The sequence below is a fragment of the Ranitomeya variabilis genome, chromosome 7 (assembly GCF_051348905.1).
Source record: "Ranitomeya variabilis isolate aRanVar5 chromosome 7, aRanVar5.hap1, whole genome shotgun sequence".
Lineage (NCBI taxonomy): Eukaryota > Metazoa > Chordata > Amphibia > Anura > Dendrobatidae > Ranitomeya > Ranitomeya variabilis.
Window position 1 is genome coordinate 7,898,986 of NC_135238.1, and position 576,716 is coordinate 8,475,701.

The 576,716-nt window shown below is 47.3% G+C and overlaps 6 protein-coding genes across 8 annotated transcripts; 3 read left to right on the forward strand and 3 right to left on the reverse strand.

Moving 5' to 3' along the window:
- The first annotated feature begins 510 nt into the window (after positions 1-510).
- Positions 511-5,821, forward strand: LOC143784231 (microfibril-associated glycoprotein 4-like). The gene is made up of 6 exons (XM_077272238.1): positions 511-550; positions 1,401-1,467; positions 2,155-2,315; positions 4,726-4,822; positions 5,010-5,192; positions 5,500-5,821. Exons 1-6 carry the CDS (start codon positions 545-547, stop codon positions 5,751-5,753), a joined length of 768 nt encoding a protein of 255 aa, XP_077128353.1. The 5' UTR covers positions 511-544; the 3' UTR covers positions 5,754-5,821.
- Positions 5,822-6,072: 251 nt separating this feature from the next.
- Positions 6,073-16,445, reverse strand: TRIM69 (tripartite motif containing 69). The gene is made up of 6 exons (XM_077273802.1): positions 15,999-16,445; positions 15,831-15,926; positions 15,207-15,440; positions 11,110-11,132; positions 10,895-11,025; positions 6,073-6,749 (listed from the first exon to the last, which is right to left on the reverse strand). Exons 1-6 carry the CDS (start codon positions 16,347-16,349, stop codon positions 6,205-6,207), a joined length of 1,380 nt encoding a protein of 459 aa, XP_077129917.1. The 5' UTR covers positions 16,350-16,445; the 3' UTR covers positions 6,073-6,204.
- A 960-nt stretch (positions 16,446-17,405) lies between these two features.
- On the forward strand, positions 17,406-38,683 carry MAPK7 (mitogen-activated protein kinase 7). Its single transcript, XM_077273803.1, has 8 exons — positions 17,406-17,942; positions 29,914-30,166; positions 31,308-31,530; positions 31,771-31,936; positions 34,133-35,319; positions 36,641-37,566; positions 37,659-37,786; positions 37,865-38,683. The coding sequence occupies exons 3-8, from the start codon at positions 31,314-31,316 to the stop codon at positions 38,016-38,018; spliced, it is 2,778 nt and encodes a 925-aa protein (XP_077129918.1). The 5' UTR covers positions 17,406-17,942; positions 29,914-30,166; positions 31,308-31,313; the 3' UTR covers positions 38,019-38,683.
- Positions 38,684-41,971: 3,288 nt separating this feature from the next.
- Positions 41,972-45,603, forward strand: LOC143785128 (vitamin K epoxide reductase complex subunit 1-like protein 1). The gene is made up of 3 exons (XM_077273804.1): positions 41,972-42,272; positions 43,071-43,180; positions 44,805-45,603. Exons 1-3 carry the CDS (start codon positions 42,088-42,090, stop codon positions 45,041-45,043), a joined length of 534 nt encoding a protein of 177 aa, XP_077129919.1. The 5' UTR covers positions 41,972-42,087; the 3' UTR covers positions 45,044-45,603.
- A 3,135-nt stretch (positions 45,604-48,738) lies between these two features.
- Positions 48,739-55,027, reverse strand: LOC143785129 (up-regulator of cell proliferation-like). The gene is made up of 2 exons (XM_077273805.1): positions 54,784-55,027; positions 48,739-53,842 (listed from the first exon to the last, which is right to left on the reverse strand). The coding sequence occupies exons 1-2, from the start codon at positions 54,980-54,982 to the stop codon at positions 49,140-49,142; spliced, it is 4,902 nt and encodes a 1,633-aa protein (XP_077129920.1). The 5' UTR covers positions 54,983-55,027; the 3' UTR covers positions 48,739-49,139.
- Positions 55,028-79,190: 24,163 nt separating this feature from the next.
- LOC143785136 (serine/threonine-protein kinase dkf-2-like) lies at positions 79,191-452,182 on the reverse strand. 3 transcript variants are annotated; one of them, XM_077273814.1, is made up of 11 exons: positions 451,919-452,182; positions 450,779-450,860; positions 328,948-329,174; positions 307,255-307,479; positions 307,015-307,043; positions 176,771-177,050; positions 162,755-162,982; positions 162,393-162,549; positions 90,840-90,972; positions 81,833-81,940; positions 79,191-80,222 (listed from the first exon to the last, which is right to left on the reverse strand). In XM_077273814.1, the coding sequence occupies exons 2-11, from the start codon at positions 450,853-450,855 to the stop codon at positions 79,779-79,781; spliced, it is 1,908 nt and encodes a 635-aa protein (XP_077129929.1). In that variant the 5' UTR covers positions 450,856-450,860; positions 451,919-452,182; the 3' UTR covers positions 79,191-79,778. The 3 variants fall into 3 exon arrangements, with proteins under 3 accessions (XP_077129929.1, XP_077129928.1, XP_077129930.1); XM_077273813.1 differs by having other exon boundaries at positions 307,015-307,046; XM_077273815.1 differs by lacking the exon at positions 162,755-162,982 and having other exon boundaries at positions 307,015-307,046.
- Positions 452,183-576,716: the final 124,534 nt, after the last annotated feature.

Sequence of the window (576,716 nt, forward strand, 5' to 3'; positions counted from 1 at the left end):
AATCTAAATGCTTTGAGGTCAGGTCTGAGCAGACACTTACTTGATGGGGTCTCTACATCTTCTGGATGGGGTCTTTGTATCTCTGGTTCCTTGTAAATAAATGAAAACAAGAAGATATAATGTATCCAAGAATAAAAGATATTCTATGAAATCCTCATGGATGTCCTCCTGTAGATGAAGGAGTCCTTTAGTTTCTCCACCATGTTGTCTGCTATGGTAGACGTCCATCCAAGTCCATGGACGGTGGGGATTGGGGGGTCTAGATGACGTCCATGGACTGATGGATCCTAATGGTTGTTGTCTTCTATTCATCAATCAGCTGGAGAACGACTTCTGAGAACAGGAACGTTCCTGAGATATTTGTGACAACCTCAGCGATTCTTGAGTACAATGCACAGAGACCTTCTGGTAAGACCTCTCCGTGGCTGGTTTTCCCCAAATGTCCCATCCCCCGAGGTTCCTGTATTTTCCCTTCTTCTGGTCTATATATAGTCACTATGTGGCAATGTCTCATCACATCAGTGAATCCTGGAGACTCTCTACAATGAAGGTAAGAGATCGCACTTTTCCGTGTTTTCTAGAAAGCCATTTTCTCCCTCCATCCTCAGGTTATTAAAGGGATTTTCTGGGCTTAAGTTACATTTCTGCAATCACTTTAAGTGCTGAATCCTGACAGTAGGCCATGTGCACGCTGTCAGGATTCCTCACGTATCAACTACTAACTTTTCCAACTTTTCTCAATGTTCTGTTGAGAGAAGCAGATGAGGAGCTGGTGGACACGTGACCGCCGCCTGGGGCAGAATCCTGACTGTGTGCACATGGCCTAATGTCAGGATCCAGAAATCTCCAGAAGGTCCCGTCTTCTCTTTGGGTCTTGAAGCTTTCCAGTTTCACTGGCAATATGGAGGCTGCTCCTGTCCTGACTCTTATATTCTCCATCTTCCACCATCTTCTTCTGTGAGTCAAGTCTTCTTGATACACTGAATATCCAGAACTAGATGATGGCTCCGTCCGGTCATCTGGTGGATACTCCGGATGTCACCAGTTCTCCCACCAGGAGGTCTCTTTGTTTCCACACCTTCCACAGCTGTGTGGGACTTTCTTGGCCACACACACATGAGATCGCTAGTGGAAAGCAGCAGGGGGCTTGGGCCTCCATTCTGACATTTTGTGGTGGTCCGGTGGGCAAACCTCAGTCCCTCACATGATAAATGCAACAGCTGGGACACCTACAGTATGTAAGAGAAGGTGAAGAATCCACTGTTCTCACCTCCCACGTCACAGGTCTGAGGTCCTGCTGTATCTGCTCCCCCGATCTCTTGGCCCCTGATTAGGGCCCAGGACCTGTGCTGTCCCCAGGTCCATGTGATGGTTGTAGACATCTTCTCATTGTCTTCTAGATCTTCCTCCTTGTTGGGTTTTATCTTATTCCACAAGTCACCGGCAGCTGGAAGAAGACTCCACCAGGTGAGTGACGTAAAGCATGTGAGCGCGGACCACCCTGCGCCGGTACTGGGGTCATGGCCACAGCTGCTGGGTGCTGTAGTAGAGTTGGGGGGACGAGGAACAGCTCTACATAAGGAGATCAGTATATAGGGGGTCTTACTGGCAATGCTCCATGGGAAAATATGCAAATGAGCTCTCTACAAAGGGAAGAAATCATCTCACTAGTGTCAGGATAGCGAGGAAGACCCCCGAGAGATACAGAAAAGCACGCTCACTACAGCATGTCCATCTATGTGTATGCTCACCATATACCGTATGCACGCTCACTACAATATGTTCATTATATCTGTATACTCACTATATACAGTATGTATGCTCACTACAGTATGCACACTCACTGTATACAGTGTGTAAGCTTACTCTGTATGTATGCTCACTACAAACATCCACACACAGATGAGCACGCTCACTACAGAATGTATACTCACTAAATACAGTATGTATGTCCACTATATATGGTATGCACGCTCATTATGTACATTCCCACATATGCACGCTCACTGTATACGCACTCTCACTACATATGCACGCTCACTGTATATACACTTGTAGACGCACATTCATGCATGAGATCAGTTTTCTACAAACATCAGCCGCGTGCTCCATGTGATCCTGACCCCATAGTAGCGACTGTCATCCCCTTCTCAGCTCCGCGGCCCCTGTGTGACGGTGGACGGCTCCCTGTAGACTGCCAGGATATCTGTGACTTACAAGGACCCTCTAGCGGAGTCTACATCATATATCCACAAGGGGAGCAGCGCCCCCTGCCAGTGTACTGTGACCTGACTGGTGATGGGCTGGTGTGGACGGTGAGTATTCCTGGGGGGTGATGGGTGGGCTGGTGTGGACGGTGAGTATACCTGGGGGTGACGGGTGGGCTGGTGTGGACGGTGAGTATTCCTGGGGGTGATGGGTGGGCTGGTGTGGACGGTGAGTATACCTGGGGGTGACGGGTGGGCTGGTGTGGACGGTGAGTATTCCTGGGGGTGACGGGTGGGCTGGTGTGGACGGTGAGTATTCCTGGGGGTGATGGGTGGGCTGGTGTGGACGGTGAGTATACCTGGGGGTGATGGGTGGGCTGGTGTAGACGGTGAGTATACCTGGGGGTGACGGGTGGGCTGGTGTGGACGGTGAGTATACCTGGGGGTGACGGGTGGGCTGGTGTGGACGGTGAGTATACCTGGGGGTGATGGGTGGGCTGGTGTGGACGGTGAGTATACCTGGGGGTGACGGGTGGGCTGGTGTGGACGGTGAGTATTGCTGGGGGTGATGGGCTGGTGTGGACGGTGAGTATTCCTGGGGGGTGATGGGTGGGCTGGTGTGGACGGTGAGTATACCTGGAGGGTGATGAGTGGGCTGGTGTGGACGGTGAGTATTCCTGGGGGGGGTGACAGGTGGGCTGGTGTGGACGGTGAGTATACCTGGAGGGTGACGGGTGGGCTGGTGTGGACGGTGAGTATACCTGGAGGGTGACGGGTGGGCTGGTGTGGACGGTGAGTAATCCTGGGGGTGATGAGTGGGCTGGTGTGGACGGTGAGTATTCCTGGGGGGGGTGACAGGTGGGCTGGTGTGGACGGTGAGTATACCTGGAGGGTGACGGGTGGGCTGGTGTGGACGGTGAGTATACCTGGAGGGTGACGGGTGGGCTGGTGTGGACGGTGAGTAATCCTGGGGGTGATGAGTGGGCTGGTGTGGACGGTGAGTAATCCTGGGGGTGACAGGTGGGCTGGTGTGGACGGTGAGTATACCTGGGGGTGACGGGTGATGGGCTGGTGTGGACGGTGAGTATACCTGGGGGTGACGGGTGGGCTGGTGTGGATGGTGAGTATTCCTGGGGGTGACGGGTGGGCTGGTGTGGATGGTATTCCTGGGGGTGATGGGTGGGCTTGTGTGGACGGTGATAATTCCTGGTGGGGACGGGTGGGCTGGTGTGGATGGTATTCCTGGGGGTGACGGGTGATGGGCTGGTGTGGACGGTGAGTATTCCTGGGGGTGACGGGTGGGCTGGTGTGGATGGTATTCCTGGGGGTGATGGGTGGGCTGGTGTGGACGGTGAGTATACCTGGGGGTGACGGGTGGGCTGGTGTGGACGGTGAGTATTGCTGGGGGTGATGGGCTGGTGTGGACGGTATTCCTGGGGGTGACGGGTGGGCTGGTGTGGACGGTGAGTATACCTGGAGGGTGATGAGTGGGCTGGTGTGGACGGTGAGTATTCCTGGAGGGTGATGAGTGGGCTGGTGTGGACGGTGAGTATTCCTGGAGGTGACGGGTGGGCTGGTGTGGATGGTATTCCTGGGGGTGATGAGTGGGCTGGTGTGGACGGTGAGTAATCCTGGGGGTGATGAGTGGGCTGGTGTGGACGGTGAGTAATCCTGGGGGTGATGAGTGGGCTGGTGTGGACGGTGAGTATTCCTGGGGGTGACGGGTGGGCTGGTGTGGATGGTATTCCTGGGGGTGATGGGTGGGCTGGTGTGGACGGTGAGTATACCTGGGGGTGACGGGTGGGCTGGTGTGGACGGTGAGTATTGCTGGGGGTGATGGGCTGGTGTGGACGGTAATCCTGGGGGTGACGGGTGGGCTGGTGTGGACGGTGAGTATACCTGGAGGGTGATGAGTGGGCTGGTGTGGACGGTGAGTATTCCTGGAGGGTGATGAGTGGGCTGGTGTGGACGGTGAGTATTCCTGGAGGTGACGGGTGGGCTGGTGTGGACGGTATTCCTGGGGGTGATGAGTGGGCTGGTGTGGACGGTGAGTAATCCTGGGGGTGATGAGTGGGCTGGTGTGGACGGTGAGTATTCCTGGAGGTGACGGGTGGGCTGGTGTGGATGGTATTCCTGGGGGTGATGAGTGGGCTGGTGTGGACGGTGAGTAATCCTGGGGGTGATGAGTGGGCTGGTGTGGACGGTGAGTAATCCTGGGGGTGATGAGTGGGCTGGTGTGGACGGTGAGTATACCTGGGGGTGATGAGTGGGCTGGTGTGGACGGTGAGTATACCTGGGGGTGACGGGCTGGTGTGGACGGTGAGTATTCCTGGGGGTGACGGGTGGGCTGGTGTGGACAATGATGATTCCTGGGGGTGACGGGTGGGCTGGTGTGGATGGTGAGTATTCCTGGGGGTGATGGGTGGGCTGGTGTGGATGGTGATAATTCCTGGGGGGGTGACGGATGAGCTGGTGTAGTTGTCTTATACCGTCCCTTTGCACTAACTGCCCCCGACAGGTGTTTCAGAGGCGTCTGGACGGCTCGGAGGACTTCGGCCGCCCCTGGCAGGATTACGTGCGTGGCTTCGGGAGCGCGGACGGCGAGTACTGGCTCGGTAAGTGGTGACGGTGCCACCGCCTCACATGGAGGGAAGGTCGGACATCCCCAGGAGCGGAGGTCGGGGCGGATGTTGGAGTTGGGCGCCATGCTGCCATTCTTGGATTGTGGGTGCGGGGTCTGTGGCGTCACTGAATATTGGGGGCCGCGTCTCTACCCGTTTTGACCTCTCCCCTCGGTACCAGGGCTGCAGAATATTTACCGCCTGACCGTGAGCGGTGACTACGAGCTGCGGGTGGAGCTGGAGGATGCGGAGGGGACGCGGGTCACAGCGCAGTACACCAACTTCAGCCTGTCCCACCACGCCCTGAACCCGGACAGTGACGGATACCGCCTGCACCTCGGGGCGTTCAGCGATGGAGGGGCCGGTGAGGACGACACTTACATGCAAACGTTTTGATGAGATTATTTAAAGGGATTGTCCAGAATTAAAGTAAAAAAAAAACCTTTTAACCCCCACTTCCCATTGACTGCTGCTCTGAGGGTCTCTGCAAACTTTCCTGCAGTTAATTAAAAGCTATCTACCCCCGTGAACACTGCAGCCAATCACTGGTCTGTCATCTCACACCAGAATCTGGAGGTCAATGATTGGCTGCAGCGGTCATATGGGCAGACGGCTGGGAAGTTCACTCACATAACATGGACAGTCCCTTTAAGCCGCCCTTGTCTTTGCAGGGGACGCGCTGAGCCTCCACGCCGGACACACGTTCTCCACGTATGACCACGACCAGGACGGACATGCTCAGAACTGCGCGGAGTATTGGGGGGGAGGCTTCTGGTACCACACAGGGGGCTGCGCTGAGGCCGGCCTGAACGCTCGCTACCACATGGCGGACCCCCTGCACCCCGCGTTCTCCTGGACCACCTGGGTGGATTACCCACTGACGCTGCGGGGGAGTCAGATGAAGCTGAGGAGGGTCTCGGCGTGATGAAGACCCTGTAAGTCGGAGCGGAGGAAGATATATACTGTAACTCTGGCAATAAAACGTTTACTGGCAAATGAAGGTGTATGATTTCCATTAATGAGCACCCCCGATATAGGCGGTGGTGCGGACCCATCAGATGGCTCTTAAAGGCACAGTATCTCATTTTCATCTTATTGGTTACAAGCTGTCCCATAGGGGGTGCAGATTGCTTTGCTCATCCTGAGCCCCCTACTTCATGCTAGAGTGATGGTGACATTGGTGAATAAGAGGGCGAGCGGAGGTCCCAGGACCCTGACACCCCCCATTACCCATGAAGGAGACGTTCTTGTGCTTTTTTACTGAATCCAGATACATTTATTGAGCTCTGTAAGGTAAAGACAAGGGGTGAGGGGCACGGCCGGCGCCAGGGACATGTGGGACAATAGTGGTGTAAGGAGCAGGAATGGCCTCCTGGTCACGGCACGTGGTGAAGGACCCTGAGCGGCCCCCCGTTCTTCCCCGAGTCGTTCAGGCAGGGGCAGAAGTAGGGGTAGATGGTCTCGGAGAAGGAGGTGACGAAGGTGTAGATGTGGGACATGTCGTCGGCGTTGTAGAAGGACAGCTGGCCGCCCTCGTAGTCGAGGTAAATGCCCACGCGCTGCGGTTTGCTCCTCAGGGTCAGTGTCCGGTACGGGACGTCCAGGGCTTTGAACTCGTGGCCGTTCCTGAGCCACAGAATCCAGAAGCCGTTCTCCGGGGACAGCGTGATGCCGCCCCGGCGGTTCACCGACTCTTTGGCCACGCCGAGATTCCACTTGGTCTTGCTGCCGACATCGATAGCCCAGTAATGGCGGCCGGAGGTGAAGCCCTCAGTGCCCAGGACGCAGCAGCAGTAGTCGAAGCGGCGCGGGTTCTCGGGTAACGACTGCTTGGTGTCGCTGTATCGGACACTGGTCAGGTCCTCAGACAGCACCAGGTTCAGGTGGGCCGTGCTGGGGTCCATGATGATGTCCGGTAAGGCTGGAAAAGGAGGAGAGGAGTAAAGATGGTGCCGGTAGATGGCGGCAGGGGCAGCAGTATATGGGGGCACACACATACCAGGGGTCCTGTAAACAGCAGAGGTCTGTGGGGGGCACACATACCAGGGGTCCCGTATACAGCAGAGGTCTGTGGGGGGCATACACACATATACCAGGGGTCCCATATAGAGCAGAGGTCTGTGGGGGCACACACACATACACCAGGGGTCCGTATATAGCAGAGGTCTGTGGGGGGCACACATACCAGGGGCCCCATATAGAGCAGAGGTCTGTGGGGGCACACACACATACACCAGGGGTCCGTATATAGCAGAGGTCTGTGGGGGGCACACATACCAGGGGTCCCGTATACAGCAGAGGTCTGTGGGGGGCATACACACATATACCAGGGGTCCCATATAGAGCAGAGGTCTGTGGGGGGCACACACATACACCAGGGGCCCCATATAGAGCAGAGGTCTGTGGGGGCACACACACACATACACCAGGGGTCCGTATATAGCAGAGGTCTGTGGGGGGCACACACACACCAGGGGTCCTGTAAACAGCAGAGGTCTGTGGGGGGCACACATACCAGGGGTCCTGTATATAGCAGAGGTCTGTAGGGGGAATACACACACATACCAGGGGTTCCGTATACAGCAGAGGTCTGTGGGGGGCACACACACACACACACCAGGGGTCCTGTATACAGCAGAGGTCTGTGGGGGGCACACACATACACCAGGGGTTCCGTATACAGCAGAGGTCTGTGGGGGGCGCACACAGATACCAGGGGTCCCGTATACAGCAGAGGTCTGTGGGGGGCACACACACACACACACCAGGGGTCCTGTATACAGCAGAGGTCTGTGGGGGGCACACACACATACCAGGGGTCCCGTATACAGAAGAGGTCTGTGGGGGGCACATACCAGGGGTCCCGTATACAGAAGAGGTCTGTGGGGGGCAGGCGCACACATAAACAGGGGTCCCGTATACAGCAGAGGTCTGTGGGGGGCACACACACATATACCAGGGGTCCCGTATACAGCAGAGGTCTGTGGGGGGCACACATACATTTCTCACACACCCCGCCCCAGCAGCAAGCATGGCGGAGGAGTTGGTTTTCTCCTGTCAGATAACTGCTCCTTCACCCCAATCCCACTGCCACCCTCTGTTACCCTCCCTTCCTTTGAGGTGCACTCTGTGCGCATCTATGCCCCCGCCAACCTCCAACTGGCTGTCATCTACCGCCCCCCAGGGCCAGCTACCACCTTCTTTGACCACTTCACCACCTGGCTACTTCATTTCCTTTCTGCAGACATCCCCACTATCATGGGTGACCAACATCCCCATTGACACTTCCCTCTCAGCTGTTACTAAGGTTCTATCTCTCACTTCCTCCTTTGGCCTCACTCAATGGTCTTCTGCAGCCACTCACAAAGATGGTCACACACTGGACCTCATCTTCACCCGCCTCTGCTCCCTATGTAACCTCTCTAACTCACCTCTTCCTGACCACAATCTACTCACATTCTCTTCCCTCTCCATTTCTTGTCTACAATCCCCACCCCACAAACTTGTACACCCTCGCAGAAATCTTAAACACTTTGATGTACACTTACTGTCTGAATCCCTCCTCCCTCTCACAGACATAAGTTCCATACACAATGCGGATGACGCTGCCGCTCTATATAACACCACAATAGCTGTAGCTTTGGAATCTCTTGCCCCTCTCACACATACCGAAGCTCGCAAAATCAACAGACAGCCCAGGCACACCAGCCTGACCAAAGAACTGAGGCGAGCTTCCAGGGCTGCTGAGCGCAGATGGAAAAGATCCCACTCCAACGAGCACTTCATCGCATTCAAACAGTCCCTCACTACTTTCAAGGCCACACTTGCCACAGCTAAACAAACCTACTTCTCATCTCTCATATCATTCCTGTCTCACAACCCTAAACAATTATTCAACACCTTCAACGCCCTCCTGTGTCCCCCAGCACCTCCTCCCTCATCTCAGCTGAAGACTTTGCCTCATTTTTCAAGCAGAAGATTGAGAACATCAGAGACCGTTTTAGTCGACAACCCCCAGAGCCCTTCCTCCCAACTACCCAGCCCTCCACCTCCAAAACCAACTTCTCCACCATTACAGAAGATTGACTCTCCACTCAATTGACTCTACTCTCAAGATAGCATCTCACCAGCTGTGCACTTGACCCGCTCCCATCCCACCTCATCCAAAACCTCACCAGTCATCATCCCAACTCAAACCCATCTCTTCAACCTATCACTCACAACTGGTGTTTTCCCCTCCAGCTTTAAACATGTCTCAATCACACCGATCCTCAAAAAGCCCTCTCTTGACCCATCCTCTGTATCTAGCTATCGCCCTATATCACTTCTCCCCTATGCCTCAAAACTACTGGAACAACACGTCTACCTTTAACTGTCCTCCCATCTCTCTTCTTGCTCCCTCTTTGACCGCTTACAATCTGGCTTCTGGTCACACCATTCCACTGAAACTGCCCTAACTAAGGTCACCAATGACCTAATAACCGCCAAGAGCAAGCGACAATACTCTATCCTCCTCCTCCTGGACCTGTCCTCTGCCTTTGACACAGTGGACCATTCCCTATTATTACAGACCCCCTCATCTCTCGGCATCACAGACTTGGCCCTACCCTGGATCTCATCATACCTAACAGACCGGACATTCAGCGTCTCCCACTCACACACCACCTCCTCACCTCGCCCCCTATCTGTCGGAGTCCCACAAGGTTCAGTCCTTGGGCTCCTGCTCTTCTCCATTTACACCTTTGGCCTGGGACAGCTCATAGAATCTCATGGCTTTCAGTATCACCTCTATGCTGATGACACACAGATCTACATCTCTGGACCAGATATCACCTCCCTACTAACCAGAATCCCTCAATGTCTGTCCACTATTTCATCCTTCTTCTCTGCTAGATTTCTGAAACTTAACATGGACAAAACAGAATTCAATGTCTTTCCCCCATCTCATGCGACCTCCCCCAACGAACCTAACCATTACAGTGCATGGCTTCCCACTCTCCCCAGTCCCACAAGCTCGCTGCCTCGGGGTAATCCTTGACGCTGATCTCTCCTTCAAACCACATATCCAAGCCCTTTCCACTTCCTGCCGACTTCAACTCAAAAATATTGCACGGATCCGTACATTGCTAAACCAAGAATCTGCAAAAACCCTAGTCCATGCCCTCATCATCTCTCGCCTTGACTACTGCAACCTCCTGCTCTGTGGCCTCCCCTCTAAGACTCGCGCACCCCTCCAATCTATTCTAAACTCTGCTGCCCGACTAATCCACCTGTCCCCCCGCTATTCTCCGGCCTCTCCCTCTGTCAGTCCCTTCACTGGCTCCCCATTGCCCAGAGACTCCAGTACAAACCCTAACCATGACATACAAAGCCATCCACAACCTGTCTCCTCCATACATCTGTGACCTCGTCTCCCGGTACTTACCGTGCGATCCTCACAAGATCTCCTTCTCTACTCCCCTCTTATCTCCTCTTCCCACAATCGTATACAAGATTTCTCTCGCGTATCACCCCTACTCTGGAACCCTCTACCACAACACATCAGACTCTCGCCTACCATCGAAACCTTCAAAAAGAATCTGAAGACCCATCTCTTCCGACAAGCCTACAACCTGCAGTAACCACCGATCAACCAAACCGCTGCATGACCAGCTCTACCCTCACCTACTGTATTCTCACCCATCCCTTGTAGATTGTGAGCCCTCGTGGGCAGGGTCCTCTCTCCTACTGTACCAGTTATGACTTGTATTGTTCAAGATTATTGTACTTGTTTTCATTATGTATACCCCTCCTCACTTGTAAAGCGCCATGGAATAAATGGCGCTATAACAATAAATAATAATAATACATAACAGGGGTCCTGTATACAGCAGGTCTGTGGGGGGCACACACATATACCAGGGGTCCTGTATACAGCAGGTCTGTGGGGGGCACACATATACCAGGGGTCCTGTATACAGCAGAGGTCTGTGGGGGGCACACACATACCAGGGGTCCTGTATACAATACATGGGTGTATGGGGGGTTGTGGGCGCTGTAGTGTCGCTATCTTAGGCGTCCGCTCACCGGGGCTGATATAAGACTTCATGTCCTTCCAGGCCGTATATTGGATCAGGTCCTTCACTCCTCCATAGCCAAAGTCTCTGGGAGCCACCACATTCTGTGCCGGGAAACCGTCCCTGTAGCCCCCATAACAGCTGATAACAGAGAGCGATAACGAGGGGGGTTAGATGGGGTCAGGGTGATGGGGCGCAGGAGATGGGGGAGCAGCAGATACTCACATGTCCATACACGACTTTATATCCTGCAAGAGAAGAGGAAAAGTCAGAGCACTGGACACAACCCCCCCCTGGGACGAGCCCCCCGGGACCGCACCCAACACAGGGCTATGGCAGACGTCACCTGGCTGCTCAAAAAATGGCTACTGTGAAAAGGCTTAGCGTCAGCTACTCAGTTTACCAGACAGGAGGGCTTTCTGTGGACTTCACCTTCTCACACAGGGAGCACAGTCAGCCGCTGGCCGGTGGTGCAGACAGGTCAGAACCAGGGGACAGCACAGGACAAAACCAGAAGGCAAGAAAGAAATGGCAGGAAGCGGACAGCGTTCAGAGAAGAGGGCTAGAGCAAAACAAGAGGACGGGACCAAACATGGCAGCTGCCGGCAGTAAGCTGGGAGCGTTAGTACCAGGAAGGTGCTGGGCCGATTACTCCAGCTGGACAGCACATGCACCAATACTGCAAGGCCGGACGCTAGTCTCAATGGCTGGACAGAGCTTGCGCTTCTGGCCCCGACATAGTCACCCACAGAATGAATATGGCAGCACCTGGTGACAGAAGCAGACGGCACAGGAGGTGCAACTACAACCCCCAGCATGCAGAGGCAGAGTGAGGAGTAGTTCTGCACAGTTAGGGTACCGTCACACAGTACCATTTTGATCGCTACAACGGTACGATTCGTGACGTTCTAGCGATATCGTTACGATATCGCACTGTCTGACACGCAGCAGCGATCAGGGATCCTGCTGAGAATCGTACGTCGTAGCAGATCGTTTGGAACTTTCTTTCGTCGCTTGATCACCCGCTGTCATCGCTGGATCGTTGTGTGTGACAGCGATCCAGCGATGTGTTCGCTTGTAACCAGGGTAAACATCAGGTTACTAAGCGCAGGGCCGCGCTTAGTAACCCGATGTTTACCCTGGTTACCAGCGTAAACGTAAAAAAAACAAACAGCACATACTCACATTCCGGTGTCTGTCCCCGGCGTCTCAGCTTCTCTGCACTGTGAGCGTCTGCCGGCCGGAAAGCGAGCACAGCGGTGACGTCACTGCTCTGCTTTCCGGCTATGGCGCTTACACAGTGGAGAGAAGCAGAGACGCCGGGGGACAGACACCGGAATGTAAGTATGTGCTGTTTGTTTTTTTACGTTTACGCTGGTAACCAGGGTAAACATCGGGTTACTAAGCGCGGCCCTGCGCTTAGTAACCCGATGTCTACCCTGGTTACCCGGGGACTTCGGCATCGCTCCAGCGCCGTGATTGCAACGTGTGACCGCAGTCTACGACGCTGGAGCGATAATCATACGACGCTGCGACGTCACGGATTGTGCCGTCGTAGCGATGAAAATGGCACTGTGTGACGGTACCCTTAGTCTGACCCATCAATTACAGAACGTCTGTGTGTAGTGAGACCCCAGACCTGCTGCCAACCTCAAGGAGACCACGCACAGAAGACACAAATGTGAGAAGTTCCTCCCGTCCGAACAAAGTAGGGAAAAGTAAGAAAATCAGGAAAACCACGAAGCCGCTCGGGTGAGATGAAGTCTCCTGGAAGACGCCGGACCGGGGCCACGGGACATGGACAGTCAGGAAAGATCTTTCATCTACTTCATGCGGATGAGACTAATCTCAGAATCTGTCTACACCGAGGAGCAAACCAGTGACAGGTCAGCCATGCACCCCGCGGATATACCGGGCTCATGTAGGGGCCCCGTGTGAGGAAGGTGACGGCTCCCCCAGTCCTGGGCTCATGTAGGGGCCCCGTGTGAGGAAGGTGACGGCTCCACCAGTCCTGGGCTCATGTAGGGGCCCCTGTGTGAGGAAGGTGACGGCTCCCCCAGTCCTGGGCTCATGTAGGGCCCCGTGTGAGGAAGGTGACGGCTCCCCCAGTCCTGGGCTCATGTAGGGGCCCCCGTGTGAGGAAGGTGACGGCTCCCCCAGTCCTGGGCTCATGTAGGGGCCCCTGTGTGAGGAAGGTGACGGCTCCCCCAGTCCTGGGCTCATGTAGGGCCCCGTGTGAGGAAGGTGACGGCTCCACCAGTCCTGGGCTCATGTAGGGGCCCCTGTGTGAGGAAGGTGACGGCTCCCCCAGTCCTGGGCTCATGTAGGGCCCCGTGTGAGGAAGGTGACGGCTCCCCCAGTCCTGGGCTCATGTAGGGGCCCCCTGTGTGAGGAAGGTGACGGCTCCCCCAGTCCTGGGCTCATGTAGGGGCCCCTGTGTGAGGAAGGTGACGGCTCCCCCAGTCCTGGGCTCATGTAGGGCCCCGTGTGAGGAAGGTGACGGCTCCCCCAGTCCTGGGCTCATGTAGGGGCCCTGTGTGAGGAAGGTGACGGCTCCCCCAGTCCTGGGCTCATGTAGGGGCCCCTGTGTGAGGAAGGTGACGGCTCCCCCAGTCCTGGGCTCATGTAGGGGCCCCTGTGTGAGGAAGGTGACGGCTCCCCCAGTCCTGGGCTCATGTAGGGGACCCGTGTGAGGAAGGTGACGGCTCCCCCAGTCCTGGGCTCATGTAGGGCCCCGTGTGAGGAAGGTGACGGCTCCCCCAGTCCTGGGCTCATGTAGGGGCCCCGTGTGAGGAAGGTGACGGCTCCCCCAGTCCTGGGCTCATGTAGGGGCCCCGTGTGAGGAAGGTGACGGCTCCCCCAGTCCTGGGCTCATGTAGGGCCCCGTGTGAGGAAGGTGACGGCTCCCCCAGTCCTGGGCTCATGTAGGGGCCCCTGTGTGAGGAAGGTGACGGCTCCCCCAGTCCTGGGCTCATGTAGGGCCCCGTGTGAGGAAGGTGACGGCTCCCCCAGTCCTGGGCTCATGTAGGGGACCCTGTGTGAGGAAGGTGACGGCTCCCCCAGTCCTGGGCTCATGTAGGGGACCCTGTGTGAGGAAGGTGACGGCTCCCCCAGTCCTGGGCTCATGTAGGGGACCCTGTGTGAGGAAGGTGACGGCTCCCCCAGTCCTGGGCTCATGTAGGGGACCCTGTGTGAGGAAGGTGACGGCTCCCCCAGTCCTGGGCTCATGTAGGGGCTCCTGTGTGAGGAAGGTGACGGCTCCCCCAGTCCTGGGCTCATGTAGGGGCCCTGTGTGAGGAAGGTGACGGCTCCCCCAGTCCTGGGCTCATGTAGGGGCCCCTGTGTGAGGAAGGTGACGGCTCCCCCAGTCCTGGGCTCATGTAGGGGACCCTGTGTGAGGAAGGTGACGGCTCCCCCAGTCCTGGGCTCATGTAGGGGCCCCTGTGTGAGGAAGGTGACGGCTCCCCCAGTCCTGGGCTCATGTAGGGGACCCTGTGTGAGGAAGGTGACGGCTCCCCCAGTCCTGGGCTCATGTAGGGGACCCTGTGTGAGGAAGGTGACGGCTCCCCCAGTCCTGGGCTCATGTAGGGGCCCCTGTGTGAGGAAGGTGACGGCTCCCCCAGTCCTGGGCTCATGTAGGGGCCCCTGTGTGAGGAAGGTGACGGCTCCCCCAGTCCTGGGCTCATGTAGGGGCCCCTGTGTGAGGAAGGTGACGGCTCCCCCAGTCCTGGGCTCATGTAGGGGCCCCTGTGATGTTGGGGTACTCACAGTGAGGAAGGTGACGGCCCCCCCAGTCCTAGGCTCATGTAGGGGCCCCCGTGTGATATCAGGGTACTCACAGTGAGGAAGGTGACGGCCCCCCCAGTCCTAGGCTCATGTAGGGGCCCCCTGTGTGAGGAAGGTGATGGCTCCCCCAGTCCGGGGATCATGTAGGGGCCACCTGTGATGTCGGGGTACTCACAGTGAGGAAGGTGACGGCCCCCCCAGTCCCGGGCTCATGTAGGGGCCCCCTGTGATGTCGGGGTACTCACAGTGAGGAAGGTGACGGCTCCCCCAGTCCTGGGCTCATGTAGGGGCCTCCGTGTGAGGAAGGTGACGGCCCCCTCAGTCCTAGGCTCATGTAGGGGCCCCCTGTGATGTCGGGGTACTCACAGTGAGGAAGGTGACGGCCCCCCCAGTCCTGGGCTCATGTAGGGGCCCCGTGTGAGGAAGGTGACGGCTCCCCCAGTCCTGGGCTCATGTAGGGGCCCCGTGTGAGGAAGGTGACGGCCCCCCCAGTCCTAGGCTCATGTAGGGGCCCCCTGTGATGACGGGGTACTCACGGTGAGGAAGGTGACGGCGTCCTGCTCGTACAGCCGCGGCTGGGTGCTGCTGATGGTCTGGAGGATGCCCTGGCAGTTCTGCTTCATCTTGCTGAGACTTTCCTCCATCTCGGCCAGGATCAGGTCGCCCTCCTGTTGCAGCTCCCGCAGCAGTCGCTCCTCTCGCTCCCGCAGGAACTGGTGCAGCTTCTCGAACTCCAGACTCACATGGTGCTTGGTGCTGAGGAGGTTCCCCTGCGAGAGAAGGAAGAGTTAGAAAGCTGGGTGCCTCGGGCAGGGGGCTATCCTCCGGCAGGGGGAGGGGGGCTAACCTCCGGCTCTCCGTCATCTCATCACCATGTGTCAGGGCGGCCGCTCAGGAGTCAGTGAGGACAGAGATGGCGGTGGCCCATGACCCGCCATCACAGACCCTCTGACACTCGGGGTCCGCCATCACCAGTCCTTTGTACCCTGGGAGATAAAGGGCACCAGAAGCGCACAGGGTGGTCTCTCTCATTGGTCACCCCCTTACATCTATACGGTGGGCCACATTGCGGCGCTCTGTAATGGTGAAACGAGAGCGGACCCCAGAGCCAGCGTGTACCCCCCTGTGCCCCCATTATACCCCGCCTGGCGCCTTCCTACCCGGTGCTGTGCGATCATCTGCTCCTGGGCGCACTGCATCTGCTGCAGCTCCTTCAGCCGGGCCTCCAGCGGTGCCATGGCCGACATCAGCTCATCCTGCGGGAGAGAAGACATGAATGGCGCGGGGCTCCCGGTGCGCACCACCACCCTCAGTCCGCAAGGCCTCACCTTGTAGCCCCCCACGGCCTCCTGTATGGGGATCATGGCATGAGGCGGCTGCGGTTCGGTGGCCCCCCGGCAGCGCGGGCACAGTAACCGTCCGTCCTGCGTGGAGTACAGCTGCATCTTCTCACCATGCTCCGCGCACAGCCCCCTCTGTACCCCGTCCGGGGTCTGCACCGGGGTGGGCCGGCACTTGGGGCAGGTCGGGTAGGTCTCCTGGCCCCTCCATGCCTGCTCCAGGCAGCCCCGGCACAGGCAGTGCCCGCAGGCCATGGTGACCGGCTCCCGGGGCACATCCCGGCACACGGCGCAGCTCAGCGAGGGCAACAGGGGCAACGGGGTGGGAGTGGCGGCCATGGCTGCACTGAGGCTGCTGTGGGGTCAGTGTGGACCCTCTTACCCCTGACCCTGACTGCACTGATGGCCCCCTGACCACACAGATCCCTCTGACCACACAGACCCCTCTGCACTGATGGCCCTGACTGCACTGATGGCCCCCTGACCACAGACCCCTCTGCACTGAAGACCCCTCTGCACTGAAGACCCCTGACCACAGATCCCTCTGACCCCCGGCACTGATGGCCCTGACCCCGGCTCTGGCCGCACAGATCCCTCTGGCCCCGGCTCTCTAGTTCCTGGGTCCCTCTCGCCCCTATTTCCTCCCGGCCTCATGCGTCGGAGCTGCAGGAGGGAGGAGGACGGGGAGGACGAGGAGGAGGGCGGGGGAGGTGATGGAGGCAGCGAGGGGAGGCGGGGGCTGGAGACAAAGCCGGGGCGGCGGGCGATCACCGGCGGCGGCTTATCTGTGACACGAGACCGCAGACCCCGAGCACCGGAGCCGCACACGCTGCAGGAGCCGGCGGCTACAATGTATCACTGCGGCGGCGCCAGGGGTTAATGATGTGTACGGAGGAGGAGGGAGGGGGGAAAGAGGAGGCGGAGGGAGCGGCAGCGTAAGGCGAGGGGGAGGGGGGATTACATCAAAGGGGGTGGAGGAAGCTGCTGAGCGGGGGAAAGGGAGGAGGAGAGGAGGAGGGGGCAAGAGGAGGAGGGGGCAAGAGGAGGAGGGGGCAAGAGGAGGAGGGGGCAAGAGGAGGAGGAGGGGCAAGAGGGGGAGGGCAGGGGGTAAGAGGAGGAGGGGGAGCAAAGGACAACAGGAGGGGAGAAACGGGCAAGAAGAGGAGGAGAGCAAGGGGCAAATGGAGAGGAGAGCAGGGGCAAGAGGAGGAGGGCAGAAGTAGCAAGAGTAGAGGATAGTATGAACAAAAGGAGGCAAGATGGGGCAGGAGAAAAGCAGGGGCAAAATGATGGGGCAGAAGGAGGGGGGAGAAGGGCAAGATGAAGTTGAACCAGCAGAAAGAGGAGCAGAAAGAGGAGGGGAGATGGGGCAAGAGGAGGAGGGCAGAAGCAATATGGGGCAGGAGAGAAGCAAGAGGGCGGGGCAGCAGGAGGGGAGAGAAGGGCAAGATGAAGGATGAGCTGGGATAGGAAGGGTGAGTAGGGGCATGAGGACGATATAGCAGCTGCAATAAGAGGGAAAATGGGGCAGGAGGAAGGGAAAGCAATGGCAAGAGGAGGAGCAGGGGCAAGAAGAGGTGATGGGGCAGGAAGACGCGAGAGCAGGGGCAAGAGAAGTCTGAAGGGGCAGGAGGAGTAGGGGGAGCTAGGGCAAGAGGAAGAATGTAGATATGGCAGGAGGAGGAGGGGAGATGGGGATAAAGGAAGGGCAGGAGGAGGAAAGGGAAGTGGCAAGAAGAAAAGAGAGAGCAGGAGGTAGGGGCAACAAGAGCAGGAGAGAAAAGGCAGAAGGAGGCGCTCAGGAGCAAAGTGAGAGTAGTGGCCAGAGGAAAAGAGATGGATCAGAAGTAAGGAGCCGGAAGAGGAGAGAAATATTATCCTGTCACCGATACCGCTCATATCTCTGATCCTCGTCATTCTGCCCCATCACAGGTATATGTCATGCTGCTCCCTTCTATCACCACGATTCCTCACTCCACCCCTCCTATCATGATGAGAACTACTCATCATATCCTTCTTATCACCAATACTCCTCATCCTGATGCTCATCGGTACTCCTGATCCTGCCTCTGCTATCACCAGAACTCCTGATCCTGCTTCTGTTATCACCAGAACGCCTAATCCTGCTTCTGTTATCACCAGAACTCCTGATCCTGCCTCTGCGATCACCAGAACACCTGATCCTGCCTCTATCACAACTCCTGATCCTGCCTCTGCGATCACCAGAACGCCTGATCTTGCCTCTGTTATCACCAGAACTCTTGATCCTGCCTCTGCTATCACCAGAACTCCTGATCCTGCTTCTGTTATCACCAGAACTCCTGATCCTGCCTCTGCTATCACCAGAACTCCTGATCCTGCTTCTGTTATCACCAGAACTCCTGATCCTGCCTCTGCGATCACCAGAACACCTGATCCTGCCTCTATCACAACTCCTGATCCTGCCTCTGCGATCACCAGAACGCCTGATCCTGCCTCTATCACAACTCCTGATCCTGCCTCTGCGATCACCAGAACGCCTGATCCTGCCTCTGTTATCACCAGAACTCTTGATCCTGCCTCTGCTATCACCAGAACTCCTGATCCTGCTTCTGTTATCACCAGAACTCCTGATCCTGCCTCTGCTATCACCAGAACTCCTGATCCTGCTTCTGTTATCACCAGAACTCCTGATCCTGCCTCTGCGATCACCAGAACACCTGATCCTGCCTCTATCACAACTCCTGATCCTGCCTCTGCGATCACCAGAACGCCTGATCCTGCCTCTGTTATCACCAGAACTCTTGATCCTGCCTCTGCTATCACCAGAACTCCTGATCCTGCTTCTGTTATCACCAGAACTCCTGATCCTGCTCCTGCGATCACCAGAAATCCTGATCCTGTGATCACCAGAACGCCTGATCCTGCCTCTATCACCAGAACTCCTGATCCTGCCTCTGCTATCACCAGAACTCCTGATCCTGCCTCTGTTATCACAAGAACTCCTGATCCTGCCTCTACTATCACCAGAACTCCTGATCCTGCCTCTATCACCAGAACTCCTGATCCTGCCTCTGTTAATACCAGAACTCCTGATCCTGCCTCTGTTATCACCAGAACTCCTGATCCTGCCTCTGTTATCACCAGAACTCCTGATCCTGCTTCTGTTATCACCAGAACGCCTAATCCTGCTTCTGTTATCACCAGAACTCCTGATCCTGCCTCTGCGATCACCAGAACACCTGATCCTGCCTCTATCACAACTCCTGATCCTGCCTCTGCGATCACCAGAACGCCTGATCCTGCCTCTGTTATCACCAGAACTCTTGATCCTGCCTCTGCTATCACCAGAACTCCTGATCCTGCTTCTGTTATCACCAGAACTCCTGATCCTGCCTCTGCTATCACCAGAACTCCTGATCCTGCTTCTGTTATCACCAGAACTCCTGATCCTGCCTCTGCGATCACCAGAACACCTGATCCTGCCTCTATCACAACTCCTGATCCTGCCTCTGCGATCACCAGAACGCCTGATCCTGCCTCTGTTATCACCAGAACTCTTGATCCTGCCTCTGCTATCACCAGAACTCCTGATCCTGCTTCTGTTATCACCAGAACTCCTGATCCTGCTCCTGCGATCACCAGAAATCCTGATCCTGTGATCACCAGAACGCCTGATCCTGCCTCTATCACCAGAACTCCTGATCCTGCCTCTGCTATCACCAGAACTCCTGATCCTGCCTCTGTTATCACAAGAACTCCTGATCCTGCCTCTACTATCACCAGAACTCCTGATCCTGCCTCTATCACCAGAACTCCTGATCCTGCCTCTGTTAATACCAGAACTCCTGATCCTGCCTCTGTTATCACCAGAACTCCTGATCCTGCCTCTGTTATCACCAGAACTCCTGATCCTGCCTCTGCTATCACCAGAACGCCTGATCCTGCCTCTGTTATCACCAGAACTCCTGATCCTGCCTCTATCACCAGAACTCCTGATCCTACTTCTTCTATCACCAGAACTCCTGATCCTGCTCCTTCTATCACCAGAACTCTTGATCCTGCCTCTGCTATCACCAGAACTCCTGATCCTGCCTCTGCTATCACCAGAACTCCTGATCCTGCCTCTGTTATCACAAGAACTCCTGATCCTGCCTCTACTATCACCAGAACTCCTGATCCTGCCTCTATCACCAGAATTCCTGATCCTGCCTCTGTTAATACCAGAACTCCTGATCCTGCCTCTGTTATCACCAGAACTCCTGATCCTGCCTCTTATCACCAGAACTCCTGATCCTGCCTCTGCTATCACCAGAACGCCTGATCCTGCCTCTGTTATCACCAGAACTCCTGATCCTGCCTCTGTTATCACCAGACCTCCTGATCCTGCCTCTATCACCAGAACTCCTGATCCTGCCTCTATCAACAGAACTCCTGATCCTACTTCTTCTATCACCAGAACCCCTGATCCTGCTCCTTCTATCACCAGGACTCCTCATCCTGCTCCTTCTATCACCAGAACTCCTCATCCTGCACGGGCAGCACGGTGGTGCAGTGGTTAACACAGCAGCCTTGCAGCACTGGTGTCCTGGGTTCAAACCCCACCAAGGACAACATCTGCAAAGAGTTTGTATGTTCTCTCTGTGTTTGCGTGGGTTTCCTCCGGGTTCTCCGGTTTCCTCCCACATTCCAAAGACATACTGATAGGGAATTTAGATTGTGAGCCCCAATGGGGACAGTGATGATAATGTGTGCATAACTGTAAAGCGCTGCGGAATATGTTAGCGCTATATAAAAATAAAAGATTATTATCCTGCTTCTGCTATCACCAGAACTCCTGATCTCCTTCTATCACCAGAACTCTTGATCCTGCCTCTGCTATCACCAGAACTCCTGATCCTGCCTCTGTTATCACCAGAACTCCTGATCCTGCCTCTATCAACCGAACTCCTGATCCTGCCTCTATCACCAGAACTCCTGATCCTGCTTCTGTTATCACCTGAACTCCTGATCCTGCTTCTTCTATCACCTGAACTACTGATCCTGCTTCTTCTATCACCTGAACTCCTGATCCTGCCTCTGCTATCACCAGAACTCCTGATCCTGCCTCTGCTATCACCAGAACTCCTGATCCTGCCTCTGCTATCACCAGAACTCCTGATCCTGCATCTGTTATCACCAAATCTCCTGATCCTGCCTCTATCACCAGAACTTCTAATCCTGCTTCTTCTATCACCAGAACTCCTGATCGTGCCTCTGATATCACCAGAACTCCTGATCCTACTTGTTATCACCATAACTCCTGATCCTGTCTCTATCACCAGAACTCCTGATCCTGCTTCTGTTATCACCAGAACTCCTGATCGTGCCTCTGCTATCACCAGAACTCCTGATCCTGCTCCTTCCATCACCAGAACTCCTCATCCTGCTCCTTTTATCATCAGAACTCCTCATCCTGTTTCTGCTATCACCAGAACTCTTGATCCTGCCTCGGCTATCAGCAGAACTCCTGATCCTACTTGTTATTACCATAACTCCTGATCCTGCCTCTGTTATCACCAGAACTCCTGATCCTGCCTCTGCTATCACCAGAACTCCTGATCCTACTTGTTATCACAAGAACTCCTGATCCTGCCTCTGTTATCACCAGAACTCCTGATCCTGCCTGTTATCACCAGAACTCCTGATCCTGCCTCTGCTATCACCAAACTCCTGATCCTGCTCCTTCTATCACCAGGACTCCTCATCCTGCTCCTTCTATCACCAGAACTCCTCATCCTGCTCCTTCTATCACCAGAACTCCTCATCCTGCTTCTGCTATCACCAGAACTCCTGATCCTGCCTCTGCTATCACCAGAACTCCTGATCCTACTTGTTATCACCAGAACTCCTGATCCTGCGTCTTCTATCACCAGAACTCCTGATCCTGCTTCTTCTATCACCAGAACTCCTTATCCTGCCTGTTATCACAAGAACTCTTGCTCCTTCTATCACCAGAACTCCTCATCCTGCTCCTTCTATCACCAGAACTCCTCATCGTGCTCCTTCTATCACCAGAACTTCTCATCCCGCTCCTTCTATCACCAGAACTCCTCATGCTGCTCCTTCTACTACCAGAACTACTCATGCTGCTCCTTCTATCACCAGAACTCCTCATCCTGTTCCTTCTATCACCTGAACTCCTCATCCATAGTAACATAGTAAGGCCGAAAAAAGACATTTGTCCATCCAGTTCAGCCTATATTCCATCATAATAAATCCCCAGATCTACGCCCTTCTACAGAACCTAATAATTGTATGATACAATATTGTTCTGCTCCAGGAAGACATCCAGGCCTCTCTTGAACCCCTCGACTGAGTTCGCCATCACCACCTCCTCAGGCAAGGATTCCAGATTCTCACTGCCCTAACAGTAAAGAATCCTCTTCTATGTTGGTGGAAAAACCTTCTCTCCTCCAGACGCAAAGAATGCCCCCTGGTGCCCGTCACCTTCCTTGGTATAAACAGATCGTCAGCTAGATATTTGTATTGTCCCCTTATATACTTATACATGGTTATTAGATCGCCCCTCAGTCGTCTTTTTTCTAGACCAAATAATCCTAATTTCGCTAATCTATCTGGGTATTGTAGTTCTCCCATCCCCTTTATTAATTTTGTTGCCCTCCTTTGTACTCTCTCTAGTTCCATTTTATCCTTCCTGAGCACCGGTGCCCAAAACTGGACACAGTACTCCATGTGCGATCTAGCTAGGGATTTGTACAGAGGCAGTATAATGCTCTCATCATGTGTATCCAGACCTCTTTTAATGCACCCCATGATCCTGTTTGCCCTGGCAGCTGCTGCCTGGCACTGGCTGCTCCAGGTAAGTTTATCATTAACTAGGATCCCCAAGTCCTTCTCCCTGTCAGATTTACCCAGTGGTTTCCCGTTCAGTGTGTAATGGTGATATTGATTCCTTCTTCCCATGTGTAGAACCTTACATTTATCATTGTTAAACCTCATCTGCCACCTTTCAGCCTAAGTTTCCAACTTATCCAGATCCATCTGTAGCAGAATACTATCTTCTCTTGTATTAACTGCTTTACATAGTTTTGTATCATCTGTAAATATCACTATTTTACTGTGTAAACCTTCTACCAGATCATTAATGAATATGTTGAAGAGAACAGGTCCCAATACCGACCCCTGCGGTACCCCACTGGTCACAGCGACCCAGTTAGAGACTATACCATTTATAACCACCCTCTGCTTTCTATCACTAAGCCAGTTACTAACCCATTTACACACATTTTCCCCCAGACCCAGCATTCTCATTTTGTGTACCAACCTCTTGTGCGGCACGGTATCAAACGCTTCGGAAAAATCGAGATATACCACGTCCAATGACTCACCGTGGTCCAGCCTATAGCTTACCTCTTCATAAAAACTGATTAGATTGGTGACGGGAGCGATTTCTCATAAACCCATGCTGATATGGAGTTACACAGTTATTCTCATTGAGATAATCCAGAATAACATCCTTCAGAAACCCTTCACATATTTTACCAACAGTAGAGGTTAGACTTACTGGCCTATAATTTCCAGGTTCACTTTTAGAGCCCTTTTTGAATATTGGCACCACATTTGCTATGCGCCAGTCCTGCGGAACAGACCCCGTCGCTATAGAGTCCCTAAAAATAAGAAATAATGGCTTATCTATTACATTACTTAGTTCTCTTAGTACTCGTGGGTGTATGCCATCCGGACCCGGAGATTTATCTATTTTAATCTTATTTAGCCGGTTTCGCACCTCTTCTTGGGTTAGATTGGTGACCCTTGATATAGGGTTTTCATTGTTTCTTGGGATTTTACCTAGCATTTCATTTTCCACCGTGAATACTGTGGAGAAGAAGGTGTTTAATATGTTAGCTTTTTCCTCATCATCTACAACCATTCTTTCCTCACTATTTTTTAAGTGCTCCTTCTATCACCAGAACTCCTCATCCTGCCTCTGTGATCACCAGAACTCCTCATCCTGCTCCTATCACCAGAACTCCTCATCCTGCTCCTTCTATCACCAGAACTCCTCATCCTGCTCCTTCTATCACCAGAACTCCTCATCCTGCGCCTTCTATCACCAGATCTCCTCATCCTGCTCCTTCTATCACCAGGACTCCTCCTCCTGCTCCTTCTATCATCAGAACTCCTCATCCTGCTCCTTCTATCACCAGAACTCCTCATCCTGCTCCTTCTATCACCAGAACTCCTCATCCTGCGCCTTCTATCACCAGAACTCCTCATCCTGCTCCTTCTATCACCAGAACTCCTCATCCTGCTCCTTCTATCACCAGAACTCCTCATCCTGCCTCTGTGATCACCAGAACTCCTCATCCTGCTCCTTCTATCACCAGGACTCCTCATCCTGCTCCTTCTATCATCAGAACTCCTCATCCTGCTCCTTCTATCACCAAAACTCCTCATCCTGCACCTTCTATCAGCAGAACTCCTCATCCTGCACCTTCTATCACCAGAACTCCTCATCCTACTCCATCTATCACCAGTACTCCTCAAGCTTCCCTTCATCCTATTCCTCCTAACACGCATACTCCTCATTCTATCATTACTTCTCATCCTGCCCCTCCTATTGTTAACAGGTACAAAGATTCAACACCGCAGACAATGGTACTGATACCAACAACTATTTATTCAGCTCACACAATCATAGGGGTGATCAGCACAATTTTAGGGATAGCACAAACAGTGACCATGAAACAGGTTATGTTACAAGAATACAGTAATTCAGCCAAGCAGGATAGTGACACAATGCTACTTACACTCTATCTTTTATTACCACTAACAATTGCTATTGTCAGTGATAGTTTTGTGCTAATACCCCAACCTAAAGGGCGTAACTGTCATTACTCTGTAGGTAACACAAAACGTCAACCAGGCCCTAATGGGGGTCGACAATACTGCCCGCTAGGCCGCAAGTCCCGGATTGGTGAGATACTCGGTATACGATAAGCTTATAACACTGGCTGCCTTTGTCCCTGACGCACGGCCCCGGTCCTCACTTTGTATCATACGTCTACACTGTAAGCGACGGTTCACATGAACGTCGCTCTGCTGCAGCCTAGTCATCGCTCTCAGTTCTGACTCGGCTCAGCTCTCCTGACTCGGGTCTAGTTTCTTGTAATTGCGGCAATAAGCCAGCTCCCTGCAGCACACGTTCATCCTACTACAGGTACAGATGCCAACTTCTCCCCTTCACTGACCTCCTGGGCCTTTTATAATTTTTCACTGCACTATAGCTATCACCTCACCTGACCTGGTGTTTCCTCCAATCTCTTCCCCGAAGGAACATGCACTCCACTCTTGCACCTCATCTCTGTCTACTACCCTACCCGTCCTCTGTACAGTGCTGCACCGCCCTACATCACATCTCTACCACCTACCCGTCCTCTCCATAGTGCACCACTGCTCTACATCTCATCTGTCTACCACTTACCTGTCCTCTCCACAGTGCTGCACTGCCCTACATCTGCTCCTCATCTCTGTCTACCACTTACCTGTCCTCTCCACAGTGCTGCACCACCCTACATCTCCTCCTCATCTCTGTCTACCACTTACCTGTCCTCTCCACAGTGCTGCACCACCCTACATCTCCTCATCTTAGTCTACCACTTACCTGTCCTCTCCTCAGTGCTCCACTGCCTTATATCTCCTCATCTCTATCCACCACCTACCCGTCCTCTCCACAGTGCTGCACCGCCCTACATCTCATCTCTACCACCTACCCATCCTCTCCACAGTGGTGCACCATTCTACATCTCCTCATCTCTGTCTACCACCCTTCTTGTCCTCTCCATTCTGCAACTGATGTAAGACCAATGTCCTCCATAATCTAAACCTTGCCTCTCCATCTCAAAGACTTCTCTAGTGCTGCATGAGTTTTTTAGAATGTACTCATCCTGCCCCTCCCATCACCAGTTCTCCTCATCCTTCTCCTCCCATCACCGGTTCTCATCCTGCTCTTACTATCTGTAACAAATGGAAGTGGAGGCACAGGTGATGAAGATCACATTTGTCTTTTATTTTTTGAGTGGAACCTTGAGACCTCAGCCAGGGGGGCTCCGAAGTGGGCGTAACTAGTAAGCCCCAGGTATCCGTAGTAAGATCCCTCGAGCAGGACCAGAATGGAATACCTGGGGGACACAGGTGCTACCTCCAGTTAGACCCCGGACACGTGGCAGCTGTCCCATGGGGACAAACGGATAAACAAATATGGTGGAGCTGACCAGCGGACACCCAGTATGAGGTATGAAGCTGGCTCTGGTGAGGGAAGTCAGATTCCAGGTAGATGGGAGGAGGCTGGCTCCAGCGCCTTTAGCGTTGTCCAGAAGTTCAGATGGCGAGTGGCGGAATGGGATGGCACTTGATTATAAAGGTACAGGTGTAGCCTTAGGATAGCCAAACCACTGGTCCCTGATATTCTGTGGAAACAAACAGTATAAGCAGAGTGCAAATGGAATGCTATATCAGCGCAGTCAGAACAGGAACAGAACCGGAAATAGCCACAGTAGATACTCATTGCTCTGGCACCCTCCCTATGATGGAGGGGCCAGACGTAGTAATCAGTGCGCTGCCATTGGTTAATTTGAATTTTCAAAAAATGTGTGCTGTCCCTTTAAGAGAATGGAGGTAAGCAAGCTGGCCTAAGCATTCTCCCTGGAGGCCTGCTGGCAGCGCACCAGGAAGTGGGGATGAGAGAAGCAGCAGCAGGACGCCTAGGGGCAGAGGTACAGGGGCAGCCTCGGGAGCAGGTGAGGGACCAGAACTGGGGGCAGCACCAGGACCGGGTGTAACACTATTACCGCTTCTCCTCATCCTCTCCTCCTGTCCCCAGTTCTCATCCTCCACCTGTCCTCGGTTCTCCTCATCCTCCTCCTGTCCCCGATTCTCCTCATCCTCTCCTGTCCCCGATACTCTTCATCATCCTCCTGTCCTCGGTTCTCCTCATCCTCTCCTCTGTTCTCCTCCTGTCCCCGATTCTCCTCATCCTCCCCCTGTCCCCGGTTTTCCTCATCCTCCTCCTGTCCCCGGTTCTCCTCATCCTCCTCCTGTCCCTGGTTCTCCTCTCCCCGGTTCTCCTCCTCCTGTCCCCTATTCTCTTCATCATCCTCCTGTCCTCGGTTCTCCTTCTCCTCTCCCGCTTATTATTATTGTTATAGTGCCATTTATTCCATGGTGCTTTACATGTGAGGAGGGGTGTACATAATAAAAACAGGTACAATAATCTTGAACAATACAAGTCACAACTGGTACAGGAGGAGAGAGGACCCTGCCCGCGAGGGCTCACAATCTACAAGGCATGGGTGAGGATACAGTAGGTGAGGATAGAGATGGTCATGCAGCGGTTTGGTTGATCGGTGGTTACTGCAGGTTGTAGGCTTGTCGGAAGAGGTGGCTCTTCAGGCTCTTTTTGAAGGTTTCGATGGTAGGCGAGAGTCTGATGTGTTGTGGTAGAAGGTTCCAGAGTAGGGGGGATACGCGAGAGAAATCTTGTATGTGATTGTGGGAAGAGGAGATAACAGGGGAGTAGAGAAGGAGATCTTGTGAGGATCGGAGGTTGCGTGTAGGTAAGTACCGGGAGACGAGGTCACAGATGTATGGAGGAGACAGGTTGTGGATGGCTTTGTATGTCATGGTTAGGGTTTTGTACTGGAGTCTCGGGGTAATGGGGAGCCAGTGAAGGGATTGACAGAGGGGAAAGGCCGGGGAATAGCGGGGGGACAGGTGGATTAGTCGGGCAGCTAAGTTTAGAATAGATTGGAGCGGTGTGAGAGTGTTAGAGGGGAGGCCACAGAGCAGGAGGTTGCAGTAGTCCAGGCGGGAGATGATGAGGGCATGGACTAGTGTTATTGCAGATCCTTGGTGAGGAATGTACAGATTTGTGAAATATTTTTGAGTTGAAGTCGGCAGGAAGTGGAAAGGGCTTGGATATGTGGTTTGAAGGAGAGATCAGCGTCAAGGATTACCCCGAGGCAGTGAGCTTGTGGGACTGGGGAGAGTGGGCAGCCGTTTACTGTAATGGATAGGTTCGTTGGGGGGGTCGCGTGACATGGGGGAAAGACGATGAATTCTGTTTTGTCCATGTTAAGTTTCAGAAATCTAGCGGAGAAGAAGGATGAAATAACGGACAGACATTGAGGGATTCTGGTTAGTAGGATGGTGATATCTGGTCCAGAGATGTAGATCTGTGTGTCATCAGCATAGAGGTGATACTGGAAGCCGTGAGATTCTATGAGCTTATCCCTTTTCTCATCTTCCTCCTCTCCCCGCTTCTCATCCTCCTCTTGTCCCCAATTCTCCTCATCCTCCTCTTGTCCCCAATTCTCCTCATCCTCCTCTTGTCCCTGGTTCCTCCTGTCCCCGGTTCTCCTCATCTTCTCCTCCTCTCCCGTTGTCATCCTCCTCCTGTCCCTGGTTCTCCTCATCCTACTCTTGTCCCCAATTCTCCTCATCCTCCTCTTGTCCCTGGTTCTCCTCATCCTCCTTCTGTCCCCGGTTCTCCTCATCCTCCTCTGTCCCCGGTTCTCATCCTCCTCTGTCCCCGGTTCTCCTCATCCTCCTCTGTTCCCGGTTCTCCTCATCCTCCTCCTGTCCCCGATTCTCCTCATCCTCCTGTCCCCGGTTCTCCTCATCCTCTCCCCTGTTCTCATCCTCCTCCTGTCCCCGGTTCTCCTCATCCTCCTCTGTTCCCGGTTCTCCTCATCCTCCTCTTGTCTCCGGTTCTCCTCATCCTCCTCTGTTCCCGGTTCTCCTACTCCTCCTCCTGTCCCCGGTTCTCCTCATCCTCCTCTGTCCCCGGTTCTCCTCATCCTCCTCTGTTCCCTGTTCTCCTCCTCCTCCTGTTCCCGGTTCTCCTCATCTTCCTCCTGTTCCCGTTTCTCCTCATCCTCCTGTTCCCGGTTCTCCTCATCCTCCTGTCCCCGGTTCTCCTCATCCTCCTCTGTCCCCGGTTCTCCTCATCCTCCTCTGTTCCCGGTTCTCCTCATCCTCCTCCTGTTCCCGGTTCTCCTCATCTTCCTCCTGTTCCCGGTTCTCCTCATCCTCCTGTTCCCGGTTCTCCTCATCCTCCTCCTGTCCCCGGTTCTACTCATCCTCCTCTGTCCCCGGTTCTCCTCATCCTCCTCTGTTCCCGGTTCTCCTCATCCTCCTCCTGTTCCCGGTTCTCCTCATCCTCCTCTGTCCCCGGTTCTCCTCATCCTCCTCTGTTCCCGGTTCTCCTTATCCTCCTCCTGTTCCCGGTTCTCCTCATCCTCCTCTGTTCCCGGTTCTCCTCATCCTCCTCTGTTCCCGGTTCTCCTCATCCTCCTCCTGTTCCCGGTTCTCCTCATCCTCCTCTGTTCCCGGTTCTCCTCATCCTCCTCTGTTCCCGGTTCTCCTCATCTTCCTCCTGTTCCCGGTTCTCCTCATCTTCCTCTTGTCCCCGGTTCTCCTCCTCCTCCTCTCCCCTGTTCTCCTCCTCCTCTCCCCGGTTCTCCTCATCCTCCTCTTGTCCCCGGTTCTCCTCATCCTCCTCTTGTCCCCGGTTCTCCTCCTCCTCCTGTTCCCGGTTCTCCTCATCTTCCTCCTGTTCCCGGTTCTCCTCATCCTCCTGTCCCCGGTTCTCCTCCTCTCCCGTTCTCCTCCTCCTCCTGTTCCCGGTTCTCCTCATCTTCCTCCTGTTCCCGGTTCTCCTCATCCTCCTGTCCCCGGTTCTCCTCCTCTCCCCTGTTCTCCTCCTCCTCCTGTCCCCGGTTCTCCTCATCCCGCTCATTGCACAACTCTAGAGTTTCCATCCATTCGTACAGTCACATGGTCACTTTGGCGGCCAAATGGTTGCTAGGCAGCAGGACACGCCCCTCAGTAGCGCATATTCACTCGTCCATTGGCTTTGTAGCTAATAGTCAGCAGGGGCCCCGCCCCGTGATCACGGATTGGTGGAGCCGGAGCGCTCCCTAGACGTAGACTTCTCTGGCCACACCTCAGGGTTCTGCTCTACATCCGGGGACCTGTCCGCAGCTCGGCACTCTCCAGTCCGGTCACTTTTACCTCAGAGGAGCCGCCGCGCTCTTCACTGACGCTCGTCTGAGGCAGGATCACGGCCGGGTTAACTGGGCGTGGCCGGGAGCTGTCACATGATCTGACACCAGGTACTGAGTGTGAGGGGTATGGGGGCCGGTGTTGGGGTGTGACCCCTTGTGTGTGTGCGTGCTCCCTCGTGTGCGGCCCCTCGTGTGTGCGTGTCCCCTGTTGTGCGGCCCCTCGTGTGTCCCCTGTTGTGCGGCCCCTCGTGTGCGTGTGTCCCCTGTTGTGCGGCCCCTCGTGTGCGTGTGTCCCCTGTTGTGCGGCCCCTCGTGTGCGTGTGTCCCCTGTTGTGCGGCCCCTCGTGTGCGTGTGTCCCCTGTTGTGCGGCTCCTCGTGTGTGTGTGTCCCCTGTTGTGCGGCTCCTCGTGTGTGTGTGTCCCCTGTTGTGCGGCCCCTCGTGTGCGTGTGTCCCCTGTTGTGCGGCCCCTCGTGTGTGTGTGTCCCCTGTTGTGCGGCCCCTAGTGTGTGTGTGTCCCCTGTTGTGCGGCCCCTAGTGTGTGTGTGTCCCCTGTTGTGCGGCCCCTAGTGTGTGTGTGTCCCCTGTTGTGCGGCCCCTAGTGTGTGTGTGTCCCCTGTTGTGCGGCTCCTCGTGTGTGTGTGTCCCCTGTTGTGCGGCCCCTCGTGTGTGTGTGTCCCCTGTTGTGCGGCCCCTCGTGTGTGTGTGTCCCCTGTTGTGCGGCTCCTCGTGTGTGTGTGTCCCCTGTTGTGCGGCTCCTAGTGTGTGTGTGTCCCCTGTTGTGCGGCCCCTAGTGTGTGTGTGTCCCCTGTTGTGCGGCCCCTCGTGTGTGTGTGTCCCCTGTTGTGCGGCCCCTAGTGTGTGTGTGTCCCCTGTTGTGCGGCCCCTAGTGTGTGTGTGTCCCCTGTTGTGCGGCTCCTCGTGTGTGTGTGTCCCCTGTTGTGCGGCCCCTCGTGTGTGTGTGTCCCCTGTTGTGCGGCCCCTCGTGTGTGTGTGTCCCCTGTTGTGCGGCTCCTCGTGTGTGTGTGTCCCCTGTTGTGCGGCCCCTTGTGTGTGTGTCCCCTGTTGTGCGGCCCCTCGTGTGCGTGTGTCCCCTGTTGTGCGGCCCCTCGTGTGCGTGTGTCCCCTGTTGTGCGGCCCCTCGTGTGCGTGTGTCCCCTGTTGTGCGGCCCCTCGTGTGCGTGTGTCCCCTGTTGTGCGGCCCCTCGTGATGTGGAGCGCTGTATATGATATTATGACCCCTCTTCCAGCTCAGGATGGAGGACAAGCCATCAGGGGCCGCGGTGCCGGACGTGGAGCCCCCCAAGCTCCCTCCTTCGCGCTGCGCCTCCTCCACGGCCGCCAAGAACCTGGCCCTCCTGCAGCAGCGATCCTTTGACATCAACTTTGATGTTGGCGACGAGTATGAGATCATCGAGACCATCGGCACGGGCGCCTACGGCGTGGTGTCCTCCGCACGGAGGAAGGGCACAGGTGAGAGGGAGGCACGGACTACAACTCCCAGCAGGCGGACCGCTCTCTATAGTCTCAGCTGTGTTCCCTTGTCCCTCCGTGTGACACCAGAGAACAACAGCCACCAGATAGATATTAATATCGCTATTCTAACACTAATTGTACCGACCCCTCAGCTGTGAGAAGTGTCGGCTCAGGATGAGGTTTTTCTGGTCGTAGCCCTTTCTCCTTCACTGACCGCGCTCCTCCTCCGCTCCGCAGGTCAGAAGGTCGCCATTAAGAAGATCCCCAATGCCTTCGATGTGGTGACGAACGCCAAACGTACGCTGCGCGAGCTGAAGATCCTGAAGCACTTCAAGCACGACAACGTGATCGCCATCAAGGACATCCTGAGGCCCGACGTGCCCTACTGCGACTTCAGAGCCGTGTGAGCAGCACAGAGGATGTCAGGAGAGGGGGCACTGATCTTATAGGGAGGTCACAGATACATAGAGGAAGGTGCAGGGTCCTCAGCAGCACAGAGGATGTCAGGAGAGGGGGCGCTGATCTTATAGGGAGGTCACAGATACATAGAGGAAGGTGCAGGGTCCTCAGCAGCACAGAGGATGTCAGGAGAGGGGGCACTGATCTTATAGGGAGGTCACAGATACATAGAGGAAGGTGCAGGGTCCTCAGCAGCACAGAGGATGTCAGGAGAGGGGGCGCTGATCTTATAGGGAGGTCACAGATACATAGAGGAAGGTGCAGGGTCCTCAGCAGCACAGAGGATGTCAGGAGAGGAGGGCGCTGATCTTATAGGGAGGTCACAGATACATAGAGGAAGGTGCAGGGTCCTCAGCAGCACAGAGGATGTCAGGAGAGGGGGGCGCTGATCTTATAGGGAGGTCACAGATACATAGAGGAAGGTGCAGGGTCCTCAGCAGCACAGAGGATGTCAGGAGAGGGGGGCGCTGATCTTATAGGGAGGTCACAGATACATAGAGGAAGGTGCAGGGTCCTCAGCAGCACAGAGGATGTCAGGAGAGGGGGCGCTGATCTTATAGGGAGGTCACAGATACATAGAGGAAGGTGCAGGGTCCCCAGCAGCACAGAGGATGTCAGGAGAGGGGGTGCTGATCTTATAGGGAGGTCACAGATACACAGAGGAAGGTGCAGGGTCCTCAGCAGCACAGAGGATGTCAGGAGAGGGGGCGCTGATCTTATAGGGAGGTCACAGATACATAGAGGAAGGTGCAGGGTCCTCAGCAGCACAGAGGATGTCAGGAGAGGGGGCGCTGATCTTATAGGGAGGTCACAGATATATAGAGGAAGGTGCAGGGTCCTCAGCAGCACAGAGGATGTCAGGAGAGGGGGCGCTGATCTTATAGGGAGGTCACAGATATATAGAGGAAGGTGCAGGGTCCTCAGCAGCACAGAGGATGTCAGGAGAGGGGGCGCTGATCTTATAGGGAGGTCACAGATACATAGAGGAAGGTGCAGGGTCCTCAGCAGCACAGAGGATGTCAGGAGAGGGGGCGCTGATCTTATAGGGAGGTCACAGATACATAGAGGAAGGTGCAGGGTCCTCAGCAGCACAGAGGATGTCAGGAGAGGGGGCGCTGATCTTATAGGGAGGTCACAGATACACAGAGGAAGGTGCAGGGTCCTCAGCAGCACAGAGGATGTCAGGAGAGGGGGTGCTGATCTTATAGGGAGGTCACAGATACATAGAGGAAGGTGCAGGGTCCTCAGCAGCACAGAGGATGTCAGGAGAGGGGGCGCTGATCTTATAGGGAGGTCACAGATACATAGAGGAAGGTGCAGGGTCCTCAGCAGCACAGAGGATGTCGGGAGAGGAGGCGCTGATCTTATAGGGAGGTCACAGATACATAGAGGAAGGTGCAGGGTCCTCAGCAGCACAGAGGATGTCAGGAGAGGAGGCGCTGATCTTATAGGGAGGTCACAGATACATAGAGGAAGGTGCAGGGTCCTCAGCAGCACAGAGGATGTCAGGAGAGGGGGCGCTGATCTTATAGGGAGGTCACAGATACATAGAGGAAGGTGCAGGGTCCCCAGCAGCACAGAGGATGTCAGGAGAGGGGGCGCTGATCTTATAGGGAGGTCACAGATACATAGAGGAAGGTGCAGGGTCCCCAGCAGCACAGAGGATGTCAGGAGAGGGGGCGCTGATCTTATAGGGAGGTCACAGATACATAGAGGAAGGTGCAGGGTCCTCAGCAGCACAGAGGATGTCAGGAGAGGGGGCGCTGATCTTATAGGGAGGTCACAGATACACAGAGGAAGGTGCAGGGTCCTCAGCAGCACAGAGGATGTCAGGAGAGGGGGGCGCTGATCTTATAGGGAGGTCACAGATACATAGAGGAAGGTGCAGGGTCCTCAGCAGCACAGAGGATGTCAGGAGAGGAGGTGCTGATCTTATAGGGAGGTCACAGATACACAGAGGAAGGTGCAGGGTCCTCAGCAGCACAGAGGATGTCAGGAGAGGGGGCGCTGATCTTATAGGGAGGTCACAGATACACAGAGGAAGGTGCAGGGTCCTCAGCAGCACAGAGGATGTCGGGAGCGGTTTCCCACCTGCCGGTACAGTTGTGGTCACTGCTGACTTGTCGGTCTCTGCCCTCAGGTACGTGGTGCTGGACCTCATGGAGAGCGACCTCCACCAGATCATCCACTCCTCGCAGCCGCTCACGCTGGAGCACGCCCGCTACTTCCTGTACCAGCTGCTGCGGGGGATGAAGTACATCCACTCGGCTAATGTCCTCCACCGCGACCTGAAGCCGAGTAACCTCCTGATCAACGAAAACTGCGAGCTGAAGATAGGGGATTTCGGGATGGCGCGGGGGCTCTGCACCAAACCTGACGAGTACAAGTACTTCATGACGGAGTACGTGGCCACCCGCTGGTACCGCGCCCCGGAGCTCATGCTCTCGCTGCACGAGTACACCCAGGCCATCGACATGTGGTCCGTGGGCTGCATCTTCGCTGAAATGCTGGGGCGCAAGCAGCTGTTCCCCGGGAAGAACTACATCCACCAGCTGCAGCTCATCATGATGGTTCTCGGGACACCGTCCAGCCAGGTCATCCGTGCCATTGGTGCCGAGAGAGTTCGAGCCTACATCCAGAGCCTACCCACCCGCCAGCCAGTGCCATGGACAGACTTGTACCCACAAGGAGACCGCAAAGCCCTCGACCTCCTGTCTAAAATGTTACGGTTCGACCCACGTGAACGGATTTCCGTCGGGGAAGCTTTACGTCACCCTTTCTTGTCCAAATACCACGACCCCGACGATGAGCCCGAGTGTATACCCGCCTTTGACTTTGGCTTTGATAAGAAGGTTCTGACCAAAGAGCAGATTAAAGAGGCCATCGTGACCGAGATAGACAGCTTCCACCGCCGCCGAGAGGGCATCCGCCGGCAGATCAGCTTCAAGCCCGCCCTAAAACTCGCCGTCGAAGGGCCAGTACCAGAGGTCGCGGTGACAGAAGAGGACTTCCACTCACCACCACTTCCACCACCCTTAGAGGGATTAGATGTGGACATGCCCAGTGCCAACTCCGCCAGAGACCGGGTAGACTTTCATATGGAGTCACCCAGAGTCGCGGAGAAGCTGGAGACCATCGACCTGACATCTCCCGTGGAGAGCAGAGACCCAGAACCGCAGTCGGTGAAGGAAGAGGTGAAAGACGAGGCACCTGCTATCAAAGCTGATCCAGAGCCTGTACCGAAACGAGAGGGCGCCATATCCGATGACACCAAGGCGGCACTAAAAGCTGCTCTCCTGAAATCAGCCCTGAGGAATAAATCCAAAGGTGAGAACCCCACATCAACACACCTAACCCTGACCTCCTCTATAAGGGGCAGTATTATAGTAGTTATATTCTTGTACATAGGAGCAGTATTATAGTAGTTATATTCTTGTACATAGGTGGCAGTATTATAGTAGTTATATTCTTGTACATAGGGGCAGTATTATAGTAGTTATATTCTTGTACATAGGGGCAGTATTATAGTAGTTATATTCTTGTACATAGGAGGCAGTATTATAGTAGTTATATTCTTGTACATAGGGGCAGTATTATAGTAGTTATATTCTTGTACATAGGAGCAGTATTATAGTAGTTATATTCTTGTACATAGGGGCAGTATTATAGTAGTTATATTCTTGTACATAGGAGCAGTGTTATAGTAGTTATATTCTTGTACATAGGAGCAGTGTTATAGTAGTTATATTCCTGTACATAGGGGCAGTATTATAGTAGTTATATTCTTGTACATAGGGGGCAGTATTATAGTAGTTATATTCTTGTACATAGGGGCAGTATTATAGTAGTTATATTCTCTTGTACATAGGGGCAGTATTATAGTAGTTATATTCTTGTACATAGGGGCAGTATCATAGTAGTTATATTCTCTTGTACATAGGGGCAGTATTATAGTAGTTATATTCTTGTACATAGGAGCAGTATTATAGTAGTTATATTCTTGTATATAGGGGCAGTATTATAGTAGTTATATTCTTGTACATAGGGGCAGTATTATAGTAGTTATATTCTTGTACATAGGGGCAGTATTATAGTAGTTATATTCTTGTACATAGGGGCAGTATTATAGTAGTTATATTCTTGTACATAGGGGCAGTATTATAGTAGTTATATTCTTGTACATAGGGGCAGTATTATAGTAGTTATATTCTTGTACATAGGGGCAGTATTATAGTAGTTATATTCTTGTACATAGGGGCAGTATTATAGTAGTTATATTCTTGTACATAGGAGCAGTATTATAGTAGTTATATTCTTGTACATAGGAGCAGTATTATAGTAGTTATATTCTTGTACATAGGGGCAGTATTATAGTAGTTATATTCTCTTGTACATAGGGGCAGTATTATAGTAGTTATATTCTTGTACATAGGGGCAGTATCATAGTAGTTATATTCTCTTGTACATAGGGGCAGTATTATAGTAATTATATTTTTGTACATAGGGGCAGTATTATAGTAATTATATTTTTGTACATAGGGGCAGTATCATAGTAGTTATATTCTCTTGTACATAGGGGCAGTATTATTATAAACAGTCGCGTTGCCGCTCTGTACCGCTGTGTAATAATATCCTCTTTCTTCTGCAGATGCTCCGTGTTTAGTTAATGAGACGTCAGATTTGAAGAAGCCAATAACGGCTCAGGAACGTCAGCGGGAGCGGGAAGAGAAAAGGAGAAGACGTCTGGAACGTGCTCGAGAGAAGGAGAAGAAGCAGAAAGAGAAAGAACGTCGGGATATAAAGAAAGCGGAGGGGTTCGGGGGTCTCGTGCTGAGCGAGAACGATAAGAACCTTCTGGAACGTTGGAATCGAATGATCGATCAGAATCTGCAGCAAGTTCTGCCTCCTTCCGGCCAAAACACTCCAGCGCCTAAACCCGCAGTGATGGGCCCTGACGTGTGCCCGGCCGCCCAGCCTCTCCCACCACAGTCAGTCTTTTCTGTGACTAACTGTAATCCTGTTCCTGAAGTCAGTACCCAGCAGAGTGGCACCCTCCCTGCCCCGTCTGTGGCGCCCAACATCCAGTTCGTGCCCCGCTGCCTAAACCCCTGCCCTGTACCCAACCTTCTGCACTACGCGCCTCCAACCTCTGCCACTTTCCAGATGGGCCCGGTGGTGTTGACGCCTCATGTGAAGCCGGTGACAGCTCCCGTCCCCTCCCAGCTCCCTCCTGACGTCAAGTTTGTGGCGGGAGGATCCGTTTTACCCGCTGCTTTCCCTGCTCCTGTTAGGCTCACACCTACATGGCACAGAGCCGGACATCAGGATGGCGTCTGGCCTGCACCCGACACTGGAGACGGGAAGAGCAGCGCTGTCACCGTGGATCCTGCAATGTTCCTGCGCAGCCCTGCCGACCTCGAGCGCCCCCTGCAGCAAGTTACAGGGATGTCATACCCCGGACGAGTGGTGGCAGCAAAGCCCCAGGATCTGTCAGCAGCCACCTTCGCGATCACGGACACCAACACGATGTCTACAGATATCAACCTGGTGACGCAGCAGCTGTCGAGGTCGCAGGTCAGACCAGCGCTGCGGCCCCCTGTTGTATTGTCCTCCCCCCTCATTAAATAGACCCTTTGTCCCTGATCACTCACTTGTTTCCTTCACAGGTGGAGGACATGTTACCCCCTGTTTTCTCCGTTACCCCTAAGGGCAGTGGCGCCGGGTATGGCGTGGGCTTCGACCTGGAGGAATTTTTGAACCAGTCCTTTGAGATGCCTCCAGAGAATCGCGAAAGGTGATGCAGTACGGAGTAAAGCGTGAGACTCCTGCTATCGGACCACACTCTTCTAACACTGGTCTTTTTGTCTTCTAGCCTGGTGGACTCCACGCCACTGTCAGCATCGCTGCTGGCCGACTGGTTGGATGTTCATCGTATGAACCCTGCAGATATGGCCTCCCTCCAGGAGGACCTACAGCTGGGATCTCCCATGAGCCTGTCTGACATCCCGGACCTCCATGATGGGTGATTGGGGAACAGCGTTATCATCGCTACACTATGGGGTGACATATGTATGTGTAGGCGTCCTGCATGAAATGCAGCGGCCGCACCATTCATCGGTCACCACACGGACTCCACATCTGCAGCTGTCAATGAACCTACGCGGGGACTTGAGTTCTGCAGCCGCTGACTACACCGGGGACTGAGCTCTGCACTGCCTGCATCCACTGACTATACCAGGGACTGAGCTCTGCACTGCCTGCATCCACTGACTATACCAGGGACTGAGCTCTGCACTGCCTGCATCTGCTGACTATACCAGGGACTGAGCTCTGCGCTGTCTGCAGCTGCTGACTACACCGAGGACTGAGCTCTGCGCTGTCTGCAGCCGCTGACTACACCAGGGACTGAGCTCTGCGCTGGCTCTAACCGCTTACACCGAGGACTGAGCTCTGCACTGCCTGCAACCGCTGACTACAGCAGGGACTGAGCTCTGCGCTGTCTGCATCCACTGACTACACCGAGGACTGAGCTCTGCGCTGTCTGCAGCCGCTGACTACACCAGGGACTGAGCTCTGTGTTATCCACACTGACCTCATCACTTGCACTTTCCTGGCCGTGGTCACAGCACTGAGGTCGGGGACGATTCGATTCTGATTTTTCATAAATTGGAAATAAATTTTTATTTATTTACTGAGGTCTGATCTATGAAAGAGGAGGAAGAGAAGAACCTGCGGCAAGACATTGAGGAGCAGCTGTTGTCCTCTGTTATCAGGGGTATTGGATTAAGGTGCGATCAGGGAGGCGGTGTCTGCTCTATGCCCTCCTGGCATTGTATCGCATTCTGAACCCTTTCTCTGGACTGGTGGCCTCCTTTTTGGGGCAGTATCATAATGTCTCTAAGGTGGTGGAGTCTGGTCTGTACGCTCTCTGGAGCATTAAAGGAACGGTTAAAGCATTTGGGAATATTTAGCTGTATAAAAAGAAGGCGAAGAGGAGACTTAATAGCTGTCTACAAATATCTGAAGGGATGTCACAATGTAGAGGGAACACCATTCTCATTTGCACATGGTAAAACGAGACGCAATGGAATGAAACTGAAAGTGAGAAGATACAAATTAGACAGTGAGGGTGATCAATGAGTGGATCAAGCGGCAACGAGAGGTGGTGAGTTCTCCTTCAATGGAAGTCTTCAGAGACCGAACAGACATCTGTCTGAGATGGTTTAGTATAGAAAAACACCGTGTGCACTGCTATCATCTGGTGCAGAGACTAGGTACCCAAATCCTTCAGTCAAAATAGAAAAGAAAGTCTCGCACTCAACTTAAGTATATGTGATTGGTAGATTTATTAGTAGCACTGGAGAAACGTTTCAGCCTTGACTAGGCTTTCGTCAGTCACGTGCTGTGTCTTTTGATGAGTAACGATATTACTCAAAATGAGGACGCAGATCGTGCGTGCTGCAGTAGATAGCCGCCTAGTGGGGGCGTGAAGTATTATTGAAGGTGGAATATTCGAAAAAAGCTCAAATGTAAACACCTGGAATGAGAGGTAATAGCCTTCAAACGCGGCCTGTAACTGTATCCGGTGGCTTGAGGGGAAGCCGCTGGGGTGCCTGTGTGATCCTCGCAGACGCGGTGTCCACTGCCCTCTTCCTTTTGGGGTGGTATTGTGCTTGCTGTCTTTGGGGCGGCGGGATCGTGCCGCCTTTTCGGGTGGCGGTATGCTGCCTGCTCTCTTTGGGGCGGCTGGATCGTGCCTTCTTTCTTTTGGGGGTGGTGGTATAATGCTGTCTTTGGGGCTGCATGATCGTGCCCTTTTTCCTATTAGGGTGGCGAGATTTTGCCTGCTCTCTTTAGGACAACTGTATTGTGCCCTATACCTTTTGGGGTAGCGGTATGGTGCCTGCTTTCTTTGGGGTGGTGGTATGGCGCCTGCTTTCTTTGGGGCGGTGGTGTGGTGCGTGCTCTCTTTGGGGAGGCGGTATGGTGCCTGCTCTCTTGGGGTGGCGGTGTGGTGCTTGCTCTCTTTGGGCAGCGGGATGGTGCCTGCTCTCTTTAGGATGACTATATTGTGCCCTCTTCCTTTTGGGGTGGCGGTATGGTGCCTGCTCTCTTTGGGGCGGTGGTGTGGTGCCTGCTCTCTTTGGGGCGGCGGTGTGGTGCCTGCTCTCTTTGGAGCGGCGGTGTGGTGCCTGCTCTCTTTGGAGCGGCAGTGTGGTGCCTGCTCTCTTTGGAGCGGCAGTGTGGTGCCTGCTCTCTTTGGAGCGGCAGTGTGGTGCCTGCTCTCTTTGGAGCGGCAGTGTGGTGCCTGCTCTCTTTGGAGCGGCAGTGTGGTGCCTGCTCTCTTTGGAGCGGCAGTGTGGTGCCTGCTCTCTTTGGAGCGGCAGTGTGGTGCCTGCTCTCTTTGGAGCGGCAGTGTGGTGCCTGCTCTCTTTGGAGCGGCAGTGTGGTGCCTGCTCTCTTTGGAGCGGCAGCGGGATGGTGCCCTCTTCCTTTTTCCTTTTGGGGTGGCGGGATGCTGCTTCCTCTCATTAGGGCAGTGGGATGGTGCCCTCTTCCTTTTGGGGTGGCGGTATGGTGCCTGCTCTCTTTGGGGCGGCGGTATGGTGCCTGCTCTCTTTGGGGCGGAGGTATTGTGCCTGCTGTCTTTGGGGCGGAGGTATTGTGCTTGCTCTCTTTTGGGGTGGCGGGATGGTGCCCTCTGCGTTTTGAGGCGGCGATATGGTGCCTGCTCTCTTTGGGGTGGCAGTATGGTGCCTGCTCTCTTTGGGGCGGAGGTATTGTGCCTGCTCTCTTTGGGGCAGAGGGATGGTGCCTGCTCTCTTTGGGGCGGAGGGATGGTGCCTGCTCTCTTTGGGGTGGCGGTATGGTGCCTGCTCTCTTTGGGGCGGAGGGATGGTGCCTGCTCTCTTTGGGGCGGAGGGATGGTGCCTGCTCTCTTTGGGGTGGCGGTATGGTGCCTGCTCTCTTTGGGGCGGAGGGATGGTGCCTGCTCTCTTTGGGGAGGAGGGATGGTGCTCTCTTTTGGGGCGGAGGTATTATGCCTGCTCTCTTTGGGGTGGCAGTATTGTGCCCTCCTCCTTATGGGGTGAGTGACGCTGACCTGAGTCATTAACCCTTTCTCGATGCGGCCAGTTTTTCCTTCTCTCCGCTTTGCAGTTCTGATTGTCGTGGCCCGGTATTCCGGTACCGTCCTGCCGCCTGTGGCCAGAGTGACCAGGACCCTGCGCCGTCTGCCTCCTGGTGGGCTTTCCTGGTGCTCGGTGAAGTACGGAGAATGAACGCCGCGGTGTGTGTCGGTTTTCTCAGCCCCGCGGCCGTGCCCCTTCTTGCCAGGAGTCGGGGGTCTCGCTGACCTTTCTTATTTCGGGTCTTCACATTTTGATGGCTTTCTGTGGTGGCTGACAGACCCCTTTTTTCCGTTCGGTGTCAGCACACGGGTCACATTACGTTGTTATCGGGCATTTGTAGCTGCGATAACTAATAAGTATCATTTTATGTTCATATATTACAAATACGCTAACATTGAATTAAAAACAATCCAGTAATTAACCCTTCCCTGTCTAGATGACTTTACTGCTCATACATTAACCTGCGCTCCCCTGATAGCGGCTCAGCGCACTGCTGAGGGTTTCCGGGAAAAGTCAGTACAGGGCCCTGCTCTCCATCTGTGGGGTAGCGGGCGGCGCTAGGACCCAGCGCCTCTCTCCGCCGGCTGATACATTGTATCACTGCTTCACTCTTAGCCCCGCCTCTGGATGGCTCTGGCCACCCGCTAAGGACCATACTTCCCAGCATGCTCCGCTCCCGGCCCCGCCTCTTCCGGCAGTAGCTGTGTGAGTGGCGTCTGCGGACCACACTTCCCAGCATGCTCCGCTCCCCTGGCCCCGCCTCTTCCGGCAGCAGCTGTGTGAGTGGCGTCTGCGGACCACACTTCCCAGCATGCTCCGCTCCCCTGTCTCCGCCTCTTCCGGCGGTCGCTGTGTGAGTGGCGGCTGCGGACCACACTTCCCAGCATGCTCCGCTCCCCTGGCCCGCCTCTTCCGGCGGTCGCTGTGTGAGTGGCGGCTGCGGACACGTCAGCTGTAGGTGAGGATGGCGGCTTCTGTGCAGCAGGTCCCCGGCTGGGAGCGGGCGGCGCGGCTCCTGCTCTGCGCTCTGGGCATCGCCCTGTCGGTGTACGCCTATCATGTGGAGACCTCCCGGGAGAACGACGCCGAGTACCGGGCGCTGTGCGACATTAACCCGTCCATCAGCTGCTCCAAGGTGTTCACCTCCAGGTGAGTGCGGCATCTGTGCCCGCGGTGTGAATACGGCTGTGCATAGTGCGCGCTTATGTGGTCATCCCTCTGCATACACCGTGTGTCTGTCCTCCCGGTGCCGGGTGTTGTGGGGTCACCGCTCTCTCCGGGGTGTTGTGGGGTCACCGCTCTCCCCGGGGTGTTGTGGGGTCACCGCTCTCTCCGGGGTGTTGTGGGGTCACCGCTCTCTCCGGGGTGTTGTGGGGTCACCGCTCTCTCCGGGGTGTTGTGGGGTCACCGCTCTCCCCGGGGTGTTGTGGGGTCACCGCTCTCCCCGGGGTGTTGTGGGGTCACCGCTCTCCCCGGGGTGTTGTGGGGTCACCGCTCTCCCCGGGGTGTTGTGGGGTCACCGCTCTGCCCGGGGTGTTGTGGGGTCACCGCTCTGCCCGGGGTGTTGTGGGGACCCCGCTCTCTCCGGGGTGTTGTGGGGTCGCCGCTCTCTCCCCGGGGTGTTGTGGGGTCGCCGCTCTCTCCCCGGGGTGTTGTGGGGTCGCCGCTCTCTCCCCGGGGTGTTGTGGGGTCGCCGCTCTCTCCCCGGGGTGTTGTGGGGTCGCCGCTCTCTCCCCGGGGTGTTGTGGGGTCGCCGCTCTCTCCCCGGGGTGTTGTGGGGTCGCCGCTCTCTCCCCGGGGTGTTGTGGGGTCGCCGCTCTCTCCCCGGGGTGTTGTGGGGTCGCCGCTCTCTCCCCGGGGTGTTGTGGGGTCGCCGCTCCCCCCGATGCCGGTGTGTTGTGGGGTCACTGTTCTCCCCAATTTCTCACCCGCTCCTCTTTCTTCCAGGTGGGGCCGAGGCTTCGGGCTGGTGGAGCACGTCCTGGGGGCGCAGAGTCTCCTGAATCAGCCCAACAGCGTATTCGGGGTCCTGTTCTACGCGCTGCAGATTGTGCTGGGTACGTAACGGCTGATACCAGAGAACAGAGGCACGCTGTCCGCCCCTAGACCCTGGCGGTCCCATTATGTCCGCTCCCTGCGCCTGCAGACTAGGAGCTGTTAGTTACCCAAAGGGGACCTCAATGTACCAGCATGGCAACAGCTTAACCCTTTCCTGTCATACTGTACTTTTCCCATCACCTGCATTGGCATATACATGGTGCCCGGTATTAGGTCCCCTTCCAGCTTTGTAGCTGGCGGCAGCTCTCTCCGATTGGTCCCCTCCCTGCGATGTAGCTGGTGGCAGTTCTGAGTGGCCTCTCACTCTGACGTAGCTGGCGACAGTTCCCTCCGAGTGGGCCCGCTTCCTGCGTTGTAGCTGGCGACAGTTCTCTCCGAGTGAGCCCCTCCCTGCGATGTAGTTGGCGGCAGTTCTCTGAGTGGCCCCCTCTCTGCGTTTGTAGGTAGCTGCAGTTCTCTCCGTGTGGGCCCCCTCCCTGCGTTGTAGCTGGCGGCAGTTCTCTGAGTGGCCTCTCACTCTGACATAGCTGGTGGCAGTTCTCTCCCGAGCGGGCCCCCTCCCTGCGACGTAGCTGGCGGCAGTTCTCTGAGTGGCCTCTCACTCAGACGTAGCTAGTGGCAGGTCTCTCCCGAGTGGGCCCCCTCCCTGCGACGTAGCTGGTGGCAGGTCTCTCCCGAGTGGGCCACCTCCCTGCGATGTAGCTGGTGGCAGGTCTCTCCCGAGTGGGCCACCTCCCTGCGATGTAGCTGGCGTCAGTCCTCTCCGAGTGGGCCCCCTCCCTGCGATGTAGCTGGCGTCAGTCCTCTCCGAGTGGGCCCCCTCCCTGCGATGTAGCTGGCGTCAGTCCTCTCCGAGTGGGCCCCCTCCCTGCGATGTAGCTGGCGTCAGTCCTCTCCGAGTGGGCCCCCTCCCTGCGACGTAGCTGGCGTCAGTTCTCTCCGAGTGGGCCCCCTCCCTGCGATGTAGCTGGTGGCAGTTCTCTCCGAGTGGGCCCCCTCCCTGCGACGTAGCTGGCGTCAGTTCTCTCCGAGTGGGCCCCCTCCCTGCGACGTAGCTGGCGTCAGTCCTCTCCCAGTGGGCCCCCTCCCTGCGATGTAGCTGGCGTCAGTCCTCTCCGAGTGGGCCCCCTCCCTGCGATGTAGCTGGCAGCAGTCCTCTCCGAGTGGGCCCCCTCCCTGCGATGTAGCTGGCGGCAGTCCTCTCCGAGTGGGCCCCCTCCCTGCGATGTAGCTGGCGGCAGTCCTCTCCGAGTGGGCCCCCTCCCTGCGACGTAGCTGGCGTCAGTTCTCTCCGAGTGGGCCCCCTCCCTGCGACGTAGCTGGCGTTAGTCCTCTCCCAGTGGGCCCCCTCCCTGCGATGTAGCTGGCGTTAGTCCTCTCCGAGTGTCCCCCTCCCTGCGATGTAGCTGGCGGCAGTTCTCTCCGAGTGTCCCCCTCCCTGCGATGTAGCTGGCAGCAGTCCTCTCCGAGTGGGCCCCCTCCCTGCGACGTAGCTGGCGGCAGTCCTCTCTGAGTGGGCCCCCTACCTGTGACGTAGCTGGCGGCAGTCCTCTGAGTGGGCCCCCTCCCTGCGACGTAGTTGGCGGCAGTTCATCCTTACTCTCTGCTCTCTTCTTCCTCCAGGGTTTTCGGGGCTGGCTGCGGCCGCGGTGACGCTGCTGGTGACCTCGCTAGTGTCCATCGCTGGCTCGCTATACCTCGCTTACATCCTCTTCTACATCTTGGAGGATTTCTGTGTCATCTGCATCACCACCTACGTGATAAACTTCATCCTCTTGCTCCTCAACGTCAAGAGGCTGCAGTGGCTGACAGCGAGCACACCGCCAAAGAAGAGGAAGAAGAACAAGAAGAAGAAAAACTGATGTGTATGGCCCCTGCTACATTTCCTGCATTATATCACCGATAGGTCACGGGCTGCGAGCGCTGCGCTGCTGGTCTCTAGCGCTTCATGGCTTTGTTACATTACTGGTCCATGTTTACGGTTTTTAGGATTTTTTCTTTTTCAGAGTGGCGCCAGTTTTCGCTCACTGGTTACAACTCGTGTGACTGATCGTGCGTCATCAGAAGGTGAAAGCACCAAATAAAAAAAGTTGTGACGTCTGGGAATGAACGATGGTTTGTGCCAAACCTCTGCGTCAGCGCTGCAGCGTGAGATGTGCGAGAAGTCAACGCTCTCAGGGAATAAACCGCGACAGTTACGCAGTGTTTCTAAACAATGGCAGCAGAAGTCGTCTTGGGAGATGTGGAAATGTCTCGCAGGACGCCTCATGTCGTGTGATCGACACTACAGGGTGCAGCCATCGGAACAAAAGACAACGAGCGCCCATCCCGCGGGTCCGACCGTCGGCGGCTCCACATGGAGCTGCTCTTTCATCATTCCATTTCCTATGGGATTTTATAATAAAGGGAATGTTTTTACGTATCGTATTGTTTCCTTTTGTCTCTTACTGGATTTTGCCATTTTCCGCTCTTCATCCTCTGGGGTGATGGCCATTGTGTCACTTCCTGAGACTCGTGGAGTTTATCAAGGATGTATCGCTGGTCCACAACCAATGATGGCCGCCTGCTGGGGCAGTGCCAAACTCAGAGACTGCACCCTGGATGTTTGCTGTTTGCATTCGGGTTAATCTTTGCTGCAATTTTTGGAAAAATGTGCAGAATTTCCTGCCAAAACCCTAATTAATTTACATGCTGCTCATTGAAACCATTCTGAAGTCTGTGATGGGGGAAGGGGACATAATCGTCGGTAGCACATCTGGTGTCTGAATAGCTGGCATCTGGCCATATCGGCAGATTTTAATGGTTTATTCTCGGCTGGTCTTTGGAGACAGAGAGCTCCTCTGCATTCTGGTTCCCTGATGGGTGGGACAGAGCACTCCTAAATATCCAGTTTGCAGCACTGGTGCCAGTTTCAGATGCTGCTTTGAGGCAGCTCTGCTTTGGCAGCATCAGAAGATCGCAGGGATGTGGCCACCTAAAAGCAACACTCATTGCCTAGGAGACAGGCCACTTCTGATAAACAACCTAAGCAATGCGCAGTAAACAAAATTAAAAATCCCTTTTTTATAACAGGATTTAAGTAAGTTTCCTAAGCTGCTGCTTTCCCCAGAAAATAAGTGACTTTATTAACCTGATGAAGGCTGTCTACAGCTGACTGTTAGCCACATGTCCATCCACGGGAGCGCCGCAGCACCTGGTTTTACTTCTCCATTGTGGCTGTCCACTGGTGGAGCTCTTCATGGTAGAGACGCCTGCAGCACGCCGGTTGGGCTGCCCCTGGACGAACCGCATTATTTCTCCCCAAATGCTGCATGACGTTATTCCCTGGTTTGCACAAGTAGGTGCGCGTCTGCATTTGATTGCTGCCGATAATGAGCAAGTCAACCTGCCCATATATTTGAGGGTTACACCATGATCACATTAAGTTTCGGCACCACAGAGTATTTTTGCAAGATCTGTACACCCCCTATGGAAGAATGCAGGGAAAACTCGCGTCTGAATAATCGGATAAAACCTTTTTATTAGGGTTTAACATCAGGAAATTCAGAAAGTTGTAATATTGGGATCTACAGAGCCTGCTTTCATGGCTGGGGTCAACGACGCAGATAACACATTCATTAGAGTTGTGAAAAATCGATTTAGGACAATAGCCTAGACCTGGTGACTGAAGCTACAACCCCCCAGCATCCCCTGACATGGCTGCAGACACTCCTCTTACAGCGGGCATGTAGTCGTGCTTGGTCTGAGGATACCCAGGTAACATAATTGACTTCTAATGAGTGAGTGGCGCCTCGCTGGGAAGCTGAAACTTGCTGCACTTCTAAAACAAGAGAAAAACAAAAAACCCTAAAAAATACCTTCTAATATTGATTAAAAGTACACAAAACCAAAAAATGCTTTCCTAAAAATAGGGAAAGTTGAGGGTGTATGCTGTAAATTTCAATGAGATACAGACTGATAAATCAATTAGTCAGCCACAGATTGTTAAATGCACAAGGAATGGACTATGGAAGATAGAATATGCCTTTCCCTATAGACGTTCCTTCCTGACAGCGGAGGTTGGCACCCTGGGAACGTTATGGCGCCTCCGCTCACCGTCGGCTGACCCTCAGGACCCTCAACAGGAATCCCTACCAAAAGATAGTACATACATATCAAGGAAAATATGATTATCCTGTCTTTTGCACTGGTGGCTAGGAGTAGCATTCCAAAGCATATGAAATAGGTGCACACATGCCTAATAGCAGAACTAGACTAGGATGTCTTATAGGTGTATAGTCATAATATAAACTTATGTGCTGTTTATGAGACCTCTTAGGCCTCTTTCACACTAGCTTTTCTTAAATCCGTCGTTTTGGGCAAAAAAACGGATCCTGCAAATGTGCCCGCAGGATGCGTTTTTTGCCCATTGATTTGTATTGCCGACGGATTGCGACGTATGGCCATAGGGAACGTTTTTTCGTACGTCACGTCTGCCATTTTCTACTGCGCATGTGCGGCCGGAACTCCGCCCCCTCCTCCCTGGACTTTAGAATGGGCAGCGGATGCGTTGAAAAACTGCATCTGCTGCCCACGTGACAAATTTTCACAACCTGCGTCGGTACGGCGCACCAACGCTTAGCGACGGACCCGTACCAACGCAAGTGTGAAAGAGGCCTTAGGGTTGGGATGAAGACCCTGACAATGTCGTTGTGGCTTAAGATATATTAATGCCTTATCTAGATGGTTAATTTTTTTCATCTATATAGGATTGCTCTGCCTGTCTGACCCAATGGGACCTGTGGTTTACCTTGTGACCACTTTTGGCAGAAACTGAGAGCTGGGAAATCTTTTGAATTGATGTCATGTATGAATGCGCGACCATGCTTAAGAGGACGTCTATGACACATATTGGGTCTCATTTATTAGCTGTCTAGATCGCCAGCAAATTTTTTGATTTATTTATTATTGTACCCAAGTATTTACTCTCTATCAGACATCTCTTGCCCTGTTGGGCTGGTGTTGATCCTATTCAGATTAATGCATTAATATAAGAATTGTGGCTATAGATGAGGCGTGCAGGGACAACACAAGATATCCTAGTCTAGTTCTGCTATTAGATATGTGTGCACCTATTTCATATGCTTTGGAATGCTGCTCCTAGCCACCAATGTAAAAGGATAGTACATACATATCAAGGAAAATATGATTATCTCAAGACTTTGAGGAAAAAAATGTGATACTCTCTTTGATTATCCCCTGATAATAGCCAACTGGACTACACGAAGAGTCATATAACTCTGCCTCTGGAACCAGAAATACTTAGATTCGAATTGGATCAAGTTACTCTGCACTAATGGCACTTTATATTCTAGGTGTTTGGTGATGGTGGTGGCTTTTTGATAGGGATTCCTGTTGAGGGTCAGCCGACGGTGAGCGGGGGCACCATATCGTTCCCAGGGCGCCAACCTCCGCTGTCAGGAAGGGACGTCTATAGGGAAAGGCACATTCTATCTTCCATAGTCCATTCCTTGTGCATTTAACAATCTGTGGCTGACTAACCGATTTATCAGTCTGTATATCATTGAAATTTACGGCATACACCCTCAACTTTCCCTATTTTTAGGAAAGTATTTTTTGGTTTTGTGCACTTTTAATCATCAATATTAAAAGGTATTTTTTAGGGCTCTTTGTTTTTCTTTTGGTTTTTTTTTTCTGTTTATCAAGACCCTGTTTATCAAACTGTTTGGATTTGCACTTCTAAAGCCCCAGATGGTGGACTACAGGCTGGAGACCACTTTTATAGATACTAAGATGATGTGAAGGTTTGTACAGAAGTTGATTTAGATGCCTCCACCTCAACTAGAGAATGAGACCAATTTACAAGAGCTGGAGAGGAAGTGAAGAAATCCCCTTCTGGTTGGATCTTCTGGATGAAAACATGATGTGCTTGCTGGTCTAAACCTCTAGATTATACATTCATCTCATGTTGAAGGATTCTTTCAGGTTCTGGAGCGCCTGCTCTTGAGTGATCTGAGACCATTCTTCAGGCAGCTCGGCCGGCTTAGCATTATAATAATCTGAAAACTTTTTATTATACATATTAAAGACAAATTTCCAATAATCTGAAGCCCCGATGGTGGTGTCGGGCTGTATGCTCCAGTCTGGGTAAAGCTTGCGGTATTCTTTGAAGAGACAAGGCTTCCACTCCGTGTCTGAGTTTATAAAGGTCGCGTTACCGACAACATCGGTGGAGCATATGGAATGGGACAGCACTTGAGACTCCTTGCACCTGTATGTTCCTAACCCTTGTGGTCGGTGAACGGAGGCGAAATGCTCCTTGTGGTTGACCGCTCCAGCCTCACAGGGGACCTTACAGAATGGACACTGCTTCCCACATCCAAACACCTTCTTGAACAACTCCTCCTGAGGCTTCACCGATGCCTTAGAGAGGATGTGATTGATTGTAAAATGTTTCATTTCTGTAGTAATTTGTATTTCCACTCCCAGAAGAAACATTTCAATGTCTGCTGAGAACTGCACGGGACTGGCATTATTCTGAAATATGACGACCTTCATCTCATTCTGTGCTATGACCAAGTCCTTCTTCAGCATCGAACAAAAAGTCTTCAAACATTGCGACAAGCTAGAACTCTCCCTCACCTTTGGGTCTCTAAGAACTTGTCTTATCTTCCTCATGATGGAAACCAAGATGTTTGATTTTATGGTTTCCAGAGAGGTGGACTCCTTATACTTGTCAATGATGTATTTTATTATCCAAGTCTTCACAAAAGTCTCGTAATGATTGTTGTACTTTATGTACTGAGTGAAATCTGAGTTTTCTAGGAGCTCCTTGAGCAGCGTGTACTGGAAGAAGGTTCTGCTGCTGTACTGGATGGAGTCGCCACTCGTTAATATATCATTCACGATTTCTCCACCCAAGTTTTTATACACGTAGTCTGTGATAGAAGGCTTCAGACAAGCCTCACAGAACCGCTGCGCTCTGAGCTGAGACTCATCCTTTTCTTGGTAAACATTTTTAAACATGGCAAAGTATTGAGGTTTCAGGCTATCAAGACATAACCTTGTGTTGTTCTCTTGGAAGAAAACATCATGTTTTTCCTGGAATAACGGGGCAGCTTGACCCAAGAGTTGAAGCTTCAGGTCCAACTCAAATAATGCAGTGAGGTGGAGGGCTTTAATATCGTCTTGGTTTAGTCTTTCGGTTATGGTGTTTAGAAGCTCCTGGCTGTAGGTCTGGTGGTAATCCTTCATTGTGTTCACTTGCTCGGCTACATGCCTACAGCACTGATCTTTTAAGGAGGCCACAAGGTCATTTACTTTTTCCCAGTATTCTGTAAGAGATTCTTCTGGCATGCTTTCATAGTACCTGGGTTGAACATATTTCTTATCCAGACTCAGCCCATCTTGCCCATGGTCATCCACACTTTGTATCTCGTTGAGCTTCTTGTTGATATATCCAGCTTTGTGTCTCATGTCCTTCCTCAACTGTTCTACCATCTCTCGACTGACATCGTGTTTCTTTAAGCTGCTCATCTGTAATCCTGGTAAGGTTTTATTCCAAATGTTTTCAAACTCAGACTCGAGTTCTTCATTGCTCAGTTGACATTTGATATTCTTGTAGTTATCCAGGAGGCCGGCAGCTTTCTCTTCGATGATCTTCAAGTAGCTGTTCTGAACGAACTGTATCTCATGCTTTCCTCTCTGTATGCGGATCGCTTCTTCACATTTAATCTTTAAATTCTCTTCCATTTCATTTCTGAGAGTCAACACACTTTTAAGAAAGTCTTCTTTATACCTTTCTACCAAGTGTGCGTACTTGTTGCCACTATCAAAGTGCTTCTCCAGGTCTCCTAGCATATCCCTTTCTTCTGCCTGTAGCGTTTGTTGCATGTCATCCTTGATTCTGGTCCATATTTCAGTATCCAATTCTGAACCAGATTGGTTTGATATCTCATTCTCTGTCTCGATCATCCACTTGTACATTGTTTTATGGAATTTCCACTCCAGCTCTGAATATTTCATCGCAAGTTGGTTATACGCCTCGGCCACCAGGCTGTTTCTGAAGCTGAAGATAAAATGTTCATATTTTACAGCATTCCACAAACTTTTTAGCCATTTTATGAAATCTGTTATCCTCTGAGATTTTCTTGATAGTTGCTGTTTTTTCAATGTTTCAAAAAGATGTTTTTTCAGTTCAAAAATGCTCTCGCTGTACCCGGTGTTGACCGAAGCCATTGGTGGAACTCCGTGCCAAAGTCCAGGAACATACCAGCTGTGTTCCTCGGGATCATATTCCATGACATCAGAGAACTTTGTCACATTATCGTTTTCTTCCATTCTTGAAGCTATTCTTGTCATTTCATCTAATTGTTCCAGAAGTTTCTGCCTATCTCTCATATTCTTGTCATGTGCGGACACATCACTCACGTTCTGATGGACAAACTGACAGTTGGGTTTCTTGCCAACTTCTTTCATCCTTAGAAATGCATGGACCACAATCTGTAGGATATCTTTCATTTCCACTGTATTTTCCATGGCTGTATTGACTATGGTGATGTCACTTAACCCAGTGACTAATGTGGCTAATTCATTGTCGTGTTCAAAACTGTCATCGAGAGAAGTCAGTTCTGGAGCTTTCAGCCCTTCAGTGTCAATCACCATAAGGAAGTCACAGCCTAGTTCTTCCTTGAAGTTCTTCTTCACTTTAATCAGATTCATGAAGGCTCCTCGTGTGCATCGACCACTGGCCACAGGGAACTGTAGACCAAACATGGTGTTCAGGAGGGTGGACTTCCCAGTACTCTGCACTCCCAGCACAGTTATCACCCTCATCCTGCATTGTCCTCCAGTCTTCTTATCCAGCTCAGTCAGGACATCAGTTATCCACTGTAAGGGAATGTTGGAGGCATCTCCATCAATCAGCTCCAATGGGAACCCATCCAACAGGAGATCAGCGGCAGTTCCTGGAATTTGATTCAATGCTGTCTCATGCCCAATACAGTTGTTTGCCACAGAACACTGGGCCTCATAAATCTGTCCCACCTCCCTGATAAAATGTTCTATCCCTAGGGAACTGTTTAGCAATATCTGATCCACGTCTTTCAGCTTGTCTGCGTTGGCACTGGAGTTATAGCGGTGCTGCTTGTACTCTGCTTGTATGGAGCTCATGTGCTTCCGAGAGATGCAGTCAAGATTAAGCTTCATCCACTTCAGAAAGTAGCGTTTCTCAACTCTGGTTAAGTCCTTGATTGCTGTGATGAACCTGACTATCTCTTCCGCAAGACCAAGTTCTCTTTGTTGCTTGTGTAGATCAGAACATTTCTTGGTCAGTTTTATTTTGTAGTCCTCGGCATTGCTGTTGCCCAGCCCTTTCATCCTACACATCTCCTTTTCAGTTTTTGCCAGCTGTCGGCACAGATCACCTTGTAATCTCATGGTTTCATTTTTATATCGGACCACATCCTTAATGTTCTTTGTAATGTCCAGAGTGAGCTTCCTGGTGTTCTGATGCTCCTCCGAGCTTTCGTCCACAGGTATCCCTAGATCTTCTGCAATATGAGACATTTCCTCCAGAGTTATATAGTACGTGCAAGACTTGATAACATCGGCAATAATTGACTGTAATTTTTTCACCAGTTCTGCATCATTTACGCAAATATTCTTCACAAAGACATGTTTCCTGTTGATTTTAAGTATAGGGTACAACATCTTTACAAATGTTTGTGTCTCCCCAGTTATGCATCGAGATTGTGGAGCGATGATAATGAAATAGTTTGTGTTTGTTTCCTCCACGTTTGCTAGCAGTCGGTACTGTGTCTCATCGATATTCTCTATAAAAATGAAAACTGCGGTAGACACCTTGGTTAGAAAGCTAAACTGTTCCCAGTTGGACTCAATGTCACCGCGGAGGTTGGTCACTGCAATTGGATCTGAGAATATGTCCAAGTTTTCTTGCCCACCAGGAAAGAACCAAGCAATCTCCAAAATTCCATCTGATACTTCCCGTAAAATATTGGCACCATCCATGTTCTGGTGGACAAAGAAATCGTGATGTCTATGAGCCGAACTTAGAACACCATTTAAAATTCTCGATTTGGACAAATTGCATTGTCCCAACCTGACAAAAGAGAAGACTGGCAAAGGGATGTTCACCAAGTTGTCTTCTCGGCATCCTTTACTATCAATCATGGATTGAGGTCTCCATCGTTTCACAATCTCTCTCATTGACCACAACATGAAAGTGTTACCTGAACCATCTGCAGTGGGAAGAAGAAGAGGGAGCGCAAACTGGCACATGGACATTTTGGTGACAAGTTCTTGCTGCAGGAAGCTGTCGGAGCAATGTAGGAGGATGCACAGAACATCCAGCGGATGGACGGAGCTCGAATTGTTCATATCGTCCAAGAAATCCATATCGTCATCCTGCTGCGAGCCAAGTCTTGTATCCAGGGATTGGTTCAGTCTTGTATTTCTTGCGCTGCTGTTCAAAGCCATAAGTTTTTGCAGAAAACACCAAGGGACTTCTTCAATTCTCTGAGGAATGATCCTTCTTAGATCTTCCTGTCCGACCTTCAAGACGTCCATGAGACTGAGCTTCGACAATTGGAACTTTTCCATATTAAATTCCTTCACTTTTTTCTTGAATGTTTCTGCTTTTGCTGTGGATAGAAATAAACATTAGTGATACATTGTGGCATATGTAAATATAGAAAGAGAAGCTGTCGCCAGTGGAAGTGTTCAGTGCCCGGAGGTGGATGAAGTCAGGAGGTGGAGGCCATTAAAGCTCCGATCAAGTTCATCTCTTACATATGCCTGGTTGTGCACTAAGGTCCTTTCTGACCCCTTTAGTTAATGAATTCCCTTAGTAACACCAAGTTTAAGCATCTTTTATTTAACCGAGCTGCATTCACAATTTTGCAAGTCTCACTGCTGAAATCTCCCAGAAGTCTTTGCCAATTTAGAATCTGCACAGAGCTTGATTTGATGCTTTAAAAATTTGCAGAGAAAATTGCATTGTTATAGGTGTCTGCTAACAAGCAGTCAACTGCTTCTACTAAGAGCTGGCAGAATTGTGAATGCGGCTCTTGTGTCATGTAACCATGGTGGGTAGACATAGTTGCACACTCCCTCTCTTTTAACACACTGGCTTTTGCATCCTTGTTCTCGTGCTAGGTGGGGTGCAGTGGTTAGACCCCCAACCAATCCTACATTTGTCAAGTACTCTGCAGATAAGTTACGCGCTGCTCACAGGAAAACCTTTTTAAAAAGTGATGATTTTACATAACTAGACCGGAGATGAACGTTCATCCCATACTTGACCCGTCATCCTTGACCCGTCATCCTTGACCCCTCATTCTTGATCCTCTCATCCTTGATCCCCTCATCCTTGATTCCCCTCATTCTTGACCCTCATCATTGATCCCCATCCTTGACCCTCATCCTTGATCCCCATCCTTGATCCCTCATCCTTGATCCCCATCCTTGACCTTTATCCTTGATCCCTGTCCTTGACCCTCATCCTTGATCCCCATCCTTGACCCTAATCCTTGATCCCCTAATGCTGAAAAAATGAGACTTCTTGTGTTGCTTTGTTACTTACAGTCCAATGTGAACCCGGGCAGGTACGGCATCAGGATGTCAGATATCATCTCCAGGGTCACGTCCACCTGCTGATGGTTGGATGGATCCCATGCTCGTGCGACTGCGTCTAAGGGATTGCCTTCATTCACAGATTTATTTGTCTTTTCTGGTCTGTCTGACCCCTCGAAAAAAAAACCGTCCTCTCCCTCTGTGTCCATGTTGCATGTGAGCAGTTGGTCACCCTGGAAGGCATGCACAGTTACATGTATGACCAATCATACTCTAGTTTCATTACTTTGCTAATTGCACAATAGTTTTATAATTTTTGTGTCATTTTGCAGTTTCTTACATGTATCTGTACTGGAAACAATCTAAATAGTCTGTGACTTATTTCTTCATATGAATAAGTTCTGACTCCTTATTGTAACTTCACATGAATACCAGCACATATCAATTCAATAAGCGAGCGTTCATGTGTGGTTAGCGGAGTCCTTCTAATATGGGGGAGCATCAATGGCAGTATAGACACAAATCTTTAGCCCTGAGATGCCACTAGATAGGCGGTGTGATGAGCATCCGTACAACTGACATGTATCCATGTGTGGATCCCGTCTAGCAGCGTCTCATCGCTAAAGTTTTGTGTCTATGCAGCCATTGATGCTCCACCATATTGGAAAAACTCCATGCACCAGGGGTGAAAGTTAATTTTTGCTTATGGTATTTCTATTTGCTGGTATGTGTGTGTGTGTGTGTGTGTATAATATAGAATCATAATTATGTATCAAAACTTTGTTTGGGATTTGACTTTTTTGTACGAAGAGTGATACATGATGATGGAGAGAACCCAGTTGCCTAATGTCAGGTGGTGGATCCATTGCGGGTTTTTATACAAAGTAGATGGCCTCACCTCTGACATTTGTGCATCTGCAGGGTGAGAGCTCAGTGGGTGTTCTCTGCAAAGCACTAATACAGTATTCAGAAGTTACACAAAGCACCAGAACATCAGCCCTGGCAATAAAGATTATCTCCTACTGCCCTTCATGGGTGGATAAAGAAAGGGATATGTATGAATAGATACATTGTAGGGACACGGTATATTAACACATGTTGGTTATAGAGCAGGGAAAGTGTATAGATATACTCTCTGCTGTATACATACAGATCTGGAAGGAGAGCTCTGCAGTAAGAACTGTGTCTGCAGCCGTATGCTCAGAGGCAGTGAGTGAGCTCTGCAGGGAGATGGGAGAGCTGAGTCTGCAGACGTATGCTCAGAGGCAGTGAGTGAGCTCTGCAGGGAGATGGGAGAGCTGAGTCTGCAGATGTATGCTCAGAGGCAGTGAGTGAGCTCTGCAGGGAGATGGGAGAGCTGAGTCTGCAGACGTATGCTCAGAGGCAGTGAGTGAGCTCTGCAGGGAGAGCTGAGTCTGCAGACGTATGCTCAGAGGCAGTGGGCTCTGCAAGGAGATGGGAGAGCTGAGTCTGCAGACGTATTCTCAGAGGCAGTGAGTGAGCTCTGCAGGGAGATGGGAGAGCTGAGTCTGCAGACGTATGCTCAGAGGCAGTGAGTGAGCTCTGCAGGGAGATGGGAGAGCTGAGTCTGCAGATGTATGCTCAGAGGCAGTGAGTGAGCTCTGCAGGGAGATGGGAGAGCTGAGTCTGCAGACGTATGCTCAGAGGCAGTGAGTGAGCTCTGCAGGGAGATGGGAGAGCTGAGTCTGCAGACGTATGCTCAGAGGCAGTGAGTGAGCTCTGCAGGGAGATGGGAGAGCTGAGTCTGCAGACGTATGCTCAGAGGCAGTGAGTGAGCTCTGCAGGGAGATGGGAGAGCTGAGTCTGCAGATGTATGCTCAGAGGCAGTGAGTGAGCTCTGCAGGGAGATGGGAGAGCTGAGTCTGCAGACGTATGCTCAGAGGCAGTGAGCTCTGCAGGGAGATGTATGCTCAGAGGCAGTGAGTGAGCTCTGCAGGGAGATGGGAGAGCTGAGTCTGCAGACGTATGCTCAGAGGCAGTGAGCGAGCTCTGCAGGGAGATTGGAGAGCTGTGTCTGCAGCCGTATGCTCAGAGGCAGTGAGTGAGCTCTGCAGGGAGATGGGAGAGCTGAGTCTGCAGACGTATGCTCAGAGGCAGTGAGTGAGCTCTGCAGGGAGATGGGAGAGCTGAGTCTGCAGACGTATGCTCAGAGGCAGTGAGCGAGCTCTGCAGGGAGATTGGAGAGCTGTGTCTGCAGCCGTATGCTCAGAGGCAGTGAGTGAGCTCTGCAGGGAGATGGGAGAGCTGAGTCTGCAGACGTATGCTCAGAGGCAGTGAGCGAGCTCTGCAGGGAGATTGGAGAGCTGAGTGCAGATGTATGCTCAGAGGCAGTGAGTGAGCTCTGCAGGGAGATGGGAGAGCTGAGTCTGCAGACGTATGCTCAGAGGCAGTGAGCGAGCTCTGCAGGGAGATTGGAGAGCTGAGTGCAGATGTATGCTCAGAGGCAGTGAGTGAGCTCTGAAGGGAGATGGGAGAGATGTGTCTGCAGCTGTATGCTCAGAGGCAGGGAGTGAGCCCTGCAGGGAGATGGGAGAGCAGTGTCTGCAGCCGTGGGCGTGCTTAAAACTGTGGCTATTGGGGATTAATTGTATTAACCTGGGTAGTGCATTCCAAAGAATTGGCGCAGCACGTGTAAAGTCTTGGAGACGGGAATTGGAGGTTCTGATTATTGAGGATAATAACCTCAGGTCAGTAGCAGAATGGAGGGCACGGGTAGGGTGGTAGACTGAGACCTAATACTATCTAATAGACCTGACAGAATAACAAATCTGCAGGTGGTCGGGCATCTAGGAAATAGCGACCACAATATTGTACAGTTTCACCTGTCTTTCACTAGGGGGACTTGTCAGGGAGTCACAAAAACACTGAACTTTAGGAAGGCAAAGTTTGACCAGCTTAGAGATGCCCTTAATCTGGTAGACTGGGACAATATCCTCAGAAATAAGAATACAGATAATAAATGGAAAATGTGTAAGAACATCCTAAATAGGCACTGTAAGCGGTTTATACCTTGTGGGAATAAAAGGACTAGAAATAGGAAAAACCCAATGTGGCTAAACAAAGAAGTAAGACAGGCAATTAACAGTAAAAAGAAAGCATTTGCACTACTAAAGCAGGATGACACCATTGAAGCTCTAAAAAACTATAGGGAGAAAAATACTTTATCTAAAAAACTAATTAAAGCTGCCAAAAAGGAAACAGAGAAGCACATTGCTAAGGAGAGTAAAACTAATCCCAAACTGTTCTTCAACTATATCAATAGTAAAAGAATAAAAACTGAAAATGTAGGCCCCTTAAAAAATAGTGAGGAAAGAATGGTTGTAGATGACGAGGAAAAGGCTAACATATTAAACACCTTCTTCTCCACGGTATTCATGGTGGAAAATGAAATGCTAGGTGAAATCCCAAGAAACAATGAAAACCCTATATTAAGGGTCACCAATCTAACCCAAGAAGAGGTGCGAAACCGGCTAAATAAGATTAAAATAGATAAATCTCCGGGTCCGGATGGCATACACCCACGAGTACTAAGAGAACTAAGTAATGTAATAGACAAACCATTATTTCTTATTTTTAGGGACTCTTATAGCGACGGGGTCTGTTCCGCAGGACTGGCGCATAGCAAATGTGGTGCCAATATTCAAAAAAGGCTCTAAAAGTGAACCTGGAAATTATAGGCCAGTAAGTCTAACCTCTATTGTTGGTAAAATATGTGAAGGGTTTCTGAAGGATGTTATTCTGGATTATCTCAATGAGAATAACTGTTTAACTCCGTATCAGCATGGGTTTATGAGAAATCGCTCATGTCAAACCAATCTAATCAGTTTTTATGAAGAGGTAAGCTATAGGCTGGACCACGGTGAGTCATTGGATGCGGTATATCTCGATTTTTCCAAAGCGTTTGATACCGTGCCCCACAAGAGGTTGGTACACACAATGAGAATGCTTGGTCTGGGGGAAAATGTGTGTAAATGGGTTAGTAACTGGCTTAGTGATAGAAAGCAGAGGGTGGTTATAAATGGTATAGTCTCTAACTGGGTCGCTGTGACCAGTGGGGTACCGCAGGGGTCGGTATTGGGACCTCTTCTCTTCAACATATTCATTAATGATATGGTAGAAGGTTTACACAGTAAAATATTGATATTTGCAGATGATACAAAACTATGTAAAGCAGTTAATACAAGAGAAGATAGTATTCTGCTACAGATGGATCTGGATAAGTTGGAAACTTGGGCTGAAAGGTGGCAGATGAGGTTTAACAATGATAAATGTAAGGTTATACACATGGGAAGAAGGAATCAATATCACCATTACACACTGAACGGGAAACCACTGGGTAAATCTGACAGGGAGAAGGACTTGGGGATCCTAGTTAATGATAAACTTACCTGGAGCAGCCAGTGCCAGGCAGCAGCTGCCAAGGCAAACAGGATCATGGGGTGCATTAAAAGAGGTCTGGATACACATGATGAGAGCATTATACTGCCTCTGTACAAATCCCTAGTTAGACCGCACATGGAGTACTGTGTCCAGTTTTGGGCACCGGTGCTCAGGAAGGATATAATGGAACTAGAGAGAGTACAACGGAGGGCAACAAAATTAATAAAGGGGATGGGAGAACTACAATACCCAGAGAGATTAGCGAAATTAGGATTATTTAGTCTAGAAAAAAGACGGCTGAGGGGCGATCTAATAACCATGTATAAGTATATAAGGGGACAATACAAATATCTCGCTGAGGATCTGTTTATACCAAGGAAGGTGACGGGCACGAGGGGGCATTCTCTGCATCTGGAGGCGAGAAGGTTTTTCCACCAACATAGAAGAGGATTCTTTACTGTTAGGGCATGAGGAGGTGGTGATGGCGAACTCAGTCGAGGGGTTCAAGAGAGGCCTGGATGTCTTCCTGGAGCAGAACAATATTGTATCTTACAGTGATTAGGTTCTGTAGAAGGACGTAGATCTGGGGATTTATTATGATGGAATATAGGCTGAACTGGATGGACAAATGTCTTTTTTCGGCCTTACTAACTATGTTACTATGCTACTATGTAATAGTCCAGACGAGAATGAATAAGTGAAACAGTAAGAGTTTTTGCAGAGTCGAAAGTAAGAAAAGGGCGAATTCTAGAAATGTTTTTGAGATGCAGATAAGAAGAGCGAGCCAGTGATTGGATGTGGGGGGTGAATGAAAGCTCGGAATCAAATATGACCCCAAGGCAGCGGACATGTTGCTTGGGATTAATGGTGGAACCACACACAGAGATGGCAATGTCAGGCAAAGGTAGGTTAGTAGAGGGAGAGAACACGAGGAGTTCAGTTTTTGACAGGTTCAGTTTCAGATAGAGGGAGGACATGATGTTGGAGGCAGCGGTAAGACAATCACTGGTGTTTTCTAAAAAGGTCGGCGTGATATCAGGAGAAGTGTATAATTGGGTGTCATCAGCATAGAGATGGTACTGGAAACCAAATCTACTGATTGTCCAATAGGGGCGGTATACAAAGAGAAGAGGAGGGGGCCTAGGACTGATCCTTGAGGAACCCCAACAGTAAGGGGAAGGTGAGAGGAGGAGGAACCAGCAAAACATACAGTGAAGGATCGGTCAGAGATAGGAGGAGAACCAGGAGAGAACGGTGTCCTTGAGGCCGATGGAGCGGAGCATAGTGAGGAGGAGCTGATGATCCACAGTGTCGAATGCTGCAGAGAGATCCAAGAGAATTATCATGGAGTAGTGACCATTAGATTTAGCTCTTAGTAGATCATTAGAGACTTTAATGAGGGCAGTTTCAGTAGAGTGTAAAGAGCAGAAGCCAGATTATAGAGGGTCTAGAAGAGAGTTATCTGATAGCGGGTAAGACGGGAGTGGACCAGGCGTTCGAGGAGTTTAGAGATGAAGGGAAGATTAGAGACAGGTCTATAATTAGCGGCACAATTTTGGTCGAGGGAGGGTTTTTTAAGTAATGGATGTATGATGGCATGTTTAAATGAGGAGGGAAAAATACCGGAAGAGAGAGAAAGGTTGAATATTTTTGTTAGATGAGAGGTGACAGCAGGGGAAAGGCACTGGAGGAGATGTGACGGAATGGGGTCACTGGTGCAAGCGGTTGGGCGAGAAGATGCAAGGAGCCCGACTACTTCTTCTGTAACTGGCTCAAAGTCAGAGAGTGAACTAGATGCAGTGGGGGAGGGAGGACAGTGCATGGTATGAAGGGATTGGGAGATGATTTCCTGTCGAATGTGGTCAATTTTTTCTTTGAAGTAATTGGCCAGATCGTCAGCGCGGAGATCTGTGGTTGGGGCCTGCTCTCTTGGGTTGAGTAGGGACTGAAAATTGTCAAAGAGACGTTTAGGGTTATTGGACAGTGAGATGATGAGGGTGTTAAAATAGGTTTGTTTGGAGAGGTGAAGGGCAGAGTTGTATGTTTTAAGCATGAACTTATAATGGATGAAATCTTTGGGTAGATTAGATTTTCTCCACAGACGTTCGGCGCACCTGGAGCACCGCTGCAGGAAAACTGTTTGCAGCGTGTGCCACGGTTGTCGCCGTCAGTGCTGAGTTGTTCTATGTATAGGAGGTGCAGCTTCATCCAAAGCACTTTGCAGGGTTTCATTGTAATGCTTCAGAGCAGAATCAGGACATGAGATGGAGATTGGGGCCAATGAGGACTGCAAGTTCTTCATAAGTTTCTGGGTGTTAATGGCCTGTATGTTTCTATAAGTGTGGAAAGTGGGGGTGACCTGAGCGGGATGGCAGTTCTTGATAGAGAATGAAAGAAGGTTGTGGTCAGAAAGCGGGAGAGGGGAGTTTGTGAAATCATCCACTGAGCAAAGCCGGGAGAAGACCAAGTCAAGGGAGTTTCCATCTTCATGCGTTAGAGAGTTAGTATGCTGCGAGAGGCCGAAAGAGGAGGTTAGAGATAAAAGGTGAGAAGCAGATGGGGAGAGGGGAGAAGCAATGGGGATGTTGAAATCACCCATGATGAGGGTGGGGGTGTCACAGGAGAGAAAGTGTGGAAGCCAGGTGGCAAAGTGATCCAGGAACTGATGAGAGGGGCCGGGAGGACGATACACCACCGCCACTCGCATGGAGAAGGGGACGTAGAGTCTGACAGCATGGACCTCAAAGGAAGGGAATACAAGTGAGGGTACTTGGGGGATAACTTGGAAGGTACATTTGGGTGAAAGGAGCAGACCATCGCCTCCATCTGCTCTGTTGTCTGATCTTGGGGTATGAGAAAAGTGTAGTCCACCATATGAAAGAGCAGCAGCGGTGGTGTCTGACTGCTGGATCCAGGTTTCAGTAAGAGCCAGGAGATTAAGAGAATTAGAAAGGAAGAAGTCATGCATGAAAGGGAGTTTATTATTACACACTGAGCGAGAATTCCAAAGGGCACAATTGAAAGAGACAGAAGGCATGCATGGAATATTAATAAGGTTAGAGGGGTTTCTGGGTGTAGCAGTTGGGAGGTTTGACTGGCTATAACATGGGGGGCCGGGGTTTGGAGAGATGTGTCCAGCGACTAGGAGGAGGATAGAAAGAGTGAGCAGATGGTTAAGTGATTTGTGAGAGCGGCTCTTGTGTTGGATGGTGGGACTGAATGGACCTGTGCTGTTAAGCAATGTGAACAGAGCATGAGTGCTATACATAGGAGAGGCAAGGACAGAGGGGCCGCTATGGATGGAGTGTAGAGAGTTTATGCAAGGGCGGTGAATGTGAGTGAATGCAGCAGCCAGGATATAGATTATGCAAATACATATGGTGAGTCTTTGTTCTGATCCAAAAGTACAGGGAATAGAATTATTTAATTGTCTTGCCTGTCTCCTGCCCTGTCTAACTGCCATGTTGTAACTGCCAGTACTTTGATAAATGTACTTAGATTAAATGTGCACGAATGCGCTATTTCCTTGCATACAAGTAGTTGTCCTCCCCTCACAAGAACTGGAGGAGGGGTGAGGGGTGCGGACGGGACCCTTTATAATATCCAGAAAACTCCTGGTCAGATCCAGATTGTTGTACATTTGCCCTAACTCCTGCAGCGTCTTCACCTGAACCTCACAGATCCCCTCCGTAAGACATTTCTCTACTTAATCTGTACATTTTTGTTCTTATTTTGCATTTGCCATCTTTTTGTTGTCTCATCTTGTAACTTTCTGAGCTATGGGCTTTCCTTAATAAATAAAGTATAAATTTAGTAGATTTGTTCTTTTCTGCTCTAAACGTACCCACAACCTCAAAGAGGGAAAGTATCGCCTGGTTGTACTACCTGTGTATGCCAGCGTGCAGGCAGTGCTTGGGTGTTGCGCGTGTACTAGTGTCACCCCGGGCAGGACTATCCAAACGGGGAGCAGTGGCAGCAAGAAGTGTGGTGGATGTGTGACTGCCTGTGGGAGGCGCTGCGCTCATGCTCACCCTATAGGGATAGGCGAGTGAACGAGCGAGTGGACATTGCTCGTGACATTTATACTTATACCAGGAGTTGATAACATTTATAGTAGAGGTGATGTTACATTCACGTCAGTGTTTTACATCTTTTTGTTTCAAACAGCAAAAAAATCTTGTTTGCTTTCCCGGCTGCTGCCTGACATTGAGATTTGTTCCATATTCCTTTTTGTAGATGCATCAAATAAAAAGACCCAACAGCAGCCGCAGCGTTACTGCCATTATCGCGTTATCTTGTCGTATCTGTACACGGACTATGTAATCTCAGTATTTGGCGCGGCTCCCTGACATCCGCAGGTGTTCAGTCTTTGGCAGGCTGCCCGGTATATTAGCCCTTATCCTGGCGGCTGACATTCACTGCAATTTATCATCAGTCTGATAACATTCCAGGAATAAATTACTCTGCTGAAAATAAAGCCAAAAATGGTCCCCTGATCTCCATATGTGCGCTCTGCTCCACCGGACGCTGGATCTGGGGTCATTATTTTATTTATGTTGTTTTTTTTTTTAAGCTCCTTATTATTTTTACTGGATAGAAATTAATCACACGATTGATTGATCTCCCTGCTGCTCTGATCAGAGCGTGAACATTTCAGGTGAGCATGTCACTGCTGCTCAGCCTGTGATCTGTCTGCTCCAAAACTGCATTTACTCCTCACTTATCAGCTCTACTGGGGGCTGCTCACTGCATACAGAGCCGTGATTGAGGGCTTCATAAATGAGGTGAGCGCCCCCCAGTGGTTAATATACGGACAGCCTCTGTGCATACATGCCTATCATGTCTTTGTATAGAGCCTTCTCAGACCCTGGTATGGTGCACCCACATACGGAGAATGGGCAGTGCCCCAGAGCAGAGTCAGCAATGGGCCCTCGTCTCTTCTCAGACCCTGCTATGGTGCACCCACATACAAGGAATGCGCAGTTCCCCAAAGCAGAGTCAGGAATGGGCCCTCTCTTCTCAGACCCTGGTATGGTGCACCCACAGAGAATGGGTAATGCCCTTGAGCAGAGTCAGCAATGGGCCCTCATCTCTTCTCAGACCCTGCAATGGTGCACCCACACACAGAGAATGCGTAGTGCCCCAGAGCAGAGTCAGGAATGGGCCCTCGTCTCTTCTCAGACCCTGGTATGGAGCACCCACACACAGAGAATGGGCAGTGCCCCAGAGCTGAGTCAGTAATGGACCATCATCTCTTCTCAGACCATGATATGGTGCACCCACATACAGAGAATGGACAGTTCCCCAGAGCAGAGTCAGCAATGGGCCCTCATCTCTTCTCAGACCATGATATGGTGCACCCACATACAGAGAATGGGCAGTGCCCCAGAGCAGAGTCAGCAATGAGCCCTCATCTCTTCTCAGACCCTGGTATGGTGCACCCACACAGAGAATGGGCAGTGCCCCAGAGCAGAGTCAGGAATGGGCGCTCGTCTCTTCTCAGACCCTGGTATGGTGCACCCACATACAAGGAATGCGCAGTGCCCCAGAGCAGAGTCAGGAATGGGCCCTTGTCTCTTCTCAGACCCTGGTATGGTGCACCCACACACAGAAAATGGGTAATGCCCCAGAGCAGAGTCAGCAATGGGCCCTCATCTCTTCTCAGACCCAGGTATGGTGCACCCACACACAGAGAATTGGCAGTACCCCAGAGCAGAGTCAGTAATGGGCCCTCATCTCTTCTCAGACCATGATATGGTGCACCCACATACAGAGAATGGGCAATACTGCAGAGCAGAGTCAGCAATGGGCCCTCGTCTCTTCTAAGACCATGATATGGTGCACCCACATATAGAGAATGGGCAGTGCCCCAGAGCAGTCAGCAATTGGCCCTCATCTCTTTACAGACCCTGGTATGGTGCACCCACACACAGAATGGGCAGTGCCCCAGAGCAGAGTCAGGAATGGGCCCTCGTCTCTTCTCAGACCCTGGTATGGTGCACCCACACACAGAGAATGGGCAGTGCCCCAGAGCAGAGTCAGGAATGGGCCCTCATCTCTTCTCAGACCATGATATGGTGCACCCACATACAGAGAATGGGCAGTGCCCTAAAGCAGAGTCAGCAATGGGCCCTCATCTCTTCTCAGACCATGATATGGTGCACCCACATACGGAGAATGGGCAGCGCCCCAGAGCAGAGTCAGGAATGGGCGCTCGTCTCTTCTCAGACCCTGGTATGGGGCACCCACACGCAGAGAATGGGCAGTGTCCCAGAACAGAGTCAGGAATGGGCCCTCGTCTCTTCTCAGACCCTGGTATGGTGCACCCACATACAGAGAATGGGCAGTGCCCCAGAGCAGAGTCAGCAATGGGCCCTTGTCTCTTCTCAGACCCTGGTATGGTGCACCCACACGCAGAAAATGGGCAGTGTCCCAGAGCAGAGTCAGGAATGGGCCCTCATCTCTTCTCAGACCCTGGTATGGTGCACCCACAGAGAATGGGCAGTGTCCCAGAGCAGAGTCAGGAATGGGCCCTCGTCTCTTCTCAGACCCTGGTATGGTGCACCCACATACAGAGAATGGGCAGTGCCCCAGAGCAGAGTCAGCAATGGGCCCTCGGCTCTTCTCAGACCCTGGTATGGTGCACCCACATGCAGAGTATGGGCAGTGCCCCAGAGCAGAGTCAGGAATGGGCCCTCATCTCTTCGCAGACCCTGGTATGGTGCACCACATGCAGAGAATGGGCAGTGCCCCAGAGCAGAGTCAGCAATGGACCCTCATCTCTTCTCAGACCATGATATGGTGCACCCACACGCAGAGAATGGGCAGTGCCCTAGAGCAGTCAGCAATGGGCCATCGTCTCTTCTCAGACCCTGGTATGGTGCACCCACACAGAGAATGGGCAGTGACCCAGAGCAGAGTCAGCAGTGGGCCCTCGTCTCTTCTTAGACCCTGGTATGGTGCACCCACAGAGAATGGTCAGTGCCCAAGAGCAGAGACAGCAATGGGCCCTCGTCTCTTCTCAGACCCTGGTATGGTGCACCCACAGAGAATGGGCAGTGCCCCAGAGCTCAGTCAGCAATGGGCCCTCGTCTCTTCTCAGACCATGATATGGTGCACCCACATACAGAGAATGGGCAGTGCCCCAGAGCAGAGTCAGCAATGGGCCCTCGTCTCTTCTCAGACCCTGGTATGGTGCACCCACATGCAGAGAATGGGCAGTGCCCCAGAGCAGAGTCAGCAAAATCAAAAAGGTATCCTTTATTAATTCAAATACAACACTTGATATTAAGAGCTGGATTTCGTCATATACACGTGACTGCCTGCTCACCTCTTTTGCTTTCCCAGGTCCTATTGTGGACCTGTAACCCTCCCTTTGTGCACCTCCCTTTGTGCACCTGTTTCCTCCATTTTCTTATTTGTTTTGTGGTTACACATTTTTTTGTGTTGTATTTGAATTAATAAAGGATTCCTTTTTGATTTTAGTGATTCTCTAGTTACTCCTTTTCTCTTGGTGTTCATCATATTGTTGGAGGACTCCACTTTTTTCTATTTACCTTTTGGGAGAGCGTTGACTGCTGTGCTCGCGGCCTACTTATATATAACGTGATTTTTGATTATTGTATCTGTTTGACATAAAAAAAAACTGCAGCAGAGGCAGAAACGCCTTTCATTGAGCAGCAACCACAGGATGTAGCACAGTGTCATATCAGAAAGCATGGCGGCAGGACCACCGCCTGTTTTTGCTCCAGCTTCTGCTGTGGTTCTGGTCATGTGGATCACAAGTTCTGAACACGTTCTGTTGTGCTCTCAAGTATTTATAATCATCTAGCCAAATCAGACCTCCCACTTTGCACCGATGAGGGGCGAACAACCCGAAACACGTGTCTTCAAATAGAGTGTCTAATTTAGTTTCTCATCCTAAGGTTTTTTAAAAGCTTAATATTCACTTTTAGGATTGCTACATCCAGTGGGTGGCGTTAGAGATCCAGTCCTCTTCATTTCTAAGGCCAAGTTGCTGTCATATACCGACCACCGGGCTCAGCCACTGCCTTCATCGACCAATTCTCCACCTGGCTCCTTCACTTTCTCTCCGCTGACATCCCCACCATCATCATGGGTGACTTTAATATCCCTACTGACACCCGCCAGCCAGCAGCCTCCAAGCTCCTGGCCCTTACTTCATCCTTTGGACTCACCCAGTGGTCCTCCACAGCCACCCACACAGACGGACATACACTAGACCTCATCTTCACCCGCCTCTGCTCCTTATCTAATCTCGCAACCTCTCCCTTCCCCCTATCTGACTACCATCTACTCACCTTCTCATCCTTGTCCTCCTCACCTGCCCCCTATGTCCGGCCATTACCACATGCACGCAGGAACCTCGCACATCTAGACATTCACAGACTCTCAGACTCTCTTCTACCCCTGTCCTCCATATCTTCACTCCACGACACGGACAGCGCCACCGCTTTCTATAACTCCACCCTCACATCAGCCATAGACTCAGTCGCCCCTCTCATGCATGGCAAAGTGCAACGAACCAATAGGCAACCTTGGCATAACAACCTCACAAAAAAACTTAGACAAGCATCCAGGGTTGCAGAGCGACGTTGGAAGAAAACACACCTGCCAGACGACTTCACTGCCTTCAAACAAGCTACATTTGACTTCAAATTAGCCCTAACCTCTGCTAAACAGACCTATTTCACTAACCTTGTATCTTCACTATCCTACAATCCAAAACAACTGTTCAGCACATTTAACTCCCTCCTCCGCCCACCACTGCCACCTCCAACTCCCCTCATCTCCTCCGAGGACTTTGCCACCTACTTCAAAAACAAGATCGACCAAACAAGGCAAACCTTTACTGTTCCACGTCCCCAACCACTCCATATACCAGACCTCTGCCCTTCCCTAATAACCTCCCTCTCCAACATCACTGAAGGAGAGCTTACTCGCCTCTTCTCCAAATCACACCTCACCACCTGTGCACTTGACCCCATCCCTTCCCACCTGCTCCCCAACCTCACTAACACGCTTATTCCAGCCCTAACCCATCTCTTCAACCTATCGCTATCTTCTGGTACCTTCCCCTCTGCCTTCAAACATGCCACCATCACACCCATCCTCAAAAAAACTAACCTTGACCCAACTGCTATGCCCAGCTATCGCCCCATATCACTGCTCCCGTTTGCTTCAAAACTCCTTGAGCAGCATGTCCATGCTCAAATTTCCTCCCACCTCTCATCTAACTCCTTGACAACCTCCAATCTGGCTTCCGTCCCCACCACTCCACCGAAACTGCCCTGACAAAAATTACTAATGACTCACAGCCAAAGCTAACAGACAGTTCTCCATCCTCCTCCTTCTTGACCTGTCCTCTGCTTTTGACACAGTCGATCACTGCCTACTGCTACAGATTCTTTCTTCCCTTGGCATCAAAGACCTTGCCCTGTCCTGGATTGCCTCATACCTTTCTGACCGCACATTTAGCATTTCCCACTCCCACACTACCTCCTCACCCTGCCCCCTCTCTGTTGGAGTCCCTCAAGGCTCTGTCCTAGGGCCCCTACTTTTTTCCATTTATACCCTTGGCCTAGGACAACTCATAAAGTCCCATGGCTTCCAGTACCATCTGTTTGCGGACGACACTCAGATCTACCTCTCTGGCCCAGATGTCACCTCTCTGCAGTCCAGAATCCAGGAGTGTCTAACAGCCATATCCTCCTTCTTCACCTCTCGCTTCCTAAAACTCAATGTAGACAAAACCGAGCTCATCATCTTTCCCCCATCTCACGTATCCCCCCTACCTGATCTATCTATTATGGTAAACGGCATCATGCTCTCTCCCACACCTGAAATCCGCTGCCTCGGGGTAACTCTTGACTCTGCCTTGTCCTTCAAACCGCACGTTCAAACTCTTGCCACCTCCTGTCGCCTCCAACTCAAAGATATTGCCAGAATCCGTCCCTTCCTCACCCCACAATCTACTAAGACTCTTGTGCATGCCCTCATCATCTCCCATCTCGACTACTGCAACACCCTCCTCTGTGGCCTCCCCGCTAACTCTCTTGTACCGCTCCAGTCTGTCCTCAACTCTGCCCCGGCTAATCCACCTCTCTCCTCGCTACTCCCCTGCTTCTCCTTTCTGCAAATCCCTCCACTGGCTCCCAATTCCCCAACGAATCCAGTTCAAACTACTAACACTGATCTACAAAGCCATCCACAACCTGTCCCCTCCCTATATCTCTGAACTAATCTCCCAATACCTTCCCTCACGTAATCTCCGATCCTCCCAAGACCTCCTACTCTCCTCCACACTTATTCGTTCCTCACACAACCGCCTCCAAGATTTCTTCTGAATATCCACCATCCTCTGGAATTCCATGCCTCAACACGTCCGACTATACACCACCCTCGGATCCTTCAGACGGAACCTGAAATCTCTTCAAGAAAGCCTACAGCCTACAAAAACCGAGCCGCCGCCTCACCACCGCCAGAGCCCCCGCCTCACTACCGCCAGAGCTGCTGCACCTCCGACCTTTTGTCTCTTCCCCACTATCCCATAGAATGTAAGTCTGCAAGGACAGGGTCTTCTCCCCTCTGTACCAGTCTGTCACTGTAAACTTGTTTACTGTAAATGATATTTATAACCCTGTATGTAACCCCTTTTTCATGTACAGCACCATGGAATTAATGGTGCTATATAAATAAATAATAATAATAATACCTTCACACTACCAGTAATGGTCAGTATTTGCATCAGTATTTATAAGCCAAAACCAGGAGACAATCAGAGAAAAAGTATAATAGAAACACGTCACTTCTGTATTATCACCTCTCCTGGTTTTGGCTACAAATACTGATGTAAAATACTGACCAAATACTGTGAGACCAGAGTGTAAGGAGAATATTAGCAAATAACCAGATAGTGATCAGCAGTGGTGCATTCTTCACAGCGACCACTAGAGGGCAGCATAGTAAGCCCAAATGTCCATCACATGGAAACAAAAAGTTTGTGATCGGTTCTAAAGTTATAAATTCCTGGAATTGATTTACAAAAGTGTCTTAGAAAACTGAGCAATTTATCATTTACTTTCTTATACTTTTTGCAAACAATTTTGAAAACTATTAAGAAAATAGATGCCGTTAATATATTGGTAAATGTAAATTACCGCAGAGTAACAAGATGTAGTAAAAGAAAATACTGGTGTGAAGTGAAAATGTCATTAGAAAATCTGAGACCAAGGGTCTCATAAAACCATGCATCTTATGACCCTACTGATAAGCCTTCATATGGAGTGACTCCATTCCTGCAGATCAGCACGATCACCGCTGCTGCTAATCTCCCTCCACATATCCCCCCCCCTCCAATAAGGATATTATAATGTACCTCAGCTCATGTCCAACGTCTCGGAAGGAATCCTGCAGGATGAGGGACCCCCAGAGCTGGTTTCTTGGGGGCAGGGGATATTCCTTCAAGATGTGAGGATCAACTGGATTCTCTGACTGTCCGTGTAGAAATCACAAGGATCTGCCTCCTCCGAGCTGCATGTCATCATCATCGTCATCAGTAACATAGCGCTCATCATTCTTGCCGCTTATAGAAATGAACGCGGCCTGTGGTGATAGCGTCTCCTGTGTCTGAACATGTCAGGAGGGAGGAGACCAGGTCTAATGTGCTGAGATCAGGAGGCAGAAGCAAGAGAAAGATGCAATAATGCCCGGAGAAACAGCCGAGAATACCAGTATATGAGTGTATGGATAAGCAAAGGAAAAAGGTACTCTCCTAAAAAACAAACATCATTCCTTGAGGACAAAAGCGTAAATAACGTGACTTCTCCAGTGGTGGCTGCATATATATGTATGTAGTGAGCCAGTGGCGTATCTAGGAGGAGCAGTCGGGGCATGTGCCCCGTGTGCAGCCAGCAGGGGGGCGCAGTCGGACCGCCTAATTCGGCGGTCCGCAGTGTCTTCCCCGGCGGCTGCATTCTGCCGCCCCCGGTCTGGGAGTCAGCTGTTCTCTGTGCCGACTGTCAAGCTGACAGCCGGCACAGAGACGCTGCAGAGTGCCGGCTCCCAATGTGTGCAGAGGTGGAGGGGAGCCCCTGCAGAGTGGCTGCTGCAGGCAGGGAGAAATCCCTGCAGCTCCACTGCCCAGCAATCTGTCTTCCTGCTTCCTCTCACACAGATGTGCCGCTGGATGACGTCATCATTCAGCGGCCGGCTGTGTCAGAGGAAGGCGATGAGATGCTGCGGCAGAGCGCGAGGAGAGGTGAGAGGTGTGTGTGAATGTGCGTGTATGTGTGAATGTATGTGAATGTGTGTGTGAATGTGTGTGTGTATGTGTATGTGTGTGTGTGTGTGGCTCAGTATTGGGTGTGTGTGTGTGCCGCGCTGCAGGGGAATGTGCAGAGAAATGAATGGCGTGTGTGTGTGTGGGGGGAGGAGAGGGCAATTATGGGGCTGACGGGGAGAGAGCAATGATGGGGATGGTGGAGGAGAGGGCAATGATGGGGCTGATGGGGAGAGAGCAATGATGGGGATGGTGGAGGAGGACAGGGCAATGATGGGGCTGACGGGGAGAGAGCAATGATGGGGATGGTGGAGGAGGAGAGGGCAATGATGGGGCTGACGGGGAGAGGGCAATGATGGGGCTGACGGGGGCATATTTCCTTGGGGGGAAGGGGGGGGGTGCGCCAAAATGAATTCTTGCCCCGGGTGCCAGAAACCCTAGATACACCTCTGTAGTGAGCTTCTCCTAGTGATGACTGCATGAATCTGTATGTAGTGATCTCCTCCTAGTAGTGACTGTATAAATCTGTATGCAGTGAGCTCCCTCTAGTGGTGGCTGTATAAATCTGTATGTAGTGAGCTCCTCCTAGTGGTGACTGTATAAATCTGTATGTAGTGAGCTCCTCCTAGTGGTGACTGTATAAATCTGTATGTAGTGAGCTCCCCCTAGTGGTGACTGTATAAATCTGTATGCAGTGAACTCCCCCTAGTGGTGGCTGTATAAATCTGTATGTAGTGATCTCCCCCAGTGGTGACTGTATAAATCTGTATGTAGTGATCTCCCCCAGTGGTGACTGTATAAATCTGTATGTAGTGAGCTCCTCCTAGTGATGACTGCATGAATCTGTATGTAGTGATCTCCTCCTAGTAGTGACTGTATAAATCTGTATGCAGTGAGCTCCCTCTAGTGGTGGCTGTAGAAATCTGTATGTAGTGAGCTCCTCCTAGTGGTGACTGTATAAATCTGTATGTAGTGAGCTCCTCCTAGTGGTGACTGTATAAATCTGTATGTAGTGAGCTCCTCCTAGTGGTGACTGTATAAATCTGTATGTAGTGAGCTCCTCCTAGTGGTGACTGTATAAATCTGTATGTAGTGAGCTCCCCCTAGTGGTGGCTGTATAAATCTGTATGTAGTGAGCTCCTCCTAGTGGTGACTGTATAAATCTGTATGTAGTGAGCTCCTCCTAGTGGTGACTGTATAAATCTGTATGTAGTGAGCTCCTCCTAGTGGTGACTGTATAAATCTGTATGCAGTGAGCTCCCTCTAGTGGTGGCTGTATAAATCTGTATGTAGTGAGCTCCTCCTAGTGGTGACTGTATAAATCTGTATGCAGTGAGCTCCCTCTAGTAGTGACTGTATAAATCTGTATGTAGTGAGCTCCCCCTATTGGTGGCTGTATAAATCTGTATGTAGTGAGCTCCCTCTAGTGGTGACTGTATAAATCTGTATGTACTGAGCTCCTCCTAGTGGTGACTGTATAAATCTGTATGTAGTGAGCTCCCCCTAGTGGTGGCTGTATAAATCTGTATGTAGTGAGCTCCTCCTAGTGGTGACTGTATAAATCTGTATGCAGTGAGCTCCCTCTAGTGGTGGCTGTATAAATCTGTATGTAGTGAGCTCCTCCTAGTGGTGGCTGTATAAATCTGTATGCAGTGAGCTCCCTCTAGTAGTGACTGTATACATCTGTATGTAGTGAGCTCCCCCTATTGGTGGCTGTATAAATCTGTATGTAGTGAGCTCCTCCTAGTGGTGACTGTATAAATCTGTATGTACTGAGCTCCTCCTAGTGGTGACTGTATAAATCTGTATGTAGTGAGCTCCCCCTAGTGGTGGCTCTATAAATCTGTATGTAGTGAGCTCCTCCTAGTGGTGACTGTATAAATCTGTATGTAGTGAGCTCCCCCTAGTGGTGACTGTATAAATCTGTATGTAGTGAACTCTTTTATTATAAAAATACAAAACTTACATTAAATAGCAAAAATCAAAACCCCAGCAAAAGCAACTGTCCGAGTCCAACATTACCCCCCCCAGTCCAAAGCAAAGTCCAAGTCCAGCATAACTGCCCCCAGTCAAAGCAACCCAGCAAAAGAAAACAAACTGCCTTCTTCTTTCTCAGAGAAGCTTCCGCCATCTTTCATGTTTTCTGTCCTTTACTCGTCTTTTCACTTTTTGATCCATCCAGATCTCCTCCTCCCCAGGTTACCTCACCCAAGGAGAGAAGAAACATTTTATTAATACACACGCACATACACACTTCATACCAAACCTGACAAAGAAAACTCTGGTCCATCGCCCAAAAAGAAACATTATAGCCACCTGGCTTAAACACACCTATCTAAATCACACACACACACAAAAAAATATATATTTTTTTTCCTTTTTCCACAGCAAACACAACTATAAACAACCTACCACCAAACCCACACAATACAAAAATAAGCTCACCGAGTAACTCATAACCTCTTGCTTACAGGTGCATTAACCCTGTAAGCCACAGGATCATCACCTTACAATACAATGCTACATAACTCTATATTACAACACTTACCCAAAGCCAGGATTGGTGCCTGTAAGCCCTATATCAATAATTCACTTCTGCAAAACAAAAATCTGATAGTGAAAAGCCCCAGCCCGCCACCGGGAAACCGGAGATGACAGGCTTCTACCCTAGCAATCCTTACCCTACCAGCCGTCCCTACCTATCTAGACATCTGCCCCTATTTATCTACCTACCTTTCCCTGTCTCTCCCTGCCTGACCCTACTACCCTACCTAACTCACCGCGTGCCTATCTAACTGTCCCTGGGCTGTCCCTATCCTGTCCCTAACTATCTGCCTGTCCCTACTGAAGCTATCTACCTGTCCCTATCATTTACCGGCTTATCTAAGCCCTAGGTACATTAAATGAGAACCCTCTCCAGAGAAGAGAGGCCCTCGCTGCACCCAGCCTGTCATACTCCAGAGAGCGCACCTTCACCAGGCCACCCAGAATGTTCCTAACAACCTCATCCCGGGGGAGGATTTTCTGCTGAGTTGACACTAAGCACCGTGCGTTCCACGTGTAAAACCTGACGACTAAACTGACTAAAAATAAAGTGCCCCGATCTCGGCCACCCAGGGATCCGAATGCCCTATACGCCCACTCCGCATAGGAAAGGTGTGCCAGCCGAGGCCAGCCTATGGAAGCACCCACCCTGTTGTAGACCCCTGTATTAAAAGGACACTGAAGGAGGAAGTGCTCCATGCTTTCCAGTGTGTCGCAACACCCCTCACGGGGACAACCCCGATCATCGGAGTTCCTACACTTCAGGTTGTCCCTTACATACAGTTTCCCATGGAAGCAGCGCCAAGCCAAGTCCCAAAACTTCAAGGGGACCTGTGTAGAATTCAATAACCTCAGCCCACCCTCCAGATCCCGACTTGGGCAATCTTTGAGCACCGGAGGTTTCAGGAAATGGGTCAACAGGACCCTCCTGTCAAGGAATTTCCTCAACATGGTCCTGATCTCCCACATTCCCAGACCCCATCGGCGGATCACCTTCAGAACCGGGGTAGCGTAAGCCGGGAGATGCCCATGCGGTGTGCGCAGGTCCTTCACTTGCCCTCCTGTCTCCCATTCCTGGAAGAAGGGTCGAAGCCATCCCCTGCAGGAGAATACCCACGGAGGAGCCCTCTCTGACCAGAGGTTGGCGATGTTAGTCTTGACAAAAGTGTTTATTAGAAACACCACTGGGTTGACCATACCCAACCCTCCTAGTCTCCTTGTGCGATATGTGACCTCCCGCTTGACTAGGTTCAGCCTATTTCCCCATAACATCTGGAAAAACAGGCTGTAGACCCGTGTCCAGAGTGGCTCTGGCAACATGCAGACACTGCCCAGGTATATTAACAAGGGTAGCAAAAAACCCTTAACCAGGCTAACCCTTTCCCTCAGGGTCAAAGACCAACCCTTCCATTGGTCCACCTTCTGGGCGGCGATCTTAAGTATGCCCTCCCAATTTTGCTGGGGGTAGTCCCCAGGGCCAAATTCGATGCCTAGGATTTTTGCCGATGCCTGGGGCTCTGGAAGAGTGTCCGGGAGACCAAAACTAGGGTCTCCCCCTCCCAGCCAGAGACTCTCACACTTTTCCTGATTAATTCTGGACCCAGAAGCCTCCGAGTAGTGATCAACCTCAGACATGACCCACTCCGCCTCCTTACCCGAGGACACAAAAAGGGAGACGTCATCGGCATACGCTACCACCCTCAGAGTGGCTTCTGGGGCCACCTGGTCCATCCTGACTCCCGCCAACGGCCCACGCACAATCCTCCTTAAAAGGGGATCTATCGCGAACACATATATCAGCGGGCTCAATGCAAAGCCCTGGCAGACCCCAGACCCAACCTCAAAAGGGCGGCCAGACCAACCATTCATGAGCAGGAAAGTCTCTGCCCCCGTGTACAAGATCTTTAGCCAATTTACAAACCCCCCAGGCAGACCGTACCTCAGAAGGACGGACTAGAGGTAATCATGGTTAACCCGATCAAAAGCCTTCGCCTGGTCTAAAGACAGCAAGTACCCCTGTGACCTGCCCTGCCCTGCTCCACTGCCTCTCGGACACCGAGCACAGCACTAAACGTACTGCGGCATGGAACAGAGCAGTGCTGGGCCCCAAAAAGGAGCCGGGGTGCAAACTTCACCAGCCGTTTGAACAGCACCTTTGCCAGAACCTTCCGGTCCGTATTGAGAAGCGCTATGGGACGCCAATTCTCAATACGGGACGGGTCCTTACCCTTTGACAGGATAATCAGGGCCGACTGCCTCATTGACCGGGAAAGAGCGCCCGAGGAGAGACACTCGTTAAATACCTCAGTCAAGAGAGGGACCAAGGAGTCCCTAAAGGTCTTATAAAACTCGGATGTTAAGCCATCCGGACCTGGCGATTTCTTAGGCTGAAGCCCATCAATGGCCAGTCGCACTTCCTCTTCCCTGATTGGTTCTGTCAAAACGTGAAGCGAGGGGTCATCCCCTGGCTCAGGGATGGCCTTGGCCAGGAAAGCCGACAACACGTTCCGATCCAGATCCCTCTTCCCCAAGAGGTGTGAGTAGAAAGATCTGATCACCTCCAGGATCCCTGATTTGGATCTGTTCAGGGAACCCGTATCGTCGACCAAACCTGTCACTACCTTACAACTCACTGACATCTTACAGTTTCTGTAGGGGTCAAGCGAGCGATACCTCCCGAAATCCCTCTCAAAAACCAAAGATGAGTGCCTATCGTACTGACACCTCTTGAGTAAAGACTTCACTCTGGAGATCTCCTCACGGTCACCTCCAGCCGAGATGAGATGGTACCTGCTCAGGCTCCTGAGGCTCGAGAGCTGGCAGAAGAAACTCGCAACCCGATCCTTTGAACATCTCCCACCACTCTGACTTATCGCTACAGAGATCCAAAAGCGGTACCTGGCTCTGAAGAAAGTCCTCAAAGGATTGTCTTATCTCTGCTTCTTCCAAGAGGGACAAATTCAGCTTCCATAGTCCCCTTCCCATCCGAGGGGTTTCTGAAACATTCAGAGAAAAAGAAATCAGACAGTGATCGGAGAACTCCACCTCAACAACGGACACTGCTGAAGAGATGGCTTCCTCCTTTAAAAAAAAAACCTGTCTATCCTAGACCTACAATTACCTCTATGAAAGGTGAAACCACAGTGACCTGGGGTGTGCCGGATGTGGACATCCACCAGGCGAGCGTCACTAGCTATGCTATTAAGAGTATTACTATCATAAGCCAGCCGGTTAATGGAGCCTCCCCTATCACGAAGCCTTGTGACAGTGTTAAAGTCACCTCCAAAGACCACCTGCCGACTCGTAAAAAGATAGGGCTTAATCTTCAGGAAGAGACATTTACGGTCCCAATTTTACTGCGGACCATAGATGTTAATGAGCCGAAGCTCCTGTCCCCTCATGAAGATGTCTAAGACCAGGCACCTCCCCATTTCTACCTCGATAACTCTCCGGCATTCAACCGATGCAGTCTTAAAAAGGACTGCCACCCCGCTACACGGCTCGGCCGCAAGAGACCAGTACGAAGACCTGCACCTCCACTCGCTCTCCGCTTTGCGTATGGCCCCCATATCCGTAAGCCTGGTCTCCTGCAAAAACAAAATTTCAGCCCCAAACTGGGTGAGAAAATCAAAGGCCGCAAATCTAACCACATCAGACTTTATACTAGCGACATTAATGGTCGCCAGAGTCAACGGGGTGGGTGCCGCCATCATGAGTGATCAAGTTAGATAATAATAATTTTATATTAATTTTATTTATATAGCGCCAACATATTCCGGGGAATGAAGGTTATGTAGGTCAATGACCTATAGTTACCTTCAGTCGCGGTGATGCGCCCTCTGCTGGATGTCCTCATATGACGTCGAGCATGGGAAAAAGTTCCCAGGCTGCAGTTCATGAGGACATCCAGCAAGGGCGCATCACCGCGACTGAAGGTCATTGACCTACATAACCTTCATTCCCCGGGGTTTTATAGGCACAAGCACAGCTGCATTATAGCAGAGCTCCTGCCTGTAAAATATTTTAACCCCTTCAGATGGATTTACATCGTGGGACGTTACAGATCTACGGAAGGTATGTATATTGTTGGTTTATTATTTTTAATTTGTTACAGAGCGAGGGTCTTCAGGTGGACTGAGAGAGCAACAAAATATTACAACAACCTGTGTGTTTATTTCATTAAAATACTTTGCAATATTGTGTGTGTGTTTTTTTAACCATTTCATACAATTGGATTAATAATGGATAGGTGACATAATTGACGCCTCTCCATTATTAATCTGGCTTAATGTCACCTTACAATAGCAAGGTGGCATTAACCCTTCATTACCCCATATCCCACCGCTACAGGGGAGTGGGAAGAGAGTGGCCAAGTGCCAGAATAGGCGCATCTTCCAGATGTGCCTTTTCTGGGGTGGCTGGGGGCAGATGTTTTTAGCCAGGGGGACCAATAACCATGGACCCTCTCCAGGCTATTAATATCTGCCCTCAGTCACTGGCTTTACCACTCTGGCGGAGAAAACTGCGCGGGAGCCCATGTCAATTTTTTCCGCGATTTAACCCTTAAATTTAATAGCTACAGCGCCGACATTTTGAACATACACACTACTAACATTAGTAGTGTGGAATATGCAAAAAAAAGGGGGATATGACATGGTTTACTGTATGTAAACCACGTCTCATATCATGTCGGGTTTAGGCAGGAGAAATGAAAAGCCGGCAATTGAATTACTGGCTTTAGGGTTAGGGGTAGGGTTAGGGTTTGGATCCCTTTATCACCTTGATGGTAGGGGGTGGCTTATCAGTGTGTATTCTTGTTTTTTTCTATTGAAACGCATGCGTTTAAAACGCAACCAAACGCATGTGCTTAAAAACGCATGCGTTTACATAGACAGCAATACGTTTTTTTTGCCGCAAAAAAAGCATGCGTTTTTAATGTTAAATATAGGGAAAAAAAACGCATGCGTTTTTTTGTGCTAAAACGCAGCGGCAAAAAACGCAAATGTGAAACCAGCCTTACACTGTGCCATACCTGGTGTTCAGAAGGCTCCTAAATCTGAGCTGCGGGACCATAAAATCCTAAAGAATTTCCTTCGAGCAAATGATTTACTCTTTACTGGTGATTAAAAAGACGAATATTAATGTGCACAAAAGAGATCAAAGTTCAGTTTGTAATTTAACATTTATTGTAAAGTTCAGTGATTGCTTTTAGTGAGAGAATTTTCTACATCCAGAGGATATTAGCAAACAATCACTCAATGCCAGGAGCTTTCCATAAAGCTTCACATTCATACATCAGCAATATCTAATGCTCTAATGTAAACGTTCCATATGCCGTTGTGAACAAGTCCACAATGTTAATGATTTCTCTAACAATTCCCAGAATTATTGATGGAATCTACATCTAGTCATGTCCATCCTTCATAAGACACAACATTGTGCTCACAATGACTCTTTTGATTGTTAGAAAGAAATAATAAAAGTCAAAGGAACATAATGTACTGTAGGCTTCAGAAACAGATAATGCTTTCCAAACCCTGTAATTGTGGATGTCGGGCTTACAATAGAAGTGATGCACACAAATTATTACAATTTCTCACTGTTAATAGTTATTCGTTAATATCCAGATTTTATATTCATTGAGATTTTCAATAAAACAATGGCTTTATTTTCAATTGATTTTTACATTTTTTTAAATTATTTTTTCTCATTTAAATAAAAGATTCTTTTATCATTTCAAAAATGTTTACAATTATAGATCAAGAATATTTAAATCCCAATGGCAGAAACTTAATTGGCATTATCTTGACCTCTTTCATTGCGGACAGCATGGCGTTGGCTGTCAGACGTTGTTCAGGTTTAAAGGACATACTGCCCTTAATAATAGAATCCACATTTTTGGGCAAAAAATCCAATGTGCGAGGCAATTTATTCTTTCTGATTTGCTCATTCATCTCTTCCAGGTGTTCCCACGGTAGTCGATTAGTAAACAGTTGAACAAATGTGGCACCGACAGACCACATGTCTGACATCTTGGTCGAACGAGATAGTCTGTTCAAGAATCGCTCAGGGGCCATGTACAGATAAGTCCCACCTCCTTGTGGTCCAATCCTCTCAGACCTTTCCATCGTAGAGTCGATTGTGATGCGAATATTGGCCGCTCCCCAGTCCGTGAGAAGAGCCTTTTTGGTTTCCTCTTTGATCTAAAGCATAAATATTATTATTATTATTTTTTTTTTATATAGTACCATCAATTCCCCATGGCGCTGTACATGAGAAGGGGTTACATACAGGGTTATAGATATAATTTACAGTAAACAAATTTACACTGACGGACTGGTACAGCAGAGAGAGGACCCTGTCCTTGTGGAGTTACATTCTACTGGTTGTTGCCATCATGGGTTTTATATACACGACTGGTTGTACGGTTTTTACAATAGGCTGTGTGGTGGAGAAACAGAACTATTGTGTCAGTGCTACTTTTTCTCATGTTTTCTATTGTTCCAATATCTCACGTGTTGAGGGTTGGGGTAGGTGTACTAGCATCACCAGCTACTGTTACATCGGAGGAACCGCAGAGTAATGTCTCCTGAAGAAAGTTACAAGACCTTAAGCGGTATATAGAATAAAGAGTATTGGAGACGGAAAATGACTTTGTCTTTAGAAAGTAATTAATGATGGCTGATGAGACTTTATCAATAGAGATGGACAAATCCAAACAGTAAAGTTCGGGGTCCGTACTGAACACCAAGTGTTTGGGCATGGACCCCGAACACGGATAGCTCCCCGAACATTAGGTGTTTCCCATGCTGTCATCAAGCTTTTTAAAGCCAGTAACAGTCACACTGCGGGCTCACGCTGACACCTGACAGCATGGGCCTGCAGAGATCTGACCGGCGGTAACAATTTACTGGCAATCAGAGCCCGTATTTCCTTCACTATCATGCAAATGACAGCGTGGGAAACCCGGCAGAGAGAAAGTAGTGATAAATGTGTGTATGGCGCTGTGCTGCACTGAGTGGCAGACTTCTGCTCCTAACAAAATCTGCTTGGGAGGGACTCAAAGGATAAACCTACCCGTCACCAGTGGGCACTGACAGAACTTGTGAGCCCAGCTCCTGCCTATTTCTTGTGATTTGTTACTTCATTACTGAACAGAAATGTATATAATGGGAAGAAATCTGTTATAGAGAAATATAAAATAGAAAGAGCCGAGCAGGTCAGTCCTGAAAAGAGAGATGACCCCAGCTTGTAACAATGTGTCATCCCCAGTCTGCCTCCATGGACCATAATGTAACTAGGCCTCCATTAGCATTCCTTGTCTTGCATCTGGTGAAGGATATGTATGTCTTTGTTCCTCTCTGCAGGGTTACTCCCTTATACACAACTTTACAGACTGGCATGAGACTGGGCTTCAGGGTCCTTCTTTCACTCTTTGAATTTAATGTACCAGGTGTTTAAGGGACTGGGATGTAAGTATCTCTACTCAACCAGGGGACTGATCCCAAGAGGAAGGTAAAAAAGGGAAGACACATGTTTAGGTTCTGGTTGTTGATACTGTGTCTTGGAAGTGCTGTGGCCAGATCCTGGTGCCACTACTTGGACTATTAGAGACTGGGGATCATCGGCCACCTGGTATTGTGTTGACTTGCCTACACTGCTGGCTTTGAGGAACTATTCTAAAGACCAATGTTTTATTTTCCTTTGAACTGGATTGTCAGGTGGCGCCCCTGGATTTTTTTGGGGTTGTTTGATTGTTCACAGGTCTAATGTCTGTGCCTGCTTTGTCACACACCCTGTCACACCAACTTACAAGGATATTCCCAGGTTTTATATCTTGATGGATGATGTTTCTGGAATGAGCATAGTCCACTGCCGACAGTACATCCAAGCACACGGATATTTTATCTGCTTCAGACAACTGGGAGATACAAAAGACAAAGCAGAACGTGAACAGATTGTGCCTCACAGATATGTACCCAAGAAGGGGACCATATAGCCAAAATTTCACAATTATCCTATTACTTTATAATTCCCTACACTCAGTTACATAAGTAGTTGTTTCCAACTGACACACATAAGTTCCGCACAATTTATAATTCGGCACCAGCTCCTCGTATATCTGTCACCACCCTGATGATGGGTATCCCGGGGTTGGGGGCTCCTTCCCTATCCCTAAAGCTAGAATCACCCTCGCTATCACTGCTCACCAGATTACTTCTAATGGTGAGGATACCAGGGCCACGTGCCTTGCTAAGCTTCTAAACCAGCCCTTATCTGTCCCCTCCCCAACCAGTGAAGTGGGGAGTTGTAGTGTATAAAAATACATAAATCAGACTAACAAGGGAAGATGGACGTAGATAAATAAAAATACCAATCATACCAAAATGCACTCACAAACAACAGAGTAGAACACCGGGAAGTAAAGGAAGGAAAAAACAAATAGGAGAGATTATAGATATGCACACAGATGAATGGTCAAGCAACAGTCTTTGGAATATCATACCAAACACCTCCTTAAACAACCGGCTCATCCAACTCCAGAACCAGAAATTGTGCAACTAACACTGACAATCTCAGATCAGATTGCCAGAGGTGAGTATATATAGCAGAGGGGAGTGTCCAACACTGAACAACTGAGACCATCAAAGCAGGAAATCTTCATAAGTTCTCAAATGAGTAGAATAACCCTTGCACTTCTAGAGGAAACCTGCAACATTTCATATGATGGTGAAGTGCTAATAATCTGTGCAGGAGTGCATGAAAATTATTTAGATGTGAGAGTCTTCAGTGGTTGATACCTTTTAATGGCTAACTGAAAAGATGGTAACAAATTGCAGCTTTCGAGACTACGCAGGTCCCTTCATCAGGAAAAGACTAAAGCAAATTCTGAAGAATCACATATTTATGCACAATACTGCTCAGAAACAATGCCATAGATAAGACAGGTGACGTGAAGCAGAATTATCATGTGAGAGGGATAGACATAGATATTGGAACAGTTCATAGATAAGGAAGTCTTAATGTTTTATGATCCTCAGAATGGGTCTGGTTCTGTGTTGTGATGACCCCAGAAGGTCTGAAGAGGAAATTCCTTAAAGGGACTCTGTCACCTGATTTTGGAGGGAACAATTTTCAGCCATGGGGGCGGGGTTTTTGGGTGTTTGATTCACCCTTTCCTTACCCGCTGGCTGCAATATTGGATTGAAGTTCATTCTCTGTCCTCCATAGTACATGCATGCACAAGGCAATCTTGCCTTACGCAGGCGTGTACTATGGAGGACAGAGAATAAACTTCAATCCAATATTGCAGCCAGCATGCAGCCAGCGGGTAAGGAAAGGGTGAATCAAACACCCAAAAACCCCGCCCCCATGGCTGAAAATTGTTCCCTCCAAAATCAGGTGACAGAGTCCCTTTAATTGATGTAAAAAGACATAAATCCATGAGACACATTCATTCCTGCACTGAGCGTGTCAAAGGTCGTCATGAGTTTATACTCACAGATTCTTATGTCTTTCTGAGATCTGAAATTACCTTTTAAAACAAATAATTTCATGTCCATGATGTTATGACTGAGGATACAAAAATGTTTTGCTACCGGCAGATTAATTATTTTTTCTCTTATTGTGTGACGATGAGAATTCATCCTTTTTCTAGGTTTTTGCTGTCTCCCCCACATACAGACCCCCAGCTGGACATTTAGTACAAATAATTAAATACACCCCATTAGTACATGAAATCAGACACCGTGGTAATTTGGCTCCTCTCTGTTGTGGTAAACTTGTGACACCATCACCATCACTACTGACTACCAGCTTGTATACCTTGTGTGAGAGGTTGTCAGCCCCACTCCCTGGAGATAACATCACTGGTATAATGACATGTGATCACACACATAAGACCGCACCCTTTCTACACTTACACAGTTGTGGATCTGCATACATTATTGCACATGATCTAAGTTGTACCTGTGCTTCCATGTCAGAGAGATTTATGAAAGTTTTTTGTTGTAGATAATTGATGAATATTTTTCCTCATCTGCAATTACCACAGTTAGGCTGCCGTCACACTATCAGTATTTGGTCAGTATTTTACATCAGTATTTGTAGCTAAAACCAGGAGTGGGTGATAAATACAGAAGTGGTGCAGATGTTTCTATTATACTTTTCCTCTATTTGTTCCACTCCTGGTTTTGGCTACAAATACTGTTCTGTCTCCGCCATCTAATTTGTTACCCCCGATTATTTGGTTGCATAATTGCAGTTTCTCAGTATGCAGTATTGATATAGTCATACCTTTATTTGTAGTGCTTTGGCTCCCTCTAGCGGTCAGAGTCATGTTGACAGTTCTATTTTTCTGTTCTGCATTTTTTATGTCTGATTCTCCTCCCTTGCAATGCATTATGGTAGCCCAGCCTACATTTACCTCCATTTTTCCTTCACTTCTTCTAGTTTGCCTTCCAGGGAAGACGCTTACACTTCATTCCCCTTGCGATTGCATTGCCGGTATGTCTTTATGCTCTCTGTAGATATTTCTGCTCTATATTAGCCTAGCTTAACCAGTTGCACTCCTAGTTCAGTTACTAGCCTTCTAAATGTTATGCATAACGTTTATCATGTGTAGTATGTATCGTTCTATACCATGTACTGATTCCATGTATATCATTGTTCACAGTTTCACCGCATCAATATACCACTACGTTTAATAAAGCACAGACTCAACCACAGTCTCCTTATTGGACCCCGGTATAGCGGTTTAGCTGACTGGATAGCTACAATGAGCCTGCCTCATTTAGTGAGGACAGAACAGTGAAACGGCAGCCATCCATCTAGTGGGATTCAAGTCACCGGCTACTCAGAGACTAAATACAGCTACAGCAATCTCTGCACAGCCAAGCACTTTCCCAAGACACCATGTCTCACAAATCGCATAGAACAAGATCTGTTACTTCCGTTTCCTCAAAGACAACATCCATCAGCAGCGCGGTCGCCATTGCCTGCGCAAATGCTGAAGCCGCCAAAATACGAGCGAGCTTTGCTGACCAAGAGATGCAACTTAAATTAGAAAAGGCACGCCTAGATGACGAAGAGAGAAGGTCACGCTTAGAGAGAGCACGCATAGATGATGAAGAGAGAAGGACACAGTTAGAGAAGGCACGTGTGGATGCTGCCTTAGAAAGCCTAGCAGCAAAAAGGGAAGCTGCCGCAGCCCTCGCCGAAGCAGAATCACTAGAAGCCGTACAAAACCCCAAGCTGCATAGCCAAAGCAGTATGTCGAGTCTGGAGTTTCCACTACAAGACTCACCACAACGCACATCTCAGTATGTTAATGAACTTCCTGATCCAAACTATAACCCTGAATCAGTACCAAAACAAGAATACGACTGCGGAATATGTTGGCGCTATATAAATAAAATTATTATTATTATTATTATTAATACGACGTCTCCAGCGAAGTGAGCGAGAGTCATCACGAGGCTCAGCTCCAGGACAGAAACAAACTTGAAAACGTGAGACAAAACAACTCTGCTAATGACTACCTAGCCCCTCATCAGGTAACCAACGTGGATCACCCTGCTGACACACCATACGTCAGACCGAAGCAATACGACACCGGCTGGCGCCACCCCGAGGACACTAACAGGTATGAACGCACCTCACATCACTATCAGGGCGATCCATCACCAGTGTACTCCGCTGACAATCGGTTCACGACAGAATTTGCCAAGTTCTTCACACGACGTGAACTGGTTGCCAAGGGACTCATGAAATTCACTGACCAAGCTGAAGGTTACAGAGCTTGGAAAGCTTCCTTCCAAAATGTCATTAGAGACTTGGGGCTACAACACAGGGAAGAGATAGACCTGTTAGTCAAATACCTGGGAGGAGAGTCAGTCAAACACGCAGTAAGGATCAGAGACATTAATATAAACCGCCCTGAGACCGGCCTCAAAGAGATCTGGAAGAGGCTGGATGAGTGTTACGGCTCAGCAGAAGTAATAGAAAGAGCCTTGTTCAAAAGAATCGATGACTTTCCTAAAATTTCTAACAAAGGTCTCCAGAAACTTAGAGAGCTAAGCGACCTACTAAAGGAAGTCCAAGTTGCCAAATACGAGGACGACCTACAGGGACTTGCATTTCTCGACACAGCCAGAGGTGTTAACCCTATAGTCCAGAAGTTGCCCTACAATCTACAGGAGAGGTGGCTCACACATGGTTCCACGTACAAATACAAACACCGTGTTCCATTCCCTCCCTTCTCCGTTTTTGTAGACTTCATACACCAACAAGCGAGAATTAGAAACGATCCCAGCTTTGACTTTGCAATGCCATATGCCACACCATCACCACCTGCAAATCCACGCAGAACATCTGTGGCAGTACACAAGACTTATGTTTCTTCTCCAGGTTCTAATTACAGGTCTGCTGGCTGCTCCCAATCAGAGACAAAGGTGCAGGACCCTGACAAGCAGTGCCCACTTCATCAGAAGCCTCATCCTCTCCTGAAATGCAGAGCCTTCAGAGGAACATCTATGCCAGATCACAGAAGCTTCCTGAAAGAAAACGGTATCTGCTACAAGTGCTGCTCGTCCACAACTCATCTCGCCAAGGATTGCAAGGTCAGTGTAAAATGCACAGAATGTGGCACCACAGACCATAACACTGCTCTACACCCTGGCCCGGCTCCATGGAGTGCACAAAACACGCCAGCTGACAGTGAGCATGGTGGGGAGGAAAGGAAAACTGATACAGCTACGCCAGAGATCATTTCACAATGTACCGAGGTCTGCAAAGGGACAATAGACAGTAGGTACTGCTCAAAAATATGCCTCGTCAGAGTATACCTAAAAGGCCATAGAGACCAAGCTGTAAGACTGTATGCTATCTTGGATGATCAAAGTAATCGATCCTTGGCAAGATCAACGTTCTTTGACCTATTCAACATCAAAGGGCCAAGCACTCCCTACTCATTAAAGACGTGTGCAGGTACTGTGACAACAGCAGGCAGGAAAGCTACAGACTACCAAATCGAGTCATTAGACGGACAATTCTGCCTACCACTACCTACGATCATCGAATGTAACCAGATCCCAGACAACAGATCTGAAATCCCTACGCCAGATGTAGCAATCCATCACGCTCACTTAAAACAAATAGCACGCCTTATACCGGAACTCGACCATCAGGCCCAGATAATTCTGCTGTTGGGGAGAGATATCCTGCAGGTTCATAAAGTGAGACGTCATATCAATGGACTCCACAATGCTCCCTATGCCCAAAAGCTAGACCTAGGATGGGTCATAATTGGCAACGTATGCTTGGGACGCATGCACGCCCCATCTTCTGTGACAAGTATGCTGACAAAAACATTGGAGAAAGGATGACCATCTCTGTTTCAACCTTGTAACAATGAGTTCCATGTCAGGGAACTGCCACACAGCATCCAACTGCCCAACCATTTAATAGACTTTACTCATGACAGCAGTATAGTGTCGGGAAGCTGTGAGGATCAGTTAGGGGGCACAGTCTTCCAGAGAACTAAGCAGGACAACCAAGTGGCAATGTCGGTAGAGGACAAGTTGTTCTTAGAGGTAATGGACAGGGGACTCGTTAAAGATGAGACCAACAGCTGGGTCGCACCTCTTCCCTTCAAAACCCACAGACCACGTCTACTGAACAACAGAAATCAGGCATTACAGCGTTTCTCCTCTCTCAAACGTAATCTGCAAAAGAAACCAGAGATGAAAGATCACTTTTTCTCCTTCATGTCACAGATTTTTGAAAACTGTCACGCAGAACTAGCTCCCACTCTCAAAGACTCTGAAGAATGCTGGTTCCTACCTATGTTCAGAGTATACCACCCTAAGAAACCAGGCCAGATTAGAGTCGTGTTCGATTCCAGTGCTAAATTTAATGATGTCTCCCTGAATGACATTCTACTGACAGGACCAGACCTCAATAACAAACTGCTGGGAGTACTTATGCGCTTCCGCAAGGATTCCATTGCCTTCATCGCTGACATCCAGCAAATGTTCCATTGTTTCCTTGTGAGAGAGAGAGACAGGAACTTTCTAAGATTCTTCTGGTACAGAGACAATGATCCCACTAAAGAAGTCACAGAGTATCGCATGAGAGTGCACATCTTTGGCAACAGTCCCTCCCCTGCAGTCGCCATTTACGGACTCAAAGGGTCGGCTGAGGAAGGAGAAGCAGAATTCGGAGCAGATGTCAGACAATTCATAGAAAAGGACTTTTATGTTGACGACTGTCTGAAAGCCATGCCTTCAAATGAGACTGCCATCAGTCTTCTCAGGAGAGCCCAGGACATGCTTGCCTGCTCGAACCTTAGGCTTCATAAAATAGCCTCAAACAGCCAAGAACTCATGGAAGCGTTCCCTTCTCAGGACCTATGTAATGGTCTCAGAGACCTGGACCTGGGGTCAGACCCCGCACCAATGCAACGCAGCCTCGGGCTTCTCTGGAATCTACAGTCAGACACTTTCACCTTTCAGGTCAACCAGGAAGAAAAGCCTTTCACACGCAGAGGCGTCCTGTCTACCATCAACAGTCTGTACGATCCCTTGGGTTTCGCAGCTCCTGTTACTATACAAGGCAAGGCCCTACTAAGAGACTTAACTAGGGAAACATCTGACTGGGATGCACCTCTGCCACCTGATAAGAGGATCCAGTGGGAAGGGTGGAAGAACTCGTTAGCAGCCCTCTCCAACCTGAATGTGCCAAGACCATACGCCCCTGTGCCATCTACTGAGATACAGAGCCAAAGACTGTACGTATTTGCAGATGCTTCCGTCAAAGCAATTGCCGCTGTTGCCTACCTCAAAACTGTAGACTCCAAATGTCAGTGCCACATTGGTTTCATTATGGGAAAGGCCAAACTCGCACCACAACCAGAGCACACTATACCCAGGTTAGAGCTTTGTGCCGCAGTCCTAGCCGTTGAGTTAGCAGAGTTCATCACATCCGAAATGGATATCGACCTTACACAGGCCAAGTTCTACTCAGACAGCAAAGTAGTCTTGGGATATATCCACAACGAAACCAGGCGATTCTACTTTTATGTCAATAACAGAGTGCTACGAATCAGGAGAGCAGTTCATCCAAAGCAGTGGCATTACATACCCACGGACCAGAATCCTGCAGATCATGCAACTAAAGCAGTTGACGCAAGTCGACTAGGAAGCACAACGTGGCTCTCAGGACCAAAACTATTGTACATTGAGGAATGTTTTCCAGACACCTTTGAACTAGTAGGAGAGGACTCAGATGCTGAAATCCGCCCTCAGGTGTCTACACTTCATACAATGACCTCTGTTATCCAGTTTGGATCTTGCAGGTTCGACAGATTCTCAAGTTGGAAGTCACTTACTCGAGCTATTACCTGCCTGACTCATATAGCTCGCTCATTCAGGACCACCAGAACTTGTGGCACAGAAAAATGTAAAGGTTGGCATCTTTGTAAAAATACCTATGTTTCCTCTGACTTAGAGTTCTCTAGAAATCACATCATCCTCACTGTTCAAAGAGAAACCTACTTTGCAGAAATCCAATGTCTCATTAACAAAGCTCCAATACCAATGAGCAGCGTATTGAGAAAACTCGACCCATTCATCGACAACAGTGGCCTACTGAGAGTAGGGGGCCGACTCAAAGAAGCTGAGATGGAGTTTGTGGAGAAATTCCCTCTTATATTTCCCGGAAAATGTCATGTTGCCTACTTAATCGTACAACATTACCACAATCTGGACAAGCGCCAATGGAGACAGGTACAAGGTCTTGCAAATACTTTCTGGGACAGGTGGCGCAAACAATATTTGTCTACCCTGCAGCCACGTACGAAGTGGCAATCTACTAAACCTAATCTGAACGTAGGTGACCTTGTTCTTGTGAAGGACTGTCAAATTCACCGGAACCAGTGGCCACTTGGTCTAGTTACCGCAACGTTCACCAGCAAGGATGGCAATGTCCGCAAAGTTGAACTAAGGATGACCAAAGGGAATGAACCTAAGACATTTTCCAGACCGGTATCTGAACTGGTCCTATTGTTGCCTTCGGAAGAAAGGAGTAGTGACATCCGTTGATGTCAGACGGGGAGTGTTCTGTCTCCGCCATCTAATTTGTTACCCCCGATTATTTGGTTGCATAATTGCAGTTCTCAGTATACAGTATTGATATATTCATACCTTTATTTGTAGTGCTTTGGCTCCCTCTAGCGGTCAGAGTCATGTTGACAGTTCTATTTTTCTGTTCTGCATTTTTTATGTCTGATTCTCCTCCCTTGCAATGCATTATGGTAGCCCAGCCTACATTTACCTCCATTTTTCCTTCACTTCTTCTAGTTTGCCTTCCAGGGAAGACGCTTACACTTCATCCCCCTTGCGATTGCATTGCTGGTATGTCTTTATGCTCTCTGTAGATATTTCTGCTCTATATTAGCCTAGCTTAACCAGTTGCACTCCTAGTTCAGTTACTAGCCTTCTAAATGTAATGCATAACGTTTATCATGTGTAGTATGTATCGTTCTATACCATGTACTGATTCCATGTATATCATTGTTCACAGTTTCACCGCATCAATATACCACTACGTTTAATAAAGAACAGACTCAACCACAGTCTCCTTATTGGACCCGGTATAGCGGTTTAGCTGACTGGATAGCTACATGAGCCTGCCTCATTTAGTGAGGACAGAACAAATACTGATGTAAAATACTGACCACATACTGATAGTGTGACGGCAGCCATATAGTCATCCCAGTGATGAAGCAGATTAATGGCTCTGATCTGTGCTGCAACTCATACCTTTATAGGACATTCCTGCTTGTGCAGGACGTCGTGCAGGTTTGCACCAGGAATATACTCCAAGACCAGTAGGATGGCTCCATCCCTCTCTGTGGCTGCTAGGCACTTCACTATGTTAGGATGCTGCAATTTCCTTTATAAAGAAACACACACATATACTGTTAGCGTAAGGAAGGGGTTCATGTCTTCAGACCTGCTAAATTTTGCTGAGTGTTCAAGGTTTCAGGGGAGCACTGAAGCAGAGAACTGGTGAGGATTGGGACCAAACAGCTATTAATTCTGCTTTCTGCTATCATGTATGAACTTCCTAAATTTATGTATGGATTGCCCATTAATGAATGGTATGAATTAGAGATGAGAAAATAAATATAAATAGAACCTAAATTGTACTGAAATTTAGCAAAAATCCACATTTGCCATAATATAGAAATTTTGCAATGCATTGTCGCTCAGTTACAGATAAATGACAGGTAATGGCTGCTATTTTTTTGAACTACTAAAGTAAAAATAAACAGAGGAGCGGGAGCGGTGAGCAGTAAAGTATATGTATAATGTTTTTATTTTATTTTTCACATTCTACACTTATTATGCTGTAGAGCCTAGAGGGACTCGAGAGCATAAAAAAAGAAGATTAAATTTGCAGAGAATAAATTTTCTGCAAATCTAATTTTCTGGGGAAATCTGCATGAACATGCAAATTCGATTTTTGCCTGATCCACTCGTCTCTAGTATAAATATACAAACATTCTGGGAAAGACCCAGAGATTATTGGTAATCACATGCCTTTGTGTTTCTTCTGTTCACATCGGCCATAAACTGAATCCTAGAAACTTTGAGCTAAAGTAATTTTTACTCTAACAATAAATGTATAAGTCATGAATCTGAATTTTGGGTGATTAATATAACACAAACTGAGTAATATTGCAGATAGCTAGCCAATATTTTGTTGGAAGTTAAAGGTTCCCACAGGAGTTAAAAATTAAAAAAGATGATACTCACCTTGCCAAAGCCAGTCTCTGCTCACGTACCACCAGTCCTCCTCGCCGACTAGGGATCAACATGTCATGACTTGTGTTGCCCCGACACAATGACGTTACCTGAGGTCTAGTCACTGCAATGCATCACCCTGACATCATGTGCTCATGTGAAGTCTAGTCTCTAATGTGTCTTCTCAGTGTCATGAGGTCCCTTGATGGCTAGTCAATGATTAGTCCTTGTGCAACCCCATGAAATTGTAATAAGCAGGCACTGGGATGCAGTAGCACAGATAATAATAATTTTTATTTATATAGCGCCAACATATTCCGCAGCGCTTTACAACTTATAGAGGGGACTTGTACAGACAATAGACATTACAGCATAACAGAAATCACAGTTCAAAACAGATACCAGGAGGAATGAGGGCCCTGCTGCTCGCAAGCTTACAACCTATGAGGAAAAGGGGAGACACGAGAGGTGGATGGTAACAATTGCTTTAGTTATTTGGACCAGCCATAGTGTAAGGCTCGGGTGTTCATGTAAAGCTGCATGAACCAGTTAACTGCCTAAGTATGTAGCAGTACAGACACAGATGCTGCAGAGTAGGGATAAAATATATTTAATTATTTAACAGTCGGAAAACTCACAGGGAGATAGTAGGGTAAGCAAATGGTACAAACGTAAAACTGAATAAACACTGGTTAACTAAACAGTCGCTTGTTAATGGTTCCACTTATCATGACTCCGCAGCCGGTCACTCTCTGAAGGCCCCGTGGATCGCAGAATATCGACGGTGTTCGGTGTAATGTCTGCTGGCGTCCTCACCTAGCACACGGTTCTTTTTCTGGCGGCAGCGGGCGGTCTCCATTTCTACCCGTTGAGCCCCTAGTCCATATATTTGTGGAGTAAGAGAGTAGAGCTCCCCACAAGATTCCTCTCGGCACGGGTCTCCTTAAGCAGCCGCTGTGACCTGAAGGGCTGCACTGCAATGTGTTACTCGGCATGCGCCTCTCTGGATATTGGCCGACACCCGGATGTCTGTACTGCGATGCTCAGTTGATTGCACACCCCTTTCATCCTGGTTACTGACTCGCTCCAGCTGCAATCTTGTTCCCCCCAGGAACAGGAGGTTCAACCCCAGCAGTTCCGGATCCAGTGTTTCAGCAGCTCTGGAAGCCTCGGTCTTCCCTTCTACATCCCTGCCTTCCTTTAGCTCACCATTCCACGGGCGAGAGCTCCTTCACCAGTCGTTTGCACTTCTCAACTTCTTGGATAATTCTTTGCCAGATAAATTGATCTTGCTCATAACAGGAGAGAGGCACTCCAGCTGTGGTTCGCTCTGGCTGACGTAGTTCGGGCTGACTTGTGGGCGGTAAAGAGATGCTCTGACCAGGTGGGTCTGCTGCTTTAGCGATTTCCAATGTGGGCGACTCGGTGTTCATCTCCCCGGGGATGGGGGGGTAGGCAGCACATCATTGAGCCTTCGGCACGAAGCTAACTCGCTCTCTTCTTCATCGAAGTTTGGGACCAGAGCTGGGAGCACCTCCCAGGCTTTTACAACTCTCCACTATTTTTGGGTTCTTTGGACAAGCAGGGTCTAAATATGTTACGATGGACTACTCTAGTGGGTGCTCCTTCCTCCTCTTCAGGATGAGCTTCATACACTGGACCATCGGGACTAACCCATCGTGTCACTCGGTGTGGAGTCCGCTTCCACCAGCTTTCCAATTTTCCCCGGGGCTGGTTATTCCAGGCCAAGACTCGGTCCCCGGGACTCAGAGCTGTCCTGCGAATAGGTGGTGCTTCATGGTGTTTAAGTTCCTGAAACTTCATCTGCACCAGTCGATGGAGAGTCTGCAATCGGTCCCGATGTTCCTTAACCCAAGAAGACTCCTCCATCCGTGGGTAGTCCTCCTCCGGGTCCAGTTCCAGCTCTGTAATCTCTCGTCCTTTTCGCCCGAACAATAATGTGTATGGCGTGAACCCGGTCATGCTGTGCACTCGGTTGTTGTACTCCCACACCAGCTCTGCCACAAACTCAGGCCACCATATCTTCCAGTCTTCATCCAAAGTGCGTAACATCTGGATTAATGTTCGATTGAAGAGCTCAAAGGCCCAATTCCCATGAGGGTGTTAGGGAGTAGTTCAGGACTTCCCAATTTGGTACAAACAGTGTAGTTCTTCCATAATTCACCCCTGGAAGCAGGCACCTTGATCGGAGTGGATTCTTTTTGGGTAGTCACATGCCTATTAAATCTTGACAGATAGCCTGTGCAGCTGATTTGGCAGTCTGATCTCTAGTTGGAGTTAACACGGCAAATTTGGTGAAGTGGTCGGTCATCGCCAGACAATGTTCTTAGCCAAGATGCGCTGGTCCTACAGTCAGATACTCAATCATCAAGAGTTCCAAAGGGGTGGAGGTAACAATTGTTTGTGTTGGAGCCCGCTGTTCTGGGGGTTTAGCCAGCTCAGCTTCTGCACTGTTGGCATGCATCTTCCACCGCATTCCTTTTTTCATGGGTGATACACCAATCTCTGTAGCCATCAGAACATTTTCTCTGCACTGAAGTGAGCCCCTCGCTCATGAGCCTTCGGTGGCCACCATCTTGATCGACTTCTCCGGGAGCATTACTTGCCAAGTCACTACTTCTTCTTGCAACAGTTGCACCTTCCAATATTACAATCCATCTCTCATGCAGTCGTTCCCACTGTCCTAGAATCCGCAGGGCGCCTGAGGACTGTGCATTCCTCTCCCTCCAACTAGGAAGTTGCTTCAATGCCACCCACTGTCTCAGTTGAGCAGTCTCCTTGTCCATCTGATGGAGTTGGATCCAGTCATCTCAGGACTGCCCCAGTATCTGATTTTCAGACTCTTCCTTGATTTGTCCCTGCATTGCCACCCACGATGTGGACAGGTTTCGGATTACAGGAATCTTCTCAGCCTCAAGCTCCTCATCTCGGTCACAGCCAGGACGTTAGTGTGTCACCCTGGAGAGGGCGTCGGCATGAGTATTCTCGGCCTTGGCCCGGTAAACAATCTTGTCATGATACTTCACCATGCGGGCTGTCATGATCTCAATGGCAAGAGATCATAGCATCAGCATATATAGGAACTAGCTCTTGGAAGATGGAAACTGAGCTGACCATGAACTAAACCTAACGCACAACTAGCAGTGGCCGGGTAGCATGCCTACGTTGATTCTAGATGCCCAGCACCAGCCGGAGGACTAAATAAAGCTAACAGAGGAAAATATTAGTCCTAGCTCACCTCTAGAGAAATACCCCAAAAGGAGACAGAGGCCCCCCACATGTATTGGCGGTGAATCAAGATGAAATAACAAACGTAGTATGAAAATAGGTTTAGCAAATTTGAGGTCCACTTACTACATAGCAGAAGACAGAAAGGACACTTTCATGGTCAGCTAAAAACCCTATCAAAACACCATCCAGAAATTACTTTAAAACTCTGGCATTAACTCATAACACCAGAGTGGCAATTCCTGTTCACAAGAGCTTTCCAGACACAGTAACGAAACTACAGCTGTGAACTGGAACAAAAATGCAAAAACAAACATGGACAAGAGTCCAACTTATCTAGTAGTTGTCTAGGAGCAGGAACAAGCACAGAGAGGCTTCTGATAACATTGTTGACCGGCAAGCAACTAACAGAGCAGCAAGGTTATATAGCGACTCCCACATCTTGATGGGAACAGGTGAACAGAGAAGATGAAGACACCAGTTCAATACCACCAGTAGCCACCGGGGGAGCTCAGAATCCAAATTCACAACAGTACCCCCCCCTCAAGGAGGGGGCACCGAACCCTCACCCGAACCACCAGGGCGATCAGGATGGGCCCTATGAAAGGCACGAACCAGATCAGAGGCATGAACATCAGATGCATTCACCCAAGAATTATCCTCCTGGCCGTATCCCTTCCACTTGACCAGATACTGGAGTCTCCGTCTGGAAACACGAGAGTCTAAGATTTTCTCCACAACGTACTCCAACTCACCCTCAACCAACACCGGAGCAGGAGGCTCAACGGAAGGCACAACCGGTACCTCATACCTGCGCAATAATGACCGATGAAAAACGTTATGAATAGAAAAGGATGCAGGGAGGTCCAAACGGAAGGAAACAGGGTTAAGAATCTCCAATATCTTATACGGGCCGATGAACCGAGGCTTAAACTTAGGAGAAGAGACCCTCATAGGGACAAAACGAGAAGACAACCACACCAAGTCCCCAACATGAAGACGAGGACCAACACGACGACGGCGGTTAGCAAAAAGCTGAGTCTTCTCCTGGGACCACCTCAAATTGTCCACCACCTGCCCCCAGATCTGATGCAATCTCTCCACCACAGCATCCACTCCAGGACAATCCGAAGATTCCACATGACCAGAGGAAAATCGAGGATGAAACCCCGAATTACAGAAAAACGGGGACACCAAAGTGGCAGAGCTGGCCCGATTATTGAGAGCGAACTCCGCCAATGGCAAAAAAGCAACCCAATCATCCTGGTCAGCAGACACAAAACACCTCAGATATGTCTCCAGGGTCTGATTAATCCGCTCAGTCTGGCCATTCGTCTGAGGATGGAAAGCGGACGAAAAAGATAAATCTATGCCCATCCTAGCACAGAATGCCCGCCAAAATCTAGACACGAACTGGGTCCCTCTGTCAGAAACGATATTCTCAGGAATACCATGCAAACGAACAACATTTTGAAAAAACAGAGGAACCAACTCGGAAGAAGAAGGCAACTTGGGCAGAGGAACCAAATGGACCATCTTAGAGAAACGGTCACACACCACCCAGATGACAGACATCTTCTGAGAAACAGGCAGATCTGAAATAAAATCCATCGAGATGTGCGTCCAAGGCCTCTTAGGAATAGGCAAGGGCAACAACAATCCACTAGCCCGAGAACAACAAGGCTTGGCCCGAGCACAAACGTCACAAGACTGCACAAAGCCTCGCACATCTCGTGACAGGGAAGGCCACCAGAAGGACCTTGCCACCAAATCCCTGGTACCAAAAATGCCAGGATGACCTGCCAACGCAGAAGAATGAACCTCAGAGATGACTCTACTGGTCCAATCATCAGGAACAAACAGTTTATCAGGTGGGCAACGATCAGGTCTATCCGCCTGAAACTCCTGCAAGGCCCGCCGCAGATCTGGAGAAACGGCTGACAATACCACTCCATCCTTAAGGATACCTGTGGGCTCAGAGTTACCAGGCGAGTCAGGCTCAAAACTCCTAGAAAGGGCATCCGCCTTAACATTCTTAGAACCCGGTAGGTATGACACCACAAAATTAAACCGAGAGAAAAATAATGACCAGCGCGCCTGTCTAGGATTCAGGCGCCTGGCAGTCTCAAGATAAACCAAATTTTTGTGGTCAGTCAATACCACCACCTGATGTCTGGCCCCCTCAAGCCAATGGCGCCACTCCTCAAAAGCCCACTTCATGGCCAAAAGCTCCCGATTCCCAACATCATAATTCCGCTCAGCGGGCGAAAATTTACGGGAAAAGAAGGCACAAGGCCTCATCACGGAGCAGTCAGAACTTTTCTGCGACAACACTGCCCCAGCTCCGATCTCAGAAGCGTCGACCTCAACCTGAAAAGGTAGAGCAACATCAGGCTGACGCAACACAGGGGCAGAGGAAAAACGGCGCTTAAGCTCCCGAAAGGCCTCCACAGCATCAGGGGACCAATCAGCAACATCAGCACCCTTCTTAGTCAAATCGGTCAATGGCTTAGCAATATCCGAAAAACCAGCAATAAATCGACGATAAAAGTTAGCAAAGCCCAAAAATTTCTGAAGACTCTTAAGAGAAGAGGGCTGCGTCCAATCACAAATAGCTTGAACCTTGACAGGATCCATTTCAATGGAAGAGGGGGAAAAAATATATCCCAAAAAGGAAATCCTCTGTACCCCAAAAACACACTTAGAACCCTTCACACACAAAGAATTAGACCGCAAAACCTGAAAAACCCTCCTGACTTGCTGGACATGAGAGTCCCAGTCATCTGAAAAAATCAGAATATCATCCAGATACACAATCATAAATTTATCCAAATAATCGCGAAAAATATCATGCATAAAGGACTGGAAAACTGACGGAGCATTTGAAAGACCAAAAGGCATCACTAAATACTCAAAGTGGCCCTCGGGCGTATTAAATGCGGTTTTCCACTCATCCCCCTGCCTGATTCGCACCAAATTATACGCCCCACGAAGGTCAATCTTAGAGAACCACTTGGCCCCCTTTATGCGAGCAAACAAATCAGTCAGCAACGGCAATGGGTATTGATATTTAACAGTGATTTTATTCAAAAGCCGATAATCAATACATGGTCTCAAAGAGCCGTCTTTTTTTGACACGAAGAAAAAACCGGCTCCTAAGGGAGATGACGATGGACGAATATGTCCCTTTTCCAAGGACTCCTTTATATATTCACGCATAGCAGCATGTTCAGGCACAGACAGATTAAATAAACGACCCTTTGGGTATTTACTACCCGGGATTAAATCTATGGCACAATCGCACTCTCGGTGCGGAGGTAACGAATCAAGCTTGGATTCTTCAAAGACGTCACGATAGTCAGACAGGAACTCAGGAATTTCAGAGGGAATAGATGATGAAATGGAAACCACAGGTACATCCCCATGAGCCCCCTTACATCCCCAGCTCAACACAGACATAGCTTTCCAGTCGAGGACTGGGTTGTGAGATTGCAGCCAAGGCAATCCTAGCACTAAATCATCATGTAGATTATACAGCACCAGAAAGCGAATAATCTCCTGGTGATCCGGATTAATACGCATAGTTACTTGTGTCCAGTATTGTGGTTTATTATTAGCCAATGGGGTGGAGTCAATCCCCTTCAGAGGAATAGGAGTCTCCAAAGGCTCTAAATCATACCCACAGCGTTTGGCAAAGGACCAATCCATAAGACTCAAAGCGGCGCCAGAGTCGACATAGGCGTCCGTGGTAATAGATGACAAAGAGCAAATCAGGGTCACAGATAGAATAAATTTAGACGGTAAGGTGCAAATGGAAACAGATTTACCAAGCTTTTTAGTACGCTTAGAGCATGCTGATATAACATGAGTAGAATCACCACAATAGAAACACAACCCATTTTTCCATCTAAAATTCTGCCGCTCGCTTCGGGACAGAATTCTATCACACTGCATACTCTCTGGCGATTTCTCAGTGGACACCGCCAGATGGTGCACTGGTTTGCGCTCCCGCAAACGCCTATCGATCTGAATAGCCATTGTCATTGACTCATTCAGACCCGCAGGCACAGGGAACCCCACCATAACATCCTTAATGGCATCAGAGAGACCCTCTCTGAAAGTCGCCGCCAGGGCGCACTCATTCCACTGAGTAAGCACAGACCATTTACGGAATCTTTGGCAGTAAATTTCCGCTTCATCTTGCCCCTGAGATAGGGACATCAAAGTTTTTTCTGCCTGAAGCTCCAAATGAGGTTCGTCATAAAGCAACCCCAAGGCCAAAAAAAACGCATCCACATTGAGCAACGCAGGATCCCCTGGTGTCAATGAAAAAGCCCAGTCTTGAGGGTCGCCCCGGAGCAAGGAAATCACAATCCTGACCTGCTGTGCAGGATCTCCGGCAGAGCGAGATTTCAGGAACAAAAATAATTTGCAATTATTTCGAAAATTCTGAAACCCAGATCTATTCCCCGAGAAAAATTCCGGCAAAGGAATTCTCGGCTCAGATACAGGTGCATGACAAACAAAATCTTGCAAATTTTGTACCTTTGTGGCGAGATTATTCAAACCTGCAGTTACACTCTGAAGATCCATTGCAAACAGGTGAACACAGAGCCATTCAAAGGAGAGAAAAAAAAAAAAAAAAAAATTTCAGCAGACTACTTATTTCTCTCCTTACTCAGCCAAGGATTTTAACCCTTTAGTGGGCCGGTCAAACTGTCATGATCTCAATGGCAAGAGATCATAGCATCAGCATATATAGGAACTAGCTCTTGGAAGATGGAAACTGAGCTGACCATGAACTAAACCTAACGCACAACTAGCAGTGGCCGGGTAGCATGCCTACGTTGATTCTAGATGCCCAGCACCAGCCGGAGGACTAAATAAAGCTAACAGAGGAAAATATTAGTCCTAGCTCACCTCTAGAGAAATACCCCGAAAGGAGACAGAGGCCCCCCACATGTATTGGCGGTGAATCAAGATGAAATAACAAACGTAGTATGAAAATAGGTTTAGCAAATTTGAGGTCCACTTACTACATAGCAGAAGACAGAAAGGACACTTTCATGGTCAGCTAAAAACCCTATCAAAACACCATCCAGAAATTACTTTAAAACTCTGGCATTAACTCATAACACCAGAGTGGCAATTCCTGTTCACAAGAGCTTTCCAGACACAGTAACGAAACTACAGCTGTGAACTGGAACAAAAATGCAAAAACAAACATGGACAAGAGTCCAACTTATCTAGTAGTTGTCTAGGAGCAGGAACAAGCACAGAGAGGCTTCTGATAACATTGTTGACCGGCAAGCAACTAACAGAGCAGCAAGGTTATATAGCGACTCCCACATCTTGATGGGAACAGGTGAACAGAGAAGATGAAGACACCAGTTCAATACCACCAGTAGCCACCGGGGGAGCTCAGAATCCAAATTCACAACAGCGGGCCACCCATCGTTGCTCCAGGGCCCCTAGCTTTGCATTCTCAAGGTGGGCTAAGGGTTGTTGTCCGTTCTCATCAGAACCTCTAATCTGGATAAGTACTCCACAAACTTATCAGTCATGGCCCATACCAGGGCCAAGAGCTCCAACTTGAAGGAGCTATAATTGCCCGGATTTCGCTCTGAATCATGTAGGGACCAGCTCACATAGGCTATCACCCATTCTTTTTCTCCTTGTACCTGTGACAGGACTGCTCCCAGGCCATGTAGACTCCTGTCCGTGTGAAGGATGAATGGCTAAGAAATATCAGCATAAGCAAGTATGGGGCTTTGGTGAGGGCCATTTTCAAAGCTCGAAAGGCTTCTTCTTGCCGTTCTACCCACTGAAAGGTCTAGTTCTTCAAGCAGGCTGACAATCCCTTCAGCAGTTCCAGCAACGGGTTCTCTATACGGGTGAAGCTTTTCACAAATCACTGCTAATAGCCACTAAGCCCTAGGAATGCTCGTACATCTTTCACCTGTCTTAGGAGTGGGTCATTCTTGCACTGCCACCACTTTCTCTTGTGCAGGTCTTACTCCTTCACTTGGCACTCTGAAGGAACAAATTATGAAAGGTTCTCCATTTTGTTCTAGATTCTCCATTTTGTGTTTTTGACTCCATTTTCTTGTTGCTTAAAGATAAATTCTGTTATTTAATTAGGTAAAAGGTTACAGCTGCCATGAAGTAATTTTATCTTGTTGTTCACAAGCCTGGTATGCAACTAGGCTATGGTTCATAACTGGTATAAAGACCTTGAGTCTTCTGACTCAAGCCAGATAATAGATTCGGGGGTGTATCACTATACAAGACTGAGGCATCTGTTAGAAAAACACATACTATGCCAAAAAGACATGACCATATCTGTAGTTTCCATTTTTCCTGTATTCTTATGGGTAAAGTTTTTCCTGCATTCTTATAGGTTAAGAACTGTGAGCGTGTTCTTATGCTGATTGGTTGAAGTATAATTTCTATGACTATCAAAACTTATACACAATAAAACGGGGGCCAGAGATCAGCTCGATCCCCCATACAGAGACACATGTCTCCGTCTGGTCATTTTCAGTTGCCGGCAATGCCCTGTAGATTAATTTGGAAATCACTGAGTTAACCGTGAAGGATCAATTTAGATCCTCCCTCAACAGTTGGCGCCCGAGAATGTGGGGCTCCAAGCAGGAACGCCTCTGCCCCCCGGAGGACAACAAGACAAAGGATCCTCGGACCGGACACAGGCACTGGAAAATTGGGACTGATCATCCCCCACAACAACCACGGTAAGTTGGCAGTTATACTGTCCAGACTGACCGTTTGGTGTGGTTTTCCTGTGTTTGTTGCTGCAAAGAGGATCTGAGGTTTGTCCCCGGAGGTGGGATGATTTTTGGGTGGAATCATATAGAGGTGTAGTTCCGTTGGGTGCCCAGTGCTCGAACCGTACCTCATAAGGGACGGACACCCCGGATTGACCAGTGATGTAATTCTCTTTACAGTCAAAATATCCTGAATTCCTGATCACTGTTAGAATCAGGCGCGGTGAGGTGATCGAAGATTGGGTAGGATGCGTAACTCAGGAATATATTGATTTAAATATGTTCAGGGGTGTCCGGAGGGAAAGTCTAAGACGCCCTCCTCCTTTCACTGAGTACCGCGTTTTTGGGTTGTCCCAGCGGGGGACAGAGAGACCCAGTGGAATAAAACCGTAAGGCCGTCGGTATTATGCACAACTAGTAAGGATATTTAGCTCTAAAGGAGAATCATGTTTATATTATGGAAGAAAAAGACGATTTTGAATTTGTGTGATGAAGGTTTCGTAGAAATTAAGTCTGAAAACTGCTGTAATCTGTTTCTGTTTAGAAGATACTGATACAGGAAAGAAATATATCTTGGTACCGTGTTAGATACGGAGCTCTTATCAGCGCTGTGTAGGAGATGGGAGGGGGGAGCGGACCGCTGCGCGACTCCTTTGTCATTTCTCCTCTTTTCTCCCCTCGGTGCTGTGGGCCAGAGGAAGGGGGGCCATGTATTGCATTCTAAGTTTTCTCTGTCCTTGGTTTAGTACACGCTGAGAGATTTGTGTTTAAAGCAATAAGTACTGTATGGAATTTGAAAGTGAAATCTAGTGCCTGGTTTTAGAAGGAAACTTGTAAGAGATTGTTTGATTATCAGTGTAATTGAAAGATTGGTAAAAGATTTACCTGCTTCAAGTTGAGTGGTTGATATATATAGCAAATTGAAGATTAACAGGGGGGCTCCCTGTTGGATAATATGGTCCCTCCCCAGGAAATTAAGCCCCTACTCCCGACTGTAAGCCCTGTGTCCCTTAAAGCCAAGGCACCAATATATTATGGACTGCCGAGAAGTTCTATGGGTGTCTTATGGTAGTGTTTTGTGGTAGTGCAGTGAAATTAAAAGGGTTAAATCAGCAGTGATTCTTACTCGCTCTCTAGCCCCCACCCCACCGCAGTCCGCAGTACAAGGACGAAGCTTCATTCCTTATCAGAGTCTATGTAACAGAGTTCAGCCCCTGCCCTCCCCCCACCTTACACACAAGTCCAGTCTCACACTCCAATACGCCTTTAACCCTGTATGGGAATCTCACTCCCTCCCAGCCCCGTTATGTCAATTCTCAGATTAAGAGCTTGCTTTAATCGGTGTAGATGGCAGACCCCCCAGCCCGGAAAGGCCCCTAGATCTCCTCTTCCCGTGAAACCTTCACACTTACAAGGCCAGACTCTCCAAGAACCTGAAGTTGGTTCCCCTGTCATTCATGCTACTACATCACACCTCAGGGCTCCCAGGTTCTTTTCTCAGTGAGGTATGGGGACATAATTACGGTACCCACCAGGTAGGAGCCATAGTGAACCCAGCTAACTCTACCCTGTCACATAGAGGTGGTTTGGCCCAACAGATAGCTAAAAAGGGAAGGCCAGTCATAGTCCAAGAGTGTCAGGCCTACCTTGCCACTTATGGCCCCTTGCAACCAGGAGACGCTATGTCCACCCAAGGAGGGAATTTACCCTGTGATATAGTGTTACACGCCGCAGGCCCCGTATATGATTACAAGACACCCGAGCACTGTCGTACAGTATTGCAGACTGCCTTACAGACAGAGCTCACCTATGCAGGACATGCAACAGGTGTGCTGACTCAGCTTCATGGAGACAAACAGAGACCTGTTGCTTATTACAGCGGCCGCTTGGATACGGTGGCAAGAGGAAGTCCCTTATGTGTTCGGCCTGTGTTGTCTGTCCAGTTGTTGCTACACAAATCTTCAGAGATTGTTTTGGATCACCCACTGACGGTCCACACCCCACACGATGCATATAGTATCCCTAACCAAGTACAACCTAGCCACATGTCCATGGCTAGACAGCTGCGTTTTCAGTGTGCTATTCTCATGCCTACTAATGTGACTTTGAAAAGGTGCACTGTTCTAAACCCCGCTACTCTTCTCCTAGTTCCCCTGGATCCAAAGGGGGGAGGAGTAGGTGACATGAGCAAGGTCACTCTTTTTCTTTCTAGAATGGATCCAGAGGAACAAGATCAGGTTTCCAAACCATATGATTGTCTAGAATTGATGTCTCAGGAAACGGCTGGTCTCTAGTGTGCCCATTCTAATGCTGATTTTGAGCTTTTTGTAGATGGATCCCGTCACCAAGATGACCAAGGACGCTACTGTACCAGATATGCTGTGGTCTCAGAACATGAGGTAATCAAGGCAGAGTCAATGCCAGCTCATATGTCTGCACAAGAAGCAGAGCTCAAGGTGCTCATAGAAGTGTGCAAACTAGCAGAAGGTAAGACTGTAAATATCTACACTGATTCCAGGTATGCTTTTGGCATTGCACACGGTTATGGGCCTATCTGGAGAGCCAGGGCTTTCCTGACAGCAAATGGCCACCCCTTTAAACATGCTGAGGCAGTTCAGCAACTTATGAATGCACTACACCTTCCCACCCAAGCAGGCATTATAAAGGTGAAGGCACATAGCAAAGGCACTGATGGACAGGCAAAGGGTAACGCACTGGCAGACCAGGCTGCCAAGAAAGCAGCAAGCATTCCTGTAGCCTCTCAAGTACATCACCTAGACACCCCACCATCTCCACTTGTGTTGAAAGACATCTTAGCCCGGTTACAAGAACAGGCAAGTAAGGAGGAGAAAAATAGGTGGCAAAAGATAGGGGCTTGCTCTGATACCGTCACTGGACTATGGGGGAGGGGTGAAAAGGTCTGCCTGCCACAGGTACTGTACCCAATGATGGCACAGGTTCTGCACGGGAATGTGCACCACTCGAAGACGGCCATGTGTGACACCCTACAGAAACAATGGATTGCCCCCGGGTTTTCCACCTGCGCAGAAAGGCAGGTACAGAGCTGCATGATATGTGTCACACATAATCAGGGTAGGACAGTGAAAACTCCATCCAAACACACTCCCCGGCCCCTTTAACCAATTCCAGAGACTGCAGATTGATTAAATTCAGTTGCCCAGGGTAGGGACGTATGAGTATGTTTTGGTCTGCATTGATTTATTTTCAGGTTGGCCAGAAGCCTACCCAGTTGCCAAAGCTACGGCTAAGACAACGGTAAAGAAACTGATGGCTGAGATCATATGCAGGTATGGAGTTCCTGAAGTCATTGAAAGCGATCAGGGTTCCCATTTTACTGGAGAGATCATGTCAGAGGTAATGGCAGCACTGGGGGTAAGTCAAGCATTGCATACTCCATCCACAGAGTAGTGGAAGAGTGGAGAGACTAAATGGAACTCTTAAGCCTAAAATCCAGAAGGCAATGACAGAGACTGGTAAACCATGGACAGAATGCCTCCCTCTAGCTTTGTTTTCAGTAAGGCTACGTTCACATTTGCGTTGTGCGCCGCAGCGTCGGCGCCGCAGCGCACAACGCAAACAAAAACGCAGCAAAACGCATGCACAACGCTGCGTTTTGCGCCGCATGCGTCGTTTTTTTCATTGAATTTGGACGCAGCAAAAATGCAACTTGCTGCGTCCTCTGCGCCCCGACGCGGGCGCCGCAGCGACGCATGCGGCGCAAAACGCAAGTGCGCCGCATGTCCATGCGCCCCCATGTTAAATATAGGGGCGCATGACGCATGCGGCGCCGCTGCGGCGCCCGACGCTGCGGCGCTGGCCGCAAATGTGAACGTAGCCTAAGATATACCCCAAACAGGAAGACAGGACTGTCACCGTATGAGATTCTGTTTGGCAGGGGCCCCAATCTTGAATGTTTCTTTCCACAACAGTTGCAACTCAAGTACCAGGACTTGGCTAGCTATGTGCAGGCCTTACATGGACACCTTGCCAAAGTGCATTTAACTGTCTTCAGTTCTCTTCCAGACCCAGACAAGGTTCCTGGACACCATCCCTTTGTGCCAGGAGACCTGGTGTATGTGAAAAAGTTTGTGTGCAGAGATTGTCTCCAGACGAGATTTGAAGGACCCCACACGGTGATCCTGGTCACCCCCACTGCAGTAAAGCTGGAAGGAAGGCCGACGTGGATCCACGTATCGCACTGCAAGCTGGTCAAACAGACTAGTAGCAAATAAGGGGACATAATGTTTTGGTTTTCGTATTTTCTATATTATTATTGGTAACCACATGGGACAGCCTAAATTCCCCAATATCCTTGAATAATAAGTTTGTACAATATCATGAAAGATTAGTAGTACAGATGGGTATAGCCAATAAAATTGTCAGTTCTATTTTCATTTACCCTATGATTACACAAATGTGGGATAAATTGCTCAGGGCCACAGACTATCTAGATGATCAAATTTGGGATATATTGGATATACTTAATATTACTGTTGTTGTCCAAAACCAACTTATCATAGTCACTAATCAATATACTGTAGTGCTGGATTACTTAACAGCAGCACAGGGTGGTATGTGTCAGGTTATTGGACCCGCATGCTGTCATTATATAGATCCCAATAGCACTATGAAGTTAAAGTTAGAGGATATTCAAAGACTCAGAGATTAATATGATAAAGACAATGACCGTAATAAGGACAGTTGGTGGGCAGACACCTTCTCCTTTCTTAATCCAGCAAATTGGTTTAAGGGATTTGGGGGCTGGATAGCTGGAATCTTGCAAAGTTTGTTACACATTGCTGCCTTTATCCTTGTTATGTATGTAATACTAAAACTTGTTTTTTGGTGTATTTCTGTGTGTATTAGGAAATTCTGCACTAAGATAACTAATGATGAAACCAAAAGCGTTGCCACCCCTGCTCTTCTCTACACCGATTTCACAAAGTTACCTGATGAAGATGTTGAAGCCAAGCGCATGGCCATCTTCAAAAGATCCCCACTACTGTTATTAATAGTTGTTATTCGTAAATTCTAGTATACAGGGGGGACGGGTACGCCGCAACAGCCATGGCTGGTAACATGGCACCAGTTATGTGAAGACCAGTACCCCTCGAGCTTAGAGCTTGGGATAGTACCTCTGATGCTCTGATGCTGGACATTAATTAACAAAATTTATCTAGGGGGGAATGTGAAGGAACAAATTATGAAAGGTTCTCCATTTTGTGCTAGATTCTCCATTTTGTGTTTTTGACTCCATTTTCTTGTTGCTTAAAGATAAATTCTGTTATTTAATTAGGTAAAAGGTTACAGCTGCCATGAAGTAATTTTATCTTGTTGTTCACAAGCCTGGTATGCAACTAGGCTATGGTTCATAATTGGTATAAAGGCCTTGAGTCTTCTGACTCAAGCCAGATAATAGATTCGGGGGTGTATCACTATACAAGACTGAGGCATCTGTTAGAAAAACACATACTATGCCAAAAAGACATGACCATATCTGTAGTTTCCATTTTTCCTGTATTCTTATGGGTTAAGTTTTTCCTGCATTCTTATAGGTTAAGAACTGTGAGCGTGTTCTTATGCTGATTGGTTGAAGTATAATTTCTATGACTATCAAAACTTATACACAATAAAACGGGGGCCAGAGATCAGCTCGATCCCCCATACAGAGACACATGTCTCCGTCTGGTCATTTTCAGTTGCCGGCAACGCCCTGTAGATTAATTTGGAAATCACTGAGTTAACCGTGAAGGATCAATTTAGATCCTCCCTCAACAGCACAATATCCCCCAAATACTCAATTTGCTTTGGAAAAGAAGACATTTCTGTGGCTCCACCTTCAGGCCATGATTCTGTAACCAGCTCAACACTTGTTCTAGCCACTGTAGGTGCTCCTCAAAGGTGGGCGCGTAGACGATGATGTCATCAAGGTAGATCAATGTAGCCTCAAAATTCAAATCTCCCAAACATCGCTCCATTAAGCGCTGAAATGTCCTTGGAGCATTAGTCAGACCAAAGGGCATGCAATTGAACTCAAACAGTCCCATGGGCAGACCAAATGCTATTTTTGGCCGGTCATATTCTGCCATTGGCACCTGCCAGTACCAACTGGACAGATCGAGAGAGGAAAAATAGTTTGCCAGTCCCAGGACAGAGAAGACTCCTCAATTCAGAGTAACGGATAAGAGTCCTGCACAGTGCAGGCGTTCAGCCCCTATTGTCAGGATAATGTGAATATGCCATGTTTGATTACCTAAAAGTACAATAGCTTTTCAGGCACTCGCTGTGGGCCTTTCCGACCCCCCTCTTCCCACTCTGCCTGAGTGTGTAATCGAAAACCCCTCATTTCCCCCCTCTCTCAAGAATTTATATGACTTCAAAGTGAAAGTACAAGTAGAAGCACATGGGAAAAAACCCCAAGGTTTCTTTGTCCTTGCAAATGTAAATAGCATAGCACCAATTAATGATAGAAGTGGGGCAAATACATTTTTGACATGGGATTCGGTAGAACTATCAGCCAGTGAGTTTGCTAGGTTCCAGAACCAACACAATTGAGAAACATATTACTGCGGAACTCGGTCACCCAGCTACCTCATGTCTATACTTAAACGAATCCCTTTGGCACTCTGCGTATAACGACATGAGTGTCATCTTTCTACGAGGATCCTACTCCAAGATATGTGGGATGATGGGTTTTCATAATGCTAAGACGGGAGTATCCAGCCTCTAAGTGAGGTCATCACAGGGGGAGGGCTTTGGTTTTGGGCTAGGAAATAGGTGAGTGAAGCAGCAGTCTTCACGTGTCTTTGTCTTTGGTCTAGCTGCTATACAGATGCGTGCTATGCATCTAGATGTGTCCCCTCCTCCACTCCACACGGTCGGCCATGAGATAAGATGACATAATGAAATGTAAGTGTTTTTCAATTTGAATCCCATTTTATTTGTAATTGTATTGTACATATGATATTTGTCTTCTTTATAATATCTTTTGATACCTCTGTAAACACTGCCTAACTTTTTTTTGGAGTAAAATATAATTTACTAGCTTGTCTCTCCTTGCTGCTATAACGTACGGTCACGTCCTCTGAAGTGAATTACGCTACTAATCTGGGTTGGCTCCAGACCCGTTAATAATTAACGGGAGGAATTTGTCCTGTGCGTTGGGAGGCTTTGTGTTGTGAATTCCGTTCTCGAACTCCCTCCTTTGGTCATAAATGGTACTTCGGCGAGTTCTGTCCATGGACTCCCTCTGGTGGCTGTGAGTGGAGCTGCTGGTTCTTGAGATTCCTTCCTCAGCTGCCCTCGTTTATTGCTAGGCTGGCTTCTCTATTTAACTCCACTCAGATCGTTACTTCATGCCAGCTGTCAATGTCTTAGTACTGGTTCAGATCTCTCTTGGATCTTTCTGATGACCTGTCTACTCCAGCAGAAGCTAAGTCCCTGCTAGTTCATTTGTTGTTCATTGTTTACTAAATATGTTTCTTAGTACTTGCTAAGTTCTAGTCCAGCTTGCTATCATGATATTGCCTTGCTAGCTGAAAGCTCTGGGATGCAGAGTGGCACCTCCGCACCGTGAGTCGGTGCGGGGGTCTTTTTGCACACTCTGCGTGGTTTTTTGTAGTTTTTTGTGCTGACCGCAAAGATTCCTTTCTATCCTCTGTCTGTTTAGTGAAGACTGGCCTCCTTTGCTAAAACCTGTTTCATTCCTGTGTTTGTTACTTTCCTCTTAACTCACAGTCAATATTTGTGGGGGTCTGCCTTTTCCTTTGGGGACTTTCTCTGAGGCAAGGTAAGGCTTTATTTCCTATCTTTAGGGGTAGTTAGCTCTTAGGCTGTGAAGAGGCGTCTAGGCAGAGTTAGGTACGCTCCATGGCTATTTCTAGTGTGTGTGATAGGATTAGGGTTTGCGGTCAGCAGAGCTCCCACTCCCCAGAGCTTGTCCTGTCCTAAAGTTTAACCATCAGGTCATTCCGGGTGCTCCTAACCACCAGGTTCATAACAGTACAGCTGGCCCACAAAGTGTTAATGCATCTCAATAGAGGGATAAGAGAAGTTCTGAGACCATTTTTTTTTCTCTGCAGTGTGTTTTGTCTTTCTTTTCCCCTTAACCTCTGGGTGGTTCAGGACTCAGGCATAGATATGGACATTCAAGGTCTGTCTTCTTGTGTGGATCAACTCACTGCAAGGGTACAAAGCATTCAAGATTATGTAGTTCAGAATCCGATGTTAGAGCCTAGAATTCCAATTCCTGATTTGTTTTCTGGGGATAGATCTAAGTTTCTGAATTTCAAAAATAATTGTAGACTGTTTCTTGCTTTGAAACCCCGCTCCTCTGGTGACCCCATTCAGCAAGTAAAAATCATTATTTCTTTGTTACGTGGCGACCCTCAAGACTGGGCATTCTCCCTTGCGCCAGGAGATCCTGCATTGCGTAATGTAGATGCGTTTTTTCTGGCACTTGGATTGCTTTATGATGAACCGAATTCAGTGGATCAGGCAGAGAAAATCTTGCTGGCTTTGTGTCAGGGTCAGGATGAATCGGAGGTATATTGCCAGAAGTTTAGAAAGTGGTCTGTGCTTACTCAATGGAATGAGTGTGCCCTGGCAGCAATTTTCAGAAGGGGTCTTTCTGAAGCCCTTAAGGATGTTATGGTGGGGTTCCCCACACCTGCTGGTCTGAATGAATCAATGTCCTTGGCCATTCAGATCGATCGGCGCTTGTGTGAGCGCAAGGTTGTGCACCATTTGGCAGTATCCTCTGAGCAGAGGCTTGAGCCTATGCAATGTGATAGGACTTTGACCAGAGCTGAACGGCAAGAACACAGACATCAGAATGGGCTGTGTTCTTACTGTGGTGACTCCGCTCATGCTATCTCTGATTGTCCTAAGCGCACTAAGCGGTTCGCTAGGTCTGTCACCATTAGTACTGTACAGCCTAAATTTCTTTTGTCCGTTACTCTGATTTGCTCTTTGTCGTCCTACTCTGTTATGGCATTTGTGGATTCAGGCGCTGCCCTGAATTTGATGGACTTGGAGTTTGCCAGGCGCTGTGGTTTTTTCTTGGAGCCCTTGCAGTATCCTATTCCATTAAGGGGAATTGATGCTACGCCTTTGGCCAAGAATAAGCCTCAGTATTGGACTCAGTTGACCATGTGCATGGCTCCTGCACATCAAGAAGATATTCGCTGTTTGGTGTTGCATAATCTGCATGATGTGGTCGTGTTGGGTTTGCCATGGCTACAGGTCCATAATCCAGTATTGGATTGGAAATCAATGTCTGTGTCCAATTGGGGTTGTCAAGGGGTGCATGGTGATGTTCCATTGTAGTCAATTTCTTCTTCCACTCCTTCTGAAGTCCCTGAGTTTTTGTCGGATTACCGGGATGTATTTGATGAGCCCAAATCCAGTGCCCTACCTCCTCATAGGGATTGTGATTGTGCTATTAATTTGATTCCTGGTAGTAAGTTTCCTAAGGGCCGACTTTTCAATTTATCTGTGCCAGAACACGCCGCTATGCGGAGTTATATAAAGGAGTCCTTGGAGAAAGGGCATATTCGCCCGTCGTCGTCACCGTTGGGAGCAGGGTTCTTTTTTGTGGCCAAGAAGGATGGTTCTCTGAGACCCTGTATAGATTACCGCCTTCTCAATAAAATCACGGTCAAATTTCAGTACCCTTTGCCTCTACTGTCTGATTTGTTTGCTCGGATTAAGGGGGCTAGTTGGTTCTCCAAGATAGATCTTCGAGGGGCGTATAATCTTGTGCGTATTAAACAGGGCGATGAATGAAAAACAGCATTTAATACGCCCGAGGGCCATTTTGAGTACCTGGTGATGCCATTCGGGCTTTCTAATGCTCCATCTGTGTTTCAGTCCTTTATGCATGACATCTTCCGAAAGTATTTGGATAGATTCATGATTGTATATTTGGATGATATTTTGGTCTTTTCGGATGATTGGGAGTCTCATGTGAAGCAGGTCAGAATGGTGTTCCAGGTCCTTCGTGCTAATTCCTTGTTTGTGAAGGGGTCTAAATGTCTCTTCGGAGTTCAGAAGGTTTCCTTTTTGGGCTTCATTTTTTCCCCTTCTACTATCGAGATGGATCCTGTTAAAGTTCAGGCCATTTATGATTGGACTCAGCCTACATCTGTGAAGAGCCTTCAGAAATTCCTGGGCTTTGCTAATTTTTACCGTCGCTTCATCGCTAATTTTTCTAGTGTTGTTAAACCGTTGACTGATTTGACCAAGAAAGGTGCAGATGTGGTGAATTGGTCCTCTGCGGCCGTTGAGGCTTTTCAGGAGTTGAAACGTTGTTTCCCTTCGGCCCCTGTGTTGTGTCAGCCAGATGTTTCGCTCCCTTTTCAGGTCGAGGTTGATGCTTCTGAGATTGGAGCAGGGGCTGTTTTGTCTCAAAGAAGTTCTGATGGCTCTGTGATGAAGCCATGTGCTTTCTTTTCTAGAAAGTTTTCGCCTGCTGAGCGTAATTATGATGTTGTCAATTGGGAGTTGCTGGCTATGAAGTGGGCATTCGAGGAGTGGCGACATTGGCTTGAGGGAGCCAAGCATCGCGTGGTGGTCTTAACGGATCACAAGAATTTGACTTATCTCGAGTCTGCCAAGCGGTTGAATCCTAGACAGGCTCGATGGTCGCTGTTTTTCTCCCGTTTCGATTTTGTGGTTTCGTACCTTCCGGGTACTAAGAATGTGAAGGCTGATGCCCTTTCAAGGAGTTTTGTGCCTGATTCTTCGGGAGTTCCTGAGCCGGCTGGTATTCTCAAAGAGGGGGTAATTCTGTCTGCCATCTCCCCTGATTTGCGGCGGGTGCTGCAGGAGTTTCAGGCTGATAGACCTGACCGTTGTCCAGCGGAGAAGCTGTTTGTCCCTGATGGATGGACTGGTAGAGTTATCTCTGAGGTTCATTGTTCGGTGTTGGCTGGTCATCCTGGGATTTTTGGTACCAGAGATTTGGTGGCTAGGTCCTTTTGGTGGCCTTCCTTGTCACGGGATGTGAGTTCTTTTGTGCAGTCCTGTGGGACTTGTGCTCGGGCCAAGCCCTGCTATTCTCGTGCCAGTGGGTTACTTTTGCCCTTGCCGGTCCCGAAAAGGCCCTGGACGCATGTTTCCATGGATTTTATTTCAGATCTCCCTGTCTCTCAAAGGATGTCGGTCATCTGGGTGGTTTGTGATCGCTTCTCTAAGATGGTTCATTTGGTACCCTTGCCTAAATTGCCTTCCTCCTCTGATTTGGTTCCATTATTTTTCCAGCGTGTAGTTCGTTTGCATGGCATTCCGGAGAACATCGTGTCGGACAGAGGTTCCCAGTTTGTTTCAAGGTTCTGGCGGTCCTTTTGTGCTAAGATGGGCATTGATTTGTCTTTTTCTTCGGCTTTCCATCCTCAGACAAATGGCCAAACCGAACGAACCAATCAGACTTTGGAAACATATCTGAGATGCTTTGTTTCTGCTGATCAGGATGATTGGGTGACCTTCTTGCCATTGGCTGAGTTCGCCCTTAATAATCGGGCCAGTTCGGCTACTTTGGTTTCGCCTTTTTTTTGTAATTCTGGTTTCCATCCCCGTTTTTCTTCAGGGCAGGTTGAGCCTTCGGACTGTCCTGGTGTAGATTCTGTGGTGGACAGGTTGCAGCAAATTTGGACTCATGTAGTGGACAATTTGACATTGTCCCAGGAGAAGGCTCAACGTTTCGCTAACCGCCGTCACTGTGTTGGTCCCCGACTTCGAGTTGGGGATTTGGTTTGGTTGTCGTCTCGTTATGTTCCTATGAAGGTTTCGTCTCCTAAGTTTAAGCCTCGTTTCATTGGTCCTTATAAGATTTCTGAAATTCTCAATCCTGTGTCATTTCGTTTGGCCCTTCCAGCTTCTTTTGCCATCCATAATGTGTTCCATAGGTCGTTGTTGTGGAGATATGTGGCGCCTATGGTTCCCTCCGTTGACCCTCCTGCTCCGGTGTTGGTCGAGGGGGAGTTGGAGTATGTGGTGGAGAAGATTTTAGATTCTCGTATTTCGAGACGGAAACTTCAGTACCTGGTCAAATGGAAGGGGTATGGTCAGGAGGATAATTCCTGGGTTGTTGCCTCTGATGTCCATGCTGCCGATTTAGTTTGTGCCTTTCATTTGGCTCGTCCTGATCGGCCTGGGGGCTCTGGTGAGGGTTCGGTGACCCCTCCTCAAGGGGGGGGGGGTTTTTTGCTTTTGCCATGGGGAATAAAGTGGCCGAGCAACAGGAAAGTCTTTTTACTTCCTGATGAGCAAACAGCCCCTAGATAGTGGCAGAACACGAAGGTGTTAAGTATGTGAAGATTTCGGAAGGTATAAAGTACGTGAAATTCATTAGAATGGCAGATTTCAAGCTGCGGAGTGGCATGATGTAGAAAGGGAAAATAAGGGAAGTTAGCTGATGTTAGATTGCTGAATGCCAATACATGGTATGAAGTAGCACAGCAGAGCTTACATCGTTTAGGTGATACAGAAAGTTATGTGAGCAAACCAGGAAGTTATTTTTGTGGGTATGAGACGGGAGAATCTGCGCAGTAGGTAGTTATTTTTGCACAGTATGTGGTGCGCCCCGTCTCTCCCTACAGGGAGAAGGCATCATTGCTCCTCTCTATTATTCTTGTTGTTCTCCTCTATCCTCTTTTTTTCTCTGTCAGTCTTTTCTCTCCGCATTCTCTCTCTCTCTCTTTTTTCCTCTCCTCTTCCTCCACATTTTTTCTCTTCTCTCTCTTCCCCTCCTTCTCTCTTCTCCTCCCTCTCTCTCCCTTCCACACCCTCCATCTTCTCCTCCCTCCTTCTCCACCCCCCCACCACACCTTTCTCCTCCTTCTTTTCCTTCTCCACACCCATCTCTCCTCCCTCTTCTCCTCACCCTCTCTCTCCCCTCCTTCTCTCTCCTCTCTTCTCCTCCCTCTCTCTCCACATTCTCTCTCCCCTCCTACTATTCCTTTGTCTCACTCCTCAACCCCTCCCTCAACGTCCAATTCAAATAATATGGTGCTTACAGCACAAGGTTTCCCTCTATGCCCCTGGCACAGTCCAGCCATTGCCAGTTGTGATATCGGGGAAAGAAGGTGAAAGCCCCCCTACAGTGGGCAGCCCCAGACACATCAGGTAGCAGACAGCTCAGCCCTGGGTGCAGAGGGGGGGAGGACTAATATCACCATGTATTGATAATGTACAGCTTCAGCACCAGTCAGAGCTGCCTACATTCACACCAACATGAAACTATAAGCCTAATCCATCATCGTTTCAGCAAGGGGGAGACATCCTCACATAAAAAAGCAACTTCTAAGTCCAATATCAGTCAGTGTATGACCCCAGTACAAGCTATCACAACTATTCCTCTGATGAAGATGAAGAGGGAACATCATGCATGCTGTCCAGTACTAGGAAAAGAAACCCACAGGCACCAAGAATGCAAGGGCAGATAGAGGCACCACCATTACACTATGTGCACTGCACTTCAAGTCAGGTGACAATCTTCCAGACCCAGGGATGCATCCTATGCCATTTTACCGAAGAATGTAGCAGAAGCAGCAAACATATGCAGCCACCTGGAATGATCTCTGGGCCATGAATGGAAATAGAAGCAGGTGATGCACTCTGGCCAATCATGAAGGAACAATTCAAACTTCCAGCAGAATTAGATGTACATGCTTGGGAGTCAGGGCCACAGCTAATATAACAGCTCAGAGAGTGGGCCAAAGGCAGATTGGCAGGACAAGCCAAAACCAAGAGCCAAGATAAGATAGAGTCTGTAAAGAAGTTTCATGGCAGAGTAATGCAAGTATTCCAAGACTTTGGCTTCACCATTCATGACCAGATACACAGGCAAATGTTGGCACAGGCCTTTGTGCATGGACTGAGACAGCCAATCAGGAAACCACTGATAGTGGCTAGGCCTGAGAACAGGTCAATAGCAGTGGACTGACCCAGCAAAATGTTTTATGTGCGCCTAGGAGACTGTTTATTACTAATTGTTGCCAAAACTGCCACCATTATAGCACCACAAAGAGCGCGAAGAAGGAAACGGGTGCTGTGCTGCTGAGAACGCCAGAAGGGAAGCCAGAGGTGAAGACGCTGCAAAGTGCCGACCAACACACCAGAAGAACCGCTGCAGACTCCAGAGAGGAGACACCGACCTCAATAAGGTTAGCAAAGGGGAGAAGCTATGTCGGAGCAGGGGTAAGAAGTGATGGCAGATGCAGCCGCAGCCCCTGTAATGCCCCAAGACCTTGGGTTGGATGCAGCCGCCGGTCTCATGGCACCCCCGGGCCTCGCCACGAATGCACCTGCAGGCCCCGTCTTACCACCGCAGCTTCAATCAGCAGGCCGGACCCCGCTGCCGCTACAGTACCTGTTGTGAATTTGGATTCTGGGCTCCCCCGGTGGCTACTGGTGGAATTGAACTGGTGTCTTCATCTTCTCTGTTCACCTGTTCCCATCAAGATGTGGGAGTCGCTATATAACCTTGCTGCTCTGTTAGTTGCTTGCCGGTCAGCAATGTTATCAGAAGCCTCTCTGTGCTTGTTCCTGCTCCTAGACAACTACTAGATAAGTTGGACTCTTGTCCATGTTTGTTTTTGCATTTTTGTTCCAGTTCACAGCTGAAGTTTCGTTACTGTGTCTGGAAAGCTCTTGTGAACAGGAATTGCCACTCTGGTGTTATGAGTTAATGCCAGAGTTTTAAAGTAATTTCTGGATGGTGTTTTTGATAGGCTTTTCAGCTGACCATGAAAGTGTCCTTTCTGTCTTCTGCTATGTAGTAAGTGGACCTCAAATTTGCTAAACCTATTTTCATACTACGTTTGTTATTTCATCTCAACTCACCGCCAATACATGTGGGGGGCCTCTGTCTCCTTTCGGGGTATTTCTCTAGAGGTGAGCTAGGACTAATATTTTCCTCTGCTAGTTTTATTTAGTCCTCCGGCTGGTGCTGGGCATCTAGAATCAACGTAGGCATGCTACCCGGCCACTGCTAGTTGTGCGTTAGGTTTAGTTCATGGTCAGCTCAGTTCCCATCTTCCAAGAGCTAGTTCCTATATATGCTTATGCTATGTTCTCTTGCCATTGAGATCGGGACAGTTTGACCGGCCCTCAAAGTGTTAATTGTTTGGGCTGAAGCAGGAGAAAAAGAAGTGTTGAAGGGAAATTTTTTTTTTTTTTTTTTCCCCCTCAGAGTTTTGCTGCCTAGCCCTTAATTGCTGTCTAGCTGCTTCTTACCTCCTCTTAACCCTTGAATGGCTCTGTGTCCACCTGTTTGTAATGGATCTTCAGAGTGTAACTGCAGGTTTGAATAATCTCGCCACGAAGGTACAAAATTTGCAAGATTTTGTTTGTCATGCACCTGTATCTGAGCCGAGAATTCCTTTGCCGGAATTTTTCTCGGGGAATAGATCCGGGTTTCAGAATTTTCGAAATAATTGCAAATTATTTTTGTCCCTGAAATCTCGCTCTGCCGGAGACCCTGCACAGCAGGTCAGGATTGTGATTTCCTTGCTCCGGGGCGACCCTCAAGACTGGGCTTTTTCATTGACACCAGGGGATCCTGCGTTGCTCAATGTGGATGCGTTTTTTCTGGCCTTGGGGTTGCTTTATGACGAACCTCATTTGGAGCTTCAGGCAGAAAAAACTTTGATGTCCCTATCTCAGGGGCAAGATGAAGCGGAAATTTACTGCCAAAGATTCCGTAAATGGTCTGTGCTTACTCAGTGGAATGAGTGCGCCCTGGCGGCGACTTTCAGAGAGGGTCTCTCTGATGCCATTAAGGATGTTATGGTGGGGTTCCCTGTGCCTGCGGGTCTGAATGAGTCCATGACAATGGCTATTCAGATCGATAGGCGTTTGCGGGAGCGCAAACCAGTGCACCATCTGGCGGTGTCCACTGAGAAGTCGCCAGAGAGTATGCAGTGTGATAGAATTCTGTCCCGAAGCGAGCGGCAGAATTTTAGACGGAAAAATGGGTTGTGTTTCTATTGTGGTGATTCTACTCATGTTATATCAGCATGCTCTAAGCGCACTAAAAAGCTTGGTAAATCTGTTTCCATTTGCACCTTACCGTCTAAATTTATTCTATCTGTGACCCTGATTTGCTCTTTGTCATCTATTACCACGGACGCCTATGTCGACTCTGGCGCCGCTTTGAGTCTTATGGATTGGTCCTTTGCCAAACGCTGTGGGTATGATTTAGAGCCTTTGGAGACTCCTATTCCTCTGAAGGGGATTGACTCCACCCCATTGGCTAATAATAAACCACAATACTGGACACAAGTAACTATGCGTATTAATCCGGATCACCAGGAGATTATTCGCTTTCTGGTGCTGTATAATCTACATGATGATTTGGTACTAGGATTGCCTTGGCTGCAATCTCACAACCCAGTCCTCGACTGGAGAGCTATGTCTGTGTTGAGCTGGGGATGTAAGGGGGCTCATGGGGATGTACCTGTGGTTTCCATTTCATCATCCATTCCCTCTGAAATTCCTGAGTTCCTGTCTGACTATCGTGACGTCTTTGAAGAATCCAAGCTTGGTTCGTTACCTCCGCACCGAGAGTGCGATTGTGCCATAGATTTAATCCCGGGTAGTAAATACCCAAAGGGTCGTTTATTTAATCTGTCTGTGCCTGAACATGCTGCTATGCGAGAATATATAAAGGAGTCCTTGGAAAAGGGACATATTCGTCCATCGTCATCTCCCTTAGGAGCCGGTTTTTTCTTTGTGTCAAAAAAAGACGGCTCTTTGAGACCATGTATTGATTATCGGCTTTTGAATAAAATCACTGTTAAATATCAATACCCATTGCCGTTGCTGACTGATTTGTTTGCTCGCATAAAGGGGGCCAAGTGGTTCTCTAAGATTGACCTTCGTGGGGCGTATAATTTGGTGCGAATCAGGCAGGGGGATGAGTGGAAAACCGCATTTAATACGCCCGAGGGCCACTTTGAGTATTTAGTGATGCCTTTTGGTCTTTCTAATGCTCCGTCAGTTTTCCAGTCCTTTATGCATGATATTTTTCGCGATTATTTGGATAAATTTATGATTGTGTATCTGGATGATATTCTGATTTTTTCGGATGACTGGGACTCTCATGTCCAGCAAGTCAGGAGGGTTTTTCAGGTTTTGCGGTCTAATTCTTTGTGTGTGAAGGGTTCTAAGTGTGTTTTGGGGGTACAGAGGATTTCCTTTTTGGGATATATTTTTTCCCCCTCTTCCATTGAAATGGATCCTGTCAAGGTTCAAGCTATTTGTGATTGGACGCAGCCCTCTTCTCTTAAGAGTCTTCAGAAATTTTTGGGCTTTGCTAACTTTTATCGTCGATTTATTGCTGGTTTTTCGGATATTGCTAAACCATTGACCGATTTGACTAAGAAGGGTGCTGATGTTGCTGATTGGTCCCCTGATGCTGTGGAGGCCTTTCGGGAGCTTAAGCGCCGTTTTTCCTCTGCCCCTGTGTTGCGTCAGCCTGATGTTGCTCTACCTTTTCAGGTTGAGGTCGACGCTTCTGAGATCGGAGCTGGGGCAGTGTTGTCGCAGAAAAGTTCTGACTGCTCCGTGATGAGGCCTTGTGCCTTCTTTTCCCGTAAATTTTCGCCCGCTGAGCGGAATTATGATGTTGGGAATCGGGAGCTTTTGGCCATGAAGTGGGCTTTTGAGGAGTGGCGCCATTGGCTTGAGGGGGCCAGACATCAGGTGGTGGTATTGACTGACCACAAAAATTTGATTTATCTTGAGACCGCCAGGCGCCTGAATCCTAGACAGGCGCGCTGGTCATTATTTTTCTCTCGGTTTAATTTTGTGGTGTCGTACCTACCGGGTTCTAAGAATGTTAAGGCGGATGCCCTTTCTAGGAGTTTTGAGCCTGACTCGCCTGGTAACTCTGAGCCCACAGGTATCCTTAAGGATGGAGTGGTATTGTCAGCCGTTTCTCCAGACCTGCGGCGGGCCTTGCAGGAGTTTCAGGCGGATAGACCTGATCGTTGCCCACCTGATAAACTGTTTGTTCCTGATGATTGGACCAGTAGAGTCATCTCTGAGGTTCATTCTTCTGCGTTGGCAGGTCATCCTGGCATTTTTGGTACCAGGGATTTGGTGGCAAGGTCCTTCTGGTGGCCTTCCCTGTCACGAGATGTGCGAGGCTTTGTGCAGTCTTGTGACGTTTGTGCTCGGGCCAAGCCTTGTTGTTCTCGGGCTAGTGGATTATTGTTGCCCTTGCCTATTCCTAAGAGGCCTTGGACGCACATCTCGATGGATTTTATTTCAGATCTGCCTGTTTCTCAGAAGATGTCTGTCATCTGGGTGGTGTGTGACCGTTTTTCTAAGATGGTCCATTTGGTTCCTCTGCCCAAGTTACCTTCTTCTTCCGAGTTGGTTCCTCTGTTTTTTCAAAATGTTGTTCGTTTGCATGGTATTCCTGAGAATATCGTTTCTGACAGAGGGACCCAATTCGTGTCTAGATTTTGGCAGGCATTCTGTGCTAGGATGGGCATAGATTTATCTTTTTCGTCCGCTTTCCATCCTCAGACGAATGGCCAGACCGAGCGGATTAATCAGACCCTGGAGACATATCTGAGGTGTTTTGTGTCTGCTGACGAGGATAATTCTTGGGTGAATGCATCTGATGTTCATGCCTCCGATCTGGTTCGTGCCTTTCATAGGGCCCATCCTGATCGCCCTGGTGGTTCTGGTGAGGGTTCGGTGCCCCCTCCTTGAGGGGGGGTACTGTTGTGAATTTGGATTCTGGGCTCCCCCGGTGGCTACTGGTGGAATTGAACTGGTGTCTTCATCTTCTCTGTTCACCTGTTCCCATCAAGATGTGGGAGTCGCTATATAACCTTGCTGCTCTGTTAGTTGCTTGCCGGTCAGCAATGTTATCAGAAGCCTCTCTGTGCTTGTTCCTGCTCCTAGACAACTACTAGATAAGTTGGACTCTTGTCCATGTTTGTTTTTGCATTTTTGTTCCAGTTCACAGCTGAAGTTTCGTTACTGTGTCTGGAAAGCTCTTGTGAACAGGAATTGCCACTCTGGTGTTATGAGTTAATGCCAGAGTTTTAAAGTAATTTCTGGATGGTGTTTTTGATAGGCTTTTCAGCTGACCATGAAAGTGTCCTTTCTGTCTTCTGCTATGTAGTAAGTGGACCTCAAATTTGCTAAACCTATTTTCATACTACGTTTGTTATTTCATCTCAACTCACCGCCAATACATGTGGGGGGCCTCTGTCTCCTTTCGGGGTATTTCTCTAGAGGTGAGCTAGGACTAATATTTTCCTCTGCTAGTTTTATTTAGTCCTCCGGCTGGTGCTGGGCATCTAGAATCAACGTAGGCATGCTACCCGGCCACTGCTAGTTGTGCGTTAGGTTTAGTTCATGGTCAGCTCAGTTCCCATCTTCCAAGAGCTAGTTCCTATATATGCTTATGCTATGTTCTCTTGCCATTGAGATCATGACAAGTACCCATCATGCCGTTGTCCACAGTAGCCAAAGGGATTGAGTCCCAACCAGGGGTGCAGAAGACAGCCCCTCTCATGGTGACCACTGACCTGGAAGCGCAACCACCCTACAAAGACAGAAGAAGTGTCAAGAGTTACATCTGTGGCAAGTTTGGCCATTTCCAGAACCAGTGCAGGGCACCCACGCCCCCGAAGAGACTGGACCCATTCAATCCAAGAGTTGGTCCAGAGAAACAGGTCAAGGAGGAAGTGCAGAAAGCAGTGAAGTACCCCGTCCATAGGACAGAGGCAAGCAAGCCAGGCCCGCAAGACACTATGCTCCTGACATGTAAAACTTCATCTGCAAGACCACTACCTCAAATTACCCTTGAAATGGATGGCGTTGTCAGATCCAACGCGTTGCAGCCAGAAGTGTGATGACACCTGTGGAACTCGCTGATCCCACCTGCCTATCAGAATCCTCTGTGTCTCGCATGGGCATTGATGGTCAAGTCAGACATTCTCAGCTTACAAAGCCACTGAGCGTGTGCACTCAGCCAGGACGCGCTATCCTGTCCCAGTTTGTGGTGTCAAGGACCTGCCACTCAACCTGCTGGGAGCAAACCTAATGCAGAAGCTGAAGGCAACCACAGTGTTCCACGAAGATGGGACAGTGACACTTTCTTCATCCCTGACCCAAGAAGAGTCATGCTGGCGGCCCTACAAGATCATTAAGCAACCGATGAGGCCTACCCAAGGAGGTACTGGATGTAGTACCAGAAAGTCTATGGTCTAAGGGACCCCAGCACATGAGAAAACCTCAAGTTGCCCCAGTACGGGTGTCACTCAAGCCATGTACCCCGTACCCTTGTAGGGCCCAGGCCAGACCTAGAGTCAAGCTGCCTCTGACCAACTGAAGGTCTACCTGGAAATAGGAATCATTGTTCCTCGCACATCGCCTTGCAATACCCCGCTTTTCCCCGTCAAGAAAAAGACTGTAAAAGGAGAGCCAGCCAAGGTTCAGAATGGTACATGACCTGAGAGCTGTGAATGACGCGATGTGTTTGAAACTCCAATTGTTCTGAATCCGCACACTCTGCTCTCAAATGTGCCTGCCACAGCAAAAGTGTTCACAGTGAACAACCTGGCTAACGTTTTCTCCAGTGTTCCAGTTCATCCGGAAGATCAGTTCCTGTTTGCCTTAATGCACCAGGGGGGACACCACACATGGACAGTGATGCCACAGTGGGCCCAGAACAGCCCTTCACGGTTCACCAAAGCAATGTCCACAGTCCTCACCAACTGGGTCGCAGAACATGCAGAAGTGACCCTGCTACAATACATGGACAATCTACTCCTTTGTGCAATTGACTTTGACACGTGTAAAGCCCATTCCTTGTATCTTCTACTCTACCTGGCGGAGCAGCACTGCAAGATCTCAAAGAACAAAGTCCAGTGGTGTCTGAAGCAAGTTACGTTCCAGAGACACTGTATTGCTCACCAGGCGAAACACCTGACAGATGACCGGAAGACCACAGTGGAGAAGATGGTTCTACAGGCCTTCCTTGGTCTAGTTTCGTATTGCAGAGCCTGGATCCCTGATGCTTCCATCCTAATGCAGCCTCTGTGTGAATACGTCAGCGTGACCTCGTTCCTCCAGACAGATGTGGCCTTCAGTTCGTTCAAGAAGTTAAAAGGCTCTGTAGTCAAAGCGCCAGCACTAGGCCTATCTGACTACAAGAAGCCATTCCGTCTCTACTTGATAAGAAGAGAAGGCCTTGCTACTGGAGTCCTGACACAGCTTCAGGGGGGAAAGCAGAGACTTTCAGACTACTTTTCAGCTTGCCTGGATCCAGTTGCAAGGGAAGCCTCTTCCTCCCGCATGAGAGCAGCAGTTGCAGCACACGCCTTCCTGGACAGGACTACTGACATCAGTGGAAAAACCATTGGAAATCCTGGCTCAGCATGACATCTCAGCAATCCTCAACCAAACCCAGCTAAAACATCTCTCCACCGCCAGGCATCTTCGCCTCCAGTGCTCTCTAGGGTTGAGCGAAACGGGTCGATCATTTTCAAAAGTCGCCGACTTTTGGCTAAGTCGGCGTCTCATGAAACCCGATCCGACCCCTGTGCTTGTCGGCCATGCGGTACGCGACTTTCGCGCCAAAGTCGCGTTTCAATGACGCGAAAAGCGCCATTTCTCAGCCAATGAAGGTGAACGCAGAGTGTGGGCAGCGTGATGACATAGATCCTGGTCCCCACCATCTTAGAGAAGGGCATTGCAGTGATTGGCTTGCTGTCTGCGGCGTCACAGGGGCTATAAAGGGGCGTTCCCGCCGACCGCCATCTTACTGCTGCTGATCTGAGCTTAGGGACAGGTTGCTGCCGCTTCATCAGAAGCAGGGAGAGCGTTAGGCAGGGTCCACTAACCACCAAACCGCTTGTGCTGCAGCGATTTCCACTGTCCAACACCACCTTCGGTGTGCAGGAACAGTGGAAGCTATTTTTTTTTTTTTTTCCCCTCAGCGCTGTAGCTCATTGGGCTGCCCTAGAAGGCTCCGTGATAGCTGTATTGCTGTGTGTACGCCACTGTGGAAACCAACTGCTTTTTTCAAAGCACATATCCTCTTGTTCCTTCCTTTCTGCACAGCTATCTTTTTTGTTTGTCCACACTTTTTATTTAATTTGTGCATCAGTCCACTCCTATTGCTGCCTGCCATACCTGGCTTACATTACTGCAGGGAGATAGTAATTGTAGGACAGTTTTTTTTTTTTTTTTTGTTTTTTTTTTGTGGGAGATTAAGATTGGCATTTCTGCTACAGTGCCATCCCTGTGTGTGCCATCTCTCACTGAGTGGGCCATAGAAAGCCTATTTATTTTTTCCGTGATTTGTGTTCTAAAATCTACCTCAACACAGAAACACTACATCAATCAGTGGGAGAAAAATATTGGCCTCAGTCAGGGCTTGTGTGCCACTGCTGTGTGTGCGCTATCTCTCATTCAGTGGGCTATAGCAAGCCTATATTTTTTTTTTTTTTTTTTTTTTAATATTATTTGGTTTCAAAAGTCTCCCTGAAAAAAAAAAAAAACCTAAAAAAACAGTGGGAGAGTAATATTGCCCTTTCAGCTTGTGTGCCAGTCTTGACTCCTGGGTGTGCCACCTCTCTCCCTCTCATTCAGTGGGCCATAGAAAGCCTATTTATTTTTTTTTTAAAATATTATTGGGTTTCTAAAGTCTCCCTGAAAAAAACAAAAAATACATAAAAAAACAGTGGGAGAGTAATATTGCCCTTTCAGCTTGTGTGCCAGTCTTGACTCCTGGGTGTGCCACCTCTCTCCCTTTCATTCAGTGGGCCATAGAAAGCCTATTTTTTTTTTTTTAATATTATTTGGTTTCTAATTCTCCCTGAAAAAAAAAAAAAAACCTAAAAAAACAGTGGGAGAGTAATATTGCCCTTTCAGCTTGTGTGCCAGTCTTGACTCCTGGGTGTGCCACCTCTCTCCCTCTCATTCAGTGGGCCATAGAAAGCCTATTTATTTTTTTTTTTAAATATTATTGGGTTTCTAAAGTCTCCCTGAAAAAACAAAAAATACATAAAAAAACAGTGGGAGAGTAATATTGCCCTTTCAGCTTGTGTGCCAGTCTTGACTCCTGGGTGTGCCACCTCTCTCCCTTTCATTCAGTGGGCCATAGAAAGCCTATTTATTTTTTCCGTGATTTGTGTTCTAAATTCTACCTCAACACAAAAACACTACATCAATCAGTGGGAGAAAAATATTGGCCTCAGTAAGGGCTTGTGTGCCACTGCTGTGTGTGCTATCTCTCATTCAGTGGGCTATAGCAAGCCTATTTTTTTTTTTTTTTTTTTTTTTTTAATATTATTTGGTTTCTAAAGTCTCCCTGAAAAAAAAAAAAAACCTAAAAAAACAGTGGGAGAGTAATATTGCCCTTTCAGCTTGTGTGCCAGTCTTGACTCCTGGGTGTGCCACCTCTCTCCCTCTCATTCAGTGGGCCATAGAAAGCCTATTTATTTTTTTTTTTAAATATTATTGGGTTTCTAAAGTCTCCCTGAAAAAACAAAAAATACATAAAAAAACAGTGGGAGAGTAATATTGCCCTTTCAGCTTGTGTGCCAGTCTTGACTCCTGGGTGTGCCACCTCTCTCCCTTTCATTCAGTGGGCCATAGAAAGCCTATTTTTTTTTTTTTTAATATTATTTGGTTTCTAATTCTCCCTGAAAAAAAAAAAAAAACCTAAAAAAACAGTGGGAGAGTAATATTGCCCTTTCAGCTTGTGTGCCAGTCTTGACTCCTGGGTGTGCCACCTCTCTCCCTCTCATTCAGTGGGCCATAGAAAGCCTATTTATTTTTTTTTTTAAATATTATTGGGTTTCTAAAGTCTCCCTGAAAAAACAAAAAATACATAAAAAAACAGTGGGAGAGTAATATTGCCCTTTCAGCTTGTGTGCCAGTCTTGACTCCTGGGTGTGCCACCTCTCTCCCTTTCATTCAGTGGGCCATAGAAAGCCTATTTTTTTTTTTTTTTTAATATTATTTGGTTTCTAATTCTCCCTGAAAAAAAAAAAAAAACCTAAAAAAACAGTGGGAGAGTAATATTGCCCTTTCAGCTTGTGTGCCAGTCTTGACTCCTGGGTGTGCCACCTCTCTCCCTCTCATTCAGTGGGCCATAGAAAGCCTATTTATTTTTTTTTTTAAATATTATTGGGTTTCTAAAGTCTCCCTGAAAAAACAAAAAATACATAAAAAAACAGTGGGAGAGTAATATTGCCCTTTCAGCTTGTGTGCCAGTCTTGACTCCTGGGTGTGCCACCTCTCTCCCTCTCATTCAGTGGGCCATAGAAAGCCTTTTTTTTTTTTGGTTTTTTTAATATTATTTGGTTTCTAAAGTCTCCCTGAAAAAAACAAAAAAAACATAAAAAACAGTGGGAGAGTAATATTGCCCTTTCAGCTTGTGCGCCAGTCTTGACTCCTGGTTGTGCCACCTCTCTCTCTCTAATTGTGGGCCATAGAAAGCCTTTTTTTTTTTTTTTTTTAATATTATTTGGTTTCTAAAGTCTCCCTGAGAAAAAAAAATAAATAAATTAGGTGGGAGATTAATATTGACATTAGTGCTTGAGTGACAGTCCTGCGTGTGTGTCATCTCTGTGATTTTGTGCCACAGAAAACAGAGTGTGTAACATTGTGCCTGATTTTCCTTGTGGTCTCACCAACCTGTTAAGGGATATTGAAATCATACTGAAGTTATAGCTCACCGTGTAAGTTGTTTGATAGCAACAAATAAAGTTACTTTGGTTAAGATTTTAAAACAATGAGGAAGTCTGGTGCAAGAGGTCGTCGTGGGCGTTCATTGTCAGCTGGTAATGATGGTAGTGGTAGTGGAGCATCAGGTGGTCGTGGGGATAAAAATATTCCACCTAAGTCTGGAGCTGTGGAGCCAGTTTCGTCGTCAGGCTACACAAGGCCTCGAACGCTCTCTTTTCTGGGAGTAGGAAAACCGCTTTTAAAGGCGGAGCAGCAACAGCAAGTTTTGGCTTACATTGCAGACTCAGCCTCTAGCTCTTTTGCCTCCTCTTCCGAAACTGGTAAATGTAAAAGCAGCGCGTCGCTTGTGGATGTTCACGGTCAGGGACAAGTCGCTTCCTTGTCCTCCTCAGCAAAAACTACAACAAGAGAGAAGGATGCAGCAGGCGACACAACGGGTCACTCCATGGAGCTCTTTACACATACCGTCCCTGGCTTAGAAAGTGAAACATTTAACAGGCCATGCCCATTACAAGTATATTCTGACATGGAGTGCACTGATGCACAGCCACAGCCAGAGTACTATGCTGCTCCTTTGACTCAGACCACCACATTGCCCTCTCAGGGTACAGATCCACAATCAGACCCTGATGAGACTATGTTGCCCCGCCACGAACGCTATACCACCGACCGACACAGTGACACAGACGAAGTTGCACACGAGCTCGAAGAGGAGGTAATAGATGACCCAGTTATTGACCCCGATTGGCAGCCATTGGGGGAACAGGGTGCAGGCGGCAGTAGTTCAGAAGCGGAGGTGGAGGAGGGGCCGCAGCAGGCATCAACATCGCAACAGGTTCCATCTGCCGGGCCCGTATCTGGACCAAAACGCGTGTCAAAGCCAAAACCTGTTGGAGCACAGCGTTGCCATCCGGTTAAAGCTCAGTCTGCAATCCCTGAAAAGGGATCAGAGTCTAGGAAGAGTGCAGTCTGGCATTTTTTTAAACAACATCCAACTGATCAGCGCAAAGTCATCTGTCAAAAATGTTCAACTAGCTTAAGCAGAGGTCAGAATCTGAAAAGTCTAAATACTAGTTGCATGCATAGACACTTAACCACCATGCATTCTCAAGCCTGGACTAACTACCAAACGTCCCTCAAGGTTGTAGCACCCTCGGCCAATGAAGCTAGTCAGCAACGCAACATCCCTTCCGTCACTGTAAGGCCACCATTTTCCGCACCACCGGCAGTATCTGTGCAGGTTTCTTTGCCAGCCAAAAGCAGTCAGGGTCAGGGAATCACCAGTTTTGTAGGAGGAAATATTGCATGTAGGGCACCGGCGGAAACAATACCGTCTCCAACCGTCTCTCAGTCTGCCATGTCCACCGGCACACCCGAAAGTTCCACGATCTACAGCTCTCCAGTCCAGCTCACCCTACATGAGACTCTGGTTAGAAAAAGGAAGTACTTATCCTCGCATCCGCGTACACAGGGTTTTAACGCCCACATAGCTAGACTAATCTCGTTAGAGATGATGCCCTACCGGTTAGTTGAAAGCGAAGCTTTCAAAGCCCTGATGGAGTACGCTGAACCACGATACGAGCTACCCAGTCGACACTTTTTTTCCAGAAAAGCCATCCCAGCCCTGCACCAGCATGTTAAACAGCGCATCGTCCATGCACTCAGGCAATCTGTGAGTACAAAGGTGCACCTGACTACAGATGCATGGACCAGTAGGCATGGCCAGGGACGTTATGTGTCCATCACGGCACACTGGGTGAATGTGGTGGATGCAGGGTCCACAGGCGACATCAATTTAGGGACAGTTGTGCCTAGCCCACGGTCTAGGAAACAGTTGGCTGTAGGCGTTCGCACCCCCTCCTCCTCCTCCTCGTCCTCCTGCAGAAGCTACAGCTCTTCCACAGAACGCAGTCGGCCAACCACTCCATCGGCAGATGACACTGTTGCACACCAGTTGTCCCATTATGGGCCAGCTACTGCCAAGCGTCAGCAGGCTGTATTGGCTATGAAGTGTTTGGGCGACAACAGACACACCGCGGAAGTTCTGTCCGAGTTCTTGCAACAAGAAACGCAGTCGTGGCTGGGCACAGTAGATCTTGAGGCAGGCAAGGTAGTGAGTGATAACGGAAGGAATTTCATGGCTGCCATCTCCCTTTCCCAACTGAAACACATTCCTTGCCTGGCTCACACCTTAAACCTGGTGGTGCAGTGCTTATTGAAAACTTATCCTGGGTTCTCCGACCTGCTCCTCAAAGTGCGTGCACTTTGCTCACATATCCGACGTTCGCCTGTACACGCCAGCCGTATGCAGACCTATCAGCGGTCTTTGAACCTTCCCCAGCATCGCCTAATCATAGACGTTGCAACAAGGTGGAACTCAACACTGCACATGCTTCAGAGACTGTGCGAACAGAGGCGTGCTGTTATTTATTTGTGGGAGGATACACGGGCAGGCAGTAGGATGGCAGACATGGAGTTGTCAGGTGTGCAGTGGTCGAAGATACAAGACATGTGTCAAGTCCTTCAGTGTTTTGAGGAATGCACACGGCTGGTTAGTGCAGACAACGCCGTAATAAGCATGAGCATCCCCCTAATGCGTCTGCTGATGCAAAGTTTGACGCACATAAAGGAGCAGGCGTCTGCACCAGAGGAAGAGGGAAGCCTTGATGACAGTCAGCCATTGTCTGGTCAGGGCAGTGTACAGGACGAGGTAGCGGGCGAAGAGGAGGTGGAGGACGAGGAGGATGATGGGGATGAGTATATTTTTAATGCGGAAACTTTCACGGGGGCACAGGAAATTGGTTGCGTGTCACGGCCGGGTTCTGGTTTTTTGAGGGACACAAGTGACGTAGATTTGCCTGCAACTGCCCCTCAACCAATCACAACCGGAGATTTGACAAGTGGAACTTTGGCCCACATGGCGGATTATGCCTTACGTATCCTACAAAGGGACACACGCATTACGAAAATGATGAACGATGACGATTACTGGTTGGCCTGCCTCCTTGATCCACGCTATAAAGGCAAATTGCAAAATATTATGCCACATGAGAACTTGGAACTAATATTAGCAACCAAACAATCAACTCTTGTTGACCGTTTGCTTCAGGCATTCCCAGCACACAGCGCACGTGATCGTTCTCACACGAGCTCCAGGGGGCAGCAGACTAGGAGTGTTAGGGGTGCACACATCAGAAGTGGCGTTGGACAGAGGGGTTTTCTGACCAGGTTGTGGAGTGATTTTGCTATGACCGCAGACAGGACAGGTACTGCTGCATCAATTGAAAGTGACAGGAGACAACATTTGTCCAGTATGGTTACTAACTATTTTTCATCCCTTATCGATGTTCTCCCTCAACCGTCATTCCCATTTGATTACTGGGCCTCCAAATTAGACACCTGGCCAGAATTGGCAGAATATGCATTGCAGGAGCTTGCTTGCCCGGCAGCAAGTGTCCTATCAGAAAGAGTATTCAGTGCTGCAGGGTCAATATTAACCGAAAAAAGGACTCGTCTGGCTACCCAAAATGTTGACGATCTAACATTCATTAAAATGAACCACAACTGGATTTCAAAATCTTTTGCCCCACCTTGCCCGGCCGACACCTAGCTTTCCTATGAAAAGCTCTTGCCTGTGAATTACTTTTCTAATGTCTAATTTGCTGCTGCAGATTGTACAGCATACGACATGTTTACACCTCCCTAAATGGCCAAACTCCCCACACGGGGCCGTGGTATCGCGACTTGGCGCAAGCACCCGTGAGACTGCTGTTTGTCTGAAGAGGTGGGTGTGCTCGCTTTTGGTTGACGGCATTGCTACTGGGTCCCTCATAGTACAATGTAGTGTCTCTGGCGGTGGTGGTGCGCACCCAACGTCAGACACACCGTTGTAACATGAGTGGCCCTGGGGCGGTCCCGCCGGCCTCAAGAGAGTTCCCCCCTACCCCAGCTCAAACTGGGCTCTACTACGTGCAAAATTATGTCGCACAGCTCCACCAATCTTTAGTCTATTCGCTGACATCATTCAATGTCTGGCACTGACAATACAAATTTGTAGACATCTATGATGCAACTTAAAGTAGTCTGTGTCTGTGTCCTATATTGGCACCATTAAATAGTTACTGCCAAATTACTATGTCAGAAACACAGCAGATGAGCCCACCCCTGTACCTAAGTATGCCATCTTTTTTTTTGTTTTGGTTGTTTTGCGAGACATTAACATCTATTTATATTTTGGGAGTACTGGGACAGACACTCCTTGCACTACTCCTCCACTCAGCACCAAGCTGCCTGCCCGTGTATCCATGTAACCGCTGTAAAACTGCCATGAGCCTATTGTTTGTTATTTTAGGCCTTTGATAGCCTGTCTGCGGTCCCTACTCCTCCACTGACCACCAAGCTGCCTGCCCGTGTATCCATGTAACCGCTGTAAAACTGCCATGAGCCTATTGTTTGTTATTTTAGGCCTTTGAAGCCTTTCTGCGCTCCCTCCTTCCACTAGTCCTCCACTGACCAGACCACTGCTGCCCGTGTACCCCTGGAACCAATTTTAAAGTGCCTACAGCCAGCCCATTTTATTGTGTTAGGCCTTCGAAGCCTGTCTGCGGTCCCTCCTTCCACTAGGCCTCCACTGACCAGACCACTGCTGCCCGTGTACCCCTGGAACCAATTTTAAAGTGCCTACAGCCAGCCCATTTTATTGTGTTAGGCCTTCGAAGCCTGTCTGCGGTCCATACTTTAAATACTCCTCCACTCAGCACCAAGCTGCCTGCCCGTGTATCCATGTAACCGCTGTAAAACTGCCATGAGCCTATTGTTTGTTATTTTAGGCCTTTGATAGCCTGTCTGCGGTCCCTACTCCTCCACTGACCACCAAGCTGCCTGCCCGTGTATCCATGTAACCGCTGTAAAACTGCCATGAGCCTATTGTTTGTTATTTTAGGCCTTTGAAGCCTTTCTGCGCTCCCTCCTTCCACTAGTCCTCCACTGACCAGACCACTGCTGCCCGTGTACCCCTGGAACCAATTTTAAAGTGCCTACAGCCAGCCCATTTTATTGTGTTAGGCCTTCGAAGCCTGTCTGCGGTCCATACTTTAAATACTCCTCCACTCACCACCAAGCTGCCTGCCCGTGTATCCATGTAACCGCTGTAAAACTGCCATGAGCCTATTGTTTGTTATGTTAGGCCTTTGATAGCCTGTCTGCGGTCCTTACTTTAAATACTCCTCCACTCACCACCTAGCTGCCTGTGTATCCATGTAACCGATGTAAAACTGCCATGACTGCCTACTGTTTGTTATTTTAGGCCTTTGATAGCCTGTCTGCGGCCCCTACTTGCAATACTCCTCCACTGACCACAATGCTGCCTGGAGTGCCTGCCTGTGTATCCATGTAACCGATGTAAAACTGCCATGACTGCCTACTGTTTGTTATTTTAGGCCTTTGATAGCCTGTCTGCGGCCCCTACTTGCAATACTCCTCCACTGAGCACAATGCTGCCTGGAGTGCCTGCCTGTGTATCCATGTAACCGATGTAAAACTGCCATGACTGCCTACTGTTTGTTATTTTAGGCCTTTGATAGCCTGTCTGCAGCCCCTACTTGCAATACTCCTCCACTGACCACACCAATGCTGCCCGTGTACCCCTGGAACCTATTTAAAAGTTCATAGAGCCTAGTTATATATTTTATTTACTATTAATAAGGCCATGATGGACTACGCTGTACCACGCTACAAGCTAACCAGTCGACACTTCTTTTGCGAGAAAAGCCATCCCAACCCTCCACCAGCATGTAGAAGACCGCATTGTCCATGCACTCTGGCAATCTGTGAGTACAAAGGTGCACCTGACAACAGACGCATGGACCTGTAGGCATGGCCACGGAAGATTACGTGTCCATTACGGCGCAATGGGTTAATGTGGTGGATGCATGGTCCACAGGGGACAGCCTACTAAGTCTGTCTGCAGTCCCTAATTCAAATTGTCCTCCACTGTCTAAATCGGAACTTCCACCTTCTGGCTTTCGGCCTATAGTATCAGAAATTAAACTGCATTTGGCCTTCAACTTTGGTTAGGGCCTACTAACGGCTTCTGCCCCTCCCTGGTGTTGCCCTCAACTAAATAAAGCTGAGCTTCAACCTTCCGGCTCTCATTATGTGGTTTTAAAAAAAAAAATGGTGGTTAGGGCCTACTAACGGCTTCTGCCCCTCCCTGGTGTTGTCCTCAACTAAATAAAGCTGAGCTTCAACCTTCCGGCTCTCATTATGTGGTTTAAAAAAAAAAAATGGTGGTTAGGGCCTACTAACGGCTTCTGCCCCTCCCTGGTGTTGTCCTCAACTAAATAAAGCTGAGCTTCAACCTTCCGGCTCTCATTAAGTGGTTTTAAAAAAAAAATGGTGGTTAGGGCCTACTAACGGCTTCTGCCCCTCCCTGGTGTTGTCCTCAACTAAATAAAGCTGAGCTTCAACCTTCCGGCTCTCATTAAGTGGTTTTAAAAAAAAAATGGTGGTTAGGGCCTACTAACGGCTTCTGCCCCTCCCTGGTGTTGTCCTCAACTAAATAAAGCTGAGCTTCAACCTTCCGGCTCTCATTAAGTGGTTTTAAAAAAAAAAAAAATGGTGGTTAGGGCCTACTAACGGCTTCTGCCCCTCCCTGGTGTTGTCCTCAACTAAATAAAGCTGAGCTTCAACCTTCCGGCTCTCATTATGTGGTTTTAAAAAAAAAAATGGTGGTTAGGGCCTACTAACGGCTTCTGCCCCTCCCTGGTGTTGTCCTCAACTAAATAAAGCTGAGCTTCAACCTTCCGGCTCTCATTAAGTGGTTTTTAAAAAAAAATGGTGGTTAGGGCCTACTAACGGCTTCTGCCCCTCCCTGGTGTTGTCCTCAACTAAATAAAGCTGAGCTTCAACCTTCCGGCTCTCATTAAGTGGTTTTAAAAAAAAAAAAAATGGTGGTTAGGGCCTACTAACGGCTTCTGCCCCTCCCTGGTGTTGTCCTCAACTAAATAAAGCTGAGCTTCAACCTTCCGGCTCTCATTAAGTGGTTTTAAAAAAAAAATGGTGGTTAGGGCCTACTAACGGCTTCTGCCCCTCCCTGGTGTTGTCCTCAACTAAATAAAGCTGAGCTTCAACCTTCCAGCTCTCATTAAGTGGTTTTAAAAAAAAAAAAAATGGTGGTTAGGGCCTACTAACGGCTTCTGCCCCTCCCTGGTGTTGTCCTCAACTAAATAAAGCTGAGCTTCAACCTTCCGGCTCTCATTAAGTGGTTTTAAAAAAAAAATGGTGGTTAGGGCCTACTAACGGCTTCTGCCCCTCCCTGGTGTTGTCCTCAACTAAATAAAGCTGAGCTTCAACCTTCCGGCTCTCATTAAGTGGTTTTAAAAAAAAAAAAAATGGTGGTTAGGGCCTACTAACGGCTTCTGCCCCTCCCTGGTGTTGTCCTCAACTAAATAAAGCTGAGCTTCAACCTTCCGGCTCTCATTATGTGGTTTTAAAAAAAAAAATGGTGGTTAGGGCCTACTAACGGCTTCTGCCCCTCCCTGGTGTTGTCCTCAACTAAATAAAGCTGAGCTTCAACCTTCCGGCTCTCATTAAGTGGTTTTAAAAAAAAAATGGTGGTTAGGGCCTACTAACGGCTTCTGCCCCTCCCTGGTGTTGTCCTCAACTAAATAAAGCTGAGCTTCAACCTTCCGGCTCTCATTAAGTGGTTTTAAAAAAAAAAAAAATGGTGGTTAGGGCCTACTAACGGCTTCTGCCCCTCCCTGGTGTTGTCCTCAACTAAATAAAGCTGAGCTTCAACCTTCCGGCTCTCATTATGTGGTTTAAAAAAAAAAAATGGTGGTTAGGGCCTACTAACGGCTTCTGCCCCTCCCTGGTGTTGCCCTCAAGTAAATAAAGCTGAGCTTCAACCTTCTGCTCCAAATTACCATTTTAAAAAATGCAATAGGCTTTTCCGGCCTACTAAAGGTGTCTGCCCCTCCCTGGTGTTGTCCTCAACTGAACAAAGCTGAGCTTCCACATTCTGGCTTTCGCCCTATACTATCAGATATTAAACTGCATTTGGCCTACTAGTGTGGTTAGGCCCTTGAAACAGTGTCTGCTGCTCTTGGGTTTGCTACTCCACTGAACAAAGCAATGCCGCCTGTTTAGTCCTGTTACCAATTTTGAACTGCATGTAGCCTACTTTATTCTTTGGCCCTATATCTGTTTCCTCCTCATCCTGCCCATTGCCCAGCCACTGCTAAATGAGTCTGCTGGTACATTGACCTAGACCACTACATTCCCCTTGTACTCTACACAGCCAGAATCTGTCCCTGCTGAAAGTAAGGTTCCCCTTCCCGCATGTTATACCACCTTACACAGGGACAAAGAGGAAGGTGCAGATGAAAGTGCAGGTTCCTTCATCAGGTGGGGGGGCATACTCGTTGGCGACGTCACTGGCACAGGGCCCCTCAGAGTACGCAAAAGTGTCGCTGCTGGTGGGAGGCGCCCCCGCCATGCAAACACACCGCCGTACTTTGAGGGGCCCTGTGCCAGTGGCAATGCGAACGAGTGGGCCCCCCCTGCTTGCTCAGGATCACAGCACTTGCAACTTTTAAATACTTACCTTTCCCTGCAACACCGCCGTGACGTAGTCCGCATTTCCTGGGCCCACGAAAAACTTGAGCCAGCCCTACTCCCCCCACAACTTTCCCCCAATTCCCTATGCCCAACTATTATTATACAGTTAATTAAGATTGGCAAGCTTCAGAAACAAGAATGGATGTTTTTGGCATTAAAATGGGCACTGTAGGTGTTTTCCTGGCCTCCACTCACTGCCGACTATGCTTCCCCATTGACTTGCATTGGGTTTCGTGTTTCGGTCGATCCCCGACTTTTAGCGATAATCGGCCGACTGCACTCGACTCGACTCTGGACAAAATCGGGTTTCCCAAAACCCTACTCGATCTTAAAAAAATGAAAGTCGCTCAACCCTAGTGCTCTCTACTCCTGCCCAACAATGTCACCATCTCCAGATGCACAGTCCTCAACCCATCCACTCTACTCCCACTCCCAAGGGGGGATACAGATATGGACCCTCAGATAAAAAGTCTGCATGGGATCTGAATTTGCTCCGGACGGATGACCATGATTGCTTCAGCATCATGCAACAGGAAACAGCAGGACTACCCAAGGTGGCAGAAGAGCCACTGACCAACCCAGAGTTGATCCTCTATGTGGATGGCTCCAGATTCGCAGATGATGAAGGAAGATTCCACATGGGATGTGCAGTGATCAGCAATCAAGAGATCCTGTGGTCCAGAAGTCTGCCGCCCAGTCTGTCAGCCCAGGAAGCAGAACTGATAGCGCTGATGAAGGCCTACCAGATGGCAGAAGACAAGACTGAGAAAATGTATACCGATTCAAGGTACTTGCATGGCATAGCACACGACTTCGGACCCATCTGGGCTGCAAGGGACTTCATCACAGCAAGCGGAGCAACCGTGAAGCATCAATGGAGCCATTAAGGACCTGCTGAACACACTTCAACTTCCAAAAGTGGTGACAATACTAAAAGTCAAAGCGCATGGAAAACTAAACACAGTAGAGGCACGAGGCAACAACATGGCGGATATGGCAGCCAAAGAAACAGTCAAGGGAAGACAATATGGACAAGTGGAAGAGGTCGTAGAGCCGGACGGCTACTACAGGACGGCTGAAGACAGGAAATCTGACAAGATGACGTCCTGTGATCTGCTCAAAAAAGCTGCAAGAGCAAGCCCCAAAGGACAGAAGGAATGCTGGATGCAGAAGAGAGCAGCACATGAAGAAGGAAGGGTATACTCAATGGACTACAAACCCTGTTTACCCCGAAGCATGTACCTTATCGTGGTCCAGTGGGCACATGGGCCCACACACAGATTAAAGGCACAGATGAATGATCCGATTGGTGCTTACTGGTTCGGCCCAGAAATCTCCACCCTAATAGCCAAGTTCATAAACAGCTGTCTGACCTGTGGCCAATGCAACCCTGGAAGAATGGAGAAAGTTCCCATACATCATCTTGCCAGACCACCGTACCCCTCCCAGAGGATCCAGATAGACCACATCCAAATTCCGCCAAGTGGAGGATTCAAATATGCCCTTGTGGTCGTGGACATGTTCTCAGGATGACAGCCAGAAGCTTTCGCAGTGAAGAACCAGTCAGCAAAGACTACTGCAAAGAAGCTACTCTCAGAGACGAGATATGCAGCTATGGGGTCCCAGAAGTGATAGAGAGTGACCAGGGACCCGCATTCACAGCAAATCTCACACGAGAGATCTAGTCAGCAGTAGGGTCATACTTAGGCCTACACACTCCCAATCACACTACTCAGTGTTAGGCACACTCCCAGAGGCCCAGAAGAGCCATATGAAGTTTTGTTTGGGTCTAGTCCCAGGTTAGGGGTATCCTTCCCTCAGCAGCTGATTATGCAATATGATACTTTGTCTGCTTATGTAATTGAAATCACCAAGAAACTTGCTAACATCCATTCTCGAGTTTTTTTCTTCATTGCCAGATCCAGATTCAGTGTCCGGTATGCACTCCTAGAAGCCAGGAGACAGGGTGTTGGTGAAAAAGTTTGAAAGGGAACACCATATATCCCAGATTTGATGGTCCTGCTCAAGTGCTGCTGATGACACCAAACTCTGTGAAACTGGAGGGAAGACCCACTTGGATCCACTCATCGCATTGCAAGAAAGCTCCCCTACCAGAAGATGACATCCAAGCCAGAATGATGTTGCGGCCTGACCGAATAGATGGCCTACCTGATAAAGACTACACATCGCTCACTACACATGCTATTGACTAAGAGACTGATTGCAACGAACCCCCGTTAGGGACAGATCTCCTGACCGCCCATTTGCGAAAAGTCTGTACGGAGTGGGGCACAGGCGTTAGGCTTGTGTCAGTTCGCCGACAGCACAAAAGAGTTGCAGCGCTTTGGGACAGGAGGCTAGGATTAGGGCAAGTGATATCTAAGGGGGGCTTGTGATAGAAATATATATATCATGTAGATCTCACTTGCATGTATACTCTTCTATAATCAAATATATACTTATATGCTCACAGCTAATATATACATTATAATCAATGGTTTAAAATGGCTGACACGAACTGATATAAGCCTGATATAACCCAGACAGATCATATGGGGTTTTCCATCCCAAAAAGCGGAATAGTGTCAGATGTATTAACTGCTGATCAAATGTCTCAACTCTGTCCTACATACAGAACTCAAGTTTAGTTGCTTAATCCGCTGTCATATGAGCATTAATCACAATATGGTAATTAACTAACCACCCCTGACAACCCCTAACCACTCCTTTCTATGTGAAAATATAAAACTATGTATGTACAATAAAGTATCAGTATTGATGGAATGTTGTTCTGACACAATGGTGTTGCAGTCTCATTCCTTTGAGCGCTCAAAATACTCAGTCTAATTGGGAGCGGCCACAGCACACACAGAGGGATAAATTTATCCAACCCAAATATTTCCATAACACTGTTGTGAATTCCGTTCTCGAACTCCCTCCTGTGGTCATGAATGGTACTTCGGCGAGTTCTGTCCGTGGACTCCCTCTGGTGGCTGTGAGTGGAGCTGCTGGTTCTTGAGATTCCTTCCCCAGCTGCCCTCGTTTATTGCTAGGCTGGCTTCTCTATTTAACTCCACTCAGATCGTTACTTCATGCCAGCTGTCAATGTCTTAGTACTGGTTCAGATCTCTCTTGGATCTTTCTGATGACCTGTCTACTCCAGCAGAAGCTAAGTCCCTGCTAGTTCATTTGTTGTTCATTGTTTACTTAATATATTTCTTAGTACTTGCTAAGTTCTAGTCCAGCTTGCTATCATGATATTGCCTTGCTAGCTGGAAGCTCTGGGGTGCAGAGTGGCACCTCTGCACCGTGAGTCGGTGCGGGGGTCTTTTTGCACACTCTGCGTGGTTTTTTGTAGTTTTTTGTGCTGACCGCAAAGATTCCTTTCTATCCTCTGTCTGTTTAGTGAAGACTGGCCTCCTTTGCTAAAACCTGTTTCATTCCTTTGTTTGTGACTTTCCTCTTAGCTCACAGTCAATATTTGTGGGGGGCTGCCTTTTCTTTTGGGGACTTTCTCTGAGGCAAGGTAAGGCTTTATTTCCTATCTTTAGGGGTAGTTAGCTCTTAGGCTGTGAAGAGGCGTCTAGGCAGAGTTAGGTACGCTCCACAGCTATTTCTAGTGTGTGTGATAGGATTAGGGTTTGCGGTCAGCAGAGCTCCCACTCCCCAGAGCTTGTCCTGTCCTAAAGTTTAACCATCAGGTCATTCCGGGTGCTCCTAACCACCAGGTTCATAACAGCTTTGTAGCGGTGGCGGCATTGATAATTATTGTTCCCGCCTGAGTGAAAGTAGTTATATTGCCCTCACTGCAGTGTGCCCAATAGCCAGTATAAAGTAAGGCTGCCTCTCTGGCGACTAATTATCTTAGGTGCAGTACCCGGTCTGACCTCAGGGTAAGGGGACGCTAGAGAGCTGCAAGTTCAAACCGGAACTTCGATATAGATAAATCCCCTTTAGAAAGAACCAGGTTCAACCAAACAACCCCGGTTCATGACGAATTGGTGTGAGTGGTGGGGATGATAAGGGTATCCTCCCCTTGAACCGTAACATATTGGTGGCAGCGGTGGGATAATAGAGCATTAGTGATCGAATTTGAGCAATCATTCCTCACACTAAAAGCTTGCACAGTTCTTGTGAGGACTTGGCACAAAAAAGTTTTGGAGAACAAGCTCAGTGTTTACTAGTCCTGAGACAATAGTGTGTACTTGCGATTACCCCTTCCCTTTCTCTTTGTTTTCCTATCCTATATTTTATTTGGCACTGATGGCCGCAAAAGGAGAAGCTTGGTGCACCCAGCAGAAGATGGACACTCTTGTTGGAGTATGCACGTACCATGGCCTGGACCCCCATTGCAAAACAAAAAGTCAATTGGTCACAGAACTGGTGCGATTTGAAGTGGAACAAGCCAGGTCTCAGAGCCCAGTGGCTACAGAAGCCAGAACAAGCGAAAATGGCGCTGCAGTAGAGGTCCAACCACTGAATGCTGGCCCTACTTGCAACCAGGGCGGATTGGACCCCAACCTGCTGGCGGCCTTGGAACAACTCCCCACCGATGACCGTGATGGATGTCTACAGCTGATCCAGCAATACCAGGAGAGAGCCGAGCGGCAAGCAGAGAGGGAGTACCAGCTGGAGTTATGGAGTTAGCCTGACTCCAGGGGCTGAGGTCGTCCCAGTCTAGTGGTGAGCCCAGCAGCGCTCAGACCCCTAAACGCCAGCTAGACCACTTTCCTGTGATGGAAAAGGATGGGGACTTGGACACTTTTCAGTTAGCAGGCCTTTGAGAAAGCCTGCAGACAGTACCGGTTGCCTTGGAACCAATGGGCCCGATACCTGACACCAGGGCTAAAAGGCAAAGCTCAGGAGGCATTTGCTTCTCTCCCACCAGACCAAGATAAAGACTATGAGGCCATCAAGCAGGCCCTGATAACAAAGTACCAGCTTACACCTGAGGTTTACTGTAGAATGTTCCAGAACCTCCAATGTGGCCCACAAGACGGTTATAGCGATGTGGTGCATGGACTCGGGACCCACTTTGACCAGTGGACCCAAGGACTGTCAGCGACCATCTGGGCACAGCTGCGAGACCTGATGATCAAAGACCAGTTCTTATATCTTTGCCCAGCTGAGGTGCGACAGTTCCTGATGGACAGTGAGCCCAAAGACGTGACTAAAGCAGCGCAGATAGCCGCCTATGAGGCCAACTGTAAACTGGAAGTGCGGAAGCCAGACACCACCAGCTGGAGAGGTGGTAAGCCTGCAACCAATGCCAGTGCCCCTGCCAGCCAACTCACTAGAGGCCCTGTCCCCGTTGCCAACAGCATCAGACCTACCACTGACCTTTGCAAGTGTTTTTCCTGCAAATAGACTGGTCACATCAGCGCCCACTGTCCAGAGAAGCATAAGAACCTCCCAGCCAAGGCCCCAGGACCTAATGCAGTAGTTCTTTTGGTGGGTCGGGCGGTTGGTAGGCTGTGTGACAACGTGCAGCACGTCACCGTGGGGTGCCATGTCGCTACAGGCCTCAAGGACACCGGGGCTGAACGAACAGTCATCCGACCTGAACTGGCAGCCCCTGAAGAGATTATTTCAGGGAAAACCCTGACTGTCACCGGGATTGGGGGCATCAGCTGTCCCCTGCCAATGGCCCGGGTGTATATAGATTGGGGTGTCGGGAGCGGGATGAAGGAAGTGGGGCTGTCCGATAACTTGCCCACTGATGTTTTATTGGGGACTGATTTGGGGAGGATGGTTGCATACTATGTTCCTGACTCCCCTCCCCGATTGAATGCTCATGATAGCGATGGGAAATTGCATGTGTTACCTGACAATGCTTTACCGATTAATGCTGTATCTGATAACCATTTTTCTGAAAATGCCGAAGGTAATACTGATAATGCGGATGATGAAAATGTGCATGTGTTACCTGCTAACCATTTGTGTCCCAAGGATGATGTGTTCACAGGTGCAAGAGTGCTCAGCCACGTCGCTCTGCGGGGTGGGATGACTGAGGAACCTCTAACAGGAGCAAGCAAAGGTGCTAAGGAAAATGGGGAGATGCATGGGAATTGTGAGGAAGGTGATGCCGTGCAACTGACCAGTGCCACAAGGGAAGGTAACTGCCCCATAAGTAGCACTGCTCCTGAGATTTTGGGGATGGATGGGGAGGTAGTACCCATAGCAGCGCCGGCTGATGGGTCTGTGGAAATGCAGCGCCCCAGAGTCCTGGTCATTGCAGTACTGTGGCTCCGCCACTAAGGGGGGCTATGGTACGTCTGATGGCACTGAAGGAGTTCATCTGACCAGGTATCACATACACCAATACATTTCACAGTCGGGCCTCCAGGGGGAGCTAAGGGTGCTATTCATTAGGCCACTCCTCACACTTTGGTAAAACTGGGGGTCAGGCAGGAAGTTAGGGAGAAAGCTGACTGGGTTGGAACCAGGCAAAACCTTGTGGCAGAGGGTGTTGTGGGGGAAGATTCGGTAGGGTCCCTGTCAGGGGTGGGATCCTGACAGAGGCCTGGCAACGAGAGAGAACGTTACGGGACCGTGCCTGCTCAGTATAGCGGCGTGTTGTGAATTTACCTTTTGGCTCCCTCTAGTGGCTACTAGTGATTTGACTCTGGGTATGTCATTCATTCCTTGTATGCTCACCTGGGTCGTTAGGTCAGGGGTGTTGCTATATAAGCTCCCTGGACCTTCAGTTCAATGCCTGGCAACGTTGATATCAGAGCTAATCTGTAGTGCTCTTGTCTACTGATCCTGGTTCCTGCGTGATTAAGCTAAGTCTGCTTTCTTGCTTTTTGCTATTTGTTTTTGTTTGCATTTTTGTCCAGCTTGTACATAATCTGTATCCTATCCTTGCTGGAAGCTCTAGGGAGGCTGGAGTTCTCCCCCCGGGCCGTTAGACGGTTCGGGGGTTCTTGAATCTCCAGTATGGATTTTTGATAGGGTTTTTGTTGATCATATAAGTTATCTTACTACATTCTGCTATTAGTAAGTGGGCCTCTCTTTGCTAAACCTAGTTCATCTCTGTGTTTGTCATTTCCTCTTACCTCACCGTTATTATTTGTGGGGGGCTTGTATCCAACTTTTGGGGTCTTTTCTCTGGAGGCAAGAGAGGTCTTTGTTTTCCTCTTCTAGGGGTAGTTAGCTCTCCGGCTGGCGCGAGACATCTAGCGACCAACGTAGGCATGTTCCCCGGCTACTTCTAGTGTTGGCGTTAGGAGTAGATATATGGTCAACCCAGTTACCACTGCCCTATGAGCTGGATTTTTGTACTTCGCAGACTTGCCGATATCTCTGAGACCCTCGCCATTGGGGTCATAACAGTTTGCCAGGCCAGTATTAAATGTTAAATGCATTGCAGAAGCGGGATTATAAGAAAGAAAGTTCTGAGTTGTTTTTTTTTCTCTCTCTCATTTTTTTTTTCTTTTCCCCTTTACCTCTGAGTGGCTTGTGATTGCTGCAGACATGAATGTCCAGACCTTGATTACAAGTGTGGACCAGCTTGCTGCTCGTGTGCAGGGCATACAAGATTATGTTACCAGAAATCCTATGTCAGAACCTAAGATACCGATTCCTGAACTGTTTTCCGGAGACCGATTTAAATTTAGAAATTTCAGGAATAATTGTAAATTGTTTTTGTCTCTGAGACCCTGTTCATCTGGAGACTCCGCTCAGCAAGTAAAAATTGTTATTTCTTTCTTACGGGGCGACCCTCAGGATTGGGCCTTCTCGCTGGCGCCAGGAGATCCGGCATTGGCTGACATTGATGCGTTTTTTCTGGCGCTCGGTTTGCTTTATGAGGAACCCAATCTTGAGATTCAGGCAGAAAAAGCCTTGCTGGCTATGTCTCAGGGCCAGGACGAGGCTGAAGTGTATTGCCAAAAATTTCGGAAATGGTCCGTGCTGACCCAGTGGAACGAGTGTGCATTGGCTGCTAATTTTAGAAATGGCCTTTCTGAAGCCATTAAGAATGTGATGGTGGGTTTTCCCATTCCCACAAGTCTGAATGATTCTATGGCCCTGGCTATTCAAATCGACCGGCGGTTGCGAGAGCGCAAAACCGCAAATTCCCTCATGGTGTTGTCTGAACAGGCACCTGATTTAATGCAATGTGATAGAATCCTGACTAGAAATGAGCGGAAAATTCATAGACGCCAGAATGGCTTGTGTTACTACTGTGGTGATTCTACACATGTTATCTCAGCATGCTCTAAACGTCTTACTAAGGTTGTTAGTCCGGTCACCATTGGTAATTTGCAACCTAAATTTATTCTATCTGTAACTTTGATTTGCTCACTGTCTTCGTATCCTGTCATGGCGTTTGTGGACTCAGGTGCTGCCCTGAGCCTTATGGATCTGTCATTTGCCAAGCGCTGCGGATTTGTTCTTGAGCCATTGGAAAATCCTATTCCTCTTAGGGGTATTGATTCTACGCCATTGGCAAAAAATAAACCGCAGTTTTGGACACAGGTTACCATGTGCATGACTCCCGAACATCGGGAGGTAATACGTTTTCTTGTTCTGCATAAAATGCATGATTTGGTTGTTTTGGGTTTGCCATGGTTACAGACCCATAATCCAGTCTTGGACTGGAAGGCTATGTCAGTGTCAAGTTGGGGCTGCCATGGAATTCATGGAGATTCCCTGCCCTTGTCTATTGCTTCTTCTACACCTTCGGAAGTTCCGGCGTATTTGTCTGATTATCAGGATGTCTTCAGCGAGTCTAAGTCCAGTGCACTGCCTCCTCATAGGGAATGTGACTGTGCAATAGATTTGATTCCTGGCAGTAAGTTTCCCAAGGGGAGACTGTTTAATCTGTCGGTACCTGAACATACCGCGATGCGTTCATATATCAAGGAGTCTCTTGAGAAGGGGCATATCCGTCCTTCTTCTTCCCCTCTTGGTGCGGGATTCTTTTTTGTGGCCAAAAAGGACGGATCTTTGAGGCCTTGTATTGACTACCGGCTTTTAAATAAGATCACTGTCAAATTTCAGTATCCTTTGCCGCTGTTGTCAGATTTGTTTGCCCGGATTAAAGGTGCCAAGTGGTTCACCAAGATAGACCTTCGTGGTGCGTACAACCTTGTGCGCATTCGGCAGGGCGATGAATGGAAAACCGCATTCAATTCGCCCGAAGGTCATTTTGAGTACTTGGTGATGCCATTTGGGCTCTCTAATGCACCTTCAGTTTTTCAGTCCTTCATGCATGACATTTTCCGGAAGTATCTGGATAAATTTTTGATTGTTTATCTGGATGATATTCTGTTTTTTTCTGATGATTGGGACTCGCATGTGGAGCAGGTCAGGATGGTTTTTGAGATTTTGCGTGAAAATTCTTTATTTGTAAAAGGCTCAAAGTGTCTCTTTGGTGTACAGAAGGTTCCCTTTTTGGGGTTCATTTTTTCCCCTTCTGCTGTGGAGATGGATCCAGTCAAGGTCCGAGCTATTAATGATTGGACTCAACCCTCGTCAGTTAAGAGTCTTCAGAAGTTCTTGGGTTTTGCTAACTTCTACCGTCGTTTTATCGCAAATTTCTCTAGCGTTGTTAAACCGCTGACGGATATGACCAAGAAAGGCTCTGATGTAGCTAACTGGGCTCCTGCGGCCGTGGAGGCTTTCCAGGAGTTGAAACGCCGGTTTACTTCGGCGCCTGTTTTGTGCCAGCCTGACGTCTCACTTCCCTTTCAGGTTGAGGTGGATGCTTCGGAGATTGGGGCAGGGGCCGTTTTGTCGCAGAGAGGCCCTGGTTGCTCTACTATGAGACCTTGTGCTTTCTTCTCTAGGAAGTTTTCGCCGGCTGAGCGAAATTATGATGTGGGCAATCGGGAGTTGTTGGCCATGAAGTGGGCATTTGAGGAGTGGCGTCATTGGCTCGAGGGTGCTAAGCATCGTGTGGTGGTCTTGACTGATCACAAAAATCTGATGTATCTCGAGTCTGCTAAACGCCTGAATCCTAGACAGGCCCGCTGGTCATTGTTTTTCTCCCGTTTTGACTTTGTGGTCTCGTATTTACCAGGTTCTAAGAATGTGAAGGCCGATGCTCTGTCTAGGAGCTTTGTGCCTGATGCTCCTGGAGTCGCTGAACCTGTGGGTATTCTTAAGGAAGGAGTTATCTTGTCTGCTATTTCTCCAGATCTGCGACGTGTGTTGCAGAGATTTCAGGCTGGTAGGCCTGACTCTTGTCCACCTGACAGATTGTTTGTGCCTGCTAAATGGACCAGCAGAGTCATTTCTGAGGTTCATTCCTCAGTGTTGGCAGGGCACCCGGGAATTTTTGGCACCAGAGATCTGGTGGCCAGGTCCTTTTGGTGGCCTTCCTTGTCAAGGGATGTGCGGTCATTTGTGCAGTCCTGTGGTACTTGTGCTCGAGCTAAGCCTTGCTGTTCTCGTGCCAGCGGGTTGCTCTTGCCCTTGCCTGTCCCGAAGAGACCTTGGACACAGATCTCTATGGATTTCATTTCGGATCTTCCGGTGTCTCAGGGCATGTCTGTCATCTGGGTGATATGTGATCGTTTCTCCAAGATGGTCCATCTGGTTCCTTTGCCTAAGCTGCCTTCCTCTTCTGATCTGGTTCCTGTGTTCTTCCAGAACGTGGTTCGTTTGCACGGCATTCCTGAGAATATTGTGTCGGACAGAGGATCCCAGTTTGTTTCCAGGTTCTGGCAATCCTTTTGTGGTAGGATGGGCATTGATTTGTCGTTTTCGTCCGCTTTCCATCCCCAGACTAACGGACAAACGGAGCAAACTAATCAGACTCTGGAGGCTTATTTGAGGTGTTTTGTCTCTTCTGATCAGGATGATTGGGTGACCTTCATGCCGTTGGCTGAATTTGCCCTTAATAATCGGGCTTGTTCCGCCACCTTGGTTTCGCCATTTTTCTGCAACTCTGGTTTCCATCCTCGTTTTTCCTCGGGACATGTGGAGCCTTCTGACTGTCCTGGGGTGGATTCCGTGGTGGATAGGTTGCAGCGGATCTGGGGTCATGTGGTGGACAACTTGAAGTTGTCACAGGAGAAGGCTCAGCGTTTTGCCAACCGCCGCCGCGGTGTGGGTCCCCGACTTCGCGTTGGGGATTTGGTATGGCTGTCTTCTCGATTTGTTCCTATGAAGGTCTCCTCTCCCAAATTTAAGCCTCGCTTCATTGGTCCTTACAAGATATTGGAAATCATTAATCCTGTATCCTTTCGCCTGGATCTTCCGGTGTCGTTTGCCATTCACAACGTATTTCACAGGTCCTTGTTGCGGCGGTACGTTGTGCCTGTGGTTCCTTCTGCTGAGCCTCCTGCTCCGGTGTTGGTTGAGGGCGAGTTGGAGTACGTGGTGGAGAAGATCTTAGATTCTCGTCTCTCCAGGCGGAGGCTTCAGTACCTGGTCAAGTGGAAGGGCTATGGTCAGGAGGATAATTCCTGGGTGGTCGCCTCTGATGTGCATGCGGCCGATTTAGTTCGTGCCTTTCACGCCGCTCATCCTGATCGCCCTGGTGGTCTTGGTGAGGGTTCGGTGACCCCTCACTAAGGGGGGGGGTACTGTTGTGAATTTACCTTTTGGCTCCCTCTAGTGGCTACTAGTGATTTGACTCTGGGTATGTCATTCATTCCTTGTATGCTCACCTGGGTCGTTAGGTCAGGGGTGTTGCTATATAAGCTCCCTGGACCTTCAGTTCAATGCCTGGCAACGTTGATATCAGAGCTAATCTGTAGTGCTCTTGTCTACTGATCCTGGTTCCTGCGTGATTAAGCTAAGTCTGCTTTCTTGCTTTTTGCTATTTGTTTTTGTTTGCATTTTTGTCCAGCTTGTACATAATCTGTATCCTATCCTTGCTGGAAGCTCTAGGGAGGCTGGAGTTCTCCCCCCGGGCCGTTAGACGGTTCGGGGGTTCTTGAATCTCCAGTATGGATTTTTGATAGGGTTTTTGTTGATCATATAAGTTATCTTACTACATTCTGCTATTAGTAAGTGGGCCTCTCTTTGCTAAACCTAGTTCATCTCTGTGTTTGTCATTTCCTCTTACCTCACCGTTATTATTTGTGGGGGGCTTGTATCCAACTTTTGGGGTCTTTTCTCTGGAGGCAAGAGAGGTCTTTGTTTTCCTCTTCTAGGGGTAGTTAGCTCTCCGGCTGGCGCGAGACATCTAGCGACCAACGTAGGCATGTTCCCCGGCTACTTCTAGTGTTGGCGTTAGGAGTAGATATATGGTCAACCCAGTTACCACTGCCCTATGAGCTGGATTTTTGTACTTCGCAGACTTGCCGATATCTCTGAGACCCTCGCCATTGGGGTCATAACAGCGGCGGTGCCCCAAGAAAGGATAAGAAGCGAGATTTATTGTGCTGAGTGAGAAACGAGATCAAAGCAAGAAGGAGAAACACCAGTAGGAGTCGTGCTGTCAGACCGAGGCAACATCCTACTGAGGCGCAATTTGCCGGTGGCCGGAACGCCGAGGAAGTATAGAACTCCAGGCCATACTTCAAACCTACGGCAGGACAGTCAGTTACAGGCGGGCTGTCTCAACTATATCACCTACGAAGACATAGGGGGCACACTAGGAGAGGGGCGACTCTAGGGTCCCGGAAGAGCTCCGAGCCTACCCGTCATACGGGTGCGTCCTAACCAGAACATCAGGGAGGGACGGGGGAGAAGAACATCATCCGATCGAGTTGTGAGGGAACATGAGAAACAGACACAACAGTTGTGGGGACTATCCCGTAAGCACAGCAGGGGAGGATCACAACACATAGCGCTAGCAGGAAGGCACAGATTTCCACCTGCATCGGGAACTCTGGAGGTGCCATCGGACCGGCCGGACCTGCGCAGCCTGGTTAACCGTATTCCGGATTGAGGACTTTGAGATCTTCAGTAAAGAGGTAAAGAGACTGCACCCTGGTGTCCTTGTGATTGATTGCGTCCTGCACGATAACACCCTCCTATACCTCTACCTGCATTGTACGCCCCTCAGCAGGGTCACGGGCCGGGTCTAGCCACCGTGACAACCCCAGAACAGAGACTAAGAGGCCCGGTACCGGGTACCCCTCAGCCCTGTGGCGGTGGGGGCGCTACAGAAATCCCCGGGGAGACAGCCTACGTAGCTGCTATCATCCGCAGTCTGAGTGCCCGGAACACAGATAACATTCTGCCTTCTGGACCCTCCTCAGTCACAGGCGTGACTGAACCAGAGATGGACCCAGAGCAGGTCCCAGAGGGTTCCCGTGGGGAAGGGACCCTGACGTCACTTCTAGCTGCCCCTAGACAGGAGTTCCAGGCTACTGTTGACTCAGATGCGAGCCTGGAGAATTTGAGACACCTCGCCGAGGTGCCCACCTCCATGACTTATAAGGAGAGGGTGTTCAGGGAACGAGGGAGGTTGCACCGGGAGTCAGTACCCGGAAAATCCCAAAAGTAGTGGTTGAGGGAAAGACAGCTGGTCATCACGCACCAATTCAGGGGTGAGTTGTTGCAGATTGCCCATGAGATCCCGCTCGGTGGACACTTGGGGATCAGCAAAACTAAGGCCCGGCTTTCTCAACATTTCTATTGGCCCAAGATGGGGACAGATGTGTCAAACTACTGCCGCTCCTGTATCACCTGTCAAAGAGTGGGGAAGGCGGGGCCTGCTCTTAAGGCTCCCCTGATCCCTGTGCCAGTGATAGAGGAGCCTTTCTAGATGATTGAGGCATACATTGTGAGCCCGCTGGCCATCCCCAGCAGCTCTGGAAAGCAATACTTCCTTGCTGTGGTAGACTATGCTACCCGGTACCCAGAGGCAGTGACTGTGTCCTCAACTAGGGCAGATAAGGTGGCGGATGCACTGTTGGCCATCTTTTCACGGGTGGGATATCCCAGGGAGATGCTTACCGATCAAGGGACCCAAGTCATGTCTCACCTAATGGAGGCTCTCTGTAAGAGAATGCAGGTGAAGCATCTGGTATCGAGTGATTGTCAACCACAGACCAATGGCTTGTGTGAACGCTTCAATAGTACCCTCAAAAAGATGCTACGCATGCTGGTTGAGACCCAAGGATACGACTGGGAGCGGTACCTCCCACACCTGCTATTCGCTTACTGAGAGGTTACGCAGGCCTCGACGGGGTTCTCCCCCTTCGAGCTCCTGTATGGCAGGCGAGTTCGGGGACCCCTTGGGTTGATAAGGGAATCCTGAGAAGAGGAGCCGAACCCTTCTGAAGTGTCCATAGTGGAGTATGTTATGCGCTTCAGTGACAAAATGCAGACCAGGGGTGGTTCAAACTTTATTTTTAACTCTTTTTAAAATGTTCCATATATGCTCACTGTATGCTATTCTTTCTTTCAGATGTCTTACAATAGCGAGGAATTTCTCCGTGAATTAATTGAGATGTATCGGTCCCTGCCCTGCCTTTGGCAGATTAAATCTGCTGAGTACAGTAATAGAAATAAAAAAAGGGAGGCATATGGAAAACTTGTTGCTCTTTTTAAGCAGCATAACCCCTGCGAGAAGGTGGATGAGAGCGTTGTTCGGAAAAAGATCCAGGGTCTACGCACAGTGTATAAAAAAGAGCTGAACAAGGTGGTGAAGTCAATGAAGTCTGGTGCCGCCACAGATGAGGTTTATGTGCCCTTGTTATGGTACTATGACTTGCTTGGCTTCACCCGTGACCAAGAGCTGCCGCACACAATGGTATCTTCGATGCGGCAGACCCTGGATCAAGACCCTGTGATCCCGACTGACACCCCTGTTGGAGATGTAAGTACCTTCTTTGCTTGATTCCCTGTAAAAAGCATTAAAACTTGGTCTCTCATGCCATAGTTGAATAAAAAATATTATAAATATATCTATCTGCGCTGTAGATCACAAGGTAAAGTAATTAATAGAATTATCTGCATGCGTTGTCCACCATAAAGTATGTCCACAACTGCCTAGTCCAAAATAAATTAATACTTTTTCGATGCTTTATATATGATATATGAAAGATTTTGCTATTTACCGGATATTTCACACTGAAGTTCTCCTGGATCTGCCCACAGCTCTCAGGTGTGTTGCCGTACCCTGAAGAAGGAGTCCGTGGACTTTGAAACGCGTTGGATAGATTCGTTTTGGTACTGAGTGCAATTTGTTGGCCGTTCACGTGTCACATCACGTGTAAGTGACGTCACACGAGGTCCTGCGGCCCTGCTGCACCTCGTCGGCAACTAGCGTGTGGAAGCATAGGCTCACGCTGCAAACCCAGGAACATTATCGGTGAGTTAAGGGGGGACTGTCACCGGCCGGGACAGCTCTCCACCTTTTTCTCATATACATCTTGAAAAGGAATTAGTTTTAATATCATCGCCTGCACTTATCTAGAAGACTCCTACGGCAACACACCTGAGAGCTGTGGGCAGATCCAGGACAACTTCAGTGTGAAATATCCGGTAAATAGCAAAATCTTTCATATATCATATATAAAGCATCGAAAAAGTATTAATTTATTTTGGACTAGGCAGTTGTGGACATACTTTATGGTGGACAACGCATGCAGATAATTCTATTAATTACTTTACCTTGTGATCTACAGCGCAGATAGATATATTTATATACTTTATGGCTGGTATCTTCCATCCTATATCGGGCACTTTTGGTAGTTAGGTCCGTTTATCTGCAGCAGTAGAATTACTAACGCAAACATATTGTGTGCAGCGCCTATAGTTGTTTTTAGATTTTGAATAAAAAATATTAACTAAGTTTTTACCTGCTTTATTCTGCAGTTATCCCTTCCACTTCAGATAAGTACAATCCTTTACTATTTTTGCCCCACTCAGTGCTCATACCGTTGAATGACAATTCCTATCCTGTACTACTAGTTCCTCCCCTTAATTCTAAATTTCTGTTCCTGCAGCAACATCGGCATGATCTGTCAACCGCAACCAGTGATGACACTTTGGGTGATGAACCGAGCCTGGCGGAGGCTACTGAGGGGTCGAGTGAAGACCCTGCACCTTCAACCCTCAACTCAGCTACTGTACCACTGCGAATAAACAATTTACGCAGAAGAAAGGAAACCTTGTTGCCGTCGACAGAGATAGTCTGTTTGGCAAAGCAAATTTTAAGCCAGCAGACCAACACTAGCGTGGACAGCTTTGCCAACTTCGCCGCTGATCGTCTTGGGAAGCTGGAAGACACCCAGAGGATCCATGCCGAAAGGGTCATTTTTGAAACTTTAAGTAAAGCGGCAGCCGGTCAACTGGATGAAACGTCAACTGTACACAGTTGGATGGAACGTGATCCTTGTTCACAGCAGTCAATGACCCAAACGCCTGAGGCAATGTGTATCACACCAGTGTGTCGAATTATATCACATCAAAACCTGCCGCTTGCCCCTCCACCACAATATCCCAGGTTTACACATTCTTTCCTTGCCCAATTATCTTCTCCGCCCAGGCAAGGATTTTTGAATGCAGAAAACCAGTATGAAGAACTTTAGTGCCATTTTACTTTTAGGGTTTAAATTTAATTGTTAAATAGTTAAGTTATTGTTAATGAAATAGTTAATTTAAAATGTTTATTAATTTTAATATTTGTTATAAATAAAAATGTTTTTTTGATTCAAACTTGCAGCCTGCTTTACTGAATTCAGCATATAGTTATTTGCAGGTCTAGTAGGCGGGGTAATGGGCTGGGTGCATGGGCGGACTGGGCCGGGTGGCAGGAATGCATATGCCCCCCGGGCCGGAGCCTAAGCAGCTGCACAGGGCCGCTGGAGGAACAGCAGTGCAGTATGTGATGAGCAGGAACATGGGGGCAGGACACGCAGCATGAACCTGTGGCCAGAACCATGACCGGCTTCAGTCAGTAATGTGCAGGCTGCGGTGAGAGGGGGCAGCTCCTGGCACACAAGAAAAGGAGGAGGGTGCAATACTTACATAGTGATCGCACGCAGCCTCCTCCTCTTCTTCTGTGTGCACTGTGCAGATCTGTCTCCGACGTCTGATCAACCAGGACCTGGAGGGAGAGGAGCTACAGTGTGCAGAGCAGCAGCACAGGAGGGCAGGAGAAGATGAGAGGTGGCTGCCCTGTGTGCCCACTGTCCAGCACATTCCAGCTGCCCATCTCAAGGTTTGCTGTGCTAAGGGGGAGGGGGCATTTGACAAATTAAATATAGCAGGTCAGAGTATGTGGTTTTTTTCCTGGGTATGTGCAGTTTCCTGTGTGTTTTCCTGGGTGTGTGTGTATTTTCTTGGATGGGTGCAGATACGTAACTACCACTGTTGCAGCAGTCACTGCTGTGACCGGGCCTGGCAGGTCAGGGGCCCGGCACATCAGAGGCACCCGACTCCCCCCGCCGCTGCAATAATAATAATAATAATTTTTTTTATATAGCGCCAACATATTCCGCAGCACTTTACAATTAAGCTGCATTGAACTATACCAGCATCTATGACGCCGGTACAGTTCAAAGCAATGATGGAGGAGAGAGCGTCCCTCTCCCATAATTCCCCACTGCCTCTAACACTGAGGCTGCGCGATGACATCACTTCATCGCGCACCCGCTGTGTGCGGAGTCCAGGCAGTGCAGCATCTGCACAGGTGATGGCGGCCGCCATATTGGCGGAGCCTGTGGCGGCTGCTGGGAACGGGAACAGGCAGCTCTGGGGCTGGCAGGGGGTGCATGGACCGAACCACCCAGGAGGGGGATGCAGCAGCTCAGCCATGTGGAGGATCCGGGGATGAACATGTAGGTGTACAGAAGCGGCGGCAGTGAGGTGTGTCTGCTGCCCATGTGTCGCCGTCCTCGGCCCCCAGCGTCCCTTACCCCCTGTGACACCAGCCCCTGTGACACCAGCCCCGTTTCCACCCTGCTCTCCCGTGCCCCATGTCCTCGTAGGTCCCCAGGTTCAGGTCATTGTGCTCTTCCAGGCCCCCATACGTGCCTTGTCCCCCGAATTCTCCCCATCTCCTATGCCCTGAGTCCTCCTGCACCACCATGCATTCCCTGCCTCTTGTCCCCCTGTGACCCATCTGCCCTGCTCTCAAATCTCCCCTGTCCCCTTTCTCACCGTGTGTTCCCCATCTACCCTGTCCACGTAATCCCTGTGCCCCCTTCTTCCCTGCTCCCAAGTCTCTCCCCCGTCCCCCTACAGCCCCGTCTCCCCGTGCGTCTCTATCTACTATGCCCTCGGGGTCCCCTTGTGTCCTCTTGTGCCTTGCTCCCTAGTTCCTGTGTCCCCTTGTGCCCTTCTCCCCTTCCCCCTAGTCCCAATGAGTTGCTTTGTGCTTGTGTTCCTTGTCTCTGTGTGTACCCTTGTGAGTCTCCCTTGCCCACTAGTCCCTGTATCCCCTTGTGCCTTTCTCCCTTGTGCTTGTGTCCCTTGACCCCGTGTGTCCACTTGTGTCAGTCTCCCTTGTCCCCTTTTGTCAGTCTCCCTTGCCCACAAGTCCCCTTGTGCCTGTCTTCCTTACTCCCTAGCCCCTGTCACCCTTGTGCCTGTCTCCCCTAGCCCCCTTGTGTCCTTCTCCCCTGCCCTCTAGTCACCATTTAACCGTGTCTTTCTCACTGCCCCTGTATGGAGGGGCAGCATTATACTATGAGGGTGAATTGTACGACATGGATGACAATGGCGGTGCATTATACTATATGGAGCACTATGAGGAGTGTATTATGCCATATGTAGGACTGAGCAGTGTATTTTAATATATGGAGGACTATGAGGAGTGTATAATACTACATGGAGGACTGAGAAGTGTATTATACTTTATGGAGGACTGAGAAGTGTATTATACTATATGGAGGACTGAGAAGTGTATTATACTAAATAGAGCACTATGAGGAGTGTATTATGCTATATTGAGCACTATGAGAAGTGTATTTTAATATATGAAGGACTATGGGGAGTGTATTATACTATATGGATGACTATGAACTGTGCAGTATATTATATAGAGGATTATGGGGGTGATTATATTATAAGGAGGACTATGGGGATGCATTATATTACAAGGAGGACTATGGGGGTGCATTATATTATAAGGAGGACTATGGGGGTGCATTATACTTCTTATATGGATCCCCATGACTTCTATGTAAGCCCCTGATGAGTATAATGGTTTATTTTCTTTTATATATTACATAACAATGGCAGTACGGGGGACAAATATATACCAGGATGGGGCACCGGATAGTTACACTGCTGAGGTCACACTATACAACTTTGCAATAAAGCTATAGTGTGCAAAATGAATAGGGAAAATGTGAATTTGGGTCGAAAATATTTTGGCATGGTAGGGGGGGCCCATTTGAAAGTTCGCACCGGGGGCCCATAATTTTGAAGTTCTACCACTGTGTGTGATTTCCTGGATGTGGGTATGTGTGGATTTCTCATGTGTTTTCTCATGTGTGTGTGTGCATGTGTGCGTGTTTTTCCTGTGTTTGAGCGTGCATGTTTGTGAGCGTGCATGTGTGCCAGCGTGTGGACAGCCCATAATTTCATTTTCAAATATCAAATTTGTCATGTGGATATATATCAGTCCCAGAGTACCCTGTATGGCGGATAGTCATCGGCCCCGGAGTATTCAGCGTGGCAAAAAATGGTCGGCCCCGGCGTATCTCGCGTGGTGAATAGTGTTCCGCCACGCCGGAACAAGCTTGGTGGATAGTTGTCGGCCCCGGCGTATCCCTTGCGACATAAACGGCATAATTAAAGTGCCCTTGTCAGCAGGATTGTGCATAGTAATCTACAGACAGACAGTGTCAGCTTGGCGCCATTATACTGATTACAATGATATCTGGTGATGAAATCTGTCTTGTGGTTGTTGTCTGATCTTTATTTTCAGTTTTTAGTTAATGATATGCTCCTGCCCCGGGGCGGCCTGTGGGGGTTCTTCATGTGGTGCTCTGATTAGGTATTCATTATGCAGACCGCTGACAGGTCACTGATCCCACATGGACCTGCTCCCTAGTTTACATCATGAATATTTATCTATCTATCTATCTTGTGAAAAATTAAAAAATCACCTTCTGCAGGCAGATGCCAGCTGTGGCGCCTGCGCTGCAGCCTGATCGCATATGTAGTGTGTATATAATTAATTTGTTAAAGGCTATCCTGCGCAGTAGCTGCTATCAGTGTATGTAGAGGTGATCCGAAAGCTGCTACTGCGCAGGCGGCGCCAACTACTGTAGAGAAAAATAATATCCTCCTCCACGATGGTACCACCGGCGCATGCGTAGTAGCAGCTATTGGATCACCTTTTATGTACACCCGATAGCTGCTACTGCGCAGGCTGTGCTTGTGGTTTACACATACTGATGTGAAATACTGAACGTGTGTACAGGGCCTTATTCTGTATATACACTGTATATATACACACTTCTCCTGTCACATTGTCGGAGAGGTTGTATTGCACGTCAGGATTGTCATTATTGGTTTATTTTTTATATTCCCATGGCCAAACAAAAACAAATCTTGGAAAAACTGTTTAAATGGGTTACCCCAAGTAACCCCCTCCCTCGGTATATGGGATAACTTGCCAATTTCTGGGACCTCCATAATCTCGAGAACTTGAGCTCTGAAGAGCATCATGTAACTAGAGCTGTGGTCGATTCTGCGCACTGCAGCGCCATTCACATGTAGCTCTTCAAATAACTCCTTTAAAGCACCACTCCAGCATTTTTCTTTATTGCACGGCTGGAGTGGTACTTTAAATGTAAGTCTTAAGGCCCCCTGTCTCATACTCACTTTCCGCTGCCTTAATTGCTGTATGACTGTATTGTGCTGTTATGGAGGTATCGTATGGTGGTGTTTGTGGAAAGATCATATGGTGGTGTTATGGAGGGACTATTGTGTTATGGAGGTAATGTATGGTGCTGTTATGGAAGGACCGTATGGTGGTGTTATGGAGGGACCGTATGGTGCTGTTATGGAGGGACCGTATGGTGCTGTTATGGAGGGACCGTATGGTGCTGTTATGGAGGGACCATATGGTGGTGTTTTGAAGGTACTGTATGGTGGTGTTAAGGAGATACTCTATGGTGGAGTTATGGACGTTTCTTATGGTGCCATTATGGAGGTACTGTAGGGGCGGCGGACAGTGGGAATGGTGGTGCGCATGTGTCATTATCTAGTGGGGCTGTGCGTGTGTTTGTCATTATACAGTGGGGCTGTGTGTGTGTGTTTGTCATTCTACTGTATGTGACTGCAGACTTGTGAATCCTCACATTGCTCGCAGTGCTGTGGTCATTCAGCGGGTCATATTCCGACTAGACTTGAATGGCCTACTGCAACTGTATTGGATAAGGCCAGAAACAGTCTAGTCGGAATGTGGCTGGGAATATATATGTATCGCATGCTTGAGGTCACAAGACCACCTGATCCCGGTGCCAGAGAATCTTCCCAGCGCACAGTGCGCACGATATGAGGAGTCACACATAGTGACTGTAGATGTAGACATGTAGCATAAGATCTTATGACCCCTTTAAGGATGGGCCGCTACTCATGGGCCACTGCTGTGTGCTTGTGCAGCGCCCCCACTGCCGCAGGGCCGAGGGGTACCCGGTACCGGGCCTCTGAGTCTCTGTTCTGGGGTTGTCACGGTGGCTAGGCCCGGTCCGTGACCCTGCTGAGGGGCGTACAATGAAAGTGGAGGTATGGTGATGATGTTATGGTGCGGTGAAGTGCCGGTTGCAGTAAATAACGAGGACACCAGGTTGCAGTCTCTTTACCTCTTTACTGAAGGCTTCTGAGTCCTCAGTCCGGAATACGGTTAACAAGGCTGCGCAAGTCCGGCCGGTCCGATGGCACCTCCAGAGTTCCCTTTGCAGGTGGAAATCTGTGCCTTCCTTCTAGCGCTTGTGTGTTGTGGTCCTCCCCTGCTGTGCTTACGGGATAGTACCCAGAACTGTTGTGTCTGTTTCTCGTGTTCCCTCACAACTTAATTCTGATGTTCTTCTACGTCCCCCAGATGCTATGGTAAGGACGCACCCGTATGACGGGGAGGCTCGGAGCTCTTCCGGGACTCGAGCGTCGCCCCACTCCTGTTGTTACCCCCCTGTGTTTTCCTAGGTCAATTGGGTGAGACAGCCCGCCTATAACTGACTGTCCTGCCGTAGGTTTGAAGTATTGCTTGGAGCTAAGTACTTCCTCGGCGTTCCGGCCACCGGTTATGCGCCTCAGTAGGATGTTGCCTCGTCTTACAGCACGACTCCTACTGGTATTCTCCTTGTTGCGTTGATCTCGTTTCTCACTCAGCACAATATACCTCGCTTCTTATCCTTTCTTGGGGTACCGCCGCTATATCATGCAGGCGCGGTCCCGTGACGTTCTCTCTGGTTGCTAGGCCTCTGTCAGGATCCCACCCCTGACAGGGACCCCTCTTAATCTTCCCCTACAACACCCTCTGCCACAAGGTGTTGCCTGGTTCCAACCCAGTCAGCTTTCTGATCTAACTTCCTATCTAACCCCCAGTTTTACCAGACTGTGAGGAGTGGCCTAATACATACAACCCTTAGCTCCCCCTGGAGGCCAGACTGTGAAGTGTATTGGTGTCTGTGATACCTGGTCAGATGAACTCCTTCAGTGCCATCAGACGTACCATAGCCCCCCTTAGTGGCAGAGCAACAGTACTGCAACGACCAGGACTCTGGGGCGCTGCACTTGCCCCCCAGGCTAAAATTTGCCAGCCAGCCGCTGGCTGGGTGCATGTATACAGATGCATACATATAATGAGTGTGAGTGATGAAACATGTTATTTGTTTTTAACAAAGCGTACACAACAGCGGATATAAACTTAAATTTTGTTTTATAACGATAAAAAATATAACACCAACAAAAAACAAAAATATAAAAACAACAACAACAAAAAAATTAGTGGCTGCCGCCCTGCTGTTGGGCAGCCACAAAACTTGCCAGCATCACTCCGTGCTGTTTGACTGCATCAGTCAGTGTCCGCTGTGGCGCCATCATCCTCCTGTGTAAAGCCAGGAGGTCCTCTAATGTAGGGATTTCTATGGAGGGAATGGTAAAACTTATTCTGTACATGCATCTAACTATCAGGTACGTGTTTGTTATTTAACACTTATGGTTTCCGGTTAGCTTGGGTGATGACGAGCTAAGGGACCACCCGGATCCTCTGGCATCACCGGCTAGGGAAAGATACAACACTTCATAGTACACGACAGCCCTATCCTTTACAAGTTGCATGGACCTTTTTTTATGTGCAAGAATTACCGGGAGACAAGGCTGCATCCATATCACGGAGTGATGCTGGCGAGCCTGTAGGTGACGAGCCTGTAGGTGACTCCGGCTGGGGCTCCGGGTCTGCAGGTGCTGGAGAAAAAATAACTTATTACATACCTGAGCTGCTGCACTGTAATTACTGTTGTAACTAATGTGCCGCCATATACTATGCCAACCTATCTTAACGCCACTCACCACGATGGGGCAGGCTCTGTGACCGGATGCTGGCGATACGCTCACTGGACCTGTACTGCAGATCCGCCAGCTTCTTCCGGATCTGGGTACTGGAGCGCTGCACCCCAAATCTCTGGGCTAGGCCCCGACTGATCCTCCGCAGCACAGCCTGCTTGTGGAGGACTGGATGTCCAGAGTGCTCATGACACCCATAATCCCTTGCATCCACCTCTGCAACTAAGTAGCGCACTTCTGCGTCGCCCCATGGTGTTGCTCGTCTCCTGGCCGCCATTTTGCCGCCTCTTGTAACAAGCTAGGCCGCAGCAACGTCGTAAACCCCGCCCACGACGCATCAACGCCGTAAACCACGCCCACGACGCATCAACGTCTCCAGCAGGTTTATTACAGGACGCTACTGTGTGCGCGAAGGAAGCGGGCTGAATTCTAAATATCTCCAGGTCAGACCGAAGACGCTGCTGCGTTCGAAAAGTGACGCATTATCAATACAGCGTCTCCGTTTGCACAGGAAGACTGGAGTGTTGGTGGTTTTATGTATGGATATATATTTCTTTTTAGATAGGTATTTATATTTGTATGTCTGTGAGTATGTATGTGTATATGTAGGTATCTGTATATCTGTGTAGATTTCTATGTATGTGTATATGGATGTATCTGTATACATATGAGTACACGTATGTATATACGGGCCCTTACTACTGAAAGAATGAGAAACAAAGCTTTTGCAAAGTAAAACACACAGTTTATTAGACAAATCATTACAATAATTAAAATAGTGTATAAATGTCAGTAGTAGCCCACTATAAGTTCTGATGCTGCCAAGTAACAGCCCCAGGACCGTTAAAATATTGGCAGTAGTTGTCTCGGCAGGTCTTCGCATCGTGGGTGTTTCTGCCAGGTCCCAATGGTTGAAGGCCTGCAATTGTGGGATCATTTGGGCGCCATTCACCGAGCTGCACTTCCCCATTTACTAGGCCCACAGAGTCCATGAAGCCAGGTGGACTGTACGCCAATGCATCGCGACGGTGAAGGAAGTTGTGAAGCACGCAACAAGCCAAAACAACGGAGTCTATCGATTCAAGCTTCATGTTAATAGACGTGTGGAAAACTCTGAAGCGATTGGCCATGATACCGAAGGCATTTTCTACAACCCGACGTGCCCTTGACAAGCTGTAATTGAAAATTCTTCTTTCCTCTGTTAGACTTTTTTAGGGGAACGGTTTGATAAGATTGGGATGAAGCGGGAAGGCCTCATCACCGACAAAAACAAAATTAAGGTTGCCTCTAGTCTCAGAGTTGGGAGGCAAGTGAAGGTCACAGTTGTTCAAATGCTCTCCAAAGAGTGTGTGCTCTAAAACACCACCATCGGAAACCCTTCCGTTCATTCCAACATCTACATTTATAAATTCGTAATTCGCGTTAACAAGGGCCATCAGGATGATGCTGAAATAGCCCTTATAATTAAAGAAATAGGATCCGCTGTTCGGTGGTTGAGTGATCCGGACATGTTTCCCGTCCAAAGCCCCACCACAGTTAGGGAACTGCCAAAGCTGCTCAAAATCGGAGGCAATCTTTTTCCATTCCTCCTCCGTGTTGGGAAACTGCATGTAGCTACGTAGACTCTGGAAAATCGCATTACATGTCTCTGGAATTAGAACGCTGAGCAGGGGCCTTGAAATGGCTGAAGAAAAATGCAAGTCTTGCAGCGAGCGCCCGGTGGCCAGGAATCGCAGCGTGACTGCCAATCTTTCATCTGCCGGGATGGCAGCACGCATCGCTGTATCCTTCCGTTGAATCAGTGGAGTAATTCTTTCCAGTAAATGTTTGAAGGATTCCTCTGACATCCGCAGATAGTTGCGGAAATCATGAGGATTCTTCTCCTGAAGCTCTCTTACAAGTTGCATGTGGGACAAATCAGACCTCTTCTGCAGCCACTCTCTGGTCCACATGCAACGCTTTCATTTGGAACGCCTCTCTAGCATCCGTGCCTCATCTTGACGTCGAGCTTCCTCAACCAGCAATGCAGCAAACACAACAGCACACTGCGCATTGTTCATGATGCTGCAAACTGAAACAAATAAAATAAAAAGATGAGAAAGTTATAAAAAAAACAAAAAAACAATAAATGCACTCCATTCCGTTACCGTGCATGACAGAAAACATGCTGTATGGGTGTGCACGCACAAGACCCCCTAAAATGGCAGCCCGTGCAAAAGTATATGTACACAGATAGCAGCCAAGCCCTCCCTCCCTCCAGAGCAATGATAGCAGATAATTAGTTGGTCCCCTAAAAATTAAGGAAAAATGAAAATGCATTTGAGACCTCAAACGATACCTACCGTGCACAAAATATAGGTGTCAGAAGAACCGTTGAAGAATAGATAAATCGAAGAGGAGTCGCAGGCCGGAGAACTCTACAATGATCTGCAAACCACCACGCGGTCAGGAACAAAGGATAGAAGCGCTACTATGTCGCCTTCTGTTGAAGGCATGACCGCCAATCAGAACGCAGTAGCGACCACCAATCGGAGCGGAGGGGTGCGGAAAAGGCAACGCAAATGCATGCCTATGTGTCGGTGTCTGAGTCGTCAACGAGGTCGTTGGTAAGGTGTCAAACACAGCGATGTGTGCTACCCAGCGGGACCGCAACGATCAAAAAAAGGTCCAGGTCATTCCGACACGACCAGCGATCTCACAGCAGGGGCCTGGTCGCTGCTACGTGTCACACATAGCGAGATCGCTACTGAGGTCGCTGTTGCGTCACAAAACTTGTGACTCAGCAGCGATCTCGCTAGCGACCTCGCTTAGTGTGACGGGGGCTTTAGGAAGAAGGTAGCACCCTGCTGTGAGTACTACAAACAGGGAGCATTGTCTCAACGAACAGCCCCTGGGACCGTCTTAGCTAAAGGCTCCAGGTATCGGGATCAGTACGTAACACGTTGACCCGAATAACCCTACCCCTAAAAAAACGTAGGCAATTGGAACATCTCAACATGTGCCTTGCAGTACTAGTTGCCAGGAACAGACTGTAACTTTCAGAATGGAGCAAGTGTATTGTGTGAAAGATGAGGAGAAGGTATAACCTGTTATTCCTTGTTTACTAGTTTGGATGAAGATAAAATGGACATTGGTTTTAAGGACTGGTCTGGCTTATTGTATGCAATAGTTAGTGGGAGCAGGAAGGCATTAAGTGCGAAGAAATTGACAAAGAAAGCTGCAGTTCAAGGTACAATGTGGCAAACACATACCAGCAACATAAAAGTTCTGTAGCAGGCCCTGACCTAGAAATGGCGGACCACTCACACAATTACTGCCGGGGGCCAGTTTACACACAGGTGAGCCGTACTGCTGGTATTTAACCTTAAAGTGATTGGCAGAGTAGCTGCATCCAAACAGATATTTTGGCTCTTTGTCTACAAGACAAAAAGAGAATCCTCTGGTGGGCCTATGTGCAGAACTGAGACACCACCCTCTTATATGAGCAGTACAATATAGAATATCTGAATCACTATGTACAGACAGAGGCAGCATCTTATTCATTTACAATCAACCCAGTTCATTTTTATATAAATTTGTGATTAAAGATAATGTCACATTTGCATGTAGCTGAAAAGTGGGTCCCTGGAGTTAGTTACTGGTGGGCCTTTGGCACCTCATTCTAACCTCATTTACATGTACCTGTTGTGTAAACCCACCAGTCACTTCTATTGACGGGCTTTCAGGAACTGAGATCAGCACTGGTTCATTCTACACTCATGGTTCCTTGAGAGGTCACATCACTTACATGGTCAGGACCACTTCAAGCAGTATGTGTTTTCTCATGTTTTCTTCACAGGTGACTTTTTTTATTGCAGCAGTTGTGCCGTTAAATAACCCTTTGTATACTGTCCCAAAGCTACCTTTTCCAAGAACACAGGATTCATCAATGTGGACTTTTTGTTCTGCAGAAACAAATTAACAGGTGTCAAATAAATGATGATAGGAAGAAACATTCCCGATTATAAGGTCCCCGATAACTGATGCAAAAATCACACTAATTGGAAGCAGAAGACAGGCAGTAATGTCATCATTACTGATATTACTGAATATTTGGTAATCTGATTATAGATAGTTCCTAAACGTAATAGAATATAATGACTAAAATACCGGTGTTCAACTTCGATACAAAGTCTCGCAACAACTGAATTTTCCGCTCTACTTGTGCCATGTCCATTGTTTGACGGATCTGTTCATATGATGACTTCTCTTTGTAGCTGATAAGGAAAAGATCTTGAGCCTTTTCTCTGATATTCAAATGATTCTCTAAAATTAGTTTTTTTTTACTTTCATTGCTGTCATCCAGGTCATCTATCACCACAATGACGTTCTTCTTCCCTGTGCACAAAGCACAAATTATTGGTCACCACCATCACAAATGACATATTAATAACCGCACATCTCACCAGTCACCACCATCACACCGGACGTATTAATAACAGCACATCTCACCAGTCATCACCATGACACCGGATGTATTAAAGGGAACCTGTCACACCCCCCCCCAGGTGTTTTTAACTAAAAGAGCCAACTTGTGCAGCAGTAATGCTGCATTCTGACAAGGTGGCTCTTTTAGTTCTGGGTGCTGTAACTAGAGAAATAATCAGTTTTGTAATTTGTCCAAAATATCTTGTCTTCAGTCAAGTAGGCCGGCGTTTCCCCCCTGCAGCAGACGCCACACAGCCGTCACTCAAATCTTCTTGGCGCCAGGCGCCGCCTCCTCACCACTGTTTTGAAATGATCCAGCGCCTGCGCTCTTTTCTCCTGCCTTGGGCAGGTGCAGTGAGCGCTGCCCGTCCTCATATGCAGTCTAGCTGACTGCGCCTGTGCGGCTGCCCTGCCTGTGAATCCCAGCCCCGCAGTGTCTTCTTATTTATTCATACTACCAAGGCAGGAGAAAACAGCGCAGGCGCCGGATCATTTCAAAACAGCGGCGAGGAGGCGGCGCCCGGCGCCAAGAAGACTTGAGTGATGGCTGTGTGCCATCTGCTGCAGGGGGGAAATGCCGGCCTCCTTGACTGAAGACAAGGTGTCACGAATTGTCACGGATCCCTACTCCGTGGTGTCACTTATTCGTCACGTGCCCTCTCTCAGCACGTGACTTGGGTTGTGCCTGCGAGGGTTAATCTATCTCCCCTCTCTCAGTCCAGCATTCAGCCTCTGTCCTCTGCTGTAATGGGAGCATAAATCACACACCGACCCAGGCCACACACCCGCTCATACACGCTGCCACCACTCATCGAACACACGGGCGATGAGTCCCAGAAATAATTCTACTAATAAAAATATGTCTATCACTCATAAGGCTCACACACCTCAGGCTATGGATTCTTTTAGAACATTCAAGGTTCAACTTGTTAAAGTTTATACTTTAATAACAAAAGAATCAGTGCTTACAATAAGAAAAGATATAAAAATATGATAATAAAAAGACATACAACTTATGCAAAACAGTATCAAAATAAACAGGAGAAACTTACAGAAATCATCTAAAGGTACCTTCACATTAAGCGACGCTGCAGCGATAGCGACAACGATGCCGATCGCTGCAGCGTCGCTGTTTGGTCGCTGGAGAGCTGTCACACAGACCGCTCTCCAGCGACCAACAATGCCGAGGTCCCCGGGTAACCAGGGTAAACATCGGGTTGCTAAGCGCAGGGCCGCACTTAGTAACCCGATGTTTACCCTGGTTACCAGTGTAAAATGTAAAAAAACCAAACAGTACATACTTACATTCGCGTCCCCCGGCGTCCGCTTCCTGCACTGACTGAGCGCCGACCCTAACAGCAGAGCGGTGACGTCACCGCTGTGCTGTGCTTTCACTTTCACTTTACGGCGCTCAGTCAGTGTGGGAAGCGGACGCCGGGGGATGCGAAGGTGAGTATGCACTGTTTGTTTTTTTTACATTTTACACTGGTAACCAGGGTAAACATCGGGTTACTAAGCGCAGCCCTGCGCTTAGTAACCCGATGTTTACCCTGGTTACCAGTGTAAAACATCGCTGGTATCGTTGCTTTTGGTGTCAAACACGACGATACACGCCGGTCTGACAACCAAATAAAGTTCTGAACTTTGTTCAACGACCAGCGATATCACAGCAGGATCCTGATCGCTGCTGCGTGTCAAACTAAACGATATCGCTAGCCAGGACGCTGCAACGTCACGGATCACTAGCGATATCGTTTAGTGTGAAGGTACCTTAACTGGTAGTTGCTTTCTGCTCCCTGGGGTAGGACGAATGTAGATTGGATCACACCAGCTTCTCAGGCTGCCCCCAACATGTGAACACAATTCTCTGTCTGCAGTCTAAATTTATAACTTTGATCTGAGGTCAGGTTTCTAGACCAGCCCCTCAGGACAATATCATAACTGCTGCCTGTTTGATTGGGCACGGCCGCTCTACTAATGAATATATATTATTTTCCTCTGGAGACACTTGTGAGATCGTTCCCAGGAATAGCTTAGGGTACTGTCACACTATACGATTTACCAACGATCACGACCTGCGATACGACCTGGCCGTGATCGTTGGTAAGTCGTTGTGTGGTCGCTGGAGAGCTGTCACACAGTCAGTTCTCCAGCGACCAACGATGCCGAGGTCCCCGGGTAACCAGGGTAAACATCGGGTTACTAAGCGCAGGGCCGCGCTTAGTAACCCGATGTTTACCGTGGTTACCAGCGTAAAAGTAAAAAAAAACAAACAGTACATACTCACATTCCGGTGTCTGTCCCCCGGCGCTCTGCTTCTCTCCACTGTGTCTGCGCCAGCAGGAAAGCACACCGGTGACGTCACCGCGTTACCGCTGTGCTCGCTTTTCGGCTGGCCGGCTCTCACAATGCAGAGAAGCAGAACGCCGGGGGACAGACACCGGAATGTGAGTATGTACTGTTTGTTTTTTTTTACTTTTACGCTGGTAACCACGGTAAACATCGGGTTACTAAGCGCGGCCCTGCGCTTAGTAACCCGATGTTTACCCTGGTTACAAGCGAACGCATCACTGGATCGCTGTCACACACAACGATCCAGCGATGACAGCGGGAAATCCAGCGACGAAAGAAAGTTCCAAATGATCTGCTACGACGTACGATTCTCAGCAGGATCCCTGATCGCTGCTGAGTGTCAGACACAGCGATATCGTATGGATATCGCTGGAACGTCACGGATCGTACCGTCGTAGCGACAAAAGTGCCACTGTGTGACAGTACCCTAACCTCCAAGCAATTAACATCTCCCCTCCAAGCACTCAGAGGTGTCAAGCGTTCCTTTGTTCTTGGCCTTAGCCAGACCTCCTGGTGAGATAGGGAGACACAATGTCTACTAATTCCAAGGAAGCACCTATTAAAGGTACCGTCACACTTAGCGACGCTGCAGCGATACAGACAACGATGCCGATCGCTGCAGCATCGCTGTTTGGTCGCTGGGGAGCTGTCACACAGACCGCTCTCCAGCGACCAACGATGCCGAGGTCCCCGGGTAACCAGGGTAAACATCGGGTTGCTAAGCGCAGGGCCGCGCTTAGTAACCCGATGTTTACCCTGGTTACCAGCGTAAAATGTAAAAAAAACCAAACACTACATACTCACCTTCGCATCCCCCAGCGTCCGCTTCCTGCACTGACTGAGCGCCGGCCCTAACAGCAGAGTGGTGACGTCACCGCTGTGCTGTACTTTCACTTTGCGGCCGGCGCTCAGTCAGTGTGGGAAGCGGACGCTGGGGGATGCGAAGGTGAGTATGTACTGTTTGTTTTTTTACATTTTACACTGGTAACCAGGGTAAACATCGGGTTACTAAGTGCGGCCCTGCGCTTAGCAACCCGATGTTTACCCTGGTTACCAGTGTAAAACATCGCTGGTATCGTTGCTTTTGGTGTCAAACACGATGATACACGCCGGTCTGACGACCAAATAAAGTTCTGAACTTTGTTCAACGACCAGCGATATCACAGCAGGATCCTGATCGCTGCTGTGTGTCACACTCAACGATATTGCTAGCCAGGACACTGCAACGTCACGGATCGCTAGCGATATCGTTTAGTGTGACGGTACCTTAACACCTAGGTGCGACTTGCCTTCAGGACAGATGTTACATTATCACTAGGCACACATATAACACTAGACAGATGTCCCTACACACACACACACACATATATATATATACACATATTTCACCACACCTCCCTCCTTATGAACATGCATGGGGGTTGACTTACAGGTCAGCTCCTGAGCACGTATCTGGTTCTGGCCCATCTTGGCGAGAAAGGCCATCGGCATTGCCATGATCAACTCCCTTCTTGTGCTGAATTGTGAAATCATATTGCTGAAGTATCAAACTCCATCTAAGCAATTTCCCATTGTCCCCAACTACTCGGTTGAGCCAACTCAGTGGGTTATGATCTGTGATCACGGTGAAGTTGCGCCCATAGAGGTATGGTTGCAGCTTCTGCAGAGCCCACACAATTGCCAAACATTCTTTTTCAATGGTGGCATAAGCAACTTCTCTGGGCAGGAGTTTCCTGCTTAGGTGCAGAATTCTACTTAGTTCCATGATGGTGAGGTATGATGCTTTAGCTAGCTGCTCTAACAGCTCATCTATCCTCGGCAGGGGGTAGAACTCACATTTAGTCAGAACATTTAGTTTCCTGTAGTCTACACAGAACCGGGCAGTACGGTCCTTTTTTGGGACAAGAACCACAGGCGAGGCCCAGGCACTCTGGGATTTTTGTATCACCTTGAGGTTCAGCATCTCCTCTATGTGTGCCTTCACCTCTGCTGACACCCGGTATGCAGACTGCCGTACTGGGGGGTTAGTACCAGTGTCCACATGGTGAACTGCTAAGTGTGTCCTCCCAGGCTCCCCTGTGAAGACCTCGGTGAACTCGCTGGGCGCCCCCATCAGCTCAGACCTCTGACTGTGGGATAGCTTAGGGTTAAACTCTGCTGACTCCAGGGACTCCATGTACTGAGTCCCGGCCCCCACATCTAGTAACAGATCAGCCTCCCCCTCTTCAGGCAGGCTACAGACAGGTAAGACACAGGTCTCCCTGTCATGATGAGCCTTCAACATATTTACATGAAATACTTTCTGACGCTTTGCATGCTCATCTAGAGTCACCACATAATTAACATCATTCAGCCGCTTATGTACAGTATATGGCCCCTCCCATGCGGCCTGCAATTTATTCTGTAACATAGGGACCAACACCCAAACCTTCTGCCCCTCCTCGTAGGCCCTCAGTCTGGCATTACGGTTGTACCAGACCTTCTGGTTGATTTGGGCCTGAGTCACGTTCTCATGGGCAAGGTTGCTCAGTTTTTGCATTCTCTCCCTGAGCTGCAGTACATATTCGACTACTGAGACTCCCATAGTTTCGGGGTCGCCCTCCCAACAGTCCTTAATCAAATCAAGTGGCCCCCTGACCCTCCTCCCATAAACCAGTTCAAAGGGGGAGAATCCAGTAGACGCCTGGGGTACCTCTCTGTAGGCAAACAACAGATGGCGGAGGTACCGCTCCCAGTCTCTCCCTTCAGGCTCCACCAGCATTTTGAGCATTTGCTTTAATGTTCCATTAAAACGCTCGCAGAGTCCATTGGTTTGGGGATGATAGGCGCTGGCCACAAAATGCTGTACTTGTATTCTTTCACAGAGGTTTTCCATCAGATCAGACATGAACTGGGTTCCTTGATCGGTCAACATTTCCCTGGGGAAACCCACACGAGAGAACACAGTCAGTAAAGCATCCGCCACTTTGTCTGCTCGGATGGAGGATAGTGCCACAGCTTCCGGGTATCGTGTAGCATAGTCCACCACTGTGAGGATGTACTGTTTGCCGGAGCTGTTAGGGATTGCAAGTGGCCCTATGATATCCACAGCCACTCGCTGGAAAGGCTCATCGATCACAGGCAGTGGTATCAATGGAGCTTTCTGTATATTCCCGGACTTTCCAACTCTCTGACAAACTACACATGATCGGCAGTAATTGGCAATATCTGTCCCCATCTTGGGCCAATAGAAGTTATGTGTCAGGTGAGCTTTAGTCTTTTGTATTCCAAGGTGTCCGGCCAAAGGAATTTCATGGGCAATTCTCAATAATTGTTCCCTAAATGGGTAAGGGACGATCAGCCGCCGTTCATAGTCCCAAGATTCTGTAGTATCCGTGGGGATAGTCTCTTATAGCTTCCTGGGAGCTTCTTGCTTTCCTTCTCCCTCCAACATGTCAGGAGCTGCAGACCCTCACATCTGCTCAGCTCCACTTCCTTTCTCCAATTCCCTGTGTCTAACTCTGTGTCCTAGCTCCCCCTTTCCTACCTTCCTCCACCCACACCCTCTACCTATTAACCCTCTCCAGCCTGGGATGATGCCATCATCCCTTAGTGTACGCCCAGGTGCCCTGACTGGAGAAGTGTGGTGTTGGATGTAGGTGTTAGAGTTCTGTACAATACGATACCATACAATACACTTTATTGATCCCAGTGGGAAATTACGGTATTACAGCAGCAATACAAACAGCAGTACATAAAATATTAGGACACAAATCTTGCACAGGTATACCAACCCAACATTACATAACAAATAAAAGTGGGTAGTTCAGGTATATAAGTCACTGTTTATTGACATTAGTACACCAGCAATCAGTCATTGTTGTCTACCACCCTTAGGAAATTATTATACATCCCTATAGCAGGAGGTACAAACGATTTCCTGAATTTCTCCTTCTTGCACTTTAGTAGGATTAGACGGCTGCTGAATGTGCTCTTCTGCTCGTATAGCGGGTGTGTATTATTGATCATTATAGCCCTACACTTCTTCTGAATTCTATCCTCCAATACCTCCTCAGAAGAGCCCAGATGGAGGCCAACAGCCGCACTTGCCTTCTTGATAAGTTTGTTGAGCTTATTAGCGTCAGATACTCGCACACTACTGCCCCAGCATATGAGAGCAAAAAAGATGGCGCTTGCCACAATGGACTGGTAGAACATTTCCAGCATTTTACTGCACACATTGAATGGCCTGAGCTTCTGAAGAAAGTACCGTCTGCTCATTCCCTTCTTGTAAACCTTTTCCGTATGACACCTCCAATCGAGTTTACTGTCAAGGTGACCCCCCAAATATTTGTAGCTCTCAACCATCTCCACCTCCTGGCCAGCAGTAATAATTGGTAAGTAATTCTCCTTTTTCCTTCTATAACTCACCACCATCTCCTTGGTTTTCTTTACATTTAGTTCTAGACAGTTAGTCCGGCACCGATCCACTAAGTCAGAAACCGCCCTTCTATATTCCTCCACCCCCGGCCCCCCACAATGCCCCCTACAATCACTGAGTCATCTGAGAATTTTTGGAGGTGACAAAAATCTGATTTATACTGAAAGTCAGCTGTATACAATGTGAAGAGGAAGGACGACAGCTCTGTACCCTGAGGGGCTCCAGCACTGCTCCGTACACTGCCAGATACCACCTCCCCCATCCTTACACACTGCAGCCTGTCCTTCAGGTAGTCGTTTATCCAGTTCACCATCCCCTCGTCTACCGCCATATCAGTCATCTTATTATGTAGTAAGGGCGGCAGTAAGGTATTGAAAGCACTTGAGAAGTCAAAGAACATGGAGCGCACTACAGATTCATCATTGTCCAAGAATGAATGTACTGTGTGTAGTAGAGACACCACCGCATCATCCACCCCAATCTCTGCTGGTATGCAAACTGGAGGGGGTCAGTAGAAGCCCTCACCCTCGGTCACAAGTAGGCAAGTATTATCCTCACCAAGGACTTCATAGCATGTGATGTTAAGGCCACTGGATGATAGTCTTGTAGGGAAGTCGGAAAAGTGATCTTAGGAACCGGCACCAGGCAGGTGGTCTTCCACAGTTCTGGTACCCCCTGTAATTGAAGGCTCCAGTTAAACAGGTGTTGGAAGACAGGACACAGTTGGTTTGCGCACGCTCTGAGGACATGTGGGCTGAGGCCATCGGGCCCAGCTGCTTTGCCAATGACTAGTCTACTAAACTGTCTTCTCACGTCGCTTTGGGAGACAGTGAAAGCAGGCAGCTTATCCCCCAATGTCAATGCTGCCGATGTTTTCCCAGCTTCATCCCCCATTCCTGATGACTCTGTGCTTGTGTTGGTGAATCTGTTGAAAAACTCATTAATTTCATTAGCCAAGGGCAGATCCACTTCCCCACACTCCGGCTTTGCCTTAAACCCAGTTAGCTGTTTCATGCCCGACCTCACCTCCATGGAATTGTTGTGTGACAATTTATTTTCTACTTTAATTCAGATGGAACGCCTCACGGGCATTCTCAATTTTCCCCTTTAAATCCCTTTGTATCAATTTCAGTTTCTTTGTATCCTACATTTTAAATGCCAGTTTTTTCTTGTTGCATGCAATGTTCCTTTCTTACCAGAGAGTTGGGATACTATAATTCTAGTTGAGATTCAGTATCTCTGTGGCGTCTGAACTTTCAGGGATGCCACATAACCATTCCACTGCTCTGTTGAGTAAAGCGTTCGCTGAAGGATCTGAAAGAGGAAGCTTTGCATGCCAAGCAGGTGTCTATGGAGTAAGATTGTACAGTGGCTGATACCACACAGCCCAGCCTCACACAGTATTCTCAGGCTACATTGGGTGATAGAAAAAAGCAAATGTTCCAGCTCCTTCTTCATAAAAGAAAACTTTAATCCAGAATCATTAAAATGCAAAAGTACAATAAAGCTCCTTGGACATCACCATGACCATAGTGAGGAAAGCGACGCGTTTCAACTGTACTGCGGTCTTTGTCAAAGCTAAACTACCATAGACCTAATGGAAATAAAAAGGATCTTGGTGCCAATCAGGTTACAAAGTCTTGTCACATGATCAAAGGTCCTATTGCATGTAAAAACATTTACAAATTCAGAGAAAATTATCCACAAGAATTGAAGCAAGAAACACATATGAACAATGTGCAAAAAATATACAAATTAATAAGCTGTAATATGTCGTATTTTCTTAATAATGAAACATAATCTTGTTTCTCCTGTTTAGTCCATCGGGAAATCTGGTTCCCAGATTGAAAATCCAGTATGCTTCCCGAGTTAGTAAGATGCTACTAATGTCGCCACCACAAAGCAGAATTTTAATTTTTTTTAAACCCGTGATTCTTAACGAATTGATGTTACGTGAGTGATGATCTATGAAGTGTTTTGCTGCGAAAGATATGTTGCGATTGTTGTTTCTGATGTTAGAGATGTCATATACAGTAGATGTTCGGTAATGCGAGTTTTCAATTTTCTAGTGGTACATCCTACATAGGCTTTATTATGTGATACAATCAGTTTTATATACGACAAATCGTGTATTGCAGTTGATGAAATCCTGAATCCTAAATGAATTAGTGTTGTTGTAATTTCTGAATGTTTTGGTTGTAACCATTTGTTTGCACGTAGTGCAATTTGATGTGCCGCATTTATAACTCCCTTTACATTCTAACCATGTTCCTTGTCGTTTATTGGAGATAAACATGCTAGGGGATAAAATATTCCCTAGTGTGGGTGCCCTTCTTGCTACAATATTGCAACCATTTTGTAAAACTTTTACCAGCATGGGATCTTCATATAAAATTGGGATAGATTTATTAATAATAGTTTTGATTGCATTGAATTGGGGACTATATTGTAAACAAATGAATGGTTTATCTGAAATTTCATTTATTCTCCTGTTGCTATCATGACATGCCCGGGATGAAATGAGATCCCGCTGATCTTTAGTGGAAACTATATTAAGTTCTCTATTCAGCATCCAATTGGGATATCCCCTTTATTAATTTTTTTACAAGGTTTTACTAAATCATCCTTGAGATCCTTATTGTTATTACAATTACGTTTCAATCTCGTGAATTCGCCAACAGGAATGGACTTCACCGTGTGTCTTGGATGACTGCTGTCAGCATGCAAAATTGTATTCCCTGTCATTGGTTTTGAGAAGGTCTTGGTTGAAATTAATTGGCCGGGAACACCCATTAATTCTAAATCTAGAAAATAAATTTTAAACTCCTCATGAACATGTGTACATTTTATGTTATAATCATTATTTTTAATTTAATCAACAAAACCCTGCATGGCAGATACATCTCCTTTCCATATAATTAATGCATCGTCGATGTATCTGCCATACCAAAAAATAAAAGGGGAAAACTAATTAGTAGGTGCAAAAAGAAAATAATATTCCCACATAGCCATGACCAAATTAGCTAAAGTAGGTGAAAGCTTTGCTCCCATCACCACTCCCGTATATTGTAAATAATATTCACGATCAAAAGAAAAAAAATTATGGGTCAATAGAAAAAAGTCACCTGTAAAATATAATTTGTGAGATCTTGAGAATAACAACTGTAATGATTTAAATGGAATTGCAAAGCTTGCATGGCTATATTGTGGGGTATACATGTGTAAAGTGATATCACATCGCAACTTAACCAAGTGTAATCAGATGACCATTTTTTGCACAATAAAATGTCTAAGACATCTTTGGTATCCTTGATGTTTCCCGGAATTCTGAGAACCAGCGGTTGTAACAAAGAGTCAAGCCATTGTCCCATATGTTCGTTAATAGAACCTATACTGGAGACTATGGGTCTCATTGGGGGAAAACTCCCTTCTTTATGAATCTTGAGCAATCCCTGTAATATGGGCATAACAGGATGTGAAATTTCCAGAAATGCGGCCTGTTTCTTGGAGAGAACCCCCAAAGTCAAACCATCTTCAATGACTTTATCCATTTTGTTCTTGAATGTAATGGTAGGATCCACAATTAAATTCTTGTAGGTAGTCACGTCAGATATTAACTTTAAGATTCCATGCCTGTAATCCACAGAATTCATAACAACAATTTCTCCACCTTTGTCAGAAGAGGCAATTTGCATATCCACCTTTGTCACTCATTTTTATTGTTATGTCAGTCATATTTCTAATATCCTGGATAGCTTTTTTTGTTTATTGTATACATTACTATTCCCATTCACAAACTCGTCACCATATTTCAAATTTTTGAGTTCCCGTTCAATGACTTCCTGGAACCTATTCATACAGTCCGCTCTCGATTGAATGAGATAAAAAAATGGATTTTTTTACTTTTAAATTCTTTGACTGATTAAAAATGTCCCCAGATTCTTCATTGTCATCTTGTAATTCCTGTAAAGCCAAAAAAGAAACTTGTTCGTGAAAGTCTATTGTATGAAATTCGTTTTCTTTCCTTTCATTTATGTCATGCCCAATATCAATTTAATCCGACCCAAAATATTTTTTGATTGTGAGATTACAGGCAAATTTGTTGATGTCTAGAATGGTTGAAAATAAGTTGAAATTGCTATCAGGAACAAAATTTAGTCCATAAGAAAACACTTCAAGTTGTTCCTGGGAAAAAACTTTTGAGGATAAATTTAAAACATTCTCAGCATTTATCTTGGTGTGATTTTTTTGCGGCGTGTCTGCATGCCTGAGCTGCCTTCTGTGTTTGCGCCCGCCGTGCCTTTTCTGTTTTTTTGTCTTGCTGGAATGTTTACCTGAATTGCAGCAAACAGATTCATTGAGGGAAATGTCGGACATGCTGAGATTATTATCGCCAGAATCACCTTCACGTGAGCTGAAACTCACATATCGTTTGTTTTGTCTCTTTGTGTAGTTAATATTTCTCAAAATAGATCTAGGTGTTCTGGACAGGGATTCTCATTCATTCCAGTCATAAATTTTATTAGATGAATAATCCTCTAAATCTCGTTGAAATTTACGTTTTTTTCTAAGCATAATTTCGTCTTCCAATTTGACAGTACCCTCCTGTGTTTTTTAAAAAAATTCATTATTTTCAATTGTTATATTGCGCATTTTCACATTTTGTTTAGTTTCATCAATATCTTTTTGAATGTCTGACAATTTTGTCTCTTCAAATTTGATGATAAGGTGCATTAGATTTAATGAACAGGTGCTCAGAATACTGTTCCATTCATTTGAAAATTGTTCACAGAAATTAGTGGTAGATTTCTTTTTAGTTCTCAGTCCTCTAGGAACCATGTCCTTGGAAACATAATTTTGTAAAGTGGTGAGATCCCACGACGTTTTTGTTTCCTGAATCATTAGTTTTTGTAACTGAGTCAACATATTGGAAGCATCAGAAGAATCAAAGTTCTCATCAGGCATATCAGAAAATACTTTTGCAGCCTTCTGGAGACGATCCTTTGCAGGATCCGACATAATTCAGCTGTATGCAAATTGACAACGGTAGATGTTAACCTCACTTAATTATTTGGGTGGTGAGTCCAAAATTTAGGAGCAAAGAATCGGGTGCATGGCAATCAACGTTGAATACAAGAAAAAGGAAGAAATAGCTAGCTCACTGTTCCTATGAGGGCGCACGGAACTCCATCCTGATGAGACGTGGTTACGAGAAAAAAAAGCAAATGTTGCAGCTCCTTCTTCATAAAAGAAAACTTTAATCCAGAATCATTAAAATTAAAAAGTACAAAAAAGCTCCTTGGACATCACCATGACCCTCGTGAGGAAAGCGACGCGTTTCGACTGCGTTCTTTGTCAAAGCTAAACTACCATAGACCCAATGGAAATAAAAAGGATCTTGGTGCCAATCAGGTTACAAAGTCTTGTCACATGATCAAAGGTCTTATTGCATGTAAAAACATTTACAAATACAGAAAAATGTATCCACAAGAATTGAAACAAGAAACATATATGAACAATATGTAAAAAATATACAAATACAAGTTAGTAAGACTCTACTAATGTCGTAATTGTAATAACAATAAGGATCTCAAGGATGATTTAGTAAAATCTTGTAAAAAATTTAATAAAGGGGATATCCCAATTGGATGCTGAATAGAGAACTTAAGTTTCCACTAAAGATCAGCGGGATCTCATTTCATCCCGGGCATGTCATGATAGGAACAGGAGAAAAAATGAAATTTCAGATAAACCATTCATTTGTTTGCATTGAATTGGGGACTATAATGTAATCAAAACTATTATTAATAAATCTATCCCAACCGTCATTCCTTCCCAATCAGGGGCACCTTGACAACGGTTTATTTAAATGGACTTGCTTTTTACTTATTTAGTTACAGCAGGGTTTTCAGTTCATTTTGTTTTTGTAGGTTTTGTGCGCTTTATGGCCAACGTGAACATGCGTTTATGTGCTGCAAGTATACCAACTTAATCCAAGCTCAATTTTTGTGTTTTTCTTTGTATTTTTGCATTCTGTGCAAATTGGGGTGTGGCCTCCCTTTCCTGAGCTGATAATTACATTTAAAAGCTTCCCCTGACTGGTGTCCATAGATTGGGGCCCGGTCCTTTTGTCTGCCCTTATTCACACAATAAGGTCAACTCTTGTTTTAATATTAGACAGTATAGGTTCAGTCCCGATCATGGGCACCTTAATGACGGTGGGACAGCTATTATGCTATTTTTGATCAAAAACAGTATTACTAAGAACCCTCAGTTATTTAAATGCACTTGCTTTCTACTTCTTTAGTTACAGCAGGGTTTTTTCCTCATTTTGTTTCTAGTAGGTTTTGTATGTTTTATGGCCAATGTGTATATGCATTTATGTGCTGCATGTGTATCAACTTAAACCAAGCTCTATTTTTGTGTTTTTTTCTGTGTCTTTAGTTACCATATAACTATAGGATTAGTAATGGATAGGAGTCTTATAGACACCTCGCCATTACTAGCCCGATGGCTTGTTACTATCAAGATAACAGGGGAGAAGAACCTGGTGGAGCTTGCACAAGATCCATCTTCCTACAGAGCGTTCATCCATCAAGTTGCCATGGCTCGAGATCAAGCTGAAAGCCATTAAAAAATATATGGAAGCTTTGGACTATTTAAACTGGACACATCAAACTGAAAATTAATTTTTGGGAAATTCTTTTATAACTACTTATAATACATAGGATCATTCTCGCTAACAAAATCCTCCATCTATTATCAAGCCTAGAGAAGAGATTTTGTTTCTCCTCATCATATATTGAACAATCACTCTGATCCAAACTATCCTCTATCTTTTACATAATCTAGAGGAGAGGTATTCCAGCTCTTAATCATCATACATAGGAGCATCACTCGCCATCACACAATCATCCACCTCTTACCAAGTCTAGAGGAGAGATGATCCAGCTCTTTATCATATAGGGATCCCATTACAGTGGTCATACTTGTACAGGTCCTGGGCCTGCTGTGATACAGTATAGCGAATGTGCACTGAGATACGACCTCACAGAACTGCTGGGATCCTTCATTATTAATAAAGCAAGGTCGGAACTTAGGAACATTATCTTTGAAGGGATCTGGTATAAGCGCGTTCACCAGCCAGGAATACTGACTCTCTCCTTCCCTGGAGAAAATCCCAATAACAGGTTTATTCAAGCGACTCTGAAAGAGAAAGAAAAATAAAAAATATATAGATCACTGTCCGCAGGTCTATAAGAATGGAAGATTATCATTTATCGCTCATCACTAATTAGCAATTGTCACAGTTCAAGGGGAGGATACCTTTATCATCCCCACTACTCACACCAATTTTTCATGAACCGGGGTTGTTTGGTTGCCCCTGTTTCTTTCTGAAGGAGATTTATCTATATCCCACTTCCGTGTTCCGGTTTGGAACTTGCAGCTCTCTGGGGCCCCCCTTACCCTCAGGTCAGACAGGGTACTGCACCTATGATAATTAGTCGCCAGAAAGGCTGCCTTACTTTGTACTGGCTAATGGGCACACTGCAGCGAGGGCGATATAACTACTCCCACTCAGGTGGGAACAATAATTATCTACGCCGCCGGTCGCTACAAAGGCTCCCAAATGCACAGGACAAATTCCGCTGCCACCAGTTCTGATTTCTTAATTATTAACGGGTCCGGAGCCAACCCAGATTAGTAGCGAAATTCACTTCAGAGAACGTGACAGTTAGTTACAGAGCAAGGAGAGACAAAGCTAGTAATTTTATATTTTACTCCAAAAAACGTAGGCAGTGTTTACAGAAGTATAAAAAGATATTATAAAGAAGACAAGTATTGTATGTACAGTAAAATTACAAAGAAAATGGGATTAAAGTTGAAAAAACACTTAAATAGCGTTCAGATCATTTCAACTCATGGCTGTCCGTGTGCTCAGGAGACACATCAAGATGCATATCACACATCTGTATGGCAGCTAGACCCCGGACAAAAGACTGACTCACAACTCAGCAGGGTTAAGATATGCCCTCTGGTTGTGAGATCAAGGAGTGGTCTGAGTTATGAAATGCACTCCTCTTTTCTCAGAGTTATGACAAACCATTTTTATACATATCTCGCTGTATGAACCTTGTATACGAACGACTCAATGATAAGGAGATGCACCACATCGGAGGGATTCTTTTAAGTGTAAACACGGTGTAGTTACATGACCCGCTTACGGAGAAACTCTCTCCTTGCACTCATTGGGTTTAGCTTCAAGTGATTTCAAGGAGTTATAGATCTCTCGATGGACATCGAGATATATCGATATAATCCTCTCTAACCCTGATCTGTGCCAATATCTGTAACCTTAAGAGAACAATAGAATCCCATGCTTTCTGTACCAGTTTAGGCCAGTATCAGGTGGGAGGGGGGGATAGGGAGTGTAGGGAGACTTGTCTGTTGCAGCACAGAGCCATAAAAATTCTTGAAGGAGGGGGGAAATGAGGGGTTTAGGATTCCAGCCATCTGCTGGCAGGCACAGGAAACTGCAGCTGAGAGCTCAGTATATGTAATTAAAGTAATCAGAACTTCTTCTTCCTATTTCCTGACAGCAATTATTAATTGTGCCTGGTAGGCTGTTTTGCATCACCTCTGCCTTTTATATTTGATACATTTACTCATATGACCATCATTTTTTATATATATTTTACACCCTGTACTGTACTAGTTGTCCATCTACCTCATCAGATGATGAATTGTAATGACCGCTAGGAGTCGTTGATGCATGTATGCATTCATTGCTGCATTGTACTTGTTGATTTTTCATGTCTTATAGACCGTCACTTCTGACCATCCGAGGTGGACATTTGTGTGGCTATTGTTTGGCTTTTTTTCCACACCATAGTTATGAATTGCAACTATGCATTTTACTATTAGGATCTATTTTTCCCATTTATTAATTATGAGGTTGTAGATTATTGACTATAAATAATTACATATATTGGTAGGCACGGTACTGTATAAGGAACGTGCCTCTGACTGCAGAGCCCCTTTAAGGGATAGCCAGATGGGAAAACCGTGCAGTGCCCAATTCCCCCCTCCCACTACTTCCCCAGCTGATGTCACGATTGAGACGCCCAGTGGACCAACAGGGGAGAGGAGGGGAGTCTGGCCACACCCTCAGGGGTTAAATTCTAGTGACGGGACCAGGTTCTCCCTCTTTCTCCCCAGCTGACCCTTGGAAGCTGTTGTCCCGGACATCCTGACCACCATGGCTGCCCCTACGATCGAGGCCCTACAGCAGGGAGCTGCACAGGAAGGTGAGCAATGGTCGCGACCCCTTAATTCTGGCCTGGGTGCTCACCTTCCTGTGCCCTCTCCTCACCCCCTAGCCTCCCCGTCGTCCCCCAGGGCTCCGTCCCTGCACACCTACCCTCCTGGGGCCTCGTTCTCTCCTGTCACCCCTGCGCTGCTAACCCCCACTCACCTGCCCATGTTATCGGCCCTGTCCACTGCAGACCCCAGTCCCCCGGGGCTCCCGCTCTCAGCCCTCGGCGCTCCTGCTTACCATGGTGCAGTGGCACCGCCAGGCAGATGCTCGGGGCATTCCTCCCGAGCACCTGCATGTCAGAGCGGAGCCGGCGCTGCCAAGCCGCCGTGCTTCTGCCCCACGTACGGCTCCGGGGGGCGCGGCGGGCGCCATACTACGAGTGCGCCCGGGCCCCGGTCACTTCCGGTCCCCACTCTGAAGCCCGGGGCCCGGACGCGCTTAGTGGAAGCCTCCCCCTCTCACACAGTCCAGGCCCGCCCTGCCTCCCAGAGTGCAGTGCGGGCCATGTGGGACACGCCCACTTCTGGCCCCACTTCCTCCCTACAGCCCCACGGCTTTGCTGGGGCAGGCAGGGGACCACCCGCCGCCTTCTCGGTGTCCTCGGCTGCGCGCCAGCCGCTCAGGAGGACCGGGGTGCGGCGCGGGCAATCAGCCCAGGCGCAGCGCTGGTCCCCTGCAGCGGCAGGGAGTCTCTCCTCCCTGATGCCGGCTGGGGACCACCAAGCCCCGCCCACGTATGACCCTGCACGCACTGTTAGCACAGTGCTAGCCTGGGTGGCCCCAGCCCGCCAAATCGTTCGGGGGGGCGCTGTTATGGACCTGGTGGTTAGGAGCACCCGGAATGACCTGATGATTAAACTAGAAATAGGGACAAGCTTTGGGAAAGTGGGAACTCTGCTGACCGCAAGGGAGAATGCCCAGTCTTGAGGGTCGCCACGTAACAAAGAAATAATATTTACTTGCTGAATGGAGTCACCAGAGGAGCGAGGTTTCAAAGCAAGAAACAGTCTGCAATTATTTTTGAAATTCAGAAACTTAGATCTATCCCCAGAAAACAAATCAGGCATTGGAATTCTAGGCTCTAACATCAGATTCTGAACTACATAATTTTGAATATTTTGTACCCTTGCAGCGAGTTGATCCACACAAGAGGACAGACCTTGAATGTCCATATCTACACCTGAGTCCTGAACCACCCAGAGGTTAAGGGGAAAAGAAAGACAAAACACACTTCAAAGAAAAAAAAATGGCCTCAGAACTTCTCTTATCCCTCTTTTGAGATGCATTAACACTTTGTGGGCCAGCTGTACTGTTATGGACCTGGTGGTTAGGAGCACCCGGAATGACCTGATGATTAAACTAGAAATAGGGACAAGCTCTGGGGAAGTGGGAACTCTGCTGACTGCAAACCCTACTCCTATCACACACTAGAAATAGCCGTGGAGCGTACCTAACTCTCCCTAGACGCCTCTTCACAGCCTAAGAGCTAACTACCCCTAAGGATAGAAATAGAAGCCTTACCTTGCCTCAGAGAAATTCCCCAAAGGAAAAGGCAGCCCCCCACATATATTGACTGTGAGTTAAGAGGAAAGTCACAAACACAGGAATGAAACAGGTTTCAGCAAAGGAGGCCAGTCTTCACTAACTAGTCAGAGGATAGGAAAGGGAACTATGCGGTCAGCACAAAAAAACTACAAAAAAACCACGCATAGTATGCAAAAAGACCCCCACACCGACTCACGGTGTGGAGGTGCAACTCTGCACCCCCAGAGCTTCCAGCTAGCAAGGAAATATCATGATAGCAAGCTGGACTAGAATTTAGCAGTACAAGAAATATATTCAGGAAGCAGTAACAACAAATGAACTAGCAGGGACTTAGCTTCTGCTGGAGTAGACAGGTCATCAGAGAAGTCCAAGAGAGATCTGAACCAATACTGAGACATTGACAGCTGGCATGAAGTAACGATCAGAGTGGAGTTAAATAGGGAAGCCAGCATTGCAACAAACGAGAGCAGCTGAGCAAGCCAACCTCAAGGACCAGCAGTTCCACTCAAAGCCACCAGAGGGAGTCCAAGGACAGAACTCACCGAAGTACCATTCATGACCACAGGAGGGAGTCCGAGAACGGAATTTACAACAGTACCCCCCCCTTGAGGAGGGGTCACCGAACCCTCACCAGGGCCCCCAGGCCGATCAGGACGAGCCAAATGAAAGGCACAAACTAAATCGGCAGCATGGACATCGGAGGCAACAACCCAGGAATTATCCTCCTGACCATAGCCCTTCCACTTAACCAGGTACTGAAGCTTCCGTCTTGAAATACGAGAATCCAAAATCTTCTCTACCACATACTCCAACTCCCCCTCGACCAACACCGGAGCAGGAGGATCATCGGAGGGAACCATAGGCGCCACATATCTCCGCAACAACGACCTATGGAACACATTATGGATGGCAAAAGAAGCTGGAAGGACCAAACGAAATGACACAGGATTGAGAATTTCAGAAATCTTATAAGGACCAATGAAACAAGGCTTAAACTTAGGAGAAGAAACCTTCATAGGAACATAACGAGAAGACAACCAAACCAAATCCCCAACACGAAGTCGGGGACCAACACAGCGACGGCGGTTAGCGAAACGTTGAGCCTTCTCCTGGGACAACGTCAAATTGTCCACTACGTGAGTCCAAATTTGCTGCAACCTGTCCACCACAGAATCCACACCAGGACAGTCAGAAGGCTCAACCTGCCCTGAAGAAAAACGAGGATGAAAACCAGAATTGCAAAAAAAAGGCGAAACCAAAGTAGCCGAACTAGCCCGATTATTAAGGGCGAACTCAGCCAATGGCAAGAAGGTCACCCAATCATCCTGATCAGCAGAAACAAAGCATCTCAGATAGGTTTCCAAAGTCTGATTGGTTCGTTCGGTTTGGCCATTTGTCTGAGGATGGAAAGCCGAAGAAAAAGACAAATCAATGCCCATCTTAGCACAAAAGGACCGCCAAAACCTAGAGACAAACTGGGAACCTCTGTCAGACACAATGTTCTCCGGACTGCCATGCAAACGAACCACATGCTGAAAAAATAGTGGAACCAAATCAGAGGAGGAAGGTAATTTAGGCAAGGGTACCAAATGGACCATCTTAGAAAAGCGATCACAAACCACCCAGATGACAGACATCCTTTGAGAGACAGGAAGATCTGAAATAAAATCCATGGAAACATGCGTCCAGGGCCTTTTCGGGACCGGCAAGGGCAAAAGTAACCCACTGGCACGAGAACAGCAGGGCTTGGCACGAGCACAAGTCCCACAGGACTGCACAAAAGAACGCATATCCCGTGACAAGGAAGGCCACCAAAAGGACCTAGCCACCAAATCTCTGGTACCAAAAATCCCAGGATGACCAGCCAACACCGAACAATGAACCTCAGAAATAACTCTACTAGTCCATCTATCAGGGACAAACAGTTTCTCCGCAGGACAACGGTCAGGTCTATCAGCCTGAAACTCCTGCAGCACCCGCCGCAAATCAGGGGAGATGGCAGACAGAATTACCCCCTCTTTAAGTATACCAGCCGGCTTAGGGACTCCCAGAGAATCAGGCACAAAACTCCTAGAAAGGGCATCAGCCTTCACATTCTTAGAACCAGGAAGGTATGAGACCACAAAATCGAAACGGGAGAAAAACAGCGACCATCGAGCCTGTCTAGGATTCAACCGCTTGGCAGACTCGAGATAAGTCAGATTCTTGTGATCCGTCAAGACCACCACGCGGTGCTCGGCTCCCTCAAGCCAATGTCGCCACTCCTCGAATGCCCACTTCATAGCCAGCAACTCCCGATTGCCAACATCATAATTACGCTCAGCAGGCGAAAACTTTCTAGAAAAGAAAGCACATGGCTTCATCACAGAGCCATCAGAACTTCTTTGAGACAAAACAGCCCCTGCTCCAATCTCAGAAGCATCCACCTCGACCTGAAAAGGGAGCGAAACATCTGGCTGACGCAGCACAGGGGCCGAAGAAAAACGACGTTTCAGCTCCTGAAAAGCCTCAACGGCCGCAGAGGACCAACCCACCACATCAGCACCTTTCTTTGTCAAATCAGTCAAAGGTTTAACCACACTAGAAAAATTAGCGATGAAGCGACGGTAAAAATTAGCAAAGCCCAGGAATTTCTGAAGGCTCTTCACAGATGTAGGTTGAGTCCAATCATAAATGGCCTGAACTTTAACAGGATCCATCTCGATAGTAGAAGGGGAAAAATGAAGCCCAAAAAGGAAACCTTCTGAACTCCGAAGAGACATTTAGAGCCCTTCACAAACAAGGAATTAGCACGAAGGACCTGGAATACCATTCTGACCTGCTTCACATGAGACTCCCAATCATCCGAAAAGACCAACATATCATCCAAATATACAATCATGAATCTATCCAGATACTTTTGGAAGATGTCATGCATAAAGGACTGAAACACAGATGGAGCATTAGAAAGCCCGAATGGCATCACCAGGTACTCAAAATGGCCCTCGGGCGTATTAAATGCTGTCTTCCATTCATCGCCCTGTTTAATACGCACAAGATTATACGCCCCTCGAAGATCTATCTTGGTGAACCAACTAGCCCCCTTAATCCGAGCAAACAAATCAGACAGCAGGGGCAAAGGGTACTGAAATTTGACCGTGATTTTATTGAGAAGGCGGTAATCTATACAGGGTCTCAGAGAACCATCCTTCTTGGCCACAAAAAAGAACCCTGCTCCCAACGGTGACGAAGACGGGCGAATATGCCCTTTCTCCAAGGACTCCTTTATATAACTCCGCATAGCGGCGTGTTCTGGCACAGATAAATTGAAAAGTCGACCCTTAGGAAACTTACTACCAGGAATCAAATTAATAGCACAATCACAATCCCTATGAGGAGGTAGGACACTGGATTTGGGTTCATCAAATACATTCCGGTAATCCGACAAAAACTCAGGGACTTCAGAAGGAGTGGAAGAAGAAATTGACATCAACGGAACATCGCCATGTACCCATTGACAACCCCAACTAGACACAGACATTGATTTCCAATCCAATACTGGATTATGAACCTGTTGCCATGGCAAACCCAATACGACCACATCATGCAAATTATGCAACACCAAAAAGCGAATATCTTCCTGATGTGCAGGAGCCATGCACATGGTCAACTGAGTCCAGTACTGAGGTTTATTCTTGGCCAAAGGCGTAGCATCAATTCCCCTTAATGGAATAGGATACTGCAAAGGCTCCAAGGAAAAACCACAGCGCCTGGCAAACTCCAAGTCCATCAAATTCAGGGCAGCGCCCGAATCCACAAATGCCATAACAGAGTAGGACGACAAAGAGCAAATTAGAGTAACAGACAAAAGAAATTTAGGCTGTACAGTACCAATGGTGACAGACCTAGCGAACCGCTTAGTGCGCTTAGGACAATCAGAGATAGCATGAGTGGAGTCACCACAGTAAAAACACAGCCCATTCTGACGTCTGTGTTCTTGCCGTTCAATTCTGGTCAAAGTCCTATCACATTTCATAAGCTCAGGCCTCTGCTCAGAGGACACCGCCAAATGGTGCACAACTTTGTGCTCGCGCAAACGCCGATCAATTTGAATGGCCAAGGACATTGATTCATTCAGACAAGCAGGCGTGGGGAACCCCACCATAACATCCTTAAGGGCTTCAGAAAGACCCTTTCTGAAAATTGCTGCCAGGGCACACTCATTCCATTGAGTAAGTACAGACCACTTCCTAAACTTCTGGCAATATACCTCCGCTTCATCCTGACCCTGAGACAGAGCCAGCAAGATTTTCTCTGCCTGATCCACTGAATTCGGTTCATCATAAAGCAATCCAAGCGCCAGAAAAAACGCATCTACATTAAGCAATGCAGGATCTCCTGGCGCAAGGGAGAATGCCCAGTCTTGAGGGTCGCCACGTAACAAAGAAATAATATTTACTTGCTGAATGGAGTCACCAGAGGAGCGAGGTTTCAAAGCAAGAAACAGTCTGCAATTATTTTTGAAATTCAGAAACTTAGATCTATCCCCAGAAAACAAATCAGGCATTGGAATTCTAGGCTCTAACATCGGATTCTGAACTACATAATTTTGAATATTTTGTACCCTTGCAGCGAGTTGATCCACACAAGAGGACAGACCTTGAATGTCCATATCTACACCTGAGTCCTGAACCACCCAGAGGTTAAGGGGAAAAGAAAGACAAAACACACTTCAAAGAAAAAAAAATGGCCTCAGAACTTCTCTTATCCCTCTTTTGAGATGCATTAACACTTTGTGGGCCAGCTGTACTGTTATGGACCTGGTGGTTAGGAGCACCCGGAATGACCTGATGATTAAACTAGAAATAGGGACAAGCTCTGGGGAAGTGGGAACTCTGCTGACTGCAAACCCTACTCCTATCACACACTAGAAATAGCCGTGGAGCGTACCTAACTCTCCCTAGACGCCTCTTCACAGCCTAAGAGCTAACTACCCCTAAGGATAGAAATAGAAGCCTTACCTTGCCTCAGAGAAATTCCCCAAAGGAAAAGGCAGCCCCCCACATATATTGACTGTGAGTTAAGAGGAAAGTCACAAACACAGGAATGAAACAGGTTTCAGCAAAGGAGGCCAGTCTTCACTAACTAGTCAGAGGATAGGAAAGGGAACTATGCGGTCAGCACAAAAAAACTACAAAAAAACCACGCAGAGTATGCAAAAAGACCCCCACACCGACTCACGGTGTGGAGGTGCAACTCTGCACCCCCAGAGCTTCCAGCTAGCAAGGAAATATCATGATAGCAAGCTGGACTAGAATTTAGCAGTACAAGAAATATATTCAGGAAGCAGTAACAACAAATGAACTAGCAGGGACTTAGCTTCTGCTGGAGTAGACAGGTCATCAGAGAAGTCCAAGAGAGATCTGAACCAATACTGAGACATTGACAGCTGGCATGAAGTAACGATCAGAGTGGAGTTAAATAGGGAAGCCAGCATTGCAACAAACGAGAGCAGCTGAGCAAGCCAACCTCAAGGACCAGCAGTTCCACTCAAAGCCACCAGAGGGAGTCCAAGGACAGAACTCACCGAAGTACCATTCATGACCACAGGAGGGAGTCCGAGAACGGAATTCACAACAGGGCACCTCATATGCAGCGCCCCCTAACCCCCGAGCCAGTTCCCGCCATGCAGCACCGCACCGGCCCCTGCCACACCAGGGTTGCACCACTGTGGACCCCTGGCCAGCCCACTCCTGGCCCGCCATGTCCCCCCAGCAGGCACATCAGCGTTGCCTGTGCGGGGGGCGGGCGGTCAGGGGCCAGAGCCACGGATACGGCCGCAGAGCGTGATGACTGGTCTAACCGGACTGGCCAGCACGCTCTGTGGCCAGGAGTGTACGCGCCAATCACGCACACAGTCACACCAAGCACAAACACAGCTACAATAAACTATGCGCCACCAACATCCCCTTGGTCACAAATGCAAATTGCAGACAGTTTCCTATCATTCCCCACCCTTTTAAGCTCACCCTGCAGTGCAAGTCTAACAGTCGCTGCGCCTTCCCCGGCTCTACGCCCTGCACCGCCACTCACGCCCCATGACCAAATTAACGTCCCCCCTAATCCCGAATTAAATGCCCCCAACACAACCCCTAGACAGGGCAATCGCAGGCATAGATGCCGCAGATCGTCCTCACCCTCATCAGTAGAGTCCCGCCACCGTCCTCGCTGTCCCTGTAGCTGTCGGCATTCCCACTCCAGTCGCCGACACCACTGATACAGGAGCCGCAGGAGCCACCATAGATCCCGCTCCTCCAGATGGTGCTCGCCATCCACAACCGACGGCTCAGACACATCGGGGAGTTATAACGGGCTGTACCTGTCGCATGCCGAAAGACGGCGGTCTCACCGGTCACCCAGAGTGGCTACCCGGTGGGAGCAGACATTGACACCCCCCGTCACCGAGCAGGCGGAGGTCGGAGCTCCAGTAGCCTCTCATCCTCGAGCACATGACAGATCTCATCCGTCACATGCTCCGTCTCTGGCTGCCGCACAGGGAGAACTACCATACATACCTCCCCGTTCCACCAGCCAGCACCGAACATCGAGGCAATAGAAGCCGGAGCACCTCCCTCTCCACCTCCCTTTACTCTTTGGTCTTGTATGCCAAGGATTTTTCTTTACTTTCTTACTTCCTTTTTACTGTTTTTAATATATTTTCTAATAAAGATTGTTATATTTTACCATGTTGCATACTGGCATTACTGTGACTGGTCAGTGGCATCGCATTATTGGATCTTATATAAGACTCGCTGACAAGATGCTCTGCACACTGTGTTAAGGAAGCAGTTTAGGCAGAGTTGTATAGGTAGGAGAGCAAATATTGCTATAGGAGTACTTGACTGCAGCATTAAAACAACAGTCCTTGTTAGGGCTATAATATCTTCCACACTCGTGATGTGTTGTTTGCGAACGATCTGTCACAAAGAGCCGGCTCTCTGCTGTGAACGATGGGAGCCAGCACACCAGTGACAGCCACTAAAATCCCTGAATTTCTCTCACTGGGCATAAAATCCCAGACTTTGGCAGGCGTAACCCCGCCCACCTGAGCAAAACCCCACCCACTCATCAATTTAATTGGTTCCTATCAAGTGGGAGGAGTTTCTGAGGTAGGTAGGCATGGTTTCGAGTGCCTGAACACACATTCAATGGGCATCTATTTAGGATTCAAAAAGCCGTTTTGTGAGCCGAAAGAGTCGGCTCTTTTTGGTGAGTGGCGCCATGAGAGCTGGATCACCAAAAAGAGCCAAACTACCCATCACTATTCCACACAGTCCAGTCTCACTAGCCAAGATCCTGTACTACATAGGCTACTTTCACACTAGCGTCATGCACTGCACGTCGCAATGCGACGTTGCAGCGCACCGACGCTAGCTGTGAAAGCGCCGCCCAACGGGGGCAATGGATGCTGTTTTTCAACACATCCGCTGCCCCATTGTGAGGTGCGGGGAGGAGGAGGCGGAGTTCCGGCAGCGCATGCGCGGTCGGAAATGCTGCAGACGACGCACCAAAAAAAGGTTACAAGCAACGTTTTTTGGTGGCGATGGTCCGACGCAACACGACGCAACCGTCGCACGACGGTTGCGACGTGTGGTAATGCGTCGCACTGCGTTGCTAATAAAAGTCTATGGAGAAAAAACGCATCCTGCAAGCACTTTTGCAGGATGCGTTTTTTCTGCAAAAACACGCAGTGCGACGTGCAGTGCACGACGCTAGTGTGAAAGAGGCCTTAATCATCACCCTGATCCTCCTACTTCCCACCATGGTGAATCCCAGGAGATAAGAACACACTGATGAGCACCTTACATTTCCATTTATTGATTCTGGCCTCTCGCCCTGCACGTTTCAAGAAGGACATGAGGAGCTTGTGTTTAGTGAAGCCCAAATATTTAAGCACCCACCATCATAAGAATACAACTGTCAGGAACAGCAATTAGTGTCTCAAGAGTTGGATGATGATGAGACAAAGTTGCAAACAAGCGATGTTATTAAAGGGAACCTGTCACCCCGTTTTTTGAAGATGAGCTAAAAATAGCGTTAAATAGGGGCAGAGCTGGGGGTTACATTAGTGTCTTTGTGTGCCTTTAACCCACCTATGCTGCTGAAATACCTTTGTAAAGTCGCCGTTTTCTGCTGTCACTCACGCTGGTCTGGTCCTATGGGCGTGGTGACAGCGCTGTTTCTCCCCCAGATCAGGCTCATCATTACGTTGGTGGCATAGTGGTGTGCGCATGTCCAACAGAGAATATCCACTGCCCAGGAGATGAAAAAGAGCGCGATCTGTGCTATTCAGCCGCTTACCGGTGGGCGCGGCCACCTTTCCTGTGGCCGCGCGTGCGCAGATGGAGCGCTCTGCTCCCCGGGGCTTCAGGAAAATGGCCGCCGCGATCTCCATCTGCGCACGCGCGGAATCCCGCGGCCATTTTCCTGAAGCCCCGGGCAGCAGAGCGCTCCATCTGCGCACGCGCGGCCACAGGAAAGATGGCCGCGCCCACCGGTAAACGGCTGAATAGCACAGATCGCGCTCTTTTTCATCTCCTGGGCAGTGGATATTCTCTGTTGGACATGCGCACACCACTACGCCACCAACGGAATGATGAGCCTGATCTGGGGGAGAAACAGCGCTGTCACCACGCCCATATGACCAGACCAGCGTGAGTGACAGCAGAAAACGGCGACTTTACAAAGGTATTTCGGCAGCATAGGTGGGTAATAAAGGCAAACAAAAGACACTAATGTAACGCCCAGCTCTGCCCCTATTTAACGCTATTTTTAGCTCATCTTCAAAAAACGGGGTGACAGGTTCCCTTTAATAACAGTAAAAGGGTTAGCTAGAATATGAGCTATAGTGTACAGTCCAGGGGTATTTAAAGGGACAGTTCTATCCTGAACCAGGTAACTACACACATACACGCGGAAAGTTCTCCTTACAAGGGATAGGTGTTCCTCCATCTGGCGCTTTATTAAAAAAAAGTGTGGATGATAAAAAGAATGGTCATTTGCAATCTGTGCCATACCAAGATAAGCACGGCCAGACCACTACCAGCCTGACCACCACCAGCATGCTCAGGCACATGTCATCAAAGCACCTGACTTGGTGGAACATCCACCTGGGTCCACAATCAATGCCTGCCGAGGACACCACTGCCTCTTCCCCTTTGCTGGACGCTTGACAATCACCTATACAGGATGCAGGTGCAAATGCCTCCTGCCCTGCACCTGTCGTTGCCCGTTCGCAAGCACCATCAGCCACCACATCCAATTCCTTGTCCCAGCGAAGCATTCAGCTGTCCCTACCACATGCCTTGGAAGGGAAAAAAATACACAGCAACTCACCCAAGCGATAAATGGGCACATTGCCAGACTGCTTGTCCTGGAAATATTGCTATTTAGGCTCTGAGGCTGTCCGCATCATCATGGCAGCGGCTGTTCCTCAGAACTCGGTTTCCAGCCAACTTTCTTTCCCTGTGTGTCAAACCTGCCTTACCCCAGAACTTGTCCCACAGCATAACCCGTTCCCTTATTGATTCTGAGGGTTGTGGGCCCTGTGAGATGGTAATGAATAGACTTGCAGTATCGGACTCTGGCCAAAAGAGGTCACAGATTCCTCTTTAATAGATCCTGTAGCAGACCTCATTGTGTTTTTCAGTAGGAGCAGAGAGATGACTGAAGGAGGACTGAGTGACAGAGAAATCCACTGCCATCCTGAGAGCTCACAGTTTGTTGTGTTCCAGAAATTGACGAGAGTACTGGAGAAACATGTAATTTTTCAGCGACGCCTGTTAGAGGGTAAAGGTACCTTCACACGAAACGACTTTGTAACGATATCGCTAGCGATCCGTGACGTTGCAGCGTCCTCGCTAGCGATATCGTTTAGTTTGACACGCAGCAGTGATCAGGATCCTGCTGTGATGTCGCTGGTCGCTGAATAAAGTTCAGAACTTTATTTGGTCGTCCGATCGCCGTGTATCATTGTGTTTGACAGCAAAAGCAACGATACCAGCGACATTTTACACTGGTAACCAGGGTAAACATCGGGTTACCAAGCGCAGGGCCGCGCTTAGTAACCCGATGTTTACCCTGGTTACCAGCGTAAAAGTAAAAAAAACAAACAGTACATACTCACCTGCGTGTCCCCCAGCATCTGCTTCCTGACACTGACTGAGCGCCGGCCCTAAAGTGAAAGTAAAAGCACAGCGGTGACGTCACCGCTGTGCTGTGAGGGCCGGAGCTCAGTCAGTGTCAGGAAGCGGACGCTGGGGGACGCGCAGGTAAGTATGTACTGTTTGTTTTTTCTACTTTTACGCTGGTAACCAGGGTAAACATCGGGTTACTAAGCGCGGCCCTGCGCTTAGCAACCCGATGTTTACCCTGGTTACCCGGGGACCTCGGCATCGTTGGTCGCTGGAGAGCGGTCTGTGTGACAGCTCTCCAGCGACCAAACAGCGACGCTGCAGCGATCGGCATCGTTGTCGCTATCGCTGCAGCGTCGCTTCGTGTGAAGGTACCTTAAGAATTACTTTGGGGAGACGACTAGAGATGGGCGAATCCAAACAGTAAAGATTGGCGTCCATACTGAACACCTACTGTTCGGGCATGGACACTCACAGCTGGGGGCTAAAACCCTCAGCTGTTATCTTTAGCAAGGCTGGTTATCAAGAATAGAGCGGTCCCCATGCCTTATTTTTTAATTATTTAAATAAATAATTTAAAAAATCATACAGCTGGAGGCAGGTATTCAGAGGCTGGTAAGGGGACATGGATGTTGGACACACCCAGCCTCAGGCTATGTGCACACGTCAGGATTTCTTACAGAAATTTTCCTGGCAAAAACCGGACATTTCTGCCAGAAATCCGCTTGTGTTTTTTTTTGCATTTTTTCATGCGTTTTTGATGCGTTTTTTGTGCGTTTTTTCCCAAATGCATAGAATTGAGGGAAAAATGCGGAAAATCCGCAAAATTAATGAACATGCTGCTTTTCTTACCGCGATGCATTTTTTTCGCGGGAAAAAAACGCACCATGTACACAAAACATGCAGAATGCATTCTAAATGATAGGATGCATAATGTATGAGTTTTTAATGAGTTTTTATAGCGTTTTTATCGTGAAAAATGTGAAAAAACCTTAACATGTGCACATACCCTCAAATAGCCGCCCACAGCTGCCCAGAAAAGTTGCATATATTAGATGCTCCAATTCTGGTGCTTTGCCCGGCTCTTCTCACTTGCCCTGTAGCGGTAGCAAGTGGTGTTCATATTTGTGAGGTTGATGTCACCTTTGTAATATCAGGTGACATCAAGCCCACGGCTTGGTAATGGAGAAGCGTCTAAAAGACACCTATCCATTACTAATCCTATAGTTACATGGTAAATTAAAAAAAAAAAACAGGAGGAGAGCCCCCTGAAGAAGCGACATCCACGCGATACACGCGTCGGGATACATGGCCACAGTCTTGGAAGGAGCAACCATGCAATGGGTAATTAACCATATAATTGCTTGACTATATTTGCAAGTACATCGGATACCTATGTGTAGTGCATGTTACCAGAATCTTAGAAAGTCTTGGCAACAAGTGGGTCTAGACAATTTCCCTTTACTACAGCTTCAGAGCTAAGATCATATATTTATGAGTTTATTTGTCATTCGATCTTGTTGTTATTTGATAAATCATGTACACAATTGGCTTGATTGGTTTTCCATTTTAATATCGTGATCCTGACTACAGCCTTCGGCCACTGTTATCTTTAGCACCATATGGATCATAAAATTTAAGTACCCATATACACAAAAAACATTTAGTAAAATTGTGTTTATTGCAAGTTCAAAAAATGTTTTTCTATGTATAAATAAAATTGTATATTGTTATAATTAATGACTCAGAGCCTCGTTTTATAAAGAAAACATAAAAAGGACTTTGATTAGGGAACGTGATAGGCCGCACTAAACAAGTGTGTTTTTAGGGAGCACCTAAAGATGTGTAAGTTGTGGTTATGCTCCTAATTTCATGGGGGACAAAGGGTAAGAAGTGAGTCATCTAGGTAGGAGATTGAACTGAGCCGGACAAAGTCCAGATCAGAGGTGTTACCGTCTTTGTGTGTCTCAGAGGTTGAGGGTATGTGCACACGTTCAGGTTTTTTCACATTTTTTCGCAATAAAAACGCTATAAAAACTCATTAAAAACGCATACATTATGCATCCTATCATTTAGAATGCACTCTGCATGTTTTGTGCACATGGTGTGTTTTTTTCCGAGAAAAAAACGCATCGCGGTAAGAAAAGCAGCATGTTCATTAATTTTGCGGATTTTCTGCGTTTTTCCCTCTATTCTATGCATTTGGGAAAAAACGCACAAAAAACGCATCAAAAACGTGTCAAAAACGCACGAAAAAACGCGAAAAAAATGCATGCGGATTTCTGGCAGAAATGTCAGGTTTTTGTCAGGAAAATTTCTGCAAGAAATCCTGACGTGTGCACATAGCCTGAAAGTTGTGAGAGGCCACGAGAATTGGCTAGAGATAGAAGCTGGGATGCAGTTGGGGAGGTGGAGCTGTTGAAGTGTCCCAGGAAAAGGATTGTCAATTCTGGGAATATAAAGTGTGGCCGCAACACATAAAAGTGTTCAAAGAAGTGCGTGGGTGAGCCTGGGGGCCGGTATATGACTGCTACTCTGTGGGAGAGGGGATGGAACACCCTGATGGTGTGAACCTCAAAAGAAGAATGGCATCCAACCGGCCTGTATTTATTTATTGGATTAAAACAGGATTGCTGTTAGCAGTGAGGAGTGTAGGGTTATCGTGGAGTTAGCAGTGATCATACGGCAGGATATATGCATATTCCATGTGTTGTAATCTGGACGGGGATAAGCCGTACACTCACTATTGCTATTCTGAGAACTAATTATTGTGAACAGCCTGCAGCCTCCTCAGATGATTTGTGGCCCAATTGTGTCATTGTCTGGATGATAGGGTCCAGCTGAGAGCTATTCGCTACTAAGGTCACAGCGCTTGTTTCTGTATGACTCATGGCCTGTGATCTCTGTGATTATTGTATGGCCACTCCAATCTGTTGGCCACAGAAATGCAGCCTTTCTGCCTTATGGATACAGATGGTTTCCGAAAGCTGATGACCTTCGCAGTCCCCCCAGTACTAGTTGACCTGTCACCAAATATGTGCCTGCGCTACAGCAACAAGTGTCAGACAACATTACCCATTACCATTACGTAAAAAATTCTATGTCTGCCAGGGTTCATTTCAACGATGACACCTGGACGAGCAAGCATGGACAAGGGAGTTACAACTAGATGGCTGGGCACTGGGTGACTCTCGTGGCTGTAAGGGCAGTCAGGGAAGGGGCTGCTCCACAGGACTTGCAATCCCCAAGGCTTGCAGGGCACTTGGGAAATGAGAAATAAACCACTACACACCATAAGATGGATAACTAAACTAATAGACAACAGTGGTTGTAGAATGAAACTACTAAAAAGCTATGATTGCAGAACTAAACAAAATAACACCAGAACATGGAGAACTAAACTACTAGACAACAGGGATTGGAGAACTAAGCTACTAAACAGCTTGGGTTGGAGAACTAAACTAGCACACACAAGGGGAAGGAGAACTAAAGCAGTAGACACCAAGGTGTCACTAGACACGAAGTCTTGGAATCCTCAGGACTTGCGGAACAAACCTCTGTATGTAACAGTACCTGCAGTGCTTCTGCCTCCTCAACCTCCTCTAGGGCCTCCACCTGCACTCTCAACATCTGCATTAATTTAACACACGTTCCAACACTGCAGAGAGAATCCACCCCCCACATCCATGCTGCGCAGCCAGGGCTCAACGTAATCAGGCAGTGTTTACAATAATATGCCTTGAAGATTGCTACCATACAGATCAACAGTTTTGGACAGCTATCCATGACGAGTTTGAGCAATGGCTGTCTACACTCAACCTGGAGCCAGGGAAGACAGTGTGCGATAACGGTGCAAACCTGGTGGTGGCCCTATGCCAAGCCAACCTTACACACGTGACTTGCATGGCTCACATACTCAACCTGATGGTACAACAATTCCTCCACCACTGTCCCAGCCTGAATGCGCTGCTGCTGAAACCACTGTTATGCTGACTTCCACCATTCCCCTTCAGTTGGTATAGAGATTTTTCGGACTACCGGTAAACCGGTTGATAAGCGATATGACCACACCGTGGAACTAAACTCTGCACATGTTGCAGCAACTGTGGCAGCAGAGCTGAGACCTGGTGCAGGATGACATTTTTCATAGTCTGGCACAACGCAGTGCAGACATGGTGCAATTCACACTTGCATACTGGATACAGATGAAAGACCTCTGCATCCTTCTGCATGTTTTCCTAATGGCTACTAAGATGGTTAGTGTTGATGATGCCATCATTAGCATCCCTATTACTGTCATCTACATGCTGGAGCACACTTTAAATAGTGTGGGTGAAGAGGTAGTGGTGGTCCCGGGGGAAGAGGAGGAAGCAGAGGAGGATACCTTTAGGGTTAGCAATATCTATAAGTTCAGGTTTGTCATCTCACAGACGGTTGCCATGGGAGGAACAAATGGAGAAGGACCATGAAAAGGACAAGGAAGAGGTGATGGATGTGCAATAGTTAGGAGTTGAAGACGATAATGATTCCCTCTATGTTGTCCATGGTTTTCTGGAGGGGATGGAGGAAGAAAGCTTTAGTGTTCTCCCGCCATCAACACACTGTGGAGTTGGACCTCATGAAAGCGACCGACCCATGAGCTTCTTACAGCACTATCTGCAACATGATTGTTACCTGTATAGTTATCATTGAAAAATAGTGTTGACTACTGGGCTGCCAGTGTGTTCTATCCACAATACAAAAGTAAATTTTGCCTGTTGCTTCACCCCTTGGAAAGGGACGTGCCCACACTGCAGTATCAAAACATGCTGGAAGACAATCTTGACAGTGGTTTTCCTGCTGTGAGGCACACAGTTTGAATAGCAGTGATAGCCTTCCAACCACAGAAACATTCACTTGTCAACGCAAAAACATTAGCAGTCTTGCAGCACTCTAGTCATTTGTTACAACCCCATCAAGGACAGCATATGCAAAGAGCTTGTATGTTCTACCCGTGTTTGCAAGGGAGGAGGACGGTATCGGAGGCCTACTGCTACAGGCATGAAGGAGACCCAATGCAGAATACACATGGAGCGCCCCCACCACCGCAGGGCCGAGGGGTACCCGGTACCGGGCCTCTGAGTCTCTGTTCTGGGGTTATCACGGTGGCTAGACCCGGTCCGTGACCCTGCTGGTCAGTGGGGGACGTCCGGTGATAGAGTAGTGAGTGATGGTGTAGTTGTGAAGTGCCGGTCGCAGTAAATAATGAGGACACCAGGTTGCCGTCTCTTTACCTCTTTACTGAAGGTTTTAGAGTCCTCAGTCCAGAGCGCTGTCAACAGGGCTGTCTGAGACCGGCCGGTCCAAAGGCACATCAGGAGTTCTCTTTACAGGTGGGAATCAGTGTCTACCTTCTAGCGCTGTGTGTTGTAGTCCTTCCCTGCTGAGCTCCCGGGGTAGTCCTCACAACTGTTCTGTCTGTCTCTGATGTTCGTTCTCTCCGTCCCCCAGATGATATGGTAGGACGCACCCGTATGACGGGGTAGGCCTGGAGCTCTTCCGGGACCTTAGAGTCGCCCCTCTCCCACAGCTGCCTCCGTTGTCTGCTTAGGTGTTAAGTGAGACAGCCAACCTATAATTGGCTGTCCTGCCGTGGTTTGCAGTAGTACTTAAAGTCTCTTACTTGCTCGGCGTTCCGGCCACCGACTGTTTGCGCCTCAGAAGGATGTTGCCTCGGTCTAACAGCACGACTCCTTCTGGTCCTAATTCCTCTTTACTGTATTCCCGTTGTTCACTGGTTAGTTCTGCTCTTAGGACTCTGCCAGGATCCCATCCCTGACAGGTCCTCTCACTAGCTCTTCCCAGTTACTTCTCTCTCTGTCTTCCTGTCCAACCCCCAGTTTTACCAGAGTGTGAGGAGTGGCCTACTAGATAGAACCACCCCCCCTGGTGGCCGGAGTGTGAAGTGTAGTGTGAGTGTTACCTGGTCAGAGAAGCTCCTTTAGTGCAATCGGACGTAACATCACTCCCCTTAGTGGCAGAGCGACGTTACTGCAACGACCAGGACTCTGGGGCGCTGCACTCCCCCCCCGGTTAAATCCAGTACTCCCGGACTGGGAAAAAACAAGAACAATAACACATGTTAACAGCAAACACACAAAATTTTGAAATAGCATAACAATTAAACATAACAGTGCTTCCCTTTACGGGAGGTGAGGATTCTTGAACGTTGCGAAAGTTAGGTCATGCACAGTTTATGACTCTCAGTTCAGTGGTTGAAACAGCGGGGACCCCGGGTAAACAAAGGGGTCCCCCTTGTGAAAGTTTTTGAGCAATTCACCGTCCATTACTCTATTGTCCATTTTAAAACCTGTAACAAAAGATATACACACAAACATTTTCTACTAAATAACAGCCCTTATTAGAATCTCTAAGTTTTGTAACGGAGGGGAATTTGATTCTGAGTGCTGCGTGTGGACCTTCGCAGCACAGGGGTTGCTACTGGCCTAACAGGGCCCACTATACTTGCTACCCCTGGAGTAGTGTACTGCCTTCTAGCTACACTTTCAGTGAGTCTGGGTAGCACTGGCAGGCTGAAGCTCTCAGGGCTGCTGCTGCTGGCAACAGTAGGTACGGCAGGCTCACCGATAGCAGAGGGAGGATTTGCCGGTTCAATGGTTGGCATGGCATCTTCAGGTAGGGCTTGTTGAGGTTGCGGGGCCGGATGATCTGGTACCACTATTGTTTCTGGTGGGTCCGGCTGTGGAAACGTTAGGACAGGTACCACGATGGCCTGATTTATCTGAGTCCAGGACTGGGGAAAGTCACCAAGGACGGTATGGATCATCTTCTCCTTTTCCACCGGCGGGGAGATTCCTGGGGCCATGTCCCTCTCTCTCAACTTATCGGGGCAGATCTTAAGGTGATCCCTGGATACCGCTGTCGAGGTCTCCCCTCTGTCCTTGCTGATGAGACAGACCTTCGTGTTGTCGAAATCGGATGGCAGGATGGTATACGGTTCTGCTTCCCATTGGTCATCGAGCTTGTGTAGTCTCCTCTTTCGTTTAAGTACTTGCTCACCAGGTGACAGGGGAATCGCAGGAGCGTGCTGGTTGTAGTCCCTTTCTTGTTTTTGCCTAGCCTGGGCGAGACTTCTTTCCACACACTCCTGTACTTTGCGGTACCTTCGCTGCCTTTCTGCATCCCAATCTGCATCCGGCGAGGTATCTTCGGGGACTAGGACCCCCATGTCCAGATCAAGGGGTAACTGGCTAGGCCTTCCCCTCATTAGGTACGCTGGAGTACAGTTGGTGGAATTTACTGGGATGTGATTGTAGATATCCACCAAGTCAGGCAACTTTGTCGGCCACAGGTTCCGTTCCTCTACGGGCAAGGTCTTCAATAAGTCGATCACCACCTGGTTCATCTTTTCACACATCCCATTGGTTTGAGGATGGTACGGCGTGGTTCGGATCTTCTTACACCCGTACAGTTGGCAGAACTCTTGGAACACTTCTGCTTCGAATGCTGGTCCCTGATCAGTCAGTACCTTCTCCGGGTATCCATGGGGCCTACAAAAGTACTGCTGGAAGGCCTTGGCGGCAGTCCTGGCTGTTAGATCCTTGACAGGTACAACCACCAGAAATTTGGAGTAGTGATCTACGATGGTAAGAGCATAGATATAGCCGGACCGGCTAGGTGTCAACTTCACATGATCCAGCGCGACCAGTTCGAGCGGCCGTTTGGTGATGATAGGCTGCAGGGGAGCCCGTTGGCTGCCACGGTCCTTCCTGCGCAGGCTACATGGACCGCACTCCCGACACCACTTCTCAATGGCTCTCTTCATGCCAATCCAATAGAACCTCCCTCGGAGTAGCCTCTCTAGCTTCCTCCATCCGAAGTGTCCGGCTCCATCGTGGTAGGCTCCCAGAAACATGGGCGCATCTCGCCTTGGCACCACTATCTGCCACACCAATTCATGAGTACGTGGGTCGATGCTCCTCCTGCACAGCTTGCCATCATGGATAAACAGTTTGCTTCTCCCCTTCCACAGCTGTTGGGTTTCCTGTGGATCATCTGGACCGGGATGCAACCCTGCCTGCGTCAAGAGCTCTTTCACCCGATGGACCGCGGGGTCACCATCCTGGGTCTCCGCCCACCCGTGATGGGGCAGGGGATTCAGCGTCGCATCCGGTTGGTTCCTGTGCCTGTTCTTCACATGATGAGCGTTCTGAGTGGCTTTGGGGCGATGGAATGCAGGCAGCTCCACCTCTTCAAGTGCCTCCGGGTCTTCTCCCGTTTCTGGCAAATTGGGCATTCGGGACAAGGCATCGGCATTGGCATTCTTGTGTCCTGCCCTGTACTTGATGGTGAAATCGTAGTTGGACAGCTGGGCCATCCACCGCTGTTCCAAGGCCCCGAGTTTGGCAGTATCCAGATGCGTTAGCGGATTGTTATCCGTGAAGACGGTGAATTTCGCGGAGGCCAGGTAGTGTTTAAACCTCTCTGTCACTGCCCAGACGATGGCAAGGAATTCCAGCTTAAAGGAACTGTAGTTGTCAGGGTTCCTTTCCATGGGACGGAGTTTCCTGCTGGCGTAAGCGATCACCCTTTCTTTGCCTTTCTGGACCTGGGACAGCACGGCTCCTAATCCCACATTGCTGGCATCTGTGTACAGCACAAACGGTTGGTCGTATTCGGGGTAAGCCAGTACCTCTTCTCCCGTCAGTGCCGACTTCAAACAAGTGAAGGATCCCTCCAGCTCTTCGTTCCAATCAAAGGGGGTGTTCCTCCCCTTGGTCTTCTTTGGTTGGCCCACCAATAGGTTTTGCAAGGGCGCGGCCTCCTTGGTAAAGTCCTTAATGAACCTCCGGTAATAGCCTACCAGCCCGAGGAACTGCCGGACTTCGTGAAGGTCACTGGGCTTTGGCCAGTCCCTGATCACCGTGACCTTATCGGGGTCTGGGGCCACTCCTTCAGCGCTCACCACATGGCCCAGGTACTGCACTTTAGGTTTCAGCAGATGACACTTGGACGGTTTCACCTTTAAGCCAAAGTTGGACAGGGCTTCAAACACCTCGGCCAGGTGCTTCAGATGGTCTTCGTAGGTCTTAGAGAAGACAATGACATAATCCAAATACAGCAGCACGGTTTCGAAGTTCATGTGTCCCAGGCAGCACTCCATCATCCTCTGGAACGTCCCGGGAGCATTGCACAATCCGAAGGGCATGTAGTTGAATTCGCAGAGACCCATTGGGGTCGTGAAGGCTGTCTTCTCTTTGTCCGCCTCTGCCACAGGAACCTGCCAATACCCACTGGTGAGATCTAAGGTAGAGAAGTAGTTAGCAGATTTTAAGGCAGCCAGAGACTCCTCTATCCTGGGCAGTGGGTATGCGTCTTTATGTGTAATGCGATTCAACTGCCTATAATCAACACACATCCTCATTGTACCATCTTTCTTTTTAACAAGGACTAACGGAGCTGCCCAGGGGCTACAGCTGTCTCTCACCACCCCAGCCTCCTTCATTTCCCGCAACATGTCCTTGGCACACTGGTAATGAGCTGGGGGTACAGGGCGATATCTCTCTTTTATGGGTCGGTGATCTCCCGTGGGGATATGATGTTGGATCCCTTTCACCTGCCCAAAATCTAAGGGGTGTTTGCTGAATACCTGCTCGTACTCGTGTACCACCCTGTAGGCCCCCTGTTTTTGATGGGATGGGGTAGAGTCAGTGCCCACATGCAATTCCCGACACCAGTCTTTCGAGTGCTCTGCAGAACCTTTGTTCTCCGCCACGTTTGATGGGACTAAGGGTTCAGGTTTCTGTATCACACTATTATTGACAGTGAACAGTTTGGCGAGTGTGGTATACTTGGTGAGGTGAACCTCTTCCTCCCCACAATTGAGGACACGTACGGGCACTCTCCCCTGGCGGACGTCGACCACCCCCCGGGCTGTCAGAACGGTAGGCCTATTGTCTGAATATACGGGTTCTACCAAGGCCTGGTAGTCCTTACCCCTGAGGCCTATGGCTGCCCGACACCATATTAACATCTCACTCCAGGGGGGTATCGCGATGGGGTTTGAATCACTCACAGTGACACGGCCAATCTCACCACCAGTCAGCTCTACCTGCTGTCTCTGCATCAGAGCTCTGATTTCCTTCTGCAGGGCACGTTTCTCACTGTGGCCAGCGGTTTCTGCCACCTGTTGTAACAAAACAATAACTTCTGCAAGACAATTTTCTATAACATTAGTACCAAGAGTCATCACGGGATTACATTCTCGACGATGAATATCAACAATCACAATCCCTTGGGCTTTCAATTCCACCCGCCCCACCTTGATGGTGACCTCCTTATACCCCACTTGTGGCAACGGCTGACCATTACTGGCTATTATGGTGAAATCATCATCAGGGCCACGAGTAATATCGGTGTCCTCCCAATACCGTTTATAAAGCACGTAAGGTATAGTCGTCACCTGAGAACCGGTGTCCAGCAAAGCATTCAAGGGGATTCCATCAACCACTACAGGGAGAACTGGTCGTCCTCCAATATACTTGGTTCTCCAATGCTGTGGGCCTGACCGTCCTACTCCTGGGGGTTGGCCCTTTGTCCCAGGGGTTGCTCGTTTAAAGGACAGTACCTTGCAATGTGGCCCACTTGGTGACAGCGGCGGCAGATGGGTCGTCCGTCCTGATGGAAGCGATCGCTGTCCCGGCCTCTGGTCGGTGGGGTCCTCTTCTGTCGCGTCCAGGGGACATCTTCTGGTCTGGAGGCTAGCTGGATCTTTTCTTTGGGGGCCTCCTGTAGGGACTGCACCGTCCGGGCTAGGGCAGCAACGCTCTTGGTCAGCTCCTGCATCTGAAGACGGAGTCCTGCAGGGGAGTCGTCCTCGAAGCTCTGGGCATCGGCCTCCGCGGCAACTGGGGTATCCGATGCCACCTCCTGGTGGTATGTGAGAGCGGGGCGACTGGGTGGTATTGCGCGGCTGGGCTGTCGCTCCTGCAATGCCTGGATAGCTTTATCTTTGAATTGCGCAAAAGTCAAGTCTGGATTTTGCATGGCCAGGAAGTGCAATTGGCCCCGCTGGTGACTGCACAGGAGCCCCTCAATGAACCGCTCCTTCAGAAGTTTATCCTCATCCTGCATGCTGCTGGGGTCACTCTGCTTAATGGCCCGCATCGCCTCCTGGAGATTAAGGGCATAGTCCCGTAAGCTATCCTGCGGTCTCTGTTTGCATCCATAGAAAGTCAGTTTAATTTCTGTAGCAGTGCGAGTATCGAAGGTGGCTTTAAGCTTTGCAAAAATCTGTTGTGCAGTTCCCTTATCCTCGGCGGGCCAGGACTTCAATTCTCTCAGAGCCGCCCCAAAGAGTTGGCCGGTTATCATATGAACCTTCTGAGGCTCTGTCAGGGGATAGAACTCGAACAGGCTGCAGAGCCCTTCCTTAAAGTCAGTGAATGTATACGACTCCCCAGAGTATCGTGGGAGCCAGGCCGCTCCGGGCAGGTACGGCATAGAGAAGGGCATTATGGCTTTTGTGTGCTTTTTTGCGGCAACCGGTGGTGGTATTAGGGCCGCGGCTTCGCCCGCTGCGGGGGCCGGAGCTGCCCCTGCGTCCGCGGCTGCGGCCGCCACCTCCTCTCCTCCCGACTCGGACATAGCTGTTCCTCCCACTAACCTGCTGGAGGTCGGAGTTCCTCTTCCGGGATTGGCGCCTTACCGCGCTTTCCGTTCCGCGCTTCTTTTGGCTGGTTCCGCCCACGAAGCTAAGGCTCCTCCCTCCGTGCGCGGCAATGGCGAATTTTGGCGGTAAATGGCAATACACAGTCCAAGCACAATAAATCACAGTTCCAAGGCACACATGACCTGATTCTTCAGGCTTAAGTAGATCCTGTTCGTGACGCCAAAATGGAGCGCCCCCACCACCGCAGGGCCGAGGGGTACCCGGTACCGGGCCTCTGAGTCTCTGTTCTGGGGTTATCACGGTGGCTAGACCCGGTCCGTGACCCTGCTGGTCAGTGGGGGACGTCCTGTGATAGAGTAGTGAGTGATGGTGTAGTTGTGAAGTGCCGGTCGCAGTAAATAATGAGGACACCAGGTTGCCGTCTCTTTACCTCTTTACTGAAGGTTTTAGAGTCCTCAGTCCAGAGCGCTGTCAACAGGGCTGTCTGAGACCGGCCAGTCCAAAGGCACATCAAGAGTTCTCTTTACAGGTGGGAATCAGTGTCTACCTTCTAGCGCTGTGTGTTGTAGTCCTTCCCTGCTGAGCTCCCGGGGTAGTCCTCACAACTGTTCTGTCTGTCTCTGATGTTCGTTCTCTCCATCCCCCAGATGATATGGTAGGACGCACCCGTATGACGGGGTAGGCCTGGAGCTCTTCCGGGACCTTAGAGTCGCCCCTCTCCCACAGCTGCCTCCGTTGTCTGCTTAGGTGTTAAGTGAGACAGCCAACCTATAATTGGCTGTCCTGCCGTGGTTTGCAGTAGTACTTAAAGTCTCTTACTTGCTCGGCGTTCCGGCCACCGACTGTTTGCGCCTCAGAAGGATGTTGCCTCGGTCTAACAGCACGACTCCTTCTGGTCCTAATTCCTCTTTACTGTATTCCCGTTGTGCACTGGTTAGTTCTGCTCTGAGGAGTCTGCCAGGATCCCATCCCTGACAGGTCCTCTCACTAGCTTTTCCCAGTTACTTCTCTCTCTGTCTTCCTGTCCAACCCCCAGTTTTACCAGAGTGTGAGGAGTGGCCTACTAGATAGAACCACCCCCCCTGGTGGCCGGAGTGTGAAGTGTAGTGTGAGTGTTACCTGGTCAGAGAAACTCCTTTAGTGCAATCGGACGTAACATCACTCCCCTTAGTGGCAGAGCGACGTTACTGCAACGACCAGGACTCTGGGGCGCTGCACACACATTTACAAAAATTTGTGTCAGACACTAACAAAGTGGCATCAATTTTACTACAGTAGAGATAGTTTAATAGGGACCGACAGGTCTTCCACTACATCCAACCCAGCAGATGATCACCCAAGCAGGACTTTTCTCATGTCCAAAAAATAGTGTTAAGATCTCCAGCAGCAGCAACAACTGCTGTCATATAAGCCCCACTAAAGATATCAGAGACTGTAATTACGCAAGAACAATGCAGCACACTAAAAACTACAACATCCAGTAACAGAAGTTGTCAGTTGTCTTTGTGGAACGTCCGCCAGGGCCTAGGGTTACTCAGTACCGGGTCTGGTACTCAAGGGGATGTGTCACAGTGGCTGCGACCCGGTCCGTGGCTGTGGGCACCCATGTAAAAGGGGTTGAATAAAGTTTGTGTTCGTGACACCACCTGTGGTTCTCAGTCAGGGATGACCGACACTGCTTAAAGGGGTCCTCTGGGGTGATGTTGTGGCAGCAGGAATGATATGGCTTCCCACAGGTAAAGCTGGGTCCCCAGAGCTCCCGATGTAGTAGGGACAGGTGGTAGATGGTGCAGAAAGAAACAGAGGACACAGGGTTGCAGTCTCTTTACATTTATACTGAAGACTTCAGGCAGCTACAGTCCAGGGCACCAGATCACAGGTACAGGTAGGGTCCGGCTGGCTTGGAAGCGAGTTGAGAGTCCCCCTTACCAAGTGGAGTTAGAAGCCTTCCTTCTAGCGCTGTGGTATAGTCCCTTGCTGCCTTAGGCCTCACACAAGGTCCTCACGTTCTCTCTGTCCCCTTTTAGGTAGGACAATACCTGTATGACAGGTAACTAGAGCCTTTTTACAGGATCTCTATCATGACCCGGGCTGTATGCGTTACTGTGTCTTCGGGTGTGTGGTGGACAGGTGACTTGTAATCTGCTGTCCCACTGGTTTCTACTGTGAGATGTAGAATACTTCACAACCTCGATCTTCCGGCTACCGGTTTCATGCGCTCTGCAGGAATGTAGCTCAGTCGCAGCTATTTTCCCCAGTTGCCACTCTCCTGTGCTTCACTCTCCTGCATGCTCTCTACAATGTGTTCTTCTCTCAGTGTTGTCTCTGTCCAGGAGCTGCAGCACCCTCGTGGCTGCATGGCCCCTCAGCCCTTTATCTCTCTTCTCTGTCTGCCAGGAGCTGCAGGCTCCCACTTCTGCTCAGCTGCACTCCTCTCGTACCAACTCCACCTAAGCTGATGTTTCTCGACAAGCTCCCCTCTGGCAATCTCTTTCTAGCCCCCTCTGACAGGGAGCTCCTTCTTAGTACATCTTCCCGTTTTACTGTTCTCTCACAATCTCACTGACTTTCCCTCCAGACCAGAATTTATATATAGGGGAGCCACCCACAATCTGGATCAGGGCTGCCCCTTCTGGCCTGGAGTGTGAACATGTTGTATGCTTGTGTTTACCTGATGAAAGAGATCTTCCTTTGCTTCCAAGCATGACAACCAGGACTCTGGGTTCTACATTTGCATAGAATGTCAGGTTAGTGGTTCACTAGTGCTTTCAGAAACATCAACACCTACCCCACATACACCTCGAACACCATGCCTAATCCCCCTTCCTCCACGACCTCCCTTTTTCCTATTTTTGGAGCACACCATTAGCAACCAAAAATAGATTTTGTATGCTGCACAACCTCTGCACACAGCTGAATTTCAGCAGCACAAAATTAGAAGGTGAAATACGGCGTGATTAATCACAGCAGAATCAGTTTTTTGTATCCTTCCCCTGAACAACTATGTTGAATAATCTTTGTTTTCAGATCATTTGACCGTTGTTTTGAGGAGCCCATGATGCCACTCTGCAGAGGAGATTCAAACAGGAGAACAACTTGCAAGTGGCCACTTTAAGTAGCTTTTCTCATGATTGTGTGATGCCCGGGAGACCGAGGTACCCAGCACCAGATCAATGAGGTCCGTCTCTTGAGGGGGATGTCACTAGTGGCTTGACCCGGTGCTGTGGCCTCAGGCAATGCACAATGTAAGGGATATCATGAAGGAACAGACACTTACTTGATCAGCAGCAGGTCCTCTCAGCTGTGATGTTCCCGATCCTGGATCGACGGCTATTGTCCAAATGAAAGACTGAGGCACTGAAACGTTTAACCAGTTTACTTTAACAAAAAGGGATTTGCCACCAATACTGTCACCGGAGTCTGTATAAGAACCCTGAATTACTTTGACCCTGTCAGGATTTCCACCTCTTATTATGCGCAGTTTCTGTATGGTCCTGCTGCTGTTTGTGAACTGGCTGCCGACCCAATCTGTCTCTTCTGTGCTCTGGTTCGACGGACAACCCGAGTCCTTTTTGTCGGCTTGCCCCCTCTGGGAGTACCGCTGAACTCTGTGTCTGTTGCTGCGTCTTACCCTGGTGAAGCTGATATCACCTCACTTCCTTCCGGTTGCTGTATTATATGTAATGAATATAGCCACGGATCCGGTATCCGTCTCTGCGCCTATTCTGGGTAGAGGTTATTACTACCCGGTTCTCACAATGTCCTTTTTCTCTATTCCTCTTTTCCTATTATGGGTATCACGGGCCTATAATCCGTCATAGGGCTGTTAGGAGTTCAGTTATACGACCTCTCACTTTCAGCTCCTCAGCCCAACTGCCAGTCCTTTTCTCAGACCAGAATAGATCAAGGGGAGTCTCTGGAGCTCCCCCTTCTGGCCGGAGATGGTAGTGCAGTCTTGCTATTTTAATATTTGTATTTGGTGTCAATAACTATTTTTGTGGCAAATACCCCTAGGGGCGCCACAATTGCATACACCTGGCTATGAAGTTCAAAGCTCAATGAGGTTACAAAACCAAAAAAAGTGCTTTAGTAAGTCAGTAAAAAGTAGGTAGGAGTATTTAAAACAAGAAAATGATAAGGGTGCCCATACTTATGCACCTGTCAAATTTTGCTTGAATGCAGATTGCACATTTTCTGTTAGCACAATAAACCTCATTTCAAGGCAGAAACATTACTGTGTCCAACAGTTATTAGATATATGAAACTGAAATAGCTGTTGCAAAAAAAACAATTTTTATAAAACATTAAGCTTAAGATTAATAGGGGTGGCCAAACTTTTTCATATAACTGTATATCCCGCTTTCCAGTTCCACTTTGAAACTTGTAGCTCTCTGGCGCCCTCCTTACCCTCAGGTCAGTCAGGGAACTACACCTAGGATAATTAGTGGCCGGATGGGCCGCTTCACTGTGGACTGGCTAGCTGGCACCTTGCAGAGAGAGAATTATAAATGCTCAGGCCACAGCCAGACAATAGCTTATAAAACCCCGTTCCATCGCTGCCAGCTGTCCCCACCTAGCCCAGAACACACTTCGCTGCAACCAGCTCAGATTTCTCACAGAGGGGTTCAAGCCAACCCAAATTAGTAGCGTAATTAACTTCAGGCACGTGAAAATTCATTATAGAACATGGAGAAGACGAAACTAGTAAATTTTATATTTTACTCCGAAAAGGTAGACAGTGTTTATAAAAGGTATATAAAGATTTTACAATATGAGACAAAGCATGTACAGGTATATAAAGATTTTACAATATGAGACAAAGCATGTACAAGCAATTATAAAAATACAATAACATAGTAACATAGTAACATAGTTACTAAGGCCGAAAAAAGACATTTGTCCATCCAGTTCAGCCTATATTCCATCATAATAAATCCCCAGATCTACGTCCTTCTACAGAACCTAATAATAGTATGATACAATATTGTTCTGCTCCAGGAAGACATCCAGGCCTCTCTTGAACCCCTCGACTGAGTTCGCCATCACCACCTCCTCAGGCAAGCAATTCCAGATTCTCACTGCCCTAACAGTAAAGAATCCTCTTCTATGTTGGTGGAGAAACCTTCTCTCCTCCAGACGCAAAGAATGCCCCCTTGTGCCCGTCACCTTCCTTGGTATAAACAGATCCTCAGCGAGATATTTGTATTGTCCCCTTATATACTTATACATGGTTATTAGATCGCCCCTCAGTCGTCTTTTTTCTAGACTAAATAATCCTAATTTCGCTAATCTATCTGGGTATTGTAGTTCTCCCATCCCCTTTATTAATTTTGTTGCCCTCCTTTGTACTCTCTCTAGTTCCATTATATCCTTCCTGAGCACCGGTGCCCAAAACTGGACACAGTACTCCATGTGTGGTCTAACTAGGGATTTGTACAGAGGCAGTATAATGCTCTCATCATGTGTATCCAGACCTCTTTTAATGCACCCCATGATCCTGTTTGCCTTGGCAGCTTCTGCCTGGCACTGGCTGCTCCAGGTAAGTTTATCATTAACTAGGATCCCCAAGTCCTTCTCCATGTGAGATTTACCCAGTGGTTTCCCGTTCAGTGTGTAATGGTGATATTGATTCCTTCTTCCCATGTGTATAACCTTACATTTATCATTGTTAAACCTCATCTGCCACCTTTCAGCCCAAGTTTCCAACTTATCCAGATCCATCTGTAGCAGAATACTATCTTCTCTTGTATTAACTGCTTTACATAGTTTTGTATCATCTGCAAATATCAATATTTTACTGTGTAAACCTTCTACCAGATCATTAATGAATATGTTGAAGAGAACAGGTCCCAATACCGACCCCTGCGGTACCCCACTGGTCACAGCGACCCAGCTAGAAACTATACCATTTATAACCACCCTCTGCTTTCTATCACTAAGCCAGTTACTAACCCATTTACACATATTTTCCCCCAGACCAAGCATTCTCATTTTGTGTACCAACCTCTTGTGCGGTATGGTATCAAACGCTTTGGAAAAATCGAGATATACCACGTCCAATGACTCACCGTGGTCCAGCCTATGGCTTACCTCTTCATAAAAACTGATTAGATTGGTTTGACATGAGTGATTTCTCATAAACCCATGCTGATATGGAGTTACACAGTTATTCTCATTGAGATAATCCAGAATAACATCCTTCAGAAACCCTTCAAATATTTTACCAACAGTAGAGGTTAGACTTACTGGCCTATAATTTCCAGGGTCACTTTTAGAGCCCTTTTTGAATATTGGCACCACATTTGCTATGCGCCAGTCCTGCGGAACAGACCCCGTCGCTATAGAGTCCCTAAAAATAAGAAATAATGGTTTATCTATTACATTACTTAGTTCTCTTAGTACTCGTGGGTGTATGCCATCCGGACCCGGAGATTTATCTATTGTAATCTTATTTAGCCGGTTTCGCACCTCTTCTTGGGTTAGATTGGTGACCCTTAATATAGGGTTTTCATTGTTTCTTGGGATTTCACCTAGCATTTCATTTTCCACCGTGAATACCGTGGAGAAGAAGGTGTTTAATATGTTAGCCTTTTCCTCGTCATCTACAACCATTCTTTCCTCACTATTTTTTAAGGGGCCTACATTTTCAGTTTTTATTCTTTTACTATTGATATAGTTGAAGAACAGTTTGGGATTAGTTTTACTCTCCTTAGCAATGTGCTTCTCTGTTTCCTTTTTGGCAGCTTTAATTCGTTTTTTAGATAAAGTATTTTTCTCCCTATAGTTTTTTAGAGCTTCAATGGTGCCATCCTGCTTTAGTAGTGCAAATGCTTTCTTTTTACTGTTAATTGCCTGTCTTACTTCTTTGTTTAGCCACATTGGGTTTTTCCTATTTCTAGTCCAATGATTAAGCAAAGATAAAAACTCACATTCTGCTTAGATCATTTCAGCTAACCAGGCTGGTGGGCGGAGCCAGATGTCCCAATTCATCAGGGAGTCTTTGTGCAGTGAGGTCCCAGGCAAGAATGAAGGCTGGGTTGAGTGTCGTGCCTTATACTTGCAGGCTTGTGACATCACTAAAGGGGCTGGTTTACCTGCACCCTCCCCTAGCTGCCTGGGTGCACATTTTGGTACGAAAACTTATAATACTCCTAAATGTGCTTGTGTACCTAGTAGAATAGCGGCACCCACGTCACTCATCTTCTATTGAAATTAGCTTTCTAATGAGTCTATGCTTGGGCTAGCTATTCCTCTCGGTTCATGAGAAATCCATTTCTCAGGTTTTGTTGGAGCTAACGTGTAGTGACAGATGTTGCAGTGAAGCTCTATTAACGCACGTTCTCAATATGCTTCTGGCATATCTCTATCATACAGTGGCGGCACATTATGGCTTATTTAATATCTTCCCCTTTTCAGCAAACACATGGGCTTAGACAAAGAAACTTGTACACGCTCCTGGCTAATTAACATTCCTGGCTTGGAAGAGGAGGAGGGTGGTCAGAGCGCCACGTTGGAGTTTCAAATTACACAGGGATTGTGCCTAGCCAAGCAAAGGTTTGAGAAAAGAGGAAGGGGGATCGGAGCTTGCAGCCTGTGTGGTAACAAGGGAGAATGAAAAATCGTCCGCGATTTTATACATTAATGTGACATCTGCAAACCCCCTCCCCTCATCAAACACATGCCAAATGCTCATGTTACAGCACCATTATCATTGCTAAAGTGCTGAAAATACTTTTGTGGCAATGCAAATATTTTCCTGCACTTTTACCAAATGTTACAGATTTTTCCTGATGTTATAAAATTTTGCTCGTGTTTCCAGTCACGAATCTGAATATGCCATATTTGTGCCAAATTTATGTTTGGCGATAGTTTTTCAAACAAATTTGCTCATCACTATTAGCAATGGATAGATGTCTTATAGACACCTCTCCATTGCTAATCTGTAGGCTTATTGTCACCTGACAATACAAAGGTGACATCAACCCCTCAAATATGAACCCCACCTGCCACCGCTACAGGGCAAGTGGGAAGAGCCGGTCAAAGCAACAGAATTGGAGCATCTAATAGATTTGCCTTTTCTGGGTAGCTGCGGGCTGCTATTTTTAGGATGGGGCTAATATCCATGCCCCCTCACCAGCCTAAGAATACCAGCCCCCAGCTTTCTGATTTAGCTTGGCTGGTTGTAAAAAATGGGGGGTCTCACACCATTTTTTTTAAATTATTTATTTAAATAATTTAAAAAAATTGGAGTGGGGACCCCTCTATTCTTGATAAGCAGCCTTGCTGAAGCTGACAGCTGAAGGTTGTAGCCCCCAGCTGTGAGTTTTGCCTGGCTGGTTATCAAAAATACAGTAGAACCCATTCCAGTTTTCTTTTTTATATATTTATATAGAGCACAGGCACTGGCTGATGAATACTCCCATAAGCCGCTCCTGCTCACACTGTTATTAGCGGCAGCAGGCGTTGGCTCATGGTAGCAGTTGTCCAATGAGCTGACACCAGTGACCGGAGGTAAAATATATACCTCCAATCACAGCTGCGTGCTCACGCTGTCTTTTAACAATGTTGGAAATGCGGCTGTCTGACTGGAGGTGATGAATTTGCTGCCGATTAAAAGCTGTGCTTGCAGTGCTGCCATGCACATGACAGCATGTCAAACAATGGATGTTCGGGTCAACCATTCAAGTGAATGGGTTCGGGTCTGGGTACTGTTCTGTACCCGAACCTGACTTTTCTGTAGCTGCTCGGCTGAACCCACCGGACCTGAGCATCCAAGTGTCTGCCCATCTCAAGAGAAAACTACAGTTGGATGCAGAGTTGGATACCCCCAAGGCATTCACTGTTACATGGAGGGTCTCCTGCTAGTCTATAAGCTTAAGTTATGCTCTAGATGACAAGTCCAGCAGCGACTGCTCAGCCTTCCGGTGAACAGATGATCAGCCACCCTTTTCTGCAACCAGGTTTTGGTCGGTAAATGAACAGCTCAGGCCCCACCATAGTGATCATGGTGAGAGATTGCACACAGACCTAGACTGACAGTTTGGGGCCAAACGTAGATTCTCAGGTAGAGACATTATTTACTAGCAGAACTGTATAAACTCGAGCTGATTGCTCACAATGTTAGAGAGACTTATATAAAAACACTCGGAGCAACAGTGATCACTTGGAGAATCTGGCGAAAAGAGTGGGTTGTTATGTTTGTATTGATGTGCTGCACCACTGCTGGGTCAGCACCTTTTGCTCATCTAATTACATTGTTTTTCTTTGTTAACTTCTTGGCTCCCACATTATGGGAGATTCAGGTGCAGCAAATTATAGTGTATTTGGTGGAATATTCTGAGCCTATAGGTTGAGTAGCACAAGAGTCCTAGTCGACTTTAACTAGTGTGACAGTTCGCTCACATGGCAGCACAGAGAGGTAGGAAAAATGGGAACACCGTCTCTTTAATTCCTTGTTGGTCTATTATCCGGCTGCATAATCCAATCCATAGAAACAAAAACTCAGCCTTTCTGGGTACAACAGGAACAAAACAACAAAAGGAAAACAATAGTGCTGCATCACAGTCTGTATGTTGGGGGCATCACCCCGCTCTGGAGAAGCACAGATTCAGTCTGCGCTTGATGAGCCACAAAGCCTGTGGAGACTCCTCTCTCCAGGCTCACCAAACGCTGACTGCCTGGAGAGCTCGGTTATTTAAAAATAAGCCTGTATTTTCCCATCATGTGATTGATCACATGATCATGACCTCACACAGGTCCTGGCAGGTCTGCCAGGGAAGATAAAGTGGACCTTCTCCCACCTGCTCTATGAAGGTCCACATCAAACCAGCCCTTTTTATGCAACTTAACCCTCACAACACGTAGTGTGCTGGGGAGAAAAATGCTCTGGTTCCATATCACCGACACTGCTAAATGCAGTGACACATATTTTCCCTCTACCACCCTGCCAGTGACTCTGTCACATATTCCCCCCCTCTACCCAAAGCCGGAGGTTTTGGCACATTCACTCACTAGGCAGGGAGGTCTGGATAGGGCATCTGCATTCCAGCGCAACTTTTCTGGCCTATGTTCTACATGAACTCTTGGAGGCCCAAGAACATTCTCATCACCCGAGCATTCTTACCCTTCTTTTCACTCAATCACCTCAGGAGCATGGTCAGACACCAGCTTAATCCTACAGCCTAGCAGGTAGTACCTCAGGGTATCCATGGCCCATGTTATGGCCAAGCACTCATTTTTGACAATGGCATAGTTTCTTTCATATGAGGAAAGCTTTCTGCTCAGATAAATGATGGGATGTTGCTCCCCATTCACCTCCTGAGACAGCATGGCTCCCAAGCCAACTTCTGACGCGTCTGTCTGAACAATGAACTCCTTGGTGAAGTCTGGTGCGACCAGAACTGGATGCTTACACAGAGCCTGCTTCAGCTCCTGGAATGCCATCTCAGTCTCTTCAGACCACTTAACTAGCATCGAACTTGTGCCTTGAAGGAGGTCCGTCAATGGCACGGCAATCATGGCGAACCTTGGGATAAACTGCCGGTAGTAACCCACAATTCCAAGAAACGCTCTCAATTGCTTTTTAGATAGTGGTTGTGGACATTTCTGGATCACCTCAATCTTATTTATCTGGGGCTTGATCTCTCCTGTTATGGACCTGGTGGTTAGGAGCATGTTGTGAATTTACTTTTTGCTCCCTCTAGTGGTTACTAGTTTTTTGACTCTGGTTTTTCTGTCATTCCTTTTATCCGCACCTGGGTCGTTAGTTAAGGGTGTTGCTATTTAAGCTCCCTGGACCTTCAGTTCAATGCCTGGCAACGTAGTTATCAGAGCTAGTCTGCTGTGCTCTTGTCTACTGATCCTGGTTCCAGTTATATCAGCTAAGTCCGCTTTTTGCTTTTTGCTATTTTGTTTTGGTTTTGTATTTTTGTCCAGCTTGTTCCAAATATATATCCTGACCTTTGCTGGAAGCTCTAGGGGGCTGGTGTTCTCCCCCCGGACCGTTAGACGGTTCAGGGGTTCTTGAATTTCCAGTGTGGATTTTGATAGGGTTTTTGTTGACCATATAAGTTACCTTTCTTTATTCTGCTATCAGTAAGCGGGCCTCTCTGTGCTAAACCTGATTCATTTCTGTGTTTGTCATTTCCTCTTACCTCACCGTTATTATTTGTGGGGGGCTTCTATCCAGCTTTGGGGTCCCCTTCTCTGGAGGCAAGAAAGGTCTTTTGTTTTCCTCTACTAGGGGTAGCTAGATTCTCCGGCTGGAGCGTGTCATCTAGAATCAACGTAGGAATGATCCCCGGCTACTTCTAGTGTTGGCGTTAGGAGTAGATATATGGTCAACCCAGCTACCACTGCCCTATGAGCTGGATTTTTGTATTCTGCAGACTTCCACGTTCCTCTGAGACCCTCGCCATTGGGGTCATAATAGTTTGCCAGGCCAGTATTAAATGTTTAATGCATTGCAGAAGAGGGATTATAAGAAAGAAGATTCTGAGTTTTTTTTTTTTTCTTCTTCCCCTTTACCTCAGAGTGGCTATGCTTGCTGCAGACATGAATGTCCAGACCTTGATTACAAGTGTGGACCAGCTGGCTACTCGTGTGCAGGGCATACAAGACTATGTTATCAGTAATCCTAGGTCAGAACCTAAAATACCGATTCCTGAACTGTTTTCCGGAGACAGGTTTAAGTTTAGGAATTTTGTGAATAATTGTAAATTGTTTTTGTCCCTGAGACCCTGTTCATCTGGAGACTCTGCTCAGCAAGTAAAAATTGTTATTTCGTTCTTACGGGGCGACCCTCAGGATTGGGCTTTTTCGCTGGCGCCAGGAGATCCGGCATTGGCTGATATTAATGCGTTTTTTCTGGCGCTCGGTTTACTTTATGAGGAACCCAATCTTGAGATTCAGGCAGAAAAGGCCTTGCTGGCTATGTCTCAGGGGCAGGACGAGGCTGAAGTGTACTGCCAAAAATTTCGGAAATGGTCCGTGCTGACACATTGGAACGAGTGTGCACTGGCCGCTAATTTTAGAAATGGCCTTTCTGAAGCCATTAAGAATGTTATGGTGGGTTTTCCCATTCCCACAGGTCTGAATGATACTATGGCACTGGCTATTCAAATTGACCGGCGGTTGCGGGAGCGCAAAACCGCAAATTCCCTCATGGTGTTGTCTGAACAGACACCTAATTCGGTGCAATGTGATAGAAAAATCGCAAATTCCCTCATGGTGTTGTCTGAACAGACACCTGATTTAATGCAATGTGATAGAATCCTGACTAGAAATGAGCGGAAAATTCATAGACGCCGGAATGGCTTGTGCTACTACTGTGGTGATTCTACACATATTATCTCAGCATGCTCTAAACGTATAGCTAAGGTTGTTAGTCCTGTCACCGTTGGTAATTTGCAACCTAAATTTATTCTGTCTGTAACTTTGATTTGCTCACTGTCGTCTTTTCCTGTCATGGCGTTTGTAGATTCAGGTGCTGCCCTGAGTCTTATGGATCTGTCATTTGCTAAGCACTGTGGTTTTACTCTTGAACCATTAGAAAATCCTATTCCTCTTAGGGGTATTGATGCTACGCCATTGGCAGCAAATAAACCGCAGTATTGGACACAGGTTACCATGTGCATGACTCCTGAACACCGCGAGGTGATACGTTTCCTGGTTTTACATAAAATGCATGATTTGGTTGTTTTAGGGCTGCCATGGTTACAGACCCATAATCCAGTCCTGGACTGGAAGGCTATGTCAGTCTCAAGTTGGGGCTGTCGTGGTATTCATGGGGATTCCCTGCCTGTGTCTATTGCTTCTTCTACGCCTTCGGAAGTTCCGGAGTATTTGTCTGATTATCAGGATGTCTTCAGTGAGTCTGAGTCCAGTGCACTGCCTCCTCATAGGGACTGTGACTGTGCTATAGATTTGATCCCAGGCAGTAAATTTCCTAAGGGAAGACTGTTTAATCTGTCGGTACCTGAACATACCGCTATGCGTTCATATATCAAGGAGTCTCTAGAGAAAGGACATATTCGTCCGTCTTCTTCCCCTCTTGGTGCGGGATTCTTTTTTGTGGCAAAAAAGGACGGATCTTTGAGACCTTGTATTGATTATCGGCTTTTAAATAAGATCACTGTCAAATTTCAGTATCCTTTACCGCTGTTGTCTGACTTGTTTGCCCGGATTAAAGGTGCCAAGTGGTTCACCAAGATAGATCTTCGTGATGCGTACAACCTTGTGCGCATTAAGCAAGGTGATGAATGGAAAACCGCATTCAATACGCCCGAAGGTCATTTTGAGTACTTGGTGATGCCTTTTGGGCTCTCCAATGCGCCTTCAGTTTTTCAGTCCTTTATGCATGACATTTTCCGGAAGTATCTGGATAAATTTTTGATTGTTTATCTGGATGATATTTTGGTTTTTTCTGATAATTGGGATTCGCATGTGGAGCAGGTCAGGTTGGTCTTTAAAATTTTGCGTGAAAATTCTTTGTTTGTCAAGGGCTCAAAGTGTCTCTTTGGTGTACAGAAGGTTCCCTTTTTGGGGTTCATTTTTTCCCCTTCTGCTGTGGAGATGGACCCAGTCAAGGTCCGAGCTATTCTTGATTGGACTCAGCCCTCGTCAGTTAAGAGTCTACAGAAGTTCTTGGGTTTCGCTAACTTCTACCGTCGTTTTATCGCTAATTTTTCTAGCATTGTGAAACCTTTGACGGATATGACCAAGAAGGGCTCCGATGTAGCTAACTGGGCTCCTGCTGCCGTGGAGGCTTTCCAGGAGTTGAAACGCCGGTTTACTTCGGCGCCTGTTTTGTGCCAGCCCGATGTCTCACTTCCCTTTCAGGTTGAGGTGGATGCTTCAGAGATTGGAGCAGGGGCCGTTTTGTCGCAGAGAGGCCCTGGTTGCTCTGTTATGAAACCTTGTGCCTTTTTCTCTAGGAAGTTTTCGCCTGCCGAGCGAAATTATGATGTGGGCAATCGGGAGTTGTTGGCCATGAAATGGGCATTTGAGGAGTGGCGTCATTGGCTCGAGGGTGCTAAGCATCGTGTGGTGGTCTTGACTGATCACAAAAATCTGATGTATCTCGAGTCTGCTAAACGCCTTAATCCGAGACAGGCCCGCTGGTCATTGTTTTTCTCCCGCTTTGATTTTGTTGTCTCGTATTTACCAGGTTCAAAGAATGTGAAGGCCGATGCTCTTTCTAGGAGCTTTGTGCCTGATGCTCCTGGAGTCGCTGATCCTGTTGGTATTCTTAAAGATGGAGTTATCTTGTCAGCTATTTCTCCGGATCTGCGACGTGTGTTGCAGAGATTTCAGGCTGATAGGCCTGAGTCTTGTCCACCTGACAGACTGTTTGTCCCGGATAAGTGGACCAGCAGAGTCATTTCCGAGGTTCATTCCTCGGTGTTGGCAGGTCACCCGGGAATTTTTGGCACCAGAGATCTGGTGGCCAGGTCCTTTTGGTGGCCTTCCTTGTCAAGGGATGTGCGGTCATTTGTGCAGTCCTGTGGGACTTGTGCTCGAGCTAAGCCTTGCTGTTCTCGTGCCAGCGGTTTGCTCTTGCCCTTGCCTGTCCCGAAGAGACCTTGGACACATATCTCCATGGATTTCATTTCTGATCTTCCGCTATCCCAGGGCATGTCCGTTATCTGGGTGATATGTGATCGCTTCTCAAAGATGGTCCATTTGGTTCCTTTGCCTAAGCTGCCTTCCTCTTCCGATCTGGTTCCTGTGTTTTTCCAGAACGTGGTTCGTTTGCACGGCATCCCTGAGAATATTGTGTCAGACAGAGGATCCCAGTTCGTTTCCAGATTCTGGCGATCCTTTTGTAGTAGGATGGGCATTGATTTGTCGTTTTCGTCTGCTTTCCATCCTCAGACTAATGGACAGACGGAGCGAACCAATCAGACTTTGGAGGCTTATTTGAGGTGTTTTGTCTCTGCTGACCAGGACGATTGGGTGACATTCTTGCCGTTGGCTGAGTTTGCCTTTAATAATCGGGCTAGTTCCGCCACCTTGGTTTCGCCTTTTTTCTGCAACTCTGGTTTCCATCCTCGCTTTTCTTCGGGTCATGTGGAGCCTTCTGACTGTCCTGGGGTGGATTCTGTGGTGGATAGGTTGCAGCGGATCTGGAATCATGTGGTGGACAACTTGAAGTTGTCACAGGAGAGGGCTCAGCGCTTTGCCAACCGCCGCCGCGGTGTGGGTCCCCGACTACGCGTTGGGGATTTGGTATGGCTTTCTTCCCGCTTTGTTCCTATGAAGGTCTCCTCTCCCAAATTTAAACCTCGTTTTATTGGGCCTTACAAGATATTGGAAATCCTTAATCCTGTATCTTTTCGTCTGGATCTTCCTGTGTCGTTTGCTATTCACAATGTATTTCATAGGTCCTTGTTGCGGCGGTACATTGTGCCTATAGTTCCTTCTGCTGAGCCTCCTGCTCCGGTGTTGGTTGAGGGCGAGTTGGAGTACGTGGTGGAGAAGATCTTGGATTCTCGCCTCTCCAGGCGGAGGCTTCAGTACCTGGTCAAGTGGAAGGGCTATGGTCAGGAGGATAATTCCTGGGTGGTCGCCTCTGATGTTCATGCGGCCGATTTAGTTCGTGCCTTTCATGCCGCTCATCCTGATCGCCCTGGTGGTCGTGGTGAGGGTTCGGTGACCCCTCACTAAGGGGGGGGTACTGTTGTGAATTTACTTTTTGCTCCCTCTAGTGGTTACTAGTTTTTTGACTCTGGTTTTTCTGTCATTCCTTTTATCCGCACCTGGGTCGTTAGTTAAGGGTGTTGCTATTTAAGCTCCCTGGACCTTCAGTTCAATGCCTGGCAACGTAGTTATCAGAGCTAGTCTGCTGTGCTCTTGTCTACTGATCCTGGTTCCAGTTATATCAGCTAAGTCCGCTTTTTGCTTTTTGCTATTTTGTTTTGGTTTTGTATTTTTGTCCAGCTTGTTCCAAATATATATCCTGACCTTTGCTGGAAGCTCTAGGGGGCTGGTGTTCTCCCCCCGGACCGTTAGACGGTTCGGGGGTTCTTGAATTTCCAGTGTGGATTTTGATAGGGTTTTTGTTGACCATATAAGTTACCTTTCTTTATTCTGCTATCAGTAAGAGGGCCTCTCTGTGCTAAACCTGGTTCATTTCTGTGTTTGTCATTTCCTCTTACCTCACCGTTATTATTTGTGGGGGGCTTCTATCCAGCTTTGGGGTCCCCTTCTCTGGAGGCAAGAAAGGTCTTTTGTTTTCCTCTACTAGGGGTAGCTAGATTCTCCGGCTGGAGCGTGTCATCTAGAATCAACGTAGGAATGATCCCCGGCTACTTCTAGTGTTGGCGTTAGGAGTAGATATATGGTCAACCCAGCTACCACTGCCCTATGAGCTGGATTTTTGTATTCTGCAGACTTCCACGTTCCTCTGAGACCCTCGCCATTGGGGTCATAACAGGAGCACCTGGAATGACCTGATAGTCAAAACTGCAAAATAGAGCGAGCTCTGGGAAGTGGGAGCTCTGCTGACCGCAGCCCTAATCCTATTATCACACACACTAGAATTAGCCGTGGATCGTGCCTGACTCTGCCTAGACGACTCTTCACAGCCTGAGAGGTAACTACCCCTAAAGAGAAATATAGCCTCACCTTGCCTCAGAGAAATTCCCCAAAGGAAATGGGCAGCCCCCCACATATATTGACAGTGAGTTAAGAGGAAGGCACAAACACAGGAATGAGACAGGTTTCAGCAAAGGAGGCCAGACTTACTAAATAGACAGAAGATAGATAAAGGGATCTTTGAGGTCAGCACAAAAAACTACAAAAAGCCACGCAGAGTGAGCAAAAAACCCCCGCACCGACTCACGGTGCGGTAGGTGCCACTCTGCAACCCAGAGCTTCCAACTAGCGAGACAATATCATGATAGCCAGCTGGACAAAACTTAGCAGGTACTCAGAAATATATTCAGCACACAAATGAACAACAAATGAGCTTAGCAGGGACTTAGCTTCTGCTGAAGTAGACAGGTCATCAGGAGATCCAAGTGAGATCTGAACCAGTACTGATACATTGACAGCTGGCATCAAGTAACGATCTGAGCAGAGTTAAATAGAGGAACCAGCCCAATCCTAAACGATGCAGCTGAGGAAGCCACTTCAAGACCAGCAGCTCCACTTTCAGCCACCAGAGGGAAACCACGGACAGAACTCACAGAAATACCATTCCTGACCACAGGAGGGAGTTCGAGAACAGAGTTCACAACAGTACCCCCCTTGAGGAGGGGTCACCGAACCCTCACCAGAACCCCCCGGCCGATCAGGACGAGCCAAATGAAAGGCACGAACCAAATCGGCAGCATGGACATCGGAGGCAAGAACCCAGAAATTATCTTCCTGACCATAGCCCTTCCATTTGACCAGATACTGAAGTTTCCGTCTCGAGATATGAGAATCTAAAATCTTCTCCACCACATACTCCAATTCTCCCTCGACCAACACCGGAGCAGGAGGGTCAACGGAAGGAACCATAGGCGCCATATATCTCTGCAACAAAGACCTATGGAACACATTATGGATGGCAAAAGAAGCTGGAAGGTCCAAACGAAATGACACAGGATTGAGGATCTCAGAAATCTTATAAGGCCCAATAAAACGAGGCTTAAACTTAGGAGAAGAAACCTTCATAGGAACATAACGAGATGACAACCAAACCAGATCCCCAACTCGAAGTTGAGGACCAACACGGCGACGGCGGTTAGCGAAACGTTGAGCCTTCTCCTGTGACAATGTCAAATTGTCCACTACATGAGTCCAAATTTGCTGCAACCTGTCCACCACAGAATCCACACCAGGACAGTCCGAAGGCTCAACCTGCCCTGAAGAGAAACGAGGATGGAAACCAGAATTACAATAAAAAGGTGAAACCAAAGTAGCCGAACTGGCCCGATTATTAAGGGCGAACTCAGCCAATGGCAAGACGGTCACCCAATCATCCTGATCAGCAGAAACAAAGCATCTCAGATAGGTCTCCAAAGTCTGATTGGTTCGTTCAGTTTGGCCATTTGTCTGAGGATGGAAAGCAGAAGAAAAAGACAAATCAATGCCCATCTTAGCACAAAAGGACCGCCAAAACCTCGAAACAAACTGGGAACCTCTGTCCGACACAATGTTCTCCGGAATGCCATGCAAACGAACCACATGCTGGAAAAACAACGGAACCAAATCAGAGGATGAAGGCAACTTAGGAAAGGGTACCAAATGGACCATCTTAGAGAAGCGATCACAAACCACCCAGATGACCGACATCCTTTGAGAGACAGGGAGATCTGAAATAAAATCCATGGAAACATGCGTCCAGGGCCTCTTCGGGACCGGCAAGGGCAAAAGTAACCCACTGGCACAAGAACAGCAGGGCTTCGCCCGAGCACAAGTCCCACAGGACTGCACAAAAGCATGCACTGTTATGATCCCAATGGTAGAGGATCTCAGGGGTTTCAGCAAAGTCTGCAAACACAAAAACCAGCTCATAGGGAGGTGGTAACTGGGCTGACCGCATACCTGATTCTAGCCCACAACTAAAAGCAGCCGGGGAACGTACCTATGTTGATTCTAGACGTCTCGCACCAGCTGGAGAACTAACTAACCCTTTCAGAGAAAATAAGACCTCACTTGTTATGACCCCAATGGCAGAGGGTCTCAGAAGTTATTACCAAGTCTGCAAACACAAAAAACCAGCTCATAGGGCAGTGGTAACTAGGATGACCGTATACCTGATCCTAGCACCACAAATAGCAGCAGCCAGGGAACGTACCTACGTTGGTTCTAGACGTCTCGCGCCAACCGGAGAACTAACTAACCCTAGAAGGGAAAAGATAGACCTTTCTTGCCTCCAGAGAAAAGACCCCAAAAGTTGGATACAAGCCCCAAACAAATAATAACGGTGAGGTAAGAAGAAAAGACAAACGTAAGAATGAACTAGGTTTTTAGCAAAGAGAGGCCCACTGACTAATAGCAGAATATAGTAAGATGACTTATACGGTCAGCAAAAACCCTATCAAAATTTCCACGCTGGATATTCAAGAACCCCCGAACCGTCTAACGGCCCGGGGGGAGAATATCAGCCCCCTAGAGCTTCCAGCAAAATCAGGAATCACATTTAGTGCAAGCTGGACAAAAAATAAGAGCAATGCAAATAACCAAAAAACAAGGAAGCAGGACTTAGCTTGTTTTGCAAGAACCAGGACCAGCAGACAGGAGCAAACAGAAAGGAACTGATTACAACGATGCCAGGCACCAGACTGAAAATCCAGGAAGCTTAAACAGCAACACCCCTGGACTAATGAGCCAGGTGGGTACCAAGCTGGGGAAAGAAACTCAAAGTGTCATGTCGCTAGTGACCACAAGAGGGAGCCAAATAATCCAATTCAAAACAGTACCCCCCCTTAAGGAGGGGTCACCGAACCCTCACCAAGACCACCAGGACGATCAGGATGAGCAGCGTGAAAGGCACGAACCAAATCGGCCGCATGAACATCAGAGGCGACCACCCAGGAATTATCCTCCTGACCATAGCCCTTCCACTTGACCAGATACTGAAGCCTCCGTCTGGAGAGACGAGAATCCAAGATCTTCTCCACCACGTACTGCAACTCGCCCTCAACCAACACCGGAGCAGGAGGCTCAACAGAAGGAACCACAGGCACAACGTAGCGCCGCAACAAAGACCTATGGAACACGTTGTGAATGGCAAACGACACCGGAAGATCCAAGCGAAAGGACACTGGATTAAGGATTTCCAAAATCTTATAAGGACCGATGAAGCGAGGCTTAAATTTAGGAGAGGAGACCTTCATAGGAACAAACCGAGAAGACAGCCACACCAAATCCCCAACACGAAGTCGGGGACCCACACCGCGGCGGCGGTTGGCAAAACGCTGAGCCTTCTCCTGTGACAACTTTAAGTTGTCCACCACATGATTCCAGATCCGCTGCAACCTATCCACCACAGAATCCACCCCAGGATAGTCAGAGGGCTCAACATGTCCCGAGGAAAAACGAGGATGAAAACCAGAGTTGCAGAAAAATGGTGAAACCAAAGTAGCGGAACTAGCCCGATTATTAAGGGCAAACTCAGCCAATGGCAAGAAGGTCACCCAATCATCCTGATCTGCAGAAACAAAACACCTCAAATAAGCCTACAGAGTCTGGTTTGTTCACTCCATTTGGCCATTAGTCTGAGGATGAAAGGCAGACGAAAACGACAAATCAATGCCCATCTTAGCACAAAAGGATCGCCAGAACCTGGAAACAAACTGGGATCCTCTGTCAGACACGATATTCTCAGGAATGCCGTGCAAACAAACCACATTCTGAAAGAACAAAGGAACCAGATCGGAAGAGGAAGGCAGCTTAGGCAAAGACACCAAATGGACCATCTTGGAAAAGCGATCACATACCACCCAGATGACAGACATGCCCTGAGACACCGGAAGATCTGAAATGAAATCCATGGAAATGTGTGTCCAAGGCCTCTTCGGGACAGGCAAGGGCAAGAGCAACCCGCTGGCACGAGAACAGCAAGGATTAGCTCGAGCACAAGTTCCACAGGACTGCACAAATGACCGCACATCCCGTGACAAGGAAGGCCACCAAAAGGACCTAGCCACCAAATCTCTGGTGCCAAAAATCCCCGGATGCCCTGCCAACACCGAGGAATGAACCTCGGAAATGACTCTGCTGGTCCATTTATCAGGAACAAACAGTCTGTCAGGTGGACAAGAGTCAGGTCTACCAGCCTGAAATCTCTGCAACACACGTCGCAAATCCGGAGAAATGGCTGACAAGATTACTCCCTCTTTAAGAATACCAACTGGCTCTGCGACTCCAGGAGAGTCAGGCACAAAGCTCCTTGAAAGAGCATCAGCCTTCACATTCTTTGAACCTGGTAAATACGAGACCACAAAGTCAAAATGGGAGAAAAACAATGACCAACGGGCCTGTCTAGGATTCAGGCGTTTAGCAGACTCGAGATACATCAGATTTTTGTGATCAGTCAAGACCACCACACGATGCTTAGCACCCTCGAGCCAATGACGCCACTCCTCAAATGCCCACTTCATGGCCAACAACTCCCGATTGCCAACATCATAATTCCGCTCAGCAGGCGAAAACTTCCTAGAAAAAAAAGCACATGGTCTCATTACTGAGCAACCAGGGCCTCTCTGCGACAAAACGGCCCCTGCCCCGATCTCAGAAGCATCCACTTCAACCTGAAAGGGAAGTGAGACATCAGGCTGGCACAAAACAGGCGCCGAAGGAAACTGGCGCTTCAGCTCTTGGAAAGCTTCCACAGCTGCAGGAGCCCAGTTAGCAACATCAGAACCTTGCTTGGTCATATCCGTCAAAGGTTTAACAACGCTAGAAAAGTTAGCGATAAAACGACGGTAGAAGTTAGCAAAACCCAAGAACTTCTGAAGACTCTTAACTGACGTGGGTTGAGTCCAATCATGAATAGCTCGGACCTTGACTGGGTGCATCTCCACCGCAGAAGGGGAAAAAATAAAACCCAAAAAGGGAACCTTCTGTACTCCAAAGAGACACTTTGAGCCCTTAACAAACAAAGCATTCTCACGCAAAACCTGAAACACCATCCTGACCTGCTCCACATGTGAGTCCCAATCTTCAGAGAAAACCAGAATATCATCCAGATAAACAATCATAAATTTATCCAGATACTTCCGGAAGATATCATGCATAAAGGACTGAAACACTGAAGGAGCATTAGAGAGCCCAAAAGGCATCACCAAGTACTCAAAATGACCTTCGGGCGTATTAAATGCAGTTTTCCATTCATCTCCTTGCTTAATGCGCACAAGGTTGTACGCACCACGAAGATCTATCTTGGTGAACCACTTGGCACCCTTAATCCGGGCAAACAAGTCCGACAACAGAGGCAAAGGATACTGAAATTTAACAGTGATTTTATTCAGAAGCCGATAGTCTATACAAGGTCTCAAAGATCTGTCCTTCTTGGCCACAAAAAAGAATCCCGCACCAAGAGGGGAAGAGGATGGACGGATATGCCCCTTCTCCAGAGACTCCTTGATATACGAACGCATTGCGGTATGCTCAGGTACAGACAGATTAAATAATCTTCCCTTAGGAAATTTACTACCTGGAATCAAATCTATAGCGCAGTCACAGTCCCTATGAGGAGGAAGAGCACTGGATCTGGACTCGCTGAATACATCCTGATAATCAGACAAATACTCAGGAACTTCCGAAGGAGTAGAGGAAGCAATAGACACCGGCGGGGAATCACCATGAATTCCCTGACAGCCCCAACTTGACACAGACATTGCCTTCCAATCCAAGACTGGATTATGGGTCTGTAACCATGGCAGACCCAAAACGACCAAATCATGCATTTCATGCAGAACAAGAAAACGAATCACCTCCCGATGTTCAGGAGTCATGCACATGGTTACCTGTGTCCAAAACTGCGGCTTATTTTCCGCCAATGGTGTAGCATCAATACCTCTAAGAGGGATAGGATTTACCAACGGCTCAAGAACAAAACCACAGTGCTTGGCAAATGACAGATCCATAAGACTCAGGGCAGCACCTGAATCCACAAATGCCATAACAGGGTAGGAAGACAATGAGCAAATTAAAGTCACAGACAAAATAAATTTAGGTTGCAAATTACCAATGGCGACAGGACTAACAACCCTTGTTAGGCGTTTAGAGCATGCTGATATAACATGTGTAGAATCACCACAGTAAAAACACAACCCATTCTGACGTCTATGATTTTTCCGTTCATTTCTAGTCTGAATTCTACCACATTGCATTAAATCAGGTGTTTGTTCAGACAACACCACCAGAGGATTAGCGGCTTTGCGCTCCCGCAAACGCCGGTCAATTTGAATAGCCAGCGCCATGGAATCATTCAGACTTGTGGGAATGGAGAAACCCACCATCACATTCTTAATGGCTTCAGAAAGGCCATTTCTGAAATTTGCGGCCAGAGCACACTCATTCCACTGAGTAAGCACGGTCCATTTCCGAAATTTTTGGCAATACACTTCAGCTTCATCCTGGCCCTGAGAGATAGCCAGCAAGGCTTTTTCTGCCTGAATTTCAAGATTGGGTTCCTCGTAAAGCAACCCGAGCGCCAGAAAAAACGCATCAATATTTGCCAATGCCGGATCTCCTGGCGCTAACGAGAAGGCCCAATCCTGAGGGTCACCCCGCAAGAAAGAGATAACAATTTTAACTTGCTGAGCTGAGTCTCCAGACGAACGGGGTCTCAGAGATAGAAACAATTTACAATTATTCCTGAAATTCCTAAACTTAAATCGGTCTCCAGAAAACAGTTCAGGAATAGGTATTTTAGGTTCAGACATAGGACTACTGGTAACAAAATCTTGTATGCCCTGCACACGAGCAGCAAGCTGATCCACACTAGTAATCAAAGTCTGGACATTCATGTCTGCAGCAAGCTCAAGCCACTCAGAGGTAAAGGGGAGGAAGAAAGAGAAAAAAAAAAAACCTCAGAATTTCCTTTCTTATTATCCCACTTCTGCAATGCATTAAACATTCACCTTTGGCCTGGCATACTGTTATGACCCCAATGGCAGAGGGTCTCAGAAGTTATTACCAAGTCTGCAAACACAAAAAACCAGCTCATAGGGCAGTGGTAACTAGGCTGACCGTATACCTGATCCTAGCACCACAAATAGCAGCAGCCGGGGAACGTACCTACGTTGGTTCTAGACGTCTCGCGCCAGCCGGAGAACTAACTAACCCTAGAAGGGAAAAGATAGACCTTTCTTGCCTCCAGAGAAAAGACCCCAAAAGTTGGATACAAGCCCCCAACAAATAATAACGGTGAGGTAAGAAGAAAAGACAAACGTAAGAATGAACTAGGTTTTTAGCAAAGAGAGGCCCACTGACTAATAGCAGAATATAGTAAGATGACTTATACGGTCAGCAAAAACCCTATCAAAATTTCCACGCTGAATATTCAAGAACCCCCGAACCGTCTAACGGCCCGGGGGGAGAATATCAGCCCCCTAGAGCTTCCAGCAAAATCAGGAATCACATTTAGTGCAAGCTGGACAAAAAATAAGAGCAATGCAAATAACCAAAAAACAAGGAAGCAGGACTTTGCTTATTTTGCAAGAACCAGGACCAGCAGACAGAAGCAAACAGAAAGGAACTGATTACAACGATGCCAGGCACCAGACTGAAAATCCAGGAAGCTTAAATAGCAACACCCCTGGACTAACGAGCCAGGTGGGTACCAAGCTGGGGAAAGAAACTCAAAGTGTCATGTCACTAGTGACCACAAGAGGGAGCCAAATAATCCAATTCACAACACTCACTTGCCTCAAGAGAAAGGTACCCCAAAGTAAATACAAGCCCCCAACAAATAATAACGGTGAGGTAAGAAGAAAGGACAAACGTAAGTATGAACTAGATTCAGCAAAGAGAGGCCCACTATATAATAGCAGAAAAATAGGAAGCGGACTTATGCGGTCAGCGAAAACCCTACAAAAATATCCACGCTGAATATCCAAGAACCCCCGCACCGACTAACGGTGTGGGGAGAGAATATCAGCCCCCTATAGCTTCCAGCAAAATCAGGAATCACATTTTGAACAAGCTGGACTAAAATAAGAGCAATGCAAATAAACAAAAATAAGAAAGCAGGACTTAGCTTATCTTGCAAAAATCAGGACCAGTAGACAGGAGCAAGCAGACATGGACTGATTACATCGATGCCAGGCACTAGACTAAGAATCCAGGAAGTTTAAATAGGAACACACAAGGCCTAACGAACCAGGTGAGTACCAACCTGGGGAAAGACAATCCAAGTGCCATACCGCTAGTGACCACAAGAGGGAGCCAAGAAGTATAGTTCACAACAGTACCCCCCCCTTTAAGGAGGGGTCACCGAACCCTCACCAAGACCACCAGGGCGATCAGGATGAGCAGCGTGAAAGGCACAAACCAAATCGACCGCATGAACATCAGAGGCGACCACCCAGGAATTATCCTCCTGACCATAGCCCATAGCCCTTCCATTTGACCAGATACTGAAGCCTCCGTCTAGAGAGACGAGAATCCAAGATCTTCTCCACCACGTACTCCAACTCGCCCTTAACCAACACCGGAGCAGGAGGCTCAACAGCAGGAACCACAGGCACAACGTACCGCCTGTTGTGAATTAGATAGTAAAGAAAAGGGAATACACTGGCGCTCGGAGAGTGGAGGATAAGAAAAATGAGAAAAAGGAGCGGGGAATAAGGAATAGCTGCTGGTGATAAACAGGGTCTGTGCGTACCCTGTAAGCTTGAGAAAAAAGGAAATCGATAGTGTATCACCTGCGCTTGTATATGAAAGCTAAATAGTCCCCCAAGAATAGTAATAGGCAAATAAAAGCGTTCAATGGTTGTACATGAGTACTTACTAGATACCAATACAGTGTCGTGGCTACAAAGCTTTCATGTACTGGGAATCCGGTTTGCTGCTGCAGGGTAGTGAGATCGCTGAGAGTCCGGTGGTTCATCCACATACGCGCCCGCCCACTAGCTGTGACGTCACACTGTTGCTACGCCCCTTCTCAACGCCGCCACCGCTTCAGCGTTGCTTCCGGCCGGGGCACGCTAGAGGCTGGCAGCTTCCATCTGGCTCCCGCGTCCTTTTACCAGACTTGACTCACGTGGAGTGAGTCTAGCTCCCCTGATCTTACCATCGTGCAGCGGTGAACCGGACTCTCAGCGATCTCACTACCCTGCAGCAGCAAACCGGATTCCCAGTACATGAAAGCTTTGTAGCCACGACACTGTATTGGTATCTAGTAAGTACTCATGTACAACCATTGAAAGCTTTTATTTGCCTATTACTATTCTTGGGGGACTATTTAGCTTTCATATACAAGCGCAGGTGATACACTATCGATTTCCTGTTGTGAATTAGACTTTTTGGCTCCCTCTTGTGGTTACTAGTGATATGACTCTGGGATTTCCTTCCCTCAGTTTGCACCCAGCTGGGTCGTTACTTCAGGGGTGTTGCTATATAAACCTCCTGGAACCTTAGTCCAGTGCCTGGCATCGGTGTTATCAGACACATTCTGTTTGCTCCTATCTGCTGGTCCTGGTTCGTGCAAAATTAAGCTAAGTTCTGCTTCTTTGTTTTTGGGTTATTTGCTTGCTCTCATTTTTTGTCCAGCTTGTACTAAATGTGATTCCTGACCTTGCTGGAAGCTCTAGGGGGCTGGTGTTCTCCCCCTGGGCCGTTAGACGGTTCGGGGGTTCTTGAATTTCCAGTGTGGATATTTTTGATAGGATTTTTTGCTGACCATATAAGTTATCTTTCTATATTCTGCTATTAGCTAGTGGGCCTCTCTTTGCTAAATACCTAGCTCATTCTTATGTTTGTCTTTTCCTCTTACCTCACCGTTATTATTTGTGGGGGGTTTCTATCCAACTTTTGGGGTATTTTCTCTGGAGGCAAGAAAGGTCTTTCTTTTCCCTTCTAGGGTTAGTTAGTTCTCCGGCTGGCGCGAGACGTCTAGGATCAACATAGGAACGTTCCCCGGCTGCTGGTATTTGTGGTGCTAGGATTAGATATATGGTCAGCCCAGTTACCACTGCCCTATGAGCTGGTTTTCTGTGTTTACAGACTTAGCTATTATTCCTGAGACCCTCTGCCATTGGGGTCACAACAGTATGCCAGGCCAACATTGAATGTTTAATGCATTGCAGAAGTGGGATAATAAGAAAGGAAATTCTGAGTTTTTTTTTTTTTTCTTTCCTCTCTTCCTCCCCTTTACCTTTGAGTGGCTTGTGCTGGCTGCAGACATGAATGTCCAGACCTTGATTACAAGTGTAGACCAGCTGGCAGCTCGGGTGCAGGGTATACAAGATTTTGTTACCAGTAGTCCTATGTCTGAACCTAAAATACCTATTCCGGAATTATTTTCTGGAGATCGATTTAGGTTTAGGAATTTCAAGAATAATTGTAAATTGTTTCTTTCTCTGAGACCCCGTTCATCTGGAGATTCAGCTCAGCAAGTTAAAATTGTTATTTCTTTTTTGCGGGGTGACCCTCAGGATTGGGCTTTCTCGCTAGCGCCAGGAGATCCGGCATTGGCAAATATTGATGCGTTTTTTCTGGCGCTCGGATTGCTTTACGAGGAACCCAATCTTGAAATTCAGGCAGAAAAAGCCTTGCTGGCTATTTCTCAGGGTCAGGATGAAGCTGAAGTGTATTGCCAAAAATTTCGGAAATGGTCCGTGCTTACTCAGTGGAATGAGTGTGCTCTGGCCGCAAATTTCAGAAATGGCCTTTCTGAAGCCATTAAGAATGTGATGGCGGGTTTCCCCATTCCTACAAGTCTGAATGATTCTATGGCGCTTGCTATTCAAATTGACCGGCGTTTGCGGGAGCGCAAAACCGCTAATCCTCTGGTGGTGTTGTCTGAACAAACACCTGATTTAATGCAATGTGATAGAATTCAGACTAGAAATGAACGGAAAAATCATAGACGTCAGAATGGGTTGTGTTTTTACTGTGGTGATTCTACACATGTTATATCAGCATGCTCTAAACGCCTAACAAGGGTTGTTAGTCCTGTCGCCATTGGTAATTTGCAACCTAAATTTATTTTGTCTGTGACTTTAATTTGCTCTTTGTCTTCTTACCCTGTTATGGCGTTTGTGGATTCAGGTGCTGCCCTGAGTCTTATGGATCTGTCATTTGCCAAGCGCTGTGGTTTTGTTCTTGAACCATTAGTAAATCCTATTCCTCTTAGAGGTATTGATGCTACGCCATTGGCTGAAAATAAACCGCAGTTTTGGACGCAGGTGACCATGTGCATGACTCCTGAACATCGGGAGGTGATTCGTTTTCTTGTTCTGCATAAAATGCATGATTTGGTCGTTTTGGGTCTGCCATGGTTACAGACCCACAATCCAGTCTTGGATTGGATGGCAATGTCTGTGTCAAGTTGGGGCTGTCAGGGAATTCATGCTGATTCCCCGCTGGTGTCTATTGCTTCCTCTACTCCTTCGGAAGTTCCTGAGTATTTGTCTGATTATCAGGATGTATTCAGCGAGTCCAGATCCAGTGCTCTGCCTCCTCATAGGGACTGTGACTGCGCCATAGATTTGATTCCAGGTAGTAAATTTCCTAAGGGAAGATTATTTAATCTGTCTGTACCTGAGCATGCCGCAATGCGTTCGTATATCAAGAAGTCTCTGGAGAAGGGGCATATCCGTCCATCCTCTTCCCCTCTTGGTGCGGGATTCTTTTTTGTGGCCAAGAAGGACGGATCTTTGAGACCTTGTATTGACTATCGGCTTCTGAATAAAATCACTATAAAATTTCAGTATCCTTTGCCTCTGTTGTCGGACTTGTTTGCCCGGATTAAGGGTGCCAAGTGGTTCACCAAGATAGATCTTCGTGGTGCGTACAACCTTGTGCGCATTAAGCAAGGTGATGAATGGAAGACTGCATTTAATACGCCCGAAGGTCATTTTGAGTACTTGGTGATGCCTTTTGGGCTTTCTAATGCTCCTTCAGTGTTTCAGTCCTTTATGTATAATATCTTCCGGAAGTATCTGGATAAATTTATGATTCTTTATCTGGATGATATTCTGGTTTTCTCAGAAGATTGGGACTCACATGTGGAGCAGGTCAGGATGGTGTTTCAGGTTTTGCATGAGAATGCCTTGTTTGTTAAAGGCTCAAAGTGTCTCTTTGGAGTACAGAAGGTTCCCTTTTTGGGGTTTATTTTTTCCCCTTCTGCTGTGGAGATGGACCCAGTCAAGGTCCGAGCTATTCATGAGTGGACTCAACCCACGTCAGTTAAGAGTCTTCAGAAGTTCTTGGGTTTTGCTAACTTCCACCGTCGTTTTATCGCTAATTTTTCTAGCGTTGTTAAACCTTTGACGGATATGACCAAGAAAGGTTCTGATGTTGTTAACTGGGCTCCTGCAGCCGTGGAGGCGTTCCAGGAGTTGAAGCGCCGGTTTACTTCGGCATCTGTTTTGTGCCAGCCTGATGTCTCACTTCCCTTTCAGGTCGAGGTGGATGCTTCTGAGATTGGGGCAGGGGCCGTTTTGTCTCAGAGAGGTCCTGGTTGCTCGGTAATGAGACCATGTGCTTTCTTCTCTAGGAAGTTTTCGCCTGCTGAGCAGAATTATGATGTTGGCAATCGGGAGTTACTGGCCATGAAGTGGGCATTTGAGGAGTGGCGTCATTGGCTCGAGGGTGCTAAGCATCGTGTGGTGGTCTTGACTGATCACAAAAATTTGATGTATCTCGAGTCTGCTAAACGCCTGAATCCTAGACAGGCCCGCTGGTCATTGTTTTTCTCCCGTTTTGACTTTGTGGTCTCGTATTTACCAGGTTCAAAGAATGTGAAAGCTGATGCTCTTTCAAGGAGCTTTGTGCCTGACTCTCCTGGAGTCACAGAACCTGTTGGTATTCTTAAAGAGGGAGTTATCTTGTCAGCCATTTCTCCTGATTTGCGACGTGTGTTGCAGAGATTTCAGGCTGGTAGACCTGACTCTTGTCCACCTGACAGACTGTTTGTTCCTGATAAGTGGACCAGCAGAGTCATTTCCGAGGTTCATTCCTCGGTGTTGGCAGGTCATCCGGGAATTTTTAGCACCAGAGATCTGGTGGCTAGGTCATTTTGGTGGCCTTCCTTGTCACGGGATGTGCGGTCATTTGTGCAGTCCTGTGGAACTTGTGCTCGAGCTAAGCCTTGCTGTTCTCGTGCCAGCGGGTTGCTCTTGCCCTTGCCTGTCCCGAAGAGGCCTTGGACACATATTTCCATGGATTTCATTTCTGATCTCCCGGTGTCTCGGGGTATGTCTGTCATCTGGGTGGTATGTGATCGCTTTTCAAAAATGGTCCATTTGGTGCCTTTGCCTAAGCTGCCTTCCTCTTCCGATCTGGTTCCTGTGTTCCTTCAGAATGTGGTTTGTTTACACGGCATTCCTGAGAATATTGTGTCTGACAGAGGATCCCAGTTTGTTTCCAGGTTCTGGCGATCCTTTTGTGCTAGGATGGGCATTGATTTGTCGTTCTCGTCTGCCTTTCATCCTCAGACTAATGGACAAACTGAGCGAACTAATCAGACTCTGGAGGCTTACTTGAGGTGTTTTGTTTCGGCAGATCAGGATGATTGGGTGACCTTCTTGCCGTTGGCTGAGTTTGCCCTTAATAATCGGGCTAGTTCCGCTACTTTGGTTTTGCCATTTTTCTGCAACTCTGGTTTCCATCCTCGTTTTTCCTCGGGACATGTGGAGCCTTCTGACTGCCCTGGGGTGGATTCTGTGGTGGATAGGTTGCAGCTTATCTGGAATCATGTGGTGGATAACTTAAAATTGTCACAGGAGAAGGCTCAGCGTTTTGCCAACCGCCGTCGCGGTGTGGGTCCCCGACTTCGTGTTGGGGATTTGGTGTGGCTGTCTTCTCGATTTGTTCCTATGAAGGTCTCCTCTCCTAAATTTAAGCCTCGCTTCATCGGTCCTTACAAGATATTGGAAATCCTTAATCCAGTGTCCTTTCGCTTGGATCTTCCGGTTTCGTTTGCCATTCACAACGTGTTCCATAGGTCTTTGTTACGACGCTACGTTGTGCCTGTGGTTCCTTCTGCTGAGCCTCCTGCTCCGGTGTTGGTTGAGGGCGAGTTGAAGTACATGGTGGAGAAGATCTTGGATTCTCATCTCTCCAGGCGGAGGCTTCAGTATTTGGTCAAGTGGAAGGGCTATGGTCAGGAGGATAATTCCTGGGTGGTTGCCTCTGATGTGCATGCGGCCGATTTAGTTCGTGCCTTTCACGCTGCTCATCCTGATCGCCCTGGTGGTCTTGGTGAGGGTTCGGTGACCCCTCCTTAAGGGGGGGGTACTGTTGTGAATTAGACTTTTTGGCTCCCTCTTGTGGTTACTAGTGATATGACTCTGGGATTTCCTTCCCTCAGTTTGCACCCAGCTGGGTCGTTACTTCAGGGGTGTTGCTATGTAAACCTCCTGGAACCTTAGTCCAGTGCCTGGCATCGGTGTTATCAGACACATTCTGTTTGCTCCTATCTGCTGGTCCTGGTTCGTGTGTCATGTTCTCAATGGCAAGAGAACATAGCATCAGCATATATAGGAACTAGCTCTTGGAAGATGGGAACTGAGCTGACCATGAACTAAACCTAACACACAACTAGCAGTGGCCGGGTAGCATGCCTACGTTGATTCTAGATGCCCAGCACCAGCCGGAGGACTAAATAATGCTAGCAGAGGGAAATATTAGTCCTAGCTCACCTCTAGAGAAATACCCCGAAAGGAGACAGAGGCCCCCCACATGTATTGGCGGTGAATCAAGATGAAATAACAAACGTAGTATGAAAATAGGTTTAGCAAATTTGAGGTCCACTTACTACATAGCAGAAGACAGAAAGGGCACTTTCATGGTCAGCTGAAAACCCTATCAAAACACCATCCAGAAATTACTTTAAAACTCTGGCATTAACTCATAACACCAGAGTGGCAATTCCTGTTCACAAGAGCTTTCCAGACACAGTAACGAAACTACAGCTGTGAACTGGAACAAAAATGCAAAAACAAACATGGACAAGAGTCCAACTTATCTAGTAGTTGTCTAGGAGCAGGAACAAGCACAGAGAGGCTTCTGATAACATTGTTGACCGGCAAGCAACTAACAGAGCAGCAAGGTTATATAGCGACTCCCACATCTTGATGGGAACAGGTGAACAGAGAAGATGAAAACACCAGTTCAATTCCACCAGTAGCCACCGGGGGAGCCCAGAATCCAAATTCACAACAGTACCCCCCCCTCAAGGAGGGGGCACCGAACCCTCACCAGAACCACCAGGGCGATCAGGATGGGCCCTATGAAAGGCACGAACCAGATCAGAGGCATGAACATCAGATGCATTCACCCAAGAATTATCCTCCTGGCCGTATCCCTTCCACTTGACCAGATACTGGAGTCTCCGTCTGGAAACACGAGAGTCTAAGATTTTCTCCACAACGTACTCCAACTCACCCTCAACCAACACCGGAGCAGGAGGCTCAACGGAAGGAACAACCGGTACCTCATACCTGCGCAATAATGACCGATGAAAAACGTTATGAATAGAAAAGGATGCAGGGAGGTCCAAACGGAAGGAAACAGGGTTAAGAATCTCCAATATCTTATACGGGCCGATGAACCGAGGCTTAAACTTAGGAGAAGAGACCCTCATAGGGACAAAACGAGAAGACAACCACACCAAATCCCCAACACAAAGCCGAGGACCAACACGACGGTGGCGGTTGGCAAAAAGCTGAGTCTTCTCCTGGGACAACCTCAAATTGTCCACCACCTGCCCCCAGATCTGATGCAATCTCTCCACCACAGCATCCACTCCAGGACAATCCGAAGATTCCACCTGACCAGAGGAAAATCGAGGATGAAACCCCGAATTACAGAAAAACGGGGACACCAAAGTGGCAGAGCTGGCCCGATTATTGAGAGCGAACTCTGCCAATGGCAAAAAAGCAACCCAATCATCCTGGTCAGCAGAAACAAAACACCTCAGATATGTCTCCAGGGTCTGATTAGTCCGCTCGGTCTGGCCATTCGTCTGAGGATGGAAAGCGGACGAAAAAGACAAATCTATGCCCATCCTAGCACAGAATGCCCGCCAAAATCTAGACACGAATTGGGTCCCTCTGTCAGAAATGATATTCTCAGGAATACCATGCAAACGAACAACATTTTGAAAAAACAGAGGAACCAACTCGGAAGAAGAAGGCAACTTGGGCAGAGGAACCAAATGGACCATCTTAGAGAAACGGTCACACACCACCCAGATGACAGACATCTTCTGAGAAACAGGCAGATCTGAAATAAAATCCATCGAGATGTGCGTCCAAGGCCTCTTAGGAATAGGCAAGGGCAACAATAATCCACTAGCCCGAGAGCAACAAGGCTTGGCCCGAGCACAAACGTCACAAGACTGCACAAAGCCTCGCACATCTCGTGACAGGGAAGGCCACCAGAAGGACCTTGCCACCAAATCCCTGGTACCAAAAATGCCAGGATGACCTGCCAACGCAGAAGAATGAACCTCAGAGATGACTCTACTGGTCCAATCATCAGGAACAAACAGTTTATCAGGTGGGCAACGATCCGGTCTATCCGCCTGAAACTCCTGCAAGGCCCGCCGCAGGTCTGGAGAAACGGCTGACAATACCACTCCATCCTTAAGGATACCTGTGGGCTCAGAGTTACCAGGCGAGTCAGGCTCAAAACTCCTAGAAAGGGCATCCGCCTTAACATTCTTAGAACCCGGTAGGTATGACACCACAAAATTAAACCGAGAGAAAAATAATGACCAGCGCGCCTGTCTAGGATTCAGGCGCCTGGCGGTCTCAAGATAAATCAAGTTTTTGTGGTCAGTCAATACCACCACCTGATGTCTGGCCCCCTCAAGCCAATGGCGCCACTCCTCAAAAGCCCACTTCATGGCCAAAAGCTCCCGATTCCCAACATCATAATTCCGCTCAGCGGGCGAAAATTTACGGGAAAAGAAGGCACAAGGCCTCATCACGGAGCAGTCAGAACTTTTCTGCGACAACACTGCCCCAGCTCCGATCTCAGAAGCGTCGACCTCAACCTGAAAAGGTAGAGCAACATCAGGCTGACGCAACACAGGGGCAGAGGAAAAACGGCGCTTAAGCTCCCGAAAGGCCTCCACAGCGTCAGGGGACCAATCAGCAACATCAGCACCCTTCTTAGTCAAATCGGTCAATGGCTTAGCAATATCCGAAAAACCAGCAATAAATCGACGATAAAAGTTAGCAAAGCCCAAAAATTTCTGAAGACTCTTAAGAGAAGAGGGCTGCGTCCAATCACAAATAGCCTGAACCTTGACAGGATCCATTTCAATGGAAGAGGGAGAAAAAATATATCCCAAAAAGGAAATCCTCTGTACCCCAAAAACACACTTAGAACCCTTCACACACAAAGAATTAGACCGCAAAACCTGGAAAACCCTCCTGACTTGCTGGACATGAGAGTCCCAGTCATCCGAAAAAATCAGAATATCATCCAGATACACAATCATAAATTTATCCAAATAATCGCGAAAAATATCATGCATAAAGGACTGGAAAACTGACGGAGCATTTGAAAGACCAAAAGGCATCACTAAATACTCAAAGTGGCCCTCGGGCGTATTAAATGCGGTTTTCCACTCATCCCCCTGCCTGATTCGCACCAAATTATACGCCCCACGAAGGTCAATCTTAGAGAACCACTTGGCCCCCTTTATGCGAGCAAACAAATCAGTCAGCAACGGCAATGGGTATTGATATTTTACAGTGATTTTATTCAAAAGCCGATAATCGATACATGGTCTCAAAGAGCCGTCTTTTTTTGACACAAAGAAAAAACCGGCTCCTAAGGGAGATGACGATGGACGAATATGTCCCTTTTCCAAGGACTCCTTTATATATTCTCGCATAGCAGCATGTTCAGGCACAGACAGATTAAATAAACGACCCTTTGGGTATTTACTACCCGGGATTAAATCTATGGCACAATCGCACTCTCGGTGCGGAGGTAATGAACCAAGCTTGGATTCTTCAAAGACGTCACGATAGTCAGACAGGAACTCAGGAATTTCAGAGGGAATAGATGATGAAATGGAAACCACAGGTACATCCCCATGAGCCCCCTTACATCCCCAGCTCAACACAGACATAGCTCTCCAGTCGAGGACTGGGTTGTGAGATTGCAGCCAAGGCAATCCTAGCACCAAATCATCATGTAGATTATACAGCACCAGAAAGCGAATAATCTCCTGGTGATCCGGATTAATACGCATAGTTACTTGTGTCCAGTATTGTGGTTTATTATTAGCCAATGGGGTGGAGTCAATCCCCTTCAGAGGAATAAGAGTCTCCAAAGGCTCTAAATCATACCCACAACGTTTGGCAAAGGACCAATCCATAAGACTCAAAGCGGCGCCAGAGTCGACATATGCGTCCGTGGTAATAGATGACAAAGAGCAAATCAGGGTCACAGATAGAATAAACTTAGACGGTAAGGTGCAAATGGAAACAGATTTATCAAGCTTTTTAGTGCGCTTAGAGCATGCTGATATAACATGAGTAGAATCACCACAATAGAAACACAACCCATTTTTCCGTCTAAAATTCTGCCGCTCGCTTCGGGACAGAATTCTATCACACTGCATACTCTCTGGCGACTTCTCAGTGGACACCGCCAGATGGTGCACTGGTTTGCGCTCCCGCAAACGCCTATCGATCTGAATAGCCATTGTCATGGAGTCATTCAGACCCGCAGGCACAGGGAACCCCACCATAACATCCTTAATGGCATCAGAGAGACCCTCTCTGAAAGTCGCCGCCAGGGCGCACTCATTCCACTGAGTAAGCACAGACCATTTACGGAATCTTTGACAGTAAATTTCCGCTTCATCTTGCCCCTGAGATAGGGACATCAAAGTTTTTTCTGCCTGAAGCTCCAAATGAGGTTCGTCATAAAGCAACCCCAAGGCCAGAAAAAACGCATCCACATTGAGCAACGCAGGATCCCCTGGTGTCAATGAAAAAGCCCAGTCTTGAGGGTCGCCCCGGAGCAAGGAAATCACAATCCTGACCTGCTGTGCAGGGTCTCCGGCAGAGCGAAATTTCAGGGACAAAAATAATTTGCAATTATTTCGAAAATTCTGAAACCCAGATCTATTCCCCGAGAAAAATTCCGGCAAAGGAATTCTCGGCTCAGATATAGGTGCATGACAAACCAAGTCTTGCAAATTTTGTACCTTCGTGGCGAGATTATTCAAACCTGCAGTTACACTCTGAAGATCCATTACAAACAGGTGGACACAGAGCCATTCAAAGATTAGAAGGAGAAAAAAAAAAAAAATTCTCAGCAGACTTCTTATTTCTCTCCTTTCTCAGCCAATGATTTTAACCCTTTAGTGGTCCGGTCAAACTGTCATGTTCTCAATGGCAAGAGAACATAGCATCAGCATATATAGGAACTAGCTCTTGGAAGATGGGAACTGAGCTGACCATGAACTAAACCTAACACACAACTAGCAGTGGCCGGGTAGCATGCCTACGTTGATTCTAGATGCCCAGCACCAGCCGGAGGACTAAATAATGCTAGCAGAGGGAAATATTAGTCCTAGCTCACCTCTAGAGAAATACCCCGAAAGGAGACAGAGGCCCCCCACATGTATTGGCGGTGAATCAAGATGAAATAACAAACGTAGTATGAAAATAGGTTTAGCAAATTTGAGGTCCACTTACTACATAGCAGAAGACAGAAAGGGCACTTTCATGGTCAGCTGAAAACCCTATCAAAACACCATCCAGAAATTACTTTAAAACTCTGGCATTAACTCATAACACCAGAGTGGCAATTCCTGTTCACAAGAGCTTTCCAGACACAGTAACGAAACTACAGCTGTGAACTGGAACAAAAATGCAAAAACAAACATGGACAAGAGTCCAACTTATCTAGTAGTTGTCTAGGAGCAGGAACAAGCACAGAGAGGCTTCTGATAACATTGTTGACCGGCAAGCAACTAACAGAGCAGCAAGGTTATATAGCGACTCCCACATCTTGATGGGAACAGGTGAACAGAGAAGATGAAAACACCAGTTCAATTCCACCAGTAGCCACCGGGGGAGCCCAGAATCCAAATTCACAACATTCGTGCAAAATTAAGCTAAGTCCTGCTTCTTTGTTTTTGGGTTATTTGCTTGCTCTCATTTTTTGTCCAGCTTGTACTAAATGTGATTCCTGACCTTGCTGTATGCTCTAGGGGGCTGGTGTTCTCCCCCCGGGCCGTTAGACGGTTCGGGGGTTCTTGAATTTCCAGTGTGGATATTTTTGATAGGATTTTTTGCTGACCATATAAGTTATCTTTCTATATTCTGCTATTAGCTAGTGGGCCTCTCTTTGCTAAATACCTAGCTCATTCTTATGTTTGTCTTTTCCTCTTACCTCACCGTTATTATTTGTGGGGGGCTTCTATCCAACTTTTGGGGTATTTTCTCTGGAGGCAAGAAAGGTCTTTCTTTTCCCTTCTAGGGTTAGTTAGTTCTCCGGCTGGCGCGAGACGTCTAGGATCAACGTAGGAACGTTCCCCGGCTGCTGGTATTTGTGGTGCTAGGATTAGATATATGGTCAGCCCAGTTACCACTGCCCTATGAGCTGGTTTTCTGTTTACAGACTTAGCTATTATTCCTGAGACCCTCTGCCATTGGGGTCACAACAACCGCCGCAACAAAGACCTATGGAACACATTGTTAAGGACTTCCAAAATTTTATAAGGACCAATAAAGCGAGGCTTAAACTTAGGAGAGGAAACCTTCAGAGGGACATACCGAGAAGACAACCAAACCAACTCCCCAACACGAAGTCGGGGACCCGCGGCGGCGGTTGGCAAAACGCTGAGCCTTCTCCTGTGACAACTTCAAGTTGTCCACCACATGATTCCAAATCCGCTGCAACCTATCCACCACGGAATCCACCCCAGGACAGTCAGAAGGCTCAACATGACCCGAGGAAAAACAAGGATGAAAACCAGAGTTGCAGAAAAATGGCGAAACCAAAGTAGCGGAACTAGCCCGATTATTGAGGGCAAACTCAGCCAATGGCAAGAAGGTCACCCAATCATCCTGATCCGCAGAAACAAAACATCTCAAATAAGCCTCCAGCGTCTGATTAGTTCGCTCCGTTTGGCCAATAGTCTGAGGATGAAAGGCAGATGAAAACGACAAATCAATGCCCATCTTAGCACAAAAAGATCGCCAGAATCTGGACACAAACTGGGATCCTCTGTCAGACACGATATTCTCAGGAATGCCGTGCAAACGAACCACATTCTGGAAGAACAAAGGAACCAGATCGGAAGAGGAAGGCAACTTAGGCAAGGGCACCAAATGGACCATCTTGGAAAAACGATCACACACCACCCAGATGACAGACATTCCTTGAGACACCGGAAGATCTGAAATGAAATCCATGGAAATGTGTGTCCAAGGCCTCTTCGGGACGGGCAAGGGCAAAAGCAACCCGCTAGCATGAGAACAGCAAGGCTTAGCCCGAGCACAAGTCCCACAGGACTGCACAAAAGAACGCACATCCCGCGACAAGGAAGGCCACCAAAAGGACCTAGCCACCAAATCTCTGGTACCAAAAATCCCAGGATGCCCTGCCAACACCGAGGAATGAACCTCGGAAATAACTCTGCTGGTCCATTTATCAGGAACAAACAGTCTGTCAGGTGGACAAGGGTCAGGTCTACCAGCCTGAAATCTCTGCAACACACGTCGCAAATCAGGAGAAATGGCCGACAAGATTACTCCCTCTTTAAGAATACCGGCTGGCTCTGAGACTCCAGGAGAGTCAGGCACAAAGCTCCTAGAAAGAGCATCAGCCTTCAAATTCTTCGAACCAGGCAGGTATGAGACCACAAAGTCAAAACGGGAGAAAAACAATGACCAACGAGCCTGTCTAGGATTCAGGCGCTTAGCAGACTCGAGATACATCAGATTTTTGTGATCAGTCAAGACCACCACACGATGCTTAGCTCCCTCGAGCCAATGACGCCACTCCTCAAATGCCCACTTCATGGCCAACAACTCCTGATTACCAACATCATAGTTCCGCTCAGCAGGCGAAAACTTCCTAGAAAAAAAAGCACATGGTCTCATCACAGAGCAACCAGAGCCTCTCTGCGACAAAACAGCCCCTGCACCGATCTCAGAAGCATCCACTTCAACCTGAAAGGGAAGTGAGACATCAGGCTGGCACAAAACAGGCGCCGAAGTAAACCGGCGCTTCAGCTCCCGGAAGGCCTCCACGGCTGCAGGAGCCCAATTAGCAACATCAGAACCTTTCTTGGTCATATCCGTCAAAGGTTTAACAACGCTAGAAAAGTTAGCAATAAAACGACGGTAGAAATTAGCAAAACCCAAGAACTTCTGAAGACTCTTAACAGACGTGGGTTGAGTCCAATCATGAATAGCTCGGACCTTGACTGGGTCCATCTCCACAGCAGAAGGGGAGAAAATAAAACCCAAAAAGGAAACCTTCTGCACTCCAAAGAGACACTTTGAGCCCTTCACAAACAAAGCATTATCACGCAAAACCTGAAACACCATCCTGACCTGCTTTACATGAGAATCCCAATCATCAGAAAAAAACAGAATATCATCCAGATAAACAATCATAAATTTATCTAGATACTTCCGGAAGATGTCATGCATAAAGGACTGAAACACTGAAGGAGCATTAGAGAGCCCAAAAGGCATCACCTAATACTCAAAATGACCTTCGGGCGTATTAAATGCAGTTTTCCATTCATCTCCCTGCTTAATGCGCACAAGGTTGTACGCACCACGAAGATCTATCTTCGTGAATCGTGAACCAACTGGCACCCTTAATCTGAGCAAACAAGTCCGACAATAGTGGCAAAGGATACTGAAATTTAACCGTGATTTTATTCAGAAGCCGATAGTCTATACAAGGTCTCAAAGATCCGTCTTTCTTGGCCACAAAAAAGAATCCCGCACCAAGAGGGGAAGAGGATGGACGGATATGCCCCTTCTCCAGAGACTCCTTGATATACGAACGCATTGCGGCATGCTCAGGTACAGACAGATTAAATAATCTTCCCTTAGGAAATTTACTACCTGGAATCAAATCTATGGCGCAGTCACAGTCCCTATGAGGATGAAGAGCACTGGACCTGGACTCACTGAATACATCCTGATAGTCCAATAAATACTCAGGAACTTCTGAAGGAGTAGAAGAAGCAATAGACACCGACGGGGAATCGCAATGAATTCCCTGACAACCCCAACTTGACACAGACATAGCCCTCCAATCCAAAACTGGATTATGGGTCTGTAACCATGGCAGACCTAAAACTACCAAATCATGCATTTTATGCAGAACAAGAAAACGAATCACCTCCCGATGTTCAGGAGTCATGCACATGGTCACTTGTGTCCAATACTGCGGTTTATTCTCCGCCAATGGCGTAGCATCAATTCCTCTAAGAGGAATAGGATTTTCTAAAGGCTCCAGGACAAAACCACAGCGCTTGGCAAACGACAAGTCCATAAGACTCAGGGCAGCACCTGAATCCACAAACGCCATAACAGGGTAAGAAGACAAAGAGCAAATTAAAGTCACAGACAAAATAAACTTAGGCTGCAAATTACCAATGGCGACAGGACTAACAACCTTTGTTAGGCGTTTAGAGCATGCTGAGATAACATGTGTAGAATCACCACAGTAAAAACACAACCCATTCTGACGTCTATGATTTTGCCGTTCGGTTCTAGTCTGAATTCTATCACATTGCATTAAGTCAGGTGTCTGTTCAGACAACACCGCCAGAGGATTAGCGGATTTGCGCTCCCGCAAACGCCGATCAATCTGAATGGCCAGCTCCATTGAATCATTCAGACTTATAGGAATGGGGAAGCCCACCATCACATTCTTAATGGCTTCAGAAAGGCCATTTCTGAAATTTGCGGCCAGAGCACACTCATTCCATTGAGTAAGCACGGACCATTTCCGAAATTTTTGGCAATACACTTCAGCTTCATCCTGGCCCTGAGAGATAGCCAGCAAAGCCTTCTCTGCTTGAATTTCAAGATTGGGCTCCTCATAAAGCAATCCGAGCGCCAGAAAAAACGCATCAATATTTGCCAATGCCGGATCTCCTGGCGCCAATGAGAAAGCCCAATCCTGAGGGTCGCCACGCAAGAAGGAGATAACAATTTTAACTTGCTGAGCTGAGTCTCCAGACGAACGAGGTCTCAAAGATAGAAACAATTTACAATTATTCCTAAAATTCCTAAATTTAAATCGATCTCCAGAGAACAGCTCAGGAATAGGTATCTTAGGCTCTGACATAGGACTACTAGTAACAAAATCCTGAATGCCCTGCACTCGTGCAGCAAGCTGATCCACACTAGTAATCAGAGTCTGAACATTCATGTCTGCAGCAGAGCTTCAAGCCACTCAGAGAAAAAGGGGAAGGAAAAAAAAACAAAACTCAGAACTTCTTTTCTTTTAATCCCGCTTCTGCAATGCATTAACTATTCACTTTGGCCTGGCATACTGTTATGATCCCAATGGTAGAGGATCTCAGGGGTTTCAGCAAAGTCTGCAAACACAAAAACCAGCTCATAGGGAGGTGGTAACTGGGCTGACCGCATACCTGATCCTAGCCCACAACTAAAAGCAGCCGGGGAACGTACCTACGTTGATTCTAGACGTCTCGCACCAGCCGGAGAACTAACTAACCCTTTCAGAGAAAATAAGACCTCACTTGCCTCAAGAGAAAGGTACCCCAATGTAAATACAAGCCCCCAACAAATAATAACGGTGAGGTAAGAAGAAAGGACAAACGTAAGTATGAACTAGATTCAGCAAAGAGAGGCCCACTATATAATAGCAGAAAAATAGGAAGCGGACTTATGCGGTCAGCGAAAACCCTACAAAAATATCCACGCTGAATATCCAAGAACCCCTGCACCGACTAACGGTGTGGGGGGAGAATATCAGCCCCCTAGAGCTTCCAGCAAAATCAGGAATCACATTTTGAACAAGCTGGACTAAAATAAGAGCAATGCAAATAAACAAAAATAAGAAAGCAGGACTTAGCTTATCTTGCAAAAATCAGGACCAGTAGACAGGAGCAAGCAGACATGGACTGATTACATCGATGCCAGGCACTAGACTAAGAATCCAGGAAGTTTAAATAGGAACACCCAAGGCCTAACGAACCAGGTGAGTACCAACCTGGGGAAAGACAATCCAAGTGCCATACCGCTAGTGACCACAAGAGGGAGCCAAGAAGTATAGTTCACAACAACGCACATCCCGGGACAAGGAAGGCCACCAAAAGGACCTAGCCACCAAATCTCTGGTACCAAAAATTCCAGGATGACCAGCCAACACCGAACAATGAACCTCCGAGATAACCCTACTAGTCCATCTATCAGGGACAAACAGTCTCTCTGCAGGACAGCGGTCAGGTCTATCCGCCTGAAACTCCTGTAGAACCCACCGCAAATCAGGGGAGATGGCAGACAAAATTACCCCATCTTTGAGAATACCAGCTGTCATGTTCCCAATGGCAGGGAATTTAGCACATAACACGGGCAAAAACAGGACGAGCTCTAGGGTGATTGAACCTGAGCTGACCGCGATCCTGAACCTCAACACTCAACTAACAGTAGCCGGGGAGCGTTCCTGGGGGGACTCTAGACGCCTCGCGCCAGCCGGAGATCTAGCTTCCCCTATCAGAAGAATCACAGACCTATCTTGCCTCCAGAGAAATATTCCCACAGAAATAGCAGCCCCCCACATATAATGACGGTGAAATGAGAGGAAGGCACAAACGTAGTTATGAAAATAGATTCAGCAAAATGAGGCCCGCTTTAAGCTAGATAGCAGAGGATACAAAAGGTGCACTGCGCGGTCAGCTTAAAAACCCTTCAAAATACCATCCTGAAATTACTTGAACTCATGTGCCAACTCATGGTACATGAGTGGTAATTTCAGCCCACTAGAGCAACCAGTAGCAGAGAATTACATATCTGCAAGCTGGACTAAAAACATGAAAGCAAACATGAAACAGGGAAATCAGAACTTAGCTTGTCTTGAAGGCTTTAGGAGCAGGTAACAGAGACACACTGATACATTGATAGCCGGCAAGGGAATGACAGGAAAGCCAGGTTAAATAGGAAACACCCAGCCTCTGATGGACAGGTGGAAACCAGAGACCGCAACCCACCAAAGTCACCCAGTACCAGTTGTAACCACCAGAGGGAGCCCAAAAACAGAATCCACAACAGTACCCCCCCTTGAGGAGGGGTCACCGAACCCTCACGAGAACCCCCAGGGCGATCAGGATGAGCTCTATGGAAGGCGCGGACCAAATCAGTCGCATGAACATCAGAGGCGACCACCCAGGAATTATCCTCCTGACCATAACCCTTCCACTTAACCAAATACTGGAGTTTACGTCTGGAAACACGAGAATCCAAGATCTTCTCAACAACATACTCCAATTCTCCCTCCACCAGCACTGGAGCAGGAGGCTCAACCGAAGGAACAACGGGCACCTCATACCTCCGCAATAACGACCGATGGAACACATTATGAATAGCAAACGATGCTGGGAGATCCAAACGAAAAGATACAGGGTTAAGAATCTCCAAGATCTTATAAGGACCGATGAACCGAGGCTTGAACTTAGGAGAAGAGACCTTCATAGGGACAAAACGAGAAGACAACCACACCAAGTCCCCAACACGAAGTCGGGGACCCACACGGCGACGGCGATTAGCAAACTGCTGAGCCTTCTCCTGAGACAACTTCAAATTGTCCACCACCTGATTCCAAATCTGATGTAGCCTGTCCACCACCACGTCCACTCCAGGACAATCTGAAGGCTCCACCTGACCAGAGGAAAAACGAGGATGAAACCCCGAATTACAAAAGAAAGGAGAAACCAAAGTAGCAGAACTAGCCCGATTATTAAGGGCAAATTCGGCCAGTGGCAAAAAGGCAACCCAGTCATCTTGATCAGCAGAAACAAAACACCTTAAATAAGTTTCCAAGGTCTGATTAGTTCGCTCCGTCTGGCCATTCGTCTGAGGATGGAATGCAGACGAGAAAGACAAATTAATGCCCATCTTAGCACAAAACGTCCGCCAAAATCTAGACACAAACTGGGATCCCCTGTCAGAAACGATATTCTCCGGAATCCCATGCAAACGAACCACGTTCTGAAAAAACAAAGGAACCAACTCAGAGGAGGAAGGCAACTTAGGCAAGGGTACCAAATGAACCATCTTAGAAAAGCGGTCACACACAACCCAAATAACGGACATTTTCTGTGAGACAGGGAGATCTGAAATAAAATCCATGGAAATGTGCGTCCAAGGCCTCTTCGGGATAGGCAAGGGTAACAACAACCCACTGGCCCGAGAACAGCAAGGCTTAGCCCGAGCACACACTTCACAAGACTGCACAAAGGTGCGCACATCCCTTGACAAGGAAGGCCACCAAAAAGACCTGGCCACCAAATCTCTAGTACCAAATATTCCAGGATGACCAGCCAACACAGAAGAATGGACCTCGGAGATGACTCTACTGGTCCAATCATCCGGAACAAACAGTCTTTCTGGTGGACAACGATCAGGTTTATCCGCCTGAAACTCCTGCAATGCACGTCGCAAGTCTGGGGAGACGGCGGACAATATTACCCCATCCCTAAGGATACCAGTAGGCCCAGAGTCTCCAGGAGAGTCAGGCACAAAACTCCTGGAAAGAGCATCCGCCTTCAAATTCTTTGAACCTGGCAGGTATGAAACCACAAAATTGAAATGAGAAAAGAATAACGACCAACGAGCCTGTCTAGGATTCAGACGCCTGGCAGACTCAAGGTAAATCAGATTTTTGTGGTCAGTCAAGACCACCACACGATGTCTAGCACCCTCAAGCCAATGACGCCACTCCTCAAATGCCCACTTCATGGCCAAAAGCTCCCGATTACCCACATCATAATTGCGCTCGGCGGGCGAGAATTTTCTAGAAAAGAACGCACATGGATTCATCACCGAGCCATCGGAACTTCTCTGTGACAAAACCGCCCCCGCTCCAATCTCGGAAGCATCAACCTCAACCTGAAAGGGAAGTGAAACATCTGGTTGACATAACACAGGAGCAGAAGAAAACCGGCGCTTAAGTTCCTGAAAGGCCTCCACAGCCGTAGGAGACCAATTAGCAACATCAGCACCCTTTTTAGTCAAATCAGTCAAAGGTTTAACAACACTGGAAAAATTAGTAATGAACCGACGATAAAAATTAGCAAAACCCAAAAACTTCTGAAGACTCTTAACAGATGTAGGTTGAGTCCAGTCACAAATCGCCTGAACCTTGACGGGATCCATCTCAATAGTAGAAGGAGAAAAAATGTACCCCAAAAAAGAAATCTTCTGGACTCCGAAGAGACATTTTGAGCCCTTCACAAACAGAGAATTGGCCCGCAGGACTTGAAACACCTTCCTGACCTGTAGATCATGAGACTCCCAGTCATCAGAAAACACCAAAATATCATCCAAATACACAATCATAAACTTATCCAGATATTCACGGAAAATATTGTGCATAAAGGACTGAAAGACTGAAGGAGCATTAGAAAGTCCAAAAGGCATTACCAAATACTCAAAATGGCCCTCAGGCGTATTAAATGCGGTTTTCCACTCATCACCCTGCTTTATCCGCACAAGATTATACGCACCGCGAAGATCTATCTTAGTGAACCACCTAGCCCCCTTAATGCGAGCAAACAAATCAGTCAATAATGGCAATGGATACTGATATTTGACTGTAATCTTATTCAGAAGGCGATAATCTATACAAGGCCTCAGGGAACCATCTTTTTTAGCCACGAAAAGAAAACCTGCTCCCAGAGGGGACGAAGATGGACGAATATGTCCCTTTTCCAAGGACTCCTTAATATAATTCCCCATAGCAGTATGCTCTGGCACTGACAGATTAAATAAACGACCCTTAGGGAACTTACTGCCAGGAATCAACTCTATAGCACAGTCACAATCCCTATGAGGAGGGAGCGAATTGAGCTTAGGCTCCTCAAAAACATCCCGATAGTCAGACAAAAACGCAGGGACCTCAGAAGGAGTAGATGAAGCGATTGAAATCAGAGGTGCATCATCATGAACCCCCTGACATCCCCAGCTTAACACAGACATTGTTTTCCAATCCAGGACTGGATTATGAGTTTGTAACCATGGCAGACCAAGCACTAGTACATCATGTAAATTATACAGTACAAGGAAGCGAATCACCTCCTGATGAACGGGAGTCATGCGCATGGTCACTTGTGTCCAGTACTGCGGTTTATTCATAGCCAATGGTGTAGAGTCAATTCCCTTCAAAGGAATAGGAACTTCCAGAGGCTCCAGACTAAAACCGCAGCGTTTGGCAAATAACCAATCCATAAGACTCAGGGCAGCGCCCGAATCCACATAGGCATCGACGGAAATGGATGACAGTGAACAAATCAGAGTTACAGACAAAATGAACTTAGACTGCAGAGTACTAATGGCAAAAGATTTATCAACCTTTTTTGTGCGTTTAGGGCATGCTGATATAACATGAGCTGAATCACCACAATAAAAACACAATCCATTTTTCCGCCTATAATTTTGCCGTTCACTTCTGGACTGAATTCTATCACATTGCATAGTCTCAGGTGCCCGTTCAGATGACACCGCCAACTGGTGCACAGGTTTGCGCTCCCGTAAACGCCGATCAATCTGAATGGCCATAGCCATAGACTCATTCAGACCTGTAGGCGCAGGGAACCCCATCATAATATCCTTAATGGCCTCAGAAAGACCATCTCTGAAGTTTGCAGCCAGGGCGCACTCATTCCACTGAGTAAGCACCGACCATTTCCGAAATTTTTGACAATATACTTCCGCTTCATCTTGCCCCTGAGAGAGGGCTAATAAAGCCTTTTCAGTCTGAATCTCCAGATTAGGTTCCTCATAGAGCAATCCCAGTGCCAGAAAAAACGCATCCACACTGAGCAATGCAGGATCCCCTGGTGCCAATGCAAATGCCCAATTCTGAGGGTCGCCCCGCAGGAAAGATATTATAATCTTGACCTGCTGAGCAGGGTCTCCAGAGGAGCGAGATTTCAAAGAAAGAAACAATTTGCAATTGTTCCTGAAATTCAGGAAGGTAGATCTATCTCCAGAAAAAAACTCTGGAATAGGAATTCTAGGTTCAGACATAGGAGTGTGAACAACAAAATCCTGTATGTTTTGAACTTTTGCAGCAAGATTATTCAGGCTGGAAGCCAAACTCTGGACATCCATGTTTAACAGCTAAGGTCAGAGCCATTCAAGGGTTAAGAGGAGGTAAGAAGCAGCTAGACAGCAATTAAGGGCTAGGCAGCAAAACTCTGAGGGAAAAAAAAAAAAAATTACCCTTCAACACTTTTTTTCCTCCTGCTTCAGCCCAAACAATTAACACTTTGTAAGGCCGGCTATTCTGTCATGTTCCCAATGGCAGGGAATTTAGCACATAACACGGGCAAAAACAGGACGAGCTCTAAGGTGATGGAACCTGAGCTGACCGCGATCCTGAACCTCAACACTCAACTAACAGTAGCCGGGGAGCATTCCTGGGGGGACTCTAGACGCCTCGCGCCAGCCGGAGATCTAGCTTCCCCTATCAGAAGAATCACAGACCTATCTTGCCTCCAGAGAAATATTCCCACAGAAATAGCAGCCCCCCACATATAATGACGGTGAAATGAGAGGAAGGCACAAACGTAGTTATGAAAATAGATTCAGCAAAATGAGGCCCGCTTTAAGCTAGATAGCAGAGGATACAAAAGGTGCACTGCGTGGTCAGCTTAAAAACCCTTCAAAATACCATCCTGAAATTACTTGAACTCATGTGCCAACTCATGGTACATGAGTGGTAATTTCAGCCCACTAGAGCAACCAGTAGCAGAGAATTACATATCTGCAAGCTGGACTAAAAACATGAAAGCAAACATGAAACAGGGAAATCAGAACTTAGCTTGTCTTGAAGGCTTTAGGAGCAGGTAACAGAGACACACTGATACATTGATAGCCGGCAAGGGAATGACAGGAAAGCCAGGTTAAATAGGAAACACCCAGCCTCTGATGGACAGGTGGAAACCAGAGACCACAACCCACCAAAGTCACCCAGTACCAGTTGTAACCACCAGAGGGAGCCCAAAAACAGAATCCACAACAACCAGCCGGCTCAGAAACTCCCGGAGAATCAGGCACAAAACTCCTTGAAAGGGCATCAGCCTTCACATTCTTAGAACCCGGAAGGTATGAAACCACGAAATCGAAACGGGAGAAAAACAGTGACCATCGAGCCTGTCTAGGGTTCAACCGCTTGGCAGACTCGAGATAAGTCAGATTCTTGTGATCTGTCAAGACCACCACGCGATGCTTGGCGCCCTCAAGCCAATGTCGCCACTCCTCGAATGCCCACTTCATGGCCAACAACTCCCGATTGCCAACATCATAATTACGCTCAGCAGGCGAAAACTTTCTAGAAAAGAAAGCACATGGCTTCATCACAGAGCCATCAGAACTTCTCTGAGACAAAACAGCCCCTGCCCCAATCTCAGAAGCATCAACCTCGACCTGAAAAGGGAGCGAAACATCTGGCTGACACAACACAGGGGCCGAAGAAAAACGACGTTTCAGCTCCTGAAACGCCTCAACGGCCGCAGAGGACCAATTCACCACATCCGCACCTTTCTTGGTCAAATCAGTCAGTGGTTTGACAACACTAGAAAAATTTGCGATAAAGCGACGGTAAAAATTCACAAAGCCCAGGAATTTCTGAAGGCTCTTTACAGATGTAGGCTGAGTCCAATCATAAATGGCCTGGACTTTAACTGGATCCATCTTGATAGTAGAAGGGGAAAAAATGAAGCCCAAAAAGGAAACCTTCTGAACTCCGAAGAGACACTTAGACCCCTTCACAAACAAGGAATTAGCACGAAGGACTTGGAACACCATTCTGACCTGCTTCACATGAGACTCCCAATCATCCGAAAAGACCAAAATATCATCCAAATATACTATCATGAATCGATCCAGATACTTTCGGAAGATGTCATGCATAAAGGACTGGAATACAGATGGCGCATTAGAAAGCCCGAATGGCATCACCAGATACTCAAAATGGCCCTCGGGCGTATTAAACGCGGATTTCCATTCATCGCCCCGCTTAATACGCACAAGATTATACGCTCCTCGAAGATCTATCTTGGTAAACCAACTAGCCCCCTTAATCCGAGCAAACAAATCAGACAATAGAGGCAAAGGGTACTGAAATTTGACCGTGATTTTATTAAGAAGGCGGTAATCTATACAAGGTCTCAGAGAACCATCCTTCTTGGCCACAAAAAAGAACCCTGCTCCCAACGGTGACGACGACGGGCGAATATGCCCTTTCTCCAAAGACTCCTTTATATAGCTCCGCATAGCGGCGTGTTCTGGCACAGATAAATTGAAAAGTCGGCCTTTAGGAAACTTACTACCAGGAATCAAATTAATAGCACAATCACAATCCCTATGAGGAGGCAGGGCACTGGACTTGGGCTCATCAAATACATCCTTGTAATCCGACAAAAACTCAGGTACTTCAGAAGGAGTGGAAGAAGAAATTGACAACGCTGGAACATCACCATGGGCCCCTTGACAACCCCAACTGGACACAGACATAGATTTCCAGTCCAATACTGGATTATGGACCTGTAGCCATGGCAAACCCAACACGAATGCAAATTATGCAACACCAAAAAGCGAATATCTTCCCGATGTGCAGGAGCCATGCACATGGTCAACTGGGTCCAGTACTGAGGCTTATTCTTGGCCAAAGGCGTAGCATCAATTCCCCTTAATGGAATAGGATGCTGCAAGGGCTCCAAGAAAAAACCACAGCGCCTGGCATACTCTAAGTCCATCAAATTCAGGGCTGCGCCTGAATCCACAAACGCCATAACAGAGTAGGATGACAAAGAGCAAATCAAAGTAATGGACAAAAGAAATTTAGGCTGTATAGTACCAATGGTGACAGACCTAGCGGACCGCTTAGTGCGCTTAGGACAATCAGAGATAGCATGAGTGGAGTCACCACAGTAAAAACACAGCCCATTCTGACGTCTGTGCTCTTGCCGTTCAGCTCTGGTCAAAGTCCTATCACATTGCATAAGCTCAGGCCTCTGCTCAGAGGACACCGCCATATGGTGCACAACTTTCCGCTCCCGCAAACGCTGATCGATCTGAATAGCCAAGGACATTGATTCATTGAGACCAGCAGGCGTGGGGAACCCCACCATAACATCCTTAAGGCCCTCAGAAAGACCCTTTCTGAAAATTGCTGCCAGGGCACACTCATTCCATTGAGTAAGCACAGACCACTTTCTAAACTTCTCACAACACATTTCAGCATCATCCTGACCCTGACATAGAGCCAGCAAGATTTTCTCTGCCTGATCCACAGAATTTGGTTCGTCATAGAGCAATCCAAGCGCCAGAAAAAACGCATCTACATTAAGCAATGCAGGATCTCCTGGCGCAAGGGAGAATGCCCAGTCTTGAGGGTCACCACGCAACAAGGAAATAATGATTTTTACTTGCTGACTAGGGTCACCAGAGGAGCGAGGTTTCAGAGCAAGAAACAGTTTACAATTATTCTTGAAATTCAGAAACTTAGATCTATCCCCAGAAAACAAATCAGGAATTGTGATTCTAGGCTCTAACATAGGATTCTGAACTATATAATCCTGAATGCTTTGTACCCTTGCAGTGAGATTATCCACACAAGAGGACAGACCTTGAATGTCCATATCTACACCTGAGTCCTGAACCACCCAGAGGTTTAGGGGGAAAAAAAGACTAAACACACTGCAGAGAAAAAAAAATGGTCTCAGAACTTCTCTTATCCCTCTACTGAGATGCATTAACACTTTGTGGCCAGCTGTACTGTTATGGACCTGGTGGTTAGGAGCACCTGGAATGACCTGATAGTCAAAACTGCAAAATAGAGCGAGCTCTCGGAAGTGGGAGCTCTGCTGACCGCAGCCCTAATCCTATTATCACACACACTAGAATTAGCCGTGGATCGTGCCTGACTCTGCCTAGACGACTCTTCACAGCCTGAGAGGTAACTACCCCTAAAAAGAAATATAGCCTCACCTTGCCTCAGAGAAATTCCCCAAAGGAAAAGGGCAGCCCCCCACATATATTGACTGTGAGTTAAGAGGAAGGCACAAACACAGGAATGAGACAGGTTTCAGCAAAGGAGGCCAGACTTACTAAATAGACAGAAGATAGATAAAGGGATCTTTGCGGTCAGCACAAAAAACTACAAAAAGCCACACAGAGTGAGCAAAAAAACCCCCGCACCGACTCACGGTGCGGTAGGTGCCACTCTGCAACCCAGAGCTTCCAACTAGCGAGACAATATCATGATAGCCAGCTGGACAAAACTTAGCAGGTACTCAGAAATATATTCAGCACACAAATGAACAACAAATGAGCTTAGCAGGGACTTAGCTTCTGCTGAAGTAGACAGGTCATCAGGAGATCCAAGTGAGATCTGAACCAGTACTGATACATTGACAGCTGGCATCAAGTAACGATCTGAGCAGAGTTAAATAGAGGAACCAGCCCAATCCTAAACGATGCAGCTGAGGAAGCCACTCCAAGATCAGCAGCTCCACTTTCAGCCACCAGAGGGAACCCACGGACAGAACTCACAGAAATACCATTCCTGACCACAGGAGGGAGTTCGAGAACAGAGTTCACAACACTCTCCCCTCCCGACGACATGGCCTAAGTATTTGGCCTCTTCCTTTCCCACGGCATACTTCTTTGGATTGATGGTGAACCCTGCATTCCTCAATGCATCTAGAACAGTCTGTATCTTTTGCAAATGACTACCCCAGTCCGAGCTGAAGACCACAATATCATCCAGGTAGGCAGCGGCACACTTCTTATGCGGAGCCAGCACTCAATCTATAGGCCTCTGGAAGGTTGCTGAGGCCCCTTGTAAACCAAAAGGCATCCGGGTGTATTGGAAACACCCATCAGGCATCGAGAAAGCCGTCTTTTCCTTAGCACTCTGCGACATGGGGATCTGCCAATAGCCCTTTGTCAGGTCATGGGTGGTAATGTACCTCGCGGTCCCCATTCTGTCAATGAGTTTATCCACCAGGGGCATCGGATATGCATCCGATTTGGAGACCTCCTTAAGTTTGCGGTAATTGTTGCAGAACCGCCACTCTCCGTCGGGATTCGGCATGAGGACTATGGAACACGACCATATGCTTTTCGACTCCTCAATCACCCCAAGGTCCAACATTATCACCTCATTGGCTATTACCTCCCGCGTGCTTCGGTAATTCGATATGGCCTGAGGTTTACCCTTACATGATGCTCCATCAACACATCATGTTCTGTCATCTGCGTTGCCCAGGCAACTTGGAGAACAGGTCACAGTTCTGTTGCAACAGTTCCCAATACTGTTGTCTCTGGGCCAGTGTGATAGTCTCTGCAATTGTAACGTCATCTACTGTGGCTTGGCGACTGGTACTTAAGCAAGAGGTTTCTAGCAATTCCTGTTCTCGCCATGGATTGAGCAAGTTCACATGGTATATTTGGTGCAGTTTCCTTCGGCCTGGCTGGTGTACTATGTAATTTACTTCACTCAGCTTCTCCACAACCTCATATGGGCCTTGACACTTGGCTAGGAACTTGCTCTCTACCGTGGGGATAAGCACTAGCACGCGGTCACCGGGCTGGAACTGCCTCCCTCTTGATTACCGGTTGTACACCCTCAGCCTGCAGAAGATAGATATGATTGGCATCACTTTCACTATCCTCTCCCATAACTGGGAGACATGCTCTATGACACTCCGGTATGGTGTGACCTGAGCTTCCCAGGTTTCCTTGGTAATATCCAGGAGCCCTCTCGGATGTCGACCATACAGGAGCTCGAACGGTGAGAAGCCAGTAAAGGCTTGTGGCACTTCTCTGATTGAAAATAGCAGGAACGGTAGCAAATAGTCACAATCTTGGCCATCCTTCTCCATGACCTTCTTGAGCACGGCCTTCAAGGTCTTACTGAAGCGCTCTACTAAGCTGTCTGTCTGCGGATAGTATACTGAGGTTCGCAGCTGGGCAATCTGAAGGACCTTACACAATTCCCTCATCACCTTGCTCATGAACAGGGTCCCTTGTTCAGTCAAGGTCTCCTTCGGTAGACGCATCCATGCAAAAAAATGAACAAGTTGGCTACACTTTTGGCGATTCTGAGGGGCACAGCTACCGGGTACTGGGTTGCATAGTCCATGACCACTAAGATGTACTGGTGACCTCATGCAGACTTAACTAGAGACCCCACTAGATCCATGGCAATCCTCTCAAATGGGACCTCTATCACCGGCAACAGAACTATGGGACTTCAGAAATGAATAGAGGGAGCGGTTATCTGGCAGGTGGGGCAGGATCTACAATAGTTTAAGATCTCCCGACAACAACCTGGCCAATAAAACCTCTGCATTATTCGCTATTCTGTTTTCTATACTCCCAGATGTCACCCAAAAATATGTGAGTAGGCATGTATAACACCCTTAGCAGGTAGGGACCTGGAACCAAAAGCTGCTCCACTATTTCCCTCCCCTCATTGTGGTTACCAGATATAGTAGCTTGCCATTCATGGCGAAATGTGGGAACCTGGTGTCAGCCCTCAGCTCTTAAGCAACCCCATCAATTACAGATACATTTTCAAATACAATCCTTAATGTAACATCCCGCATCTGAGCAGAGCCAAAATTTTCCCCAAACACCTTCAGATCAGGAATCTCAGTTTCACTGACCTCCGCCTCATCCTCATCACCCGCCATAACTAGTGTTGAGCATTCCGATACTGCAAATATCGGGTATCGACCGATATTCGCTGTATCGGAATTCCAATACCGAGTTCCGATATTTTTGCGATATCGGGAATCGGGATTGGGATCCATATTCATGTAAAAAATAAAGAATACAAATAAAAAATATGGATATACTCACCTACCGACGGCCCCTGGCTCGCAGCGGTGCAACCGGCAGCCTCCGTTCCTAAGAATGCAGTGAGTGTAGGACCTGCGATGACGTCGCGGTCTTGTGATTGGTCACGTGACCGCTCATGTGACCGCTCACGTGACTGCGACGTCATCGAAGGTCCTTCACTCTCTGCATTCTTAGGAACAGAGGCAGACGCTTGCAGCTGTGACAGCCAGGGCTGTTATGATCCTAGTGGTAGAGGATCTCAGGAGTTTCAGCTAAGTCCGCAAACACAAAAACCAGCTCATAGGGAGGTGGTAACTTGGCTGACCGCATACCTGATCCTAGCCCACAACTAAAAGCAGCCGGGGAACGTGCCTACGTTGATTCTAGACGTCTCGCACCAGCCGGAGAACTAACTAACCCTTTCAGAGAAAATAAGACCTCACTTGCCTCAAGAGAAAAGTACCCCAAAGTTATAATACAAGCCCCCAACAAATAATAACGGTGAGGTAAGAAGAAAAGACAAACGTAAGAATGAACTAGATTCAGCAAAGAGAGGCCCACTAATTAATAGCAGAAAATAGGAAGCGGACTTATGCGGTCAGCAAAAACCCTACAAAAATATCCACGCTGAATATCCAAGAACCCCCGCACCGACTAACGGTGTGGGGGGAGAATATCAGCCCCCTTGAGCTTCCAGCAAAATCAGAAATCACATTTTGAACAAGCTGGACTAAAATGAGAACAATGCAAATAAACAAAAATAAGAAAGCAGGACTTAGCTTATCTTGCAAAAATCAGGAGACCAATAGACAGGAGAAAACAGACATGGACTGATTACATCGATTCCAGGCACTAGACTGAGTTTCCAGGAAGTCTAAATAGGAACACCCAAGGCCTAACGAACCAGGTGAGTACCAACCTGGGGAAAGACAATCCAAGTGCCATACCGCTAGTGACCACAAGAGGGAGCCAAGAAATATAGTTCACAACAGTACGCCCCCGTTAAGGAGGGGTCACCGAACCCTCACCAAGACCACCAGGGCGATCAGGATGAGCAGCGTGAAAGACACGATCCAAATCGGCCGCATGAACATCAGAGGCGACCACCCAGGAATTATCCTCCTGACCATAGCCCTTCCACTTGACCAGATACTGAAGCCTCCGTCTAGAGAGACGAGAATCCAAGATCTTCTCCACCACGTACTCCAACTCCCCTCAACCAACACCGGAGCGGGAGGCTCAACAGCAGGAACCTGTTGTGAACTATACTTCTTGGCTCCCTCTTGTGGTCACTAGTGGTATGGCACTGGGATTGTCTTTCCCCAGCTTGGTACCCACCTGGTTCGTTAGGCCAGGGGTGTTGCTATTTAAACTTCCTGGATTCTCAGCCTGGTGCCTGGCATCGTTGTAATCAGTTCATTTCTGTTTGCCCCTGTCTGCTGGTCCTGGTTCTTTGCAAGATAAGCTAAGTCCTGCTTCCTTATTTTTGGTTATTTGCATTGTTCTAATTTTTGTCCAGCTTGTAAAAAAATGTGATTCCTGATATTGCTGGAAGCTCTAGGGGGCTGATATTCTCCCCCCACACCGTTAGTCGGTTCGGGGGTTCTCGAATATTCAGCGTGGATATTTTGATAGGGTTTTTTGCTGACCGTATAAGTCATCTTCCTATATTCTGCTATTAGTCAGTGGGCCTCTCTTTGCTAAAACCTAGTTCATTCTTACGTTTGTCTTTTCTTCTTACCTCACCGTTATTATTTGTTGGGGGCTTGTATTTAACTTTGGGGTCTTTCCTCTGGAGGCAAGAAAGGTCTATTTTTCCCTTATAGGGTTAGTTAGTTCTCCGGCTGGCGCGAGACGTCTAGAATCAACGTAGGTACGTTCCCCGGCTACTGCTAGTTGTTTGTGCTAGGATCAGGTATACGGTCAGCCTAGTTACCACTGCCCTATGAGCTGGTTTTTTGTGTTTGCAGACTTGGTAATAACTTCTGAGACCCTCTGCCATTGGGGTCATAACAGTATGCCAGGCCGAAGGTGAATGTTTAATGCATTGCAGAAGTGGGATTAAAAGAAAAGAAATTCTGAGTTTTTTTTTTTTTTCTCTTTCTTCCTCCCCTTTACCTCTGAGTGGCTTGAGCTTGCTGCAGACATGAATGTCCAGACTTTGATTACTAGTGTGGATCAGCTTGCTGCTCGTGTGCAGGGCATTCAAGATTTTGTTACCAGTAGTCCTATGTCTGAACCTAAAATACCTATTCCTGAACTGTTCTCTGGAGACCGATTTAAGTTTAGGAATTTCAGGAATAATTGTAAATTGTTTCTATCTCTGAGACCCCGTTCGTCTGGAGACTCAGCTCAGCAAGTTAAAATTGTTATCTCTTTCTTGCGGGGCGACCCTCAGGATTGGGCCTTCTCGTTAGCGCCAGGAGATCCGGCATTGGCAAATATTGATGCGTTTTTTCTGGCGCTCGGGTTGCTTTACGAGGAACCCAATCTTGAAATTCAGGCAGAAAAAGCCTTGCTGGCTATTTCTCAGGGCCAGGATGAAGCTGAAGTGTATTGCCAAAAATTTCGGAAATGGTCCGTGCTTACTCAGTGGAATGAGTGTGCTCTGGCCGCAAATTTCAGAAATGGCCTTTCTGAAGCCATTAAGAATGTGATGGTGGGTTTCTCCATTCCTACAAGTCTGAATGATTCCATGGCGCTGGCTATTCAAATTGACCGGCGTTTGCGGGAGCGCAAAGCCGCTAATCCTCTGGTGGTGTTGTCTGAACAAACACCTGATTTAATGCAATGTGGTAGAATTCAGACTAGGAATGAACGGAAAAATCATAGACGTCAGAATGGGTTGTGTTTTTACTGTGGTGATTCTACACATGTTATATCAGCATGCTCTAAACGCCTAACAAGGGTTGTTAGTCCTGTCGCCATTGGTAATTTGCAACCTAAATTTATTTTGTCTGTGACTTTAATTTGCTCATTGTCTTCCTACCCTGTTATGGCGTTTGTGGATTCAGGTGCTGCCCTGAGTCTTATGGATCTGTCATTTGCCAAGCGCTGTGGTTTTGTTCTTGAGCCGTTGGTAAATCCTATCCCTCTTAGAGGTATTGATGCTACGCCATTGGCGGAAAATAAGCCGCAGTTTTGGACACAGGTAATCATGTGCATGACTCCTGAACATCGGGAGGTGATTCGTTTTCTTGTTCTGCATAAGATGCATGATTTGGTCGTTTTGGGTCTGCCATGGTTACAGACCCATAATCCAGTCTTGGATTGGAAGGCAATGTCTGTGTCAAGTTGGGGCTGTCAGGGAATTCATGGTGATTCCCCGCCAGTGTCTATTGCTTCCTCTACTCCTTCAGAAGTTCCTGAGTATTTGTCTGATTATCAGGATGTATTCAGCGAGTCCAGGTCCAGTGCTCTTCCTCCTCATAGGGAATGTGACTGCGCTATAGATTTGATTCCAGGTAGTAAATTTCCTAAGGGAAGATTATTTAATCTGTCTGTACCTGAGCATACCGCAATGCGTTCGTATATCAAGGAGTCTCTGGAGAAGGGGCATATCCGTCCATCCTCTTCCCCTCTTGGTGCGGGATTCTTTTTTGTGGCCAAGAAGGACGGATCTTTGAGACCTTGTATAGACTATCGGCTTCTGAATAAAATCACTGTTAAATTTCAGTATCCTTTGCCTCTGTTGTCGGACTTGTTTGCCCGGATTAAGGGTGCCAAGTGGTTCACCAAGATAGATCTTCGTGGTGCGTACAACCTTGGGCGCATTAAGCAAGGAGATGAATGGAAAACTGCATTTAATACGCCCGAAGGTCATTTTGAGTACTTGGTGATGCCTTTTGGGCTCTCTAATGCTCCTTCAGTGTTTCAGTCCTTTATGCATGATATCTTCCGGAAGTATCTGGATAAATTTATGATTGTTTATCTGGATGATATTCTGTTTTTTTCTGATGATTGGGACTCCCATGTAAAGCAGGTCAGGATGGTGTTTCAGGTTTTGCGTGAGAATGCTTTGTTTGTTAAGGGCTCAAAGTGTCTCTTTGGAGTACAGAAGGTTCCCTTTTTGGGTTTTATTTTTTCCCCTTCTGCGGTGGAGATGGACCCAGTCAAGGTCCGAGCTATTCATGATTGGACTCAACCCACGTCAGTTAAGAGTCTTCAGAAGTTCTTGGGTTTTGCTAACTTCTACCGTCGTTTTATCGCTAACTTTTCTAGCGTTGTTAAACCTTTGACGGATATGACCAAGAAAGGTTCTGATGTTGCTAACTGGGCTCCTGCAGCCGTGGAAGCTTTCCAAGAGCTGAAGCGCCGGTTTACTTCGGCGCCTGTTTTGTGCCAGCCTGATGTCTCACTTCCCTTTCAGGTTGAAGTGGATGCTTCTGAGATCGGGGCAGGGGCCGTTTTGTCGCAGAGAGGCCCTGGTTGCTCTGTAATGAGACCATGTGCTTTTTTTTCTAGGAAGTTTTCGCCTGCTGAGCGGAATTATGATGTTGGCAATCGGGAGTTGTTGGCCATGAAGTGGGCATTTGAGGAGTGGCGTCATTGGCTCGAGGGTGCTAAGCATCGTGTGGTGGTCTTGACTGATCACAAAAATCTGATGTATCTCGAGTCTGCTAAACGCCTGAATCCTAGACAGGCCCGCTGGTCATTGTTTTTCTCCTGTTTTGACTTTGTGGTCTCATATTTACCAGGTTCAAAGAATGTGAAGGCTGATGCTCTTTCAAGGAGCTTTGTGCCTGACTCTCCTGGAGTCTCAGAGCCAGCTGGTATTCTTAAAGAGGGAGTAATCTTGTCAGCCATTTCTCCGGATTTGCGACGTGTGTTGCAGAGATTTCAGGCTGGTAGACCTGACTCTTGTCCACCTGACAGACTGTTTTTTCCTGATAAATGGACCAGCAGAGTTATTTCCGAGGTTCATTCCTCGGTGTTGGCAGGGCATCCGGGGATTTATGGCACCAGAGATTTGGTGGCTAGGTCCTTTTGGTGGCCTTCCTTGTCACGGGATGTGCGGTCATTTGTGCAGTCCTGTGGGACTTGTGCTCGAGCTAAGCCTTGCTGTTCTCGTGCCAGCGGGTTGCTCTTGCCCTTGCCTGTCCCGAAGAGGCCTTGGACACACATTTCCATGGATTTAATTTCAGATCTTCCGGTGTCTCAGGGCATGTCTGTCATCTGGGTGGTATGTGATCGCTTTTCTAAGATGATCCATTTGGTGTCTTTGCCTAAGCTGCCTTCCTCTTCCGATCTGGTTCCTTTGTTCTTTCAGAATGTGGTTCGTTTGCACGGCATTCCTGAGAATATCGTGTCTGACAGAGGATCCCAGTTTGTTTCCAGGTTCTGGCGATCCTTTTGTGCTAAGATGGGCATTGATTTGTCGTTTTCGTCTGCCTTTCATCCTCAGACTAATGGCCAAACGGAGCGAACAAATCAGACTCTGGAGGCTTATTTGAGGTGTTTTGTTTCTGCAGATCAGGATGATTGGGTGACCTTCTTGCCATTGGCTGAGTTTGCCCTTAATAATCGGGCTAGTTCCGCTACTTTGGTTTCACCATTTTTCTGCAACTCTGGTTTTCATCCTCGTTTTTCCTCGGGACATGTTGAGCCCTCTGACTGTCCTGGGGTGGATTCTGTGGTGGATAGGTTGCAGCGGATCTGGAATCATGTGGTGGACAACTTAAAGTTGTCACAGGAGAAGGCTCAGCGTTTTGCCAACCGCCGCCGCGGTGTGGGTCCCCGACTTCGTGTTGGGGATTTGGTGTGGCTGTCTTCTCGGTTTGTTCCTATGAAGGTCTCCTCTCCTAAATTTAAGCCTCGCTTCATCGGTCCTTATAAGATTTTGGAAATCCTTAATCCAGTGTCCTTTCGCTTGGATCTTCCGGTGTCTTTTGCCATTCACAACGTGTTCCATAGGTCTTTGTTGCGGCGCTACGTTGTGCCTGTGGTTCCTTCTGTTGAGCCTCCTGCTCCGGTGTTGGTTGAGGGCGAGTTGGAGTACGTGGTGGAGAAGATCTTGGATTCTCGTCTCTCCAGACGGAGGCTTCAGTATCTGGTCAAGTGGAAGGGCTATGGTCAGGAGGATAATTCCTGGGTGGTCGCCTCTGATGTTCATGCGGCCGATTTGGTTCGTGCCTTTCACGTTGCTCATCCTGATCGTCCTGGTGGTCTTGGTGAGGGTTCGGTGACCCCTCCTTAAGGGTGGGTACTGTTGTGAATTGGATTATTTGGCTCCCTCTTGTTGTCACTAGCGACATGACACTTTGAGTTTCTTTCCCCAGATTGGTACCCACCTGGCTCGTTAGTCCAGGGGTGTTGCTATTTAAGCTTCCTGGATTTTCAGTCTGGTGCCTGGCATCGTTGTAATCAGTTCCTTTCTGTTTGCTCCTGTCTGCTGGTCCTGGTTCTTGCAAAATAAGCTAAGTCCTGCTTCCTTGTTTTTTGGTTATTTGCATTGCTCTTATTTTTTGTCCAGCTTGCACTAAATGTGATTCCTGATTTTGCTGGAAGCTCTAGGGGGCTGATATTCTCCCCCCGGGCCGATAGACGGTTCGGGGGTTCTTGAATATTCAGCGTGGAAATTTTGATAGGGTTTTTGCTGACCGTATAAGTCATCTTACTATATTCTGCTATTAGTCAGTGGGCCTCTCTTTGCTAAAAACCTAGTTCATTCTTACGTTTGTCTTTTCTTCTTACCTCACCGTTATTATTTGTTGGGGGCTTGTATCCAACTTTTGGGGTCTTTTCTCTGGAGGCAAGAAAGGTCTATCTTTTCCCTTCTAGGGTTAGTTAGTTCTCCGGCTGGCGCGAGACGTCTAGAACCAACGTAGGTACGTTCCCCGGCTGCTGCTATTTGTGGTGCTAGGATCAGGTATACGGTCATCCTAGTTACCACTGCCCTATGAGCTGTTTTTTTGTGTTTGCAGACTTGGTAATAACTTCTGCCATTGGGGTCATAACAGGGTTCCCCACGCCTGCAAGTCTGAATGACTCAATGGCTTTGGCCATTCAGATTGATCGGCGTTTGCGGGAGCGTAAACCTGCGCACCATCTGGCGGTGTTTTCTGAACAGAAACCTGAGTCTATGCAATGTGACAGAATTCTGACCAGAATTGAGCGGCAAAGTCATAGACGTCAAAATGGGTTGTGCTTTTACTGTGGTGATTCTGCTCATGTTATCTCAGCATGCTCTAAGCGCTTAAAAAAAAACGCTAAATCTGTCACCGTTGGTACTATACAGCCTAAATTCATTTTGTCTGTTACTTTAATTTGTTCTCTGTCATCCTACTCGGTTATGGCTTTTGTGGATTCAGGTGCTGCCCTGAATCTGATGGATTTGTCGTTTGCCAGGCGCTGTGGTCTGGTCCTGGAGCCTTTAAAATTCCCTATTCCACTGAGGGGAATTGATGCTACACCATTGGCTGAGAATAAGCCTCAGTATTGGACTCAAGTGACCATGTGCATGACTCCTGTACATCAGGAGGTGATTCGCTTTCTTGTGCTGCATAATTTGCATGATGTTGTCGTGTTGGGTCTGCCATGGCTGCAGGCCCATAATCCAGTCCTGGATTGGAAAGCTATGTCTGTGTCAAGTTGGGGTTGCCAGGGAATTCATGGCGATGCTCCTTTGGTGTCAATTGCTTCTTCCACTCCTTCTGAGGTCCCTGAGTTTTTGTCGGACTACCAGGATGTATTTGATGAGCCCAGATCCGGTGCCCTGCCTCCTCATAGGGATTGTGATTGTGCTATAAATTTGATTCCTGGTAGTAAGTTCCCTAAGGGACGACTTTTTAATTTGTCTGTACCAGAACATGCCGATATGCGGAGTTATATAAAGGAGTCTTTGGAGAAGGGACATATTCGCCCGTCCTCCTCCCCTCTTGGTGCAGGATTCTTTTTTGTGGCCAAGAAGGATGGTTCTCTGAGACCTTGCATAGATTATCGTCTTCTAAATAAAATCACGGTCAAATTTCAGTATCCTTTGCCATTATTGTCTGATCTGTTTGCGCGGATTAAGGGGTCCAGTTGGTTCACCAAGATAGATCTTCGTGGTGCGTATAACCTTGTGCGTAGCAGGGTGATGAATGGAAAACAGCATTTAATACGCCCGAAGGCCATTTTGAGTACTTGGTGATGCCTTTTGGACTTTCTAATGCTCCTTCTGTGATTCAGTCCTTCATGCATGACATCTTCCGAGAATATCTGGATAAATTTATGATTGTGTATCTGGATGACATTTTGGTCTTTTCTGATGATTGGGAGTCCCATGTGAAGCAGGTCAGGATGGTATTTCAGGTCCTGCGAGCCAATGCCTTGTTTGTGAAGGGCTCAAAATGTCTCTTCGGAGTACAGAAGGTTTCCTTTTTGGGTTTTATTTTTTCTCCTTCTACTATTGAGATGGACCCAGTCAAGGTCCAGGCTATTCATGACTGGACTCAGCCTACATCTGTTAAGAGTCTTCAGAAGTTCTTGGGTTTTGCTAATTTTTACCGTCGCTTCATTGCTAATTTTTCTGGCGTGGTTAAACCCTTGACGGATTTGACCAAGAAGGGTTCTGATGTGACTAATTGGTCTCCTGCGGCCGTGGAAGCCTTTCGGGAGCTGAAGCGCCGGTTTTCTTCGGCTCCAGTCTTATGTCAGCCTGATATCTCTCTTCCTTTTCAGGTCGAGGTTGATGCTTCTGAGATTGGAGCAGGGGCTGTTTTGTCACAGAGAAGCTCTGATTGCTCTGTGATGAAGCCTTGTGCTTTCTTTTCAAGAAAGTTTTCGCCTGCCGAGCGGAATTATGATGTTGGTAATCGGGAGTTGTTGGCTATGAAGTGGGCATTTGAGGAGTGGCGACATTGGCTCGAGGGAGCTAGGCATCGTGTGGTGGTCTTGACTGATCACAAAAATCTGATTTATCTCGAGTCTGCCAAGTGGCTGAATACTAGACAGGCTTGTTGGTCGTTGTTTTTCTCCCGTTTCAATTTCATGGTCTCGTACCTGCCTGGTTCGAAGAACGTGAAGGCTGATGCTCTTTCTAGGAGTTTTGTGCCTGACTCTCCGGGAGTTTCAGAGCCGGCTGGTATCCTCAGAGAGGGAGTGATTTTGACTGCCATTTCCCCAGATTTGTGACGAGTGCTGCAGGAATTTCAGGCGGATAGACCTGACCGTTGTCCACCAGAAAGACTGTTTGTCCCAGCAGATTTATTTCCGAGGTTCATTCTTCGTTGTTGGCAGGTCATCCTGGGATTTTTGGTACCAGAGATTTGGTGGCTAGGTCCTTCTGGTGGCCTTCCTTGTCGCAGGATGTGCGTTCCTTTGTGCAGTCCTGTGGGATTTGTGCTCGGGCTAAGCCTTGCTGTTCTCGTGCCAGCAGTTTGCTTTTCCTTTGCCTGTCCCGAAGAGGCCTTGGACGCACATTTCCATGGATTTTATTTAGGATCTTCCAGTCTCTCAGAGAATGTCTGTCATCTGGGTGGTGTGTGATCGTTTTTCTAAAATGGTCCATTTGGTGCCCTTGCCTAAGTTGCCTTCCTCCTCCGATTTGGTTCCTCTATTTTTTCAGAATGTGGTTCGTTTGCACGGCATCCCTGAAAATATTGTGTCTGACAGAGGATCCCAGTTTGTGTCCAGATTTTGGCGGATCTTTTGTGCTAAGATGGGCATTGATTTGTCTTTTTCGTCGGCCTTCCATTCTCAGACGAATGGCTAAACCGAGCGAACTAATCAGACCTTGGAAACTTATTTAAGATGTTTTGTTTCTGCAGATCAGGATGATTGGGTGACCTTCTTGCCATTGGCTGAGTTTGCCCTTAATAATCGGGCTAGTTCCGCTACTTTGGTTTCGCCATTTTTCTGCAACTCTGGTTTTCATCCTCGTTTTTCCTCGGGTCAGGTGGAGCCTTCTGACTGTCCTGGGGTGGATTCTGTGGTGGATAGGTTGCAGCAGATTTGGAACCATGTGGTGGACAATTTGAAGTTGTCACAGGAGAAAGCTCAGCGCTTTGCCAACCGCCGTCGCGGTGTGGGTCCCCGACTTCGTGTTGGGGATTTGGTATGGCTGTCTTCTCGTTATGTTCCTATGAAGGTCTCCTCTCCTAAGTTCAAGCCTCGCTTCATCGGTCCTTATAAGATTTTGGAAATCCTTAACCCTGTGTCATTTCGTTTGGACCTCCCAGCGTCGTTTGCCATTCATAATGTTTTCCATAGGTCTTTGTTGCGGAGGTATGTGGTGCCTGTGGCTCCTTCTGTTGAGCCCCCTGCTCCGGTGCTGGTTGAGGTCGAATTGGAGTACGTGGTGGAGAAGATCTTGGATTCTCGTATTTCTAGAAGGAGGCTTCAGTATTTGGTTAAGTGGAAGGGCTATGGTCAGGAGGATAATTCCTGGGTTGTCGCCTCTGATGTTCATGCGGCCGATTTGGTTCATGCCTTCCATGTGGCTCATCCTGATCGCCCTGGGGGTTTTGATGAGGGTTCGGTGACCCCTCCTCAAGGGGGGGGTACTGTTGTGAACTCTGTTTTTGGGCTCCCTCTTGTGGTCACAAGTGGTACTGTGTGAGTGCTATCTTTGGGCTCCCTCTGGTGGCTCTTTTTGTCATTCTGCGGGCTGGGATCAGCTGTCTCTTTATCTGCTAGTTGGTTTCCTATTTAGCTCACCTGGACTTTCAGTTGTTGCCTGCTGTCGATGTATTCAGTGCTATTTTGATCTCTCCTGACTAACTTCGTTATCAGTCTCTCCAAGAGAAGCTAAGTTTCTGTTTGTTCATTTTTTGTTCATCTGTGTTCAATATGTTTCTTGGGGTATTATTCGTCTTTGTCCAGCTTGCTAGTATGTGATTTCCTCGCTTGCTGGTAGCTCTAGGGGGCTGAGTTTCTCCCCTCACACCGTTAGTTGGTGTGGGGGTTCCTGAATTCTCAGCGTGGATATTTTGTATAGGGTTTTCTACTGACCGCACAGTTTCCTATCTATCTTCTGCTATCTAGTATTAGCGGGCCTCATTTGCTGAATCTGTTTCATTTCTACGTTTGTATTTTCCCCTTACCTCACCGTTATTATTTGTTGGGGGCTTTCTATATCTTTGGGGTTATTTCTCTGAGGCAAGTGAGGTCTCGCTTTCTCTCTAGGGGTAGCTAGTTTCTCAGGCTGTGTCGAGACGTCTAGGAATTTAGGCACGTTCACCGGCTACCTTTAGTGTGTGCGGTTAGGATCAGGATTGCGGTCAGTCCAGTTACCACCTCCCTAGAGCTCGTCCTATGTTCAGTTACTTAGCTAGTCAGTTCTGTGATCCTCAGCCACTAAGGATCATAACAGCTGGGTCAGCTTGAGGGTGCTGCTTCCAGGGAAGTTCGAAACTGGCCTCCATCAGAGAACAGAATCCCTGAACAAATCCTTGCAAAACTGAAGGATGCCTTTGAAGTTACATCCATCTCTGAGGTCAAGATGAGATTCTTTGCAAGACAATAACAGCCAGGTGAGACCCTACGGGACTATGCTCTATCCCTCCAAGAGACTTTCTCCGCTGTTCTACAGGTTGACCCCATGAAAGTGTGGACTCTGACAAAATCTTGATATAGCGCTTCATAGAGGGGGCGGGTTCTGAACTGTCACAGAGCTATCTCCGCATGCTTGCTGCACAACATCCCAGCTTCACCTTTGCAGACTTCAAGACCCTAGCCATCCATGTCCTCGGCAATGAATATACACAGGGAAACTGTGACCCTTGCGCCTCTAGCTGGGTCTATTCCTGCTACCCCTCCATCTTTCCAGATGACATTGCCAGGTACCATGCAAGGTGCACAATCTGTGCAGACTCCCGCTGTTTACTCCAAGGCATCCCTTGAAGCTTGTGTAGATGATATTGCCAGAGGACTCAAGCAAGTCTCCCAGGAGATGAAAAACCTGATTATTCCACCTTCGCGCTCCAGGAACAAACCCAGAACACTACTCTCTCCCCTGATCCTCCACCCAGAAGTTTACTTCCAGACGAAGCTGCTCACCGTAAGAGACCTTGATGTCCGCACTGCTACAGATATGGACACACCGAGGCCCAATGTTATAGGTTAAATGGGCCACCCACGAGACTGAGGACCACCCCTCAGGAGGAAGAAGAAAAGTTCCAGAGGGAGTGTCCATGTGGGTGCCCCGCTTCATCTCGCCCTGCCCACACATAACTGTCCTGGTAAATGGTGTTCCTTTGGAAGCTCTTGTCGACACCGGTTCAAAGGTAGCTACTTTGCAGAAGTGGGCACCTCTTGAACATTGGGACCTTAGTGACTTAAATAACCCTCCAGATGTCTGGATGAATATTATAGCTAGTATTGGTCAACCCATACCTCACCAGGGTTACTGGGAGCCCACTATTCGGATTGGGGACATTAAGCTCCAAAGACAGGATGTCATTGTAACTGATGTAGATGGAGCGCCCCCACACCGCCGCAGGGCCGAGGGGTACCCGGAGCCGGGCCTCTGAGTCTCAGTCCTGGGGTCGTCACGGTGGCTAGACCCGGTCCGTGGCCCTGTCTGTCAGTGGGGAACGTCCGGTGCAATAAGTGGTGTTGTAACGGTGCAGTTGTGGGGTGCAGGTCGCGGTAAATAACGAGGACACCAGGTTGCAGTCTCTTTACCTCTTTACTGGAGATCTCTGAGTCCTCAGTCCAGAATACGGTTCACCAGGCTACGCAAGTCCGGCCGGTCCAATGGCACTTCCAGAGCTCTCTTCACAAGTGGAAATCAGTGCCTTCCTTCTTAGCGCTATGTGTTGTAGTCCTTCCCTGCTGTGCTTACGGAAAGTACCCCACAACTGTTGTGTCTGTTTCTTAAGTTCCCTCACAACAACTCGATTAACTGATGTTCTGCTAATCTTCCGTCCCTTCCTGATGTTACAGTTAGAACGGCACCCGTTTGTCGGGTAGGCCTGGAGTTCTTCCGGGACCCTAGAGACGCCCCTCTCCCGCAATTGCCTCCCAAGACTTCATAGGTGATTTAGGTGAGACAGCCCGCCTGAGACTGACTGTCCTGCCGCTGTTTAGAGTATTGCTTGAAGCTGTCTATTGAAATACTCCCTCGGCGTTCCGGCCACCGGTTGTGCGCCTCAGTAGGATGTTGCCCCCTTCACTCAGCATCACCCCTACAGGTATTCTCCTTTTGCTTCGATCTCGTTTCTCACTCAGCACAATATATCTCTCTTCTCGTCCTTCCTTAGGGCACCGCCGCTTCTCAGTGCAGGCACGGTCCCGTTGCTTTCTCTCTCGTTGCCAAGCCCCTGTCAGGATCCCACCCCTGACAGAGACCCTACTGTCTCTTCCCCTACAACACCCTCTGCCACAAGGTGTTGCCTGGTTCCAATCCAGTCAGCTTCTATCTAACTTCCTGCCTGACCCCCAGTTTACCCACTATGGTGGGGGAGTGGCCTAATGAATAGCACCCTTAGCTCCCCCCCGGAGGCCCAGCTGTGAGGTGTATTGGTGTCTGTGATACCTGGTCAGAGGAACTCCTTCAGTGCCATCGAACGTACCATGGCTCCCCATAGTGGCGGAGCCACAGTACTGCAACGACCAGGACTCTGGGGCGCTGCATAGAGGATGAAGGTTTTGCTGTAATGGTTCTAGACATAAAGTTCTTAGAAATTGTTTCCAAAAGTGTTGTATGCCTTGCATGCCTCTCCATATGGCTACATCTGCTGATCAGCTGACCATTCAGCATGCCATCCCTGTGCTTGTTGCCCAGCAGAAGTTTGCAAATAGCAAAGGTGAAATTGGCCGTGTCCGCATCCCGGACACCCGACCAGTGATTCTACAGCCTAGTTCAGAGACTATGGTATGGTGCCATGCCTGACCAGGTATTGAAAATCAAGATTATCAGGCTCTCCTTCAACCAATCCTGCTAGAAGGACAACCATTAATGAAAGCTACTGTCTCCAATGGAAGAGTGCCAGTTTGACTGATTAACTTAAGTGACACACCTGTTAACCTCCACAAATTTCATCCAGTAGCGCAGCTGTCTGAACTCTCACCAAAAGTCATCATCCCAAGTGAAGTAACAGCTAATCAAAATTCCACCCAAGCTGCTCAAGATAGTAAGAAAGCTACTTCAGAACCCTGGTGGACTGAGCTGAATGTGGAAGATGCCACTACTCCAATAGAGAGAATCAATGGAGTTCTGAACCTTGGCAAGCGTCATCATCAAGCATTCAGTAAGCACCCTTTGGATTTCAGTAAGACTACTCTGATTCAGCATCGAATCCTCACAGATGATCCTCCTCCTATCAAGGAGCGACATCATCCCATATGACCTACGAAGTATCAGCCTGTCAACAAAATGCTTCAAGACATGAAAGAAGCTAATGTCATATGTGAAAGTCAAAGCCCTTGGGCTGCAGCGCTGGTCCTTATGAAAAAGAAAGATGGCTCTATCCATTTCTGCGTGGATTACTGCAAATTGAACAACATCACACACAAGGATGTCTACCCCTTGCCACGAATCAAAGAGTTTCTGACTACTCTCGGATTTGCCTCCTACTTCTCTACCCTTGACTTAACCTGTGGATACTGGCAAGTTCCAATGGCGCTATGGGACAGAGAGAAGGCTGGCTTTACCACATCTATGGGCATTTTCAAATTTAAATTTATGCCTTTTGCCTTTTGGGCTTTGTAATGCCCCTGCTACTTTCCACTGGCTAATGGAGAGGTGTCTTGGCCACGAGAATTTCCAGAGTGTCCTGCTTTACCTTGATGTTGTCATTGTCTATTCACAGACTTATGAAGACCACATTCATCATCTATCCGAAGTCAGCAAGGTACTAAGCCAACATGGCCTCAAAATCAAGCCCTCCAAATGCCCCTTGCTAAAGTCAACTACATTGAACATGTGGTAAGCATGAAAGGGGTACAACCTGACCCTGACAAAATTGCTGCAGTTCAAAATTGGAGAACGCCAACTACCGTCAAAGAAGTTCAAAGCTTTTGGGGATCTGAGGGCTACTATTGCCGCTTTATTCCTCACTTTGCTCAACCATATATCCTGGCTTATCCTGATTACAATCAGCCATTCCTTTTGTACACAGATGCTAGCCTCCAAGAGCAAACAATCCGGAACCCAAGATGGTGAGCGGTGGCTACCCAGAGCAAGGGGGAGATGCAGAGGACTTCCCCAGCTCACGGGATGAGGATCCGGATCAACTGACAGCTGTGGATTCGGGGCTCCTGGGAGCTCAGGTGGAGGAGCTGAGCCGCCAGCTCCTGGGCACGGAGCTGACCACGGTGAGCAGGTGGAAGTTGGCCCTGTGGAGGAAGATCAAGATGGAGTAGCAGCATCCCATTCTGTGGCCAGCACCCCTGACCCAAGAGGAGGAGGAGTCCGGCACCAAAGAAATGACAGCTGCAGGTACAGTGATAACCCCTGCTCCGGTGACCGAAGAACCTCTGTTAGGTTCACTGCCATCACTGCCAGCCCTTGGCCCCAGCCATACCAGCGATCGTCTAGCCTGGGACCGGAAATCAGAAACAGGGGGACGTGTTGCTCCCAGACCAACCAGTGCAATGCCAGAAAGGCAACTGGCAGCTTCCACCTCGGACACGGCACCTATCCCTACAGCTCCGGTAAGACCAGCAGTATGCACACAAGCCACCCAGACTCCAGTTATAGGACCTGAGCAACTGGTAATAACAGGTGTAGTTATGCACCAAGAACTTTCCTGGTCAGGGAGTGGCCAGCACCAGGACCTGCCCTGGAAAAGGAAATAAGTGTGGAAACAGCAGAAGTGAGCAAGAGATAGCAGCATGTGACTGTAACTAGTTAATAAACTGTAACGTTGATAGTTAAATTAACCTGTTAAGGTTCAGTTCCTGTTAATACAGAGACAATAGGGTCATGGACAGTGAGTGACCAGAACTTTTGTTGTATATAGTTAGCACATCTTAATGTGCTCCTTGTTGGTTTTACATCACAGAGTGCGAGTAGGACACTTGATCATTTTAATAAAAGACCAAAGAACAAAAACCATCTGGCGTGGCCGAAGAGTGGTCCAACAAGTTAATCGGCTATGCCCTGTGGCCACGCCCAAGCCCTACATTGGGGGTTTGAGACGGGTCCCCTATGTTACACTAAGAATAGTGAGAAGGACACCTGGTATGGGATCTTACTGAAAATCTATTCAACTTGTTTGTTGCTACATTTGATGGAAAGTAACTTGATCGAATATTGTAATATTTAATTCTTACAGGAAATAATGTTCCATTTTATAGCACTTGTTAGGAAATGTTTTGCTGCACTTAATGGAGAATCCTCTATTAAAAGTAACTGCTGTTTATTGAGAAAAATTCCAATATTTTATTGAGAGTAATATTAATGTTTTATAGAGAGTAATAGTATATTCCAAGTTTGTATAATTTTGGTTATGCAACGTTCAAGAAAAAAGTGCCTCCCATAAAGGGAAGAAAAAGTTATTTAATTGATTGTACCTGTTGAGATCTCAGCAAAAATGATTTCCATGTTTTCTGTAACACCTGTTTTACTCTGTTCCATGCTGGACATGCTGTGTTTAATGGGGGGAAGGGACACCCCTGAGGGTTCAGTCGCCACAGAGGTACTGCACCTTATCCAGAGGTGTGGTATCCCACTCTCAGGTAAGGAGGGGGCACCACTCAGGACTTAACACCAGCATCCAATACCTCACCACTCCAGTCAGGGCATCTGGGCGTACCCTATGGGAGGATGGCCTCATCCCAGACTGGAGAGAGTAACTAGGTAGAGGGTGTGGGTGGAGTGAATAGCTAGGGGAGGAGCTAATTAGGAGGGAAAGTTAGTCAGATTGTGAGAGTTGCTGAATGGAGTAAGACGTGCAGAAAGAAGCTCCCAGAGCGAGGGAGCTAGAGAGAGATAGAAGCTTCAGAAGCAAGAAGGGGTCCTAGGGGCACAGGTAGTGAGCAATCCACCTGTGGAGCCCGCATCCATGCCGACCATAGTTGGGTGGAGGGACCAGGTTGCAGTGGGGAACCGGCCCCCAAGACTAGTGGAGAACTACAAGGCTCAGCTAGCCAGCCAGAGGCTGGAGTATCTGTACGTGCCACAGTCACATAAACACATATTCGCTGAAAAGGCAGCCACATAGGATCCAGGGGACTAGAGAGACGTCACCCAACAAGATCCGGGGCTGCTGGCTTAGGACACTGTGTGAAGGAGCAGGGCAGGAAAGACGGAAACCAGGGCAGTGATATGGCCAGGAAAGGAACTTAAGAGAGGAGTCCTGGAGAAATGTACCCTAAATCATCTGGGGGTTGGCTGGACCATAGACCCAGAGGACACAGCAAACGGCTGGAGACAGTAATCTGCAGAACTGTGAGTAAAGCATTGAAAACTGCACCCAGCTGTGTCCTCTGAATTATTCTTGCATCACTTGCTCTGCACTACAACTACCACAACCACGATCATCACAATTAACACTTATATCTGTCTTGGGGTCTATGTTGTGAACTATACTTCTTGGCTCCATCTTGTGGTCACAAGCGGTTTGGCACTTGGATTGTCTTTCCCCAGGTTGGTACTCACCTGGTTCGTTAGGCCTTGGGTGTTCCTATTTAGACTTCCTGGAAACTCAGTCTAGTGCCTGGAATCGATGTAATCAGTCCATGTCTGTTTTCTCCTGTCTATTGGTCTCCTGATTTTTGCAAGATAAGCTAAGTCCTGCTTTCTTATTTTTGTTTATTTGCATTGTTCTCATTTTAGTCCAGCTTGTTCAAAATGTGATTTCTGATTTTGCTGGAAGCTCAAGGGGGCTGATATTCTCCCCCCACACCGTTAGTCGGTGTGGGGGTTCTTGGATATTCAGCGCGGATATTTTTGTAGGGTTTTTGCTGACCGTATAAGTCCGCTTCCTATTTTCTGCTATTAATTAGTGGGCCTCTCTTTGCTGAATCTAGTTCATTCTTACGTTTGTCTTTTCTTCTTACCTCACCGTTATTATTTGTTGGGGGCTTGTATTATAACTTTGGGGTACTTTTCTCTTGAGGCAAGTGAGGTCTTATTTTTTCTGAAAGGGTTAGTTAGTTCTCCGGCTGGTGCGAGACGTCTAGAATCAACGTAGGTACGTTCCCCGGCTGCTTCTAGTTGTGGGCTAGGATCAGGTATACGGTCAGCCAAGTTACCACCTCCCTATGAGCTGGTTTTTTGTGTTTGCGGACTTAGCTGAAACTCCTGAGATCCTCTACCACTAGGATCATAACAGTATTCCAGGCCCAAAAGTGAATATTTAATGCATTGCAGAAGCGGGATTAAAAGAAAAGAAGTTCTGAGTTTTTTTTTTCTTCTTCCCCTTTTTCTCTGAGTGGCTTGAAGCTCTGCTGCAGACATGAATGTTCAGACTTTGATTACTAGTGTGGATCAGCTTGCTGCACGAGTGCAGGGCATTCAGGATTTTGTTACTAGTAGTCCTATGTCCGAGCCTAAGATACCTATTCCTGAGCTGTTCTCTGGAGATCAATTTAAATTTAGGAATTTTAGGAATAATTGTAAATTGTTTCTATCTTTGAGACCTCGTTCGTCTGGAGACTCAGCTCAGCAAGTTAAAATTGTTATCTCCTTTTTGCGTGGCGACCCTCAGGATTGGGCTTTCTCATTGGCGCCAGGAGATCCGGCATTGGCAAATATTGATGCGTTTTTTCTGGCGCTCGGATTGCTTTATGAGGAGCCCAATCTTGAAATTCAGGCAGAAAAAGCGTTGCTGGCTGTCTCTCAGGGCCAGGATGAAGCTGAAGTGTATTGCCAAAAATTTCGTAAATGGTCCGTGCTTACTCAATGGAATGAGTGTGCTCTGACCGCAAATTTCAGAAATGGCCTTTCTGAAGCCATTAAGAATGTGATGGTGGGTTTTCCCATTCCTACAATTCTGAATGATTCTATGGTCTGGCCATTCAGATTGATCGGCGTTTGCGGGAGCGCAAATCCGCTAATCCTCTGGCGGTATTGTCTGAACAGACACCTGACTCAATGCAATGTGATAGAATTCAGACTAGAACCGAACGGCAAAATCATAGACGTCAGAATGGGTTGTGTTTTTACTGTGGTGATTCTACACATGTTATCTCAGCATGCTCTAAACGCCTAACAAAGGTTGTTAGTCCTGTCGCCATTGGTAATTTGCAGCCTAAGTTTATTTTGTCTGTGACTTTAATTTGCTCATTGTCTTCCTACCCTGTTATGGCATTTGTGGATTCAGGTGCTGCCCTGAGTCTTATGGACTTGTCGTTTGCCAAGCGCTGTGGTTTTGTCCTGGAGCCTTTGGAAAATCCTATTCCTCTTAGAGGAATTGATGCTACTCCATTGGCGGAGAATAAACCGCAGTATTGGACACAAGTGACCATGTGCATGACTCCTGAACATCGGGAGGTGATTCGTTTTCTTGTTCTGCATAAAATGCATGATTTGGTCATTTTGGGTCTGCCATGGTTACAGACCCATAATCCAGTTTTGGATTGGAGGGCTATGTCTGTGTCTAGTTGGGGTTGTCAGGGAATTCATTGCGATTCCCCGTCGGTGTCTATTGCTTCTTCTACTCCTTCTGAAGTTCCTGAGTATTTGTTGGACTATCAGGATGTATTCAGTGAGTCCAGGTCCAGTGCTCTTCCTCCACATAGGGACTGTGACTGCGCTATAGATTTGATTCCTGGTAGTAAATTTCCTAAGGGACGATTATTTAATCTATCGGTACCTGAGCATGCCGCGATGCGTTTTTATATAAAGGAGTCTTTGGAGAAGGGACATATTCGTCCATCCTCTTCCCCTCTTGGTGCGGGATTTTTTTTTGTGGCCAAGAAAGACGGGTCTTTGAGACCTTGTATAGACTATCGGCTTTTGAATAAAATCACGGTTAAATTTCAGTATCCTTTGCCACTGTTGTCGGACTTGTTTGCTCGGATTAAGGGATCCAGTTGGTTCACCAAGATAGATCTTCGTGGTGCGTACAACCTTGTGCGCATTAAGCAGGAAGATGAATGGAAAACTGCGTTTACTACGCCCGAAGGTCATTTTGAGTACTTGGTGATGCCTTTTGGGCTCTCTAATGCTCCTTCAGTGTTTCAGTCCTTTATGCATGACATCTTCCGGAAGTATCTAGATAAATTTATGATTGTTTATCTGGATGATATTCTGTTTTTTTCTGATGATTGGGATTCTCATGTAAAGCAGGTCAGGATGGTGTTTCAGGTTTTGCGTGATAATGCTTTGTTTGTGCAGGGCTCAGAGTGTCTTTTTGGAGTGCAGAAGGTTTCCTTTTTGGGTTTTATTTTCTCTCCTTCTACTGTGGAGATGGACCCAGTCAAGGTCCAAGCTATTCATGATTGGACTCAACCCTCGTCTGTTAAGAGTCTTCAGAAGTTCTTGGGTTTTGCTAATTTCTACCGTCGTTTTATTGCTAATTTTTCAAGCGTTGTTAAACCTTTGACGGATATGACCAAGAAAGGTTCTGATGTTGCTAATTGGGCTCCTGCAGCCGTGGAGGCCTTCCGGGAGCTGAAGCGCCGGTTTACTTCGGCGCCTGTTTTGTGCCAGCCTGATGTCTCACTTCCCTTTCAGGTTGAAGTGGATGCTTCTGAGATCGGTGCAGGGGCTGTCTTGTCGCAGAAAGGCTCTGGTTGCTCTGTGATGAGACCATGTGCTTTTTTTTCTAGGAAATTTTCGCCTGCTGAACGGAACTATGATGTTGGTAATCGGGAGTTGTTGGCTATGAAGTGGGCATTTGAGGAGTGGCGTCATTGGCTCGAGGGAGCTAAGCATCGCGTGGTGGTCTTGACTGATCACAAGAATCTGATGTATCTAGAGTCTGCTAAGCGCCTGAATCCTAGACAGGCTCGTTGGTCATTGTTTTTCTCCCGTTTTGACTTTGTGGTCTCGTACCTGCCTGGTTCGAAGAATGTGAAGGCTGATGCTCTTTCTAGGAGCTTTGTGCCTGACTCTCCTGGAGTCTCAGAGCCAGCTGGTATTCTTAAAGAGGGAGTAATCTTGTCGGCAATTTCTCCTGATTTGCGACGTGTGTTGCAGAGATTTCAGGCTGGTAGACCCGACCCTTGCCGAACAGCAGAGTTATTTCCGAGGTTCATTCCTCGGTGTTGGCAGGGCATCCTGGGATTTTTGGTACCAGAGATTTGGTGGCTAGGTCCTTTTGGTGGCCTTCCTTGTCGCGGGATGTGCGTTCCTTTGTGCAGTCCTGTGGGATTTGTGCTCGGGCTAAAGCCTTGCTGTTCTCGTGCCAGCGGGTTGCTTTTGCCCTTGCCCGTCCCGAAGAGGCCTTGGACACACATTTCCATGGATTTCATTTCAGATCTTCCGGTGTCTCAAGGAATGTCTGTCATCTGGGTGGTGTGTGATCGTTTTTCCAAGATGGTCCATTTGGTGCCCTTGCCTAAGTTGCCTTCCTCTTCCGATCTGGTTCCTTTGTTCTTTCAGAATGTGGTTCGTTTGCATGGCATTCCTGAGAATATCGTGTCTGACAGAGGATCCCAGTTTGTGTCCAGATTCTGGCGATCTTTTTGTACTAAGATGGGCATTGATTTGTCTTTTTCATCTGCCTTTCATCCTCAGACTAATGGCCAAACGGAGTGAACTAATCAGACGCTGGAGGCTTATTTGAGATGTTTTGTGTCTGCTGATCAGGATGATTGGGTGACCTTCTTGCCATTGGCTGAGTTTGCCCTCAATAATCGGGCTAGTTCCGCTACTTTGGTTTCGCCATTTTTCTGCAACTCTGGTTTTCATCCTCGTTTTTCCTCGGGTCATGTTGAGCCTTCTGACTGTCCTGGGGTGGATTCCGTGGTGGATAGGTTGCAGCGGATTTGGAATCATGTGGTGGACAACTTGAAGTTGTCACAGGAGAAGGCTCAGCGTTTTGCCAACTGCCGCCGCGGTGTGGGTCCCCGACTTCGTGTTGGGGATTTGGTTTGGTTGTCTTCTCGGTTTGTCCCTCTGAAGGTTTCCTCTCCTAAGTTTAAGTCTCGCTTTATTGGTCCTTATAAAATTTTGGAAGTCCTTAACCCGGTGTCTTTTCGTTTGGATCCTCCGGTGTCGTTTGCCATTCACAATGTGTTCCATAGGTCTTTGTTACGGCGGTACGTTGTGCCTGTGGTTCCTGCTGTTGAGCCTCCTGCTCCGGTGTTTGTTGAGGGCGAGTTGGAGTATGTGGTGGAGAAGATCTTGGATTCTCGTCTCTCTAGACGGAGGCTTCAGTATATGGTCAAATGGAAGGGCTATGGTCAGGAGGATAATTCCTGGGTGGTCGCCTCTGATGTTCATGCGGCCGATTTGGTTCGTGCCTTTCACGCTGCTCATCCTGATCGCCCTGGTGGTCTTGGTGAGGGTTCGGTGACCCCTCCTTAAAGGGGGGTACTGTTGTGAACTATACTTCTTGGCTCCCTCTTGTGGTCACTAGCAGTTTGGCACTTGGATGGTCTTTCCCCAGGTTGGTACTCACCTGGTTCGTTAGGCCTTGGGTGTTCCTATTTAGACTTCCTGGAAACTCAGTCTAGTGCCTGGAATCGATGTAATCAGTCCATGTCTGTTTTCTCCTGTCTATTGGTCTCCTGATTTTTGCAAGATAAGCTAAGTCCTGCTTTCTTATTTTTGTTTATTTGCATTGTTCTCATTTTAGTCCAGCTTGTTCAAAATGTGATTTCTGATTTTGCTGGAAGCTCAAGGGGGCTGATATTCTCCCCCCACACCGTTAGTCGGTGTGGGGGTTCTTGGATATTCAGCGCGGATATTTTTGTAGGGTTTTTGCTGACCGTATAAGTCCGCTTCCTATTTTCTGCTATTAATTAGTGGGCCTCTCTTTGCTGAATCTAGTTCATTCTTACGTTTGTCTTTTCTTCTTACCTCACCGTTATTATTTGTTGGGGGCTTGTACTATAACTTTGGGATACTTTTCTCTTGAGGCAAGTGAGGTCTTATTTTCTCTGAAAGGGTTAGTTAGTTCTCCGGCTGGTGCGAGACGTCTAGAATCAACGTAGGTACGTTCCCCGGCTGCTTCTAGTTGTGGGCTAGGATCAGGTATACGGTCAGCCAAGTTACCACCTCCCTATGAGCTGGTTTTTTGTGTTTGCGGACTTAGCTGAAACTCCTGAGATCCTCTACCACTAGGATCATAACAGGTCTAGCTCTGCCCTTGGAGAGCTGAAACATCTTTGCTGCATCACCAACTGCCCCAGTGGATCTGAACTGCAGCGTCGGCCACATTGACCGAACACCACTGGTGGCGTCACAAACAATTCCCCTTTTCCTCCATTAACTTTATTTTCCCATTTCAATTCACTTTTATTGGATGCCTATGGCTGTTGTGATTTTGCTTTTTGCTCCCTCTAGTGGTCATTAGTGATTTGACTCTGGAGCTTCTGTCTTCTCCTATATGCTCACCTGGGCCGTTAGTTCAGGGGCGTTGCTATATAAGCTCTTTGGACCTTCAGTTCTATGCCTGGCATCGTTGAAATCAGAGCTAATCTGTTGTGCTCTTGTCTACTGATCCTGGTTCCTGCTTGTTAAAGCTAAGTCTGCTTCCTTGCTTTTTGCTTTTGTTTTGTTTTGTATTTTTGTCAAGCTTGTTCCAATCTGTATCCTGACCTTTGCTGGAAGCTCTAGGGGGCTGGTGTTCTCCCCCCGGACCGTTAGACGGTTCGGGGGTTCTTGAATCTCCAGCGTGGATTTTTATAGGGTTTTTGTTGACCAGATAAGTTATCTTGCTATATTCTGCTATTAGTAAGCTGGCCTCTCTTTGCTGAACCTGGTTCATTTCTGTGTTTGTCATTTCCTCTTACCTCACCGTTATTATTTGTGGGGGGCTTGTATCTTGCTTTGGGGTCCCTTTCTCTGGAGGCAAGAGAGGTCTTTGTTTTCTTCTCCTAGGGGTAGTTAGATTCTCCGGCTGGCGCGAGTCATCTAGCGATCACCGTAGGCATGATCCCCGGCTACTTCTAGTGTTGGCGTTAGGAGTAGATATTTGGTCAACCCAGTTACCACTGCCCTATGAGCTGGATTTTTGTATCTCGCAGACTTACACGTTCCTCTGAGACCCTGTCCACTGGGGTCATAACAGTATGCCAGGCCAGTATTAAATGTTTAATGCATTGCAGAAGTGGGATTATAAGAAAGAAAATTTTGAGTTTTTTTTTTCCCTCTCTCATTTTTTTTTTTTCTTCTTTTCCCCTTTACCTCAGAGTGACTTAAGCTTGCTGCAGACATGAATGTCCAGACCTTGATTACAAGTGTGGACCAGCTTGCTGCTCGTGTGCAGGGTATACAAGATTATGTTACCAGAAATCCTAGGTCTGAACCCAAGATACCGATTCCTGAACTGTTTTCAGGAGACCGATTTAAGTTTAGGAATTTCAGGAATAATTGTAAATTGTTTTTGTCCCTGAAACCCTGTTCGTCTGGAGACTCTGCTCAACAAGTAAAAATTGTTATTTCATTCTTACGGGGTGACCCTCAAGATTGGGCTTTTTCGTTGGCGCCAGGAGATCCGGCATTGGCTGATATTGATGCGTTTTTTCTGGCGCTCGGTTTACTTTATGAGGAACCCAATCTTGAGATTCAGGCAGAAAAAGCCTTGCTGGCTATGTCTCAGGGCCAGGACGAGGCTGAAGTGTATTGCCAAAAATTTCGGAAATGGTCCGTGCTGACACATTGGAACGAGTGTGCACTGGCCGCTAATTTTAGAAATGGCCTTTCTGAGGCCATTAAGAATGTTATGGTGGGTTTTCCCATTCCCACAGGTCTTAATGATACCATGTCCCTGGCTATTCAAATTGACCGGCGGTTGCGGGAGCGCAAAACCGCAAATTCCCTCATGGTGTTGTCTGAACAGACACCTGATTTGATGCAATGTGATAGAAAAACCGCAAATTCCCTCATGGTGTTGTCTGAACGGACACCTGATTTGATGCAATGTGATAGAATCCTGACTAGAAATGAGAGGAAAATTCATAGACGCCGGAATGACTTGTGCTACTACTGTGGTGATTCTACACATGTTATCTCAGCATGCTCTAAACGTATAACTAAGGTTGTTAGTCCTGTCACCGTTGGTAATTTGCATCCTAAGTTTATTCTGTCTGTAACTTTGATTTGCTCACTGTCATCTTATCCTGTCATGGCATTTGTAGATTCAGGTGCTGCCCTGAGTCTTATGGATCTCTCATTTGCTAAGCGCTGTGGTTTTATTCTTGAACCATTAGAAAATCCTATCCCTCTTAGGGGTATTGATGCTACGCCATTGGCAGAAAATAAACCGCAGTATTGGACACAGGTTACCATGTGCATGACTCCTGAACACCGCGAGGTGATACGTTTTCTCGTTCTACATAAAATGCATGATTTGGTTGTTTTGGGGCTGCCATGGTTACAGACCCATAATCCAGTCCTTGACTGGAAGGCTATGTCAGTGTCTAGTTGGGGCTGTCGTGGTATTCATGAGGATTCCCTGCCTGTGTCTATTGCTTCTTCTACACCTTCGGAAGTTCCGGAGTATTTGTCTGATTATCAGGATGTCTTTAGCGAGTCCAGGTCCAGTGCATTGCCTCCTCATAGGGAATGTGACTGTGCAATAGATTTGATTCCAGGTAGTAAATTTCCTAAGGGAAGACTGTTTAATCTGTCGGTACCTGAACATACCGCTATGCGTTCATATATCAAGGAGTCTCTGGAGAAAGGACACATCCGTCCGTCTTCTTCCCCTCTTGGTGCGGGATTCTTTTTTGTGGCTAAAAAGGACAGATCTTTGAGGCCTTGTATTGACTATCGGCTTTTAAATAAGATCACTGTCAAATTTCAGTATCGTTTGCCGCTGTTGTCTGACTTGTTTGCCCGGATTAAAGGTGCCAAGTGGTTCACCAAGATAGACCTTCGTGGTGCGTACAACCTTGTGCGCATTAAGCAAGGGGATGAATGGAAAACCGCATTCAATACGCCCGAAGGTCATTTTGAGTACTTGGTGATGCCTTTTGGGCTCTCTAATGCCCCTTCAGTTTTTCAGTCCTTTATGCATGACATTTTCCGGAACTATCTGGATAAATTTTTGATCGTTTATCTGGATGATATTCTGGTTTTTTCTGATAATTGGGACTCGCATGTGGAGCAGGTCAGGATGGTCTTTAAAATTTTGCGTGAAAATTCTTTGTTTGTCAAGGGCTCAAAGTGTCTTTTTGGTGTACAGAAGGTTCCCTTTTTGGGGTTCATTTTTTCCCCTTCTGCTGTGGAGATGGACCCAGTCAAGGTCCGAGCTATTCTTGATTGGACTCAGCCCTCGTCAGTTAAGAGTCTTCAGAAGTTCTTGGGTTTCGCTAACTTCTACCGTCGTTTTATCGCTAATTTTTCTAGCATTGTGAAACCTTTGACGGATATGACCAAGAAGGGCTCCGATGTGGCTAATTGGGCTCCTGCTGCCGTGGAGGCTTTCCAGGAGTTGAAACGTCGGTTTACTTCGGCGCCTGTTTTGTGCCAGCCTGATGTCTCGCTTTCCTTTCAGGTTGAGGTGGATGCTTCAGAGATTGGAGCAGGGGCCGTTTTGTCGCAGAGAGGCCCTGGTTGCTCTGTTATGAGACCTTGCGCCTTTTTCTCTAGGAAGTTTTCGCCTGCTGAGCGAAATTATGATGTGGGCAATCGGGAGTTGTTGGCCATGAAATGGGCATTTGAGGAGTGGCGTCATTGGCTCGAGGGTGCTAAGCATCGTGTGGTGGTCTTGACTGATCACAAAAATCTGATGTATCTCGAGTCTGCTAAACGCCTGAATCCTAGACAGGCCCGCTGGTCATTGTTTTTCTCCCGTTTTGACTTTGTTGTCTCGTATTTACCAGGTCCAAAGAATGTGAAGGCCGATGCTCTTTCCAGGAGCTTTGTGCCTGATGCTCCTGGAGTCGCTGAACCTGTTGGTATTCTTAAGGATGGAGTTATCTTGTCAGCTATTTCTCCAGATCTGCGACGTGTGTTGCAGAGATTTCAGGCTGATAGGCCTGATTCTTGTCCACCTGACAGACTGTTTGTGCCTGATAAGTGGACCAGCAGAGTCATTTCCGAGGTTCATTCCTCGGTGTTGGCAGGTCACCCAGGAATTTTTGGCACCAGAGATCTGGTGGCCAGATCCTTTTGGTGGCCTTCCTTGTCTAGGGATGTGCGGTCATTTGTACAGTCCTGTGGGACTTGTGCTCGAGCTAAGCCTTGCTGTTCTCGTGCCAGCAGGTTGCTCTTGCCCTTGCCTGTCCCTAAGAGACCTTGGACACATATCTCCATGGATTTCATTTCTGATCTTCCGGTGTCTCAAGGCATGTCTGTTATCTGGGTGATATGTGATCGCTTCTCCAAGATGGTCCATTTGGTTCCTTTGCCTAAGCTGCCTTCCTCTTCCGATCTGGTTCCTGTGTTTTTCCAGAACGTGGTTCGTTTGCACGGCATCCCTGAGAATATTGTGTCAGACAGAGGATCCCAGTTCGTTTCCAGATTCTGGCGATCCTTTTGTAGTAGGATGGGCATTGACTTGTCGTTTTCGTCTGCTTTCCATCCTCAGACTAATGGACAGACGGAGCGAACTAATCAGACTTTGGAGGCTTATTTGAGGTGTTTTGTCTCTGCTGATCAGGATGATTGGGTGACCTTCTTGCCGTTGGCTGAGTTTGCCCTTAATAATCGGGCTAGTTCCGCCACCTTGGTTTCGCCGTTTTTCTGCAACTCTGGTTTCCACCCTCGTTTTTCTTCGGGTCATGTGGAACCTTCTGACTGTCCTGGGGTGGATTCTGTGGTGGATAGGTTGCAGCGGATCTGGAATCTTGTGGTGGACAACTTGAAGTTGTCACAGGAGAGGGCTCAGCGCTTTGCCAACCGCCGCCGCGGTGTGGGTCCCCGACTACGTGTTGGGGATTTGGTGTGGCTTTCTTCCCGCTTTGTTCCTATGAAGGTTTCCTCTCCCAAATTTAAACCTCGTTTTATTGGTCCTTACAAGATATTGGAAATCCTTAATCCTGTGTCCTTTCGTCTGGATCTTCCTGTGTCGTTTGCTATCCACAACGTGTTTCATAGGTCCTTGTTGCGGCGGTACGTTGTGCCTGTAGTTCCTTCTGCTGAGCCTCCTGCTCCGGTGTTGGTTGAGGGCGAGTTGGAGTACGTGGTGGAGAAGATCTTGGATTCTCGTCTCTCCAGGCGGAGGCTTCAGTATCTGGTCAAGTGGAAGGGCTATGGTCAGGAAGATAATTCCTGGGTGGTCGCCTCTGATGTTCATGCGGCCGATTTAGTTCGTGCCTTTCACGCCGCTCATCCTGATCGCCCTGGTGGTCGTGGTGAGGGTTCGGTGACCCCTCACTAAGGGGGGGGTACTGTTGTGATTTTGCTTTTTGCTCCCTCTAGTGGTCATTAGTGATTTGACTCTGGAGCTTCTGTCTTCTCCTATATGCTCACCTGGGCCGTTAGTTCAGGGGCGTTGCTATATAAGCTCCTTGGTCCTTCAGTTCTATGCCTGGCATCGTTGAAATCAGAGCTAATCTGTTGTGCTCTTGTCTACTGATCCTGGTTCCTGCTTGTTAACGCTAAGTCTGCTTCCTTGCTTTTTGCTTTTGTTTTGTTTTGTATTTTTGTCCAGCTTGTTCCAATCTGTATCCTGACCTTTGCTGGAAGCTCTAGGGGGCTGGTGTTCTCCCCCCGGACCATTAGACGGTTCGGGGGTTCTTGAATCTCCAGCGTGGATTTTTATAGGGTTTTTGTTGACCAGATAAGTTATCTTGCTATATTCTGCTATTAGTAAGCTGGCCTCTCTTTGCTGAACCTGGTTCATTTCTGTGTTTGTCATTTCCTCTTACCTCACCGTTATTATTTGTGGGGGGCTTGTATCTTGCTTTGGGGTCCCTTTCTCTGGAGGCAAGAGAGGTCTTTGTTTTCTTCTCCTAGGGGTAGTTAGATTCTCCGGCTGGCGCGAGTCATCTAGCGATCACCGTAGGCATGATCCCCGGCTACTTCTAGTGTTGGCGTTAGGAGTAGATATTTGGTCAACCCAGTTACCACTGCCCTATGAGCTGGATTTTTGTATCTCGCAGACTTACACGTTCCTCTGAGACCCTGTCCACTGGGGTCATAACATATGGCCATGGACCAAGGTCACTCCTGCCGTGACCCATCCCCCTTAAGAACTGTCCGACCCGGCCCGAGTACCCCACGGCCCTGGCGGGCACTCCATACTCCTGGCAGGGACACGGAAGTCTTGCCTTTTGAGCATCTGGGACACATAGCTGACTTTATGTCCCACAGCCTTTTCCATGACCGTCTCGTTATGCGCATTTTGGCTGACGCTGAATACTTGTTGTACACTCTTCTCGACCCACGCTACAAGGAGAACTTTCTCTCTCCTTTGTCAGAGAGGGCTCGTGAGATGATACAATACCAGAAGACCTTAGTAGAAAAATTAGTACAAAAACCCCCAGCTGACAATGCTGGCAGCAGAGGTCAAAGTTCCTTGGGCAACCAAGGAGAAGAGACGAAGAAAACCAACACCAGATCCAACAGAGGGAGGGAAACACTATTAAATGTCTGGGACAGTTTCATTAGACTTTCACAGAGCCTAGGCCCTGATGCACGAGGTAGTCTGACAAGGGGGGGAAAGTTTTGGAAGATGGTGAAGGAATACCTAGCAAACTGTACCAGCATCCTCTGTAATTTCTCTGTGCCGTACAACTATTGAATATCCAAGCTGGACGCTTGGCATGAAATGTCCCTCTATGCCATGGAGTTGCTGGCCTGCCCTGCCGCTAGCATTTTGTCAGAGTGGGTTTTTAGTGCTGCAAGGGGCACAATAATTAATAGGGGCATCCTCCTGTCATCTGAAAATACTGACATGACGACTCTTATCAAAATGAACAAGGGCTGGCTTGGCACAGACTTCTCTACACCACCAGATGACAGCAGCAGAACATAAAGCCAATTCTAATGTTCCTTATTTGCACTGCTCAAAAAAATAAGGGGAACACTAAAATCCCACATCCTAGATATCTCTTAATGAAATATTCCAGTTGCAAATTTTTAATCATTGCATATTGGAATGTGTTTAGAACAATAAAACATAACAATTATCAATGTAAATTAAAATGAATATCCCACGGAGGTCTGGATTTGGAACGATACTCAAAATCAAAGTGGAAAATCAAATTACAGGCTGATCCATCTTCAGTGGAAATGCCTCATGACAAGCAAACGATGCCTATTATTGTGTGTGGCCTCCACGTGCCTGTATAACCTCCCTACTGTACAATGCCTGGGCATGCTCCTGATGATTCAGCGGATAGTCTCCTGAGGGATCTCCTCCCAGACCTGGACTAAAGCATCCACCAACTCCTGGACAGTCTGTGGTGCAACGTGATGGTGGATCGAGTGAGACATGATGTCCCAGATGTGATCAATCGGATTCAGGTCTTGGGAATGGGTGGGCCAGTCCATAGCTTCAATGCCTTCATCTTGCAGGAACTGCTGACACACTCCAGCCACATGAGGTCTGGCATTGTCCTGCATTAGGAGGAACCCATGGCCAACTGCACCAGCATATGGTCTCACAAGGGGTCTGAGGATCTCATTACGGTACCTGTTATGATCCTTAGTGGCAGAGGATCACAAATAGACCAGCAAGTGAATAACTTGAGACAAGCTCTAGGGAGATGGTAACTGGACTGATCGCAAATCTGAACCTATCCAACACAACTAGAGGTAGCCGGTGAACGTGCCTAAAAAATTCCTAGACGTCTCGAGCCAGCCTGAGGAACTAGCTACCCCTAAAGAGAAAGAAAGACCTCGCTTGCCTCCAGAGAAATAATCCCCAAAGATATAGAAGCCCCCAACAAATATTAACGGTGAAGTAAGAAGAAGGCACATACATAGGGATGAAATCAGATTCAGCAAAAGAGGCCCACTAGTACTAGAAAGCAGAAAATAGAGCAGCGGTCTATGCGATCAATAAAAAACCCTTACAAAATATCCATCCTGAGATTTCAAGAACCCACGCACCAACTAACGGTGTGTGGGGAGAAACTCAATCCACTAGAGCAACCAGCAAGCGAGGGAATACATTTTAGCAAGCTGGACAAGAAAACATGATAAACACTGCTGATCAAAAAATAAGCAAACAAAACTTAGCTTGTCCTGGATGGACTGGGAGCAAGGTAGTCAGAAGGAAACTGAGTAGCACTGATTACATCGACAGCCGGCAACAAGTGGAAGTGCAGCACCCCAGAGTCCTGGTCGTTGCAGTACTGTGGCTCCGCCACTATGGGGAGCTATGGTACATCTGATGGCACTGAAGGAGTTTATTTGACCAGGTATCACAGACACCAATACATTTCACAGCCGGGCCTCCAGGGGGAGCTAAGGGTTCTATTCACTAGGCCACTCCTCACATACTGGTAAAACTGGGGGTCAGGCAGGAAGTTAGACAGAAAGCTGACTGGGTTGGAACCAGGCAACACCTTGTGGCAGAGGGTGTTGCGGGGGAAGATTAGGTAGGGCCCCTGTCGGGGGTGGGATCCTGACAGAGGCCTGGCAACTTGAGAGAACGACACGGGACCGTGCCTGCTCAGTATAGCGGCGGTGCCCAAGGAAGAAGCGAGATGGATTGTGCTGAGTGAGAAACGAGATCAAAGCAAGAAGGAGAATACCAGTGGGAGTCGTGCTGTAAGACCGAGGTAACATCCCACTGAGGCGCACAACCGGCGGCCGGAACGCCGAGGAAGTATTTGTAAATCTAGCTTCAAGCAATACTTCAAACCAACGGCAGGACAGTCAGTCATAGGCGGGCTGTCTCACCTAAATCACCTACGAAGACATAGGGGGCAACCTGTGGAGAGGGGCGACTCTAGGGTCCCGGAAGAGCTCCGAGCCTACCCGTCATACGGGTGCCGTCCTAACCGTAACATCAGGGAGGGACGGAGGATTAGCAGAACATCATCTAATCGAGTTGTGAGGGAACTTAAGAAACAGACACAACAGTTGTGGGGACTTTCCGTAAGCTCAGCAGGGAAGGACCGCAACACATAGCGCTAGTAGGAAGGCACAGATTTCCACCTGCAAAGAGAACTCTGGAGGTGCCATTGGACTGGCCGGACTTGCGCAGCCTGGTTATCCGGATTCCGGACTGAGGACCCAGAGATCTTCAGTAAAGAGGTAAAGAGACTGCACCCTGGTGTCCTCGTTATTTGCTGCGACCGGCATCTCACAACTACACTGCACTATCTACATCATCCCATACCTCCATCTTTATTGTACGCCCCACAGCAGGGTCACGGACCGGGTCTAGCCACCGTGACAACCCCCAGAACAGAGACTCTGAGGCCCGGTACCGGGTACCTCTCGGCCCTGCGGCAGTGGGGGCGCTACAGAAGCAAAACAGAGCTATATAGGAATCTCCCAGAGGATAACGAACCAGCTGATAGCCAGAGACCAGCAGGATAACAAACAAAGCCACCAGGGGGAGCCCAAAGCAAAAGTCACACCATACCACCAGTGACCACAAGAGGGAGCCTGAAAACAGAGTTCACAACAGTACCCCCCCTTGAGGAGGGGTCACCGAACCCTCATGAAAACCCCCAGGGCGATCAGGATGAGCCACATGGAAGGCACGAACCAAATCGGCCGCATGAACATCAGAGGCGACAACCCAAGAATTATCCTCCTGACCATAGCCCTTCCACTTAACCAAATACTGGAGCCTCCGTCTAGAAATACGAGAATCCAAGATCTTCTCCACCACGTATTCCAATTCTCCCTCAACCAGCACCGGGGCAGGAGGCTCAACCGGAGGAACCACAGGCACCACATACCTCCGCAACAACGAGCGATGGAACACATTATGAATAGCAAATGATGCCGGGAGGTCCAGACCGAATGACACAGGGCCAAGGACTTCCAGAATCTTATAAGGACCGATAAACCGAGGCTTGAACTTAGGAGAGGAGACCTTCATAGGAACGAAGCGAGAAGACAACCACACCAAGTCCCCAACGCGAAGTCGGGGACCCACACAGCGACGGCAGTTGGCAAAGAGCTGAGCCTTCTCTTGTGACAGCTTCAAATTGTCCACCACATGATTCCAAATCTGATACAACCTATCAACCACAACATCCACTCCAGGACAGTCAGAAGGCTCCACCTGACCTGAGGAAAAATGAGGATGAAACCCCGAATTACAAAAAAAAGGAGAAACCAAAGTAGCAGAACCTGCCCGATTATTAAGGGCAAACTCGGCCAACGGCAAAAAAGTAACCCAGTCGTCCTGATCAGCAGAAACAAAACATCTTAAATAAGTCTCCAAGGTCTGATTAGTTCGCTCGGTTTGGCCATTCGTCTGAGGATGGAAGGCCGACGAAAAAGACAAATCAATGCCCAATTTAGCACAAAAGGTCCGCCAAAATCTAGACACAAACTGGGATCCTCTGTCAGAAACAATGTTCTCAGGAATCCCGTGCAAACGAACCACATTTTGAAAAAACAGTGGAACCAACTCGGAGGAGGAAGGCAACTTAGGCAAGGGCACCAAATGGACCATCTTAGAAAAACGATCACACACCACCCAGATGACAGACATTCTCTGAGAGACAGGGAGATCTGAAATAAAATCCATGGAAATGTGCATCCAAGGCCTCTTCGGGACAGGCAAAGGCAACAGCAAACCACTGGCACGAGAACAGCAAGGCTTAGCCCGAGCACAAATTCCACAAGACTGCACAAAGGAACGCACATCCCGCGACAAGGAAGGCCACCAAAAAGACCTGGCCACCAAGTCTCTGGTACCAAATATTCCAGGATGGCCTGCTAACACCGAAGAATGAACCTTGGAGATGACTCTGTTGGTCCATCTATCCGGGACAAACAGTCTCTCCGGTGGACAGCGGTCAGGTCTATCCGCCTGAAACTCTTGCAGCACACGTCGCAAATCTGGGGAGATGGCAGACAAAATCACCCCTTCTCTAAGGATACCAGCTGGCTCTGAATCTCCAGGAGAGTCAGGCACAAAACTCCTAGAAAGAGCATCAGCCTTCACATTCTTCGAACCAGGCAGGTACGAGACCACGAAATCAAAACGAGAGAAAAACAACGACCAAAGAGCCTGTCTGGGATTCAGCCGTTTGGCCGACTCGAGATAAATCAAATTCTTGTGATCAGTCAAGATCACCACACGATGCTTAGCTCCCTCGAGCCAATGTCGCCACTCCTCAAATGCCCACTTCATAGCCAACAGCTCCCGATTACCGACACCATAATTCCGCTCGGCAGGCGAAAACTTTCTTGAAAAGAAAGCACATGGCTTCATCACAGAGCCATCGGAACTTCTCTGTGACAAAACAGCCCCCGCTCCAATCTCGGAAGCATCAACCTCCACCTGGAAGGGAAGTGAGACATCTGGTTGACATAAGACCGGAGCCGAAGAAAACCGACGCTTCAGCTCCTGAAAGGCCTCCACAGCCGCAGAGGACCAATAAGTCACATCAGAACCTTTCTTGGTCAAATCCGTCAAAGGCTTAACAACACCAGAAAAATTAGCTGTGAAGCGACGGTAAAAATTAGCAAAACCCAAGAACTTCTGAAGACTCTTAACAGATGTAGGCTGCGTCCAGTCATGAATAGCCAGAAACCTTGACTGGATCCATCTCAATAGTAGAAGGAGAAAAAATGAAACCCAAAAAAGAAATCTTCTGGACTCCAAAAAGACATTTTGAGCCCTTCACAAATAAAGCATTGTCATGCAGGACCTGAAAGACCATCCTGACCTGCTTAACATGCGACTCCCAATCATCCGAAAAAAACAGAATATCATCCAGATACACAATCATAAACTTATCCAGATATTCACGGAAGATGTCGTGCATAAAGGACTGAAAGACTGAAGGAGCATTAGAAAGTCCAAAAGGCATCACCAAGTACTCAAAATGGCCTTCAAGCGTATTAAATGCAGTTTTCCATTCATCACCCTGTTTTATACGCACAAGGTTATACGCACCACGAAGATCTATCTTGGTGAACCAACTAGACCCCCTAATTCGAGCAAACAAATCAGTTAACAATGGCAAAGGATACTGAAATTTGACCGTGATTTTATTCAAAAGACGATAATCAATACAAGGTCTCAGGGAACCATCCTTCTTAGCCACAAAAAAGAATCCTGCACCAAGAGGGGATGAGGACGGGCGAATATGTCCCTTCTCCAAAGACTCCTTTATATAACTCCGCATGGCAGCATGCTCCGGCACAGATAAATTGAAAAGTCGTCCCTTAGGAAACTTACTACCAGGAATCAAATCTATAGCACAATCACAGTCCCTATGAGGAGGTAGAGAATTGAGTTTGGGCTCCTCAAATACATCCTGGTAGTCTGACAAAAACGTAGGGACTTCAGAAGGAGTGGACGAAGCAATTGACACCACAGGAGCGTCACCAAGAATTCCCTGACAACCCCGACTTGACACAGACATAGCTTTCCAATCCAAGACTGGATTATGAGTCTGCAACCATGGTAGACCCAACACGACAACATCATGCAAATTATGCAATACAAGAAAGCGAATCACCTCCTGATGAACAGGAGTCATGCACATGGTCACTTGTGTCCAGTACTGAGGTCTATTCATAGCCAATGGTGTAGAATCAATTCCCCTTAGTGGAATAGGGAATTTTAAAGGCTCCAAATCAAAACCACAGCGCCTGGCAAACGACCAATCCATCAGACTCAGGGCAGCACCTGAATCTACAAAAGCATTAACCGGGTAAGATGACAGGGAACAAATCAGGGTAACAGACAAAATTAACTTAGGCTGTAAAGTACCAATGGTGACAGATTTATCAACCTCTTTTTTGCGCTTAGAGCATGCTGAGATAACATGAGCTGAGTCACCACAGTAAAAGCACAACCCATTTTGCCGTCTATAATTTTGCCGTTCACTTCTGGTCAGAATTCTGTCACATTGCATAGATTCAGGTGTCTGTTCAGAAGACACCACCAAATGGTGCACAGGTTTGCACTCCCGCAAACGCCGATCAATCTGAATGGCCAGAGTCATTGACTCATTCAGACCTGCAGGCGTAGGGAACCCCACCATGACATTCTTAATGGCTTCAGAAAGACCTCTGAAATTTGCAGCCAGGGCACACTCATTCCACTGAGTAAGCACCGACCATTTCCAAAATTTCTGGCAGTACACCTCTGCTTCATCTTGCCCCTGCGAGAGGGCCAATAACGCTTTTTCAGCCTGGTTCTCAAGATTAGGTTCCTCATAGAGCAATCCAAGGGCCAGAAAAAACGCATCCACACTGAGCAATGCAGGATCCCCTGGCGCCAATGCGAAAGCCCAATCTTGAGGGTCACCCCGCAAAAAAGAAATGATAATTTTAACTTGCTGAACGGAATCACCAGAGGAACGAAATTTCAAAGAAAGATACAACTTACAATTGTTCTTGAAATTCCGGAACCTAGATCTATCTCCAGAAAACAACTCCGGAATAGGTATTCTAGGCTCTGACATAGGACTGTGAACAACAAAATCCTGAATACTTTGAACCCTAGCAGCAAGACGATCCAGACTGGAAGCCAAGCTCTGGACATCCATGTCAGCAGCTGAACTCAGAGCCACACCAAGATTAAGAGGAGGAGAGAAGCTAGCCACAGCAGCTAGACACACGGCAACAACAAAAAAAAAAAAAAATTCTCAAGGCTTCTTTTCTCCTGCTTCTGCCATGCAATTAACACTTTGTTGGCCGGCTGTACTGTTATGATCCTTAGTGGCAGAGGATCACAAATAGACCAGCAAGTGAATAACTTGAGACAAGCTCTAGGGAGATGGTAACTGGACTGATCGCAAATCTGAACCTATCCAACACAACTAGAGGTAGCCAGTGAACGTGCCTAAAAAATTCCTAGACGTCTCGAGCCAGCCTGAGGAACTAGCTACCCCTAAAGAGAAAGAAAGACCTCGCTTGCCTCCAGAGAAATAATCCCCAAAGATATAGAAGCCCTGTCATGATTCCCAATGGCAGGGACACAGGCAAAAACGGACTAGCTCTAGGAAGATGGTATCTCAGGTAACCGCGACGCTGAACCTAACACGCAACTAAAAGTAGCCAGGGGGTGTGCCTACGTTGATCTCTAGACACCTCGCGCCAGCCGGAGAACTAACTACCCCTATTAGAGGAATACACAGACCTGGCTTGCCTCCAGGGAAACCCCAAAAGTTATAGTAGCCCCCCACATATAATAACGGTTAGTCAAGAGGAAAACACAAACGCAGTATGAATATAGATTCAGCAAAGCGAGGCCCTCTAACTAGATAGTGGAAAATACAAAAGAGGACTTCGCGGTTACCTCAAAACCCTTAAACAGCCATCCTGAAATTACCTTGACTCCGTTGTCAACTCATGACACCGGAGTAGTAATTTCAGATCACTAGAGCTTCCAGCTGCACAAGAAATATAAATGCATGCTGGACAAAACAAACACAAAAAAAAGCCAAAGCTTCAACTTAGCTGAATTGCAGACTTGGAGCAGGTAGCAAGCAACAGAGGTGCTCTGATAACATTGATTGCCGGCACTAGAATGACTGAGAAGCCAGACTAAATAGGAACTCCCAATTTCCTGATGACAACAGGTGCACAAGACAAAGTCAGTCAGTACCACCAGTAGCCACCAGAGGGAGCTTAAAAACAGAATTCACAACAGTACCCCCCCCTTAAGGAGGGGGCACCGAACCCTCATGAGAACCACCAGGGCGATCTGGATGCGCCCTATGAAAGGCGCGAACCAAATCAGAGGCATGAACATCAGAGGCAGTCACCCAAGAATTATCCTCCTGACCGTATCCCTTCCATTTAACCAAATATTGAAGTCTCCGTCTGGAAATGCGAGAGTCCAAAATCTTCTCCACAACACACTCCAATTCACCCTCCACCAGCACAGGAGCAGGAGGCTCAACAGAAGGAACAACCGGTACCTCGTACCTCCGCAACAACGACCGATGGAAGACATTATGAATGGTGAAAGATGCTGGAAGGTCCAAACGAAAAGATACAGGATTAAGAATCTCCAAAATCTTATAAGGACCTATGAACCGACGTTTGAACTTAGGAGAAGAGACCTTCATAGGGACAAAACGAGAAGATAACCACACCAAGTCTCCAACACGGAGATGCTGACCCACACGACGATGACGATTAGCAAACTGCTGAGTTTTCTCCTGAGACAACTTCAAATTGTCCACCACATGACTCCAAATCCGGTGCATTCTATCCACCACAGTATCCACTCCAGGACAATCCGAAGATTCCACCTGGCCAGATGAAAAACGAGGGTGAAACCCTGAATTACAAAAGAAAGGAGAAACCAGAGTGGCAGAACTGGCCCGATTATTGAGGGCAAACTCTGCCAACGGCAAAAAGGTGACCCAATCATCCTGATCAGCAGACACAAAACACCTCAAATAAGTCCCCAAGGTCTGATTAGTCCGCTCCGTCTGGCCATTAGTCTGAGGATGGAACGCAGACGAAAAAGACAAATCAATGCCCATCCTGGCACAGAACGCTCGCCAGAACCTAGACACAAATTGAGATCCCCTGTCAGAAACGATGTTTTCCGGGATACCATGTAAGCGAACTACATTCTGAAAAAATAAAGGAACCAACTCCGATGAAGAAGGCAATTTGGGCAAGGGTACCAAATGAACCATCTTAGAAAAACGGTCACACACCACCCAAATGACGGACATTTTCTGAGAAACCGGGAGATCCGAGATAAAGTCCATAGAGATGTGCGTCCATGGCCTCTTCGGAATAGGCAAGGACAACAACAGTCCACTAGCCCGAGAACAGCAAGGCTTGGCCCGAGCACAAACATCACAAGACTGTACAAAGGTACGCACATCCCGGGACAGGGAAGGCCACCAGAAGGACCTGGCCACCAAATCTCTGGTACCAAAAATTCCAGGGTGGCCTGCCAACACAGAAGAATGAACCTCTGAGATGACTCTACTGGTCCACTCATCTGGAACAAACAATCTCCCAGACGGACAACGATCAGGTCTATCAGTCTGAAACTCCTGCAAAGCACGTCGCAAGTCTGGGGAGACAGCAGACAAAATCACTCCATCCTTAAGGATACCCGTAGGCTCAGAATCACCAGAGGAGTCAGGCTCAAAACTCCTAGAAAGAGCATCTGCCTTCACATTTTTCGAGCCCGGCAAGTATGAAACCACAAAATTAAACCGGGAGAAAAACAATGACCAGCGCGCCTGTCTAGGATTCAGACGCCTGGCAGACTCAAGGTAAATCAAATTCTTGTGATCAGGCAAGACCACCACCTGATGTCTAGCACCCTCAAGCCAATGATGCCACTCCTCAAATGCCCACTTCATGGCCAAGAGCTCCCGATTACCGACATCATAATTTCGCTCGGCGGCCGAAAATTTTCGAGAGAAGAATGCACATGGTCTCATCACTGAGCAATCGGGATTTCTCTGCGACAAAACCGCCCCCGCTCCAATCTCGGAAGCATCAACCTCAACCTGAAAAGGGAGCGAAACATCAGGCTGGCGCAACACAGGAGCAGAAGAAAAGCGGCGCTTAAGCTCCCGAAAGGCCTCCACAGCCGCAGAGGACCAGTTGGCAACATCAGCACCCTTCTTAGTCAAATCAGTCAGAGGTTTAGCAACACCTGAAAACCCAGTTATAAATCGACGATAGAAATTAGCAAAGCCCAAGAACTTCTGAAGACTCCTCAGGGAAGTAGGCTGCGTCCAATCACAAATAGCCCGAACCTTGACGGGATCCATCTCAACAGAAGAAGGGGAAAAAATGTACCCCAAAAAGGAGATCTTCTGAACCCCAAAGATACACTTTGAACCCTTTACAAACAAAGAATTTGACCGCAAAACCTGAAAAACCTTCCTAACCTGTTGAACATGCGACTCCCAGTCATCCGAAAAAACCAAAATATCATCCAAATACACAATCATAAATTTATCCAGGTATTTACGGAAAATATCGTGCATAAAGGACTGAAAGACTGAAGGGGCATTAGAAAGACCAAAAGGCATTACCAAATACTCAAAATGGCCCTCGGGCGTATTAAATGCAGTTTTCCACTCATCTCCCTGCTTAATCTGCACCAAATTATACGCACCCCGAAGATCAACCTTAGAAAACCACTTTGCCCCTTTAATACGAGCAAATAAATCAGTCAATAGTGGCAAAGGATACTGGTATTTGACTGTAATCTTATTCAACAGGCGATAATCAATACAGGGCCTCAGGGAGCCATCTTTCTTACCCACGAAAAAAACCCCTGCTCCTAAAGGGGATGAGGATGGACGGATATGTCCCTTTTCCAAGGACTCCTTAATATACTCTCGCATAGCAGCATGCTCAGGCACAGATAGATTGAACAAACGACCCTTGGGAAACTTGCTGCCCGGAATCAAGTCTATAGCACAATCGCAATCCCTGTGAGGGGGGAGAGAACTAAGTTTAGGCTCCTCAAAAACATCACAATAATCAGACAAAAATGCCGGAATTTCAGAGGGAGTAGATGAAGCAATGGAAACCAAAGGTACTTCCCCATGAGCCCCCTGACATCCCCAACTTAACACAGACATTGTTTTCCAGTCAAGGACTGGATCATGAGTTTGCAACCATGGCAATCCAAGCACTAAGACATCATGCAAGTTATGCAACACAAGGAAGCGAATCACCTCCCGATGGTCAGGAGTCATACACATAGTCACTTGTGTCCAGAATTGTGGTTTATTCCTAGCCAAAGGTGTGGAGTCGATACCCTTCAGAGGGATAGGAACTTCCAAAGGCTCTAGGCTAAACCCACAACGTCTGGCAAAGGACCAATCCATAAGACTCAAGGAAGTGCCAGAATCCACATAGGCATCCACAGTAATAGTTGACAATGAACAGATCAAAGTTACAGACAAAATAAACTTAGACTGCAAGGTGCCAATTGCAAAAGACTTATCAACCTTTTTTGTGCGTTTAGAGCATGCTGATATAACATGAGCAGAATCACCACAGTAGAAGCACAACCCATTTTTACGCCTATAATTCTGCCGTTCACTTCTGGACAGAATTCTATCACATTGCATAATCTCCGGTGCCTGCTCAGAAGACACCGCCAAATGGTGCACAGGTTTGCGCTCCCGTAAACGCCGATCAATCTGAATAGCCATAGTCATGGATTCATTCAGACCTGTGGGCGTAGGAAACCCCACCATGACATCTTTAACGGCGTCAGAGAGACCTTCTCTGAAATTCGCCGCCAGGGCGCACTCATTCCACTGAGTAAGCACCGACCATTTTCGAAATTTTTGACAATATATTTCAGCTTCATCATGCCCTTGAGAGAGGGCTATCAAGGCCTTTTCAGCCTGAATCTCCAAATTAGGTTCCTCATAGAGCAACCCCAGTGCCAGAAAAAACGCATCCACATTGAGCAACGCAGGATCCCCTGGTGCCAATGCAAATGCCCAATTCTGGGGGTCACCCCGCAACAAGGAAATAACAATTTTAACCTGCTGAGCGGGGTCTCCAGCGGAGCGAGATCTCAGAGAAAGATACAATTTACAATTGTGCTTAAAATTCAAAAAACGAGATCTATCTCCAGAAAAGAACTCAGGTATAGGGATCTTGGGTTCAGACATAGGAGCATGTATAACAAAGTCTTGGATATTTTGAACCTTAGAGGCAAGAGTATTAAGATTTGAAGCTAAACTCTGAATATCCATTTCTCAACAGCAGAGATCTGAGCCATTCAGAGGTTAAGAGGAGGGAAAAAAAAAAAAAAAACAGCAGATGGCAATTATGGCTAGACAGAACTTCTGAGTAAAAAAAAAAAAGTGTCAGAAACTTCTTTTTTCTAATTTTCTAATACATTATGGCCGGCAATACTGTCATGATTCCCAATGGCAGGGACACGGGCAAAAACGGACTAGCTCTAGGAAGATGGTATCTCAGGTAACCGCGATGCTGAACCTAACACGCAAATAAAAGTAGCCAGGGGGCGTGCCTACGTTTTATCCCTAGACACCTCGCGCCAGCCAGAGATCTAACTACCCCTAGAAGAGGAATACACAGACCTGGCTTGCCTCCAGGGAAACCCCAAAAGTTATAGTAGCCCCCCCACATATAATAATGGTTAGGTAAGAGGAAAACACAAACGCAGTATGAATATAGATTCAGCAAAGTGAGGCCCTCTGACTAGATAGATGAAAATACAAAAGAGGACTTCGCGGTTACCTCAAAACCCTAAGCAGCCATCCTGAAACTACCTTAACTCCGTTATCAACTCATGACACCGGAGTAGTAATTTCAGATCACTAGAGCTTCCAGCAGCACGAGAAATATAAATGCATGCTGGACAAAACAAACACAAAAAATGCCAAAGATTCAACTTAGCTGAATTGCAGACTTGGAGCAGGTAGCAAGCAACAGAGGTGCTCTGATAACATTGATTGCCGGCGCTAGAGTGACTGAGAAGCCAGACTAAATAGGAAACTCCCAATTTCCTGATGAAAACTGGTGCACTGGAAACACAAGACAAAAGTCAACCAGTACCACCAGTAGCCACCAGAGGGAGCCCAAAAACAGAATTCACAACAGGGCACCAAATGGACCATCTTAGAAAAACGATCACACACCACCCAGATGACAGACATTCTCTGAGAGACAGGGAGATCTGAAATAAAATCCATGGAAATGTGCGTCCAAGGCCTCTTCGGGACAGGCAAAGGCAACAGCAAACCACTGGCACGAGAACAGCAAGGCTTAGCCCGAGCACAAATTCCACAAGACTGCACAAAGGAACGCACATCCCGCGACAAGGAAAGCCACCAAAAAGACCTGGCCACCAAGTCTCTGGTACCAAATATTCCAGGATGGCCTGCTAACACCGAAGAATGGACCTTGGAGATGACTCTGTTGGTCCATCTATCCGGGACAAACAGTCTCTCCGGTGGACAGCGGTCAGGTCTATCCGCCTGAAACTCTTGCAGCACACGTCGCAAATCTGGGGAGATGGCAGACAAAATCACCCCTTCTCTAAGGATACCAGCTGGCTCTGAATCTCCAGGAGAGTCAGGCACAAAACTCCTAGAAAGAGCATCAGCCTTCACATTCTTCGAACCAGGCAGGTACGAGACCACGAAATCAAAACGAGAGAAAAACAACGACCAACGAGCCTGTCTGGGATTCAGCCGTTTGGCCAACTCGAGATAAATCAAATTCTTGTGATCAGTCAAGACCACCACACGATGCTTAGCTCCCTCGAGCCAATGTCGCCACTCCTCAAATGCCCACTTCATAGCCAACAGCTCCCGATTACCGACATCATAATTCCGCTCGGCAGGCGAAAACTTTCTTGAAAAGAAAGCACATGGCTTCATCACAGAGCCATCGGAACTTCTCTGTGACAAAACAGCCCCCGCTCCAATCTCGGAAGCATCAACCTCCACCTGGAAGGGAAGTGAGACATCTGGTTGACATAAGACCGGAGCCGAAGAAAACTGACGCTTCAGCTCCTGAAAGGCCTCCACAGCCGCAGAGGACCAATTAGTCACATCAGAACCTTTCTTGGTCAAATCCGTCAAAGGCTTAACAACACCAGAAAAATTAGCTATGAAGCAACGGTAAAAATTAGCAAAACCCAAGAACTTCTGAAGACTCTTAACAGATGTAAGCTGCGTCCAGTCATGAATAGCCTGAACCTTGACTGGATCCATCTCAATAGTAGAAGGAGAAAAAATGAAATCTTCTGGACTCCAAAAAGACATTTTGAGCCCTTCACAAATAAAGCATTGTCACGCAGGACCTGAAAGACCATCCTGACCTGCTTAACATGCGACTCCCAATCATCCGAAAAAACCAGAATATCATCCAGATACACAATCATAAACTTATCCAGATATTCACGGAAGATGTCGTGCATAAAGGACTGAAAGACTGAAGGAGCATTAGAAAGTCCAAAAGGCATCACCAAGTACTCAAAATGGCCTTCAGGCGTATTAAATGCAGTTTTCCATTCATCACCCTGTTTTATACGCACAAGGTTATACGCACCACGAAGATTTATCTTGGTGAACCAACTAGACCCCCTAATGCGAGCAAACAAATCAGTTAACAATGGCAAAGGATACTGAAATTTGACCGTGATTTCATTCAAAAGACGATAATCAATACAAGGTCTCAGGGAACCATCCTTCTTAGCCACAAAAAAGAATCCTGCACCAAGAGGGGATGAGGACGGGCGAATATGTCCCTTCTCCAAAGACTCCTTTATATAACTCCGCATGGCAGCATGCTCCGGCACAGATAAATTGAAAAGTCGTCCCTTAGGAAACTTACTACCAGGAATCAAATCTATAGCACAATCACAGTCCCTATGAGGAGGTAGAGAATTGAGTTTGGGCTCCTCAAATACATCCTGGTAGTCTGACAAAAACGTAGGGACTTCAGAAGGAGTGGATGAAGCAATTGACACCACAGGAGCGTCACCATGAATTCCCTGACAACCCCAACTTGACACAGACATAGCTTTCCAATCCAGGACTGGATTATGAGTCTGCAACCATGGTAGACCCAACACGACAACATCATGCAAATTATGCAATACAAGAAAGCGAATCACCTCCTGATGAACAGGAGTCATGCACATGGTCACTTGTGTCCAGTACTGAGGTCTATTCGTAGCCAATGGTGTAGAATCAATTCCCCTTAGTGGAATAGGGAATTTTAAAGGCTCCAAATCAAAATCACAGCGCCTGGCAAACGACCAATCCATCAGACTCAGGGCAGCACCTGAATCTACAAAAGCATTAACCGGGTAAGATGACAGGGAACAAATCAGGGTAACAGACAAAATTAACTTAGGCTGTAAAGTACCAATGGTGACAGATTTATCAACCTCTTTTTTGCGCTTAGAGCATGCTGAGATAACATGAGCTGAGTCACCACAGTAAAAGCACAACCCATTTTGCCGTCTATAATTTTGCCGTTCACTTCTGGTCAGAATTCTGTCACATTGCATAGATTCAGGTGTCTGTTCAGAAGACACCACCAAATGGTGCACAGGTTTGCGCTCCCGCAAACGCCGATCAATCTGAATGGCCAGAGTCATTGACTCATTCAGACCTGCAGGCGTAGGGAACCCCACCATGACATTCTTAATGGCTTCAGAAAGACCTCTGAAATTTGCAGCCAGGGCACACTCATTCCACTGAGTAAGCACCGACCATTTCCGAAATTTCTGGCAGTACACCTCTGCTTCATCTTGCCCCTGCGAGAGGGCCAATAACGCTTTTTCAGCCTGGTTCTCAAGATTAGGTTCCTCATAGAGCAATCCAAGGGCCAGAAAAAACGCATCCACACTGAGCAATGCAGGATCCCCTGGCGCCAATGCGAAAGCCCAATCTTGAGGGTCACCCCGCAAAAAAGAAATGATAATTTTAACTTGCTGAACGGAATCACCAGAGGAACGAAATTTCAAAGAAAGATACAACTTACAATTGTTCTTGAAATTCCGGAACCTAGATCTATCTCCAGAAAACAACTCCGGAATAGGTATTCTAGGCTCTGACATAGGACTGTGAACAACAAAATCCTGAATACTTTGAACCCTAGCAGCAAGACGATCCAGACTGGAAGCCAAGCTCTGGACATCCATGTCAGCAGCTGAACTCAGAGCCACACCAAGATTAAGAGGAGGAGAGAAGCTAGCCACAGCAGCTAGACACACGGCAAAAAAAAAAAAAAAATTCTCAAGGCTTCTTTTCTCCTGCTTCTGCCATGCAATTAACACTTTGTTGGCCGGCTGTACTGTTATGATCCTTAGTGGTAGAGGATCACAAATAGACCAGCAAGTGAATAATTGAGACAAGCTCTAGGGAGATGGTAACTGGACTGATCGCAAATCTGAACCTATCCAACACAACTAGAGGTAGCCGGTGAACGTGCCTAAAAAATTCCTAGACGTCTCGAGCCAGCCTGAGGAACTACAGTGGGGCAAAAAAGTATTTAGTCAGTCAGCAATAGTGCAAGTTCCACCACTTAAAAAGATGAGAGGCGTCTGTAATTTACATCATAGGTAGACCTCAACTATGGGAGACAAACTGAGAAAAAAAATCCAGAAAATCACATTGTCTGTTTTTTTATCATTTTATTTGCATTTTATGGTGGAAAATAAGTATTTGGTCAGAAACAAAATTTCATCTCAATACTTTGTAAAATAGCCTTTGTTGGCAATGACAGAGGTCAAACGTTTTCTGTAAGACTTCACAAGGTTGCCACACACTGTTGTTGGTATTTTGGCCCATTCCTCCATGCAGATCTCCTCTAGAGCAGTGATGTTTTTGGCTTTTCGCTTGGCAACACGGACTTTCAACTCCCTCCAAAGGTTTTCTATAGGGTTGAGATCTGGAGACTGGCTAGGCCACTCCAGGACCTTGAAATGCTTCTTACGAAGCCACTCCTTCGTTGCCCTGGTGGTGTGCTTTGGATCATTGTCATGTTGAAAGACCCAGCCACGTTTCAACTTCAATGCCCTTGCTGATGGAAGGAGGTTTGCACTCAAAATCTCACGATACATGGCCCCATTCATTCTTTCATGTACCCGGATCAGTCGTCCTGGCCCATTTGCAGAGAAACAGCCCCAAAGCATGATGTTTCCACCACCATGCTTTACAGTAGGTATGGTGTTTGATGAATGCAACTCAGTATTCTTTTTCCTCCAAACACGACAAGTTGTGTTTCTACCAAACAGTTCCAGTTTGGTTTCATCAGACCATAGGACATTCTCCCAAAACTCCTCTGGATCATCCAAATGCTCTCTAGCAAACTTCAGACGGGCCCGGACATGTACTGGCTTAAGCAGTGGGACACGTCTGGCACTGCAGGATCTGAGTCCATGGTGGCGTAGTGTGTTCCTTATGGTAGGCCTTGTTACATTGGTCCCAGCTCTCTGCAGTTCATTCACTAGGTCCCCCCGCGTGGTTCTGGGATTTTTGCTCACCGTTCTTGTAATCATTCTGACTCCACGGGGTGGGATTTTGCGTGGAGCCCCAGATCGAGGGAGATTATTAGTGGTTTTGTATGTCTTCCATTTTCTAATTATTGCTCCCACTGTTGATTTCTTCACTCCAAGCTGGTTGGCTATTGCAGATTCAGTCTTCCCAGCCTGGTGCAGGGCTACAATTTTGTTTCTGGTGTCCTTTGACAGCTCTTTGGTCTTCACCATAGTGGAGTTTGGAGTCAGACTGTTTGAGGGTGTGCACAGGTGTCTTTTTATACTGATAACAAGTTTAAACAGGTGCCATTACTACAGGTAATGAGTGGAGGAAAGAGGAGACTCTTAAAGAAGAAGTTACAGGTCTGTGAGAGCCAGAAATCTGGATTGTTTGTTTCTGACCAAATACTTATTTTCCACCATAAAATGCAAATAAATTGATAAAAAAAACAGACAATGTGATTTTCTGGATTTTTTTTTCTCAGTTTGTCTCCCATAGTTGAGGTCTACCTATGATGTAAATTACAGACGCCTCTCATCATTTTAAGTGGTGGAACTTGCACTATTGCTGACTGACTAAATACTTTTTTGCCCCACTGTAGCTACCCCTAAAGAGAAAGAAAGACCTCGCTTGCCTCCAGAGAAATAATCCCCAAAGATATAGAAGCCCCCAACAAATATTACCGGTGAAGTAAGAAGAAGGCACATACATAGGGATGAAATCAGATTCAGCAAAAGAGGCCCACTAGTACTAGAAAGCAGAAAATAGAGCAGGGGTCTATGCGATCAATAAAAAACCCTTACAAAATATCCATCCTGAGATTTCAAGAACCCACGCACCAACTAACGGTGTGTGGGGAGAAACTCAGTCCACTAGAGCAACCAGCAAGCGAGGGAATACATTTTAGCAAGCTGGACAAGAAAACATGATAAACACTGCTGATCAAAAAATAAGCAAACAAAACTTAGCTTGTCCTGGATGGACTGGGAGCAAGGTAGTCAGAAGGAAACTGAGTAGCACTGATTACATCGACAGCCGGCAACAAGTGGAAGCAAAACAGAGCTATATAGGAACCTCCCAGAGGATAACGAACCAGCTGATAGCCAGAGACCAGCAGGATAACAAACAAAGCCACCAGGGGGAGCCCAAAGCAAAAGTCACACCATATCACCAGTGACCACAAGAGGGAGCCTGAAAACAGAGTTCACAACAGGTACCTAATGGCAGTCAGGCTACCTCTGGCAAGCACATGGAGGGCTGTGCGGCTCTCCAAAGAAATGCCACCCCACACCATTACTGACCCACTGCCAAACCGGTCATGCTGAAGGATTTTGCAGGCAGCAGATCGCTCTCCACGGCGTCTCCAGACTCTCACATCTGTCACATGTGCTCAGTGTGAACCTGCTTTCATCTGTGAAGAGCACAGGGCGCGAGTGGCGCCCTGCACAGTGTTGGGCTGTGAGCACAAACCCCATCTGTGGACATCGTGCACTCAGACCATCCTCATGGAGTCAGTTTCTAACCGTTTGTGCAGACACATGCACATTTGTGGTCTGCCTGAGGTCATTTTGCAGGGCTCTGGCAGTGCTCCTGTTCATCCTTGCACAAAAGCGGAGGTAGTCTTGCTGCTGGGTTGTTGCCCTCCTACGGCCCCCTCCACATCTCCTGGTCTACTGGCCTGTCTCCTCGTAGCACCTCCAGCCTCTGGACTCTATGCTGACAGACACAGCAAACCTTGCCACAGTTCACATTGAAGTGCCATCCTGGATGAGCTGCACTACCTGAGCCACTTGTGTGGGTTGTAGAGTCTGTCTCATGACCAAAACATCAGCCGGAAAGCATTGGTACTGAGATGTGGTCTGTGGTCCCCACCTGCAGAACCACTCCTTAATTGAGCAGTGTACTAATGTATCCCATGCACCACTCCCCACCCAAAAAAGAGTATACAGTTCATAGCTTCTTTTTCTTGTCATCCTCGTTCTCCCCATATCAACAGGGCCATCACGTGGCTCTTGCTCCAAATTTTTACAGGGTCATCATGTGGCACTCCTTTTTTTTTGTCATCCAGGGTATATTACAGTCCCTCCTTCTATTTTTTGGCAGCTCTTGCACTTTGTGCATAGGCTTTATAAATCTAGGAGTCCCACTACCCAACAATGTTACTATAATGAGATTGAGGCATCCATTATGTCTAATACAGGATGTTTCTGGTCCTTGTTCCTTCTAATATTTGGCAGTTCTTGCATTGTTCCCATAGGCTTTGTGAGTCTCAGAGTTGCTCCTTCATAAATTACACATTATGTGTCTGACTATGTCACACACCACAGTCCAGATAAGGTAGTAAATGGTAAAATTACAGTTACCAGTCACTAAAGAGGGTGTAGTCATATTTCCCCATCTACTATGTCATCTACTGTAGTCATAGGGGAGGCGGAAATACAGTGAGGGATGGCCCAGCTATTAAGGGGTGGAGGAGGCATTATCCTGGAAAGAATGTTTCTTAACATTCTTTCCTGTAAAATCTGTTTTATGTTCAGTTTTGTATGTTTTATTGTCAGTCTGTAAAAGTGGAGTAAAGGTACCTTCACACGAAGCGACGCTGCAGCGATAGCGACAACGATGCCGATCGCTGCAGCGTCACTGTTTGGTCGCTGGAGAGCTGTCACACAGACCGCTCTCCAGCGACCAACGATGCCGAGGTCCCCGGGTAACCAGGGTAAACATCGGGTTGCTAAGCGCAGGGCCGCGCTTAGTAACCTGATGTTTACCCTGGTTACCAGCGTAAAAGTAAAAAAAACAAACAGTACATACTCACCTGCGCGTCCCCCAGCGTCTGCTTCCTGACACTGACTGAGCTCCGGCCCTAACAGCACAGCGGTGACGTCACCGCTGTGCTTTCACTTTCACTTTAGGGCCGGCGCTCAGTAAGTGTCAGGAAGCGGACGCCGGGGGACGCGCAGGTGAGTATGTACTGTTTGTTTTTTTTACTTTTACGCTGGTAACCAGGGTAAACATCGGGTTACTAAGCGTGGCCCTGCGCTTAGTAACCCGATGTTTACCCTGGTTACCAGTGTAAAACATCGCTGGTATCGTTGCTTTTGCTTTCAAACACAACGATACACGGCGATCGGACGACCAAATAAAGTTCTGGACTTTATTCAGCGACCAGCGACATCACAGCAGGATCCTGATCGCTGCTGCGTGTCAAACTAAACGATATCGCTATCCAGGACGCTGCAACGTCACGGATCGCTAGCGATATCGTTACAAAGTCGTTTCGTGTGAAGGTACCTTAATACTCTGATAACACTGTTCAGCTCAGTGACCTCGGAGTCAGAGATGCCTCAAGGTGTCTTCCTCATGCTTTTCCCATGCCATTTGAGCTCTGTTTTTATCCATGTCAGTGATTTTCCTTTAACTCCCCATCACAGCCCTCCTGTTGGGGTTCTTCCGGAAAAATACTCGAGTTTCCCACTGACTTCCATTATATTTGTTAATTGAATAGTTGGGCTCTTTCGAACATCCGACCTGCTCGATTCCAGCTCGGAGCATTTTAGTGCTCGCTCATCACTAGCGATTATGTGTTTTCTGCGTATACATATTTATAAATATAGAGCATCATACGTATGATCAGGCATGTCTAAGCAATACCCCAGAGCCTTCTCCCTTCTTACATGTTGATGATTATTTGTACATTGTGTAAATATCAGAAAACCCTTTATGATTCTCTTACCCATGCTTGAGCAAATTCATTTTTTGAGCCTTCTGTGAAAAAATAACAAAATCTGATTAGTGACTTAGATAAAATATTGCAATATAATAAATCCTGATATCATACCAAGCCAATGGTCAATGCAAGAATAGCCACCTACATGGATTCATTGATAAACCCTGCCTCAGCCCCTTTTCGCACAGTCATATGCCTCATATAGACTCCCACCATACTTTATCATTATGCCGTAATCATATTCACCTGTGTTCAGCTTTAGGATATCTCGCATCTGGTGCACTTTTCTCACCATTATCCTGTCTATACAAATATCCTTTACTTCTGATTTATTCATCAGCTTCATGTCGCCTATGGTCAGCGTCAGCAGGGGACACCGGGGTGATTGTTCCACCTCCCATTCAGCAATTTTTCTTTTTTCAGACTTGTTGTCCTCCATCCCACAAATCATCATTATCATCTTCTCTGGTCCTAAACATACAAAAATGACACATTTACACACGTGGTCAAAATTGTTGGTCCCCTTCGTATAATGACACAAAAACCCCACAATGATCACAGAAATAACTTGAATTTGACAAATCTCCGGGCCCGGATGGGATCCACCCCCGAGTACTGCAGGAATTAAGTACAGTCATTGATAGACCATTATTATTAATCTTTAAAGACTCCATAATAACAGGGTCTGTACCACAGGACTGGCGTATAGCAAATGTGGGGCCAATATTCAAAAAGGGGACAAAAACTGAACTCGGAAATTATAGGCCAGTAAGCTTCACCTCTACTGTGGGTAAAATCCTGGAGGGCATTCTAAGGGATGCTATACTGGAGTATCTGAAGAGGAATAACCTCATGACCCAGTATCAGCACGGGTTTACTAGGGACCGTTCATGTCAGACTAATTTGATCAGCTTCTATGAAGAGGTAAGTTCCGTACTGGACCAAGGGAACCCAGTAGATGTAGTGTATATGGACTTTTCTAAAGCTTTTGATACGGTGCCACACAAAAGGTTGTTACATAAAATGAGAATAATGGGGATAGGGTAAAATATGTGTAAGTGGATTGAGAGCTGGCTCAGGGATAGGAAACAGAGGGTGGTTATTAATGGAGCACACTCGGACTGGGTCGCGGTTAGCAGTGGGGTACCACAGGGGTCAGTATTGGGCCCTCTTCTTTTTAACATATTTATTAATGACCTTGTAGGGGCATTCAGAGTAGAATTTCAATATTTGCAGATGACACTAAACTCTGCAGGGTAATCAATACAGAGGAGGACAATTTTATATTACAGGATGATTTATGTAAACTAGAAGCTTGGGCTGATAAATGGCAAATGAGCTTTAATGGGGATAAATGTAAGGTCATGCACTTGGGTAGAAGTAATTAGATGTATAACTATGTGCTTAATTCTAAAACTCTGGACAAAACCGTCAATGAAACAGACCTGGGTGTATGGGTGGATGACAAACTCATATTCAGTGGCCAGTGTCAGGCAGCTGCTACAAAGGCAAATAAAATAATGGGATGCATTAAAAGAGGCATAGATGTGTAGCGCCCCCACTGCCGCAGGGCCGAGAGGTACCCGGTACCGGGCCTCTGAGTCTCTGTTCTGGGGTTGTCACGGTGGCTAGACCCGGTCCGTGGCCCTGCCTGTGGGGCGTACAATAAAGATGGAGGTATGGGATGATGTAGATGGTGCAGTGTAGTTGTGAAATGCCGGTCGCAGCAAATAACGAGGACACCAGGTTGCAGTCTCTTTACCTCTTTACTGAAGATCTCTGGGACCTCAGTCCGGAATACGGTTAACCAGGCTGCGCAAGTCCGGCCGGTCCAATGGCACCTCCAGAGTTCTCTTTACAGGTGGAAATCTGTGCCTTCCCACTAGCGCTATGTGTTGTGGTCCTTCCCTGCGGTGCTTACGGAAAGTCCCCACAACTGTTGTGTCTGTTTCTTAAGTTCCCTCACAACTCGATTAGATGATGTTCTGCTAATCTTCCGTCCCTCCCTGATGTTATGGTTAGGACGGCACCCGTATGACGGGTAGGCTCGGAGCTCTTCCGGGACCCTAGAGTCGCCCCTCTCCACAGGTTGCCCCCTATGTCTTCGTAGGTGATTTACGTGAGACAGCCCGCCTATGACTGACTGTCCTGCCGTTGGTTTGAAGTATTGCTTGAAGCTAGATTTGTAAATACTTCCTCGGCGTTCCGGCCGCCGGTTATGCGCCTCAGTAGGATGTTGCATCGGTCTTACAGCACGACTCCTACTGGTATTCTCCTTGTTGCTTTGATCTCGTTTCTCACTCAGCACAATCTATCTCGCTTCTAATCCTTCCTTGGGCACCGCCGCTATGCTGAGCAGGCACGGTCCCGTGACGTTCTCTCTCATTGCCAGGCCTCTGTCAGGGTCCCAAACCTGACAGGGACCCTACCGAATCTTCCCCCACAACACCCTCTGCCACAAGGTGTTGCCTGGTTCCAACCCAGTCAGCTTTCTAATCTAACTTCCTGCCTGACCCCCAGTTTACCCACTATGGTGGGGAGTGGCCTAATAAATAGCACCCTTAGCTCCCCCTGGAGGCCCGACTGTGAAATGTATTGGTGTCTGTGATACCTGATCAGATGAACTCCTTCAGTGCCACCAGACGTACCATAGCTCCCCATAGTGGCGGAGCCACAGTACTGCAACGACCAGGACTCTGGGGCGCTGCAGATGCTCATGAGGAGAATATAATTTTACCTCTATACAAGTCACTAGTGCGATCACACTTAGAATACTGTGCACAGTTCTGGTCTCCGGCGTATAAGAAAGACATAGCTGAACTGGAGCGGGTGCAGAGAAGAGCGACCAAGGTTATTAGAGGACTGGGGGGTCTGCAATACCAAGATAGGTTATTACACTTGGGGCTGTTTAGTTTGGAAAAACGAAGGCTAAGGGGTGATCTTATGTTAATGTATACACTGTGTTCCAAATGATTCTGCACATAGAGTTTTGGAGTGATAAGGTTAGAATTTTTTGTTTGTCATGTAAACTCATTGATGGTGATGTGTGTCAGGGCTCTTTATATCACTGAAGCAATTGCAGATACCTGTGCAAATTAGTTTGGCCGGTGTGTCCAAATAAAGGCAAGACTACTTAAGAAGGCTGTTCCACATTATTAAGCAGCCTACATTTTTTGCCAAAATGGGAAAGAAAAAGGATGTGTCGGCTGCTGAGAAGCAACAAATTGTGGAGTGTTTAGGTCAAGGCATGACTACAATCAACATTGCCAAGACACTTCATCGTGATCATCGCACAATCAAGAAGTATGTAGCTGATTCCCTGCACACACGTGTGCGTGCTGATAAGGACAAATTGAGGACTCTTTCCAACAGGCAATTGCGTAAGGTTAAAAGAGCAGCTGCAAAAATGCCTTGTCATAGCAGCAGACAAGTTTTTGAAGCTGCTGGTGCCTCCAACGTCCCCAGAACAACAAGATGCAGGGTCCTTCAGAGGTCTGCAGCTGTGCTTAAGCCATCCTGTCGACCACCTCTATCCACTGCACACAAGCAGAACGGCTCCAGTGGGCCAAACGATACATGAAGACTGACTTCCAAACCGTTTTTTTCACCGATGAGTGCCGTGCAACGCTCGATGGTCCAGATGGATGGAGTGGAGGATGGACACCCCATGAAAACACGGCTAAGGCACCAACAAGGAGGAGGTGGAGTAATGTTTTGGGCTGGAATCATGGGGAGCGAGATTGTCAGTCCCTTCATGATCCCTGAAGGGGTAAAGATGAACTTCATAATCTATGTGGAGTTTCTAAAACAACACTTCCTGCCATGGTTCAAGAGGAAGAACCGTGCTTTCTGCAGCAAGATCATTTTCATACAGGATAATGCACCATCTCATGCTGCAAAAAACACATCTGCATCTCTGGCTGCTATGGGCATAAAAGAGGACAAACTTATGGTGTGGCCACCATCTTCCCCTGACCTCAACCCCATTGAGAACCTCTGGAGCATCATCAAAAGGAGTGTCTGTGATGGCGGGAGGCAGGTCACATCTAAGCAACAGCTCTGGGAGGGGATTCTGTCCACATGCAAAACAATTGGAGCTGAAACCATCCAAAAACTGACAAATTCAATGGACGAGAGAGTTCAGAAGCTTCTTTTGAACAAGGGGTCCTACGTGCAAATGTAACATCACCTAGAATAAAGTTTTCAATTGAAAACTGTTTGATTTCATTTTGTAATAAGCTGATAATGCTTATAACTTCACAACTGACCATTTTTTTTGTTCAAAATAAAAAAAAGGTTGAAAACTCTGCTGTGCATAATAATTTGGAACATGCATTTTAAGTGTTTATTTAAAAAAAAAAAAAAATACTGTTCTCATAGGCAGTTTGTTCCAAAACATTGCAATTATACTAGAATAGTAGATGACTGGGAAATAACAATAACTGCAATTCAGATAGGTGATTTAGAGAAAATAGGAGGAAATATTATTTGTATAATAATTTGGAACACAGTGTAAATATATGAGGGGACAGTACAAAGACCTTTCTGATGAGCTTTTTAATCATAGACCGGTGACAGGGACAAGGGGGCATCCTCTACGTCTGGAGGAAAGAAGGTTTAAGCATAATAACAGACGCGGATTCTTTACTGTAAGAGCAGTGAGACTATGGAACTCTCTGCCGTATGATGTTGTAATGAGTGATTCATTACTTAAATTTAAGAGGGGACTGGATGCCTTTCTGGAAAAGTATAATGTTACAGGGTATATACACTAGATTCCTTGATAGGGTGTTGATCCAGGGAACTAGTCTGTTTGCCGTATGTGGAGTCGGGAATGAATTTTTTTCCCCATGGTGGAGCTTACTGTTACCACATGGGTTTTTTTTGCCTTCCCCTGGATCAACATGTTAGGGCATGTTAGGCTATGGGTTGAACTAGATGGACTTAAAGTCTTCCTTCAACCTTAATAACTATGTAAGTATGTAACCATACATGCCATATTATCTATATGATATACATTCTGTATAGGTAGCAAAAGAAGGGGGCATTAGATGTATCCACAAAGGCATGTGATGGAAAATGAATACATAGTCTAGATAACATCTCATATAGGACAGTGCCAAGCCGGCTTTTAGTAGAGCCTGAAATCATGCCAGATAGAAACAACAAGAGTAAATACATATCGAGAATACATCACCAAATCATCACCAAAACATCACCATCACCAAAATGCAGGCAAGTGCTGGCAGGTAAACGGTCCCAGTGCCCGCCCCAGGTTGACTCTGACAGCATGCAGGATGCTGACAGATTGTTAAATAAGCAATTTATTGAGGGACGTCTGTCTCACACCCACATGACACAACTGCACATCTTGGCCCTACAAAACCCTGACCTGGACTTTGCACACTTTAAAGATAGGGCCATCCAGGTGCTGCATGAACCAAATTCCAGCTGCACAGCGCCCCTAGGCGCCCAGCACTTACATACCATCAGGAAGTGGCATCCTTTCCTCAGGCCCCCGTTGAAGCCGACGTGCAGACCCTAGATAATGACCCTGCTGCAGGACTGCATCTCCCGGTCCAGAAACTGACCAAAAGTGTGGCTGCACTAACTAAACCCGTGCAGTCCATGCAAGTGTCCCCAAAGTAGAGGATCCAACTGGCCTCCAGTCCAGATGACGTCCTATGGAGACGGCAGAAGAAGATCCCACCAACCAGAGGAAGAGACAACGACCACTACAAACATTACGGACGACCCATTTGTCGCCACTGCAGCAAGGCGGGACACATCGCAAGATTCTGCAATTTAAACGAGTGACCCCTGGGCAGAGGGCCAACCCCCAGGAGTATTACGACCAGGCCCACAAAGCTGGCGAGCCGGTCCTCCCAATTGTGATTGACGGCATCCCAATGAGCTCTTTACTGGACACCGGCTCTCAGGTGATGACTATGCCATATATTCTTTACAAACGGTACTGGGCCAGCTCAGATATTACCCATAGCCCAGGTAATGATCTGATAATAGTCGCCAGCAATGGTCAGCCTTTGCCACAAGTGGGGTATAAGGAGGTAACCATTAAGGTGGGGCGGGTAGAGTTGAAAGCCCAAGGTCTGGTAATTGCCGATATTGATCGGCGAGATGTAACCCAATGATGACCTTAGGTACTAATGTAATAGAAAACGGTCTTGGCAAGGTTATTGTTTTGTTACAACATGTAGCCGAAACTGCTGGTTCCAGTGAACAACGTGTCCTGCAAAAAGAGATCAAAGCCCTGATGCAGAGACAATAGGTAGAACTGTCTGGTGGAGAAGTCGGCAGCATCAGAATGAGTGATCCAATCCCCATTGCAATACCCCCCAGGAGTGAAATGTTAATATGGTGTCTGGCAGCAATAGGTCTCAGAGGTAAAGACCACCAGGCCCTGGTAGAACCTGTGTATTCAGATAGTAGGCCCACGATTCTGACAGCCAGAGAAGTAGTTGATGTCCGCAAGGGGAGGGTACCAGTATGCATCCTGACTTGAAAAAGAGGTCCATTTACCCAGATATGCTACCCTTGCTAAACTGTCCACTGTCAGTAACAATACAATACAAGCAACAGAACCCTTGGTCCCGTCCGACCAGGCGGAGGACAATGGCTCTGCAGGATAGCTGGAGGATTTATGTCAACAGCTACAAGTAGGCACTGATTCCACTCCTTTGCACCAAAAGCATGGGGCTTACAGGGTGGTCCAAGAATATGAGCGGGTATTCGGCAAGCACCCTCTAGACTTTCGGCAGGTAAAAGGGGTCCAACACCATATTCCCACTGGAGATCACCTGCCCATTAAAGAGAAGTTCTTGCCTGTACCTCCAGCTCACTATCAATGTGCCAAGGGTATGTTATGGGAGATGAAGGAGGCTGGGGTGATCAGTGACAGTTGTAGCCCCTGGGCAGCTCTGTTGTGAACTGTGTTTCTGGGCTCCCTCTGGTGGTCACTAACGGTATTGTGTTAGGCATGTCTTGTTGCAGGCCTGAGCTCCAGCTGTGTCGTTAAGCAGCGGGTGTTCCCTATTTAAGTCTCCTCTGGACTCAGTCTCTTGCCTGGCATCGTTGTATCCAGACCTATATGGTCTCCTCCAGATTCCTTTCAGTCTGTCTCATGCAAGAAAAGCTAAGTCTGTTTTGAACAATTTGGATAGTTTGCATTTTTCAGTGTTTTTGTCCAGCTTGCTTTATATTTGATTTTCAGGCTCGCTGGAAGCTCTAGGGGGCTGATATTCTCCCTCCACACCGTCAGTCGGTGTGGGGGTTCTTGAATGTTCAGCGTGGATGTTTTTGTAGGGTTTTCTGCTGACCGCATAGTCCACTATCTATTTTCTGCCTATCTAGACTAGTGGGCCTCACTTTGCTGAATCTAGTTCATCTCTACGTTTGTGTTTTCTTCTTGCCTCACCGTTATTATTTGTTCGGGGCTTTCTATATCTTTGGGGTTCAATTTCTCTAGAGGCAAGTGAGGTCTTATTTTCCCTCTAGGGGTAGTTAGTTCTCCGGCTGGCTCGAGACGTCTAGAACCAACGTAAGCACGTTCACCGGCTACTTCTAGTTGTGTGTGTTAGGATCAGGTATGCGGTTAGCCCAGTTTCCACCTCCCTAGAGCAGTGTTTATGTTTTTGCTATCTTGCCGGAATATCAGAGATCCTCTGCCACTGGGATCATAACAGAATGCCAGGCCAAAAGAAAATGTTTAATGCATCGCAGAGGCGGGATTAAAAAGAAGTTCTGAGTTTTTTTTTTTTTTTTTGTGTTGCTGCAGTTTGCCTGGCTTCTTCCATCCCCTTTTTCTCTGAGTGGCTGAAACTCTGCTGCAGATATGAATGTCCAGACTCTGACTTCTAGTGTGGAGCAGCTTGCTGCTAGGGTGCAAAGCATTCAGGATTTTGTTATCCATAGCCCTATGTCTGAACCAAAAATACCTATTCCTGAGCCGTTTTTTGGAGATAGATCTAAGTTCCTGAATTTTAGGAATAATTGCAAATTGTTTCTGTCTCTGAAACCTCGTTCCTCTGGTGATTCCGCTCAGCAAGTTAGGATTGTTATTTCCTTCTTGCGTGGCGACCCTCAAGATTGGGCCTTCTCTCTGGCGCCAGGCGATCCTGCATTGGTGAATGTTGATGCGTTTTTCCTGGCACTTGGTTTGCTTTATGAGGAGCCTAATCTTGAAAATCAGGCTGAAAAAATGTTGCTGGCTATCTCTCAGGGTCAGGACGAAGCTGAGGTATATTGCCAAAAATTTCGGAAATGGTCCGTGCTTACTCAATGGAATGAGTGTGCACTGGCCGCAAATTTCAGAAATGGTCTTTCTGAAGCCATTAAAGATGTGATGGTGGGGTACAGAAGGTTTCTTTTTTGGGTTTTATTTTTTCCCCTTCTACTGTGGAGATGGACCCAGTCAAGGTCCGTGCCATTCATGACTGGACTCAGCCCACGTCTGTTAAGAGCCTGCAGAAGTTCTTGGGCTTTGCTAATTTTTACCGTCGTTTTATCGCTAATTTTTCCAGCGTGGTTAAACCTTTGACGGATATGACCAAGAAGGGTTCTGATGTTGCTAATTGGTCTCCTGCGGCCGTGGAGGCCTTTCGGGAGCTGAAGCGTCGGTTTACTTCAGCGCCAGTCTTGTGCCAGCCGGATGTCTCTCTTCCCTTCCAGGTTGAAGTTGATGCTTCTGAGATTGGTGCAGGGGCTGTTTTGTCGCAAAAAAGTTCTGATGGCTCCGTGATGAAGCCATGCGCCTTCTTTTCAAGGAAATTTTCGCCTGCTGAGCGGAACTACGATGTTGGTAATCGGGAGTTGTTGGCTATGAAGTGGGCATTTGAGGAGTGGCGACATTGGCTCGAGGGAGCTAGACATCGTGTGGTGGTCTTGACTGATCATAAAAATCTGATTTACCTTGAGTCTGCCAAGCGCCTGAATCCTAGACAGGCTCGTTGGTCGTTGTTTTTCTCCCGTTTTGACTTTGTGGTCTCGTACCTGCCTGGCTCGAAGAACGTGAAGGCTGATGCTCTTTCTAGGAGTTTTGTGCCTGACTCTCCGGGAGTCTCTGAGCCGGCTGGTATTCTCAGAGAGGGAGTGATTTTGTCTGCCATTTCCCCAGATTTGCGACGAGTGCTGCAGAAATTTCAGGCTGATAGGCCTGATCGTTGCCCACCAGAGAGATTGTTTGTCCCTGATAGATGGACCAGCAGAGTTATTTCTGAGGTTCATTCTTCGGTGTTGGCGGGACATCCTGGGATTTTCGATACCAGAGATTTGGTGGCTAGGTCCTTTTGGTGGCCTTCCTTGTCGCGGGATGTGCGTTCTTTTGTGCAGTCCTGTGGGATTTGTGCTCGGGTTAAGCCTTGCTGTTCTCGTGCCAGCGGGTTGCTTTTGCCCTTGCCTATCCCAAAGAGGCCTTGGACGCACATTTCCATGGATTTCATTTCGGATCTTCCGGTATCTCGGAAGATGTCTGTCATCTGGGTGGTGTGCGATCGTTTTTCTAAAATGGTCCATTTGGGGCCCTTGCCTAAGTTACCTTCCTCCTCTGATTTGGTCCCTTTGTTCTTTCAGAATGTGGTTCGTTTGCACGGCATCCCTGAGAATATTGTGTCTGACAGAGGATCCCAGTTTGTGTCCAGATTCTGGCGATCCTTTTGTGCTAAGATGGGTATTGATTTGTCTTTTTCGTCTGCTTTTCATCCTCAGACTAATGGCCAGACCGAGCGAACGAATCAGACGTTGGAGACTTATTTGAGATGTTTTGTTTCTGCTGATCAGGACGACTGGGTTACCTTTTTGCCACTGGCCGAGTTTGCCCTTAATAATCGGGCTAGTTCTGCCACTTTGGTTTCACCCTTTTTCTGCAACTCTGGTTTTCATCCTCGTTTCTCCTTGGGCCAGGTTGAACCTTCTGACTGTCCTGGGGTTGATTCTGTGGTGGATAGGTTGCAGCGGATTTGGAACCATGTGGTGGACAATTTGAAATTGTCACAAGATAAGGCCCAGCGTTTTGCCAACCGCCGCCGCGGTGTGGGTCCCCGACTTCGTGTTGGGGATTTGGTTTGGTTGTCTTCTCGGCATGTTCCTTTGAAAGTCTCCTCTCCTAAGTTCAAGCCTCGCTTTATCGGTCCTTATAAGATTTTGGAAATCCTTAACCCGGTGTCTTTTCGCTTGGACCTTCCAGCGTCATTTGCTATTCATAATGTGTTCCATAGGTCCTTGTTGCGGCGGTATGTGGTGCCTATGGTTCCTGCTGTTGAGCCTCCTGCCCCGGTTTTGGTTGAGGGCGAGTTGGAGTACGTGGTGGAGAAGATTCTGGATTCTCGTATCTCTAGACGGAAGCTCCAGTATTTAGTTAAGTGGAAAGGCTATGGTCAGGAGGATAATTCCTGGGTTGTCGCCTCTGATGTTCATGCGGCTGATTTGGTTCATGCCTTTCACGCTGCTCATCCTGATCGCCCTGGGGGTCTTGGTGAGGGTTCGGTGACCCCTCCTCAAGGGGGGGTACTGTTGTGAACTGTGTTTCTGGGCTCCCTCTGGTGGTCACAAACGGTATTGTGTTAGGCATGTCTTGTTGCAGGCCTGAGCTCCAGCTGTGTCGTTAAGCAGCGGGTGTTCCCTATTTAAGTCTCCTCTGGACTCAGTCTCTTGCCTGGCATTGTTGTATCTAGACCTATATGGTCTCCTCCAGATTCCTTTCAGTCTGTCTCATGCAAGAAAAGCTAAGTCTGTTTTGAACAATTTGGATAGTTTGCATTTTTCAGTGTTTTTGTCCAGCTTGCTTTATATTTGATTTTCAGGCTCGCTGGAAGCTCTAGGGGGCTGATATTCTCCCTCTGCACCGTCAGTCGGTGTGGGGGTTCTTGAATGTTCAGCGTGGATGTTTTTGTAGGGTTTTCTGCTGACCGCATAGTCCACTATCTATTTTCTGCTTATCTAGACTAGTGGGCCTCACTTTGCTGAATCTAGTTCATCTCTACATTTGTGTTTTCTTCTTGCCTCACCGTTATTATTTGTTCGGGGCTTTCTATATCTTTGGGGTTCAATTTCTCTAGAGGCAAGTGAGGTCTTATTTTCCCTCTAGGGGTTGTCAGTTCTCCGGCTGGCTCGAGACGTCTAGAACCAACGTAGGCACGTTCACCGGCTACTTCTAGTTGTGTGTGTTAGGATCAGGTATGCGGTTAGCCCAGTTTCCACCTCCCTAGAGCAGTGTTTATGTTTTTGCTATCTTGCCGGAATATCAGAGATCCTCTGCCATTGGGATCATAACACAGCTCCATTAGTCCTCGTTAGAGAGACGGATGGTGCAATGAGGATGTGTGTTGACTACAGGCAGATTAACCGCATTACACATAAGGATGTCTACCCATTACCCAGAATTGAGGAAACATTAGCTGCACTAAAAACCACTAACTATTTCTCCACCTTAGATCTCACCAGTGGGTATTGGCAGGTTCCCGTGGTAGAGGCGGTGTTACGATAATGTGAATATGCCATGTTTGAGTATCTACCTAACTTTACAAGACACACGCTGCGGGCCAGTCCAACCCCTATTCTTCTCACTCTGCTGCTTGTGTGTGTGTGTGTGAATCCTAAACCCCTCATTTCCCCCTCCCTGAAGAATTTTTATGGTTCTATGCTGCAAGCAAACCATTCTCCCTAACACTACTCATTCCCTCCTCCCGCATAATACCAGCCAAAACTGGTACTTTCTTTGTTGAGATTCTTTGTTCTACTAATGTGATATATAGAGGCACCAATCGGGGCTAGGGTTATACGAATTATATATTCCGGATGTCCATCAATAGATCTACCACTCACTGAAAGTGCTAGCAGCTAAACGCAATGAGTGCAAAGTGTGGATTTCTCAGTAAGCGGTTCACGTAATTACTCCTTGTTCACACTTAAAAGAATGCCCCTGATGTGGGGATCCTCATGAGCATGGTGTCGTACTTATGCGAGGTTCACACAGCAAGTTATGCATAAAAAGTTAACATAGCTCTAAGTAAAGGGGAGATGTCAGCCTCTAAGTGATGTCACCACAGGGGGAATGCCTGGGCTTGAGGCTAGGAATAACTGTGAAGCAGGACTGTTCTGTTCAGCCATATAATTGCTGCCTAGAAAGTTTAGTTATATTTTTTATGTCTCCGTTATTACAGACATTGTATTTTTGTGTGTATTAATCCTTCCTATATTTCATATTGTAAGGTAACAGCACCATCTGCTGGCCGTTTAATGCATAGATTCTAGTTTAATTTGCAATGTGTTATGGCAAGTTCCTAGGGCATTGTGGGATTGTTCCTGTATCCTGTTGCATTGTGGTCTTATTATGACACTGTGAAGGGAACAGCAGCCATTGTTCTTCCATGCGTCTTAGGAGAAACTACACCATTTGTTTTCGTCATGCTCCTTAAACAGCCTGCTCTAAACATAGTTGGTAAGCACTATCTATGTGTTACAATCCTGTGTTTATCAATACGTTTGCTGTACTAAGTAGGTAATCATCAGTTTGTATTACCTCATGTTAACGTTTTATTACCTCATGTTACCTGTGTATTACCTCATGTTACTGAGTATTGCAGACTATTTGTGTTTTATGCTCTGTGCAGTTATATATTCTGAAATGCTCCTGATATTGCATCCTATAGTTTCACCCTTTCCTGTCACATCTGCAATCAATAAAAGAAGGTTACAACTTTACAGCATCTTTTTCTTAAAGAAGACAGGGGATTTAGCTACATGTCTCATTGCATACCCTGCTAAAGCGTATGAGGACAGTATAAGGAGTTTTCAGTGTCTTTTGTGCCCGGGGTCCTTCAGCTATACAGATGTGCTATGCATCTAGATGTGTGTATCCTCCTCAGCCGACGGACAGCCATGAGGATATGAAATGATCTGAATGCTATGTAAGTGTTTTTTCAATTTTAATCCCTGTTTACTTGAAATTGCATTGTACACCTGATTTTGTCTTCTTTATAATATATTTTTATACCTTGTAAACACTGCCTACCTTTTTGTTTTTGGAGTAAAATATATAATTTACTAGCTTGTCTCTCCCTGCTCTATAAACAAACTGTTGCGTCTTCTGAAGTGAATTACGCTACTGATTTGGGTTAGCTCCAGACCAGTTAATTAAGGGAATCGGAGCTGGTGGCAACATACTTTGTTCTGTGCATTTGGGAGGCTTTGTAGCGACGGCGGCGATGATAATTATTGTTCCCGCCTGAGTGGGAGTAGTTATATCGCCCTCGCTGCAGTGTGCCCAATAGCCAGTACATAGCAGGCACCCTTTCTGGCGACTAATTATCATAGGTGCAGTACCCTTACCGACCTGAGGTTAAGGGGGCACCAGAGAGCTGCAAGTTCCAAACCGGAACTGGTAAGTGGGATATAGATAAATCCCCTTCCGAAGGAACCAGGGGCAACCAAACAACCCCGATTCGTGACAAATGGTGTGAGTGGTTGGGGTGATAAAGGAATCTTCCACAGGATCAGTAACAGATTGGTGGCAACATGGTGGGATCCATGACATATTGGTGGCAGCAGTGGGATAATAGAGCATTAGTGATCTGGTTTGAGCAATCATTCCTCTCACCAAAAACTTGCACAGTTCTTGCGAGGACTTGGCTCAAAAAAGTTTCGGAGAACAAGCTCAGTGTTTACTAGTCCTGAGACAATGGTGTGTACTTGCGATTACCCCCGACCTTTCTCTTTGTTTTTCTATCCTATCTTTTACTTGGCAATGATGGCCGCAAAAGGAGAAGGCTGGTATAAGCAGCATAACAAGGACACTCTTATTGCCCTTTGTGGGTTGATGCAGATTGACGCCACGGGCAAAAACAAAAGCCAACTGGTCACGGCTCTGGTGCAATGGGAAATCGCTCAGAGCCCAGCGGAAGCAGAAGCCGGCCCTAGCGAAAATGGTGCTGCGGCAGAGATCCAACCACTGAATGCCAGCCCTACCAGCAACCAGTGTGGATTAGACCCCTGCCGGCAGCTGGCTCTGCATCAATGCTCCGCAGATGACATAGAGAGACGTCTGCGGCTTATCCTGCAATTCCAAGAGGCGGAAAGAGTCCAGCGGGAGGCAGAGAGAGAGAAGCAGGAGGCCCAAGCTCGGAGGGCCCAAAAACTGCAGATGGCCCAGCTTGGGGCAGTACCATCCACAACGCGGAGCAGTGAGTCCAGCAACACTCAGACCCCTAAACCCCAGCCAGAGCACTTTCCTGTGATAGAAAAGGATGGGGACTTGTACAGTTTTCTGAGGGCCTTTGAGAAAGCCTACAGACCGTACCGGCTGCCTGGGAACGAATGGGCCTGATACCTAACCCCAGGGCTAAGAGGCAAGGCTCTGGAGGCGTTTGCTGCTATCTCTCAAGAACAAGATGGTGACTATGATGACTATGATGCCATCAAGCAGGCCCTGATAACCAAGCACCAGCTTACACCTGAGGTTTACAGTAGAAAGTTCCAGAACCTCCAACGTGGCCCACATGACAGCTATGGCGATGTGGTGCATGGACTTAGGACCCACGTTAACCAGTGGATCCAAGGACTGTCAGTGACCACCTTTGAGCAGCTGGGAGACCTGATGATCAAAGACCAATTTCTACATCTTTGCCCAGCTGAGGTGTGACAGTTCGTGATGGACAGAGCCTAAAGACATGACTAAAGCAGCACAGATTGCCGATGCCTATGAGGACAACCGTAAATTGGAAGTGCCAGTCACCGTCAGCTGGAAAGGGAGTAAGCCTGCAACCAATGTCAGTGCCCTGCCAGCCAACACACCAGAGGCCCTGTCTCCTTTGCCAACAGCATCAGACCTACCACCGACCCTAGCCAGTGTTTTTTCTGCAAGCGGACAGGCCATATCAGCGCCCACTGTCCAGAGAAGCAGAAGAATCCTCCAGCCAAGGCCCCAGGGCCTAATGCAGCAGTTCTTTTGGTGGGTGGGGTGGTTGGGAGGGTGTGTGACAACATGCAGCACGTCACTGTGGGGGACCATGTCCCTACAGGCTTCAAGGACACCGGGGCTGAAGGAACCCTCATCCGACCCGAACTGGCGCCCCCTGAAGAGATCATTCCGGGGAAAACCCTGACTGTCACCGGGATTGGGGGCACCAGCTGTCCCTTGCCAATGGCCCGGGTTTATATAGATTGGGGTGCCGGGAGAGGGGTGAAGGAAGTGGGGCTGTCCGATAACTTGCCCACTGATGTTTTATTGGGGCCTGATTTGGGGAGGATGGTTGCATACTATGTCCTTGACTCACCTCCCCGATCAAATGCTAATGATAGCTATTGGAAATTGCCTGTGTTACCTGACAATGCTTTACTGATTAATGATGTACTTGATAATGATTTTTCTGAAACTGCCGAGGGTAATACTGATAATTAGTGTTGAGCATTCCGATACCGAGTTCCGATATTTTTGTGATATCGGAAATCGGAATCGGAAGTTCCCAGTGTATGGTTCCCAGGGTCTGGAGGAGAGGAGACTCTCCTTCAGGCCCTGGGATCCATATTCATGTAAAAAATAAAGAATTAAAATAAAAAATATGGATATACTCACCCGTCCGGCGGCCCCTGGACCTTACCGATGTAACCGGCAGCCTCCGTTCCTAAGAATGCAGTGAGTTTCGGACCTGCGATGACGTCGCGGCATGTGATTGGTCGCGTGAGTGGTCACATGAGCGGTCACGCGACCAATCACAAGCCGCGACGTAATCGCAGGTCCTTCACTCCTCATTCTTAGGAACGGAGGCTGCCGGTTACATCGGTAAGGTCCAGGGGCCACCGGAGGGGTGAGTATATCCATATTTTTTATTTTAATTCTTTATTTTTTACATGAATATGGATCCCAGGGCCTGAAGGAGAGTTTCCTCTCCTTCAGACCCTGGGAACCATCCAGGATACCTTCCGATACTTGTGTCCCATTGACTTGCATTGGTATCGGGTATTGGTATCGGCGATATCCGATATTTTTTGGATATCGGCCGATACCATCCGATACCGATACCTTTGCGTATCGGAAGGTATCGCTCACTACTACTGATAATGCTAATGGTGAAAATGTGCATGTGTTACCTGTTAATCATTTATGTCCTAAGGATGATGTGCTTAGAGGTGCAGGAGTGATCAGCCATGTTGCCCTGTGCATTGGGATGGCTGAGGAACCCCTAACAGGAGCAAGCTATGGTACTATGGGAAATGGAGAGAAGCATGGGAACTGTGAGGAAGGTGATGCCGTGTAACTGACCAGTGCCACAGAGGAAGGTAACTGGCCCATAAGTAGCACTGCTCCTGGGATGTTTGAGGTGGATGGGGAGGTAGTACCCATAGCAGCACCGGCTGATGGGTCTGTGGAAATTCCCAGGGAGACAGCCTACGTAGCTGCTGTCACCCACAGTCAGAGTGCCCGAAACGAGGATAATGTTCTGCCTTCTGGACCCTCCTCAGTCACAAGGGTGACTGAACCAGAGATGGACCCAGAGCAGGTCCCAGAGGGTTCCCATGGGGAAGGGAACCTGACATCACTTCTAGCTGCCCCTAGCCAGGAGTTCCAGGCCGCTCTGCTCTCAGATGCGAACCTGGAGAATTTGAGACACCTTGCCGAGACACCCACCTCCGTGACTGATAAGGAGAGGGTGTTCTGGGAATGAGGGAGGTTGTACCGGGAGACGATACCTGGGAAATCACAAATGGAGTGGTTGAGGGAAAGACAGCATGTCATCCCGCACCAATTCAGAAGTGAGTTGTTACGGACTGCTCATGAGATCCCACTCACTGGACACTTGGGGATCAGCAAAACTAAGGCCCAGCTGTCTCAACATTTCTATTGGCACAAGATGGGGACAGATGTGACAAACTACTGCCGCTCCTGTATCACCTGTCAAAGAATGGGGAAGGCGGGGCCTGCTCTTAAGGCTCCCCTGATCCCTTTGCCCGTGATAGAGGAGCCTTTCCAGAGGATCGCGGTGGACATTTTGGGTCCGCTGGCCGTCTCAAGCAGCTCTAGAAAGCAATATGTCTTCACAGTGGTAGACTACGCTACCTGGTACCTAGAGGCAGTGGCTCTGCCCTCAACTAAGGCAGATAAGGTGGTGGATGCACTGTTGGCTATCTTTTCATGGGTAGGATTTCCCAGGGTCCCTGGGTGCTTACCGATCAAGGGACCCAATACATGTCTCGCCTAATGGAGGCTCTCTGTAAGAAAATGCAGGTGAAGCGTCTGGTATCGAGTGCGTATCACCCACAGACCAATGGCTTGTGTGAGCATTGTGTGAGCACTTTAATGGTACCCTCAAACAGATGCTACGCATACTGGTTGAGACCCAAGGATGCGACTGGGAGCAGTACCTCACACACCTGCTATTCGCTTACTGAGAGGTTCCGTAGGCCCTTTGAGCTCCTGTACGGCAGGTGAGTCTGGTGAGACTCGTTAACAATTAAGAGAATCGGAGCTGGTGACAGCATACTTTGTTCCGTGCATTTGAGGGACTTTGTAGCGACAGCGGCGTTGATAATCATTGTTCCTGTCTGAGTTGGAGTAGTTATATTGCCCTCTCTGCAGCGTGCCCAATAGCCAGTACATAGCAGGCAGCGACTAATTACCCTAGGTGCAGTACCCTGACCGATCTGAGGATAAGGAGGCACCAGAAAGCTGCAAGTTCCAAACCGGAACTGGGAAGTGGGATATAGATTAATCACCTTCCAAAGGAACCAGGTGTGAGTGGTGGGGGTGATAAATGTATCTTCCTCGGGATCAGTGACAGATTGGTGGCAGCACGGTGGGATCCGTGACATATTGGTGGCAGCAGGGTGGGATCCGTGACAGGCGAATAACGAGAAGACCGCCTTCACGACACCAATGGGCCTCTCCGAGTTCAACTACATGTCACTCGAGCTTTGTAACACATCTGGGATGTTCCAGAGGATGATGGTGTGTTGCCTCGGGCACAAGAACTTTGAAACCATTCTGTTGTACCTGGATGACATCATAGTCTTCTCAAAAACCTATGAAGACCACTTGAAGCACCTGGCCGAGGTGTTTGAGGCCCTATCCAACTTTGGCCTGAAAGTGAAGCCATCCAAGTGCCATCTTTTGAAGCCCAAGGTGCAGTACCTAGGCCATGTAGTAAGTGCAGAAGGCGTGGCTCCAGACCCCGACAAAGTCACCATGATCAGGTACTGGCCAAAACCTAGCACCATTCATGAAGTACGGCAGTTGTTCGGGTTGGTAGGCTACTATCAGAGATTCATCAAGGACTTCACCAAGACAGCAAGATCTGCTAGTGGGCCAATCCATGAAGGCCAAGAACAAGAATTCTCCATTCGAGTGGAACAGCAGACTAGAAGAATCCTTCACTGGGCTGAAGTTGGCTCTCATGGGAGATGAAGTCCTGGCCTATCCTGACTATGACCAACCATTTGTTCTTTACACAGACGCCAGCAACGTGGGAATAGTAGGAGCAGTGCTGTCACAAATGCAGAGAGAGGGTGATTGCCTACGCCAGCAGGAAGCTTCTTCCCTCTGAAATGAACCCCAACAACTATATTTCCTTCAAATTGGAGTTTCTTGCCATAGTTGGGCTGTGACTGAGCGATTTAAACACTACCTGGCTTCAGCGAAGTTTACAGTCTTCAAGGACAACAATCTGCTGGCTCACCTGGAAACCGCAAATCTGGGCGCATTGGAACAGCGATGGATGGCACGGATGTCCAACTATGAGTTTACCATCAAGTACCAAGCGGGGCATAAGAACACTAATGCAGATGCGCTGTCCAGGATGCCCAATTTACCAGATGTGGAAGAAGACCTGGAAGAGCTAGAAGAAATCGAGTTACCAATTTTCCACTGCCCTGAGGCGGCCCAGTGCTCCCACTGCATGAGGATCAAGTGCTCTGGCAAGCAAGAAGCCACACTGAACCCATTGCCCCACCATGAATGGGCAGAGACACAGGACAGCAACCCGGCAGTCCGCCTGGTAAAGGAATTGCTGACACAAGCTGATTTGCACCCTGGCCCAGATGCTCCACAAGAGACACAACAGTTGTAGAAAGATAAGGGCAAGCTGCTCATCTAAGAGGGTAAGCTGTGTCAGAGGAACATCAACTCACGCACTCATGAATTGGTCTGGCAGGTGGTAGTCCCGAAGCGGGATGCACCAATGTCCTTAGAAGCATACCACGATGGAGCAGGACACTTCAGATGGAAGAAATTGGAGGTCTTACTTCATGAAAGATTCTACAGGGTTGGCATGAGGAGAGCCATTGAGAAGTGATGCTGAGAGTGTGGCCCATGCAACCTGCGCAGGAAAGACCGTAACAGCCAGCGAGCCCCATTACTTGAACTGGTAGCTTTTGGACCACGTGAAGCTAACCCCAAGCTGGTCAGGCTATGTCTACGCCCTCACCATAGAGGACCATTATCAAGGTTCCTAGTAGTCATGCCTGTCAAGGACCAAACAGCGAAGTCGGCAGCCAAGGCATTTCAACAACACTTTTGTCGACCACATGGTAACCCTGAAAATGTACTCACCGACCAAGGCCCAGCCTTTGAGGCAGAAGTGTTCCAGGAGTTCTACCACAATACCACAAAGTGCAAGAATGCATAGAGAAAAGTTTGTCCCAGGCAAGACAGAGACAAGAAAAGAGCTACAACCAACAAGCTCTAGCTACTCCTTTTGTACCCTGAGAACAGGTTCTCAAAAGAAAGAGGAGGATGCACAAACTAGATGATCAGTGGGAGGCTGAACCATACACCATAATGCCTTCAAACTTTGATAATACCAAGGTATGCATCGTCAGTAAAGATAGAGGAGAAACCTCAGCAGCAGTATCAAGAGATCATCTGAAGATATGCCCTGACCAAATAAGAAACAAAGAAGAAGATCGTGATGCCCCTCAACCCATAGAAGAGGAGGAAGAGAAAGAAAATCCATACCATTCTTGGAGATTTTCCCCAGTCATGGACGCAGGTGAACCAAGCAATCGTAGTGCCTGTCTTGATTTCCCCAACCTACTGCACCTGAAGCAACAGAGACTCTAGACCCATCCGCTCAAGCAGCAGATGCCACACCATCAGCGGAACCTGAAAATCTACCCCCTGCTAGCGGTGAATCTGTCAGACCCATGGTGAGTCTAAGAAGTCGCAGATGGCTGCCCAGTTTATCAGTATAATGCAGGCATACAAGTAGCACAGACACTAATGGGTCCACAACAGCTGCAGCAGATACATCAGACCAGGCTAGGTCATCAGAGGTACCTGAACTGCGTAGATCCACCCGTAGTGCCAGCCCAGTATAGGGACTAAAATGTCACTGTACTACTAATATAAATAAGTTGGAATGTATAAGTTTGCAACTGTTAAAGCATGAGTACCTACAGAGACTACTGTATGAACTATTAAACATGCATAATAACCTGCTAAAGGACAATTGGACCACAGGACTATGTGTGGTCAGGACCTTTTCTTGCACATAGTTCCAGCGGTTTGGCCTAGAAAATAAACCGCCAGCGTGGTCGAAGATCAGGCCCACCAACAGAGTGCCCTGTAGCCATGCCCAGGGACGATACATAAGGAGGGTTGGGGCGGTTCCCACCGAGGAAACTCAAAAGTCCGGAGGGTAACACGAATGGACCAGTGTTACTCCCAAGAACTTAATTGGCCAACTCTTACTGTTTTGTTTTGATTTTTGTAATATTTATATTTTTGAAACCCTGTAACCTTTTACAATTGTACACCTGTTTACATGCTTTCTTTTATGTTTCCTCAGTCAGGCAGTACTGAATTGTACTAGGGGGAATGTGGCACCCCAGGAGTCCGGTTGCCACAATGGCATTGCCTACCTCATGGGGGGGGTGATGTCATGCCTGAAAGTAAGGAGGGATCCCCTTAGCAGATAACACAAACATACAACACCTTCCTGACTCCAGACCAGAAAGGGGAGCTCTAAACCCGGTTTCAGGGTAGCTTCCCTATAAGTTCTTGCCTGGAGACGGAGTGAGAGAGTTCAGTGTGAGAGTGTGAAGGGAGAGGAAGCATGTGAAGAGAGAGACTGGGAGTGGAGCTGTGAATGAGGTCTTCCCATGATTAAGCACAAAATAAACCTGACACTGGAGTCCGTGGTTGCATGGGTACTAAAGGCACAGCAACTAGAACTGGAGGGCAGGAAATTGCAGGTCTCCTGGCCCATCTGACACCTGGAGGCACCACAGCAGGTCAGGAGCCTGGGGCTGCCAGTGAGAAGACAGTGCCCATGAAAGGCTCATGCTATCAACCAAATGGGAGACACCTCTCACAGACACTGAGAGGAACTTGTGTAAAGCTTCAGGCAGCAAGGGACAGAGAATACAGCACAAAAGGAAGGCTTCCGAACCCACCTGGCTAGGTGGATCCCAAGATACTCCCAGGCTGCCCGCACCCCTTCAACACCTGTAACCTGTGCCCCAGACTGCACCTGCAATTCACCAGTAAAAGGAACTGCAATCCCTGTGTCCTCAAATTTTTTCCTGTACCCTCAGTCCTGCACCCCATCATCTATCATCCCTGACCAACTGCACCAGTAGCCCTGGGGTCCCACTCCACCTGTGGGGACTGGGAGCATAACCATCCTTGCTGCATTTCCATCTGCCCCAGCGGTCCCTTTAAGCAGCGTCGGCCATCCTGGCCGAACACCACAAGTGGTGTCACGAATTGTCCCACATAGACTTTATTTTCCACTTCCCTTCATCATTTTTGTTGGACGCCCAGGGCCACGGACCGGGTCACTGCCTCTGTGACCAACCCTTTAAGTACCGCCGAACCCGGCCCGAGTACCGACCTGAGAAAATTTCAGAAAATTATTGTTTTCAAACACATATAAACTAATTACAAGATATCACAATTTATCTGTAAATATGCTCTAGTGCGAAGTCTTGTACCGTATGTGCGGGAGCAGAAGTCCAGGAATCTCCTCAAGGAGGACCTGGGTGCAACTGATGTGTGTGAAGAACAGATAACCGTAATTGCACAGAATCTTTCTGCAAGCTTCCATTCATTTTCATTATTCGATGAAATATGGACGATCCGTAAATTATCATCTGATTTTTCCTCATGAATGTCCCAGAAGATGAATCCCATAGTTTTCCTTAAATCATTATGGCTCATTCTAAGAAAAAGAAAAGAACATTAAACATGATACTGTAAGTAAAGAAAATCTCCACTAAGCATCCAACATCACCAGTAGCCTGATTAACAGTAATACTGATTCTAAACAGTCACCAGTAAACTCCAAAGTAACCAGTAACCTACTACTAACCCCCACAGTAACCAATTATCTTATCATTCATTAGTAAATTCAACAAACAGCACTAATATCCACAAGTAATTCAAAAGTCACCATGAACCTCATGAATAAACAGGGATCTCAACTCCAGCAACCTCAACAGCCGTCAGTAGAGTTGAGCAACTTTTACTTTTTTCAGATCGAGTCGGGTTTCGCGAAACCCGACTTTGTCAAAAGTTGGGTCGGGTGAAATCGGCCGATTATTGCGAAAAGTCGGGGGCCGACCGAAACACGAAACCCAATGCAAGTCAATGGGGAATCAAAGTCGGCAGTGAGTGGAGGACAGGAAAACACCTACAGTGCCCATTTTAATGCCAAAAACATCCATTCTTGTTTCTGAAGCTTGTCAATCTTAATTTACTTTATAATAATAGTCAGGCATTGAAAACTGGGGGTCATTTGGCTAAAGTTGTGGGGGGGTAGGGCTGGCTCAAGATTTTCGTGGGCCCAGGAAACGCGGAATACGTCACGGCATTGGAGCAGGGAGAGGTAAGTATTTCAACTTTGGAAGTGCTGTGATCCTGAGCAAGCAGGGGGGGCCCACTCGTTCGTAGGAAGGTGCAGATGGAAGTGCAGGTTCCTTCCATCAGGTGGGGGGGCATACTCGTTGGTGACGTCACTGGCACAGGGCCCCTCATACTACGGTGGTGTGTTTGACGGAGGGTTGCGCCTCCCACCGGCAGAGACACTTTAGCGTACTATGAGGGGCCCTGTGCCAGTGCCAAAGAGTGGGCCCCCCTCACCTGATGAAGGAACCTGCACTTTCATCTGCACCTTCCTCTTTGTCCCCGTGTAAGGTGGTATAGTATGCGGGAAGGGGAACCAGACTCTCAGCAGGGTGTCAGATTGTGGCTGTGTAGAGTGCAAGGGGAATGTAGTGGTCTAGGTCAATGTACCAGCGGACTCATCTAGCAGTGGCTGGGCAATGGGCAGGATGAGGAGGAAACAGATATAGGGCCAAAGAATAAAGTAGGCTAAATGCAGTTCAAAATTGGTAACAGGACTAACCAGGCGGCATTGCTTTGTTCAGCGGAGGACAGCTATAATGAGAGACAGACACAGTGAGTAGGCCCAAATAAGTAAGTAGGCTAAATGCAGTTCAAAATTGGTAACTGGAGTACACAGGCGGCATTGCTTTGTTCAGTGGAGGACAACTGTAAGGAGTGGCAGACACAGTGAGTAGGCATAAATAATAAAGTGGGCTAAATGTCTGCCAAAAAATTGTTCATAAATAAACAGGTGGCATAGCTAGGTACAGGGGTGGGCTCCTCTGCTGAGTAGCAGACAGTGGTAGTAGGCGCATAGCATTAACTGGTCTAAATGGAGGCCAGGGCCCCTGTATATTTTTACTATCATCTATCATTTCAACAAATTTGTATTGGCAGTGCCATTGAAGGATTTAACAGCACAGACTACACAGTGGTGGAGCCGGGAGAGGTAAGTATTGCAAGTGGTAGAGCACTGTTCGAGCTGTGGGGGAACACTCTCTCATGGGCGGCGGTACTGGCACAGGGCCCCTCATATTATGACGGTGTGTCTGATGTTGGTTGTGCACCACCACCGCCAGAGACACTAAATTGTACTATGAGGGACCCTGTGCCAGTGCCGTCGCCCAAGAGTGGGCACACCCACCTGTCCAGGCAAACGGCACTCGCAAGGATGCTTGCGCCAAGTGGTGACCATGGCCCTGTGGGGGGGAGTCAGCCCATTTAGGGAGGTATAAAAATGGCCTATGGTGGACATTCAGCAGCTGCAAATGGAGGAATTGGAGCAGTCAGTAAGAGGAGGCCAAAAGCAAGACATTTTTCAGGCAAGCTATGTGTCAGCAGGGGAAGGTGGGGCAAAATAATTAGAAATCCAGGAGTGGTTCATTTTAATGAAGGTTAGATCATCAACATTTTGGGTAGCCAGACGAGTCCTTTTTTCGGTCAGTATTGAACCAGCAGCACTGAATACTCTTTCTGATAGCACGCTAGCAGCTGGGCAAGTGATCTCCTGTAATGCATATTCTGCCAATTCAGGCCAGGTGTCTATTTTAGATGCCCAGTAATGAAAGGGGAATGACGTGTGAGGGAGAACATCGATAAGGGAGGAAAAATAGTTCATAGCCATACTGGAAAAATGCTGTCTCCTGTCACTTTGAATCGATGCTGCAGTACCTGTCGTGTCTCAAGCAAAACAGTCGCATTCAGAAAGTATCTTCAGAGTTTTAGCCAAACAAGTGTTTTTATTATTTTGAAAAACACCAACAAAATATATAGAATAATTCACCACAGTGTTGTAAGGTAACGTTTCGACCCTTTGGGTCTTTTTCAAACCTTACTGAAAAGACAAAAAGAATGTACAGGATGTCAATATTTACATAAAGAAACATAATAAAAAAACATAAACACACACAAATGTACAAGTACAATGTCCCATTCAATAAAAGAGACCACATGTATCCCTACTAGTGGATAAGACGGCAGTATTACGGGTCCCCTAGAATACTGGAGAAAAGTTCTAAACATTATAGATATCACAAGAGGCAATAGTGAAGCTGCAAGGCGTTGTACACATTCTACCGGGGAGACTTAAAAAGAAATGCTGAAAATTGGCATATTTCCGTGTAAACAAGAGCTATATGCACGGAGGTAGCAGAGAAAATCATATAACAAATGCATATAAAAAGAGAAAATCGTATATATAATCACAACAGTCTGCTAATGAAGCCTTGAGGGGCCCCCTAGATCTGAATGTAAAATGGTGGTGGTGGATATAGATTGCAGTTTACACAGTAGTTGGTACTGAATTTATGGTAGAGGAAAATGAGAAGAGGGCATAATCCCAGAAGAGGTGCAGGAGTCCCGTTAGGGGCTGTAGGAAGGAAAGCCACAGCAATGAGTACAGTAACGGGGGGCAGGGAAGCTGGAGTAGAGAGGGGTGGAGAGCAGCAAATATATCTACCTATCCGTATGTCGCATCAGGCATCTGCGGTGGTGGTGTGCAGGAGCGTGTTCCTGTGCGCCCTTTATGCTGGGCGACCGGAAGTGCCGGGCGCCATGTGCGCAGGCGCCGTTACTGGCGGCCAGAAGGAGGTTTGGAGCGCACAGGGAAGGCAAACCACTCTGCGCAGGCGCAGTGCGGATCCTGTGGTTATGTTGGAAACGATTGTTGCCTGGTCTTGTGGTGTGTGCAGGTGTGATGTGTATGAGGGATAGGGGGCGTGCCCAGGTCTGTGTGGTGCACAGAGGGCGCTGATGTAGTAATATGGCCGAGAAAAATCATCTAACCTGTTAAAAGGTTGAGCGCCGATCGGATAAAGTAGAGCACTGATGTTAGCTGGGGGCCAATGTGGCCGGGCGTAGAAATGTTTGTGGGATATGTAACTTATGTCAGGTAGAAGGCGTGGGTATGAATTGGTGTGTAATGAGGAGGAAGTGACTACTGACAAGAGTCATAGAAGCAATGGGAAAAATATTGATAGAAATAATGAGACAAATAAGCAAAATGAGCAAAAAAACGGAAAAATAAAAATAAATAATAACTGTTAAAAAAGAAATGAAGTAAAAAATGAACAAAGCCATGAGCTATGGAAAGGTTGAACATTTTTTTTGTATTGTTGGGGTGTAGTGGGAATCCAGTAATTGATTAGGAAAATAAATAAATAAAAATAAAAATACAAATGAAAATTAATGGAAATGAAGTAAGAAGATTATGATGGAGATGGTGAAAATAAAAAATAAAAAAAATGTTTGAATAAATAAATGAAATGAGAAATAAATAAGGAAGGAAAAAATGGAAAAAATAAAAATGACAAATAATATAAAAATAAAAAATAAAAAATAAAAACAAAAAATAAAAAATATACAAATAAAAATAATAATAAAATAAAAATAAAAAGTAGCAAAATAGTGTAAAATTGCACCGTACTCACCCTATGGAGGAGACAGAAGACTAGTGTGTCTGAAAAAATATGATATCAGTTAGTCATGGAGAGATAAAGAAAACTGCATATCCACCACCAAATATGGGTATGAAAATTACACAACATGATAACAATTAAATCAAATCAAATTGTCCCCACATGGTCTGGGAATGTCATTACTTAATAATGAGGTCCAGTTCCCTGTTGAGGCCTTTTGGGGCCAGTGTTTGGAGGGTGTAGATCCAGTAGGGCTCCCTTTCTTTCAATAGTCTGATATGGTTTCCACCCCTGCTCGGTCGGTCAACTTGCTCGATGACTTGAACTCTCAGTTGCGAGACACTGTGGTTCGCACTGATGAAGTGGTGAGGGATCGGGAGCCATGTCTTCTTGCAGCGTATGGTGGACTTATGGCTAGCAATCCTGTCACGTAAATGCTGGGTAGTTTCACCCACATAAAGTAGGCCACACGGGCATTTTATGAGATAAACGACGTAGTTAGTGTCACACGTATAGAAGCCTTTGATGTTGTAATGTTTACCTGTGTGTGGGTGAGTAATTTCGTTTCCCTTGACAACATTAGAACAACAGGCACATCTGAGGCAGGGGAATGTACCTTTACGTTCTGTGCCAAGAAAAGTCTGCTTAGGTACTCTGGAAAAACTCCCTATGTCCCCTTTGACTACGTTATCCCTGATGTTTTTCGGACGTCGCTTACACATAAGTGCTGGAGTGTGGAAAGCTTCGATGTTGGGATAGGATTTGGTTAAAAGAGACCAATGTTTGTGGATGACATATATTTTTGGCATTACCGGACGGTGTGTATGGACGAACGTGTCTCGTTCCTTAGTGGGGACAGTAGATGGTGTAGACCGGGGTTCCACGGCTCTCACCCTCTCTTTTGAGATGAGTTCTTGTGGGTGTTGTCTGTTTTTAAATTTATCCTCCATTTCTTGCAGGTGAGTAGGAATGAGGTTGGTATCAGACACTATGCATTAGCACACGCAGGCGCCATATTAGTGCCCATGGCGGTCCCGTGTATCTGTGAATAAAACTGATCTCCAAATAGGAAATAGTTTTCCTTTAGTACAATGGATAAAAGGTCAAGGCACAGTTGGGTTGCTCCTGCAATCTTCCAATCTCAACAATAATTCCACCCAACTGTGCCTTGACCTTTGGAGATCAGTTTTATTCACAGATACGCGGGACCGCCATGGGCGCTAATATGGCGCCTGCGTATGCTAATGCATACATGGATAACTTCGAGCAATCGTATGTCTACAACAACACCTTATTCCAACAATACAGCAAACGTTGGCTTCGCTTTATAGATGACATCTTTTGTCTCTGGATGGGTACCCCAGAGGACTTATTGTCCTTCACGGATTTTCTTAATTCCATTAGACCAGAACTACAATTCACACTGAACTGGCATATGTTACAGATCCCCTTCTTGGACACCCTGGTGATCAAGAATGATAAGAGTACCCTATCCACCGACATTTTCACCAAACCAACTGACACCAACAACCTACTCCATTATACTAGCTGCCACCCTACATCCACTAAAAACAGTTTACCACGCTCCCAATTAACACACATCACGAGGATAGTGTCTGATACCAACCTCATTCCTACTCGCCTGCAAGAAATGGAGGATAAATTTAAAAACAGACAACACCCCCAAGAACTCCTCTCAAAAGAGAGGGTGAGAGCCGTGGAACCCTGGTCTACACCATCTACTGTCCCCACTAAGGAACGAGTCACGTTCGTCCATACACACCGTCCGGTAATGCCAAAAATATATGTCATCCACAAACATTGGTCTCTTTTAACCAAATCCTATCCCAACATCGAAGCTTTCCACACTCCAGCACTTATGTGTAAGCGACGTCCGAAAAACATCAGGGATAACGTAGTCAAAGCGGACATAGGGAGTTTTTCCAGAGTACCTAAACAGACTTTTCATGGCACAGAACGCAAAGGTACATTCCCCTGCCTCAGATGTGCCTGTTGTTCTAATGTTATCAAGGGAAACGAAACGGCATGTATCGTCGTGTTTGACAGCAAAAGCAACGATGCCAGCGATGTTTTACGATGGTAACCAGGGTAAATATCGGGTTACTAAGTGCAGGGCCGCGCTTAGTAACCCGATATTTACCCTGGTTACCATTGTAAAAGTAAAAAAAAAACAGTACATACTTACATTCTGATGTCTGTCACGTCCCCCGGCGTCCGCGCTGCTGCTCAGAGCTTCCTGCACTGAGTGTGTCAGTGCCGGCCGGAAAGCAAAGCACAGCGGTGACGTCACCGCTCTGTTGTTAGGGCCGGCGCTCACACAGTGCAGGGAAGCGGACGCCGGGGAACGCGAATGTAAGTATGTAGTGTTTGTTTTTTTACATTTAACACTGGTAACCAGGGTAAACATCGGGTTACTAAGCGCGGCCCTGCGCTTAGTAACCCGATGTTTACCTTGGTTACCCGGGGACTTCGGCATCGTTGGTCGCTGAAGAGCTGTCTGTGTGACAGCTCTCCAGCGACCAAACAGCGACGCTGCAGCGATCAGCATCGTTGTCGATATCGCTGCAGCGTCGCTTAGTGTGAAGGTACCTTAACTACATCGTTTATCTCATAAAATGCCCGTGTGGCCTACTTTATGTGGGTGAAACTACCCAGCATTTACGTGACAGGATTGCTAGCCATTAGTCCACCATACGCTGCAAGAAGACATGGCTCCCGATCCCTCACCACTTCATCAGTGCGAACCACAGTGTCTAGCAACTGAGAGTTCAAGTCATCGAGCAAGTTGACCGACCGAGCAGGGGTGGAAACCATATCAGACTATTGAAAGAAAGGGAGCCCTACTGGATCTACACCCTCCAAACACTGGCCCCAAAAGGCCTCAACAGGGAACTGGACCTCATTATTAAGTAATGACATTCCCAGACCATGTGGGGACAATTTGATTTGATTTAATTGTTATCATGTTGTGTAATTTTCATACCCATATTTGGTGGTGGATATGCAGTTTTCTTTATCTCTCCGTGACTAACTGATATCTTATTTTTTCAGACACACTAGTCTTCTGTCTCCTCCATAGGGTGAGTACGGTGCAATTTTACACTATTTTGCTACTTTTTATTTTTATTTTATTATTATTTTTATTTGTATATTTTTTATTTTTTTATTTTTTTATTTTTTGTTTTTATTTTTTATTTTTATATTATTTGTCATTTTTATTTTTTCCATTTTTTCCTTCCTTATTTATTTCTCATTTCATTTATTTATTCAAACATTTTTTTTATTTTTTATTTTCACCATCTCCATCATAATCTTCTTACTTCATTTCCATTAATTTTCATTTGTATTTTTATTTTTATTTATTTATTTTCCTAATCAATTACTGGATTCCCACTACACCCCAACAATACAAAAAAAATGTTCAACCTTTCCATAGCTCATGGCTTTGTTCATTTTTTACTTCATTTCTTTTTTAACAGTTATTATTTATTTTTATTTTTCCGTTTTTTTGCTCATTTTGCTTATTTGTCTCATTATTTCTATCAATATTTTTCCCATTGCTTCTATGACTCTTGTCAGTAGTCACTTCCTCCTCATTACACACCAATTCATACCCACGCCTTCTACCTGACATAAGTTACATATCCCACAAACATTTCTACGCCCGGCCACATTGGCCCCCAGCTAACATCAGTGCTCTACTTTATCCGATCGGCGCTCAACCTTTTAACAGGTTAGATGATTTTTCTCGGCCATATTACTACATCAGCGCCCTCTGTGCACCACACAGACCTGGGCACGCCCCCTATCCCTCATACACATCACACCTGCACACACCACAAGACCAGGCAACAATCGTTTCCAACATAACCACAGGATCCGCACTGCGCCTGCGCAGAGTGGTTTGCCTTCCCTGTGCGCTCCAAACCTCCTTCTGGCCGCCAGTAACGGCGCCTGCGCACATGGCGCCCGGCACTTCCGGTCGCCCAGCATAAAGGGCGCACAGGAACACGCTCCTGCACACCACCACCGCAGATGCCTGATGCGACATACGGATAGGTAGATATATTTGCTGCTCTCCACCCCTCTCTACTCCAGCTTCCCTGCCCCCCGTTACTGTACTCATTGCTGTGGCTTTCCTTCCTACAGCCCCTAACGGGACTCCTGCACCTCTTCTGGGATTATGCCCTCTTCTCATTTTCCTCTACCATAAATTCAGTACCAACTACTGTGTAAACTGCAATCTATATCCACCACCACCATTTTACATTCAGATCTAGGGGGCCCCTCAAGGCTTCATTAGCAGACTGTTGTGATTATATATACGATTTTCTCTTTTTATATGCATTTGTTATATGATTTTCTCTGCTACCTCCGTGCATATAGCTCTTGTTTACACGGAAATATGCCAATTTTCAGCATTTCTTTTTAAGTCTCCCCGGTAGAATGTGTACAACGCCTTGCAGCTTCACTATTGCCTCTTGTGATATCTATAATGTTTAGAACTTTTCTCCAGTATTCTAGGGGACCCGTAATACTGCCGTCTTATCCACTAGTAGGGATACATGTGGTCTCTTTTATTGAATGGGACATTGTACTTGTACATTTGTGTGTGTTTATGTTTTTTTATTATGTTTCTTTATGTAAATATTGACATCCTGTACATTCTTTTTGTCTTTTCAGTAAGGTTTGAAAAAGACCCAAAGGGTCGAAACGTTACCTTACAACACTGTGGTGAATTATTCTATATATTTTGTTGGTGTTTTTCAAAATAATAAAAACACTTGTTTGGCTAAAACTCTGAAGATACTTTCTGAATGCGACTGTTTTGCTTGAGACTATATCCTGGAGAATTCTCCACATTCAGTCTGCACCACCACTAGTGAGAGTGAACGTCTTTTTTCTCTTCTAAGTACCTGTAGTGTCAGCGGTCGTTGCGAAATCACTCCACAACCTGGTCATAAAACCCCTCTGTCCAACACCACTTCTGATTTGTGCACCTCTAACACCTCTGCCATGTTGCCCCCTACAGCTCGTGTGAGAATCATCACCACCGCTGTGTGCTGGGAATGCCTGAACCAGTCTACAAGAGTTGCTTGTTTGGTAGCCAATATATGCTCAAGGTTCTCATGTGGCATGATATTTTGTAATTTTCCTTTATATTGTGGGTCCAGGAGGCAGGCCAACCAGTAATCGTCATCGGTCATCATTTTGATAATGCGGGGGTCCCTTTTTAGGATACGCAAGGCATAATCCGCCATGTGTGCTAATGTTCCAGGTGTCAATTCACTGCTTGTGCTGGGTTGAGGAGCACTTTCTGGCAAATCAACATCACTTGTGTCCCGCACAAACCCTGTACCTGACCTTGCAACGCCACCAGTTTCTATTGCCCCCTGAGAAGCATCCTCCTTCCATAAATACTCATCCCCATCATCCTCCTCCTCCTCCTCTTCGTCCGCCACCTCGTCCCCGAGACTTCCCTGAGCAGACAATGGCTGACTGTCATCAAGGCTTCCCTCGTCCTCGGCTGCAGACGCCTGCTCCTTTATGTGCGTCAAACTTTGCATCAGCAGACGCATTAGTGGGATGCTCATGCTTATGGTGGCGTCGTCTGCACTTACCAGCCGTGTGCATTCCTCAAAACACTGAAGGACTTGACAGAGGTATTGTAGCTTCGACCACTGCACACCTGACAACTCCATGTCTGCCATCCAAGTCCCTGCCCGTGTATGTGTATCCTCCCACAAATAAATTACAGCACGCCTTTGTTCGCACAGCCTCTGAAGCATGTGCAGTGTGGAGTTCCACATTGTTGCAACGTCGATTATTAGGTGGTGCTGGGGAAGATTCAGCGATCGCTGATGGTTTAGCATACGGCTGGAGTGTACGGGCGACCAGCGGATGTGTGAGCAAAGTCTTTGCACCTTGAGGAGCAGGGCTGGTAACCCCGGATAATTTTTGAGGTAGCACTGCACCACCAGGTTCAAGGTGTGAGCCAGGCAAGGTATGTGTTTCAGTTCTGTAAGGGCTATGGCAGCCATAAAATTCCTTCCGTTATCACTGACTACCTTGCCTGCCTCAAGATGTACAATGCCCAGCCATGACTGAGTTTGTTGCTGCAAGTACTCTGCAAGTACTTCCGAGGTGTGTCTGTTGTCGCCCAAACACTTTATTTGTAACACAGCCTGCTGACGCTTACCACTAGCTGTTCCATAATGGGACACCTCGTGTGCAACACTGGCAGCTGCAGATGGAGTGGTCGTGCAACTGCGCTCTGTGGACAAGCTTTCACTTCTGGAGGAGGAGGAGAAAGGGTGGCGAAGGCCTACAGCCAACTGTTTCCTAGACCGTGGGCTAGGCAGAACTGTCCCACTATGGCTGTCCCCTAGGGACCCGGCATCCACCACATTAACCCAGTGCGCCGTGATGGTCACGTAACGTCCCTGACCATGCCTAGTGGTCCATGCTGTTGCAGAGTGTGTTTTCTTGCAGTCACCGCTGTAGTTACGAGAGCTTCAATCAGCAAGATATCTTGAGTAAACAGTATTTACTTCATACTGGTAAACATGAGATACAATTCAGTGTCACACGTGCACACTGAGGCATAACACATTCAAGATGAAGAACAGGATGAATCAGGAAGTAAGAAAAACAACCAACAACTTTCCCTCTCCACATTACAGCAAGTATATAACTTTACACACTATCGCCATCTGCTGTCTGGTTAGTGTAAAGTCCTCCTTTCACTTATAATAAGTCCTAATCTGTTGCATATGCCAACACCCTTTCTCAACAGTAAGGACTTATTCAATGAAACCCAACATTTTTATTAGTCTCTGATGTTTATCAGCATTCAACGCCTTCGTGAGGATGTCTGCTGTCATTTCTTCAGTAGGACAGTACTCCAACCTCAAGACTCCTTGTTCCTGATGATCTCTCAAGAAATGATATTTCACATCAATATGCTTGGTTCTTGGATTGACTCTTTCCATCTGAGCAAGAACAAGACATCCTTGATTGTCCTCTTTCAGTTTTGTTGGTGCCAACTGTGGTTGTCCTAATTCTGTCAACAATTGTCTTAACCACAGTACTTCTTGACTTGCTTGTGCTTGTCTTGTATGAGAGATGTTTTGGTGGTTTTCCTTTGTTCTCTCCCATTGAACGTCTTGGTTCTGTGTTTGCTTGTAGTTGTGATTCTTCACTTTCAGTATTTTGTTCTTCGTTAATTTCTGCTTCTTTCTCATCAGATATTTCTTCAGTTGTGTCACTATTGGTTTTCTAATTTTTTGTTTCAACTGAAATCATAATGTCTTCATTTAAATCTTCAATGAATGTCACACTGTTACTCACCGTAACTCTGTCTGTTTTGGGATCTAGGATTCTGTATCCTTTGCAATTTTCACTATATCCAACAAATATTCCTTCCATGGATCTGTTTTGAAGTTTGGAACGTTTTTCTGTTGGAATGAATATGAAAACTTGACATCCAAAAACTTTTAAATGATTGACACTTGGTTTCATACCTTGCCACAGTTCATATGGAGTTTTCGTCAGTTTTCTGGAAAAAAGTCGGTTCTGTAGATATGTAGCTGTCATTGCTGCCTCACCCCAATATTTCTCTGGTAGTTTGGAATCCGTCAGCATACATCTTATCATCTCTGTTACAGTTCTGTTTTTCCTTTCTGCTACTCCATTTTGTTCAGGTGTGTATGGAACCGTTTTCTGGTGTTTTATTCCATTTTGTCGTAAGTAGTCTTCTATTCTGTGACCTGTAAATTCACCTCCATTATCACTTCTGATGACAATTGGCTTCCTTTGAAATTTGTTACTTGATCTTGTTACATAGTCTACAAGTTTATCAAAAACCTCACTTTTGTTTTTAATTAAGTATGTGACTGTGTATCTTGAGTAATCGTCTATAAAAGTCAACATGTATCTATTGCCTCCTGATGTAGTCACTTTCATGGGTCCACATACGTCCGTATGCACCAAATCAAGTGGTCTTTTGCTTTTCATCTCACTTTCTTTTGGAATAGATATCCTTGTGGCTTTGGATTTTATACAACATTGTTGTGAATTCTGTTTTTGGGCTCCCTCTGGTGGCTACTTGTGGTACTGCTGACTTGTGGCTTGGGTTCCTAGTGCACCTGTCTTCATCAGGCAATTGGGAGTTTCCTACTTAGGCTGGCTTCTCAGTCATTCTAGTGCCGGCAGTCAATGTTACCAGAGCTCCCCTGTTGCTTGCTACCTGCTCCAAGTCTGCAATTCAGCTAAGTTGAATCTTTTGCATTTGAACGTTTGTTTTTTGTCCAGCATGCATTTATGTTTCTTGTGCTGCTGGAAGCTCTAGTGAGCTGAAATTGCCACTCATGTGTCATGAGTTGATAACGGAGTTAAGGTAATTTCAGGATGGCTACTTAGGGTTTTTAGGTAACCGTGAAGTCCTCTTTTGTATTTTTCTGCTATCTAGTTAGAGGGCCTCACTGTGCTGAATCTATATTCATACTGCGTTTGTGTTTTCCTCTTACCTAACCGTCATTATATGTGGGGGGCTACTATGACTTTTGGGGTTTCTCTGGAGGCAAGCCAGGTCTGTGTATTCCTCTGATAGGGGTAGTTAGATCTCCGGCTGGCGCGAGGTGTCTAGAACCAACGTAGGAACACCCCCTGGCTACTATTAGTTGCGTGGTAGGTTCAGCATCGCGGTTACCTTAGTTACCATCTTCCTAGAGCTAGTCCGTTTTTTCCCTGTTCCCTTGCCATTGGGAATCATGACACAACATTCACATCTTATGGTAATTGAGCAATCTGATATCTTTAAATCTTTTGTCAATTATTTTCTCTGTAGTTCCCTTATACTGTCAGGGTGTCTATGTCCTAGACGTCTATGCCACATGTGAATACAGTTTTTCTGATCATGTGTACATACCTTCATCTGTTCCTTTGGTGTGTCAAAATGATATAATTGTTCATCTGCCTTGACTTTGGTTATCACCTTGTTTCCTGCAATAATTGTACACTCATTGTCTTTGAATTTCACTGTAAGTCCTTTTGCTGTTAAACGTTTCACAGATCATAATCCGCCTTCCAATTTTGGAACATACAACACATCTTGTACAAGTATCTTTGAATCTTGTCCGAACTCGTTTGAACAATTTAGCATACCTTGTCCGATACCTTCTGCGGTTATTTTATATATCTGCAAGATAAATGGCTTCTTTCTTATCTAAATCAAGATCAGTAAAGAAATTCTTGTCACTTGTCATATGACTCGTTGCTCCTGAATCAATAAACCAACCAAGTGATGATTTCATGTCTGTTACTTTAAATGTGCCATTCCAATTATTCTCACATGAATCGGAAATTGTGTTTCTTACTTTCTGTGTATGCTGTTTATGTTGTAATTTTTGTTGTTCTGCTTTCCATATGGTACAGTCTTTCTTTAAATGACCTTTTTTCTTACATCTGAAACATTCTCTTGTCTCTTTATTATAGGGTTTTTTGAATTCTGTAGCTTTAAGAGCGTTTTCACTGTCCTTTTCAGTAGAAGAATCATTTCTTTGCTCTTTTCTTCTCTGATATTCATCTATTAGTCTTGTTTTCACAAAATCTAATGTAATGTCAGTTTCTGGTCTTGTCTCAAGGGCATTTATCAAGGCTGTATACGAATCTGGTAAACTGCACAACAATATAGCTGCTACATGACTTTCTTTAACATCTTCACCAATAGATCTTAGCTGTGATATCACTTCCATCATTGAGAATATGTGCTTCTGCATATCGTCATTTGCGCTCAATCTCATACTGTACAGCTTTCTTAATAAAAATAACTTGTGATTCAAGCTAGGTCTTTCATACAGTTTTCTTAATGCTTCCCACATTCCCTTAGCTGTTTCTTCATTTCTTATATGTATTAATTGAGCATCATCCACTAAAAAGCTAATGGTGGCTTTAGCTTTTCTATTCTTATTATCCCATGTCTGATTATCTTGATCTGGTCTTGCTGTAACAATTACTTCCCATAGATCATTCTTAGATAACAACATCTCTACTTTGAATTTCCATAACTGATAATTTTCACTATTCAGTTTAGCTACTGTAAATTTCAGTTCTGTGTTACTCATCATCTTTATATAGTCTTACTTGTTTAGAGAGTTGTTCTGAAGATATTCTCCTGTATGTCCAGCTCCTGGGAGGATGACTTCCTATGTCACTCTGTGTCTGGATTTCCTTCTGTTTACAGAGCTTATCTGTGTGCTCCGTTGTTATCTGAGGTTATAAACCAGGATCCTTCTGCCTTGTAGTACAGACCTGTCATGTCTGGGGTTCTGGGCCCATAACTTGTTGCAGAGTGCGTTTTCTTGCAGTCACGCTGTAGTTAGGAGAGCTTCAATCAGCAAGATATCTTGAGTAAACAGTATTTACTTCATACTGGTAAACATGAGATACAATTCAGTGTCACACGTGCACACTGAGGCATAACACATTCAAGATGAAGAACAGGATGAATCAGGAAGTAAGAAAAACAACCAACAACTGAGTTTCCCTCTCCACATTACAGCAAGTATATAACTTTACACACTATCGCCATCTGCTGTCTGGTTAGTGTAAAGTCCTCCTTTCACTTATAATAAGTCCTAATCTGTTGCATATGCCAACACATGCATCTGTTGCGAGGTGCACCTTTCCACTGACTGATTGCCTCAGTGCATGGACAATGCGGTCTTTGACATGCTGGTGGAGGGCTGGGATGGCTTTTCTCGCAAAGAAGTGCCGACTGGGTAGGTCATAGCGTGATACTGCGTAGGCCATCAGGTCTTTGAAAGCTTCGCTTTCAACAAACCGGTAGGGCATCATCTCTAATGAGATTAGTATAACAATGTGGACGTTCAAACCCTGTGTACGCTGATGAGAGGATGAGTACTTCCTTTTCCTAACGAGAGTCTCTTGTAGGATGAGCTGCACTGGAGAGCTGCATATGGTGGAACTAGCGGGGGTGGTGGTGGACATGGCGGATTGAGAGAGGGTAGGTGATGGTATTCTTGATGTAGGCCTACATGCTGTGCTTCCTACCAATAACCTTGTGATTCCCTGACTGCTTTGGCTTTGCGACGATACCTCCACATTTGCTGCTGGTGGTGTCCTAACCGGTGGGCTTACAGTGAGGGAAGCAATGTAGCGTTGCTGACTACCTTCATTCTGAGCAGGTGCACCAACGGTATGGGACGTTTGGTAGTTAGTCCAGGCTTGCAAGTGCATGCTGGTTAAATGTCTACGCATGCACGTTGTATTTACATTTTGATGATTCTTCCCTCTGCTAAAGGTCTTTGAGCATTTCTTACAGATAACTTTGCACTAATCATTCGGATCTTGGTTACAAAATTGCCACACTCCACTATTCCTACTATGGAATACCTTTTCAGGCATTGCACGCTGTGCTACTTTCACCGGATGGCCACGCTGTCCTAAAACTGTTTTTGACAATCGTTTTTGGCCTGATACGGGCCTGCCAGATGAAAGCTGTTGCGATGTAGTTGGCTGCTGCGGATCATCCTCCTCCGCTTCTGAGCTACTGGCAGCGGCACCCTCTTCCCCCAATGGCTGCCAATCTGGGTCAACAACTGGGTCATCTATCACCTCCTCTTCAATGTCCTGTGCACCTTCCTCTGTGTCACCGTGTAAGGTGCTATAGCGTTCGGGACGGGGCACCATAGTCTCATCAGGGTCCGATTCTGGCTCAGTACACTGCGAGGGCAATGTTGTGATCTGAGTCAATGGAACAGCATAATAATCTAGCTGTGGCTGTGGATCAGTGCACTCCATGTCCGATTCATCTTGTAATGGGCAGTTAACAATTTCCCTTTCTAACCCAGGCATGGTATGTGTAAAGAGCTCCATGGAGTAACCTGTAGTGTTGCCTGATGCATCCTTCACTTTTGGTTTGGGTGAAGGACACAAGGAAGCGACTTGTTCCTGACCAGGAGCATCCACTGACGACTCACTGCTTTTATATTTGGAACTTTCTGAAGAGGAGGCGAAAGATCTAGAGTCAGCAAGGAAAACCAAAACTTTTTCCTGCTGCTCCGGCTTTAAAAGCTGTTTTCCGACTCCCAGATAAGAGAGCCTTCGAGGCCTTGTGTAGCCAGACGATGACGCTGGCTCAACACCTCCAGCCTTAGGTGCTATTGTACTTTTGCCACTACCACCAGATGCACCACCACCACCATCAGTACCAGCAACCACCGCCCACGGCCTCTTCCACCAGGCTTCCTCATTTTTTCGGATTTTTTTGGATATCGGCCGATACTATCCGATACCGATACTTTCAAGTATCGGAAGGTATCGCTCAACACTACTTGCAACCTACTATGAGGATAAACCTCGGAACCCCGAACCATGTAAATAGTTAACTGTGTGTTTTCCTTGCTGCCTTAAACCCGACCAGGATTAGTTCTTAACCCCTTTGCGACATACGCCGTACTAGTACTGTGCTGCCGGCACTGCATTTGTGCCAGCCGCAGTACTAGTACGGCGCACCGATCACCGCAGTCTCGCGCTGAGCGCCGCGATGATCGGGTGCGGGTGTCAGCTGTATATGACAGCTGACACCCCGCAGCAATGCCCACGATCGACGCTAGCGCCGATCGCGGGCATTTAACCCCTCTGACACCGCGGTCAGTAGTGACAGCGGCATAGAGGGGGATCGCGCAGGACGGGGGCTGCCTGCTCTCTCCCACTGGAGCAACGCGATGAGATCGCGTTGCTCTGGTGATCCGGAAGGAGTCCCCGGATCCAAGATGGCCGCGGGACTCCTTCCGGGTCATTTACTGACCTGGCTTGCCGGCGCCTGCTGAGAGCTGCTGAGTGCAGGCGCCGGAAAGCCACCTAAACTTGCCTGTCAGATCGTTGATCTGACAGAGTGCTATGCACACTGTCAGATCAACGATTTGATCTAATACAGTGATGTCCCACCCTGGGACAATAGTAGAAAGTAAAAGAAAAAAAAATAGAACGTATAAAAAAATTTTAAAAAAAAATCCCCAAATAAAGGAAAAAAAACATTTCCCAGTAAATCCATTTATTTATGTAAATTAAAAAAAAACAATAAAAGTATACATATTTGGTATCGCCGCGTCCGTAAAGACCCGCTCTATAAAACTATCCCACTAGCTAACCCCTTCAGTGAACACCGCAAAAAAAAAAAAAAAAAAAAAAGGCAAAAAACAATGCTTTATTATCATACAGGCGAACAAAAAGTGGAATAACACGCGACCAAAAAAACGGATATAAATAACCATGGTACCGCTGAAAACGTCATCTTGTCCCGCAAAAAAAAAGCCGCCATACAGCATCATCAGCAGAAAAATAAAAAAGTTATAGCTCTCAGAATAAAGCGATGCAAAAACAATTATTTTTTTATATAAAATAGTTTTTATTGTGTAAAAGCGCCAAAACATAAAAAAATGATATAAATGAGGTATCGCTGTAATCATACTGACCTGAAGAATAAAGCTGCTTTATCAATTTTACCACACGTGGAACGCTATAAACGCCCCCCCTAAAAGAATTTCAGGAATTGCTGGTTTTTGTTCATTCCGCCTCCCAAAAAATCGGAATAAAAAGGGATTAAAAAATGTCATGTGCCCGAAAATGGTACCAAAAAAAACGTCAACTCGTCCCTCAAAAAACAAGATCTCACATGACTCTGTGGGCCAAAATATGGATAAATTATAGCTCTCAAAATGTGGTGATGCAAAAACTATTTTTTCCAATAAAAAGCATCTTTTAGTGTGTGACGGCTGCCAATCATAAAAATCCGCCAAAAAAACGCTATAAAAGTAAATCAGACCCCCCCTGCATCACCCCCTTAGTTAGGGAAAAATAATAAAATTTTAAAAAATGTATTTATTTCCATTTTCCCATTAGGGTTAGGGTTAGGGCTAGGGTTAGGGTTGTGTTATGACCCCAATGGCGAGGGTCTCAGAGATATCAGCAAGTCTGCGAAGTACAAAAATCCAGCTCATAGGGCAGTGGTAACTGGGTTGACCATATATCTACTCCTAACGCCAACACTAGAAGTAGCCGGGGAACATGCCTACGTTGGTCGCTAGATGTCTCGCGCCAGCCGGAGAGCTAACTACCCCTAGAAGAGGAAAACAAAGACCTCTCTTGCCTCCAGAGAAAAGACCCCAAAAGTTGGATACAAGCCCCCCACAAATAATAACGGTGAGGTAAGAGGAAATGACAAACACAGAGATGAACTAGGTTTAGCAAAGAGAGGCCCACTTACTAATAGCAGAATGTAGTAAGATAACTTATATGGTCAACAAAAACCCTATCAAAAATCCACGCTGGAGATTCAAGAACCCCCGAACCGTCTAATGGCCCGGGGGGAGAACACCAGCCACCCTAGAGCTTCCAGCAAGGTCAGGATACAGATTATATACAAGCTGGACAAAAAATGCAAACAAAAACGAATAGCAAAAAGCAAGAAAGCAGACTTAGCTTAATCAAGCAGGAACCAGGATCAGTAGACAAGAGCACTACAGATTAGCTCTGATATCAACGTTGCCAGGCATTGAACTGAAGGTCCAGGGAGCTTATATAGCAACACCCCTGACCTAACGACCCAGGTGAGCATACAAGGGATGACAGACATACCCAGAGTAAAATCACTAGTAGCCACTAGAGGGAGCCAAAAGGTAAATTCACAACAGTACCCCCCCCTTAGTGAGGGGTCACCGAACCCTCACCAAGACCACCAGGGCGATCAGGATGAGCGGCGTGAAAGGCACGAACTAAATCGGCCGCATGCACATCAGAGGCGACCACCCAGGAATTATCCTACTGACCATAGCCCTTCCACTTGACCAGGTACTGAAGCCTCCGCCTGGAGAGACGAGAATCTAAGATCTTCTCCACCACGTACTCCAACTCGCCCTCAACCAACACCGGAGCAGGAGGCTCAGCAGAAGGAACCACAGGCACAACGTACCGCCGCAACAAGGACCTATGAAATACGTTGTGAATGGCAAACGACACCGGAAGATCCAGGCGAAAGGATACAGGATTAAGGATCTCCAATATCTTGTAAGGACCAATGAATCGAGGCTTAAATTTGGGAGAGGAGACCTTCATAGGAACAAATCGAGAAGACAGCCATACCAAATCCCCAACACGAAGTCGGGGACCCACACCGCGGCGGCGGTTGGCAAAACGCTGAGCCTTCTCCTGTGACAACTTCAAGTTGTCCACCACATGATTCCAGATCCGCTGCAACCTATCCACCACAGAATCCACTCCAGGACAGTCAGAAGGCTCCACATGTCCCGAGGAAAAACGAGGATGGAAACCGGAGTTGCAGAAAAATGGCGAAACCAAGGTGGCAGAACTAGCCCGATTATTAAGGGCAAATTCAGCCAACGGCAAGAAGGTCACCCAATCATCCTGATCAGAAGAGACAAAACACCTCAAATACGCCTCCAGAGTCTGATTAGTTCGTTCCGTTTGTCCGTTAGTCTGTGGATGAAAAGCGGACGAAAACGACAAATCAATGCCCATCCTACCACAAAAGGATCGCCAGAACCTGGAAACAAACTGGGATCCTCTGTCCGACACAATATTCTCAGGAATGCCGTGCAAACGAACCACGTTCTGGAAGAACACAGGAACCAGATCAGAAGAGGAAGGCAAAGGAACCAGATGGACCATCTTGGAGAAACGATCACATATCACCCAGATGACAGACATGCCCTTAGACACTGGAAGATCCGAAATGAAATCCATAGAGATGTGTGTCCAAGGTCTCTTCGGGACAGGCAAGGGCAAAAGCAACCCGCTGGCACGAGAACAGCAAGGCTTAGCTCGAGCACAAGTACCACAGGACTGCACAAATGACCGCACATCCCTTGACAAGGAAGGCCACCAAAAGGACCTGGCCACCAGATCTCTGGTGTCAAAAATTCCCGGGTGCCCTGCCAACACTGAGGAATGAACCTCGGAAATGACTCTGCTGGTCCATTTAGCAGGCACAAACAATCTGTCAGGTGGACAAGAGTCAGGCCTACCAGCCTGAAATCTCTGCAACACACGTCGCAGATCTGGAGAAATAGCTGACAAGATAACTCCTTCCTTAAGAATACCCTCAGGTTCAGCGACTCCAGGAGCATCAGGCACAAAGCTCCTAGACAGAGCATCGGCCTTCACATTCTTAGAACCTGGTAAATACGAGACCACAAAGTCAAAACGGGAGAAAAACAATGACCAGCGGGCCTGTCTAGGATTCAGGCGTTTAGCAGACTCGAGGTACATCAGATTTTTGTGATCAGTCAAGACCACCACATGATGCTTAGCACCCTCGAGCCAATGACGCCACTCCTCAAATGCCCACTTCATGGCCAACAACTCCCGATTGCCCACATCATAATTTCGCTCTGCCGGCGAAAACTTCCTAGAGAAAAAGGCACAAGGTCTCATAGTAGAACAACCAGGACCTCTCTGCGACAAAACGGCCCCTGCCCCAATCTCCGAAGCATCCACCTCAACCTGAAAGGGAAGTGAGATGTCAGGCTGGCACAAAACAGGCGCCGAAGTAAACCGGCGTTTCAACTCCTGGAAAGCCTCCACGGCAGCAGGAGCCCAGTTAGCCACATCAGAGCCTTTCTTGGTCATATCCGTCAACGGTTTAACAACGCTAGAAAAATTAGCGATAAAACGACGGTAGAAGTTAGCAAAACCCAAGAACTTCTGAAGACTCTTAACTGACGAGGGTTGAGTCCAATCATGAATAGCTCGGACCTTGACTGGGTCCATCTCCACAGCAGAAGGGGAAAAAATGAACCCTAAAAAGGGAACCTTCTGTACACCAAAGAGACACTTTGAGCCTTTAACAAACAAAGAATTTTCACGCAAAATCTTGAAAACCATCCTGATCTGCTCCACATGCGAGTCCCAATCATCAGAAAAAACCAGAATATCATCCAGATAAACGATCAAAAATTTATCCAGATACTTCCGGAAAATGTCATGCATTAAGGACTGAAAAACTGAAGGTGCATTAGAGAGCCCAAATGGCATCACCAAGTACTCAAAATGACCTTCGGGCGTATTGAATGCGGTTTTCCATTCATCACCTTGCTTAATGCGCACAAGGTTGTACGCACCACGAAGGTCTATCTTGGTGAACCACTTGGCACCTTTAATCCGGGCAAACAAGTCTGACAACAGCGGCAAAGGATACTGAAATTTGACAGTGATCTTATTTAAAAGCCGATAGTCAATACAAGGCCTCAAAGATCCGTCCTTTTTGGCCACAAAAAAGAATCCCGCACCAAGAGGGGAAGAAGAAGGACGGATATGCCCCTTCTCAAGAGACTCCTTGATATATGAACGCATCGCGGTATGTTCAGGTACCGACAGATTAAACAGTCTCCCCTTAGGAAACTTACTGCCAGGAATCAAGTCTATTGCACAGTCACATTCCCTATGAGGAGGCAGTGCACTGGACTTAGACTCGCTGAAAACATCCTGATAATCAGACAAATACGCCGGAACTTCCGAAGGCGTAGAAGTAGCAATAGACACGGGCAGGGAATCTCCATGATTTCCATGACAGCCCCAACTTGACACTGACATTGCCTTCCAGTCCAAGACTGGATTATGGGTCTGTAACCATGGCAAACCCAAAACAACCAAATCATGCATCTTATGCAGAACAAGAAAACGTATCACCTCCCGATGTTCAGGAGTCATGCACATGGTAACCCGTGTCCAAAACTGCGGTTTATTTTCTGCCAATGGCGTAGCATCAATACCCCTAAGAGGGATAGGATTTTCTAATGGCTCAAGAACAAAACCGCAGCGCTTGGCAAATGACAGATCCATAAGACTCAGGGCAGCACCTGAATCCACAAACGCCATGACAGGATACGATGACAGTGAGCAAATCAAAGTTACAGATAGAATAAACTTAGGTTGCAAATTACCAATGGCGACAGGACTAACAACCTTAGTAAGACGCTTAGAGCATGCTGAGATAACATGTGTAGAATCACCACAGTAGTAACACAAGCCATTCTGGCGTCTATGAATTTTCCGCTCATTTCTAGTCAGGATTCTATCACATTGCATTAAATCAGGTACCTGTTCAGATAACACCATGAATGAATTTGCGGTTTTGCGCTCCCGCAACCGCCGGTCAATTTGAATTGCAAGGGCCATGGAATCATTCAGACCTGTGGGAATGGGAAAACCCACCATCACATTCTTAATGGCTTCAGAAAGGCCATTTCTAAAATTTGCAGCCAATGCACACTCGTTCCATTGGGTCAGCACGGACCATTTCCGAAATTTTTGGAAATACACTTCAGCCTCGTCCTGGCCCTGAGACATAGCCAGCAAGGCTTTTTCTGCCTGAATCTCAAGATTGGGTTCCTCATAAAGCAAACCGAGCGCCAGAAAAAATGCATCAATATCAGCCAATGCCGGATCTCCTGGCGCCAGCGAGAAAGCCCAATCCTGAGGGTCGCCCCGTAAAAAAGAAATAACAATTTTCACTTGCTGAGCGGAGTCTCCAGAGGAACAGGGTCTCAGGGACAAAAACAATTTACAATTATTCCTGAAATTTCTAAACTTAAATCGGTCTCCGGAAAACAGTTCAGGAATCGGTATCTTAGGTTCTGACATAGGATTTCTGGTAACATAATCTTGTATGCCCTGCACACGAGCAGCAAGCTGGTCCACACTTGTAATCAAGGTCTGGACATTCATGTCTGCAGCAATCACAAGCCACTCAGAGGTAAAGGGGAAAAGAAAAAAAAATGAGAGAGAGAAAAAAAAACTCAGAACTTTCTTTCTTATAATCCCGCTTCTGCAATGCATTTAACATTTAATACTGGCCTGGCAAACTGTTATGACCCCAATGGCGAGGGTCTCAGAGATATCAGCAAGTCTGCGAAGTACAAAAATCCAGCTCATAGGGCAGTGGTAACTGGGTTGACCATATATCTACTCCTAACGCCAACACTAGAAGTAGCCGGGGAACATGCCTACGTTGGTCGCTAGATGTCTCGCGCCAGCCGGAGAGCTAACTACCCCTAGAAGAGGAAAACAAAGACCTCTCTTGCCTCCAGAGAAAAGACCCCAAAAGTTGGATACAAGCCCCCCACAAATAATAACGGTGAGGTAAGAGGAAATGACAAACACAGAGATGAACTAGGTTTAGCAAAGAGAGGCCCACTTACTAATAGCAGAATGTAGTAAGATAACTTATATGGTCAACAAAAACCCTATCAAAAATCCACGCTGGAGATTCAAGAACCCCCGAACCGTCTAACGGCCCGGGGGGAGAACACCAGCCACCCTAGAGCTTCCAGCAAGGTCAGGATACAGATTATATACAAGCTGGACAAAAAATGCAAACAAAAACGAATAGCAAAAAGCAAGAAAGCAGACTTAGCTTAATCAAGCAGGAACCAGGATCAGTAGACAAGAGCACTACAGATTAGCTCTGATATCAACGTTGCCAGGCATTGAACTGAAGGTCCAGGGAGCTTATATAGCAACACCCCTGACCTAACGACCCAGGTGAGCATACAAGAGATGACAGACATACCCAGAGTAAAATCACTAGTAGCCACTAGAGGGAGCCAAAAGGTAAATTCACAACAGGGTTGGCATTAGGGCTAGGGTTAGGGCTGGGGTTAGGGCTAGGGTTAGGGCTGGGGTTAGGGTTGGGGTTAGGGTTTCAGTTAGAATTGGGGGTTTCCACTGTTTAGGCACATCAGGGGCTCTCCAAACGCGACATGGCGTCCGATCTCAATTTCAGCCAATTCTGCGTTGAAAAAGTAAAACAGTGCTCCTTCCCTTCCGAGCTCTCCCGTGCGCCCAAACAGGGGTTCCCCCATATACGGGGTATCAGCGTACTCAGCACGAATTGGACAACAACTTTTGTGGTCCAATTTCTCCTGTTACCCTTGGGAAAAAAATATCAGGGGGCTAAAATATCATTTTCGTGGAAAAAAATATTTTTTATTTTCACGGCTCTGCGTTATAAACTGTAGTGAAACACTTGTTGGTTCAAAGTTCTCACAACACATCTAGATAAGTTCCATGGGAGGTCTAGTTTCCAATATGGGGTCACTTGTGGGGGGTTTCTACTATTTAGGTACATCAGGGACTCTGCAAATGCAACATGACGCCTGCAGACCAATCCATCTAAGTCTGCATTTCAAACGGCGCTCCTTCCCTTCCGAGCTCTGCCGTGCGCCAACAGTGGTTTCCCCCCATGTATGGGATATCAGCGTACTCAACAACTTTTGTGGTCCAATTTCTCCTGTTACCCTTGGGGAAAAAAAAAAATGCGGGCCAAAACATCATTTTGTGGAAAGAAAAAATTATTTTTTAATTTTCACGGCGCTACATTCTAAACTTTAGTGAAACAATTGGGGGTTAAAAGTGCTCACCACACATCTAGATAAGTTCCTTAGGTGGTCTTCTTTCCAAAATGGGGTCACTTGTGGGGGGTTTCTACTGTCTGCCATGCGCTCAAACAGTGGTTTATCCCCATATATGAAGTATCAGCGTACTCAGGACAAATTGCACAACAACTTTTGGGGTCCAATTTATCTTGTTACCCTTGGGAAAATAAAAAATTTGGGGCGAAAAGATCATTTTTTGTGAAAATTAATATGACTTTTTTTACGGCTCTACATTTTAAACTTCTATGAAGCACTTGGAGCTTCAAAGTGCTCAGCACACATCTAGATAAGTTCCTTAGGGGGTCTACTTTCCAAAATGGTGTCACTTGTAGGGGTTTCCACTGTTTAGGCACATTAGGGGCTCTCCAATCGCGACATGGGTTCCGATCTCAATTCCAGCAAATCTTGCATTGAAAAGTCAAATGGCGCTCCTTCCCTTCCGAGCTCTGCCATGTGCCCAAACATTGGTTTACCCCAACATGTGGGGTATCGGCGTACTCAGGACAAATTGTACAACGACTTTTGTGGTCCAATTTCTCCTGTTACCCTTGGTAAGATAAAACAAATTGGATCTGAAGTAAAAATGTTGTGAAAAAAAAGTTAAATGTTCAATTTTTTTTAAACATTCCAAAAATTCCTGTGAAGCACCTGAAGGGTTAATAAAATTTTTGAATGTGGTTTTGAGTACCTTGAGGGGTGCAGTTTTTAGAATGGTGTCACTTTTGGGTATTTTCTGTCATATAGACCCCTCAAAGTCACTTCAAGTGTGAGGTGGTCCGTAAAAAAAATGGTTTTGCAAATTTTGTTGCAAAAATGAGAAATCGCTGGTCAACTTTTAACCCTTATAACTCCCTAACAAAAAAAAATTATGTTTCCAAAATTGTGCTGATGTAAAGCAGACATGTGGGAAATGTTGTTTATTAACTATATTATGTGATATAACTCTCTAATTTAAGGGCATAAAAACGAAAAATTTGAAAATTGCTAAATTTTCATAATTTTCGACAAATTTCTGTTTTTTTCACAAATAAATGCAAGTCATATCGAAGAAGTTTTACCACTATCATAAAGTACAATATGTCACAAGAAAACAATGTCAGAAACACCAGGATCCGTTGAAGCGTTTCAGAGTTATGACCTCATAAAGTGACAGTGGTCAGAATTGTAAAAATTGGCCCTGTCACTTAGGTGAAAACAGGCTTTGGGGTGAAGGGGTTAAAGGGGTCCCTTCGTTTACCCGGGATTCCTATTGCTTTATGTTTGTTTTTGCATCAGTGTTCTAAAAGACTGCCGAATCATGGACAGTGAATGATTCACAAACTGTTGTTGTAAATAGTTGCACCTTCTTAAAGGTGCCCCCTACTGGTTTTACAAAGGAAAGAGCTTTTTGAAGAGACTGTTCCTGGATACAGCGCAAAAGCTCTTGTTTACTGCAGACTTGCAACTTGAGAGTTGCACTACCTCAAAGAGACTTGAAATGTCCCTCTTAAAAGGAATGTTCACTGTTGCAATTAGCCGAGATATAATGTTGCTTTAAGAAAGTTGGATAGTAATAATGTTTTACATAGTAGTATGTAGATAGAAAGATAGTGATAAGGAATCGAGATGTTGATAATGATATGTGAATAAAATTGAAGTTAAAGTGATTATCAGAACTAATGATAGAGAGCAAAGAAAAGATGCAGAAGGCCCGTGGGGGTAGACGAGAGAGTCCTGCATAGGAGTAAGAGAGCTCAGGAAAATATTGATTTGCACTTTTAGTCTTGTAGTATGCCTTTAGTGGGTACCTGCCTTACGCCCTTAAAGGAAAAGTTAAATTATTGTTCAGAATTTGCACTTAGTAGATAGAATGCCCGGCTGGGTAATAATGGTTATCTACAGTCAGTTATTTAATAAATGTTATTCAAGATCTTAAGCACTATGTAAATATGTTTTGTTTGTAACGTTCAAGTGTCCTTACCTCCCATAAAGGGAAGCACTGTTAAATTTACTTGTTTATTGCATTTCAAATTTTTGCATGTCTTTTGCTAACATGTATTGTTGTTCTTCTTTCCCAGTCCGGGAGTACTGGATTTAACCGGGGGGGAGTGCAGCGCTCCAGAGTCCTGGTCGTTGCAGTACTGTCGCTCCACCACTAAGGGGAGTGATGGTACGTCTGATGGCACTAAAGGAGTTCACCTGACCAGGTATCACAGTCACACATTACACTTCACACTCCGGCCACCAGGGGGAGCAAAGGGTTCTATGTATTAGGCCACTCCTCACACTCTGGTAAAACTGGGGGTTGGATAGGAAGTTAGGGAGAAGCTGACTGGGTTTTGCCCAGGTAACACCTAGTGAGAGAAGGGGTTGCTTGGGAAGATCCAGGGGGGTCCCTGTCAGGGGTGGGATCCTGACAGAGGCCTAGTGAACAGGACAGATCGTTACGGAGCCGCACCTGCACTTCATTGCAGCGGCATCTTAAGAAAGGATAAGAAGCGAGGTTTATTGTGGAGAAGTGAGAAACGAGATCACAGCACAAAGGTGATAGAACCAGTAGGAGTCGTGCCCCGAGATCGGCAGCCTCCTCCTGAGGCGCGTAGCCGGTGGCCAGAACGCCGAGGAAGTATTGGGCTCTAAGCATTACTTCAAACCAATGGCAGGGCAGTTAATTATAGGTTGGCTGCCTCACCTAAATCACCTAAGCAGACAACGGAGGAAATTGTGGGAGAGGGGTGTCTCTAGGGTCCCTATAAAATAACTCCAGGCCTACCCCGTCATACGGGTGCGTCCTATCCATATCATCTGGGGGACGGAGAGAAAGAACAGAAACAAACACGACAGTTGTGAGGACTGTTATGAACTATACTTTTTGGCTCCCTCTTGTGGGACATGAATGTGCAAACTCTGATTACTTGTGTGGATCAGCTTGCTGCTCGGGTGCAGGGTATTCAGGATTTTGTTACTAGAATTCCAATGCCAGGCCAGTGATTCGTTTTCTTGTTCTGCATAAGCCATACTGTTGTGATCCTAATGGCAAAGGATCTCAGGGTCTTCAACAAAGTCTGTAAACATAAAAACTATTCACTGGCCTGGCATTGGAATTCTAGTAACAAAATCCTGAATACCCTGCACCCGAGCAGCAGGCTGATCCACACAAGTAATCAGAGTTTGCACATTCATGTCCCACAAGAGGGAACCAAAAAGTATAGTTCATAACAGTAAAAAATTTCGGAAATGGTCCGTGCTTACTCAGTGGAATGAGTATGCTCTGGCCGCAAATTCCCGGAAGGCCTCAATTACTGTTATGAACTATACTTTTTGGTGCGTACCTTTCTCTTGAGGCAAGTGAGGTCTGTATTTTCTCTGAAAGGGTTAGTTAGATCTCCGGCTAGGAGTCTTGTACTAGCATGGATGTTCAGGGATTAGTTTCTCGTATAGACCAGCTTGCTGCTAAGGTACAGGGTATTTCGGATTATATTGTTCAGACTCCGCTTTTAGAACCTAGGATTCCTACTCCTGATTTGTTTTTTGGGGACAGGTCCAAATTTTTGAGTTTTAAAAACAATTGTAAACTGTTTTTTGCTCCGAAGCCTCGTTCCTCTGGTGATCCCATTCAGCAGGTTAAAATTGTCATCTCCCTGCTGCGTGGCGACCCTCAGGATTGGGCATTTTCCCTGGAATCTGGGAATCCGGCCTTGCTTAATGTAGATGCCTTTTTTCAGGCTCTAGGATTATTATATGATGAACCAAATTCTGTGGATCAAGTGGAGAAGACCTTGTTGGCCCTGTCTCAGGGTCAAGAAGCTGCAGAATTGTATTGTCAGAAATTTAGAAAATGGTCTGTGCTGACTAAATGGAATGAGGATGCTTTGGCGGCAATTTTCAGAAAGGGTCTTTCTGAATCTGTTAAAGATGTTATGGTGGGGTTTCCCACGCCTGTTGGTCTGAGTGATTCTATGTCTCTGGCCATTCAGATTGATCGGCGTTTGCGGGAGCGCAGAACTGTGCGCGCTGTGGCGTTGTCCTCAGAGCAGATGCCTGAGCCTATGCAGTGTGATAGGATTCTGTCTAGAACGGAACAAGGATTCAGACGTCAGAATAGGTTGTGTTTTTATTGTGGCGATGCTTCTCATGTCATTTCAGTCTGCCCAAAGCGTACAAAGAGAATCGCTAGTTCAGTTACCATCGGAACTGTACAACCTAAATTTCTGTTATCTGTGACCTTGATCTGCTCATTGTCGTCATTTTCTGTCATGGCGTTTGTGGATTCAGGCGCCGCTTTGAACTTAATAGACTTTGAATTTGCCAGGCGTTGTGGTTTCCCCTTGCAGTCTTTGCAGAACCCTATTCCTTTAAGGGGTATCGATGCTACACCTTTGGCTAAAAATAAACCCCAGTTTTGGACACAGGTGACCATGTGCATGGCGCCAGCCCATCAGGAAGATTGTCGTTTTCTGGTGTTGCATAATTTGCATGATGCTATTGTGCTGGGTTTTCCATGGTTGCAGATACATAATCCTGTGTTGGATTGGAAGTCTATGTCTGTGACTAGTTGGGGTTGTCAGGGGGTTCATAATGACGTTCCTGTGATGTCAATCTCCTCTTCCTCCTCTTCTGAAGTTCCAGAGTTTTTGTCTGATTTTCAGGATGTATTCGATGAGCCCAAGTCCAGTTCCCTTCCACCGCATAGGGACTGTGATTGTGCTATTGACTTGATTCCAGGCTGTAAGTTTCCTAAGGGCCGACTTTTCAATCTGTCTGTGCCGGAACATACCGCCATGCGGAGTTATGTTAAGGAGTCTTTGGAGAAAGGGCATATTCGGCCATCTTCTTCACCGTTGGGAGCGGGATTTCTTTTTGTTGCTAAGAAGGATGGCTCCTTGAGACCCTGTATTGATTATCGCCTCTTGAATAAGATCACGGTCAAGTTTCAATACCCTTTACCTTTGCTTTCCGATTTGTTTGCCAGGATTAAGGGGGCTAGTTGGTTTACTAAAATTGACCTTCGGGGGGCATATAATCTTGTTCGTGTTAAGCAGGGTGAAGAATGGAAAACTGCGTTTAATACGCCCGAAGGCCATTTTGAATGCCTTGTGATGCCATTCGGGCTCTCTAATGCTCCATCTGTTTTTCAGTCCTTCATGCATGATATATTCCGCAATTATCTTGATAAATTCATGATTGTATATTTGGATGACATCTTAATTTTTTCCGATGATTGGGAGTCTCATGTGAAACAGGTCAGGATGGTATTTCAGATCCTTCGTGATAATACTTTGTTTGTGAAGGGGTGTCTCTTTGGAGTGCAGAAGGTTTCTTTTTTGGGCTTTATTTTTTCTCCCTCATCTATAGAGATGGATCCGGTTAAGGTTCAGGCCATTCATCACACCCATCACACCCATCCTCAAAAAGCCCTCGCTCGACCCATCCTCTGTGTCTATCTATCGCCCGATATCTCTTCTTCCTTATGCCTCCAAATTGCTGGAGCAACACATCCATCTTGAACTGTCCTCTCACCTCTCCTCCTGCTCCCTCTTTGATCGATTACAATCTGGCTTCCGTTCCCATCACTCAACTGAAACTGCCCTAACTAAAGTCACCAATGACCTACTAACTGCCAGGAACAAGCGACACTACTCTGTCCTCCTTCTCCTGGACCTGTCTTCTGCCTTTGACACTGTGGACCACTCCCTTCTGCTACAAATCCTCTCATCTCTTGGCATCACAGTCTTGGCCCTTTCCTGGATCTCATCATATCTGACAGATCGGACATTCAGTGTCTCCCTTCGCCACACCACCTCCTCACCTCGCCCCTTGTCAGTCGGTGTTCCTCAAGGCTCTGTTCTAGGACCCCTACTCTTCTCCATCTTCACCTTCGGTCTGGGACAGCTCATAGAATCCCACGGTATGCAGTACCATCTCTATGCTGATGACACGCAGATCTACCTGACCTCACCTCCTTACTTACCAAAATCCCGCACTGTCTGTCTGCTATTTCAGCCTTCTTTTCTGCTCGCTTTCTACAACTGAACATGGACAAAACAGAATTCATCATCTTTCCCCCATCTCACTCTACCCCTCCACCAGACCTATCCATCAATGTCAATGGCTGCTCACTTTCCCCAGTCCCACACGCCCGGTGCCTCGGGGTGATCCTCGACTCTGCCCTCTCTTTCAAGCCACATATCCAAGCCCTTGCCTCCTCCTGCCGCCTTAAACTCAAAAACATTTCCCGGATCCGCGCATTCCTTGACCGTGACACCACAAAAACACTAGTGCATGCCCTTATCATCTCCCGCCTCGACTACTGCAACCTCCTACTCTCTGGACTCCCCTCTAGCACTCTGGCACCACTCCAATCCATCCTACACTCTGCTGCTCGACTAATCTACCTGTCTCCCCGCTATTCCCCAGCCTCTCCCCTATGCCAAGCCCTTCACTGGCTTCCTATCGCCCAGAGACTCCAGTTCAAAACCCTCACAATGACCTACAAAGCCATCCACAACCTATCTCCTCCATACATCTGTGACATGATCTCCCGGTACCTACCAACACGCAACCTCCGATCCTCTCAAGACCTCCTTCTCTACTCCCCTCTCATCTCTTCTTCCCACAACCGCATCCAAGACTTCTCCCGTGCTTCCCCCATACTCTGGAACTCTCTACCCCAGCACATCAGACTCTCGCCTACTATAGAAACTTTCAAAAAGAACCTGGACTCACCTCTTCCGACAAGCCTACAGCCTGCAGTGATCCTGAACCTACTGAACCACCGCACAACCAGCTCTGCCCTCTCCTAGTGTATTATCACCCATCCCCTGCAGACTGTGAGCCCTCGCGGGCAGGGTCCTCCCTCCTTATGTACCCGTGTGCCTTGTTTTTGCTCATGTTTAATGTATTTGTCTATATTTGCCCCGTATTTCACATGTAAAGCGCCATGGAATAAATGGCGCTATAAAAATGAATAATAATAATAATAATTCATGATTGGATTCAACCCACATCTGTGAAGAGCCTTCAGAAATTTTTGGGCTTTGCTAATTTTTATCGCCGTTTCATTGCTAACTTCTCCAGTGTGGTTAAACCCCTGACCGATTTGACGAAGAAAGGCGCTGATTTAACGAATTGGTCCCCTGTGGCTGTCTCTGCCTTTCAGGAACTTAAACACCGATTTACTTCTGCCCCTGTGTTGCGTCATCCAGATGTTTCTCTTCCGTTTCAGGTTGAGGTTGACGCTTCTGAGATTGGGGCAGGGGCCGTTTTGTCTCAGAGGAATTCTGATGGTTCCTTGATGAAACTGTGTGCCTTCTTTTCCCATAAGTTTTCGCCTGCTGAACGCAATTATGATGTCGGCAATCGGGAGTTGTTGGCTATGAAGTGGGCGTTTGAGGAATGGCGACATTGGCTTGAGGGAGCCAAGCACCGTATTGTGGTCTTGACCGATCATAAACATCTGATTTACATCGAATCTGCCAAGCGGCTGAATCCTAGACAGGCTCGATGGTCCCTGTTTTTCTCCCGTTGTGATTTCGTGGTCTCGTATCTTCCGGGTTCTAAGAATGTTAAGGCTGATGCCCTCTCTAGGAGTTTTTTGCCTGATTCTCCTGAGGTATTGGAGCCGGTCGGCATTCTGAAGGGGTGGTCCTTTCTGCCATTTCCCATGATTTGCGACGGGTTCTTCAGGAATTTCAGGCTGACAAACCTGACCGCTGTCCTGTGGGGAAACTGTTTGTTCCTGATAGATGGACTAGTAGAGTGATTTCTGAGGTTCACTGTTCTGTGTTGGCTGGTCATCCTGGTATTTTTGGTACCAAAGATTTGGTTGGATGTGCATTCTTTTGTGCAGTCCTGTGGGACTTGTGCGCGGGCCAAGCCTTGTTGTTCCCGTGCTAGTGGGTTGCTTTTGCCTTTGCCGGTCCCTGAGAGGCCCTGGACGCATATTTCTATGGATTTTATTTCAGATCTTCCGGTTTCCCAGAAGATGTCGGTTATCTGGGTGGTTTGTGACCGGTTTTCTAAGATGGTTCATTTGGTGCCTTTGCCTAAATTGCCTTCCTCTTCTGATTTGGTTCCGTTGTTTTTTCAGCATGTGGTTCGTTTGCATGGTATTCCGGAGAATATTATGTCCGACAGAGGTTCCCAGTTTGTTTCTAGGTTTTGGCGGGCCTTTTGTGCTAGGCTGGGCATTGATTTGTCTTTTTCTTCCGCATTTCATCCTCAGACAAATGGCCAGACCGAGCGAACTAATCAGACTTTGGAAACTTATTTGAGATCCTTTGTGTCTGCTGATCAGGATGATTGGGTGGCTTTCTTGCCATTGGCCGAGTTTGCCCTTAATAATCGGGCTAGTTCTGCTACCTTGGTTTCGCCCTTCTTTTGTAATTTTGGTTTTCATCCTCGTTTTTCTTCGGGGCAAGTTGAACCTTCTGATTGTCCTGGTGTGGATTCTGTGGTTGACAGGTTGCAGCAGATTTGGGCTCATGTGGTGGACAATTTGGTGTTGTCTCAGGAAGAGGCTCAGTGTTTTGCTAACCGTCATCGGTGTATTGGTTCCCGGCTTCAGGTTGGGGATGTGGTCTGGTTGTCTTCCCGTCATGTTCCTATGAAGGTTTCTTCCCCTAAGTTTAAGCCTCGGTTTATTGGTCCTTATAGGATTTCTGGGATTATCAAACCGGTGTCTTTTTGTTTGGCCCTTCCGGCCTCTTTTGCCATCCATAATGTTTTGCATAGATCTTAATTGCAGAAATATGTGGTGCCCGTTGTTCCCTCGGTTGATCCTCCTGCTCCTGTGTTGGTTGATGAGGAGTTGGAGTATGTGGTTGAGAAGATTTTGGATTCTCGCTTTTCGAGGCGGAGGCTTCAGTACCTTGTCAAATGGAAGGGTTATGGCCAGGAGGATAATTCTTGGGTTTTTGCCTCTGATGTCCATGCTGCTGATTTGGTCCGTGCCTTTCATCTGGCTCATCCTGATTGGCCTGGGGGCTCTGGTGAGGGTTCGGTGACCCCTCTTCAAGGGGGGGTACTGTTGTGAATTCTGCTCTTGGGCTCCCTCCGGTGGTTGTTGGTGGTAGTGCAGTTGTCTTGGGGTTGTAATCCGGGCAGGTGTTTCTGCTGATTGCAGCACTATTAGGTATTTAGGTGTGCAGGATCCATGAGTCCATGCCAGTTGTCCATTGTACTTGGAGGGATTGCATCTCTCTCTGACTCCTCATGCCCTGCTGCCAATTCAGCCAAGATAAGTGTCTGGTTTTTTTGTCTCTGTGCACACATGCAGTGTGCTTTGCAATTCAGTGCAATTCATTGTGTTTTTGTCCAGCTTAGACTTTGTTTGGATTTTTCAGTCATGCTGGATTCTCAGGAGATGCAGATATACTTTCTATGTCTTTAGTTAGATGTAGAATATTTGTATTATCTGCTGTGGATATTTTTAGGATTTTAATACTGACCGCTTAGAATTCTATCCTATCCTTTTCTATTTAGCTAGAAGTGCCTCTTTTGCAAAATCCTTTTTTTCTGCCTGCGTGTGTTTTTCCTCTTATACTCACAGTCAATATTTGTGGGGGGCTGCCTGTTATGATCCTTAGTGGCATAAGATCGCTGAACTGACCAGCTAAGTAAAATACAGGACCAGCTCTGGGATGTGGGAACTGGACTGACCGCAAACCTGATCCTAACCGCACACACTATAGGTAGCCGTGGAACGTTACCTAAATTCCTAGATGTCTCTTCACGGCCTGAGAAACTGACTACCCCTTAGGCCATGTTCACACAATGCGTTTTTTACCGCGGAACCGCAGCGATTTTGCCGCTGCGGGTCCGCAGCTGTTTTCCATGCAGGGTACAGTACAATGTAACCCTATGGAAAACAGGAAACGCTGTTCACATGATGCTTTTTTTCACTAAAAAAGCCGCGCTGAATAGCCGCGGTAAAAAAGAAGGACCATGCAGCGGTTCTGCACCGATAGGCCTCCATTGTGAGGTCAAACCAGCAGTAAAACCCGCAGATCAAAAATATATCTGCGGGTTTTATTGCGGTTTGGGGTGTAGAAACCGCTGCAGCAGGAAGTGCGGAGAAGCGGCCGGAAGTGCGTGGGCGGAAGTGCGTGGGCGGAGTGTGTTCCGAAGAGACATGGAGGCATACCGTCACATGGGGATCGTGTCGGCCGTTTGATTGATTTGGTGTGTGTGTATGTGTGTGTGTCCCCATGCGACGCTAGTGCCACCATTGTGCTAAGTCGCCGTATGGGACTACTACTCCCATCTGGTATTAGGATGGGAGAGTTGTCCCTGTGTCCGGCGACTTAGCACAGTTGTAAAGTTACACAAAACACACACACAATACACATACATGACACACAGTACATACAACATATAACACAGTATATACTCACCAACAGCACACTGGTAGGCGAAGCCCTCGATCCCCTAGAAAAAAATCCCAAAATAAAAAATCAAATTCATACTCCCTGTCTGCAGAATCCATAAAACGAGTGTCCCACGCCGATCCCCTGCTCTCCGGCGATGCACTGCCAGGAGCGAAGCTCCTAGCAGTGTATCGCGTACTGTTCCGGAGTTCAATGGCTCCGGCGTCTCGGTTAACGGCAGTACAGCTGCGTTGAACTTTCCCACGCAGCACTGCCGTTAAGCGAGAGTGCCGGGGTCAATGACCGCCGGTAAACTCGCTCACGCATGCGCAGTGACACACCGACAGGAACTATGGCTCCTGTCAGTGTGTTGCTGCAGCCGTGGAGAGCAGACATATCTCTGGATGTGTCTGTTCTCCATGGAAGATCTTCGTGGGACCCTCGATGGATTTCTGCGGACAGGGCCAGGGAGTATGAATTTTTTTTTTTTATTTTGCGTCTTTTTCAGGTCGAGGGTCTTCAGGACGGATTGAGCGTACAATAAAATATGGTCAAAAAGTGGGTGTCTTTATTTCATTAAAATATTTTTTTTTCTAGTGTTTGTGTTTTTTTTAAAAAACCTTTCATTGGATTAATAATGGATAGGCGTCTTATTGACGCCTCTCCATTATTGACCGGGATTAATGCCACCTTACAATAGCAAAAATACGTGATACGTAGCACTTAAATACGTGGCACTGAAATACATGGCACTTAATTACGTGATACCTGGCACTTAAATACGTGGCACTGAAATACGTGGCACTGAAATACGTGATACGTGGCACTTAAATACGTGGCACTTAAATACGTGGCACTTAAATACGTGGCACTTAAATACGTGATATGTGGCACTTAAATACGTGGCACTTAAATACGTGGCACTTAAATACGTGATACGTGGCAATTAAATACGTGGCAATTAAATACGTGATACGTGACACTGAAATACGTGGCAATTAAATACGTAGCAATTAAATACGTGGCACTGAAATACGTGATACGTGGCACTTAAATACGTGGCACTTAAATACGTGATACGTGGCACTGAAATACGTGGCACTGAAATACGTGGCACTTAAATACGTGGCACTTAAATACGTGATACGTGGCACTTAAATACGTGATACGTGGCACTTAAATACGTGATACGTGGCATTTAAATATGTGGCACTGAAATACGTGATACGTGGCACTTAAATACGTGGCACTTAGGCTACGTTCACATTTGCGTTGTGCGCCGCAACTTCGGCGCCGCAACGCACAACGCAAACAAAAACGCAGCAAAACGCATGCACAACGCTGCGTTTTGCGCCGCATGCGTCCTTTTTTTGATTGATTTTGGACGCAGCAAAAATGCAACTTGCTGCGTCCTCTGCGCCCGGACGCGTGCGCCGCAGTGACGCATGCGGCGCAAAACGCAAGTGCGACGCATGTCCATGCGCCCCCATGTTAAATATAGGGGCGCATGACGCATGCGGCGACACTGCGGCGCCCGACGCTGCGGCGCAGACTGCAAATGTGAACGTAGACTTAAATAGCTGGATCCGCGGGCTGTGATCTGGCCTACGCTCAGCACTCTGCGGAGCGCTGTCATTCAAAACACGTCCACTCATTTTGGTGTTTAGTCCCAAAATGGAGGATGGAAGAAGAAAAGGGTTGGACAAGGAAATGACATCATTTCTTTTTTTTTTTTCCCCCACTGCAGTTAAAGCTTTATTTGTGTCAAACACAGACAATCTGCAGAGAAAACTGCATAAAAAACCGCACTAAAAACCGCATCAAAAAACGCACCAAAACGCACCAAAAACCGCACCTGCGTTTTCTGCCAAGAGCTGCGGTTTTTAGTGCAGAAAAAACAGCAGGGAAATCAGGAACGTGTGAACATGGCCTTAAGAGAGAGCAAAGCCTCACTTGCCTCAGAGAAGTAACCCCCAAAGATATAGAAGCCCCCCACAAATAATAACAGTGAGTTCAGGAGAAAATACAAAACGCAGAGATGAAATTAGATTCAGCAAAGGAGGCCCGCTAATCACTAGATACACAGAGGATAGCAAGAGTCTGTGCAGTCAGTAGAAAACCCTAAAAATATCCACGCAGAGATTGCAAGAACCCCCGCACCAACTAACGATGCGGGGGGAGCAACACTGCAATCCCAGAGCTACCAGCAAACAGAGAATCACATATTGCAAGCTGGACAAAAACTCATCATATACAGAGGAACATTTTCAATCTAAGATGAGCAAGAAACTAGCAGGAAAACTTAGCTTCTCTAGACGAGGCAGGAACTAGTGAAGTCAGGAGAGTTCAGAATAGCACTGAATACAATGACAGCAGGCAAGGAATAATGGTTCAGGTGAGCTTAAATAGCAAACCTGACAAGCAAGTGACGAGACAGCTGATTCCAGCCACAGAGCCGCAGTATAACAAAAAGGCCACCAGAGGGAGACAAAAAACGGAGAACTCATACAGTGTTCACAACAGCTGCCTATCCTTTGGGGTTCTGCTCTGAGGCAAGATAGAATTCCCATTTCCATCTATAGGGGTATTTAGTCCTCCGGCTGTGTCGAGGTGTCTAGGACGTGTTAGGTACATCCCACGGCTACTTCTAATTGCGGTGTTAGTTTAGGGTTTGCGGTCAGTACAGGTACCACCTACTCCTGAGAAAGTCTCTCATGCGGCTCCAAGATCACCGGATCATAACAGGTTACCAAAAATAGTCAGGACAACACGCACAGAAACAAAACTCTTTATTGTTTAACTGAAACTTTAAATTGTCACTTTGGGAGTAAAGTTGATTTCAAATATTGTAGAATTTTACTTTTCTTGCCTTTCTGTTTGCAAAATCGTTGACAACATCATCAAAGTCTATTTCTTCACTCAGCTGATGTTCAATAGACAGAATGGCCATATTTCCTAAACGCATGGCGCTCATTGTGGATCTTAGGTAATTTTTAATCAGCTTTAACTTGGAAAAACTCCTCTCTCAAGTAGCAACACTAACAGCAATAGTAAGAAAAATAGTCCCGCCCTCCCACCAAATGACCAATCGGCCCGGCAGCGGAGTACTTGGTAAAGCCTGTACGCTGAATTTGAATTCTCTATGATGCATTTTTAGAATAAAAAACAATGCAGCAGGAATAAGACCTCAGATGGACAAGTTAAATTCTTTCGCCGGTATATGTTACCACCACATGATCGGGACTGCAAAAAAAAACAAGTTCTGCTTACCTGACCTTCTGACCTCACTCCTGCTCTCTCCACACAGCTGAAGCGTGCACTCGCCGGCGGCTGACAATGACGTCAGACGCCGGCGACATGCACGCTGGGACTGATGTCAGCTGCCAGCCTCAGCTGCCAGCCAGCCAGCGGCTGTTAACTATTGACGTGCGGGTACGGGCCCGCACATCAATAGCGTTAAACAGCTGCAGCCTGCAGCGCCGGCCGCGGCCCGGTGACCCAACCCCGCATTGTGCCGCCCGGGGCGGCCCGCCCCCCCTTCCTACGCCACTGGGGCCGCTCCATCTCCATTTTTTGTTATCTGGGGTCAGGTGAGGGCTTATTTTTTGCGCGACGAGCTGACGTTTTTAATGATAGCATTTTGGTGCAGATACGTTCTTTTGATCGCCCGTTATTGCATTTTAATGCAATGTCGTGGCGACCAAAAAAATGTAATTCTGGCGTTTCAAATTTTTTTCTCGCTACGCCGTTTAGTGATCAGGTTAATCCTTTTTTATTGATAGATCGGGCAATTCTGAATACGAGGATACCAAATATGCGTAGGTTTGATTTTATTTTTATTGGTTTATTTTGAATGGGGTGAAACGGGGATGATTTAAACTTTTATATATATTTTTTTTTCATATTTTTTAAAACTTTTTTTTTTTACTTTTGCCATGCTTCAATAACCTCCATGGGAAACTAGAAGCTGGCACAACTCAATCGGCTCTGCTACATAGCAGCGATCATCAGACCGCTGCTATGTAGCTGAATTACAGGCTTGCTATGAGCGCCAACCACAGGATGGTGCTCATAGCAGTCCGGCATCACCAACCATAGAGGTCTCAAGGAGACCTCTGGTTGTTATGCCGACGCATCTCTGACCTCTGATCATGTGACGGGGTTAGCGATGCGCTCATTTCCGGCCCGATGGCCGGAAGCGCTAGTTAAATGCCCCTGTCAGCGTTTGACAGGGGCATTTAACTAGTTAATAGCGGCGGGTGAATCGTGATTCCATCCGCCGCTATTGCGGGCACATGTCAGCTGTACAAAACAGCTGACATGCTCCGGCTTTGATGTGGGCTCACCACCGGAGCCCGCATCAAAAGTGTGACAGGAACCTAGGTGTCATGAATGGTCATGTGTTATGACCTGGTGGTTAAGGAGCAACACTGATATGACCTGGTGGTTAAAAAGCAACATAGACGAGCTCTGAGGAGGTGGTATCTTTACTGACCGCAGTTCCTAATCCTAACACCAACACTAGTAATAGCCGTGGGATGTTCCTGACTCTCCCTAGACACCTCGTCACAGCCTAAGAACTAACTACCCCTAAGATGGAAACAGAAAGCTATCTTGCCTCAGAGAAAACCCCCAAAGGAAAGATAGCCCCCCACAAATATTGACTGTGAGTGGAGAGGGAAATGACATACACAGAAATGAAAACAGAATTTAGCAAAGCAGGCCAATACTAATCTAAATAGACAGAATAGGAAAGGTCACTGTGCGGTCAGTATTAAAAACTAAAAATCCACACAGAGTTTACAAAAATGATCTCCACACTGACTCACGGTGTGGAGGGAAAATCTGCTTCCCCAGAGCTTCCAGCTAGCCTGAATATTTCATAATGACAAGCTGGACAAAAAGAAACATAACATGGGCTGAACAATAAGTCCACAGCAAATGGACAACCAAAGAACTAGCAAAAACTTATCTTTTGCTGAAATGGACAGGCCATAGGAGAATTCCAAGGAGAGATCTGAATCCAACCCAGAAAACATTGACAGCTGGCATGAACTAAAGACCAGAGCCAGGTTAAATAGCAAAGCCAGGAGAGACGATCAGTGAAAGCAGCTGCTACAGCAAAACTCAAGGAGCAGCAATTCCACTCGAAACCACCAGAGGGAGCCCAAGGGCAGAACCCACAAAAGTACCATTCACAACCACAGGAGGGAGCCCAAGAACGGAATTCACAACAGTCATGTTACTTGTGCTCCAGCAACAGCCCTAGTCTCACCTGCCCAACGTCCTCTGCATCTGCGTGCACCATCATCAGCACTTCCCCTTCCCTTAACGAACACCTTAACAAAGGAAACTTATTAGGGTGCTCTCAGAGATGAGTCAACTTAGCTGAAGGACAGCACTTTGCTTGAAGACCTTCAGTGAATGGAAATCATACATACACAATGTGTATCTCTCTACAGGAACCCAGATCATAATTTGGCTTGACCTTTATCAGCACATGAGTTACACTCACACATCCCCAGTTGATGACCTCATGTTGACTTGGTTGTGTGACATTGTTAGCCCTTCAGGATTTTATAAATTTCCCAAGTTATGGGATACCTTCCCTCCTGACGACTGCAGAAATTCAAGATCACTGCCATATTTTTTTTTGTCAGAATTTTACTTTTCCCTAGAGACCAAACATTATATGGCTGTTGTCAGTTATCTGTCCACTATTGATTTGGGGCTTATAGGCAGGTGTAAGGCCATGTGAACACGTTCAGGATTTTTCGCGTTTTTTCGCTATAAAAACGTGATAAAAACGCAAAAAAAACGCTTACATATGCCTCCTATTATTTACAGGGTATTCCGCATTTTTTGTGCAAATGTTGCTATTTTTCTGCGAGAAAATCGCATCGCGGAAAAAAAAGCAACATGTTCATTAAAAATGCGGAATTGCGGGGATTCCGCACACCTAGGAGTGCATTGATCTGCTTACTTCCCGCACGGGGCTGTGCACACCATGCGGGAAGTAAGCAGATTATGTGCGGTGGGTACCCAGGGTGGAGGAGAAGAGACTCTCCTCCATGCACTGGGCACCATATAATTGGTAAAAAAAAAAAGAATTAAAATAAAAAATAGTCCTATACTCACCCTCTGATGGCCCCCGAAGTGTTCCCGCCTCTCCGGTGCATGCTCTCTCTTCATGTATGTTCATGTATGTTTGACAAGTGTGACCAACTTGTCAGTCAGTTTTCCAAGCAATGCTACAGATCGCTTGGAAAACTTTAACATTCTGCAAGCTAATTACGCTTGCAGAATGCTAAAAAAACGTGAAAAAAACGCAAAAAAAAAGCGGATTTCTTGCAGAAAATTTCTGGTTTTCTTCAGGAAATTTCTGCAAGAAATCCGGACGTGTGCACATACCCTTATAGTCATGAGTAGGGTTGAGCGACCTTTACTTTTATAGGATCGGGTCGGGTTTCACGAAACCCGACTTTTTCAAAAGTCGGGTCGAGTGAAATCGGCCGATCCTATAAAAAAGTCGGGGTCGGGGTCGGCCGAAACTCGAAACCCAATGCAGTGCATTGGGTTTCCAATGGTTCCCAGGGTCTGAAGGAGCGGAAACTCTCCTTCAGGCCCTGGGATCCATATTTAAGTGTAAAATAAAGAATTAAAATAAAAAATATCGCCATACTTACCCTCTGACGGGCCCTGGTACTAACCGGGAACCTTCCTTCCTTAGAATCAGCCTTCCAGGACCTAGCGGTGACGTCGCGGTGACGTCGCGGCTTGTGATTGGTCGCGCGGCCGCCCATGTGACTGCTCTCGCGACCAATCACAAGCCGCGACGTCACCGTGACGTCACCGAAGGTCCTGGAAGGGCTGATTCTTAGGAAGGAAGGCTGCCGGAAAGAAGCAGGGCGTGTCCGAGGGTGAGTATTGTTGTGGATTCTGTTTGTGGGCTCCCTCTGGTGGTTACTGCTGGTACTGGGTGACTTTGGTGGGTTGCGGCCTTTGGTTTCCACCTGTCCATCAGAGGCTGGGTGTTTCCTATTTTACCTGGCCTTTCTGTCATTCCCTTGCCGGCTATCAATGTATTCAGATGTGCTCTGTTTGGTTCCTGCCTACCTGCTCCCAGATCTTTCAGGATAAGCTAAGTGCTGATTTTCAGTTGTTTGGTTTCTTTTGTCCAGCTTGCTTATTATGTCTCTATGCTAGCTGGTAGCTCTAGTGGACTGAGGTTCTCCCCATGTGCCATGAGTTGGCACATGGGTTCTTGTAATCTCAGGATGGTTTTTTGATTAGGGTTTTTTGCTGACCGCTCAGTCCCCTTTTGTATCGTTCTGCTTTCTAGTTTACAGTGGGCCTCAATTTGCTAAAGCTATATATATCATCTCTATGTGTGTGCCTTCCTCTCATTTCACCGTCAATACATGTGGGGGGCAACTATATCTTTTGGGGTTCATTCCTCTGGAGGCAAGTGAGGTCTTATTTTCTCTGCAGTGCTAGTTAGCTCTTAGGCTGGTGCGTGGCGTCTAGAACCAACGTAGGCACGCTCCCTGGCTATCTCTAGTTGCGTTTGTCAGGCGTAGGGCAGCGGTCAGCCCAGGTTCCATCACCCTAGAGCTCGTCCGTTATTTATTTGTACTTTGCTTGTCCTGTGCTATCCCTAGCCATTGGGATTCATGACAGAGTATATACCTAATAGGAATATACTCACCCTCGGCTTCGTTCCGGCAGCCTTCCTTCCTAAGAATCAGCCCTTCCAGGACCTTCGGTGACGTCACTGTGACGTCGCGGCTTGTGATTGGTCGCGCGAGCGGTCACATGGGCGGCCGCGCGACCAATCACAAGCCGCGACGTCACCGCGACGTCACCGCTAGGTCCTGGAAGGCTGATTCTAAGGAAGGAAGGTTCCCGGTTAGTACCAGGGCCCATCAGAGGGTAAGTGTAGCGATATTTTTTATTTTAATTCTTTATTTTACACTTAAATCTGAATTCCGATACCAATTCCCGATATCTTAAACATATCGGGAATCGGTATCGGAATTCCGATTCCAGATTCAGAAGATCGCCGACTTCATGACCGACCCCACACAGGGGTCGGGTCGGGTTTCATGAAACCCGACTTTGCCAAAAGTCGGCGACTTCTGAAAATTGCCGACCCGTTTCGCTCAACCCTAGTCATGAGCTGAAAATGTATGTCATATCACTATCGGATCTATACAAACTTATATATTCATAATTTTCTTTCTGAGACCCCAAGTCTAGGCTGGCTCAAGGAACACCTAAATAACATCCAATAAAGTTTTACGGGGCACCCCCTCTCATGGCATTTCAAGGAGACACATAACTGATCTCAGAAAGGAGTCCAATTTTGCGGTATCCAGGTTGTCTGCCAAAACCCGAGGGGATTTTCTAAAACAGATGTTAAGAATTGAATCCCAATGGATATTTATATTTGATTGCCCGGCCCCTACAGGCATTAATCATGATTTAGATTTTGCATGCCTTTTAACTTAATTTAATATTTAATGCAAAACTAATATTTTAAAAAAGGCACAACAGTGGTTTTTGGTCTGATTTGTTAGTGAAAACGGTGATTTTGTGGGCGCAACAGTGCTGTGTATTTGCTCTTTTTACTAATATTTGAAAAAATTGCTTATTTCAACAGCATCCGAATCCCCTATCAAAATGATCATTAAGGATACCCAATTCTGGGTAGGGCAGCCACTCTGTACAATCAGATAATGACCATATACGCAGATTTTTTAATGTATAAGTTTCATATACATATTCCAATTTTTTAATAAATATAATTTTTAATTCAAATAGAGTCAAAATATGATTTTTATATCGGTATTATCTTAATTTATGAATTATATATATATATATATATATATTATATTTTGTATGTATGCACAGTAATTTTAAAATATATTATTTTTTAGCATTTTATATAAATAAAGTTTTTTACAAGAGGCAGACTTTTTTGCATTGTCACATATTTAACATTGTCACAATGCACCAGGAAGTACATGAATATAGTTTTTCCCTTTAGAATAACAACTATAGTTCATACCGCTAATCAAAATAAGCATGAATATTGGGGACACAAAACTACTCTCTCATCTTGTGTCCTAATGTAATTGATACCTGGCGCAACTATATTCCTCAGTGCACTACCCAATATTGTGAGCTGCACAGATGAATGCACATTATTATTATTATTATTATAGCGCCATTTATTCCATGGCGCTTTACATGTGAGGAGGGGTGTACATAATAAAAACAAGTACACTATTAAACAATACAAGTTATAACTGGTACAGGAGGAGAGAGCACCCTGCCCACGAGGGCTCACAATCTACAATGTATATTACATATAGGATCACAGTGGATAGAGTAGACATAGAGGTGAGGATTTGCGTGAGGCGAGAGTATACATAGACGGGTCAGAGAAACAGACCCTGATGAGGAAGGATGCAGTCCTTTGAAACGCATCGGTTTTTGGTCCTGTTGCGCACCCGTCGCTGAGTTTTTGGTGCCGTCACCTAACCACGCCCCCCCATCAACCTCGCTACTACACGGCGGCGCTTCCAGCCGGAGCGCACAACTGGTCTTCCAGCTCCACTAACCAAGCGGGTTTGCACAGCTACGGGAGGACGCTCCCAGGACTTGCAACCACCCCCCCCTCCTCAAAGTCTGGAGCCTCTCACACCACCAGAATGACAATTTGTGAACCGCATCTATCGCCAGCATAGTAAGTAGTCTATTTTTTATCGCAGTTGTCTACACATTCATGTGCATGGAGATCAACGATTTAATCTACAATCAAGCAATCTAACACTCTGGTTGACTATCTATTAACCAGGGTTCGTTTAAACACACCACTTGCATCCTATTTAAGGACATACTCCCAGTTGTGTTTTCATCTCCATTTGATGTGGCACTTGTTTAAATGTATACTCAATAAACAGTGCTCAATTATATATTGACCAATGACCATTCACGTTGAGAACACATACCCTGTAGCGCTGTATCCTTTTATTGATACATATTGCCTTTTAAACGCTTATATTCATAATTCTCTTTCTGAGACCCCAAGTCTGGGCTGGCTATTGTAGATACAACATTTCCCCTGAGGGAATAAAGCTTCTCATGATGTACTTTCTGGAGAGACAATGGGTATCCTGCCTTAATTACCTGTCCATTTTATAAATCTTAGTCTTTCAAAAGAGACATCCTCATTCAGTCACCTGGGCACTGCCAGGAGTCTAGGTGTCACGAAACTGACTCAGTTAAGACAAAATGAACATTAGCAACGGGGTGGAAATGGGGAGAGGAAGGCCCTACCAATTATTAATGAGGGATGGACACTTCCTGAGTTCCAACCTGAGCCTGTCCCTGCTCTCCCCTAACGCCCTAATTTGGTCCTTCCCCCTGCCACCACCATGAACCTAATCCCTTGCTGTCACCTTGCACTGCCCTGGCTAGTGCACTGGCCAGCAAGGGTGCTAGCCTCACCACTGCAGATGGCACAACACAGGGGGTGCTGATAAACACGAGACATACAAGGTATAAACACTTAGCTCCCAAGCTGCTGCTGCAAACTCCACTAAGCAGAGGATATGGAACCAGGACCTCAAACAGCTGATACACATTGGCACCAGAGAGCTCCTCACACATCAGTTGGTCTCCAGAGAAAAACTCTATCACCAACAGTTAGCTGCTGCATCAGGTGACCATTTAAAGAACGGTGGGAGTGGTCAGCACCCACATCAGCTGACCTAGCAACTCAGCAGCTACAACAGGATGCCAGCAAGGGAAACTGACATTAAACCCCACTTGTTATGATCTGGTGGTCTAGGAGCAGCATGGACGAGCTCTGGAGTAGGTGGCTGTTATGATCCTTAGTGGTTGAGGATCACAAATTCCTCCAGCAAAATGACTAAACATAGGACAAGCTCTAGGGAGGTGGAAAACTGGACTGACCGCAAAACTGAACCTATCCAACCACACTAGAGGTAGCCGGTGAACGTGCCTAAAATCCTAGACGTCTCGAGCCAGCCTGAGGAACTAACTACCCCTAGAGAGAAAGAAAGACCTCTCTTGCCTCCAGAGAAATAATCCCCAAAGATATAGAAGCCCCCAACAGATAATAACGGTGAGGTAAGAGGAAGGCACATACATAGGGGTGAAAGCAGATTCAGCAAAAGAGGCCCACTAATTCTAGATAGCAGGGGTCTATGCGGTCAGTAAAAAACCCTTACAAAATATCCACACTGAGAATTCAAGAACCCCCACACCAACTAAAGGTGTGGGGGGAGAAACTCAGTCCCCTAGAGCAACCAGCAAGTAAGAAATCACATTTTAACAAGCTGGACAAAAAACATGATGAACGCTGATAATCAGAAAATGAACAAACAAGAACTTAGCTTGTCTTGGAGAGACTGGGAGCAAGGTAGTCACAAGGAATCTGAAGAGCACTGAATACATTGATAGCAGGCAAGGAACTGAGTATCCAGGTGAGCTAAATAGGAAACCAACCAAGGATAACGAACCAGCTGATGAAGCCAACCTGCAGAAAGACAACACTACACAGTACCGCTTGTGACCACTAGAGGGAGCCCAAAAATAGAGTTCACAACAGTACCCCCCCCTTGAGGAGGGGTCACCGAACCCTCATCAAGACCCCCAGGGCGATCAGGACGAGCTGCGTGGAAGGCGCGAACCAAATCGGCCGCATGAACATCAGAGGCGACAACCCAGGAATTATCCTCCTGACCATAGCCTTTCCACTTAACCAGATACTGAAGTCTCCATCTAGAGATACGAGAATCCAAAATCTTCTCCACCACGTACTCCAATTCGCCCTCGACCAGCACCGGAGCAGGAGGCTCAACAGAAGGAACCACAGGTACCACATACCTCCGCAACAAAGACCTATGGAACACATTATGGATGGCAAACGATGCCGGGAGATCCAAACGAAAAGACACCGGGTTAAGGATTTCCAAGATCTTATAAGGACCGATGAAGCGAGGCTTAAACTTAGAAGAATAGACCTTCATAGGAACATCTCGAGAAACTGCCACACCAAATCCCCAACACGAAGTCGGGGACCCACACCGCGGCGGCGGTTGGCAAAGCGCTGAGCCCTCTCCTGTGACAATTTCAGATTGTCCACCACATGGCTCCAAATCTGCTGCAACCTATCCACCACAGAATCCACCCCAGGACAGTCAGAAGACTCAACCTGACCCGAGGAAAAACGAGGATGGAAACCAGAATTGCAGAAAAAAGGCGAAACCAAGGTAGCAGAACTAGCCCGATTATTAAGGGCAAACTCGGCCAATGGCAAAAAAGTCACCCAATCATCCTGATCAGCAGAAACAAAACATCTCAAATAAGTCTCCAACGTCTGATTAGTTCGCTCGGTTTGGCCATTAGTCTGAGGATGGAAGGCCGACGAAAAAGACAAATCAATGCCCATCTTAGCACAAAAAGTTCGCCAAAACCTGGACACAAACTGGGATCCTCTATCAGACACAATATTTTCAGGAATGCCGTGCAAGCGAACCACATTCTGAAAAAATAGAGGAACCAAATCGGAGGAGGAAGGCAGCTTAGGCAAGGGCACCAAATGGACCATCTTGGAAAAACGATCACACACCACCCAGATGACAGACATTTTCTGAGATTCTGGCAGATCCGAAATAAAATCCATGGAAATGTGCGTCCAAGGCCTTTTCGGGACAGGCAAAGGCAAAAGCAACCCGCTGGCACGAGAACAGCAAGGCTTAGCCCGAGCACAAATCCGACAAGACTGCACAAAGAAACGCACATCCCGCGACAAGGAAGGCCACCAGAAGGACCTAGCCACCAAATCTCTGGTACCAAAAATCCCAGGATGACCCGCCAACACCGAAGAATGAACCTCGGAAATAACTCTGCTGGTCCATCTATCCGGGACAAACAGTCTCTCTGGTGGACAACGGTCAGGTCTATCCGCCTGAAATTTATGCAGCACTCGTCACAAATCTGGAGAAATGGCAGACAAAATCACTCCCTCTCTGAGAATACCAGCCGGCTCAGAAACTCCCGGAGAGTCAGGCACAAAGCTCCTAGAAAGTGCATCAGCTTTCACGTTCTTCGAACCAGGCAGGTATGAGACCACGAAGTTGAAACGGGAGAAAAACAACGACCAACAAGCCTGTCTAGGATTCAGGCGCTTGGCCGACTCGAGGTAAATCAGATTTTTGTGATCAGTCAGGACCACCACACGATGTTTAGCTCCTTCGAGCCAATGACGCCACTCCTCAAATGCCCACTTCATAGCCAACAACTCCCAATTACCAACATCATAATTTCGCTCGGCAGGCGAAAACTGTCTCGAAAAGAAAGCACACGGCTTCATCACAGAGCCCTCAGAACTTCTCTGCGACAAAACAGCCCCTGCTCCAATCTCGGAAGCATCAACCTCGACCTGAAAGGGGAGAGTAACATCTGGCTGACATAAGACTGGAGCTGAAGAAAACCGGTGCTTAAGCTCCCGAAAGGCCTCCACGGCCGCAGGAGACCAATTAGTCACATCAGAGCCCTTCTTGGTCAAATCCGTCAAAGGTTTAACCACGCTAGAAGAATTAGCGATGAAACGACGGTAAAAATTAGCAAAACCCAAGAACTTCTGAAGACTCTTAACAGACGTGGGCTGAGTCCAGTCATGAATAGCCTGGACCTTGACTGGGTCCATCTCCACAGTAGAAGGAGAAAAAATAAAACCCAAAAAGGAGACCTTCTGTACTCCGAAGAGGCATTTTGAGCCCTTCACAAATAAAGCATTAGCACGCAGGACCTGAAACACCATCCTGACCTGCTTCACATGGGACTCCCAATCATCAGAAAAGACCAAAATGTCATCCAGATAAACAATCATAAATTTATCCAGATATTCTCGGAAAATGTCATGCATGAAGGACTGAAACACAGAAGGAGCATTAGAGAGTCCAAAAGGCATCACCAAGTACTCAAAATGGCCTTCGGGCGTATTAAATGCTGTTTTCCATTCATCTCCCTGCTTAATGCGCACAAGATTATACGCACCACGGAGATCTATCTTGGTGAACCAACTGGCACCCTTAATCCGAGCAAACAAATCAGACAATAGTGGCAAAGGATACTGAAATTTGACTGTAATTTTATTCAGAAGGCGATAATCTATACACGGTCTCAAAGAACCGTCCTTCTTGGCCACAAAAAAGAATCCTGCACCAAGAGGGGAAGAGGATGGGCGAATATGAAAGACTCCTTTATATAACTCCGCATCGCGGCATGCTCTGGTATAGACAAATTAAAAAGTCGTCCCTTAGGGAATTTACTACCAGGAATTAAATTTATAGCACAGTCACAATCCCTATGAGGGGGCAGGGCACTGGACCTGGGCTCATCAAATACATCCTGGTAGTCAGACAAAAACTCAGGGACCTCAGAAGGAGTGGAAGAAGCAATAGACACCAATGGAGTATCGCCATGAATTCCCTGACAACCCCAACTAGACACAGACATAGCTTTCCAATCTAAAACTGGATTATGAGCCTGCAACCATGGCAGACCCAAAACGACAACATCATGTAAATTATGCAGAACAAGAAAACGAATCCCCTCCCGATGTTCAGGAGTCATGCACATGGTCACTTGTGTCCAATACTGCGGTTTATTCTCCGCCAATGGCGTAGCATCAATTCCTCTAAGAGGAATAGGATTTTCCAAAGGCTCCAGGACAAAACCACAGCGCTTGGCAAACGACAAGTCCGTAAGACTCAGGGCAGCACCTGAATCCACAAATGCCATAACAGGGTAGGAAGACAATGAGCAAATTAAAGTCACAGACAAAATAAACTTAGGCTGCAAATTACCAATGGCGACAGGACTAACAACCTTTGTTAGGCGTTTAGAGCATGCCGAGATAACATGTGTAGAATCACCACAGTAAAAACACAACCCATTCTGACGTCTATGATTTTGCCGTTCGGTTCTAGTCTGAATTCTATCACATTGCATTGAGTCAGGTGTCTGTTCAGACAACACCGCCAGAGGATTAGCGGATTTGTGCTCCCGCAAACGCCGATCAATCTGAATGGCCAGAGCCATAGAATCATTCAGACTTGTAGGAATGGGAAAACCCACCATCACATTCTTAATGGCTTCAGAAAGGCCATTTCTGAAATTTGCGGCCAGAGCACACTCATTCCATTGAGTAAGTACGGACCATTTACGAAATTTTTGGCAATACACTTCAGCTTCATCCTGGCCCTGAGACATAGCCAGCAGCGTTTTTTCTGCCTGAATTTCAAGATTGGGCTCCTCATAAAGCAATCCGAGCGCCAGAAAAAATGCATCAATATTTGCCAATGCCGGATCTCCTGGCGCCAATGAGAAAGCCCAATCCTGAGGGTCGCCACGCAAGAAGGAGATAACAATTTTAACTTGCTGAGCTGAGTCTCCAGACGAACGAGGTCTCAAAGATAGAAACAATTTACAATTATTCCTAAAATTCCTAAATTTAAATCGATCTCCAGAGAACAGCTCAGGAATAGGTATCTTAGGCTCTGACATAGGACTGCTAGTAACAAATTCCTGAATGCCCTGCACTCGTGCAGCAAGCTGATCCACACTAGTAATCAGAGTCTGAACATTCATGTCTGCAGCAGAGCTTCAAGCCACTCAGAGAAAAAGGGGAAGAAGAAAAAAAAAAACTCAGAACTTCCTTTCTTTTAATCCCGCTTCTGCAATGCATTAAATATTCACTTTTGGCCTGGAATACTGTTATGATCCTAGTGGTAGAGGATCTCAGGAGTTTCAGCTAAGTCCGCAAACACAAAAACCAGCTCATAGGGAGGTGGTAACTTGGCTGACCACATACCTGATCCTAGCCCACAACTAAAAGCAGCCGGGGAACGTGCCTACGTTGATTCTAGACGTCTCGCACCAGCCGGAGAACTAACTAACCCTTTCAGAGAAAATTAGACCTCACTTGCCTCAAGAGAAAAGTACCCCAAAGTTATAATACAAGCCCCCAACAAATAATAACGGTGAGGTAAGAAGAAAAGACAAACGTAAGAATGAACTAGATTCAGCAAAGAGAGGCCCACTAATTAATAGCAGAAAATAGGAAGCGGACTTATGCGGTCAGCAAAAACCCTACAAAAATATCCACGCTGAATATCCAAGAACCCCCGCACCGACTAACGGTGTGGGGGGAGAATATCAGCCCCCTTGAGCTTCCAGCAAAATCAGGAATCACATTTTGAACAAGCTGGACTAAAATGAGAGCAATGCAAATAAACAAAAATAAGGAAGCAGAACTTAGCTTATCTTGTAAAAATCAGGAGACAAGTAGGCAGGAGAAAAGAGACATGGACTGATTACATCACTTCCAGGCACTAGACTGAGTATCCAGGAAGTCTAAATAGGAACACCCAAGGCCTAACGAACCAGGAGAGTACCAACCTGGGGAAAAACAATCCAAGTGCCGTACCGCTAGTGACCACAAGAGGGAGCCAAGAAATATAGTTCACAACAGAAGCCCCCAACAGATAATAACGGTGAGGTAAGAGGAAGGCACATACATAGGGGTGAAAGCAGATTCAGCAAAAGAGGCCCACTAATTCTAGATAGCAGAAAATAGAAAAGGGGTCTATTGTTATGACCCCTATGGCAGAGGGTCTCAGAGGTTACTACAAAGTCTGCAAACACAAAAAACCAGCTCATAGGGAAGTGGTAACTAGGCTGACCGTATACCTGATCCTAGCACAACAACTAACAGTAGCCGGGGAACGTACCTACGTTGCTTCTAGACGTCTCGCGCCAGCCGGAGAACTAACTAACCCTATAAGGGAAAATAAGACCTTTCTTGCCTCCAGAGAAAAGACCCCAAAGTTGGATACAAGCCCCCAACAAATAATAACGGTGAGGTAAGAAGAAAAGACAAATGTAAGAATGAACTAGGTTTTAGCAAAGAGAGGCCCACTGACTAATAGCAGAATATAGGAAGATGACTTATACGGTCAGCAAAAAACCCTATCAAAATATCCACGCTGAATATTCAAGAACCCCCGAACCGACTAACGGCGTGGGGGGAGAATATCAGCCCCCTAGAGCTTCCAGCAATATCAGGAATCACATTTTGTACAAGCTGGACAAAAATAAGAACAATGCAAATAACCAAAAATAAGGAAGCAGGACTTAGCTTATCTTGCAAAGAACCAGGACCAGCAGACAGGAGCAAACAGAAATGAACTGATTACAACGATGCCAGGCACCAGACTGAGAATCCAGGAAGTTTAAATAGCAACACCCCTGGCCTAACGAACCAGGTGGGTACCAAGCTGGGGAAAGACAATCCCAGTGTCATACCACTAGTGACCACAAGAGGGAGCCAAAAAGTATAGTTCACAACAGTACCCCCCCTTTAAGGAGGGGTCACCGAACCCTCACCAAGACCACCAGGGTGATCAGGATGAGCAGCGTGAAAAGCACGAACCAAATCGGCCGCATGAACATCAGAGGCGACCACCCAGGAATTATCCTCCTGACCATAGCCCTTCCATTTGACCAGATACTGAAGCCTCCGTCTAGAGAGACGAGAATCCAAGATCTTCTCCACCACGTACTCCAACTCGCCCTCAACCAACACCGGAGCAGGAGGCTCAACAGAAGGAACCACAGGCACAACGTACCGCCGCAACAAAGACCTATGGAACACGTTGTGATTGGCAAACGACACCGGAAGATCCAAACGAAAGGACACTGGATTAAGGATTTCCAAAATCTTATAAGGACCGATGAAGCGAGGCTTGAATTTAGGAGAGGAGACCTTCATATAAACAAACCGAGAAGACAGCCATACCAAATCCCCAACACGAAGTCGGGGACCCACACCGCGGCGGCGGTTGGCAAAGCGCTGAGCCTTCTCCTGTGACAACTTTAAGTTGTCCACCACATGATTCCAAATCCGCTGCAACCTATCCACCACAGAATCCACCCCAGGACAGTCAGAAGGCTAAACATGTCCCGAGGAAAAACGAGGATGAAAACCAGAGTTGCAGAAAAATGGCGAAACCAAAGTAGCGGAACTAGCCCGATTATTAAGGGCAAACTCAGCCAATGGCAAGAAGGTCACCCAATCATCCTGATCTGCAGAAACAAAACACCTCAAATAAGCCTCTAGTGTCTGATTAGTTCGCTCCGTTTGGCCATTAGTCTGAGGATGAAAGGCAGATGAAAACGACAAATCAATGCCCATCTTAGCACAAAGGGATCGCCAGAACCTGGACACAAACTGGGATCCTCTGTCAGACACGATATTCTCAGGAATGCCGTGCAAACGAACCACATTCTGAAAGAACAAAGGAACCAGATCGGAAGAGGAAGGCAACTTAGGCAAGGACACCAAATGGACCATCTTGGAAAAACGATCACATACCACCCAGGTGACAGACATTCCTTGAGACACCGGAAGATCTGAAATGAAATCCATGGAAATGTGTGTCCAAGGCCTCTTCGGGACAGGCAAGGGCAAAAGCAACCCGCTGGCACGAGAACAGCAAGGCTTAGCCCGAGCACAAGTCCCACAGGACTGCACAAATGACCGCACATCCCGTGACAAGGAAGGCCACCAAAAGGACCTAGCTACCAAATCTCTGGTGCCAAAAATCCCCGGATGCCCTGCCAACACCGAGGAATGAACCTCGGAAATGACTCTGCTGGTCCATTTATCAGGAACAAACAGTCTGTCAGGTGGACAAGAGTCAGGTCTACCAGTCTGAAATCTCTGCAACACACGTCGCAAATCAGGAGAAATGGCCAACAAGATTACTCCCTCTTTAAGAATACCAGCTGGCTCTGAGACTCCAGGAGAGTCAGGCACAAAGCTCCTAGAAAGAGCATCAGCCTTCACATTCTTCGAACCAGGCAGGTACGAGACCACAAAGTCAAAATGGGAGAAAAACAATGACCAACGAGCCTGTCTAGGATTCAGGCGTTTAGCAGACTCGAGATACATCAGATTTTTGTGATCAGTCAAGACCACCACACGATGCTTAGCACCCTCGAGCCAATGACGCCACTCCTCAAATGCCCACTTCATGGCCAACAACTCCCGATTCCCAACATCATAGTTCCACTCAGCAGGCGAAAACTTCCTAGAAAAAAAAGCACATGGTCTCATTACAGAGCAACCAGAGCCTCTCTGCGACAAAACAGCCCCTGCACCGACCTCAGAAGCATCCACTTCAACCTGAAAGGGAAGTGAGACATCAGGCTGACACAAAACAGGCGCCGAAGTAAACCGGCGCTTCAGATCTTGGAAGGCCTCCACGGCTGCAGGAGCCCAATTAGCAACATCAGAACCTTTCTTGGTCATATCCGTCAAAGGTTTAACAACGCTAGAGAAGTTAGCGATAAAATGACTGTAAAAGTTAGCAAAACCCAAGAACTTCTGAAGACTCTTAACAGACGTGGGTTGAGTCCAATCATGAATAGCTCGGACCTTGACTGGGTCCATCTCCACAGCAGAAGGGGAGAAAATAAAACCCAAAAAGGGAACCTTCTGCACTCCAAAGAGACACTTTGAGCCCTTCACAAACAAAGCATTCTCACGCAAAACCTGAAACACCATCCTGACCTGCTTTAGATGAGAGTCCCAATCATCAGAAAAAAACAGAATATCATCCAGATAAACAATCATAAACTTATCCAGATACTTCCGGAAGATGTCATGCATAAAGGACTGAAACACTGAAGGAGCATTAGAGAGCCCAAAAGGCATCACCAAGTACTCAAAATGACCTTCGGGCGTATTAAATGCAGTTTTCCATTCATCTCCCTGCTTAATGCGCACAAGGTTGTACGCACCACGAAGATCTATCTTGGTGAACCACCTGGCACCCTTAATCCGGGCAAACAAGTCCGACAATAGAGGCAAAGGATACTGAAATTTAACAGTGATTTTATTCAGAAGCCGATAGTCTATACAAGGTCTCAAAGATCCGTCCTTCTTGGCCACAAAAAAGAATCCCGCACCAAGAGGGGAAGAGGATGGACAAATATGCCCCTTCTCCAAAGACTCCTTGATATAAGAACGCACTGTGGCATGCTCAGGTACCGACAGATTAAATAATCTTCCCTTAGGAAATTTACTACCCGGAATCAAATCTATAGCGCAGTCACAGTCCCTATGAGGAGGAAGAACACTGGACCTGGACTCACTGAATACATCCTGATAGTCAAACAAATACTCAGGAACTTCTGAAGGAGTAGAGGAAGCAATAGACACCGGCGGGGAATCGCAATGAATTCCCCGACAGCCCCAACTTGACACAGACATAGCCCTCCAATCCAAAACTGGATTATGAGTCTGTAACCATGGCAGACCCAAAACGACCAAATCATGCATTTTATGCAGAACAAGAAAACGAATCACTTCCCGATGTTCAGGAGTCGTGCACATGGTCACTTGTGTCCAAAACTGCGGCTTATTTTCCGCCAATGGCGTAGCATCAATACCTCTAAGAGGGATAGGATTTACTAAAGGCTCCAGAACAAAACCACAGCGCTTGGCAAACGACAAGTCCATAAGACTCAGGGCAGCACCTGAATCCACAAACGCCATAACAGGGTAGGAAGACAATGAGCAAATTAAAGTCACAGACCAAATAAATTTAGGTTGCAAATTACCAATGGCGACAGGACTAACAACCTTTGTTAGGCGTTTAGAGCATGCTGATATAACATGTGTAGAATCACCACAGTAAAAACACAACCCATTCTGACGTCTATGATTTTTCCGTTCGATTCTAGTCTGAATTCTATCACATTGCATTAAATCAGGTGTCTGTTCAGACAACACCACCAGAGGATTAGCGGCTTTGCGCTCCCGCAAACGCCGGTCAATCTGAATAGCCAGCGCCATAGAATCATTCAGACTTGTAGAAATGGAGAAACCCACCATCACATTCTTAATGGCTTCAGAAAGGCCATTTCTGAAATTTGCGGCCAGAGCACACTCATTCCACTGAGTAAGCACGGACCATTTCCGAAATTTTTGGCAATACACTTCAGCTTCATCCTGGCCCTGAGAGATAGCCAGCAAAGCTTTTTCTGCCTGAATTTCAAGATTGGGCTCCTCATAAAGCAATCCGAGTGCCAGAAAAAACGCATCAATATTTGCCAATGCCGGATCTCCTGGCACCAACGAGAAAGCCCAGTCCTGAGGGTCGCCACGCAAAAAGGAGATAACAATTTTAACTTGCTGAGCTGAGTCTCCAGACGAACGAGGTCTCAGAGATAGAAACAATTTACAATTTTTCCTAAAATTCCTAAATTTAAATCGATCTCCAGAGAACAGCTCAGGAATAGGTATTTTAGGTTCTGACATAGGACTACTAGTAACAAAATCCTGAATGCCCTGCACACGAGCAGCAAGCTGATCCACACTAGTAATCAGAGTCTGGACATTCATGTCTGCAGCAAAGCTTAAAGCCACTCAGAGAAAAAGGGGAGGAAGAAAGAAAAAAAAAAAACTCAGAATTTCCTTTCTTTTAATCCCACTTATGCAATGCATTAACTATTCACTTAGGCCTGGCATACTGTTATGACCCCAATGGCAGAGGGTCTCAGAGGTTACTACAAAGTCTGCAAACACAAAAAACCAGCTCATAGGGAAGTGGTAACTAGGCTGACCGTATACCTGATCCTAGCACAACAACTAACAGTAGCCGGGGAACGTACCTACGTTGGTTCTAGACGTCAGAACTAACTAACCCTATAAGGGAAAATAAGACCTTTCTTGCCTCCAGAGAAAAGACCCCAAAGTTGGATACAAGCCCCCAACAAATAATAACGGTGAGGTAAGAAGAAAAGACAAACGTAAGAATGAACTAGGTTTTAGCAAAGAGAGGTGTCATGATTCTCAATGGCGAGAGAACATAGCCCAGCATATATGAGAACTAGCTCTTGGAAGATGGAAACTATACTGACCATGAACTAAACCTGCCGCACAACTAGAAGTGGCCGTGTAGCATGCCTACGTTTTTTTTTATCCCTAGATGCCCAGCGCCAGCCGGAGAACTACCTAATCCTAGCAGAGGAAAAGACAGTCCTGGCTCACCTCTAGAGAAATTTTCCCAAAAGGCAGACAGAGGCCCCCACATATATTGGCGGTGATTTTAGATGAAATGACAAACGTAGTATGAAAATAGGTTTAGCAAAATCGAGGTCCGCTTACTAGATAGCAGGAAGACAGAAAGGGCACTTTCATGGTCAGCAGAAAACCCTATCAAAACACCATCCAGAAATTACTTTAAGACTCTAGCATTAACTCATAACACCAGAGTGGCAATTTCCGATCACAAGAGCTTTCCAGACACAGTAACGAAACAGCAGCTGTGAACAGGAACAAAATGCAAAAACACACAAGGACAAAAGTCCAACTTAGCTGGGGGTTGTCTAGTAGCAGGAACAAGCACAGAAGGCTTCTGATTACATTGTTGACCGGCATGAAACTGACAGAGGAGCAAGGTTATATAGCGACTCCCACATCCTGATAGGAGCAGGTGAACAGAGGGGATGATGCACACAAGTTCAATTCCACAAGTGGCCACCGGGGGAGCCCAGAATCCAATTTCACAACAGTACCCCCCCCCTCAAGGAGGGGGCACCGAACCCTCACCAGAACCACCAGGGCGATCAGGATGAGCCCTATGAAAGGCACGGACAAGATCGGAGGCATGAACATCAGAGGCAGTGACCCAAGAATTATCCTCCTGACCGTATCCCTTCCATTTGACCAGATACTGGAGTTTCCGTCTGGAAACACGAGAGTCTAAGATCTTTTCCACAACGTACTCCAACTCACCCTCAACTAACACCGGAGCAGGAGGCTCAACGGAAGGCACAGCCGGTACCTCATACCTGCGCAACAATGACCGATGAAAAACATTATGAATCGAAAAGGATGCAGGGAGGTCCAAACGGAAGGACACAGGGTTAAGAATCTCCAATATCTTGTACGGGCCGATGAACCGAGGCTTAAATTTAGGAGAAGAAACCCTCATAGGGACAAAACGAGAAGACAACCACACCAAGTCCCCAACACAAAGCCGAGGACCAACACGACGACGGCGGTTGGCAAAAAGCTGAGTCTTCTCCTGGGACAACTTCAAATTGTCCACCACCTGCCCCCAAATCTGATGCAACCTCTCCACCACAGCATCCACTCCAGGACAATCCGAAGATTCCACTTGACCGGAGGAAAATCGAGGATGAAACCCCGAATTACAGAAAAACGGGGACACCAAGGTGGCAGAGCTGGCCCGATTATTGAGGGCGAACTCCGCCAAAGGCAAAAAAGCAACCCAATCATCCTGATCCGCAGACACAAAACACCTCAAATATGTCTCCAAGGTCTGATTAGTCCGCTCGGTCTGGCCATTAGTCTGAGGATGGAAAGCAGACGAAAAAGACAAATCTATGCCCATCCTAGCACAGAATGCCCGCCAAAATCTAGACACGAATTGGGTCCCTCTGTCAGAAACGATATTCTCCGGAATACCATGCAAACGAACAACATTTTGAAAAAACAGAGGAACCAACTCGGAAGAAGAAGGCAACTTAGGCAAGGGAACCAGATGGACCATCTTAGAGAAACGGTCACACACCACCCAGATGACAGACATCTTCTGAGAAACAGGCAGATCCGAAATAAAATCCATCGAGATGTGCGTCCAAGGCCTCTTCGGGATAGGCAAGGGTAACAACAATCCACTAGCCCGAGAGCAACAAGGCTTGGCCCGAGCACAAACGTCACAAGACTGCACAAAGCCTCGCACATCTCGTGACAGGGAAGGCCACCAGAAGGACCTTGCCACCAAATCCCTGGTACCAAAGATTCCAGGATGACCTGCCAACGCAGAAGAATGAACCTCAGAGATGACTCTACTGGTCCAATCATCAGGAACAAACAGTCTACCAGGTGGGCAACGATCAGGTCTATCCGCCTGAAACTCCTGCAAGGCCCGCCGCAGGTCTGGAGAAACGGCAGACAATATCACTCCATCTTTAAGGATACCTGTGGGCTCAGAATTACCAGGGGAGTCAGGCTCAAAACTCCTAGAAAGGGCATCCGCCTTAACATTCTTAGAACCCGGTAGGTAAGACACCACAAAATTAAACCGAGAGAAAAACAACGACCAGCGCGCCTGTCTAGGATTCAGGCGCCTGGCAGACTCAAGGTAAATTAAATTTTTGTGGTCAGTCAATACCACCACCTGATGTCTGGCCCCCTCAAGCCAGTGACGCCACTCCTCAAAAGCCCACTTCATGGCCAAAAGCTCCCGATTCCCAATATCATAATTCCGCTCGGCGGGCGAAAATTTACGGGAAAAAAAAGCACAAGGTCTCATCACGGAGCAGTCGGAACTTCTCTGCGACAACACCGCCCCAGCTCCGATTTCAGAAGCGTCGACCTCAACCTGAAAAGGAAGAGCAACATCAGGCTGACGCAACACTGGGGCGGAAGAAAAGCGGCGCTTGAGCTCCCGAAAGGCCTCCACAGCATCAGAGGACCAATCAGCAACATCAGCACCCTTCTTAGTCAAATCAGTCAATGGTTTTACAACATCAGAAAAACCAGCAATAAATCGACGATAAAAGTTAGCAAAGCCCAAAAATTTCTGAACACTCTTAAGAGAAGAGGGTTGCGTCCAATCACCAATAGCCTGAACCTTGACAGGATCCATCTCGATGGAAGAGGGGGAAAAAATGTATCCCAAGAAGGAAATCTTCTGAACCCCAAAAACACACTTAGAACCCTTCACACACAAGGAATTAGACCGCAAAACCTGAAAAACCCTCCTGACCTGCTGGACATGAGAGTCCCAGTCATCCGAAAAAATCAGAATATCATCCAGATACACAATCATAAATTTATCCAAATAATCGCGGAAAATGTCATGCATAAAGGACTGGAAGACTGAAGGGGCATTTGAAAGACCAAAAGGCATCACCAAATACTCAAAATGGCCCTCGGGCGTATTAAATGCGGTTTTCCACTCATCCCCCTGCTTGATTCGCACCAAATTATACGCCCCACGGAGATCAATCTTAGAGAACCACTTGGCCCCCTTTATACGAGCAAACAAATCAGTAAGCAGTGGTAACGGATATTGATATTTAACCGTGATTTTATTCAAAAGTCGATAATCAATACACGGCCTCAAAGAGCCGTCTTTCTTAGACACAAAGAAAAAACCGGCTCCTAAGGGAGATGACGAAGGACGAATATGTCCCTTTTCCAAGGACTCCTTTATATATTCTCGCATAGCAGCGTGTTCAGGCACAGACAGATTAAATAAACGCCCCTTAGGGTATTTACTACCCGGGATCAAGTCTATGGCACAATCGCACTCCCGGTGTGGAGGTAGTGAACCAACCTTGGGTTCTTCAAAAACGTCACGAAAGTCAGACAAGAATTCAGGAATCTCAGAGGGAATAGATGATGAAATGGAAACCAAAGGTACGTCCCCATGAGTTCCTTTACATCCCCAGCTTAACACAGACATAGCTCTCCAGTCGAGGACTGGGTTATGAGATTGCAGCCATGGCAATCCCAGCACCAAAACATCATGTAGATTATACAGCACCAGAAAGCGAATAACCTCCTGGTGATCCGGATTAACACGCATAGTCACTTGTGTCCAGTATTGTGGTTTATTACTAGCCAATGGGGTGGAGTCAATCCCTTTCAGAGGTATCGGAGCCTCCAATGGCTTCAAATCATACCCACAGCGTTTGGCAAAGGACCAATCCATAAGACTCAAAGCAGCGCCAGAGTCGACATAGGCGTCCGCGGTAATAGATGACAAAGAACAAATCAGGGTCACAGATAGAATAAACTTAGACTGTAAAGTGCTAATTGAAACAGACTTGTCAGGCTTCTTAGTACGCTTAAAGCATGCTGATATAACATGAGTTGAATCACCACAATAGAAGCACAACCCATTTTTTCGTCTAAAATTCTGCCGCTCGCTTCTGGACAGAATTCTATCACATTGCATATTTTCTGGCGTTTTCTCAGTAGACACCGCCAAATGGTGCACAGGTTTGCGCTCCCGCAGACGCCTATCGATCTGAATAGCCATCGTCATGGACTCATTCAGACTTGCAGGCACAGGGAACCCCACCATAACATCCTTAATGGCATCAGAGAGACCTTCTCTGAAAATCGCCGCCAGGGCGCACTCATTCCACTGAGTAAGCACAGACCATTTGCGGAATTTTTGGCAGTATATTTCAGCTTCATCTTGCCCCTGAGACAAGGACATCAAGGCCTTTTCCGCCTGAAGCTCTAAATGAGGTTCCTCATAAAGCAACCCCAAGGCCAGAAAAAACGCATCCACATTGAGCAACGCAGGATCCCCTGGTGCCAATGCAAAAGCCCAGTCTTGAGGGTCGCCCCGGAGCAAGGAAATTACAATCCTGACCTGCTGTGCAGGGTCTCCGGCAGAGCGAGACTTCAGGGACAAAAACAATTTGCAATTATTTTTAAAATTTTGAAAGTGAGATCTATTCCCCGAGAAGAACTCAGGCAAAGGAATTCTAGGCTCAGACATAGGTGCATGAACAACAAAATCTTGCAAATTTTGTACCTTTGTGGCGAGATTATTCAAACCTGTAGCTACACTCTGAAGATCCATTTGAAACAGGTGAACACAGAGCCATTCAAGGATTAGAAGGAGAGAAAGAGAGGAAGGCTGCAGTATAGGCAGACTAGCAAGTGATTCAATCAAGAGCACACTCAGAACTAAAGGAAAAAAAAAAAAAAAAATTGTAGCAGACTTCTTTTTTCTCTCCTTTCTCAGCCAGTAATTTAACCCTTTTTTGGGCCGGTCAAACTGTCATGATTCTCAATGGCGAGAGAACATAGCCCAGCATATATGAGAACTAGCTCTTGGAAGATGGAAACTATACTGACCATGAACTAAACCTGCCGCACAACTAGAAGTGGCCGGGTAGCATGCCTACGTTTTTTTTTATCCCTAGATGCCCAGCGCCAGCCGGAGAACTACCTAATCCTTGCAGAGGAAAAGACAGTCCTGGCTCACCTCTAGAGAAATTTTCCCAAAAGGCAGACAGAGGCCCCCACATATATTGGCGGTGATTTTAGATGAAATGACAAACGTAGTATGAAAATAGGTTTAGCAAAATCGAGGTCCGCTTACTAGATAGCAGGAAGACAGAAAGGGCACTTTCATGGTCAGCAGAAAACCCTATCAAAACACCATCCAGAAATTACTTTAAGACTCTAGCATTAACTCATAACACCAGAGTGGCAATTTCCGATCACAAGAGCTTTCCAGACACAGTAACGAAACAGCAGCTGTGAACAGGAACAAAATGCAAAAACACACAAGGACAAAAGTCCAACTTAGCTGGGGGTTGTCTAGTAGCAGGAACAAGCACAGAAGGCTTCTGATTACATTGTTGACCGGCATGAAACTGACAGAGGAGCAAGGTTATATAGCGACTCCCACATCCTGATAGGAGCAGGTGAACAGAGGGGATGATGCACACAAGTTCAATTCCACAAGTGGCCACCGGGGGAGCCCAGAATCCAATTTCACAACAGAGAGGCCCACTGACTAATAGCAGAATATAGGAAGATGACTTATACGGTCAGCAAAAAACCCTATCAAAATATCCACGCTGAATATTCAAGAACCCCCGAACCGACTAACGGCGTGGGGGGAGAATATCAGCCCCCTAGAGCTTCCAGCAATATCAGGAATCACATTTTGTACAAGCTGGACAAAAATAAGAACAATGCAAATAACCAAAAATAAGGAAGCAGGACTTAGCTTATCTTGCAAAGAACCAGGACCAGCAGACAGGAGCAAACAGAAATGAACTGATTACAACGATGCCAGGCACCAGACTGAGAATCCAGGAAGTTTAAATAGCAACACCCCTGGCCTAACGAACCAGGTGGGTACCAAGCTGGGGAAAGACAGTCCCAGTGTCATACCACTAGTGACCACAAGAGGGAGCCGAAAAGTATAGTTCACAACAGTCTATGCGGTCAGTAAAAAACCCTTACAAAATATCCACACTGAGAATTCAAGAACCCCCACACCAACTAACGGTGTGGGGGGAGAAACTCAGTCCCCTAGAGCAACCAGCAAGTAAGAAATCACATTTTAACAAGCTGGTCAAAAAACATGATGAACGCTGATAATCAGAAAATGAACAAACAAGAACTTAGCTTGTCTTGGAGAGACTGGGAGCAAGGTAGTCACAAGGAATCTGAAGAGCACTGAATACATTGATAGCAGGCAAGGAACTGAGTATCCAGGTGAGCTAAATAGGAAACCAACCAAGGATAACGAACCAGCTGATGAAGCCAACCTGCAGAAAGACAACACTACACAGTACCGCTTGTGACCACTAGAGGGAGCCCAAAAATAGAGTTCACAACAGGTGGCCTCTATACTGACCGCAGACCCTGAACTTAACACCGCAACTAGAAGTAGCCGTGGGATGTTCCTGTCACTCCCTAGACACCTCGTCACAGCCGGAGGACTAATTACCCCTAAAGAAAGAAACAGGAAAACTATCTTGCCTCAGAGAAAATTCCCAAAGGAAAGACAGCCCCCCACAAATATTGACGGTGAGAGGAGAGGGAAATTACAAACGCAGATTGAAAACAGAATTTAGCAAAGGAGGCCACGCTACCTAGAAAGAAAAGACAGGACAGAGTACTGTGCGGTCAGTATTAGAATACTACAAAAATCCACCACAGACAATACAAAAATCTGCACACCTAACTAAAGGCATGGAGGGTAACTCTGCAACTCCAGAGCGTCCAGCTTGGCTGAATAAATCCTTACACAGACAAAGCTGGACAAGAAAAAACATAGCAATTCACTGAACTATAAAGTCCACAGCATGTGGACTGCAAAAACAAAGCCAGGACTTATCTTTGATGATTTGGACAATCCAGCAGGAGAAACCAAGCAGAGATGTGAATCCTCCAGAAAACAATGGACAACTGGCACTCACCAAAGGGTGAGGCCTGACTAAATAGCCCCGTCCAAAGTGGACGCACCTGATGATTGCTGTGAAGGACAAACAGCAGCACTACCACTTATAACCACAGGAGGGAGCCCAATAGCAGAACCCACAACAGAATTCACAACAGTACCCCCCCTTGAGGAGGGGTCACTGAACCCTCACCAGAGCCCTTAGGCCGATCAGGACGAGCCAAATGGAAGGCGCAAACCAAATCGCCAGCATGAACATCGGAGGCAACAACCCAAGAATTATCCTCCTGGCCATAACCCTTCCACTTGACAAGATACTGAAGCCTCCGTCTTGAAAAACGAGAATCCAAGATCTTCTCCACAACATACTCCAACTCCCCATCAATCAACACCGGGGCAGGAGGATCAACAGGCACCACATATTTCCGCAACAAAGATCTATGAAAAACATTATGGATGGAAAAAGAGGCTGGAAGGGCCAAACAAAAAGACACTGGATTGATAATCTCAGAAATCCTATAAGGACCAATAAACCGAGGTTTGAACTTCGGGGAAGAAACCTTCATAGGAACATGACGGGAAGACAACCCGACCAAATCCCCAACCCGAAGCCAGGAACCCACACGCCGAAGACGGTTGGCATAACGCTGAGCCTCCTCCTGAGACAACACCAAATTGTCCACAACATGAGCCCAAATTTGCTGCAACCTGTCAACCACAGAGTCCACCCCAGGACAATCAGAAGACTCAACCTGCCCTGAAGAAAAACGAGGATGAAACCCAGAATTACAAAAGAAGGGTGAAACCAAGGTAGCAGAACTAGCCCGATTATTAAGGGCAAACTCGGCCAATGGCAAGAAAGCCACCCAATCATCCTGATCAGCAGACACAAAGCATCTCAAATAAGTCTCCAAAGTCTGGTTAGTTCGCTCGGTTTGACCGTTTGTCTGCGGATGAAATGCGGAAGAAAAAGACAAATCAATGCCCAGCTTAGCACAAAAGGACCGCCAAAACCTAGAAACAAACTGGGAACCTCTATCAGACACAATATTCTCCGGAATGCCATGCAAACGAACCACATGCTGAAAAAACAACGGAACCAACTCAGAAGAGGAAGGCAATTTAGGCAAAGGTACCAAATGAATCATCTTAGAAAACCGGTCACAGACCACCCAGATAACCGACATCCTCTGGGAAACAGGAAGATACGAAATAAAATCCATAGAAATATGCGTCCAAGGCCTCTCAGGGACCGGCAAAGGCAAAAGCAACCCACTGGCGTGGGAGCAGCAAGGTTTAGCCCGGGCACAAGTCCCACAGGACTGCACAAAAGAACGCACATCCCGTGACAAAGAAGGCCACCAAAAGGACCTACTAACCAAATCTCTGGTACCAAAAATCCCAGGATGGCCAGCCAACACAGAACAGTGAACCTCAGAAATCACTTTTACTAGTCCATCTGTCAGGAACAAACAGTTTCCCCGCAGGACAGCGATCAGGTTTATCAGCCTGAAACTCCTGAAAGCCCGTCGCAAATCAGGGGAGATAGCGGAAAGAATCACACCCTCCTTCAGAATACCAACCGGCTCAAGAACCCCAGGGGAATCAGGCAAAAAACTCCTAGAGAGGGCATCAGCCTTAACATTCTTAGAACCCGGAAGATATGAGACAACAAAATCAAAACGAGAGAAAAACAGAGACCATCGAGCCTGTCTAAGATTCAGCCGTTTGGCAGACTCGAGGTAAATAAGATTCTTATGATCGGTCAAGACCACAATACGGTGCTTGGCCCCCTCAAGCCAATGTTGCCACTCCTCAAATGCCCACTTCATAGCCAACAACTCACGATTACCGACATCATAATTGCGTTCCGCAGGCGAGAACTTCCGAGAGAAGAAGGCACACGGTTTCATCGAGGAACTTTCAGAATTCCTCTGAGACAAAACGGCCCCTGCCCCAATTTCAGAAGCGTCAACCTCAACCTGAAAAGGAAGAAAAACATCCGGCTGATGCAACACAGGGGCAGAAGTAAATCGTCGCTTAAGCTCCTGAAAGGCAGAAACAGCCTCAGAGGACCAATTCGTTACATCAGCGCCCTTCCTCGTCAAATCGGTCAGGGGTTTAACCACACTAGAGAAGTTGGCAATGAAACGGCGATAAAAATTAGCAAAGCCCAAAAATTTCTGAAGGCTCTTCACGGATGTGGGCTGGATCCAATCATGAATGGCCTGAACCTTAACCGGATCCATTTCTATAGATGATGGAGAAAAAATGAAGCCCAAAAAAGAAACCTTCTGTACTCCAAAGAGGCACTTAGACCCCTTCACAAACAAGGCATTATCACGAAGGACCTGAAATACCATCCTGACTTGTTTCACATGAGACTCCCAATCATCTGAAAAAATCAAAATATCATCCAAATATACAATCATGAATTTATCAAGATAATTCCGAAAAATATCATGCATGAAGGACTCAAACACAGATGGGGCATTAGAGAGTCCAAATGGCATCACAAGATATTCAAAATGGCCCTCGGGCGTATTAAATGCAGTTTTCCATTCGTCACCCTGCTTAATACGAACAAGATTATATGCCCCTCGAAGGTCAATCTTAGTAAACCAACTAGCCCCCTTAATCCTGGCAAACAAATCAGAAAGCAAAGGCAAAGGGTATTGGAATTTGACCGTGATCTTATTCAAGAGGCGATAATCAATACAGGGTCTCAAGGAGCCATCCTTCTTGGCAACAAAAAAAAAACCTGCTCCCAATGGAGAAGAAGATGGCCGAATATGTCCCTTCTCCAAAGACTCCTTAACATAACTCCGCATAGCGGCATGTTCTGGCACAGACAGGTTGAAAAGTCGGCCCTTAGGGAACTTACAGCCTGGAATCAAGTCAATAGCACAATCACAGTCCCTATGCGGTGGAAGGGAACTGGACTTGTGCTCATCGAAAACATCCTGGAAATCTGACAGAAACTCAGGAATTTAAGAAGAGGGGGAGGAGGAAATTGACATCAGAGGAACATCATCATGAACCCCCTGACAACCCCAACTAGTCACAGACATAGATTTCCAATCCAACACCGGATTATGTACCTGTAACCATGGAAACCCCAGCACAATAGCATCATGCAAATTATGCAACACCAGGAAACGACAATCTTCCTGATGGGTTGGCGCCATGCACATGGTTAACTGTGTCCAAAACAGGTTTATTTTTAGCCAATGGTGTAGCATCAATGCCCCTCAAAGGGATAGGACTCTGCAAAGGCTGCAAGGGAAAACCACAACGTCTGGCAAATTCTAAGTCCATTAAATTTAAAGCAGCGCCTGAATCCACAAATGCCATGACAGAAAATGACGATAAAGAGCAGATCAGGGTCACAGATAACAGAAATTTAGGTTGTACAGTACTGATGGTAACGGAATTAGCGATTCTCTTGGTACGCTTAGGGCAATCAGAAATAACATGAGCAGAATCGCCGCAGTAAAAGCACAACCTATTCTGATGTCTGAATCCTTGTCGTTCAGCTCTAGACACAATCCTATCACACTGCATAGGCTCAGGACTCCGCTCAGAAGACAACGCCATAGTGTGCACAACTCTGCGCTCACGCAAGCGCCGATCAATTTGAATGGCCAGAGACATAGAATCACTCAGACCTGCAGGCGTGGGGAACCCCACCATAACATCTTTAACAGATTCAGAAAGACCCTTTCTGAAAATTGCCGCCAAAGCATCCTCATTCCATTTAGTAAGCACAGACCATTTTCTAAATTTCTGGCAATACGATTCTGCCGCTTCTTGACCCTGACACAGGGCCAACAAGGTTTTCTCAGCATGATCCACAGAATTAGGTTCATCATACAATAACCCAAGCGCATGAAAAAAGGTGTCTACATTAAGCAAGGCCGGATTCTCAGATTCCAGGGAAAATGCCCAATCCTGAGGGTCACCACGCAACAGAGATATGACAATTTTTACCTGCTGGATGGGCTCACCAGAGGAACGGGGCTTCAGAGCAAAAAACAGTTTACAATTATTTTTAAAGCTCAGAAATTTGGACCTGTCCCCAAAAAACAGATCAGGGGTAGGAATTCTAGGCTCCAAAACAGGAGTCTGCACGATATAATCAGAAATACCCTGCACTCTAGCAGCAAGTTGATCCACACGAGTAGCAAGTCCCTGAACATCCATATCAACGCTTAACTCTTGAGCCACCCAGAGGTAAAGAGGGAAAAAAAACCCACAGAGTACAGAATAAAAAATGGCTCAGCACTTTCTTTCCCTTCTTTTGAGAGGCGGTTAACTCATTGTAGGCCAGTTGTACTGTTATGATCTGGTGGCCTAGGAGCAGCATGGACGAGCTCTGGAGTAGGTGGCCTCTATACTGACCGCAGACCCTGAACTTAACACCGCAACTAGAAGTAGCCGTGGGATGTTCCTGTCACTCCCTAGACACCTCGTCACAGCCGGAGGACTAATTACCCCTAAAGAAAGAAACAGGAAAACTATCTTGCCTCAGAGAAAATTCCCAAAGGAAAGACAGCCCCCCACAAATATTGACAGTGAGAGGAGAGGGAAATTACAAACGCAGATTGAAAACAGAATTTAGCAAAGGAGGCCACGCTACCTAGAAAGAAAAGACAGGACAGAGTACTGTGCGGTCAGTATTAGAATACTACAAAAATCCACCACAGAGAATACAAAAATCTCCACACCTAACTAAAGGCATGGAGGGTAACTCTGCAACTCCAGAGCTTCCAGCTTGGCTGAATAAATCCTTACACAGACAAAGCTGGACAAGAAAAAACATAGCAATTCACTGAACTATAAAGTCCACAGCATGTGGACTGCAAAAACAAAGCCAGGACTTATCTTTGATGTTTTGGACAATCCAGCAGGAGAAACCAAGCAGAGATGTGAATCCTCCAGAAAACAATGGACAACTGGCACTCACCAAAGGGTGAGGCCAGACTAAATAGCCCCGTCCAAAGTGGACGCACCTGATGACTGCTGTGAAGGACAAACAGCAGCACTACCACATATAACCACAGGAGGGAGCCCAAGAGCAGAACCCACAACAGAATTCACAACACTCACTGTCCTGAAAGGAAAAAAGCTACATTTAAATTATAGTTTAACCAGAGCTGCCACGAATCCAAAAATTGATAGTGACACTGGGTTTCAAACGTAGTTCTAATCAGATTTGTCACTTTGCTTCCTCTCCAATCTATACATGTAAGTCTTACTCATTTCCCATATGTTAAACTATATAATTCAACTACTAACAGAGATTTATGGATTGCAAGCTCTTGTCCTACTGCACAAGAGAAAGGAGGACTGGGCCAGGTGGCAAAGATGTAAATGCCCCCAGGGCCACTCCCCCAGCAGCTGCTCAGGGCTGGCCGCCTGGTGGTGGCTGTACAGCCACACATCAAATTGTGCACGGCCGTGTGCGCTGCACTGTGACGCGGCCGCTGCACTGTGACGCGGCCGGCAGCAGTCACAGTCGGCGCACAGGTCCATGCCGGGTCTGGGAGCTGTGTGCGCGGCTGTCAGCTTGACGGCTGCACAGCTCCTGCACCCTCCATGATATCTTTCTATGCTTCCAGGTCAGGTGTCGGGCGTGTGCGATGACATCATAACGCACGCACCGACATGTCCCGACCAGGACGCTAGAAGCAGAGAGGCGCTGCAGGGGAGCGAGTGGTGATGTAAGTATAAAAAACTTTTTTTTTTTTTAATTAAATGGTGGATAACTGCAATTGAAGAAGTGGGGAGGGGTGAAAAGAGGACTGAACATGATGGAATTTGGGGGGGTTAAAGGAGGCTGCACATGATGGAATTTGGGTGGTTAAAGGAGGCTGCACATGATGGAATTTGGGGGTTAAAGGAGGCTGCACATGATGGAATTTGGGGGTTAAAGGAGGCTGCACATGATGGAATTTGGGGATTAAAGGAGGCTGCACATGATGGAATTTGGGGGTTAAAGGAGGCTGCACATGATGGAATTTGGGGGTTAAAGGAGGCTGCACATGATGGAATTTGGGGGGTAAAGGAGGCTGCACATGATGGAATTTGGGGGTTAAAGGAGGATGACAATGATGGAATTTGGGGGGTAAAGGAGGCTGCACATGATGGAATTTGGGGGGTAAAGGAGGCTGCACATGATGGAATTTGGGGGGTAAAGGAGGCTGCACATAAAGACAGGAGGGGGGGGGTGGCTAGCAGCTGAAGGAGCAGGACGTGTCTCCATTGAGCTCCTCTGCTGGCTGCGATTATCCAATTAAATCTACAGCTTTGATAGCCCATCCATCAGATTTGAGGACTTTATTCACCTCCCTGCTGGCCCAGGGGACTTCTCCGTCTCATCTGACCCACAAATTGGTGTTTAATAACACTTTCAATCAGAGGCCTACACGTGTACCTGGGGCCTGTTGGAGGAGTGCCCTTCCCGCCAGTTGTGGGCTGCATGGGGCCCCAAGTTTGGAGACCTTGCCAGACTAACCTACAGTGGAATCCCCCACCACCCTTTACACTTGGGGTCCTGGCTAATCGTCTGGAGCGTCCTGCGGTGCCTGGAGGACTGTGGTACGGTGCCGGGAGGAGGTAGGAAGACCTGTGGAGGACGCGTATCTTGCGGCCTCTCTGGTGGCGCTTCCCGCCCGCCCTACACCCGCCGAGACCACTGCGGCCCTGCCGCATTCATCTCTGAAGTCACGCTTTGCCATAATCCGCCGAGCGCTCGCTCACCTGCTTACGAGGCGCATCGGAGCTGCGGTGCTTCCCCTCCAGCTGAGCTCCAGCCATCTGAATCACCGCCGCGGACGCCATAGAGAGATCGGTGCCCCGAGGTCTATCTGGTGCGCGCTGCGGCACCTGAGAGGGCTGTTTTCTCCCGCACCTCGGCCGGTGAGAGAGCTTAAGACGTCCCTTCGCCCAGCGAGGTCACCGCCGCGGCGGCCCATGAGAACTGCGCTGACTAAAGCGGAGGACCGGAAGAAAGCCGTGCCCTTTACAACAGCCAGCGGTGAATCACTCCTTCACCGCCGACCGGAACTCCTTCCCCAAGTCAGCTCAGGCGTGACTTAGACCGGGGATTCTTCCCTGCATACCGCCACAAGCAGACGCCGCCAAGAAGTAGCAGCGCTGGATTCCCGGACCGAGGCAACTGCTCCAGCCCCCTTCGCATCACGGCCAGGACGTCGCCACAACCAGCCGCTGGCAAGCCGGAGTAGCTCTGAACTTCCGGATCGCGGTGACCGCTCCAGACCTTTCCACATCACTGCCAAGGAGCCGCTTCGGACGACAACAGTGAAGCCGGACATCTGCCGGGACATCGCTCCTGCCCGAAGCACAGCAGTGTCAGTGCCCTCCCTGCATTCTGGGGCACGAGGTAATCCCTGTAACGGGAATCTCCCCTAGACACTGATGAACAGCAAATATAAAGCAAAGGATTTCCCTGCTGGGACACCGCGGTCGGCGGCATTGCTGGGTGAACTCACCCTCCTTGGCTGCACTCTCCTCCCCTGGCGGGCTGGTGGATCCCCCGAACTCTTCTCTGTCAGCGGGGTGAGGAGGCTGGGAATTTCCTGCCGGTCCCGACACCATCTTGTTCTTGCCGCGGAGTGTGGGGGGATCCCTTTACACTTAAAAGGAGAACTGTGCCTGACTGGGATCACTCCTCATCTGCAGCCCACGACTGTGCCTTGTCTCCTGCTGCCACATACCCACCCACCTGTCTAATACTCACATTAGAATAATTACACATTGCCATTATTATTATTATTATTTATTTATATAGCACCATTAATTCCATGGTGCTGTACATGAGAAGGGGTTACATCAAAATACAAATATCACTTACAGTAAACAAAACTAACAATGACAGACTGGTACAGAGGGGCGAGGACCCTGCCCTTGCGGGCTTACATTCTACAGGATTATGGGGAAGGAGACAGTAGGTCGAGGGTTGCAGTAGCTCCAATGGCGTTGAGGTGGCTGTGTGGTCTTTACAGGCTGTAAGCTTCTTTGAAGAGATGGGTTTTCAGGTTTCTTTTGAAGGATCCAAAAGTAGTGGATAACCGGATGTGTTGGGGCACTGAATTCCAGAGGATGGGTGATATATTCGGGAGAAGTCTTGGAGGCGATTGGATGAGGAGCGAATAAGTGTGGAGGAGAGAAGGAGGTCTTGGGAGGACCGGAGATTACGTGAGGGAAGATATTGAGAGATTAGTGTGGAAATATACGGAGGAGAAAGATTATGGATGGCTTTGTAGGTCAGTGTTAGTAGTTTAAACTGGATACGCTGAGAAATTGGGAGCCAGTGAAGGGATTTGCAAAGAGGGGAAGCAGGAGTGTAGCAAGGAGAGAGATTAATTAGTCGGGCAGCAGAGTTAAGGATGGACTGGAGGGGTGCGAGAGTGTTAGAAGGTAGGCCACAGAGGAGTATGTTGCAGTAGTCGAGGCGGGAGATGATTAGGGCATGCACGAGCATTTTGGTAGAGTGTGGGTTGAGGAAAGGACGGATTCTGGAAATATTTTTGAGCTGGAGGCGACAGGAGGTGGCGAGAGCTTGGATGTGCGGTTTGAAGGACAGGGCAGAGTCAAGGGTTACTCCGAGGCAGCGGATTTTGGGCACAGGGGAAAGTGTGATTTCATTTATTTTGATAGATAGATCAGGTAGGGAAGATATGCGAGATGGAGGAAAGATAATTAGTTCCGATTTGTCCACATTGAGCTTGAGGAAGCGAGAGGAGAAGAAGGAGGATATGGCTGATAGACACCCTGGGATTCTGGAGATCAGAGAGGTGACATCTGGGCCAGAGAGGTAGATCTGAGTGTCATCAGCATATAGATGGTACTGGAAGCCATAGGACCTTATGAGTTGTCCCAGGCCGAGTGTATAGATTGAGAAGAGTAAGGGTCCTAGGACAGAGCCTTGAGGTACACCAACAGAGAGGGGGCGAGATGAAGAGGTAGTATGGGAGTAGGAAACGCTAAATGTGCGGTTGGCAAGGTATGAGGAGATCCAAGATAGGGCAATGTCTTTGACCCCAAAGGAAGAGAGGATCTGTAGTAGGAGGCAGTGGTCAACTGTGTCGAAGGCAGAGGACAGGTCTAGGAGGAGGAGTATAGAGAATTGTCTGTAAGCTTTGGCTGTAAATAAGTCGTTAGTAATTTTGGTTAGGGCAGTCTCAGTGGAATGGTGGGGACGGAAGCCAGATTGTAGGTTGTCGAAGAGAGAGTTAGATGCAAAGTGAGAGGAAAGTTCAGCATGGACGTGCTGCTCAAGGAGTTTGGATGCAAATGGGAGCAATGACATGGGGCGATAGCTGGACATAGCGCTTGGGTCAAGGGATGGCTTTTTGAGGATAGGTGTGATTGTGGCATGTTTGAAGGCAGAGGGGAAGGTACCAGAAGTTAGTGAAAGGTTGAAGAGATGGGTTAGGGATGGGATTAGTGTGGTGGTGAGGTTGGGGAGGAGGTGGGATGGGATGTGTCATGAATCCCAATGGCTAGGGATAGCACAGGACAAGCAAGGTAGAAATATATAACGGACGAGCTCTAGGGTGATGGAACCTGGGCTGACCGCTGCCCTACGCCTGACAAACGCAACTAGAGATAGCCAGGGAGTGTGCCTACGTTGGTTCTAGACGCCACGCACCAGCCTAAGAGCTAACTAGCACTGCAGAGAAAATAAAGACCTCACTTGCCTCCAGAGGAATGAACCCCAAAAGGTATAGTTGCCCCCCACATGTATTGACGGTGAAATGAGAGGAAGGCACACACATAGAGATGATATATATAGCTTTAGCAAATTGAGGCCCGCTGTAAACTAGAAAGCAGAACGATACAAAAGGGGTCTGAGCGGTCAGCAAAAAACCCTAATCAAAAAACCATCCTGAGATTAAAAGAACCCATGTGCCAACTCATGGCACATGGGGAGAACCTCAGTCCACTAGAGCTACCAGCTAGCATAGAGACATAATAAGCAAGCTGGACAAAAAACCAAACAACTGAAAATCAGCACTTAGCTTATCCTGAAAGATCTGGGAGCAGGTAGGCAGGAACAAAACAGAGCACATCTGAATACATTGATAGCCGGCAAGGGAATGACAGAAAGGCCAGGTAAAATAGGAAACACCCAGCCTCTGATGGACAGGTGGAAACCAAAGGCCACAACCCACCAAAGTCACCCAGTACCAGCAGTAACCACCAGAGGGAGCCCACAAACAGAATCCACAACAGTACCCCCCCCCTTGAGGAGGGGTCACCGAACCCTCACGAGAACCCCCAGGGCGATCAGGGTGAGCTCTATGGAAGGCGCGGACCAAATCAGTCGCATGAACATCGGAGGCGACCACCCAGGAATTATCCTCCTGACCATAACCCTTCCACTTAACCAAATACTGGAGTTTGCGTCTGGAAACACGAGAATCCAAGATCTTCTCAACAACATACTCCAATTCTCCCTCCACCAGCACCGGAGCAGGAGGCTCAACCGAAGGAACAACGGGAACCTCATACCTCCGCAACAACGACCGATGGAACACATTATGAATAGCAAACGATGCTGGGAGATCCAAACGAAAAGATACAGGGTTAAGAATCTCCGAGATCCTATAAGGACCGATGAACCGAGGCTTGAACTTAGGAGAAGAGACCTTCATAGGGACAAAACGAGAAGACAACCACACCAAATCCCCAACAAGAAGTCGGGGACCCACGCGGCGACGGCGATTAGCAAACTGCTGAGTCTTCTCCTGAGATGACTTCAAATTGTCCACCACCTGATTCCAAATCTGATGTAGCCTGTCCACCACCACGTCCACTCCAGGACAATCCGAAGACTCCACCTGACCAGAGGAAAAATGAGGATGAAACCCCGAATTACAAAAAAAAGGAGAGACCAACGTGGCAGAACTAGCCCGATTATTAAGAGCAAATTCGGCCAGTGGCAAAAAAGCAACCCAGTCATCTTGATCAGCAGAAACAAAACACCTCAAATAAGTTTCCAAGGTCTGATTAGTTCGCTCCGTCTGGCCATTCGTCTGAGGATGGAATGCAGACGAGAAAGACAAATCAATGCCCATCTTGGCACAAAACGTCCGCCAAAATCTAGACACAAACTGGGATCCCCTGTCAGAAACGATATTCTCCGGAATCCCATGCAAACGAACCACGTTCTGAAAAAATAAAGGGACCAACTCAGAGGAGGAAGGCAACTTAGGCAAGGGCACCAAATGAACCATCTTAGAAAAGCGGTCACACACAACCCAGATAACGGACATTTTCTGTGAAACCGGGAGATCAGAAATAAAATCCATGGAAATGTGCGTCCAAGGCCTCTTCGGGATGGGCAAGGATAACAACAACCCACTGGCCCGAGAACAGCAAGGCTTAGCTCGAGCACACACTTCACAAGACTGCACAAAGGTACGCACATCCCTAGACAAGGAAGGCCACCAAAAAGACCTGGCCACCAAGTCTCTAGTACCAAATATTCCAGGATGACCAGCCAACACAGAAGAATGGACCTCGGAGATGACTCTACTGGTCCAATCATCCGGAACAAACAATCTTTCTGGTGGACAACGATCCGGTTTATCCACCTGAAACTCCTGCAATGCACGTCGCAAGTCTGGGGATACGGCGGACAATATTACCCCATCCCTAAGGATACCAGTAGGCCCAGAGTCTCCAGGAGAGTCAGGCACAAAACTCCTGGAAAGAGCATCTGCCTTCACATTCTTTGAACCTGGCAGGTATGAAACCACGAAATTGAAACGAGAAAAAAACAACGACCAACGAGCCTGTCTAGGATTCAAACGCCTGGCAGACTCAAGGTAAATGAGATTCTTGTGATCAGTCAAGACCACCACATGATGTTTAGCACCCTCAAGCCAATGACGCCACTCCTCAAATGCCCACTTCATGGCCAAAAGCTCCCGATTACCCACATCATAATTGCGCTCGGCGGGCGAGAATTTTCTAGAGAAGAATGCACATGGCTTCATCACCGAGCCATTAGAACTTCTCTGTGACAAAACCGCCCCCGCTCCAATCTCGGAAGCATCAACCTCAACCTGAAAAGGAAGTGAAACATCTGGTTGACACAACACAGGAGCAGAAGAAAACCGGCGCTTAAGTTCCTGAAAGGCCTCCACGGCCGCAGGAGACCAATCAGCAACATCAGCACCCTTTTTAGTCAAATCGGTCAAAGGTTTAACAATACTGGAAAAATTAGCAATGAACCGACGATAAAAATTAGCAAACCCCAAGAACTTCTGTAGGCTCTTAACAGATGTAGGTTGTGTCCAGTCACAAATTGCCTGAACCTTGACGGGATCCATCTCAATAGTAGAAGGAGAAAAAATGTACCCCAAAAAAGAAATCTTCTGGACTCCGAAGAGACACTTTGAGCCCTTCACAAACAGAGAATTGGCCCGCAGAACCTGAAACACCTTCCTGACCTGTAGAACATGAGACTCCCAGTCATCAGAAAACACCAAAATATCATCCAAATACACAATCATAAACTTATCCAGATATTCACGGAAAATATTGTGCATAAAGGACTGAAAGACTGACGGAGCATTGGAGTGTCCAAAAGGCATTACCAAATACTCAAAATGGCCCTCAGGCGTATTAAATGCGGTTTTCCACTCATCACCCTGTTTTATCCGCACCAGATTATACGCACCGCGAAGATCTATCTTAGTGAACCACCTAGCCCCCTTAATGCGATCAAACAAATCAGTCAATAATGGCAATGGATACTGATATTTGACTGTAATCTTATTCAGAAGGCGATAATCTATACAAGGCCTCAGAGAACCATCTTTTTTTGCCACGAAAAAAAAACCTGCTCCCAGAGGGGACGAAGATGGACGAATATGTCCCTTTTCCAAGGACTCCTTAATATAATTCCGCATAGCAGTATGCTCTGGCAGTGACAGATTAAATAAACGACCCTTAGGGAACTTACTGCCAGGAATCAATTCTATAGCACAGTCACAATCTCTATGAGGAGGGAGCGAATTGAGCTTAGGCTCCTCAAAAACATCCCTATAGTCAGACAAAAACTCAGGGATCTCAGAAGGAGTAGATGAAGCGATTGAAATCGGAGGTGCATCATCATGAACCCCCTGACATCCCCAGCTTAACACAGACATTGTTTTCCAGTCCAGGACAGGATTATGAGTTTGTAACCATGGCAGACCCAGCACTAGTACATCATGTAAATTATACAGTACAAGGAAGCGAATCACCTCCTGATGAACGGGAGTCATGCGCATGGTCACTTGTGTCCAATACTGCGGTTTATTCATAGCCAATGGTGTAGAGTCAATTCCCTTCAGAGGAATAGGAACTTCCAGAGGCTCCAGACTAAAACCGCAGCGTTTAGCAAATGACCAATCCATAAGACTCAGGGCAGCGCCCGAATCCACATAGGCATCGACGGAAATGGAAGACAGTGAAAAAATCAGAGTCACAGACAAAATGAACTTAGGCTGCAGAGTACCAATGGCAAAAGATTTATCAACCCTTTTTGTGCGTTTAGAGCATGCTGATATAACATGAGCTGAATCACCACAATAAAAACACAATCCATTTTTCCGCCTATAATTTTGCCGTTCACTTCTGGACTGAATTCTATCACATTGCATAGTCTCAGGTGCCTGTTCAGAAGACACCGCCAACTGGTGCACGGGTTTGCGCTCCCGTAAACGCCGATCAATCTGAATGGCCATAGCCATAGACTCATTCAGACCTGTGGGCGTAGGGAACCCCACCATAATATCCTTAATGGCCTCAGAAAGACCATTTCTGAAGTTTGCAGCCAGGGCGCACTCATTCCACTGAGTAAGCACCGACCATTTCCGAAATTTTTGACAATATATTTCCGCTTCATCATGCCCCTGAGAGAGGGCTAACAAAGCCTTTTCAGCCTGAATCTCCAGGTTAGGTTCCTCATAGAGCAATCCCAATGCCAGAAAAAACGCATCCACACTGAGCAATGCAGGATCCCCTGGTGCCAATGCAAATGCCCAATTCTGAGGGTCGCCCCGCAGGAAAGATATAACAATCCGGACCTGTTGAGCAGGGTCTCCAGAGGAGCGAGATTGTAAAGAAAGAAACAATTTACAATTGTTCCTGAAATTCAGGAAGGTAGATCTATCTCCAGAAAAGAACTCTGGAATAGGAATTCTAGGTTCAGACATGGGAGTGTGAACAACAAAATCCTGTATGTTTTGAACTTTTGCCGCGAGATTACTCAGGCTGGAAGCCAAACTCTGGACATCCATGTTAAACAGCTAAGATCAGAGCCATTCAAGGGTTAAGAGGAGGTAAGAAGCAGCTAGACAGCAATTAAGGGCTAGGCAGCAAAACTCTGAAGGGAAAAAAAAATAAAAATTTCCCTTAAACACTTCTTTTTCTCCTGCTTCAGCCCAAACAATTAACACTTTGTGGTCCGGCTATACTGTCATGAATCCCAAAGGCTAGGGATAGCACAGGACAAGCAATGTACAAATAAATAACGGACGAGCTCTAGGGTGATGGAACCTGGGCTGACCGCTGCCCTACGCCTGACAAACGCAACTAGAGATAGCCAGGGAGCGTGCCTACGTTGGTTCTAGACGCCACGCACCAGCCTAAGAGCTAACTAGTACTGCAGAGAAAATAAAGACCTCACTTGCCTCCAGAGGAATGAACCCCAAAAGGTATAGTTGCCCCCCACATGTATTGACGGTGAAATGAGAGGAAGGCACACACATAGAGATGATATATATAGGTTTAGCAAATTGAGACCCGCTGTAAACTAGAAAGCAGAACGATACAAAAGGGGTCTGAGCTGTCAGCAAAAAACCCTAATCAAAAAAACCATCCTGAGATTACAAGAACCCATGTGCCAACTCATGGCACATGGGGAGAACCTCAGTCCACTAGAGCTACCAGCTAGCATAGAGACATAATAAGCAAGCTGGACAAAAAAACCAAACAACTGAAAATCAGCACTTAGCTTATCCTGAAAGATCTGGGAGCAGGTAGGCAGGAACTAAACAGAGCACATCTGAATACATTGATAGCCGGCAAGGGAATGACAGAAAGGCCAGGTAAAATAGGAAACACCCAGCCTCTGATGGACAGGTGGAAACCAAAGGCCGCAACCCACCAAAGTCACCCAGTACCAGCAGTAACCACCAGAGGGAGCCCACAAACAGAATCCACAACACCCGAGTTCTTTTCTGGAGATAGATCTCGTTTTTTGAATTTTAAGTACAATTGTAAATTGTATCTTTCTCTGAGATCTCGCTCCGCTGGAGATTCCGCTCAGCAGGTTAAAATTGTTATTTCCTTGTTGCGGGGTGACCCCCAGAATTGGGCATTTGCATTGGCACCAGGGGATCCTGCGTTGCTCAGTGTGGATGCGTTTTTTCTGGCACTGGGGTTGCTCTATGAGGAACCTAATTTGGAAATTCAGGCTGAAAAGGCCTTGATAGCCCTCTCTCAAGGGCATGATGAAGCTGAAATATATTGTCAAAAATTTCGAAAATGGTCCGTGCTTACTCAGTGGAATGAGTGCGCCCTGGCGGCGAATTTCAGAGAAGGTCTCTCTGACGCCGTTAAAGATGTCATGGTGGGGTTTCCTACGCCCACAGGTCTGAATGAATCCATGACTATGGCTATTCAGATTGATCGGCGTTTACGGGAGCGCAAACCTGTGCACCATTTGGCGGTGTCTTCTGAGCAGGCACCAGAGATTATGCAATGTGATAGAATTCTGTCCAGAGGTGAACGGCAGAATTATAGGCGCAAAAATGGGTTGTGCTTCTACTGTGGTGATTCTGCTCATGTTATATCAGCATGCTCTAAACGCACAAAAAAGGTTGATAAGTCTTTTTCAATTGGCACCTTACAATCTAAGTTTATTTTGTCTGTAACTTTGATTTGTTCATTGTCATCTATCACTGTGGATGCCTATGTGGATTCTGGCGCTTCCTTGAGTCTTATGGATTGGTCCTTTGCCAGACGCTGTGGGTTTAGCCTAGAGCCTTTGGAAGTTCCTATCCCTCTGAAGGGTATCGACTCCACACCTTTGGCTAGGAATAAACCACAATTCTGGACACAAGTGACTATGTGTATGACTCCTGACCATCGGGAGGTGATTCGCTTCCTTGTGTTGCATAACTTGCATGCTGTCTTAGTGCTTGGATTGCCATGTTTGCAAACTCATAATCCAGTCCTCGACTGGAAAACAATGTCTGTGTTAAGCTGGGGATGTCGGGGGGCTCATGGGGAAGTACCTTTGGTTTCCATTGCTTCATCTACTCCCTCTGAAATTCCGGCATTTTTGTCTGATTTTTGTGATGTTTTTGAGGAGCCTAAACTTGGTTCTCTTCCCCCTCACCGGGATTGTGATTGCGCTATAGAATTGATTCCTGGCAGCAAGTTTCCCAAGGGTTGTTTGTTCAATCTGTCTGTGCCTGAACATGCTGCTATGCGAGAGTATATTAAGGAGTCCTTGGAAAAGGGACATATCCGTCCATCCTCATCCCCTTTAGGAGCAGGTTTTTTTTTCGTGGGTAAAAAAGATGGCTCCCTGAGGCCCTGTATTGATTATCGCTTGTTGAATAAGATTACAGTCAAATATCAGTATCCTTTGCCACTATTGACTGATTTATTTGCTCGTATTAAAGGGGCAAAGTGGTTCTCTAAGGTTGATCTTCGGGGTGCGTATAATTTGGTGCGGATTAGGCAGGGAGATGAGTGGAAAACTGCATTTAATACGCCCGAGGGCCATTTTGAGTATTTGGTAATGCCTTTTGGTCTTTCTAATGCTCCTTCAGTCTTTCAGTCCTTTATGCACGATATTTTCCGTAAATACATGGATAAATTTATGATTGTGTATTTGGATGATATTTTGGTTTTTTCGGATGACTGGGAGTCGCATGTTCAACAGGTTAGGAAGGTTTTTCAGGTTTTGCGGTCCAATTCTTTGTTTGTAAAGGGTTCAAAGTGCATTTTTGGGGTTCAGAAGATCTCCTTTTTGGGGTATGTTTTTTCCCCTTCTTCTGTTGAGATGGATCCTGTCAAGGTTCGGGCTATTTGTGATTGGACGCAGCCTACTTCCCTGAAGAGTCTTCAGAAGTTCTTGGGCTTTGCTAATTTCTATCGTCGATTTATAACTGGGTTTTCAAGTGTGGTTAGACCTCTGACTGATTTGACTAAGAAGGGTGCTGATGTTGCCAATTGGTCCTCTGCGGCTGTGGAGGCCTTTCGGGAGCTTAAGCGCCGCTTTTCTTCTGCCCCTGTGTTGCGTCAGCCTGATGTTTCGCTCCCTTTTCAGGTTGAGGTTGATGCTTCCGAGATTGGAGCAGGGGCGGTTTTGTCGCAGAAAGGTCCCGATTGCTCAGTGATGAGACCATGTGCATTCTTTTCTCGAAAGTTTTCGCCCGCCGAGCGAAATTATGATGTCGGTAATCGGGAGCTCTTGGCTATGAAGTGGGCATTTGAGGAGTGGCGTCATTGGCTTGAGGGTGCTAGACATCAGGTGGTGGTCTTGACTGATCACAAGAATCTGATTTACCTTGAGTCTGCCAGGTGTCTGAATCCTAGACAGGCGCGCTGGTCTTTGTTTTTCTCCCGGTTTAATTTTGTGGTTTCATACTTGCCGGGCTCGAAAAATGTGAAGGCAGATGCTCTTTCTAGGAGTTTTGAGCCTGACTCCTCTGGGGATTCTGAGCCTACAGGTATCCTTAAGGATAGAGTGATTTTGTCTGCTGTCTCTCCGGACTTGCGGCGTGCTTTGCAGGAGTTTCAGACTGATAGGCCTGATCGTTGTCCGCCTGGGAGATTGTTCGTTCCAGATGAGTGGACCAGTAGAGTCATCTCAGAGGTTCATTCTTCTGTGTTGGCAGGCCACCCTGGAATTTTTGGTACCAGAGATCTGGTGGCCAGATCCTTCTGGTGGCCTTCCTTGTCTCGGGATGTGCGTACCTTTGTGCAGTGTTGTGATGTTTGTGCTCGGGCCAAGCCTTGCTGTTCTCGGGCTAGTGGATTGTTGTTGTCCTTGCCTATTCCGAAGAGGCCGTGGACACACATCTCTATGGACTTTATCTCGGATCTCCCGGTGTCTCAGAAAATGTCTGTCATTTGGGTGGTGTGTGACCGTTTTTCTAAGATGGTTCATTTGGTACCCTTGCCCAAATTGCCTTCTTCATCGGAGTTGGTTCCTTTGTTTTTTCAGAATGTGGTTCGTTTACATGGTATCCCGGAAAACATCATTTCTGACAGGGGATCTCAATTTGTGTCCAGGTTCTGGCGAGCGTTCTGTGCCAGGATGGGCATTGATTTGTCTTTTTCCTCTGCGTTCCATCCCCAGACTAATGGCCAGACGGAGCGAACTAATCAGACCTTGGAGACTTATTTGAGGTGTTTTGTGTCTGCTGATCAGGATGATTGGGTCGCCTTTTTGCCGTTGGCAGAGTTTGCCCTCAATAATCGGGCCAGTTCTGCCACTCTGGTTTCTCCTTTCTTTTGCAATTCAGGGTTTCACCCTCGTTTTTCATCTGGCCAGGTGGAATCTTCGGATTGTCCTGGAGTGGACACTGGTGGATAGACTGCACCAGATTTGGAGTCATCTGGTGGACAATTTGAAGCTGTCTCAGGAGAAGACTCAGCAGTTTGCTAATCGTCATCGTCGTGTGGGTCATCATCTCCGTGTTGCGGACTTGTTGTGGTTGTCTTCTCGTTTTGTCCCTATGAACGTCTCTTCTCCTAAGTTTAAGCCTCGGTTTATAGGTCCTTATAAGATTTTGGAGATTCTTAATCCTGTATCTTTTAGTTTGGATCTACCAGCATCTTTCACCATTCATAATGTCTTCCATCGGTCGTTGTTGCGGAGGTACGAGGTACCGGTTGTTCCTTCTGTTGAGCCTCCTGCTCCTGTGCTGGTGGAGGGTGAATTGGAGTATGTTGTGGAGAAGATTTTGGACTCTCGCATTTCCAGACGGAGACTTCAGTATTTGGTTAAATGGAAGGGATACGGTCAGGAGGATAATTCTTGGGTGACTGCCTCTGATGTTCATGCTTCTGATTTGGTTCGCGCCTTTCATAGTGCGCATCCAGATCGCCCTGGTGGTTCTCATGAGGGTTCGGTGCCCCCTCCTTAAGGGGGGGGTACTGTTGTGAATTCTGTTTTTGGGCTCCCTCTGGTGGTTACTGGTGGTACTGGTTGACTGGTGTCTTGTTTTTTCCAGTGCACCTGTTTCCATTAGGAAATTGGGAGTCTCCTATTTAGTCTGGCTTCCCAGTCATTGTAGTGCCGGCAATCAATGTTATCAGAGCACCTTGTTGCTTGCTTCCTGCTCCAAGTCTGCAAGTCAGCTAAGTTGAATCTTTGGCTTTTTGTGTTTGTTTTGTCCAGCATGCATTTACATATCTCGTGCGGCTGGAAGCTCTAGTGATCTGGAATTGCTACTCCGGTGTCATGAGTTGACAACGGAGTTAAGGTAATTCCAGGATGGCTGTTCAGGGTTTTGAGGTGACAGCGAAGTCCTCTTTTGTATATTCCGCTATCTAGTCAGAGGGCCTCGCTTTGCTGAATCTATATTCATACTGCGTTTGTGTTTTCCTCTTGCCTAACCGTTGTTATATGTGGGGGGCTACTATAATCTTTGGGGTTTCCCTGGAGGCAAGTCAGGTCTGTGTATTCCTCTACTAGGGGTAGTTAGATCTCCGGCTGGCGCGAGGTGTCTAGAGACAACGTAGGTACACCCCCTGGCTACTTTTAGTTGCGTGTTAGATTCAGTATCGCGGTTACCTAAGTTACCATCCTTCCTAGAGCTTGTCCGTTTTTTTGCCTAAGTCCCTGCCATTGGGAATCACGACAGAATTTGCCCTGTGATATAGTGTTACACACTGCAGGCCCCGTATATGATTACAAGACACCCGAGCGCTGCCGTACAGTATTGCAGACTGCCTTGCAGACAGAGCTCACCTATGCAGGACATGCTACAGGTGTGCTGATTCAGTTTTATGGAGACAAACAGAGACCTGTTGCTTATTACAGTGGCCGCCTGGATACGGTGGCAAGAGGAAATCCCTTATGTGTTTGGGCTGTGTTGTCTGTCCAGCTGTTGCTACACAAATCTTCAGAGATTGTTTTGGATCACCCACTGATGTTCCATACCCCACACGATGTATATAGTATCCTTAACCGTGTACAAACTAGCCACATGTCTATGGCCAGACAGCTGCGACTTCAGTGTGCTATTCTCATGCCTACTAATGTGACTTTGAAAAGGTGCACTGTCCTGAACCCCGCTACTCTTCTCCTAGTTCCTATGGATCCAAAGGGGGGAGGAGTAGGTGACATAAGGAGAAGGTGACATGAAGGTGACATGAAAAAGGACACTCTTTTTCTTTCTAGAATGGATCCAGAGGAACAAGATCAGATTTCCAAACCACATGATTGTCTAGAATTGATGTCTCAGGAAACGGCTGGTCTCTAGTGTGCCCATTCTAATGCTGATTTTGAGCTTTTTCTAGATGGATCCCGTCACCAAGATGACCAAGGACGCTACTGTACCAGATATGCTGTGGTCTCAGAACATGAGGTAATCAAGGCAGAGTGAATGCCAGCTCATATGTCTGCACAAGAAGCAGAGTTGAAGGCGCTCATAGAAGCGTGCAAACTAGCAGAAGGTAACACTGATTCCAGGTATGCTTTTGGCATTGCACACGATTATGGGCCTATCTGGAGAGCCATGGCTTTCCTGACAGCAAATGGCCACCCCTTTGAACATGCTGAGGCAGTCCAGCAACTTATGAATGCACTACAGCTTCCCACCCAAGCAGGCATCATAAAGGTAAAGGCACATACCAAAGGCACTGATGGACGGACAAAGGGTAACGCACTGGCAGACGAGGCTGCCAAGAAAGCAGCAAGCACTCCTGTAGCCTCTCAAGTACATCACCTAGACACCCCACCATCTCCACTTGTGTTGAAAGACAACTTAGCCCGGTTACAAGAACAGGCAAGTAAGGAGGAGAAAAATAGGTGGCAAGAGATAGGGGCTTGCTCTGATACCGTCACTGGACTATGGGGGAGGGGTGAAAAGGTCTGCCTGCCACAGGTACTGTACCCAATGATGGCACAGGTTCTGCACGGGAATGTGCACCAATCGAAGACGGCCATGTGCGACACCCTACAGAAACAATGGATTGCTCCCGGGGTTTTCCACCTGCGCAGAAAGGCAGGTACAGAGCTGCATGATATGTGCCACACATAATCAGGGTAGGACAGTGAAAACTCCATCCAAACACACTCCCCGGCCCTTTAACCAATTCCAGAGACTGCAGATTGATTATATTTAGTTGCCCAGGGTAGGGACGTATGAGTATGTGTTGGTCTGCATTGATTTATTTTCAGGTTGGCCAGAAGCCTACCCAGTTGCCAAAGCTACGGCTAAGACAACGGCGAAGAAACTGATGGCTGAGATCATATGCAGGTATGGAGTTCCTGAAATCATTGAAAGCGATCAGGGTTCCCATTTTACTGGAGAGATCATGTCAGAGGTAATGGCAGCACTGGGGGTAAGTCAAGCATTGCATACTCCATCCACAGAGTAGTGGAAAAGTGGAGAGACAAAATGGAACTCTTAAGCTTAAAATCCAGAAGGCAATGACAGAGACTGGTAAACAATGGACAGAATGCTTTCCTCTAGCTTTGTTTTCAGTAAGATATACCCCAAACAGGAAGACAGGTGCAGCGCCCCAGAGTCCTGGTCGTTGCAGTAATGTCGCTCTGCCACTAAGGGGAGTGATGTTACGTCTGATTGCACTAAAGGAGTTTCTCTGACCAGGTAACACTCACACTACACTTCACACTCCGGCCACCAGGGGGGGTGGTTCTATCTAGTAGGCCACTCCTCACACTCTGGTAAAACTGGGGGTTGGACAGGAAGACAGAGAGAAGTAACTGGGAAGAGCTGGTGAGAGGACCTGTCAGGGATGGGATCCTGGCAGACTCCTAAGAGCAGAACTAACCAGTGAACAACGGGAATACAGTAAAGAGGAATTAGGACCAGAAGGAGTCGTGCTGTTAGACCGAGGCAACATCCTTCTGAGGCGCAAACAGTCGGTGGCCGGAACGCCGAGCAAGTAAGAGACTCTAAGTACTACTGCAAACCACGGCCGGACAGCCAATTATAGGTTGGCTGTCTCACACAAATCACCTAAGCAGACAACGGAGGCAGCTGTGGGAGAGGGGCGACTCTAGGGTCCCGGAAGAACTCCAGGCCTACCCCGTCATACGGGTGCGTCCTACCATATCACCTGAGGGACGGAGAGAACGAACATCAGAGACAGACACAGCAGTTGTGAGGACTATCCCGGGGTGCTCAGCAGGGAAGAACTACAACACCCAGCGCTAGAAGGTAGACACTGATTCCCACCTGTAAAGGGAACTCCTGATGTGCCTTTGGACCGGCGGGTCTCTGACAGCCCTGTTGACAGCGCTCTGGACTGAGGACTCTAAAACCTTCAGTAAAGAGGTAAAGAGACTGCAACCTGGTGTCCTCGTTATTTACTGCACCGCACCACCACCACTATCCACATCTATTACTGTACGCCCCTCAGCAGGGTCACGGACCGGGTCTAGCCACCGTGACAACCCCAGAGCAGAGACTCAGAGGCCCGGTACCGGGTACCCCTCGGCCCTGCGGCAGTGGGGGCGCTACACAGGACTGTCACCGTATCAGATTCTGTTTGGCAGGAGCCCCAATCTTGAATGTTTCTTTCCACAACAGTTGCAGCTCAAGTACCAGGACTTGACTAGCTATGTGTAGGCCTTACATGGACACTTTGCCAAAGTGCATTTAACTGTCTTCAGTTCTCTTCCAGACCCAGACAAGGTTCCTGGACACCATCCCTTTGTGCCAGGAGACCTGGTGTATGTGAAAAAGTTTGTGCGCAGAGATTGTCTCCAGCCAAGATTTGAAGGACCCCACACAGTGATCCTGGTTACCCCCACTGCAGTAAAACTTGAAGGAAAGAGCACCTGGATCCACGCTTCACACTGTAAAAGAGACCGAAGGGAAATGTTGCTGTTGTTTTTGATCTTGGGACTGGGGGCCATCCTTGCCCCTTCCTTTTCGGCCCCTATTGCAAAAATAAGAATTCTGGTCCCACTATTCTCTGGGTAAACCTGACTGATATCTGGCGATTTGATTTCTGTGATGTAGTCAAGTGCCTCGAGACTGAACGGGTGGTAGAGAGAATCATCCAGTTTTATAGATGTGTGTTACCAGAAATGACAACAATAACTGTTATTATTGGTCAGATGCTGCCTGGAATACGGGAGATGATTGGGGATATAAACCTAGCGAAGCCATGTTCCCTAAGGATGGGACGGGTAGGAGTCTTCGTGAGAGAATGCATCTAACAGCCCTTCTGCAACCACTTAGGGGCTATAAATGGGGTAGAAGTTGTCACCCCCTCCTCCTAAATCTTGAAAGCCCTCAATCTGCTGACCTGCAGACATTTGTACTGGGAAGGCATTATAATTATGTATTTAGTAGTGGATATCATGGGAATTTAGGCCATATACAGCTCCAGGATATTAGCTTCGGACCAACCATGACCCCCGTTACCAGTACAGCTAAAACAGGCCTAGATGAGCGTTTGCAAAATGTAGTTAATGAAGTAATCCCCATGCCAGGTCTCAGTTGGCAAGAGGTTTTCTCCATAGAAACACAAACAGCCCCAAGGAAAAACCTATGGTTAGAATGGGTGAGATACAATGTAAGAGTCCAGAATATCTCTGTAGGATGTATTGCTTGTGCTGCTGCGAATACACATCTCTACACACACGCATTGCTTTTTCCTGATGACAACACCACTGCCTGTGTCATGAATTTGTTGAAAGGTTTGAAGTCCACTGATTGCCCAGATTACATCCCACTAATTCATGAGAAACCCAGACTAAAGGTTCCAGGAGAAGTAACCGTATTAGCTGACAATTACACCTGCTATAATTCCCATGACATTACAGGTACACCAGTAGGGATCTTCGAGACAGGTTTCTGCAAAGAGAACAGTTCTCTAGATACTGACTTGCTAATCAAACATACACAATATATGTATGACATTTATTGGTTATGTGGAGATGGTAAGCTCCGTCCTAGGTTGCCTAATGCCTGGATAGGCCAATGCACCCTTGTTAAACTAGCCATGCAGTTCAAGATTTTACCTTGGGATCCAGAGGTACCTGATGAACCTACCAGAAAGAGGAGAAGTGTCAATCAGCTCCACATGAGTTATGAAGAAGATCCACTAGTATATATTGATGTCATTGGAGTGCCAAAGGGGGTGCCTGACCAGTTTAAAGCCCAGAACCAGATTTATGCCGACATTGCTTCTATAATACCACAGGTGCAGATTAATAAAAATGTTGAATGGATCAATAATATATATATTACAGAGAACAAAGATTTGTTAATTATAGCTGTGATGCCTTTCAGGATATAGTTGAGGACTTGGGCCCTAACGCTTGTATGACCCGTGCTGCAACCCGACCTAAGAGAATTACACTGAATCCTGTCCAGACAAGATCACATGTAGTGACATAAGAAGCTGACACAGGATTGTGGTTGGTGGATAGTGGGGACATTAACCTTCGGGAGTAGGCTGACAGTAATCCTTTTGGGAAGGAGCTGTAGACCAGCATGTAATGTCACTCCCACCACCAGAGAACCAACCACATCAGGTAGGGTAAGACAGATACAGGAGTATTATCCCTGGAGGCCCTCTGACTAGCTAGCTACGCAAAAACAATTGGCTGACCCTGAGAACCAACCTTTCTCATTTTACAGACAAATAATGACCATATGATGGACGTATAAGTGCACCTAGGCAGGCCTAGGTAGTTAGTGAGCACAAAAACAGGTGACGTGCTAGGACGCAAATTAAGATCTTCTACAGATGTGACAAAGGAGAGAGTGTAGAGCTATACTTTGGACGGTTACAGCTGAAATGGGAAGACATGAGGTACAGTCCCATAAACCCACTTGATGATTAGAGTATTGGTAAATACATTAATTGACGGTATGACCAAAGACTTATGAGACGAAATATAGACAGCCAGACCTGAATGGTGAAATGTAGATCCAAAAGACCTGAAGGTTTCTAAAGAAGTTGAACAAATTAGGACAAGAAGACGACGTGTCATGTATGCTGGAGTAGACACATCTTTCTTCTCCAGTTGGTTAGGTGGGATCAAGGGATTCCTTCAACAAGCTTGTCTGGTACTGATTGCCCTCCTTATAATTGGATCGATAATTCTCTGTTGTGTTATTCCCTTGTATAAAAAAAAAATGATTGCCAAAGCAACTCCAACTGGCACCTTCCTCAGTCAAGAGAGTAGACAACACCCCCCCCCCCCATTCTCAGATGATGCTAAGAGATTTAGTTTAGGGACAGTGGGAGAACTACATGTGAGGTTAGTGAAGGGTTCGGCTGCCTGGAGGCCTCTCACTAGGGGAGAGTTTCTGAGGTGTCTGGATGAAGAAATCCACCTCCCCTTTTTCCCATCACATGGACAGTCTCAAAGGATCGTTCTTAAGGGAAAAACTTAGTGTTTAGGGGGGATTGTCAAGGTGAAAATATATTTCCTTATATACTTTTTGTACTTTTATATCTTATACTGTAAAACAATAAGTTTTTCCTATCTGCTTGCAAATGTAACTGTATTTAAAGATGTCCGCCAGTGTTTATTTTTACATTAGTCTAGTGTCCGAAGGGTTAAGTTTCATTTCTCCTGAAATCGAAACCTAAGGAATGAGAAGAAAAGGAGGATTCACCGGGAGACGTCAGAACAAATCAGAAAGGCTGAATGCTAGCTTAAACCCCGCCTAATGCACGCCTTCCCCTGTTGTGAAATTGGATTCTGGGCTCCCCCGGTGGCCACTTGTGGAATTGAACTTGTGTGGATCATCCCCTCTGTTCACCTGCTCCTATCAGGATGTGGGAGTCGCTATATAACCTTGCTCCTCTGTCAGTTTCTTGCCGGTCAACAATGTAATCAGAAGCCTTTCTGTGCATGTTCCTGCTACTAGACAACTCCCAGCTAAGTTGGACTTTTGTCCTTGTGTGTTTTTGCATTTTGTTCCTGTTCACAGCTGCTGTTTCGTTACTGTGTCTGGAAAGCTCTAGTGATCGGAAATTGCCACTCTGGTGTTATGAGTTAATGCTAGAGTTTTAAAGTAATTTCTGGATGGTGTTTTGATAGGGTTTTCTGCTGACCATGAAAGTGCCCTTTCTGTCTTCCTGCTATCTAGTAAGCGGACCTCGATTTTGCTAAACCTATTTTCATACTACGTTTGTCATTTCATCTAAAATCACCGCCAATATATGTGGGGGCCTCTGTCTGCCTTTTGGGAAAATTTCTCTAGAGGTGAGCCAGGACTGTCTTTTCCTCTGCTAGGATTAGGTAGTTCTCCAGCTGGCGCTGGGCATCTAGGGATAAAAAAACGTAGGCATGCTACCCGGCCACTTCTAGTTGTGCGGCAGGTTTAGTTCATGGTCAGTATAGTTTCCATCTTCCAAGAGCTAGTTCTCATATATGCTGGGCTATGTTCTCTCGCCATTGAGAATCATGACAGTTTGACCGGCCCAAAAAAGGGTTAAATTACTGGCTGAGAAAGGAGAGAAAAAAGAAGTCTGCTACAATTTTTTTTTTTTTTTTTTTTTTCCCCTCTAGTTCTGAGTGTGCTCTTAATTGAATCACTTGCTAGTCTGCCTATACTGCAGCCTTCCTCTCTTTCTCTCCTTCTAATCCTTGAATGGCTCTGTGTTCACCTGTTTGAAATGGATCTTCAGAGTGTAGCTACAGGTTTGAATAATCTCGCCACAAAGGTACAAAATTTGCAAGATTTTGTTGTTCATGCACCTATGTCTGAGCCTAGAATTCCTTTGCCTGAATTCTTCTCGGGGAATAGATCTCACTTTCAAAATTTTAAAGATAATTGCAAATTGTTTTTGTCCCTGAAGTCTCGCTCTGCCGGAGACCCTGCACAGCAGGTCAGGATTGTAATTTCCTTGCTCCGGGGCGACCCTCAAGACTGGGCTTTTGCATTGGCACCAGGGGATCCTGCGTTGCTCAATGTGGATGCGTTTTTTCTGGCCTTGGGGTTGCTTTATGAGGAACCTCATTTAGAGCTTCAGGCGGAAAAGGCCTTGATGTCCTTGTCTCAGGGGCAAGATGAAGCTGAAATATACTGCCAAAAATTCCGCAAATGGTCTGTGCTTACTCAGTGGAATGAGTGCGCCCTGGCGGCGATTTTCAGAGAAGGTCTCTCTGATGCCATTAAGGATGTTATGGTGGGGTTCCCTGTGCCTGCGAGTCTGAATGAGTCCATGACGATGGCTATTCAGATCGATAGGCGTCTGCGGGAGCGCAAACCTGTGCACCATTTGGCGGTGTCTACTGAGAAAACGCCAGAAAATATGCAATGTGATAGAATTCTGTCCAGAAGCGAGCGGCAGAATTTTAGACGAAAAAATGGGTTGTGCTTCTATTGTGGTGATTCAACTCATGTTATATCAGCATGCTTTAAGCGTACTAAGAAGCCTGACAAGTCTGTTTCAATTAGCACTTTACAGTCTAAGTTTATTCTATCTGTGACCCTGATTCGTTCTTTGTCATCTATTACCGCGGACGCCTATGTCGACTCTGGCGCTGCTTTGAGTCTTATGGATTGGTCCTTTGCCAAACGCTGTGGGTATGATTTGGAGCCATTGGAGGCTCCGATACCTCTGAAAGGGATTGACTCCACCCCATTGGCTAGTAATAAACCACAATACTGGACACAAGTGACTATGCATGTTAATCCGGATCACCAGGAGGTTATTCGCTTTCTGGTGCTGTATAATCTACATGATGTTTTGGTGCTGGGATTGCCATGGCTGCAATCTCATAACCCAGTCCTCGACTGGAGAGCTATGTCTGTGTTAAGCTGGGGATGTAAAGGAACTCATGGGGACGTACCTTTGGTTTCCATTTCATCATCTATTCCCTCTGAGATTCCTGAATTCTTGTCTGACTTTCGTGACGTTTTTGAAGAACCCAAGGTTGGTTCACTACCTCCGCACCGGGAGTGCGATTGTGCCATAGACTTGATCCCGGGTAGTAAATACCCTAAGGGTCGTTTATTTAATCTGTCTGTGCCTGAACACGCTGCTATGCGAGAATATATAAAGGAGTCCTTGGAAAAGGGACATATTCGTCCTTCGTCATCTCCCTTAGGAGCCGGTTTTTTCTTTGCGTCTAAGAAAGACGGCTCTTTGAGGCCGTGTATTGATTATCGACTTTTGAATAAAATCACGGTTAAATATCAATATCCGTTACCACTGCTTACTGATTTGTTTGCTCGTATAAAGGGGGCCAAGTGGTTCTCTAAGATTGATCTCCGTGGGGCGTATAATTTGGTGCGAATCAAGCAGGGGGATGAGTGGAAAACCGCATTTAATACGCCCGAGGGCCATTTTGAGTATTTGGTGATGCCTTTTGGTCTTTCAAATGCCCCTTCAGTCTTCCAGTCCTTTATGCATGACATTTTCCGCGATTATTTGGATAAATTTATGATTGTGTATCTGGATGATATTCTGATTTTTTCGGATGACTGGCACTCTCATGTCCAGCAGGTCAGGAGGGTTTTTCAGGTTTTGCGGTCTAATTCCTTGTGTGTGAAGGGTTCTAAGTGTGTTTTTGGGGTTCAAAAGATTTCCTTCTTGGGATACATTTTTTCCCCCTCTTCCATCGAGATGGATCCTGTCAAGGTTCAGGCTATTTGTGATTGGACGCAACCCTCTTCTCTTAAGAGTCTTCAGAAATTTTTGGGCTTTGCTAACTTTTATCGTCGATTTATTGCTGGTTTTTCTGATGTTGTGAAACCATTGACTGATTTGACTAAGAAGGGTGCTGATGTTGCTGATTGGTCCCCTGATGCTGTGGAGGCCTTTCGGGAGCTCAAGCGCCGCTTTTCTTCCGCCCCAGTGTTGCGTCAGCCTGATGTTGCTCTTCCTTTTCAGGTTGAGGTCGACGCTTCTGAAATCGGAGCTGGGGCGGTGTTGTCGCAGAGAAGTTCCGACTGCTCCGTGATGAGACCTTGTGCTTTTTTTTCCCGTAAATTTTCGCCCGCCGAGCGGAATTATGATATTGGGAATCGGGAGCTTTTGGCCATGAAGTGGGCTTTTGAGGAGTGGCGTCACTGGCTTGAGGGGGCCAGACATCAGGTGGTGGTATTGACTGACCACAAAAATTTAATTTACCTTGAGTCTGCCAGGCGCCTGAATCCTAGACAGGCGCGCTGGTCGTTGTTTTTCTCTCGGTTTAATTTTGTGGTGTCGTACCTACCGGGTTCTAAGAATGTTAAGGCGGATGCCCTTTCTAGGAGTTTTGAGCCTGACTCCCCTGGTAATTCTGAGCCCACAGGTATCCTTAAAGATGGAGTGATATTGTCTGCCGTTTCTCCAGACCTGCGGCGGGCCTTGCAGGAGTTTCAGGCGGATAGACCTGATCGTTGCCCACCTGGTAGACTGTTTGTTCCTGATGATTGGACCAGTAGAGTCATCTCTGAGGTTCATTCTTCTGCGTTGGCAGGTCATCCTGGAATCTTTGGTACCAGGGATTTGGTGGCAAGGTCCTTCTGGTGGCCTTCCCTGTCACGAGATGTGCGAGGCTTTGTGCAGTCTTGTGACGTTTGTGCTCGGGCCAAGCCTTGTTGTTCTCGGGCTAGTGGATTGTTGTTACCCTTGCCTATCCCGAAGAGGCCTTGGACGCACATCTCGATGGATTTTATTTCGGATCTGCCTGTTTCTCAGAAGATGTCTGTCATCTGGGTGGTGTGTGACCGTTTCTCTAAGATGGTCCATCTGGTTCCCTTGCCCAAGTTGCCTTCTTCTTCCGAGTTGGTTCCTCTGTTTTTTCAAAATGTTGTTCGTTTGCATGGTATTCCTGAGAATATCGTTTCTGACAGAGGGACCCAATTCGTGTCTAGATTTTGGCGGGCATTCTGTGCTAGGATGGGCATAGATTTGTCTTTTTCGTCTGCTTTCCATCCTCAGACTAATGGCCAGACCGAGCGGACTAATCAGACCTTGGAGACATATTTGAGGTGTTTTGTGTCTGCGGATCAGGATGATTGGGTTGCTTTTTTGCCTTTGGCGGAGTTCGCCCTCAATAATCGGGCCAGCTCTGCCACCTTGGTGTCCCCGTTTTTCTGTAATTCGGGGTTTCATCCTCGATTTTCCTCCGGTCAAGTGGAATCTTCGGATTGTCCTGGAGTGGATGCTGTGGTGGAGAGGTTGCATCAGATTTGGGGGCAGGTGGTGGACAATTTGAAGTTGTCCCAGGAGAAGACTCAGCTTTTTGCCAACCGCCGTCGTCGTGTTGGTCCTCGGCTTTGTGTTGGGGACTTGGTGTGGTTGTCTTCTCGTTTTGTCCCTATGAGGGTTTCTTCTCCTAAGTTTAAGCCTCGGTTCATCGGCCCGTACAAGATATTGGAGATTCTTAACCCTGTGTCCTTCCGTTTGGACCTCCCTGCATCCTTTTCGATTCATAATGTTTTTCATCGGTCTTTGTTGCGCAGGTATGAGGTACCGGTTGTGCCTTCCGTTGAGCCTCCTGCTCCGGTGTTGGTTGAGGGTGAGTTGGAGTACGTTGTGGAAAAGATCTTAGACTCTCGTGTTTCCAGACGGAAACTCCAGTATCTGGTCAAATGGAAGGGATACGGTCAGGAGGATAATTCTTGGGTCACTGCCTCTGATGTTCATGCCTCCGATCTTGTCCGTGCCTTTCATAGGGCTCATCCTGATCGCCCTGGTGGTTCTGGTGAGGGTTCGGTGCTCCCTCCTTGAGGGGGGGGTACTGTTGTGAAATTGGATTCTGGGCTCCCCCGGTGGCCACTTGTGGAATTGAACTTGTGTGCATCATCCCCTCTGTTCACCTGCTCCTATCAGGATGTGGGAGTCGCTATATAACCTTGCTCCTCTGTCAGTTTCTTGCCGGTCAACAATGTAATCAGAAGCCTTTCTGTGCATGTTCCTGCTACTAGACAACTCCCAGCTAAGTTGGACTTTTGTCCTTGTGTGTTTTTGCATTTTGTTCCTGTTCACAGCTGCTGTTTCCTTACTGTGTCTGGAAAGCTCTAGTGATCGGAAATTGCCACTCTGGTGTTATGAGTTAATGCTAGAGTTTTAAAGTAATTTCTGGATGGTGTTTTGATAGGGTTTTCTGCTGACCATGAAAGTGCCCTTTCTGTCTTCCTGCTATCTAGTAAGCGGACCTCGATTTTGCTAAACCTATTTTCATACTACGTTTGTCATTTCATCTAAAATCACCGCCAATATATGTGGGGGCCTCTGTCTGCCTTTTGGGAAAATTTCTCTAGAGGTGAGCCAGGACTGTCTTTTCCTCTGCTAGGATTAGGTAGTTCTCCGGCTGGCGCTGGGCATCTAGGGATAAAAAAACGTAGGCATGCTACCCGGCCACTTCTAGTTGTGCGGCAGGTTTAGTTCATGGTCAGTATAGTTTCCATCTTCCAAGAGCTAGTTCTCATATATGCTGGGCTATGTTCTCTCGCCATTGAGAATCATGACATTCCCCTAACACTCAATATAGTATTGTGTATTTTAGAATAAAGCCAGTTGGTTGGTGTGACCGCTGCGGACATGTGTGGACGCATGGGCATTAACTGAGTTTGAACCAGCTACCTGTCTGACTCATTCTTATCCGGTACCAGATGCCCTACACACATATTAATTTGGAATGACTGGTGAATGAAGGTATATTGTCGTTACGACCCCGACAATATCACTTTCAGCTAGGGAGACGGAGCAGGTTTTGGGACACTCACACGGTTTCTCAAGATGTGTTCTCTTGCAAGAAAACGCCTTCAAAATCCTCTCCAGATGGTATAAAACCCCCAAACTGCTCTACCACTTAGGCCTCTCTGACTCACCTCTATGTTGGAGATGTATGAAGTCCAAGGGTTCTTTGACACACATTTTTTGGTCTTGCCCAATTATCTCTAAATTCTGGGAAAATATCTTTGACTACCTCCGCAAGATAGGATTGATAAAACGGAACCTTACTCCCCAAGAGGTTCTGCTGTCACTCCCCATGAAGTCATACAACCCCAAGAAACACGACTTACTTCCCCTCCTGATAGCCGCAGCTAAACATTTGATTTCTTTACATTTGTGGCAAACGTCCCCCCCTCACATTAGCGAATGGGTTAAAAAAGTGCAAGACATCTATAGGATGGAAGAGCTATCCAGCTGGGACGCACGAACACACGATAAATTTTTTCACACCTAGCTGCCATGGCAACTTGCCTCTCCAACTGACCCATAGCTCTCTATCAACCATCTTTGCTGGTCGCATGCAATTTTGACCTTTTATTTTTTCACTGCTCTGTGATGGTTTCGGGCTCAGCTAATATGGCCAGCAGATAGACTGTCTCTCACACTTGTCTCTACGTTGGCCCTGACTACTTAATGCATATTTTGTAGGTCTTTTGCTACTCCACCTGCTCGCTTGTCTTCATTTCTAGTGCTAATTTATGAAGTTTTTCTCACTGCTTCTTCTCCCCCTTGGTTCACCCAATTTTTCTTATTGTTTATTTTGTTGTTCTTGATGTTGTTTTATTTTTCTTTTGACCTACGGGTCCTACTTGAGATGCATGGACTGATATCTGTAATCGACCAACCTTCACCGGAACTTTTTGTATGCTTACGCAAAACTTTTGGGTGTTTCCGGTGTAAGAGTCAAAGGCAGGATGTTTTTAGATTGTTTCCACATACTTCTATTTCAATTTGTACCTGCTTGACTTATGTACCATGTATTTTTTGTCTTGTTTTTGTATTTTGAAAATTGAAAAAAAAAAAAAAAAAAAAAAAAAGGAGGCTGCACATGATGGAATTTGGGGGGTAAAGGAGGCTGCACATGATGGAATTTGGGGGGTTAAGGAGGCTGCACATGATGGAATTTAGGGGGTTGAAGGAGACTGCACATGATGGAATTTGGGGAGTAAAGGAGGCTGCACATGATCCAATTTAGGGGATAAAGAAGGCTGCACATGATGGAATTTGAGGGGTTAAAGGAGGCTGCACATGATGAGGGGAGTGGGACCGCACATGATGAGGGGAGTGGGACCGCACATGATGGAATTTGGGGGTTAATGAGACTGCACATGATGAAGGGGAGTGGGGCCGCACATGATGGTATTTGGGGGTTAAGGAGGACTGCACACGATGAAGGGAATTGGGGCCAAACATGATGGAATTTGGGGGTTAAGGAGAATGCACATGATGAAGGGGAGTGGGGCCGCACATGATGGAGTTTGGGGGTTAAAGGAGGCTGCACATGATGAAGGGGAGTGGGGCCGCACATGATGGAATTTGGAGGTTAAAGGAGGCTGCACATGATGAGGTGAGTGGGGCCACACATGATGGAATTTGGGGGTTAAGGAGGACTGCACATGATGAAGGAGGAGTTGTGCTGCACATGATGAAGTGGGGGAGTTGGGCTGCACATGATGAAGTGGGGGTAAGGGGGACTGCACATGAAGTGGGAGGTAAGGGGGACTGCACATGATGGGGGACTCATAGCTTGCATAAGCTTGCAATCTATGAGGTTGCATAATAACCAATTATATATTGACTAGATGGTGGCCCAATTCTAACTCATCGGGTATTCTAGAATATGTATGTATGTGTGTATGTATGTATATAGCAGCCACATAGTATATAGCACAGCCCACGTAACACACACAGCCACGTAGTATATAGCACAGCCACGTAGTATATAGGAGCCACGTAGTATATAGCAGCCACGTAGTAAATGACACAGCCCATGTAGTATATAGCACAGCCACCTAGTATATAGCACAGCCACGTACTATATAACACAGCCCACGTAGAATATAGAACAGCCACGTAGTATATAGCACAGCCATGTAGTAAATAACACAGCCACGTAGTATATAACACAGCCATGTAGTATATAACACAGCCACGTAGTATATAACACAGCCCACATAATATATAGCAGCCACGTAGTATATAATACAGCCATGTAGTATATAGGAGCCACATAGTATATAACACAGCCACGTAGTATATAACACAGCCCATGCAGTATATAGCACAGCCAACGCAGTATATAACACATCCCACGTGACACAGACAGCCACGTAGTATATAGCACAGCCACGTAGTATATAGCAGCCACTTAGTATATAGTAGCCTGTTGTGAATTCTGTTTTTGGGCTCCCTCTGGTGGTTACTGGTGGTACTGGCTGACTTTTGTCTTGTGTTTTCAGTGCACCTGTTCCCATCAGGAAACTGGGAGTTTCCTATTTAGTCTGGCTTCTCAGTCATTCTAGTGCCGGCAATCAATGTTACCAGAGCACCTCTGTTGCTTGCTACCTGCTCCAAGTCTGCAATTCAGCTAAGTTGGATCTTTGGCATTTTTTGTGTTTGTTTGTCCAGCATGCATTTATATTTCTCTTGCTGCTGGAAGCTCTAGTGATCTGAAATTACTACTCCGGTGTCATGAGTTGATAACGGAGTTAAAGTAATTTCAGGATGGCTGTTTAGGGTTTTGAGGTGACCGCGCAGTCCTCTTTTGTATTTTCTGCTATCTAGTCAGAGGGCCTCTCTTTGCTGAATCTATATTCATACTGCGTACGTGTTTTCCTCTTACCTAACCGTTATTATATGTGGGGGGCTACTATCACTTTTGGGGTTTCCCTGGAGGCAAGCCAGGTCTGTGTATTCCTCTACTAGGGGTAGCTAGATCTCAGGCTGGTGCGAGGTGTCTAGGGATAATTGTAGGCACGCCCCCTGGCTACTATTAGTTGCGTGTTAGGTTCAGTGTCGCGGTCATCTGAGATTCCATCTTCCTAGAGCTAGTCCGTTTTTGCCTGAGTCCCTGCCATTGGGAACCATGACAGTATTGCCGGCCACAATGTATTAAAGGTATTGGCTGAAGAAAGAGAGAAAGAAGAAGTTTCTGACACTTTTTTTTTTTTTTTTTTTTTTACTCAGAAGTTCTGTCTAGCCATAATTGCAATCTGCTGCTTTTTTCTCTCCTCTTAACCCCTGAATGGCTCAGATCTCAGCTGTTAAGAAATGGATATCCAGAGTTTAGCTTCAAACCTGAATACTCTTGTTTCTAAGGTTCAAAATATCCAAGACTATGTTATACATGCTCCTATGTTTGAACCCAAGATTCCTATACCTGAGTTCTTTTCTGGAGATAGATCTCGTTTTTTGAATTTTAAGCACAATTGTAAAATTGTATCTTTCTCTGAGATCTCGCTCCGCTGGAGACCCCGCTCAGCAGGTTAAAATTGTTATTTCCTTGTTGCGGGGTGACCCCCAGAATTGGGCATTTGCATTGGCACCAGGGGATCCTGCGCTGCTCAATGTGGATGCGTTTTTTCTGGCACTGGGGTTGCTCTATGAGGAACCTAATTTGGAGATTCAGGCTGAAAAGGCCTTGATAGCCCTCTCTCAAGGGCATGATGAAGCTGAAATATATTGTCAAAAATTTCGAAAATGGTCTGTGCTTACTCAGTGGAATGAGTGCGCCCTGGCGGCGAATTTCAGAGAAGGTCTCTCTGACGCCGTTAAAGATGTCATGGTGGGGTTTCCTACGCCCACAGGTCTGAATGAATCCATGACTATGGCTATTCAGATTGATCGGCGTTTACGGGAGCGCAAACCTGTGCACCATTTGGCGGTGTCTTCTGAGCAGGCACCGGAGATTATGCAATGTGATAGAATTCTGTCCAGAAGTGAACGGCAGAATTATAGGCGTAAAAATGGGTTGTGCTTCTACTGTGGTGATTCTGCTCATGTTATATCAGCATGCTCTAAACGCACAAAAAAGGTTGATAAGTCTTTTGCAATTGGCACTTTACAGTCTAAGTTTATTTTGTCTGTAACTTTGATCTGTTCATTATCATCTATTACTGTGGATGCCTATGTGGATTCTGGCGCTTCCTTGAGTCTTATGGATTGGTCCTTTGCCAGACGCTGTGGGTTTAGCCTAGAGCCTTTGGAAGTTCCTATCCCTCTGAAGGGTATCGACTCCACACCATTGGCTAGGAATAAACCACAATACTGGACACAAGTGACTATGTGTATGACTCCTGACCATCGGGAGGTGATTCGCTTCCTTGTGTTGCATAACTTGCATGATGTCTTAGTGCTTGGATTGCCATGGTTGCAAACTCATAATCCAGTCCTTGACTGGAAAACAATGTCTGTGTTAAGCTGGGGATGTCAGGGGGCTCATGGGGAAGTACCTTTGGTTTCCATTGCTTCATCTACTCCCTCTGAAATTCCGGCATTTTTGTCTGACTATTGTGATGTTTTTGAGGAGCCTAAACTTAATTCTCTTCCCCCTCACAGGGATTGTGATTGTGCTATAGACTTGATTCCTGGCAGCAAGTTTCCCAAGGGTCGTTTGTTCAATCTGTCTGTGCCTGAGCATGCTGCTATGCGAGAGTATATTAAGGAGTCCTTGGAAAAGGGACATATCCGTCCATCCTCATCCCCTTTAGGAGCAGGTTTTTTTTTCGTGGGTAAAAAAGATGGCTCCCTGAGGCCCTGTATTGATTATCGCCTGTTGAATAAGATTACAGTCAAATACCAGTATCCTTTGCCACTATTGACTGATTTATTTGCTCGTATTAAAGGGGCAAAGTGGTTCTCTAAGATTGATCTTCGGGGTGCGTATAATTTGGTGCGGATTAGGCAGGGAGATGAGTGGAAAACTGCATTTAATACGCCCGAGGGCCATTTTGAGTATTTGGTAATGCCTTTTGGTCTTTCTAATGCTCCTTCAGTCTTTCAGTCCTTTATGCACGATATTTTCCGTAAATACCTGGATAAATTTATGATTGTGTATTTGGATGATATTTTGATTTTTTCGGATGACTGGGAGTCGCATGTTCAACAGGTTAGGAAGGTTTTTCAGGTTTTGCGGGCCAATTCTTTGTTTGTAAAGGGTTCAAAGTGTATTTTTGGGGTTCAGAAGATCTCCTTTTTGGGGTATATTTTTTCCCCTTCTTCTGTTGAGATGGATCCTGTCAAGGTTCGGGCTATTTGTGATTGGACGCAGCCTACTTCCCTGAAGAGTCTTTAGAAGTTCTTGGGCTTTGCTAATTTCTATCGTCGATTTATAACTGGGTTTTCAAGTGTTGCTAAACCTCTGACTGATTTGACTAAGAAGGGTGCTGATGTTGCCAATTGGTCCTCTGCAGCTGTGGAGGCCTTTCGGGAGCTTAAGCGCCGCTTTTCTTCCGCCCCTGTGTTGCGCCAGCCTGATGTTTCGCTCCCTTTTCAGGTCGAGGTTGATGCTTCCGAGATTGGAGCGGGGGCGGTTTTGTCGCAGAGAAGTCCCGATTACTCGGTGATGAGACCATGTGCATTCTTCTCTCGGAAGTTTTCGCCCGCCGAGCGAAATTATGATGTCGGTAATCAGGAGCTCTTGGCTATGGTGGGCATTTGAGGAGTGGCGTCATTGGCTTGAGGGTGCTAGACATCAGGTGGTGGTCTTGACTGATCACAAGAATCTGATTTATCTTGAGTCTGCCAGGCGTCTGAATCCTAGACAGGCGCGCTGGTCGTTGTTTTTCTCCCGGTTTAATTTTGTGGTTTCATACTTGCCGGGTTCAAAAAATGTGAAGGCAGATGCCCTTTCTAGGAGTTTTGAGCCTGACTCCTCTGGTGATTCTGAGCCTACGGGTATCCTTAAGGATGGGGTGATTTTGTCTGCTGTCTCCCCAGACTTGCGACGTGCTTTGCAGGAGTTTCAGACTGATAGGCCTGATCGTTGTCCGCCTGGGAGACTGTTTGTTCCAGATGAGTGGACCAGTAGAGTCATCTCGGAGGTTCATTCTTCTGTGTTGGCAGGTCACCCTGGAATTTTTGGTACCAGAGATTTGGTGGCCAGGTCCTTCTGGTGGTCTTCCCTGTCTCGGGATGTGCGTACCTTTGTACAGTCTTGTGATGTTTGTGCTCGGGCCAAGCCTTGCTGTTCTCGGGCTAGTGGATTGTTGTTGTCCTTGCCTATTCCGAAGAGGCCCTGGACGCACATCTCTATGGACTTTATCTCGGACCTCCCGGTTTCTCAGAAAATGTCCGTGATTTGGGTGGTGTGTGACCGTTTTTCTAAGATGGTTCATTTGGTACCCTTGCCCAAATTGCCTTCTTCATCGGAGTTGGTTCCTTTATTTTTTCAGAATGTGGTTCGTTTACATGGTATCCCGGAAAACATCGTTTCTGACAGGGGATCTCAATTTGTGTCTAGGTTCTGGCGAGCGTTCTGTGCCAGGATGGGCATTGATTTGTCTTTTTCGTCTGCATTCCATCCTCAGACTAATGGCCAGACGGAGCGAACTAATCAGACCTTGGAGACTTATTTGAGGTGTTTTGTGTCTGCTGATCAGGATGATTGGGCCGCCTTTTTGCCGTTGGCAGAGTTTGCCCTCAATAATCGGGCCAGTTTTGCCACTCTGGTTTCTCCTTTCTTTTGCAATTCAGGGTTTCACCCTCGTTTTTCATCTGGCCAGGTGGAGTCTTCGGATTGCCCTGGAGTGGACACGGTGGTGGATAGACTGCACCGGATTTGGAGTCATGTGGTGGACAATTTAAAGTTGTCTCAGGAGAAGACTCAGCAGTTTGCTAATCGTCATCGTCATGTGGGTCATCATCTCCGTGTTGGGGACTTGGTGTGGTTATCTTCTCGTTTTGTCCATATGAAGGTCTCTTCTCCTAAGTTTAAACCACGGTACATAGGTCCTTATAAGATTTTGGAGATTCTTAATCCTGTATCTTTTCGTTTGGACCTACCAGCATCTTTCACCATTCATAATGTCTTCCATCGGTCGTTGTTGCGGAGGTACGAGGTACCGGTTGTTCCTTCTGTTGAGCCTCCTGCTCCTGTGCTGGTGGAGGGTGAATTGGAGTATGTTGTGGAGAAGATTTTGGACTCTCGCGTTTCCAGACGGAGACTTCAATATTTGGTTAAATGGAAGGGATACGGTCAGGAGGATAATTCTTGGGTGACTGCCTCTGATGTTCATGCCTCTGATTTGGTTCGCGCCTTTCATAGGGCGCATCCAGATCGCCCTGGTGGTTCTCATGAGGGTTCGGTGCCCCCTCCTTAAGGGGGGGGTACTGTTGTGAATTCTGTTTTTGGGCTCCCTCTGGTGGTTACTGGTGGTACTGGCTGACTTTTGTCTTGTGTTTTCAGTGCACCTGTTCCCATCAGGAAACTGGGAGTTTCCTATTTAGTCTGGCTTCTCAGTCATTCTAGTGCCGGCAATCAATGTTACCAGAGCACCTCTGTTGCTTGCTACCTGCTCCAAGTCTGCAATTCAGCTAAGTTGGATCTTTGGCATTTTTTGTGTTTGTTTGTCCAGCATGCATTTATATTTCTCTTGCTGCTGGAAGCTCTAGTGATCTGAAATTACTACTCCGGTGTCATGAGTTGATAACGGAGTTAAAGTAATTTCAGGATGACTGTTTAGGGTTTTGAGGTGACCGCGCAGTCCTCTTTTGTATTTTCTGCTATCTAGTCAGAGGGCCTCTCTTTGCTGAATCTATATTCATACTGCGTACGTGTTTTCCTCTTACCTAACTGTTATTATATGTGGGGGGCTACTATCACTTTTGGGGTTTCCCTGGAGGCAAGCCAGGTCTGTGTATTCCTCTACTAGGGGTAGCTAGATCTCCGGCTGGTGCGAGGTGTCTAGGGATAATCGTAGGCACACCCCCTGGCTACTATTAGTTGCGTGTTAGGTTCAGCGTCGCGGTCATCTGAGATTCCATCTTCCTAGAGCTAGTCCGTTTTTGCCTGAGTCCCTGCCATTGGGAACCATGACAGTAGCCACTTAGTATATAACACTGCCCACATAGTATATAGCACAGCTGCGTAGTATATAACACAGCCCACGTAATATACAGCACAGCACACGTAATATATAACACAGCCCACGTTGTATACAACACAGCCCATGTAGTATGTAACACAGGCACGTAGTATATAACACTGCCCACGTAGTATATAACACTGCCCACGTTGTATATAGCAGCCATGCAGTATATAACACAGCCCAAGTACTATATAGCAGTGTGGGCACCATATCCCCATTAAAAAAATAAATTAAAATAAAAAATAGTTATATAATCACCCTCCAGCGGCCCCCGGATCCAGGCGAGGCATTTAGCTATGCTCCTCATGACGCTCTGGTCCCAAGAATGCATTGTGGTCTCGCGAGATGATGATGTAGCAGTCTCGCGAGAGTGCTACATCATCAACTCGCGAGACCGCAATGCATGGCCCGCAGCGTCGCGAGGAACGGGAAAGGCGCCGGAAGGTGAGAATAGCATGATTTTTTTGATTTTTTTATTATTTTTAACATTAGATCTTTTTACTATTGATGCTGCATAGGCAGCATCAATAGTAAAAAGTTTGTCACATAGGGTTAATAGCAGCGTTAACAGAATGCGTTACACCGCATTATGCCGCGGTGTAATGCAGTCGGTTTAACATACTGCTACAACGCTATGTGGGTGGCGGGTGCTGACTGGGGGGAGTATGGAGGGGGCACTGAGTGCAGAGGAGTAGGGAGCAGCCATTTCACGGCCGGACTGTGCCCGTCGCTGATTGGTCGCGGCCAACTGACTTGGGATTTCCGTGACACACAGACAGACAGACAGACAGACAGAAAGACAGACAGAAAGACGGAAGTGACCCTTAGACAATTATATAGTAGATTGTGGGTGGACCTCTGTATTCAGATGTGTAGTGTAGAATAAAGGGAAAAAGTGGGGAATGTGCTCTGGAAGCTGTGCTCTAACTGTGTTATTTTATGCAGAGGAGAGTCCTGGCTGGAAGAAGCGACGGCGGTCTGCGATGCATGAATGAGATAAGCAAAGATGAAGGACTTCAGCTAGAGACGTCACTGGTGAGTCAGTGTATTACCTGTACACTGACACTATACACTGTATACTATACAGAGCTCCTGTGTGTAATGTCACTGGCAGTGGTGATCACTGTATTACCTGTACACTGGCACTTTTTACAGAGCTCCTGTGTATAATGTCACTGGTGATCACTGTATTACCTGTACACTGACACTATATACAGAGCTCCTGTGTATAATGTCCCAGTGATCACTGTATTACCTGTACACTGACAGTAAATACAGAGTTCCTGTATACAATAGCACTTAGTATTGTGTTGTTTTTTTTTAAATTAATGATCAGTATTGTAGTATTCAGTCACTATGTGGTGGTAATATGTGGTCTGGACATGGTGTGTTGTGAACTGTTTTCAGGCTCCCTCTTGTGGACACTGGTGGTATGGTGTGACTTTTGCTTTGGGCTCCCCCTGGTGGCTTTGTTTGTTATCCTGCTGGTCTCTGGCTATCAGCTGGTTCGTTATTCTCTGGGAGGTTCCTATATAGCTCTGTTTCACTTCCACTTGTTGCCGGCTGTCGATGTAATCAGTGCTACTCAGTTTCCTTCTGACTACCTTGCTCCCAGTCCATCCAGGACAAGCTAAGTTTTGTTTGCTCATTTTTTGATCAGCAGTGTTTATCATGTTTTCTTGTCCAGCTTGCTAAAATGTGATTCCCTCGCTTGCTGGTTGCTCTAGTGGACTGAGTTTCTCCCCACACACCGTTAGTCGGTGCGTGGGTTCTTGAAATCTCAGGATGGATATTTTGTAAGGGTTTTTTATTGATCGCATAGACCCCTGCTCTATTTTCTGCTTTCTAGTACTAGTGGGCCTCTTTTGCTGAATCTGATTTCATCCCTATGTATGTGCCTTCCTCTTACTTCACCGTTAATATTTATTGGGTGACCCTCAAGATTGGGCTTTCGCATTGGCGCCAGGGGATCCTGCATTGCTCAGTGTGGATGTGTTTTTTCTGGCCCTTGGATTGCTCTATGAGGGGCCGGCTGTACTGTTATGATCCTTAGTGGCTGAGGATCACAAATAGACCAGCAAGTGAATAAACTTAGGACTAGCTCTAGGGAGATGGTAACTGGACTGATCGCAAATCTGAACATTTCCAACACAACTAGAGGTAGCCGATGAATGTGCCTAAAAAATTTCCTAGACGTCTCGAGCCAGCCTGAGGAACTAGCTACCCCTAAAGAGAAAGAAAGACCTCGCTTGCCTCCAGAGAAATTATCCCCAAAGATATAGAAGCCCCCAACAAATATTAACGGTGAAGTAAGAGGAAGGCACATACATAGGGATGAAATCAGATTCAGCAAAAGAGGCCCACTAGTACTAGAAAGCAGAAAATAGAGCAGGGGTCTATGCGATCAATAAAAAACCCTTACAAAATATCCATCTTGAGATTTCAAGAACCCACGCACCGACTAACGGTGTGTGGGGAGAAACTCAGTCCACTAGAGCAACCAGCAAGCGAGGGAATCACATTTTAGCAAGCTGGACAAGAAAACATGATAAACACTGCTGATCAAAAAATGAGCAAACAAAACTTAGCTTGTCCTGGATGGACTGGGAGCAAGGTAGTCAGAAGGAAACTGAGTAGCACTGATTACATCGACAGCCGGCAACAAGTGGAACTGAAACAGAGCTATATAGGAACCTCCCAGAGGATAACGAACCAGCTGATAGCCAGAGACCAGCAGGATAACAAACAAAGCCACCAGGGGGAGCCTGTTGTGATCCTAATGGCAAAGGATCTCAGGGTCTTCAGCAAAGTCTGCAAACATAAAAACTAGCTCTTAGGGAGGTGGTAACTGAGCTGACCACATACCTGATCCTAGCACACAAATAATAGCAGCCGGGGAACGTGCCTACGTTGGTTCTAGACATCTCGCGCCAGCCAAAGATCTAACTAACCCTTTCAGAGAAAATACAGACCTCACTTGCCTCCAGAGAAATACCCCAAAGTAGATACAAGCCCCCAACAAATAATAACGGTGAGGTAAGAGGAAATGACAAACGTAAGTATGAACTAGATTCAGCAAAGAGAGGCCCACTAAATAATAGCAGAAATATAGAAAGCGGACTTATGTGGTCAGCGAAAAACCCTACTAAAATATCCACGCTGAATAGCCAAGAACCCCCGTACTGACTAACGGTATGGGGGGAGAATATCAGCGCCCTAAGAGCTTCCAGCAAAATCAGGAATCACATTATGAACAAGCTGGACAAAAAACAGAATAATACAAATAAACAAAAAACAAGAAAGCAGGACTTAGCTTATGTTGCAAAAATCAGGACCAGTAGACAAGAGCAACCAGACAAGGACTGATTACATGGATGCCAGGCAAGGGACTAAGACTCCAGGAAGTTTAAATAGAAACACCCAGAGTCTTAACGAACAGGTGACTACCAAGCTGAGGAAAGAGAATCCAAGAACCATACCGCGAGTGACCACAAGAGGGAGCCCAAAAGTATAGTTCATAACAGTACGCCCCCTTTAAGGAGGGGTCACCAAACCCTCACCACGACCACCAGGACGATCAGGATGGGCAGCGTGAAAAGCACGAACCAAATCGGCCGCATGAACATCAGAGGCGACCACCCAGGAATTATCCTCCTGACCATAGCCCTTCCATTTGACCAGATACTGAAGCCTCCGTCTAGAGAGACGAGAATCTAAGATCTTCTCCACCACATACTCCAACTCGCCCTCAACCAAGACCGGAGCAGGAGGGTCAACAGCAGGAACCACAGGCACAAAGACCTGTGGAACACATTGTGAATGGCAAACAACGCAGGAAGATCCAAACGAAAAGACACCGGATTAAGGACCTCCAAAATTCTATAAGGAACAATAAAGCGAGGCTTAAACTTAGGAGAGGAAACCTTCAGAGGGACAAACCGAGAAGACAACCAAACCAAATCCCCAACACGAATTCGGGGACCCACACCGCGGCGGCGGTTGGCAAAACGCTGAGCCTTCTCCTGTGACAACTTCAAGTTGTCCACCACATGATTCCAAGTCCGCTGCAACCTATCAACCACAGAATCCACCCCAGGACAGTCAGAAGGCTCAACATGACCCGAGGAGAAACGAGGATGAAAACCAGAGTTGCAGAAAAATGGCGAAACCAAAGTAGCGGAACTAGCCCGATTATTGAGGGCAAACTCAGCCAATGGCAAGAAGGTCACCCAATCATCCTGATCCGCAGAAACAAAACATCTCAAATAAGCCTCCAGTGTCTGATTTGTTCGCTCCGTTTGGCCATTAGTCTGAGGATGAAAGGCAGACGAGAATGACAGATCAATGCCCATCTTAGCACAAAAAGATCGCCAGAATCTGGACACAAACTGGGATCCTCTGTCAGACACGATATTCTCAGGAATGCCGTGCAAACGAACCACATTCTGAAAAAACAAAGGAACCAGATCGGAAGAGGAAGGCAACTTAGGCAAGGGCACTAAATGGACCATCTTGGAAAAACGATCACACACCACCCAGATGACAGACATTCCCTGAGACACCGGAAGATCTGAAATGAAATCCATGGAAATGTGTGTCCAAGGCCTCTTCGGGACGGGCAAGGGCAAAAGCAACCTGCTGGCACGAGAACAGCAAGGCTTAGCCCGAGCACAAGTCCCACAGGACTGCACAAAAGCACGCACATCCCGTGACAAGGAAGGCCACCAAAAGGACCTAGCCACCAAATCTCTGGTACCAAAAATCCCAGGATGCCCCGCCAACACCGAGGAATGAACCTCGGAAATGACTCTGCTGGTCCATTTATCAGGAACAAACAGTCTATCAGGTGGACAAGAGTCAGGTCTACCAGCCTGAAATCTCTGCAACACACGTCGCAAATCAGGAGAAATGGCCGACAAAATCACTCCCTCTTTAAGAATACCAGCCGGCTCTGAGACTCCAGGAGAATCAGGCACAAAGCTCCTAGAGAGAGCATCAGCCTTCACATTTTTCGAACCAGGCAGGTATGAGACCACAAAGTCAAAACGGGAGAAAAACAATGACCAACGAGCCTGTCTAGGATTCAGGCGTTTAGCAGACTTGAGATACATCAGGTTCTTGTGATCAGTCAAGACCACCACACGATGCTTAGCTCCCTCGAGCCAATGACGCCACTCCTCAAATGCCCACTTCATGGCCAACAACTCCTGATTACCAACATCATAATTTCGCTCAGCCGGCGAAAACTTCCTGGAAAAGAAAGCACATGGTTTCATCACAGAGCAACCAGAGCCTCTCTGCGACAAAACAGCTCCTGCACCAATCTCAGAAGCATCCACTTCAACCTGAAAGGGAAGTTAGACATCAGGCTGGCACAAAACAGGCGCCGAAGTAAACCGGCGCTTCAGCTCCCAGAAGGCCTCAATGGCCGCAGGAGCCCAATTAGTGACATCAGAACCTTTCTTGGTCATATCCGTCAGAGGTTTAACAACGCTAGAAAAGTTAGCAATAAAACGACGGTAGAAATTAGCAAAACCCAAAAACTTCTGAAGACTCTTAACAGACGTGGGTTGAGTCCAATCATGAATAGCTCGGACCTTGACTGGGTCCATCTCCACAGCAGAAGGGGAAAAGATAAAACCCAAAAAGGAAACCTTCTGCACTCCAAAGAGACACTTTGAGCCCTTCACAAACAAAGCATTATCACGCAAAACCTGAAACACCATCCTGACCTGCTTTACATGAGAATCCCAATCATCAGAAAAAACTAAAATGTCATCCAGATAAACAATCACAAATTTATCTAGATACTTCCGGAAGATGTCATGCATAAAGGACTGAAACACTGAAGGAGCATTAGAGAGCCCAAAAGGCATCACCAAGTACTCAAAATGACCTTCGGGCGTATTAAATGCAGTTTTCCATTCATCTCCCTGCCTAATGCGCACAAGGTTGTACGCACCACGAAGATCTATCTTGGTGAACCAACAGGCACCCTTAATCCGAGCAAACAAGTCCGACAATAGTGGCAGAGGGTACTGAAATTTAACCGTGATTTTATTCAGAAGCCGATAGTCTATACAAGGTCTCAAAGACCCGTCTTTCTTGGCCACAAAAAAGAATCCCGCACCAAGAGGGGAAGAGGATGGACGAATATGTCCTTTCTCCAAAGACTCCTTTATATAAGAACGCATCGCGGCATGCTCAGGTACCGACAGATTAAATAATCGTCCCTTAGGAAACTTGCTACCAGGAATCAAATCTATAGCGCAGTCACAGTCCCTATGAGGAGGAAGAACACTGGACTCACTGAACACATCCTGATAGTCAAGCAAAAACTCAGGAACTTCTGAAGGAGTGGAGGAAGCAATAGACACCGACGGGGAATCGCAATGAATTCCCTGACAACCCCAACTTCACACAGACATAGCCCTCCAATCCAGAACAGGATTATGAGCCTGTAACCATGGCAGACCCAAAACGACCAAATCATGCATTTTATGCAGAACAAGAAAATGAATCACCTCCCGATGTTCAGGAGTCATGCACATGGTCACTTGTGTCCAATACTGCGGTTTATTCTCCGCCAATGGCGTAGCATCAATACCTCTAAGAGGAATAGGATTTTCCAAAGGCTCCAGGACAAAACCACAGCGCCTGGCAAACGACAAGTCCATAAGACTCAGGGCAGCGCCTGAATCCACAAACGCCATAACAGGGTAGGAAGACAATGAGCAAATTAAAGTCAGAGACAAAATAAATTTAGGCTGCAGGTTACCAACGGCGACAGGACTAACAAACTTTGTTAGGCGTTTAGAGCATGCTGATATAACATGTGTAGAATCACCACAGTAAAAACACAACCCATTCTGACGTCTATGATTTTGCCGTTCAGTTCTAGTCTGAATTCTATGACATTGCATTAAATCAGGCGTCTGTTCAGACAACACCGCCAAAGGATTAGCGGATTTGCGCTCCCGCAAACGCCGATCAATCTGAATGGCCAGCGTCATAGAATCATTCAGACTTGTAGGAATGGGAAAGCCCACCATCACATTCTCAATAGTTTCAGAAAGGCCATTTCTGAAATTTGCGGCCAGAGCACACTCATTCCACTGAGTAAGCACGGACCATTTCCGAAATTTTTGGCAATACACTTCGGCTTCATCCTGGCCCTGAGAAATAGCCAGCAAAGCCTTCTCTGCCTGAATTTCAAGATTGGGCTCCTCATAAAGCAATCCGAGCGCCAGAAAAAACGCATCAATATTCGCCAATGCCGGATCTCCTGGCGCCAATGAGAAAGCCCAATCCTGAGGGTCGCCCCGCAAGAAGGAGATAACAATTTTACCTTGCTGAGCTGAGTCTCCAGACGAACGAGGTCTCAAAGATAGAAACAATTTACAATTATTCCTAAAATTCCTAAATTTAAATCGATCTCCAGAGAACAGCTCAGGAATAGGAATCTTAGGCTCTGACATAGGACTGCTAATAACCAAATCCTGAATGCTCTGCACACGAGCAGCAAGCTGATCCACACTAGTAATTAGAGTTTGCACATTCATGTCTGCAGCAGAGTTTCAAGCCATTCAGAGGTAAAGGGGAAGGAAGAAAAAAAAAAAAACTCAGAACTTCTTTTTTTTTTCTTTTAATCCCACTTCTGCAATGCATTAACTATTCAGTGGCCTGGCATACTGTTGTGATCCTAATGGCAAAGGATCTCAGGGTCTTCAGCAAAGTCTGCAAACATAAAAACTAGCTCTTAGGGAGGTGGTAACTGAGCTGACCACATACCTGATCCTAGCACACAAATAATAGCAGCCGGGGAACGTGCCTACGTTGGTTCTAGACGTCTTGCGCCAGCCGGAGATCTAACTAACCCTTTCAGAGAAAATACAGACCTCACTTGCCTCCAGAGAAATACCCCAAAGTAGATACAAGCCCCCAACAAATAATAACGGTGAGGTAAGAGGAAAGGACAAACGTAAGTATGAACTAGATTCAGCAAAGAGAGGCCCACTAAATAATAGCAGAAATATAGAAAGCGGACTTATGTGGTCAGCGAAAAACCCTACTAAAATATCCACGCTGAATAGCCAAGAACCCCCGTACTGACTAACGGTATGGGGGGAGAATATCAGCGCCCTAAGAGCTTCCAGCAAAATCAGGAATCACATTATGAACAAGCTGGACAAAAAACAGAATAATACAAATAAACAAAAAACAAGAAAGCAGGACTTAGCTTATGTTGCAAAAATCAGGACCAGTAGACAAGAGCAACCAGACAAGGACTGATTACATGGATGCCAGGCAAGGGACTAAGACTCCAGGAAGTTTAAATAGAAACACCCAGAGTCTTAACGAACAGGTGACTACCAAGCTGAGGAAAGAGAATCCAAGAGCCATACCGCGAGTGACCACAAGAGGGAGCCCAAAAGTATAGTTCATAACAGGAGCCCAAAGCAAAAGTCACACCATACCACCAGTGTCCACAAGAGGGAGCCTGAAAACAGAGTTCACAACAGTACCCCCCCCTTGAGGAGGGGTCACCAAACCCTCATAAAAAACCCCAGGGCGATCAGGATGAGCCACATGGAAGGCACGAACCAAATCGACCGCATGAACATCAGAGGCGACAACCCAAGAATTATCCTCCTGACCATAGCCCTTCCACTTAACCAAATACTGGAGCCTCCGTCTAGAAATACGAGAATCCAAGATCTTCTCCACCACGTATTCCAATTCTCCCTCAACCAGCACCGGGGCAGGAGGCTCAACCGGAGGAACCGCAGGCACCATAAACCTCCGCAACAACGAGCGATGGAACACATTATGAATAGCAAATGATGCCGGGAGGTCCAGACGGACAAGAAAACATGATAAACACTGCTGATCAAAAAATGAGCAAACAAAATTTAGCTTGTCCTGGATGGACTGGGAGCAAGGTAGTCAGAAGGAAACTGAGTAGCACTGATTACATCGACAGCCGGCAACAAGTGGAAGTGAAACAGAGCTATATAGGAACCTCCCAGAGGATAGCGAACCAGCTGATAGCAAGAGACCAGCAGGATAACAAACAAAGCCACCAGGGGGAGCCCAAAGCAAAAGTCACACCATACCACCAGTGTCCACAAGAGGGAGCCTGAAAACAGAGTTCACAACAATGGTGCGTTGGTATTTGTTTAGTTATGAGTGAATATACTCGTTACTCGAGATTTCCCAAGCACGCTCGGGTGTCCTCCGAGTATTTTTTAGTGCTCGGAGATTTAGTTTTCAGCGCCGCAGCTGAATGATTTACATCTGTTAGCCAGCATAAGTACATGTGGGGATTCCCTAGCAACCATGTAACCCCCACATGTACTTATGCTGGCTAACAGATGTAAATCATTCAGCTGCGGCCCTGAAAACTAAATCTCCGAGCACTAAAAAATACTCGAAGGACACCTGAGCGTGCTCGGGAAATCTTGAGTATCGAGTATATTCGCTCATCACTATATTTGTTCCTTGTAAGTGGTATTATTCAGTCACTATGTGGTGGTAATATGTGGTCTGGTCATGGTGTGGCGGTATTTGTTTCTTGTATGTGGTATTATTCTGTCACTGTGGTGGTAATGTGTGGTCTGGTCATGGTGTGACGATATTTGTCCCTTGTACTGTATGTGGTATTTATGGTTGTTTAAAACAAAATGTAAATGTATGTCACTCATTCCCTTAAAGAAAAATCCATAAAAATATATTTATTTTTAATAGTTTAGAGTAGAGTAGGGCCCGGCTGGAAGAGTCTACCGTGTCATGGTGGGTGTCAGCTTAAAAATTATTTTGGCCAGAACAAAAGCTGCTGGTTATTAATGTGATCTGGTGTTTGATGGGAACTGTTAATATCTGATCGATGAGGACGTGGTGGAGAAGTTGAGTTTTTCCAAGAATGAGCAGTGGGACAGTGGAGGTGGAGGTGGAGCTGGGGTGGAGCCTGGGCGGAGTCTCAAGGGAACTCGAAAATGTTGCCAGGATGGGGCCCCAAAATTCCTAGTGGAAACCCTGGTCTGTCTCATAAGCTGCAGACCGCAGCTTCCTGAGACTTCAGTGTGCTCACTCAGGCAGCGCGATGACATTATTGTCTCATGCCGCTCTGCGGACCGGAAGAGAAAAATATGGGGGAGAACTGAGGCTATCCTACTATATATAAGGGGAGAACTGGGGTCATCATTCTAGATATTTGGGGAGAACTGGGGCCATCATTATATATACTGTATATATATATATATATATATATATATATATATATATAATTGAGAAAAAAGGAAGGCAGCACTCCAAGTCTTTCGGCTCACACTGAGCCTTTTTCAAGCTTGAAAAAGGCTCAGTGTGAGCCGAAATGTTGCACAGAGATGTGGGCTGAATAAATCTCACTTTTTTTCACTTTAAGAAGACTTGGAGTGCTGCCTTCCTTTTTTCTCAATTGTATACATTTGGGTGGAGGTACTGACTACTCGACCCAGGAGGCTAGGCACCCACTGGTGAGCATTGTGCTGTTCCATTTTTTTGCTATATATATATATATATATATATATATATATATATATATATATATAGGCAACTTGTGCCATCATCCTATATTTATGGTGGGTGGTGGGAACTGGGGCCATCACACTACATATACTATATATGTGGGGCTGTGGGGACTATCATACTATATATGTGGGGCAGTGGGATACCTTCATACTGTATATATCATCATACATCATATGGGGCTGTGGGGCCACAATATTCCATATAGGGGGCTGTAGGGACATGATACTATATATGGAGGGGATGCGGGATCATCATACTATCTATAGGAAGCTGTGAGGTGCATAATATCGCAATTAGAGAGCTGTAGGGGACCATTATACTATATATAGGGGGTTTTGGTGACATACTATTTGTGGGGAGCTATAGTATATATAGGAAACGTTAAAGCCTCATACTATATATAGGAGGCAGTTGGGACATCATATTGTATATAGGGGGCTATGTAGCCATTTTACTATATATAGGGAGTTTTGGGGTCCTCAATGTATAATAAAGGGGTATTGGGGGCGGTAGGATTATAATTCTGTATATACAGAGCTGTGTGGGTGCTCAGAGGACATTATTTGTTATGAATGGGCACATTATTAGTTTTGATAGGGGCACTCGGGATCCTTTTTTTTTTTGGGGGGGGGACAGTGTTACTTTAAGTGAGCACTCAAGGGTATTTGTTGCTGGAAGGGGGCACTTGGGATATTATATCCTTCAAAGGCCCATACATGTCGTTGCACAGTAGGGGCATTACTACTTTCTGTGGGATACTTTAATTTTGGGGGGTGGGAGTAATCCTAGTAATGACACAATTGATTAAATATTGGGGTCAGTGGTCCACACTGCAGGTGCACACAGAGTGGGGAGTTTTTGTAGGTTGGGAATAGATGGGGATGGCGCTAGAAATGTGAGAAGTCAAATGTGTCTTTATAGTAATCTCTGCAGATGAGTCCTGGCTGGAGAAGTTGTCATGTCGGTCTGGGCCAGATAGAAATGTGAACGATCCGAATCTGAAAGACCGTCGTGTGTAAGTTACTGTATATAACTGTACTGTAATCACTTGTTCTGCGGAACTGGTATCTACCAATATACGGTTACTGATAGGTTGTAATATTGATCTTTGTAGGTAACATTTTTTTTAAATTTAGTAGCAGCTAAATTTAATTCAGTCACAGTAAAGGGTGTATGGTGGTATCATTGGTCTTTGTATAGAATGTAGTTTCATGTAGAGGTAATGGTGATATTATAATATTATGTATTCACTGTGTAGTGGTGACAGTAGTAGCACTGTGTAGCTGTATTGTATGTATGTTTGTAAGTATGCTCCGTTATGGCACCATATCTAAGCAGTAAGCTTGGTTCTGGTTCTCTATCAATGTAGTAATCTAGATTATGGTACCGTATGTATGCCGGAATCTCGGTTCTGCTCCAGTTTCTATGTAGCAGGCTTGGTTCCATGTAGTAGACTTATTAAGCTCGGTTCTGTTCCCTTATCTCTGTAGTAAGCTCTGTTTTGCTCCCATACCTCTGTAGTAAGCTCGGTTCTGCTCCCATATCTCTGTAGTAAGCTCGGTTCTGCTCCCTTATCTCTGTAGTAAGCTCGGTTCTGCTCCATTATCTCTGTAGTAAGCTCGGTTCTGCTCCCATATCTCTGTAGTAAGCTCGGATCTGCTCCCATATCTCTGCAGTAAGCTCCGTTCTGCTCCCATATCTCTGTAGTAAGCTCGGTTCTGTTCCCTTATCTCTGTAGTAAGCTCGGTCCTACTCCCATATCTCTGTAGTAAGCTCGTTTCTGCTCCCATATCTCTGTAGTAAGCTCCGTTCTGCTCCCATATCTCAGTACTAAGCTCGGTTCTGCTCCCATATCTCTGGAGTAAGCTTAGTTCTGCTCCCATATCTCTGGAGTAAGCCCGGTCCTACTCCCATATCTCTGTAGTAAGCTCTGTTCTGCTCCCATATCTCAGTAGTAAGCTCCGTTCTGCTCCCATATCTATGTAGTAAGCTCCGTTCTGCTCCCATATCTATGTAGTAAGCTCAGTTCTGCTCCCATATCTGTGTAGTAAGCTCAGTTCTGCTCCCATATCTATGTAGTAAGCTCGGTTCTGCTCCCATATCTCTGTAGTAAGCTCTGTTCTGTTCCCTTATCTCTGTAGTAAGCTCGGTCCTACTCCCATATATCTGTAGTAAGCTCTGTTTTGCTCCCATATCTCTGTAGTAAGCTCGGTCCTACTCCGATATCTCAGTAGTAAGCTCAGTTCGGCTCCCATATCTCTGGAGTAAGCTCGGTTCTGCTCCCATGTCTCAGTAGTAAGCTCAGTTCTGCTCCCATATCTATGTAGTAAGCTCGGTTCTGCTCCCATATCTCTGGAGTAAGCTCAGTTCTGCTCCCATATCTATGTAGTAAGCTCAGTTCTGCTCCCATATCTCTGGAGTAAGCTCGGTTCTGCTCCCATATCTCAGTAGTAAGCTCGGTTCTGCTCCCATATCTCAGTAGTAAGCTTGGTTCTGCTCCCATATCTCTGGAGTAAGCTCAGTTCTTCTCCCATATCTATGTAGTAAGCTCAGTTCTGCTCCCATATCTCTGGAGTAAGCTCAGTTCTGCTCCCATATCTCAGTAGTAAGCTCGGTTCTGCTCCCATATCTCTGTAGTAAGCTCTGTTCTGCTCCCATATCTCCGGAGTAAGCTCCGCTCTGCTCCCATATCTCTGGAGTAAGCTCAGTTCTGCTCCCATATCTCTGGAGTAAGCTCAGTTCTGCTCCCATATCTCTGAAGTAAGCTCGGTTCTGCTCCCATATCTCTGGAGTAAGCTTAGTTCTGCTCCCATATCTCTGGAGTAAGCTCGGTTCTGCTCCCATATCTCAGTAGTAAGCTCGGTTCTGCTCCCATATCTCAGTAGTAAGCTCGGTCCTGCTCCCATATCTCTGTAGTAAGCTCAGTTCTGCTCCCATATCTCTGGAGTAAGCTCAGTTCTGCTCCCATATCTCTGTAGTAAGCTCGTTTCTGCTCCCATATCTCTGTAGTAAGCTCGTTTCTGCTCCCATATCTCTGTAGTAAGCTCCGTTCTGCTCCCATATCTCAGTAGTAAGCTCGGTTCTGCTCCCTTATCTCTGTAGTAAGCTCGGTTCTGTTCCCTTATCTCTGTAGTAAGCTCGGTCCTACTCCCATATCTCTGGAGTAAGCTCGGTTCTGCTCCCATGTCTCAGTAGTAAGCTCAGTTCTGCTCCCATATCTATGTAGTAAGCTCGGTTCTGCTCCCATATCTCTGGAGTAAGCTCAGTTCTGCTCCCATATCAATGTAGTAAGCTCAGTTCTGCTCCCATATCTCTGGAGTAAGCTCGGTTCTGCTCCCATATCTCAGTAGTAAGCTCGGTTCTGCTCCCATATCTCAGTAGTAAGCTCGCTCCTGCTCCCATATCTCTGTAGTAAGCTCAGTTCTGCTACCATATCTCTGGAGTAAGCTCAGTTCCGCTCCCATATCTCTGGAGTAAGCTCGGTTCTGCTCCCATATCTCTGGAGTAAGCTCGGTTCTGCTCCCATATCTCTGTAGTAAGCTCGTTTCTGCTCCCATATCTCTGTAGTAAGCTTGTTTCTGCTCCCATATCTCTGTAGTAAGCTCTGTTCTGCTCCCATATCTCCGGAGTAAGCTCCGCTCTGCTCCCATATCTCTGGAGTAAGCTCAGTTCTGCTCCCATATCTCTGGAGTATGCTCAGTTCTGCTCCCATATCTCTGAAGTAAGCTCGGTTCTGCTCCCATATCTCTGGAGTAAGCTTAGTTCTGCTCCCATATCTCTGGAGTAAGCTCGGTTCTGCTCCCATATCTCAGTAGTAAGCTCGGTTCTGCTCCCATATCTCAGTAGTAAGCTCGGTCCTGCTCCCATATCTCTGTAGTAAGCTCAGTTCTGCTCCCATATCTCTGGAGTAAGCTCAGTTCTGCTCCCATATCTCTGGAGTAAGCTCGGTTCTGCTCCCATATCTCTGTAGTAAGCTCGTTTCTGCTCCCATATCTCTGTAGTAAGCTCGTTTCTGCTCCCATATCTCTGTAGTAAGCTCCGTTCTGCTCCCATATCTCAGTAGTAAGCTCGGTTCTGCTCCCTTATCTCTGTAGTAAGCTCGGTTCTGTTCCCTTATCTCTGTAGTAAGCTCGGTCCTACTCCCATATCTCTGTAGTAAGCTCTGTTCTGCTCCCATATCTCAGTAGTAAGCTCCGTTCTGCTCCCATATCTATGTAGTAAGCTCCGTTCTGCTCCCATATCTATGTAGTAAGCTCAGTTCTGCTCCCATATCTATGTAGTAAGCTCAGTTCTGCTCCCATATCTATGTAGTAAGCTCGGTTCTGCTCCCATATCTCTGTAGTAAGCTCGGTTCTGCTCCCTTATCTCTATAGTAAGCTCGGTTCTGTTCCCTTATCTCTGTAGTAAGCTCGGTCCTACTCCTATATATCTGTAGTAAGCTCTGTTTTGCTCCCATATCTCTGTAGTAAGCTCGGTCCTACTCCCATATCTCAGTAGTAAGCTCAGTTCGGCTCCCATATCTCTGGAGTAAGCTCGGTTCTGCTCCCATGTCTCAGTAGTAAGCTCAGTTCTGCTCCCATATCTATGTAGTAAGCTCGGTTCTGCTCCCATATCTCTGGAGTAAGTTCAGTTCTGCTCCCATATCTATGTAGTAAGCTCAGTTCTGCTCCCATATCTCTGGAGTAAGCTCGGTTCTGCTCCCATATCTCAGTAGTAAGCTCGGTTCTGCTCCCATATCTCAGTAGTAAGCTTGGTTCTGCTCCCATATCTCTGGAGTAAGCTCAGTTCTTCTCCCATATCTATGTAGTAAGCTCGGTTCTGCTCCCATATCTCTGGAGTAAGCTCATTTCTGCTCCCATATCTCAGTAGTAAGCTCGGTTCTGCTCCCATATCTCTGTAGTAAGCTCTGTTCTGCTCCCATATCTCCAGAGTAAGCTCCGCTCTGCTCCCATATCTCTGGAGTAAGCTCAGTTCTGCTCCCATATCTCTGGAGTAAGTTCAGTTCTGCTCCCGTATCTCTGAAGTAAGCTCGGTTCTGCTCCCATATCTCTGTAGTAAGCTCTGTTCTGCTCCCATATCTCTGGAGTAAGCTCGGTTCTGCTCCCATATCTCAGTAGTAAGCTCGGTTCTACTCCCATATCTCAGTAGTAAGCTCGGTCCTGCTCCCATATCTCTGTAGTAAGCTCAGTTCTGCTCCCATATCTCTGGAGTAAGCTCAGTTCTGCTCCCATATCTCTGGAGTAAGCTCGGTTCTGCTCCCATATCTCTGGAGTAAGCTCGGTTCTGCTCCCATATCTCTGTAGTAAGCTCGTTTCTGCTCCCATATCTCTGTAGTAAGCTCCGTTCTGCTCCCATATCTCAGTAGTAAGCTGGGTTCTGCTCCCATATCTCTGTAGTAAGTTCGGTTCTGCTCCAATTTCTCCGGAGTAAGCTCGGTTCTGCTCCCATATCTCTGGAGTAAGCTTGGTTCTGCTACCATATCTCTGGAGTAAACTCGGTTATGCTCCCATATCTCTGTAGTAAGCTCATTTCTGCTCCCATATCTCTGGATTAAGCTTGGTTCTGCTACCATATCTATGCAGCAAGCTCCGTTCTGCTCCCATATCTCTGTAGTAAGTTTGGTTCTGCTCCAATTTCTCCAGAGTAAGCTCGGTTCTGCTCCCATATCTCTGGAGTAAGCTTGGTTCTGCTACCATATCTCTGGAATAAACTCGGTTATGCTCCCATATCTATGTAGTAAGCTCGGTTCTGCTCCCATATCTCTGTAGTAAGCTCGGTTCTGCTCCCATATCTCTGGAGTAAGCTTGGTTCTGCTGCCATATCTCTGAAGTAAGCTCGGTTATGCTCCCATATCTCTGTAGTAAGCTCGGTTCTGCTCCCATATCTCTGTAGTAAGCTCGGTTCTGCTCCCATATCTCTGTAGTAAGCTCGTTTCTGCTCCCATATCTCTGGAGTAAGCTCAGTTCTGCTCCCATATCTCTGGAGTAAGCTCAGCTCTGCTCCCATATCTCTGGAGTAAGCTTGGTTCTGCTACCATATCTATGCAGCAAGCTCCGTTCTGCTCCCATATCTCTGTAGTAAGTTCGGTTCTGCTCCAAATTCTCCGGAGTAAGCTCGGTTCTGCTCCCATATCTCTGGAGTAAGCTTGGTTCTGCTACCATATCTCTGGAGTAAACTCGGTTCTGCTACCATATCTCTGTAGTAAGCTCGGTTCTGCTCCCATATCTCTGTAGTAAGCTCGGTTCTGCTCCCATATCTCTGTAGTAAGCTCGTTTCTGCTCCCATATCTCTGGAGTAAGCTTGGTTCTGCTACCATATCTATGCAGAAAGCTCCGTTCTGTTCCCATATCTATGAACCAGCCTGTTTTTAAAGCCTGTTATCTCTGCTACTTTTATGCAGTGGCCAGAGATTATTAGGGAAAAGGAGGGCCACCGTAACTGAAGGGACACTGCCTTGTGATTGCCCCCCAGGCTGAAAAATGCCAGCCAGCCCCTGCTTCAGAGATATTAATATTTTCTCTGTCTGGATTCCTATCTTGAAAAATATACTATTAGAGGTTGTGGGCACTAGATTCTGTTATGGGACTTTGATCCAGGGAGCTAGTCTGATTGCCGTTTGTGGAGTGAATTTTTCCCCTAATATGGGGCAATTATTATCTGACTCATGGGCTATCAGACAAAACAAGCATGTATAAGTAAAGCAGATCCAGAATTATGATTTTACAGAGAAAACAATTCTCTAACACATACATGTCACATTTCTAATAACAGTTTGTTTCAATATTTACCAGTTGGTGAATGAGCAGTAAGTGATCTGTCATAGATCTGTAGTAGATCACTCCGTGCACAGCTGCCATAGTTCTCAGCAGCATAGGTTGTGTTTACACAGGATGATGTGCTGCTGAGAATATTTTATGCAGCACAAATGATTTCACCCTATGAATGAGTTTTAGTAACATACAAACACGGGGTGACCACTAGATACTACTTACGCTTGTCCAGCATCGGGTATGATGGTTGCGCTTCCATCTTGCGACTCCCATTGTCTGATGCTGTTTAAAATATCCATATTGTCTGCAGAGAAAACACTACACGTTAAAGGCTGGGAGTCTAAGAGTAATATTATGTCAGGTAGTGATGGAACCTCTCATTATGTTGGATATGTTATCTACAGGTGGTGCCAATGCATATTAATCATGCTACCTATAGACGAAATTCAGGTGACAGGTTCCCTTTAATATGCATTGATATAATGCATATTAAAGGGAACCTGTCACCTGAATTTCGTGGGTCCTTTTTTGGGTCATATGGGCGGTGTTTTCGGGTCTTTTATTAACCCCTTTTTTTCCCGCTGGCCGCACGCTGGTCGCGAAATTGACTTGCCGTTGATTCGCTTTCCTCCATAGTTAACGCTTGCGCAAAGCAATCTTGCCTTGCGCACACGCACTATGCTTTGCCCAACTGCGGGCAAAGCCGAAAACCATTAGTGCGCATGCACCGGCGCACTATGTCCCGGAAGTATTTCGCTGTGTTCCGGGACATAGTGCGCCGGCGCATGCGCACTAATGCTTTTCGGCTTTGCCCGCAGTCGGGCAAAGCATACTGCGCGTGCGCAAGGCAAGATTGCTTTGCGCACGTGTTAACAAGGGAGGAAAGTGAGTCAACGTCAAGTCAATTGTGCGGCCAGCGGGAAAGAAAGGGGTTAATAAAAGACCTGAAAATACCGCCCATATGACCCAAAGAAGGACCTGCCAAATTCAGGTGACAGGTTCCCTTTAATCATGTGACCTATAGGTGGCGCTGTGATATCAATGCATATTAATCATGTGACCTATAGGTGGCGCTGTGATATCAATGCATATTAATCATGTGACGTATAGGTGGCGCTGTGATATCAATGCATATTAATCATGTGACCTATAGGTGGCGCTGTGATATCAATGCATATTAATCATGTGACGCATAGGTGGCGCTATGATACCGATGCATATTAATTATGACACCTATAGATGGCGCTATAGTTGTGTTCTCTCCTTCTTTGGCTGTGTTCCTGGTATCTGCAGGTAGTATATAACCATGGCCTGCTGAGATATTGGCTGCTGTTTCTAGAGGGGTCCTTGTATCAAGGTTACCTGGAGCTGATCCTATGTTCGTCTTTTTCCCAGGTTTTTCCTCTTGGCACACATCCGCTCATCCACCTTCTCTATCCTGTGAGGTCCAGTCCTTTACCTCTTAGTTCTTCTGGGTCCCAGTTCTCTCGCTTCTCTGCTCTTCAGATTCTTCTCTTCTCCCTCCCTGGTGGAGGGCCAACACACGCAGGATCAGGTCTAGGGTGGCGACAGATCGGACCACAGAGCCTACAGGTCTTTCCTTTCTGAAGATTTAGCCGTGAGTGTGAAATTCATGGTATTTTTCTCCAAGGTCTGGCACTTGTTTTTTTTTCTTTTACTTCCTGCAGATTCTACCGTAATCTTATAAGATATGGGGCCAAAGCTCAAGGAAGGGAATCACTGGGAGTTGATGAGCCAGTTTTTGGCATGTTTAGTATGCAGTTTCAGTGCACCTCCTTTTCTCGGAATACAGCCAGAAGAAAATGTATAGTGTTTGATGGCACATCCTACCTCTGTATGATCCGATAGTTGTTGTAGCAGGGGCAGACATATTATTGGTGCAACCTGTGCACCCACACAGGGATAATGGGGCTCATGTCCACCCCAGAGCAGGTGGGATTGTGCTTTATGAGGAGCTATTGGACTGATAAGGGCCCATATTCTGTTCTTGCACAGGGGCCCTCTTCTGTCTGTGTCTGCCAGTATGTTGCAGTACATAGATCCTACCTCCTTGTGTATTTAGGATGGCGGGACTATTATTCTGGTGTCCTACAGATGATAAAATCTTCCAAAATGCAAATTCTCCAAATCTGTGGGTTTTACAGGGAAATTCAGTTTGCAGTGAATTTATTGGACACAGACTCTGGAGCATAATGAACCTAGGATGTAAAAAAAATAAATTAGTACCTCACTGCTCACCCGTCGTGCCACCACTGCAGCCATGGTCCGATTCTCCCACAAACACTTCTTTTCCCCTTCCCCAATTTGTGTTTAGTTAGCCAGGGAGTATAATCCTTGTTTACAGGAGGTAGGGGGTCATTCTGGACATTTACCCAGGTAGTTAATTTGAATTCTGTTTTTAACACAACAGGGCTTTTTCAAGTGTAACCCCTTCATATATGCAAAGGAGACGAGAAAGAGATGCAATAAGATGTGCACACCTCAAATCATAAGTTGTATAAAAACATAACACACTTTATTAAACAATTATCTTTCTTAAAATCCCAACAAAACATGAAACACACGCAAACACAATGAATAGATATCAATACACCACATAATATGACCAAAGTTGGCATAAACATGAGTAGGCTTATATTGGATAGTAAGTATTATATCTCTTCAGAGAGGGCTTAGATCAGACAGCCAGAAGGGAGTCTGGACACAAATGCATAACTATGTAACCCAGAAATACAATAGACTGTATAGTGCTATCTGCGATACAGGTGTAAGGCGGAATACCGGGCTGCAGGTGCCTGTGCGTTGCTGGGTCTGGAACTGCCGAGGCTGCGTCCAGCGTTCCCGGGGGGAAAGAATGCGAAACCAGACAGAACCCATAACCTAGTTAGAGGGGACGTGGCGAGGCCGGGCAGAGAACAGGAAGCGCAGGAAAACTTGGGAGATTCCCGTCGTCAGAGAGAGGGAACAGTGGTGTGCGGCGCTCCGCAGCCACAGAGCAAGTGCACGGTCGTGACCCGGCAGAGGCTACACGAGGACCCCCGAGAGTCAGTGAGCATGCGGAGCGGCATGCGCTCAGCCAAACAGTGTGTGGCACTTGCGTTGAGAAGCGAGTCCAGGTGCAGGATAGTGAGGTGTGTTCCCCATCCTTGACAGGCATACAGCGGAGCACGCATCGGATAGAGTCTTCTACGGCACCTTTCACCTTGGCTTTACAGATTCATGGACTCAACGGGCAAAGCTGGGGTGACCATGAGTTGCCACCAGAACCAAACCGTGTGTTGGCAGGTTACGCCTGAAGACCCAGTGCTGGCCGCTGCTGGTGCTGCAACGCTCATCAGACTGTATGCAAATGAGCAGCAGTGACGCCACAATAAGTGAAGTTTAATAACAAGACTGTTGTATTTTTCCATAATTCTATTATTAGTTACCCATTATCTCCCTGCGAGGAGTTCCTTATTCTTATAAATTAAACCGCACTGTTATTAATCCTTGCTCTGCATTCAATGTGTCACTGCATCCCGGGACCTGCTTACATTCTCAGGACAGAACTACAGCGTGTCCACAATAGAATATAGATCTGATACCAAGTTTTACACAAGTGATTCTCACAAAATTAGAATATCATCAAAAAGTGAATTTATTTCAGTTCTTCAATACAAATAGTGAATCTCGTATATTCTATAGAGTCATTACACACAAAGTGATCGATTTCACGTGTTTATTTCTGCTAATGTTGATGATTATGGCTTACAGCCAATGAAAACCCAAAAGTCATTATCTCAGTAAATTAGAATACTTTATAACACCAGCTTAAAAAAATGATGTTAACATCCAGAATGTTGTCCTACTGAAATGTATATTCAGTAGTGCCGAAGCCTCGCGAGACTTTGGCACTATCTTCAATGGAGCACGGTGCTCCACTGCGCAGGCGCCAGATTCACAGCCCTGCAGTGTGAATACATCATACTACACTGCGGGGCGGGATTTGGGGCCTCTGCAACACGCAGACACGATAGCCTGATATCAGGCACCGGGCAGCGTGCACTGTGCATGCCCGAGAACTGTTGGCACAGCGCAGGCGCTGGGCACGTAACAACAACACAGGAAGTGGCACACAGACGCAAGAGGGGGATGATGGATAGCTGGGAGGCAGCTGAAACAGTTGGAGATGCCATACCTCTGGGACTCAATACAGGTATGGGGCACAATTTATAAAAGTCAATATTTCAGTGTTACTAGGGATCAGAAACATAAGAGCCACCTTCACAGAATGCAGCCTAAGTGCTGCTGAAGGTGGCTCTTTTACTTAAAAATGCCCTGGGGGGGTGACAAGTTCCCTTTAAGTGCTCTAAAATGTCCTGGTAGACGGCTGCGCTGACTTTGGTCTTGATAAAACCCAGTGGACCTACACCAGCAGATGACATGGCTCCCCAAACCATCACTGATTGTGGAGACTTCACACTAGACCTCCAGCAGCTTGGATTGTGGCCTCTCCACTCTTCCTCCAGACTCTGGGACCTTGGACCCCTGACAACAGTCCAGTTCTTTTTCTCCTTGGCCCAGGTAAGACGCTTCTGGCGTTGTCTATTGTACATAAGTGTCTGACACAAGGAATGTGACACTTGTAGCCCATGTCCTGGACACGTCTGTGTGTGGTGAAGCAATGACTCCAGCAGCAGTCCACTCCTTGTGAATCTCCCCCACATTACTGAATGGCCTTTTCTTAACAATCCTTTCCAGGCTGCAGTTATCCCGGTTGCTTGTGCACCTTTTTCTACCACACTTTTTCCTTCCACTCCACTTTCCATTAATATTCTTGGATACAGCACTGTGTGAACAGACGGCTTCTTTAGCAATGACATTTTGTGGCTTCCCCTCCTTGTGGAGTGTGTCAGTGACGCCTTCTGGACATCTGTCAGGTCCGCAGTCTTCCCCTTTAAGTCTTCCCCCACTTATAAAGATGAGAGAGGCCTGTAATTGACTTCATAGGTAGACCACAACTATGAGAGTCAAAATGAGAAAACAGATGCAGAAAAATCACCTTGTCTAATTTGGCAAGATTTATTTTGCAAAACATGGTGGAAAATAAGTATTTGATCACCTAAAAACATGCAAGATTTCTGGCTCTCACAGACCTGTAACTTCTTTAAGGCTATGTGCACACGTTGCAGAATTGCCGTGGAAATTTCTTTGGCAATTCTGCACCTCCTGCCACAGGTATATCACATGCGGAATTGGCATGCATATTTCTGCTAAACACGAGCGTTTTGCAAGCGATCTGTAGCATTGCTTGGAAATCTGATTGACAGGTTGGTCACACTTGTCAAACATAGGCAGTATAGGAGACACACTTTTTTCTAATAGGAACAACTTTGTCATGAGGCTCTCAACTACGTCTGCTGAAAGGCTTATTGGGGTGCATGTAACATTGGGGCAGGCCAGGCCTTGAATTCAATGCAACACCAGGTATCATTGTAATCAGTATAACGGCACCTACCTGACACTGTCTGTAGTCACTGAGCACAATCCTGATCACAGGTATCAGTGTAATCAGTATAACGGCACCGACCTGACACTGTCTGTAGTCACTGAGCCCAATCCTGATCACAGGTATCAGTGTAATCAGTATAACGGCACCGACCTGACACTGTCTGTAGTCACTGAGCACAATCCTGATCACAGGTATCAGTGTAATCAGTATAACGGCGCCGACCTGACACTGTCTGTAGTCACTGAGCACAATCCTGATCACAGGTATCAGTGTAATCAGTATAACGGCACCGACCTGACACTGTCTGTAGTCACTGAGCACAATCCTGATCACAGGTATCAGTGTAATCAGTATAACGGCACTGACCTGACACTACCTGTAGTCACTGAGCATAATCCTGATCACAGGTATCAGTGTAATCAGTATAACGACGCCATCCTGACACTGTCTGTAGTCACTGAGCACAATCCTGATCACAGGTATCAGTGTAATCAGTATAACGGCACTGACCTGACACTACCTGTAGTCACTGAGCATAATCCTGATCACAGGTATCAGTGTAATCAGTATAACGACGCCATCCTGACACTGTCTGTAGTCACTGAGCACAATCCTGATCACAGGTATCACTGTAATCAGTATAACGGCGCTGACCTGACACTGTCTGTAGTCACTGAGCACAATCATGATCACAGGTATCAGTGTAATCAGTATAACGGCTCCGACCTGACACTGTCTGTAGTCACTGAGCACAATACTGCTCACAGGTATCAGAGTAATCAGAATAACGGCACCGACCTGACACTGTCTGTAGTCACTGAGCACAATCCTGATCACAGGTATCAGTGTAATCAGTATAACGGTACCGACCTGACACTGCCTGTAGTCACTGAGCACAATACTGATCACAGGTATCAGTGTAATCAGTATAACGGCACCGATCTGACACTGTCTGTAGTCACTGAGCACAATCCTGATCACAGGTATCAGTGTAATCAGTATAACGGCACAGACCTGACACTGTCTGTAGTCACTGAGCACAATCCTGATACAGGTATCAGTGTAATCAGTATAACGGCACCGACCTAACAATGTCTGTAGTCACTGAGCACAATCCTGATCACAGGTATCAGTGTAATCAGTATAACGGCACCGACCTGACACTGTCTGTAGTCACTGAGCACAATCCTGATCACAGGTATCAGTGTAATCAGTATAACGGCACCGACCTAACAATGTCTGTAGTCACTGAGCACAATCCTGATCACAGGTATCAGTGTAATCAGTATAACAGCATCGATCTGACACTGTCTGTAGTCACTGAGCACAATCCTGATCACAGGTATCAGTGTAATCAGTATAACGGCACCGACCTGACACTGTCTGTAGTCACTGAGCACAATCCTGATCACAGGGCACTTTAAAGGAAAACTAACAGGTCTGTAGAGCAGAACTCTTGCTGGTTGGTCGATGATCAAATACTTATTTCATGCAATAAAATAAAATTAATTTTGTAACAATCGTACAATGTGATTTTCTGGATTTTACTTTTAGATTCTGTCTCACATAGGTGAAGTGTACCTATGATAAAAATGACAGATCTCTCAATTCTTTGTAGGTGGGAAAATGGTAAAATCATCAGTGTATGAAATACTTATTTTCCCCATTGTTTATATGTATGTACAGTATATATATATATATATATATATATATATATATATATATATATATATATATATATATATATATAAAAGAAAATGTTATCCGAGTGTCTGATCACTTGTCTCCTGGGAGGAAAGAGGATCAGGATGAGGATTATGTAGTCCAGACTGGCTAATGAGACTGTAAGATAGGGTTGTGCTGGGAAACATACTGGAAGCATTATCTGCAATCCAACCAACCACCTGTTCACACAGTTCTAGCTTCTAGAGTGGTGTCCCTCGCCCCCCGCAAAGTGTGATAAGAAGCTAGGTCTCCTGGATGAGCATGTTTGTTGTGCTCACGCAGGAGCCACAGCTTCACTTGGCCCACAGCATCGGCCTCTGCATGCACCGACCCCTACCGTATGCCTTGCACATTTTAAATTAGGCGCATATGCCTCCAAATTTTCCAGTGTTAATTGAAAAAAGTACTGTTGTTTTAACAGTGCAGCAGCAGCAGCAGTGATATACTAGTACTGCAATAGCTATATTAAATCCTGACATATCCCGGCTCTAAACTGCCCTCTCCCTCCTATAACAACTTTCCCTGAACTGCTTCCTGAACACACTTTGCTGCGCATCTCATTAACGGTCTTATATAAGAACCAATGATAAAATGCGGCCGACCAATGACAGTAATGACAGTATCCAACATGGCTACGGCATTACCGTGCAGAGTGGGCAATCCCTGTATGTTCATTGACTGTCTAACAGTTGCCAAATATGTGGGGTGAGGATTCAAGCATGACATTTGAGCACCCGTGATACTCGATCGAGTACTGAACGTAACCGAGCACCTCGATGTTCGATCAAGTATCAAGCAGTGGACACTCATTACTAATAACCATCTGTCTGCTCATTGCTGCAATCATATTGCAAAACGTCTGCCATCGTGAGCCTGTCACAGAAAAACACAATCATAAATCTACTTACAGCTCACAGCTTCATGGATTGTTGGTTCATAGTTCATAGGTTCCTCTGAATTATTTCATTTCTATTTCCTTCTCACATTTTATACTGTTATACTTTATGTCTTTGTTTCCAACTCACCTTTGTGCCTTAGTAAAAAGATAATAAAAAGGGGAAAAGGTGTAAAACATTAAAAATAAAGTTTTGATGTCACATACTCAAGACTCCAGTACACAAAACAAATGAGAGAAGAGAGAACGGCTTATAAGAATGGACAACTTCCAACTTCGGGAAAGTATCCAGACCTTCTCCCTAAATGACGGACCTCGGGGTAATCAGGGATACTCCTGGGTTCTCCTGCAGCTCTTCGGCCTCACCGGTCATGGGAAATCCTGCTTTATTAACTCTTGTATATATGTCCTCAAAGATGGAGAAGATTTCATAGAACCAGGGCCGGTTTTAGGCAAAGTGGGGCCCTAGGCAAAAGTTTAAAATGGGGCCCCAAATGCACCATCAAACAGAAACATTTTGGTTGTAGCTACATGCGCTGATTTCAGGCCACTAAACGAGTGTGATCAACAATATTGAAGTCATTCACCACTTGTTTCCAGCCTCTTTACACTGGCTGAGGAACAATGATGGGGACAGAATGATCACTAGTAAATCAATCTGTCCCCATACAGTATCATCTTAGCAGAATATCTGCAGTTTTAACTGGGCGATGTGCTGATGAGAACAATGATTTTTGTTTCGGCATATACTGTACATACATACACCGTACATACACACAGATACACATACCGTACATACACAGACATACACCTTACATGCATACACACATACAGTTATATACACAGATAGTATACACATACTGTACATACATATACCATACATACACACCAATACACATACATACACCGTACGTACAGATACACATACAAATACAGTATATGCAAACACATACAGTACATATACCATACATACACAGATACACATACATATACCATCATACATACACATACCGTACATGCACACATGCATATACCGTACACTCACACAAATGCCGTACACACATATACCGAACATACACACAGATACACACACATATACCGTACATACACAGATACAGTTATATACATATAGTACACATACCGTACATATATATAAAATACACACACCCAAATACACATACCGTACATACATACATATACCGTACATGCATACGCACACATATACCGAACATAGATACACATACACGTACCGTACATACACACATACAGTATATACACATACCGTACACACATATACATACACATATACTGTATGTACATGCACATAAACATACATATATACCATATATCCATACAAATTTATTGCACATACACACATATACTGTTCATGCATACACACACAGCCATACAAATATACCATACATACACACATATACCGTACATACACACACAGAAACATACACATAGAGACACACAGATGCACACATACATATAAAAGCATATACATAAATACATACTAATCTTGTACACAGGGCCGGCGTTAGGGGCAGGCAGACTAGGCAGCTGCCTGGGGCCCCCGCTGCCCTAGGGGCCCCCAGCCAGGGGCAGACATACTGTTGATGGCACTGCTCCAGGGCCCAGAGGTGGAGGGGGCCCCTGCAGGCAGGCCCGTATCATGCAGGGTCGGGCCCCTCTCACTCCCTCCTGTAATCATGGAACACCGGGTGCTGGGGAGAGAGCGGGGCGCGAAGAGCAGGAGATCAAAAAGGGGGCGTGTCATGCAGGGAGAGACGCTGGCCAATGAACGCTTTCCTTACCTCACAGTGACCAGACTGAGGAGAGCGCTCACTGGCTGCCGTCTGTCCTCCTGCATGGCGTGTCCTAATGGTGAGTGCTCGCCTACAGTCAGGGGCCCCACAGCACAGCACACAGGGGACCATAGTGGAGGAAGAGCAGGACTTAGTGTGTGTCTTCTGCTCCCTCCACTGTTCTGTTCAGAGCAGGCTGCAGCGTCTCCTCACAGAGAAGAGATGGGGAGGAGCTCACTGCAGGGGACAGCACGGCAGCACCAGGGGGCTGATATCAGTGCTGTCTGCTCTGTGCCCCATCCCCCACAGTGGGGTCTGCAGCCCTCTCCTGCTGAACTGACCTGCAGGGCTCATCTGATCACCTATACAAGATTAGTATGTGTGTATGTATATGCTTGTATATGTATGTGTGCATCTGTGTGTATCTATGTGTATGTTTCTATCTGTGTGTGTGTATCTGTGTATGTACAGTATATGTGTGTATGTATGGTATAGTTGTATGGCTGTGTGTGTATGCATGTACAGTATGTGTGTATCTGTGTATGTGCAATAAATTTGTATGGATATATGGTATATATGTATGTTTATGTGCATGTACATACAGTATATGTGTACGTATATGTGTGTACGGTATGTGTATATACTGTATGTGTGTATGTACGGTACGTGTATGTGTATCTGTATGTACGGTATATGTATGTATGTACGGTATGTGTATTTGGGTGTGTGTATTTTATATGTATGTACGGTATGTGTACTATATGTATATAACTGTATCTGTGTGTATGTACGGTATATGTGTGTGTATCTGTGTGTATGTTCGGTATATGTGTGTACGGCATTTGTGTGAATGTACGGTATATGCATGTGTGCATGTACGGTATGTGTATGTATGATGGTATATGTATGTGTATCTCTGTGTATGTATGGTATATGTATGTGTTTGCATATACTGTATTTGTATGTGTATCTGTGTGTGTACGTACGGTGTATGTATGTGTATTTGTGTGTATGTATGGTATATGTATGTACGGTATGTGTATACTATATGTGTATATAACTATGTGTGTATGCATGTAAGGTGTATGTCTGTGTATGTACGGTATGTGTATCTGTGTGTATGTACGGTGTATGTATGTACAGTATATGCCGAAACAAAAATCATTGTTCTCATCAGCACATCGCCCAGTTAAAACTGCAGATATTCTGCTAAGATGATACTGTATGGGGACAGATTGATTTACTAGTGATCATTCTGTCCCCAGCCAGTGTAAAGAGGCTGGAAACAAGCGGCGAATGACTTCAATATTGTTGATCACGCTCGTTTAGTGGCCTGAAATCAGCGCATGTAGCTACAACCAAAATGTTTCTGTTTGATGGTGCATTTGGGGCCCCATTTTAAACTTTTGCCTAGGGCCCCACTTTGCCTAAAACCGGCCCTGCTTGTACAGGTGATCAGATGAGCTCTGCAGGAGGTCAGTTCAGCTGGAGAAGGCTGCAGACCCCACTGTGGGGGATGGGGCACAGAGCAGACAGCACTGATATCAGCCCCCTGGTGCTGTCCCCTGCAGTGAGCTCCTCCCCATCTCTTCTCTGTGAGGAGACGCTGCAGCCTGCTCTGAACAGAACAGTGGAGGGAGCAGAAGACACACACTAAGTCCTGCTCTTCCTCCACTATGGTCCCCTGTGTGCTGTGCTGTGGGGCCCCTGACTGTAGGTGAGCACTCACCATTAGGACACGCCATGCAGGAGGACAGACGGCAGCCAGTGAGCGCTCTCCTCAGTCTGGTCACTGTGAGGTAAGGAAAGCGTTCATTGGCCAGCGTCTCTCCCTGCATGACACGCCCTCTTTTTGATCTACTGCTCTTCGCGCCCCGCTCTCTCCCCAGCACCCGGTGTTCCATGATTACAGGAGGGAGTGAGAGGGGCCCGACCCTGCATGATACCGGGCCTGCCTGCAGGGGCCCCCCTCCACCTCTGGGCCCTGGAGCAGTGCCATCAACAGTATGTCTGCCCCTGGCTGGGGGCCCCTAGGGCAGCGGGGGCCCCAGGCAGCTGCCTAGTCTGCCTGCCCCTAACGCCGGCCCTGCATAGAACATGCTAAAGCTGGAGAAACATCAAATGGGGGAGCTATGACCACAGTAAAGAAATCCTACAATCTCACCAGGAACATCACCATAGTGGACAACAGAGGATATAGAAAAATGAATAGATTTGAAAGGGCGGAAATTTATGCCCAGCTGGGTGAGTAAATATGAAAATGATTAATATGAGTGTAAGATTATGGAAATGACCGTATCACACCCTCCAATGCATCATATGCAGGACATGGTGATGGTATGTGGAGGAGCTAATGCACAAGACCTGGTAATAGCAAGATCTTGATTCTTTAGATTCGGAACATGTTCCTTTCCAGTTAATGGTTTTAACAATGAAGAAGAGAAGTTATAGGAGAAGATGCTTTTCAAGTCAAACTATTTTCCTATTTTCTGAAACAGAAATTCAGAACATGAACCTGTCCAATGACTTATCCTTTCTGAAAACTCAGCAACAAATATTAGCTGCAGGCTCCATCAAGTACAAATAAATCCATTTTTTTCAGAAAATACAGTTAGCACAGGGAACCAAGGATGAAGAGAGTAAGAGGGCAAGTCATGAGTGCGGCCAACGGCAGATTTTCCCTGCTGCTTGACCAGGGCAGTTTCTAGCCCAAAAATGACACAGGGCGAGAGTAGGAAATTTCTCCCCCCCCCCCCCCCCCCCCGGCACCGAAAATAATACTATCAGTGTGGGAGTGGCCGAGCTGCCTCATCCTGGCTGTTCATTCTCGCTGTTCATCCAGCGCGGAGCGGAGGTGAGTGGCGGCGCCGAGGTGGCCGCAACCATTATGTGCGGTGCGGGGGGGGGGGCGCGGCGACGCGAGGCGATGATCTGACCGCTCAGCTGTCAGATTTGCAGCTGAGTTCGGGCAGGGCGCGCCCGCGCTCAGCACTGAGCGCGGCATCCGCGCCCCTGACAGCCCTTAAACAGCAGCAGCAGCGGGCAGGGGACCACCGGGGCCCGAGGCCTCTCCTGCGCCCCCCGGCCCCACGGCGCCCCGTGTGGCCGCCCTGCCCGCCCTGTTGAAGAAACGGCCCTGTGCTTGACTGACAGTCTTATCCCTATGTAGAAGGAGACCTGTTAAGCAGAGCAAAGAAGAAGCCGGCTGTGATCTGACCCTCCACATAGCCAATATCTGCCCACGTATCACCATCATGTCCTTCTATGTGTCTCATCTCTATTCTATGGTGAATGATCTCACGGCTTTAATTTACACAGAACTCAAAGTGAACATGTCACTTGATTCATGCTGTCCACACCACAGGCAGCATAAGTCAGAGAGTGGTGCACAATTGCAGCCAGGTATGGTATAAGTATATTATAAGTATATTTTAAACCTCCAGAAAAAGACTGTAGACAAGACTTGTCCAGCACGGCTTCCGGTCAGACTTTCCATGCATTGCTCCAAGTGATGGACAGATCTCTGCCATGTTTGTTCTTAGTGACATACCTGTCAATCACCTGGAACGATGTGAGAAGAAACCGTCCGGAGGCAAAGCTGGACAAGTCTTTTCTCTGACTATCGTCTCCAGCTGGAACTTCATCCTATTTTTTACAACTGTATTTAATATGCCTGGCTGCAGTCACACAGTAAGGGTATGATCCGTGCTGTCCGCGGTTGGAACAGCATGAATCGTCACATAGGTTTCCTTTAAATATGAAGTCTTGTCATTCTCATATATCTTCATTTCAAAAAGTTTTCCAGCTATTGTCGGGCTCTTATATGTGTCAGTGTGATATCAGCAGTGGATATGCTTCATTTTCTGGCTCTGACATATGTCAGTGTGATATGGGCAGTGTATATGGCTTTATTGTCCTGATATTCATATGGATCCTGTAGTAATGAATAGCAATTTCTATCATAGCAGGAAAGTGAGGCAACTAGAGCAAGTATTATTTATACCAGATAATAACAGCAGCTGAGAGAGACATTAGGCATAGTTTACAAAATAAATGTAAACCTAATACAAATTGATAGAGTTTTGCCAAATAATGGACATATAGAAGATAACTCATCATATAATGAAATAAACCAAAAGAGAAGACAATCACCAAGACAATTACTAAGTAAAATGTGTACATTTTATTGAGTATCAAAAAATGATAAAATTACATGAAAATACAGGTAAGGGAAAGATGGGTTCACAGCACAGGCAAAAAAGGGGCACGATAGGTGGTGGATATAAAAGCAGTGGCCACCTTAATGACTAAGTAGAATCAACATGTATTAGGAAAACACTGCAAAAAGCGACACACTACAGTATGTAACACTAAATAACCCTAGTATATAAACAATGTAATCAATTGTGCACAGGACAAGGCAGAGACACCTGCTGCTAGTGCAGCAAAGGGACATTAGAACAATATTGTTACACTCCAGGAAGACATCCAGGCCTCTCTTGAACCCCTCGACTGAGTTCGCCATCACCACCTCCTCAGGCAGGAATTCCAGATCCTCAGTGCCCTAACAGTATAGAATCCTCTTCTATGTTGGTGGAAAAACCTTCTCTCCTCCAGACGCAAAGAATGCCCCCTTGTGCCCGTCACCTTCCTTGGTATAAACAGATCCTCAGCGAGATATTTGTATTGTCCCCTTATATACTTATACATGGTTATTAGATCGCCCCTCAGTCGTCTTTTTTCTAGACTAAATAATCCTAATTTCGCTAATCTATCTGGGTATTGTAGTTCTCCCATCCCCTTTATTAATTTTGTTGCCCTCCTTTGTACTCCCTCTAGTTGCATTATATCCTTCCTGAGCACCGGTGCCCAGAACTGTACACAGTACTCCATGTGCGGTCTAACCAGGGATTTGTACAGAGGCAGTATAATGCTCCCATCATGTGTATCCAGACCTCTTTTAATGCACCCCATGATCCTGTTTGCCTTGGCAGCTGCTGCCTGGCACTGGCTGCTCCAGGTAAGTTTATCATTAACTAGGATCCCCAAGTCCTTCTCCCTGTCAGATTTACCCAGTGGTTTCCCGTTCAGTGTGTAACAGTGACATTGATTCCTTCTTCCCATGTGCATAGCCTTACATTTATCATTGTTAAACCTCATCTGCCACCTTTCAGCCCAAGTTTCCAACTTATCCAGATCCATCTGTAGCGGAATACTATCTTCTCTTGTATTAACTGCTTTACATAGTTTTGTATCATCTGCAAATATCAATATTTTACTGTGTAAACCTTCTACCAGATAGTTAATTAATATGTAGAAGAGAAGAGGTCCCAACACCGACCCCTGTGGTCCCCACTGGTCACAGCGACCCAGTTAGAGACTATACCATTTATAACCACCCTCTGCTTTCTATCACTAAGCCAGTTACTAACCCATTTGCACACATTTTCCCCTAGACCCGGCATTCTCATTTTGTGTACCAACCTCTTGTGTGGAACGGTAACAAACGCTTTGGAGAAATCGAGATATACCACGTCCAATGACTCACCGTGGTCCAGCCTATAGCTTACCTCTTCATAAAAACTGATTAGATTGGTGACAGGAGCGATTTCTCATAAACCCATGCTGATATGGAGTTACACAGTTATTCTCATTGAGATAATCCAGAATAACATCCTTCAGAAACCCTTCACATATTTTACCAACAGTAGAGGTTAGACTTACTGGCCTATAATTTCCAGGTTCACTTTTGGAGCCCTTTTTGAATATTGGCACCACATTTGCTATGCGCTAGTCCTGCGGAACAGACTCCGTCGCTATAGAGTCCCTAAAAATAAGAAATAATGGTTTATCTATTACATTACTTAGTTCCCTTAGTACTCGTGGGTGTATGCCATCCGGACCCGGAGATTTATCTAATCTTATTTAGCCGGTTTCGCACCTCTTCTTGGGTTAGATTGGTGACCCTTAATATAGGGTTTTCTTTGTCTCTCGGCATTTCATTTTCCACCGTGAATACCATGAAGAATAAGGTGTTTAATATATTCACTTTTTTCTCGTCATCTACAACCATTCTTTCCTACACTTTCACTTATGATTCTTTTACTATTGATATAGTCGAAGAACAGTTTGGGATTAGTTTTACTCTCCTTAGCAATGTGCTTCTCGGTTTCCTTTTTGGCAGCTTTAATTAGTTTTTTAGATAAAGTATTTTTCTCCCTATAGTCTTTAGAGCTTCAACGGTGCCATCCTGCTTTAGTAGTTTAAATGCTTTCTTTTTACTGTTAATTTCCCCTCTTACTTCTCTGTTTAGCCACATTGAGTTTTTCCTATTTCTTTTTCTTTTATTCCCATAAGGTATAAACTGCCCAGTCATATCTCACACTGCATAATGACCCCTGCAGTAGCTCCCATGCTGTATAATGACCCCCGCATTAGCTCCTGTGCTGTACAATGACCCCCACTTTAGCTCCTATGCTGTATAAAGACCCCCACATTAGCTCTCATGCTGTGTAATGACCCCGCATTAGTTCCTATGCTGTATAATGACCCCTGCATTAGCTCCTATGCTGTATAAAGACCCCCACATTAGCTCTCATGCTGTATAATGACCCGCATTAGCTCCCAGCTGTATATTGACCCCCACAGTAGCTCCTATGCTGTATAAAGACCCCCACATTAGCTCTCATGCTGTATAATGACCCACATTAGCTCTCATGCTGTATAATGACCCCCGCATTAGCTCCTATGCTGTATAATGACCCCCACATTTGCTCCTATTCTGTATAATAACCCCCACATTAGCTCCCATGCTGTATAATGACTCCCGCATTAGCTCTCATGCTGTAAAATGACCCCTGCATTAGCTCCTATGCTGTATAATGACCCCCGCATTAGCTCCTATGCTGTATAATGACCCCCGCATTAGCTCCTATGCTGTATAATGACCCACGCATTAGCTCTCATGCTATATAATGACTCCAGCATTAGCTCTCATGCTGTATAATGACCCCCTCATTTGCTCCTATGCTGTATAATGACCCCCGCATTAGCTTCCATGCTGCATAATGACCCCCACATTAGCTCCCATGCTGTATAATGACCCCCACATTAGCTCTCATGCTGTGTAACGACCCCCGCATTAGCTCCTATGCTGTATAATGACCCCCGCATTAGCTCCTATGCTGTATAATGACCCCCGCATTAGCTCCTATGCTGTATAATGAGGCCCCATTAGCTCCCATGCTGTGTAGTGACCCCCGCAGTAGCTCTCATGCTGTATGTCATTACCCCCGCATTAGCTCCTATGCTGTATAATGACCCCCACATTTGCTCCTATTCTGTATAATGACCCCCGCATTAGCTGTCACGTTGTATAATAACCCCAGCATTAGCTCCTATGCTATATAATGACCTGTTGTGAATTCTGCTCTTGGGCTCCCTCCGGTGGTTATAAGTGGTAGTGCTGCTGTCTTTGGATTGCAGCATTTATCAGGTGTGTCCAATTATTGCAAATTCTGACTGGGCTATTTAGTCTTGCTGATCCTTTAGTCAGTGCCAGTTGTCCATTGTTTTTGGAGGATTCACATCCCTGCCTGGTTTCTCCTGCTTTGCTGTCCAAATCAACAAGATAAGTTCTGGCTTTGTTTTTGCAGTCCACATGCTGTGGGCCTTATAGTTCAGTACATTTCTATGTTTTTTCTTGTCCAGCTTTGTTTGTGTAAGGATTTATTCAGTCAAGCTGGAATCTCTGGAGATGCAGATATACCCTCCATATCTTTAGTTAGATGTGGAGATTTTGTATTTTCTGTGGTGGATATTCTCTAGTGTTTTAATACTGATTGCATAGTACTCTGTCCTATCCTTTCTATTTAGCTACAGTGGCCTCCTTTGCTAAATCCTGTTTTCAGTCTGCGTATGTTATTTCCCTCTCCTCTCACATTCAATATTCGTGGGGGGCTGTCTATCCTTTGGAGATTTTCTCTGAGGCAAGATAGTTTTCCCGTTTAAAATGAAAAAAAGTAAGCGACTATAAAAGTCGCAGCCAGCTCACCAACCAGACCATTCACCACGAAGCACAGAGACCCGTCCTGATCACGACATCCAGCAGTAGTACTTGAAACAAATGTAGATACTCCAGCTCCAGCGGAATAGGTAAAATAGTATAAGCTTTATTCGTCCATAATGGTAGTAAAAACAGAAAAAATATTCCTTACATAGGTGAATCAAAACAGGGAATTGTGCATATACGGCTACGCATTTCGACCTGTAGCGGTCTTTGTTGTGAATTTGGATTCTGGGCTCCCCCGGTGGCTACTGGTGGAATTGAACTGGTGTTGTCATCTTCTCTGTTCACCTGTTCCCATCAAGATGTGGGAGTCGCTATATAACCTTGCTGCTCTGTTAGTTGCTTGCCGGTCAACAATGTTATCAGAAGCCTCTCTGTGCTTGTTCCTGCTCCTAGACAACTACTAGATAAGTTGGACTCTTGTCCATGTTTGTTTTTGCATTTTTGTTCCAGTTCACAGCTGAAGTTTCGTTACTGTGTCTGGAAAGCTCTTGTGAACAGGAATTGCCACTCTGGTGTTATGAGTTAATGCCAGAGTTTTAAAGTAATTTCTGGATGGTGTTTTGATAGGGTTTTCAGCTGACCATGAAAGTGTCCTTTCTGTCTTCTGCTATGTAGTAAGTGGACCTCAAATTTGCTAAACCTATTTTCATACTACGTTTGTTATTTCATCTTAATTCACCGCCAATACATGTGGGGGGCCTCTGTCTCCTTTCGGGGTATTTCTCTAGAGGTGAGCTAGGACTAATATTTTCCTCTGCTAGCATTATTTAGTCCTCCGGCTGGTGCTGGGCATCTAGAATCAACGTAGGCATGCTACCCGGCCACTGCTAGTTGTGCGTTAGGTTTAGTTCATGGTCAGCTCAGTTCCCATCTTCCAAGAGCTAGTTCCTATATATGCTGATGCTATGTTCTCTTGCCATTGAGAACATGACAGTTTGACCGGCCCACTAAAGGGTTAAAATCCTTGGCTGAGAAAGGAGAGAAATAAGAAGTCTGCTGAGAATTTTTTTTTTTTTTTTTTTTCTCCTTCTAATCTTTGAATGGCTCTGTGTCCACCTGTTTGTAATGGATCTTCAGAGTGTAACTGCAGGTTTGAATAATCTCGCCACGAAGGTACAAAATTTGCAAGACTTTGTTTGTCATGCACCTGTATCTGAGCCGAGAATTCCTTTGCCGGAATTTTTCTCGGGGAATAGATCTGGGTTTCAGAATTTTCGAAATAATTGCAAATTATTTTTGTCCCTGAAATTTCGCTCTGCCGGAGACCCTGCACAGCAGGTCAGGATTGTGATTTCCTTGCTCCGGGGCGACCCTCAAGACTGGGCTTTTTCATTGACACCAGGGGATCCTGCGTTGCTCAATGTGGATGCGTTTTTTCTGGCCTTGGGGTTGCTTTATGACGAACCTCATTTGGAGCTTCAGGCAGAAAAAACTTTGATGTCCCTATCTCAGGGGCAAGATGAAGCGGAAATTTACTGTCAAAGATTCCGTAAATGGTCTGTGCTTACTCAGTGGAATGAGTGCGCCCTGGCGGCGACTTTCAGAGAGGGTCTCTCTGATGCCATTAAGGATGTTATGGTGGGGTTCCCTGTGCCTGCGGGTCTGAATGAGTCCATGACAATGGCTATTCAGATCGATAGGCGTTTGCGGGAGCGCAAACCAGTGCACCATCTGGCGGTGTCCACTGAGAAGTCGCCAGAGAGTATGCAGTGTGATAGAATTCTGTCCCGAAGCGAGCGGCAGAATTTTAGACGGAAAAATGGGTTGTGTTTCTATTGTGGTGATTCTACTCATGTTATATCAGCATGCTCTAAGCGCACTAAAAAGCTTGATAAATCTGTTTCCATTTGCACCTTACCATCTAAGTTTATTCTATCTGTGACCCTGATTTGCTCTTTGTCATCTATTACCACGGACGCCTATGTCGACTCTGGCGCCGCTTTGAGTCTTATGGATTGGTCCTTTGCCAAACGCTGTGGGTATGATTTAGAGCCTTTGGAGACTCTTATTCCTCTGAAGGGGATTGACTCCACCCCATTGGCTAATAATAAACCACAATACTGGACACAAGTAACTATGCGTATTAATCCGGATCACCAGGAGATTATTCGCTTTCTGGTGCTGCATAATCTACATGATGATTTGGTGCTAGGATTGCCTTGGCTGCAATCTCACAACCCAGTCCTCGACTGGAAAGCTATGTCTGTGTTGAGCTGGGGATGTAAGGGGGCTCATGGGGATGTACCTGTGGTTTCCATTTCATCATCTATTCCCTCTGAAATTCCTGAGTTCCTGTCTGACTATCGTGACGTCTTTGAAGAATCTAAGCTTGGTTCATTACCTCCGCACCGAGAGTGCGATTGTGCCATAGATTTAATTCCGGGTAGTAAATACCCAAAGGGTCGTTTATTTAATCTGTCTGTGCCTGAACATGCTGCTATGCGAGAATATATAAAGGAGTCCTTGGAAAAGGGACATATTCGTCCATCGTCATCTCCCTTAGGAGCCGGTTTTTTCTTTGTGTCAAAAAAAGACGGCTCTTTGAGACCATGTATCGATTATCGGCTTTTGAATAAAATCACTGTAAAATATCAATACCCATTGCCGTTGCTGACTGATTTGTTTGCTCGCATAAAGGGGGCCAAGTGGTTCTCTAAGATTGACCTTCGTGGGGCGTATAATTTGGTGCGAATCAGGCAGGGGGATGAGTGGAAAACCGCATTTAATACGCCCGAGGGCCACTTTGAGTATTTAGTGATGCCTTTTGGTCTTTCAAATGCTCCGTCGGTTTTCCAGTCCTTTATGCATGATATTTTTCGCGATTATTTGGATAAATTTATGATTGTGTATCTGGATGATATTCTGATTTTTTCGGATGACTGGGACTCTCATGTCCAGCAAGTCAGGAGGGTTTTCCAGGTTTTGCGGTCTAATTCTTTGTGTGTGAAGGGTTCTAAGTGTGTTTTTGGGGTACAGAGGATTTCCTTTTTGGGATATATTTTTTCTCCCTCTTCCATTGAAATGGATCCTGTCAAGGTTCAAGCTATTTGTGATTGGACGCAGCCCTCTTCTCTTAAGAGTCTTCAGAAATTTTTGGGCTTTGCTAACTTTTATCGTCGATTTATTGCTGGTTTTTCGGATATTGCTAAGCCATTGACCGATTTGACTAAGAAGGGTGCTGATGTTGCTGATTGGTCCCCTGACGCTGTGGAGGCCTTTCGGGAGCTTAAGCGCCGTTTTTCCTCTGCCCCTGTGTTGCGTCAGCCTGATGTTGCTCTACCTTTTCAGGTTGAGGTTGACGCTTCTGAGATCGGAGCTGGGGCAGTGTTGTCGCAGAAAAGTTCTGACTGCTCCGTGATGAGGCCTTGTGCCTTCTTTTCCCGTAAATTTTCGCCCGCTGAGCGGAATTATGATGTTGGGAATCGGGAGCTTTTGGCCATGAAGTGGGCTTTTGAGGAGTGGCGCCATTGGCTTGAGGGGGCCAGACATCAGGTGGTGGTATTGACTGACCACAAAAACTTGATTTATCTTGAGACCGCCAGGCGCCTGAATCCTAGACAGGCGCGCTGGTCATTATTTTTCTCTCGGTTTAATTTTGTGGTGTCATACCTACCGGGTTCTAAGAATGTTAAGGCGGATGCCCTTTCTAGGAGTTTTGAGCCTGACTCGCCTGGTAACTCTGAGCCCACAGGTATCCTTAAGGATGGAGTGGTATTGTCAGCCGTTTCTCCAGACCTGCGGCGGGCCTTGCAGGAGTTTCAGGCGGATAGACCGGATCGTTGCCCACCTGATAAACTGTTTGTTCCTGATGATTGGACCAGTAGAGTCATCTCTGAGGTTCATTCTTCTGCGTTGGCAGGTCATCCTGGCATTTTTGGTACCAGGGATTTGGTGGCAAGGTCCTTCTGGTGGCCTTCCCTGTCACGAGATGTGCGAGGCTTTGTGCAGTCTTGTGACGTTTGTGCTCGGGCCAAGCCTTGTTGCTCTCGGGCTAGTGGATTATTGTTGCCCTTGCCTATTCCTAAGAGGCCTTGGACGCACATCTCGATGGATTTTATTTCAGATCTGCCTGTTTCTCAGAAGATGTCTGTCATCTGGGTGGTGTGTGACCGTTTCTCTAAGATGGTCCATTTGGTTCCTCTGCCCAAGTTGCCTTCTTCTTCCGAGTTGGTTCCTCTGTTTTTTCAAAATGTTGTTCGTTTGCATGGTATTCCTGAGAATATCATTTCTGACAGAGGGACCCATTTCGTGTCTAGATTTTGGCGGGCATTCTGTGCTAGGATGGGCATAGATTTATCTTTTTCGTCCGCTTTCCATCCTCAGACGAATGGCCAGACCGAGCGGACTAATCAGACCCTGGAGACATATCTGAGGTGTTTTGTGTCTGCTGACCAGGATGATTGGGTTGCTTTTTTGCCATTGGCGGAGTTCGCTCTCAATAATCGGGCCAGCTCTGCCACTTTGGTGTCCCCGTTTTTCTGTAATTCGGGGTTTCATCCTCGATTTTCCTCTGGTCAGGTGGAAACTTCGGATTGTCCTGGAGTGGATGCTGTGGTGGAGAGATTGCATCAGATCTGGGGGCAGGTGGTGGACAATTTGAGGTTGTCCCAGGAGAAGACTCAGCTTTTTGCCAACCGCCACCGTCGTGTTGGTCCTCGGCTTTGTGTTGGGGATTTGGTGTGGTTGTCTTCTCGTTTTGTCCCTATGAGGGTCTCTTCTCCTAAGTTTAAGCCTCGGTTCATCGGCCCGTATAAGATATTGGAGATTCTTAACCCTGTTTCCTTCCGTTTGGACCTCCCTGCATCCTTTTCTATTCATAACGTTTTTCATCGGTCATTATTGCGCAGGTATGAGGTACCGGTTGTGCCTTCCGTTGAGCCTCCTGCTCCGGTGTTGGTTGAGGGTGAGTTGGAGTACGTTGTGGAGAAAATCTTAGACTCTCGTGTTTCCAGACGGAGACTCCAGTATCTGGTCAAGTGGAAGGGATACGGCCAGGAGGATAATTCTTGGGTGAATGCATCTGATGTTCATGCCTCTGATCTGGTTCGTGCCTTTCATAGGGCCCATCCTGATCGCCCTGGTGGTTCTGGTGAGGGTTCGGTGCCCCCTCCTTGAGGGGGGGGTACTGTTGTGAATTTGGATTCTGGGCTCCCCCGGTGGCTACTGGTGGAATTGAACTGGTGTTGTCATCTTCTCTGTTCACCTGTTCCCATCAAGATGTGGGAGTCGCTATATAACCTTGCTGCTCTGTTAGTTGCTTGCCGGTCAACAATGTTATCAGAAGCCTCTCTGTGCTTGTTCCTGCTCCTAGACAACTACTAGATAAGTTGGACTCTTGTCCATGTTTGTTTTTGCATTTTTGTTCCAGTTCACAGCTGAAGTTTCGTTACTGTGTCTGGAAAGCTCTTGTGAACAGGAATTGCCACTCTGGTGTTATGAGTTAATGCCAGAGTTTTAAAGTAATTTCTGGATGGTGTTTTGATAGGGTTTTCAGCTGACCATGAAAGTGTCCTTTCTGTCTTCTGCTATGTAGTAAGTGGACCTCAAATTTGCTAAACCTATTTTCATACTACGTTTGTTATTTCATCTTAATTCACCGCCAATACATGTGGGGGGCCTCTGTCTCCTTTCGGGGTATTTCTCTAGAGGTGAGCTAGGACTAATATTTTCCTCTGCTAGCATTATTTAGTCCTCCGGCTGGTGCTGGGCATCTAGAATCAACGTAGGCATGCTACCCGGCCACTGCTAGTTGTGCGTTAGGTTTAGTTCATGGTCAGCTCAGTTCCCATCTTCCAAGAGCTAGTTCCTATATATGCTGATGCTATGTTCTCTTGCCATTGAGAACATGACAGGTCTTACTCATGCCAGCATGGTTCAAATTTTTGAGCTTTAAAAATAACTGTAAACTGTTTTTTGCTCTGAAACCCCGTTCCTCTGGTGATCCCATTCAGCAGGTTAAAATTGTCATCTCCCTGCTGCGTAGTGATCCTCAGGATTGGGCATTTTCCCTGGAATCTGGGAATCCGGCCTTGCTTAATGTAGACACCTTTTTTCAGGCGCTAGGGTTATTGTATGATGAACCTAATTCAGTGGATCATGCAGAGAAGACCTTGTTGGCCCTGTGTCAGGGTCAAGAAGTGGCAGAATCGTATTGCCAGAAATTTATAAAATGGTCTGTGCTGACTAAATGGAATGAGGATGCTTTGGCGGCAATTTTCAGAAAGGGTCTTTCTGAATCCGTTAAAGATGTTATGGTGGGGTTCCCCACGCCTGCTGGTCTGAGTGATTCTATGTCTCTGGCCATTCAGATTGATCGGCGCTTCCGCGAGCGCAGAGTTGTGCACACTATGGCGTTGTCCTCCGAGCGCAGTCCTGAGCCTATGCAGTGTGATAGGATTTTGTCTAGAGCTGAACGACAAGGATTCAGACGTCAGAGTAGGTTGTGTTTTTACTGCGGCGATTCTGCTCATGTTATTTCTGATTGCCCTAAGCGTACAAAGAGAATCGCTAGTTCAGTTACCATCAGTACTGTACAACCTAAATTTCTGTTATCTGTGACCTTGATCTGCTCATTATCGTCATTTTCTGTCATGGCATTTGTGGATTCAGGCGCCGCTTTGTACTTAATGGACTTAGAATTTGCCAGGCATTGTGGTTTCCCCTTGCAGCCTTTGCAGAACCCTATTCCTTTAAGGGGCATTGATGCTACACCTTTGGCTAAAAATAAACCTCAGTTTTGGACACAGCTGACCATGTGCATGGCGCCAGCCCATCATGAAGATTGTCGTTTTCTGGTGTTGCATAATTTGCATGATGCTATTGTGCTGGGTTTTCCATGGTTACAGGTACATAATCCGGTGTTAGATTGGAAATCTATGTCTGTGACTAGTTGGGGTTGTCAGGGGGTTCATAATGACGTTCCTTTTATGTCAATTTCCTCTTCCCCCTCTTCTGAAATTCCTGAGTTTTTGTCAGATTTCCAGGATGTATTCGATGAGCCCAAATCCAGTTCCCTTCCACCGCATAGGGACTGTGATTGTGCTATTGACTTGATTCTAGGCTGTAAGTTCCCTAAGGGCCGACTTTTCAACCTGTCTGTGCCAGAACATACCGCCATGCGGAGTTATGTTAAGGAGTCTTTGGAGAAAGGGCATATTCGGCCATCTTCTTCACCATTGGGAGCGGGTTTTTTTTTTTGTTGCCAAGAAGGATGGCTCCTTGAGACCCTGTATTGATTATCGCCTCTTGAATAAGATCACGGTCAAATTTCAATACCCTTTGCTTTCTGATTTGTTTGCTAGGATTAAGGGGGCTAGTTGGTTTACTAAAGGCCCCGTCTCACATAGCGAGATCGCTAGTGAGATCGCTGCTGAGTCACAAGTTTTGTGACGCAACAGCGACCTCAGTAGCGATCTCGCTATGTGTGACACGTACCAGCGATCAGGCCCCTGCTGTGAGATCGCTGGTCGTGTCGGAATGGCCTGGACCATTTTTTGGTCGTTGAGGTCCCGCTGACATCGCTGAATCGGTGTGTGTGACACCGATCCAGCGATGTCTTCACTGGTAACCAGTGTAAACATCGGGTTACTAAGCGCAGGGCCACGCTTAGTAACCCGATGTTTACCCTGGTTACCAGCGTAAATGTAAAAAAAAACAAACACTACATACTCACCATCTGATGTCCGTCAGGTCCCTTGCCATCTGCTTCCTGCTCTGACTGACTGCCGGCCGTACAGTGAGAGCACAGCACAGCAGTGACGTCACCGCTGCGCTCTGCTCTCACTGTACGGCGGCACTCAGTCAGAGCAGGAAGCAGACGGCAAGGGACCTGACGGACATCAGATGGTGAGTATGTACTGTTTGTTTTTTTTGGTAACCAGGGTAAACATCGGGTTACTAAGCGCGGCCCTGCGCTTAGTAACCCGATGTTTACCCTGGTTACCCGGGTGCTGCAGGGGGACTTCGGCATCGTTGAAGACAGTTTCAACGATGCCGAAGTCGTTACCCTGATCGTTGGTCGCTGGAGAGAGCTGTCTGTGTGACAGCTCCCCAGCGACCACACAACGACTTACCAACGATCACGGCCAGGTCGTATCGCTGGTCGTGATCGTTGGTAAATCGCTATGGGAGACGGGGCCTTTAGATTGACCTTCAAGGGGCATATAATCTTGTTCGTATTAAGCAGGGTGACGAGTGGAAAACTACGTTTAATACGCCCGAAGGCCATTTTGAATACCTTGTGATGCCATTCGGGCTCTCTAATGCTCCATCTGTGTTTCAGTTCTTCATGCATGATATCTTCCGGAATTATCTTGATAAATTCATGATTGTATATTTGGATGATATTTTGATTTTTTCCGATGATTGGGAGTCTCATGTGAAACAGGTCAGGATGGTATTTCAGATCGTGATAATGCTTTATTTGTGAAGGGGTCTAAGTGCCTCTTTGGAGTGCAGAAGGTTTCTTTTTTGGGCTTCATTTTTTCTCCCTCATCTATAGAAATGGATCCGGTTAAGGTTCAGGCCATTCATGATTGGATTCAGCCCAAATCCGTGAAGAGCTTTCAGAAATTTTTGGGCTTTGCTAATTTGTATCGCCGTTTCATTGCGAACTTCTCCAGTGTGGTTAAACCCCTGACCGATTTGACGAAGAAAGGCACTGATGTGACGAATTGGTCCTCTGCAGCTGTTTCTGCCGTTCAGGAGCTTAAACGCCGATTTACTTCTGCCCCTGTGTTGCGTCAGCTGGATGTTTCTCTTCCGTTTCAGGTTGAGGTTGACGCTTCTGAGATTGGGGCAGGGGCCGTTTTGTCTCAGAGGAATTCTGATGGTTCCTTGATGAAAACGTGTGCCTTCTTTTCTCGAAAGTTTTCGCCTGCGGAACGCAATTATGATGTTGGCAATCGGGAGTTGTTGGCTATGAAGTGGGCATTTGAGGAGTGGCGACATTGGCTTGAGGGGGCCAAGCACCGTATTGTGGTCTTGACCGATCATAAGAATCTGATTTACCTCGAGTCTGCCAAACGGCTGAATCCTAGACAGGCTCGATGGTCCCTGTTTTTCTCCCGTTTTGATTTTGTGGTCTCGTAGCTTCTGGGTTCTAAGAATATTAAGGCTGATGCCCTCTCTAAGAGCTTTTTGCCTGATTCTCCTGGGGTCCTTGAGCCGGTCGGCATTCTGAAGGAAGGGGTGATTCTTTCTGCCATCTCCCCTGATTTACGACGGGTTCTTCAGGAATTTCAGGCTGATAAACCTGACCGCTGTCCAGTGGGGAAACTGTTTGTTCCTGATAGATGGACTAGTAAAGTGATTTCTGAGGTTCATTGTTTTGTGTTGGCTGGCCATCCTGGGATTTTTGGTACCAGAGATTTAGTTGGTAGGTCCTTTTGGTGGCCTTCTTTGTCACGGGATGTGCGTTCTTTTGTGCAGTCCTGTGGGACTTGTGCGCAGGCCAAGCCTTGCTGTTCCCGCGCTAGTGGGTTGCTTTTGCCTTTGCCGGTCCCTGAGAGGCCTTGGACGCATATTTCTATGGATTTTATTTCAGACCTTCCGGTTTCCCAGAGGATGTCGGTTATCTGGGTGGTTTGTGACCGGTTTTCTAAGATGGTTCATTTGGTACCTTTGCCTAAATTGCCTTCCTCTTCTGATTTGGTTCCGTTGTTTTTTCAGCATGTGGTTCGTTTGCATGGCATTCCGGAGAATATTGTGTCCGACAGAGGTTCCCAGTTTGTTTCTAGGTTTTGGCGGGCCTTTTGTGCTAGGCTGGGCATTGATTTGTCTTTTTCTTCCGCATTTCATCCTCAGACAAATGGCCAAACCGAGCGAACTAATCAGACTTTGGAAACTTATTTGAGATGCTTTGTGTCTGCTGATCAGGATGATTGGGTGGCTTTCTTGCCATTGGCCGAGTTTGCCCTTAATAATCGGGCTAGTTCTGCTACCTTGGTTTCGCCCTTCTTTTGTAATTTTGGTTTTCATCCTCGTTTTTCTTCAGGGCAGGTTGAGCCTTCTGATTGTCCTGGTGTGGATTCTGTGGTTGAAAGGTTGCAGCAAATTTGGGCTCATGTGGTGGACAATTTGGTGTTGTCTCAGGAGGAGGCTCAGCGTTTTGCTAACCGTCGTCGGTGTGTTGGTTCCCGGCTTCGGGTTGGGGATTTGGTCTGGTTGTCTTCCCGTCATATTCCTATGAAGGTTTCTTCCCCTAAGTTCAAGCCTCGGTTTATTGGTCCTTATAGGATTTCTGACATTATCAATCCAGTGTCTTTTCGTTTGGTCCTTCCAGCATCTTTTTCCATCCATAATGTTTTCCATAGATCTTTGTTGCGGAATTATGTGGTGCCCGTTGTTCCCTCTGTTGATCCTCCTGCCCCGGTGTTGGTTGATGGGGAGTTGGAGTATGTGGTTGAGAAGATTTTGGATTCTCGTTTTTTGAGGCGGAAGCTTCAGTATCTTGTCAAATGGAAGGGTTATGGCCAGGAGGATAATTCTTGGGTTGTTGCCTCCGATGTTCATGCTGACGATTTGGTTCGTGCTTTTCATTTGGCTCGTCCTGATCGGCCTGGGGGCTCTGGTGAGGGTTCGGTGACCCCTCCTCAAGGGGGGGGGTACTGTTGTGAATTCTGCTCTTGGGCTCCCTCCGGTGGTTATAAGTGGTAGTGCTGCTGTCTTTGGATCGCAGCATTCATCAGGTGTGTCCACTTATTGCAAATTCTGACTGGGCTATTTAGTCTTGCTGATCCTTTAGTCAGTGCCAGTTGTCCATTGTTTTTGGAGGATTCACATCCCTGCCTGGTTTCTCTTGCTTTGCTGTCCAAATCAACAAGATAAGTGCTGGCTTTGTTTTTGCAATCCACATGTTGTGGGCCTTATAGTTCAGTACATTTCTATGTTTTTTCTTGTCCAGCTTTGTCTGTGTAAGGATTTATTCAGCCAAGCTGGAATCTCTGGAGATGCAGATATACCCTGCATATCTTTAGTTAGATGTGGAGATTTTGTATTTTCTGTGGTGGATATTTTCTAGTGTTTTAATACTGATCGCATAGTACTCTGTCCTATCCTTTCTATTTAGCTAGAGTGGCCTCCTTTGCTAAATCCTGTTTTCAGTCTGCGTATGTTATTTTCCTCTCCTCTCACATTCAATATTCGTGGGGGGCTGTCTGTCCTTTGGGGATTTTCTCTGAGGCAAGATAGTTTTCCCGTTTCTATCTATAGGGGTATAGAGTCCTCTGGCTGTGTCGAGGTGTCTAGGATTGGTAGGTACATCCCACGGCTACTTCTAAATGCGATGTTAAGTTCAGGGTCTGCGGTCAGTACAGGTACCACCTTCTCCAGAGCACGTCTCATGCTGCTCCTAGGCCACCAGTTCATAACAATGACCCCCCGCATTAGCTCTCAGGCTGTATAATGACCCCCACATTAGCTCCCATGCTGTATAATGACCCCTGTTGTGAATTTGCTTTTTGGCTCCCTCTAGTGGTTACTAGTTTTTTGACTCTGGTTTTTCTGTCATTCCTTTTATCCGCACCTGGGTCGTTAGTTAGGGGTGTTGCTATATAAGCTCCCTGGACCTTCAGTTCAATGCCTGGCAATGTAGTTATCAGAGCTAATCTGCTGTGCTCTTGTCTACTGATCCTGGTTCCGGTTATATCAGCTAAGTCTGCTATTTTGCTTTTTGCTATTTGTTTTGTTTTGTATTTTTGTCCAGCTTGTTCCAAATCTGTATCCTGATCTTTGCTGGAAGCTCTAGGGGGCTGGTGTTCTCCCCCCGGACCGTTAGACGGTTCGGGGGTTCTTGAATTTCCAGTGTGGATTTTGATAGGGTTTTTGTTGACCATATAAGTTACCTTTCTTTATTCTGCTATTAGTAAGCGGGCCTCTCTGTGCTAAACCTGGTTCATTTCTGTGTTTGTCATTTCCTCTTACCTCACCGTTATTATTTGTGGGGGGCTTCTATCCTGCTTTGGGGTCCCTTTCTCTGGAGGCAAGAGAGGTCTTTGTTTTCTTCTACTAGGGGTAGTTAGATTCTCCGGCTGGCGCGTGTCATCTAGAATCAACGTAGGAATGATCCCCGGCTACTTCTATTGTTGGCGTTAGGAGTAGATATATGGTCAACCCAGTTACCACTGCCCTATGAGCTGGATTTTTGTATCTTGCAGACTTCCACGTTCCTCTGAGACCCTCGCCATTGGGGTCATAACAGTGGGCGGTCATTGTCAGCTGGTAATGATGGTAGTGGTGGTGGAGCATCAGGTGGTCGTTTTTTTTTTGTTTTTTTTTTATATGGTCAACCCAGTTACCACTGCCCTATGAGCTGGATTTTTGTATCTTGCAGACTTCCACGTTCCTCTGAGACCCTCGCCATTGGGGTCATAACAGTTTGCCAGGCCTGTATTATATGTGTAATGCATTGCAAAAGAGGGATTACAAGAAAGAAGATTCTGAGGTTTTTTTTTTCCTCTCTCATTTTTTTTTTCTTCTTCCCCTTTACCTCAGAGTGGCTTAAGCTTGCTGCAGACATGAATGTCCAGACCTTGATTACAAGTGTGGACCAGCTGGCTACTCGTGTGCAGGGCTTACAAGACTATGTTATCAGAAGTCCTAGGTCAGAACCTAAGATACCGATTCCTGAACTGTTTTCCGGAGACAGGTTTAAGTTTAGGAATTTCATGAATAATTGCAAATTGTTTTTGTCCCTGAGACCCTGTTCATCTGGAGACTCCGCTCAGCAAGTAAAAATTGTTATTTCGTTCTTACGGGGCGACCCTCAAGATTGGGCTTTTTCGCTGGCGCCTGGAGATCCGGCATTGGCCGATATTGATGCGTTTTTTCTGGCGCTCGGTTTACTTTATGAGGAACCCAATCTTGAGATTCAGGCAGAAAAGGCCTTGCTGGCTATGTCTCAGGGGCAGGACGAGGCTGAAGTGTACTGCCAAAAATTTCGGAAATGGTCCGTGCTGACACATTGGAACGAGTGTGCACTGGCCGCTAATTTTAGAAATGGCCTTTCTGATGCCATTAAGAATGTTATGGTGGGTTTTCCCATTCCCACAGGTCTGAATGATACTATGGCACTGGCTATTCAAATTGACCGGCGGTTGCGGGAGCGCAAAACCGCAAATTCCCTCATGGTGTTGTCTGAACAGACACCTAATTCGGTGCAATGTGATAGAAAAACCGCAAATTCCCTCATGGTGTTGTCTGAACAGACACCTGATTTAATGCAATGTGATAGAATCCTGTCTAGAAATGAGCGGAAAATTCATAGACGCCGGAATGGCTTGTGTTACTACTGTGGTGATTCTACACATGTTATCTCAGCATGCTCTAAACGTATAGCTAAGGTTGTTAGTCCGGTCACCGTTGGTAATTTGCAACCTAAATTTATTCTGTCTGTAACTTTGATTTGCTCATTGTCATCTTATCCTGTCATGGCGTTTGTAGATTCAGGTGCTGCCCTGAGTCTTATGGATCTGTCATTTGCTAAGCACTGTGGTTTTATTCTTGAACCATTAGAAAATCCTATTCCTCTTAGGGGTATTGATGCTACGCCATTGGCAGCAAATAAACCGCAGTATTGGACACAGGTTACCATGTGCATGACTCCTGAACACCGCGAGGTGATACGTTTTCTTGTTTTACATAAAATGCATGATTTGGTTGTTTTAGGGCTGCCATGGTTACAGACCCATAATCCCGTCCTGGACTGGAAGGCTATGTCAGTGTCAAGTTGGGGCTGTCGTGGTATTCATGGGGATTCCCTGCCTGTGTCTATTGCTTCTTCTACGCCTTCGGAAGTTCCGGAGTATTTGTCTGATTATCAGGATGTCTTCAGTGAGTCTGAGTCCAGTGCACTGCCTCCTCATAGGGACTGTGACTGTGCTATAGATTTGATCCCAGGCAGTAAATTTCCTAAGGGAAGACTGTTTAATCTGTCGGTACCTGAACATACCGCTATGCGTTCGTATATCAAGGAGTCTCTGGAGAAAGGACATATTCGTCCTTCTTCTTCCCCTCTTGGGGCGGGATTCTTTTTTGTGGCTAAAAAGGACGGATCTTTGAGGCCTTGTATTGATTATCGGCTTTTAAATAAGATCACTGTCAAATTTCAGTATCCTTTGCCGCTGTTGTCTGACTTGTTTGCCCGGATTAAAGGTGCCAAGTGGTTCACCAAGATAGACCTTCGTGGTGCGTACAACCTTGTGCGCATTAAGCAAGGTGATGAATGGAAAACCGCATTCAATACGCCCGAAGGTCATTTTGAGTACTTGGTGATGCCTTTTGGGCTCTCCAATGCGCCTTCAGTTTTTCAGTCCTTTATGCATGACATTTTCCGGAAGTATCTGGATAAATTTTTGATAGTTTATCTGGATGATATTTTGGTTTTTTCTGATAATTGGGACTCGCATGTGGAGCAGGTCAGGTTGGTCTTTAAAATTTTGCGTGAAAATTCTTTGTTTGTCAAGGGCTCAAAGTGTCTCTTTGGTGTACAGAAGGTTCCCTTTTTGGGGTTCATTTTTTCCCCTTCTGCTGTGGAGATGGACCCAGTCAAGGTCCGAGCTATTCTTGATTGGACTCAGCCCTCGTCAGTTAAGAGTCTTCAGAAGTTCTTGGGTTTCGCTAACTTCTACCGTCGTTTTATCGCAAATTTTTCTAGCATTGTGAAACCTTTGACGGATATGACCAAGAAGGGCTCCGATGTAGCTAACTGGGCTCCTGCTGCCGTGGAGGCTTTCCAGGAGTTAAAACGCCGGTTTACTTCGGCGCCTGTTTTGTGCCAGCCCGATATCTCACTTCCCTTTCAGGTTGAGGTGGATGCTTCAGAGATTGGAGCAGGGGCCGTTTTGTCGCAGAGAGGCCCTGGTTGCTCTGTTATGAAACCTTGTGCCTTTTTCTCTAGGAAATTTTCGCCTGCCGAGCGAAATTATGATGTGGGCAATCGGGAGTTGTTGGCCATGAAATGGGCATTTGAGGAGTGGCATCATTGGCTCGAGGGTGCTAAGCATCGTGTGGTGGTCTTGACTGATCACAAAAATCTGATGTATCTCGAGTCTGCTAAACGCCTTAATCCGAGACAGGCCCGCTGGTCATTGTTTTTCTCCCGCTTTGATTTTGTTGTCTCGTATTTACCTGGTTCAAAGAATGTGAAGGCCGATGCTCTTTCTAGGAGCTTTGTGCCTGATGCTCCTGGAGTCGCTGATCCTGTTGGTATCCTTAAGGATGGAGTTATCTTGTCAGCTATTTCTCCGGATCTGCGACGTGTGTTGCAGAGATTTCAGGCTGATAGGCCTGAGTCTTGTCCACCTGACAGACTGTTTGTCCCGGATAAATGGACCAGCAGAGTCATTTCCGAGGTTCATTCCTCAGTGTTGGCAGGTCACCCGGGAATTTTTGGCACCAGAGATCTGGTGGCCAGGTCCTTTTGGTGGCCTTCATTGTCAAGGGATGTGCGGTCATTTGTGCAGTCCTGTGGTACTTGTGCTCGAGCTAAGCCTTGCTGTTCTCGTGCCAGCGGGTTGCTCTTGCCCTTGCCTGTCCCGAAGAGACCTTGGACACATATCTCCATGGATTTCATTTCTGATCTTCCGGTGTCTCAGGGCATGTCTGTCATCTGGGTGATATGTGATCGCTTCTCCAAGATGGTCCATTTGGTTCCTTTGCCTAAGCTGCCTTCCTCTTCCGATCTGGTTCCTGTGTTTTTCCAGAACGTGGTTCGTTTGCACGGCATCCCTGAGAATATTGTGTCAGACAGAGGATCCCAGTTCGTTTCTAGGTTCTGGCGATCCTTTTGTAATAGGATGGGCATTGATTTGTCGTTTTCATCTGCTTTCCATCCTCAGACTAATGGACAGACGGAGCGAACCAACCAGACTTTGGAGGCTTATTTGAGGTGCTTTGTCTCTGCTGATCAGGACGATTGGGTGACATTCTTGCCGTTGGCTGAGTTTGCCCTTAATAATCGGGCTAGTTCCGCCACCTTGGTTTCGCCTTTTTTCTGCAACTCTGGTTTCCATCGTCGCTTTTCTTCGGGTCATGTGGAGCCTTCTGACTGTCCTGGGGTGGATTCTGTGGTGGATAGGTTGCAGCGGATCTGGAATCATGTGGTGGACAACTTGAAGTTGTCACAGGAGAGGGCTCAGCGCTTTGCCAACCGCCGCCGCGGTGTGGGTCCCCGACTACGCGTTGGGGATTTGGTGTGGCTTTCTTCTCGCTTTATTCCTATGAAGGTCTCCTCTCCAAAATTTAAACCTCGCTTCATTGGTCCTTACAAGATATTGGAAATCCTTAATCCTGTATCTTTTCGTCTGGATCTTCCTGTGTCGTTTGCTATTCACAATGTATTTCATAGGTCCTTGTTGCGGCGGTACGTTGTGCCTGTAGTTCCTTCTGCTGAGCCGCCTGCTCCGGTGTTGGTTGAGGGCGAGTTGGAGTACGTGGTGGAGAAGATCTTGGATTCACGCCTCTCCAGGCGGAGGCTTCAGTACCTGGTCAAGTGGAAGGGCTATGGTCAGGAGGATAATTCCTGGGTGGTCGCCTCTGATGTTCATGCGGCCGATTTAGTTCGTGCCTTTCATGCCGCTCATCCTGATCGCCCTGGTGGTCGTGGTGAGGGTTCGGTGACCCCTCACTAAGGGGGGGGGTACTGTTGTGAATTTGCTTTTTGGCTCCCTCTAGTGGTTACTAGTTTTTTGACTCTGGTTTTTCTGTCATTCCTTTTATCCGCACCTGGGTCGTTAGTTAGGGGTGTTGCTATATAAGCTCCCTGGACCTTCAGTTCAATGCCTGGCAACGTAGTTATCAGAGCTAATCTGCTGTGCTCTTGTCTACTGATCCTGGTTCCGGTTATATCAGCTAAGTCTGCTATTTTGCTTTTTGCTATTTGTTTTGTTTTGTATTTTTGTCCAGCTTGTTCCAAATCTGTATCCTGATCTTTGCTGGAAGCTCTAGGGGGCTGGTGTTCTCCCCCCGGACCGTTAGACGGTTCGGGGGTTCTTGAATTTCCAGTGTGGATTTTGATAGGGTTTTTGTTGACCATATAAGTTACCTTTCTTTATTCTGCTATTAGTAAGCGGGCCTCTCTGTGCTAAACCTGGTTCATTTCTGTGTTTGTCATTTCCTCTTACCTCACCGTTATTATTTGTGGGGGGCTTCTATCCTGCTTTGGGGTCCCTTTCTCTGGAGGCAAGAGAGGTCTTTGTTTTCTTCTACTAGGGGTAGTTAGATTCTCCGGCTGGCGCGTGTCATCTAGAATCAACGTAGGAATGATCCCCGGCTACTTCTATTGTTGGCGTTAGGAGTAGATATATGGTCAACCCAGTTACCACTGCCCTATGAGCTGGATTTTTGTATCTTGCAGACTTCCACGTTCCTCTGAGACCCTCGCCATTGGGGTCATAACAGACCCCCACATTAGCTCCTATGCTGTATAATGACCCCCACATTTGCTCCTATGCTGTATAATGACCACCACATTAGCTCCTATGCTGTATAATGACCACCACATTAGCTCCTATGTTGCATAATGACCCCCGCATTAGCTTCCATGCTGTATAATGACCCCCGCATTAGCTCCTATGCTGTATAATGACCCCCGCATTAGCTCCTATGTTGTATAATGACCCCCGCATTAGCTCCTATGCTGTATAATGACGCCCCCATTAGCTCCCATGCTGTATAATGACTCCCGCATTAGTTCTCATGCTGTGAAATGGCTCCCAAATTAGCTCTCATGCTGTATAATGACCCCCGCATTAGCTCCCATGCTGAATAACGACCCGCATTAGCTCTCATGCTGTGTTATGACCCCCACATTAGCTCTCATGCTGTATAATGGCCCACACATTAGCTCCTATGCTGTATAATGACCCCCACATTAGCTCTCATGCTGTGTAATGACTCCGCAGTAGCTCTCATGCTCTATAATGACCCCCGCATTAGCTCCTATGCTATATAATGACCCCCACATTAACTCTCATGCTGTGTAGTGACCCCCGCAGTAGCTCTCATGCTCTATAATGACCCTCGCATTAGCTCCTATGCTGTATAATGACCCCCGCATTAGCTCCCATGCTGTGTAATGACCCCCGCATTAGCTCCCGTGCTGTTTTTTAATCAAATATTTTCATTGATCAATAAGGATAATACATGGAAATTGCATTGCTGTAAACAGTAAACATATGTATTTTTACTTTTTGAGAAACATTTAAACCCCGAACCAAACTCCAACCCCCCTCCCCCCCACCCTTTAGAGACCTGACGAGAGCCGCCCCAGTTTGCTACATCATACATAGATAAAAAAAAGGAAAAGAAAAGGAAGATGACATATCGATAACGCTCCCGAGAGGACAAGGGGCCCAAGAACAGGAACAAGGCCACTTAAATCAAGTTGACTCAAGCCAAGGATTCCACAACCTGTGGAAGAGGTCCATCTTGTTTCTCTTGCAGTAGATACTCTTCTCCAAAGCAACAATATAATCCACTTGCGTCATGAAGTCTCTTCTTGTTGGTGGCTCTTCCCTAATCCAGAACCTGGCGATCAATTTTCGTGCAATAAACAGCAATAACCATTTTATACAAATTGTCAGTTACAATCTCTTCTACGTACCCTAGAATACATACCAAGGGATCTCGCGGTATAGAACAATTATATGTCAGTCCCACTTTGCTCAGCACCACAATCCAAAAGGAGGACAGCCTGGGACATTGCCACATCATATGGAGGATACCCGCCTCGGACTGCGAGCACCTAGAGCATTCTGAATTAGGTCTCAGACCAGCCTTGAATAACATGTTCGGAGTTCTGTAAGCCCTATGGATAACAAATAGTTGTGACAACCTCCCAGGCTCACTCATCGAGATTTTGGGCACATATTCCAATATTGAGTCCCAACGATCATTGTCGATCACCCCCAGGTCATTTTCCCATTTCGCTCTGGCTCTAATAGGGTGCCCCTCTAAGAAAGAGAATAAAAGGAATTCATATATTCCCGAGATCGCTCCCTTCGTGCCTCCCCCCATAACAGTAAAATCCAGCATGAGGTCTACCTGAATCTCCACAGGCCCTCTCCTACACTGTGCCTGAAATGCATGAGAGATGCGGCTATACTGATACACCTCAGAGTTTGGCAGTAAAAATTCTTCCTGCAGTGCCTCAAACTTCTTAATTCTGCCCTGATATAAAATTTGTCCCATCCGAGAAATTCCTGCCTCCTTCCATACATGGAATCCCGGCATCTGTCTGAGCTCTTGTAGAAAACAGTTATTCCAGATGGGTGAGAACTTAGTAAGTGCCCTCACTCCCCTAATTCCCTTTACTTTGTCCCGTGCTGTTTAATGACCCCCGCATTAGCTCTCATGCTGTATAATGACCCCCACATTATATCCTATGCTGTATAATGACCTCCACGTTAGCTCCCATGCTTTATAACAACCCGCTCAGTAGCTCCCATGCTGTATAATGACCACCGCAGTAACTCTCATGCTGCATAATGACCCCCATATTAGCTCTCATGCTGTATAATGACCCCCGCATTAGCTCTCATGCTGTATAATGACCACCGCAGTAACTCTCATGCTGCATAATGACCCCCATATTAGCGCTCATGCTCTATGATGACCCCCACATTAGCTCCCATGCTGTATAACAACCAGCAGTAACTCTGCTGCATAATGACCCCCGCAGTAGCTCCCACGCTGTATAATGGAACCAGCAATAGCTCCCATTTAGAATCTGGTCACTGTCTGTCCCTGTCTGTGGTCTGCTATTTGTACAGCCCTGATATACTTAACAAATAGCTAAATAAAAGAAAACAGGAACAGCCAGTAGGTGTGTATAGAGGCCAGCATATGGGTATAGCCCCTGAATGTATCCAGATAACCCTAAAATATACTCTTGTCGGACAAGATCCCAAAAGGGAAAAGGAAAGGAAGGAACCGAAAGGAAGGAACCAGAAGAAAGAGGGGAGAGGTAGAATATTACCAATCTAAAGAAGAAAGTACACCCCCTGGCTCATCTGCTCCTCTCTTTTTCCCTTCTCCCCCTTTGGGGTTTTGTTGTCTAGACTGAGTATATGTTCAGGGGCCTGCACCCATACATGATTTTCTATACACACCTACCTATGTTTCTATTTTCTTTTGTCTGGCTATTTATCATACTTTATAAACTCATCCATAACTTTTATTTTAATAAAAGGTTTTATAATGGGGTTTTTAGTCTGCATTACAATATATATATATCTCCAATGGCCGGGGTCAGGATCCCATCAGTCCAACACGGACATGGAGAACATGGTATTAAAGGATGACAGTTGTTTCGCGCTACATGCGCTTCCACAGATCCCGATGTGAGATGGGGGAAGTGAGGCAATTGATATAGCTACCAAAACCCCTCCCTCCCTCCGACCTCACATCTGACACCTCCCATTAAACTAACTGTGAAACACTTAACACATTACCAAACAGTAGCAAATAAAGTGCATAATACGGATAAAACAAGAACACAGACGAATCATAAGGCAGGGTAACCAGTGAACATAACAGCGGCAGTAAAAAGGAAGGGGAAAAAAAAGCTTTACAAGAAGACCGACATGTCGATCTTCTCGTTAAGTCCCAGCGGTCCTTGTGCATTTGTGCGTATAATCCACATCGCTTCTTTTCTCAGAAGAGTCCTATTCAAATCTCCGCCACAAGGCGGCAGTGAAACTCTTTCTATACCTGCAAAAGAAAGCAACTTAGTATCAGCATTATGAAACTGTCTGACGTGCCGAATGAAGCGAGGGACCCCTTTTCCGGTACGTACAGAATTAAAATGTTCACGTATGCGCACAAATAGTGGACGAAAGGTTTTACCTATATAATAAAAGCCACAAGGGCAAAATATCACATACACTACATGTGTGCTTCTGCATGTAATGAAATCACGTACCATATGATCAATAGGGCCTATTTTATAAGTTTTGCCAGTCAGGTGGTAGGGGCAAAAATTGCAGTGCCCACATTTAAAGTTTCCTTTCGGAATGCTCCTTGACAGCCAATTGTTACCTTGGGATCGTATTCGATTATGTACCAACAGGTCTTTTATGTTTTTACCGCGCCGGACGGCGAACAAAGGACCATTACTTGTCCTGTCTGACAGGTCACTATCCCTACACAAGATATCCCAGTTATTCCTAATCACGGACCTAATTTCTCTATCTATAGAGCTAAACCTAAAAGAAAAAATGAAATGTTCTTTTCCCTCCTTACTTCTCTCCAGCCCAGAATCTAAATCCGAGGCTAAACCCCTTGTATTCACCTCAACTTTTTCCAAAGCCGCATCCAAAACCGGGGCAGGATAGCCTCGATTCCGGAAACGTTTATACATCTGTGAAGGAAGCCCCCTTCCTCCCACGTCACCAATCCGTGACGTCACTACACAGGCACAGCTCTCCGGCGCCCCCTTTGTCTCTCAGGTCAGTAAGGGAACTGCACCTAGAGCAAATGGCCGCCGGGGAGGCTGCCCTGTTACCCACACTGGGTATTCTAGGATTCGCAGAGTAAAAGGATCAGCCCAAAATTAATTTATGATTTAATTGCCTTAAGGGCGCACTAGGTAATTACAAGAAATATACAATCACAATATATCAAGAGTTACAGTCAGAGTACAATATAACAACAATGATACAAGGCTTAAGGTATAAAGCTGGAGGTCACTTTACCAGGTTAGAGGTCGCTTGTGGAAGCCGGGGGGCGCAGCGTTCCGCAGGTCCAAAACTTTAGTTGCCGGGCAGCCCCCAGAAAGCGTGTGCTTGCCCCCCCCTGGCTGGCATGCCCTGTGTCTTAGCTGGTCATCTTCTGTGTGTCACCCGCTCTCCACATGTTCCAGCTCTTAACCCTGCCGTGTCCCTCCCCCTGTAGCTGGGTGGGCTTAGCAATCTCCACCCCTCTGCCTCCCTGCAAGATTTATTCCAATATCTAATAAATGGGATAACTGCTCTCAGGATGATCGGATCAGCCCACGGGCAGTACCAGCGCCTGTGGTTTGTTCTGCCGGTCGTACTGGGATCAAACCTGGACCCATTCGGTCCCTGTGGGAGGCTGATCTCTATATCTCGGGTTTCAGACCTCCCACGGATACCGGAGTCGCACTATTGGATGCACCATTTCTTTAGGACGAGGGGAATATTTTTTATGAGCCGGTACCTCGGACGATGCGTCCATAATTCACGATTCCATGTCAGAGACGGTTCGGCTGGACGACCATACTAGATGTGTATCCAGTGGCTACTTGACATGCGTGCTTTAATTAAGCCCCCATGCATTTCCAAGCCCCCTGCTGGTGTGGCTTCCTCCCTGAGCTTTGAAGTACCTTCTGCAATCTACACTGAGCTCAGCCAATTACCATACTAATAGGCACTATGTTCATTAGAGAAAAGGTGGGGGCCAGGAGCACTCCTCTCTGCAGACCTGTGACCAGGAGACAAAATGGAGTCACGCCAATCTGTGTTAGTATGCCCGTCCAAGATGGCGGCTGTTCCCTCATCACACCTCCCTGCTTTAGAGGGCGCTAGGGGGCATCACATTCCTGTGTTCCCCCGTGCGCCCTTCCGCACTTTCTCCTTGCCGGGACAACCCATCAGCATTACCATGGTCTCTGCCCCCTCCTCTGTCTCTCTCCGAGGCTGTCTCTGCCTCCTCCTCGGTCTCTCTGAGGCAGTCTCTGCCTCCTCCTGTCTCTCTCTGAGGCTGTCTCTGCCCCCTCCTCTCTCTCTGAGGCTGTCCCTCCCCCTGTAGCTCTGTGTGTGTGGTGTCCGGGCATGGATTACCCTCAGGTTTCAATCCCTCCTCCACTGTTGGAGGCACATTCAACACATCAACATTCACAGTAGAGTCATGACATTCTTGGGGAGCCGAACTTGGGGGTTCAGTGGCCACATACTGAGACACTATCCGCCCCAAATCGGTCCCAAGTAATACATTGGCAGGAATATTTGACGTTACTCCCACCTCCCGCACTCCCCTCCCGGCGCCCCAGTCCAAAAACACCTTGGCGACAGGCAGCGCCGGTTCCACGCCTCCAATTCCGGAGACGGATAGGGTTTTTCCCGGTACCAAGTCTTGAGGGGACACCACCTCAGGATGTACCAGGGTTCGTTCAGCGCCTGTGTCCCGCAGTCCCATGACCGCTGAGCGGCCGATAGTGACGGGTTGGTAATTGTCCAGGGACCTCCCACCACCCCCTCCCACACATAAAACAGTGGACGGTTCCAGGGACAGGGATGGGGCCTTAAGACGCTGGGGACATGCAGACTTGAAGTGTCCCAGCTGGTTGCAGTGATGACAACGTCTGGGTTCTGTGCCTGGCCCGGAGAGGGCAGCAGGGGGGTACACCCCTTGCACTCTGGGGGCTGGGGAAACAGGGGCAGGATTGGGCTTACCCCCTCTCCAGGTGCTGCTGGCAGGCTTCTTCGGCTCAGGCGCCCTGTTATTGGCATACTCATCTGCCAGGGCGGCTGTAGCAGAAGCCCCCTTTGGTTTCCGGTCACGGAGGAACTGCTGGAGGTCCTCTGGGCAGTTCCACAAGAACTGCTCCGTGACGAACAGTTCCTGGACCTCCTGGCGGGTGGTGAGCGCTAGACCCGAGGTCCAGTGCTCTGCAGCTCTCAGCAACGCCCGCATGTGGTCGGTCCAGGTGTCCTTTGGGCCCCGCTGCAGGCTCCGAAACTTCTTGCGGTAGGACTCCGGGGTGAGGTTGTAGTGCTGGATCAGGGCCCGCTTGATGCTGCTGTAGTCCTGCTCCGCCCCGGCAGGTAAGTCCCCCAAAACTTCCAGGGACTTACCCCTCAAACGGGGGGTCAGGTATCTTGCCCACTGAGCCGGGGCCAGATGGTGTTGAAGGCAGGTCCTTTCAAAGGCCAGCAAGAAGGAATCCAGGTCTCCATCCTTCTCAAGCAGAGGGAAGTCCTCGGCCCGGACTTTGGAAACCCTGGACTCGGGTGGTGCTGGGGCGTCCAGCGGGAGCCCGTGTTGAGCCATCTCCAGTCGGTGCTGGCGCTCCGCTGCTCTCTCTGACGCTGCTTGCTCCGCTGCCCGCTCTGCAGCTTTCTCTGCCCGCTCCGCTGCCTCACGGCGTTCTGCCCGCTCTCGCTCCTCTGCCTCACGGCGTTCTGCACGCTCGGCCTCCGCTGCTTTCTCTGCAGCTGCCATGAGTCTCATATAGGCGTCTTCATTACCCGCCTCGAGACGTGCCACTGCCGCTGCAACAAGGGTCGCTGATGTGGACAGGCTGGGGCGGGTAGGTGGTGGGTAGTCCCTTGCCGGACTAAGCACAGGTGGCTGGCTCCTTGGGGAGTCTGGGCTGAGCTCCCCCTCGCCTTGAACAGTACCATCCACCACCACCTCCTCCTCGACCATAGCACTGGCCTGCGCCCTCACTGCACTCCTGGTGCCCTCTGCCATCTTTGGAACCTCTGGTTACTGACACAGCTGTAACCCTGACCTTGCACACAACTTATTATATTTACACTCTGACCGTCTAGTGCTGGGCTGACCTTAAGACCCCAGCAGTGAAAGTTACCACTGGTAGCCTTTAGTGTCTGGGAGTAGGGGTCCCACGCACACTATTACTCTGACCCCACGTACGCTGCCACCACTGTGAAGGAAGCCCCCTTCCTCCCACGTCACCAATCCGTGACGTCACTACACAGGCACAGCTCTCCGGCACCCCCTTTGTCTCTCAGGTCAGTAAGGGAACTGCACCTAGAGCAAATGGCCGCCGGGGAGGCTGCCCTGTTACCCACACTGGGTATTCTAGGATTCGCAGAGTAAAAGGATCAGCCCAAAATTAATTTATGATTTAATTGCCTTAAGGGCGCACTAGGTAATTACAAGAAATATACAATCACAATATATCAAGAGTTACAGTCAGAGTACAATATAACAACAATGATACAAGGCTTAAGGTATAAAGCTGGAGGTCACTTTACCAGGTTAGAGGTCGCTTGTGGAAGCCGGGGGGCGCAGCGTTCCGCAGGTCCAAAACTTTAGTTGCCGGGCAGCCCCCAGAAAGCGTGTGCTTGCCCCCCCCTGGCTGGCATGCCCTGTGTCTTAGCTGGTCATCTTCTGTGTGTCACCCGCTCTCCACATGTTCCAGCTCTTAACCCTGCCGTGTCCCTCCCCCTGTAGCTGGGTGGGCTTAGCAATCTCCACCCCTCTGCCTCCCTGCAAGATTTATTCCAATATCTAATAAATGGGATAACTGCTCTCAGGATGATCGGATCAGCCCACGGGCAGTACCAGCGCCTGTGGTTTGTTCTGCCGGTCGTACTGGGATCAAACCTGGACCCATTCGGTCCCTGTGGGAGGCTGATCTCTATATCTCGGGTTTCAGACCTCCCACGGATACCGGAGTCGCACTATTGGATGCACCATTTCTTTAGGACGAGGGGAATATTTTTTATGAGCCGGTACCTCGGACGATGCGTCCATAATTCACGATTCCATGTCAGAGACGGTTCGGCTGGACGACCATACTAGATGTGTATCCAGTGGCTACTTGACATGCGTGCTTTAATTAAGCCCCCATGCATTTCCAAGCCCCCTGCTGGTGTGGCTTCCTCCCTGAGCTTTGAAGTACCTTCTGCAATCTACACTGAGCTCAGCCAATTACCATACTAATAGGCACTATGTTCATTAGAGAAAAGGTGGGGGCCAGGAGCACTCCTCTCTGCAGACCTGTGACCAGGAGACAAAATGGAGTCACGCCAATCTGTGTTAGTATGCCCGTCCAAGATGGCGGCTGTTCCCTCATCACAACATCTCTGAAGATTGTTCCTTGTAGCCCCCTGTAGTGCTATTGAGCCTCCTCACCCTGAGGAATTGGCTGTACGGTAAGGCACATTTGGTATATTGGGGATGTGCACTCCCGTAATGGAGTAAAGAGTTAGTGGAAGTCTGTTTGCGGAAAACACTGGTGTGAACCGTGTCATCCACAATTTCGCCCTTGACATCCAAAAACTCCAAAGTCTTGCCCCCATACTGGGATGTGAATCTCATGTTCATCGTATTCACCCGTCCCAAATACTGTACAAATTGTGCAAAACTAACCTGGTCACCATCCCATACAATCATGATATCATCGACATACCTAATGAAGAGTTTGATATGTTTCAAAAAGGGGTTAGAAACTGAATAAACAAACCTTTCCTCGAGGACAGCTAGAAAAAGATTGGCGAACGTACAAGAGACCGACGTGCCCATGGCTGTACCTTCCTCCTGTATATACCATGTGTTGTCAAATTGAAAGGCATTGTGCTTAAGGACAAACGATAAGGCATCACAAATAAACTCAGTGGTGTTTGTGTCCGTTGGTGTGTGTACCAGAATTTCCCTGATCGCTTCCACCCCCATATCCTGAGGGATTCGAGTGTAAAGACTCTCCACATCTACCGAGGTTAAATTAAACCCTTCCTGCCACTGGAAGCCTCGCATAATGCGCAAAAAGTGACCGGTATCTTTTACATAGGAAGGTACATCCTTCAAAAGGGGTCTCAATAACCAATCCAAATACCTGGATAGGGATTCTGTTACCGAACCCACCCCCGACACGATTGGACGACCAGGAGGACTCACTAAGCTTTTATGTACCTTAGGGACGTAGTACCAACACGGTTTATTTGGGAAATCAGCTATCAACTTCTCAGCTTGTTTGGTTGAGAGGACATGTTTCTCCACTTGCCGTCGCAAAAAGGTACGCAACTCATTGTTGTATTTATATGTGGGGTCATTTTTTAATTTCTTATACGTGGAAGTGTCAGACAACTGCCTGAGTGTTTCTGTCATATACTGCTCCTTAGAAAGAAGCACTATGTTCCCCCCTTTATCCGCGGGGCGCACTACCACGTCGGACCAACCTTGTATTTCTCTAAGTGCGTAAGACTCCATGGAAGTGAGGTTAGGGGGTGCGACGCGATATAATAATGCCTCCATGTCCTTGTTGACCCGAGCCTCAAAAATATCTATGGGGCCACCCGGGGAAACAGGGGGTGTAAAAGTGGATTTAACCCCCCCTAGAAAACGTGCCGTGGGATCTAAGTGAGACTGAATAGCCGCCGGTCTGGTGTCTGTAAGACTAAGCAATAGGTCCGCATCCTGCCGTGATCGTAAATGCCCATCATCCACTACCATAAATCCTAAAGGGCCCACTTTGCATGGAACCTCACCCGAGTTACTATGGGTAACATCTTGTGTAGTATTTTTAAAGAATTTATGTAAGTGAATTTTCCTAACCGCTTTATAAAGATCCACTTTAAATTGTGCTAGATCAAATGTTTCTGGTAAGCAGTAATTAAGACCTTTTGAAAGAACCATGTAATGAGCCTGCGTAAGAACGCGATCAGTCAGATTAATCACCGTATGATCCGGCAAGTTATTTATACCATCGGTCTCCATGAGACCTGTTTCCGTTTTCGGGGCGGATTTCTTGCGCCCCCCCCGTCGTGTCCCCCGTCTAAAGGGGCTGCAACGGGTAAGCTCGTACTCGTCTGGGTCTCATGGGTGACCTCCGCCAAGCTATCTTCATTAGTGCTAGACTCTGAGTCCGTGGTAAGGTAGTCTCTCCTGTTGTATTTCTTTGGATTTCTGGCTTTATAATTCCTCCTCACTGGTCTGCGGTTGCCCTGTTGGTGGCTAAATTTATTCCATGTAAACACCTTGCCAGTGTCAAAGTCACTCTTATCACGGATGAATTTATCACGCTTCCTCTGCTCGATTTCTGTTTGCAAATTCACCAGCTTGATGTCCAATCTTTTATCAACCGACGCCCATTGGGCTTCCATCAGGCGAGTTTTTAACTCCTCCTTGGTTTTATTCAACTCAAGTTTAGTGGTCTCATAATTCATGATGTTTTGTTGTGCACAATTTAAAGTGGATCTTTATAAAGCGGTTAGGAAAATTCACTTACATAAATTCTTTAAAAATACTACACAAGATGTTACCCATAGTAACTCGGGTGAGGTTCCATGCAAAGTGGGCCCTTTAGGATTTATGGTAGTGGATGATGGGCATTTACGATCACGGCAGGATGCGGACCTATTGCTTAGTCTTACAGACACCAGACCGGCGGCTATTCAGTCTCACTTAGATCCCACGGCACGTTTTCTAGGGGGGGTTAAATCCACTTTTACACCCCCTGTTTCCCCGGGTGGCCCCATAGATATTTTTGAGGCTCGGGTCAACAGGGACATGGAGGCATTATTATATCGCGTCGCACCCCCTAACCTCACTTCCATGGAGTCTTACGCACTTAGAGAAATACAAGGTTGGTCCGACGTGGTAGTGCGCCCCGCGGATAAAGGGGGGAACATAGTGCTTCTTTCTAAGGAGCAGTATATGACAGAAGCACTCAGGCAGTTGTCTGACACTTCCACGTATAAGAAATTAAAAAATGACCCCACATATAAATACAACAATGAGTTGCGTACCTTTTTGCGACGGCAAGTGGAGAAACATGTCCTCTGTCATGATTCTCAATGGGGAGAGAACAAAGCCCAGAATATATGAGAACTAGCTCTTGGAAGATGGAAACTATACTGACCATGAACTAAACCTGCAGCACAACTAGAAGTGGCCGGGTAGCATGCCTACGTTTTTTTATTCCTAGATGCCCAGCGCCAGCCGGAGAACTAACTAATACTGGCAGAAGAAAATATAGTCCTGGCTCACCTCTAGAGAATTTTCCCCAAAGGCAGACAGAGGCCCCCACATATATTGGCGGTGATTGTAGATGAAATGACAAACGTAGTATGAAAATAGGTTTAGCAAAGTCGAGGTCCGCTTACTAGATAGCAGGAAGACAGAAAGGGCACTTTCATGGTCAGCAGAAAAACTCTATCAAAACACCATCCAGAAATTACTTTAAGACTCTAGCATTAACTCATAACATTAGAGTGGCAATTTCCGATCACAAGAGCTTTCCAGACACAGTAACGAAACAGCAGCTGTGAACTGGAGCAAAAATACAAAAACAAACAAGGACAAAAGTCCAACTTAACTGGGAGTTGTCTGGGAGCAGGAACAAGCACAGAAGGCTTCTGACTACATTGATGACCGGCATGAAACTGACAGAGGAGCAAGGTTATATAGCGACTCCCACATCCTGATGGGAGCAGGTGAACAGAGGGGATGATGCACACAAGTTCAACTCCACCAGTGGCCACCGGGGGAGCCCAGAATCCAAATTCACAACAGTACCCCCCCCTCAAGGAGGGGGCACCGAACCCTCACCAGAACCACCAGGGCGATCAGGATGAGCCCTATGAAAGGCACGGACAAGATCGGAGGCATGAACATCAGAGGCAGTGACCCAAGAATTATCCTCCTGACCGTATCCCTTCCACTTGACCAGATACTGGAGTTTCCGTCTGGAAACCCGAGAGTCTAAGATCTTTTCCACAACGTACTCCAACTCACCCTCAACCAACACTGGAGCAGGAGGCTCAACGGAAGGTACAACCGGTACCTCATACCTGCGCAACAATGACCGATGAAAAACATTATGAATAGAAAAGGATGCAGGGAGGTCCAAACGGAAGGACACAGGGTTAAGAATCTCCAATATCTTGTACGGGCCGATGAACCGAGGCTTAAACTTAGGAGAAGAAACCCTCATAGGGACAAAACGAGAAGACAACCACACCAAGTCCCCAACACAAAGCCGAGGACCAACACGACGACGGCGGTTGGCAAAAAGCTGAGTCTTCTCCTGGGACAACTTCAAATTGTCCACCACCTGCCCCCAAATCTGATGCAACCTCTCCACCACAGCATCCACTCCAGGACAATCCGAAGATTCCACTTGACCGGAGGAAAATCGAGGATGAAACCCCGAATTACAGAAAAACGGGGACACCAAGGTGGCAGAGCTGGCCCGATTATTGAGGGCGAACTCAGCCAAAGGCAAAAAAGCAACCCAATCATCCTGATCCGCAGACACAAAACACCTCAAATATGTCTCCAAGGTCTGATTAGTCCGCTCGGTCTGGCCATTAGTCTGAGGATGGAAAGCAGATGAAAAAGACAAATCTATGCCCATCCTAGCACAGAATGCCCGCCAAAATCTAGACACGAATTGGGTCCCTCTGTCAGAAACGATATTCTCCGGAATACCATGCAAACGAACAACATTTTGAAAAAACAGAGGAACCAACTCGGAAGAAGAAGGTAACTTAGGCAAGGGAACCAGATGGACCATCTTAGAGAAACGGTCACACACCACCCAGATGACAGACATCTTCTGAGAAACAGGCAGATCCGAAATAAAATCCATCGAGATGTGCGTCCAAGGTCTCTTCGGAATAGGCAAGGGTAACAACAATCCACTAGCCCGAGAACAACAAGGCTTGGCCCGAGCACAAACGTCACAAGACTGCACAAAGCCTCGCACATCTCGTGACAGGGAAGGCCACCAGAAGGACCTTGCCACCAAATCCCTGGTACCAAAGATTCCAGGATGACCTGCCAACGCAGAAGAATGAACCTCAGAGATGACTCTACTGGTCCAATCATCAGGAACAAACAGTCTACCAGGTGGGCAACGATCAGGTCTATCCGCCTGAAACTCCTGCAAGGCCCGCCGCAGGTCTGGAGAAACGGCAGACAATATCACTCCATCCTTAAGGATACCTGTGGGCTCAGAATTACCAGGGGAGTCAGGCTCAAAACTCCTAGAAAGGGCATCCGCCTTAACATTCTTAGAACCCGGTAGGTACGACACCACAAAATTAAACCGAGAGAAAAACAACGACCAGCGCGCCTGTCTAGGGTTCAGGCGCCTGGCAGACTCAAGGTAAATTAAATTTTTGTGGTCAGTCAATACTACCACCTGATGTCCGGCCCCCTCAAGCCAGTGACGCCACTCCTCAAAAGCCCACTTCATGGCCAAAAGCTCCCGATTCCCAATATCATAATTCCGCTCAGCGGGCGAAAATTTACGGGAAAAAAAAGCACAAGGTCTCATCACGGAGCAGTCGGAACTTCTCTGCGACAACACCGCCCCAGCTCCGATTTCAGAAGCGTCGACCTCAACCTGAAAAGGAAGAGCAACATCAGGCTGACGCAACACTGGGGCGGAAGAAAAGCGGCGCTTAAGCTCCCGAAAGGCCTCCACAGCATCAGGGGACCAATCAGCAACATCAGCACCCTTCTTAGTCAAATCAGTCAATGGTTTAACAACATCAGAAAAACCAGCAATAAATCGACGATAAAAGTTAGCAAAGCCCAAAAATTTCTGAAGACTCTTAAGAGAAGAGGGTTGCGTCCAATCACAAATAGCCTGAACCTTGACAGGATCCATCTCGATGGAAGAGGGGGAAAAATGTATCCCAAGAAGGAAATCTTCTGAACCCCAAAAACGCACTTAGAACCCTTCACACACAAGGAATTAGACCGCAAAACCTGAAAAACCCTCCTGACCTGCTGGACATGAGAGTCCCAGTCATCCGAAAAAATCAGAATATCATCCAGATACACAATCATAAATTTATCCAAATAATCGCGGAAAATGTCATGCATAAAGGACTGGAAGACTGAAGGGGCATTTGAAAGACCAAAAGGCATCACCAAATACTCAAAATGGCCCTCGGGCGTATTAAATGCGGTTTTCCACTCATCCCCCTGCTTGATTCGCACCAAATTATACGCCCCACGGAGATCAATCTTAGAGAACCAATTGGCCCCCTTTATACGAGCAAACAAATCAGTAAACAATGGTAACGGATATTGATATTTAACCGTGATCTTATTCAAAAGTCGATAATCAATACACGGCCTCAAAGAGCCATCTTTTTTAGAGACAAAGAAAAAACCGGCTCCTAAGGGAGATGACGAAGGACGAATATGTCCCTTTTCCAAGGACTCCTTTATATATTCTCGCATAGCAGCGTGTTCAGGCACAGACAGATTAAATAAACGACCCTTAGGGTATTTACTACCCGGAATCAAGTCTATGGCACAATCGCACTCCCGGTGCGGAGGTAGTGAACCAATCTTGGGTTCTTCAGAAACGTCACGAAATTCGGACAAGAATTCAGGAATCTCAGAGGGAATAGATGATGAAATGGAAACCAAAGGTAAGTCCCCATGAGTCCCTTTACATCCCCAGCTTAACACAGACATAGCTTTCCAGTCGAGGACTGGGTTATGAGATTGCAGCCATGGCAATCCTAACACCAAAACATCATGTAGATTATACAACACCAGAAAGCGAATAATCTCCTGGTGATCTGGATTAACACGCATAGTCACTTGTGTCCAGTATTGTGGTTTATTACTAGCCAATGGGGTGGAGTCAATCCCTTTCAGAGGTATCGGAGCCTCCAATGGCTCCAAATCATACCCACAGTGTTTGGCAAAGGACCAATCCATAAGACTCAATGCGGCGCCAGAGTCGACATAGGCGTCCGCGGTAATAGATGACAAAGAACAAATCAGGGTCACATATAGAATAAACTTAGACTGTAAAGTGCTAATTGAAAACGACTTGTCAGGCTTCTTAGTACGCTTAGAGCATGCTGATATAACATGAGATGAATCACCACAATAAAAGCACAACCCATTTTTTCGTCTAAAATTCTGCCGCTCGCTTCTGGACAGAATTCTATCACATTGCATATTTTCTGGCGTTTTCTCAGTGGACACCGCCAAATGGTGCACAGGTTTGCGCTCCCGCAGACGCCTATCGATCTGAATAGCCATCGTCATGGACTCATTCAGACCCGCAGGCACAGGGAACCCCACCATAACATCCTTAATGGCATCAGAGAGACCTTCTCTGAAAATCGCCGCCAGGGCGCACTCATTCCACTGAGTAAGCACAGACCATTTGCGGAATTTTTGGCAGTATTTTTCCACTTCATCTTGCCCCTGAGATAGGGACATCAAGGCCTTTTCCGCCTGAAGCTCTAAATGAGGTTCCTCATAAAGCAACCCCAAGGCCAGAAAAAACGCATCCACATTAAGCAACGCAGGATCCCCTGGTGCCAATGCAAAAGCCCAGTCTTGAGGGTCGCCCCGGAGCAAGGAAATCACAATCCTGACCTGCTGAGCAGGATCTCCAGCAGAGCGAGATTTCAGGGACAAAAACAACTTGCAATTATTTTTGAAATTTTGAAAGTGAGATCTATTCCCCGAGAAGAATTCAGGCAAAGGAATTCTAGGCTCAGACATAGGTGCCTGAACAACAAAATTTTGCAAATTTTGTACCTTTGTGGCAAGATTATTCAAACCTGCAGCCACACTCTGAAGATCCATTTCAAACAGGTGAACACAGAGCCATTCAATGATTAGAAGGAGAGAAAGAGAGGAAGGCTGCAGTATAGGCAGACTAGCAAGTGATTCAATTATGAGCACACTCAGAACTAGAGGGAAAAAAAAAAAAAAAAAAAATTGTAGCAGACTTCTTTTTTCTCTCCTTTCTCAGCAGTAATTTTAACCCTTTTTTGATGCCGGTCAAACTGTCATGATTCTCAATGGGGAGAGAACAAAGCCCAGAATATATGAGAACTAGCTCTTGGAAGATGGAAACTATACTGACCATGAACTAAACCTGCAGCACAACTAGAAGTGGCCGGGTAGCATGCCTACGTTTTTTTATTCCTAGATGCCCAGCGCCAGCCGGAGAACTAACTAATACTGGCAGAAGAAAATATAGTCCTGGCTCACCTCTAGAGAATTTTCCCCAAAGGCAGACAGAGGCCCCCACATATATTGGCGGTGATTGTAGATGAAATGACAAACGTAGTATGAAAATAGGTTTAGCAAAGTCGAGGTCCGCTTACTAGATAGCAGGAAGACAGAAAGGGCACTTTCATGGTCAGCAGAAAAACTCTATCAAAACACCATCCAGAAATTACTTTAAGACTCTAGCATTAACTCATAACATTAGAGTGGCAATTTCCGATCACAAGAGCTTTCCAGACACAGTAACGAAACAGCAGCTGTGAACTGGAGCAAAAATACAAAAACAAACAAGGACAAAAGTCCAACTTAACTGGGAGTTGTCTGGGAGCAGGAACAAGCACAGAAGGCTTCTGACTACATTGATGACCGGCATGAAACTGACAGAGGAGCAAGGTTATATAGCGACTCCCACATCCTGATGGGAGCAGGTGAACAGAGGGGATGATGCACACAAGTTCAACTCCACCAGTGGCCACCGGGGGAGCCCAGAATCCAAATTCACAACAGTCCTCTCAACCAAACAAGCTGAGAAGTTGATAGCTGATTTCCCAAATAAACCGTGTTGGTACTACGTCCCTAAGGTACATAAAAGCTTAGTGAGTCCTCCTGGTCGTCCAATCGTGTCGGGGGTGGGTTCGGTAACAGAATCCCTATCCAGGTATTTGGATTGGTTATTGAGACCCCTTTTGAAGGATGTACCTTCCTATGTAAAAGATACCGGTCACTTTTTGCGCATTATGCGAGGCTTCCAGTGGCAGGAAGGGTTTAATTTAACCTCGGTAGATGTGGAGAGTCTTTACACTCGAATCCCTCAGGATATGGGGGTGGAAGCGATCAGGGAAATTCTGGTACACACACCAACGGACACAAACACCACTGAGTTTATTTGTGATGCCTTATCGTTTGTCCTTAAGCACAATGCCTTTCAATTTGACAACACATGGTATATACAGGAGGAAGGTACAGCCATGGGCACGTCGGTCTCTTGTACGTTCGCCAATCTTTTTCTAGCTGTCCTCGAGGAAAGGTTTGTTTATTCAGTTTCTAACCCCTTTTTGAAACATATCAAACTCTTCATTAGGTATGTCGATGATATCATGATTGTATGGGATGGTGACCAGGTTAGTTTTGCACAATTTGTACAGTATTTGGGACGGGTGAATACGATGAACATGAGATTCACATCCCAGTATGGGGGCAAGACTTTGGAGTTTTTGGATGTCAAGGGCGAAATTGTGGATGACACGGTTCACACCAGTGTTTTCCGCAAACCGACTTCCACTAACTCTTTACTCCATTACGGGAGTGCACATCCCCAATATACCAAATGTGCCTTACCGTACAGCCAATTCCTCAGGGTGAGGAGGCTCAATAGCACTACAGGGGGCTACAAGGAACAATCTTCAGAGATGTATAAACGTTTCCGGAATCGAGGCTATCCTGCCCCGGTTTTGGATGCGGCTTTGGAAAAAGTTGAGGTGAATACAAGGGGTTTAGCCTCGGATTTAGATTCTGGGCTGGAGAGAAGTAAGGAGGGAAAAGAACATTTCATTTTTTCTTTTAGGTTTAGCTCTATGGATAGAGAAATTAGGTCCGTGATTAGGAATAACTGGGATATCTTGTGTAGGGATAGTGACCTGTCAGACAGGACAAGTAATGGTCCTTTGTTCGCCGTCCGGCGTGGTAAAAACATAAAAGACCTGTTGGTACATAATCGAATACGATCCCAAGGTAACAATTGGCTGTCAAGGAGCATTCCGAAAGGAAACTTTAAATGTGGGCACTGCAATTTTTGCCCCTACCACCTGACTGGCAAAACTTATAAAATAGGCCCTATTGATCATATGGTACGTGATTTCATTACATGCAGAAGCACACATGTAGTGTATGTGATATTTTGCCCTTGTGGCTTTTATTATATAGGTAAAACCTTTCGTCCACTATTTGTGCGCATACGTGAACATTTTAATTCTGTACGTACCGGAAAAGGGGTCCCTCGCTTCATTCGGCACGTCAGACAGTTTCATAATGCTGATACTAAGTTGCTTTCTTTTGCAGGTATAGAAAGAGTTTCACTGCCACCTTGTGGCAGAGATTTGAATAGGACTCTTCTGAGAAAAGAAGCGATGTGTGGAGCGCCCCCACACCGCCGCAGGGCCGAGGGGTACCCGGAGCCGGGCCACTAGGTCTCAGTCTTGGGGTTGTCACGGTGGCTAGACCCGGTCCGTGGCCCTGTCCGTCGGTGGGGGACGTCCGTTACAATAGGTGGTGTTAACGGTGGTGTAGCGGTGCAGTTGTGGGGTGCAGGTCGCGGTAAATAACGAGGACACCAGGTTGCAGTCTCTTTACCTCTTTACTGGAGATCTCTGAGTCCTCAGTCCAGAATACGGTTCACCAGGCTGCGCAAGTCCGGCCGGTCCAATGGCACCTCCAGAGTTCTCTTCACAGGTGGAAATCAGTGCCTTCCTTCTTAGCGCTGTGTGTTGTAGTCCTTCCCTGCTGTGCTCACGGAAAGTACCCCACAACTGTTGTGTCTGTTTCTTAAGTTCCCTCACAACTCGATTAACTGGTCTTCTGCTAATCTTCCGTCCCTTCCTGATGTTACAGTAAGAAACGGCACCCGTTTGTCAGGTAGGCCTGGAGTTCTTCGGGGACCCTAGAGACGCCCCTCTCCCGCAATTGCCCCCCAAGACTTCATAGGTGATATGTGGTAGACAGCCCGCCTGAGACTGACTGTCCTGCCGCTGTTTGGAGTATGGCTTAAAGCTGTATATTATTCCACTCCCTCGGCGTTCCGGCCACCGGTAATGCGCCTCAGCAAGGTGCTGCCTCTTTCAACAAAACCCCGGCTGGTATTCTCCTTCTGCTTGATCTCGTTTCTCACTCAGCACAATCTATCTCGCTTCTAGTCCTTTCTTGGGTCCCGCCGCTATGCTGAGCAGGCACGGTCCCGTTACGTTCTTTCCAATGCCAAGCCTCTGCCAGGATCCCACCCCTGGCAGAGACCCTACTGTCTCTTCCTCCACAACACCCTCTCTCACTAGGTGTTGCTTCGTTCAATCCAGTCAGCGTTCTGTCTAACTTCCTGCCTGACCCCCAGTTTACCCACTATGGTGGGGAGTGGCCTAATGAATAGCACCCTTAGCTCCCCCCGGAGGCCCTGCTGTGAAACATATTGGTGTCTGTGATACCTGTTCAGAGGAACTCCTTCAGTGCCATCGAACGCACCATGGCTCCCCTTAGTGGCGGAGCCACAGTACTGCAACGACCAGGACTCTGGGGCGCTGCACTCCCCCCTGGTTAAACACAGTACTCCGGGACTGGGAAGAAAAACAACAATACAGATTAGCAAAAAGACATACAATTTTGTTGAGTGCAAAAACAATAAGTATACTTGAACAGGCTTCCCTTTATGGGAGGTGAGGACACTTTAACGTTACAAACATAGTCAACATTGTAAATTACAGGCTATACATAACTCCTGCTACCCAACCGGGTATTCTACTTAGTGCAAACTCTGGATTAATAAATTAACATTGCCTTTAAGAAACATACACTCTTAGTTTACCAAAGGCCTTCCCATAATCACATTACAGGGCAAGTTAACTCTTCATTCTCCTACTTTTGAACCTGCAGGACCGCCTGTCCCTATGGCACCAGACCTACTGCCTCTCCTTTCTTTTACAGGACCGCCCTGTTCAGCCAGGGCCTACTGCCTTTCTCTACTATACATAGTATAGACATAACATTCCTTTCAGTTTGAGAACATGGAGCCCACTCTGCTTGGCTCCTATAAGGACTCACTCTCTAACCCCTACGGATTCACTTTCTGTCCTTAGTAACGAACTAACTTTCTATGGGGACGCAGGGTTTACCTTCTATCCTCACCTTCATTATTACTTTCTTACGTTTCTAGTTATGCAGAACTCTAGTCTACCTCAACAGGCTTTCTGCATCTTTCCTTTTGAAGAACATTATTCAAGTTTCACATTTCAAACATATTAAACACATATAACTTTTCATGCAAAACGGTTACATTTCTTTCAAAGCATCATCATAACATTACTGTTCGAAAACAGTATCACTTTTCAAGTTCAATTCTAACCTCCCCTTTAAGAGGAGATCAAGTCTCTCTGAGGTAGCTCGTCTTCTCAGCCTACCAGTCCATGCCAAGGCTCCGGAATGGCATCTTCGCAAAGTGTCTTTAAGTAAAACCAGTAGGGAGCGCCTTTAATAAGGTGCAAACTATTTACAAGAAGTTTGTATCATGCACTGTTCATGATTCAGCAGTTTTTATAACATTATGAACCAAAAAGCAAAAATGAAAGTGAAAGCAAAAATAAAAAGCAATAGGGATCCCGGGTAAACAAAGGGATCCCTTTAAGAGTTAACCCAGGACGGGTTTTAGCAGCAAAACAGCAAGGAAATAAACAGTTAACTATTTACAGTTTCAGGTTTCCGAGGTTTAGTTGGACGGCTTCCAGGGCTGCACCTGGCACTTAACCCTTCTTGGCCTGGGCAAAGTGAGGTCCAGGGTTACACCCAGTGCTGGACAAACGCCGTTAATCCGTCCTTCATATATGGTTAAATCATGCGCAGCGATGGAGGTCTGCGCAGCTTGAGTATGGGCATTTGCTGCAGCAGAGGTAGCGGCCGCTGCAAGATCAGTCACTGGAACAGAGTCAGCAGCTGGGGCACTAGCAGTCACTGGAGTGGTGTCGGTCGTCAGGGCAGGGTGGCTCTTCCTACCTGCTTCAGATGCGGTTCCTCCGGTGCCGGTCTGCTCCGTCTCCGCTGGGGTCTGGAACGCTGGCTGCGGGGCCTTGTGCTGCGACGCTGTCATCTCCGCTTGCAGCACCTCGCTTTCCGGCAGGGCCTTGCTTTCCAGCTTCGGAGCGCTGGGACTTCTTCCCTGCTCCGGACCAGATGAGGCTGCCAAAGGATGTCTGGTGAGGCTCCTGATGATGGCCTTCTTCCACCCGGCCTCAGTGCTCAGCTGCGTCCGCCGGGGTCGGTCGCTGAGCTCGTCCACTCCGGCCTGCAGGAATTCAGCATCAGCGGTGGAGGCCTGGTTGCGGTGCCCCTCCGGGTGGCTGGGGGAGTCCTCTGCTCCAACCCCACGCTTCGGCTCCGGGCGGCTCGCCATGGCGTCCTCCATGTCGCTCACTTCTTCTTCCTGGTCCTTTTCCCGCTCTCTCCTTCGTGGGCGGTTTCATTTTCTCTGTCTCTGCCCACCATTGAGGATCAGGAGGCGGATCTCGGCTGCTGACGGACACGTCCTCAAGGGGCCGAGATATTTAGACTGGGCGGCCATTGTCTTTCGCGCTCTTCAGCTTGTTCACGCCCACTTCCACGCCCTTCTTCTTCTCCTGCGCTCTCCTTAGCGCTGTAATGGCGGCGGTTTTGGCGCGAACTTTTGGCGGCAAGTGACACAGCACAGTCTTTGCAATAAAGTACAGTCCAAGCACAATAAATCACAGTTCCAAGGCACACATGACCTGATTCCTCAGGCTTAAGTAGATCCTGTTCGTGACGCCAAGTTGGAGCGCCCCCACACCGCCGCAGGGCCGAGGGGTACCCGGAGCCGGGCCACTAGGTCTCAGTCTTGGGGTTGTCACGGTGGCTAGACCCGGTCCGTGGCCCTGTCCGTCGGTGGGGGACGTCCGTTACAATAGGTGGTGTTAACGGTGGTGTAGCGGTGCAGTTGTGGGGTGCAGGTCGCGGTAAATAACGAGGACACCAGGTTGCAGTCTCTTTACCTCTTTACTGGAGATCTCTGAGTCCTCAGTCCAGAATACGGTTCACCAGGCTGCACAAGTCCGGCCGGTCCAATGGCACCTCCAGAGTTCTCTTCACAGGTGGAAATCAGTGCCTTCCTTCTTAGCGCTGTGTGTTGTAGTCCTTCCCTGCTGTGCTCACGGAAAGTACCCCACAACTGTTGTGTCTGTTTCTTAAGTTCCCTCACAACTCGATTAACTGGTCTTCTGCTAATCTTCCGTCCCTTCCTGATGTTACAGTAAGAAACGGCACCCGTTTGTCAGGTAGGCCTGGAGTTCTTCCGGGACCCTAGAGACGCCCCTCTCCCGCAATTGCCCCCCAAGACTTCATAGGTGATATGTGGTAGACAGCCCGCCTGAGACTGACTGTCCTGCCGCTGTTTGGAGTATGGCTTAAAGCTGTATCTTATTCCACTCCCTCGGCGTTCCGGCCACCGGTAATGCGCCTCAGCAAGGTGCTGCCTCTTTCAACAAAACCCCGGCTGGTATTCTCCTTCTGCTTGATCTCGTTTCTCACTCAGCACAATCTATCTCGCTTCTAGTCCTTTCTTGGGCACCGCCGCTATGCTGAGCAGGCACGGTCCCGTTACGTTCTTTCCAATGCCAAGCCTCTGCCAGGATCCCACCCCTGGCAGAGACCCTACTGTCTCTTCCTCCACAACACCCTCTCTCACTAGGTGTTGCTTCGTTCAATCCAGTCAGCGTTCTGTCTAACTTCCTGCCTGACCCCCAGTTTACCCACTATGGTGGGGAGTGGCCTAATGAATAGCACCCTTAGCTCCCCCCGGAGGCCCTGCTGTGAAACATATTGGTGTCTGTGATACCTGTTCAGAGGAACTCCTTCAGTGCCATCGAACGCACCATGGCTCCCCTTAGTGGCGGAGCCACAGTACTGCAGCGACCAGGACTCTGGGGCGCTGCATGTGGATTATACGTACAAATGCACAAGGACCGCTGGGACTTAACGAGAAGATCGACATGTCGGTCTTCTTGTAAAGCTTTTTTTTCCCCTTCCTTTTTACTGCCGCTGTTGTGTTCACTGGTTACCCTGCCTTATGATTCGTCTGTGTTCTTGTTTTATCCGTATTATGCACTTTATTTGCTACTGTTTGGTAATGTGTTAAGTGTTTCACAGTTAGTTTAATGGGAGGTGTCAGATGTGAGGTCGGAGGGAGGGAGGGGTTTTGGTAGCTATATCAATTGCCTCACTTCCCCCATCTCACATCGGGATCTGTGGAAGCGCATGTAGCGCGAAACAGCTGTCATCCTTTAATACCATGTTCTCCCTGTCCGTGTCCATGTCTCAATAAAGACTTTTTATAGCATCGGGAATGGTGAGTGCTGACCACTTTTTTTCTTTTGTTTTTTGAAGTATTGATATCTATTTGGTTTAGCACCCCATATGCCCATGCGTTGAGTAGGAGGTATAGGAGCTGGTACAGCGTATTGTAGCACGCCGATAGGTGATCGCATAGGACAGCAGTGCGAGTATATATTCTTTTCTTTGGACCATCTTGTAAGTACTTTGTAATTGGTCTCTAGCATGAGGGTGTTAAGCAAGCCTCCAGTAGAGGAAGACCAAATCTGGATCCATTCCGAGTCCGTCAGGGTTGAACCAATATCAGACTCCCAGCGAGGGGTGTAGCCCAGGCACCGCCTGTGGGTTGGAGAGTTGATGCGTGAGTAAAGAAGGGATATGATACCTGGAGCATGTGGGTTTTGGCGGCATCTCTGTTCAAAGGGGGTGAAGGAATAGGGGGGGTACAGTTTCTTAGTAGAGATTGAGCAAAATTTTTAAGTTGCAAGTATCGAAATATTTCTCTCGGTGGGAGATGGTATTTTTCACTCAAAGCTGAAAATGGGATGAGCCCATCCACATTGATGAGATGGTGAACTCTCGTTATTCCCGCCGCAACCCATAGTTGGAAGTCCCTAAGGGAATCCACTCCCGGGGGGAACTGGGCATTACCCCACAAGGGGGCCAAGGGTAGGAATGAAGATATTAAATGTGAGGAGTATTTTAATGAGTCCCAGATTCTGAGAGAGTGAACCATGATGGGGTTAGTGATTTCTCTCCGGTGTGTTGGGAGAGTCCAGAGCAACGTATCTAGGGTACTCAAGTGGAGTTCTGAGGCCTCTAGAGCTAGCCATAGGGGGGGTTCAGAATAGGCGTGGTACAACGTCAGTTGACCAAGTTGGGCTGCTTGATAATATTTCGAGAGGTTTGGTACCCCCAATCCCCCTTTTAGACGATGGCGATAAAGGGTGGCTCTATTAACCCTAAGGAGACCCCCCCTCCAAACAAAGGTATTAATCGCTCGCTGAGCTATTTTAAGGTATTGTGTGGGGACCGAGACTGGGAGGACCCGAAATAGATAAAGTAATTTAGGGAGTATAGTCATCTTTAGTGCGCGTACTCTGCCGAGCCATGAGAGGTTAAGTTTGCCCCATGACTGGAGTATTGATCGAATTTTACGGAGCATATGAGGATAATTAGCCGCGTATAATGAGCCGTACTCTGAAGTAAGTTTCACTCCTAAATAGTCCAAATGGTTAGAGGTCCACTGAAACGGGAAATCCTGTTTTAGCAATGTGATAGTGGAGGAAGGGAGAGTGATGTTCATAGCATAGGATTTAGAGGGATTAATTTGTAGACCTGACATGTGTTCAAAGTTATTAAGAGTTTGAAGTAGGGCGGGGAGGGATGACCGAGGAGATGTTAGGAGGAGCAGCATGTCGTCAGCAAACAAGAAAAGTTTATGGGGGACTGATGCTATGGTGACTCCCTGGATGGATGAATTGAGTCGAAGGTGTATCGCCAAGGGTTCAAATGCTAAAAGAAATAATATAGGTGATAAGGGACAGCCTTGGCGAGTGCCTCTATGAATAGGGAAACGCGGGGAGGCGAAGCCGTTGTATCGTACATATGCAGAAGGGGAGCTATAAAGGGCCTGAATCATTGTAAGAAAGCAAGGAGGGAAACCCCATTTCCACAAGACCGCAAACAGATAAGACCAAGAAATAGAGTCAAAGGCTTTTTTAATGTCAAGCGACAATAACATGCTTGGTAAATTGCGCTGTTTGCAATGATGCAACAGGTGAGAGACTCTTCTTATATTATCTGATGCTTGTCTATTGGGAACGAAACCTACCTGGTCTCTATGTATTATGGCTCCCAGACCCAAGTTTAGATGTTGGGATAGAATCTTGGCTAATATTTTAAGGTCTATGTTAATTAGGGATATTGGTCTGTAGTTAGACCATACTAAAGGTACCGTCACACTAGGCGATATCGCCAGCGATCTGTGACGTTGCAGCGTCCTAGGTAGCGATATCGCTGTATTTGACACGCAGCAGCGATCTGGATCCCGCTGTGAAATTGCTGGTCGCTGCTAGAAGGTCTGCACATTATTTGGTCGCTAGGTCGCCGTGTATCGCCGTGTTTGACAGCAAAAGCGACGATACCAGCGATATTTTACACTGGTAACCAGGGTAAACATCGGGTTACTAAGCGCAGGGCCGCGCTTAGTAACCCGATGTTTACCCTGGTTACCAGCGTAAAAGTAAAAAAAACAAACAGTACATGCTCACCTGCGCGTCCCCCAGCGTCTGCTTCCTGATACTGACTGAGCTCCGGCCCTAAAGTGAAAGCAACAGCGGTGACGTCACCGCTGTGCTGTTAGGGCCGGAGCTCAGTCAGTGTCAGGAAGCAGACGCCGGGGGACGCAGGTGAGCATGTACTGTTTGTTTTTTTTACTTTTACTCTGGTAACCAGGGTAAACATCGGGTTACTAAGCGCGGCCCTGCGCTTAGCAACCCGATGTTTACCCTGGTTACCCGGGGACCTCGGCATCGCTGGTCGCTGGAGAGCGGTCTGTATGACAGCTCTCCAGCGACCAAACAGCGACGCTGCAGCGATCGACATCGCTGTCGCTATCGCTGCAGCGTCGCTTAGTGTGACGGTACCCTAACTGATCAGAATTAGGCTTTGGTATCATAGACACAGCTGCTATTAATGATGCCTCTCCAGGTTTATTACCTTCTCTCAAGGAGTTAAAGTAATTGGTAAGATGGGGTATCAGAAGTGGGGCATATTTTTTATAATATAGGGCTGTAAAACCGTCCGGGCCAGGCTTTTTATTAACTTTCAATTGTTGGATAGCTAACTCTATGTCTTAATGAAAATAAAGGTTGGTTCAGCGAGTCAATCAAACTTGGGTCAAGAGCCGGGAGTGGGACGGAGTCCAAAAAAGCTTCCAGCTCCCCTGAATCTGAAGACATATATCTTCATCTGTGGGGTCCTACACCCGGGGCCACGCCTATCAGTGCACATTACTGACCAGTCTTGTCTCTCTATCTGAGGAACCATTAGATTTATATCAGCTGCTCTGAAGTTTTTTACAGATCGGGTGATGCTCTGGTGATTTGCACATTTGACAATGACCCGATCTGTTTAAAAGTTCAAGCTGCCGCCATAAATCTACTGTGTCTCAGAGACTGCAGATGCGGCACAAGAATCCAGCCGGGGCTTATCAGGAGAGGAGCAGTGTAAGGCTATGAGCACACGTTGCAAATGTGGCGCAGAATTTTCTGCACTAAATCTGCATCTCCTGGCAGAATCCGCAGCTGCGTTTTTGATGCGTTTCGTTTTTTGTGCAGTTTTGATGCATTTTTTGCGCAGTTTTGATGCGTTTTTTGCGCGGTTTTTATGCAGTTTTTACCACTTCGGATTTCTATTAATGGAGGGGTGCAGAAAGGCTGCAGAAACGCACAAAAGAAGTGACATGCACTTCTTTGAAATCTGCAGCGTTTCTGCGCGGATTTTTCTGCACTATGTGCACAGCTTTTTTTTTTACATTGATTTACATTGTACTGTAAATCACAGTGCAGATCTGCAGCGCTTCTGCAGCAGAGAAAAATGCTGCAGATCTGCACTAAATCTGCATCGTGTGCACACAGCCTAACACACCAGGTAACTGGTTGTTACAGTGATGTTGCCTTCCTTTCGGGGAGGGTGATATTACGCTTGGAGGCATGGGGTATTTCCTTTACCAGGTAAGCACCTGGATGCATGACATTCTGAATCCAGGCCAAAAGGGGGAGCTCTGAACCCGGATTCAGGGGAGCGTCCCCCAGCTATAAGTGTTCTGGTCTGGAGGAAGAGATAGACAGTCTGAGAGACAGTGGATAGAGAAGGAAGTCTGGAGTGCAGAGAGTGGAGCCGTGCAGCCAGGACTGAGCTGCAGCTCCAGGAGAGGAGGTTGTTGTATGCAGAGGAGCAAAGAGGTAAAAAGCACAGTGGAAAAGGAAAGGGGCTCAGAGGGGAACTGTGACCGGGCACCCTCAGAACCAGAGCACAGAAACCGGGTACTGGGAGTCCGAGATCATGTGGTACTCCAGGACGCACGACAGAACCGGAGGGCATTGAACTGTATGTGATTTGCACACACCACGCCTGAAGGCGATGCAGCTAGTGATGAGCGAATATACTTGTTGCTTGGGTGGTCTCCAAGTATTTGTTAGTGTTCAGAGATTTCGTTTTCCTTGCTGTATCTAGATGATTTGCGACTACTAGACAGCTTGATTACATGTGGGGATTCCCTACCAACCAGGCAACCCCAACATGTACTTAGACTGGCTAATAGTTGTAAATCAAGCAGCTGAATCAACAAAAACTAAATCTCTGAGGAGTCATAAATACTTGGAGATCACCTGAGTGTGCTCGGGAAAACCAGAGCAATGAGTATATTCGCCCATCACTAGAAGCAGCACCCAAGGAGCCCGGGTCGTGAAAGAGACCCTGTAAAATGGCTCAAGCTGCCCCCCATACAGGTACCTGTCCCAGGACAGAGAAAGGAAGGGGTATTGTTGTGAATTCTGCTCTTGGGGTCCCTCCGGTGTTTGTTAGTGGTAGTGCAGTTGTCTCTGGGTTGTAATCCAGGGCAGGTGTTTCTACTGATTGCAGCTCTATTAGGTATTTAGGTGTGTAGGATCCAGGAGTCCCTGCCAGTTGTCAATTGTTCTTGCAGGGATTGCATCTCTGTCTGGCTCCTCATGCCCTGCTGTCAATTCAGCTAAGATAAGTGTCTGGTTTTTTGTCTCTGTAGCATACATGCGGTGTGCTTTACTGCTCAGTGCAATTTATTGTGTTTTTGTCCACCTTAGACTTTGTTTGGATTTTTCTGTCATGCTGGATTCTCTGGAGATGCAGATATACATTCTATGTCTTTAGTTAGATGTAGAATATTAGTATTATCTGCTGTGGATATTTTTAGGGTTTTAATACTGACCGCTTAGAATTCTGTCCTATCCTTTTCTATTTAGCTAGAAGTGCCTCTTTTGCTAAATCCTGTTTTTCTGCCTGCGTACGTCTTTCCTCTTAAACTCACAGTCAATATTTGTGGGGGGCTGTCTATCCCTTGGGGTTCTGCTCTGAGGCTAGATAGAATTCCCATTTCCAACTTTAGGGGTATTTAGTCCTCCGGCTGTGTCGAGGTGTCTAGGCCGTGTTAGGTACACCCCACGGCTACTTCTAGTTGCGGTGTCAGTTTAGGGTTGCGGTCAGTACAGGTACCACTTACTCCAGAGATTGTCTCATGCGGCTCCAGGGACACCGGATCATAACAGTACAACTGGCCAACAATGAGTTAAATGCATCTCAGAAGAAGGGAAGAAAAGTGTTGAGCCATTTTTTTTTCTGTAGTCTGTTTTGTCTTTCCTTCCCTCTTTTCCTCTGGGTGACTGAGGAGTTTTGTGCTAGCATGGATGTTCAGGGATCAGCTTCCCGTGTAGACCAACTTGCTGCTAGGGTACAAGGTATTTCCGATTATATTGTTCAGACTCCGGTTTTAGAGCCTAGGATTCCTACTCCTGATTTGTTTTTTGGGGACAGGTCCAAATTTTTGAGTTTTAAAAATAACTGTAAACTGTTTTTTGCTCTGAAATCTCATTCCTCTGGTGATCCTATTCATCAGGTTAAAATTGTCATCTCCCTGCTGCATGGCGATCCTCAGGATTGGGCATTTTCCCTGGAATCTGGGAATCCGGCCTTGCTTAATGTAGACGCCTTTTTTCAGGCTCTAGGGTTATTATATGATGAACCAAATTCTGTGGATCATGCGGAGAAGACCTTGTTGGTCCTGTTTCAGGGTCAAGAAGCGGCAGAATTGTATTGTCAGAAATTTAGAAAATGGTCTGTGCTGACTAAATGGAATGAGGATGCCTTGGCGGCAATTTTCAGAAACGGTCTTTCTGAGTCTGTTAAAGATGTTATGGTGGGGTTTCCCACGCCTGTCGGTCTGAGTGATTCTATGTCTCTGGCCATTCAGATTGATCGGCGCCTGCGGGAGCGCAGATCTGTGCGCACTGTGGCGTTGTCCTCAGAGCAGATACCTGAGCCTATGCAGTGTGATAGGATTCTGTCTAGAGCGGAACAACGGGGATTCAGACGTCAGAATGGGTTGTGTTTTTACTGTGGTGATGCTTCTCATGTCATTTCGGTCTGCCCTAGGCGTACGGAGAGAATCGCTAGTTCAGTTACCATCAGTAACACAATACATAATACAACCTAAATTCCTGTTGTCTGTGACCATGATCTGCTCATTGTTGTCATTTTCTGTCATGGCATTTGTGGATTCAGGCGCCGCTTTGAACTTAATGGACTTTGAATTTGCCAGGCGTTGTGGTTTCCCCTTACAGTCTTTGCAGAACCCTATTCCTTTAACCACCGAGGGTGGTTTGCACGTTAATGACCGGGCCAATTTTTACAATTCTGACCACTGTTTCTTTATGAGGTTATAACTCTGGAACGCTTCAATGGATTTTGGCAATTCTGACATTGTTTTCTCGTGAGATATTCTACTGCATGCTATTGGTAAAATTTATTCGATATAACTTGCGTTTATTTGTGAAAAAAACGGAAATTTGACGAAAATTTTGAAAATTTCACAATTTTCCAACTTTGAATTTTTATGCCCTTAAATCACAGAGATATGTCATGCAAAATACTTAATAAATAACATTTCCCACATGTCTACTTTACATCAGCACAATTTTGGAACCAAAATTTATTTTTGTTAGGGAGTTATAAGGGTTAAAAGTTGACCAGAAATTTCTCATTTTTTACAACACCATTTTTTTTTAGGGACCACATCTCATTTGAAGTCATTTTGAGGGGTCTATATGATAGAAAATACCCAAGTGTGACACCTTTCTAAAAACTGCACCCCTCAAGGTGCTCAAAACCACTTTCAAGAAGTTTATTAACCCTTCAGGTGTTTCACAGGAATTTTTTGAATGTTTAAATAAAAATGAACATTTAACTTTTTTTCACACAAAATTTATTTCAGCTCCAATTTGTTTTATTTTACCAAGAGTACCAGGAGAAGATGGACCCCAAAAGTTGTTGTACAATTTGTCCTGAGTACGCTGATACCCCATATGTGGGTGTAAACCATTGTTTGGGTGCATGGCAGAGCTCGGAAGGGAAGGAGCGCCATTTGACTTTTCAATGCAAAATTGACTGGAATTGAGATGGGACACCATGTCGCGTTTGGAGAGCCCCTGATGTGCCTAAACATTAAAACCCCCCTCAAGTGACACCATTTTGGAAAGTAGACCCCCTAAGGAACTTATCTAAATGAGTTTTGAGAGCTTTGAACCCCCAAGTGTTTCACTACAGTTTATAACGCAGAGCCATGAAAATAAAAATCTTTTTTTTTTTTCAGAAAAATGATTTTTTATACACCATATGTGGGGGGGAACCACTGCTTGGGCACATGGCAGAGCTCGGAAGGGAAGGAGCGCCATTTGGAATGCAAACTTAGATTGATTGGTCTCCAGGCGTCACGTTGCATTTGCAGAGCCCCTTATGTACCCAAACAGTACAAACCCCCACAAGTGACCCCATATTGGAAACTAGACCTCCCAAGGAACTTATCTAGATGTGTTGTGAGAACTTTAAACCCCAAAGTGTTTCACTACAGTTTATAACGCAGAGCCGTGAAAATAAAAATCTTTTTTTTTTCAGAAAAATGATTTTTTAGCCCCCAGTTTTGTATTTTTACAAGGCTAACAGGATAAATTGGACCCCGACAGTTGTTGTCCAATTTGTCCTGAGTACGCTGATACCCCATATGTGGGGGGAAACCACTGTTTGGGCGCATGGCAGAGCTCGGAAGGGAAGGAGCGCCATTTGGAATGCAGACTTGGATTGATTGGTCTGCAGGCGTCACATTGCATTTGCAGAGCCCCTGATGTACCCAAACAGTACAAATACCCCACAAGTGACCCCATATTGGAAAGTAGACCTCCCAAGGAACTTATCTAGATGTGTTATGAGAACTTTGAACCCCAAAGTGTTTCACTACAGTTTATAACGCAGAGCCGTGAAAATAAAAATTCTTTTTTCACAAAAATGATTTTTAGCCCCCAAAATTTTTATTTTCCCAAGGATAACAAGGGAACTTGGACCCCAAAAGTTGTTTTCCAATTTGTCCCGAGTACGCTGATGCCCCATATGTTGGGGTAAACCCCTGTTTGGGCGCACGGGAGAGCTCGGAAGGGAAGGAGCACTGTTTTACTTTTTCAACGCAGAATTGTCTGGAATTGAGATCGGACGCCATGTCGCGTTTGGAGAGCCCCTGATGTGCCTGAACAGCGGAAACTCCCCAATTCTACCTGAAACTCTAATCCAAACACACCCCTAACCCTAATCCCATCTGTAACCCTAACCACCAAAACCAAAACCAAGACACAAGGATTCCTAAAATATAACTTTTAATATATAAAGTTAAAATGACAAAGTTCTATAATTGAGGACAACACAATGAAATAAATAACCAGCAGGGGAACTAACTGACCCCTAACAAATACCCTACTCTTGTCCACTACCTACTTGCGGGGGTAGGCACCCTAAATTTCTGCGGTTGGCGCCCCCGCTCCACGAAGACTGGCCCTATTGGCCCTACAAATACCCTATAGTCCCTAGAAGGTAGTGTCACAAATACACATCGACCCAAAAAAAACAAAAATAACATAAAAAATAATAATAAACAAAATAATTTGTATAAATAATAAGAGGAAAATAGGAAAACAAACCCAGCAAAAAACTAAAAAAGTTATTATAGCCAAAGGCTGTAGACCCTTAATAGGGTATTCATCTACAGTATATAGTTTTTATGAAGTGTACGGAAATATTATTATCCCATTCATACAGAACAATTCATATAATATATAGTATTTATGAAGTATACAAAAGGAAGATACCGTTATCCTATTTATACAGAATGATTCAATCAAAAAGGGGCCACTCAGATCATAATAATGCCATAATAAACATATTATAAAAAATTAGCAAAATAGTTTGTATAGAGATAAGAAAAAATTAGAAAAAACAAACCAAACACAAAAACATAAAAATAGTTATATAACCAACAGACTGAGGGCCCTTAGTAAGATTTTCGTATCCAATTATATAATTTTTAGAGAGTATAAAGAAGAAAGGTATTATTCTCCCATTATCACAGAGCCGTTCGATCAAACAGAACCCCTCCAGATAATGTATATCATACTTGCTAATTTCAGTAGTCTACTAATTTTTATCCAAGAAATAACGTATTATAAAAAATTAGCAAAAAACTGTATGAAAAACATAATGAAAAAAATAAAAAAAAAAACTGAAAAATAGTCCTGTAGACACAGCCTGAATACCCCTAATAGAGTGCTCAAACAGTAATATCTTCTTTTTTGGGGGCAAATGGAGAGGGAAAATTAATGTCCAATTTATGCACAAAACTCAATTATGGGGAACCACTCAAATGACAATAATGTCAATATAAAAAACTCACACAATGGTAAAGTCAGCCAAAACTAGATACAAAAGGTCCTCATAGATTGGCTAATTCTCATTTAGAATAGAGTCATTATATAGGGTGGAAACCCCGGAGTGTAATAAAGAACAAATTCCTATCCCGAGGAGATGTATAAGTAATAGTCATTTAGGTGGCCTTCTCATATGTAGTTCAAGCAGTTATTCAGCCACATGAAGCGCTTATACACGGAGAGGAAAAAATGAAGACGTGGTCCATCGGATCCATAGAAGTCCTTCAATACCGCTGTGGATATCAGTCCAATAATCATTTGGATGTCCACCTCCTATACAATCAGAGTAGTCATTGATTAATAGCAAACGCTGTGGATATCCATTCAATAGTAGTTTAAATAGCCATATCCCATGGCAGCCATATTTCATACAGCTACAGTAGTCATTCCGCCATAACAGGCGCTCTTACTCATCTGATTAATCGAAGTCCTTCAGCGGCATAGCAGATCAATTCAGCCTCCGACAAGCCTCTCCATAGGATAGTTATTCGGCCGTATCAAGCGTCTTACTCACTGGTACATAAGAATCCTACAACCGCACTGCAGATTCGGTCCGGCCACCGACAGACATCTCCACACAGGATAGCTTCCCTTACAATACCCAACGCGTTTCCCCCCCGTGGGAAAACCGGGGGTTCATCAGGGGGTAATGACCGTACAAATGGTGCACAGATGATAACACACCGCTCACTAGCACTTCATATAAATAGCCTCCTATGAATAACAATAGAAAAGAGGGCCACAATTAACCCTGGCAGTTAACAATACATAACTTAAAATGTGTCAAATGAAACTAACGAAGGACAGCTGTTCATTGAGGCCAGAGGGGATCACCGACCCCATCAGATAGATCCACCTTGTCTCCCTTTGAACAATTCTTTGATCCCAATCCCCCAATCTGACAGAAGGAGAGATGACCTCCATAGCCATAAAAGACAAAGACCCAGGGTCACCCCCATGCACTGTATTCACATGTCGAGCCAGGGGGGTTTCTCTTCTGTGCCTAATATCACCCAAATGTTCTCCAATACGGACGCGAAATTCGCGTTTAGTTTTCCCCACGTAATCTTTGGGACACCCACAGGTACAGAGATACACCACCCCCTTTGTTCTACAGTTCGCAAACTGTCTTGTCCGAAAAATTCTCCCAGTAGCCGAACTTCTGAACGTATTTGTGACTCTAATGGAAACGCGTTGGGTATTGTAAGGGAAGCTATCCTGTGTGGAGATGTCTGTCGGTGGCCGGACCGAATCTGCAGTGCGGTTGTAGGATTCTTATGTACCAGTGAGTAAGACGCTTGATACGGCCGAATAACTATCCTATGGAGAGGCTTGTCGGAGGCTGAATTGATCTGCTATGCCGCTGAAGGACTTCGATTAATCAGATGAGTAAGAGCGCCTGTTATGGCGGAATGACTACTGTAGCTGTATGAAATATGGCTGCCATGCGATATGGCTATTTAAACTACTATTGAATGGATATCCACAGCGTTTGCTATTAATCAATGACTACTCTGATTGTATAGGAGGTGGACATCCAAATGATTATTGGACTGATATCCACAGCGGTATTGAAGGACTTCTATGGATCCGATGGACCACGTCTTCATTTTTTCCTCTCCGTGTATAAGCGCTTCATGTGGCTGAATAACTGCTTGAACTACATATGAGAAGGCCACCTAAATGACTATTACTTATACATCTCCTCGGGATAGGAATTTGTTCTTTATTACACTCCGGGGTTTCCACCCTATATAATGACTCTATTCTAAATGAGAATTAGCCAATCTATGAGGACCTTTTGTATCTAGTTTTGGCTGACTTTACCATTGTGTGAGTTTTTTATATTGACATTATTGTCATTTGAGTGGTTCCCCATAATTGAGTTTTGTGCATAAATTGGACATTAATTTTCCCTCTCCATTTGCCCCCAAAAAAGAAGATATTACTGTTTGAGCACTCTATTAGGGGTATTCAGGCTGTGTCTACAGGACTATTTTTCAGTTTTTTTGTTTTGTTTTTTTATTTTTTTCATTATGTTTTTCATACAGTTTTTTGCTAATTTTTTATAATACGTTATTTCTTGGATAAAAATTAGTAGACTACTGAAATTAGCAAGTATGATATACATTATCTGGAGGGGTTCTGTTTGATCGAACGGCTCTGTGATAATGGGAGAATAATACCTTTCTTCTTTATACTCTCTAAAAATTATATAATTGGATACGAAAATCTTACTAAGGGCCCTCAGTCTGTTGGTTATATAACTATTTTTGTGTTTTTGTGTTTGGTTTGTTTTTTCTAATTTTTTCTTATCTCTATACAAACTATTTTGCTAATTTTTTATAATATGTTTATTATGGCATTATTATGATCTGAGTGGCCCCTTTTTGATTGAATCATTCTGTATAAATAGGATAACGGTATCTTCCTTTTGTATACTTCATAAATACTATATATTATATGAATTGTTCTGTATGAATGGGATAATAATATTTCCGTACACTTCATAAAAACTATATACTGTAGATGAATACCCTATTAAGGGTCTACAGCCTTTGGCTATAATAACTTTTTTAGTTTTTTGCTGGGTTTGTTTTCCTATTTTCCTCTTATTATTTATACAAATTATTTTGTTTATTATTATTTTTTATGTTATTTTTGTTTTTTTTGGGTCGATGTGTATTTGTGACACTACCTTCTAGGGACTATAGGGTATTTGTAGGGCCAATAGGGCCAGTCTTCGTGGAGCGGGGGCGCCAACCGCAGAAATTTAGGGTGCCTACCCCCGCAAGTAGGTAGTGGACAAGAGTAGGGTATTTGTTAGGGGTCAGTTAGTTCCCCTGCTGGTTATTTATTTCATTGTGTTGTCCTCAATTATAGAACTTTGTCATTTTAACTTTATATATTAAAAGTTATATTTTAGGAATCCTTGTGTCTTGGTTTTGGTTTTGTAGTCTAGGATTCCATCTATATTAGTCTTTGGTTTTTTCAGGTAACCCTAACCACACCCCTAACCATGACATACCCCTAATTCTAATCCCAACCCTAATCCCAACCGTAAATGTAATCCAAACCCTAATCCTAACTTTAGCCCCAACCCTAACCCTAACTTTAGCCCCAACCCTAACCCTAACTTTAGCCCCAACCCTATCCCTAACTTTAGCCCCAACCCTAACTTTAGCTCCAACCCTAGCCCCAACCCTAACCCTAGCCATAACCCTAGCCCTAACCCTAGCCCTAACCCTAGCCCTAACCCTAACCCTAGCCCTAACCCTAACCCTAGCCCTAGCCCTAATGGGAAAATGGAAATAAATACATTTTTTTTAATGTTATTATTTTTCCCTAACTAAGGGGGTGATGAAGGGGGGTTTGATTTACTTTTATAGCGTTTTTTATATCGTATTTTTATGATTGGCAGCTGTCACACACTAAAAGATGCTTTTTATAGCAAAAAAGTTTTTGCGTCTCCTCATTTTGAGACCTATAATTTTTCCGTATTTTGGTCCACAGAGTCATGTGAGGTCTTGTTTTTTGCGGGACGAGTTGACGTTTTTATTGGTAACATTTTAGGACATGTGACAGTTTTTGATCACTTTTTATTCCGATTTTAGTGAGGCAGAATGACCAAAAACCAGCTATTCATGAATTTCTTTTGGGGGAGGCGTTTATACCGTTCTACGTTTGGTAAAATTGATAAAGCAGTTTTATTCGTTGGGTCAGTACGATTACAGCTATATCTCATTTATATCTTTTTTTATGTTTTGGCGCTTTTTTACGATAAAAGCTATTTTATAGAAAAAATAATTATTTTGGCATCGCTTTATTCTGAGGACTATAACTTTTTTATTTTTTCTGCTGATGATGCTGTATGGTGGCTCGTTTTTTGCGGGACAAGATGACGTTTTCAGCGGTACCATGGTTATTTATATCCGTCTTTTTGATCGCGTGTTATTCCACTTTTTGTTCGGCGGTATGATAATAAAGCGTTGTTTTTTGGCTCGTTTTTTTTTTTCTTACGGTGTTCACTGAAGGGGTTAAATAGTGGGACAGTTTTATAGGTTGGGCCATTACGGACGCGGCGATACTAAACATGTGTACTTTTATTGTTTTTGGTTTTTTTTTAGTTAAAGAAATGTATTTATGGGAATATTATTATTTTTTTTCTTCTTTATTTAGGAATTTTTTATTTTTTTTTTACACATGTGAAATTTTTTTTTTTTTACTTTTTTACTTTGTCCCAGGGGGGGACATCACAGATCGCCGATCTGATAGTTTGCATAGCACTCTATCAGATCGGCGATCATACTTTCATGCTGCTCTGCAGCCTGCTCCGACCCGGAAGTACTCCCTGCAGGACCCGGATGCAGCCCCGCGGCCATTTTGGATCCGGGGCCTGCAGGGAGGAGACGCTCGGTACAAGGTGAGTACATTCCCTTGTACCGATCGTCTCAGGGAAGCACGCAGGGAGCCCCTCCCTGCGCGATGCTTCCCTGTACCGCCGGTACACCGCGATCATGTTTGATCGCGGTGTGCCGGGGGTTAATGTGCCGGGGGCGGTCCGTGACCGCTCCTGGCACATAGTGCCGGATGTCAGCTGCGATAGGCAGCTGACACCCGGCCGTGATCGGTCGCGCTCCCCCCGTGAGCGCGGCTGATCGCGTATGACGTACTATCCCGTCACTGAGAATTAAGTCCCAGGTCACCTTGACGGGATAGTACGTCATATGGGATTAAGGGGTTAAGGGGCATTGATGCTACACCTTTGGCTAAAAATAAACCCCAGTTTTGGACACAGGTGACCATGTGCATGGCGCCAGGCCATCAGGAAGATTGTCGTTTTCTGGTGTTGCATAATTTGCATGATGCTATTGTGCTGGGTTTTCCATGGTTGCAGGTACATAATCCGGTGTTGGATTGGAAATCTATGTCTGTGACTAGTTGGGGTTGTCAGGGGGTTCATACTGACGTTCCTTTGATGTCAATCTCCTCTTCCCCTTCTTCTGATTTTCAGGATATATTCGATGAGCCCAAGTCCAGTTCCCTTCCACCGCATAGGGACTGTGACTGTGCTATTGACTTGATTCCAGGCTGTAAGTTTCCTAAGGGCCGACTTTTCAAGCTATCTGTGCCTGAACATACCGCCATGTGGAGTTATGTTGAGGAGTCTTTGGAGAAAGGGCATATTCGGCCATCTTCTTCTCCATTGGGAGCGGGATTTTTTTTTGTTGCCAAGAAGGATGGCTCCTTGAGACCCTGTATTGATTATCGCCTCTTGAATAAGATCACGGTCAAATTTCAATACCCTTTGCCTTTACTTTCCGAATTGTTTGCCAGGATTAAGGGGGCTAGTTGGTTTACTAAGATTGACCTTCGAGGGGCATATAATCTTGTTCGTATTAGGCAGGGTGACGAATGGAAAACTGCGTTTAATATGCCCGAAGGCCATTTTGAATACCTTGTGATGCCATTCGGGCTCTCTAATGCTCCATCTGTTTTTCAGTCCTTCATGCATGATATCTTCCGGAATTATCTTGATAAATTCATGATTGTATATTTGGATGACATTTTGATTTTTTCCGATGATTGGGAGTCTCATGTGAAGCAGGTCAGGATGGTATTTCAGATCCTTCGTGATAATGCTTTATTTGTGAAGGGGTCTAAGTGCCTCTTTGGAGTGCAGAAGGTTTCTTTTTTGGGCTTCATTTTTTCTCCCTCATCTATAGAGATGGATCCGGTTAAGGTTCAGGCCATTCATGATTGGATTCAGCCCATATCCGTGAAGAGCCTTCAGAAATTTTTGGGCTTTGCTAATTTTTATCGCCGTTTCATTGCTAACTTCTCCAGTGTGGTTAAACCCCTGACCGATTTGACGAAGAAAGGCGCTGATGTGACGAATTGGTCCTCTGCGGCTGTCTCTGCCTTTCAGGAGCTTAAACGCAGATTTACTTCTGCCCCGGTGTTGCGTCAGCCGGATGTTTCTCTTCCATTTCAGGTTGACGTTGACGCTTCTGAGATTGGGGCAGGGGCCGTTTTGTCTCAGAGGAATTCTGATGGTTCTTTGATTAAACCATGTGCCTTCTTTTCCCGAAAGTTTTCGCCTGCTGAACGCAATTATGATGTCGGCAATCGGGAGTTGTTGGCTATGAAGTGGGCGTTCGAGGAATGGCGACATTGGCTTGAGGGAGCCAGGCACCGTATTGTGGTCTTGACTGATCATAAAAGTCTGATTTACCTCGAGTGTGCCAAACGGCTGAATCCTAGACAGGCTCGATGGTCCCTGTTTTTCTCCCATTTTGATTTTGTGGTCTCGTATCTTCCGGGTTCTAAGAATATTAAGGCTGATGCCCTCTCTAGGAGCTTTTTGCCTGATTCTCCTGAGGTCCTTGAACCGGTCGGCATTCTGAAGGAAGGGGTGGTCCTTTCTGCCATCTCCCCTGATTTACGACAGGTTCTTCAGGAATTTCAGGCTGACAAACCTTTTTGGTCCCAGCAGGGCTCCATAGGCCTGTGACGTCACACGCTGCCCAGCAGAGCCGGCCATCTTTGTTTCTAAGTGCAACCAGGGACGCCTTCGGCCGGGGCGGTCTCTGGCTCTGCCCTTACCAGCTACACCCCACGCAGGTCACGCAGGATCACTACTTGTGTGCCCACCTGTCGCCCGTCACCCGCAGGATTACTCCTCGCACGTGCCAGTCACAACCACTTACTGTAGTCTGCACGCCCCCTTGGATATATACTAGGAAGAGCTCAGCGTGCAACCAGTCACAGCATACGGTAAGGGTTCTTTGAACCAACACTTATATTTTGAGGGGACCTTTGTGCACTGATATCCGCAGTATACAGGGCGGCTGACAGGTGTCCTGCTGTTCAGTGCATCCTTGTAATCACCTACAGGTATTTTGGTGGGTATTATTGGGCCCACCATCACTGGATTTTATCATTACACACTCATGTGTTGTATCCTGCTCATTATAGGCAGTATATTTTAAACACCTAAGCGCGGTATCATTTTTTGAGGCTGACAAACCTGACCGCTGTCCAGTGGGGAAACTGTTTGTTCCTGATAGATGGACTAGTAGAGTGATTTCTGAGGTTCATTGTTCTGTGTTGGCTGGCCATCCTGGTATTTTTGGTACCAGAGATTTGGTTGGTAGGTCCTTTTGGTGGCCTTCTTTGTCACGGGATGTGCGTTCTTTTGTGCAGTCCTGTGGGACTTGTGCGCGGGCTAAGCCTTGCTGTTCCCACGCTAGTGGGTTGCTTTTGCCTTTGCCGGTCCCTGAGAGGCCTTGGACGCATATTTCTATGGATTTTTTTTCAGACCTTCCGGTTTCCCAGAGGACGTCGGTTATCTGGGTCGTTTGTGACCGGTTTTCTAAGATGGTTCATTTGGTGCCTTTGCCTAAATTGCCTTCCTCTTCCGATTTGGTTCCATTGTTTTTTCAGCGTGTGGTTCGTTTGCATGGTATTCCGGAGAATATTGTGTCCAACAGAGGTTCCCAGTTTGTTTCTAGGTTTTGGCGGGCCTTTTGTGCTAGGCTGGGCATTGATTTGTCTTTTTCTTCCGCATTTCATCCTCAGACAAATGGCCAAACCGAGCAAACTAATCAGACTTTGGAAACTTATTTGAGATGCTTTGTGTCTGCTGATCATTATGATTGGGTGGCTTTCTTGCCATTGGCCGAGTTTGCCCTTAATAATCGGGCTAGTTCTGCTACCTTGGTTTCGCCCTTCTTTTGTAATTTTGGTTTTCATCCTCGTTTTTCTTCAGGGCAGGTTGAGCCTTCTGATTGTCCTGGTGTGGATTCTGTGGTTGACAGGTTGCAGCAAATTTGGGCTCATGTGGTGGACAATTTGGTGTTGTCTCAGGAGGAGGCTCAGCGTTTTGCTAACCATCATCGGTGTGTTGGTTCCCGGCTTCGGGTTGGGGATTTGGTCTGGTTGTCTTCCCGTCATGTTCCTATGAAGGTTTCTTCCCCTAAGTTTAAGCCTCAGTTTATTGGTCCTTATAGGATTTCTGAGATTATCAATCCGGTGTCTTTTCGTTTGGCTCTTCCGGCCTCTTTTGTCATCCATAATGTTTTCCATAGACCTTTATTGCGGAAATATGTGGTGCCCGTTGTTCCCTCTGTTGATCCTCCTGCCCCTGTGTTGGTTGATGGGGAGTTGGAGTATGTGGTTGAGAAGATTTTGGATTCTCGTTTTTCGAGGTGGAAGCTTCAGTACCTTGTCAAATGGAAGGGTTATGGCCAGGAGGATAATTCTTGGGTTTTTGCCTCTGATGTCCATGCTGTTGATTTGGTCATGCCTTTCATCTGGCTCATCCTGATCGGCCTGGGGGCTCTGGTGAGGGTTCGGTGACCCCTCTTCAAGGGGGGGGTACTGTTGTGAATTCTGCTCTTGGGCTCCTTCCGGTGGTTGTTAGTGGTAGTGCAGTTGTCTCTGGGTTGTAATCCAGGGCAGGTGTTTCTACTGATTGCAGCTCTATTAGGTATTTAGGTGTGTAGGATCCAGGAGTCCCTGCCAGTTGTCAATTGTTCTTGCAGGGATTGCATCTCTGTCTGGCTCCTCATGCCCTGCTGTCAATTCAGCTAAGTGTCTGGTTAGCTGTCTCTGTAGCATACATGCGGTGTGCTTTACTGCTCAGTGCAATTTATTGTGTTTTTGTCCACCTTAGACTTTGTTTGGATTTTTCTGTCATGCTGGATTCTCTGGAGATGCAGATATACATTCTATGTCTTTAGTTAGATGTAGAATATTAGTATTATCTGCTGTGGATATTTTTAGGGTTTTAATACTGACCGCTTAGAATTCTGTCCTATCCTTTTCTATTTAGCTAGAAGTGCCTCTTTTGCTAAATCCTGTTTTTCTGCCTGCGTACGTCTTTCCTCTTAAACTCACAGTCAATATTTGTGGGGGGCTGTCTATCCTTTGGGGTTCTGCTCTGAGGCTAGATAGAATTCCCATTTCCAACTTTAGGGGTATTTAGTCCTTCGGCTGTGTCGAGGTGTCTAGGCCGTGTTAGGTACACCCCACGGCTACTTCTAGTTGCGGTGTCAGTTTAGGGTTGCGGTCAGTACAGGTACCACTTACTCCAGAGATTGTCTCATGCGGCTCCAGGGTCACCGGATCATAACAGGGTATCTTGCCAGCAAGCTTCAGACAGCAGGGACCTCGCACATCAGCGCAAGTAGGGAAGGCTTACGGACCTCACCAGGGAGAGGGATTCGCCTATTGCCTTCAAGCCGGCCGGACCGCAGCTACACCTGTACCTGGTACCCTGGACTGAGGCTTACTACTACCATCAGTAAACCAGGTAAAGACTGTCACTCTGTATCCTCCATTATTTACCGGCAACCCACGATCCTTGCCTTACACCTTGGGAGCCCTGGGGACCCCACTTCACCTGTGGGAAGCATCACCATCTTGCTGGAACAACACCTCAGAGCACCCCTTAAAGCAGCATCTGTCCCCTCTGACTGAGAACCACAGGTGGCGTCACAAATATAGACTTTATTACCAAAATTCCCCGAAAAGACCAGTCCCCTTTAATTGAGTGCCCAGGGCCACGGACCGGGTCGCAGCCACCGTGACATCCCCTTTACCGGACGCAGTACCAAGTAACCCCACTGCCCAGGCGGGCGACTCAGCAGCATCCTGCCACCTCCTCCCAGCACAGTGCAGACACCTCTGGGCCGGCCCGTACAGGCAGAAATGTGAGCTGTTACTTACAGCACTGTGTCCTGTTACTATCCTGCTCCTGCTCCTCTCTGGATGGAAGAACCAGCACCATAGTCCTAACTTCTCTGCAGCAGGCAGGCTCAGTGACTGAGCTTGCAATGTGGGCGTGTCTTCTGTATACTGGATACAGGTACAGTGTCGGCACGGGGGGGGAGTCACAGCTCCACTGCCTCTCTCCGGCCACTGCCCGAAGTAGTGCAGGGAAATTCTGTCTCCCTGCACTACCTCGGAGCTTAACTATATTGGTGGGTGCACACTGATATAATTAAGGGTAGTGTAGCTCCAGGTAGGCCCCTGTGAGCGGTGGGCCCGGGGCGACCGCGCGCTCTGCCCCTCTGGTAGCTACATTACTGTCATGAGTAGTGTTGAGCATTCCGATACCGCAAGTATCGGGTATCGGCCGATACTTGCGGTATCGGAATTCCGATACCGGGATTCCCATACTTGCCGCGTATCGGATACCGGAATCGGAAGTTCACAGATTCAAACTGCACAAATTCATCCAATGAGAATGATTCCAAGTGTGGGCACATCCTGTTCAGCATGGAGGGCATGAAACTACTGGCATGGCTGTGATTGGCTGCTGAAATGATGTCATGATGCAGTTTAAAAGTCGCTGGCGCCATTTTGCGATCACTCTGCTGTGAATTCAGTTAGTGACAGGACGCTGTTTGCTGACTGAGGGACAGTTTAGAGATAGCGATTTGCTTCTTTGTGCTTTCCAAAGGCTAATTTAGCAACCGCTGTGTTCACCTACTATTCACCTTGCTTTTGCCTTGTAGCGCTGTTTTCACAGCGATCTGCAAGGTCTGTGTGTGTGTGTGTGTGTGTGTGTGTGAGTGCAGCCCACTCTCTAGTCTGAGTGCAGCCAATAGGCCATCCATAGCTGGTTGTATTCAGTTCAGGGAGGGTGGTTCATTGCCTCATACTGTTCTTTTTTTTTTTTTCCAAGTAGTGTAGTCTGCTGCTTATTTTTTCAAAAAAATCCTATTAGTGTCTTTCCACCCGTCTCCAGCTAATTTGTGGAAAAACACTACATAGGATAACGTAGAGGAGGGTTTTTGGGCCTTGCAGCGCCGTTTACGGCTGTCTGCACGGTCTCCGTGTGACTGCAGCTCGCCCTGTAGTCTGTGAGCAGCCATAGCCTGGTTGTCTCCAGCTCAGGGTTGTTCACTGCATCATACCGCAAAATCAATTTTCATTTTGTTTTAAGTAGTGCAGGCTGCTGCACATTTTTTCAAAAAATTCCTATTAGTGTCTTTCCACCCGTCTCCAGCTAACTTGTGGAAAAACACTACATAGGATAACGTAGAGGAGGGTTTTTGGGCCTTGCAGCGCCATTTACGTCTGTCTGCACGGTCTCCGTGTGACTGCAGCTCTATCTGTTGTCAGTTCAGCCCCCAAAAAATAAATAAATAATAAAGTTCACCAAACACACCAGTGACACCACTTTACATTTGTGTAGGCCACATTAGCTCATATTAAAGTCTAGTCCACACTTTAGAAAATTAGTGTTTCTTATACCTGTTAGGAGGAGTTGTTCAGGAATAAGCACACAAATCCATTAGTACTTTTCTGCTTATCTTTATCAGTCAACCAAGATGAAGAAGGCAGTGAGTAAGGCACGTGGGCGTGGGCGTGGGCGCGGAGCAGGGAGGGGACGTGGGGATTCTGTGCCTGCTGTGGGCACCGGTGACTCATCAGCACCCACTTTCACCAGGGAACAGTCATTCATGCACAGCTTTGTCGCAGAGCGCCGTACACCGCTGCTGCGTGAAGAACAAATTGAAGCCGTTGTCGGATGGATGGCAGCTAATGCATCAACTTCAATTAGTGCCACATCCTCTCAGACACAGAGCACTGGAGAGCAGCCATCTGTCTCTTCACCACCTGCCAAATTGCCCAGGCAGACAGAGAGCCCAGGACAGGAGCCATCTCTACTTCTGTTCTCTGAATCTCTTGGCTTGGAAACAGGGGGCCAGCCAAGCAGCATTGGAGAAATGGAAGAAGAGGCAGGGTGCAGTGATGCCCAACAGCTTTTTCTCTCTTCCTCTGAAGAGGCGGGTGGGCCAGTGGCTCCGTTCACCACATCGCAGGCCGCATCAGCTGATGATGACACTCAGGTGCCACTTACTGGTGCGTGCTCTGCTGCTGAGACTACCCAGGAGGAGCAGTTGGGGGCAGAGGGTAGTGTAGATGATGAGGTCCTTGACCCATCTTGGCGTGAGGGACAGGAAGGTGGTGGGAGCAGCTCTGAGGAAGAGATTCTCCGTACGGCCCAAAGAGGGAGAGGGAGGGGGAAGACTGCGGATCCTGCAGCCTCCGCTTTGGCACCCGTTAGGAGCATGTCTCTTCCAAAAGCCAAAAAGGGCGCTCCCAAGACTTGCAGTGCCTGGTCCTTTTTTGACACAGTTGCAGATGACATTTGCTATGTCAAATGCAAGGTGTGTCATCACAAAGTCAAAAGAGGTAAAAATGTCAGCAACCTCAATACCTCCAACATGTGGAAACATGTGCGCACCAGGCACCCGGCGGAGTTAGAAAAACACACTGAAGAGCTAGGTCAACCAACAGCGGCAGCTACCACCTCTTCAGCTCGTGTTGCCTCTTCCTCCAGCTCACACGCAGCTGGTTCGGCTTCCTCCCAGGATCGCTGTGGAAGAACCTCTGGCCCTGTTGTCCAGAGACCCGCTGTAATTCCACCCGCAGCACCACTTTCCCAGTCACACACTCCCAGCCCAGTCTACAGCCATCGGTAGTACAGGCATGGGAGAAAAGGCGGCCTTTCTCGTCAAACCACCCACGAGCACAGGCTCTGACTGCAGGCATTGCCAAACTTCTGTCACTGGAAATGCTGTCATTCAGGCTGGTGGAGACTGACAGCTTCCGTGACTTGATGTCATTGGCAGTCCCACAGTACAATGTGCCCAGCCGCTTTTACTTCAGCAGGCAAGCCGTCCCTGCCCTGCACAAGCATGTGGAGGGACACATAAAACACGCGCTACTGAACGCCGTCAGTAGCAAGGTCCACCTCACCACCGATGCGTGGACCAGTCAACATGGACAGGGGCGATACCTTTCCCTCACTGCCCATTGGGTTAATGTCGTTGAGCCGGGTACAGACCGTGCGAGTGGCGCAGGATGTGTCCTGCCCACTCCAAGGATTGCAGGAATCCATTCTGTACGCATTGACTCCTCCTCTTACACCAGTTCCTCAGAATCATCGCTGCAGGAGCCGTCACAGTCCACCTCCACATGGACCCGTGATGAACGTTTACCTGTTACGACCGACATGAGCACAGCCGTGGCCAAACGTCAACAGGCCGTCTTGAAATTAATTTATTTGGGGAATCGAAGCCACACAGCGCAGGCGCTCTGGAATGCCATCAAGCAGGAGAGCGATGTGTGGTTTGTGCCAGCGAATCTCCAGCCAGGCATGGTAGTGTGTGATAATGGCCGAAATCTGGTGGCAGCTCTGGGCCTCGGCAACCTCACTCACATCCCATGTCTGGCACATGTGCTCAATTTGGTCGTGCAGAGTTTCTTGAGGGACTATCCGGATCTTGATGCACTGCTGCACAAGGTCCGCCTAGAGTGTGCTCACTTGCGGCGTTCCAGCACGGCAAAAGCGCGCATTGCGGCTCTGCAGCGCCGACACCGCCTGCCGGAACATCGCATCATATGTGACCTACCTACCAGGTGGAATTCCACGTTACATATGTTGGAGCGGTTGTGTGAGCAGCAGCAAGCTGTAATGGAGTACCAGCTGCTTCAGGCGCAAAGAAGTCGCAGTCAGCGCCGTACAGACTTCACAACCACAGAGTGGGCCACTATGAATGACGTCTGCCAGGTTTTGCGTCCCTTTGATTATTCCACGCGGATGGCGAGTGCAGATGATGCACTAGTCAGCATGACTGTCCCCCTTATCTGCCTGCTTGAAAAATCACTGCAAGCGCTAAGGGATGATGTTGTGGAAGAGGTGGAGGATGAGGATTCAGCATTTCCATCATCTTCTGGACAGTCAGCGCCACGTGGTTCCTCACAAACGCGTAGGCAGGGGACAGTTTGTGAGGAGGATGAGGAGGAGTCAATGGAGGAGGAAGACATCCGTCCAGAGGAGGGAGTTACACAATTGTCCAGTACTCAGTGTGTACAGCGAGGGTGGGGTGATGACGAGCGGGCAGAGATCACGCCTCCAGCAGGGGACAGCGTTTCTTGGGCAGTTGGCAGTCTGCAGCACATGGTGGATTACATGCTGCCGTGCCTGAGAAACGACCGCCGCATCGCCCACATTCTCAACATGTCTGATTATTGGGTGTTCACCCTCCTTGATCCTCGCTACCGGGACAACGTAGAAAGCCTCATCACACCGTTGAACCGGGAGCGAAAGATGCGGGAGTACCAAGACACACTGGTGAATTCCATCATCTTCTCCATTCCAACTGAGAGAAGTGCTGCTAGTGCATTCCAAAGCAGCTCAGTGCGTCCAGGCAGTGGTGGAGGCTCTGCACAAAGAGGGAGCAGAAGCAGTGCCTCTGCCCAAGGCAAGACCAGTATGGCCCAACTGTGGCACAGTTTTCTGTGCCCGCCACAAAAGTCTACACCATCACAGACGGCTCCAGTCAGCAGGAGGCAACGGTTCCGTCAGATGGTGACAGACTACATGTCTTGCCCTCTTGCTGTACTCCCAGACGGCTCTTCACCTTTCAAGTTTTGGGTCTCAAAGCTGGATACATGGCCAGAGCTAAGCCAGTATGCATTGGAGGTGCTGTCTTGCCCTGCGGCCAGTGTATTGTCGGAACGTGTCTTTAGTGCTGCAGGTGGTGTACTAACTGACCGTCGCATGCGACTATCCTCCGATAACGTTGACCGGCTTACTTTCCTGAAAATGAACAAGACCTGGATCTCGCAGGAATTTGCCACTCCTCTTCCTGATTAAATAATTAGGTGACTGTCTAGAGTATCCAGGTCTCCTGTTGTGTTCATCTTTCTACCACCTGAACTTTAATTCCTGGGCTCCAACACCGCCAGTTGAGGCTCAGAAGTGCCGGCTGCACAGTCAAAACATACGACCCAGTGTTATTGGGTTTCAGTAACGTCAGCTGATCCCCAGCTGTGTAGCCGGCAATGTGTCCTGCGACCGCCACGCTGACACAACAACTGAAATGTAAGGGAATCTGTCCCCCCCCCCCCCAAGGCGTTTGTTACTGAAAGAGCCACCTTGTGCAGCAGTAATGCTGCACAAGGAAAAGGTAGCTATTTTTGTTTAGCTCCTTGCACACGCAGAACTTAACACTTATAAAATGTGTCCACTGATACCGTAAAACCGTCCCGGAGGTGGGACTTTCCTTCGTAATATGACGCAGCACAGCCGTCATTCCTACCCCCTTGGCGCCGTGCCCCGGCTCCTCAGCGTTGTTTTATTCCGTCCCGGAGCCTGCGCTGTTATGTTATCCCGTGGCCAGGCACACTTAGCGCTGCCCGTCTTCTGACATCATTTTGTGTCAGGATGGCTGCGCCTGTGCGGCCGCGCTGGCCGAGAGCCCGCCTCGCAGTGTCTTCTGATTTAATCCCACTGGGGGCCTGAGGTCCATGGACATGCGCAGTGCATATCTGAACCTCCACCTCTCACTCATCTCCCTACGGCTTCTTCAGACTGTGCGGTGTCAGCTGGTCCCTAATAGCATGCCACGGCCGTGACACCGCACAGTCTAAAGAAGCCGTAGTGAGGGGAGTGAGAGGCGAGGATATGCACTGCGCATGGCCATGGATCCCAGGCCCGCGGTGGGATTACATTAGACGACACTGCGAGGCGGGCTCTCGGCCAGCGCGTCCGCACAGGCGCAGCCAGCCTGACACCAAATGATGTCAGAAGACGGGCAGCGCTAAGTGTGCCTGGCCAATGGATAACATAACAGCGCAGGCTCCGGGACGGAATCAAACAACGCTGAGGAGCCGTGGCACAGCGCCGGGGGGGTAAGAATGACGGCTGTGCTGCGTCATATTACGAAGGAAAGTCCCACCTCCGGGACGGTCTCACGGTTTCAGGGGACACATTTTACAAGTGTTTAGTTCTGTGTTTGCAAGGAGCATCATGAAAAGAGCCACCTTTTCCTTTTGCATCTTTTGTGCTGCACAAGCTGGCTCTTTCAGCTACAAACGCCTTGGGGGGGGGTTAAAGGTTCCCTTTCGACTTTCTCCAATCAGGCTTCGGCCTACATTGTGTTCCTCTGCTTCTCCTGCTGTCCCTGGGCTCCAACACCGCTAGTTGTTGCCTGGTAGTGCTGTACGCACAGTCAACAGTCGCTCCTCTGTTATTGGGGTTCAGTAACGTCAGCTGTTCCCCAGCTGTGTGTGTGGCAATCCCTCCTACCTCCTCCTACCTCCTCCTACCTCCTCCTACCTCCTCCTCCTCCACCTGTCCCTGGGCTCCAACACCGCTAGTTGCCGTCCAGAAGTGCTGTCCGCACAGTCCCAACAGTCGCTCCTCTGTTATTGGGGTTCAGTAACGTCAGCTGTTCCCCTGCTGTGTGTGTGGCAATCCCTCCTACCTCCTCCACCTCCTCCTCCTCCACCTGTCCCTGGGCTCCAACACCGCTATTTGCCATCCAGAAGTGCTGTCCGCACAGTCCCAACAGTCCCTCCTCTGTTATTGGGGTTCAGTAACGTCAGCTGTTCCCCTGCTGTGTGTGTGGCAATCCCTCCTACCTCCTCCTACCTCCTCCTACCTCCTCCACCTGTCCCTGGGCTCCAACACCGCTAGTTGCCATCCAGAAGTGCTGTCCGCACAGTCCCAACAGTCCCTCCTCTGTTATTGGGGTTCAGTAACGTCAGCTGTTCCCCTGCTGTGTGTGTGGCAATCCCTCCTACCTCCTCCACCTCCTCCACCTGTCCCTGGGCTCCAACACCGCTAGTTGCCGTCCAGAAGTGCTGTCCGCACAGTCCCAACAGTCCCTCCTCTGTTATTGGGGTTCAGTAACGTCAGCTGTTCCCCTGCTGTGTGTGTGGCAATCCCTCCTACCTCCTCCTACCTCCTCCTACCTCCTCCTCTCCACCTGTCCCTGGGCTCCAACACCGCTAGTTGCCGTCCAGAAGTGCTGTCCGCACAGTCCCAACAGTCCCTCCTCTGTTATTGGGGTTCAGTAACGTCAGCTGTTCCCCTGCTGTGTGTGTGGCAATCCCTCCTACCTCCTCCTACCTCCTCCTACCTCCTCCTACCTCCTCCTCCTCCACCTGTCCCTGGGCTCCAACACCGCTAGTTGCCGTCCAGAAGTGCTGTCCGCACAGTCCCAACAGTCCCTCCTCTGTTATTGGGGTTCAGTAACGTCAGCTGTTCCCCTGCTGTGTGTGTGGCAATCCCTCCTACCTCCTCCTACCTCCTCCACCTCCTCCTCCTCCACCTGTCCCTGGGCTCCAACACCGCTAGTTGCCATCCAGAAGTGCTGTCCGCACAGTCCCAACAGTCGCTCCTCTGTTATTGGGGTTCAGTAACGTCAGCTGTTCCCCTGCTGTGTGTGTGGCAATCCCTCCTACCTCCTCCACCTCCTCCTCCTCCACCTGTCCCTGGGCTCCAACACCGCTAGTTGCCGTCCAGAAGTGCTGTCCGCACAGTCCCAACAGTCCCTCCTCTGTTATTGGGGTTCAGTAACGTCAGCTGTTCCCCTGCTGTGTGTGTGGCAATCCCTCCTACCTCCTCCTACCTCCTCCTCCTCCACCTGTCCCTGGGCTCCAACACCGCTAGTTGCCGTCCAGAAGTGCTGTCCGCACAGTCCCAACAGTCCCTCCTCTGTTATTGGGGTTCAGTAACGTCAGCTGTACCCCTGCTGTGTGTGTGGCAATCCCTCCTACCTCCTCCACCTCCTCCTCCACCTGTCCCTGGGCTCCAACACCGCTAGTTGCCGTCCAGAAGTGCTGTCTGCACAGTCCCAACAGTCCCTCCTCTGTTATTGGGGTTCAGTAACGTCAGCTGTTCCCCTGCTGTGTGTGTGGCAATCCCTCCTACCTCCTCCACCTCCTCCTCCTCCACCTGTCCCTGGGCTCCAACACCGCTAGTTGCCGTCCAGAAGTGCTGTCCGCACAGTCCCAACAGTCCCTCCTCTGTTATTGGGGTTCAGTAACGTCAGCTGTTCCCCTGCTGTGTGTGTGGCAATCCCTCCTACCTCCTCCTACCTCCTCCGCCTCCTCCTCCTCCTCCACCTGTCCCTGGGCTCCAACACTGCTAGTTGCCGTCCAGAAGTGCTGTCCGCACAGTCCCAACAGTCCCTCCTCTGTTTTTGGGGTTCAGTAACGTCAGCTGTTCCCCTGCTGTGTGTGTGGCAATCCCTCCTACCTCCTCCACCTCCTCCTCCTCCACCTGTCCCTGGGCTCCAACACCGCTAGTTGCCGTCCAGAAGTGCTGTCCGCACAGTCCCAACAGTCCCTCCTCTGTTATTGGGGTTCAGTAACGTCAGCTGTTCCCCTGCTGTGTGTGTGGCAATCCCTCCTACCTCCTCCTACCTCCTCCCCCTCCTCCTCCTCCACCTGTCCCTGGGCTCCAACACCGCTAGTTGCCGTCCAGAAGTGCTGTCCGCACAGAGCCAAACACCTCGCCAATGTGTTAGTGGGGTTCAGCACCGCCAGCTGTTCCCCTGCTGTGTATACGGCAACGTGTACTGCGACCGCCACGCAGGCACAACAAGTTAAATTTAAGGGAAACTGTCCCCCCCCCCAGGCGTTTGTTACTGAAGGAGCCACCTTGTGCAGCAGTAATGATGCAAAGGGAAAAAGTGCCTCTTTTCGTGGTGCTCCTTGCACATGCTGAACCTAACACTTATGAAAAGTGTCCCCTCCTACCGTGATACCGTCCGGTTGGTGGAACTGTCCTTTGTGATGTGACGCAGCACAGCCGTCATTCTTACCCCCTTGGCGCCGTGCGCCGCCTCCTCAGCGTTGTTTGAATCAGTCCCGGAGCCTGTGCTGTTAGGTTAGCCCTTGGCCATGCACACATTTTGCGCTGCCCGTCTTCTGACATCATTTGGTGTCAGGCTGGCTGCGCCTGTGCGGCCGCGCTGGCCGAGAGCCCGCCTCGTACTGTCTTCTGATTTAATCCCACTGGGGGCCTGAGATCCATGGACATGCGCAGTGCATATCAGAACCTCCACCTCTCACTTCCCTCCCTACGGCTTCTTCAGACTGTGCGGTGTCAGCTGGTCCCTAATAGCATGCCACGGCCGTGACACCGCACAGTCTGAAGAAGCCGTAGGGAGGGGAGTGAGAGGTGAGGATATGCACTGCGCATGGCCACGGATCCCAGGCCCCCGGTGGGATTAAATCAGAAGACAGTACGAGGCGGGCTCTCGGCCAGCGCGGCCGCACAGGCGCAGCCAGCCTGACACCAAATGATGTCAGAAGACGGGCAGCGCAAAATGTGTGCATGGCCAAGGGCTAACCTAACAGCGCAGGCTCCGGGACTGATTCAAACAACGCTGAGGAGGCGGCGCACGGCGCCAAGGGGGTAAGAATGACGGCTGTGCTGCGTCACATCACAAAGGACAGTTCCACCAACCGGACGGTATCACGGTAGGAGGGGAAACTTTTCATAAGTGTTAGGTTCAGCATGTGCAAGGACCATAATTAAAAGAGCTAAGTTTACCTTTTCCAGCATCAGTGCTGTACACGATGGCTCTTTCAGCTACAAACGCTTGGGGGGGGGGTTAAAGTTTCCCTTTCAACTTGCTCCAGTGCAGGCTTCGGCCTACACTGTAATCCCTCTCCTCCTCCTGCTGACCCTGGGCTCTAACACCGCCAGTTGGGGCCCAGATGTGCTGGCTGCACAGAGCCAAACACCAGCCAATGTGTCAGTGGGGTTCAGCACCGCCAGCTGTTCCCCTGCTGTGTAGCCGGCAACGTGTCCTGCAAAAGCCTCGTAGGCACAAGAACTGAAATTGAAGGAAGCCTGTCCCCCCTCCCCCAGGCGTTTCTACATTTTACAGCCACCTTGTACGACAGTAATGCTGCATGTGTGCAAGGTGGCTCAGAAACTTATTCTCCTTGCCCAGGTTGAACTGAACACGTCTAAAATGAGTCCTCTGCGACCATTAAAACGTCCCTCAGGTGTGATTTTACTTTGTATTGACACGCAACAAGCTCCTTGGTAGCGCTGCCCATCTTCTGGCATCATTGTTTGGCTGCCTGCGCCTCTGCGGCCGCCTTGCCCCACACAACGCCCCTCGGTGTCTTATTTATTTTGACTGCGAGGGTGTGATTGATGGGCTTGAGCAGTGCATATGTTCGCCTGTCACTCGTCTCCTTCCGCCTTCTTCAGAGTGTGCGGCTTCATGGCCGTGGCATGCGATAAGGGATCAGCTGACGCCGCATAGTCTGAAGCGGGTGTAAGAACCCAAGCGAGAGGCGAACATATGTACTGCGCCAGGCCATGAATCCCAGCCCCGCAGTGTTTTAACAATGTTAAGACACTGCGGGGCTTAGATTCATGGTCATCGCAAACCGCAACGGCCGACATTACATGATGTCAGAGGATGGCCAGCGCTAACAGCGCAAGGCCAAGGGATAACACAAAAGCGCAGACTCCTGTGCAACAAATAACGATGCTCAGGAGGCCGCGCAAAGCACCAAGGTGGCATTTTTGCCAGCTGTACTGCATCTCTTTACGAAGGGAACTCACGCCTCAAAATCAGTTTGACTGTGTAAGGGCCCAAATGTTATACGTGTTCCTTTCAGCGTGTGCAAGGAGCAAAATTAAAAGAGCAACCTTTGACTTGTGCAGCACTACTGCTGCATAAGCTGTGGCTCTTCTACTTTGTAACACCTGAGGGGGGGGTTAAAGGTTACCTTTGAAATTGGTTCAATTAGGCTTCGGCCTACACTCTGCTCCCCCTGCAGAGCCCGGGCTCCAACACCGCCAGTTGGGGCCCGGTACTGCTAGCTGCACAGAGAAAAACACCAGCCAATGTGTCAGTGGGGTTCAGCACCACCAGCTGTTCCCCTGCTGTGCAGCCGGCAACGTGTCCTGCAACTGCCACGCAGACACAACAGACCCAAAGCTGCCGCCAGTGCAGGCTTCGGCCTACACTCTGCTCCATCTCCTCCTCCTGCTGACCCTGGGCTCTAACACCGCTAGTTGGGGCCCGGTACTGCTAGCTGCACAGAGAAAAACACCAGCCAATGTGTCAGTGGGGTTCAGCACCGCCAGCTGTTCCCCTGCTGTGAAGCCGGCATCTTGTCCTGCAAAAGCCACGCAGACACAGGAACTGAAATTGAAGGGAACCTGTCCCCCCTCCCCCAGGCGTTTGTACGTTTTACAGCCACCTTGTACAGCGGTAATGCTGCATGTGTGCAAGGTGGCTCATAAACGTATTCTCCTCGCACATGTGGAACTGAAAACACGTCTAAAATGTGTCCTCTGTGTGACCATTTAACCGTCCCGGAGGTGTGACTTTCCTTTGTAATGACACGCTGCAACCCCCTTGGTAGCGCTGCCCGTCTTCTGGCATCATTGTTTGGCTGCCTGCGCCTCTGCGGCCGCCCTGACCCACACAACGCCCCTCGGTGTCTTATTTATTGGGACTGCGAGGGTGTGATTGATGGGCATGAGCAGTGCATCAGTTCGCCTGTCCCTCATCTCCTTCCGCCTTCTTCAGACTGTGCGGCTTCATGGCCGTGGCATGCGATAAGGGATCAGCTGACGCCGCACAGTCTGAAGCGGGTGTAAGGACCCGAGTGTGAGAGGCGAACATATGTGCTGCGCCAGGCCATGAATCCCAGCCCCGCAGTGTTTTAACAATGTTAAGACACTGCGGGGCTGGGATTCATGGTCATCGCGAACCGCACCGGCCGACATTAAATGATGTCAGAAGATGGGCAGTGCTAACAGCGCTAGGCCAGGGGATAACACGACAGCGCAGACTCCTGTACAGCAAATAACAACGCTCAGGAGGCTGCACCCAGCACCAAGGTGGGATTCTTGACATCTGTGCTGCGTCTCATTACGAAGGGAACTCGCGCCTCCAACACAGTTTGACTGTATAAAGGGCTAAATGTTATACGTGTTTCATTCAGCGTGTGCAAGGAGAAAAATTAAAAGAGCAACCTTTGACTTGTGCAGCACTACTGCTGCATAAGCTGTGGCTCTTCTACTTTGTAACACCTGAGGGGGGGTTAAAGGTTACCTTTGAAATTGGTTCAATTAGGCTTCGGCCTACACTCTGCTCCCCCTGCAGAGCCCGGGCTCCAACACCGCCAGTTGGGGCCCGGTACTGCTAGCTGCACAGAGAAAAACACCAGCCAATGTGTCAGTGGGGTTCAGCACCGCCAGCTGTTCCCCTGCTGTGCAGCCGGCAACGTGTCCTGCAACTGCCACGCAGACACAACAGACCCAAAGCTGCCGCCAGTGCAGGCTTCGGCCTACACTCTGCTCCCTCTCCTCCTCCTGCTGACCCTTTGCTCCAACACTGCTAGTTGGGGCTCTAGGAAGACAAGCTTGAATAGGTCCCCATCCTGGTTCCAGCACCGTCAGCTGGTTCCGGGCAGAGCCTTTGGCTTAGGTGCCTCCCTCTGGGTATCCGAGTTCCACCAACGTCAGGTGGTCCTTCGTAGTGCTTTCAGGCACGGGTACCTCCTGCTTAGTAACCGGGTTCCAGTAACGTCAGCTGGTCCTCGGTCGTTCCATTGGCTCTTGGACCTTCGGCTACCCATCCGGGTTCCAGTACCGTCAGCTGGTTCTCGGCAGTGTCTTTTGCTCTTGTACCTTCTGCTCCCCATCCTGGTTCCAGTACCGTCAGCTGGTTCCGGGCAGAGCCTTTGGCTTAGATGCCTCCCTCTGGGTATCTGAGTTCCACCAACGTCAGGTGGTCCTTGGTAGTGCTTTCAGCACGGGTACCTCCTGCTTAGTAACCGGGTTCCAGTAACGTCAGCTGGTCCTCGGTAGTTCCATTGGCTCTTGGACCTTCGGCTACCCATCTGGGTTCCAGTACCGTCAGCTGGTTCTCGGCAGTGTCTTTTGCTCTTGTACCTTCTGCTCCCCATCCTGGTTCCAGTACCGTCAGCTGGTCCCGGGCAGAGCCTTTGGCTTAGGTGCCTCCCTCTGGGTATCCGAGTTCCACCAACGTCAGGTGGTCCTTGGTAGTGCTTTCAGGCACGGGTACCTCCTGCTTAGTAACCGGGTTCCAGTAACGTCAGCTGGTCCTCGGTAGTTCCATTGGCTCTTGGACCTTCGGGTAGCCATCCGAGTTCCAGTTCCATCAGCTGTTTCTCGGCATTTTCTCAGCCTTCTTGTACCTTCTGCTACATTTCCAAGTTCAAGAGACTAAACACGATGACCCGGAAGACCACCCCTAAGATGACGACGACACCAGAGACGACAACCACCGTGATGACGACGACCCTGGAGACGATAACCCTGAAGACCACCCCGATGACGACGACCCCGGAGACGACGACCCTGGAGACGACGACCCTGGAGACGACGACGACATGGGAGACCGAGAAGCAGAAGAACAAGAGGCTGCAGAACAAAGAGCAGAAGAACATTAAGCATAAGACTAAATATCAGAGCAAAAGATATTATCTAAATTATAAGCAGAAGAAGACTAAGCAGTGTATGGGGGTGAGTCCGTTCCTCCTCGTGGTGCCCCTGGATAAAGCCTGATGCTGCAGGCCAAACTGAACGCGGACAAATGTAACTCTTTTGTGACAGGCAGAACGGAAGGTGTAATCTTCAAACTTTTATAGATAACAACTACAGGAATGCCTGTCACAAATAAGAATATGATGAAGAAGTTGAATATGAAAAAGATAATAGTTAAATAAAAAGAATATGAACAATGTAAAAAAAAAAAAAAATAGGTAGAAGAAGAAGAAGATGAATAAGGTGAAGATAGTTGATGTCAAAGAACCTGATGATGAGGATAATGAAGAAGAAAGTGTGGGAGAAGTAAAAAAGAAGGTGAAGGGCGTGGAAGTAGTGAAACATCAATATCTGACAAAATAAATAAAAAATTAACATAGTCAAAATCTTTCTAACGCCGAACGTCATAAAAAAAATAAAAATCCTGCTATTCTATTTGATTGGGCTAAACCTCTGTGCCTTTAATGTCTCCGCCACGTCCCCCAATACATCCTACATTATTCTAAGTTGTTTTCCTTCATGTAGAATGAACCTACAAGTTTATAAAGGGTTTATTTTAATTCCGATATTTTCATCCCATTGACTTGCATTGGGATCGGGTATCGGTATCGGATTAGATCCGATACTTTGACGGTATCGGCCGATACTTTCCGATACCGATACTTTCCGATATCGGAAGGTATCGCTCAACACTAGTCATGAGTGATTGAACGTACTTGGCCTTTTGGTGTAAAAGAACCACACACATAGCATAATCTGTTCGGATGATTGATACACTGTCGGGGCATTTTTCTCCTTTAAATCCAATCAAACAGTAGAGTAAGTTCAGTACAATGGTGGTGACAAACTAAAAAGAAATGCGATGAGCCGAGCGACTATATGTAGATAATTCCCCAGAGATGACAGAGGCAGCTTGTATTTTGAAATGATTTCACTGGAGGTAATCTGGTAGATAACTATATACAGTTGTGAGTTAAACAGGTCAGCCTATTCCTTACAGATGAACATTTGCAGACAGGCAGTTTCTCAGTGTGATTTTGGCTGCTTTCAGGCTTTCTCTCTGTGGAGACCCTCACTCAGTTACACCTCAGTGGCTGAGCTGTTTTCTTCCCTCTGAGGTGACTTGTCCTCCCAGAAATGCAGTGAAAATCCTCTCACAATGGCGGCTGTCCGCTTCCTTCCCTTCTATCTCCCTGGGGCAGAGCTGAGATCCCTGTAGAGGCCTGTCTCCTGTCAGAGTCTCACAATGGTGGCTGTCCGCTGCCTTCCCTTCTATCTCCCTGTGGCAGGGCTCAGATCCCTGTAGAGGCCTGTCTCCTGTCAGTCACACAATGGCGGCTGTCTGCTGCCTTCCCTTCTATCTCCCTGTGGCAGGACTCAGATCCCTGTAGAGGCCTGTCTCCTATCAGAGTCTCACAATGGCGGCTGTCCACTGCCTTCCCTTCTATCTCCCTGTGGCAGGGCTCAGATCCCTGTAGAGGCCGGTCTCCTGTCAGAGTCTCACAATGGCGGCTATCCGCTGCCTTCCCTTCTATCTCCCTGGGGCAGGGCTCAGATCCCTGTAGAGGCCTGTCTACTGTCAGTCTCACAATGGTGGCTGTCCGCTGCCTTCCCTTCTGTCTCCCTGTGGCAGGGTCAGATCCCTGTAGAGGCCTGTCTCCTGTCAGTCTCACAATGGCGGCTGTCCGCTGCCTTCCCTTCAATCTCTCTGTGGCAGGGTCAGGTCCCTATAGAGGCCGGTCTCCTGTCAGAGTCTCACAATGGCAGCTGTCCGCTGCCTTCCCTTCTATCTCCCTGTGGCAGGGCTTGGATCCCTGTAGAGGCCTATCTCCTGTCAGAGTCTCACAATGGCAGCTCTCCGCTGCCGTCCCTCCTATCTCCCTGTGGTAGGGCTCGTATCCCTGTAGAGGCCAGTCTCCTGTCAAGGTCTCACAATGGCGGCTGTCCGCTGACTTCCTCCTATCTCCCGGTGGCAGGGCTCAGGTCCCTGTAGAGGCCTGTCTCCTGTCAGGGTCTCACAATGGCGGCTGTCCGCTGCCTTCCCTTCTCTCTCCCTGTGGCAGGGTCAGATCCCTGTAGAGGCCTGTCTACTGTCAGTCTCACAATGGCGGCTGTCTGCTGCCTTCCCTTCTATCTCCTTGTGGCAGGGCTCAGATCCCTGTACAGGCCTGTCTCCTGTCAGAGTCTCACAAAGGCGGCTGTCCGCTGCCTTCCCTCCTATCTCTGTTGTGAACTCTGTTCTCGGGCTCCCTCTTGTGGTCACGAGTGGTACTGTGTGAGTTGTATCTTTGGGCTCCCTCTGGTGGCTCTTTTGTCATTCTGCGGTTCTGTGGCTGGGATCAGCTGCCTCGTCACCTGCTAGTTAGGTTTCCTATTTAACTCACCTGGACTTTCAATTGTTGCCTGCTGTCGATGTATTCAGTGCTATTCTGATCTCTCCTGACTTCATTCGTTACCAGTCTCTCCAAGAGAAGCTAAGTTTTGTTTGTTTATTTTCCGCTCAACAGTGTTCAATCTGTTTCTGAGAATATGAGGAGTTCTGTCCAGCTTGCTAATATGTGATTTCCTTGCTTGCTGGTAGCTCTGGGGTGTAGAGTTTCTCCCCTCACATCGTTAGTTGGTGTGGGGGTTCTTGCATTCTCTGCGTGGATATTTTTTGTATAGGGTTTTATACTGACCGCACAGTTTCCTCGCTATCTTCTTCTATCTAGTGTTAGCGGGCCTCATTTTGCTAAACCTGTTTCATTTCTACGTTTGTATTTTCCCCTTACCTCACCGCTATTATTTGTGGGGGGCTTTCTATATCTTTGGGGTTATTTCTCTGAGGCAAGTGAGGTCTTTGCTTTCTCTCTAGGGGTAGCTAGTTTCTCAGGCTGTGTCGAGACGTCTAGGAATTCTAGGCACGTTCACCGGCTACCTTTAGTGTGTGCGGTTAGGATCAGGATTGCGGTCAGTCCAGTTACCACATTCCCAGAGCTCGTCCTATGTTTGTTTACTTAGCTGGTCAGATTTGTGATCCTAAGCCACTAAGGATCATAACAGTACAGCAGGCCACAAGGTGTTAGATGCATCGCAGAAGCGGGATAAGAGAAGTCCTGAGTGCATTTTTTTTCTTTGCTGCAGTTTGTCTTGCTTCTCTCCTCCCCTTAATCTCTGGGTGCCTCTGAATTCAGCTACAGACATGGATATTCAGAGTTTGACTTCTAATATGGATCAGCTTACTGCAAGGGTACAAAGCATTCAGGATTATGTTGTTTCCAGTCCTATGTCAGAGCCTAAAATACCTATTTGTCATGATTTCCCAATGGCAAGGAAATAAAAAATAACAAAACGGACTAGCTCTCGGGTGATGGAAACTAAAGTTGACCGTGACCTGAACCTCACACAACACTTGAAGCAGCCGGGGAGTGTTCCTACGATGCCCTAGACACCACGCGCCAGCCGGAGATCTAACTACCCCTATCAGAGGAATATACAGGCCTGTCTTACCTCCAGAGATGTACCCCAAAAGGAGATAGCAGCCCCCCACAGATATTGACGGTGAGTTCAGAGGAAATGACATACGTAGGATGAACAGCAGGTTTAGCATAGAGAGGTCCGCTTTCTAGATAGCAGAAGGACAGGAAAGTGTTACTTCACGGTCAACTTAAAACACTACTCAAAAACACCATCCAGAAATTACTTTAAACTCCAGTGACAACTCATGCCACTTGGAGTGGCAATTTCTGTCCACAAGAGCTTCCAGCTGCAGCGAGACACATTACTGCAATCTGGACAAGAAGTTAGCATAAACTCAAAACAAAATTCAACTTAGCTGAACAGGAACTTGAGGCAGGAGAATGCAACAGAATGCTACTGATACATTGTTGGCCGGCATAGGACTAACAGCCAAGCAGCCTTAAATAGGAAACTCCCCTAATGGGTGGCAACAGGTGAGCAGAGATAGCAGAAAGCACACAAGTGGCACTACCATCAAACAACACCGGGGGAGCCCACAAACAGAATTCACAACAGTACCCCCCCCTTAAGGAGGGGGCACCGAACCCTCACCAGAACCACCAGGGCGATCTGGATGAGCACTATGAAATGCACGAACCAAATCAGGAGCATGAACATCGGATGCTGTCACCCAGGAATTATCCTCCTGACCATAGCCCTTCCACTTAACCAGATACTGAAGCTTCCGTCTGGAAACACGGGAGTCCAAGATCTTTTCCACCACATACTCCAATTCACCCTCGACCAGCACAGGAGCAGGAGGACCAGCAGAAGGAACAACCGGCACCTCATACCTCCGCAACAATGACCGATGAAAAACATTATGAATAGTAAAAGATGCTGGGAGGTCCAAACGAAAGGACACAGGATTAAGCACTTCCAGAATCTTATAAGGGCCGATAAACCGAGGCTTAAACTTAGGAGACGAGACCTTCATAGGAATAAATCGAGAAGACAGCCACACCAGGTCCCCAACACAAAGACGAGAACCAGCACGCCGATGACGATTAGTGAACTGTTGAGTCTTCTCCTGGGACAACTTCAGATTGTCCACAACCTGTCCCCAAATCTGATGCATCCTATTCACCACGGCATCCACTCCAGGACAATCCGAAGACTCCAATTGACCGGACGAAAAACGAGGGTGAAACCCCGAATTACAAAAAAAAGGAGAAACCAAAGTGGCAGAACTGGCCCGATTGTTAAGGGCAAACTCTGCCAACGGCAAAAAATCAATCCAATCATCCTGATCAGCGGACACAAAACACCTCAAGTAAGTCTCCAAAGTCTGATTAGTACGCTCAGTCTGGCCATTAGTCTGAGGATGGAATGCAGACGAAAAAGACAAATCGATGCCCATCCTGGCACAGAACGCCCGCAAAATCTAGACACAAACTGAGTACCCCTATCAGACACTATATTCTCAGGAATACCATGCAAACGCACCACATTCTGAAAAAATAGAGGAACCAGCTCAGAGGAGGAGGGCAACTTGGGCAAGGGTACCAAATGAACCATCTTGGAAAAACGGTCACACACCACCCAGATGACAGACATCCTACGAGAAACAGGAAGGTCAGAAATAAAGTCCATAGAGATGTGCGTCCAAGGCCTCTTAGGAATAGGCAAGGGCAACAACAACCCACTAGCCCGAGAACAGCAAGGCTTGGCCCGAGCACAAACATCACAAGACTGCACAAACATACGCACATCTCGAGACAAGGAAGGCCACCAAAAGGACCTAGAAACCAAATCCCTGGTGCCAAAAATTCCAGGATGACCTGCCAACGCGGAAGAATGAACCTCCGAGATAACTCTACTGGTCCAGTCATCAGGGACAAACAGTCTACCAGGCGGACAGCGATCAGGCCTATCCACCTGAAACTCCTGCAATGAGCGTCGCAGGTCTGGGGAGACAGCTGACAATATCACCCCATCCTTCAGGATGCCAGTAGGTTCGGAATCACCAGGTGAGTCAGGCTCAAAACTCCTAGAGAGGGCATCCGCCCTCACATTTTTAGAACCAGGCAGATATGAAACCACAAAGTTAAATCGGGAGAAAAATAACGACCAGCGCGCCTGTCTAGGATTCAGACGCCTGGCTGACTCAAGATAAATCAGATTCTTGTGATCAGTCAAGACCACCACCTGGTGTCTAGCACCCTCAAGCCAATGACGCCACTCCTCAAATGCCCACTTCATGGCCAAGAGCTCCCGATTTCCAACATCATAATTTCGCTCAGCGGGTGAAAACTTTCGAGAAAAAAACGCACATGGTCTCATTACTGAGCAGTCAGGACCTTTCTGCGACAAAACTGCCCCTGCTCCGATCTCGGAAGCATCCACTTCAACCTGGAAAGGGAGCGACACATCAGGCTGGCGCAACACAGGAGCAGAAGAAAAGCGGCGCTTAAGCTCCCGAAAGGCCTCCACAGCCGCAGAGGACCAATTAGCAACATCAGCACCCTTTTTAGTCAAATCAGTCAAAGGTTTAGCAATGGCAGAAAAACCAGCTATGAATCGGCGATAGAAATTAGCAAATCCCAAGAATTTCTGAAGACTCTTCAGAGAAGTAGGTTGTATCCAGTCACAAATAGCCTGAACCTTAGCAGGGTCCATTTCCATAGATGAAGGGGAAAAAATATATCCCAAAAAGGAAATTCTCTGAACCCCAAAAATACACTTTGAGCCCTTCACAAAAAGAGAATTAGCCCGCAAAACCTGAAAAACTCTCCTGACCTGTTGAACATGAGATTCCCAGTCCTCCGAAAAAATCAGAATATCATCCAGATACACAATCATAAATTTATCCAGATATTCACGGAAAATATCGTGCATAAAGGACTGAAAAACGGAAGGGGCATTCGCGAGACCGAAAGGCATTACCAAATACTCAAAATGGCCTTCAGGCGTATTAAATGCGGTCTTCCACTCATCCCCCTGCTTAATCCGCACCAAATTATACGCACCACGAAGATCGATCTTAGTGAACCACTTAGCCCCCTTTATGCGAGCAAACAGATCAGTCAGTAAAGGCAAAGGGTACTGGTATTTAACTGTAATCTTATTCAGAAGTCGATAGTCGATACAAGGTCTCAATGAACCATCCTTTTTACCCACAAAGAAAAAACCTGCCCCTAGTGGAGACAAAGAGGGGCGAATATGACCCTTTTCCAAAGATTCTCTGATATACTCCCGCATAGCAGCATGTTCAGGTACAGACAAATTAAACAGACGACCTTTAGGAAATTTCCTACCGGGAATCAACTCAATTGCGCAGTCACACTCTCTGTGAGGAGGGAGAGAATCAATTTTAGGCTCCTGGAAGACATCATGAAAATCTGACAGAAATGCTGGGATCTCAGAGGGAGTAGATGAAGAAATGGGAACCAAAGGAGCATTCCCATGAATCCCCCGACATCCCCAGCTCAACACAGACATTGATCTCCAGTCCAAGACTGGATTATGAATTTGTAACCATGGTAATCCAAGCACTAAAACATCATGTATATTGTATAACACAAGGAAACGAATAATCTCTTGGTGGTCTGGGGTAAGATGCATAGTCACTTGTGTCCAGTATTGTGGTTTATTGCTAGCCAAAGGTGTAGAATCAATCCCCTTTAGGGGTATAGGAACTTCCAGAGGCTCTAAATCAAAACCACAACGCTTGGCAAAGGACCAATCCATGAGACTCAGAGCGGCACCAGAATCCACATAAGCATCCACAGTAACAGATGATAAAGTACAAATCAATGTCATGGACAAAAGAAATTTAGACTGCAAGGTACCCATAGAAAAAGATTTATCAACCTTTTTATCAACCTTTTTTATGCGTTTAGAGCATGCTGATATAACATGAGCTGGATCCCCACAGTAGAAGCACAACCCATTTTTACGCCTGTAATTCTGTCGTTCGCCTCTAGACAGAACACTATCACATTGCATATGCTCTGGTGCCTTTTCAGAGGTCACCGCCAAATGGTGCACAGGTTTTTGCTCAGAAAATACCGCCAAATGGTGCATAGGTTTTTGCTCAGAAGATACCGCCAAATGGTGCACAGGTTTGCGTTCCCGCAAACGCCGATCAATCTGGATAGCCAATTTCATGGCATCATTCAGACCTGTAGGCACAGGGAACCCCACCATGACATCCTTCACGGCATCAGAGAGACCCTCTCGGAAATTCGCTGCTAGAGCGCACTCATTCCATTTAGTAAGCACCGACCATTTACGAAATTTTTGGCAGTATATCTCAGCTTCGTCTTGCCCTTGGGAAAGGGCTATTAAAGCCTTCTCAGCCAAAATCTCTAAATTAGGTTCTTCATAAAGCAACCCCAAAGCCAGAAAAAACGCATCCACACTTAGCAACGCAGGATCCCCTGGCGACAATGCAAATGCCCAATTTTGTGGGTCACCCCGCAGCAGAGAAATAACAATTTTAACCTGTTGTGCAGGATCACCAGCGGAGTGAGATCTCAGAGACAAAAACAATTTACAATTCTCTTTGAAATTCAAAAAACGGGATCTGTCTCCGGTAAAATATTCAGGCATAGGGAACTTAGGTTCAGACATTGGAGCACGTAAAACAAAATCTTGTAAGTTCTGAACCTTTGTAGCAAGGTTATTCAAACCTGCAACCAGACTCTGTGGATCCATGATTCAAACAGGTGTAACCAAAGCCATTCAGAGATTAAGAGGAGAGGAAAAAAAAAAAAAAAGGCTGAAGACTGCAGTTTAAGCAAGAAGTACAAATGAGCAAACTAAGAAGCAGTTTCAAACACAATAGAGGAAAAAACTTTTCTTATCCTTTCCTGCTTTATTGCATGGTTTTAACACATCTGGCGGGCCAAACTGTCATGATTTCCCAATGGCAAGGAAATAAAAAATAACAAAACGGACTAGCTCTCGGGTGATGGAAACTAAAGTTGACCGTGACCTGAACCTCACACAACACTTGAAGCAGCCGGGGAGTGTTCCTACGATGCCCTAGACACCACGCGCCAGCCGGAGATCTAACTACCCCTATCAGAGGAATATACAGGCCTGTCTTACCTCCAGAGATGTACCCCAAAAGGAGATAGCAGCCCCCCACAGATATTGACGGTGAGTTCAGAGGAAATGACATACGTAGGATGAACAGCAGGTTTAGCATAGAGAGGTCCGCTTTCTAGATAGCAGAAGGACAGGAAAGTGTTACTTCACGGTCAACTTAAAACACTACTCAAAAACACCATCCAGAAATTACTTTAAACTCCAGTGACAACTCATGCCACTTGGAGTGGCAATTTCTGTCCACAAGAGCTTCCAGCTGCAGCGAGACACATTACTGCAATCTGGACAAGAAGTTAGCATAAACTCAAAACAAAATTCAACTTAGCTGAACAGGAACTTGAGGCAGGAGAATGCAACAGAATGCTACTGATACATTGTTGGCCGGCATAGGACTAACAGCCAAGCAGCCTTAAATAGGAAACTCCCCTAATGGGTGGCAACAGGTGAGCAGAGATAGCAGAAAGCACACAAGTGGCACTACCATCAAACACCACCGGGGGAGCCCACAAACAGAATTCACAACACCTATTCCTGAGTTGTTTTCTGGAGATAGATCTAGGTTTTTGAATTTTAAGAATAATTTCAAGTTATTCCTTTCTTTGAGACCTCATTCCTCTGGTAATCCTGCTCTGCAAGTTAAAATTATTATTTCCTTGTTACGTGGTGACCCTCAGGATTGGGCATTCTCCCTGGCGCCAGGAGACCCTGCATTGTTGAATGTGGATGCGTTTTTTCTGGCGCTTGGATTGCTTTATGAGGAACCTAATCTTGAGGACCAGGCAGAAAAGGCTTTGCTGGCCCTCTCTCAGGGTCAGGATGAAGCAGAGGTTTATTGTCAGAAATTCAGGAAATGGTCAGTGCTTACTCAATGGAATGAGTGTGCCCTGGCAGCAATTTTCAGAAAATGTCTTTCCGAAGCCCTTAAGAATGTTATGGTGGGGTTCCCCACGCCTGCGAGTCTCAATGAGTCAATTGCTTTGGCCATTCAAATTGATCGGCGTTTGTGGGAGCGCAAACTTGTGCACCATCTGGCGTGCACCATCCTATTTTCTGCTATCTAGTATTAGCGGGCCTCATTTGCTAAATCTGATTTCATCTCTGCGTTTGTGCTTTCCCCTTAACTCACCGTTAATATTTGTGGGGGACTATTCTATATCTTTGGGGTCATTCCACTGAGGCAAGAGAGGACTTTCTTTCCCTCCAGGAATAGTCAGTTTCTCAGGCTGTGAAGAGACGTCTAGGATTTTTAGGTAACGTTCCACGGCTGCCTATAGTTGTGTGCGGATAGGATCAGGTTGCGGTCAATCTAGTTACCACTTCCCCAGAGCTAGTAGTCTGTTCAGTTACTTAGCTAGTCCGACCTGCGATCCTTGCCACTAGGATCATAACAGTACAGCCGGCCGGTAAAGTGTTAATTGCATGGCAGAAGCAGGAGAAAAGAAGCTTGGAGATATTTTTTTTTTTTTGCTGCCGTGTGTCTAGCTGCTGTGTGTCTGGCTTCTCTCCTCCTCTTAATCTTGGTGTGGCTCTGAGTTCAGCTGCTGATATGGATATCCAGAGTTTTGCCTCCAGTGTAGATCATCTTGCTGCAAGGGTACAAAGTATAGAACCAGAAACACATGGGCCACTTGCACATTGAACAAGTCTGTAGGAACCTGTTCACACCACCAGAATGCTTGAAGACACAAAAGAGCACAGTGAGGTCAAAAATACTCTGTTGTAAAAAAAAAAATTAAAAAAAAAAAAAAAATCACAGTAATCAGCAAGTGCTAGTCAAAAGATGTAAAGAAAACAGGGTATTTAGTTGATACGTTTTTTTGCAAAAAAATGTATACTAAGCTGCTCCACCAAATCGTCAAGGTATACCCTTATAGAGCAGTCCTAACTAATGTATAGAATCCCTATCTGATGTATTTAAAACCTGATCATCTGTATAATACCTGTATAAGCAGGGTTCAGAGAAGGACTATCCATGTGGACATGCAGGATGGAGCAGTTAAATGCAAATGACCCACAGAGGAGTGGTGGACTCCCCAGTCTTGTAGAAACAAGAGAACAATTTTTTTTTTTTTTTTACAACAGAGTATTTTTGACCTCACTGTGCTCTTTTGTGTCTTCAAGCATTCTGGTGGTGTGAACAGGTTCCTACAGACTTGTTCAATGTGCAAGTGGCCCATGTGTTTCTGGTTCTATAATTGTTCTCTTGTTTCTACAAGACTGGGGAGTCCACCACTCCTCTGTGGGTCATTTGCATTTAACTGCTCCATCCTGCATGTCCACATGGATAGTCCTTCTCTGAACCCTGCTTATACAGGTATTATACAGATGATCAGGTTTTAAATACATCAGATAGGGATTCTATACATTAGTTAGGACTGCTCTATAAGGGTATACCTTGACGATTTGGTGGAGCAGCTTAGTATACATTTTTTTGCAAAAAAAACGTATCAACCAAATACCCTGTTTTCTTTACATCTTTTGACTAGCACTTGCTGATTACTGTGATTTTTTTTTTTTTTACAACAGAGTATTTTTGACCTCACTGTGCTCTTTTGTGTCTTCAAGCATTCTGGTGGTGTGAACAGGTTCCTACAGACTTGTTCAATGTGCAAGTGGCCCATGTGTTTCTGGTTCTATAATTGTTCTCTTGTTTCTACAAGACTGGGGAGTCCACCACTCCTCTGTGGGTCATTTGCATTTAACTGCTCCATCCTGCATGTCCACATGGATAGTCCTTCTCTGAACCCTGCTTATACAGGTATTATACAGATGATCAGGTTTTAAATACATCAGATAGGGATTCTATACATTAGTTAGGACTGCTCTATAAGGGTATACCTTGACGATTTGGTGGAGCAGCTTAGTATACATTTTTTTGCAAAAAAACGTATCAACTAAATACCCTGTTTTCTTTACATCTTTTGACTAGCACTTGCTGATTACTTTTTTTTTTTTTTTTTTTTTTTACAACAGAGTATTTTTTACCTCACTGTGCTCTTTTGTGTCTTCAAGGGTACAAAGTATTCAGGATTTTGTTGTGCACAGTCCTATGTCAGAGCCTAGAATACCTATTCCGGAGTTGTTTTCTGGAGATAGATCTAGGTTCCTGAATTTTAAGAACAATTGCAAGTTGTTTCTTTCTTTGAAACCTCGTTCCTCTGGGGATTCTGTTCAGCAAGTTAAGATTATTATTTCTTTCTTGCGTGGCGATCCTCAAGATTGGGCTTTCGCATTGGCTCCAGGGGATCCTGCATTGCTCAGTGTGGATGCGTTTTTTCTGGCCCTTGGATTGCTCTATGAGGAACCTAATCTTGAGAACCAGGCTGAAAAAGCGTTGTTGGCCCTCTCTCAGGGGCAAGATGATGCAGAGGTGTACTGCCAGAAATTTCGGAAATGGTCGGTGCTTACTCAATGGAATGAGTGTGCTCTGGCTGCAAATTTCAGAAAAGGTCTTTCTGAAGCCATTAAGAATGTCATGGTGGGGTTCCCTACGCCTGCAGGTCTGAATGAGTCAATGACTCTGGCCATTCAGATTGATCGGCGTTTGCGGGAGCGCAAACCTGCGCACCATTTGGCGGTGTCTTCTGAACAGATACCTGAGTCTATGCAATGTGATAGAATTCTGACCAGAAGTGAACGGCAAAATTATAGACTGCAAAATGGGTTGTGCTTTTACTGTGGTGACTCAGCTCATGTTATCTCAGCATGCTCTAAGCGCACAAAAAAGATTGATAAATCTGTCACCATCGGTACTTTACAGCCTAAGTTTATTTTGTCTGTTACCCTGATTTGTTCCCTGTCATCTTACCCGGTTATGGCTTTTGTGGATTCAGGTGCTGCCCTGAGTCTGATGGATTTGTCATTTGCCAGGCGCTGTTTTTTTGTTTTGGAGCCTTTAAAATTCCCTATTCCACTAAGGGGAATTGATGCTACACCATTGGCTACGAATAAACCTCAGTACTGGACACAAGTGACCATGTGCATGACTCCTGTTCATCAGGAGGTGATTCGCTTTCTTGTATTGCATAATTTGCATGATGTTGTCGTGTTGGGCCTGCCATGGTTGCAGACTCATAATCCAGTCCTGGATTGGAAAGCAATGTCTGTGTCAAGTTGGGGTTGTCAGGGAATTCATGGCGACGCTCCTGTGGTGTCAATTGCTTCATCCACTCCTTCTGAGGTCCCTGCGTTTTTGTCAGATTACCAGGATGTATTTGATGAGCCCAAACTCAGTTCTCTACCTCCTCATAGGGATTGTGATTGTGCTATAAATTTGATTCCTGGTAGTAAGTGTCCTAAGGGACGACTTTTCAATTTGTCAGTGCCGGAGCATGCTGCTATGCGGAGTTATATAAAGGAGTCTTTGGAGAAAGGACTTATTCGCCCCTCCTCCTCCCCTCTTGGTGCGGGGTTCTTTTTGTGGCTAAGAAGGATGGTTCCTTGAGACCTTGTATTGATTATCGCCTTCTAAACAAAATCACGGTCAAATTTCAGTATCCTTTGCCATTGTTATCTGATCTGTTTGCTCGCATTAGGGGGTCTAGTTGGTTCACCAAGATAGATCTTCGTGGTGCGTATAACCTTGTGCGTATTAAGCAGGGTGATGAATGGAAAACTGCATTTAATACGCCCGAAGGCCATTTTGAGTACTTGGTGATGCCTTTTGGACTTTCTAACGCTCCTTCTGTCTTTAAGTCCTTTATGCAAGACATCTTCCGCGAATATCTGGATAAATTTATGATTGTGTATCTGGATGATATTCTGTTTTTTTCGGATGATTGGGAGTCCCATGTTAAGCAGGTCAGGATGGTGTTTCAGGTCCTGTGTGACAATGCTTTATTTGTGAAGGGCTCAAAATGTCTTTTTGAAGTCCAGAAGGTCTCTTTTTTGGGTTTCATTTTTTCTCCTTCTGCTATTGAGATGGACCCAGTCAAGGTTCAGGCTATTCATGACTGGACTCAGCCTACATCTGTTAAGAGTCTTCAGAAGTTCTTGGGTTTTGCTAATTTTTACCGTCGCTTCATCGCTAATTTTTTTGGTGTTGTTAAGCCATTGGCGGATTTGACCAAGAAGGGTTCTGATGTTACTAATTGGTCTCCTGTGGCTGTGGAGGCCTTTCGGGAGCTGAAGCGCCGGTTTTCTTCGGCTCCGGTCTTATGTCAGCCAGACGTCTCCCTTCCTTTCCAGGTCGAGGTTGATGCTTCTGAGATTGGAGCGGGGGCTGTTTTGTCGCAGAGAAGCTCTGATGGCTCTGTGATGAAGCCATGTGCTTTCTTTTCAAGAAAATTTTCGCCTGTCGAGCGGAATTATGATGTTGGTAATCGGGAGTTGTTGGCTATGAAGTGGGCATTTGAGGAGTGGCGACATTGGCTCGAGGGAGCTAAGCATCGTGTGGTGGTCTTGACTGATCACAAGAATTTGATTTATCTCGAGTCGGCCAAGCGGCTAAATCCTAGACAGGCTTGTTGGTCGTTGTTTTTCTCTCGTTTTGATTTCGTGGTCTCATACCTGCCTGGTTCGAAGAATGTGAAGGCTGATGCTCTTTCTAGGAGTTTTGTGCCTGACTCTCCTGGTGATTCAGAGCCAGCTGGTATCCTCAGAGAAGGGGTGATTTTGTCTGCCATCTCCCCAGATTTGCGACGAGTGCTGCAGGAGTTTCAGGCGGAAAGACCTGACCGTTGTCCACCGGAGAGACTGTTTGTCCCGGATAGATGGACCAGCAGAGTTATTTCCGAGGTTCATTCTTCGGTGTTGGCAGGCCATCCTGGGATTTTTGGTACCAGAGATTTGGTGGCTAGGTCCTTCTGGTGGCCTTCCTTGTCGCGGGATGTGCGTTCCTTTGTGCAGTCTTGTGGAATTTGTGCTCGGGCTAAGCCTTGCTGTTCTCGTGCCAGTGGCTTGTTGTTACCTTTGCCTGTCCCGAAGAGGCCTTGGACGCACATTTCCATGGATTTTATTTCAGATCTCCCTGTCTCTCAGAGAATGTCGGTCATTTGGGTGGTGTGTGATCGTTTTTCTAAAATGGTCCATTTGGTGCCCTTGCCTAAGTTGCCTTCCTCCTCCGAGTTGGTTCCTCTGTTTTTTCAAAATGTGGTTCGTTTGCACGGGATCCCTGAAAATATTGTTTCCGACAGAGGATCCCAGTTTGTGTCTAGATTTTGGCGGACCTTTTGTGCTAAGATGGGCATTAATTTGTCTTTTTCGTCGGCCTTCCATCCTCAGACGAATGGCCAAACCGAGCGCACTATTCAGACTTTGGAAACCTATTTAAGATGTTTTGTTTCTGCTGATCAGGACGACTGGGTGACTTTTTTGCCATTGGCCGAGTTTGCCCTTAATAATCGGGCTAGTTCTGCTACTTTGGTTTCGCCTTTTTTTGTAATTCAGGGTTTCATCCTCGTTTTTCCTCAGGTCAGGTGGAGCCTTCTGACTGTCCTGGAGTGGATGTTGTGGTGGATAGGTTGCATCAGATTTGGAATCATGTGGTGGACAATTTGAAGCTGTCACAAGAGAAGGCTCAGCGCTTTGCCAACCGCCGTCGCTGTGTGGGTCCCCGACTTCGCGTTGGGGATTTGGTGTGGTTGTCTTCTCGCTTTGTTCCTATGAAGGTCTCCTCTCCTAAGTTTAAGCCTCGGTTTATCGGTCCTTATAAGATTTTGGAAGTCCTTAACCCTGTGTCATTTCGTTTGGACTTCCCGGCATCGTTTGCTATTCATAATGTGTTCCATCGGTCGTTGTTGCGGAGGTATGTGGTGCCTGTGGTTCCTTCGGTTGAGCCTCCTGCCCCTGTGCTGGTTGAGGGAGAATTGGAATACGTGGTGGAGAATATCTTGGATTCTCGTATTTCTAGACGGAGGCTTCAGTATTTGGTTAAGTGGAAAGGCTATGGTCAGGAGGATAATTCCTGGGTTGTCACCTCTGATGTTCATGCGGCTGATTTGGTTCGTGCCTTCCATGTGGCTCACCCTGATCGCCCTGGGGGTTTTGATGAGGGTTCGGTGACCCCTCCTCAAGGGGGGGGTACTGTTGTGAACTCCGTTTTCAGGCTCCCTCTTGTGGTCACAGATGGTATTGTGTGACTTTTGTTTTTTGGCTCCCCCTGGTGGTTTGGTTTATTATCCTGCGGGTCTGGCTGGATCAGCTGCCTCGTTATTCATCAGGGAGGCTCCTATTTAGCTCTGCTTCACTTCCACTTGTTGCCAGCTGTCAATGTATTCAGTGCTATTCTGATTACTCCTGATTATCTCGTTTTCTGCCTCTTCAGGATAAGCTAAGTTCTGTTTGAATATTTTTTGCTCATCTGCCTGTAATATGATTTCTGTGTATGATGAGTCTAGTCCAGCTTGCTAATATGTGATTTCTTTTTGCTGGTAAGCTCTGGGGTACGGAGTTGCTTCCCCCGCAACGTTAATTGGTGCGGGGGCTCGAGCAATCTCTGCGTGGATATTTTGAATAGGGTTTTTTATTGACCGCACAGTTCCCTTCCTATTTTCTGCTATCTAGTATTAGCGGGCCTCATTTGCTAAATCTGATTTCATCTCTGCGTTTGTGCTTTCCCCTTAACTCACCGTTAATATTTGTGGGGGGCTATTCTATATCTTTGGGGTCATTCCACTGAGGCAAGAGAGGACTTTCTTTCCCTCCAGGAATAGTCAGTGTCTCAGGCCGTGAAGAGACGTCTAGGATTTTTAGGTAACGTTCCACGGCTGCCTATAGTTGTGTGCGGATAGGATCAGGTTGCGGTCAATCTAGTTACCACTTCCCCAGAGCTAGTAGTCTGTTCAGTTACTTAACTAGTCCGACCTGCGATCCTTGCCACTAGGATCATAACAGTTTCCTATTCCACTGAAGGGAATTGATGCTACGCCATTGGCTAAGAATAAACCTCAATACTGGACTCAAGTGACCATGTGTATGACTCCTGCACATCAGGAGGTGATTCGTTTTCTTGTGCTGCATAATTTACATGATGTTGTCATGTTGGGTCTGCCATGGCTGCAGGCTCATAATCCAGTCTTGGATTGGAAAGCAATGTCTGTGTTAAGCTGGGGTTGCCGGGGAATTCATGGCGATGCTCCTTTGGTATCAATTGCTTCCTCTACTCCTTCTGAGGTCCCTGAGTTCTTGTCGGACTATCAGGATGTATTTGATGAGCCCAAATCCAGTGCCCTACCTCCTCATAGGGATTGTGATTGTGCTATAAATCTGATTCCTGGTAGTAAGTTCTCTAAGGGACGACTGTTTAATTTGTCTGTGCCAGAACATGCCGCTATGCGGAGTTATGTAAAGGAGTCTTTAGAGAAGGGACATATTCGCCCGTCCTCGTCCCCTCTTGGTGCAGGATTCTTTTTTGTGGCCAAAAAGGATGGTTCTTTGAGACCCTGTATAGATTATCGCCTTCTAAATAAAATCACGGTCAAATTTCAGTACCCTTTGCCATTGTTGTCTGATCTGTTTTCTCGGATTAGGGGGTCTAGTTGGTTCACCAAGATTGATCTTCGTGGTGCGTATAATCTTGTGCGTATAAAGCAGGGCGATGAATGGAAAACAGCATTTAATACGCCCGAAGGCCATTTTGAGTACTTGGTGATGCCTTTTGGACTTTCTAATGCCCCTTCTGTGTTTCAGTCCTTTATGCACGACATCTTCCGAGAATATCTGGATAAATTTATGATTGTGTATCTGGATGATATTTTGGTCTTTTCTGATGATTGGGAGTCCCATGTGAAACAGGTCAGGATGGTATTTCAGGTACTGCGTGCCAATGCCTTATTTGTGAAGGGCTCTAAATGTCTCTTCGGAGTCCAGAAGGTTTCCTTTTTGGGCTTTATTTTTTCTCCTTCTAATATTGAGATGGACCCAGTCAAGGTCCAGGCTATACATGATTGGACTCTACCTACATCGGTTAAGAGTCTTCAGAAGTTCTTGGGTTTTGCTAATTTTTACCGTCGCTTCATCGCTAATTTTTCTGGTGTGGTTAAGCCTTTGATGGATTTGACCAAAAAGGGTTCTGATGTGACTAACTGGTCTCCTGCGGCCGTGGAGGCCTTTCAGGAGCTGAAGCGCCGGTTTTCTTCGGCTCCGGTCTTGTGTCAGCCAGATGTCTCTCTTCCCTTTCAGGTCGAGGTTGATGCTTCTGAGATTGGAGCAGGGGCTGTTTTGTCGCAGAGAAGCTCTGATGGCTCTGTGATGAAGCCATGTGCTTTCTTTTCAAGAAAATTTTCGCCGGCTGAGCGGAATTATGATGTTGGTAATCGGGAGTTGTTGGCAATGAAGTGGGCATTTGAGGAGTGGCGACATTGGCTAGAGGGAGCTAAGCATCGTGTGGTGGTCTTGACTGATCACAAAAATTTGTTTTATCTCGAGTCGGCCAAGCGGTTGAATCCTAGACAGGCTCGTTGGTCGTTGTTTTTCTCCCGTTTCGATTTCGTACCTTCCTGGTTCGAAGAACGTGAAGGCTGATGCTCTTTCTAGGAGTTTTGTGCCTGACTCTCCTGGAGTTTCAGAGCCGGCTGGTATCCTCAGAGAGGGGGTGATTTTTTCTGCCATTTCCCCAGATTTGCGATGGGTGTTACAGGAATTTCAGGCGGATAGACCTGACCGTTGTCCACCAGGGAGACTATTTGTCCCAGATAGATGGACCAGCAGAGTTATTTCCGAGGTTCATTCTTCGGTGTTGGCGGGTCATCCTGGGATTTTTGGTACCAGAGATTTGGTGGCTAGGTCATTCTGGTGGCCTTCCTTGTCGCGGGATGTGCGCTCCTTTATGCAGTCCTGTGGGATTTGTGCTCGGGCTAAGCCTTGCTGTTCTCATGCCAGTGGTTTGCTTTTGCCTTTGCCGGTTCCGAAGAGGCCTTGGACGCATATTTCCATGGATTTTATTTCGGATCTTCCAGTCTCTCAGAGAATGTCTGTCATCTGGGTGGTGTGTGATCGTTTTTCTAAAATGGTCCATTTGGTGCCCTTGCCTAAGTTGCCTTCCTCCTCCGATTTGGTTCCGCTCTTTTTTCAGAATGTGGTCCGTTTGCACGGCATCCCCGAAAACATTGTGTCTGACAGAGGATCCCAGTTTGTGTCCAGATTTTGGCGGTCCTTTTGTGCTAGGATGGGCATTGATTTGTCTTTTTCATCGGCTTTCCATCCTCAGACGAATGGCCAAACTGAGCGAACTAATCAGACCTTGGAAACTTATTTAAGATGTTTTGTTTCTGCTGATCAGGATGACTGGGTGACTTTTTTGCCATTGGCCGAGTTTGCCCTTAATAATCGGGCTAGTTCTGCTACTTTGGTTTCGCCTTTTTTTTGTAATTCTGGTTTTCATCCTCGTTTTTCCTCGGGTCAGGTTGAGCCTTCTGACTGTCCTGGGGTGGATTCTGTGGTGGATAGGTTGCAGCAGATTTGGAACCATGTGGTGGACAATTTGACGTTGTCACAAGAGAGGGCTCAGCCCTTTGCTAACCGCCATCGCTGTGTGGGTCCCCGACTCCGTGTGGGGGATTTGGTATGGTTGTCTTCTCGTTATGTTCCTATGAAGGTCTCCTCTCCTAAGTTCAAGCCTCGTTTCATCGGTCCTTATAAGATTTTGGAAATTCTCAACCCTGTTCTAATTTCGTTTGGACCTCCCAGCATCGTTTACCATTCATAATGTGTTCCATCGATCATTGTTGCAGAGGTATGTGGTGCCTGTGGTTCCTTCTGTGGATCCTCCTGCTCCGGTGTTGGTTGACGGACAATTGGAGTATGTGGTGGAGAAGATCTTGGATTCTCGTATTTCAAGACGAAGGCTTCAGTACTTGGTTAAGTGGAAGGGCTATGGTCAGGAGGATAATTCCTGGGTTGTCGCCTCCATGTGGCTCGTCCTGATCACCCTGGGGGCTCTGATGAGGGTTCGGTGACCCCTCCTTAAGGGGGGGGTACTGTTGTGTACTCTGTTCTCGGGCTCCCTCTTGTGGTCACGAGTGGTACTGTGTGAGTTGTATCTTTGGGCTCCCTCTGGTGGCTCTTTTGTCATTCTGCGGTTCTGTGGCTGGGATCAGCTGCCTCGTCACCTGCTAGTTAGGTTTCCTATTTAACTCACCTGGACTTTCAATTGTTGCCTGCTGTTGATGTATTCAGTGCTATTCTGATCTCTCCTGACTTCATTCGTTACCAGTCTCTCCAAGAGAAGCTAAGTTTTGTTTGTTTATTTTCCGCTCATCAGTGTTCAATATGTTTCTGAGAATATGATGAGTTCTGTCCAGCTTGCTAATATGTGATTTCCTCGCTTGCTGGTAGCTCTGGGGTGTAGAGTTTCTCCCCTCACATCGTTAGTTGGTGTGGGGGTTCTTGCATTCTCTGCGTGGATATTTTTTGTATAGGGTTTTATACTGACCGCACAGTTTCCTCGCTATCTTCTTCTATCTAGTGTTAGCGGGCCTCATTTTGCTAAACCTGTTTAATTTCTACGTTTGTATTTTCCCCTTACCTCACCGTTATTATTTGTTGGGGGGCTTTCTATATCTTTGGGGTTATTTCTCTGAGGCAAGTGAGGTTTTTGCTTTCTCTCTAGGGGTAGCTAGTTTCTCAGGCTGTGTCGAGACGTCTAGGAATTCTAGGCACGTTCACCGGCAACCTTTAGTGTGTGCGGTTAGGATCAGGATTGCGGTCAGTCCAGTTACCACATTCCCAGAGCTCGTCCTATGTTTGTTTACTTAGCTGGTCAGATTTGTGATCCTAAGCCACTAAGGATCATAACATATCTCCCTGTGGCAGGGCTCGGATCCCTAGCTCCGGCCAGAGTCTCTCAATGGCGGCTGTCCGCTGCCTTCCCTTCTCTCTCCCTGTGGCAGGGGTAGATCCCTGTAGAGGCCTGTCTCCTGTCAGAGTCTCACAAGGGTGGCTGTCTGCTGCCTTCCCTTCTATCTCCCTGTGGCAGGGCTCAGATCCCTGTAGAGGCATGTCTCCTGTTAGTCTCACAATGATAGCTGTCCGCAGCCTTCCTTTCTATCTCCCTGTGGCAGGCTCAGATCCCTGTAGAGGCCTATCTTTTGTCAGAGTCTCACAATGGTGGTTGTCTGCTGCCTTCCCTTCTATCTCCCTGTGGCAGGGCTCAGATCCCTGTAGAGCCTGTCTCCTGTCACAGTCTCACAATGGCGGCTGTCCGCTACCTTCCCTTCTATGTCCCTGTGGCAGGACTCAGATCCCTGTAGAGGTCTCTCACCTGTCAAGTCTCACAATGGCGGCTGTCCGCTGCCTTCCCTTCTATCTCACTGTGGCAGGGCTCAGATCCCTGTAGAGGCCTGTCTCCTGTCAGAGTCTCACAATGGCGGCTGTCCGCTGCCTTCCTTTCTATCTCACTGTGGCAGGCTCAGATCCCTGTAGAGCCTGTCTCCTCTCAGAGTCTCACAATGGTGGCTGTCGGCTGCCTTCCATTCTATCTCCCTGTGGCAGGGCTCAGATCCCTGTAGAGGCCTGTCTCCTGTCAGAGTATCACAATGGCGGCTGTCTGCTGCCTTCGCTTCTATCTCCCTGTGGCAGGGCTCAGATCCCTGTACAGGCCTCTGTCTCCTGTCAGTCTCACAATGGCGGCTGTCCGCTGCCTTCCCTTCTATCTCCCTGTGGCAGGGCTCAGATCCCTGTAGAGGCCTGTCTCCTGTCAGAGTCTCACAATGGTGGCTGTCCGCTGCCTTCCCTCCTATCTCCCTGTGACAAGGCTCAGATCCCTGTAGAGGCCTGTCTCCTCTCAGTCTCAGAATGGCGGCTGTCCGCTGCCTTCCCTTCTATCTCACTGTGGCAGGGCTCGGATCCCTGTACAGGCCTGTCTCCTGTCACAGTCTCACAATGGCGGCTATCCGCTGCCTTCCCTTCTATCTCCCTGTGGCAGGGCTCAGATCCCTGTAGAGCCTGTCTCCTGTCACAGTCTCACAATGGCGGCTGTCCGCTACCTTCCCTTCTATGTCCCTGTGGCAGGGCTCAGATCCCTGTAGAGGCCTGTCTCCTGTCAAGTCTCACAATGGCGGCTGTCCGCTGCCTTCCCTTCTATCTCCCTGTGGCAGGGCTCAGATCCCTGTAGAGGCCTGTCTCCTGTCAGAGTCTCACAATGGCGGCTGTCTGCTGCCTTCCCTTCTATCTCACTGTGGCAGGCTCAGATCCCTGTAGAGCCTGTCTCCTGTTAGAGTCTCACAATGGTGGCGGTCGGCTGCCTTCCCTTCTATCTCCCTGTGGCAGGGCTCAGATCCCTGTAGAGGCCTGTCTCCTGTCAGAGTATCACAATGGCGGCTGTCTGCTGCCTTCCCTTCTATCTCCCTGTGGCAGGGCTCAGATCCCTGTACAGACCTGTCTCCTGTCAGTCTCACAATGGCGGCTGTCCGCTGCCTTCCCTTCTATCTCCCTGTGGCAGGGCTCAGATCCCTGTAGAGGCCTGTCTCCTGTCAGAGTCTCACAATGGTGGCTGTCCGCTGCCTTCCCTCCTATCTCCCTGTGACAGGGCTCAGATCCCTGTAGAGGCCTGGCTCCTCTCAGTCTCACAATGGCGGCTGTCTGCTGCCTTCCCTTCTATCTCCTTGTGGCAGGGCTCAGATTCCTGTAGAGCCTGTCTCCTGTCAGAGTCTCACAGTGGCGGCTGTCCGCTGCCTTCCCTTCTATCTCCCTGTGGCAGGCTCAGATCCCTGTAGAGGCCGGTCTCCTGTCAGTCTCACAATGGCGGCTGTCCGCTGCCTTCCCTTCTATTTCCCTGTGGCAGACTCAGATCCCTGTAGAGGCCTGTCTTCTGTCAGTCTCACAATGGTGGCTGTCCGCTGCCTTCCCTTCTATCTCCCTGTGGCAGGCTCAGATCCCTGTAAAGCCTGTCTCCTGTCAGTCTCACAATGGCGGCTGTCCGCTGCCTTCCCTTCTATCTCCCTGTGGCAGGGCTCAGATCCCTGTACAGGCCTGTCTCCTATCAGAGTCTCACAATGGTGGCTGTCCGCTGCCTTCCCTTCTGTCTCCCTGTGGCAGGCTCAGATACCTGTAGAGGCCTGTCTCCTGTCAGAGTCTCACAAATGCGGCTGTCCGCTGCCTTCCCTTCTGTCTCCCTGTGGCAGGCTCAGATCCCTGTAGAGGCCTGTCTCCTGTCAGTCACATAATGGTGGCTGTCCGCTGCCTTCCCTCCTAGCTCCTTGTGGCAGGGCTCAGATCCCTGTAGAGGCCTGTCTCCTGTCAGAGTCCCACATATCAGTCATTGCTGCCATCACCATCCTTTTCTGACAGACTCAAATCTTACCGCCTCATAACAGTTAGCTCCTAACTTCCAAAAAGCAGTCAGTGGTTGACTGCACTGTTAATTCTCCTTCCCATAAAACTCGCTAATACCTCTCATAGTTTGTAGCTTGCGAGCAGCAGGGCCCTCACTGCTCTTGTATCTGTTTTGATCTGTTTATTGTTATGCTGTAATGTCTGTTGTTGTGAATTAGACTTTTTTGGCTCCCTCTTGTGGTCACTAGTGATATGACTCTGGGATTGTCTTTCCTCAGTTTGGCACCCACCTGGGTCGTTAGTCCAGGGGTGTTGCTATATAAACTTCCTGGTTTCTCAGTCCAGTGCCTAGCATCGTTGTAATCAGTTCCTTTCTGTTTGCTCCCATCTGCTGGTCTTGGATCTTGCAAAATTAAGCTAAGTCCTGCTTCCTTGTTTTTTGGTTATTTGCTTTGCTCTTATTTTTTGTCCAGCTTGTACTAAATGTGATTCCTGATTTTGCTGGAAGCTCTAGGGGGCTGGTGTTCTCCCCCCGGGCCGTTAGACGGTTCGGGGGTTCTTGAATATCCAGCGTGGAAATTTTGATAGGGTTTTTGCTGACCATATAAGTCATCTTACTATATTCTGCTATTAGTCAGTGGTCCTCTCTTTGCTAAATATCTAGTTCATTCTTACGTTTGTCTTTTCTCCTTACCTCACCGTTATTATTTGTTGGGGGCTTGTATCCAACTTTTGGGGTCTTTTCTCTGGAGGCAAGAAAGGTCTATCTTTTCCCTTCTAGGGTTAGTTAGTTCTCCGGCTGGCGCGAGACGTCTAGAACCAACGTAGGCACGTTCCCCGGCTGCTGTTATTTGTGGTGCTAGGATTAGATATATGGTCAGCCCAGTTACCACTGCCCTATGAGCTGTTTTTTTGTGTTTGCAGACTTGGTATGTACTTTTGAGACCCTCTGCCATTGGGGTCATAACAGTATGCCATGCCGAAGTTGAATGTTTAATGCATTGCAGAAGTGGGATTACAAGAAAGGAAAGTCTGAGGTTTTTTTTTTTCTTTCCTCTCTTTTTTCCTCCCCTTTACCTCTGAGTGGCTTGTGCTTGCTGCAGACATGAATGTCCAGACTTTGATTACAAGTGTGGATCAGCTTGCTGCTCGTGTGCAGTGCATACAAGATTTTGTTACCAGTAGTCCAATGTCTGAACCTACCTATTCCTGAACTGTTCTCTGGAGACCGATTTAAGTTTAGGAATTTCAGGAATAATTGTAAATTGTTTCTATCTCTGAGACCCCGTTCATCTGGAGACTCAGCTCCGCAAGTAAAAATTGTTATCTCTTTCTTACGGGGCGACCCTCAGGATTGGGCCTTCTCGCTAGCGCCAGGAGATCCGGCATTGGCAAATATTGATGCGTTTTTTCTGGCGCTCGGATTGCTTTACGAGGAACCCAATCTTGAAATTCAGGCAGAAAAAGCCTTGCTGGCTATTTCTCAGGGTCAGGATGAAGCTGAAGTGTATTGCCAAAAATCTCGGAAATGGTCCGTGCTTACTCAGTGGAATGAGTGTGCTCTGGCCGCAAATTTCAGAAATGGCCTTTCTGAAGCCATTAAGAATGTGATGGTGGGTTTCTCCATTCCTACAGGTCTGAATGATTCCATGGCGCTGGCTATTCAAATTGACCGGCGTTTGCGGGAGCGCAAAGCCGCGAATCCTCTGGTGGTGGTGTCTGAACAAACACCTGATTTAATGCAATGTGGTAGAATTCAGACTAGAAATGAACGGAAAAATCATAGACGTCAGAATGGGTTGTGTTTTTACTGTGGTGATTCTACACATGTTATATCAGCATGCTCTAAACGCCTAACTAGGGTTGTTAGTCCTGTCGCCATTGGTAATTTGCAACCTAAATTTATTTTGCCTGTGACTTTAATTTGCTCATTGTCCTCCTACCCTGTTATGGCGTTTGTGGATTCAGGTGCTGCCCTGAGTCTTATGGATCTGTCGTTTGCCAAGCGCTGTGGTTTTGTTCTTGAGCCGTGGGTAAATCCTATCCCTCTTAGAGGTATTGATGCTACGCCATTGGCGGAAAATAAACCGCAGTTTTGGACACAGGTAACCATGTGCATGACTCCTGAACATCGGGAGGTGATTCGTTTTCTTGTTCTGCATAAGATGCATGATTTGGTCGTTTTGGGTCTGCCATGGTTACAGACCCATAATCCAGTCTTGGATTGGAAGGCAATGTCTGTGTCAAGTTGGGGCTGTCAGGGAATTCATGGTGATTCCCCGCCGGTGTCTATTGCTTCCTCTACTCCTTCGGAAGTTCCTGAGTATTTGTCTGATTACCAGGATGTATTCAGTGAGTCCAGGTCCAGTGCTCTTCCTCCTCATAGCGACTGTGACTGCGCTATAGATTTGATTCCAGGTAGTAAATTTCCTAAGGGAAGATTATTTAATCTGTCTGTACCTGAGCATACCGCAATGCGTTCGTATATCAAGGAATCTCTGGGGAAGGGGCATATCCGTCCATCCTCTTCCCCTCTTGGTGCGGGATTCTTTTTTGTGGCCAAGAAGGACGGATCTTTGAGACCTTGTATTGACTATCGGCTTCTGAATAAAATCACTGTTAAATTTCAGTATCCTTTGCCTCTGTTGTCGGACTTGTTTGCCCGGATTAAAGGTGCCAAGTGGTTCACCAAGATAGATCTTCGTGGTGCGTACAACCTTGTGCGCATTAAGCAAGGAGATGAATGGAAAACTGCATTTAATACGCCCGAAGGTCATTTTGAGTACTTGGTGATGCCTTTCGGGCTCTCTAATGCTCCTTCAGTGTTTCAGTCCTTTATGCATGATATTTTCCGGAAGTATCTGGATAAATTTATGATTGTTTATCTGGATGATATTCTGTTTTTTTCTGATGATTGGGACTTGCATGTAGAGCAGGTCAGGATGGTGTTTCAGGTTTTGCGTGAGAATGCTTTGTTTGTTAAGGGCTCAAAGTGTCTCTTTGGAGTACAGAAGGTTCCCTTTTTGGGTTTTATTTTTTCCCCTTCTGCGGTGGAGATGGACCCAGTCAAGGTCCGAGCTATTCATGATTGGACTCAACCCACGTCAGTTAAGAGTCTTCAGATGTTCTTGGGTTTTGCTAACTTCTACCGTCGTTTTATCGCTAATTTTTCTAGCGTTGTTAAACCTTTGACGGATATGACCAAGAAAGGTTCTGATGTTGCTAACTGGGCTCCTGCAGCCGTGGAAGCCTTTCAAGAGTTGAAGCGCCGGTTTACTTCGGCGCCTGTTTTGTGCCAGCCTGATGTCTCACTTCCCTTTCAGGTTGAAGTGGATGCTTCTGAGATTGGGGCAGGGGCCGTTTTGTCGCAGAGAGGCCCTGGTTGCTCTGTAATGAGACCATGTGCTTTTTTCTCTAGGAAGTTTTCGCCTGCTGAGCGGAATTATGATGTTGGCAATCGGGAGTTGTTAGCCATGAAGTGGGCATTTGAGGAGTGGCGTCATTGGCTCGAGGGTGCTAAGCATCGTGTGGTGGTCTTGACTGATCACAAAAATCTGATGTATCTTGAGTCTGCTAAACGCCTGAATCCTAGACAGGCCCGCTGGTCATTGTTTTTCTCCCGTTTTGACTTTGTGGTCTCGTATTTACCAGGTTCAAAGAATGTGAAGGCTGATGCTCTTTCAAGGAGCTTTGTGCCTGACTCTCCTGGAGTCGCAGAACCAGTTGGTATTCTCAAAGAGGGAGTTATCCTGTCAGCCATTTCTCCGGATTTGAGACGTGTGTTGCAGAGATTTCAGGCTGGTAGACCTGACTCTTGTCCACCTGACAGACTGTTTGTTCCTGATAAGTGGACCAGCAGAGTCATTTCCGAGGTTCATTCCTCAGTGTTGGCAGGGCATCCGGGAATTTTTGGCACCAGAGATCTGGTGGCTAGGTCCTTTTGGTGGCCTTCCTTGTCACGGGATGTGCGGTCATTTGTGCAGTCCTGTGGGATTTGTGCTTGAGCTAAGCCTTGCTGTTCTCGTGCCAGCGGGTTGCTCTTGCCCTTGCCTGTCCCGAAGAGGCCTTGGACACACATTTCCATGGATTTCATTTCAGATCTTCCAGTGTCTCAGGGCATGTCTGTCATCTGGGTGGTATGTGATCGCTTTTCCAAGATGGTCCATTTGGTATCTTTGCCTAAGCTGCCTTCCTCTTCCGATCTGGTTCCTTTGTTCTTTCAGAATGTGGTTCGTTTACACGGCATTCCTGAGAATATTGTGTCTGACAGAGGATCCCAGTTTGTTTCCAGGTTCTGGCGATCCTTTTGTGCTAAGATGGGCATTGATTTGTCGTTTTCGTCTGCCTTTCATCCTCAGACTAATGGACAAACGGAGCGAACTAATCAGACTCTGGAGGCTTATTTGAGGTGTTTTGTTTCTGCAGATCAGGATGATTGGGTGACCTTCTTGCCGTTGGCTGAGTTTGCCCTTAATAATCGGGCTAGTTCCGCTACTTTGGTTTCGCCATTTTTTTGCAACTCTGGTTTCCATCCTCGTTTTTCCTCGGGACATGTGGAGCCTTCTGACTGTCCTGGGGTAGATTCCGTGGTGGATAGGTTGCAGCGGATCTGGAATCATGTGGTGGACAACTTGAAGTTGTCACAGGAGAAGGCTCAGCGTTTTGCCAACCGCCGCCGCGGTGTGGGTCCCCGACGTCGTGTTGGGGATTTGGTATGGCTGTCTTCTCGATTTGTTCCTATGAAGGTCTCCTCTCCTAAATTTAAGCCTCGCTTCATCGGTCCTTACAAGATATTGGAAATCCTTAATCCTGTGTCCTTTCGCTTGGATCTTCCGGTGTCGTTTGCCATTCACAACGTGTTCCATAGGTCTTTGTTGCGGCGGTACGTTGTACCTGTGGTTCCTTCTGTTGAGCCTCCTGCTCCGGTGTTGGTTGAGGGCGAGTTGGAGTACGTGGTGGAGAAGATCTTGGATTCTCGTCTCTCCAGGCGGAGGCTTCAGTATCTGGTCAAGTGGAAGGGCTATGGTCAGGAGGATAATTCCTGGGTGGTTGCCTCTGATGTGCATGCGGCCAATTTAGTTCGTGCCTTTCACGCTGCTCATCCTGATCGCCCTGGTGGTCTTGGTGAGGGTTCGGTGACCCCTCCTTAAAGGGGGGGTACTGTTGTGAAATAGACTTTTTTGGCTCCCTCTTGTGGTCACTAGTGATATGACTCTGGGATTGTCTTTCCTCAGTTTGGCACCCACCTGGGTCGTTAGTTCAGGGGTGTTGCTATATAAACTTCCTGGTTTCTCAGTCCAGTGCCTAGCATCGTTGTAATCAGTTCCTTTCTGTTTGCTCCCATCTGCTGGTCTTGGATCTTGCAAAATTAAGCTAAGTCCTGCTTCCTTGTTTTTTGGTTATTTGCTTTGCTCTTATTTTTTGTCCAGCTTGTACTAAATGTGATTCCTGATTTTGCTGGAAGCTCTAGGGGGCTGGTGTTCTCCCCCCGGGCCGTTAGACGGTTCGGGGGTTCTTGAATATCCAGCGTGGAAATTTTGATAGGGTTTTTGCTGACCGTATAAGTCATCTTACTATATTCTGCTATTAGTCAGTGGGCCTCTCTTTGCTAAATATCTAGTTCATTCTTACGTTTGTCTTTTCTCCTTACCTCACCGTTATTATTTGTTGGGGGCTTGTATCCAACTTTTGGGGTCTTTTCTCTGGAGGCAAGAAAGGTCTATCTTTTCCCTTCTAGGGTTAGTTAGTTCTCCGGCTGGCGCGAGACGTCTAGAACCAACGTAGGCACGTTCCCCGGCTGCTGCTATTTGTGGTGCTAGGATTAGATATATGGTCAGCCCAGTTACCACTGCCCTATGAGCTGGTTTTTTGTGTTTGCAGACTTGGTATGTACTTTTGAGACCCTCTGCCATTGGGGTCATAACAGTCTGTTGTCTGTACAAATCCCCTTTATAATTGTAAAGCGCTGCGGAATATGTTGGCGCTATATAAATAAAATTATTATTATTATTATTATTACCTTTACTGATGTTGTCCTGTAACAAAATTCACAATTAAGACAAAGAAATTGGAATAACATTGGAAAAACCACATACACTGAAAGTGCAGAAATAACGTAATCACAAAAATACTTCTATCTCAGACACTTTATGTGATAGAGCAAAACTAAGCGCACATCAAACTCCATAAAACAGACAGATTACATTTGCTGATGATTTTTTGTATTGACCAGTGTTATCAGAAATTTTGCTTCTGGAGAATAGACTCAGGTGGATGTGCTGGGGAATCACAGACCGGAGGCAGGTGGAGGTGCTGGGGAATCACAGACCGGAGGCAGGTGGAGGTGCTGGGGAATCACAGACCAAAGGAAGGCGGAGGGGCTTGGGGATCACAGACTGGAGGCAGGCGGAGGGGCTGGGGAATCACAGACTGGAGGCAGGGAGAGGGTTCAGGGAATCACAGACTGGAGGCAGGTGGAGGGGCTGGGGAATCACAGACTGGAGGCAGGCGGAGGGGCTGGGGAATCACAGACTGGAGGCAGGTGGAGGGGCTGGGGAATCACAGACTGGAGGTAGGTGGAGGGGCCGGGGAATCACAGACTGGAGGCAGGGAGAGGAGCCGGGGAATCACAGACTGGAGGCAGGCGGAGGCGCTGGGGAATCACAGACTGGAGGCAGGCAGAGGGGCCGGGGAATCACAGACTGGAGGCAGGGAGAGGGGCCGGGGAATCACAGACTGGAGGCAGGCGGAGGGGCTGGGGAATCACAGACTGGAGGCAGGCAGAGGGGCCGGGGAATCACAGACTGGAGGCAGGCGGAGGGGCCGGGGAATCACAGACTGGAGGCAGGCGGAGGGGCCGGGGAATCACAGACTGGAGGCAGGCGGAGGGGCTGGGGAATCACAGACTGGAGGCAGGCGGAGGGGCTGGGGAATCACAGACTGGAAGCAGGCGGAGAGGCCAGGCAATCACAGACAGGAGGTAGATACCATAAGAATAACAGAGTACACGTCCAAATCTTTTTTGTAAAAAAGATATAAATATACTTTTATTAAAGCCAATCAATACATGTATAACAGCCAAGTAACAAAAAAAGAAAAAAATTAGAAAAGAATTCAGTAAGGGAACAACTAGAAGCAACACTGAAAAAACGGTGATATCCCCTAGTCCCAAAGTCAAGATAGCATTCAGGTATCGTGCACCAGATACCGCCACCCAAATCCTCCAATCTTACCCATGATGCAGAGTACCGGGGGTCACCGTCCACGCCCCAACGCGCGTTTCGCGTTCGGCTGCCCCCTGACGAAGCCTAACGCGAAATGCTATCTTGACTTTGGGACTTATTACATGTTATACTGTAGTCACCCATTCTCCCCATCTTCCCTTTGGTTTGTGACATGCACTTTTTTGCACTTTACCTATGTAATAGTCGCAGTTGTACCTAGGGGATATCACCGTTTTTTCAGTGTTGCTTCTAGTTGTTCCCTTACTGAATTCTTTTCTAATTTTTTTTTTTTTTTTACTTGGCTGTTATATATGTATTGATTGGCTTTAACCCCTTCCTGACATCAGACGTACTATCCCGTCGAGGTGGGGTGGGCCCCCATGACCGCCGACGGGATAGTACGTCATACGCGATCGGCCGCGCTCACGGGGGGAGCGCGGCCGATCGCGGCCGGGTGTCGGCTGCATATCGCAGCTGACATCCGGCACTATGTGCCAGGAGCGGTCACGGACCGCCCCCGGCACATTAACCCCCGGCACACCGCGATCAAACATGATCGCGGTGTACCGGCGGTACAGGGAAGCATCGCGCAGGGAGGGGGCTCCCTGCGTGCTTCCCTGAGACGATCGGTACAAGGTGATGTACTCACCTCGTACCGAACGTCTTCTCCCTGCAGGCCCCGGATCCAAAATGGCCGAGGGGCTGTATCCGGATCCTGCAGGGAGCACTTCCGGGTTGGAGCAGGCTGCAGATGAAAGCTGCAGCCTGCTCCGATGAAAGTATGATCGCCGATCTGATAGAGTGCTGTGCACACTATCAGATCTGCGATCTGTGATGTCCCCCCCTGGGACAAAGTAAGAAAGTAAAAAAAAAAATTTCCACATGTGTAAAAAAAAAAAAAAAAAATCCTAAATAAATAATAATTAAAAAAAAAATATTATTCCCATAAATACATTTCTTTATCTAAAAAAAACAAACAAAAACAATAAAAGTACACATATTTAGTATCGCCGCGTCCGTAACGACCCAACCTATAAAACTGGCCCACTAGTTAACCCCTTCAGTAAACACCGTAAGAAAAAAAAAAAAAAACGAGGCAAAAAACAACGCTTTATTACCATACCGCCGAACAAAAAGTGGAATAACACGCGATCAAAAAGACGGATATAAATAACCATGTTACCGCTGAAAACGTCATCTTGTCCCGCAAAAAACGAGCCACCATACAGCATCATCAAAGAAAAATAAAAAAGTTATAGTCCTCAGAATAAAGCGATGCCAAAATAATTATTTTTTCTATAAAATAGTTTTTATCGTATAAAAGCGTCAAAACATAAAAAAATGATATAAATGAGGTATCGCTGTAATCGTACTGACCCGACGAATAAAACTGCTTTATCAATTTTACCAAGCGCAGAACGGTATAAACGCCTCCCCCAAATGAAATTCATGAATAGCTGGTTTTTGGTTATTCTGCCTCACAAAAATCGGAATAAAAAGTGATAAAAAATGGTCACGTGTCCGAAAATTTTACCAATAAAAACGTCAACTCGTCCCGCAAAAAACAAGACCTCACATGACTCTGTGGACCAAAATGTGGAAAAATTATAGGTCTCAAAATGTGGAGACGCAAAAACTTTTTTGCTATAAAAAGCGTCTTTTAGTCTGGTTTCACACTTGCGTTTTTATCTGCATGCGTTTTTAAAAAAAAACACATGTGTGAAAAAATGCATGTAAACGTGGTAAAACGCATGCGTTTTTATAGAAAAACACAAGAAAACAAGAAAAAAACAAAAAACCCTAACCCTACCCCTAACCCTACCCCTAACCTGAAATACGTGGCACAGAAATACGTGGCACTGAAATATACGTATATATACGTATATACGTATATAAGTGCCACGATATTTCAGTGGCCACGTATTTAAGTGCCACGTATTTAAGTGCCACGTATTTAAGTGCCACGTATTTAAGTGCCACGTATTTACGTGCCACGTATTTACGTGCCACGTATTTTTCAGTGCCTGAAATACGTGGCACTGAAATACGTGGCACTGAAATATCGTGGCACTGAAATATCGTGGCACTGAAGTATTTACGTGCCACGTATTTTTCAGTGCCTGAAATACGTGGCACTGAAATACATGGCACTTAAATACGTGGCACTTAAATACGTGGCACTTAAATACGTGGCTCTTAAATACGTGGCTCTTAAATACGTGGCACTTATATACGTGGCACTTATATACGTGGCACTTATGACTGTCAGAAAATGTTCAGTAAACGGTTAGGGGTGAGGTTAGGGGTAGGATTTCAGGTAGAATTGGGGAGTTTCCACTGTTCAGGCACATCAGGGGCTCTCCAAACGCGACATGGCGTCCAATCTCAATTCCAGCCAATTCTGCGTTGAAAAAGTAAAACAGTGCTCCTTCCCTTCCGAGCTCTCCCGTGCGTCCAAAAAGGGGTTTACCCCAACATATGGGGTATCAGCGTACTAGGGACAAATTGAACAACAACTTCTGGGGTCCAAGTTCTCTTGTTATCCTTGGGAAAATAAAAATTTGGGGGGCTAAAAATCATTTTTGTGGGAAAAAAAATATGTTTTATTTTCACGGCTCTGCGTTGTAAACTGTAGTGAAACACTTGGGGGTTCAAAGTTCTCACAACACATCTAGATAAGTTCCTTGGGAGGTCTAGTTTCCAATATGGGGTCACTTGTGGGGGGTTTGTACTATTTGGGTACATCAGGGGCTCTGCAAATGCAACGTGACGCCTGCAGACCAATCCATTTAAGTCTGCATTCCAAATGGCGCTCCTTCCCTTCCGAGCTCTGTCATGCGCCCAAACAGTGGTTCCCCCCCATATAGGGGGTATCAGCGTACTCAGGACAAATTGGACAACAACTTTTAGGGTCCAATTTATCCTGATACCCTTGTGAAAATACAAAACTGGGGGCTAAAAAATCATTTTTGTGAAAAAAAAAATAATTTTTATTTTCACGGCTCTGCGTTATAAACTGTAGTGAAACACTTGGGGGTTCAAAGTTCTCACAACACATCTAGATAAGTTCCTGGGGGGTCTAGTTTCCAATATGGGGTCACTTGTGGGGGGTTTGTACTGTTTGGGTACATCAGGGGCTCTGCAAATGCAACGTGACGCCTGCAGACCAATCCATTTAAGTCTGCATTCCAAATGGCGCTCCTTCCCTTCCGAGCTCTGTCATGCGCCCAAACAGTGGTCCCCCCCCCACAAATGGGGTATCAGCGTACTCCAGACAAATTGGACAACAACTTTTGGGGTCCAATTTATCCTGATACCCTTGTGAAAATACAAAACTGGGGGCTAAAAAATCATTTTTGTGAAAAAAAAAATAATTTTTATTTTCACGGCTCTGCGTTATAAACTGTAGTGAAACACTTGGGGGTTCAAAGCTCTCAAAACACATCTAGATAAGTTCCTTAGGGGGTCTACTTTCCAAAATAATGTCACTTGTGGGGGGGTTTAATGTTTAGGCACATCAGGGGCTCTCCAAACGCAACATGGCATCCCATCTTAATTCCAGTCAATTTTGCATTGAAAAGTAAAATAGCGCTTCTTCCCTTCTGAGCTCTGCTATGCGCCCAAACAATGGTTTACACCCACATATGGGGTATCGTCGTACTCAGGACAAATTGCACAACAACTTTTGTGGTCTAATTTCTTCTCTTACCCTTGGGGAAATAAAAAAATGGGGGTGAAAAGATCATTTTTGTGAAAAAATATGATTTTTTATTTTTACGGCTCTGCATTATAAACTTCTGTGAAGCACTTGTTGGGTCAAAGTGCTCAACACACATCTAGATAAGTTCCTTAAGGGGTCTACTTTCCAAAATGGTGTCACTCGTGGGGGGTTTCAATGTTTAGGCACATTAGGGGCTCTCCAAACGCAACATGGCGTCCCATCTCAATTCCAGTCAATTTTGCATTGAAAAGTCAAATGGCGCTCCTTCCCTTCCGAGCTCTGCCCTGCGCACAAACAATGGTTTACACCCACATATGGGGTATCAGTGTACTCAGGACAAATTGCACAACAATTTTTGGGGTCCAATTTCTTCTCTTACCCTTGGGAAAATAAAAAATTGGGGGTGAAAAGATCATTTTTGTGAAAAAATATGATTTTTTATTTTTACGGCTCTGCATTATAAACTTCTGTAAAGCACTTGTTGGGTCAAAGTGCTCACCACACATCTAGATAAGTTCCTTAGGGGGTCTACTTTACAAAATGGTGTCACTTGTTAGGGGTTTCAATGTTTAGGCACATCAAGGGCTCTCTAAATGCAACATGGCGTCCCATCTCAATTCCAGTCAATTTTGCATTGAAAAGTCAAATGGCGCTCCTTCCCTTCCGAGCTCTGCCCTGCGCCCAAACAATGGTTTACACCCACATATGGG

What these genes read in the sequence shown, in the direction of transcription:
- LOC143784231 (XM_077272238.1), top strand. An exon ending in CTGGAAGAAGACTCCACCAG is followed by an intron (nt 1,468 to 2,154) that starts GTGAGTGACGTA and finishes TCCCCTTCTCAG; the next exon opens with CTCCGCGGCCCCTGTGTGAC. An exon ending in GTGATGGGCTGGTGTGGACG is followed by an intron (nt 2,316 to 4,725) that starts GTGAGTATTCCT and finishes TGCCCCCGACAG; the next exon opens with GTGTTTCAGAGGCGTCTGGA.
- TRIM69 (XM_077273802.1), bottom strand. Translation starts at nt 16,349, where the DNA reads ATGGCCGCCACTCCCACCCCGTTGCCCCTGTTGCCCTCGCTGAGCTGC. An exon ending in AGGCCGTGGGGGGCTACAAG is followed by an intron (nt 15,927 to 15,998) that starts GTGAGGCCTTGC and finishes TCTCTCCCGCAG; the next exon opens with GATGAGCTGATGTCGGCCAT. An exon ending in ATAAAGTCGTGTATGGACAT is followed by an intron (nt 11,026 to 11,109) that starts GTGAGTATCTGC and finishes CTCTGTTATCAG; the next exon opens with CTGTTATGGGGGCTACAGGG.
- MAPK7 (XM_077273803.1), top strand. Translation starts at nt 31,314, where the DNA reads ATGGAGGACAAGCCATCAGGGGCCGCGGTGCCGGACGTGGAGCCCCCC. An exon ending in CGCACGGAGGAAGGGCACAG is followed by an intron (nt 31,531 to 31,770) that starts GTGAGAGGGAGG and finishes TCCGCTCCGCAG; the next exon opens with GTCAGAAGGTCGCCATTAAG. An exon ending in CCTCCAGAGAATCGCGAAAG is followed by an intron (nt 37,787 to 37,864) that starts GTGATGCAGTAC and finishes TTTGTCTTCTAG; the next exon opens with CCTGGTGGACTCCACGCCAC.
- LOC143785128 (XM_077273804.1), top strand. Translation starts at nt 42,088, where the DNA reads ATGGCGGCTTCTGTGCAGCAGGTCCCCGGCTGGGAGCGGGCGGCGCGG. An exon ending in TCCAAGGTGTTCACCTCCAG is followed by an intron (nt 42,273 to 43,070) that starts GTGAGTGCGGCA and finishes TCTTTCTTCCAG; the next exon opens with GTGGGGCCGAGGCTTCGGGC. An exon ending in CGCGCTGCAGATTGTGCTGG is followed by an intron (nt 43,181 to 44,804) that starts GTACGTAACGGC and finishes TTCTTCCTCCAG; the next exon opens with GGTTTTCGGGGCTGGCTGCG.
- LOC143785129 (XM_077273805.1), bottom strand. Translation starts at nt 54,982, where the DNA reads ATGGACACAGAGGGAGAGGACGGTTTTTTTTTCGAGGGGTCAGACAGA. An exon ending in GCCCGGGTTCACATTGGACT is followed by an intron (nt 53,843 to 54,783) that starts GTAAGTAACAAA and finishes TTCTATCCACAG; the next exon opens with CAAAAGCAGAAACATTCAAG.
- LOC143785136 (XM_077273813.1), bottom strand. Translation starts at nt 450,855, where the DNA reads ATGGATATTTTAAACAGCATCAGACAATGGGAGTCGCAAGATGGAAGC. An exon ending in TCATCTCTCCTCTAGACTTG is followed by an intron (nt 162,983 to 176,770) that starts GTAAGAGGTGGA and finishes CTTTGTGCACAG; the next exon opens with GGAAGAAGAACGTCATTGTG. An exon ending in CTTGAAGTGGTCCTGACCAT is followed by an intron (nt 90,973 to 162,392) that starts GTAAGTGATGTG and finishes TTCTTTATAAAG; the next exon opens with GAAATTGCAGCATCCTAACA.